The sequence below is a fragment of the Phalangium opilio genome, unplaced genomic scaffold (assembly GCF_054372755.1).
Source record: "Phalangium opilio isolate 3A_F unplaced genomic scaffold, DU_Popi_V2 ptg000082l_1, whole genome shotgun sequence".
In the NCBI taxonomy this organism is placed as follows: domain Eukaryota; kingdom Metazoa; phylum Arthropoda; class Arachnida; order Opiliones; family Phalangiidae; genus Phalangium; species Phalangium opilio.
The window spans coordinates 1,335,563-1,823,149 of NW_028324189.1; the positions used below are offsets into that span (position 1 = coordinate 1,335,563).

A 487,587-nucleotide genomic window follows, 5' to 3' on the forward strand; every position below is an offset into this window, starting at 1 on the left:
GTTTAAAATCCGATGAAAAGTTTTGCGGGTAATTAGCGAGTAATTCGAAAGAGGAGATATGTGATATTTATGGCCCTTAACGACGATTTAAATTTGAATATTTGGAAGAAACTATATTCCTAAATTTGAAAATAATTAGGACTTGGTTTCAATTTTAGTTTAAAGTGTATGTTTCAAAGCCAAGCACTTGTTCGAATAACCTATAGAAGACACTTCGGACACCTGTTTTTGAAATTGTAACCTTTTCAACAACAGTGTGTAGTGTGTGTACGCCACTCAAAGCAGTTCCACTTATCGACGAACTGACGACGAAAAAAATTGGTATGCGAAATTTCAGATCTACCTAACTGATTATCTCGTATTATACTGTAACTACTCATTAGAACATGTGAACTTAAACATGTGTCTCTCGCTTACACTTAGTTTCACTGGTCTGAAATTTACCATACCGATTTTTCCCGTCGACAGTATCGCGAATTCCAGACTTGGTCTGTTCAGTTCCACACAAACTAAAGTGTGTTCTTTCCGAGAAAGCGTAAAACTTCCATGAAAGAATCTAAAATTTCCAAAGAACTTCGAATCTCTTAAAACAATTCGCGAATAAAAACTGAAATTCGATCTTTTCCAAATGATATATCGTCGAAGATGCGAAGAAGGAATTCTGACTTCTAGGAAGCAGGTGAGAGTGCGCTTTACTTTTTGATTATTACGTATAAAAATACTCGATTTGGTAAATGTGGTTTCGAAATGATACCTCTGGCGTACCACGGATACGTTTAAGAAGACTATCGAATATTATTAGGCAGTCGAAGCACGAATTTAGTTGAGAGAGTGTCGGTGGGGATCTCACCGAAGCTCCAGTCAACACTATTCAGAAAGACCATCACGTTTCAGATTCAATTCCGTGGCCGCCAATACATTAGGGCCCAACATTTGCTCGACCCCCGCCTCAAGCTATTGTCTGCCACTATACTTTGTTTCAACCAATTTTTAAATATATACCGTGCTGGCATACCCATGTAAACATCTGATATCTTAATTCACGATGGATAATATTCGCGTCAAAGTGTTAACCTTTGAACTCACGACGTTTATATAATAGGCTTAAATATAATTATTACCAGTAAAATGCGACTTACTTTTCATTAAGAACTGTTGAAAATAAGCCTTGGTTCGTGTATCACGTAGTGTAAAATAGATCCAAGTCGAAATCGAAGTAAAGTCGTCTAAAAAATTGGTGGGAAATGTTTGAAAGCCAAGGCTTAGTGATAATGACATTTGACACTTGTTATAACCATAATTTGAATTGGTAATCGGTAATCGGTAAAATACCTTACATTAAGTAAAAAAACCATTGAAATTTCGCTTCAGCTCATGTGTTACGTGGTTGAATTCAACTTAACCCGAATTATTGAAGTATTTCATGACTCATCATGCTTTCATTATGCCATCTATGCTATTGCTATTTAGCAGACGTCTACAATTACTAGTTGTAAAAACCGTCATAGGATAAGAGGGCTGGAAATAAGAAATAAGTAGAGACATTACCAAGGAGGATCGACTGAGTGGAGTGAAATTTCGTAGTTACAAATTTTTAATAATTAATAATGAATTTTTTTAGTAGAAAATAGGAAATAATTCTTCAGATATGACATTTATTTTAATATTGTCATTCTGAAACAACAAATAAAAGGTGTCAAACCAAAAATAAAGGTAATTCCGTGGGCAAAAATTTAATGCCGTTCAATGTAAACATTAATTTTCACGATGTGGGAAGGAATTAAGGGTGTCTGCTAAAAGGAACGTTTCAATTTCGAGTAAAAGAGGGGGGGGAAGGGGAGACCCATAAAGAATGCCTCAATACAGAGCATTTTTATTACGGTCGTACAATTAATATATTGATCGCGTACCATTCTTTAAGCATTTCCCCCATGCAGCATGGAGACCGAACAGCTCGACCAGGGCGTTAACTGAGCGGTGACCGAAGGCGCTTATTACTAAAGCTACTACAAATACAAACCGCCTACTTTTATCGCCGCCACAAGGGGGCGTTCTGGCTCGAAAAAGGAAAGCGGACTCACGCTTATTTAATTAAATCCAACCGTTTAAAAATTATTTTGCAAAATAAACACGCTCGTTCGAGGTCTGTGTGAGTGAGGGGGAGAGAGAGTTTAGGACAAGCTTGACCGAGGTTTTGTTCCCAGGTTTTGCGTGTCCATTGGGACTAACCCAACTCGATGAATAATTTCAGTTTTAATGATGTCTAAGAGTTTTAAAAACAGCATACTGGAAAAGTACTTAGAAATCAATAAGTTTTGTAAGGTGTAGTTCATTGGAAAACAGACTGCCAAGTCTTTTACATTATTGCAGTCAATAACATCAGGAATCTTTGAGAAGTCATAGACCTCATACTGATATCTGATTGAAGGGAAGGGCTTAAAACTTAGTTAAACCAACAGCTCGCCCTTCCTGGAGTTTCACTGGCTATTCACCTTAAGGTTACTAGTTCACACACCGCAAAGATAACTTGTTTACAATCGGTTTCTTCCAGGATAGGTAGTTAGATACGTCAATATCACTTGGTTTCTAAGTTAGGTGTGACGTCAGGGGTGACGGTTTCTACATCTCCTCCCCTTTAGTTCAAGCAGAAAGGCATAGATAAAGCCAAGGTAAAGATTTCAAGTGGATGAAATCTATGTATTCCTAATAACATAAATAGTTTTATTGGTGGGTTAATTAAATTTCCCTTCAATTAAATCATAAGAGTCTTTGTCAGATTATTGAGCGGAATAGGATATATAAATTTGAGATTAAAGTTTGTACTGTTCCTGAGGTATCTATGGTTTAATTTGACAGCATTTTTCGTGATAAAGCGTTTCCCAAAACCATTTTTTTTTGTACGGACATGAAAAACAAAAGCGTGAAACACAGACGCGCAAGTGATTTTAGAAATACTGCGCGGGAAAACGTTCAAAGCATGGAACGCACGCAGCATCACGCGCTGTCAAAAGATTTTCGCGACATGTTTTTGGGATGTAATAATTCATTCGTTCAATGTTTCACGCGATGGAGAGAGAATGTCCGGGAAACGAATATAATGCGATACACGGAGGTGATCGAGACAAGGCCAAAAAATAAAAATTATCAATGGAAACACGCGAGTCCAAAAGACTAATTCCATCGCTAGTCAATAACTATTCTTTTATATTCTGTTGAACAGTAAACCATTTACGAACACGCAAAAACATCTGTACTCCTTCATTGTTAAATGAAAAGTGTCTGCCAACGAAAATCATTATAGCGCTACGAATGAGCGACCATCTCGTTTTTTTTTTTTAAAAACAAAAATTATAATTTATATTATATGATAAAAACTATAGATTAGCGTTTGAATTTGTTGTTGTTACAAAAGAGAATTCATGGACTTTAATTAAAACTTTGATTATACTAAGATGTGAAAATAATTTCTACGCTAATTGTAAAATTATCCAAAATTTGTTGGTCCCAATTTGTATGTCTAATTTAAAATAATATGTTTTTATATTTAAAATTATGCAAATTATTTCATCTGTACCAATGAGTAAGACCCATTCAGGTACGTTAAAGTCGCTTTGCTCACTTAATTAAACACGTGTCAACGCAACGACTAATTAAAGATTGAAGGGTTTAAGTTTGAAAATTTTCAATTTCGTCTGGGCAGTGTCGAGATGGCACCAAGTCGTTAGCGCCTTTTCTTTAGACATAGCACACTCGATCAGGCCTTATTGATGCATAATCGAGCGAGCTATGTTTTAACAGACATCTGTACACTTGATCTTTCTTTTGCAATTTCTCCACTACTAAATTAGCTATCCAAGAGTTAATTAACTACACCTCAATTTGTATTCCATAATATATAATTTAAGAATATGTCTTTAAATAAATTTACTATTAATTCAAATTTCCAGCCCTTGTAAAGCCTGTGCAGAAACATAAGTATTGAATTCATTCAAGGCCCAACGGTTAAAACTTTAAAAAAACAGCAACAGCAATTAATTGAGGTGAAACCGAAGATAAAGGTTCATTTACCATCAAACAAAACGTTGTTAAAACGGAGCGAGAGAGAGAGAGAGAGAAAGGGGGGAGTTATTTTTAATGAGAGTGGAGAACAAAGATTATGGATGCAGCCAGAACATGTGCTTCTTGTTAATAATTATTGAGCAATTTTTGTTAGACGGAAGTTTGGCCCGCGTCTCTAGTTTCCCTTAAACCAATGTAACGAGTTTCGTTTTGTTGTAGCCCCTCGTTCACGATTGTCGGCTGTTTTCGAGCGCATTAAAAGCACGAAACTAGTGTCCGGTCCACGACACGTTGTCACGCGATTTCCTATATATATATATATATACTTTAGCAATAGCAATTAGATCGAGACAAGAGACGACATAAGCTTTTACATAACAACGTCATGCAGAAAACATATAGGGGGCCGTGCCAAAAAGTTCTTAAGTAAGTTTCGAGTAACCTGTCAAACCTTAATGTCAAGCGCTTATTAAAAAAGTACCTATTGATTTAGTAAATTGAAAATTGCTCAGAGTTATACCACGAAAACGTTAGTAATATTTGTTTCTACAGGGTTCGTACAACTTTTGGAAAACCGATTTCACTGAGTTTTCCAGGTTTTTTCTCATATATGGAGTAATAACAACGGGAGTGGTTTTTTATAGTTATTTATTTTTATAGCTATTTATTTCCTTTAGTTTTTTGTCTTATTTCTGATTTTTTTCAGGTTTGTATGAACCCTGTTGTAACTTTCTTTGGTCAACCAATCAGTGCTCTATTTTAATATTACGGTATCATAATCATTTATTACATCTCTCCGAAGAAAATAGATTTAATTAACTTTTGAGGCATTCAGAGAATTCGTTTGATTATTTTTAGTTCTTAAGGATATTATCATAGAAATCGTAGTACAAATTAACCTGGTGTTTGTAAATGTAAATCGGTTAACCAGCGTACTGGCGTATTTATATAAGTTGGCTGAGAGTGTTTCATTCGAAACTTTATAAACAATCCCATACATATATACGAATATGGGAAAAATTATACGATACTAATCTTAATATTCATTGAGATGAAGTGGCTATTCTCTTTCTGTATAATTTTGGGTATACAGATATGACCAAATTTGTAAAACAACGATTACGCAACAAAGCGTGAACCAAAGACCAAAGATACGAAGGGGGAGGGTGGGTAGCTATTACGGAACCCGTTTCATCCCCCTTCCTGTACATATGATCTATTGTATACTATATACCTTGATAAAGATTAACTGCGAATTATAGCCTTTGGAAATAATTTCCTATATACCGAGAACGTTTCATTTGTACGTTATACAGTAATATAGAACAAGGCTTTCGTGCTCTCGTGTCAACTACAAAATCAAACGTAGGGGGCGCCCCCCTTTATAAAAAAGTACCCTTTTGTGTTACGTATTACGCCTATATATGTATAATACCTGGTTTTTTCTGTTTTTATGATAGATCGCGTGCCATTAACCAACACAAAGGCGACCTCGACGATGTACAGAATTCCGATTGTGTCACATTTCTTGTTCATGACAAAAATACGTAATTTTCTTTTATTTTTGGCAAGTTCGTTGTTTCCTCTTTTAATTGAAAAAGCTTTTCGTTCGGATCGATTTGTCTAATAATTAGGGATCAGTTTGACTAAAGATTCTGATCGATTTATCTAATGATTATGATGCATGTTTATAACGATCCTTATGAATTTTTCAAAGGATTTTGATCGATTTCTACTAAGGATTTTGATCGATTTCTACTAAGGATTTTGATCGATTTCTACTAAGGATTTTGATCGATTTCTACTAAGGATTTTGATCGATTTCTACTAAGGATTTTGATCGATTTCTACTAAGGATTTTGATCGATTTCTACTAAGGATTTTGATCGATTTCTACTAAGGATTTTGATCGATTTCTACTAAGGATTTTGATCGATTTCTACTAAGGATTTTGATCGATTTCTACTAAGGATTTTGATCGATTTCTACTAAGGATTTTGATCGATTTCTACTAAGGATTTTGATCGATTTCTACTAAGGATTTTGATCGATTTCTACTAAGGATTTTGATCGATTTCTACTAAGGATTTTGATCGATTTCTACTAAGGATTTTGATCGATTTCTACTAAGGATTTTGATCGATTTCTACTAAGGATTTTGATCGATTTCTACTAAGGATTTTGATCGATTCTTCTAAGGATCGATTCTACTAAGGATTTTGATCGATTCTTCTAAGAATTCTGTCTTATTTTTCTACGGATTTTGAGAGATTTTTGTAACGATTTTGATTTATGTTTCTAACGATTCTGATCGATTTTTCCAACGATTCTAATAGTTTTTTTTCTAAATATCTACTTCAAAATTCAAAATATGCCATTTTTATTGCCTAAAATGTTAGTGGCAACGTGATACTCCCGCCAATATAAAGTTATAGAACACAAACTAAACGTTAATTAATTGAATTCACAAAATTATACGTCAAATTAATTATTTTACGAACAATATAACGTAGATATGAAAACAGATGTTTTCTTTGTTACGAAAATTAATGGCAATATCTGTAACCTAGTTAATCGAGGTCGCCAAGTTGTATTTGTCGTGCTTCAATTACGAAATGGCGGTAGAAATTGTTTTTAAAAAACATAAGAAGGTTGATATATTTTCCAAAACGGAATTATCAAACAATCGTATCTTATTGTTTGGCTTTATAGTTTTGTATCTAATTTTGTATCGGATAATGAGAACAAGAAATTAAAGGTTTAGCATTGTCTTCTTAATTTCTTTTCCTTTCAAAAGAAGTCGATTCGGTTCAGTTTATGGCGGAAGCAAACGTTTAATCATATTTTTTTTAAAAACAAAGAATAATTATCGTTTAGACTTTTTATTAAAAAGGTTACTCGCCTTTTAACCAGAAGTATGAAAAAAAAAAATCAAGAAACAATTGTAAATTGTTTAATATTAAACTAAATAAAAATGTGAATCACGTCTTGTCTTTTAATGTTCTCAGTCCATATATGGGTTCTTATTGATAGAAACAGGTATTATACAGGGTGTTCTATGGCGAAATAAAATTTGAGACGAAAACGTAACTTATATAACATTTTGGCCCATAGCCATCCTAAACAAGTTATGTTTAGAGTGTTTTAGAGATGAGTGGATGACCCCTATTTAAATTAGAAATTATTTTCTTTCAATTTCTTAATTAATTTTAAGGGGTCATCCGTAAAACACAGTGTGCCAAAATGTTATAGAAGTTACATTTTCGACTCCATGGAACCATCCCACTGTACTTCGATCCTACAATTGTAACACCCTGTATTTAAACAATGACACACATCTCAGCTTTATGTCAGACCCCCGTTTCCAAGATTTAATAACTCGACTATAGCAATAAGAAAGGTTATAGGAGAGGTATATTGGCGAGAGGGCTCGCTGGGGTCCAATATCTGACATAACCTTTCGCCTCTTAGCCGTCATCCCCATCACCCCGAGCTGAACCTTATTATTATCATGGGTAGCTTCCCCGCATTACGCAAGAGTACCCCGAAGCAGCAGTCATTACGCCACGGCAATTTTGAGCCAGTGCACCGTGTGTGTGAGCGCAGCCCGGAACACTTTACCCCGCATGCACACCGCGTTTCAAAGGGTTTTGCTCTCCTCCGTTCGTCCATAACAACATCGTTTCATATATGGAAGGAAGGCTCGATATTTATGAATAAGACTATTTTTATATCTAAAAGGAGACCGTCTGGCGAGACTGATTGAAAAAAGGCATCCTGATATCCAGACATACAAAACTCCCTGTACTCTAATAACGTTTGGATTCGTGTGTCCTTTGTTCGAAGATGTGTATACGCTGTGAGATAGAGGTTTTAATATTAACATAAGGTTATAAGATATGTTCCATAAGTATGACTTCGTAATGCTAGACTTCATGAAGCGAGCGACAATGTTTCTAATACGGAAATGAAATGAACGAAGACAAAAACAAAGGTGAAATCTCTCTAAAGAATTAAATACAAAAAGTAAGCTTATCCAGTGGTCTCCTCGACGCACCTTGAAAAAAGGGGGGAAGCTAAAGTTGTCCGCCCTAACGAATGATCTAGACGAGAAGGTTAAGAGGAAGACAATAGATTTGGATCAGAAGAAAGGCGATGGGGATGAGAACTAAAAAAAATCTCTTTAATTACCTACCAAATCCCGGCCGTAGCAGAAGCCAACGATCAAGAGTATCATCTTTTTAGGTTTACTCTTAAAGCGTTTGTGAAACTAATAAAATTGAGGAAGCGTCACTAGATATTGACTTTCATGCAGTCGGTCTATTTTGGCCTATTCCCTGACTATCCAGGTTTTCCATGACACATCAAAGATAAACACTATCCGTACGATAGTGGTATACCCAAGTAAAATGAAGTTATGATCAATCCTGTCAAGTTCATCTTGTTTCTGTCTTGACTCCTCTCTCTGGAAACTTTCACTTCAGGTTTAAAAGTCTCTAGGAACGATATTTTTAACGGTATCGGATTTAACCTTTAACAATATTTTCTTCTTAAGCGTCTTTTAATGACGGTACCTAAGACCGAGTTTTTCTAAACCGAAAGAGAGAGAGCCACATACGCGGGAGAGTTAGTGACTTGGAGTGGGGAGAAAGCTGCACGGGACAAAAGATAATTATCATAATCTGCCGAGATATCGTATAGAAGAAAGACTAGGGAGAAGAACGGGGCTTAGGCAATACGATACTTGAAAAAGTTTATCGTCAGAGAGAGATACGCCAAGAACAGACCAAGCTGAACGACAGTCAACCCATGTATGCTGCATAAGTATGCTTTTCAGTGTTGGTTCCAGGGAGGTCAGACAGAGGGACAAAACACTATGACTCGAACTGAATTAATGATACATGGAGACAATCATTAATGCTCTTTGTGAAGCAGATGGCGTGATAGATCTAAGGTAACCAATCAGGGTCAGCGCAACGCATTACGTCATGAACTGCTTCGCAGAGTGGCCTATAACGCCAGCCAGATTCTTTACAATATGGATTCAATTCCCGTGCCTTGACCATAAGTGACCTGCCCCTCAGCCGGGTCAGAGTCACCCTAAGCACCACACGTAGTTGGGTATACTTCGAAAAAACATCTACATGTTTAAAGAGCTAGCAAAAACGGCGGCGACGAAAAACGACGTGTCAAACTTGATAAATGTCTTTCTAGCAAACTCAACTAGGTTTTTATCCCCAGTACTGGCGTAGCCTTTAATTCTTATCCCTCCCCTAAAACCCCTGGCTTCTTTAATTCTCGTGGGGTTTAGAGATTTTTTTTCTTTTTCGTATCCCCAACTTTTCAAATGTATAAAAAGTCTTTAGAAGATCAAACTAGCTTCCTATAGCGAAGTCTACCGGTATTACACGGGTTTATATCAATGTAGCGGGCTAAAACATAGGTCCTGGTGTAAGATTACAGTCCGGGGACAGTACCCCCTGTCCCTTCTCTGTCCCCTTCATAAGGAGGGGGGCTTTCTATCCACCGAAGTTGATGGACTATCATTTTAATTTTGAAACCATCAGGATAAAATGATGGTAAAGTAAGTCAAGATTAATCCCTTACTTTACTTGATAAGTTTTATTGCGCGTGCGCAGACTAAATAATAATAAAAGCAACGTCGGGAATATAACGTATTTGTACTTGTATTGAAAAGATGACTCCATCCCAAGTTGCAATCTAATATCTCTGATAAAACTTTCAGGATTATAAATTTTAATTGGTACTTTTTCCTATTTCAGAAATACGGTTTCTATGATGGCTTTTGTACATACAATTTATTCTTATCTGTTTTTCCCACGCAGCATTGTTCTGAACTAAACCGGGCCTTTCAACAGAATTAAGGAAAGAGTTAAAAGTTAGTTTTTAACCGACTTAATCTCTTCACAAATAAACCCTGCATGCTGGGAGTAAAAATTAAATTTTCTAAAAACTTTTATATATATACGGGCAAAAGTTTAATTACATTTGGGCTACGTTTCAATTCCACCTGAAAGGGTTCTTGCGTAAATACCATAATCACATCTCGTTTTGTACCACCTACCCCGGTACGTCCCTCAGGTGACAACATTGTTTAAAACGCATACAAAAGATGGAGAGTATAAAGAGAGAGAGGGGGTTTGAAGGGGGGGCGAGATTCACGAGCGGTGGTATCTCTCCGCCAAGGGCTCGGTACGGCCACGTGAGTTTCGATGACTTTAATAATAAGGGACAATAACGCCATTTTAATCCGTTTCATTCCGGGGCGCTGATTTCGGTAGCGGAGAACCGGATTACCCAGTCTCCCTCTCTCGTCATCCGTTTAAACACGCGGCCCACCAAATCCCTTTTAACAAAGACGCCGTTTGACAAGCGCGCCACCTAGGGGAATCATCCCAAAACATTCACTCTTTTGCCCACTCTCTCGCTCACACCCTTACCGTCAAGGGGCTATAAACTATTCCAAATATTTCCTACTGTCATAACTTCAGTACTGAGTATTTCCAAGTTGGACAGCAAATATGTCCTAAGGACAGTCTCCTAACCTATTCTGGGGTCGAACAACTCGTAACCCCTTCCAAATACAAACTATAAACCCTTTCTCATAACAGACTACAAACCCATTCTCAAGAGAGACTGCAAACCCATTCTCAAGAGAGACTGCAAACCCATTCTCAAGAGAGACTGCAAAGCCATTCCCAAGAGAGACTGCAAAGCCATTCTCAAGAGAGAGACTACAAACCCATTTTCAAGAGAGACTGCAAAGCCATTCTCAAGAGAGACTACAAAGCCATTCTCAAGAGAGACTACAAAGCCATTCTCAACACAAACTACAAACCCATTCTCAACACAAACTACAAACCCATTCTGAACACAAACTACAAACCCATTCTCAGGACAGTCACATAACCTATTATCAACATATTCTCGGAACAATTTCGATAATATTCGGAAGAGAAGTAAAATGATCGATAGCAGTGCTGGTCCCCTCTAAGTCGGAGCGCACTCTAAAGCAGATCTAAGTCAGTTTCTGCGCTGGCGCAAATCTCATCAGCTAGAGCTTGACTCGGTATAACGAGCTTGCGCGGAGGGAAAGCGGGAAGAGGAGTGTTTATTAGCGTCATTTTAGCTGAAAATTAAGATAGCATTGCGGGTAAAACTTCTCCTCGTGGGCTGGCGAGTCAACGTGCGGGGGTAGAAGATACCCCTCCGAGTTTCACCCCGCGCGCGAATCTATCTAGCCGGAAGGCTACTTTTACAGGGGCCAAAACTTGATTAGGGAACGCTCGAGCGACTTATATTATTACGGCTGCCGGACCGAGTTAGCGCCACGAAAATCACGAGCCAAAGCCACACCCACTTTAATGGAAATGCTGGTAAAAAAAAGATGCGGAGAAACTGATGTAGGAAGAGAGATAGAAGAAGGAATTCTTGTGTAATGGAACAAATTATATCTATATATGTAAAAGTCCTGACTGACTAAAATCAATGCCCAGCCCAAACCGCTTGCCGTAGAAGGGTGAAATTTTGCAGGGACGTTACTCATAAGTAGTAGGCACTAACCAAGAAAGATTTTTATAATCCGTCGCCATCTTGAAAAATGGCGGCCAAAAATGTACAAATATTTTCTTTATGAAATAACGTCGGCACTTTTCAACCGATTTATTTCATACTTAGTACACTGGTTCCCTATATCATGTCTTTTGGGGCTCAATTTGCCGCCATCTTTTAAAATGGCGGCCCTAAAAGTACGTAAAATGTCGCGAGGGGGCCCTAACTACTATTAAATTTACACATACATATATGGAACGTATAAATGAAATAATTCCAGTTCACCTATTTACTATTATTAATTATTTCTAAACTCTATAAATACTATTGCGTTAAACAATAAATTTACAAACAAAATACGTTAGTATATAACCCCTTAAAATACAGCTCCGCAAAAGAAAACACACGAGTAACTACAATGTAAAGAATAAATCCAATGGATAGAGTTCCCAAGAATAAAGAAGAAAAACAGTCCCTAATCCACGATGAAATCAGCACGTTGAAAATAAAATAAATAGGGCACAAGCAACTGGAAGAGAATAACAACACCAACAAAAAAAGAAAGAAAACGGGACGAAGCTTGTAAGTCGAAACGAACCAAATCCGTCGGGTTCCTTCTACACGTAGCTCGTTCGACACTGGTTTTCTTTTCGTCTTTACTTCTTTTTCTCCGGACCAATATCCCCGGTCCGGTCAAGGAATAGTGTGTGTAAGGAGGAGAGAAAAAAAGGTCTTTGGGATTTATGTTACTCGCTATCAAACTCAACACAGGCTAGATTTGGGATGAGGTTTTTTTTCTTTTTTTGAAAGTCACAACGCGAGCAGATTTTCCAAGTATCTTTTTTTTTACTACCAAAAATGTAATATGGCGTAGAATTTTTATAGGCGCTAAAATGGAATCTGAAAGAGAGAGAGAGAGTGAAAGAGAGAGAGAGTGAAAGAGAGAGAGAGAGAGAGAGAGAGAGAGAGAGAGAGAGAGAGAGAGAGAGAGAGAGAGAGAGAGAGAGAGAGAGAGAGAGAGAGAGACTCAGAACGAAAAGAAAAAATAAGAAAAAAAAAGATTTGAGCGCATTTAGTTTTTGGACCAATATGAAATATATACCGCACAAGAAACATAATGGTTGGTTTACGATATTTTACGTATTTGTCTGTCCTAAAAAAACATAAGAAAGGAAATGCTTTTCTTTAAGTTTTCTCTTTAAAGTTTAACTGACCTAAATTTTTTAGGCCAATTGTTTCAATATATTTTTTAGAATATAGGCCTAATTATTTATATATTAATAAATGATTAACTCCTTCAAGGTTAACTTTTACTGTTTCATACTTTCCGAAACTACATGTTACCGGAAATTGACGGCGTTCAGCGGCGATAACCGATAACGCGTACTTTTACGTAACCAATCTGTATGGTATGTGCACTGAACGCCCCTGTACTACCTCAACCAAAACATTTTGTAAACCGATGGAAAAACAAGTCACGAGATAACCCAATTTTTTTTACTAATAATCTATTAAATAAATAAGATTTAAAACACTAGAGAAAAACTAAAATTTTGAGTGGTCAGCTTATATATAAAAACTGGCTGTATCTAATATTGATAGAGTGAAGTACACGTTACACCTTGTTCAATTGGAAGGCGCACGGCTCGTGCCTCACTAACGGAAAAGGATCAACTCTTAAGGCGGATTTTCTCCTGTGCAGAGAATCGAAAGGAATTAGATGAGTGGAGAAGGGACCGAGAGGATGGTGTAAGGGTGAGCGTTGAACAGTAACAAACGCATACTCGTGTTTATAGGTCGGCCGGACACCGAGTACAGAATGCCAAGTTTTGAAAGAGGATAAAAAAGAAAAGAAAAGAGCCTATGACATTTTATGAAAAATCCGGACTTGGAAAATGGTATTGGGCAAACCACCCGCTGACAGGCTTAGAACCAAATTTTATTGCGCTTCGCTAGGGCTCGGAATTTCCAGGGAAAAACCAGGCTGATCCCGAGAAGGAGGCGAAACAGGGATTTAAGAGAAAGATGGAAAGAAAACCCGGAAGATGAGACATACAATGAGAAGAGGAATCCCCAACACTGAGGAGATGAATACAGATTTGTTTTGCCCAAAAAATTTCATCCGCTTTTTTAGATTTATATTATTTTTATTATAGGGAATTCGGATAACTAAAAGGGATTAAGGAAAGACAAGGCTCTTGGGATTTATCTCTGCATTTTAATTATTTGTATTATTAATTGTTGAGTGTCTTAATTATTTGTATAAATTCTTGAGTGTCTTAATTATTTGTATAAATTCTTGAGTGTCTTAATTATTTGTATAAATTCTTGAGTGTCTTAATTATTTGTATAAATTCTTGAGTGTCTTAATTATTTGTATAAATTCTTGAGTGTCTAAATTATTTGTATAAATTCTTGAGTGTCTTAATTATTTGTATAAATTCTTGAGTGTCTTAATTATTTGTATAAATTCTTGAGTGTCTTAATTATTTGTATAAATTCTTGAGTGTCTAAATTATTTGTATAAATTCTTGAGTGTCTTAATTATTTGTATAAATTCTTGAGTGTCTTAATTATTTGTATAAATTCTTGAGTGTCTTAATTATTTGTATAAATTCTTGAGCGTCTTTAATTATATATACCTATTTATTTAATTTAAATGATTTAATAATTATTAATTTAAGTGATCCCTTAAAAAATCTCAAAAGATTACTTTTTTCAAAATTGGTGTATGCAGGGGTAAACATTTCTACAGGCGCCCATAGGAAATACATTATCTGAGGCGACGCAGTTAGGGGGCTTCTCCCTCTAACACTACTTTTATTATTTATTTTCAAAACAAACGTGAATTGGGCTTAAAATTACCAAAAATAATTAATGGAAGATTTGGAAAATCATATAAAATTAACGGACAGGTTTTGTTAAGTTCTACTAATTATTTCGATATCACTTAATTAAAACATACTAATTAAAATATTAAATAAAACCACTTCAATCTCCAAAAATGAAAAAAATGGCCTCAATTTTAATTTTAATTTTAATTCCCAAGTATTTAAACCCAACGAAAAAAAAATAAACCATATGGTAGTCGAAATCTAGACCTAGAGAAAGGCTTAACTTAACTGAAGAAAATTGATTTTTCCCCATGCACCACCACCATCTTGAATTCTGTTTTAAACAGGGATACTTTTAACTTTATCAGATATCACGTACACCGAGTATACCGAGTACTCAGAATGTATCGAGAGCATTTTATTTAAGAAGTGCGAATACATCTTATATACAGACTGAAATAAAAAAGAGTGGGGGTGGGAGGGGGGTTAAAGGAAGAGAATAGAAGAAGAAGAAAAAGAAAAAAAAAGGTATATTCGAGTCAGGCTTGACAAATCGAAAGACGCAAAGGCGAGCAAGTTTCAGCCATCACACCCTCTCTCTCTCTCTCTGGCGGTACAGCGCAGCATCCTCCTACATCTGCTCCTTATTCTTATCCACGCTTGTGAGTACTCAAAAAGATTTTTTTTTTACTTTTTACTTTTGGCGCGGGGGAGGGTGGGTAGACTAGTTTTCCCCTCACGTTTTACCAAGCCTTGGTTTTTTTATACATAGGGTATTGTAGAATTGGCCTTTCGATCAAGGGGCGTCGATTCTGCCTGACTTCAGCTCTTTTTTTTTCTTTTACTCTTCTCCTTACTCTCTAATGCTCTTTCCACCCGCTACCACCCACGTGGCGCTCTATACGTTATCCCCCTCACGTTACGCGACCCGTTTTTCTTTCGCGAGCTCGACGACTCGTGATTGATGGATTGCCGACGACGAGTCTTTGCCACCGTGCCAGCCATCCAGGAGGATCTTGGGCAACGATATATACCTTATATGATGGGATATATCCATTTCGTACCAACGCGCATGCGCTAAAAAAATCTAAGGATTTTGATACTAAAGTAACCTTTAAAGGTTAGATCATTTATTTTTTAAGCAAATGGATTTTAAACATAATGAAGCTAGGGTGTTTGGTGTTATGAATTCTATGAGAAAATAATTTTGAGTCTAAAATGTTCTATGATATTTTGTCCTAAGGGCCACCAACAAGTTATGATTAAACATAATTAAGGTAGGGTGTTATATAAAGGGTGGGTTTTATGGGAAAATAATTTTGATTTTAAATTTTTCTATGACATCTTGCCATAAAGGCCATCCTAAACAAGTTATGATTAGAGTGTTTTAGGGATGACCCCTTAATAAAATTAGAAATAATTGTCTTGGCCTAAATAAGTTTCTTGAGTAAATTTAAGGGGGTCATAAATAAAATACTCAAATCATAACTCGAAAACAGTGTCCCTTAGGGTAAACAAAATGGAGACAGAAGTTATACATTTTCGACTTAAAATCGTTCACCCAAAGAACACCCCCTTAATTTATCAGAAACACCCTGTATTTTCACGATGTAGTTTTAGTACACGATTTGATGAAATACACGTTTTCAAGAAGATATTTCGGGATGAAACTAAAAGAGTTTTCCCATTTTCGATATGAAAACACGAGTTGGGAGTGAACTGAAGTACACTTTTCTTCAAAAGATGAAAAACAGTTCCCAACTCTAATTTCATGCCATAAGCAAGGGGGGAAAAACCCCCTAAAAACGAAATAGTCTATCTTGTTATATATCAAGGAATTCGGACCGGGGTTGGGGGGGGGCTTTCCCCCTTAGAGTAGATCCAGGCGATGGAAGGAAGAAAGAAAAGAAGTCTAAAATGGCTAAAAGGTAAAAAAATATAGCGGATAATGTTTATATTTAGAATAGGATGGAAAAACTCAAAAAAGAAGAGAAAAGGACTCGCTGACTGAAGAAAGGCAAAGTGAAGGATTTTGCGTAACTGAGCCGCTGAATTTGCATGTTGCGAAAATGGACCCATAGGACGCATATACAACCCTCGGTACAAAAACACCAGAGTACTCGAGATGTTTTAAAGGAAAACAAGATGTAACAACGTTCAATTGTTTCACCCCTTATACTTTCATCCAAGATCTTATAAACCCGGCCGTATAGTTTTCAGAAAATAGACTATAGAAGGATTCATGGCCTGACCTTTGACCCCTCCATGGAGTTTGGCCTCCTTGTGTAATACCTGAAGGCTGAACTCCATTTGTAAATGGTATTCAGGGTTCATACAACTTTTGGAAAACAAATTTCCCTGAGATGTCCAGGTTTTTCCCCATATACTTCCCTGAATTGCCCAAGTTTTTCCCGTATATGGAGTATCCTATGGAGCCAATGTTAACGAAGGAGGGGGGGGGGCAAATATGACTATAACATAATCAAAGGACATCTCCGTATCTCTAGTAGAACCAGAGTTATGAGCCTCCAAAGTATCGTGTAATGTTAATCCTATGGAGGGTATGTTCATGAACAATTTGCTTAATTACTCGGCCCCTGTTTGACGCAAATTTCCCTGAATTTTACTAAAAATTCGAAATTTCCCAGAAGTTTTTGTCAACTATTTATATCCCTGATTTTTCCAGGTTTTCCAGGTTTGTATGAACCCTGTTAAATTGCTGATAATGGGATGATTTTGGACATCAATTTTCCCAAATATAATTCCAATATATACCTGCAAATATGATAAGAAACCGCGTACCGCGTGCTAAGTATACTTCTACAAACAACAATAATAAAAAATAACGCTCCGAGTCTTCGATATTTGAAACGAACCTAAAAAAATACAGGTCCATATACACGATTGAAAACTAGAATCTCTAGTACTATATAAAAACGGAGCAGGTGCCTAAAGTAGAATAGACTTATCAGAAGAAGAAAAAAAGGGAATATAAGAACTTCACGGTGGCTCAGAAATGGAAATAGGAAGGCCTGGAAGAGGGGGGGGGTGCAAAATAGCCCAAAGGAAGTAGGAGAGTGAAGAAATCCATCCGCGTGGTGCATGAGCCAAACCTTTCTACGAAGCATGCAAATTTCTCGAGCGGAATTTCTAGTCTCTTTTTTTCTTTCTCTTCCTTGGCTGTTATATCCGAATCAACTAAAAACGGCAGCTAGGGACAAGGTACAGCTAGAGCGAGGGGTCGGTCATTTATTGAAATCCCGTACCGTGCTACCCGCGAAATGCAACTTAAGAAATTCGAAATCGATGCTGATTTGGAAATCAAATAAAAAATCCGAAATCAGTAAAGAAATCACAAAATCAGTGAAGAAATCATAACATCAGTGAAGAAATCACAAAATCAACAAATAAATCACAAAATAAACAAAGAAATCACATAATCAACAAACAAATCACAAAATCAACAAAGAAATCACAAAATCAGCAAAGAAATCACAAAATCAACAAAGAAATCACAAAATCAACAAAGAAATCACAAAATCAGTAAAGAAATCACAAAATCAGTAAAGAAATCACAAAATCAGTAAAGAAATAACAAAATCAGAAATGAGATCAGTAAGGAAATCGCGTAATCCATTACAAAATTCACGAAATCCAAAATCAAAAGAAATCACAAAATCAGACGAAATCACGGAAAAAAAATCTCAAAATCCAACGAAATCAAGGGAAATATCGCAAAATCCGTTGGATTTTTATCAAATTTTGAAATCAAACAAAATCCGACGAAATCCGAAGAAATCAAATTTGATTTGGAAATCCCGTACACTTTTTCAAAAACGTCCGACCCCTCGTATACAGGAGGCTTGAAGGCAAAGGAAATAAATGTCCGCAGCCAAGATAGGTTTCGGTATACTCGAAAATATATATATAGATAGAGATAGGAGGGGAATACGTCGTCGTCTAAGAAGTATTTCGGATTTAGATTCGAGATGTTGGAATTGAGAAAAACTCAGTGTGTTGGAGGGAAGGGGGATGGGAGAAGAAAGGACGGATAAGATCCCATCCGAGTAGGAGAGAGAGAGTTTGACGAAAAACGCCAGCTAGATTTTCTCCTCACAACAAAAGATAGCATTGGACGATATGAGGTATAGAATATGTAAAGAAAAAAAAATAAATATAACAGCTAGACGATAAGAAACCTAATGTTATACGTAACAGTTGGGGAGTATTTTAAAATTGAAAATATATGCTAAAGTATCTTTTGTATACATTGCAATGATGGCTAGAGTTACAAGGTCTATACCACGATATGTTTTGGGGCATATCGGTTGTACGAGTGAAACAATCCTCAAAGACAGTTAAATAAAACATTACATTGGATTGGGTTAATGAAAGGGCTATAGTGCTCACTCAGTATGATGTTTACAACGTATGCTGTAACACAACCCATCTATTTTGGACTACATTAACTATTTCTTGTTCGGTTTATATTTGGAATAGCTGGGAATTGGATGGTGGGATGGTTGGTATATGCGTGATTAAAAAGCCGGTGGTACTGTATGCGTAACACGAACTGACAAGATGGGTGTATATACATCCTTATCCGGATTATAGGCGTACCCAATCGATACGCTAAGCTGACGAGTCCACAAACGGTGGAGGATCAACGGCTGCAGACGCGTCGCGCGTCACTTTGATGCACGCTTAAAATTTACATTTCCTAAACAACCAACCGAACTATAGTATAGTAGGGTCGCGTTCGATTCCGTACTCCGCCAAGTTCATGGCAGAGGCAACATCTTCAAAATCCATATTGAGACGGTGTCTACGCCCTTCCAGAGAGCGCTTGTTCTATATATTGACTCGATATTGATGTAGTATTAGTTGTCATTTAGTCAATGCGTCCTATTGAACGCCGTGTATTGTTAAAAGTGTGTTGTGTAAAGTTTAACTAATAAGTTACGCCTATAAAATACCTTATTGGATAAGGAACATTTTTGGAGTTGTTCTTTAGAGATTACTCGAGCCGTATTGAATCTTGCCGAATAAGTAATAACCCTTTAAACTAATTCAGCATAAATTACAACAACTTTAGTCTACATTGGTTCTGGGCGTTTGCGACACTGCAGATATCGAGATGGCCTTTTAAACGCGCGTATTAAGCTGGGTACAATGGGAACTGAACCCGGGAGAGCCATTGACGAGCGCGAAACAAGAATTTTCACTCGACAGACAAGCGTGTCCGAAACCTTTATAAGACTTTGAACGCGTGCTTTCGCATTTCGACCAGCGGCATATATATAGGAAGATGAGAAATAACAAGCCAGTGGATATCTTATAAAGGGTCCCCTCCGTGTCCTTTACACGTCGTACTACCAGACGTGACATAACAGCTTTAAGTATCACTGCAATGAATTATACTACAAATCGCGCAGCTATCTGAAACCAAGTCTACAGAAACCAGCGCCGAATGACTTGTGAGGTTATCTGTTAACGTAAATTACTGTATCAGCTATATCTGAGCACAATGTCTACAACAGCACATTGAACCCGCTTCATCTCGCTGGTATATTTGTAATGGGATTTGTTACTTCCTATGACTATGTTACTTATGGTTGTAGGGAAGAGACGGTGAGCGCCAGCTGCGATGTCGTCCCCGTGGCCGGCCTAACATAACGCGTTACACGCTTGTCCTTTTAAAAAGGGTGGACCAATCGACAAGAAGGGCGACGTGTCACCTTGCCGGCCGCGACCCCTCGTCTGTCCTGTTCCTGGTCAGGGTCCCAGAAGCCGCCATGCAGCAACGGGCATCAGATAGGCAAGGGGATAAGACACGTCGAGAAATCGATCAGGCACGCACCATGTTTCGCCTTAAACATTGATTTTTAAAGGGACTGATATATATTTTTGTACTAAGGGGTAAAAACCTTGTTCCCTTTCCCTTCAGTATTAAAAAGAATTAAGCGAAAAATAATTAATCGTAAAGTTGTTCGTGGTTAGTTTGTTTCCATCTTGACATGGGGTCTAATTAAAAGATTTTGATTCCCAAAACATAATTAGAACCAGTCACTGTCAACCCTAAGGTGTAGGATATAAAATTGCGATTACTGACGACGATGCAACGTACACTTCTTTGAAGAAAATCATGATACACTCCTGGTGAACCTCTTTAAACGTCAAGAGTATAAAGTGAGTTAGAGAAGAGAGGCAGAGTGTGTCCCGTAGCTGTCAACCAATTTTTCCTTCGCGGTTTACTCCGGGTTTACTTGAAATCTCTCAAGTATTTCTTCTTCCCAATCGAGCCGCTTTTTCCAGCTGCAGCAGCAGCTCCGTTCGATGTCGAGTTCATTCCCGCAAATGTCCCTGGGTATAAAAGGTCACTCGGACGCCGTTGACAGTTGTACGATCAACTCTCGCTTGGTACGTCAAACGACGAAATTTCTTTTTGAAATAGTGCCTCGAGAATTTTAGCGCGCGAGCGCCATATCCATAGCTGATACGTACAAACTGTCCGAGTCTGATTTTCGATATATAGGGTCGTAACCAACTGGGTCACGTGCCATCTTAAGTGTCCAAAAAAGCCATTGACCCACGTGAGGGGAAAGAGACTAACGGGGAGGGTATGAGGTCATTTAGGAACAAGTTGTCCCCAAGGGTTAAGTATATAAATTTAGGGTGCCATTTATGAGCAGCGCTTACAGACGACGCGATTTGAACCATCTTCATTCCTCGAGTTGGAATTCGCCTGCTAAAATTTGTTTCAACACCGTTGACACTGTGTTATTTTAATATTTAATTTCTATTGGGTTGAAATTAATAATTAATTGATTGGAAAATAACCTAATATATCATCATTCAATAAGTAGTACGGAAATAGGGGTTCTAAATCAGACCCATCTCCATAATCCATATTATTTACAACATTAACAAAGTCTCGCTCAAATGGATAAACTGAAAGATGTTAAAATAAAAAAGGGAAGGAACCCTAAAAAAAAAGAAAGAGGTGTAAACGATACACGTATGTTTCGGACGTTAGATACAAGAGTTGACCCGTGTCCGAGGGAAAGGGAAGCTTTACTTCTTTCTCCTTTTTTTCTTCTTCACGCAAACTCCAAATAACCAGCCAGGACCACCACACCACACCACCCATCCATCCCAAGATCTTTCCTTAGTGTCTCTCGAATGGCTTAGGAGAAACTCCTTGTTCCAAAAGAGAGAAGATAGAAAGACTAGACACGGGAGGGCGAGCAGGCAGGGCTGAAGGGTGGGGCGGTTGCCCCCTTCTCGCGTTTCAATTGATCCAATTCTTTTTATTCCCTTCTCTTTTCGTTTTCTATGACCGGTCAACCAGAGTACGCTCGTATGGACCATATATAGAGGGAGGGAGAGGAATTGAGGGTATGAAGCTCGGGGGAGAGAGAGAGAGAGAGAAAATAACTAAAAAGCTCTCGAGTTGATCCTCTATTTTAGCCCTCCGAGCTACAAGGTGCTACCATTCGTTCGTTGGTTCCCCCTTTCACGTAATCTACGCCAAAACAGACGTTTCCGTTCGCACTCGCTGTTACGATAACGAGATACAATGTCGAGGAAAAGTACTGTACTACACACACGCTTCCAACCCCCAACCCAACCCAACCCAACCCTCTTGGCAATCCCTTACGCGTGTTAAATACGGAGTATAGTAGACAGATATTACCGTTGGTATTGGCGTTAAGTAAGTTCATTTTGGTAATGCGAGTTCAATGCTTGCCGTGTGCACGGAGATGTTATTGAATCTTATGTTTGCACGTAGGCGAATACTTATGTAACTCGAGTTTCACAGGGAATTACATTTACTGCAAGGCATCGCTTTACTAGAATGTATGACGTTTTACTATACGTCACTTCATGACAAGCTCTCAGTATTACCAATGAAACAAATCCTATGAACTTATGGTAATACTATAGACAAGGGACATACACGAGGGTTTATGTATTGCCCATGCGCACTCTGCACATGATACAAAAAGAACACAGCTAAATGGAGGGCAGAGTTTAACCAACTGTCTTAGTTGCATCGAAGTGGCCTAATACCGGATAGACATAATTACGGACAGCAAAAATCTTATTTTCTATAGTCGATAAATGGAACAATCAGCTGGTATTTCAGGTATAGGTCATTTAACGTGTAAATTTTCAAATTTGAATGAAAAATGATTTGAAAATTGTCATGTTAGGGGACCAGATAGATAGAGAAACGGAATAATTTTCTCTTAAAATGAGAAATGAGTAAAATTTGTTAAACGATCGAAACAATTTGACGTTTCCGAAGTATTCCCCACGCCTTTTGGGGGGTTTTCGTGCACGCTGCTATATTATAAAGGGCGCTTGGGGGATGGGGGTGGGGGAGGGCCTGGTCCCAAATTTAACCCGTCATCGTTTGGAAGAGTAAATTATAATTAACAAAATTTAAACACGCTCCAATATAATAGGCTTCCCGTTTATCACGAAGCGAGCGAGTTCCCGATGGAAAGACTTCCAAGTATAACTCCCCTCTTTACGTATAACAAATTGACAGATTTATGCAATAGCCGATATTTAATTCTAGAATATGATCGTGCTATATATATATACGAAAGAGAAGAGCTTCTCCTTTAACAGAAGTCGGCTAATTGAAGTTCATTTCAAATTAAATGACTATTTCCTTTGATTTTCCAAATATATCTTTTATAAAACCAATTGTTGTCAATTTTAACAGTATATTTTTAATAATTTTATTTTTAAAATCTAGTCAAAGACCTCTTAAATTGGAAATCACGTTTAAAAACATATTTATTGTATATAATATAAAATTCAATGACTTTGTTAATTTAAATAATTAATATTTTTGATCTTATTTTGAATTTTCCGATATTTTTGGTCTTGTATATCAAATTCCCTGATATTTTTGGTCTTATATATCAAATTCCCTGATATTTTTGGTCTTATATACCAAATTCCCTGATATTTTTGGTCTTATATACCAAATTCCCTGATATTTTTGGTCTTTTATATCAAATACCCTGATATTTTTGGTCTTTTATATCAAATACCCTGATATTTTTGGTCTTTTATATCAAATACCCTGATATTTTTGGTCTTTTATATCAAATACCCTGATATTTTTGGTCTTTTATATCAAATTCCCTGATATTTTTGGTCTTTTATATCAAATACCCTGATATTTTTGGTCTTTTATATCAAATTCCCTGATATTTTTGGTCTTTTATATCAAATACCCTGATATTTTTGGTCTTTTATATCAAATTCCCTGATATTTTTGGTCTTTTATATCAAATACCCTGATATTTTTGGTCTTTTATATCAAATACCCTGATATTTTTGGTCTTTTATATCAAATACCCTGATATTTTTGGTCTTTTATATCAAATACCCTGATATTTTTGGTCTTTTATATCAAATTCCCTGATATTTTTGGTCTTTTATATCAAATACCCTGATATTTTTGGTCTTTTATATCAAATACCCTGATATTTTTGGTCTTTTATATCAAATACCCTGATATTTTTGGTCTTTTATATCAAATTCCCTGATATTTTTGGTCTTTTATATCAAATACCCTGATATTTTTGGTCTTTTATATCAAATTCCCTGATATTTTTGGTCTTTTATATCAAATACCCTGATATTTTTGGTCTTTTATATCAAATTCCCTGATATTTTTGGTCTTTTATATCAAATTCCCTGATATTTTTGGTCTTTTATATCAAATACCCTGATATTTTTGGTCTTTTATATCAAATACCCTGATATTTTTGGTCTTTTATATCAAATACCCTGATATTTTTGGTCTTTTATATCAAATTCCCTGATATTTTTGGTCTTTTATATCAAATACCCTGATATTTTTGGTCTTTTATATCAAATTCCCTGATATTTTTGGTCTTTTATATCAAATACCCTGATATTTTTGGTCTTTTATATCAAATTCCCTGATATTTTTGGTCTTTTATATCAAATACCCTGATATTTTTGGTCTTTTATATCAAATTCCCTGATATTTTTGGTCTTTTATATCAAATTCCCTGATATTTTTGGTCTTTTATATCAAATTCCCTGATATTTTTGGTCTTTTATATCAAATTCCCTGATATTTTTGGTCTTATATATCAAATTCCCTGATATTTTTGGACTTATATATCAAATTCCCTGATATTTTTGGTCTTTTATATCAAATTCCCTGATATTTTTGGTCTTTTATATCAAATACCCTGATATTTTTGGTCTTTTATATCAAATTCCCTGATATTTTTGGTCTTTTATATCAAATTCCCTGATATTTTTGGTCTTATATATATCAAATTCCCTGATATTTTTGGTCTTATATATCAAATTCCCTGATATTTTTGGTCTTGTATATCAAATTCCCTGATATTTTTGGTCTTTTATATCAAATTCCCTGATATTTTTGGTCTTTTATATCAAATTCCCTGATGTTTTTGGTCTTATATATTAAATTCCCTGATATTTTTGATCTTATATATTAAATCCCCTGATCTTTTTGGTTTTCCCTAACACGTGGCAATTAATTAAACTAAATATTTTACTTCATTTAAGGTATCTCTGCGAATAAAATTAAGAGGCATACGACGAAGTCGAAGGAGATGGTAGTCCGAGCGTATACCAATTAAACCCTAAAATATATAGTATAGGGGGGAAATATTATAATATAGAGCGGATGGGACCCGTCAAATACACGGTCCGAAGCTCCTAAGAATTTTAAAGGAGGACACGAGACAAACTTAATGAAGATTTTAAAATTTCCTCGCTAAAGATTATGGAAGCGTTCAAATTCAAAACGAAGAGATCGAGCTCCTGTTATAGTTAACGCGCTGCAAAAGCTGAACGCACGCTTGCCAAAGGCGGGAACGTCAACAGGATCAAAATATCGAGAGGGTCCGTGCGCGCGTCAAAACTGTCACGAAATCTGCCCGGGCGAATGTAATATTTGGCCCTTGCCTATGCACGACGAAGCTCGCCTTAAAATGATACTTTTCCCTATTTTTAAAATAAGAAGACTAGATGATTCGGGTCCGTCGTGCGAACGACTTTTCCGAATGACATGCTCGCTTATCTGGAGCACATACACATATATATATACATGCACTACATCTTAGAGAAATTATCGACGGAGGCACCATAACCAGACGCGTCATCTTAACCCTAATCACGTGACATTACGACAGTCTAAAACGCGTGGAAATCAAAATTGAACACAAAGGTTTAACGTGATATATTCATAAATAATTAAGTCGTCTTCCATTGGAGTTCTGCTCGGAACCGATCGCTAAATAAAAATAGAGATCAGATACAGATTGCTCTGCAAATCGGCGCAGACATTTCAAAAAAACTCTATGGGTTAACACAGTATAATTTAATTCCTCCTTATGAAATACCAAAATGAAATGTACTGTAATTGTGTAAACACGAGACTAAGTAATTCAAAGCATCGATCTTCCTTGCATATTGTTTCACGAGTTATTTTCTCCAAGAATACGCTGACTTTCTCTCACACATATACACACACGGACCCCCTTGTTCACGGTGAGATGCCCAATTATCGAAGGAGTCCCTTCAACCCTCACATTCCGCGCCGATACCTCTCTCGTCGACTGGCAGAGTATCGGTGGCAGTTCAAACAAATATATTTCGAGGGCTTGATTCGGCCGCTCTCCCCCCTCCCACACCCCTCGCTCGCTCCCTCTGAAGTAGGCACTTCGTGGGTCACATCAGGAAGGGAAGACTGAAGCTTCTAAACTCGTCAAAAAACCTTGGCTACACTTGGATATATCGAGAGCCCGGAATCGCTTTTTTGACAATAAGCTATCAGCTACTTCGTAATGTCACTTCTCCCCCTCTCTTACCCATCATCCAACTCCGGCCTACGCATCTTTGAAACCGATTTTCCATCCAAGAGAACTTTTTTTTTCACAGGATAAACCTTCTGTTCGACGCGTGATTTACGTATTAGTCGCGTTCGCACTGATCAAATGTAATAATAAGTAAAACAACTATTTTTACAAAGTCTACGAGAGGGATAACCACTTACTAACTAACATTAAAGATTAATTTACTATAATAGAGATAAATATGTGATTTTTAAATTACTTAAAATACTTCCAGGGAGTCCAGCCAAAAATTTAAATTCTACTCAAATGTAAACACCTCGATAAAAGAGGTAAATTTTGATAAATTTGATGCGAAACTGTGAAACTGATGAAAACTTCCACTACGTCAAAAATATAGGATATTATCGGACCATTCATGCAATTATAGGCGATAATATAGGGCAGGTTCAAAAATATAGGATTTTATAGGAATTATATAGGACAGCTAGCTTTCCTATAATGGCTAATACCAGTTAAGTATAACGAAAAATGCGAACACCCTATTGTTGGGGCATGAATTAAGTTATATCATTTACACGGAAAAAAGTTCTACAACCTTAGTATAGATTTTTATCAATTTAAATTAAAAAATTACCGAACTACTTGAAAAAAATAGGTCTACTTTAATGAAAAACCACAACAATTTGGAGCTTATATCGATATAACATTTACAGCTCTCGTTTCCAAATCTCCCCAAGCCATTTCTTTGATCCAAATCGGTTTAGTTCAACAAGTTAAAACCCCCTGAAAGGAAAGAATTGGGTGCTTTACTGTCTTTGCAGTGCAACTTTTGTATTTGGTAAAGGAGAAGATCCGAACACGGCGGTAAAAGAGTAAGTTATCGAAAGAAGCGCGTATAAATTGCGCGTGCATGTAGGAGGTGCAGGCAGAAATGACGTAGAAAGAAAGAAAGAAAGCAATGGTGAGGGGTGGGGGAGCGTTGCCTGGCTAGAGATCATGATGAAACCCTAGCTTGGATGAATGCGAGCGTTCGAGCAGCAAAAGCCCGAGTTAACGCGATGACTGAAGTTCAACTGCGCAAGAAAAGATCGGGTGGTAGCAGAGGCCAGCTTTCAAAGAGTGACTATTTTCTCTCGCTCCATTTTTCCGCGCCAACGAACCCGTCATGAAGTTGACCTCTCGCTTCTCTTTGGTTAGAAAAGCCGCCAAGAGCCACTGGATGCCTTTTGACGCCTCTATTGTTTCGACTTTGGGACTATACAGCTTCCTACCAAGGAGAGGGAGGAGAGAGAGAGAGAGAGAGAGAGAGAGAGAGAGAGAGAGAGAGAGAGAGAGAGAGAGAGAGAGGAAGAACTCTCTCCCACTTTCTAGAAATCTTGTCATATCTAGAGCCAGATGATGTTAGTTATGGGACTAACTGCGTGGGAGCAGGGCAAAAAAGCCATGGAGCAAATTAACAAGTAGCCTATTTTTTTAAGAGAATAATAGATTTAGTCTAAAAAGGAGTGGAGGGTTTGTAAAGGAAACTGTGAAGAACTAAATTTACAGAACATCATTTAAAAATTATATTGGCTTTATACCGATACCAATTTCAGGCAATTATTTAAAATCAGCCAGATATATCGGTTAAAGCGCCATATCGCTCACCGATACCGATATCATATCGGTTTCCTCCCATCACTAAATTCTAATATAATAATAATTTAAAATATCTAACCCCTATTTATTAGTTTCCCAGTCATACACTTGGACTTTTAGAGAAGCCCTTCACCAGGCGCTTCACTTAAAAAAAACCTCACTTATTCCAAGTTTCCAACTGTTTCAACTCAAGCCTACTTTCAATATACATATATATATACATATAAATTAAAAAGGTGGTAAAAATGGGATGAATTTTTAACCTATAATAGAACAAATAATAATAATAATTTAAAATACCTAACCCCTATTTGTTAGTTTCCCTGTCATACACTTGGACTTTTAGAGAAGCCGCTCACCAGGCGTTTCGCCTAAAAAAAAACCACACTGATTCCAACCCAAGTTTATAAACCAAACAGAACTTAAAAAAGAAAAAATTATATATAAATTAAAAGATGTTACAAATGGAATGCATTTTTAACCTTAAATTCCAGTTAAGGAATTTTGCTTCGTGAAGAACAACGATGGGGTGGAATTAAGGATGAGAAAGGATGAAGTACTAGGACAGTTTTTGTCACATTTTTAATTAAAACAGCTATCCTAGTAAGGAAGGGTATGTAGTGGAGGGTGTGGAGGGGAGACCCGGTTACAAGGGTTATCCGCCCATATAACATTCCTGGGGAAAGGATACCGGTATAGGAAGGTCGGAATTTTATATGGCGTAGCCGCGCTTGTGAACATCGAGCTTGCTTGTAAAGAGCGACTAGTGCAGCTGTTTTCCAACGAAAAACATGCATAATGCAAAGAATCTTGCTAATAAATTAAAACTGGCGAAAACTTGTTCGACGAAACCTTCCCTTGATTAAACAGCGACCGTGTTTTCGCTTCTTTACAAAATTATACGGCGAGAGAGAGAGAAAGATGCTGAAACAGACAGAAACACGCTACACGAGTATATGTACACAACAGAAAGGACAACGACAAAATTAGCAAAATTATCATTAGGAAGAATACACCCATGTTGCAATCATCCTATGTAAACCGTATATTTTAAATAAAGGCTACAGCAGATATATGGATCGCTGTTACAAGCTATAAGGAATTACAAACAATCTGATTGTATTACTGGCAAAACACGTGACTTGAATTGTTTAAGCGCGAAAAATTTCAAAGTTTAAAACTAGGCTTAGCAATCTTTTTTTAAAAATAACTATATGGGCATAGGCCTACTGCATGGACACAAAGGATATTAATTAACGTTTTCTCATTTGACTGGACATCATTCAATGATTGTATTACAACGCCCTATTAAAGTGTCCTTAAAATAAAAAGAAAGAAATGTCGACGAGCTCAACAATTGGGTGTAAAATTTGAGTTAGGGATGAGTTACGGCGACCTTTAGACTGATACGGATGAAGTCGTCGAGTAAACATAAATCTATATAAACTTTTGGGTAATTATTCTTCGTCGCGCTTCCCATACAAAGCGTGGAAGCGTAATACATACATACAGAGCAGCGGGCTTTAAAACTATACGTAAACGTAAATTCGTCGAGGCGAAATTTGAAAACAGCTCTGGGGATTGTTAATAACATCGATCGAGGCGAAATCATCCATAATAATACGCCGTGTCTACGGGTGTCCGAGTTAAAATCGCCGTCGCCACACCGTTTCCCGGGCATATCCCGCTTTAAATGTTAAACAAAGCGACGAACAAGCGAAGCAACCAACTCCCACAACCAACAGCGCCACCTACAGAAACGAGTGTGTGTGTGTGTGTCCTCCAGCCATTTTCATTCCCAACTATTGTTTTCCAAAAGGGGTATACAACAGAAACGTATTACTTTGAAATTATCAAAGATCCATAGCAGGAAAGACACCCGGCGTTCCAACTTCACCCCATATCGGAGCGTGTATCTGTAATTTATTTTGGTATATGAAGGTCAAAGGACTGCGCGGAAATGGTAAAGTCCCTCCTTAGGTCACTGCACTGTACCCGGTGCTGACCGTCTTTGAACCACAAAGTATTTCAATGGAAAACTTAAATAGTAACTTCAAGTCTATTTATTTCTGACATATATGTATAATACCTAACTAAGGTTTCCTCCCAAGCCTTAGAAGGAGAGTTAGAAGGTAAATATTTAGTCTAGCGTAAGAGGTCAGGCCGAAAGGTCGTCATCGGGGACCGCCCTTTTGAAAAGGCGAACGTCCGCCTTCCCCTCCCCCCGTTTATTTAAGCCTATTAAGGAATAAGGCTATGGCTCGATTAATCACGTTGACCATAAACTCGACGCGCGCGCGGCCCCCATTGTTTACGGGAGTCCCCGGCATAGCTCGCCGAAGGGACAATGCGGAGGAACTTCCCACGTATTAGAACGCAAACACGTCTCGGTCTAATTTATAGTCGGACGCCAAGCGATAGACGACGAGCCATGCCGAAGGGCGGCCGCCGACTCAGTTAGAGAGGATTATACAATTAGGCCTATAATTACACCATGAGTATGTTCAAAGTTACCTCGAATCTTTCCCGGACTATTTCCCGCATCATTCTACACGTTTTCGGACAAAAATATAGTTGCGTATCAATGTTAACAGTATATTTGATGTTTATTGTATCCTAACATGCAACGCTGGAAAATTCAACGTTGCAATTTTGGTAAACCCATGAACAAATTTCAACTAGTAACATCAACTTCCATGACTTTGTTAAAATTTCCTGACCTCTTTGTCCACTTTAAATTTCCTGACCTCTTTGTCCACTTTTTAAATTTCCTGACCTCTTTGTCCACTTTTTAAATTTCCCTACTATTTGTCCCATTTTTAAATTTCTTGACCTCGATCGTTGTCCTATTTTTAAATTTTCTAACCTTTTTTGTAGCATTTTAAAATTTCCTGAATACTTTTGGCCCATTTTTAAATTCCCAGAATATTTTCGTCCTATTTTTTTAAATTTCCTGAATATTTTTGGCCTATTTTTAAATTCCCAGAATATTTTTGTCCTATTTTCAAACTTGATGAAAATTTTTGGCCTATTTTTAAATTCCCTGAATGTTTCTGTCCTATTTATTTTCTCCAGGTTTTTCCCTGACACGTGCAAGGCAATCCTGAATTGGATTTCAATATTCGCTAGAGATTTGCGTACAATTCGTGTTCTAGTGCACGCTTGGATCGGATGATGCTTGGAATGGAGCGTCGATTACTCTATTAGAGCGCGTAACGTCGATGGATGGATGGTTATGATGCTTCCGTTTGATAAGTATAGTTAAGTTAGGTTTGGCGGCGGCCATCCAGCTTACTCCAATAGTCATTAGGATTCAAGTATATTAGCTTCAAGCTTGCCGGAAGATACGATCTCTCTCTCACAATACTCACTCCCCTTTCTCCAAATCAATGATATTATAGGACACTATTGGATTTCTGGAACTGCATGCATCATATTATATATAAGGGCTTAATTTCTCGACGTCTCCATGCACTATTTATAACACATCGTTGAAACAGCTCTCTGTATTATAGACTAAATCTATCCTAATCCGCTTAGACTCGAAGCAAATTACTCGGGCTGCTTCCACCCTCTTTGAATTAACAGCGTGGCGACAACCTTTAATTAGATCAAAAGACATCCGCCTAATATTCAATATTAGTTTATAGTTTTATAAAATTCTTGAAATCCGGTTCAGTGCAAATTCGTGTATGTTAAATATATTAGTACTGGATGTCAAACTGTGAGGATATTGTCAAAGAACATTGAGTTTATAACATTTAGTTGAGGTCGAGATGGGCTCCTAAACATTGGCCTGCCTTCAATTCATTATTGAACCTTTAATTACTTACTATTAAAAGGCTTGAAGTGTGCGTACGCTGGTAAAATAAAGCTATTTACAAGACATGTGTGACTAGTTTCTTGTTTCAGAACACAATCAATGTTTGACAGCCCATCTGTAGATCCCATGTTCTTTGACCCTTTTCACTTAGGTTGACCCAGAGAACATACACGCACCCTTTAATTTGTGGCGGACTTATCACTAGTTATCATTGTATAACTAAATTTATTTATTAAATTAGGATAAATATATTTTTTTTTAAATAGATGACTCTTGCGTATATCCGAAGCTGAGGGGAATATGTTAATTATTTATAGTGTGCCCATTGTCAATATAAGAAAATCTGGCGAACTGGACATTTGCACCTCGTGATAGGCGCAACTAGCGCCGTTTTGGTGACACGTCAAGTCTAATAAACCTTTATAATACGTAGAATATATTCACCCCGTTTACATCTGATTGTAATACGCGCGTTTATACCATAGGGAGCGAATCAAATCAGGAAGCTATATGGTGCCAACCGAGGCTTAACAAGGAGAATATCCTCTTCCACGCTTTTAAAGATACGGAGCTCTAATTTTGAGAAAGCGCGGGTTTTGGATGGCCCCAAGGCGAGCCAAAGACACGGACGGGGACCTTAAAACAGACGACAATAAGGAACTAAGACGTGAAAGGGGTGGGATCCCTGATATTTGCTCAATATTTAATTACAAGAGCGCGTTAAATTTATAGAGATAAGGGGGACCCGTGTATATGCTCCTTATAAAGTGTCGAACGCTTGGGACTCTCTCTCTATTGGATGAAAGCTCTAAAACCCATATTATAAAGGTCCGGATTGAAATAAACGAGCTGCCATACTACAAGGATCTGTTTTACGGCTTTTCCAGAAAACGAGAATTTCGCCATCCTAACTCGAGTTTTACTAACGTCGTAAAACCGATGATGAAATTAAGCGATTCTCTCTTTCTCTCTCTCTCGCCACTTTCCTTTCCTAATGCTACAAATTTGTTATTTTGTTGTAAAATACTAAACATTACTTGCTGCAGGATCGTGGAGAAACTTGTATAATTTTTATTTTCCGTTTAAAGTTTTAACGATTTTTAAAACCAGTTTGCCACTTTTAATAATAAACTTAAATGAGTTTCGACAACTTTTGCGAATAATTTAGAATCGCCTGAGTGTAGGGTAATCGTTTGAGAATCGATTCGGTGGGAGTAAATTAATAATTATCGTTTGAGAATCGATTCAGAGGGAGTAAATTAAAAATATTATCGTTTGAGAATTGATTCAACGGATATAAATAAAAATTATCGTTTGACGATCGAAGCAGTGATGATAAATTAAAAATTATCGTTTGAGAATCGATATAGAGGAAATAAATTAAAAATTATCGTTTGAGAATCGATCTAGAGGAAATAAATTAAAAATTATCGTTTGAGAATCGATCTAGAGGAAATAAATTAAAAACCATCTTTTGAGAATCGATCGAGTGGAAATGAATTAAAAAAAACGTCTTTTGAGAATCCATTTAGTGGCAATAAATAAAAAATAACCGATTGAGAATTGAATCAGTATGATTAAATTATTGTATGGAACAATTTTTATGGGTGAAGAAATAATAAAAAAAATTGAGAATATCGTGAATCTAGCAGAATACTAATTAGAATAAATGGTTTAAGAAAGGAGCATGACTTCCCATGTAAAAAAGGGCTTAGGTATAATTTTTTTTTATTTGTGTGGTGAGGGTGGTTTTTCGTATTTGTCCAAAAAGCAGGCTGTTCTTCCCACGTATCGCGCGGGGTAAGTGGAGATGACAGAGACTGGATATACGGTTTGACATTAATACCCATAGCAGAACAGAGCAGAGCAGAGGTTCCGCATCTGGATAGAACATCTGTTCTCGCGATACGATAATCCCAAATATTACCTCTCCCCCCTTATATTTAAACAATTCCGATATGAATATAGTAATAAACACGGTTTCGCATAATATGTAATACCTTTATGAAAAAGATAGTGTTGTTGAAGTGATAATCGGATGGGTTTCATAAGCGTGTGACGATCTGGTTCGATAACAGCACCACGGGGTTAAAATTAATAACAAGCTTTACATAATGAAAAATAATTGATAAGCATTTATTTCCTTGTTTGTAGACAGGATGACTTGCATTTTTAGAGGAAAGAAGACTTATCAGAAACACACTGAATAACTTGTGCCAGATTTGAAATTAAGACCACTGTCATCTAGGTTTCTAATTGTTCTCTCAAAGACCAATAATCTAGACATCAAACTGCATTTGTAAGCTTACACTATGGCAATTAAGCGGGAATTGGTGAATGAAAAAGTTTCAAGGCATCACCGCCACCAGCTGAGTAAAACCAGGCATGCACCAGCTCCTAAGTGGTTGGTATGAAGACTAATAATTAAGTCGGCATTAAAGTTCGGTGCTCGGGTATTTTGCGTTAATTGGGTTTTAGAGTGGATCCCTTTTTTCACTCTCCCTCGATAGCTTCGTTCTTCACTCGAGGCGACGAATAAAACAGAAACTTTTCAAGGGTTGGGTCGCGGGTAGGGGTATATATTTTTGCATCTCCGGAGAATCGACTTTCTCCTTAATTGGCTACGTACGCGTTGCCATACGCAGTTTGTGTCCGACAAAACGTTTTTGCGTCGAAACGTACGACATGGCGGAAGTGCGCGGAGTTCACTTAAGGGGTTTCTCAATTTACTTTCCATAAACCATTAAGCCTTGGTCGTAGCCCTCCCCAACCTTCTGAAAAGGACCATTGGGAAAAAGGGGCGCGAAATAAAGAAGGAAAAAGGACTGCTGGCAAACAAAACTGGTTAGTTACAGCAGGGCCCGCGTTTCTTGCGCGTAACCCCTTCAAACCTAACTATTTTCCATGGATTCTCTTTTTTCTAAGGGTTGTTTAACACATGGACTAGAATTCGAGTAACTGTTGTGCTATTTTGTCAAATATAGTATAGTAAAAAGAGATTTTGTATCGCTTACTTGCCTTGTTTACTTTAGTTGTTGGCATCTTAAGATCTTGAGTTACAGTTAGTACATCTTAAGCTTACAATGCATTAGCCCGTTGTGCAAAGTTGCGTAGGGTACGCGTTTCCCGCTGTGAATAGCGTCGCCAGATGTCGCTATGGCCGTAATGCAAGCCTTGGCGCGATTTTTCAAAGGCATACGGGCTACTAATGTGCAGTAAGCTTAACCACTACTCTAACCCATCCAATAATTCATCCTAGATCTTTTAGTGTAGTTTTAAAGCGCACTGACAAGTCAGATTGTCACAAGTTTAGGCGCGATAACTACGTTAAACCATCAACAAGAGTTTTACCAAAAAGCTTCTTTTACAGGGAAACCGTTTAGGGTATTTTTCCTGCACGAGGGTGTAAGTGGGTAGGTAGCCAGCCTATAAGGATGGGTGGGTGGGTGGTGGTGGTATTCGCGCTAAATGGTTACTTTTAATTAAGTCGGCATTGGCACGAGGCAGAGTTTTCGCCGTTATTTATGCAAGCCTGGCATAGTCATTAATTGCGTTTCACCCCGCTCTACGCTTTTTTTTTCTCTCACTCGACCGCCGGTGCTCCAGACTCTAGAGCCAAGACCTAATTCACCACCAGGAAAACCCTTCGCTTTTCCAATTTAAGAACTTCCCGGCTGAACCACTAGGGGAGCTGAGAACGTGCGAAAAGTATACCCTGAAAAATTGGCACGCGTTCCCGTAACTAATGAGGCCTTTCTCACCCCCCACCATCCAAACCCTCCTCCTTAAGCGTCCAAAAACTTCTTCCAATCAGTTTGTCGACGTTTCAATTTGCGATTGAATTAAAAAGAACTAAGTGTGGATCGCTAACACGCACTCCTCTTCAGTGTTCGCGTGCTACTCGATAACGAAGTGAAGAAAGGAATTATAGTTTTAAAACCTAATACAGTTTTTCTTTGGAGCTGCTCCGAACCGCTCCTTTAGCTGCCGGAGCAGTTAGAGTAGCTCAAAGAAAAACACCGTATTATAATTAAAAAATATTGTAAAATTTAGAACACAAGTTGGGAAATTGAAAGGGAAACGTATCATGGCAGGGGGGCACAATCAAACACAGAATATAGCATACATAATTGGGACTCTTTTCAAAGTGGTTCAACTTGCACCCATCCCCATAATTCTGGGCTGCACACGGATCCCTTCCGGCTATCATCGTCCAATGATCCGAGCCATTAAATATTTGTTTCCCCTTGCCATATAGGAAACAATGGGCTCTCTTTCCCCAAACTATAGTGAATGGATGCGCCAGGGGGATCTCGTACGACTCGGCTTCATTCAGGCGCTGACTGACAATAGAGAAAAATAGGGGTCACCAAATAGCACCTACTCAGCCATGTTCCCCCGGCAAAACGCCATATCCTATAAAGATCAGTTGTCTCGACCCATATCCATGGGACCCGGCGGGTAAATACTTATTTTAGTGAAATCTAAAAGAGCGGATAAATGGCGCAATCTTGCATAGGGGACTGTCGATAAAGGTTGCGTGTCGAGCTCCTGTAAAATAATAAATAATACAAACTTGATAAGCAAAAGTTTGTATGGTAACCCATACTGGTTAGGAAACAGTAACGTCTTCCTTTGCAAGAACTTTCTTAATAAGATCAATGCAGCAAAAGTGGTTCGGCATAGTATAGGTACTTGAGAAAATCAACGCTACGCAATGATGGCAAGTGATCCTTAACTAAAGGTCCCTGACTTTTCGATGGTCGCACTTTATTCAGTCTAAGAGATAAACTGGCTAGAGTGAAAGAGACACCAGAAGTATAGCAGGAGCAGCGGTGGTGGTGGGGTTCTGATCATCCATGGCAGCACGGGGGTAACGTCGAGCCTCTCACCGCCACACCACCATAGCATATCATGGAGCCCGCGCCTTTGGTTTGGAAAATTGAATGCAAATCTTGGGGGTGCAATCTGCTCCCCCGGGCCATTACTCACCACTCGATATATTTACATCGGAGCCTACTACACCATAGACACACACACACGCAGCTAGAAGCCAGCAGCCAGAGGACAGAGTGAAGACCAACATCATAGAGAGAGGGTAATTCTACGAGGAGCTCATTCTACCAAGGAGTATCATATCAGACACGTTGAATATAAGAGTAGGCTTAGTTTGGTCTATTCCATATCAAGCTAGCTTATCTTTCATCATATAGAGCTCTACTGGGCATGCGTGAATCTCGCACCATCGACATCCGTTGAATCTATCCGCCACGTTTACGGTCACGTCACAATTCCCAATCATTACTCGAAGAAATGAACTCTACTACTTCAAAAAATAGTTCACACGCCTCTATTACGCACTGTACATCCGTTAAAAATAGTCGAGGGGAAGAATAACTGGTTTACTCCTTGTTATGGAGGATTGTTGTTATTGCTCTTAGAAGGATCACTGCACGCAGTTGTAGGATTGATGCGGAGGCTGGGGAGCAAGCCAGAGAAAGAAGGACAGTGATAGGAGGATTTAGCTTGAATTAGAAATGACAAGGGTGCCGGAATATTTACTTTACTTCCCCGACTATAGAAACATTATGCAGGACACGCGCGCCCACCATACATTCACCAACCGCCATCTGGTAGTTAGTTTGGAAAACAAAAAACCACAATTGTTTGGGCAAATCATCAACACCTTATTTCAATTGCATAAAATAAAGCTTCTATATTTAAGATGCAGGAAAATATTTGTTTCTCATTAAAATAATATTTAGCAGACGAACTAGCAGACAGTTACGATACTAGGCCTAATTCTAGAGAGTATGTCTCAGATTACGTTGAAAAAATTCTGTTTCTAGGCTTAAAAAGCGATTGAAATCAATATAGAATGAATGAAACGTTATACTAATAAATGGTTTTGAAGAAATTTACTCGTATTGTTCCATTGAAAAACGATTGTTTCCATGATCCTGAGGAGTTTATGAAGAGGTTCTAAATCCGTATTCAAATCGAGCGCCCCCTAGTATACGAAGGAGGAGGAATGAGGGTGGTATATAAAATGCATTGGCATTCGAAGAAATTTAATGGCCCGTTCATTCGATATATCTCGCGTCGAAGCCATTCCGGTAAAGAAAAAAGGGAAAAGCCTAAAGAAATGGGGATTCGAAAACGAATCAATCGAGATCTCTTTTGCATGAAAAGGGGGGTAAGAAAAAATATATACTTGGAATAAATCGAAACGTTTCACTAAGCCTTCCATACGATATTCTACAGCCTTTTCAAACATGGGCCATCACAGGCAAGCTTTTCATCTACAACTAGTAGATTATGAAGTAGAAGGCAGTGTTAATACCTTAGAGGTAAGATGGAGTAGAATTCTCCATATCTATAATGTAACCTCTGCACCCCCATCTATGGAACGGAAACGAAGTCTTCCCAGCATCCTCAGTGGCGTTTTGGTAGGGTCGTATGATACAAAAACGTCAACAATCGAAGCTAATTCAAGAGAAGTAGCTTAGAACTTTGTTCAATGGCGCTAGGCGGCAGCACTTAACAGTTCCCTACTCTAGGAGACTTTCACTGTCGCACATGGACCACCACCAACCCTACTCCATCTCACCTCTCTCCTCCTAATCTTTAGACTCCCTTTAGTATGGACATGGCCTACTTAGATAACCTTCTTTCGGCGGTAGATTGGCCATGGTATGGAAGAACACTAAACAGCGACATCTATCGGTCACATCACGTTTCTAAAAATCCACTAGTGGCATACTGGCATTCCCTTTTTGTCCAGGCCTTTGCTAAAGAAGGCCATGATTCCGTGTCTATACCAAATGTAACCTGACATATACTGGGCCCCGAAAAACCCGAGTAACTTATATTACTACGTCCCCAAACGGTAGAGAGATTGAAAAACTCGCGTTCGATATTTTAATGTAGCCGTTAGGCTTAGCGACTAAGGGAGAAGAAAAAAAAATATGGCGGACAAGACGCTTCGACGAGGCCCGCTCGAGACGATTTTGGCGCGCGCGGGCGAAAGGGCGGAAAATCTTCACGCGCCATTTCAACTCGTTGGGGCCCCGGGATTAAAGAGCGCCATTTTACCCGTCCGTTGGGGGCAGAAAAGAACTAGAAAGTATATATTTTATTGGCCTTTATAAAGATGTTAGGCCCGGAACTTTTTCTCCAAAAAAAAAAAAACTAAGCTCGAATAAAAAGGATCATTTATTTCTCGAGCCAACGCTTCGTAATTGGTTCGAAGAAGCTCCAGGCTTCTTCATGGTATAACGCGAGCTCGCGGCTCTCGCTTTTTGTATTGACGGAATAAAAAGCAATTTATATTAAGGGGTTAAAAGGTCATTGTTGATACCATTCGTCTTATTCGGTATCTAGATTCAAATTATGGAGATATTCCACCCAAGACTTTCTCTCCAAAGTCATTAATTTTACTAGAATAGTAATTAATCTTAAATGGTTGAATAAATTCAACTTTTTTTTTTTAAAAAAAGTGATAATCGTAATCGAATACGGAGTAATGTATGTTTTGATCTTTTTAAAAATAATACCGCACTATCGTTTAAATTAATATTAAAATTGTTCACTTACCGATAACTTCAAGGTGGTAATAATCAATCAATCGGGATTTTGAGAAAATAGATTCAAAAGTGGCAATATTTCGGAATCTACAAGAACAAAAAAATAAATAAATAAATAAATAAAAATAAATTTTTTAATTTAAACAGTAATTTGTTATTAGAACATCTACTGTATGCAGGTTTGGACCTGAATGATCTTTTCACTGAAGCATTTTAGTCTGTTGTTGATAGGGCTTGAATATTGCACTAGCAAATAAATGGCAACACTTGTATTCTTATATCGAAAGGTTAAGGTGCGCCGAAAACACAATTTGTCAGATAAATAAACACCACCAAATAAAAATTACTAAAGTATAGGATGTCTTAAGCGTCAGTGTCTACAAGGGTCAAAGGTTTATTAGTTTTAGTGTTTGTTTTAAATGTGGCTTCACGTTTTCACTATACCATACACCCTTATAATTTTTCCCAATACATAGAGTAACTATGAAGGGGTAATTATTAACTTTTATTATTACTTCAAGAGTTTTAAAAACTATACCCCAAATAGATTTCGTACGAATTTAACCTTAAAATTGGTAACGTAAACCTAGATTTCGAAAAATTACAAATATTTTGTAGTTGGAATTAGGAGGGGGATGGAATCTCCATGGATTGAAACGAGGAAAAGTTGCCGAGATTTCCTAAAAATGGGACTTTTAAAAGTCAACAGTATAGCGAACGGGTGTTAGCTTTTATTAGATCTTATTACTAACGGGAATTCGAGAGAGAGCGAGAAGGAGAGAGCGTGAGGACTGGAGTCATTACGAGGCTCGCCCCCTCTCACGGCGGCCGTTGAAAACCAGCCTGGAAGCCCCGTGAGTTATGGCTTCCTTTAATGCGCTCCCAAAATTGTCGCTAACGGCGTCGGGGTCTCTCGAAATTCGACTCGGTAGTCAGTAGTAGTAGTGGAGAGAGAGCGGGTGAGCGAGAAGAACCCTTAAATACTTATAAAACGGGCTGATGTTATATATACGGTAACTAGCGACCTCTAGCGTTCTCCGTCCGAAAATGAATATTGGTAGCTTTTAAGCGATCGGCTTTATGTATTCGAGACTAAAAACCGCTCGTCTTTCTCGGCCTACCAGGACAGTACTGTTCCTAGCTCAATATCGTTAAGTCTTATAGCTTTCGTCGTTAGGGGCGCTACCCAACTGCTCCAAACATTATCGAGGTATAGTCTGCTAGCTACTTAGAATGACTCGCGTTCAAGCCAAATCCTTTCCTCTTACGCAAAATTCGCGGAACCTGACGCAATGGAGACTTAGTACTTAAGGATACCTAACTGCGATGAAACCAGTTACCACTCTGATAAAAATACTCCATGGAAACCGTGAAAACAGTCAGAAAAACCGATGATAAATGAGGTAAGATGGAGTGGAAAACCTACGGCACTGAAACTCTCCCACTGTACCTCTACCCTTTGGTAGGCGATTGTTAAGTGCTGCCACGTAGCGCCATTATATTTGTATGAGAACTAGCTTCACGTTATAGGTATACGGATTTCAACTCCATCCCTCTCTCCTTCAAGGAACAACGAACGTCCTTGAGTTGTTCTTGCCCATTCTCCATGAAATAGATGCTCTATTCTATCAACCATCTTCGTTATAAAGCATTGAAACGCGAGTATAGAAAAGGGAATGGTTCGTCCAATATGCTAAGTAACTAAAAGAGTGGCTCGCTGCATGCCGGTGTAAGGAGTGTACGTGGAATCTCTTGGAAAAGCTTAATAAATTTACGACGTCGGTTCGGCGGGCGCTTATAAGGAAAGCGGTGCTCGGTAAAAGCGTTTTGGCGCAGTAAGCGGAGATCTATTTGCTTATTGTGTACATCTGTTACCATTTGTCTTGTAAATTTTCGTCGCGGAATTGATGGCGACGATTTAGTCCGAGAGATTTCGAAACCCCTCTCCCGCCCTCGTTTTCTCTTCTAGCATAAAGTATATATGTATATATGGAAAAGGACCTTATACAGAAACGCTCGGGCTTTAATGGGCGAATCTAGAGAGCCTTAACTGTAAGATAAAGCCAGTATCAATCACCTAGAGCGCTGGCTGCCTGACTCGTTCGCCCCTGGAAAGACCCCTTTCCACCATAGCTTGCCTAACTCGAAATCGCGATCGCTTTAGTCGAGGGACTAAGGGAAATTTAAGTCTCAGGGAAAAGACACCTTCATTTTTGTTTACGAGCGACTTCTCCCTATTCGAGAATATATAATACACTCTCGCTTCCTCGGATTTCACCATCGTTTCACGCAACGATAACTTTTCACCCTTCCTCCAACCCCCAAAAAAGTCTTGTTGCAGCTCGGGTCTAAATCAAGACTTGATTATATTATTCTAAATTACAGACGAGATATAAATGTTGTAGAAGCGCTGCTGTTCAATCATGGGACTACAGAAACCGGCAACCAGACCCTAAAGTGACAATTCCACCTAACCTAACTAGCAATTTTTCAAGGGACACGCATTCTTGAAAGATCTTACGTCTTCCAAGTTTTCTTAATTAATGTATAAGATGAAAAAAAAATGTTCGATTTTTTTCCCTTGATCGCTTTTTAATTTCCTAACATTTGTCACAGCGACGAAAGGGACGGCCTCGACGTTCAATTTTATTGTCTGGAAGCGGAAAAATTGGTTCTCGGCGTAAATAGCGACAAAACCACGCGTAGATTTTTTCAGTTCCTTAAACTGAACTTCCATTCTTTGACGCCCATATTATTTAACAATGTCTTTTGTTCCTACAGAAGAAGTGGGTGCCCACGCGTCGTCTGCTATAAGCTATACATGATATGTAATTTTGATACAGCTATGCATGATATGTAATTTTGATACAGCTATGCATGATATGTAATTTTGATACAGCTATGCAAGATATGTAATTTTGATACAGAACTGTCGCGCGAACGAACAAAGAAAAAGATAAAACTGCAATTCCAAATAATTACAATAGTTCATTCATTTTTGATGAACAACTTTATGAATTGAATTGAATTTAAACTCCTGTTCGTACTAGGCCTAATTTCATGTAACATTCATCTTATGCTGTTTTATTCTACAACATCGTATTATATTATTAAAAAGTACGAAATTAACATGAACTCTATACATAAATAAAGAAATCGGAATAATAATAATAAAAGAAATTTCAAGGAAAGGAAGTCAAAAATTGGTAACTTATTCTTTAGGTTGAATCCCTAGCTCTAGCCCTTCTTATTTGAGCCTGTCCGATTTTGTGACGGCGCGACAAAAGACTCAAAAGCGACAAACAAAGGAAACTTCTTAGAAAGTCTGTTTTTCTGCATGACAATGGATAAAAAAGAAAAATCAGGGCGTATTTTCCAAAAAAAAAGATGAATTCATAATTTAGTTCCACCTACTGAAACTTCGCAATTTAAAATTAGTGTTATTGTATTGACTAACATTAATAATTCTGTTCTACAACCCTGCATATTAGAACTGTACGCCTTTCAGTACTTCTCAAATCAAACAATGTCGAACAACTGAAATCAAATTAAATTTAAGTGCACAAACACCATACTCAATATCATTGTAAAGCAACCTTATGAAAAGATTAACTCTTAAGGGAACTAAACCAACTTGTTTCATCTAGCCTTACTTAACCCTTGGCGGAAAGATCTAGGAACCAATAAGAAGGCGAGAATGTCGAAAAGAAAAGAGATAGGGGGGAGGGGGGAAACAGAATGGATGAACATTGTCAACGACTCTTCTTCATTGCGAGGTGCAACAATGGAGGAAAAATGTCCACCACACCAGCTCGAGGATATCATATTTCTTAACTCTCGCCGGCGCACGATTCGAAATGCGACTGTAAACAGGGTGTTTCTGATAAGTATGCCATAAATTAAGGGGGATGTTCTTTGGGCAATTAGAGTCGAAAATGTAACTTCTATCTCCATTTTGTTGGCCACAAGGGACACTGTTTTCCAGTCATGATTTGATGAGTGTTTTAGGGATGACCCCTTAATTCAAATAGAAATAATTGTCTTAATCAGTTTCTTAATTAAATTTAAGGGGTCACATCCCCATTTAATTCATGGCAGACTTATCAAAAACACTCTGTATACAGGCACATTTGAACATTTTATTTTTGGGCGTTCAAGCTAGTTGTCAACCCTTTCGAGCTAGTCGACGTTATACTCTTCTGACCCGCTTATTTTATTTTTCTTTCTATATCCCTTAATTATCTATTATATCGTGCTAGGCAATTATTGTAACGTCGTGTCTTGTGTTGCCTTGGACGGAACGTAATACACCCAATGAATTTTTTTCAGTGTAATAAGAGTATCTCCTTTATATCATTTTCCCTTTGCAACTAGGGTCATTATCACCGGATGAATAAAATGGACAATCCGAAACCTCTTCCTCGGATTCGGGTTACATTTTCGGTGGATTTCGTATTTCTTCTAAGAGATAGGGTCGTGGTGTCTCAACGCGTGCGTGCATTCACGACTCAGAATTCTTTCTTGAAAGGGAGAAAAAAAAGAAACGCGAGGACAGATTTCAAACGCTAATTGCTAGTTTCGACGATTAGTTTACCGGCCCCCAGCAGAACGCGCGACAAAAACGTGCTGAAGTTATTAAACGAGCGTACTACAATTAAACTCCCCTTCTTCTACATTGTTGTTTACGAATAATCCTTCACAAATGCTCGCAGCTATTTTTCTAGTCGACCTAAATTAGAATATAAACTTCGAAAAAGATACACCGCCATTAAGTACATTTTGCGTAAGCCCTTAACTTGTAATAAACAATGTTGAAATAGTTAAACGAAAAGTTCAGGTAACATAACGTTATAAATGTTTCTGGACCGAAACCGCATAAACATTTCGGTATACTTTAGTAAAAGCCTGGGTTGTTGGAATAGATTAAAAAGTAACGCTGCAACTGACCACCGATTTCCCTCTTATCGGTCAAGTAACAGTCATTGATTACCGGTCAGTGGAGTTTTCCCTTATGTCCGCGCGATACGCTCATTTTTCTTGTTTAGACTTTTGTCGTCCTGCTCCGTCTCTGTTTACGTTCCGAAAAGAGCCAGAAAAGCCACGCGGGGCAAAATGGAACCCCACGGGAAACTGCATCCGCGGCTTCCCTTTCTAAAGGACCACTTGATTAATAGAAGCATTCAGTCAACAATTACGTTGGATATAAAAGCCCCGACCAATCCCACAGTATATAAGCCTACACAGCCTGCAAATCAATTCCACGGAACTAGAACTACGTGTAACAAAAATGGGGTTTCATGGAAACGATAGGAAAATTATGGAACAGTATGTTGGCATGGACATCATATCATAATAAATGGTTCAATAATATCTCGCCATGTTGGTAAAAGAACACTACTCTATTTTTTTACTACTTATGTTCAATATCTACAATGTCTTCTTCATCCAAGCCATGAAGGTACTTGTTCTCTTGGGTTTGATATTAGGGCCGTTTATAAAGCTAACGAAGCGTCTCTAAAAAGTCCTTGAAATTCGATTTAAAACAATACTCTAGAGTTAAGAATAAAGGAGTATATATATATATAGGGTGAAATAACTAAGGGATAAAATCACGGAGCTAATCTCAAAGTGAAACAGAGCGTACGATGAATCTGCCGCGCTCAAATTGTAGAAAGAAGGCAATGAATACTTAACGGAAAAGGGAGACTTATAAAAGCCAGCCCCGAGTTACTGAGAAGAGGAACGAACGGTTCGTTAAGTCAACTTCAGATGACCCTCCGTAGTACTCTAAGCCGAATTCTATACCGTAGTCTGGTAGGCTGCCATTTCAGGTTGTCCGAGGGGCTTCCAGGTTGGGGAGAGGGAGCCTCCAATTGGGAAGTCTCCCACCATAACGAATTAATTTGAAGCTAGCGCGAGGAGGGTTTCCAGACCAGAGGATAACTGAAGTGATGGATTGGAGCGGTGGTCGCTAGCCACCACCGACGCCATTTACGCTCCCGCGCTTCCCAAGAATACTTCGAGGTGGCGCTCTTTAAGTGTACTTGGCTTTAAGACCCTTCTTCACCCCCCCCACCACCACCAAAAAGGGCACACAACCCTATATTCAACCTAAAAATATCTAATGATCCCTTGTTCAAACAACATCCGCAAAATAAAGAAAGGTAAGTTACCCATCATTTTGAAAAAAGAAAAATCAGTGACTTATTTATATGATAAATTATTTCAGTTTCTTGGATAAGTAATTATTTCTTGTGTTAATATAAAAAAAGCTCATCTCCGATTCAGTCTTACTCGATACCGAGTTTTTTGGGTATTGGCGTCACGTGGTGCCTGTGACGTATTTCAAATAATGCACTATTTAAACACACGTCGATGCATACTTTGGAGTCCCTTTAACTTAAAGTCAACTGACCTGTTTTGGTAAAAACTTGACTAACTACAGTGATGACCTTAAAATAGAACAAGACCCCCGCAAGTAAATACCAGTGAAGAAAGCAAATGGAAAGAGAGGTTGGTGCGAGTCAGGACTAACGTGGAGAGAAGAAGAGAGATGGTAGTGTCTCCCTTGTTAAGAAAGGTCATTAATTGTAACACTTTGTGTTAACGGCTATCGGTCGGAGGGTTCTCTAAAGGATATCAGTACCATCTACCGGCAAGCCATCCGAGAGTAAGTCCTTAACGATCCATTCAGTCATCGACTTGAAGGACTAGTTTAATAAATGATCTTTGCACTTTACCATCGCTCCGCTCAACATTGCGATACCTATTTCTAAAGATATTCCTTCCACCATCCATAGGTATCATACCAACAACAAGTATGTCAATTATTGAGATCTAATGGAGGAGTTGAACTTAGGCTCCACGGACAAGGTGACGCTGCCTGAATTCCAGAAAGAACTTCACAGCGTAAAATTTTGCTTTAAGGATAAAATATTCTGTAATATGAAATTTTATATAGAATTTTAATGGGAACTCATTCTGACAGTCAGGAAATAGTTTTCAACAAAAAAAGAGCATCGGATGAAAGAGTGTTGTGACATTACTTGTCGAGTCCGTGATTTATACGACGTCCAGTTACAGACTCGATATAAAATTCTCAGGAGAGAAAAAAAATATATATAAAATTCCTACAATACCTATATAATGGCCGTATAAATTCATTCTTCACGCTTTAACCCCATACAAGGCGCTTTTTATCAACAATAAGACATTCAAGGACGAGGGGTCGTCATTATTTGACCATCGGGGTCAGCCAAGAGATCTCCATTTTATTTAACCCTCAAAATACCACAGTGAAACAAGAATCATAGCTATAGTCAAGCAACAAGATGACCAAGGTTTACTTTTATTTATCACGTTTCGCATTCAACATACTTCGAAAACGGTGACCAGGACGGCGAAATGTCGTTAAACATTTTCAACTTGAAATCGCCCAAAGTATACGCATCCCCATTAATTTCTGAGCAGACCTTTATTTTCAAAGACCAGTAATTTAGCAAAACCTTCGTGGAATTTGAGCAAACATAATATTATCTGATAATTTTTTGGTTCAAAGGTTAGCCTTCAATGACATCTACACCAAACGGGCACCAAAGTATGCGTTCCAATCTCGAACTACAGGTCAGCCCCAAAAAATTCATCCAAAAGCCTTTCCATCACCCTGGGTAATATCAAATGAGGTGCCAGCACGCATAAGGCAAAGATTGCCAGGAAGGGGAGAGCTAGGGAAGGTAATAAGAATGGTCTACCGCACGCGGACGACGAATCGTATTAAGTATTGTGACCGGGACTTTCAGAGACCTAGAGATATATACGCTATATTTTTCCGAGGCAGGAAAAATCCGTCTATGAATGCGAAAACGCGTCAGAAAATTTGAAAGAGAGTCACGACTAATGCCCTTTTCTTTGCGGATTCACCTTTTCACAAACCCTTGGGGGTGGGGGAGGGGGGACTCAGAGGAGTCGCACCTGAAGGATCCTAAGGGGGGAAGTGGGTATCGTCAAATCGACCAGAGGGTCCTACGTCCGGAAGAGTAAGACCTTATTTATAGGTAAGGCTTGGCAACGACGCATCTATGGATGAAGCAGCCACCTTTTTTATTATTACTCTTGAAATGATCACAATGAGACCTCCCTGCACGTCGTCACTTCCTCGATCCCCTCGTCGTTGGAGAAGTCGTATAGCCGAACAACCGAACTCTCCTCAGTCGGATTCTCGGACTATAGTACGACCCGAAATCCCAAGCGATTAAGGAACGGAGAAAACCCGGCTTTTTATCCGACATTCCCGACGGAATACTAGATTTAGGCTACGAGACTCAGGGTTAACGCGAGAAATAGTTAACCGTCCAATACCGATGACTTATCAATAATGGGAACGTCGCTTCATTTCTCTTCAAAACAGGGTATTCCAAAAGGGGTAATTAAAGATAGTGGCCACAGAAAATTTTCGCAGCTAAACATGAGTGAAGTGTTAGTACTTGAGTCAACTTGGTCAAGTACTGATTTAAACTGAACTGCTAGCCTATCTCTATGCAATCTCTTGACTCACCAACGGCCTGGCTACACTGGGGAAACGGCAAAAAACAGTTGGATGGTTCCATGGGAAATCAATTTTGAGTCGAAAATGCAACTTCTACGATGGCAGTGTTTTACGGATTACCCCTTAGCTAAGTTAACAATCATTGTATTTCAGTTTGTTACTTAAATTTAAGGGGCCATCCATTAAACACTCCAATCAGTTACTGGGAAGTGGGAAAATGTCACGGAGGTTTACATTGTCGACCCATGGAAGTAGCCACTACCCTTTTCGGAATAACCATTTATTCTGGCAGTCCTGGACAAGGAGGTCCGAAAGATTTCGAACACGAATCTAACGTGTACGTGTTGAAGCGTGCGGATTCGGAAATTCCTTCTTTTTTTACGTGCGATATATTGCCATGGATATTGAATGAGAAAGGCCCGAGTTATTTGGATAAGTCTTTCACCGTCGTCTTCTTCTTCTTCTGGTCTATTTCGCCTTCTCGACCTCAGTCCTCAGTACCCTAACCCTAACGCATGCACCCCGGACTCCTCCATCTCGTACATATATATATTGGTGCGGTGGTGGTAAAGTTGAGGAGGAAAAAAGCTATAAGGGATATTCCTCTCATGCACTGACTGAGAATATGATCCCGGACAATTTGCCAGCGACGGATTCGACCTTTTAAAAAGGGAACCCATCAGATAGAACCATACCATATACTGCGTGGTGAAAGAATGGTATGGTATAGTGGGAAAAAGGGAAATTCCAAATTCCTTCCTTTTCACTTCCTATATAAAACTCATATCATTCTGATTTCCATTTTATACCGCGTTTCTTACGGAAGTATTTAGCGTACTTCCTTTTGTATTTAGACAAATTGAAAGACAGAATTGGTTTTTACTAACCCTTAATAACTGAACGAAACGTTAAAAAAACATCCATAAGGGCGGTCCTATTTTTTATATCTCATATTTTAAATAAGTAACTCTATTCAAAATAAATTCAAATTTGTTATTTTTTGAACCAAAATAGTATTACTCCTATAATTTCCTAAAAAAAAAACACATTTTTTTTCGCTCCATTAAAATCCTATTAATTATTCCTGGAAAAATTCCTATTTTACCTTATAAGAATTTAAATTCTTGGCTGGGCTCCCTGAGCTTGAAAAACATCTACTCCTTATCAAGGGGTAATAGCGTGGTTCACAGTTTCGTTATTGGTGAACCAAATTACCCATACAGAGTCTTTTCAGGAGGTTAATTTTCTCAGAGTCATTTTTGGTCAAAATAGAACGTTTTATGGTGAGTGGGGGAATGGAAGGATGGAGACACTCTTGAGAATGTATTTTCCTATAAAGAAATTGCTCCCACAAAACCTCCCTTAAAATTGAACGTCTTTTGGTGTCGGAATAGAAGGACCCGTACCATACCCGGTAGGTTGGAACCGATCACCTATAAGAGCTTTCTCAAACCTACGAAAATAATAGGTGAGAAAAGAATTGTCACCACTATACCACCCATCGGATTTAGGTGGAGAGGACCCGGGTCCACCCCTTGGCCTTTTATCTCGCTGTCTCCGATATATTTCCCTCTTATGAACGTCTCCCCAGTATAAACACACGCACCAAAGTATAATATCTGATAGGGGAGAAAGTCCCCGGGGCCCCCACAAGGGACCCTTACGAGGCCCATCGTCAGAAAAGGTGTCAGAATACTCTCCGGGGGCTACTCTTTAAAACGGGCCACACTTTGGATATACCACGAGTTAAATACGTTCCTTCAAGAATATTCAAATGTAGTTCTAACTAGTCTAGATTATCTTCTCTAGGGTAGTCCAATCCATTATAGACCCCTTTCCCGGGACTTGTCCCTTAAAGACTACAGTGCAACAACAGCTAATGGCGGCCACTAACAAAGGCGCTGATAGCTTATGGCGGCGCCCATGGTAATATGCACAGTAAATTCCAAGGGGGTTTTAAGAGCGCCCCCAGTGTTGCCAGGACGTTGGTGCGTCACGAGATTGCAGAGAGAAAGGTTTGTTTCAGTTTGATTCAGAACTTAAAACCGCAACTTGACTCACAACAGGGCGTGGTAATATTGCACTGAAGTTTAAGCCGGAATTTTCTGTTACTAAACCATGCTGCTTCAGTATTCAAAGGTAAATTACGTAACTTCATCATGAATTTACTGCAATGCTAGAGAAGTTCTAGAGCTCTCCCTCTAAAGTTAGATGGGGGCGAAGCGATTTATTCTTAAATAGGACCATTGGAAATCCGTATATCCATGTATGGCCCCATGTATACAAATGTAAATATCCGTTCCCTTCCATAGATAGGGGGGGGGGGAGAGAAGCCCATGCATACAGTTAAGTACGAAGCCCCCAATGAAATAGGGCGCCATCTAACGGGAGGGGGGGAGATGGGGTATATTTGTCCGTCAACCTTTAGTATATAGCCTTATCCATAGATATCAATAGAGTATATACCGGACTAAGGCACACGGATTTAGGAGCTATAAGACCCTGGTATTGAGAGAAGGGTGGAAAATCATTCTTTGTCTATGCTCTATTCCATTTTGGATTGAAAAGATTTTTTTTTTTTGCATTGGCTCTTTCACTATTTTATTCCACAACTATTGAAATTTCGGAGGGTCTCCGAGATTGATTCGAGGATATATATATAGGAACTTTGCCTGGGATATACTGGAAGTGAAACACTGGAAATACTTTTCTTTGTGAGATTAGACCTACACTCTGACAGCTGCAGCGATAGGTTAGGATCTTTTTTTCCGTTCATTCATTGAAGAAAACGATTTTATTCATTTGGTGAACCGATCTATTATGATTTTAGCTTTAGCTTCTTTCTGCCAAAAACCTTATAATAGCTTCGTAGGCAAAATAGAAGAAATTTATATATTAGCTGCATGGTTTTCTTTGCATTTTGGGTTGGTTGGGTGTCCTGTTGTAGGTCCCCGGGTTCCCGTACGTGTATCTTGGCTTGTCGAGCAAATATTTTGCAGTAAAAAATCGTGTATGCAAGGGGGAAAATATGTTTCAGCGATATTTTGAGTTTCATGGACTAGTATTGAATCCTATCACGGGATGTTTACAAACGCGCATAGTAGACATATGTTGGTCGTGGGTATAGGGATGTGAGTTACCCAAATACCACGGTAAATTACCCATTTTCACCGCGGTAATTAAACTACCATATCGAATTGCGAAGACATCTTTAAACCAAAATGTTGATACTTTTTGGGTTAATTGAATAATTATAATAAGTTAGTTAATTTTTTGTGGACAATAATTTCTAGGGAGTTTTGACACAAGGTGTTATGTATATCGCAGTTTAATAATTATTTTAACCGACCCTGGTCACGTGTGATTAAAAGGAACGAGTCTTTAAGGGCTATCCCTTGGAATATTTTTCGACTGCTAGTTCATGATATATCTACCCTTTTAATGTCTATGGTTTAACAACGTTACATTACAATGAACCGAGTTTAGCTTAGGGACCTTTTCACAACTTAGAGATTCGGGGGGTCGCCCCCCCCCCATTTCGAAACAAACTCGTTTATATTCACAAAGCCAATTTTATATTGTCAGCTAGTATTCCGTTCCCCCATTGGTTGTAAGTCCTAAATTTGATCATGTCAAACATTGTTTAACTCGAGCCTAGCAGCTTATGGCGCTGAAAACAAGCTTAAAAAATACAAAATCAAAAAGCTTTTAGAGCTACTAAATCTTCTTTGTTCCTTACAATTGTATTAACACTTGTAAGACAAGATTCGACAAGACTTTTTTAAAAAACAAGAAACGATTTGATTATGTAACGTTATATCTACGTGTGGTTAGCGTAGCGTGTAAAGAGGACAAGTTGCCTCGATTTACTTCAATTGAACAATTTAAGAACTTGTGTAACCCACTTTTAAATATTCAAGGGGCAATGGAGGAAGTACATGATTAACCAAAAACTGAGGGAGAGGTCACATTCTGGGGTTATTTTCAAGAAGCATGCACCACTAGAGGCAGTTCGAGTTGGTTAGCCTCACAGTTGTATTGAACTCGGGTTCCGTTAAGAAGTTGCCTAAAAATCCCGCTTCTGTGTGTTTTTTGCTTTCTCTTCAAGGATTTTTTCTTCTTAATTAGTTCTAAACCAAACTTGTTTTTCGTGTATTCATCGCCACTAACTAACAAACACACAAGGCCACCAAAAATTCCGTTTCATAACCTAAGTTGTTATTAAAAAATTTCTCAGGTAGATAAAAACGAAAATCCATGGGAGTTGGAACATTTCTTCTACTGAATTACTTATTCTTTGACATGGAAAATTTTAGTATATCAGCACCATAAAATTAATCCCACTGTTAAGAAGAAGAAAAAAAAATGGTTGGAAATCCCCAAAATGTCCGTGGGTGCCAAAACCTTTTTTGTATCGAATGGAAAAATCGAGGCGAGTTGAGTTTAAGCAGATCGACGACGTTCATTTCCCAGTTTTTGAGAGGATTTTATACTAAACAAGTTTCGAGAGGACTTTAAGAGGAGGGGATACGTACGCACGGAAAGAGCTGCTAGGGGACTCTTTGACGCGATTGACAAGCTAGTCCGAAATAAATCCGTCGGAGCGTTGACAGGCTCCCTAACGTCTAAAGGAGTCCCGTCCTTTTTGCTTATAAGTCGAAGGCTGAGGGATTTTCCAGTAGTGAAGCCACTAAGCATCGTTGATTAAATCCAAAGAATGGCGTTAAAAGTATAATGGACCACTTGTAAACAAGAGTCCGGGGCACCCTATCGTATTTTTCGTAAATAGCATGGATCCACCATGGTCGAGCAAATGGCCAATATATATATATTGAAGTACTCGTTTCGTTCTGTCAAATTCCCCAGAAGAAGCTGGTGGAGGATGGATTTCAATAGATATTTTTTCAATACTGTCACTCTGTTAAAGGGCTTCGGTACTTGGCGACTTTAAATGGCCTTGTCAAATGGCTCATTTCACTTCAAAATGAAAATAAACTAAATGGGAATTAACATACTGCGTCTGAAGACATTTCATTAAAAAATACCCATTGCGCTAAAGTTCTTTATTTGTATTGGGCTGTACGGCCTGCCATTTAAGGTGTGCATTAGATTGCGAGCGAATTTTCAAAAACTAAAACTAAAATTCTTTAACTGGGTTAAAATTATCTGCACATTTTTAAATTCCCTGACGTTTAAATAAATCCAGGCAATATAAATAAGAATAACTGTGGAGTCGACCAAATCCTCTCCTACAGTGATTTACAAATGACATCGATGCAGTAGCGAGAGGGCAAACAAGACCTTTCCTACAACTCATCTTACATTAAATACTCCCTGTTTTCCAATGGATAATATAAAAAGTAAAATCGGGTGCTTTTTCAGTTGACTCATCGAAACTCGGGTGCTATAGTAAGTATTAAACCCTCTTTCACAGGCTTATGTCGCGCTAGTAGGGGCTACTTCCAACCGACCGACCTAGGATAGCGCGGGAATTGACTGTCCTTTTTTTTTTGGAATCCCCATTTTCACCCTACTCATTGCCATTCTACGGGGCCTTTCTATTTATTCCATCTTAGGTTCTACACAGTATAGCTCTCGTTTCTTTTTCGCCTTGACAGTCCCGCCAAGTGCAAAATCGTGTTTTCCGAAGCTCCAAAAACACATAGGCTAGCCTTTCGTACGTCTGTCTTTATGTATATACAGCTAGGGATAATACGGGAAGTGTCGACCATCTAGTACCCAACGCCAGGGAAAAAGCGCCAATAGAGAATTACACGAGTAAAGCAAGCAGTTTTCAGGGTACCGTTCAAACTATACAAGAGTCCAGAGAAACGGAACGGCCTCTACTTACTCTCTAGTGTCGTGCAAACCAAAATAATAAAAAAAGGCTTTGTACATTTTGATAAGAAAAAGGATGAAAGACTCATTGGTCAGACCAATAATTTTAACATTATTAATTTTTCCGGTTCATGAACAAAAGTGTTATGTCTAGTACAAGTACTAGACTTAACATAGCCATAAAGATGGTGTTCAAAAAAGGGGTAATTACAGGATCGAAGTACTGCTAGCGATTTTGTGTCGAAAATGTGACATCTATGACATTTTACTGAAAGTTACAACGTTTTCATGAACTTTATGATTTTAGTGTTTTATTGTTAAAATGTTAACCCCTTAATTAACTTAGCATTGTCTTACTTAAATTTAAGCAGTCGTCATTAAACACTCCGATTGTAACTTATAAACGGTGTCTCTTATTTCAAAATGTTATACAACATTTTCAACTCAAAATGCGCTCATACTTCGGTTCTATCACCCTTTTTCAATACCCTGTGTTTCTGTACGTATCGAATGGATATTTTGAAGGGGAAAACAACCAGGTTGAATTATCTTCTTATTCGTACAAAAACATTGGTTTGGGTTAAGCTAGGCTTGGATAACACGGTACACTGTGACTGTAGTGGTCACTAAGCGAAAACTCAAAGTTAGAATATATAGCTTTAGGCGTCATTGGGAGAGGTTGTTTGGAAAAATCATGACTAGGCAGGGATTAAGGGCTAGGGATCGGATCATCGGTATAGAGGTCAGGAGCGACGTCGACCCCGCAAAAACCCCCGCGGAGATTAAATGTCAGCCAGATTATTGGGGCACCTCTCTGCCATGAACCACTCACCCACGAATAAACCCCTCACCCCATCCACGCACCTTGATACCACCCAGCCACATTTAATCGTGGTCTCTACGCTGCCATGGTGCATGATGTAACTTCCGGCGAAAGTGATAGTAATAAATCCAACATTGGTTTGCTTTGCAGTTCTAGATCGTGTGTTTCAATAGATGTATTGTAATCCTACCAAGTATGTTATTGTATAGCTGTGATAAACCACAATATTGTTCTTGCATAAAAATGGATATCGAGTTAGGGACAGTTCTGTTAATTTCAAAATTATAAATTGACCCTATTCCAGCTGGGGTTTTCTTTGACCAACTAAAGTCATTTGGCCTGAACAATTTTAATATCACTTTTATTTGTATACAATGGTTTTTCTGCTAATTCTACCATAAATTAAAGGGTTTGACCTTTGGGTGTCAAAGAGAATGATGCAGATAGGTTATCATTTGACGAATAAGATTAAGGAACGAGTTTGTGTTTGTCGATCTGAGAGACTGTCCTCACTTTTTACCAAAAAATGCACAAGCTTGAACGCGAACAATAAACAAAATTAACATTAGCGCCACATATGACCCCCATAGGATTAACATTACGTGTCATATTTGGCTCTCTTGTGACATATATGGTGCTTGAAATTTCCCATATATGGCATTACCTGTGCCATAAGTGGCAAGGAAGAAGCTGAGAGGACCTCCCAGGTATAACTGTCACAAAGGAATAGAAAATGGCAACACTACTTTGAAGCGCCGCTAATGGGCTGATAAGCTAATGGTGGGAAAAGTGGTACAATAATACAGGGTACGGATATTTCTATAGGAATATGAGAGAGTTTGTTTGACATTTTAATTATAAAGGTAAGATATATGATTGTGTTAAAAGCAAAAATAGGATAGGCGAACCTGGACTGACTGAAATAAACAAAACCATCATAAGACACCCACTACTACTATCTTTGCAAAGAAAAAAAATGGCGTTAGGTATGTAACGAAAGCGTGAATAGGGTAATAGGGACGTAATCAGCTCGAATAATCTCTCTGGCCGTATAGCCGAGGACGTTTGTTTGACCGGGGTGATCGCTTCCACCGCTACTTCTGAACCATCAAAATCTCGTGAATATTCAACAGGGTAAAATCGAGGGAAGCCACCGTGGAAAAGCAAACGCCAGGGTATCGTCTCTCTCCCGGGCAGTAAAGAAAACCCTAAAACCAAAAATACAGGCCGTGGGCCAAGACACCTTCATCAAGTTACCATAGACCCTAGTTGCGAAAAGTTATAAAGCGGAACTTCGGCCCACAACCCTGAAGCTGCCTGCTATTCGCCGATATCCGTTCGAACGATAAGTAGCGTTGTTCAAATCCTGCACCATCTCCCTTCGTATTAATGCAAAAAAGGAGCATCCGCAGCAAAAACACTTAGAAGAAGAGCTGGATGAGTATTTGGGTGGTAGGGACTGCGGGGACTAGCTGCGGCTACAGGGAATTAATATCGAGCAGTGTTAGTTTTAAATTCGGCCCGTTTCTCGATCGCGTCTACATTTCCTCAACAAGTGGAGTTACACGTGTGTCCGCGAAATGTACATCGCCGCCGCTGTCAAATACGACGATCGTCTTTTTTAATAAAATGTAGATTTTCAGTGGCACCACTATATACGCTGTAGATAAGAACCCAACCGCCGCGTTTCAGGATTAACTCTCAAAGCAAATAAGATTTTACTTTCACACGCGTTTGGGATTCGGTCGTATCCGGTGCATTGTTGCTAGCTATATACTAAGGCCCGCGAGCTTTGCTTTCCCGCACTACGTTAATGCCATGCGGTTGTAACGATGTTTTTGTTTAGATAAAGTGTGGTTTACTACATTAGTAACAATAACCAAAATAATTATAAAATTAATATTTCATAGTTCAGTAACTCACAACGGAAAAAAACTGGCGCATTGTCCAAAATGGTGTCTGCTTCAGGATATTCAAACAGCTCGCGAAAGTACCGAGGCTTAACCAATTTCGTTAAAATTTAACTAATTTCCGAAAGAATTATGCTAAAAATATTTTGAAATCAAATTATACGATTCTTAATAACAATAATTCTCTCTTAATTTGAGCAATTTTGAAAATACTTCCTAAATTATCCACAAAAACACTTCTTTTTATTGTTGGCGTACTTGAATTCATCAGTCGCCATTAAAAATGACGTCACGAAATGATACGTAGCGTGACGTAGACACCGGAAGTTCGAAAATAAGTCTGCGTACGATAGCAGTTACTAAATGTAGCCTGGAGTATCACTAAACTAAACCAATATCAAAGTTCACCATCGATTGCAATATTTTTAGGTCAAAATTATTTGAAAAAAATATATATTTATGAAAGCAAAAACTCTTAAATTCATCCTGAAAAAAAGAAAATAACCGCAAACTACTATACGCACTTATTCCCACTTCACAAAATATTTGAATAAAAATTTATATAATTCGATAATTCGGTTGAGAGAGAGTGAGAGAGTTCAATTTCAATTTCTAACTTATGCTAATCAAAAAAAAAATCCTTTATATAAGAGAGTGAATCTCGAGCCCGCCAAATATTCAGTCAGTTCCTGGGAATAAATTAAATTGGTTGGCGCGAGGGTGCCGAATATATTATAAAAGTTGGGCATATAATCTTGGCTTATATAAAAAAAAATAAGGTAAAACGATACGATTTCATTTTTCAATATATAAACTTTCTAGGCATAATAATCCAATATATCTCCTTACCGGACACGTGCCATTGGAATACAATATTGATATAAATTGGAAATGAAGGCAGCCCAGAAAAAAACCAGGGGGGGGGCGGTCCGACGAAAACTGTAACTTTTAAAGATAAATCGTCCTCTATACATCAAAGCAGCCAGCGCCTAGTAGCATAGCTTTCCAAATCTATAATTTCAATCCTCACGCCTTTTCTAGCAAGCAAATCTGATATGTTCTCCCTTACCACCCTTGCACGGACACCGACCACCTAACCCTGATGGGATTCGTAACCTAAACAAAATAAAAAACATACTGTCCATAATAACGTTACGTCATCTTCGTATAGATCGACCCTGGAAAAATATGCTTCATATCTCAGTACAGGGTTTGCGAAGTTTTACGCGTCCTTTCAGTGGGTAGGTGGTCGGAAGTTGAAGCTGCGTAATACGCAACTCAAGTCAACTTTTCCTCTTATCCAAAAATGGGGGAGGCGTACTTATGTCAGTTGGGCGCAAAAGTTCTTGGGTCCTTTCCCCCCGTATAGCCCATGCAGGCAGTCCATGGTTTGGCGCGTATACCTTTTTTTGGGGTCGATTTAATTAAATACGTAAAGACGGCACGTGTCATGGCACGCGCCGTGGATGAGAAAGAAGCGTGCACCCTAGAATAGAGAAGGAAGAACGCGCCCCCGCCCCCTAACACCTCCTCCTCCTAGTCGCTTTATTATATACCCAGCTTGCGTCACCTACATTTTGGCGCGATGTTGCTCGAGCGCTTCAACGTGAGACCGTTAACACCTTGGAACGGGTCACGAGGAGTCCGAGGAGGAACATTGGACAAGTGACACGCTAAACCCAAGGACTAACGAAGCTACTATCATACCAACAACAAAATAGAGAAATTGAGCTGGAAGAAACCAATATAGAGGAGGGGGAGCCCGAACAGTTAGGTTATAACCCTAGCGCCAAGAGGCACTATAGGCTAGCCAACTCCCACTGCCTCTAGAGGTGCATGAATCTGAGCGCGAGAGAAATAACCCAAGAAGGTGACCTCCCCACGCCTGTAGTCTTTGCTTATCTTCTAGAAAAGACCTATCCCAGAAGCCTTAAGCGGTACCATTGCCAAAGCTAAGCCCATGAAGTTTTATCTAGGCACTGACTGGTCTATTTATATCACGAAGGAAACGTATCTGATTTCCAAGGCGCTAACGGTCTACAGAAAGCGCTTTTTCTTGGTCGGCATCCGCTTCGGCTTCTGGTATAGTATAGTTTTTAGCAGCGCAAGTTCCAAAAGAGAAAGTTAGAGCGAGCGAGGCACGTGCGATTGTCGTATTGGTTAAGAGCTTAAGGGCACTGATGTATTACCGGCGCGCCATCTACTGAAAGTATTGGGGAAAAAGTGCGGCACTGGCAATCTCACCCGATAGGCAAACACAGATACTCATTAATATTGGTATGGATATCAGCGATATTAATAAAAGGGAAGTCCGCCTGGCAATTCTTCTTCTTCTTCTTCGTTCTCTTCTTTTTCTTATAGAAAAGAAGGGATCGTACAAAGATGGTAGTGGGTGGGGGTAAGTTCTTCGGGGCTACTTGGCCCCTTTTAATTAATTTTTCGGGTTCTTATTAATCTTTCTTCGCTGCTTTAGCAAGATCCTCAAGAATTTCTTCCAATTCGCCCTAACACATTTTTTATGGGTCAGGCATTTTTTCTTTTTTTTTACCAGCTTTTTTCCCACCGATAGGTGGTGCTTTTTAATTTAACAAGGCCCTGAAAATTGGCTGTTACGCTGGTGTACACATATTTACAGAATTCTTTTTTTCAGGCAACCTTACATCCCCTATAAAGAGAGGCTGCATGCGGAGTCTGGTGCTGCGTTACGTGAATCATTCCAAAATCTATACCTTACGCCTACTCTAAAACATGTCAGTCATATCAGAGTGGTCCCCCTGCCTAAAATTTTCACCTCTATTATAATATTCAATACAGTAGGGGGACGCGTACGTCGTCGAACTTTCCACGTGTAAATTAGAAAATGTGACGGATTATACTTCGTGGCTATTTTTAATAAATCTGCCATTAAGATTAGACACGGTGTTACCCGTTCTAGAGGGCCCGCGCTTTAAGTGATAGCCCCTTTTTCTAAAAACCCCAAAGTAAGTAGATATGGGTAGAATTTTTAGATGGCTTCTATTATATACAGTCTTATTATGTTGTTAAGTTTGTCTGTCCGAACGGTTCCATGTAGGAGTTAATCATGACCACAATCCCGGAGAGCTTCGGAAGGAGCAACTTGTTTTACGCGTTTTGAAACTAGATGTTATGGAAAAAGGGGGAGAAGTACCATCGTGCGGGTGTTCTGAAAGGGGATAGGGATGAAACAGGGTCTGTTCCATCCATGCAGGAGCGTTATGCAATCTCATATCTCTTTTTCCGTTCACTTCCCATCCAGGCATCTCTCTCTCGCTCACTCTTTCTTTCACTCTTCTACCCTTGTACCTTCTCGACGTCCTGGTTTTTACAAGGGAGGCCCTGGCGTCTTCCCCTTTGTAATATTAAGTGCGAAGGGACTTAGCGATCCAATAGATGGCGTTGGGGACTCTATAGGCGTAAAATGACCCTGAGGGAAAGTCCGCCTATCGTAGAAGAAACGCGGATAGAGATTACGTATGTTTTATTCATGGAGTAAAAGAGCGAACCCAACACTGCCTGCCTGCCTTCCGTTCGCCAACGGACACTGCAGCCTTGTTGGACACTAGCTGCTGCCGCTCCTCGGCTTTCCTACATCCCTGCAGTCTCTTTCAAACACGGAAAAATAGCCTCCGAGGAATCTCTCGGAGCGGAAAAAACCTTCCTCGCTGTCAACGTCTAACAAACACTCTGGTCATCATCATTCTTATACGCGAGAAAGAAGAACCCGTGCACGGTCCTCAACCAACCAACCCTCCAGCCAGATAACGGCCAAAGCCCGTTTATCTCAACCTAACTATTGTCCATTCTTTTGTAAGAACTTGGAATATTTTAGCATACCTTATTGGAAACAACGAAGCATCTCGTTACTGACGTATCTACCTCTAACGTCGGGTTGCTTATGAAAAAAACCACGTAGACATTATGCATGCAGTGTTAGTTAAACATTACTGAAACGAAAAACGCCGCGTTATATAAATTATCATGTCTCAATGTCATTGGTCAGTGTTATCTATCTATGACTATATGATGACCAGTCTTGCTCATCTTTGAGTTTGTTATAGCTGACGCAGTCTTTTAAACTGATATATTTTAATTTTGGCTAATATAACCTTTCCCCAGTTGATATTATATATATTTAAGGAAAAGTGTGTTTATACGAGGATGAAGTATTGTTCAAAAGCGTTAGAAACTGTAAATATTGCAAGCGGCGGCGTTAATGGGAAATATTTTTCAATAAGAGCATAGTATAGGACCTTGGGAAAAGTATAATGATAGATATACCTCGAAACCCGAGTATAACGAGTACTGCTGGGGTCATTTTCAAATATAAGCCAGTATATATACGTGTTGTCTTAAGGAACCCTGGCCGGGGTGACTCTTTAAGAGTGGATGGTGCCAACGAAGGAATCTCTCTATTGTTGATATCCTCTAAGTAGGGTAAATATTATGAATCAAAGAGCTAACGTCGTACCGCCCCGCCCCCAGTCGCCGTGGTACCAAGTGCAATTGTTGTCTTTAAAATTTTCACCGAAAACTTTCATTAGAAGACTCCTTTTCGGAATATTGTTTACGAATTGCCATTAGGATAGTGCCAAGAAGGATGTATGGTGGTAGGGTGCACTAAATTGGGATTATAATTCGTTACATTGTTCGAAAGGCTTAGCTTCGGCTATAGCGCAGCACCCCGTTTTAAGAATATACTGTATTCCTTTAGAATAAGTTTCCATCCACTTGTCGAATGAAGCCAAAGACGGCAAGCAACCCCTTTATGATCAGCTAGAATTTTATAAACTCTACAAGAATATTTAGTTATCCTTAAAAGTTTTAGGGTTGCCACATATTTTTCTTTTCAAAAATTCTTAGGCTTATCCGAGTTATTCCCGATCGAGTCAAAGAAATTATGACAATTTTAAACGTCCCTGACTTTTCCATGACATTTTACATCCATTTCCAACTTCCTTAACGTTTCCAGACTCAGAAATCAACTCCGCATAACGATTTCTTCCAATTACACGATACGAATGTTCAATAACCATCAGATTGAATGCAGACTATATTTATATATGTTTAGTATGTTTCTTCATAGACGAATTGAATGAATTCGGGGTTCCAGGGCGGTCCTCTTTTAACCCTGGCATCCACAGATCCCATCTTCTAATTAATTCAAAACCAGTGTCTTAGAATTTTCTCCCCCGGTCCGCGTATTCTCCCACAATCCCTAGCAGTTTCCTTCCAAAACACAGATAAGGGAATAATACTTTCGCGCATTTTCCCTTTCGCAAAGCCCACTTAACAAAATTTTGACACGGGTAGGACCCCCCTTCGCACCCACGCTCCGATTGTATAATAATCACCCTGCAGAATAATTTTCGCAGAAAGGCACGCGTGCACTGGGGATCGTCCTATGAAAAGCGAAGGAAGGGGGTACGTAAAGGTTCGCGTCATCAGCGTGCGAGGCATTATTGTAATTAGTTGCTTAGATTTAACATTCATCGAAGTCTCGGAGTCTTTTCTAGCTAATACTTTAGTTCCCGCGTCTCCCTATTTTCTAATAAGGACTCGTGGGAGGAAATCCAGGCTTGGACAAACCTTTTGCTTCTTACGGAGAATTTCTAGAAGCTGGTAACTAGATGTTAGGCTTAGAGATTCGCGACAAAAATTAGATCAAGGAACGAAACACCTAGGCCTACCAATCATCTTTCACTTCTCACGCGTGGAATTGACAGAGCACGTGGAATTTTATATAATCCCTCGAGGTTAAAGCGCGTGACGCGAAGTTTCAAGAAAGGCTTAAGGAACTTTGGCGGGAAAACTTCTTTAGCCGAGCTTCTAGTCTGCGGATGGTGCTTGGGCGCAGAATGGGTGGGAGGTAGCTATATAGGGGGTGTCGATTGGGTTAGAATCGTAATGAGAAAGGCTTTATGAAGTTTTAATACAACAAGCGTCGAAAAGGATATTCGTTGGGCCCATCAAAATCCCTGACAAAAGACGCGACCAGTTAGTTCCCTCGGTAGCCCAGCCAGCCAGCCACCCGTCGCTCCGAAAAGAGAATCTTTAGTGGGGACGGAAAACCACAGGCGTGCCTTGTTAAACAAAGATGCCGATGTTGAACAGCGGATCATAAACACGAGCGCCTTAAACCAGGCATCAGGCCTTTTCTTCTTTCTTTCTGCCTTTTCCATAAAAGAGAGAAAAGAGAAGAGCCAGCCTAGCGATGGTTAGTTATGTCACAGAGAGGATGGTGGTGGTGGTGGTACACGGATAACCCTAGCTGCCTTTTAAAAGGGCACACTTTACTTCGACCCACAAGCCCCGAAACTATTCCCTATTCATTCTGGAAAGAACTATGGGTATGGGAACGTTTTCACTATTCTCAACGATGAATTAAGGCCGAGTTAATATTACCTTGACACTTTTCTATTGATTCGAAAAGGCAAGGCAGATTCTCCAGGCTGCAAAACCGCAATAACAACAAGACTGGTGGACGGTCTGTATGGAGCATAACCTAAGTTCTTATCTAAGCGTCATCTAATTGCGGCGTTCACCGTGCAAGCTAGTCCACATTAATTTTTATATCTACTTCCGGTGGTACGGAATTTTGTCGCTGTCGAGCTATAGGGGGCTAGCTCCGAGAGTAACGTCAGGTTATTTTCATATCTAGCTGTCGAAATCCTTTTCCGGGAGCGCGGGCGGTCAAATCCCAGGAGTTCTTTATTAGGAAGAATGGAGGAATAATGCTTGGAAACGGACGGAGCTCCCCATCATCATCTTTATTCGGAACCCACGCATTGTTCCGTGGCTCGGGTTGCCGGCTAAATTATTCTAGCCTGGGAGAGATACAAGCGGATACAACTACCCCGTACTCATTCTCTCTTTAAAGGATCTGTTAGAATTTGTGTTGGGGGTACTCAAATCTCCCTTTAGTTTTTTCTCCTCCTGTCCAAGCTTTTGTTTCTAATTACAAAATGAATTTAAAGAAATAATTCTTGTAATAAATTTTGACAATTAATTAAAACGAAATCATGAACGAGATCAAAAGGTCATTTGAACGGAAATAAGACCTTTCCCCTCTGCGGAATTCCAAAAGAGAAAATCGAAGAATGGTATATAGGACGTACGCCTCGCTAATGTCTCTGTTTGCCGTCAGTCGGCGCTAACACTAGTATTAATGAATGTCTAGCTGACAAGCTCATCTATACTACTTTCCTAGCCATCAAGCTATCGACACTCGAAAAACCTTAACCGAAAAAACCCCCTTATTTCCTCAGTCCTCTTCTTCTTATCCATTTCCTCTCTCTCTCAACCAAACAACGTGAGTCTTATTCCGGAGACGACTCGAAGCTATATCGAGCTTAACAAGGACTGTGTCCAAGAAGGGGACAAAGACGTTCAAACAAACTGGATGAGATTGTGGCCTTCCCAAAGTGCATGCACTGTTTCTACGTGTATATTCCTTCTTCATTGGCTTTAAGTTATAAAAGAAGACAGAAACAAGTTGACCCAAGACACAAAAACATTTTTTTTAAATAAATAAATATAGCCGAAATCCATTTAAACCTGCACTTAACAGTGCTCATTCCCTAATTTAAAAGTTAAATACTACATTTAACAAACAAATACACATCCTTTCTAAAGCATATTAAAGAATGTGCAGCATTTGTTTGAATTTATCAATTACGAATTTGTGAGGCATTTCAACCAGCCACCCATGAAGTCTCAAACCAATAGTTTTGGCAACAGTAAGATTATAGAGGCGGTGATTGTTGGGGGTATACGAGGCAAAAGGGTTTCCACTTCTTGCTAAGTGCGTTTCGCTGTTTTTGTCGCGGACTTAAGACGTCGAGCCCATTCTCTTTGGCAGGCCTGATGGCCGTGTCGCCTTGTTGGACACGATGGCCGACAACTTGTTACGGCGGTTGAGGTTTTTAGCCCAAAAGATTTCTCCTTCTTATACCCGCGGCACTTCCGTATACTTGGCTACCACCCCCTCCCTTTGCTCCATCAAGTTTTCTTCTTATATACTTAGTGACATCCAATTTCATCCCCCCGGTCCATAAGAGAGACTCGCTTTCTTTGAAACAATGTTATAAGAGCTTCTCTACCAAACTAATAATTCTGTTGTTATCTTACTCTGAATTCCACTTTAGGGTTGCCACCAAAATTTCAAATAAGATTTGGACCCCTTTTCCTGTCCTGTAGCACCTTAAAAAGCGTATCAAACTGATGGTAAATGTTGATAAGGATAACTTATAAGGCGAGATGCGTGTCAACATGTAATCTGAAATAAGAAGGGCTAGCTGACAGATTTTCATTTTAAATCCTTATTCAATCCCCTATTGGAGAGAGAAAGATACAGAGAGGAGCTGGGTGGTGATGTCTGTAATTAACTTGATGAAATGGGTCTTCTGTCCCAACCATAAACGATGGACCCTGAATTAAGTTCCCCATAGACTATGAGAAGGGAAAGGTTTTGGGCTCCCCATAAACGGCTTAAGAGCTGTCTAAACCCCGTGAAAACGAATTTTCTCCCCTTTTAAGCCTTAGGGATGCTATTTCCAAAGTTAATAAACGTTCAAAGTGGAGGTTGCGTGGCGTTGAATGAGGTAGCATTAACAAACTTAAAATCTAATTTTGAGTCAAAACCTCCCAAACAACATCCCCTTTAATTTACTGCAGACTTATAAGGAACACCCTTAAATTCCTACCCATGCTGTAATTAACATCAGTTTTAATAATTTTATACCAACCTCCTGATGTATGTTCCATTAACCTTGGAGGCAAGCCAACGAGGTACTAGCCTACAGTCTAGTCTGTCTAATCATTTAATTATCCTTACGGCATTGGGCGAGTAATTTAGAGTCAATCCCTGACTCTCAGGGTCTCCTTACGTATTTATATGGGCTTCCAAAGGGGGCCCAAAAATACGTTACGCTCATATCGCGGCCGGGAACGTTACTGATGATTACGTCCAGTATTTAGGCTAAGGGAAAGGCGATTCTATGATAAATCAGCAAAGACAGCTTAAAGGGGGGGCGAACGGTGCAGGGGGAGCTAGACTAAGCGGGAAAGCGGCGGTTATGGCGCGTGGGTCCTTTACGTAATATTTATACAGCACTATGGTATTATGCTCACTATACGGTGCAGAGTATCTGGATTTTAATAATCCGAGATGTGATGTCATCGCGAATTCCACAATGTATAATAGCGCACGAGGGGTTCCAATTGTGTAACGTGTTTTTCAAGGTTTTAATCGATTTAATGGAATATTCACGACTCTGTTCTCTGTTGTAAAGCCATGTATAGCGTGTTCTTAAAGGGAGTATAACTTATATAGATGGAAAATTGCGTCTGCTACGGGAAGCATGCGTAAATGAGGTAACTTTTATTTAGGTATAAGGGTGTCACAGATGGTTAAGAGATTTTTAATTTTAGGGTTTTCATTTCAATTTGTGTGTTTATATTATCTTTAATAATTAAAATTCATGCCATGAACTAATGCTTTGATATTAAAGAAGGAGGTCCGGGGACCCAACGTTGATTACATAGAGAAAAAATTAAGCAAAGACATACGAAAATTCAATAATAACCCATTCCAGTAATTTGTGTAGATAAGCCTCTATGGTTAATTCCCTCGCACCAAATTACACAAGTAGCGCCGCTAGAGGCAGTGCGAGTTAATAAACCGATCCCCCGCATGTAGTGAACTTGGGCTCCATCTGGCGTTGCGTATTGGCGCAAGGGAAATAAGTGGGCATTCTCCCGCCTCTGTGTTGGTTTAATGGAACGGTCTATAGATGTTTAGTTCCCTTGTGAAGACAATGCAGGAAAATTTCCTTAGTTTTCCTTAAAAATCTGGCTCGATTTTTCAGGAAAAACAATTTTCTATAATAGAGAATTTATAACAATCGGAGGGAGGGGGCTCCTTGAGTCCATTATTTGGGTAAGTTTAATGACGACTACAAATCACGCGCTGCGGGGAACACGAGTTGGGAACAAGGGTCTTATACTGCAAAATAATAATCACCCAAGTTTCAGCTAAAATTGAGTGTTTCGAAACTTGTTTAACAAGAGAGCGAACATCGATAACGGTGGAAATTTTTCATATTCTGTATATTTTGGAATTAATATCCCAAAACAGCTACATAGGCGGGAGGGAGAAAAGGGGATTTGCGTGTTTTACAAGCCCGTATAACAGAATCTTTAAGCTTAACAAATGACTATAAACTTGTTACAAAATTTTGAACGAAAATCCATAAATATTACATTGAATTTTCTGCCCCTTTCTGAACTCTTTGGAATTAACACAACAAACATAATGTTCCTTGGTTGCTTTCATTTTACAGTAATTTCAAAACTTGAATTTGCCTGAATTCAATATTGAACGCAGGTGCTTTGGTAGGTGAAACGTTTCAGCATAATTTGTTTAAATCATAATTAAGCCTTATCTAGGATTAAAAATTTGCATAATGACAAATTCAAATATACTACCTTAAAGTAGATATTAAGTAATACGAATTGGCGCTAACAAAAATTGGATACCTCAATTAGAAGTCGAGAAACGGGATACAGCGTTCTAGAATATTACCCTATTTCAGTTTAATCTTTAAATAAATATTAAGGCCTATGAATTAGCGTCAAGAAATATTGGATAGTTAAATTACAAGTCGAGAATCAAGATGAAAAACGTTTCGAAAAAAACCTCTCTCATTTTTCAAAATAAAAAATAATGAATATCAAATAATATACACACAACAGAATAAAGCGGCGATAATCTATCTTTCATACAAACCTAAGTACATCTATACTACGCAACTTCTCAACTTCTGTATACTACCACTAAGCAAGTTCTCCAAAATCACAGAAACCAGAGTCATAGTCATCATTAAGTATAACATAAATTCTACGAAACGAAAATGACCATGCATTGAGATCCATTTAAAAATTCCGAGTTATACAAGCATTTCTTTTCTTCCAAAAAATCTGGTATACCAGCTCAAGGAGTATAACTTCCTTTTTGGAGGTTATATTACCAAGTTGCTTTAATACATTAACATCCTTCGAAAGAACGACCACCCCCGCATTACAAAACTGCAATTCCAGAAGAGAAGTAATAATAAAAAAGGAAAGAACTTGGAGTCACCGACTTCTCAGGGTCCGGGAGGTGTGACTAGTAAAAATATATTTACCTCCAAGTCCGTTATACAAGCGATTCTTCTCTCTTTTGGACTTGATTGCCCTATAATTTGATTCATTCCCCCCCCCCTAAGCTGCCGTATGACTTAAGTTAAATCCGGTATATACAACTAAATACATTCAGAAACAACGCATGACACTTATCAATGATAAAATATACTCTTAATGGTTCTTCCCTCTGGAATGGATCGGACCACAAAAGAGAAATTAACACAGAGAACATATCTGGTCATATTTTGTTTTCATTAAAGGGGCTATAGAAATTTTATCCCCCTTCTCTCAGCTTAAACCTCAGTGGAGGAGTCAGGTAAAACCGATTTCCAGGAGTTTTTCAGGTTTTTTTTTTCATATATGGAGTTATAACAACTGGACTGGTTGAAGCAACCCCTTCAGAAAAATTTACTCAAACCTCACAAATTTCCCTGAGTTTTCCCCTGAATTCTACTAAACATTCTTAACTTCCCTGAGTTTTCCCTGAATTTTACTAAACATTCTTAATTTCCCTTAGTTTTTTGTCAACGCATGCAAAGTTCTACGAATTCCTTAATTTGCTAGTATGCCAAGTACATTCAGAAGTCCTCTCGTGCTACAAGTAAATACTTCGCAATGCAACGTACAATATAAAATTGTTTCTACTTTAGCTTATGGATTTTTGTTATATCATAATTTTCACACGAAAAAAGAGCAGTGCAGCATTAAGGTGTAGAACAAAATTTGTAAGCAAGTGCATGTATACGCATCGCGATAGTGGTTTTCGATAAGACACAAATTGAACGTATATAAGTATTAGGACAAAGAATTAGGTCTCTCAAAGGTTTTCATTGTTGAAACGACCGAGTACATTAACAATGATAAGTGATCAAGGAAGCGTCTCTCAAATGTTTCGAGTAATTTGCACCCCCGTCGTCCTGGTCCTAGTGTACGTACATTCATTTCTGTAAATCATTGGTGGATAGAAAATTTGGGATACCACGGTTACGAATATGTCTGTCTGTCTGTCTGCCAGGGTAGACCACGTCACGGAGCTAATTTAGAAACGTTGACGTACGGTACACCTTGTTCGCGTCGTGATGTTCTGATGTTCGCCATCGAGGGAGTTTGCCCAAAAAGGTAAATTACAAGCGCGCGAAAAAGTTAAAGAAAAAAAAAGTGTTATTTTTTAGTTTGTATCTAGTGTTAAGTTAAAGCAATGGCGTGTATTCATTGTTGTTGCATGGAGTCGGCTTGATAAAGGTTTGGGACTCGCCGTCGTCGAGTAATGCTGGGAAAGCGCTCGGAATATAACTAGGGCTTGCCGAGTGCCGACTATTCCCCGAAGACGTAATTCGGGGTTTGGACCCCTCATTAGATCTTCAAAGATGCAAACATTCCCAAATGGACTGCGTGAAGCAGCTAGCTAGCTAGCTATAGCCGTCAAATTCTAAAGAATCACCGATGTTGCCTTTTTTTGGTTTTTTTTTTGAAACTTTTGTCGCGACTAAAGTATATGAGACGTATATTAACAGAAACATCAAAACATTTCCCGAAGGTCTTGTGATTTATTTGTATTACCAAGGTAATTAAGCTACCGAATAAAAAGTTAATCCCCATCCAGTTTCTTTCTCGTATTTTCATATAATTACCACCAATAAGTTACAGAATGTATTTTAAATGAAATGCCATATTCAGGAGTTCCGATATTAATTTCTCAAATGATTAAAATCCTAATTTTGTATATTAAAATGGGAAAAGAGCCCAATTGTTTTGTTTCGCGCCAAAACTTGGAAATATTTTGTCACGTGCGCTACACGTTTTCGTGCGTGCTTCCCAATTTGGCGCCAAACTTGGAAATATCTTACGTCTCGTGCGCTGCACCTTTAGATACACGTGTTTCACCCAATTTGGCGCCAAACTTGAAATATTTTACAGCTCGCGCGCTACAACACGTTTTCATACACGTGCTTCTCTCAATTTCTTTTCGTATACTTCGATAGTTACCAGTAGGTGGTATAAGAATTTCAAGTTTCTACCAGCAAGAAAAAAAACTTCACCCAACAATAAATATTAAAAAGAATGGCCACCATAATTCCGCGAATTTCGGTATAAGACGATCCACCCATCGAAATCATACCAAGATCTACTTGTAAATAGGCATAAAAGCGGACATCTCCAACTATAATTTTCATTCTTTTTCATATTTACATTGCTTTTGTTGGCGTTTAAAAAAACGATACCATCTTTTATATACTTAAACATTACCCAGCAGCAAGCAAGCAAGCAACTTTAAATTTCAATAGACGTTTTTTTAACCTGTAATAAATATACTAACCCGACGTTATCAAATAATACTGATATACTTTTCGTTTAATCTATACCGGAAACTTCTTCTCAAAATCAGTGTACCATGCATATCTAGTTGTTAATTTACTTTACAGCTGCAGAGGCTGTTCATTGCCAAATACATCGCTGTAAAAACAAATTCGGTGTGTATCTTACATTGACGAAGCGAGTACCTACTACCATAAGTTTATAAGATATCCTACTAAGTATGACACTTAGTATACTTCGTAATGCTAGAGACTTACAGCTCGAGCTAGTTCAAGAACGACAAGCGAGAATTGATTGGCTACACTCGATGGTTAATTTTGCATCCCATTACCCTAAATCTATGACCTACCTCATTCACTTCATGACAAGCTCCAGTTTATAACCAGTGACAAACTTATGGCGAACATATCTTATGAACTTATACGAAGAATGACTTGTGTCGTGATTGCTATATTCGCGTAGGCGTTAGAAGAACCGAACTGGGGCGAAATACGAAATTGTATAAGCAAATATACGTGAGCATTTCAAGTTCCCTTGTATGAAAAAAACTACTGCTCATACACCAGGACTCCTTGATTATAGAGTAAGCTGCCGATGAAACTGGAAAATACCAAATTAAAATGACAACGCAGACATTGGTCTGGAAGAGAACAGAAAATTTGTTCTGCTTGATATAGAACCGACTGAAATACTTTGTTTGAACAAAGTTAACACGGTATGTCTGTTTTTTTACTTTATTTCCATTACAAGGAGGCAGTCGAGTTACTTTTTTTTATGATGTCGCGAATAAAGAGAATCATCGAAGCGATTCCCCAGAAATTGATGACAAATTTCACTTTCGATCAACTGTTGACGATTCTAAAATATACGTGGGACAAGATGGTCACGTGGTCATAAATTGTCGCGTTTATCAGTTTCGTATGAACTTGATCATGCTGTTTATTGTGGAGTATTTTTTATCGGAAGAAAAATTAAGGTTTAATTAAAAGAATGTATATAGTTTACGGAATGGAGCATTCCTACCACTAACACAAGGAGACCAGGCGACTTAGAGCGTAAAATAGCAGACGATTTTACGCTCTAAGTCGCCTGGTCTCCTTATGTTAATGGTAGGAACCCTCCATTATACTGTAAACTATGTATTATAATGCAGCTTGATCTCCATTAGTAGAAATTTTCAGGCGAAAATGCTTAGTTATTTTAATTTTAATTAATATGTGCTAATTAATAACTAATGTGAACACAGAAGTACACGATACTCAAATAAAATAGTTTCGGTTCATACTTCATAAATTATGGTCCCTTACAAAATTTTCAGCTGGTATAAAAAAATTGTAATGTCTCTATTGAGATTTCTTTAAACTTCTCAAATTCTGAGTTGTAAAACCGATGGAAAAAAGCTCTCAATATATACACCATGGAAAAAATATATAGGTATACAATTGTATATCAAGGAAGGGTTTTTTTTTCTTGAAGTCCAGTCAATGAATAGACCAAATATTTTGGGATTCAACGTGTAGAAGGAGGGTTTAAGAAGGTTTATAGTAAAATGTTTTGGGTGAAGTCTAGCGTGTCGACCAAAGCTAGAAAACAGAGTTGTTACATGGAAGCTTAAGAGAGATCTCAGGTGTCCGAATGAAAAGGTCAACACGTGTGCATTTGACCACCGTGAAGAATTTTTCCATATTAAAAAAAAATAAGCGTGAAAGCGTTTATAGCTTCTTTATAAGTCCCCGGCTTCACCCACCTAAAATGGTTAAGAATTGAACGCGATATTTCTCGGATTGTGTTGTTCAGTTTGTTCAAGGCGGGGGTGTGGAAACACAATATTAAGATTATCAAGTTAGAAAATAAAGTCGATCGACCAATTGTCGAATAAGCTATACGCAGCGAAATCGAAAGAACCGGAAAAAGAGTATACAATACCTGTATATGCCAAACCAAAAAAAAAGGTGTTGGGTTGCTTTGGTTATACACGAGGAATGTTGCTTTGTGTTTGTCAAAAATAATCTGTAAATAAAGAATTTGACCAGAAAAATGTGTAAATCTAGACTGAAGATGATTTGCACCAGAAAGAATAAGTGCACGTGCGTTTCAAATTTTCACTTTTAAAATTTTGTCTTTCAAACAATTTCTTTTAACTCATTCATTATTATTATGGGTTAGTGACCTGTATTTTATGCAATTTTCTTAAAGTTTTTGAGATTCTAGTGCTAAATGTTTTGAGTTTTATGTACAAAAGGTGTGACAAGTCTACCATAAATTAAAAGGTGTATGCGTTCTTAGGGTTAGAGCTATCAGAAATATGAATATTTTGTTAAAGAATCCGAAATAAATTTATTACCAATAAAAATATCTCATTAAGCTTTGTCTAATTGCAGTTTCATCGGCAAAGGAAAGAAACTAAAGGAAAGTGGAAGAAATTGGTGGAAACTCATTGATGCTGTCAAAAGTTTTCACCTCTTTCGCTGGCTTGTAAGAAAAAGAAAGAAGGGGGTAAAGGGTTGTTGGAGGAAGGTCCAAATGGGTTCTTTCTTAAAAGTATCAGCGGCAGATGCGTTTGATACGGGTGGGTATGAGCCCCCGGAATAATGAATAAAGAGTATGGAAAATTGAATAGGCTCGTGACCTAAGATTGCTAACGAGACTTTGGCCGTGCGGGTAATTTGTAAGAGAAGCATCGTTTAGAGGACGTTAAGGGAGGTTAGGACCTTCTTTATTAAAAGAGGCTAAAAGAAGGTGAGGCGTACCATAAAACTTCAAAGTCCCAGAGTGCGGCAAGAACCATCCAAGGCAAGGCATAGCATAGGCCTTTGCCAAGAACAATTAGTACAACACCTGTAGTGAATGGAGGCGCGAGCTCCTTTAAGAAAAGAGAGCGGGAAAGAAAAAAGGCGGGCCTGCACCGGCTTCTTAATGGCGCGTACCATTTAAAGACAGAGGGTTAAGGGCGGCTCGTCGTGGGTTGAGGATTATTTAGAGTTCATCGTTTGGCACTCTCTGTATAAGGCTACAGTTTATTTCCGCAGCCAAGGCCTAATCGAATCCCCCCCATCTCCATGCACCTCCCCATTTCTTGAAAAGTCCCTTAGGAGTTTCACCGTAGGTTTTTCCCGCCAGAAAGCAAAATTTTGTTCCCACCAAAGTTGAAACTTAACGAAAGGAAAAATTCCCGAAAGAACACTAGCTTTCTTGCCTTGATAATTTATAGTTTTTTAAGTGGCACCAACTGCTGATAATTAAACTTGGGAATGGTTAAGAATAAGGATGGGAAAGGATCGTTTTAAGCAATTCCTACTGGGGTATTTTTCTTCAAATGGCGCCACTTTAGACAAAGAATACACAGGAGTAAACTAAAGGTAACGATTTTTAAACAATATCCTAAGCTTGCTTGAAACTTCTTAAAATTTAAGGTCAAATCCTTGTTAGTAACCAAAAACTGCTTCTCCTTTGGTAAGGTCCTTTAGAGGAACCCTTGAAGATTGATTTTACGGTTTTACCTGACCATAACAAAAAATCCTAAATGTCCACAATGGGGAAGCAAAGCCAAACTCAATTAGGTGAACCCGTGTACCGTACCGAACCAACTGACAAATTATTTTACCTCCTAAAAATTCCGGAATAAGTTATGGATGGCGCTGGCTTGAAAGATGCTCCTTTGAAAAGCGACTTATAAATCTAAAAAGAAGGCGATACCTTTCAGGTGGTTGGGGTTATGGTTCAATTTATATTCCCTGTAGAGAAATTTTAGCCCGGGGCTATAGGGTTGGGTATAGCTTTTGTCATCATTTATGGAAGCGGTTCTGTATACATGGAATTGAGAAGTTAAAAGGTAGTCAGTCACTTTAGCCCGATGCCATATTGGGCTGGAAAACAGTCAATTGGGCTTCTTTTGAGTCCTGAGCGATTGAATTGAGAAATATGCATGCATCTTGGGCAGAAATCCTTCATGTTTTGGGGTAAAAAAAATTTTTTCGGCTTTACTAAGTAGTTTTTAGAAAAGGTTTGGCTGTAGCTTGGAGAAGGGAAGTTTGCTAATGGAGTGGGATAGTTAGGGGTCATCCGTGGGTAAAACCGGGGTACTAGGGGTAAACGCAACAGCCCTCTGGTGTTAGAGCTACAGAAAATGCTACTCCATTATAAACTTCTGTTATAATGCTGGAGAACTACGCTCCCAAACTCAAGATATCAGATGCAAATTATGTTTAAATCACAATTAGATTATACCTAAACATATCTAATATTAGCAGCTGTATTCCCAAAATAATAATTCAAAATTATATACACTTTTCATTGGTAAAATTAAACCAAAAAAAAAAAAAGTAATAAAAACGTTTCAAATTCAGGCCGGCCCACGAATACAATTGAACAGTCGCGACCTGAATTTTTGTCAAAAAATATAATATCAACATTACCTCCTCCATGGCAGAAAACTAATACATAAAGCAAACAAAAGGTATCTTCCAGTTGGGTCAAACCAACTATCAATATCACCAGCGAAAAAGAAAACTGCAAATCTTGAGGGAGTCGTAAATTTTTTAAAAGTTGACACACAAAAAGTGTTCCTAATTCGTAGAGAGAGAACGGTCTAGTATAACTCAATCTCTACAATTGAATAGTAACAAAAGTTCATAAGATATGTTCCTTCGATAAGTTTGTCACTGGTAACTTAGAAACTGGAGCTTGTCATGAAGTGAGTGAGGTAGGTGACGTAGGTCATAGATTCGAGGTAAAGAGACGCCTGGTGAATTGTTAAAGCGATGTCAAAGGCTTAGTACACACTAAATAGAATAATGGACTACATAGGGAGGTTTCAGATGGGATAGTACGTCACAGCCTCCCAAGTCTTACCGCTGTTCTGGTCGCCATAATGGGTGGTCTTCGCTTCATTCCTGCAGTTTAAACCCACCAATATGGCAGCGTAAATTACGTCACGAGACTCAGCTCCTCCTCCAACTGAAATCTCTCTATAGTCAATTCTCGCTTCCGTCGTTCTCGAACTAGCTCTCAATAATAAGTCTCTAGTATTACTAAGCGTCATACTTATGGAACATATCTTATGATAGTAAGTAATATCTGAAGCACTCCCCCGCTATCGAGGCTGTGATGTAGCGAAAAAGAGGACAATTTGAAAGCTTTTAGCCTGCACTACCAGCAGTTGGCACCTGAATAATAAAAAAATATCCATTGTGAATCTTCCTAAACCAAACCAGAAGAAGAAATATTCGAAAAGCGGGGGTTTAAAAAGGAAATTAGGGAAAAGACTCTTAAACTAAAATTCGGGGTGGTCCAAAAAAAAAAATTCGAAAGACCAGTTGTGTTGTGTTGTCGCCAAACAAAACCACGAATTGCCGACGCCATTTTGAGAACTAAATTTTTCTGCCTTGGGTGGTCGGTATGTTTGGTTGTAGCCATGCACTTTCGATACAAAGAATGTGGAAGAACTGGAAAAATTTCGATATACAGTCGTAAAAACTGAACTCGGACAAAAGATTGGGGAAAAGCGATTTACTACAATAACAAGGGTGAAAACACACTATCGGTCACCTGGCCAAGGTTCCAACAAGCAACGGGACAATACGAACCAAGTCGCAGCGGCGCGAATGAAGTGTATGTACACCAACAATTGCGCCATGTACTACTACCAATTCTCTTCGGTCAGTACAGAAAATGGATGGATGACTTACAAGAGACTATGGGTGTGTCTAAATTGTTACACGGTTTGAAAAATTTAACAAATATACAACAAACAGCGGGGGACGTAAATGTTACCCCACACATGTACTGTACGATGTTGATGTAGACATAAATACATTTAAGGGTTACGCTGTCTGATAAAAATTGATTCGATCTGGCTTACAAAAAGTAGGCCTAGGTATAGGTTACTTACAGAAGAAATTGGTTAATTTTTCCCCAAGTCAGAGACATTTCAAAACGTGTGAAAATCCGGGTTATATAAACCTTCTCAAAAATTATTATACACCTATATACGCAAATACGTTTACACATACACAATAAGGCGGTTTTTGAAAATACCATACATACTCTCTCTATTATAATACTTGACAAAAGGTAGTAAAAAATTAATTCTACGCGTAGGAAACTTCTCTCCTAAGTTACATCACAATGCCCATGGTACCTAGCGTGTATTAGAAAATTTATAAAGCATACGTCTTCCGAACAGAATGGAAGAAGAAGATTTGAAATATTATATACGCCATAAAAAATATATATTAGGCCTAAAGAAAATCTGGGCGGAATCGACATTCGGGGATTATAATTTCAAAGCTTAGATACCTTGCAAATGTGGTATTATAAAAATAATAATAATGGGTAGAACTCTGTATGTCTTACGTTGGAAAAATCCTAAGGCGCCTTACTAGTAGAGATCTTGGAAAAAATAACTGCAGGAACTATGATAACCCGTAATGCTGAATTAAAACGGACTGCTTTTTGTGAATCGAAATAAAAATTACTCTTAATTTTTTTGGTATTTAGTAATTAGTAATATATAAATAAAGGATTTTTGCTGTTCCCCAACGTTACTATACAGTTCGTTAAACTGCAGAGAAAGGGTCAACAGTTCAGTTTAAATCAGTACTAGGCAAAACTTGACCCAGCCCGTGCTCTTGTTGTTGAATGCGCATTTCGCTACTACTTATTATCGGAGCAGTGTTAGAAACGGCCAATATAAACAATATTCTGATACAGTTGACAATAAAATACATACAGATTATCGGGCCAAGAACAGACGGGAAAAAAATATATATTTTGATGTAATAAACCCCCCAGAGTTATCGTCACCAAGGATGAAATTTCATGGAAAGAAAAAATGTACGCAGATGCGACGCGGATTTTGATATCTATTGTACTTTTCAACCAACCATATTCATTTGGCAGGAAACGATTTGTGTGAAAACTACGTCCCATGCATGGTACATTTTTTTACCCCAATAAGGAACACCTTATGGGTCTGTCTGTGAATAGGGGAAAATAACACCCTGCGACTGAATAAAGCTGGCCATGCAAGGCCCCCGGTTGTAAGATGGCCTGTCAACACGAGGCCCACCACCGAATTCCCCCCCCCCACCGGTCCATCCAAAGGTTGGTTGTATAATAAAAATAGTCCCTCTCCGTATATGAAATTCATCGCCTATAATAGATTAAAACTTTTTCTCCCTCCGCTTTTTATATATTCTAGTAAGTTACGTAATGACAAGCATTATGAGGCTGGCTGGGTAGGTCGAGGAAATTCGATTGCGGGTATTATGGGGGGAAGTTGGACCAATTGGGACTCGTTCCTTTGTCTGACGACACGAATAAAAACCAATGAGAAAAAAGCTTAAAGGAAGGGGGGGGGGGAACAAAAGAAAAGAGAGTGGGAAAATATTTCCCGTCGTAGCAGACAGGGGTCAGCACTAGCCGCCACACAGTTTATACACGTGTCAAAGCGAATTTAACCCAAAAAAATTGGTTCCTAAGTTTGTAGAGCAAGCCCGCACCGTTGTATAGTAACGTGTTTACCAGCGGAAACAACCCTCGGTTGCTCCCGGCGAATTTATTGCGGAATATTTTAAAAGGGGATACGAATTAATACGCCCCCTGGTGCAGTTCGTAGTGGTAGTGGTGGCCCTGGTACACACGGAGACAATAAGTATAACCTCCATTGTGCGCCAGGGTGACGTTGAACTGCAGTTGTTATGGAACAGGAACCCAACCGAAATTAAAGGAGAATTTTTAATAGTTTATTTCTTTTTCCCCCTCGGAACTGGTTTTGACAGTGTCGTTCGTTATTCACCAACATAAGAATTGCCAAAACCCGATTTATGATTATGACTAGTCTATAATTGTGTTGCTACCGACAAATCCGGACACTATACCTCGGAAGTCAACCACAATGCGGTGGCATAGTGGTACCCAAGCTGAATTCCCAAGTCTATCGAAGCCAATTTTATCAAATTGTAAATAAAAAAACCTTCAGTTTATCGAAGGTACTACAATTATGTTCAATCTTGGTTTGGTTTTATCATAAAAACAAGCTTATTGTCCCTTATGGTGTGGTTCGTCACCAAAGCAGACGATTTTCATATATGGCCCACAACGTGTACGAGGACCTTACTGAATTGGCAGCTGGCACTACAGTAAAATTTTACCTAAATCTTATTTAAAAATGCTAAAAGAAATGTACCCAACATTAGAACTACAAAGACAACACGATGATACTACGCAATTATACACCATCCATGAGACAATATAAATTTTCGCCCACATATTTCCAAGTGTGGTTACTTTAAGTACCCACGTGATTGGAGGCAAAACGACTTAGACGATAGATAAAAGCCAAATAGGGTAATACGTGAGCCACATTCAAAACAAACTTCAGTTAGTCAGTTAGTTTCGCGTCGCGTCGCGTTATCAGCGAGACATTAAGTCGAGAATTTACACACTCGTTAAGGGAATCAACCGGATTTGAGGTTTAATTTATAGGGCAATTCGTTTTCGTCGTTCGTGAAAGTATAACCCAAGCGGAGGTATAAATAAGGACAGTTAATAGCAGCTACCGTGAGGCAACCCACACGCCCTTTTATTGCAGGACTGCTGCAGTGCAAACGGAGGTCGATAAATATAGGACTAAACTATATAGTCATACGTAATTAATTCCTAAAAGAAATGGTATATAAGATTAACTTTTTTTTACCTGATGTCGAAGATGCGTCTTGGTCTGGTTCGCTAGGCCTCGGCCTGTTTCGAATTAGGTGGCCGGGAGAGCGATGGATGCCTCCCATAGACTCCTCCCCATTTTTCCTCTTCTCCTCCATCACTTTCCGCCATTCTTAATTCTTTTCCCGCTTCAGCCTCTCGCGATCCTCTCTCCTCTTCCTCATCCCTCTATAGAGGCGGGTTACACATTTTTCCATACGGCTCGGAACTGTTGGCGACATCTAAAGGAAAGATGAAGAATATGGCGTTAAATTCCTCTCAAAATAATGTTAAATGCAATTTAATTAAAATTAACTAAACATTTTAGGTCAACGATTAAACTGGCCTTTTTAGAACTAACGATGCAGTTGTCAAAGTTAACAGTATATTTTTAATATGATAATTATTTTTATAAACAAGTCAACTCTTAATTTGAAAATTATGTCAAATTAAAATATTTTTATAAAATAACATGAGGAATAAATTACAACCTGCAGTAAAGCGTTATTAAACAATGAAAATATAATTGTATTGAATTGAAAAAGTTCAAAATTGACTACATCGGCCTATGGTAAGCGTATAAAAATTTACTCTTTGTTTGAGCCAATTTCTATGGTTTACTGGTTCTTGGGAGAGCTTAAGTTTAATTTCGATATATCACCAACATGACTAACGATATCATCTGTTCAGTTTTGCTTTAATTATGTACTAGGTCTAAACCACATTTAATTTAATTTTTTATATAATAATGTATTCCCATTTTAACAGTAAACCTTAATTCTATCAGTAGACATTCCCTAATAGTGTTTATGTCGTCCCACTTCCCGAAAAACCTCGCGAGTTGCTTGATCTAACTTCAGTCAAGCTGATCAAGGGGCTTGTTAGCGCGACTGAAACAGATAAGAACGGAGAAAACTGCCAAATCCTCAACTTTAACACTCCCAGGGTATGCCTAGTAAAAACCAAAAACTGAAGAGCAAAAGATTGCATGGCGAAGGTTTTTCGCTCTGTTAAGATTCATTCGATAAGTTTCGTTTGTGGCGCTCGGAGTCTAGTGCAGGGCTACAAGTTAAGCCTCATCCTTCAAGTCGATATAAATGTGTCGGCCTTTCAGTCAGTGATCTAGAAATAGCTTTTTCTTGAACTCCCGATTCGAAGAAGACAAACAACAAAAAAAGAAGAAAAGAACACTTCAATATTTGGGGAAGATAAAAAAAAAGAATTGGTCTAATGAGGGTTCTAACTGGAATGTCGGTTACACAAGTTGTACTTGCGATGTTAAAAAAAGAAAAAAGAAAATGAAAGTTCTGTTTCTGTCGCGTCGAAGAAACCAATTAGGTAACTTAGGTACTGTACCATCAACTAATTCTTTCTTGTTGGGGTGCTGTTTGTAAGAGTGCCAAAAAGGGTTTGTGTATAGCCGAATAAGGGAAGGGTGTGCTGAAATATGTATAAATTGGTTTGGTTTGGAAGTAAACGAAATTTCCTAGCAGACGAACTTTAAAAACACGCGCAATATTATTAAGTTGTTGCGTAACCATCCGGAAACATGGTTGCTAGTTTTCAAAAATTTAAAAATTGACCTTTTAGCATCAACTATGTCATACACCCTGTACCCAACCAAACAAACACTGAAAGTGGTCCTCTTATTCCCGCCAAACTCGCGCAAAGAAAGAAACCGCACGAAAGGGGGTGTCAACTAAGAAAGGCTCTAGCGCCATCTGTCAGGAACGAGTCTAAGTAGATAACCAATCGGATCAAGGGACCTTTTCTGGGAATGTCTCTTACGGAGCAGCGAGTAGTCAACTTGAGTGATGTGTCGCCTACCGGGAGAACATTTCTTTCACATTCGTCTCTTCGTCTCGTCTAACGAGCAAATGTCACACAAATACAACAACAAGACGAGCATTCGCTTTACGTTGCAGAGAACAAGTTCCTCTACACTTTAGTTTCAGTCTGTAGTGACGAAAATTCTTCAGTACCTCTAAAATAACTTGGAATGAAACGAGATTTCAATCCTCATAGCAGAACTTAACAATATTTTATTTTCCTATTCCCAATATTTAAGTTGCAAGATTTACCCTTATAAATTTTAAACTAATTAATGTTTATAGCCTGCACCACGTGATTCATTTATATCTAATTCAATAATAATTAACTTAATTAACTTAATAACGAAATTTTTGAAGAGCTAATATAGTAGTCCTGAAACTGATCGATACGCTGTACAAAATTCGACACGATATCGATCTGAAGACAAGACATGGATGGTAAGCTTGGTGGCTCCAGGATGACATCTTACGGACGTTCAAACAATTAATATTAGTTAATATTAAACTAAATTAAGACAAGAAGTATTTATATTCTATATAGGCATGCAGGCAGGTTGCGCTCAACTCAAATTGAAAAGGTCACGTAGGGGTTTCCATACACCAACAACACGTTATCATAACCTCTAAGGTTAAGAAGACCCGTGCTTTTCCATGCAATGTAAGTTCTCATCACCCAGCAGACTGGGGCTCTCAGGGGTCATTGGCGATAGGCGCCTGACTCTATTTTACCATCCATCTAGTTGACGTACATCGGTCATCCCCGTAAAGCGTCCCCTTATCTGTCACCCAAGAAACTTGGTCCGGGGCACCACGGAGTCGAGACGGGGGAGCCCGTGGTACCGTTACCCCCTCCTTGCATGGCGCTACGACGATTCTTGTATCTTACCCTGGTACGTACAACTAGCTGGGGAATGTTAATTAGCTCTCCCGGCTTTTTCGACAAACCTTATCTTATTTTTCCCTTCTAACTTCGACTCTCTAGCGATGGCGGGACCTTGTTAGACCTTGTTATAACCCACCCGACTTAAGTCAGGCTTCTCTTGTTTACAAGAAACAGTCTTTCTTTTCTAGAGGAACTAACTTATCGAACGATGGAATCGAATTCGCGAAAGATAGTGCATGCGCGAGTGATACACGGAGCTTGTATCTCTAATGGGACGAGAAATAATCTCAGTTTCAAATATACGAAACCAGAAGCGAGATGAGACTAGAAGTATCGAGGTAACCAAATTCTTCACTTGGCGAAAATGAATATTCTTGATAACACACCAACGGTTGGCCCTCTGGTAGCCGTTTCTGAATTTTCCCTCCAAAACGTGAGACGCTCGTGGCGGTAGACAGCCGAACTAGATTCAAACACCCGCGTCCGTGTTCCGCGGCTTTAGGTTGAGGGGAAGGGGGTAGGAAATTGTTTTTGGAACTCCACCAATTTTTTTCTCTCTAGTGTAGGCGCGATGGAAGCGGTGGCATAAAATCCTCAAATTTGTTCACTAGTGCCAGGATCTACTACCAATGCTAGAGCCCTTCACTTCTATTCTCATCCTACTTCTGACGAAACCTATAAGACGTTCCTACAAATTTAAACCGCAAAATTCTGAGCATAAACACAATCCATTTAAAAATACAATATCCATGGAAAAGTTCAAACCCATCCCAGAAAACGCGAATTTTAGAAATAAACTTTTATCAGTTTTTTCAGCCAATGTTTTTTCTTTCCTTTATATACATGTATATAAAGATAGCAAAAATTTGCAAGGGAATAAAAGTGCCCATAAAAATCTATGGATTTTTCTAGATAAAGGTATTAAAAATAGTGGGCTGAGATTATAAGCAAATTCCTTAGAGAAATACACGTGTTTTTCTTACATTTTTTCTGTGCGTGCAAAGTTCTTTAAACATAAAAGAGTTTCAAGGAGCGCCAATAAAAAATTATCAGTGACGAAAAAGTGCATGCAGTTGTGGCCCTCTTCTTCCGCTCGTCTTTGTGTTTATATATTATAACACAGGACCCTCGTAAAAAATACCAAATCCAGTGTTTTTCACTTTTAAGTGTAAGGAGGTTTTAGTTATGCTTACATTATAGTAAGTATATCTACCGTCTAAAGTTATTTTCCCTGACCAACTTATTATATGTTTGTGTCTCATTTAAAAATAGGAAAATAGCTTAGAGTATCAGTAAAATACAATAATCAATCATAACTCGAAAAACGGTTGCCCGGACGACAAAATATGATAAAAACATTTGAGACTCGAAATCACCCAAAGAACATCCCCCTTAATTTCTAACAGACCTTCATAAACACCCTGTATACTAATTCACGTAGTACAGAAAAAAATGCACGAAATCCAAAATCAAAAGAAATCACAAAATCCTATAGGAAATCACGGGATAAACCTCAAAATCCTAGGAAATCACGGGAAAAACCTCAAAATCCAACGAAATCAAGGGAAATATTCCAAAATCCGTCGGGAAAAAATCGCAAAATCCGACGAAATCATGAGAAAAATTGCAAAATCCGACGAAATCCGTTGGATTTTATCGAATTTTGAAATGAAACAAAATCGGACGAAATCCGACGAAATCTGATGAAATCAAATTTTTCAAAAACGTCCGACCCCTCGCGTTTCAGGCTTTAAACCATCTTGTTATAACGCGATTGGAATTATCTATTCGCACCCGCTACGTCAGTAAAAAAAACCAATTTTATTTTTTTAAAAAAACTTCCCTCTTTTTTTTTTCGAAATGTTAAAGAGTTTAATCTCGAAGAAAAAGAAGTTGAGCTTCATAGTAATAAAGTATGTTGAACAGCGAGAAAGCAAGGATGCCATCCATGGCCGCTAGAGTTTTTCAACTACGACAAGGCTTACCATGAAGGCTTGTTTAAAACAGGGTTCACCTTCCCTGGCTGGCATCAGGATAAGTGGCGCTCTTCCATTTCTTTTTTTCAGCGTAAGGAGAGTGAGAGGAGTTGGGAAATGATTGAGAGGTTGGTAATATAATCTGGGTTTTATCACCAAGTTCCCTTATATAAGTTTTAGTTATAGCTAAGTGCGCTTGGGATAGGGACCCCGTTGAAGAAATATAAACTCTTCATTGAGGAGCACGAGCAAGCATGCATGAGAATCATTTTGTAAAAGAAAGGGAATACTTATTAATTTCTATCTAATTACTTAATTAGTTATTTAATTAATACTCGATGGTACTTAGTCCTAGAAAAAGAAGATCAATCGATTCCACGGGCTGAGATTCGAAGGGAGTACCAAAGTTACGTTTTGACTGATATAAATATGTTAAATTACTGTTTCGAATTTCGGGAAAAAATTAAATTATAGTAATTTATTTTTTCACGTGTATATAGTATATTAAACTACGTTCAATTGTGAGCACTTTATATTTATCGCGACCATCTTGTAAAATGGCGACCGGAAAACAAAAAACTTCATTATGTAATAACGTTCATACGTAATTGGTTCCTCATGGACTGCAGACTTATGGAGACACCTATACTTTTTCCCTACCCATCATGCAATACATGCAGAAATGAAATATTGTTCTCGCGAGTCTAAAAGACAAGTCCAAAGTGAAGCTATAAGGGTATTAAAATATGTATCAAAAAGCTTAAAGAATCCTTGTCCACTTGTTAGCCATAAATCTGGCTGCAGTTCTCCCATGTCTCGAAGAGACTCTAGTCCCGAGTAGAGTCGGGCCTCATACTATATGAATAGCGGAATCAAAGAGTACATAATCAGACAGCTAGGAAAGAGGATAAACAATCCCCTCCTGGATGGACCAGTGGAAAATGATATAGCGCGGGAAGAGGAAAAAATATGGCTGATGGAGATGAGTTTGACGCGCGGGAGCCGGAGAGAGTGGAAGAGGCTGCGCTTAGGAAGAAGATAAGCGACTGTATGGTTCCCCCATCGCAATCGGCCTAAAATACTACTCAATCCTTGGAGGCATTATAAAAAGGATGACTTGGAAACACCAGGGCAGGGTTGACACTAAATTTTCAGATTCAAATTATTTCCCTGACTATTCCAGGTTTTCCCGGACCATTTAGGTCCAATTGTAAAAGAGAATAGACCATTCTATTAATAACTTGCAGAGAAACCAAGGCACAGGGGAGGGAGGTTGCCCTCTTGGGTTATTACCCTGGCGCTAACTAAGAGGCAACACAAGACGGAGTTCACCCGAGTTCACTACACGTGGAAGTAGGCAAGCCAATTTGCACTGCCTCTAGCGGAGCATGCTTCTTGGTCAGTGGGAAATAACCCAAGAAGGTGACCTCCACCTGCACCCCTATGGTGTTTACATCTCTTCTATAATTAATTAGATTGTCTATAGAGCATTTCATTTATCCATCGTGTTACATCCTTTATTAATTACACCTAGTAATCGTGTTACATCCTTTATTAATTACACCTAGTAGCGAGGACTTGAGAAACCGCATTCACGGAATAGACCATTTCGACAGAACCCAAAAGGCAAGCAAACCTCAGCCTTTCATCAGGCATATTGACGCATGCGCTGTATAGTCTTTCGCGTCGAAATGGCTGGTCTATTACTCGTCTTTCTAGCTCTTGAATAATATATCGTCTGGAAAGTAAATATAATAGACTCTGCGTGGAAGCAAGCCAGCCAAGAGCGTAAGTATAGTGGGAGATGACATATGTCCCTATTTTCATCGCCCAAAGAGATAACCGCGTTGCATTGACTGACCCACCACCAAAGGAAATGAGTAACGAGGATTAAAAGGACGTATCTTTTACACACGCTCGCGTCTACACACTTTATGGTACGCGTGTATGCTATGCTTTAACAAAGTGCTATACGCCAAGACAAGGATATCGTGAAGTCTTTAAATCAAGCTTTAACTTGGTTTGGTTTTCTACAAATTTTGGACAGCGTCATGAGGAACTACTTAAAGATATGGACCAAGGCTTCGTAATAAGAAAGGTTTCTTTATGGATGAACCCAATAATAAACCACTAACTAGCGCCAAAATAAAGTAAAGAACCGAAGGATGCGGCAAATGCTTGAACCTTTGTGAGTTGCAAATCCACAAAGTAGTTGTCCATCCTTCATGTACTGGTTTTGGTCACTTCATAATATAATTCTGGAAATTAACTAACAATTTTCCGAAATATTTCGATAATCTCGGGTTAGTAGTGTGCCAACAACAAGAGAACCTAATTGGATTGTCCCTTTATCGAGGAACTAAACTCTCTAACACGAATATTACCCTTTAATAAAATGAGGGGGGTTAGATCTGTCCAATTTCCGTTAGCCACTAGTAAAAAGCAAAGTTTTTCCCTCCCAACTTATAAAACAAGGTTCCTTCGTTCTTACTACTACAGACACTGCCAGCGAGGAATAGACTGTCATCCGAAGAACATCTTCAACCATTCCTTTCATCCGCCAAGTACTTTTTCCTCTTTCCTACTATACCATCGCATCCGAGGTGTCTGCTATTCAGAATCAGAACCACCGGGATTTTCAACCCTTAAGACTTGGCCAACCTCATCCTTAGTCGTGTCGGAAAGTGATTTTATTTATTTCTTAATAAAACTGAACTGAATTGAACTTTTAGAATTTTTCGTTCAAGTCAGAAATTCCAAAGGATTTGGAATTTTGCTTTTAGCAATTTTATTTTTTTAATTTTCTGCGATTTTAAGGAGTCTTTTTTATCCTCTGATTTTACAAATTGTATTTTATATTTTTAAAGAATTTTAGAATTGAAAAAGTATTTTATATTTATATTGGATTTGACTATGGATTTTTGTAGCCTTACATAATGAGCGACCCCTCAGTTTTGGGCGCTTCTTTTTTCGCTTAGGGTCAATAGAGGCGCTGCAGCTCTTGTTTGCTTGGGCAAGTGGCTCCGGATATTGGTAGGCTCGGAGCTTCGTTTTAATTAACACGTGGGAGCAGGAAGATAGAGCATTATCGTCGTTTATTGGTAGAACAAGAGTCTTGGCAGCTTGTATAAAACCAACCAACGGGGGTAACTATACGCCTGCCTACCGTATAACCCTCAACACTACCCCATCTATCCCCCTCCCCCCACCACCATCTCTTCTTCACCCAAATTGTTTGATTTGCAAGAAGGGGGGCTAAGAGGATAATTTATCAACGCATCCCACGATATGAAAAACCTTTCGACGTTTTCCTTAAAAAACTGATATGAGCAATATTGAAAGCCCTTTCGACAACCTTTCCCATTTTTAGTTTCGACCCTAATTTCTACGTATAAGTAAACATACTACGTTTAAGCCTTTTGTAGCGCCATTTCATTTCAAAGTTTGTAATTCAAACAAATACAAAAATATTACCTGAAATTTAGGTTTAATCTGATTAATAAAACCATAAAAGCAATAAAACTGTTTGAATGGCGCGAGAAAATCACGTAATTTTCATTACAATTAGCGCGAAAAAAATCACGTGGTTTCATTTAAATTTTTTTTCTTCCAAGATCAGCGCGTGGTTTGAAATTTTAATTAAAAAAAAAGAAAAATTGGCGCAAAAAATGCACGTGCTTTCAAATTTAAATTATTTTTGAAGATTGGCGCGAGAAAAACCACGTGCTTTCAAATTTAAATTATTTTTGAAGATTGGCGCGAGAAAAACCACGTGCTTTCAAATTTAAATTATTTTTGAAGATTGGCGCGAGAAAAACAACGTGCTTTCAAATTTAAATTATTTTTGAAGATTGGCGCGAGAAAAACCACGTGCTTTCAAATTTAAATTTTTTTCAAGATTGGCGCGAAAAAAAGAAAACCACGTGCTTTCACATTTTCATCTACAAATTACTATTAGATTTAATATGGACGGCACAACGTTTTTTGTGAAATTAAACCACACATTCTTAGCTCAAATCGTAGCGAAACGTTCAACAATGGTATCTTTCCCAACCTGTTTACAATCCCTCCATCAATTCTTTATTAAAAATCCTCTCCGGGAGCATGAGACAAGCGTGGAAAAACGGTGTTCCTAAACCGCGTAAACAAGAGTATATCTCCCAAACATCGGCAAAATATTTTCTTCGTGTCGAAAAAGATAATTTATTAGTTCCTACCCCCAAAATTTTTATTATACCCTTTGATAAAGGCGGGTGGTGTGGTGTATATGGGGTGCAAATTGTAATATTCCACGCTAGTTAGGTTATATGGGGCACGCTTAACCATGGAACAAACAGGAAAAAGAGGAAGTCTTCTTGGACAAGTACGAAAGGGTACAATGCACGACAGGTCAAATTCGTTTCTTGTTACCCCTCAATAATACCACCACCCTTTTAGCCTGGGCTCATAATTCTACCAAGTGTGGAAAATGGTTTCAACCTGGGGTTTTTTGTGAGAAAAGAATGGACCTTTGGGAGCGAGAAACATTTTCGGTCCACTTTGTTGCACGGGGGATGAGTGATGTACAATTTATATTCGGATTGACCATTTGAGCGTGTTTAATGTTAAGTTATAGAATGACTAAATTTTCACGTGTTAACTCCTTCCTACAGGTTGTTTGTTCGGCCAGTCGAGGTTAACCATTTACCGCGACTTACAAGGTCGTTTTGGTGTCGAATAACAACTTTTAGTTGGGTGTGTGATACGCGAATTGACCGCTGTATCGAAAAATATCCATGTAATTATATTTATGAGAACATTATTGTTAGGTATACGGTATTTTACATTCATATTCGTTGTGTTTAAAACTTACTACGATATAAAAATTCCCCTAATTATTATGAAAAATTCCTATAATCATTATGAAAAATTCCCCTGATCATTATGAAAAATTCCCCCGATTATTATGAAAAATCCCCTGATCACTATGAAAAAATTCCCCGATTATTATGAAAAATTCCCCCGATCATTATGAAAATTCCCTCATTATTATGAAAAATTCCCCCGATTGTTATAATTCCCTGACATATCCGACACGACAGATAATTTAAAATACCACATCCTGCATGCAGGTCATCAGATCTGTTTGGGCACACGGAAAGTACCATCAAAAAGTGACACAAAAAACCCTCAACTGACTTTTTAAGACTCTATTGGTCAATCGACACATCAAGAATAAACACTTCTTCTTCCCAATCCCATCCATTCCATAAATAATAAAGATGTCAATTTTATTTTCAATATCTCGAGGAAAAACCTAGAAGAAATTCCTCAACGGACTTGAAAATCAAATAGCGATATACGTGATGTTATTTGTCAACCCTGAAGCGATGGAAGCCCCTTTTTTTCTGTCCTTCTTCTAGAGATGGTCTAACAGCTCGTGATGCCGGAAAAAAGGACAGTTAACATTTCCAAGAGAGGACAAAAAAAATAGTGGAGAAGAAGAAGCGGTTGGGTTTGGGTGTTCTTGGTTTCTATTCAATAATATCAGAGAAATCGTGACTGTTCCTAGATTTGGGACTTTCCTTTTTCTCTCCGTACTTGGATTTTTTATTTGCTCTTCTCACGGCAAAGCGCCAAATGAAGGCAATAATATTCCCCACTCGTTTAACCAGGAGCGACTTGGCCAAACATCGTTATTATTGGAAGAGACGCGAGATATATACGGTTGGTGGTGTGGACCATTGGGCAAACAAACTCTTGACACGTTTCCAGTTTATATTTTATATATTTTTTTATACGTTCTCTCTCTCTCTCTCTCTCTCTCTCTCTCTCTCTCATCTCAATCGAATACCAATATCCATGACCAAAAAAAGAGAGAGGCGAATGAGAAAGAGAGGGAGAGAGAGAGAAGTATTTACTAGAGTTAACTCGTGACTCGATATGAAAAGATTAAAATCGAAACTGAAATTGCAAGAAAATTATAATTAAGTGACGGTATGTCAATTTTTTGGTACAGTGTAGACTTTTTTTATTTGACAAAAGATGATTGAAAACAATGTCTTATATCTCGAATCACCCTCAGATACAAGGTCAAAGGACCTTCTCTAGCTGACAATATGAAATATCTAACCAGATGTGCCATGGGAATCACTAAACCAATCAATCACTAAAATACACCAATTTGCCCACAATGACAATGACCCTTATAACAAGAGCAATGCGAAAAGAATGAGGATGCCCAAAACACGTCATCAGTCATAGATAGACCTCGGGATGAATGTCGTGAGGGGAACAATGTTAATTTTCATACATGTCACTGACCTTTCAGAGGTCAGGCAATTCTACACATTGTTTTAAAAACGTATGGGCCAAACTACAGCGTTAATCTTAAACTATCTTTAAAAAGAAAGTATTTTGTATCATTTTAATTAATCAAATTTGAAGATTTTAGTGATGGGTTTCATTAAGTGGGTAAAAACCCAATGGAACCCGTGGGTTTATTTTTTGGCAAGGGGGGTTAGTTGTTTATGGATACAAACCCTAACATCATTGGCCAATACCAGAGCAACAATTAAACACCAAACCAAAACACATCACAAAAATAAAACCAAAACATCTACGCTCCACTCCCTAAAAAAACCTGAACCATTATATAACTCTGAACCAGATTCCTCACCCTTTAAAAAAAACCCATTGTGTTCCATATTTGGTATAAACATGGCCTTCTGAAACACACACACAGACTATCAATACAAAGGCATGGGGATGTGGTTTTCAACGCGCCAACGGATAACGTATGACAGTATTGGGGCCCACAAGGTTCAATCGGTTTTTGGGTTTTAAGTCACGTCCAACTCGCTATGGGTCCCTTTTTTAATACAGAGGACATCGGGCGAAAGTAAGCGGAGACACAACAGAGTCAAAGTCAAGCTTCCTTGCTTTTGGAAAAGAAAGAAGAAAAAAAAACGCGTTGGATCGAATTGACTGATGATGTTGCATGGCCCAAATACTATGAGAAACGTGCTATTTTTGTTGGGGGGTTTTAGAGATATGGTTGGTTTTTTTAAGGGAAAAAGGACCCCCTCTATTGGAGCGTGTACCAATTTGGAGTTTGCAGTCTCCCCTAGCTAAAACTTCTAATTCGGTAACCGCGACAATCGCGTTAATCCGGTTCACTAGATTCGGTAGAATGGCCAACAGCCCCGATTGTCGTAACCCAAACCCCTAAATCGTGGGCCACCCCACCCTATTTCTCATATCATCCATACAATATAAACCAACCATCCCCCTTATATGGTAAGGATATCCATTAATTCACAAAAAATAGCACGTTTAATTTCGTTATGGTTAGATTTGAATAATTTAATAACTAAATTTCGAAGTGATCAAACAATTTCCAGGGTATCAAGGAAAAACGTGCCACAAAATATCTGTATGTTATTTAGAGGTTCGAAATCCTGCCATCACCATTGTTGATTTTCAATGCAAAATGATATATTGGATCTCCGCCTACCAGAAAAGGTATTTTTCAACGAGTACACACACAATAAGCGATCACCAGTGCACATTCCAGAAACTAGCTAAAACTCTCTAGGGGAAGTCAATAGGAACATTCGTTTCTGGTATATCAAACAAATTCGATATAAGATATTTAGGCTGCCTGCTGAAGTTGAGGTCAACTTTACAAAATATAAACTGAACTGTAAAACATACACAAAGGTTAGAAGAGTTCAAACTTCAATATCCATAACTAGAAGTAAAAATGACGTAATTGCGCTTATAGATAAACGTGAAGACAAGTGTTGTTAGTCATTTGTGAGTGCAGTTCCTCTAACCTAACCTAAGCATAACCATAAAACCTAACCTAAGCATAACCATAAAACCTAACCTAAGCATAACCATAAAACCTAACCTAAGCATAACCATAAAACCTAACCTAACCTAAGCATAACCATAAAACCTAACCTAACCTAACCTAAGCATAACCATAAAACCTAACCTAACCTAACCTAAGCATAACCATAAAACCTAACCTAACCTAAGCATAACCATAAAACCTAACCTAACCTAACCTAAGCATAACCATAAAACCTAACCTAACCTAACCTATAACCATAACCATAAAACCTAACCTAACCTAACCATAACCATAAACCTAACTTAAGCATAACCAAAAAACCTAACCTAAGCATAACCATAAAACCTAACCTAACCTAAGCATAATCATAAAGCCTAACCATCAAACCTAAACTATCACATCATATGGTGGTCAGGTACTCATGTTGTCTGTCGCCTTATCCCCAACCACAACAACTTACTCCATCTCATGTACTTCCATAAATACACCAAATCAATGAAATCAAATAAATAGATGGTATCAAAAAACCCCTACACGTGTGGTTCAAATATTCTTTTAAATTTTAAACTTAGCTAAAGCCCTAAGGAGTGTTTTTCCACGCTTATCACTATGTAATAACTAGGATTAAAACCAATACGAGAAGACTAAGGATTTGTTCGTTAATATTTAAGATACTTGTCGTCGCTACATAGATTTATTACTTAAGATGTTATAAACGGCTGAGAAATCGAAATTTGTTTTACCGAAAGATAAAAAATGCGGGGTAGATTTCAATCAATGACATGTCCCCATTACTAACCGATCAATCGATAAAAAATCCAGAAAAACCCATATAGGCCTAGCTCTTATGGCTCCAGAAATCTTTCAAGAGAGAAGGTATGTTTTGGGGTTGTAAATTTTAAGATTTCATTGCGATACTACCTACAGGTTAAACACGTATTCCAAGAGACCAATTTGAATGTCTATACATATTAGAAAATAATTTTAGACTATAAGAAAAATGCGTAACCTGAAACATTTTGGTTATAATTTGATAACTTAGCTAAGACTAAATTTACAAATAAATCGAATGCGAATCAAGTTTTTAATATAATTGAACCAAAGTTTCTATTTTTAAAATCCATTGAAAAATCACGTAAACTCAGTTCCGATATATGAATAATTTTGTCTTGTCGAGCTTGTTCGCCCGTTTGATGACATCACTATGACGTGAGGAAAGAAAGCGCGGGAATCCTATACGCATCTCGAGCTTCTCGCCAGTCTAAACTCTGGGTCTGATAGCAGAGAGAGTGGCACCATCTCACGCGAAAAATATATCTGTGACGTCAGCCTACGGGGAAACGTTTTAGCCTTTCATAAAAAGTGTATTTCAAATAATTTCATATGAAGTATTTTCAAATGCATATTGCCAAATAAGCAGAAATCGGAGAATTAAAACTTAAGCTTGATATTTTTGAATTCACAGAAATTAATTCTGTCTTTTGTTATATAAATCAGAGGTTTTTGAAACGAAGCTTCTCATTCCCTTTAAGATCCAGAGCAAATAAAGATACAATGCGAGGTATAGATGGCTAGGGTCAAAAGAAGGCGCTATAAAATACCAACTGAAGTAGATCTGACCACGAAACGAATTACCTTTCGCCACGGCACTTTGAAAATGGGGCGAACAAACACAAAGAATCCCCCTCATACTCATAGATCACCTTTCACGTAACAACAAGGTAAGCTTACGCTAACCGAGACCTAGACCACGAGGGGTGAAAAAAAAGTGGCAGCATTTTAAGGATTTTTCGGAGCGAGAATTCTAGACTTGGCTTTGTACTTGTTGACTACCGGGGGTTAAAGGTTAATACGCGAGAGATCAAATCATCCGAGTGCTTGTGGCTATTTAACACGGCCTTCCCAAAATGGATCGTTCAAGCGAGGACTTGTTTTGCAAAAGCTACGCTTCAAATAATATTTTTTTAAACTGCCCAAGGAATCTTTTCAAATGAAAACGCTTTGAGTAAAGTTTGGTAAACAAAATTATACACGGTAAGGAGAAAAAAAATATTATATAAAAAATAAAGAATTTTGGGTAGAGGTATAAATCAAGTTGACACTTCTTTGTACTCGGTTATTGGATATCTTATACTAGTAGCAAAGAAACCCAGCGTTGCCCGTCAGCCCGTCGGGATATTTTTATTAGTAAACTCCCTTAATTTTGTCAATCTCATGGATAATTCCATCATAATCCTTAATGAAACCTCTATGACAATGCATTATTTCGTCACTTATTTTTTCGGTACACCATTTATAGTCCGCGTCTGCGCAGTATGTCCTCGATATGAAAGTAAAAACCACGAGCAGAGAGGTAGTGTAGTGCCCGGCTGGGTTTTATGGAATCTAAAAGCTCCATTTCTCCCTTCTTTATCTGATGGGGGGGGGGGGGAGGGGTATTGTCTTCTCATTTTTCAACCAAAACCAAAGTATAAACCAATATATATCCACTTATTATTCAGTCTCGACGATGGGGTCGAGATGTTAGCCAGCAGAGAAAAAGAGACTAGCGAGAGGTTTTTCTAGATGAGGATTTAGCCTCGGTATATCCTATACTATACCCCCTTTAAGCAAACTTCTCCATGACGCGTGGTGCACTTAGCGGATTTCGACCATGGTGTAGCTAGCTCTAGCGTTTCGGCGGTCGTTCCGGCAAACCGAAAGACAAGAAGAAGCTCTAGACCATATACTCTTGCTTGGTTCCCTCTAATAAAAAGCGGGGATGGGCCCTTTCCCGCCTTGTCAGTCGAAATATGGCGGGAAAAAGACACGCGCTCCCACTAAGAGTATAATATCACCCAAAGATAAACACGACGGTTGGGGAATCGAAAAAAAAACAAGGGGTCATAAACCAGTGTAAAATTCGCTTCTTTCCAATGGTAAAATTATATTAGATCTTATAACATTTATAGATGACCCCTATATGGTTCGATGCACCAAAGTGCATGGGCACTACTGAGGTGATGCGGTTGCGGTGATGGGAGACTCAAATATATATATATATATATGAGGTTTCCCTTATACCATTACTCGGTGGCATAAGCTTCAAAACATCCTTTCTAGCTCCATGCAAACACGTGCTATGATTCGCTTGGGCATCATCCCCCGAATTCAAATTTCAAGGATCCTCTTTCAACTATAGGCGTCAGACGCCAATTCATATATCATATAAAGAATGAGTAGGAACTCAGTTTCAGATTCAAAATTATATATATATATTTTTAAGAATATTATTTGTTATGTAATAAACAAGGAAGCCAACTTTTCTCATAACACATACAGGGTGTTTTTCTGATAAGTCTGCTTTAAATTAAAGGGTATCTTCTTTGGGAAATCGATTTTGAGTCGGAAGTGTTCATTTTGCCCTAAGGGACACCGTTTTCGAGTTAAGATTGTCAGATTATTTTAGGGATGACCCCTTAAAATTAACTAAAAAAACTGATAAGCAATGATTTCTAATTAGATGTAAGGGGTCGTTCGTAAAAAACTCATTAAATCATAACCCGAAAACAGTGTCCCTTGTGTCAAAATGAAGATAGAATTTAAGTTATCCATTTTCGCCTCAAAATTGATTTCCCAAAGAACATCCCACCCTAATTTATGCCACCAGACTTATCAGAAACACTCTGTATAATAAACCCAACAGGAGTTATCTTTATCTGTAGCCTATTCATTTCCCATTACGATATTAGGTACAAAATTGACTCTCTCGAATCGAAGCTGAATTTCCCTGAGACTCGGAGGGTCTATACGGGATTAATTTAAAGCCCTCTTATTTCTCTTTTTTATCAAATTGACTTCTGAAATATTGGTTTTTCCCAAAGTGATAAGATTCCTAGTCGGATTGAACTAATCCGGGCCACTCTAAGTCATTATCAGCTCCACGCGTCAAATATTTTTCTGGAGGGCTTATACAATAAGGGAAGCTTAGCTTATCGTCATCGAAAACCATCCTCCTTCTCAATAAAAGAGCGTCAAGGGTTCCCCTGGCAACGAAAAGAGGAACTAAAATGGGAAGCTTCCGCGCTAAGTTGTTTCACACGAGGCTTAAATAGAAATGGCACGCGCTTCCCATCAAAAAGCTCCAACCCCACCACATGCATGGGTTAATTCTCCAGAAGCCTATCAGGCCTCTCCACTATTTTAATTCGAGTGTATACAAATTCAATTTTGATATCGCGTGAACGTGGGATCGAGCTACTGTTCTTCTCAATGTCAAACAGATCGACGCTTATGGTCGGTCCCTCGTGAAACAAAACCACGTGACTCGAGTGTTAAATAATTATTTTATTTATAGTTTATCAAATTAAAAAATAAATATTTCGAATAATATTTCTTTTTATAAAGGTCAACGTCCAGGAAGCTGAAACTTTGCAAGGACGTTACTCATAAGTACTTAATACTCGACACAAAATATTTTTCCAATCGGCGGCCATCTTGGAAAATGGCGACCATAAATGTAAAAACCGATCGTCGTACGATTCCATAATGCAGAATTATTTTTCTTTTTATAAAGGTCAACGTCCAGGTCAAACCGTTTTACCCAGGAAGCTGAAACTTTGCAAGGACGTTACTCATAAGTACTTAATACTCGATACCAAATATTTTCCCAATCCGCGGCCATCTTGCAAAATGGCGACCATAAATGTAAAAACCGATCGTCGTGGTACGATTCCATAACGCAAAATTTATTGTAAGAGTAAAGAAACAATAAAAACAAACTGGGACATTTTGGCAAAAGACCTTTTACGAGTGCTTCTTATGGGTTTTACGAGGCCATAACGTTGCTTACTCCCTTCCTCATTATACGCCGTTTATTTCTTAAAACGCTCCGCGATCATAAAATCAATACTTGTCGTGGGTAAGTAACGAGTACCGTACCATCCATGAGAGGACGCAAAAAAGTATTCCCCCCCCCCCAAAAAAAAGACAAAATCATAAAATTTTCGTCTCACTGTACTTCAGTAAGTACCAAAGACAATTAAGAACTTTCCCAGGACCCTACTCCATTGACACGTGAGTTTTATGGGACATTTTGTCCCGATGTGACTTTGAGTATTCTAACGGGACAGAAAAACAAGAACGGAAACGAAAATAATATAACGGCGTCGTCAATCCTAATCTTGTAAAAAGGGGACCGAGTACGTTTCTTAAAAACGTCACGTGGTGGCGCCACGTTAACTTCCCCCCCCCCCGCCCCATCTTATCCCGTTTGACATTACCGTTGGTATAACAAGAGCGTATACACGATGGAATTTTTGTTTTCTAGAGAGAGTGCGACCCCCACGCAAATTTTCCACGAAAAAATCTCCCAGAAGAAACCTTCAGGGTGGGAAAGAAGACCTAGGGTGATATTCTTAGACCTTGTTATGTTAGAAGCCGACTTAATGGGCGCACGCCTTCGCCTTGCCCATCACTGTACCCCCATCCCCATCTACTTAGTTATCCGTTAAAAATCAAGAAGGGACCGTACTGTATCACCAAGAGTATGGTGGGGTCGAGAGAGGGGGAGACGCCGAGGCATTCCGAATGTCGCGACAAGTGACGCCAGCTCCATCCGGTGACCTTTATTCGAGTTAGTACTAGGGAACGGTCACCCGGCACGACTCCGATAAAGGTCTACCGGGCTATCACGCCATCTTCTTTCCCTAGTTTAAATATATGTCTAATGTTATTCGTGCGCAAAACCAATATTCTGTCAACGTAAACATTCGATTTTTGGATACGTTTGATCAAACCTTATTGACAAATTATAAAATGTATTGTGGTTTCAAGTATTAGGTAGAGACCTGGTATCCTAATCCTTCATTCGTTTGGGTGGTTTGCAAAAAGAAGAAATTCTTGGTTAAATGTTAATTGGAATTTCCCTGATTGTAACATACAGAACCGCTAACTTGATCCGCGAGGGAGTCAGTCCAACAACCCGGGGTGCTAAGGGTAAAGAGATCAGAGACTGATCGTCGACAAGTCCCGCCTGCAGAGACAGCTATAGGGGGTTCTCAACTACTTATGGGCCTTTAAAAACGAAACTGGATCACTGTACGACTATAGTAATAATTTATATAACCCCTAAACTCCGAAAGAGAGAGGGGGGGATAAGAGAAGATGTGTGACATACATCGCTAAGACTTAAAAACCCAAGAATCTAAGCTAAGGGCAGTGGAGTGGGGTGGACAGGGAGGCGACCATGGTGGCGACATGGCGGCGGCGATGTAAACAGTCGTTTTCGAGCCGGACAAACATGGGACCCTAACAAGCTCTGGCAGATTTTTGCTTGGCGCTGCTTCAACCCCGCGTGTCACGGAAAAGTTTAACTACAGATATGGGGATGGAGTTGGCGACTAAAGGTCGCGACGACCATGCCAAAGATAAATGCGGGGTTACCGGGGTCCCACTAGCTAAGCATAAACTCCCCAATGTTTTGCCACCAAATGGGCAACGCGTAAAAACTAAAAGCCATATAAGACTTCTCAAGAAAAATAAAATGCGTGGGAATAATACCATCATAAAATTATGTTCATAATTCCAACGAACATGTGTTTTAAGTTTATAAATTTTCTTATAATTACAAGCCCAGATTTAGGCTAAATTTATGCGCCAACACAGATAGAAGTTTGCAAATACTGAAAGTAAATCTTTGAAGCGTTGCCAGGCAACAAAATAAAACCATTAATTTAATTATTCTAAACTATAAATATAATGGGAAAAATATTGAATATAATTATTTTGCACCAAAGGCAGCCAGCAGCTCGTGAAAAATAAACAACTTTAAAAAAACATATTTCCAAAACGTTCCTAGGGGGGCGACACATCCCTAGTATACTTCCCAGACTCTCTCCCTAATATCAGCTATATCGATTGAAGATCAAACTAGTCCTCGCCATCTACCTCGCAGTCATGGCAACTTCGTCATTAAGTAGGTTAATTTTTCGTAATTTCGTCGGTTTTATAGTTTACCATAGAATCAGACAAAACTAAGCTTAAATTTTGTTACTATTCATTTAAGTAAAAAATAAGATTAAAAGAGGGTAATATCTATGCGCCATCTATGACGTGAATCGGGATGGTTATGGATTAGTTTATGTTCGATTCGGGGTCCGTTCTAAAAGAGCTCTTTTCGAAAACGCAGACTTGACCCACCTAACTGGCTAAACGAAACCTCCCAGGAAAGGGTTATTAGTAATTCAGGTCAAAGTGTTTTAGTGGCACAGAAACAATTAGGGTATACTGGCCAAGAACCTTGGAGATATTCTTGACCAAATGAGCTTCAAGCATACGAATGACCATTGCCCCTTAACCTAAAGCGTGTGGAAGATGTCCAACACATATTGACCTGTCTTAAAATCATAAAAAACTAACTTGAAAACATGAGCAAGTACAGTTTTGTCAACATTAGCCTAACCATGGATGGCTAAAAAGGGATTCCTCACATCAACCCACACAACTTTGGCTCATGGTACTCGAGCAGCAAGTGTTCCTTACATTCACAATGACATTAAATGTTGCTAATGTACATCCAACTTCACATTGCAATGTTAGCTTCGTAAGTTTCAGGTTAGCGTTGAGTCCGTCGACGAGAGAGCGAGGGGTATGGATTTGGCAAAAACGGGCTGTTGTTGAGCAGCGCTGTTTGACGCGGTGGCCAGGTAAGGGACTAGAAAAGTGTGGAAGGGGGGTAGTTTATACGGTAAGTGGAACTAGTTTGAGAGGGAAAACAGGTAAAACAGTATAAAGGAACAGGCACGAAGGGTGTTCTGGAAAAGCGGAGGGAGGCAACGTTCAGGGCGTGGCGAAGGTAGCCGTGTCAATCAAGCTTCCAGTTGGAGGCGGTGAGTCGCGCTTCTATCGGTTGCCTTTACCACCCACATTTTCCCTTTCCCCGCCGTCCTCATCGGGACTGAGCCCTCGGTACACGCAACAACGCTCTCGTGTGTATTATAACTGCGGACTCGAACGCCAGAGACCCGAAAGACCGACCCCGGCGCTGGTAAAGCCGACTGCTCTACACAGTTACGGATCCTTGTTAACAAGTGGTCGGCAACGCTAGGGAAACTTGTCCCGGACCAAGACAGTTAAAGGCCGAAACCCCGTCGTACTCAACTTTTACCAACCTTACCACCACCGCCGTCGCCTCCCTCCTTCCCTTCCCTTCCCCCCGTTACCATCCCCACCCAGAGAAATTTAGTGGTGGCGCCTTTATTCCCTCATCGACGCGCGAGTACGCGAAACGCGTCATCAACGGTCCGCGCTCCTCACCATCCCGAACTAAATTATTACTTTCGAATTATGAAGTGTCCCGTCCGGATTACGCGACGCTAACCACTCACTAAGACTTGGCCACGAAACCATTCAAAAGTTTGGGAATAAAAACGTTATGGAAGTTATAACGGACGAGACAACAACGGCTGAAAATACGTCTTGCGGATAAAATTACTTGTCACCGAACTTTTGTGTCACTGTCGTTTTCCCCGCAACGGATCCAGTCGTGTAGGAGCTACTAATCGGACCAACTGACTTCGGTCCGTGTAGTATGTACGCCTATACGTATCCTACGTCCTCTCAGGTATGTTTAAATACTTTGTTTTATACGCACTAGGTGTGTTTCAAATACTATAGCCGTTTGCAATTTCCTGCATGGGTAGTCAAGGCCTTAAACATTGAAGAGTTTCGACACGTTTAAGTTTAATTCATTCATAAATCTTCAACACGGTATATCGAACGCGATGTAAATCAAAAATACTTAAACGCAACAATACTATTAGACGAGACTTTAGGGGTAACCAAATCCTGAAACCAAAAATCGGGCATGGCTTGCTTCAAGTTGCTTGCTTACCTAATAAAGCGTTTTTGTAAAGTAGGGTTAAGATCTAAGTTAAATGTTGTAAACTTTTCACATTTCCAATACCACCACCTTATAAAAAATTAATTCTATTGAAGGCACGTATATTAAATTGAAAAATTGCACGTTGTCGCGGTCGAAGCACGTATCCCCTATCCTATTATTACAATTTGACGTATCTAATTTATATAAATTTGACGTTTAAAAAATAATAAAAACGTTCTACGGCGCGGCGACTATGTACCGGTAATACTTGAATTTGCACTTGAAATATTTTACATAACATTAAGCAAGGCAATGGAGGTATAATGCAATGTAATACCAACGCCTTATTTACATAATATAAATTAACAGGGGGATAATTTCGGTGTGTTAAGTGAAATATAGAATAAGTAGCAATTATCTACGTAGACCAGCCATGAAGAAAAAAATAATCTAGCTATAGCGACATCATTAAAGTGGTGGCATTTTACACTTCATTAGATTCTCATAAACTTAAAATATTTCTACGAAAATTACCTTGGGCTATCTCTATGTCTTAAATTATAATGGAATACAATTGAAGAATACTGCAACGTGATAATATTCTGATATTTTTGAATGAAGTAGATATTTAATGAATGTTTCATTAACGTCAATATGCTGGCGCATAATCTATTTTGTATAAATAATTAAACACTAGCAAAGGAACCCGTTTTACTAACATTGCATGAGACGCCATTTCAAAAAATGGCAGCTAATCGAACCCAAAACGCCATAAAGTCCGTCTATAGATATATGGGAAACAGTATACTAAATATTAGTGAAATCGGTTGAAACGCGAAATTAATGTTAATCCATAAATAAGGGTTTGTACATTTTTGTCCGCCATTTTTAAAGATGGCGGCGGATTAGAAAAATGTTTCTTAGTACGCTCCTACTACTCAAGAGTAACGTCCCTGCAAAATATCACCCTTGTAGGTCAAGCCACTTGGACTGGGCTTTGATTATGCCGGCAAGTGTTTGACATAATTCACACCGAAACCCCTTAACGTTAACGACTTAGTTAAGGTTGTCCATTGGGTAATTCTCACGCTATACTAAAGAAAACCTAGTTACAATAAGAAGCCAATGCACCCTTTTGCAAATACGGGAAAAACCTTACCCAATCAAAGTAATTCTTTATTTCTTTGATGTTATATTTATAATATGTTATAACAGGCTGGGAGGTAAAGTCAACCTATAACGCGTCGTATATGTCCGAGTAATCAATAGTGCGTCAACTTAGACGCTAGTGGACAACGCGTTTCGCACTCATTGCGTACTTTTATTTATAGTTTTAGAATTCGCGATCGAGATTCTATGACCTGCCTAACTGGACCAAAGGGGTGGAACATAGCTACTTAGTCGTGGTAGTGAATATTGAACCCCGATTAGCGTTGGTAATTTGTTAAATTGTCCGACTCCTCTATCCATGCGAGCTTACATGCATGGGTGTAATAACTTTCCGCAGCCTTTTAGTGAGAACGAGGGTCGAGTCCCAAAAGCACCCTAATAAAAGTGAATAGCACTTGAAAGGCACTTCAACCCAAGCTCTAGTGGAGTAGCCGACATACAGGGTGTTTGATAGGACCAAAGATTTAATTTTGGAACTTTTGATCTAAGGATCACCTTAAGTTATGATTAGTGTATTTTATGGATGACCCCCTAGCTAAGTTATCATTGTACTTTAGGTTCTTACTTAAATTTAAGGGACCATCCATAAGCACTCAAATCATAACTCGAAAACAGTGTCCATTAGGGAAATCAAAATGGAGATAGAAGTACAGAACATTTTTGACTGAAAATCATGCACCCAAAGAACATCATCCCCCTTAATTTATGTCAGACTTATCAAAAACACCGTGTATAATGATAAAAAAAATACCGATAGCTGTGGACACAACTGCCTTCTTTAAAAAATACGCTCTTCTTGATGTCGTACAATGTTTAATCTGTACGAAACCGAACAAAAAACTGTATATAACTATAGCATAAAATACGTTAAATCACCTTATCATAGTTGTTGGACAGAGTTTGTTATATTTTAGTTGCAACGCAGATCCAAGTCAAAATAAGTCGTTGCTGTTATTAATGGCATTTTTTCATGACTATTGTCATTAATGCGAACGCGGACGTGGCCCAACCTGTACGTCCTGAACTTTACAAGACTGTTGAGAGCGATATGATATACCCGCATGCACATAGCTTAATCCTTATTCAGATATCGAAAAATAAACGATATAAAAACCAAATAAAACAGCATTGTTTCTCGTGTTTTAGTCTAATGGTTAGGTTATATCGCCGAGCGGGTTTTTGTTTTGATAAAAATGCAATGAACGTGTTAAGAAACCCAACATAAAATTATGCTTATACCCGCAGTATACGAGGTTTAGTTTTGGTATATAGCTTATATACCTTATTGTTAACGTGTTTTTGATAAACAACTATTTTTTATTTATTGCACCCATGTATTAACCTTCAAACAGAAAACATTTTCTGAGTTTGAAAAAAATTTAAAATTAAAAAAATATATAGGAAGGTCAGGACTAAATTTAAAAATAAAATCTAATTCTTCAAATGTTTCAGTGAACATAGGTCAACCAAATAGCTTGAACACCGCGTACCTTAAACAATTTGCATGCTGCACGGAATTAATTAAAAACATATCAAACTCATCTCAGCAAATTCGTATTTTGTGAAATGTACTAAATGATTTCTCCAAATGATGCTCTGATTCAATTCAAAGTATATTTGCATATAGAAAAGTTAGGAATCTAGATGCCTTATTATAAGCTTCTTTTAATCCTGCATATGCATGGCCATGTTGGAAAATTGCTTCAATAACTCTTTTGACCCGATAAACAGTCGTAAACATTATTACATTTGTAATAAAGGTCAGGCAGTAATTACCTATAATTACTAAAATCAATTGATCACGCGTGCTCGTGAAAACAACTTATAAATATCTTAGCTACACTTTAGTTTGAAGTTAAAATACACAGAGATATTTTGGGGGAGTCGAATGTTTTTTCACGCTTATTTCACCTAATAAGTAATTATATAACGGATAATGAACTTATTAGCTCTTAAGCGGCATGCAGCTGGTCGAACCGGCAAAAACCCCGGGTGGGCCAAGTTCTTATACCGTATCTTGTTCGTCGATACTAAACTTAATGGGAGGTGTATACGACAACATCATATATAGAACTAATGATTTTGTTTATATAGCTATATCACCTTTTAATAAAACATCACGAAATATTCGTAACAAATTTTTAAATGCGCACCTGTAGAAAAAATTGCAAATATACCCACAAGCAAATTCTCAAATTAAATTTAATATAATTAAATAAAATGAAATAATATTATTAATTTAGATTTATATATACCACCTCCATAATTTATTTCGAATATTAAATAGCCGTAATAAATTTATATTTTAATTAAAAATGATCAATTGAAAATTTGCATAAATAATGAAACAAAAATTTATATTTTTGGAGGGCGGCTTAGTAATAATGTTTTTCCCGCTTTGTCATGCATAAACTCAATTAATTTTAAATAATATATTACTAAATGTAATCCGATAGTATTAGAAATCATTTCAGGGCTGCACGCCACAAAATTTCACATTCTAATTTCCTGAATTTTTCATCTATAGGGACTGGTAAACATTACGTATTAAAATGTAGTGCGCACGAGTGAAAAGTATGCGCAAAAATGGAATACCCATCATGGGAGCCAGAAAAATTCCGTGTAAAAATATGCAAGATTTTCCTTGACCCATGCATGTCAAGCGTAACATGTTAAAACTAAACTATAGTGCGCATGCAGCATGAGTCAGAAATATGCGCATGCACGCGAGAGATGACAGATTAAATGACGACACCCAATCATCACTCATAGATATTAGATCATAATTTAAGCGCTACTCAAATTTGAGCACGAAGTTATCCGCATGCTTTCAAAAAAGAAAAAATCAAAATCTCTCAGAATAATTTTCACGCACGTCTAAACGAAACAATAGTTAAGCTATAGTTCTTTAAATTTAAGCAAATTAACGTAAATTACTATAAAAGTATCGCTACACTCTGATCCGTCCGCCACTTTCTCATGTGATCAATCATAACTACGAATGTTATTTATCGCGGTACGATGACAAGTTAAGTTTAAAGGGATCGGATAAGAGTTCGTAATATACTTAGTGAGAATCTTCCATAGAAATGATTACGTTTAGTTATACGTTGCTACCACATATATTTAATTCAAAATTTTGAGTATACTTTATTTTATTTAAATAATTTCAAACCACAAAACGTTTAAGCAAGTTATTCCCATGCAGGGCTCCCACCAAAATCTCAAAAATAAATTGAGGGAAAAAAGGGACATTTCATGATAAAAATATTAAGTATTAAGTGAAGTTAAGAACATTATATCATCTTTTCCCGCGATTGTCAACAAAATTGTAAATTATTTCGGACTTTTTACAGATATTTTTGTTTAGACTGACCAAGAGTTTTCGTTACATCTTTACGGAAACAGTTATAATTCTAGATATCTCCTCTTGACTAACTACTAATTAAATGCCTTTTTATCTGCGGTTTTTGGAGAATAGGGCCATTTATGGACCAAATGCCAATTTTAGGGTGAATTAAGGACAGTGCAGGAAAACAGGGGCTTTAGAGATTTGGTGGGAGCACCGTTAACGTATTTTGCACGTTTCCGAGCCATTTAAGTAACTCTTTTTGCAATAGCACCTTTACCATCCCGAGAGTAATATCCGACCCCTCTTATAATTTGATCTAGCTAATTTGGCCTGTTAGTTGTTCGTGCATGAAGAACTAGGTTTAAAGACGTATTAGTCAGAAACTGATCATAGGGTAGACATATAGTTATAATTGGACGTATTTTGTTTTTCCGTTTTCAGCTTCTTATGACCGGACAACAACCTCCAGTTGCCACAACTTGCTGCGATAACAGTACCCCGACCAGTGGAAGCGTTACTAGCGGTGTCATGTCTCCGGACCCTCAAGCCGCGCAATCGGCCGCTGCAGCGGCGGCCGCCGTATGTTCATTACCGACCGCCGCTGCCGCGGCTTACGATAGCCGATTGCTCTCGTCCTATCCGCGACTGGCCACCGGTCTACACGCCGCCGCAGTTAACGGTTTCTACGGCGCGGCCGCGGCCTACCCCGACCAAACCAGTTACGTAACAGCCGCTCTCGGAACCAACGCCTCCGCCTTCTATTCTTCATTGGTAAGAAACGTTTTTAAATTCAAAAAAATTCCTCGCAACATCCATATTTTAAACTAGCTGAACTGTCCGACGCTTTCAAGTTGTTTTAATTGCCTATCTATGATTGTAGACACTATCCCACCCAAATGAAATATCTCCATGAATTATGTAGTTATTTTAGAAACCATTATTACAATTTCAACTTTCAAATCCACTAAAACGATTCTTAATTCGGGGTATATCATAAAGATACGTTCTTTACAAATTTAATTAATCTGGGGTTCGCGAGCCCTACCTTGAGGAACTCAATACCACGAACCTTCCTCTAGTTTTACTGATATCAATCACGAAGTTTGATAAAATTCAAACATTCATAGTAACAATGCACTAGATTAAACAATTAAAAGAACAATTAAATCAATTTGATTTTATATATTTGATTTAATATTATATTATATTATATTATATATTAAGTATAATATATCAAGAGATTAAATTATTTGTAATTATATTTGTGTGATGTTGTGATAGTGGGCGTTATGTTTTCGAATACCAGACGCTAATGTACACGTTATACAAATTACGATTCAATCAGATTTGATATAAAAACAGGTTTAGGGGTTAAAAAGAAAGCAAATTAGTCAGAAAAACACAAACAAGTGCGGAAATCAGATTAACTTGGGAATACTTTCCTTTAAATTGACGACCCTTTAAATTGATCACTAGCTAAGTTACCCGGCGTTGCCCGGTTATTTTAGGGTACTAGAAGAGTTTCATATCTACGCATACCCATAAATTTATAAGTGATATGTTCCATAAGTATGACAATTACTATACTTCGTAATGTTAGAGACTTACTGAGAGCTATCTTATGGAACTTATAGTAGACGCTATAACGAAGATGGTGACCACCACCCCTGTGTGTTTGGTTCTCTGCAGAAAAGCCAGAAATGGTCCATTCTTTCTCCAAATTAAAAGTCAGGGAAAAATTTAAATTGAAGTCTCGTGATTTATTCAAAAACTATTTTTATGGATGCGTGCGATGTCAAATTTTGGGAGACAAAATTGCGTAATTCGAATAATACATAAAATAAAAAAAGGAAAAAAATATAGAAGTATGCGAGGCGCGATAAACATCGTTGTTCGTGTGTTCTCTTACACGCTTGAGAACATTGTCTTACAAGGGGGTGCGGATAATTTTACGTTCCAAAATTTTGTCGCATTTTCTTTTACCCAAAGAAATCCTTTTACGACATTTGTTATAAAGAATTTATTTAATTTTACCCTTAATATTGAACTGCATGAAGCATAATTGTTAGAGAAGTCTGCAATGCATCATAAATGAAAGTCTGTGTTTGCATGGGGACAGACTGAGTGATTTGAAATGGACTTTTTCGATGTAAAAAAGGGGTAGACAATTGATACATTGGCGTCCACGCATGTCACTGTCATGATACAAAAAGACTATACAGCGCAGGCGCCAAGAAGCGAGATGTTACATCGAAATGGTCTATTGTCAAATAACATTTCTGCATGAGTCTATACAACAACATGGGCAAAACTACAACGATTTCACGTAAAATATTCCTGTACGAATTGAACGCGTTCTTAGCAATGACAGTAACGCATTCGATGACCTCGGCGTCGTTTAATCTGACTAATGACAATGTTTTCGCCAAAGGTTTTCTGTCCGTAACAATAAGGGACCCATTCGCTATCTATTCGTCAAAAAAAGAAATGCAAACCCGACCGCATATTTTAGCATATAAAATCACCGAGTTGAGTTTGTCTAATCTCTAAAAGTACTCGGCGTTTTTAATGGCCGCCAATATGAAGTGGGCGTACCTTTTACGTCCCGCCATTTGATGTTGATGACGGAAAGAACACTTTGTTCAACAACTATGCGCTTCTGTTTTCAAGGCTAATCCTCTGCCGCCGAAGCCACTATTATCAAACACCGTTATAATTCGCTGATTTTATTTTCTAAATTTGTTTCCCTGTTAAAAAAAAATAACATGGTGGGAAAATGCATGCTAACGTCTACACAAAATGCATGCAATCCCATTAATTTTCTCTCGCAAGTCCATGCATGCACCCATACTTCTGCATTATAGGGTTATGATCACGAGTAAATTAATGTATTACTATAGTTATGGTTTTTTGTGAACTATTTTAGCAATATACGAATAAAAGTAAATATAGAGCGATTACAGCAAAAGGTAAAACTGTTACAGCGCGCTGTGTATGTATCTGATATCGTTGTATAGTAAGTAGTCCGTATTATAAAGGTATAATTTCTGTCTGCTGTGTTAGAAAAAGCGCAATTTTCATATACATATATACATAGATTTTCATCGTGAAAAAAAAAAAAATAAACTAGACACGTGAAACCTGTACGCACTCGATCAGCCAATCATTATTTGCGTTTCTAAAAACGTCATTATCGTTATGGTTTTACTAATTAAAGGCTGATAGCTATACGGAAAATAATTAGTCGAAAGGGCTTTATACGTGACCTTTCACGTGAGATTATTCCCTAAGGCTTTAATTAAATACATGTATACGGATAATATTAATTGTAGGTTTTCATAATTTTATCCAATTGGACCTAATTATCTTTTCTATAAATTCTAACCTTTTAAAGGACGTTTTTTTATAAACTGAATTTATTTCTTTTATTACTAATTAAGGTCATGTCTAATTAAGATTTTAGTAGTAATAGATCCCCTAATTCAGCTTTTAATCAATCGAATTGACAGCATATTTTGACCTAAAATAAATTTCCTGACCTTTTTAGGGGTAATTTTAAAAACAATTCCCTGAATGAAGCTACATATTTTCCCTGAGCTGCACATGTGACAAGCCTGATCCTATTCAAAGCTCGAAAAGTGTTACTTTAACATGTCCTGAAAGGCCTATAAAAAAATAAAAGGTATAGCAAGCTATTTAATCAATAATACAATAACGCGAGGTTTCTGATAGAAAAATGAGGGTTAGCGTGACTAAAGAAGCTCTGGTGGGAGATTTGACTCAACAGATAACTATAACTAGTAGTACGTTATAAGCTTTCTAATATTTACTCCAAACGCATATAGCTACTACATAGGTTTTACAAAAAACTTTAGAACTAATGATTGGAGTTCTTCCATTAAGTGCAAGTGGAAATGTTGCAATTTCAAAAGAAAAATAAGTGGTATTTTACTGAAATACAGCTAATCGAGTACTTTCTTCGAAAGCAGATTTATATTTATTAGTAAAAACTGCATGTCTTAGTGGACAAAGACTATAGATAAGAGAACAAAATAGAAAGACTTAAGTTATCGTCTCTGAAAGGTCTGTCAGAAATTTTGGGGATGATGTTCTTTGAGCTACTTCGAGTCGAAAATGTAACTTCTGTGACATTTTGCCCTAAGATACTTTATGTTAGTTAAGCCTTTGCCAATGGCATATTCGAATCGTGCACGTTACACTTCGTTAAAACGAGTCATGATTACGTCCTTGCCATTGGCGACTGGATACATATATGGGTTGACATTTGTCGCGTGGCTCGCCTTTGGTACATGAAACATGTCTGCGAGAACAAGATTGGACGCGATCGAACGGAAGGAGGGTTTTTGTGTTTTACATGTTAAACCTAGGCTATACGATGCATTAGCGTGTTGTATATATCACCCAAAAAAAAAAAAAAAAACTCCCAATAAAATCAACTCTGAACTGAGCGAAAAAAGGATTTGGTGAACACGATTTCCTCGCTAGCAAAAAACAAAAAGAACAAAAAAAAAGCATACCTAATATCGAATTTATTTCGGTTTCGTGTATGTTATTTATGTTTCTTTTTACTATATACAAAATGATTGTACGACAAATATTTTTATGTTACACTGGTTGTCGTTTTCATCGGATTACCTATACCTAATCGATTATTGAAGATGGTTACTTCACCTGGGTTAACCTTTTTTAATATAGCGGGTGAATCTTACACATAATTTTCAGACGGTCATTTACACCAGGAGGCGAAGCTACTTGGTAGTAGTACCATGGCCGGAAATAAGCACAGGACACTGGACATTGTCCAATAAAATTTAAAAATGTCTCATAATTTTATAAAAAAAAAACTAAGGGGGTCACTGGACATTTCGACCAATAAATATTTCGAAGTTTTGATAGCTTAACTATATGAAGATGCGACACTATTTTTGCACACTTCAGTGGACAATGTCCTATAAATTTTCAAGTCAAAGGGGGCGCCACTGGACACGTGTCCTATAAGAATTCTTTCTTATTTCCGGCCCTGCTTGGTACTGCACTTTGTCCTCCTGATGTTATAGTCTGAAAACCATCTATACCATTAATGTTTCAGTAAATGCGATCCCACAAACCTGTAGCGCAACTTTTAAAAACCAAAAAATGTGTCGAGACAGATTGAAAGAAAAACTATTTCAATCAAATAACCCAATTCATAATCACTTAATATATTAAACCTTAATTTTTATAAGGGAGGGGGGTCTATAATAAAATTAACATTAATGATACGGCGTAGCGTCGCACGCATGCGTTTAGAGTCGAGAGTGTTTTATAATCGTCTTTTCGAATGTATATATATATATTGCCTCTAACCATTGATATATAATTCTTATTCATAATTTACAGCCAAGTCCCTACGATTTGAAAGACGGTAGAGGAGCGTGGGGATCTCTGCCCCAGGCAGCGGCCGCCGCGGCTTGTTATCCCTACGACCCCATGGGTGCTTACGGACCCTACGGCGACAGGTGAGAAAAATCGCAAAATTCTCTACTTTCTTTTATAATATTATATTATAGCTTATTTTCAAGGAATCCCCGCCATAAAAAACATTATTTTCCAATTTACGCGCTGTTAAAGGGAAACTATAGTACTTAGTATTTGTCAATAAGTACTTAAAATTGACCATGCAAGTGCAACCATTTTTAAGAATTGTTAGGTTCAGGATTACAATTCGTGACTCTTCTATTAGCGACGCGTACGGTGCAAATCTCTTCACCGAGGCTTAGTAGTAATTCATATTAACCCTTAAGTAATGTTTAAGTAGACAAAAATCCAGTTTACAAATATAGAGTTTTGCTAGAATTTAATATTGGTGATTAAGGTCTTTACCATGCGCCTAAATTTTGATTAATGGCGGAAGAAAAGTCAGTAATAGAGCGTAATGGGAAGTTTTCTTTGTTTATATAATAAACTTATGCGTAAATCCAATGGTATATACTTGACCAGTTTATAGAAATATCAGAATATTGGAGCTAAAATGATTATTAGATATAATTTTTAATTACAAGGCGTTTCTGAAAGGTCTGTCGATCAGAAATTAAGGGCAGTGTTGTTTGGACGATTTTGAGTTGAAAATGCAACTTCTACGATATTTTTGTAGAGTTTGGGTCACGTCCGTTTGCAATTTATGATTGGAGTGTTTTACGGATAACCCCTTAATTAAATCAGCACCGTCTTTAATTTCCTTAGTTAAATTTAAGGGGCATCTCTTCTCAATCTTAGATAATGCTCTACCACTATGGGAAAATGATCAAACTACTATGAAACATAACAATTTTAAAATTCATATGAATATTATAGTTATAACTCTTGTTTAATTTTGCAAATTCTCTTTTTCTTGCGTTCTCTTAAAAGATACGGAGCAATCGACAACGCAGCCCGAAGAAAAAACGCGACGAGAGAAACGACAAACACATTGAAAGCGTGGTTATACGAACATCGGAAGAATCCGTACCCAACAAAAGGGGAGAAAATCATGTTAGCCATTATAACTAAGATGACCCTAACGCAAGTGTCCACCTGGTTCGCCAACGCCAGGCGGAGACTAAAAAAAGAGAATAAGATGACGTGGGAGCCGCGAAACAAGACGAATGACGGCGTCGACGGTGATGACAAATCGGACAGCGGCGATGAAGATAACTCCATTCACGATGAGCGATCGGGCCACAAAATGAACACGGGTAAGCCATATCTTGACCCCTCTTATATAACTTCGATAAAACATAAATAATGTAACGGTGCAACAGGGTTCATACAAGTCAGGGAAATAAATTGTTGACTAAAACTTCCGGGGAATTTTGTGAGAGGCTGGAGTAAGTTTGCCCTGAACGGTTTTCGGACGAAATTTTTTTTTATATTCAAAAAATCCCTGACTTTCCAAAAGTTATATGAACCCTTACTCAAAATAATTATTCAATTTACATAATTTTATCATGTCCGTGAAATTAATAACTATACCACCACCGCCACAAAAGGTTGGAGGAATCCTTTTATAGATGACCCCAATAATATACATAGATTCCATTAACCCAGTATTATTGCAACTAAAAGATAAGGACAAAGATAAAACATCCTGGCATAAATCTATAATCATAATTTATCCTATACTATCTAAGCCGAGAAAATGATTGCCCAGGTTGCAAACACTATGGAGGATGTGCAAAGACTAAAACGAGGGGGTTATCACTTTCGAATTCCCCTGTACAAAGACTAGGTGTATAATCAAGTAATATCCCCTTGAGTAAATGGCCCCATGGTGTTAGTAGGGATCTCGTAAAAATATTGGGGCGTCAAAAAGCATTGACCCCAACTAAGTCACTTAGTGTCGCGCCCATACCATTATACACGTCTCAATAAAGGGAGTCTATATAAAGAACAAAGTGCATTAAGATTTATATATATAACTGTCGATTTCCTATTTAGTTCAATATTCACGTGTTGAGCTGAATAAATTCTGTCGAATTATTGTTATACTTAAGAATGGCGATGTAGTCCTAGGTCGGGCGCATTAATAATAATAAGAAGGGTGACCCGGGGATCGAGAAAATGGGGATTAAGTTTTCCCACCTTTCAACATCATCGTCGCCCTTAAAAAGAGGAGCGCCATTTCGTAGAAGGTAAAATATGTTAAGGAGAATGATGGGAAAATGTTTCGAATTACGCAACGCGCTCCTGCTGCTCGGATCCCTCATCTTCGTCATGGCTACATTTATACATTAACGGGATTTATCATTGAGAAATATATTCGAAGACGAACCGAGTGGTGATGTACACCAAAGATGATGTTAGTACACAACCGGATTTCATAAATGAGAAGTTAAACATAGTTCGTAAGAGAGTACAACTGATGAGAGGGGATCGTGGAAGGCTAGGACTAATAAAAACTCACGTGAGGAACTTGGAACTTATAAGTAAATAGACACGTGAAAGGGAAAGGATAGGACTTATAAAAAACCACGTGAAAGGCTAGAACTTATATAAAATCACGTGAAAAGCTAGAACTTATATAAAATCAAGTGAAAGGCTAGAACTTATATAAAATCACGTGAAAGGCTAGAACTTATATAAAATCACGTGAAAGGCTAGGACTTATATAAAATCAAGTGAAAAGCTAGGACTTATATAAAATCACGTGAAATGCTAGAACTTATATAAAATCACGTGAAAGGCTAGAACTTAAAAAAAATAAGGTGAAAGACTAAAACTCACTTGAATGATGGCTTTCGTGTCACTTCACATGGATATCCATAAATTTCACGGGCTCGGCATTATAGTTCTTCGTGGGAATTGAACATGACCAACTATAAAGACATTAAAAGAAGAACCCGTGTGAAACTTTTTTATACTTGATTATTTCTACATGACTGTATAATTAGCTTTTTTCGTTATTAATAGGGGGCTAATTTTTTTATAATGGGCAAAATGGATTTCTCATAGACAGCTAAATGTTATAATATACGTGCAAAGATTAAAACCCTTAAAACCTTTAGTTCAAACAGGTCTTCTCAATAAAACCAGTTGCTCTCCCTGACAAGTTCTTATACCGTTAAAAGAACTACAGAGTAAACGTTAATATTGGCAATTAGGATATTGAAGCTAGGAAACATTTCTCGCCGAAACCTCCGTAATTACTAATTGGAGATGAAAGAAGAAAATACACATATAAATTACATTCCCTATTAAATTTGAAAACCATTGAATGGGACCATAAGGCACTATACATTCTTAATCTTATTTTCATTCATTAACGATTTTAATTGAGAAATATTTGATACATATTTGGGTCAAAGCATTTTTATATGATTTGAGTGCACGTTGACAAATCGAAAATATTTCGGAATATTGTTTAGAACTTGGTATAATGATTCGAAATGAATATTGTTTAGGGATAGATTTAATTTTAGAAGTAGGAATGGAGAACAGAGTAATCTGGGCCCCCGGGAAGGGGGGTATGAAAGAAGAGGCGGGTCATAGCGACAGAGGTAAAAGGGAATTACGTATTTTTTGCCGTCAACGTCAGCAACGTCATCAAAACGTAGTTTAATTAAACTACGTTTTGATGACGTTGCTGACTTAAGTGAGCCAATAAGATAATTTAAACTTTTCGTCACGTGTTGGAGGGAGGGGCTCTATACTGGGTGCTCTATGAGTCGGACTGAAGTAAATACTAACCGTTCTCCATTCCTACTACTAAAATTAAATCTATCCCAGCTGGTATAATAATTCGAAATGAATATTGTTTAGAACTATATATATATTATTGTTAATTACCTTTTGTTAATCATGGAAAAATAAGTCATTAAGACACGTTATATAATATAAAAAACAACGGATATCGCATGAAAACATTGCAAAACAGCTCGAGTACTTACTTAGCAAGTAACGCGCTTATTTTTTTTAATCATTAACGATCTACTCGGAAAACCTTTTCAATGAAAACTGTTATATAAAGTCACTTTTTACACGCGTTAGCAGAAACGATAACACAAACACAAGAGCGAGCACGTCGATATTTTGAGCATAGCCTATACAGTTTTAGCACATTGTTGAATAGATATATAATGCCTGATAGGGATAAAACAACACGCTATTTTTTAAAATAACTGATGTTTCTAACGTTCTAAGCGACTATAATATTAAGGGTATGAGACTTGTAGTGAACTAAATTAAAAGGGTTTGTGTATGTTGCGAAACATGACGCAAAACAGTATATTTCTGATAAGTATGCCATAAATTGAAGTAAATAAATAAATTGGGTGCACGATTTTATTTGAAAAATATTTTTAGACATTTTTTTCCTAAGGGCCACTGTTTTCGAATTATAATTTGAGTGTTTTAGTCATGACCCCTTAATTAATTAAATTAGTAATCATTGTCTAAATCAGTTTCTTAATTAAATTTAAGGGGTCATCATCAAAATACTATTATCAAAATTAACTCGAAAACAGAAAACAGTGTCCCTTAGGGCGAACAAAATGGAGATAGAAGTTACTCATTTTCTGCTCAAAAATCGTGCAACCGAAGAACATCCCCCTTAAATCATGCATGCAGACTTATCAAAAACACCCCCTGTATATAAGATATCATTCCGTAACCTTCGCATTATAAACTAGCAATATTCATAATTTATAATATTGAACACAAAACATTTTTCATTATACATATATGTAATATTTATATCTAAAATGGCGTCAAAAATTTTCAGTTTCCCCTGGTGAATTCATTCCATAGTTTAGTTTTGGGGTTGCATTTATATATTTGCATTGTCCTGACTCCCCCTCTCTGTATTTCTTCCCCCCCCTACCCTATTCGTCCTCGGTAGCTTAAGCTTGTATCCCTAATGAAGTGTACTCACGCCACTCACTGTGTGTGTATATTCGGGCAGTTTTAACGATGTAGAAATCGCCACTATACACTACGACGATCAAAAAAAGAAGTATATAGAATACGCGGCCAACTCCTAAATAATTTCGAGTCTAATCATCTTGTAACCAATCAGATACGAGCTGACGAAAAACAGCGTTTAAAACAAATGATTTTCTAGTCCAATGACTGCCAAGCTAGAAATACGACGCTTTTGTTTTTAATGTTGTACATATACTGTACAGGTAACCCCCCCCCCTCCACGGGGGGATGGTAGGGTGATATAACCATATATGCACTACGTTAATTTACATTAAGTTCGTTTTGAAGTTTATAATGGTCTTTAAAACTTTTATAGTTGTAAAATGTATTGTTGTACATGGTACAATTTAGAGTTGTGGAAGTGTAAATATAACTGCTTAAAAATATTTTAAAACCATCGATAAGCCGTTTTATTGTAGTAAAATTATTAGTTTCAAAATGTGGATGTAAGTTTAAATTTCACGAGTACGTCTACGAGCTAAGACTAATTTTGAAAATTCAAAATTTAAAAAGTAGGTATATTTTAACAGTTCTATATGTAAGGCGAGTTATTGTAGAAAAGTAGTTTCAAAATGTGGATTTAAGTTCAAATTTCACGAATAAGTCTACGAGTACGAGCTAAGACTAATTTTGAAAATTCAAAATTTAAAAAGCATGCGTTATTTTCTCCTAAAAATGTTTTTAACAGTTCTATAAGGCGAATTATTGTAGAGAAGTAGTTTCAAAATGTGGAATTAAAAGTTTAAATTTCACAAGAACGTATAGGCCTAAGTCTAATTTGTAAAATTTAAAAATCACGTGACATAATTAATGTTTTTGTCGAGCAATTAATTGTAAACTTGAAATTCAAATATTTCATCTCGAGATACGCAACTTTCGGCAACTTCAAGACCTTTTTAATCCAGGTTCAATTTCAAGTCTCAAATTTAACAAAATTCACCTTAACAAATATTAGAAACCTTAGCTTTAGGTAAAACGAATTAAAAGCCATAAAATTAACCGAAAAAATTCTCCGAAGTAATAAAGAATCGGTAATTTAAAAAAAGTCGCGAAAGTTCTTCGTATCAGATATCTTTACCGAAAAATTCCGTCCAAAAATACTCGAAATAATCCAAGTTAAAACCAATACAGCTATCGCCTCTAAGCTTGGGTAAAAGTTTTAATTCGTAATCATTATGAAAAATGATACATACTAAATGATTCCGAATCCGAAATAAAAGCCAATTCAGTAATTCTTTCATTCACCTGGGGCGTATTGAAAATTTTGGTAAAAAATAAAAGAGGATCGCAGTTATATAGGCGCGTAAGCATAAATTACTAATATTACATCGACAATTTAGCGTAGAAACATGAGTTGTTCAAATTCTTTCGTAGGTAGGTAGGTATATAGCAAATGCGAAAAAAATTATTACAAAAAAATCTGGTTTGCCAAATAGGCGCTTAAGGGTGAGGGGTGAATCTAGGATGGGATAATTCATTCGAGTTTTCTCCCATCAGGGCCGCGCGTATCGGAGATTCGACACACGTAAATCGGTAATGTCATTTTTCTTTCTACCTTTCGCTTAATTTTTTGGCTTTTAAAAATTATACCGATGCAAGAAAGTACAAAATAAACAAGATGGCCCAAGGGCTGGGCCTTAATAGTAATTTTACACGGCTCACGTGACCCCCCGTATAGTTGATCTCCAATAAATCGTACAACTAAAAACATTTCTGAAACGCAATCGTGTATCCCCTTAATTTCTAATAACGTCACATTTCAAATAATATTAATGAAACTAAATTGTGCACCCCACTAAAGTATAATTTTTCAAAACCATACGAATCAAATAATGTATCTAAAACCAAATCCTGGATCCCCTAAACCAGAAATCACTATGACCGTAAACCGTCCCCTCTATTTTACGAAACCTAACCTAACCTAACCTAACCATTCAGCATAATCTCTGATGTATCACGCGCATGGTGCCGTTTCTTAAATTTTAACGGAATAAAATTCCGTGTAAAATTAAAAAAGTGCAGTAGTGCACGAAAATTATCATCTTGTTTCCCTTGTTTCCCTTCACTCAAAAAAGCCCGCGAGATTTAAACTACCTTTCTTTCCTCTCTCTCCGAGCGGGATGCCCCCTCTCCCTCTTCCCCCTCTCACTACAGGCAGGCAGTTCTCTCTCTACGCGGGGCTTCGTATCGCCACCGCGTACGCTAGCGATCTCTCTCTCTCATCGTAAGCGTACGTTTCGCGGACGCGACCGGTTTCCCTCTCTTATCGTAAGCGTTCGTTTCGCGGACGCGTCCGGCACAGGGACAGGGACAGGGACAGGGACAGGGACAGGGGTTTTGGTGCCGTTTCTTAAATTTTAAACGGAAAAATTCCGTGTAAAATTAAACAAGATGGCCCAAGGGCTGGGCCTTAATAGTAATTTTACACGGCTCACGTGACCCCCCGTATAGTTGACAACTAAAAACATTTCTGAAACACAATCGTGTATCCCTTTAATTTCTAATAACGTCACATTTCAAATAATATTAATGAAACTAAATTGTGCACCCCACTAAAGTATAATTTTTAAAAACCATACGAATCAAATAATGTATTTAAACAAAATCCTGGATCCCCTAAACCAGAAATCACTATGACCGTAAAGCGTCCCCTCTATTTTACGAAACCTAACCTAACCATCCAGCATAATCTCTGATGTATCACGCGCACAAAGTGCAGTAGTGCACGAAAATTATCATCTTGTTTCCCTTCACTCAAAAAAGCCCGCGAGATGTAAACTACCTTTCTTTCCTCTCTCTCCGAGCGGGATGCCCCCTCTCCCTCTTCCCCCTCTCACTAATACACGGCTCACGTGACCCCCCGTATAGTTGATTTCCAATAAATCGTACAACTAAAAACATTTCTGAAACACAATCGTGTATCCCTTTAATTTCTAATAACGTCACATTTCAAATAATATTAATGAAACTAAATTGTGCACCCCACTAAAGTATAATTTTTAAAAACCATACGAATCAAATAATGTATTTAAACAAAATCCTGGATCCCCTAAACCAGAAATCACTATGACCGTAAAGCGTCCCCTCTATTTTACGAAACCTAACCTAACCATCCAGCATAATCTCTGATGTATCACGCGCACAAAGTGCAGTAGTGCACGAAAATTATCATCTTGTTTCCCTTCACTCAAAAAAGCCCGCGAGATTTAAACTACCTTTCTTTCCTCTCTCTCCGAGCGGGATGCCCCCTCTCCCTCTTCCCCCTCTCACTAATATACCAGGCAGGCAGTTCTCTCTCTACGCGGAGCTTCGTATCGCCACCGCGTACGCTACCGATCTCTCTCTCTCTCTCATCGTAAGCGTACGTCCGGCACAGGGACAGGGACAGGGACAGGGACAGGGGTTTTGGTGCCGTTTCTTAAATTTTAAACGGAAAAATTCCGTGTAAAATTAAAAAGAAGACAAGCTCGTGCTGTGACATTCATCAATTGCCCGCGAGACGTTGTCGTTGTCGTCTGTATGCTTCTTATAACGAGTGTTACATGTAAAATAGCACGCAGTATATACCGTGCCCCGGTGGGCGCTGCTTCTATATAAAGTGAATTAACTAACTAACCATTTGACATTAACGCAAAAAATGTATGTTTCGCCCCGCAGAACAAGTTGTCGCAATTTATTTAAGCTTAATGACGTGATTTTAAGTGATTATATAATAAATTTCAGGGTTACCACCAAAATCTCAAAACCTAATAGGGGAAATGGAGACTTTTCAAGATAAGCAGGGACGAAAATTCTAAAAATAAGAATTAACCAAATAAAATGTCGTCTTTAGTGTATAAAAATGTTTTAAACTAAAACGCATTTAAGTAAGTGAAGCTAAGAACAATATATCGCTTTTTGATTCGCCAACTTTGAACTAAATATTTAGGTCTTTTTCTACACATTCTAAATTATAGCTAATTCAAATTTACAAAAGGTCTAAAACGGAAATACTCCTGCAGTGCAATTATTTCTGTTTACGTCCAGCATGGGTCATTGAATATTTGGTTTATAACATTGTCGACTCATATAACTGTAACTACAAGACAGACACACACACAGAGCAACTATACCATATCTTCGATAGCGGGTCCATTTTTGTTCTGTGTCTCAATATAATATATTGAAGAATGATTTCTTGTAAAATATATAATAATATTTTTTGCGGCATTTTATTACATTACAAAGAGTTAGTTATATATATAAGAAAGATTCCATCGAGGATAGTAGCATGTTAATTTCTTTATAGACTATTAATAATAGTGTCTCTTAAACGGGACGTCCCACTGTACGACATGCGGGAGTCGCAGCTAGTGGTAACAGACTACCTTAAAATCGCGTTGTACATTTCAAATGAGCTCCGTGTAACGCCCATACATGGTTATTACGTATAATATTCCGTATTCGGAAGGGCATTGCAAGCGGTGTAACAGATATTAAGTATACAGGGTGTTCCTGATAAGTCTACCATAAATTAAGGGGATGTTCTTAAGGAGAAATGCAACTTCCATTTCCATTTTGCCACAAGGGACACTGTTTTCGAGTTATGATTTGAGTGTTTTATGGATGACCCCTTAATTAAATTAGTAATCATTGTCTTAATCAGTTTCTCAATCAAATTTAAGGGGGGTCATCCGTAAAATACTCTGGAAAATCTTAACTTGAAAACAGTGGCCCGGATGGAAAAATGGAGATAGAAGTTACAAACCATTTTCGATTGAAAATCGCTAAAAAGAACATGCCCCTCCCTTAATTTACGCCAGACACCCTGTACAGGCCTACACAGTCGTATAACCTCAACAGATATAGACGAACGTTGCGTGAATTAAATAACAAGTAAGCCCAAAGGCGTTGAAAATTTTCAATACTATATGTTGTTGCCCAGCAAAGTCTAGATTCACGCGAAAAACATAAATTTCTTAATTCTAGTTATTTAGACCTATTTTGGATGCGTGTACCCGATACCTTAGATATCATCAGTAGACACCATTTTCATAAATACATCGTTGAATTTAAATTAAAGATAAAAAGGAAAAACACAGAGATAAAACATTACAAAAGTCGCTTTGAAGCGCCAGATATGATAGGAATTAAATAAAAATTCGTCTCCAAGTGCAATTAGAATTAGGGTTTACGGAGACACGGGCCTAGCCGCGAAAGGAGGAAGCCAACGATATAAGTATGGCGGCAGGACCCCGCCCGCTAATGACTCTTAAGTCTAACCTCCGCACGATGATTACATTTAATGCTAGAGACAAAAAAGGTAGAGAGAGAGAGACAAACTTCTTCCACCTGCTCGTTTATCGCTTTAAGCCTATTGGGTTTCATTAAGTTTTTTGTATAAATAAAATTCTTTCTTATCACCTTATTATCTTTTGAATACGTAAACGAAATGAATTCATTTATTATTATTATTATTCAAATGTAATTTTTAAATATTTATGATTACGCAAAGGTTCTCATATGAAGCAAGAAGACGAGTTGTCGAGAGATTCCTCCGACTACAAGATGCACCATCATCCTCACAGGGGAATTGGCACAACGAGTAGTCCGGAGAACTCTTCAAGTTCGGCGGATTGCGTCAACCCGTTGTCGACACCCTTGGCTTCGCATAACCTTCATTTGCAACAACAGAATCTCTTGTTAAGAGGTGGTTTGCCACACGGTCACCACGTCACCCCTCCGTCCGGTTTGAACCTCTCGGCGTCGCGTAACTCGGCTTTCGTTTTGGCTTCCGGGGGAGGTGGCGTCCACGGTCATTTGGGCGCGCTGGCCGCCATGAGAGACTCGCCTACTTCGGATAGCCATAGACCGAAAATATGGTCCTTAGCTCACACGGCCACTTCGGACAGTCCGCCCCCGGTCCGTCGGAGTCCCGTCGTTCATCAAAACCCGGTACCCGCGACACCGAGCGGTATCAATCGACAGGAATATCGAGATCCTAAATATATTAAGTCGGAAATGGACGGCGATATGTATTGCGGACGAGCCAACGTGGCCAACCCGACGGCGACGGCCTCTATGGGACTGTACAGGGTGGCCGGAGAGCACGAGGCCAAAAATATGGGACACTACGAAGACCATTACGCCATGAATGGAGTGACGAGTGCTAAAAACTGGATGAACGGAACGATGGGACACGCGGTGAAAAACTGTTCGTCGACGTCACCAGTCGGAACCGCGTCGGCTTTCGATCCAGCAACGACCGTTGGCGACGACGAATCCAAGGAACAATGCCGGCTCTCCCCGGGAAGCGATAGCTGCAGCGGCGGTAGTGGTTCCGATTCAAACACGCCATTATTTCATCGTCGAGTGTCGCAAGAGGGAAATGAGGCGTCTAGGGCTTACTGTGATATTACCTCGCCTCATGGCATGGCCTCGTCAGCCATGGCTTACGATCTTCAACGCGAAGTAAGTAGCAAAACAAACTTCTCAAATAACCCCACTACATAGTGTGTACAAAATCAGACCCCTAACGACTGATTTCGTTTAACAGTCTCAAGCTCACGATCGACACCCGCCTCCTTTGGTCAGAACATCACCGAATTCTTGCGGGTATACTGGAAATTCTATGACGGCGCTCTCTGTCGCGGCTAAAAACGCCTTGGACCATCTAAGAACTGATGGCGACGGTTCGGGTAAGAACAGTTTAAATTCTTACATTATACGCGTGCACCACAAATACTCGGAATAAGGTATTAAGTAACCAATGGGCGCAATCGACTTGGGACAATAGAGCTGACTACGACCCTGACAGCCCATTTCTGTTAATAATGTATGTCCCATTAATTAACTAAGGACTTGTTTTATCACGGGTTATAATATAAAAGGTCAACATCGTTATATTACCAGAGTAACTGATTAAGAAGGCATATATACTAGTGTTTCAAAATCTGGCAGCTCGAACATTCTTTCGAACAATCCTCTTTTTCCGACATTAGAGTAGAACAAGATTTGGGCGTCATTACAAATTAGGCGATATTTTTTCTTTTTCTTTCATTACAATAAAGAACAAAGTAAAAGAAGGGAAGTCGAACAAAGACCGTAATCCACCCTCTTATCAAGCCATGTATAAGAAATAAGAAATGCGAGGTTGTGCGTGAGTCAACCAAAGCAAAGTCCATAAAAGTGTACACGTTGTACTTTGGTGGACGACAGAATGTCCCCGATATTAGTTGAAGAGGTCCTTTCCATACATTACTACAATGTTTTTCTTTTTTTACTTATGAAAGCGCGTGGGCTTAATTAGATAATTATACTAAACCGAGTATGAAATCGATGGAAACAAAATTTCCATATTATAATTTCCGACTTTCATTATTTGGCGTTAGGAATTCTTTTTCTTATTTCATTTTTACCTGGAACCCGAAATCAAGTTCTAAACGACAACAAGTTGATCAAGGCCTACTATTATTCTCAACGTAATTCAATCTCAATTTGATTAAGTCACGTTTAAAGAGAGCGTAAAATGCCCATCCATAATTAATATTACCTAATTAAACTAATTTGAAACCAGGTTTAACAGTTGTTAAAAGGTAGTGGCGCTAGGTACGTTATTAACAAACTTCTAAACCAAGTTAGTGTTAATGGAGCATTACAGCCCAATATTGTATCTTAACTTAGGATAAACCACTTAACTTAGGATAAACCACTATGCACCTCCTTTATCTATCAAGGCCCGTGAATGGTACTATTTTTAGGAGAGACATCAAGCTGTATAGCATTGCCTAACTTTTAACCTAGATGGCGCTGTTTATCAGCAGATTCAGGCCTAATTTGAATTACGCGCTCTTTAATGGCGAAGGCGTATTGGTGGAATTTAAAAAGTGACGTCACTTGTTGAGAGGTTGCGCAAATAAAAGACTGAGAAACAGCGTCTCTAGCTGGAAACAATGGCGAACAGAAAAAATACGACACGGGCCTTGATAGATAAAGAAGGCAATGGATAAACGCTTCCACACAGCCATCACACCAATATACCTTTAACAACTTTCTTGTACAAAAGGTTTATAAATATTTAGAACTTGGGGCTAGGTTACGGGCCATATTAGGGAATACGCCATGATAATCGAAACAATATGCAATTTATACTAATGGTATGATCATATACTTAGACAGAGGAAGGGGAAAGGGGGGTGGTGGTCGTTATATTGTCGCTGAATGATTTGGCGACAACCCAGCCAGTCCAGCGCAAGATGTATATCCGGCCTTATATATCTAATTACACTTGTTTAAAATGACATTGTTCATTTAGTTAGCGAAGGGGGTAAAGAATAAGAAAAAATATATTTAAATCGAATTAAGTAATGGTACACCGTGAATGTCCGAAGCCCCGAGCGTCAAGGGAGTAGGCCTATACTTAACAGAATCAAATTGCTCGTTGAAACAATGGTTTTTATGTAGCGTTAACCATTATAACTTCGGGGTAAGGAAGAGGCCAAGGCTTAGGTTAATAAATAGTTGGGGGATGTGGTTTACCATTTTATATACGGATGGTTTAAAGGAAATGTTAACGGTATCAAGGTTATTTAGTTTTAAAGACAGATTGCTGATTAATGCCTTCAGGTGTTTAAAAGTAAACAGTTTCGAAAATTAGTTTCCGTTCCCTACAGCGGAACGTTTTTGAGATAATACCCTTAATTCAACTTAAATATAATCGACCATTAATCATTTTGTTTTTGATATTACAATTAAATATAGGACAATTAAAAATAGACCTTAAAATATATTTCCTAATTTTTCTCTATCGCTATCCACGTGTTTTTATATACTAACGAAAAGGTAGAAACATATTATAAGGGTCCAAGTTGGGGTCCACGGGCCCAGTATGCTTTTAGCTCTATAAGTCATTTAGGTAAAGTGCGTGAGATTGTTTCAAATCTAGTAATTAATATTATATCATGTTGAGCAATAGGCCTACAAAATCTGCGTTCAGATAGCAGCGCATTAACAAAATGAAGGATGTGTGATAAACGCTGCTTATACCACGACGTCATGTCAAAGAGTCAGCCATTATTACACATTGAACGAAATAGCCTAAGTCCATAGTTAAAAAAATTTAAAACAAAGACAATTGAAACGCGTTAAACATGACGGAAGTAATTTACGGAATTAAGCGACGTCTAGTAATATTTCTAGTCGTTATTTCATGTCAATTTGTTTTGCTTTTGTTATTTCTTTAGCTCAAGTCCAATAAAATAATGAAGAAATTAACGTTACGTAATAAGTGAAAATTATCGGAGTGCGCGAAATTCAACGACAAAAAAAAATTTAAAACAATTTTTCGCGACGGACAAAAGTGTGCTGGAATTTAGTGATGCACCGTTACATCACGCTCAACACTGTAATTAACTGAAAAAAAAAGAAGCTGGCAAGTTTCTTATTAATGAACAATATGTTGTTGTTGGTTTTTTAAAAAAAAATATTTCAGTTGATAAAAACAAACAAAAATGCCTGATTATTATAATTATATATATAAAAAATGTATAGTATTTATATCATTAGACTTAATAGGTCTTTTGAAAAGAAACGAAAAAAAAATAATAATGTTTAATTTATAAATTAATTGTGATCACACGCTAACGATATGAAAAAAAAATAAGAAGAAATAATTAAAAAATCACTTGCCATTTTTGTTTGCACCTTTTCACAAAGGGTGCAAGTATCAAATGAAGTCGAATGAACGTTTCTATTGTGAAGTGAATATCTTAGCCGTACGTCATCCTTGTAGCTCCACCCCTTTCGATCCTTCACATAGAACATTTATTATTATTATTACAATTAGTAATTAACGCGATGAATATTCGATAATTGCTAAACCGTTAAGATATTCACTTCACTTCAGGAAAAGTTCACAAAAGTTCAACTTCTAACACATTTTCGATGAGACAAAAGAATACAAATTATGTACTTGTACTTTATATATAAAAAAAATTCAACAGTCAAAAAACAAAAAGGATATAAATAAAAATAATTTTGATTCCATATTCGAAAGTTGTTTTTATTTACCTATTTACTAGAAGTGTAATTAACTTACGAAATAGAAAGGCAAACATTGTTTGAAAATAACAATAAAAACCGAAAGATATTATTTTACCAAGAAGTGATATAGTTTATTAGGGAGAAGGTATAAGATGCCCAAGTATTGACGCGCCATAGTCCCAGTCCCCCTTTTGAAAATACAAGGGGGGACGTAAAAGGAGGCCGGGCTATTTAGCTACACTCTCGTCAGTCGGAAAATATGACTGTAATTTTCGTCATTCGCGTCGCGCTGACGTGAGTTTTCAAGAACCAATGAGATGCTGCTGGTTGTAATTTAGAGGCGGCGGGGATTAACTCCGGACCTACGTAAATTTGGACTGGAGATAAAGCTAGATTATAAATATGGCGAATTTATACCTTCTTCCTAATAAACTAGATATCACTTCTTGATATTATTTTACTGTACAAAGAATCAATATAAGGATTTGATTTTTAAATTATAAAACTATCCCCTCAAACAAAATCGTTCAAACAGATGTCTCGGTTATGCAAATTAGCCGAGCGTAACTTTTTCCCCCCCGTCGATGTGGTACGCATCGTCTTTCAATATCAAAATTGTCCCTTCTCAAAAAGTATTTCGAGCGAAATACTGAATAAAGCAAATATCATTCTACTACAAACGTTTATTAAACTTTTGAGTTGAATATTGTACCCTATATTTGGTCCGACAGACGGTTGGAAGAGACGGAACCATATACTTCCCAAAAGCGCGCCAATGCACTTTCAATTTAATATACTAATCTCTTAGGAAGTGTCTCTTCCGATGTTTATTGGATGTGACACTTCTCGCCATCATACAGATTGCGTTCAAATAGGGATGCCTTCAAGCGAAATATCTCAATAATGGCCCGCGGATTTGTCTCTTGACTTTATTAAAAAAATATATATATAAACACTTTGAACATTCTTTATTCAGAATTCGTAACGTTTAATCAGGGTTGCCAAAATATTTTCAGAATCAATTTCCAGGTCCCAGACTTAAAATTCCCTGACATTTTAGTGTCATTCGTGAAACCCCCTGACGTTAGAATCCCAATCTAAAAATCGCCTGACTCTTTCTCCCAATCTTAAAAATCCCTGATAATTTAGTCCCAACCTTAAAAATCCCTCATAATTTAGTCCCAATCTTAAAAATCCCTGACAATTTAATCCTAATCTTAAAATTCCCTGATAATACCGTCCCAACCTTAAAAATCCCTGATAATTTAGTCCCAACCTTAAAAATCCCCGATAATTTTGTCCCAACCTTAAAATTCCCTGATAATTTAGTCCCAACCTTAAAATTCTCAGATAATACCGTCCCAATCTTAAAAATCCCTGATAATACCGTCCCAACCTTAAAAATCCCTGATAATACCGTCCCAACCTTAAAAATCCCTGATAATACCGTCCCAACCTTAAAAATCCCTGATAATTAGTCCCAACCTTAAAATTCCCTGATAATACGGTCCCAACCTTAAAATCCCTCATAAATTAGTCCCAACCTTAAAATTCCCTGATAAATAAGGTTTTCCAGAATAGCGAGATATAGTCTACGTGACGACACGAGTAGAAAATACGAAAAAAAAAATAATAATAAAAAAAATTGTATTAATTTGATGATAGTCAGTTACGTTACGACATATTAATTTCGTTTCGAAGGTCGCGAACCGACGAAAAATGACAAGCGGAAATTTTTATTTAATATTGAATCTCTCTCTCTCTCTCTCTCTCTCTCTCTCTCTACTAAACTAGAAACGCAAACAGGTATCAAAAACCATTAAGGCCGTCGTTTCCGGTACGAAACGCCAAATGAAAACGAAATCAGCCCCGGTAATCCAGGCATCGTCGTACAAAAGGCTTAATTCATAACGGCCACCACACAATTTAAAACAGCGCGAGTTATAGGAAATCCTTTTCATTGATTTCGACGAAATTCATTCTTGGTTTAAGCGATTGCCGATGGCGCATGCAACACGCTATCAATACAACTAAGAGCTTAGATTAAAAGTCACGTAACGAGGTGTACCAGCTGCGAAAGAGAGCGTTTTTTCGTCTTTCGTGTGCCTTATGGACTTGTTTTATGCTTTTTCTACAACAGGTAAAAAACGCTACAACCTTGTAATATCACAATGTACAACTTGTCATAAATCATTTACGACTACAATTCTAGGCTTTTTTAATGTCCTACATGCCAGTTTAAGCTCAATAGGTTAATTTCCACTAGTCTATTATTCGTTGAAAACCCCTGACTTTCACGACACCTTGAAATTTACCCTGACTTTCACGAGACCTTGAAATTTACCCTGACTTTCACGAGACCTTGAAATTTACCCTGACTTTCACGAGACCTTGAAATTTACCCTGACTTTCACGAGACCTTGAAATTTACCCTGACTTTCACGACCACTTACAATTCCCCTGACTTTCACGTCAACTTACAATTCCCCTGACTTTCACGTCAACTTACAATTCCCCTGACTTTCACGTCAACTTACAATTCCCCTGACTTTCACGTCAACTTACAATTCCCCTGACTTTCACGTCAACTTACAATTCCCCTGACTTTCACGTCAACTTGCAATTCCCCTGACTTTCACGACAACTTACAATTCCCCTGACTTTCACGACAACTCTAAATTCCCCTGACTTTCACGACAAACAACTCTAAATTCCCCTGAATTTCACGACAAACAACTATAAATTCCCCTGAATTTCACGACAAACAACTCTAAATTCCCCTGAATTTCACGACAAACAACTTTAAATTCCCCTGAATTTCACGACAAACAACTTTAAATTCCCCTGAATTTCACGACAACTTTAAATTCCCCTGAATTTCACGACAACTTTAAATTCCCCTGACTTTCGCGACAACTTTAAATTCCCCTTACTTTCACGAAAACTTTAAATTCCCCTGACTTCTATCACAATATTAAATTTCCCTGACATTCAACATTCACTTCAAATTCAAAGATTTTTCTATGGCAACCCCTTGTAAGTCTCTCTTAGACAGGCACTGCACTAAAAACCAATGAATGATACAAGTTAAATGTACATATTGATTCATTTGTTGTGCGTTGTAGAGAAAAGTAAATCAAGAAATCCTAGGTAAATGCTTATAGAAAATGTTTCCGAACCAAATCCTTCCAAATAGCGAGCGAGCGATAACCCTGACAGTTTATAAGTGGGTCTTATATACACACATACATACATACATACACCGGTTATAATTGCAGTAAACAGCGTTTATATTTTACGAACAAAGTACGTGCTACGTATGCTCAAGAAGCTTAACAAGGTTCGATACACGCAACACACCTATAGTATAGTCTGGCGTCTATACAGGGTGTTTGTGAAAGGTCTATCAATAATGAAAGGGCGTATTTATTGGGCCATTTTGAGTCGAAAATGTTCTATGACATTTTGCCGTCCGAGCCACTGTTTACAAGTTATGATTGGAGTAATTTACGGATGACCCCTTAAGTTTAATTAAGAAATTGAAAGACAGCGCTAATTTAATGAAGGGGTCATCCCTAAAATATTCAAATCATAACTCGAAAACCGTGGCTCGGACGGCAAAATGTCATAGAACATTTTCGACTCAAAATGGCCCAATAAATACGCTCTTTCATTATTGATGGACTTTTCACAAACACCCTGTATAGATACCAACAGTGCATGCATGCTATCGTACGTAACACATGCAGTTATACTTGCATTGTGCACTATACACGTTGATTTTGCTAATAAGGCAAAGAAAGAACAGTGTCACGCCTCGATGACCGAGTAGATATAAGTTACCTAACCGCTTAATTTTAAAAAAACTATTGTAATAGGCAAATTTTATAGCAGGAGTCAACAAAATAAACGACGTTTTAACTGCATTTTACATAACATTAAAACAAATTCACGTTTTCTACGTTAATAATCACAAATGTTATCGCTTTTTGAAATCTTAACTGAAAATAACTTATAAGTTCAGCTAGCTAGCTAATTGGACCAAGTCATCTTGCGACTTATTGCCACTTATCTTTAGTTAGTTAAACCATCGACTTAACAAATAAGGCTTAACAGTAAATGCATGACGCTTTCACTGCATTTTAAATAACATAAAAACAAAACCTTATGTTCCCACTTTTGCCTTGCAACAATGAAACCTTACAGGAAAATCAAATTAACTAATCTTCAGTTTAAGTTCACCTATTGAAGGCCTAGGAATAGCGAATACGAATTCGATTTGACTGTACCTCTAACATATTGTAAACCTAACGAAGTAAATAACCAATGATTTGAGAAGCACGCATGACAGATAATAACTAACAAAGAACAAAATATATGCCTCTCGGCTGAAAAAATACCGAATTAAGGCGTACTTTTTGGGCTAAATCGGGAGTTGATTTAGGTATTGCATGTTAAATTTCATAGCTGTCGGTTGTGCAATAAATGGGGATTAAAGGAGGGCTTATAGAAGTAACCTTTAACAACGTAAGCGTCAAAGAGATGTTTTCAACGCCCCTAGACAGTCCAGGAACGGAAAAAATACGGAACATGTTGAATGAATTAGTTCGCTGTTACGTATATATGCTTTATTATAATACAAGTTGGGAAAACCAAAATATTACCTCTCCGAGTCTAAAGGAGGACTACTTACAAACTTATTTACCCAGATATGGAAATGTTTCTTTTTTTATGAGCAAATAGTGAAGTTAAAATTTATGAAATATTAAAGCAGTATACAAAGCATAGCAAATATACTGTAAATCAGACGATATTTTACATCCAATAAGGATATACTTGTACACATTAAAATCATCCGATGGGGGAAAAACGGGAAATGAAGAGATAAAACTTTGGAGGGATATTACCTTTACGTGTTTGTAAAGGCCCAATTTTCTACTCCTCAACTGTATACCCTCTATGTTCAAAGCCATATTCACAACAGGGTTGCCATGTAAACACTATCCTCTCGTTTCACCTCAACGATTTTCTTAGTTTGTCAACATGACTGTTAACGTTACATAACACCAAAGCTAATTTGTGGCTACACACACTGAAGGTAAATGCGCACCATAAAAAGCATGAAAACACGAAGCTATAATCCGATTGCGATCAGACCTTTCTCTGATCTGGGCTGCGTTCAGCAGAGCTCACCAAAAAAGACAGCGGATTTGGAAAACGTTTACCTGTGAGCTCTTTCGTCATATCTTTTCTCCGGTCATCGGTGTTTTAAAAATGACGCTAGCGCAATAAAGCGTGCAAGGTACCAAGGCTTAACAAAAATTGTATGATAACATATTTTAAGAGATAGATAACAACAACTTTTATAATTAAAATTAGAAACTAACATGTCTCTTAAACTTCTCACGTGATCAACTTGTTTCACGCTAATTAAATAGCTCTAGTACCATCATAATCAGCAAGAGCTTTTTGTATTAATTCCTCCATGCTTTTTTCGCCAAGCTGAGAACTACGCGTTTTACGTCACGTTATCCAAAAACCCGACTATTTTCCTTGAAGACCGTGCTGGCTCAGCGCTGAGCACCGTGACGTCTAAATTCAATAACAAAATCCCGTTCTGTAGGACACTGCTAACAGCGCTGAGCTCTGCTGAACGCGGCCCAGATTTCCACCATGATTATAAAGTCTAAGCCTAATTATTTAAAAGTGTATTTAACTTTCGGCTCACTCTGAACCGTTAATGTCTCTGTATTACAGAAACGAAAACCAAACCCAAGCGTTTACTTTTTGGTTCAATAGGCCTATTGACAAATAAAAGTTCATTTGACCAATATGGATGCGTTCTTCTTGAAATCACTTTAGAAAAAATTATGCTATAAACAGATGTAGTATAGCTTAAGTAATATATAAACATCGATTTCAAATAATAATAATAAAAAATATTCTTGGGATATCAAAATGAAACAGAGCTTTATAGCTACAAAACCACTAAAGGCATCGAAATTACGAAAAATATTTCCATATATTAATTATACATTATGAGAAAACCAAATATTAAGGTTTTGTAGGATTTTTTTCCACAAAACAAAGCGAACTGCTAACGCGGTGCACTAACGGACGGACACACACAGAATAAACATAGGCTGCTTTTTAACTCTTTCCGTTTTAATTTTGAGTTGAGAAACTAGATTATCTTAAATATTAAAACAAGGAGTATAAACCTATTAGTGGAAACAGTATTTTTGTTCAAATATGAAACAATCCCGCTTATGTTTATTATCTCTGGACATTGGTAAAAATTCACTCCATTACTCCTAGGTATTCACAGAATTTTAGTTCTTTATAACTGAAATTCATCTGATTATGTTTTAAAAAAATATTTTTCCTTATCATTGTGGTGTTTCGCGACGGTAAAAAATATTTAAATACGCCGCTAATAAAATATATAGTTTCAACTTCTTAATTCTTTAAGAAAAGAAATTTAAAACACCCAAGGAGTATGAACAGAGGTGTGGAAGTTTCAAAGATGGCCGTGGATTGAAAACATCTTTCTAATTGTGTACCAACAACGCGAATGTGCCCAAAACACACTTACGATAGTATCGCACTTACCAACCGTTACCTCTCTAACTGAGACAGTGACACAACAAACTGCATTTTTTATTTATCCTAATTCAACTCCTCTACTCCGTCTCTATTAACATCAATACTCGACCTATTTTAATTTTCTAGAGTTTCCATGATTAGTAATACAGTGGGCGAAATTCTTAAATACTCGCTCTATATTAACTATGAAATGTGTACAGTGTATCGACTTTATACGCAATCTTCATTACTCGTCCTATATTAACTTTGACTATATGGTTTTAGTTAGCACAGATTTTTCTTAAATAATTAAATAAATATAATTAATATTAAATATTTTCTTCGTTAGTTGTTCGCCTTATTGAGCGTTACATCGTTTTAAAAAAGAATAATTAAACAACCTTGAGAGACTTGACTAATATTGACGTTTGGAATGAAGCATACTCCGGTTGCTCGCCTTACTCAAATAGGTAGTATATAAGGGTGTCGAACTACAGCTAAAAGCAAGAACAACCGCAATTGCGTGAACCTTGGAGGAAGACCCCTCCATTGGAAGGCTAGACGTTTCTCGTAACCCTAGCCGATCGCCGCGTATGTCTTAACCTTAAGGATGATGGTGGTGTTAGAAGCCAGGTGTACAGACTGGTGTTCATGTGGAATGGACAAAGACGAGAAGGTGGTGGTGTTAGAAGCCAGGTGTACAGACTGGTGTTCATGTGGAATGGACAAAGACGAGAAGGTGGTGGTGTTAGAAGCCAGGTGTACAGACTGGTGTCCATGTGGAATGGACAAAAACGAGAAGGTGGTGGTGTTTAGAAGCCAGTAAGTACAGACTGGTGTCCATGTGGAATGGGCGAAAGACTAGAAGATGGTGGTGTTTAGAAGCCAGTAAGTACAGACTGGTGTCCATGTGGAATGGGCGAAAGACTAGAAGATGGTGGTGTTTAGAAGCCAGTAAGTTCAGACTGGTGTCCATGTGGGGTGAACAAATGAACAGAGTTGTTAGACAGGCAATACAATTTCCGGGACTGTAAATGCGGTCTGGAAATTGAATACACGTTTGCTCCGATTTGCAAACTGCGAACGCGGTCACGTGGGTGTAACAACGGACAGACACACACACAGACACACACACAGACACACAGACACACACACAGACACGTCGAAATTAGAACCTCTCCGTGACATACGTCACTCGGAGAGGTAAAAATATATCAGTCTGACTGAAGATTGTTGAGTGGAGTTTTTTAAATCGAGTCATGGTTTGTGGAATAATCTGGTTTGAAACTTGGGTCAGCCAATAGAGTCATTTGTTATACGCTACAGTGGCGTGGTGTAAAATTTTGTAAAAGCTCTCAACTGGTGTACAGGATTGAAATTGACAACGTTGGTAAAATTCCAAAGTTTAGTACCTAAGGGAGATTTTTTACCATGACTTCATTCCATTGAAATGCTCTGATATCGTTCAAGGTTTGCTCTATTTCTTCATCAAATTTGACAAAAAGAAATAAGATTTTTCTCAATTTGATCTTGAAGAAAAATATGCTTCATTTCCGAGCAGAACTCGGGCCGAGCGCACGACCAATGGAACACGTGCATCCTGTAGTAAGAGGTGATCTCGATTGGAACACCAAAACGTTTCAGAACACTCCGAGCAGTCCAATAAAATTCCCTCTTAAATATCCAGGACTTCTAAATAAATGATAGAACTTGGTCGCTTCAATTAAGCATATACCCAAAACCATCGCCTCTACGAACCCTTGTAATGGAGGACAGAAGAAGCCGTTCGATACACACCATACATATATAGTATAGGGGACAGCTCGCCTAGAACACACACACACAAACAGTGTGTTAGAGGCAGAATATTAGGACGAGGTCGGGTTCTTATTCGTCAGTCGTATACTTTTGAGTATACCTACTTATTATTCTAAACTAGTCCCGAATCGCTCATGCGTTCTCTTTCCATTCGACGACAATAATACAGTCGAACTTACGAGTAGTGTTTTTCGCGTGCGAAACTACAATATTTAGTCGTCATAGCTGCGTTATGGGGAACCAGAGGAGAAGGGAGGGGAAACTTACTATAGCTTCGTGCTACAATAGGAGCTTATAGTCGATTTCCCCAGCGCTTAACTCGCTTACGCTACTGTAATATTGACATAACGCGTGTATTTTATACCTTATAAAGAGTGAAAGCGTGGAAAAGCGAAAGAAACAAAAAATATGTGTGTAGTACCGATTTTCTAACATCCACGCTTTTGTTTCGACCTCTGAAAAATGAGTCATATACTCTGTTAACATTGATTAGAACAAGCGTGGGGGGATATTGCTATTGCTTTTCGGATATACTTTGATTATGTTCACGGTGATAAATCAACTGTCATACCTAGAAAACTAGCTTTATTATATATACTAATAGATAAGAGGGTTAATTTCCCGAAGAACGAACGAACGATAATTTCGTGATCAAGATATCGTACAAGGACACAGACAGACGAATCTATACAGACTACAGTCGGTGGTACAAATCAAACTAAATTAAAACACGATTTTTGTAGATAATACAAAAATGCTAGAGTATAAATTTAAAATAGTTGTTAAAGGGTATGCGCAGCTTTATTTGAAAAACCTTTCATTCATTTAAAAAAAGATAGAGTTTCTTTCAAAGAATTGATAAATATCAAAATTTTAACTCTCCGATTAGTAGTTATTTCGGAATATGTATTTAAATATGTAGAGTTCCTACCCCCATTTTTTAAAATAGGCCGCCATCTAACAATGTGTATGACGTCAGCAACAGGCATTTCACTAGGGGGTATTTGGATCGGGACTCGGGGAAAAATAAATCTTCAGTTGGGAGTCCCGGAGTCCCCACCACTACTATCGTATAATGAAGCGTCGTCTGCATTGATTCTTATAAAAACTTAACGGTTTGAATTTTTTTTATTATTGCGCGTGCTTTAGCCATTAGTCACGTGCTATGTGACAACATAATTATTCGACGTTAAGCCTAATCTTGAATTTTGAAATTGCACGCGCATTAACAATTCATAGAGTAAGGTCACGTGAATAGAAATCTCTTTCTGCGTTTTCACGTGCTTTTAAAACTCAAACAAAATGGCGCGAGCTTTATCCATTAATAACCTCAAGCACTTTGTGAGTGAGAACACGATTATTCGTTTTAAGCCTAATCTTCAATTTTGAAATTGCGCGCGCGCTTTAACAATTGATACAGTACGGTCACGTGAATCGTATCGCCTTCTGCGTTTTCACGTGCTTTATGACAACAAGATTAAGCCTAATTTTCAATTTTGAAATTGCACGCGCTTTAACAATTGATAGAGTACGGTCACGTGACTCGTTTCTGCTTCCGCGCTTAAAACTCGTGGAATAAACGATTTAAGTTTCTAAAATGACAATGGTTAAGTAAACTGGTTCCGTTTTTCAATCATTCACTTCCTGTTTAGACAAAAGGATAGAAGATTAATCTTCAAGGCTAATAATCGAGAGAGTGCGAATGCTGGCAAATGATAGGAGAAAAGGTTTCTCTTAATTCGGGATACACGAAGTACGTCATGTTTCCTGTTGTAATAATATTCGCGACGACTAAACTATCAACGCGGACGGATAATAAGGGCTAATAGATCATAACCTCAGTCATTTTTTTTAAGACAGAAGCAGCTGTCTCATTTTGGAGGGGCGTACGAGAGAGAGAAGGGGACCAAGAATGTTTAAACCATCAAGAGGATAGACGTAGCGTAGAGAGAAAGACTAGATCATTGACGATTAGGGGACCAGGTGAGCTACGATTTCCCAGAGGCGAATGCTTATATAGCTCTCTTCTTAGGGATTATACTTCCCTTGGCTAACCATTAGGGGAAAGCTGTTTGGTTACTGATTAAGCTTAGCTTCTGACTCTAATACAACCTTATCACGCGAATAAATATCATGCAACCCCCCCCCTCTTACTCTGTCTCGACATTTTTTGCTTTCTTTCCCCCCCCCCAAACGACCCAAATATTTATTTCCCCCTGTTTCCGAAATACAGAAATCCATTTTGAGCAGGCACTGTTAGAAATTATAATTAGTTGATTGAACTTACGGTTAACCATAAACAAAATTTCAGGTTAAAATTCCCAGATATAGTTGTTGTTAATTGTTAATGTTAACAGTAAATTTTCCCCTATTTTTCTATGAAATTTCCAGGTTTTCCCCATATATTTCCCTGACATTTCCAGGTTTTTCCCATATATTTCCCTGAAATTTCCAGGTCTTTCCCATATATTTCCCTGACATTTCCAGGTTTTTCCCATATATTTCCCTGACATTTCCAGGTTTTTCCCATATATTTCCAGGTTTTCCCATTTATTTCCCTAACATTTCCAGGTCTTTCCCCATATATTTCCCTAACATTTCCAGGTCTTTCCCGTATATTTCCCTGACATTTCCAGGTTTCCCCCCCATATATTTCCCTGAAATTTCTAGGTTTTCCCCCATATATTTCCCTGAAATTTCCAGGTTTTCCCCCATATATTTCCCTGAAATTTCCAGGTTTTCCCCCTTATATTTCCCTGAAATTTCCAGGTTTTCCCCCTTATATTTCCCTGAAATTTCCAGGTTTTTCCCATATATTTCCCTGAAATTTCCAGGTCTTTCCCATATATTTCCCTGAAATTTCCAGGTTTTTCCCATATATTTCCAGGTTTTCCCATTTATTTCCCTAACATTTCCAGGTCTTTCCCCATATATTTCCCTAACATTTCCAGGTCTTTCCCGTATATTTCCCTGACATTTCCAGGTTTCCCCCCATATATTTCCCTGAAATTTCTAGGTTTTCCCCCATATATTTTCCTGAAATTTCCAGGTTTTCCCCCATATATTTCCCTGAAATTTCCAGGTTTTCCCCCTTATATTTCCCTGAAATTTCCAGGTTTTCCCCCTTATATTTCCCTGAAATTTCCAGGTTTTCCCCCTTATATTTCCCTGAAATTTCCAGGTTTTCCCCCATATATTTCCCTGAAATTTCCAGGTTTTTTCCCCATATATTTCCCTGAAATTTCCAGGTTTTCCCCTTTAATATATCCCTGACATTTCCAGGTTTTCCCTCATATATTTCCCTGAAATTTCCAGGTTTTTCCCATATATTTCCCTGACATTTCCAGGTTGTAAGGTTTGTTTAATGAAACTAGGCTAGAAATAAAAAATATACATGAAAAACCCTTAAAATATTATTACAACCCAATCGGCTTTTCCAAAAAATGTATGAACACCAGAGGAACCTAACAGAGAAAAAAAACACACATAAATAACACCAATGACAAAGTTTTTTCTTGTTTTTATGTTTCATAGGGAAACATAAAATAAAATTAATGCAATTAATCATTATAACTAAAGGAGAAAACGAGGTTATCATTAGCAAATAGCACTGTAAATAATAATGTATATGGAATGGCAAATAATATATATTTTCGATACGGCGAGCGATACACAAATACTAATTTCATCATTTAATTCCCGTTTTTTTTTTTGGTAGAAAAAAATATGAAATAACAAGATTTGTAAGGTATCAGGCGTAAAAAAGCAAAACCTCGTATTACAGGATGATTAGCGAAAATTCAAGGTTTAAAAAAAATGATTCGGGATCAGCAACGGGAAAGAGACGACGATTGGCATGCGATGTCGGGGCGAATGGACACAACCCCGTATAATAACATCGCGGTGAAGTTTTTAATAACTGTATTCCAATGTACGCGTGTCTCTATAATAGAATTAATGGAGGTTCGAAGCCGACCGACCCGAGGCCCCAATCTTCGATCCCAACAAAAATATTCAATGGTTCAAAATAAATTCATCTCTTTGCAAAGGGCATGCAACTGCGAACGTAATCGCACGATGGTCTTGAAAGGCTACGTGCATCATGGCAATGTCGGAGTAACTATGGAATGGGGGTCAAATGGCAACCACCAGAACAAGAGTTTCGTTTTGTCCCCTTTTAAAAGAGGCGGTGCGGTGAATTGATGCCCCCAAGACGATGGCCAGCAAAGTCCGAAGACACAAGCAGCGCCGGTCTTAATGATCTTTAATGATAGAGTTGAGCTCCCGATAGCGGCTTCCTCCCCAACATATACCAGAAACAACATTCAACCCCCCTTAATTTTTTTTACCAAATGCGTTAATCGACTACCAAATTGCGCCCTCCTCTCCAAATTTAGCCAGGGATGCGTTCAAACATAACTTAATACAAAATACTACCAGCAAGGGTATCCGGCGTTACCTGTCGGGTCATTTTCATTAGTTTTCGGGTCGCCATTTTGAAAAATAGCGTCAAATCGAACCCCAAAAGCCATAAAGTCCCTCTACAGGATATAGGTACCCATTGGACCAAATATTACCAAACTTTATAAGATATGTTCCATAAGATTGTCACTGGAGAGCTTGTCATGAAGTGACGTAGACGAAACGTCATAGATTCGAGGTAAAGCGACGCCTGGTGAGACGCTGTCAAAGGCTTAGTACCAACTAAATAGCTTTACGAAGAATATGTGGGGTCAATCTTATGGAACATTACTCATAAACTTGCAATATTATACTGAAGATGTATCCACTTCAATAACCCAATGCGAACGTAACTTAATATTAATACGGTCGCCTAAAGTGATGTTTGGTTTTTGAAAAATGACCATACCGTTCGACCCCAAGGCCCATATCATAGTTGGTATTATTTTTCATATACATTATTCGGAAGCCCTCCCAGATATTCCAACTTCATCTGGACCCCGAGGACAATTTCGATCAAAAAAAGACAGAAGTTAATAATGCGAAAGACAAACCCAAATAACTCTGGCTACGAGAGCCGGGAACGAACGAACTAATTTAAACTTGGTAATCGCATACCGCGTTGTTTCAAACAAACGCTAATTAAAAATATGGTAGACTTATCATATATGGCACACACTGTATATAAATTTTAATAATCACTCGATCCTGTAGCGTCGAAATCTGCCCAATTATTTGTCGAAATACTCTTTAACTATAATGAAAAATAATGAGACCTTTTTGACCTTCGAAAAATTTACAAGTATAACCTTCAATTTACATTATAAAATTAATCTCAACTCCATGGTGAAAAAAAATACATGAATATTTTCATTAATATCAAGAAACTGTCGTGTTATTTGTTGTTCAAATAAATATCCTCCCATAAGTTAATTCATAAGATATGTTCCATAAGTATGACACGGTACTTCATGACAAGCTCGCAGTAAACAGTGACAAACCAAGAAGTGATATCTAGTTTATTAGGGAGAAGGTATAAGATGCCTAACTATTCGCGATGGCCATAGCCCCAGTCCCCCTTTCAAAATACAAGGGGGGACGTAATAGGAGACCAGGCTATTTCGCCAGCTCTCCTCAGTCGGAAAATACAAGTAATTTTCGTCATTCGCGTCGCCGCGCTGACGTAAGTTTTCAAGAACCAATGAGATGCTGGTTGTAATTTTAGAGGCGGGGATTAACTCCGGACCTACTATACGTTTGGACTGGAGATAAAGAGCTGGAAATGTGCAATCGAATTTATACCTTCACCCTAATAAACTATAGATATCACTTCTTGGACAAACTTATAGGAACATATCTTATGAACTACTAAAATTCTACCTTGTTGGGTACATTAGTATATATGGAAAAGTATATCTTATACATGTTGTTGTACAGTTCTGGTAAATCGCTGATCCGCTATGGGAGAGATATTAATCGTAATTAGTATTATTGGCACGATCTCGTCTTCATTAAAAGCGACTCGTAGCTCTCATTAATGGCCCGAGTAATATCACCTAGCGTATCGCTGTCATGCTAAAACACGCGGCGAGATAGTAACACGTTGTTACTTTGCTGCTGCTATGTGGGTTGCGATGCCCAATTTGCATATTCGACGGGAACTGTTTTGTTACGCGGGCGTAAGGGAACGACTTTTGTTGTTTTTTATTCTTTTTGGAATAAATTATTTTGCTGATTTAATTCTAATGATATGTATGACATCTTTGTCATACGTAATTTGTTTTAGGTTTTACACAGAGACAATGTATAATCTTCGTAGGCAAAAGCTTAGATTATTATTATTAACTAATCCCTAATATTTTGTTCAGAAGAGTTTATCTTCACGAGACAAAATAAACCCTTTACTTTCCTAAAATCTCTAATATCTTATCTTCACGCGCCAAAATAACCCTTTACTTTCCTAAAATCTCTAATATTTTATCTTCACGCCCCAAAATAAACCCTTTACTTCCCTAAAATCTCTAATATACTATCTAATAATCCTTTACTTTCCTGAAATCTCTAATATTTAATCTTCACTCTCCGAAATAAACCTTTACTTCCCTGAAATCTCCAATATTTTATCTTCACGTGAAAAAAATAACTATTTACTTCCCTCAAATCTCCAATATTTTATCTTCACGTGCCAAAATAATCTATTTTTCCTTGAAATCCCTAATATTTTACACATAAGTGAAAATGTCCTTACACTGCATCATGACAAAAGGGGTTCAGTGTCCATTAACCTATTGTCAAAAAGTACCACCAGGTGTATGTATGTATGTGGCCCACTCGGAAATGGGATTTTTGGTGGGATCAAAACCTTCGATTGGCTTTTAATATAAGCTAGTCATTTTCTCTATATAGACTTTAATAATGATGGATTGGTCCGGGGTTGGTTGAGTCGGCGGTATAAGTCCCCTCTGGTCGCTGCACCGTCTCGTAATTCCCGACTCCTTAAGGGGAGAACATGAGCTTGCTTGTCTTTTGGGTAAAAATATTTTAGGCTTGTGGGGTTTCAAATTACAACGTGTAGAGGGGGTTATTATAAGAGCGGCCTCTCTTTTTCATACCCGATTTACGTTCTATGGAATTATTGAGATATTTCAAAAATAAAAAAAGTCATAGAGATTCATTCAATACAACGAAAAAATTACTTAATCGCTTAGAATTTAAACTCGTAAATAATTCGGGGTTTCTAAAGCTCCAGGAAAGTCGATTTTACTATTACTTTTTACGAGGTGGGTGGAAAAATATTGTTCTGTTCATTTGTGGCTGGGCGCCTTTCTAACCAAAGCTTTTGGTGTGACAAATTAGACCGAGGAAAACTGCAATATGGCCGGGGTCATCTTGTTTGTATATATTCCAAGTGTCTCAGTTCGATGCAGAGGTTAATACAGTAAATATCTTAAACTATCTTTAAAATAATATTATTCTACCATTCAAATTCATCAAAATTGAATATTTTAAAATCTTCAACAACATTTCATGCATTTAAAAGCTAAAATAATTTATTTTTTGGATACTTTAAAATATTTATTGTATCAACTTCAAAAGTATTACTTAATAATATTTATTACTTTTAATGAAACATTTACTATTTGAATGACAATTACTAGAATTCACGCAAAGTCTGCTAACTATTAAAAAAACCCAATAAAACCCGGTTTTTTTTCTCGAACCCTGACTGCGCGCGGGAAAGTTACGAATACAATGTTCTCTAATTAAACAAACGTCTTTAAAACATAAACGTAATTAATACCATTTGAAACAATGATTCAGAAAAAGAAAAAAAAAACTGTACTGGTGTAACATTTTGTTCCCATACATTGACGGTGGAGTTAAAAAGATGAATAGACGACGGGTTCGGGTTCTTAGTATTGGGATGAATCCAACATCGCGTCCATAAGCCAAAAGCCATTATCCCAAACACCGTATACCGGTATATCAAATAATTAAAGTCCCGAGTTTAATTTCGAGTAGTTTTGAGAACTCATAAAAGAAAGAAAAAAAAACTGGATTTTCCATCATTGTGGTCGTATGGGTCTACTCATTCACGTGTGATCTCTGTTACCCGCGCCAAATTCGACGTGAACTCTACACTATACAAACTAGAATGACGCCATTTGTAAAAGAAACAAAATGGCTTCTTGTTCTCTTCAAACATGGCTTTTAGTCTCGAGGCCAATTAGACATTATCATTATTGAAACTAACTATATTCAAGAATTAATTCATTTTAACCATGAATATACGGGTTAAAGAATGACTAGACAACAACTTTAATAACCAATATTAATATTATAAATTATAATTATCTCTTAAAGATTTCACTAACCATTTTAATAATTATATCCCTACACCCCTTAGTTAGTCAGTTATTATTGTCTCAACCCTAACCTTTGTAAATAACGAAAACCTCTTAATTTGTGTACGTAATAACCTTAATACTTCTAGTAGGATTAAACTAAAAATAATTCTGCTTAAAACTGACCAAGGACTTGTTATTCATTACTCGTGTGATGCACGAATTAATTCATTTTGAGTAGATGAGGAATGCACGTCTCTAAATAATTATTTTTCACAGGGGTTTCTCAAGGTAGGGGCGATACAAACGTGTATTTAAAAATCACGTAAGTCTAAGTGTGTAAATTTAGGTACCTGATGCATATTGTAAAAAAAAAAAGAAAAACATTGGTTGCCTCTGGGCGAAGGGAATTTTATGTACTTCATTAGACAGTAGTTTTTAGTGTAGGCCATTATGCTGATGAAGTTAAGTTTATTGAAGGGACATGCCTCGATTTTAATGATAATGTACAACGTTGTCTGTCTTTATACTTAAAAAATATTCGTATTAAGATAAGTTAAGTGAATAAATGGTTTTAACGTATTTTTGTAATTACTACTTGTTAAGCTAAGCCTACATTATTGGTTTTTGGAATTTATTGCTCAAACGCTAATTAATTATTAGCCTATATATTAACCAAAACATTAGAGTTTAGTTTAAATTAACACGTCAAATTTAGTAAGATCAACATCGAAAGACTCGAAAATTCAAAACAGTGTTAAAAATACAATAGCTAACGTTTAGGCTTAACAAAATTGTAATATCAGGAAGGGGACCTTTCTACATAAGCAATTATATAAGTAATTGTGTTTACCGCCTAAGACTAGTTTTCATTTCAATGTATATATATAATTTGCATGTTCTCCAATTACGAACACGAACCTACTAGGCTTAGTACTTGCCAAATTTTAAATATTTATAAACACGTTTTTAGAGGGAACTTTAACTACAATAATAGACCTTGAATTTGAACCCTATACTGCATCTCGAAAAAGCTACAGAAAAAACCTTGGGAGATAATTGCATCTTGTAATGAAGTCCAGTTAATTAATGTTTTTAGACATTTCATAAAACGTAATTATACCAATACGAAAAGCATCCTAATTTAGGTAAATAATTTAAATAACAATATTATAGAGTATGTCCGGACCTAATACATAATTTTGGGGATGTTCTCCTTTCATTTAATATTTTTTATCAATGGAAATCGGTTGTAAAACATCATGGTTCATTCATGCATTCATATTTTTTGGGCGTTTACGCTATGCAGTATATTATATCGGGTCGGGTTATAACCGTAAGGGAAGTAAAAGTTTAGTTTCGAAAAAAAGGGGGAAAATGAACTATTGTTTTTATATTATTTGAACCGGTAATGACAATCGATATTTGATTGAATAATTTTAAATAAGCATTTCGTGTTAATTTAAAACTTCCTGATTAACTTAATGATGAATGAATGAATGAAAGATGGATATACTTATGTCAATTCATTTAAATTGTATATATATATATATATTTCATTCATAAAAAAGTTATTTAAATCAGTTATTTATGAGTGTTAATTTAAGTATAATGCGTAGTGTTATTTTTTTTAAGTTCATTTAGGGGTCAAAAGGTCAAATATCGACAAACTCAGAATCGTCCGAACTCTAGATCTATTTGAATACTAAGAAGAAATCCCTTTAAGGGTGGGTATATTATGTCAAATTGTAATCATTATAATGACCCATGAACGTGGGCAACTGGATATACATCAACCAGGGCTCTAAGTATGCCATAAATTAAGTTAGATCACTGTTCTTTGGGCGATATTGAGTCCATTTTGTCTATAAGGGCCACTGTTCTAGAGTTATGATTTGATAAGTGTTTTAGTTATAACCCCTTTAATAATTAAATTAGAAATCATTGCCTTAATCAGTTTCTTAATTAAATTTAAAACAGTTTGACCAATCAAAACTCGTAAATCGCCCAAGGTACATTTTCCTTAATATAAGCCAGACAACCTGAAGGTAAAATTGGGATTCACGAAAAAAAATAAACATACGTATATAAATAAATAAATAAAATTATCTTAATCGGGATTAATTTATACCACAACAGAGTAAAGAAACCAATCAACATCTTAGAATAAACCAATTTAATCCATTAATATTGAATAAAATTTCGATTAAATTCGTCTATAATAGTTATTAAAAATAAATCAAAGATATTTCGGTGAATCCATTTTTTTTTGGTAAAGGTATAAAAGTCATTAAAAATATGTTAGTAATCGAAAGTAATATTCGATTCGATATGGGCATAAGCCTTAGCTAAACATGTATGTTCCTCGCGTGCCATTCACCATTAGCAAATAAAAAAAATGATATCAAAATTTCGGCGCGTTGAATTCGAATTCATACCATATTTTATGATACCAATGATACCAATCTACAGGATATTTCAATTGCCAGAAGCTAAATTAAATAAATTCACAACACCCGTTATAATTTTAACATTTAATTGTATTTAGGTAAGGTTTACGCCTATTATTAAAGGTGATTCATCGGAGTATATTGTTTAAAGGGCTACTATCAGAGAACGATTAAGATACCTTGAACACACGTGACGGAAAGCGTTTAATTCCGAGAGACCGAGACGTTTCCTTAATTCATTTAAAGGCAGGTGCGTCGTCAAAGTAAAATAATAAAAAAATGTCTTTGCTGCATGCAGAGATTCATTAGGAAAGGTTCATTTAGTCCAGGCTCTAGCTACACTAAACATCATCACAAATATCTTTCAAATTTTACATGCTCGCGCGTGTCTCTGTTGTTTTACGCTAAAATACCGTAACGACTCTAATTAATTAATAGTGTCTCTAATAACAGTGGATAATAATTATTTTAATTATTATTTCTTTTTTTTTTTTGGTTGAAATATTTACAACACTGTTTCACCCAAAATTATCTTTAGTAGACCCTTCCAATCCATTACTTTCAACAGAGGTGCAAATACAATAGGAGGGGAATCGTTCCCTTCATGGGTTATTTACCTGGCACCAAAAAGAACCGCTAGAGGCAGTGCGAGTCGGAAAGGCTCCATCAGGCGTTGCCTCTTGGCTCTTCGGGAAGTCAATTTTGAGTCGAAAATTTAACTTCTACCTCCATTTTGTCCTAAGGGTCACTGTTTTCGCGCTATGATTTGAGTATTTTAGGGACGACCCCTTAATTAAATTAGAAATCATTGCCTAAATTAGTTTCTTAATTAAATTTAAGGGGTCATCCCTAAAACATTCTAATCATAACTCGAAAACAGTGACCCTTATTAGGGCAAAATGGAGATAGAAGTTACATTTTCGACGCAAAATTGCAAAAAAAAAGGATCACCCTTACAGATATTTAATTTAAAAAATTCCTCTGGTTTTCAGATTAAATTTTTTTGATTTATTGCGAGATTTTAATATTAATTAATTCTTCAATAAAAACTAAAAAAAAATTAAAGGACTAATTCCTGGTTTAAATTACATATGAAACTATATGTATAAAAAGGATTTTATATTATAGCGTGCGAATAACGAGTTGTTGTAAACGTGTAGGCTTACGGTATTAGGGGCGTACAACGAACTACCGATACTGTCATGTAAACGCGTCGTAATACGACACATATGTCAGTATATAGAATTTTGTTATGCCCGCAATCCTACAAACCTAAAATGAAATCAACTCCGTCGTCGTCGTGGGTGTTTGAAAAAGTACATACATATGCGCCACAAAATACGTCTGCGCGTTAAAATGACACGCAACCTTTATAATATTCGCAGAAAAATAATCTATATTGGTAAACATACAGGGTGTTCCTGATAAGTCTGACATAAATTGAGGGGGATATTCTTATTCTTTGGGAAATCGATTTTGACTAGAAAATGTTCTGTACTTCTATCTCCATTTTGCCACAAGGGACACTGTTTTCGACGAGGCCCGGGGTCCGACATTCCCAAAAAAGCGTACGGAATTTCATGATTTCGCCAAAGATTTCGTAATTTCTTCTTGATTTCACGATTTCGCCAAAGATTTCGGAATTTCATCTCTGATTTCGCAATTTCTTCAAAGTTTTCGTGACTTTGTGTGAAAGATTTCGCGATTTTGCGAGAAGCGTACGGAATTTTGTATAAATGTCGGACCCCTCGGTTTTCGAGTTTTAGGAATGACCCCTTACTTAAATTAGAAATCATTGTCTTAATCACTCATCAGTTTCTTAATTAAATTTAAGGGGTTATCCCTAAAGCACTTTTGAAAATCATAACTCGAAAACAGTGTTCCTTAGGTCGAACGAAATGGAGATAGAAGTTATATTTAACCTAAAAATCGATTTCCCAAAGCACATCCCCCTTAAATTAATTTAAATGATAGACTTATCAGAAACACCCTGTATATCCGGTAAAACCTGGTGTTAATTTTTACGACTATCTGTTAAATCGCTATAATTTTGATCGCTGACCTAATTAAGTCCCGTCGCAATTAAAGTTGCATTGATAGAACAATAAAACTGGATTAAATATAGATTACAGTCTATAATTCTAACACCTTTTTATCAAATCAAAATTCTCGATAAGTGCAATTATACCTGAGATATAATAAATACTTCAGAATAATTTCTCAGAATAAAATAATATAGGGAATCAAAATAAATAAATGGACATTAAAAACATTATAGTCGAATTAAATTCATAATAAAAAACCCTCCATAGTTTCAAATTATTTCTTAATTTCAAACAATCAAATCGGCACCTTTAAGTCCTACCTGTTTAATAATTAGGGAGCGCAAATTATAAAGAAATAGCCGTCGTCATTAGGTTAATTTTTAAAACTTGTCGAAAGGGCAAACATGTAATTTTATAATATACAACCTGATTGGTTCCTATAGTATTAGTGGAAGCGTTAACACCGATACCCTTGGGGGAAACACCTTGGTGATACCTAAGATGCAAATCACTCAACGTATGCAAATTTATTTAAAGGAAAACGGCGTCTGCTAAATCGAGCCTCTTACCTCCTTCAGCCTGTGAGAATTCAACCAATCTCGAAGGTGTAAGTGGTTCAGTCTAGCAGACGCCACTAAATGCTATTCCTATGGAGGGTATGTTTTTGAACATTTTGCTTAACTACTCGGCCCCTGTTTGTCGTAGCCCTAGGTTTTTAGTATCGTTGGATGGGGGACAAATTGGACTATAACATACTCAAAGGACACTCCCGTATCTCTAGTACAACCTGAGTTATGAGCCTCCAAAGTATAGTGTAATGCTATTCCTATGGAGGGGGGTTGTTTGTTTACGTTTTGCTTAATTACTCGGCCCCTGCTTGTCGTAGCCCAAAGTTTTTAGTATCGTTGAATGGGGGACAAATTGGACTATAACATACTCAAAGGGCATCCCCGTATCTCTAGTAGAACCAGAGTTATGAGCCTCCAAAGTAGGGTGTAATGCTATTCCTATGGAGGGTATGTTTTTGAACATTTTGCTTAATTACTCGGCCCCTGTTTGTCGTAGTCCTACGTTGTTAGTATGGTTGGATGGGAGGAAAATAGGACTATAACATACTCAAAGGGCATCCCCGTATCTCTAGTAGAACCAGAGTTATGAGCCTCCAAAGTTGGGTGTATTGCTATTCCTATGGAGGGTATTTTTATGATGAACATTTTGTTTGTCGTAGTCCTATGTTTTCCTTTAAATGACGATTTCGGTACATTCTCTAATAGTTTCAAGCTTCAATCAGTGGTTAGCCCCTCGGAAATCATTCACGTTACATTCTGAATATTAATTATAGGTTCAAACAAACCAATACGTTTCTTTCTTTCGTCTCAATGGGTTAAAGCTCGATCTAATTAGTCGCTCTTAATTTTATCCCTTCAACAAAGTCAACCGACAATTAACGAAATAAATATATTTTTTTTAAAACGAAAACGAGGTCAACTCGTTAATAATTCGCTTCCTCGTGAGGTTATAGTTTTTATTTACAAATAATCCTTAATTAACGCAGTAATTAGGGACACTAATAAATAATTATTATTATATCAATAGAATACGCAGCTAGTTAACACAATAAGTTACGTTTTAAAATAGCGTAACGCGCATTTTCGTGTCTTCACTTTCAATTATCATTTAACGATTGTTATCGCGAGAATAGATTATCTTTTTGTACGTTTACAAATATAGAGATACATGAAGAAGAAACAATGGTCAGTTTTGAGGAATCACGCTCCAGAAACTGTCACCCATCGTAATGAATTAACGTTCAAAAAAGGAAATTAGAATAATTATATCGCTGATTCAATCGACCTTAATGATGTTTAAAAGTGTTCTTAATGAACTAACAATCCCTTATCGTGATTTTAAGTTACTGTATATGCCGAATCGTGGTAAAGATCAATGTGAAGACAGTTAGAGGCCACTTTGACCGCCAAGTAGCCTGGCCTCCTGGTGTAAATGGTAACAATCCTCTTAGTCCGAAAATTACGTATTAAATAATACTTTTAACGAAGATACAATAAATATGTCAAACTATCTTTAAAAAGAAATTATTACAGTATTTAAATTTAACAAAATTGAAGATTTTTTGTGCTGGGTTTTTTGAATTCGAACCTTGCATCTAAAAATTACAATCACAATAAACTTCAAAAATGAAATTTCCAAATATTTAAGATTAAATTCACTGAGATTTGTGGTAACACTGTCTAGGAGGACATCGGAAAGTTACGACATACAAAAACAGTGCACTTATTTCAAATTAAGATCTCATTATATTTCAACACGTATTTCAACTTTTGAAATAACCCCCACCCCCCGTGCACCAAAAAAAGGTCTTGTTTACTAAATACTACAAACATTTCCTCAAACTCAACTAAACATTTCATGTTGAAACGATTTCCATGCTACAATAATAATAATAATAATTGCCAGTACAGAGGAGTAGGTTGGGTCACATGGTAATCGGTTCGGAATACGACCCCAATTGAGGTTGAATTAACATTTAGCGTGTTTGATGAGCACCGAAAATATTAACATCATTAAGAACTAAAAGCGTCCATGAATAATTTATGTAGATATTAATTTAAATGAATTAAAGTCCACACGCAATACGTGGCGAAAACATTTCGATTTAAAGAAGATATCAAGCGTTTCGTAGCTCTAATCTGTGAACAAATGTTAGTTAAATCTTTCATTGCACGTGTACTTGAAAAGCCCGTATAGTCATTAATTGCAATTAGCGTTTAGAATTGCTCCCTTTTTTAAAAGCTACCTCGTAATTCGTTATAGTCAATCTGGTTTTTCGTAGATTTTAATTACCGTCGGAGGTTAATTCGCTATTATGCAAAATTGTCGCTGTATATATTCCCGAGTTAGACAAAGGACGAAACATATCAAAGATATAAAGGCATTAAGAAACACAATAGGGTTAAAGTTCATTATGTTAATTGCGCGGAATTACATCTAATGCACGGCGCGGTCGCTCCGCTTTAATAAAACTGCTTTCAAAAGCAAACTTAATTATTGTAATTAAGAATCCAAATAGGTTCTTTTCGCGTAACCTTAATAAATAATTTAGTCCTCGGCACACGTGAAATAATTAAAATTTAAGAATAAATGTTATAATTGATTCTTACACGTGATTTGTATATATTATTATTATTGTTGTTATTGTTATTATTAAACTCGTGTTTGTTGATTAAACAATTACCTTTAGGCATGGATATAATTTTAATATAAAATACCTTGTTTGTAAAATAAAACTTGATTGTTAATTAAACTAAATCAGGGAGCCAAGCCAAAAAATATAAATTCCTTCCTAAATTATAGGATTTTATAGGGAAAAAAATGTGTTTTTATAGGAAAATATCATTATCAATGTCTAAAATTAAACTTAATTCGAACCCCCATAGCCCATTATTAGCAGCAATAAAAGCAATAAAAGAACCAAATCAACTCAGCTGGACTCCAAGTAACCCAAAAAAAGGAAACTTCTTTACTTAGAGGGACGCAAAGGATGCTGGGAGTCTGGGACGGATGTATATAAAGAAAGAAGAAGGAAAAAGTCCGGAGTATTTTCCTAACGTCTAACTGCACTTGGAAAAGCGCAGCAGCGGTAACCACCACCTCGGAATGGGAAGCTCAAGAGCAAAAAAGATGGAAAGAGAGAGAAGGGAAGATGGAGGAAATAAAAGTGATGGTTGGGAGACTTTGAGCTTAATGCGACTCCGATTAGTGCTCCCTTCAATAAACCCTACTGGATCGTGATGTCATCCGGAGCTCGAGACACGTGTTGTCACTTTGAAAAATGACGTCAAACAAGTAGGGCTACAAGAAGATTGGCTACCAACGAGAAAAATCCTTATAGTACAAAGCAAGAAGAAGGTGCTGCTAGCTAGTGCTAGTGGTGGTTTTTACGTCCAGCCCAAAGAGTTCCTAACATACGGGGTGTTCCTGAAATGTCCATCACCAATTAAATTCAGTGTTCTTTGAACCCTTTCAAGTCTACTATATTGACATATTGCCCTATTTTCGAGTTATGAACATTGATTGGGATGACCCCTTAAATTTAATTAAGAAACGGATTTAGACAATTATTTCTAATTTAATTAAGGGGTCATCCCTAAAACACTCTTGAAAATCATACCTCAAAAACAGTGTCCCTTAGTTCAAACAAATTGGAGATAAAAGTTAGATTTTCGACTCAAAATCAATTTCCCAAAGAACATCCCCAGGCTTAATTTCAGAAACACCCTGTATATCGTAGGTTCAACATACACACACACAAGTAAGGACCATTTCTCTTTTTGGGCCATGCTTTTAAAATGGATTAGAAACGTATATATATATACTTTCTAAAGAGCAAACCCTTTTTTACAGCTTAATGTTTAAGGAAGTTACTTAACTTCGGATGATGGTCATTCAGGAGGTATACTTCGGTTTGTCATTGTAAAGAATTGAATAGCCATGCAGTTACTTCCATTAGAAAATGGCGGATAGAAATGTAACTTGGGCTTTGATTTTCCGCCATATTACAAAATGGCGGCCCTTTGGGCTGACAGACAATGGTACCTTTCTTTCTTACTAGTTATATATAAATATAACTTAAGTTAACTAAATCCACATTGGCCATATTTTTCTCAAGATTTAAACTTTCTTTAACAAACATAGTGTGTGACACGCCCACTTTGATGCTTTTAGCCAAACAACAACTGAGCGATAATTGAATCAGCCGGGGTCACTGGGGTCACGCGCAAGTTGCGAAGAAGTATTTAGAAAGGTGAGTGTTTATCTAAGAAAAGGTGAAGGTTAAAAAATGATAGGGAAAAGGCATCAACAAAGTGGCAAACAAACCCAAAGTGGGAAACCTTGTTAAAAACATCCTAATCTAACAAAAATCAGCCGGAATTCCATGAGAAGTATTTTGGAGATGTCGCTAAAAATTCGTCTGTCGTCTACGGGTCTGCACCAAGAGGCTTTCGACCGATAAAAAAAAAGGCACGACAAGCGTCCTCGTCAAAAAATACTGTATAACCAAATAACCAATTTCAACGTGACACCATAGAGAACAGTAAATAAGTAGTAGAAAGATGCGTGTTCTGTTTACCAAAGTTTGTCAATGTTATTATTTTTATAAACAAGTTAACTTTTAATTCGAAAATTATGTTAAATTAAAATATATGGTAATGTGCAACACTGCAATGTTCCTGGAAATTTCCTTTCCCATTCTGAAATTCCATTACTTTTCCCTCAACTTTTTATTCCATTCTGAAATTCCCTTACTTTTCCCTGACTTGTTTTATCCCATTTTGAAATTCCCTTACTTTTCCCTAACTGGTTTTATCCCATTTTGAAATTCCCTTACTTTTCCCTGACTTGTTTTATCCCATTTTGAAATTCCCTTACTTTTCCCCTACTTTTTTATCACACTTTGAAATTCCCTTACTTTTCCCCTATTTTTTTATCACATTTTGAAATTCCCTTACTTTTCCCCTATTTTTTTTATCACATTTTGAAATTCCCTAACTTTTCCCCTACTTTTTTTATCACATTTTGAAATTCCCTTACTTTTTATCCCTTTCTGAAATTCCCTCACTTTTCCCTGACTTCTTTATCCCATTTTGAAATTCCCTTACTTTCCCCAGCTTTTTTATCCCATTTTGAAATTCCTGACCTTCCCAGGTTTTCCCTGACCTTTCTGTCCCATTTTGAAAAAATCCTGATTTTCCCAGGTTTTCCCTGCCCTATGACAACCCTATTTCAAACTCCCTGACCTATGGCAACCCCATGGAACAAAAGAGAAGATATTCTAGTACGTAAACTCTAAATTAGCCAATACAGAGCTACTACTACTACTACTTCTCATATCCGTGTTCTCTTTGAGGCTGGCAATGGCCTAGGCCATACACACTCTTACTTCTTTTTTTATGGAGTCCGGGCCATTATGGTTGAGATCCAGCTCGCAGTCAAAGCGATATTCGCCCACTCTGAGAGAGCGCAGCCTTCCGTCCCCACGTCCCCCCTCTCCCCCCATTTTTGGCCTTTTCTTCATGGCGTTATATCATTGTACGTACAAGAAGTGCTCTGTATAGGGGCGCTGGGGATGGGGCTCGGCGCGGGGGGTCGAACTCTTCTGGCTGTTGCAGGGAACTTCGGGGCTCTGCATAATACAGAAGAGCGAATCGAAGATGAAGTGGAATTCCGTGTTACCTTTCACGGAGAATCGGACAAGGGGAGATGGCAAATGCCGGGCGGGATGAGATCCTACCCCCCCCCCCGGTATCCCTTACTATTATAGGGCAAGAGGGGCATCTAGCTCCATCACAGACTCCTTTATCGTAGAGAGAAGAAAAATACACTTTTCAAGGTCTTGTTCGCGCTTTAAACAAATAATTCAAGGACCTCGACACATTTGGAAAATAATTTGTCTAGCTATTCTCAAATGGTTATCAGGATTTTGATGATATTTTATCACCTAGTTATCAATCAATCAGGATTTTGACGATATTTTATCGCCTAGTTATCAGAATTTTGATGATATTTTATCAGGGTTCTCCAAAACTTTCGCTTGCTGAAATTTAGTACAGGGTGTTAGAAAAATGGGGGGTAGGACCAAAGTACAGTGGATTCTATGGATCGAAAATGTAACTTCTGTGGTATTTACGATAAGATTGTTTTACGAATGACCCCCTTGAATACAATAAATAAAAATACAATACTAATTTAATTAAGGGGACATCCCTAAAACCCTTATAAACAATGTACCTCTACCCCACTGGCACTGTATCCGGTCCCCCCACCACCACCCTTTTTTTTTTAAACACCCTGTACACAAATAAACAAATAATCGATAACATTTCAATGACGATTATATTCAGAAGGAGAGAATAATGGCAGCACAGCTAATTCGAACAAGACTCGATATCGGTGGCCACAGCCGAGCGACTTTCCAGTAGAGAAGGCAAACGTTAGAGAGCGTAACAGAGCTATAGAGGGGAAGCCGAGCCATAGGAGAAAAGGAGAGAGTTAAGGCGATATAAGACTGTAAGAGGCGAGGAAAGCGCGCGCGGGATGAAAAGAGGCCCGGGATGAGGAGAGAAGAGAAAGGGAGAAGAGAGAGGAGAGAGAGAGAAGGGGAGGTTCTCTCGGTATTGGAACGGGTCAGACACGGAAACTACATTAACTCCGACATGAGGAGCTAGAACGTCTCCTCCACGCTCTCTCTCTTTCTCTCTCTCTCTCTCTCTCTTGGTGGAAAGCGTCCGCCCTTCCTCTCTCCCTCTCTCTCTTATACACTTCTACAGTCTCATCCGATTTCAGGCCTTACCCTGCAAGGCCCTTCCTTCGTAATACCCATCTCAGCCATCCTCCTTTACTTGTAAGTTGTAGTCAGGGAGCAAGTACAAGCTGCAGAATATTATGAACTTTCTTCATACAAAATCTGTTGTGTTAATACAGGATTTTCCAACAAAGGATAGTACGACCGATGTACAGTGTGGGTTGTTGGTTCTATGTTAAATCAATTTTGAAGAGTCCACTCATCATTTTGATGCCTCGGTCACCGTTTACAAGTTATGATTCTAGTGATTACCTTTTGTAAGTTTTGTACAAGACACATCATTATTGGTTGAAAAACGTTATCTGCATTACTGCATATCCTCTATGGAAGCTGGGAGTGCTATTTAGATAAAGGTAACCACGTGTCTAAACCGGAAGTAGCTCCAAAGATGTATCTAGAACCGAATACAACAACTAACCACTCCTCAATCTAAATACTCTCGTTCTACAATCCTTTTTGGAACAGGAAATAAATTTTTGGAAGTACACTCTTATCCTTCCGAAGAACATTGCTCTCTAACTACAATCCTTCCAGGGTTTCTTTTTCACCTTCACTCTGTCCTACTTGTCGTTATTTTCAGGGCTCTCTTAAAAGCCAGTATATATAGAGAAAGGGGTAGAAGCAAGGGAAGCGCCGCGTACCACCACTACCACCACCCGACGGCGCTTGGGCCCTTTTGACGGATAGAAGAACACGGGAATTTTACCAGAGGTCGACTTTTCTGATTTGTTTAACAAGTCCGATTAATGCTTCTGCGAATTTACGACGCTCAGCGGCACGCGGCGGTCTCTTTCCTTCACCCACTTTCTAGTCAATTGCCGATATTTTTTTTTACAGTGGCAAGAAAAAAAGAACAGAAAAAGGAAAGAAAGATTGCTTGATGATATGTACAGTATATTTGCCTTTTCTCCAAATTTGCATGCCACAGATTTTCAATATAAAATTTCCCGTGTTTCAGCTGTCTTTCCCTGATAATTTTAAAATATTTTTCCCTAATTCATTTTAATTATTTGTAGAGAAAGTCAGAACAATGTGACTGAGCCAAACCCAACGTGACCAAACCAAACCTAACATTACCTGACCTCACAGAACATTAAACTTTGTTCATCCCTCTGAATCATTTAACTGATTGGTCCAGGACTTCCAGGAGTGCAGAACTTTGCAACGCCGACCATTACAACAAATAAGACATCGAACTATACTTCAATTCATGGCCGAATTTAAATAAGACTCGCTCTGACCTGTTGATTCACGGCCAATAATAATTGTAACAATAACAATAGCGATAAGGTCATTTATATTATCTATAAATAAACTATAAATAAATCTAAAGCCTATCCCTAATAGAATTGCATCTCCCCGGTTCGTTAGCATATAGGATATGTCAATTAGTTAACTCCGTGCATCGCTTCCGCATCTGCCTTCTGACTTATCCCGCAGTTTGGTATCTGATGGAGGAGCGGAGCAGAGCGGAGAGGTAGGCATCAGCTCCGAATGATAGAATGAAGATCGCTCTCCGTATAATCGCTTAATGCCTCCGAGCTAAGGCCATAATGCGTTTAATCCCGCTAATCCACTAATGGATTTACCAGGTTAATTTTCGAATGGGTGGACTTAGTTCCTCCTCCCGCGGAGGAAGATGGACTGTTAAAAGGGGAAAACGGAATGGGTGGTTGACGCCAAGAGGGATTTGATAGTGGGATTCCATCGCGCCTCCTCTATCATCCGCCCGGAGGGCATCGTGGGGGCACTTCGCGCTAAGTGACGGGGGTGGCCGTGGGGATTTAACCGCCTGCCGCCTCCTCCCCCCACCGCTTCGGAAGCTATCTTTCAAAAGAGTTTCCCTACAAGGGACCGACTATACAAGTACCATTACAATCTAAGTAAGGCGAACGCCCTACTTTTGTACCCAAATAAGTAACGAATCCATTTCCTGTTACACTGTGTCAAAAATGGCATTCGTATTCGGATTTGAATTGTCTTGAAAAATATGTTATGAAATGCCGGATGAGTTGCCAATGAACACAACCGACCGTATTAACTAATCACATGACATTATCAACTGTTAAAGGCGGCCTTTACCTACAACTACCCTAAATCTTAACCTGACCTATTGACCTACGCGTCTTATCCACTAAGACGCGCATCCTGCTTTTCTACTCGTTGGTTATATTTCCTAACTAAAAATTGCAATTACAAAAATTTATAGAATTAATGTTAAAATTGCAATACGACAATTTAATTGGATACACTAAGAAATTACTAACACCGCAAATACTGACAAGCGTAATAATTGTATTTATGAGCCTTAAGGTTACACCCCCTGAAATATGGTAAGGCACGAGTCCCATTATACTTGGGACCCACGCACCGCAGGAAACTGAACTTATTGCCAGAAGATGTTCAATGTCATTATAATGAGAAATGAGGAACTGCCTTTAAACGTCGAGCTTCATGGGACACTTTGACGAGCGGCGTTCGTCCATGTACCGTAGTACTTACTACGTAGGAGAAAGGACATCCCGGGCGGGAGCTAGCTAGCTAGCACGTGTGTTTTCTTCCCGAGAGCCTATTTGCGGAGAAGGGGAACACGTGGCACGCGTATAGTACACTTCGTTAGTGGCGGACGCGTCATCGTCACTGCCACTTTTTAATATCGGAGAGTGAATGTGCGCTCGTGGCAACAATGCGCAAGCGTGGGAACGCGCGGGAAATGTAACTCCTTGTAAATTTTGCGCCGTCGATCGGATAATGCATGAAGACCATCGTCGAGTATTTATAAATTTTCAAAATACGGAAATACGGTGTATAAGTCTGGTTTTCCATCTCGTTAACGACGATGCGATACACAATGGAAGAAGACTAGCTCGGAAACTTGCGGAAGGGCATGCATGGTACTATAGTTGCGAGCAGCGAGACCAAGGTCCGTTCTTTCATGTTTTCCGCGCGTAAAGGAAATGACCTTTGAACCTTATAACTGCTTGTTTCGTATATCACGTACTACGTGTTATGAGGGGGAGAGGGGGATGTTATACCAATGGGATATGCTTACATGGTCATGATATAAGAACAACTACAACAGTATTTCTTCAAAATTACAGATTCAAATGCCATGGTTATTTTCCCTGATTTTCGGGTTTTCCCTGATACAATACAACCCCCTTTACTATTTCCCTCAAATAGCAATAAACAAATCTCCCTACGAACAATCCCTTTTTAATTGCAACCCTTTCATTAAGGATTATATTCCATTTCCAGCGGTCTCAAATGAAAATAGCACACAATCTAATCAGTATTTTCGACTGTTGTTACCATTGTGCAAGTCTGTTATTACGATTTATATTGAAGATAGCGTGCGAGGCAACTCAACGGGTTGCCAAGGGAGCTAGCCTGCAATAGCTAATCATGGCCATGAAGGGGGGAAGAAGCGAGGGACCTGAAGGAAACTTTGCGCGCCGCCTCGACTGTTTATTCAAGGGATTTAAAGAGGCCCGGGACGGCAAAGGATTTTAATATTCCAACGGGGCAAAACGCTCTTTTCATCAATAAACATGGAAACCTCCTTCATTCCCCCGAAACTTTTATGCCTGCACTGTAGATTACAAATCCCTTTTGCGCTTCGACCAAGAGACCAATTTCCCAGCTCATTCTTGTCAAAAGCTTCCGTGACTGCATGCCTACCCCAAAAGAAATACAGATACAGTAGAAATTGCGCTTTTAAACAAGAAGACGCGTTAAAGATACGTAAATAAATGAATTAGTGTTGCATCTACGCTCAAATTAGTATAGTGGCATAAGGATGTTTTGGTTCAGTCTGGGAAATAAGTCTAGCCCATGGGACCAGTGACCAATAGTGTTTAAAATAATTTACTGGTCATTGGACTTGTCCCCTTGGCGACATTTTCGGAAATTATATGCAAGGAAAACAACATACAGGGGCGAGGCATACGCCGCTAGAGGCAGTGCTACTTGGCTAGCCTCTCGCGTGTAATAAACTCGGGACCTCGGGTGAACTCCATCTGGCGTTCCTTCTTGGCGCGAGGGAGAATACCCCATTGGTGGCCTCCCCCCCCTGTGCGTTGGTTTCTCTGTATATAATTTCCTAAATGGTCTATTACGGTTTCAGTTTCATTATAGGTAAAGCGGTTAAATAATCAAGTCAGGACAAGAACGACAATTGCATAAGACGGTTGCAACAAGAACCAGGTTGGAAGACACGATACGCGATGGGACAAATCGACTTTGGGGTAAGTATTTGAAATTTTGTCGTACAAGATGGAAAAAATGCGGGGTGCTACCATTTTACCATCGACGGACGGACGTTACCGGAATTGAAATTCAACGTGAGTAGGATAACTATGTATGGGGAAAAGGTAGGTGTCAAGGCGTTTTGTTAATCCATAATCTTCGATTGCTATGCTAAGTCATTCAAATTGTCGGATCCAAAGCGGACCTATAGTTGAAGGCGACGTGCAAACACGGACAGATGTCACCTTTTTAAAAACCGCCAACAGCCTGTCATGTCCTGTCCTTATAGCGCCAAGGCTTAAACTCAGAACGCATAAATCCAATAAAAACTTAAACTACAAGCGATGAAAACGGAACGGCCTAATAAATGCAAAGATCACGTGCAAGCTAAGCCACGAATACAGTGTTGTAAAGTTAATGTAGAAAGTTGGGTTAACAGATGTATCTCGGCCCTAGCCACGTTAATTTTACCAGTAAATCATATCTTCGTAATTAGAGTAAGGTAAGTAATAAATTCAAAAAAAAAATCCATGTTAGGGGGTCAAAGTTTAACCTATCCATCGCGTATGAACTTTGAACTGATTCGGGAAATTCCGCGACATACCCGAGGTGTAGCCTAAAGGAAAGTATTTTATAATTCCGCTTGGTCCCTCTTTTGGCGGGAAAATCGCTCAGGTTGTCCCCTGACCGTGTCGAACATGGGATTGAAAAATATATTTTCGTGTTTTTTTTTTTTCTTTCCCAAACGTTTTTCTTCCCAAAGAAAAAAAAGGTGCGTGACATTTGACAGAAAGAAAAGTTTACAAGGCTACTTATAAAAGCGACATTCGAAAACTAAATGTTACATCTCGTGTACGACAAATCAACTTTTAAAGATATCTCGGCCGCGCAACCCCTCGAAAAAAGCCTCAATGTAAGACTTCCGGTTAACAGCTACTTATCGCGCCTTAAAGGGAGTATAAAATCAGCAATTTTTTTATGAGACCCAACTACCTGCCATACTTAAAACAAATTATCCTTCACAAATACTTAATTTCAAATATTAATGAGTAATAAATTAGTACCCTAAACTATAATCTATTATTGTTCGTCCGAAAACCGGCATCAACCTCCTACACAACACATATCGCTTTTAAACCCGAATCAGTAGATCAAAATAGACCTAAAATCACGGCTTACACATCGGATTACACGTATTTTAATACAATAAATCTTATCACCTAAATAATCTACCAAACTGTCCGTCATTTGAAACGATAGCAACACCAAAATACGGGGGGGGGGCTAACGTATGACTTAAAAGTGTCACTCATAGCAGTTGATATCACAGCAGCACCATCATGGTTGGCGCGGTTATTCGAGCGTCAAATATCGGCGGTGTGCCAAATTGGGGATCGACTTTAATTCTCCGGCTTTGAACACCCAAAAACCTTTGGCGCAAAAAAAGAGCTCCCGCCTTTTCAAGCTGACCAGATTCGAAGAAAGAAAATAAACCCGGTGTGCCACATGCACAATGAAATCGGAACTTTCCAATCCCGAGCGGTGTGATACCCTAACAATAACCCCCCATTTTTTGGGTGCTATAGCCTTTTCAAGTCGATGTTATCACGATCCGCGTTCTACATGATGGGGGAAGTTTATATTCTAACCATATTTATGGACGAATTAAGCCTTGGATTCGAATCGTACGTGGTGGGACTACATAAATTCAGCGCGCATTTGCGCATGGGTAAATACGTTCTTAAAACAGGTGACCCTGGTGGATCAGTAGCATAAAAAGCCCTTAGATTACGTAACCCTGATGAATCAGTACCTTAAAAACCCTTAGATCACGTGACCCTGATGAATCAGTACCTTAAAAACCCTTAGATCACGTGACCCTGATGAATCAGTACCTTAAAAACCCTTAGATCACGTGACCCTGATGAATCAGTACCTTAAAAACCCTAAGATCACGTGACCCTGATGAATCAGTACCTTAAAAACCCTAAGATCACGTGACCCTGATGAATCGGTTCCGTAAAAACCCTAAGACCACGTGACCCTGATGAATCAGTACCTTAAAAACCCTAAGATCACGTGACCCTGATGAATCGGTTCCGTAAAAACCCTAAGACCACGTGACCCTGATGAATCAGTACCTTAAAAACCCTAAGACCACGTGACCCTGATGAATCAGTACCTTAAAAACCCTAAGATCACGTGACCCTGATGAATCAGTACCTTAAAAACCCTAAGATCACGTGACCCTGATGAACCAGTACCTTAAAAACCCTAAGATCACGTGACCCTGATGAACCAGTTCCGTAAAAACCCTAAGATCACGTGACCCGGATGAATCAGTTCGGTAAAAACCCTAAGATCACGTGACCCTGATGAACCAGTACCTTAAAAACCCTAATATCACGTGACCCTGACGAATCAGTTCCGTAAAAACCCTAAGATCACGTGACCCTGATGAATCAGTACCTTAAAAAGCCCTTACACCAAGTGACCCTAAGATCGATACCTAAAAAGCCTACACCACGTGACCCTAAAGAATCGGTACCTTAAAAACCTCTTAGACCACGTGATGCTAAAGAACCAGTAACTTGAGTAGTAAACCAACGCGGCAAAACCCTAACAATTCTGAAAGATCCATGTGACCAGTTGTCCAAGCCGAAAATCCCACCCTACCTGCATTTCCAATATAAAAAATTTCCTACCGTATCATTACTCCATTATGCTGAGCTTGTTTCCCTTCGTGATATCCACGAGTCATCTTGCAAGTACGAAAATACCCGTGGTCAGTAAGTTCATTCCCGAAGTACAATTGCCAAGTTAGGTTGTCGCCAACGGCGGATGCTCTCGCTTAAAGGGGCAAAGCACGGGTCCCATTGAAGGGAGCCAGTGGTGTCACTCAGGTTCACGGCTGTCCATCAATCCATATTAAGCTACAATGAAAGAAGTCGGGGTTTCCTTTAAGATCAGGGCGAAAGATATCCAGGGTCTGCCGTGAATAATCCCTCTAGGCCCTTTAGGGATTATTTTTTTGGGCCCAAAATATTAGGAACAAGAAGTGTGACAAACGAATTGATGTAGGATTATCAAAAGGGCCCCATGGGATATGCCAAAAAAAATTACAAGCAAATTGATAAAATAACATAAACAGGATTGGCACAAAATTTCTCATTCAAATTCTATGACTTTTACAGGTTTTTCCCTTTAAATAATACTATTTGTTGTAATCAAGCCTAATCTTCAGGAAATTAGGTTTTGAAACAAAGTCATTGCATTAAAGCACCTTTTTGGACCATTTTTAAATTTCCTGACGAACTTTGAACCCCTCTTTAAATTTCCTGACGTATTTTGAACCCCTCTTTAAATTTCCTGACGTATTTTGAACCCCTCTTTAAATTTCCTGACGTATTTTGAACCCCTCTTTAAATTTCCTGACGTATTTTGAACCCCTCTTTAAATTTCCTGACGTATTTTGAACCCCTCTTTAAATTTCCTGACGTATTTTGAACCCCTCTTTAAATTTCCTGACGTACTTTGAACCCCTCTTTTAATTTCCTGACGTACTTTGAACCCCTCTTTAAATTTCCTGACGTATTTTGAACCCCTCTTTAAATTTCCTGACGTATTTTGAACCCCTCTTTAAATTTCCTGACGTATTTTGAACCCCTCTATAAATTTCCTGACGTATTTTGAACCCCTCTTTAAATTTCCTGACGTATTTTGAACCCCTCTTTAAATTTCCTGACGTATTTTGAACCCCTCTTTAAATTTCCTGACGTATTTTGAACCCCTCTATAAATTTCCTGACGTATTTTGAACCCCTCTATAAATTTCCTGACGTATTTTGAACCCCTCTTTAAATTTCCTGACGTATTTTGAACCCCTCTTTAAATTTCCTGACGTATTTTGAACCCCTCTTTAAATTTCCTGACGTATTTGAACCCCTCTTTAAATTTCCTGACGTACTTTGAACCCCTCTTTAAATTTCCTGACGTATTTTGAACCCCTCTTTAAATTTCCTGACGTATTTTGAACCCCTCTATAAATTTCCTGACGTATTTTGAACCCCTCTATAAATTTCCTGACGTATTTTGAACCCCTCTATAAATTTCCTGGCGTATTTTGAACCCTTCTATAAATTTCCTGACGTATTTTGAACCCCTCTTTAAATTTCCTGACGTATTTTGAACCCCTCTATAAATTTCCTGACGTATTTTGAACCCCTCTATAAATTTCCTGACGTATTTTGAACCCCTCTTTAAATTTCCTGACGTATTTTGAACCCCTCTATAAATTTCCTGACGTATTTTGAACCCCTCTTTAAATTTCCTGACGTATTTTGAACCCCTCTTTAAATTTCCTGACGTATTTTGAACCCCTCTTTAAATTTCCTGACGTATTTTGAACCCCTCTTTAAATTTCCTGACGTATTTTGAAACCCTCTTTAAATTTCCTGACGTATTTTGAACCCCTCTATAAATTTCCTGACGTATTTTGAACCCCTCTTTAAATTTCCTGACGTATTTTGAACCCCTCTTTAAATTTCCTGACGTATTTTGAACCCATTAGAATTAAAACTTACTACGCATAACCCCGTTTTGAAACGTTGTGTAGCGTATGCGTTTGAAAATTCCCGCCAAAGTTTGCGTTACGGCCATAGCGACATCTGCCGACTCTATTTGCGCGGGAAAACGCGTACCTACGCCATGCTTCAAAACAAGCTAATGCGTACGAAGCGTAAATGACTATTTACTTACTTTAAAATGTTCCAAGGTTGCGATGGTCTTCATTTGACCTCCAGATTTTCCGATCAGGGTATGGAACGCACCACCATGAACTTAAAGGGTTAAGGACTAAGGGACGCAGTTGGCGCTTTGGCCTACAAGGTTTAAGGACTAAGGGACGCAGTTGGCGCTTTGGCCTACAAGGTTTAAGGACTAAGGGACACAGTTGGCGCTTTGGCCTACAAGGGTTAAGGACTAAGGGACGCAGTTAGAGCTTTGGCCTACAAATGTAAGAGCGCAGCGCTCGCATTTACCTGAAAATTTGTTAATGCGCGCGCAACATTTTGTACTCACTCGCTTTCCTTTGTTTTTGTATTCCGATGAACTCGCAGATAACCGTAAATCGCGTCAAGTTCAAAGAAGAATGTTCTAAACGCGTCGCGAAAGTTCAAAGTTCACACAAAGTTTCTTGTAGGTAATAAGTTCGAAGTTCCAAGTAGGTAACAAAGTTCAAACACATCACTATAAGTTGACACAAAGTTCGAAGGAGATGATCGTCAAATTCAAAAGTAACCACTACAAAGTCAAAGGTCACACCCAGTTCAAAGTTTGAGCAGGCTGATTTAAGAATACCGCGTTCGGGAACCATGGTCATCTTATTTTCATATGGTCAGAACGTAATATGGTTCCCGCCGCCAAAAATCTTGATACCTCGGCGATGGCCAACGTGGCCCTTCCAAAAATTTCAATCATGACGTCATTCAGTCAAATAACGAGCTGAAATTAAAATTAATTCCATTATTTCAACAAAAGATCATGATAGCAATTTAAAATAAAAAAATAGGGGGGGGGCGCAAACTTTTATATATATATCTATGTAATTATGTTGTTAAAGGCGCGTATTATTATTAGAAAATGAAATAATATGTCATAATTTTATAAAAGTTTTAAAATTATTAAATTAAAATTAATTTGATTTTCATTTATATATTTTTGTGTTCGAAGGTTATCGAAAACTACATAGGCTTCCCTCCATCGCGAGTCCCTAATGTCTATCCATGCCCATAGCATAATATGCGAGACTACAGCTGAGTCTACCTTACACAGCTTTAAAAAACTCAATCTTGTAAATTGACTACGATTGAAAACATATATCCTATTTCCCAATACTTTAAGGATCATTTAATGAAAGATTTGACACTTACCTTGATCCTTTTCAAAAGACATTTGACCATTTTTCTTCACGGGTCACGAAACATAATGGTGCACGATGCATCCATATCGTAACGACGACCGGGGCTGAAGCCGACGGCGTGACTTTACGCGGATAAAAGTTGCGTTTCTTAACCCTCGGTCTCATTGTCTTCGTATTACATCATTTAATTATAACAATAAAAACTTTTTTGTTTTACTTTAAAACTAAGCTCATATATTTATCGTATCACGTTCCTGAATAGTTTAGCCATATGTTGTTCAAAACTTTAGGTAGTTAACCAGGATTTAAACGTGATTAAAGAAATATTTAAATTCTTACGTTAATTGACGTTTGTGATCTTCCCATAATATAGTGCAGGCAAGCTTCTCGTTCTGAGGAAGAAGGGGGTGGAAGGGGGGATGATATAACGGTCACCGTATTAAAAAAAAAAATTGGGAGTAGTAAACAGTGGCAGGAGTAGAAATCTTAATATTTTATCGTTATTTATGTTACGTACTAAAAGCTTCGATTGAAATGGAACTTAATATAATAGGGTTATTGAATACAAAAAAAACAGCAGAATTAGGGAATATCAAGGAATATGCTTTTATGTAAATATAAATATAAAGTCTAAACAATACAATTCAGTTCACTTCACTAAACTTCAAGTGACTATAAAAATAAAAGAACTGTCATTGTAATTCGTCAAAATACGATTTTATTATAAAGAATTTAGCTAGTATTACAAATTTGAATCCTGCAAAATGTGTTGCAACTTTTAACAGTCTCAATTTGATTATATAATTAAACACGCTTAATTAAAGCAACTAATTAGATTTAAAATAACTATTGGAATCCTGCAAAACGTGTTGCAACTTTTAACAGTCTCAATTTGATTATTTAATCAAACACTCTTAATTACAGCGACTAATTAGATTTAAAATAACTATTTGCACGAAATGTTCAAACATGGAACGGAAGTAATCTCGCGTAACATCTAACAGGATTGTGAAGCGGCGGGATATCTAATATTACAAGATATTTGGGAAAAAATAGTGTCAAAAATAATCAATATAAAGACAAAGTGGAGTTAGTGGACCACATAGGGGCAGCGGGCGAAATTAATAACGTAGAGAACGCGTGTCCAGGATTTAGATATACGGCTTGACCCTTCGAAGCCAGTCAGGGCCTAGTTGCTAAGTCACTATATCTATTATTGCTTAGGAACTACTTTTCCTTTACCAGTTTTAACACTATGTATACAGGGGCCGGTGTAATTTCATTAGGCATATCGTCGCGTTGTCGCTAAACCTGATCTAAGACCACCAGTCCAGTATATCACGCGATGTTTCGTTTGTCCTCTCACCAGGGGACGCTGGAAATATATATATACATTGTCCTGTTAGACTATCTATCACGTAGTAATAGCGATAAAAGTGTATGGCAGATATTATCGGTGCTCCTGCACGCGTTCTAGCATAAGAAATCCTTGTAGGACATTGTAAAAACAATGTTCGAGCAAATGTTTTTGTTAAAAGACCCTCTCACTAGGCCTAGGTATATATTGAGCCGATTTCATTTTTTATTATTAATTTTATTCGGGGGTTTGATTCACGCTTCATCGGACCCTAGAGGAAGTACACCCATATCCACGCCGCACTATGTATAAAAAAGAAACAAGTTGTCTCTTTCTTCTTATAAACCATAGTTGCACCATCTTATAAACCGCTTACGGAGGTAAAGAAAATGAAATTAACGTGTTCCAAGAAGATTGAGTACTGTATAATACCATAAATTTATAAGATATGTTCCATGAGTAGGCTTACTGAGAGCTAGTTCGACTACGACGAGCGAGAATTTTGGTTTTGCAGTCCATCTTCCAATTTTGTGCGTACTAAGCCTTAGACAGCGCCTCACCAGGCGTCGCTTTACCTTCACCTACGTCACTTCAGGACAAGCTCCAGTTTGTAACCATTGACAAACTTACGGAACATATTATATGAACTTGTGATTTAACGTCGTCAGATGTCGATGCGTCAGAAAATTGCGCACTAGCACATCTGCGCCAACGATGGGAGATTTTTGGGTGACTTCTCTTTCATGATTCTGTATTCGTTTGCCCTAAGTGAACGCCACTCTTTGTTAATTATGATTAGAGTGCTTTAGAGATGACGCCTTAATTAAATAAGCCTTGTATTCCAATCATAGACCACGTTGGACTCAATGACGCCCAGGCGTTGGTCCTACCACCTTTTTTCGGAACACCCTGTACACTACACGCTTGGGGTCACGATAAAATTTAATTCTTTGTTGCTTTTCCAACGCACTACAACAGCGTACATATCCTTATTTGTATTACTTTCGTTATGGCTGCATGAGGATGATGTATACTTAACAAGTATAGCGCCATAAGAGTCAAACGCGGCGGCAAAGAGGAGGAGAGTTTAGGTCAGGGTTCAAACGTTAAGCGTACGTGATCGAGTTAAATATGATGCTAAATGAGCGGAAACTATTAGAAAAAAAATAACACAGGGGAAGGGAACTGCTGCCCTTTGGCTAAAAATATTTGAAATTCAGTCCTTGTAACTATGGCCTATTCAATCCTACATAGGAAACGTCGTAACGGGTGAGATAATAAAAAAAAAGCTGAATACCTAATAACAATTAAAACAGTGTCTCTCATTCTATATTGCGTTTTTTTTTATAATATTTTATCCAAAAATGAAAATAAACCAACCATCATTACAAACAAGTTTTTTTTTCTCACAAATTAATAGTAGTTAGGCGTAGTTAGATTCCGGTTTGAAATTATCTTCAATATTAACAATTAATTACTTTAACATTCCAACAATGCTACCGTACAAAATGCTTTGATTACCTAGGCTAATCATAAGTTTATAATGCTAGAGACTTACTGAAAGCTAATTTGAGAAAGACAAGCGAGAATTGAAGTACTACACTCGGTTATTTTTGCAGGACTTCAATCTTCCTATTTAGTCTGCATTACTAAGCCTTGGACAGCTCCTCTATGACTTACGTCACTTCATGACAAGCTCTCACTAACCAGTGACAAACTTATGAAACATATCTTATGAACAAATGGTCTTATTTTTAAATCACTAAGTCCAGAATCGTTTTGAACTTTTGATGCTTTACTTTTCGCATCGGTTACAACATTGTCGCGAACAATTTGAAAATTCTAAATTACTAACTTAAGATGACAACAGGTTGATTAATGGGTTAAACAACCTTAGCCTAAGATCAAAGGAAGCTGCGGTAAATTAGGCATGAAACGTTGTTGAAAAGCCTAAAAGCATGTTATATTATTTAAAAATAGATAAAAAATACACAAAAACAAAACTTTTGTCTGAACACGCGTTTGAACAACAATTTCGTTATAAACAAACAATTACTAGTCTCGCCGAAATCCAATAGACCGTAAATTATTTTAATCTCTATAACAATTAAACTTGATATAAGACAATGAAACAAAATGCTATTTATTGTGAATATTTAATATAATCACTGCATGCATGAGGTTTGCCAGATTAGTTAATTTATAAGAAAATTATAAGTCTTATCATTAAGCCTTTCTATCTGTATTGTACGTGCTTTCCGTTGGAGATTCCTTGATTTTCAAATTCTATTTTTAACTTTCATTTAAATAGAATTTGTTCTATTCCACTGATTTGAAAGTTGACAGACCGATGACGTGAAGATCAAAAGTTTTTGATAAAATGTTCAACATGCTTATGACAACTGTAGAATTCTAAATGTAAATGGACTTTAAAACTTAACAAACTTATCATTAATTTAAAGAAAAAAAAGAACATTATTTTCAGGATGTTATTAAGAAGAACAAGTTGTTAAATTATTAATTCAGTACACGGATTTCATTTTTATATACTGACCAAAAACAATACATTATTTTATATGTCTTTGGTAAAGTCGTATATAGCCAATTATGACAATAGTTTTTGTTTACTTATTTCAACCTAAAGCGAGCACCGACGTCACGTTTGTTTACGTGATGTCTGTGTTTTATTTTTCTTTTGCAATAGTGACAGATTTATTGCGTTTACTTTAATTGCAATCTGAGTTAAAGTCACGTAGATATGAGCTATTTTTATGAAATTCTAAGTCACACTGTAGTGTACTCTTTGTTTTATTGAATTTTCAAACCCTTGCACCGTCGTGTTATTGAAGTTAATGTTGCGTCACCGCAGTTTTAGTCATGGCAAGTCACTCAGACAGTACACTGAAACAACGTATTTACAGGCCTGGGAAAATGGCATTTTAGGCTTAGGAATTATTCACAGATAACTGCAAACAGCAGACGATATTAATTAAATTATCTATTTCACTTGGGATAATTCTACAGATAATGTATTTACAAGCCTGGAAAAATGCATTTTAGGCTTAGGAATAACCAACAGATAACTGCAAACAGCAGAGTCGACACTATATTATCTATTTCACTGGGGATATTTCTGTGAAATTTCAATTTATCTATAAATATACTCAGGCTCCGATTTGATGTATCATAATGTTTCCTTAGAGAGATATTCGCGGATATGACTGCTCGGGAACCATTGGGAAAAGAACTCTTACGCATAAGTATAGGTAACTTTCCATCAACGAATTATACCGCAGTAGCATCCACATTTGCTACTGTCAAACCTTCCCTCGTGCACTTACAAGCTACACCACATGGAAGGGGAACCTCTACAGCATAATGTTTCTACAGAGGATAGAGTCTATGACATTTTCCATCAAAGATGGCATTGTTGCAAAAAAAGAGACATTCCTCTAATAAAAAGAAACGATATGTTAGACACAGGTATTCACTTTCAAAAGTGAGATTTTTTAGAACGTATTGATGCGATAATGTTTCCTGGAGATGATTTTTCTTCATCAAATTGGACAGCTGTTTTCTAACACTCAACGGTATAAACATAAGTTCATACGATATGTTCCATAAGTTTGAGAGCTTGTCATGAAACGAATGAGGTATAGGTCATAGATTCGAGGTAAAGCGACGCCGGTGAGGAGCTATCAAAGGCTTAGTACAGAAGAATAAATAAGAAGATGGACTGCAAAACCGAGTGTAGTCAACTCTGGCGCCGTTCTCGAGCTAGCATTACGAAGTATAGGTAGTGTAAGACTTATGTAACGTATCTTATAAACTTATGGTATAAATAAGATACATTTGGGGTTCATATAATAAAGTATCGAACGTAACTTTGTTTCTGAGTGTAAAATAAGTTATTACACATAAACATTGTAATAGTTAGCTTTTTTACGCTTTCAGTTCATGATGTCGGACACTTTTTTTTTATTCTGTATACTATTCACCCTTTCCTCACTTAAAAAAAATGCTAATGAAAGGAATTAAAAGGTTACATGACCAACGGGCTTTGATTTCGACTCTGAAATTGACGGCAGATGTTCGTCTTTCTCCTTAAAATAAATGAAAGAAATCAAAATGAACGACGACGACTCTCAATTAAGGACCAGAGAAGAAATCAAGCGACGAAAGCTTAAAGGACACGTCTCACGAAAACAAAATTTTGAATGCACACTTTGTACTTTGTTTGTCACGTTATCCCTTTTCTAACTTGTGGATATTATGGAATCAACGTGTTAAAGCCCACGCACATTCCTAAGATTGAACGTGGTCTAACTCTACCACCGTAATCACCATGTTCGTTAACCCTTGTCCTACATATGCATTTGAAGCTAGGAACACACACTTATTATTACGTGAAACTCTCCCTTTACTAGAGAAGGCAAAAGAGAGAAAAAACGGGCAGGAAATTAAAATAGAGGGGCTGAAAAAAGTGAATTTGGTTTGGGCAAAGCGCAATTTCAAATTCACCATCTGCGATTTAATGTGGGTATCGAAGAAGCTTTCGTAAAAAAGAAATATAATCATCTCCCAAGTACACGTGTAACAGGCTGTAAGGGGCTGAACGACAATTTATACAACGCCTAAGAAAGCGGCCATGGGCAAAAGTGATGCTGACTTTGACATAACATTATATAATTCCGTACTACTTCCAACACTGATTTTTTTACACGTTTATGCCAAGAGGGAAACGCGTAATTCGACATCGCGTGTTGATATATACTACCAAAAAGGGAGGCCACATTTGACCGTGAGACTTTTAGTTGTCCAAATATTACCAAATGGTGACCCTAATGCGTGTTGCTGTCTTCAAGGTGTGGTAAATTGCGGTGATTTTCATTTAGAAATGATATAGTTTTTACCTCTTGTTATTTATTTCAAATCAATGTATGTAGGCCTATGACCACACTGTACGTTTACCATCTATAATTAATCTCACAAATATACAGAAAGCTGTATGGTTAGAAAGTTAACTATTTCCAGGTTAGTTAAGCGCCAAAAAAACAAGTAAGATTTTACTTCTATAAAGATAAACTAGCTTTCCAGTCAATTTAATAAACCATGGACTTTCTTAAAAGGTCTACCAATCACATTATTTACTTCACTTCGTGGAAAAAACCTCATACTAAAATTGACATAAAATATTGGTAAATAACTATATATATTGGTGTGATATCATCAACTCACATGGAGGGTTACACAGTGACCTTAAATTCCGGTGGAGGTTCGACCTTACATGTAGTCATTAATTTTGAGGCGGTACACGGGGGGGGGGGGGGATGAAGCTAAAGGGTCTAGGGTGGTGGGGGGATTTAATAAGCCTTCTCGCGGTACACGAAAATACCTGGTAATGACGGTGATTTGGAATCTTCCGCAATTGGTATTTTCCGGTGCCGATCTTTGACAAGTCAAGTGATCGAAGATCTATAACCTAACAAGCGTGAAAAATTAATCGACGACCACTTAAGATGAAAGCGGTTGTAATATTACACCATGTACGTCTCAATTCCTTCAAATTGAACGGTTTTAAGTTGTCGCGAAACGCCTCGGTTTTTTCACCTGTCCGTTACCTAAAGAGATATAAAATTGTTACGAGTCACATGTTCCCGTCATTTTATTTCATTATTTATTGCACTTTATTATTTATTTAATTTTTATTACGTGATTTGGAAATGTAATACGATCGAATAAGCCAGGTACAAATTTGATATTCAAGATTTAATTTTTTCGACAGATATACGAAGATCTTCATCCGATATGACGTTGGACACGAATAACAACTTAATACCCCGTCATTTTTTGCGATAGAGTGGATACGCATTTAACCCCCCCCCCCGTTCAAAACAGAAGTATATTAACACGAATGTAACCTTAACTAACCAAGGGGGAAATGAATACAGGAGGAGGGTAAATAGAGGAATAAATAACTTCGATACTGATTTATTTTATTATCAAATGCGAAAATGTATACGGAAGGTTTTGACGATGACAAGCGCTGACATCTGTAATATACGTCAGATTGTAAAATTGATGTGCGCGTGTATTTACTATACATTTAAATACTTTATTTAACGTTTATTTTAAACTAAACGTGTGCAAGATGTTTAGTTACTTTGTGATTTGAATGTGTGCGGGATGTTTAGTTATTTCGTAATTAAAGTGTGTGTAGGATGTTTAGTTACTTCGTAATTAAAACGTGTGCAGGGTGTTTAGTTAATTCCTAATTAAAATGTGTATAATTACCGTAGCATAGTCAGCATGTACTGCATGGTAAGTTAAATCTTTGTTTTTACTATTGCCTTAAGCTTTATAGGTATTGTAAGCAGATTAAGTTAATTAAAGACAATTGGTTTTAATTTAATTTCAATTTGAAAAAGGTTTCATTGGTTTTAAAAGATACCCACATGTTTTTCGTGGCATTCTTAAAAGATTTAGAGAGAAAAGTAACTAAGAGGTTTTTAGGTTTGCTAAAGAACAAATTGAATTAGTGTTACTATCAGACAGACAGACAGACGGATTAATCTATACTGTCTTATTAGAATAATAATAACAATTAAACTATATTTGATACCAAATTTGATATCGTGACGACCTTTATATAAAACCCTCTAGACAAAATGCAAAATTTATAAATGAATTCGAAAATGAAATAAATTATAAAAAGGTATCCTGTTATTAGCTTTGAAAATAAGTTTTGAAGACGTACGATGATCGTTCATATAATTTACTGCTAAAAAATTCCTCGCGTGGCAAAGATTAACGTGTCACTAACTATTATTATTATTATTAAATATTCAAGCGTATACCCTTCTCTCTCTCGTTCGCTCTAAGATCAACTTGACGCCGGCGGACATAAGAAATACTTTGAAAATGACGTGTTTTCATGGCACCTTTTGTAAAGATTCAACCAAAGACATGACAAAAAAAAATAAGAGAACATCTGGTTTTGGTGTTCCTAATCGTTTCGAAGCGGGGTTAATTTAATCGTCATCTCTATATAATTTCTTAAACAATTTTTACAGATGTTTAAAGCAAAGATCGACGCGCGTTTGAATTATTTTAAATTATATTCCTTAATTTTAATGAAGGTTTCCTCGCTTTCATTAACTAACATTATTATACAAAACCCTTTTTCTCAAAACTATCATTCCAGCCAACGTCGTCTCGCCCCGAGAAATATATTTTTTAAAGTAGATATGCAATGCGCCATCATAAGTTTAAGGCTAGATTAGGCTAGGTTACCTTAGGTTGGGCAAGGTTAGATTAGGTTAGGTTGCCCTAGATTAGATTAGAGCTTAGGTTCCCCAAGGCTAGATTACAGCTTAGATTACCCTATGTTAGATTAGAGCTTAGGTTCCCCTAGGTTAGCTTACAGCTTAGGTTACCCTAGGCTAGATTAGAGCTTAGGTTACCCTAGGCTAGATTACAGCTTAGGTTACCCTAGGCTAGATTACAGCTTAGGTCACCCTAGGTTAGATTACAGCTTAGGTTACCCTAGGTTAAATTAGAGCTTAGGTTACCCTAGGTTAAATTAGAGCTTAGGTTACCCTAGGTTTGATTAGAGTTTAGGTTACGTAAGGTTAGAGCTTCGATTACCATGTAGGTGAGGTAAGGTTAGAGTTCCGGTTACCCTAGGTTAGATCAGAGCTTAGGTTACATTAGATGAGGTAAGGATTAGGTTACCTTAGGCGAGGCAAGGTTAGGTTGGAGCTTAAGTTTAGTTTAGTTTGGCAATGTTGGGTTATTTAAGTCAGATTAAAAATAAATACTGTAAAAATTAATGAAGATTAGGTGAGTTACCCTAGGTTTTAAAAGCATACCTCAAAACAATATAAGGCCACTTTTACCCCATCAAAATTTTACCTGTAACAAATAGCAATTCAGTTTCGTGATAAAGTTGCGTGCCAACTTTAAACTAAAAACTATTTTCACGTCAAAAAAATTGTTAATATTTTCAAGTTGTACAATATGCTTCTGACTTATTATTATCACTTCATATAAAGGTGTAATAAGGACGGACGGTAACGTTCAAGGTTTTATGTTAAATACCGCTTTACAAGAATGATGAAGGGGTTCCAATGACACCTGAAGACATTTTTAGAATTTAATAGTGATATACGGTAATTAGAGGAGAGTAAAAAAATACCCATACAATTGGCACATGGACACTAATTGAAATTCTAATCTTCCTTAATTAAACCTCAATAATAATTTTCCCTAATTTTTTCAAGATATTTAAATGATTGATTTTCCCTGAGTTTTTGAACATATTTATTATTTTCCCAGACATTTCAGATAAGTTTTTCACTTTTCACCAAACTTACAACTGGTGACATACTTACGGTAGCGGACGTGTCATCTCTTACTCAATGTCCACAATTGAGGACTAATTCTAATGACTTACCATCAACATGACAAGCCACGTGTTTATTCGTCATAACATGGTTGTGGTAAAATAATGTTGTTTATACTGTTAAATACCAACTATAAGTTGTTGAAACGCATCAAGACATGCTGCCTTCAGGCATTGATATTACCATAACCACCGAACAAAATGATAAAAAAAATCATAAACCTCAAAATTTCGAAAATTTGATTTCCCAAAACTCATTCACACCCGAAGGCGATAACGACGAAAACTCAAAATAAAATTCTTATCATTTCTGCGAGTTATCTTTAATGAAGCAAGGAAGAACTCCCAAGAACTTCCCGTAATTATAAGAAAATAATAGATATAATTGTTTGCATGAGGCGGTTTTTGTGAATAGGCGAGAAACGTGACGTCGAGGTTCTGAGATTAAGTTTTTGGGGGAAAATTTCGCTAAACGATGATTAGCAGATTTTTATCGGACATTACTCGAACGACGAGTAAACGATTCGGCCATGTAGAGGCTGAACTGGCCGGAAGTTATCGACTAGAAGGCCATCGTTGCCACAAGGTGGTTGCAATTCTCCCTTCTTGTAGGTCATCAAACAACGAAATTCTTCAAGCTATACAAAAATTCAAAATTTACCGTATTTAATTTTAATAAAATAACAATTTACCCAAATTAATTTCACTAAAAAAATACCAATTAGTTTCACTAAAAATAACAATTTACCCCAATTAGTTTCACTAAAATAACAATTTTCCAGAACCAATTTTACTAAAATAACAATTTTCCAGAACCAATTTTACTAAAATAACAATTTTCCAGAACCCATTTTACTAAAATAACAATTTTCCAAAACCCATTTTACTAAAATAACAATTTTCCAAAACCCATTTTTACTAAAATAACAATTTTCTAAAACCAATTTTACAAAAATAACAATAACAATTTGCCACAATTAATGAGTTTTACGTATGAACCCTTAAATTCAAGCAAGAATCTTAAAAACAATGCTAATTTAATTAAGGGGTCAAAATGTCAAAAAACATTTTCGACTCAAAATCGCTCATAGAACTAAGTGAACTTCAGTCCTGCCATTCATTTGGGAACACGTTTAACTATATAACTATCAAATTATTTAATTTTTTTTTCACCAAGTTGTAATTTTCAACGTCCTATACCTAGTAATATTTTCTCAATTAACTCGTATTGCTCGAGGTATATGAAATAAATATTCATGTAACTGGTCAGCCCCATTCAAGGAAAGGAGGTGGTACCGTCGCTGTTTCATGCGGTGCAGGAAATTAAGAAAATGAAGTTTCGAGAGTAGGAGGAGGTGATTACAAGAAAAGAAATTAAGCACAATCTAATTTTCTACATGGACAAAACTAATAAATGTTTCAAGACTATGTCTTCGAAATTACGAACATCCTGTCAAACAAATCTTAATTTGCAGTACGGGCTAATTAATGCCCGGGGCATATTTTTTTTTATATTCGACATTATTCTTACATACAAGGATAAGTTTATCGAAAAAGGTGTTTTTTAATTGTTAGGGATGAAGCTTCGGGATAAGTTAAAAAACAAGTAATGAACATTCCACGATAAATGATTATATCAGTGCAAAAAGCAAGTAATTAACCATCAGACTTTGGTCTAAGTTGCGTAAATACTTTGCAAATTTGTTGGGATGCAATAGACCTTGAGTACTTTGCAAATTTGTTGGGATGCAATAGACCTTGAGTCTATACCGTAAAGACGGGACATTGGGTCTATTCACAAATTAATTCTACCTTAATTAATTCAATTTGTGGTTTCGGAAATTCACCCTAAACCGTGCAGACGCTAAGCCTAATTTTAAATTGAAAAATTAAAACCACTTGTGCATAATTCATCTCGTGTTTTAAAAACTTGGAAATATCTCTTATACTTCAATACGAAAGGTTTTAAAACCTACAGAAAACCTCGATACATTTACGTGGTTTCAAAATTAAAAATATAATTCCATTTATAATTTAATTGTTGCCTCGAGTGTATGTATATACCAATTACGACTTGTTTAATTAAACTCGAAGCAAACAAGCGGTTAATTACGCACGTTTTTTATATAATACTAGGGACGAGAACCTCGACAATGAACTGCTGGATATACTCGCGCGGCCAAGTGACCGTCCTATATATTGTCCACCTAATTTGCATACAATAAATGACCGACATTGCTATAGGTACGATCAAGTTAATCTATTTTTAAAAAGAAACACCCCGCCCAAATAATTTTATGAACAATAGTTTTTCAAGTACTTTTCCTTGTACTTATTTAACATAAACTGGATTAAACCGTGTCAACTTTAGGTATAAACAGCTTCTGGCTGTAAGAACTAAATATTTACATCATGCCTTTTGCCTGGCAAATCTTATATTAAATTAAACGATTCTAATAATCCAGAATATTATATATTGACCTCATGCAAACTCGCCGTGCTGAAAAACAACGTATACCTAATTGCATAAACCAATAGATTAATTCATTAATTCCAGAAGAGAATTAGGTAATTACTGGAATTGTCTATCAAAACTGGAAGCTAAAACATGGTTGGTTTCTTGGTATAGAGTAAAAGTAAAATTATCGTTAAAAATAAATGACAATTAAGTGATTCCTCATCAGCAAGGCATGTAAAAATGCAAGACGGACTATTTCCGTTAAAAGCGTAATTAAACTAATCAAGTCGCTAAAAAAACCGAAGGAGATAAGGCGTCGATCGTTACAAAAGCCTCAACCGAAAGAAAAGGTCTCGATATTCGAGTGACGGACCACGGTCGGTGGCACCTAAAAATGATCGATGCGATTAACCTTGGTTTGCAAGACATTGTCTTCAATCATCCGGTGCGCGTAGTTCTATCACCTGGTCGCCGAGGGCTAACAGACCCCGTGAGTATTATATACCCCAGACCAACGGCTAAACGCGTAATGCCTGTGTCCCCTTTTGCGCAATTAAGCTCTGACCCCCACTCATTTCTCTTACTTCGACATGCAGCGAATTACTTTACACCGTTCAGTCAACGTTACGGTAACTCTTGTCTAGGCCTACCACGTGGGAATTAAGAAACAGTGTAACTTCTTCAAAAAAAGATGTAACACGTGTTAATAAGAATTGCGCGTAGGCATGAGCCTGTTTATGTTCACTAATCACCACAAGGCATTACACTATTAATTGTAAAAGCGTGCGCATGTGCAGTAACACAATAAGAATACCCATGGGGACTTGGCAGAATCTTACCTTCTCATAAATTAAATTTCAAAAAACCATTTTGAAATTAAATATTTAACAACTTAATAAAAATAAAATTCCCCGTTACAAGGTTAGATTAATTTAAACAAGTATATGGCGCACGTTATTATTTATTTTCCTTTCGAATATAATTAAACTGAATTGACGTAATCAGAAAAGCTAATTAAATAAGACGACGAATATTCGAGTCAATGATCAAATACGGGACGATGTTGAACAAATTTTCGAAATCATAATAAAATATAAAAGAGCAACTTGGAAAAAGTTAAGGTACAGCTCGCTAATGCTTATATGGGAAAAAAGCATAAGACAAACATAACTTTCGTGTCGAGGTGCATGCAGGCGAGCCAAGGACCAGACCGGGTGGGCGGGTGGTGGGTATTAAGCGAGGGAAGTCTTGTTCAAATCCATAGTTTTGTTCCGAAAAACTTGTCGATAAATTAGAAGGAAATGCTTGGCATATATACAGATATATGCATACACAGATATTGTACGTTGCACGACGGCTAACACGGAAACAACGGATTAACAAGATTTGCCTTCCCCCTACCTCATTCCATATGGCTTTGGAGAAACGAACTATATGGATGTCTCTTCCAAACAACCACTACGATCCCGATGCATCAATGCATCAAAAGCCGAAGATAGAGATAAATATCGAATAATGCAATATTAAAGCTTGGACGTAGGAAGTTTTTTATTATGAGTGTATGGGCATAGTTGGAGGTGATCCCTGAATGGCTGTTTAAAATTCCCAGCATGCTTTTCAAGGGTTGGACATCATTAAGTGCAGCCACCTCTCGGTGGAGATATTTTACTATCTTAGTCACGTGTATAGTTCTTAGTAGTAGTTCTTGTTACTATCACTAGGTCGCAGCCTAAAGCTTGCATCCAACCTAAAACCGGGGTATTATGGCTTGGAAGAGAGAATGCAGGAACCTCCATACCTAAAACGTTGCAGTCTGTACCCCATGATCCCCATCTACAGAATGGCGACGATGTCCTCCCAGCATGTTCAGTGGCGTTTTGGTAGAGTCGTCCACATACCCAATCAAATGTTCTGTCCCCCTTTGAGAAGGGCCTATTTAATTACAACTCCCGTGTTACATTAGTCCAAGTGCGAGGGCGTACATCGTTACTAAAAATTGCCTACATGTCTAGTTGACTTACTAAAGCGCCTCTACCGGCGTATATACCTAACTTTAATACTATGGGAGAGCGACGTATTCACTTCCCACGCCTGTGCAGTTAGCGCTCTCTGTCGATTTTTAAAAGCTTCTATATAAGTTTCCCCTTACATATTTTAATATTTCTAAAGCGATACTTCTAGTTCCATGAATGTTTTCCACGCAGCTACTGTCTTTATTTATTGTCGCTTATCGTTATACCTGTTAAGGCACTTTCAGTAATAAACAAAGGTGTGTTTTCGCCATACAGTTTTATATTATTTTACATTAGCGCGTATACAGCTTGTGAATAAGTTATACGAAGTTCCCCCTTCTCTCTTAGAACCAGCTTTCAATAAAATAAAGAACCCATATAACTTCCGAGAATATTCAAATACAACGAACGAACTACGACTAAATTAAAGATTCAAAAAAAAAAAAATCATAAAACTTCCTTAAGCAATGGTTTCTAGACGAGTTATATTATACATTGTTCCAAATGCACATTTTTATGTAAAACACAATAGCCAGAGAAAAGTTGTTAATATCTTTAAAAATCCATCGCTCCACCAATGAGATTGCAACTATGTAAAATAAAATGGTAGTCCAAGAATGGCTGCGCGACACTTTTGGTGAATGGTGACGCGCGGTGCAGCGTGTAATGCCTCGCCGCTTCTCGCGCAAATTTGCACACAATAAGAGAAACGATAAAATGCAAAGGCAAATCAACTCTGAAATAATCAAATCTCAATTCGGAATCTATCTACCACCATAAATTGATAAAATCCAATAAGGACATCGTAGAACAGAACATATCTGACCATGCATTTGAGAACTTCCAACAGAGGACAATCGTACTAAGAAGTTCAACAACGAAGAAGATAATCTTATGTGTGACCAAAAAACTGGGGGGAAATTGATGTGGTGATTAAGAGAAAAACTAAAGGGAAATGAATGTTCGATAACCATCTGTAGAATAATAAAAAAAATTGAGTTTTACATCTTGTATTTCGTGTCGAATACATTGTCAACGGAAGCCCGACATAAAAAAATTTATAATTGAGAGACGGTCTACTATCTTCATCCGCGCAACAAGCGATTTAGCAAAAATCGCCAAGCCGTGAAGAGCTTAAAAAATTTGGAAACTGGATCTATAAAGGTTATTTTTTATCTCAGTGCATGCCTGATGTCGTTTAAAAATTTTACAACTGACGTGGTACAGGCGTATTGGTGAAAAGAGTCTATATCTTTATGATAAGTAGTTTTCTTAGTAACTAACTGCAATACCTTAAGCCCTGTCTTCTGTTTTCGTTATGTAAATAAACCTCTAAACCAAAATAAAAATCATGTCTTACTTGTAATCCTGATAATGTTAATGGATATCGCATGATAATCCAATCAACATTCTCCGAAAAAGGTGACCAAGTCAGAGATCCCTTATAAGTCCAAAAATCTCTCAATGAAGGATCTAAAGTAAATTTAAAAAAAATTAATAATAATATTAATTACTAAATAATATCAGACATTAGATTAATTAGTATAACTTAAAAAAACATGGGAGTTTTTCCACATTCCCAGAATGCCACGCGGTAGTTTCAACTGCTTCAGGCGCATGCAGTCTATGGGCGCTGTAAAACATTTGGCGCCTTTAATGGAATTGCGCGGTTTTTTGGGGCATGGATGGCATGTTGATAAATTATGTTAGACGCGAATTTTCGGTGGTTTTGCATAAAACCATAATTTTTCCTTTGCAAAAATAAAAATGCGAATCCACCTCTAGGTGCAGGGTTTATGCAAAAGATATACGGCCAATATCAAATTTATCTCTCAAGACATACGCTACCTACCGGTGATACCACCACCATCATGGATATTTGAAATTCAGTATATCGTATAAAGAGAGAACAAGGTGTCGCTGAACCATAAAATATAATAATTTTATAATTGAAAATACTATAGTGATGAGCACAAATCTATATTATGATATTGGTAAGGCGCACTTTAACCGATACATCGGATATAGCTTGGAATCGATTCGAGGTTATTTTACCGATATATCGGTTAATAATTGGTAAAAAATCGTTTCATAATCGGATGATATCTTTTAAAATCGGTTGATAATCGAACGATGTCATTTAGGATCGGTTGATAATCGAACGATATCTTTTAAAATCGGTTGATAATCGAGCGATATCTTTTAAAATCGGTTGATAATTGAACGATATCTTTTAAGATCGGTCGATAATCGAGCGATATCTTTTAAAATCGGTTGATAATCGAGCGATATCTTTTAAAATCGGTTGATAATCGAGCGATATCTTTTAAAATCGGTTGATAATTGAACGATATCTTTTAAGATCGGTCGATAATCGAGCGATATCTTTTAAAATCGGTTGATAATCGAGCGATATCTTTTAAAATCGGTTGATAATCGAGCGATATCTTTTAAAATCGGTCGATAATTGAGCGATATCTTTTAAAATCGGTTGATAATCGAGCGATATCTTTTAAAATCGGTTGATAATCGAGCGATATCGTTTTAATTCGGTTAAATAATCGGTCATCACTAAAAAATACAACAAAAGACAGGTGTATGTTTCTAGATATGTATATACAAATGGTTATTATCAATCAGCACATATGACATAACTTTACAAATAAACATAAACGCGAATAATTTTGCTGAATTAAAGATACAAGACGGACATTTTTAGACCATTAGTCGAGTACCTGATATCTAGGTTTAGCATATACACAGAATTCAGGTAGGCTAGCTGTTTGGTTATACTAAACACAACCGACGGTATAGGTAAGTTGTTAGGCTACTCTCTTTCGGCATTAACTACTAAACGCTACTGGCATATTAAAACTCCCTGAAATTTATGATACAACGACGGAATAAAAAAAAAAGGCTATGCGATATATAGCAACATATGAAAATAAAAGCCCGAAGTAAAACAAAAACGGTGGTATTTTTTTGAGCTCGACTCATGGTGACACGCCCAGATTCGAACCCGAGTTACGTCCCACGACAATCAAATTAAATTTGGGGATGGCAAAAGGGGATCGCTAGCTCGGTACAACCGTAGAGAATACACAGTAGGGGAGTAGAGACTATAGCCTTTGGAAATATCTCTCCAAATTTTTACTATTAATTTCCCATTGGGTGATTACCTTATAAGTTCTGTACAAGACATATCATTATTGCATGAAAAATGTCGTCCTCTATGGTGGCCTAGAGTGTTATTAAGACAAAGGTAATCAGTACCACGTGTCTACCAAGAAACAGAGTACCGCTGGAAATATCTCTAAAAGATTCAACGAGAACTGAATACAACAACAATTCCTCTATCGAATATCCTCTATGGTACAAGGAAGGTAAGCCTTAGGAAATTCTAGAGGTTTTAGGGGACATCTTGAAACACATGTAAAAACCGTTTACTCGCGTTAACATATCGTGTTTTTTTGGAAAGTCAGCTCTTAATGGAATAAACTTTAATGCGTGCGACGTGACTAGCTCCTTACGTAGCAGCAGCAGACGCTAGCTGCCGGTTTCACCAACCAATGTATTCGTTAATGAAGAATAAAGCTTAAGGGCCCCCGAAATGATTCCCTTCTTGTAGCTTTGCCCTGTTATTACCGCGTCCAAACATCATGATGTATTGTATATACGCAAGAAAATGCTTGCCCCCTAATGCGTTTTTGGACCGTCGATCCATAGCTTTCAAAACAATGTACTACATTTGACACAAAAGTAATTTGTATCACCCTTTTAAATTGCACAAAGTGTGGTAGAAGAACCGAATAGCAATGAGTTGCTTATATGGGAAATCAATTTTGATCCAAAGAGACCAATCAGTTCCTCCGCTGACTAGAAATTCCATTCCATTTACCTAATTACCCCTTTGAAATGCATACACTTTTCCAAATATCAACAGATATAACCAAACCAAACCAATTACGCATTCGCAATTATACCGCTGAAGTCTCAATTGTGCAATTAAACAAATAAAGGTGCGGCACGAGTGAAACCTCGTTATTCGTATAATAATAACAATAAATTGTGCCCAGTTATTACGCGTTAATATATAAACTAATTTGAATATAAGGAGGTCCTTAATTAAAAGCATTAATCAAAACATATCTCTCCTGTTATAAACCTGTTATCTATATACAAACGCGTGGTCCGGAACAAATTAAGAGTATAAGTCCTTTAAAATATAATTTATTATATAGTGTTTATATACCAATGTTTAGAGTAATTTAAATTTAAATACTTCACTCTCATTAATATTAAATATTTTTCAAATAAGCAATATCATTTAGAAAAATAAAAACCACAGTTAAAATACTCAATAAAATTATACGTAATAATAATTAAAAAGTATCATTTCTTTTTAATTCATTAAGATAAACTAGATTTTAGGTATAGAATATGTCAACTATTGGGATGAATTAACTGGTTCGGCCATTAACTCGAGGTCAAATTCGTCGCCTTTAATGAAACCCGTATATTAAGACGAAGATAATGGCTAGATTTATAACAAGTGTCTTAAACTTTGTATCTTGAATGATCGTCCCGTTTTTCTCAATAATAAACTTGAATGGGGCGGCTTGGGTATACTTGTATGATAGGGCAGGGCGTGAGATAGCGAAACCATGAGAAGGATCGAGAGACTCATTACCAAAGCACCCCGGTCTATCTCTCTCCCTTAATCGTTCTAAAATGCTAAACGATACGAAATGCATGGCTACTAAAAATTAATAAAATAAAACGAACGAGTTTGTCGTTTAAAATTCATATTTGACCCCGATGCTGGGAATTAAGGAATTTCTCCTTCGTATAGCATACTTTGTTGATTTTTATCTGACTGACATTCGCGCCAAAAACCGTATGTAAATGTCAGAGTTCAAAAGGTCATTGCCCCCCCCCCCCAACAGAAACAATGCACTAATATAATTATAAATTTAACTGCAAGATTAAAAATTTAAAGCTCACGCAAGTTAGGTTAACTCGAACCACAATCCTTTACGCAACAAGATTTTCTACTAGTTAATGCTGGTTAATTTTGTTTATCTGTTCAGCAAGTTTTACAAGAAAAAGAATCATTTTTGTGTCAAATATGGATTAACTTTGACTTATCAGAGACGACAAACAAAAGCGGGAACGTCGGAGAGACGCGTAAATGAGCCATGCATGCAGGTTCAGAGGCGACACACACAGACCGGAAGTGGGCGGTCTTTAGCCATGAATGACGTCATATTAGGGAAGGCATACCTATTATACAACATGAATACGGAAGTTTTTATAATATAGGAAAGGTGTTTAACAAGAATAAATGCGAGTATACGCCCACGTAACGCTGTCTCCAATTGGATAGGTTAAAACCCGGGGTGGGGGGATGCAAGTCTGTTTCACCCACCGACAAGTATGTCAAATGTCGCGTAATATGACAGTGATTCATATCATCAACGTGTACGTTTATAATACGAACCCTACAAGTTTAAGAAAATGACCGTAAGAAGGGGCATTTTAATTTCGATAAGTTTAAGTTGACGACGAGGGGCCAATCACTACTACCAAAGTCACTGTACACCGATTTAAAGATTAATATGAGTAATCAATTTAGTACAGCCGTTGTAATTAGCTCGAGTTGAAGGGATAACGAAATGGTATGACAACCATTTTTTTAATCTATTATTATTGATAAATTAACATCAAAATCATGAATAAAACTTTTATACCAAAAACCCCTTCCGCTAATTTTATATAATTATTCAATGTTTCAAAAGTTGACTTTTTCAATAAAAACAGAGGTAGCACGAGTGACAATTGTCAAAAATTATAGTTATTTTTATAAATGAACATCATCGCGTTAAATAAAGTTCAATTTGAAGCATTATTAAAGGGTAAAAATTCAGTATCCTATTCCAGTTAAGTTATCAAAAAAAATCTACATATACTTTTCAACTGAAATATATCGTGACTTGACTGTTCATCGGATTTCCATTTACGTCAAACATCAAACAGCTGTAATATGCGGCGTCAATAATTTTACGATTACATGGAAATATCCCGGTTAAAACATAGAAATATGTCACATAAACGATAAAAACTAAATTTTGCACACCATTTAATTTTAAATAAAATTGTTTTTGATGTGAGAGCTACTTTTGAACATGAATACGGAAGTCAATTTTGAGATTAAAACAAAAGTTACTGTGAAAAGGTAGCTTATGTCCAATCGTTTCAGGCAAGTTGTCATGTGTCAGTAAAAATAAATGTTAGATGAAAAAAAGATAACATATATTTAATTTAATACCTGCAAAATGTTCCTCGATTCATTTCCAATAAATAATTATATTAAACAGAAATTAATTATATTTGTTTTAAACAAAGTTTATCAACGTACTGGTGCTGCCACCTGAATTTAATATTAAAACTTGCGAGGTAAAATAGTCTTGTGTTTGACCAGCAACTGAATGAAACTGAACTGAACTGGTCTCCTGGCAACACTGGCGGGGGAACGGTTAAAACCCCCTCAGGTGAAAACTATGTATATACCCTTCCTCAATTATACCTATATATATACATATCAAGCCGCGGGAGATACATTGGGGTCAAAGGTCAATCCCATCATGAGAGAGAAAGAGAGAGAGAAAAATATCATTTATTTGAACACGCGCATGCATGGCTAAAAGAACCAAGTGTGACTAAATAAAATTTAAACAAAAATTATCATTTGAGACGATCATCATTAAGACCAGGAATGCATACAGCTAATGGGAATCTTTGAGTACAAATTTTATCAACGTATCTAGGCGGTTTTGTGGGATGAGCTAGACTAATCATTATTTATGACGAATTTTACCTCACGAATAGTCTATTTCGCTGCGCCTAGGAACTCGCGATGTTACTAACAAATGAAATCACAGTTAGAAAGGCGTCAGAATTATGAGAGGGTGACGGAGAGTAAGTTCACAAACCCACAGACCCAGCATAGAAATTAAGATGGGAGATATGGGGTCGCAATGATTCCAATAAGCCGTATTTATTTATTCCTGCAAACGAATTTAAACGAATGAGGTGCACGTTTTTAGTTTCAGGCGATTTTCACGAATATCGCCTATAACCCAAAACTTCTTCAAACTGATAATTACCGATTATTGAACATAATCGTGGGGAAACATAGAGATACATTAATTTTTGAAAGCAAAAACCACGCAAGTCATATTTTCCACGGTTAATACGACATAAAAATTACTTAAGGAAATAAATATAATTATCCTGACATAATAAAACTTTGCCAAAATAATGATTACCTCGTAATTAACCAATATTACTAATTAAACAACTGTAATAAGCCGTTTTAAAGTAAGAAATTCATCATCTTTTGTATTTACGTGGCATTTGAAATGGGTGCATGTTCGCGAGAATGTAAAATAATCTTAAAATGCGTGTCTTTCTCTGTTCAATTCGTGTTTGACCCGAGACTAGCAGAGAGTCAGGGTCCAATTTGACTAAAAATCCGGTAAAAAAAAAAGAGGTGAAGAAACCCGTCTTAAAACACACACATACACCAAAGGTTTATTACTATTTTAAAAATACGCCAACGTGGTCATCATTTCCTTATACCGAAATAATAATAACCCCATCTAAATGCTTGTATACCTAAAAACCATGGCTCTTAAACCCTAATGGGACTGGACTGGAGAAACTGTTCAATCTCTTTGTGAGGATGCTCAGCGAACCTAGGCACGTGCATGGCGTCGAAGGGGGGGGGGGTGTAAATAAAATTGTTTTCCCCTAAGCTCTCTGTATGCACGGTCTCCCTAGGCGCGTGCGTAGCGGAGGGGGGGGGGTTAGTAAATGAAATTGTTTTCCCCTAACGTGTTCGTCGTTGCTAGTCCTCTTTAAAATACAAAGTCCATGCTAAAACTATAATGATTTTAAGTGTCTCAGACATGAAAATGCTCGGGTTAAAACGTGTGAAGTCTAAAGTGGTCTTCATCAAAAGAACGATTCATCATTTAACGCGGGATTGTGGTTGCGAAATACTTCTGCTGGCGGCGCATTATCTCTATTAGAAATCAAGATTCGTGGCTATTTATGTTAATTACGTATTTATGAATGAGTTCGCACTTCATTGACAAGCGTGCATCATCCATAAAAGATATTTCCACAGTATTCTGTATCTATTCTTATTATTAATAATAAGTAATTAATAGTAATAAAACCGTTGTGACGAGCGCTTAAAATTTGAAAATGTACTTAATAAAGATCACGTGATTTATCAATAAATTCCGTTAAGCCTTTGTTTTTTAATTTTGAAATTCCTCGCGCTTTTACAATTGATTGAGTAATGTCACGTGATGGGTCGCGCGTGAGGAAGAAAAAGCGGGCTTTTAGATGCGAACTGATTCGGTATTATAGCCAAGAAAGTAGGCTATATAAAACACGAGGCGATATTTAAAGAGGAACGTGTCTTGTATAAATTTGTGAAGGGGAGAAAGATGTATTTTTCTAAAGGAGATCATGTAAACTTGTTGCGCGTATCAATCCCAAAAAGAAAAAAAAGATGACGGTTCTCGAATAGACACGAATTTCGTTTTGACCCCGGAGATCCTGGGCTCGAAAATAGGCGCGGATAATGATACCTTTTTTTCCCGCCATTTTGCACGGGCCCAGCTAGCATTTAGAGATTTATATAAGAGAAACTCGTGTCATTTCACGCTCTCACGAAGCACGCCTTAGATTTGCTAAGATTATTTCCAAACCATCATTTCTTTGTATATACACTGTGTTTCTAGCATGTCTGTAAAGTGAAAGTTTCACGAAGTCTTTGAAATCTTCTTCGAACGAATATCAAGTAAAAAACCCCATTATTTAGTACCGTAGGGCTTTGACATAAGCAAACGGAATTCCAAGTATACCTTATACAAAACCACTGTTATAATATTTCAAAGTGAAAGTGTCAGATGAAGTTAATTAATTATATCTAAAATTGATAATTTGCTTGATTACTTATTTACTCCAGCCCTGATTATTATAACGCCAAGTATTAGGTATCACTGGAAAGAGAAGAAGTAGGGCTACCACATACCCAAAGCATTTTCGCGCATCTTTCATAGAACCAGAGTTATAACACTCCAAAGCGAGAGATTCAATTAGAATCGACTGGGGGTTACAGGGAGTTTCTTTTATTCCGATGTCAGTTGTAACTATCCCTTTAAAAAGAATAGGGCTATTACGTCTAATAGCCCTCTTCCATTTTTATCGTAGTATGTTAAAAGGTGGGTTAAAAGCGGTTTTGAAATCGTGTATTACTTTTGCGGGTCCACAATTTTCGCGGGGAACGGTAACGTTTATAAGACTGGTACTACATTGCGTAATCAGATATAGAATGTATCCCATCATTCATCGGGTGTAATTTAGCAGTCGACGCCGCCCGCACTAACAAAAAACCCAACCAAATTGTAAAACAGGAGGGTCAGTTGTTTTTAGCCACAGTTTAACAACACAATCAAAAAATATCAAGTAGAACAAAATATAAAATAGAATTTGCTTCTATTTTAAAGACATAGTCGAGGTTTTCGTACTATACGACCCGACCAAAAAGCCGCTGAGGATGCTGGGAAGACATCGTTGCCGTTGCGTAAATGGGGGTAGACAGGGGCTTCGCTAAAGTATGGAGATTTCTACTCCATCTTGCATGCACCTCTCTCCAATCAAAGATAAGATAATTTCAAACACAGCAACAACCTACAACTAGTTCAATTCGCGTAGTTTCACGAAAAGACAAAATATACTACAATGTCTAAAATAAGTAGAAGCGAAACTGCGAAAGAGTCAATAAGAAAAGGAAATTAGGGAGCGGTTTTTAAAAAGAAAAAAGAAAAACTTATAAAAGTTGGTTGGTATTTAGTAATCGTTGTTAGTAATCTCGGCAATCACGATTAACGCTTTAACCATATTTCTATCTCTCTCTCGTGTTGTTTTAAAAATCTTTAACAATTACTCTATAGCCTAGAAACCCTTAGAAGTTACACACACACAAACACGTACACTTCTTTCTCGATATATGAATAATGCAATACATCAACTCTACCCCTTAATTAAGGGTTGATTGCGACTTAGAACGAACCGAACCGAACGCGGATGCAAATACCAGATAATGACCCTAGCTTGAGTTACAAAGAATAATAATACAAAAAAAACCCCACTTCTTTAATCTAAACACACCTAAGTATTAGCACTTCGTTAAATGGCGAAAATTAAATGGTATTTACTTACGAGGAAGAAGGCTTTCTGGGTTAAATATGGCTGCGATCGTTTTGGTTTGATCCTAAAATAAAATTTAAAAATTAATTAGAATTAAATGTTTATTTTGTATTGGCGAAAATGATCCTAATTTCCCTAATCCTTGGTTAAATTATTAAGTAATATAATATTAAAAATACCTTATGTGTGTTCAAGTTAATAATTTTAGCATCGCGTCTCTGTATTTGCTTTAAGTACATAATTAAAGTTCATTACAAAACATACATTCTCGGCTAAGCCTAATTCTCCACTTTGAAAAACTGGAAGTCTCCCCGAAATCCAGAAAACGCGCTCGAATTACTGATTTATAGACACCGTGGCGCCATCTACTCAAAACAAAGCTCGCTAGTCTCGCTGAAGGATGGAGAAAATAATGAAAATTCCGGAAAGTCGACAACGAATTAAGCGTTTATAGACACCGTGGCGCCATCTACCCAAAATGAAGATAACTAGTTCCTTCAATTTTCCGCGAGCAGCGAGTAAATTTAGAAATCGACAACGAATTAAGCGTTTATAGACACCGTGGCGCCATCTACCCAAAATGAAGATAACTAGTTCCTTCAATTTTCCGCGAGCAGCGGGTAAATTAAGAAAACGACAACGAATTAAGCGCTTATAGACACCGTGGCGCCATCTACGTTAAAAAAGGAACTAATTCAATAGAGAAAACAATGCTGGAATAGAAGGTGCGTGCATTGCATGGATATAACTCTTTTCATTTCCGACTATCTCTGATAAATCAGTCAACATTTAGCAAATTAAGAAAATTGACACTGTTGTACCACTATAACTGGAAATTGGGGACGAATACTTTTAACCTAAACAACAATCAACAATACCTTCTATTCCAATTATTATTTTCAATTAAATTGAAGTAAAAATACGCCTAAAAAGCGCGAAAATGAACAAAATAAAAACAAATTTAAATACAATTGTTTTAACCCTTTTGTTTCAAATCTTTTTCACAAAAAAAACAAGCGAACAAAACAAAACCCCAGTTAGTTTTAAATCTTATTATCACGTCGTTCCCCTATTCTGTATTGCACGTATCTTTTAATAAAGCTCCAAACATTTTAGAAACACTTGGTCTACACATGTAGAAAAAGAAATAATAGCTGGGCTCCACAATCACACACACATACACAAATGTAAATTAAAATGAAGAGCTAAGCCTCGGTCATCCCATGCACCCATACGTATAATGCATCACTAGTAAAAAAATGAGTTGAAAAGATATCACGCCCAAAATTTAATTTGCGAGAGTGAACGCTATATGGTCGCGTAGTTTCATTATTAATTTTAGGGCCACCGTATATGCTCTGGTAGAAAATTGATATTGTTATATAACACTAGTTGGATTAATCTAACATAGTGGATTAAATGGGATATAAGAATTAGATACGTTTAATAGTTTCGGGGCGTATTTTCTATATAATATAATAGCCATAGACATCAACGACGAAGCCACAATATCATTATATAATGCTAGAAACTCAGCTACAATCGTTACGCGCACATACATACGTACATAAATACATATACATATGTAAATTAACATATACATGTTCTGATTAAATGCTTATTATTTACTATTTATGTTGGTATGTAAATTTTCGTATCCTTATTTGGCAGCTGCGTTTAGCTATGTTTATAATTAGCAGAAGTTCATAATATCCTTTCCACACTACACAAATTATTAACTAAACCAAAATAGTTAGTGATTAATGGTTAATTATGATAGTTATATAAGTATGAAAAAAAATTTTGATCAAAAATGATTTTATTTATTTGCTAATTATGTCGTTATGTAAATTTTGTATCCTTATTTACCCGCGTTTTACAAATTATAAACTACTAATGGTTAAATATGATAGTTAAGTATGAGATTTAAACCATTTAGATTTATCAAAATGTTTTAGAAAAATTGTTAATAATGTACCCTCGGTAATGTACAAGGATGATGGTAAAATTACGGCCGGTAATTAGGTAAATTACCAATTCACATCTTTAAAAAGACTATCTAAGATACCGGGCGTTGCAAGGGTGTTTTAATCCCGCTAAGAGTTTCTGGTATATCCATACGATGATAAAATTTTAATAAAATTAAATTTAAGGAATAAAAATGCGTTAACATCATTCGCGAAACGATATTACAAAATTGCGTATATGAACTGTTACTGGACCTCATTTGTTACATGCATTAAGGATTCAGAAAAGGGAACCCAGTGCAACGCATTCCTCGCCTGGCAATTAAACGAAATACGTGATTTCAACGAACGCTACCTTCAATGCAGGCTCGCTCTGATTCACCTCCGCGACCGCCCGCGGCAAGCTACACCTAGAGTGACCGCGTATAACGATAGCCCAGCCGATGACCGAACATACATACACGAAGGGGTCATTTATATAATTTCAGGCTATTATTTTTAAAAATGGGACTCGTGTTTTAAAAAGGTATATATATATACCCTTTTGTCCATTGGCGTGTTAAACATACCCTCTTTCGTTTGTCAAAAAGCTTGGCCTGTAATAAAATTTTAAACCTGGCCGCTGCAGGTCAAGCGTGTATATTCAAATTTGTGTACACGGAATTAACAAGAAAGGCGCGTGTAATTAAGCAAATTACCTACGTATGTCTTAGTAATTATAGACCGGACCACGGGGAAAATTATATGGTGTTTTGTTTAACAACTATGACAACGTGTTATCGGATTGTTCAAACAAGATTGCTATGTTTTCTATATGGTTTCTAATCTTGAATTAAACTAAGAACATTCATTTTTATCAGTTTATATAGGTTTTATTGGTATTAACGTTTTGAAAACTTCTATACCTTTCCGTGGCTACACGTGATTTGGAATTAGTTCTATAGAATTTAAGGTAAAGATGTATAGATATTTTTAAGTAATTTCTGTGAAATTCCCGATGTAAGTTAAGGGTTTTTATGAGTTCGAATTTACTTATGTTCGTTATTGTTCACAAGACACATACAGTCTTAAGCAGTTTTTCATTGGCATTTACTAATTATCTTATTGTAAGGACGAAAGTAATCGTAAAATTTCAATAAATGCATCTATGTCCATAATTTAATATTGTTCCATGGCGGCAAATTGCTAGCAAACGGCAATTGATTCCTAAATATGTTCGTTACACTTTAAAACCTCAAAATAATAATAATTACGTTCATAGTTACAACATGAACCAAAAAATAAAAATAATGAATTTTGCTGAAAGAATCCTTAATTCGGAATATTCCCCTTTTTACTATTATAAAAACTAAAACAATTATTTTTATTTGGTCCTATTACAATTTTTCACGAATAATGCATGCAATACCACCATGCGCACGCCCACCGCCAAAAATCTGCACTATACCAATACCACCCTGTAAATCCTACTTTTCGGTTTAACAGCTATAAGGGAACGCACTTGAAAAATTATCACAGTCCGTTCTAAAAAGTATAACGTACTTAATTTCCCAGTCGAGTCCAATGCAAGCTTAGTGTTTTTTCCTGATAGTTGCGAGCAATTAAAGTTTCTTTTTTTAGCTACGCACAATATGGTTTTTAATATTCAAGTGCTGACATTACGAAAGTAGCCAAGATTTAAAACGAGCGCTTCGTGCTCTCGTCGCCTTATGGTCAAGCGTTGGTTGGTCAAGCAGGGCGTGGCGCGCGATATAACTGATTTTCACTAAAATACATATATATTCATTTATTTATTTTTTGCAGACTAAATAGGAAGATGGACTTCAAATCCGAGTGTTTCTCGCTTGTCGTAATAGAACTAGCTCTTTGTAAGTCTATATAGCATTACGAAGTATAGTAGAAAGTGTCATACTTATGGAACATATCTTATAAACTTATGGTTCAAAATTGTTCTATGTATTTAGTAGATCATTTTCGAGTCAAAATTGCCTATGGAACCCATTGTACATACTTCGATGGAACACCCTGTAGGCTGTAGCATGTGGAAATGGTCTTATATTTGAATAAATACGTCTTGTGAAATGTTGACTGTAGCACTCCCAATCAAAAGTAACCAACCAATTTTGTTTGTGCAGTGTCCTTCAAGAACCATTACTTTTACGATCCCAGAATACTTAGTATCTATCCCCAAACATTAGATAAATCGATATAGCGTCTCTCTTTCATCAAAACAAACTTAAAACGCGAATTATAATAATATAGTACATGTGATTGTCATAAACTGGTAAATAGATTAACAAGAAGTATCAAAGTAGGCTATAAGGTCCTGACTGCGTCTCACCAGGCGTCGGTTTATCCTACGTCACTTCATTACAAGCTCCAGTTTGTAACCAGTGACAAACTTATGGATCATATCTTATGCTCTTAAGCATATTAGATACTCGCTAAGAATCCGCCAGCATCTTGGAAAATGGCGACCACTAACTAAGACGTTTCAACCCAGAAATTAAGTATGGCTAGCTTACTAAAATTATTCGTAACAAACACATTAGTTGGGATTTTGATATTTTCCAGTTAATCAACTCGGGATAAAACGAGATAAAAGTCGATTTTAAGGAGTGGTCAGCGAATGTATGCACAGTTTGATATTCGATATGAAAGCAGCGTCAAGATACGCGGGTCAAACCTAAAAAATTGACCAGGACACTCGTACGATATCGAAGGCGGACGCGGCCGAACTTAATAGTACAACAAATGTCTCCATGGTAACATTACCAAGAACTGATACAAAAGCCCCAAAAAATTTGCATACCGATTTTTAAATAACGCTATAAAGCCAATATATATACAGTATATCGCAATAAAAATCTTCTTTTTTGCAGCAAAAAGAGGCATGCTTTTGCATGTTGAATTTAATAACACTGAAAATATTTTTAATTACCTTGTGTTTCACACTCCATAGAGATTGCGTTACAGATTGCAAACCGTTATGTTGTTTTCCAACCTGAAATATATACATATAATTATAATTATAATCTGTAAATTGTTTAATATTAAAAACACCACACCTAAAAATATAATAAATTAATTAATAAATGTTTTTAAATTTTTGTTCAACTGGTTCAACTCGTTTTAGAACGCGAGATTTTGGATACGAGTTTCAAATAAATTTCCCCGTTTTTTATACCGAATTTTCCGCACGATTGATTTACAAGTCCCGTCAAAACTTTTTGAATTTTGCTTCTGTGTAAGCGTTGGTGGTATAGCGGTGAGAATAGCTGCCTTCCAAGCAGTTGACCCGGGTTCGACTCCCGGCCAATGCAGTTAATATTTTTAAAACTTGTGATCAAATAGAACAACATGTAATCATTGGAGTTTCGCTGTGAGCTAGAATGATAAGCATTGGTGGTATAGCGGTGAGAATAGCTGCCTTCCAAGCAGTTGACCCGGGTTCGACTCCCGGCCAATGCAAGAGATATTTTTAAAATTTATGATTGAATAGAATAACATGTAATCATTGGAGTTTCGCTGTGAGCTAGAATGATAAGCATTGGTGGTATAGCGGTGAGAATAGCTGCCTTCCAAGCAGTTGACCCGGGTTCGACTCCCGGCCAATGCAGTTAATATTTTTAAAACTTGTGATCAAATAGAACAACATGTAATCATTGGAGTTTCGCTGTGAGACGGAATAATAAGCATTGGTGGTATAGCGGTGAGAATAGCTGCCTTCCAAGCAGTTGACCCGGGTTCGACTCCCGGCCAATGCAGTTAATATTTTTAAAACTTATGATCAAATAGAACAACATGTAATCATTGGAGTTTCGCTGTGAGCTAGAATGATAAGCATTGGTGGTATAGCGGTGAGAATAGCTGCCTTCCAAGCAGTTGACCCGGGTTCGACTCCCGGCCAATGCAAGAGATATTTTTAAAATTTATGATTGAATAGAACAACATGTAATCATTGGAGTTTCGCTGTGAGACAGAATTATAAGCATTGGTGGGATAGCGGTGAGAATAGCTGCCTTCCAAGCAGTTGACCCGGGTTCGACTCCCGGCCAATGCAGTTAATATTTTTAAAACTTATGATCAAATAGAACAACATGTAATCATTGGAGTTTCGCTGTGAGCTAGAATGATAAGCATTGGTGGTATAGCGGTGAGAATAGCTGCCTTCCAAGTAGTTGACCCGGGTTCGACTCCCGGCCAATGCAAGAGATATTTTTAAAATTTATGATTGAATAGAATAACATGTAATCATTGGAGTTTCGCTGTGAGACGGAATAATAAGCATTGGTGGTATAGCGGTGAGAATAGCTGCCTTCCAAGCAGTTGACCCGGGTTCGACTCCCGGCCAATGCAGTTAATATTTTTAAAACTTATGATCAAATAGAACAACATGTAATCATTGGAGTTTCGCTGTGAGCTAGAATGATAAGCATTGGTGGTATAGCGGTGAGAATAGCTGCCTTCCAAGTAGTTGACCCGGGTTCGACTCCCGGCCAATGCAAGAGATATTTTTAAAATTTATGATTGAATAGAATAACATGTAATCATTGGAGTTTCGCTGTGAGACGGAATAATAAGCATTGGTGGTATAGCGGTGAGAATAGCTGCCTTCCAAGCAGTTGACCCGGGTTCGACTCCCGGCCAATGCAGTTAATATTTTTAAAACTTATGATCAAATAGAACAACATGTAATCATTGGAGTTTCGCTGTGAGCTAGAATGATAAGCATTGGTGGTATAGCGGTGAGAATAGCTGCCTTCCAAGTAGTTGACCCGGGTTCGACTCCCGGCCAATGCAAGAGATATTTTTAAAATTTATGATTGAATAGAATAACATGTAATCATTGGAGTTTCGCTGTGAGACGGAATAATAAGCATTGGTGGTATAGCGGTGAGAATAGCTGCCTTCCAAGCAGTTGACCCGGGTTCGACTCCCGGCCAATGCACATGATATTTTTAAAATTTATGTTCAAATAACATTGATCCTTGATTATAGGGACTTGGCAATTCGGGCTTAACTCCGCCCCCAGCGCCATTATGGTATGTTTTTTTAACAGAATGAAAGCTACATAAGCCCCTCCTCCTGGTATGTTTTTTAGCACTAGTGGAAGGTAGCCTGACGTTGCATGACGTAGTACTGCCAAGTCCCTATTGTTGGTATAGCGGTGAGAATAGCTGCTTAACTTTCGGCAAATGCATTTCACTATATTTTATCTTGAAGTTAAAAATAGCACACGTAACTAACCTGGGCAAATAGCACTATTATGGCGATCCCATCGGGTGTCCCCAATGCTTCTTGCAAACAGCTGTATTGTTTAACATTATAATGAACCAGCTGAACCTGAAATTATAATTTGAAAATATTAAACTACAAACAATCTCACTCTTTCAATGGAAGCTAGTGTGCGAATTTGAAAAATTGCTTTTGAATATTTTAAATTTCTCGCGCTTTAATAATTCAAAATGTCACGTGTTTTGGGGATACTAAAAATAATTCGTTAATTTTGACATTTAGTAGTCTTTTCAGTTGCTTAGTAAAATTTATCGAAGTTAAGTTTAATATTGAAATATGTAATTTTCACACAGTCCCTCGTATTCTAAGTTCCAAAAAAAAAAAATTATAAATTACACTTTAACTCACTTAGCAAGGGGGTATAAGCCTACTTCTTTATGTATAAGTTGGTAAGTACAGAGGTCATGAAATGACCCCTTAATCGTGCTAGCAAAAACACACACCGTATAAATTTTGGTATAACATGGTGGACCCTCATTAAATTTATATTTTACGTTAGGTATTAACGTCGAGAATGATGTATGACTGGAAAAAAACTACGTCATCCACCCTTGCAGGAAAGCGGACTCGCCCGGAACGGGACAACACACAGGTAAGTGCGTGGGGGAAACAATAGGGAGAGTCAATTGTCCATGCGTAACGTTTGCACTTGGGTTATATGGGTAATCATGGGCGGGTAGATTCCGGATATTCAACCAATCAGAGATGATTTCACCGTCCTAGCATTATTTAAATTAAAGCTAGAGGGGAGGAAAAACAGAAGAAAAAATAAACCATGAGCGTAAAATGAATAGCTTGGCTGACAACGCTTGGTCATGGTTGGTCGCTAGCATAATCACTTCGATTTCTGTGCTATTAACTCCCTGCCTATTGTTTAGGCACCATTGTCACATCCCCTTTATCCCCCATACAGGTAAAGTTGAACAAAATTTGAATAATTGATGAGCGGCACTAGAAAATTCTCGACTAGCTCCATGAACATGTTTTTCATATTATTTATAATACCCAACTATTCATTTGCATATTTATAACGGCAGGCTGGATAATCCATGTGTCATAACAAAAAGAACTTAAAAATATGACACGTACGCTCTGTTTTTATATAGAGAGTTTAAGAAACTTACCCTAAAACCTTTTGAACTTTTTAATTTCTTTTAGGCCTTGTTTAAATTGCACTACAACTGTCCGAGTTAAGCCTAATTTGAAAAACTGTAAAGCGCGCGAGATTTTATTTTTATTTTTCCCGCCTGGTAGGAGTTATGCCGAATTGGAAAAATGAAAAGCGCGCCAAATTTGTTCTTTCGCGCCAACTAGTAGTTAAGCCTAATTTTTAAAAAATTAAAAGAGCGCGAGCTTTTTTCGCGCCAACATTGAACCAGAATACCAGTTAAGCCTAATTTTTTAAAATGAAAAGAGCGCGAGCTTTTTTCGCGCCAACATTGAACCAGAATAGCAGTTAAGCCTAATTTGAAATGACAACCGATTTATCTCGATCCATATCCAAAATTAAAAAGGTCTTACACCCTTGACGTTTCGGTGAATTTCTTAAACTCTAATTTAACAAAGGTTTTAAAACCTGCCATTTAAAATTTATACGCAATACCGCGAATAATTTTACAAAAGAATTGATTAATATCATCTATAAATCAATCTTTTCATTCATTAATTTTCCAAGGCGACGCCATTAATGATTTGTGGATAATCGAATATTATCATTACAAAAAAGCTAAAGCTATGGATCGGAAACTCGAATATATTCCGAATTCCTTACAAAGAAAAATATAGTCTAGACAATCTATTGTTCTTAATATTATAAAAATGAAAGTTTCACTTATACGCAGTATAGCTGATATCATCCCATTAATGTATTCATTAATTAACCCAAACAGCCGCGAGAGAAAAAGTTCAGTTTTTTCGCTTAATAATCAAGGTCGAGATTGGTGGTTTGGGTGGCTTGTTAGGCTTTTAATTAAAATTCCCACTTAATTAAGAGATAATGTTTGCGGGTCGCCTCTGCATGGAGATTGGCTCATGCACCTGCCGTGTTTTTTCTACATCTTTTGGATAAATTGAAGAAGATGCGTTTTTGGTAATAAAGATTAATCTTAATTTGTTTTGGTACATAGGCCTAAATTAGGCACGCAATTAAATAAATAAATTCCATATAAAGAGCAGTTCACAATGCATTCCATATTTCTAAATCAATTGCGTAAATCAAGTTTAAAATACTTAGTTCACAGACAGTGGGAGTCAAAAGCTAGGCCTCCTTGTGTAAATGGTATGAATTCTCCTAGTTTGTAAACTATGTATAAAAGTTTTGGGAAATAAGCTTAAGTACTTAAATTAATTCTGATACTTAAAGTTAACCTAATTGCAAAATATTTTAAGGAAACACAATACAATAACTCGAGGACAAATTTAAGCGTTATTTTCTTTCCTTATATAACATTATAAGCAGATTTTTGATAAAGGCCATGCCATGTATGTTCAAAAAATAATTAAATTAAAAATATTATTCATGATTTATTGTGTATGATCAGCGGCGTACGATCAGATATTTATTTTTTTTTTTTATATTTTTACGCTTTGTTTAATTTTGGGTTTTCGTAATACTTAGCAATTATTGTTTGACGTCTCTTTTATGATTGGACAAACGATTGACCAATGAAAATATAGAGTTAAGTGTCCCCCCCCTTAATTTTTGAACAATAGAAAAATTGGTCATCAGCGGAAGTAGGTGTCAACCGTAAAAATATATGTATTTTCTTGGAAAATATTCAAAATTATTTCCTCGAGTCTTCAAATTATGTTTAAAAATGTTTCGCTAGACCAAGAAATTTACCCATCAAGCCCAAACTATATTTAAATAATATTAAAGACATACGGTGTATATAAGTGCTTAACAATAAAGATTCGTAGTTTAGTCTGAAATAGAGCATAGACCGTAAAAAAAAACCTTATTTTATAAAAATTTCACCAAATTGTGATGATTTTGAAGATACATATATAAGCTTATATATGCTCTTAATTCCTCACGTGCAGCCGACCCTATTCACTAAATAATCACGTGACAAAACTCTATCAATTGTTTAAGCGCGTGAATTTGCAAAATTCAAAAACAAAGGCTTAAATGGATTTTTCAAATTCGAAAATAAAGGCTTAACGAATATTAATGCATCTAAAAAAGACACGTGACATTACTGATTATCATAAATTATGAATACAAGTACAAAAAAAGGGATTAATTTCTTTTACTGTCAAATGTCGCCCCAGTTACGACTAGATTTATGAATTGAAGAAACAATACAAGCGAAAAAAACTATTTTCACCATTGTAAATTTTGTAACGTCGACAATAATAAAACGAATACATTGTAACCCAACATAACCAAATGAGGTTTCGAAAGCGGGACTTGAAATAAGCGTAGTAAAAAAAACACGATAAAGGCGTATGGTTTTGAATCTTTATTTGCATTGGAATCAAAATTAATCGTCGCTTAAAATAACGTGGCACTACTAACCAACTTGATAATTTTAGAAAATGCGAAAAAAACACATAACAATCAACTGAGCTTGATAATTAATTATAAAGGATTTGCTTCTTTTTTTTTCATACAGATAAATACGTGTTTTAGTTTTGTAAAACTGCTTTTTTTGAAGTCTTACAGTTATTATTAGAACGTTATAATTTAAAATCTCTATTTATTTTAGTTAGAAAAGTCTTGACTGACGCCCAAAACAAAAAATATGATACTATAGATATTTCCTTCTTACTGTTTATAGGAAAAACATTCTTGTAATTGTTTGTTGAAAATGGTCAGCCATAATGTTCCTAGCATGTGGTCCTCGCTTTCGCTTGACCAGCGGGTGGTGGTGGTACGTATAAAGACTGTGTATATACAACAACAGCGGACGGACATACAATGCTTACTAGCGCGATTAGGCTTAACAGCCCAAAACAATCTCTCAAAAGTTCTGTTGATGGTCAACATATCCGGAACAAGGGTAATTACTATAAACGGAAAAGCGACGCAATAACAACTTTTGGGTTCATATTAAAAGAAAGTTTTGTACAGAAATAAATATAATCGAGAGAGTTCTTGGGTTCTTAAAGGACTTATCTATTGGGACACTTGCTAATGGGCACCATGCAGAATTCTTTTCCTAACCAAGCGGGTCCTACAGACTTGGTAGCCCTATTTGTCTTGAATGAGTAAACTATATATAGACCCAAGTATTATTTAAGTTGGAATCTTTAAAGTAGTTCTTGGAACCAACCAGTGAGACTCGGGGTTTGAATTTAAAACGTTATCCAATTAACGAATTAATAAACTGGATTTTTGACTTGTAGACTTACTAGTCTTATTTCGAAGACCTAGTGTCCAGTGTATTGCATTGCACTTGGGCCTATAATGCTGTTAAAACGCGGTACTGCAGTTTGCAGAATGTAATTTTAAAGTATACATACCTCCATTGCAAAAGCGGTGCCATTGACAGTGTGCTCCGAACCTCTTGTGTCATCTTTACCCCAGTGAAATCTAATTTCACTTAATCGATACGTTGAATCTTGAGGTAAAGGCCCACCTGATAAGTCTGTAACATTTAAAAGTTCACGCGAGTTATTACTAAATATAGATTAATCTAGGCTCTAAATCCTTAGCCTTAGCCTATCCGTTTTAATACTCGAATTGAAAAATGTACAACGCAATAATGTAAGTGGGATAACCCATAAACATTGTTCCTGAAAGGTTTGTCAGCAAGTTAGGGGCAGTGTTCTTTGGACGATTTCAAGTACAAAATGTTCAGTGACATTTAGTCGTCCGAGACACCGTTTTCGAGTTACGATTGGAATGTTTTATGGACAGACTTTTCAGAAACACCCTGTATATGAATGAATGGATGTAGCTTGGACTTTCTATTGAACTTAGCAGGACAATATCGGTAAATCGGAAGTGGTCACTCTAGCTATAGACGCTTCCTTCCCTCACTACTTTAGATTCTACTTCCTCTCGTAATGGCGCGTTTCCGAAACTGGGGATTTTATTGCCTATATACAAATATCGACCAGTACCACCATCGTAACGTTTATACAAAATAAACCCATAGCTAGAAATACTGTTTAGCAAGAACAGATAAAAGTTGAGTGCTACGGGCGCGGCAAACTGTACGTTCTGGACTCAATTTGTCATCTGTTCTCGATATTAGGTACAAACGAAATTCAATATTAACCGGAAGGAGGTGAAGGAAGTAAAAGACGAACGGTTGTTCCGATATTTTCCAAAACGACATCCCTGGTTTCGCTGTAGTAGATTTCCAGCGGACGGCGATATAACTCGACGTTGAATACAGCCTCCCTCGATTGTAAATTGATCGGTGAGGTCAAACGATGACCGTAAAGACGGTCAAAATCCGTTCGGACATTACTCAAATCTTCCCAATTGTCGTACTCCTCACCTTGTTCCGAAACTTTAATTGAAACAATAGAAAAAAATTAAATTTAGTATTTTATGTTCGAAAGGAAACGGTTTCAGGTTTGAATGGCGCGTGTTTTGTAGTGTAGTTTTCAAATTCAAAATAGGCTTAACGCATAGGCACAGATATTTATGATAGTTTAGTGTTTCACAACGTTTAGGTTACCGGTGCGCAATTATCCCAATTGGCCGTATGAATTCCTGCTTAAATGTATTGAAAAATATGCATGGATTCTCGGCTTTCACCAAAAATAATTAAAATACATCATGCATTTTTAATTCAAAGTGTATACAGTAAATAATGCTGATATAATTTTTAAATGCAAGTTGTATTTATTCCTAAAACTGTACTTTAAATAATGTCTCAAACCAAAGTAGCGTAAATAAATAGCACGAAATGCAACCAGTGCACGAATAATTGCGGTGTAATTAAGTGGAAAATAATTTATTCGTAACGAACTTAATTGCGTACATTTCCCTAACTTAATAACAGTTTATGTAAAAACGTAACTGTGCACTAAATCCGTTAATCGAAAATGGTACGTTTCCGAGTGCATATACAGGGTGTTTCTGATAAGTCTGGCATAAATTAAGGGGGATGTTCTTTGGGTGCACGATTTTGAGTCGTAAATGTCGCTCCTATCTCCATTTTCATTGCCCTAAGGGACACTGTTTTCGTGTTATGATTTTCAAGAGTGTTTTAGGGATGACCCCTTAAATTAATTAAATAAGAAATCATTGTCTTAATCAGTTTCTTAATTAATTAAATTTAAGGGGGTCATCCGTAAAATACTCTGTACAATCTTAACTCGAAAACAGTGTCCCTTGTGGAGATAGAAGTTACAATTTCGACTCAAAATTGAGCACCCAAAGAACATTCCGCTTAATTTCTGGATGCAGACTTATCAGAACACCCTGTATATACATATATAGGCCTACGTTCGATAACGTTTGTAATATAATCAGTTGGTTTTTCGAGCAAACACAGCTATAGCCATTATTATAGCGGAATGGTTATTATTGGTTCAAAAGTATGAAAGGTTTAGAATAGCGCACGCTATAGAATCGTTAAAAATATATTTACCCTGGCATTAATATTATTCTTTTACGGATATAAGTTATTCTGGTCGAGTTTAGCCTGTTTCCGGTCAACAGGGGGGAAGTTCTCTTTCATATACCAATGCATTTTGCGCATTAGCTCTAGTGTGGGAGGTTCAAACTCGTGTTTTAATAAAGGATATAGTGGCTACCCCCTCCCTCCCTCCCCCATTCTTTCACGATTGTCCTAAACCCAGGTAAAACGCCTTAAAAACCGTCAACTATACGAATTAACAAGTTGGTGAAACAACGTATTAATGGTTTTACTAAATTATAGTTGAGGTCAAAACTTCAAAGGTTTTTCGGTTTTTATTTGTAGGGTTGTAACACAGATCAGGGGAAATATTATATGGGGATTTGAAAGGTACGGGGAATTTTTTATGTTCAGGGAATTTTTAATGTTCAGGGAAGAAAGTCAGGGAAATTGAAACGTTCAAGGAATTTACACGAAGTTTAGGGAAGAAAATTTGGGAATTTACACAAAATTCAGGGAAAAAGTTGAGGAATTTAAAAAGTTTAGGGGATAAAGTCGACGAATTTGAAAAATTTAGGGAAGAAATTCGGGGAATTTGTCAAATTCAGGGAAGAGGGTCTGGGAATTTAACAAATTCAGGGAATAACGTCGGGGATTTTGAAGAATTTCAACAAAGTAAGTGGGAAACTCTGAAAATTTGAGTTTGGTGGATAAAAATCTTGGATTTACGAAAATTGCGAAGTTGAAGGCTACACCGTTTCACAATTAACTTTAATTCAAGTGTCTTCTTCGAGAGTAACTTAATTAAATCTCGCTTACTCCTACAACACCGAGATTGTTCAATTACACTAACTTCGTACCTAAAGCGTGTTAGACAGTACCGAGAAAGAAAAAAGCCAGTTAAGGGAGGTCGCAGGTAGGCATTACCTAAGAGTCGCGCATGAGTGCTTTCAACCTATGGAAAATTACTCGGTAACAGAAGTATGACCAATAGTTTAGAAGCTTGAAAATGTCGTTAAACTAACATTAACAATAATACAATATATACCAGCAGCAGAGCGGCAGAAGGACGACTGTATAACAGCCACTATAAAGGAAAAAACACAATCAAATATCACAGAATAAAAGAAATTATTTTTCCGCACTTGGTTTTGTTGAATTCCCCTCCTGTTTAATGAGCTATTATTTAAACTGGGTTTCAATAGGAATAAAAAAACAAATAAAAAAATTATGAATGCATCGTCTAAAAGATTTCCTCGTTGTCCCAAAATACAGCCTTTTATAATACGGTATAACGCAAACAGAAGTTATTTAAATTTAAACACAACACCGTTTTTCCTGAATTTCAAAATATAAAATAACGACATATGGGTTAGGCCTATATCACAAAAGTTTCAGGAGCAATTTGTGCGAATCTGGATTTTTAACTTAAACCCCTTAAATTGCCCTAAATGTCTTATATCATAAATTCACTGTCTCATTTATTTAATTTGTAAACATTCGAATTACGGTCGCGCTCAAGACCAAGACGTATCTCTAGATTTTGGCGCGAGAAAAATGGCACGCGCTTTTTAATTTTGATTTTTTTCAAATTAGGCTTAACTCGTACAAGTTCTGAAGTTTAAAAACAAACAAAATTAAAATGATAAACGTCATAAGAGGCTAAATGCACTATTGTTTTGGTTATTATCAACCGAATGAATACCCGCTTTTTCCAAAATATTACTAAATTATGTAGATTTAATAGATTTTTATCCCAAAAAACTGGTACCTTTACCAAATTATTGCTAACAGGCAAAGAACCAGGATGGCGGCCCAGCCCCTCAGCGTTGGTTTCTCTTCAAGTAGCTAATGGAAGTGTCTATAAGTTTGTTTTAGTTGCTGTTTCACCTTTTAAAAAAGAGACGTTCTTTTAGCCAGTATTTGAAACGTTTTTAAAGTCAGATTCTTAAATTCTCTATTATCTGTATTTCATTACATTAACTTTATCGTCTCGGCCGCAAAAATATAATAATTTTAAGAAACCTTTATACTTTTTATTTATACAGTATCTATTGTATTATTTGTAAAGGGGAAAAATATGGAAAAAATTATCGCTTGGTTAATTTTGCTTAAATTTAATAGCGTACGTACAAAGAAATCAAATGTTGCGATTCGTTCATTCTGCAGGATAAAGAAAAATACATCCTTGGAGTAAATAACTAACTTAAATTAATGTATGTATTTATTATAAGTAGATAAACGTGTTTCTATAGTTAGTAGTGCCAGTCATTTGGGAGTTCAATTCAATTCAACTGCTATCTACAACAGTTTCTGAAAAGCTTGTAGTATTCTGTTTGATTTGATTCAGTTCCAAACTTGCAGGAGATGCTCTAATACAAAATTACTGGCAGCCCTGAAGCGCATGCGCAGTTAAAGTTAAGAAACGTTGAAGGAAGTTGATCTAGGCTCTAGCACCTTTAGTGCAAACTTATAAACCAGCCTGAGTTAATTTCCTCTTTTTGTTAAATAATGTTTTGGGTCGATTTAGGCTATAGCTGTTGCGAGGTTTTCCCGGAATTATTTTGATTATTTTATTTCATTTTTTCCGCGTTTCTGTTGAATACTAGAAAATGGCGGGGTTTATATATACACACATAAAAAACAAACGATATTATATATTTGTGGCCCTATTGTTGGTAACCATGTGCCTTGACTTGTTGAAGTCGAAATTATACAACGGTTAATGAGAAATGTGTGAGAGAGGGTTGGAACAGTCGCTATGGGGCGTTAACGCGATAAGGCAAAACCGTATATATAACGAATAGAATTCAAACAAAATAATTGCCTCTAGCTGTGTTGGAACAAAAGATATGTTTTAATGAATTAAAATGAATAATTAAACTTGTCGGTATAGATGATAAAACCATTTCAGCACAGTCGCATGCACGTGTATATATATTTTCACGCCGTTGAGCTTTTGTTAGATATCCAATTAAAAAAAATGAATTAAAACAGTGACCAGTGTATGTATGCAGTGTACGGAGTTTAATTATACGCTCTATGTTCTGTAAATTCAGCTCTAACTTGTGTATATACGAGTACTGAATTGAATTGAATACATTGTTTATTTTAAAAAAAAATTTAATTTTTCTGCATGGTTTACTCTGAAAGTCTAAAAATCAAATATATTTTGCCTAAATCTGTAAATACGTTGGCTTGGCTTAGTGATTAGTCCCTCGTAATACGTATTAACCCCTTTGTCAAAACAATCAGTATTACAGACAATAGTAAATTAACCCGAGTTGGCCTTAAACTGCAAACATTAATCCATCAAGTCTAACGATAATTTAAGCGTATCAGTTTCCGCCGTTAAGTCGTTAATAAAAGTCGATTTAAAAATGTATATATTTAACGTATATATAAGTTATTTGGCCAGACAATAAACCAAGCACCCTGAAAACAATAAGAGTTATTATACATCAAGTTATACCCTCGGGAAGTGGGATGGTAACGTACGTTAAAAAAGACATCCGTAGCAATTAAATCAATCTGAATTAGAATCATTTTCAAGACGGTTATACGCGCGGTGTTCGACGCACACTGCCGCCCCGAGCTATAAGCTGCAATTCGCCACACAAACGTAATTCCTACCTACATAGCTAGCTACCTCATTATCAATCACACTGACAGTAAAATTGACCGTTTTCATCTCGCGCCTAAATCTTGAACAAACGAAAGCCGATAAAGAGATAGTTTCGTATCTAAAGTCCTTGTCGTTGAGTATTAGCCAGTTAAAATCGTATTTTAATTTGACGACTATCACTTGAAAGGCTCGTTATCAGTAAGGGTTACTTGAACTTTATTGTATTGCACAAAAGAGGTATCAATTAAATTTCTCAAGAAATTAATTAATTATTTTACCGGTGATGAATTCTTTTGGCGCGAATAACGTCACGTGATATATATCGAGTCATCATCATCAAAAAAAATCTTAAGAATAAAGTACGTTGATCTTTAATTAAAAAAAGTATATATAAATTTTTATATATATATTATTTTAATTATGCAATAATTAATTATTGATGTTGTTTCCGGTCTTAAATTAAATTTTTAAGGTAATTTTAGGGTCAGGACTTATAAAGTTTATTCAGAAATATAAACAATGAATGACTCTTTCGGTTGGTTTAAAATTCTTAGTATATATTTAAATTTTCTACTAATGAAAAATATGTTTAACTTACGAAATTATGGTTATTTTCATTTAACGACTCTTCTCAAGGGTGGTGTTGGCTATGCATCACGTTTATCCATTATTTATGCAATTATATATTAATTTTTTGCATGGAAAAAAGTGGTTTGACGTTAATTGAAGCATTGTTTACCTTGACCGCGTATAATTATTTTAATTAATTTTGATTATGGTTAGTTAACTTCATCTTCTTTTCAATATATTTAAATTAATTATAATTCAAAAGAAAGAATTCTCGAAACCGGAGCGGAGATTGAATTTGTTTGATATTCAATAAACAAATAAACATGGTCAATCAGAATTTTTGTAAATCTCAATTGGCATACACTTTCACAATCAGGAAAACATCCAAAGTACATAGTATATATTCCAAGCCTTTTAACAAAACACGTGAACACGCTGACATAATAATTTTCACTCGCACACACTTGGTCTATAATTTCAATTATAAGTATCGAGTCGAAGCCGTTACAAGAATGAATCCAAATACAAAAGCTACCCAGATTAAATGAGAAAAATATAGGTAAGGTTCTTGATGGCACATGATATTAATATTTAATAATTAAAAGAGAAATTGTTATACAGATTTGATAGAAGAAGAAGAAAAAAAAGGGATGGGAGGAGATCTGGAATTAATTTTTCCAAACCGACTTTCGCCCTCGGGTCACTGATGGTGCTGCTGCTGCTGTTACCACCACACCATCTTTTTATATTAATTCTAGAACCCCTTAGTTGACACTATACCAACAGAAAAAATGACAAAACATAAAATTCAATTGGGAGTGGGCGCATGCATGGATAGGATTTCAATTTTTCTCAATTTTCTTTTTTTTTTCATGATTGCAATCATGAATTTGTTTCATTTTCACGTGAAAATAATATTGCGAGGATTCTGAATCCAGCTTTTCAGATTCGTGCACTTGATTCCGTCGGACCTATTTATTACTTTTCGGGCCGCCATTTTTAAAGATGGCGGCAAATAGAAGCCCAAAAGTGTGTCTTTGAATATAACGCGTATCTTATCAAATTTACGTTGTTAAATAAATAATTCTGGTATACTTTCTCTCTATACACTCTTGTAAATATACTACTAGTCTACTGATTGTGAGACGGCGAATATTCATGGGATAATTGCCTAAATTCTATGCTAGTTGTAATGAAAGCATACAGGTAGACAGATGTAGAACTGTACCTTAGGGCAAAACATGATTTTGGTAAGCTGAACATGTCCCATATTTTCGATGACAGTTTTCTAGAAATTCGGGTATCCCCGAAGGCATAAAGATCTTAGGCTTTTTTAACACTAGGCCACATTGTATGTTTCGCTAAACACAAAGAGTTTCTTTAATTAAATCGTATAGTGTAGGGACATGATACGCTTAATGATATCACTTCTTTTTCTCTCCAATGGAATTGCAATTAGGCTGGATGGATTTAATTTGTAATTTTTCATGGAAAGCAGTGTTTTCTGCCTTTCTGCATTACAGGGCGCAGTTGACAAAATATATACAGCATCTAAAGGTACTTGACCACAATATAAACGTCCCTAATTTCTATACAGGTTATTTCTGATAAGTCTGGCTTAAATTAAGGGGGATGTTCTTTGGGTGATTTTGAGTCCAAAATGTAACTTCTAGCATTTTCTGACTCAAAATCGCACAAAGAACACCCTGTATATTATTTTGTAGCACGATTTTGAATGCAAATTTAAAGATAATCTTTAATAGATTAAATATTCAAAAAGTTTATATCCAAATTTTTATTTTTCTAATAACCATCTGTTTAGAATATGAGAAAAAAAGGACAGGTAGATTTTTTTCTAATTATCAAAACCAAAACCTTTAATTAATTAAAATATTAATTAACCAGCATGCAAATTTGGTGCTATTCAAATTAACTCACTATATATTTAACAATAAAAAAAATTTAAAATACAAATTTTATTATTATTCAAAAATTAACCAGCTTAAGGTTTCCCACAGTTCGGTTCAAATCGGTTTTGGACTAAAACTGAAACTGAACTGAAACTTTTCAGTTAGGATTTTCAAGAACTGAAACTGAACTGAAATTATCAGTTCGGTTCAGCCAAGAAGCTAAACGAAGCTAAACGAAGCTAAACGAAACTAAACGAAGCTAAGCTAAGCTAAGCTAAACGAAGCTAAACGAAGCTAAACGAAGCTAAACGAAGCTAAACGAAGCTAAGCTAAGCTAAACGAAGCTAAACGAAGCTAAGCTAAGCTAAACGAAGCTAAACGAAGCTAAACGAAGCTAAACGAATCTAAACGAAGCTAAACGAAGCTAAACGAAGCTAAGCTAAGCTAAACGAGGCTAAACGAAGCTAAGCTAAGCTAAACGAAGCTAAACGAAGCTAAACGAAGCTAAGCTAAACGAAGCTAAACGAAGCTAAACGAAGCTAAGCTAAGCTAAACGAAGCTAAACGGAGCTAAACGAAGCTAAACGAAGCTAAGCTAAGCTAAACGAAGCTAAACGAAGCTAAACGAAGCTAAACGAAGCTAAGCTAAGCTAAACGAAGCTAAACGAAGCTAAACGAAGCTAAACGAAGCTAAGCTAAACGAAGCTAAACGAAGCTAAACGAAGCTAAACGAAGCTAAGCTAAACGAAGCTAAACGAAGCTAAACGAAGCCAGTTTTCTATTGTTCTACTAATGTTTGCGGGAACGTATTGATATCGTTTCTCGCGATAGATCGAAAGAGTACTTAAATATCTCTTCAGTTCAGTTTAAGAAATAAACCGAATCGAACTGAAAACTGATCAGTTTGGAGATGTGCAAACTGAAACTGAACTGAAGCAATCAAATCAGTTTAGTCCCTAAACTGAAACCGAAAATAACTGAACTGAACCGAAAACTGAACTGTTTGAACTGAACTGTGGGAAACCTTAATACCAGCTGAATTTAAAATAACCCTGATTATAATTATTTCACCTTACTTTTAATTAATCCAATTAAATTTTAAATAATATTCTAATCTGATACGTCACGTGTATATTTGAACCTCAAATTCCTCATGCAGAAATAAAATTCCCACACTATACCTAACCATCCTTTCTTAACTTAAATAGGGTTTGTTAACTTATGTTAGGTAAGAAATAAGGCTAAACATGATAAATCTTCAATTTACAATGGCGCCCTCGACCCACATCGTAGCAAAATACGATTTTCCCGCTCAGGTAAATAATATATGTAAATTACTCGTACCAAATTCATATGGTAAAAGTAAAAAAAAAAAAATAACGGATATACATTGTTAGAAATCGCTCGTGAACGGAAATATTGAACACAATCGTTCGAGTATTTTCATTTGGTATTTCTAAACACTACTTATATTCTTTCTTTTTTATATAGTATAGATCATTCAACGTCCGCTGTATGAAAACAGAGGGACAAAATTGTATACTATTTTGAAATTAAGTTTCCGTAATGGTCCGAGAAAAGTGTACTGCCACAAATTAGAAACCCCGTGATTATAATCGTGAACTTGGAAAAACCCCAAGTTTATGGTAAACAAGTTAGAATTCATTTTAAGTAAAGGTCATTTTCGAGTATAATATAATATAACGACATGTAATATTCCCCTCCATACTTAACCATCCTTAACCCTAAGGATTTTTCAAACTTAAGTATAGGTATTGTGCGGACAAATTTTACCAGGGGTAATTGTAACATGACTCTTCCAAACATCATTTTACATCTGGAGTGTACAAGGTTACTAAACCAACCGAATCACATACGCTATAAATAGTTCTCTCATCATTACTCTATTAGCCAAGGCGCATGCATGCGCTTGTGGATTTTTGTCCCACGTCAAGACGAGCTTGGTTTGCGGGTTGATTGCTGAGGATTTAGTAAATGCCAAACAGTTAAAAAATTCACCCTAGCACGGTGCGATGCCCATCTGAAATTTGATGAGCATTCAGGAGAGCGAACAAAAAGGGTTAATTCCCTCGCCTGGGAAGAATCATGTTACATAACAAAGTGTCATCCTTCTTCTATTATCCCCTTCTGATTATAAACACCTACGCGTTAGACTTCTCCTCAAAGTGATTCGAGGAAAAGCCTAACTCGTAGTGCCATCCATTGTGGAAACTTAATTTCTTGTATCTTCATTAATATTGTACATTGAAACACGGTTCCAATTGATATATTCGATTATTTTATACGCTCTTTCGATTAAAAATGAAACGATTTAAGTACTGAACTGCCAGACTTCCTCTCTGCAGATTCATGGCTTCACAAACGGCCTGGTAACACTGGGGTGAAAACTACTTCAGTAACAATTTCAAGTTTTTAAAAAAGTACGTAGTTCTATTCTTTCATACAGAAGGCATTGATAATGCGATATTGATCGCGTGCCAAGACCTATCCTACGTAATCGATTAACACCGCCCATAAGAGTAGAGAAAAACCTATGAAATAAGTTTCCTAAAGCGAAACGAAGCCTAAAAACCTATAATTTATTCGCTTAGCTAACCTAGCGAAGAATAAATACGTTTATTGGTTGAAAAGGTTAGGGGGAAAATATAGATGCCCATTATCAAACCTTTTATTTTGTTTATACAACGATTATAGTGATATTAACGGGAAAAAATAACCCCATGAGCCCTCTCTCTCTCTCTTTCTCAAACCTCCGCAACTTATGTCATTATTATTTTCAAAACGTTATACTATTTAGAAAAAAAGAGCTTATTATAACCTATAATTACGTTTAATGATGAAACTCGGTAATTGTTTTATTGCCTTGGGAAAGATACTTTGAAATGATTATACTATACACCGACTATAGTTTACTATTTTTAATATTATACAGGGTGTTTCTGACAAAGGGGATGCTCTTTGGGTGCAAGATTTTGAGTCAAAAATGTTACTTCTATCTCGATTTTGTTTGCCCTAATCGAGTTAGATTTTAGCCCGATTACTTAAGAATTGTTATTAATGAACAAATCAATATTAATATGTTTACTAGTAAATATTCGATTGAGGAAATGTAATAAATATCATAAATAATAAACTTACGTGGATTTTTAGTCTTAAATGACATTGTGTATCCAATATTTAACTTTAAATCTTAGCTGGCATACATTTAGCGACGCTTGAACAACAGCCCCGATTATTCTCAATACAAATTCCTAAAATCTAAGGAGTTTATAATGAAGAGTATAACTTGCACGTCCTATTAAGAACGCGCAAATTTATAAGAAACTTCTAAACTACAGGAGTTATATAAATAAATATATTTGTTTTTTAATATTATTATTATTATTTTCTTGGGAAATTACTTTGTAAATTTGTAAGATTTAAGAATCTCGTTAATCGTAGGCGCCTAAAACCTTCTGTCTTTACTCCGTAGTGATGTACTCATAATGGAAATATTTGCCGTTCAAGTAGAACAAGTACCATTGTTAAATTATCTGCACCAAAAATAAAGATAGTTCATTATCAGTTTACTCCTATCGACCTATTTAGTGTACGGGCTGATTACCATTTTCGCTTTTTGTATGGAGAAACTTTCAAGGAGTCATAATTAAAGGTGCCTTAGAAGTGCGTCAAGAAAAGCTTGGTTTCCTAAAATATTACTCCTCGGTGTCGAGAAAAACCAGAAGCCACGTTCTTAGTTACGTCCAGTTGTAAATTATTTTCACAGAGGAAATTAATTTAAGTAAGGAGAAAAGAGGATTTTTCTTTCAATTCCACAAGAGGGTTTAATAGATCAAAAGAAGGATTTTTGTTCAATAAGAGGATTTTTAATTCAAAAATAATTGCGAATTACCCTTCGTATATAATAACTATAATTTTTATTTGATTATAAAAGTGGTAAATTAAAAAATACAAAAGTTTTTGGACCGTGACTGTGTCATTTTCTAATCCATGACCTTTTAAATTACAGTATATGAAATATTTATCAATATCTTAGGCGTTTTGCAACATAGCTCTAGTTATCAAGTATCAGTGGGTAATCGAATCTTCTTTCAGATTGCGATTTGCCAAGCGAAAAAACTCTTCCTCTGGCGAATTATCAGTAAAAGTTAATTTCTTCGGTTTCGCGATAAAACAGAGCGCGAGAGCTAGAAAAACCGAAACCACAAGACTGGATGGATCTCTGATGGCGTGTTTTTAATTTAAAAACAGTCACGGGACCCAGCGTCCAAGTATGACGATATTTTCTAATGTATCGAATTTCAAACGGATAATGAGATCAAAGTACTGATCATGACATCTTCGCTCGTTGAATGTCGCACCATCGAAAGACTGTCGGAGACGAAGTGAGCCGAACAAAATTCGTTCAGGCGGTGACAAGCTTCCCTAAGTTGCTCCTCGGGGACAGTTAAAACGATACGGAAATAATCGGTGACGTCGAAGCACTAGAATAATGGAGTTATTATGGGCTAGAAGATGCGTGGAAACCTGGCCTGACCCCTGCACATTTAACCCGAACCTAACCTTAACCCAAGGTGTAAACTTAACCGTAACCTAATCTTACTTAAGTTATAACACCATCCATAAATACAATGGGGTCAGAGGTCAGATCACCGTCTTATCCCCGAATAAACAAATTTAGTTTTACCATTCCTGGTAAGCAGAATAGGGACTGTTCCGAAACCAGACTCTCCACAAATTCCAAGTCAGTGTCAAATTCAGGAAAGCATTTCATGTCCACGCCTACCTAATTTAAATAAATATATATACATTATACTTATTAACAACCAGCGTGTTAAAGGACCCAATTCCCAAGGTCAATATTATATAAACAAACGTAGCCGAAATTAATTTCCAATATCAATAAATCACGCGCTTCTATCCTTGAATTTGGTGGTATCAATTAGGAAAACGTTTTAAAATTATGACGCCAATTAACCACTGCTAACGTAACTGATCACGCTTTTATCGGAATTAACAGAAATTCGCGGGCGTTTTGTTTATATCGTAGATTAGATCTCAAGGTCAAGAAATAGTTTAAGAAGTTTTGCAACTTACCATCATGTACATTGCACCCGATGGCATTACTGGGTAGAGACCAGGAATATTTACTATGTTTTGGTACGCAATTTCGGCATTTATCTATACATAAAAACAACAAACAGACATTAAAACTAACTACATAGATGTAATTATCACTAAAAAGTGGTAGAGGAACCTTGCACCCCACTCTCAGCTTAAACTTAATTAGTGCGGTGTTTTCAGGCCACTAGCTCTGCGAGTCAAGAAAGTTGAACTCGAGTAATTACTATAGTTCAAATTAACTGAACTGATAGCCTCTCTTTACTAAGTAAACCCCATTACTGGACAGACATACCTTAACAATATCGATGGTTTGTTCAAAAAACGATGTCGGTGTATTGTTTAATATTGATGGTAGAGCACCCTGTACGATTGTATTACTTCCCATGATGCGTTGACTTAGAGAATTCAAACCTTTACGAATCTAGCAATAAATGAGGTTCAATAAGTAATTATAAATGAATATTTCGAAATAATAGACCAATTAATAAATTAATTCCAGAAGATAACCACTGGGGCGGGGAGGTCACCTTCTTCAATCGCGAGCTCCCACCTGTATGTTGGTTTATCTACAAGTAAGTAATGGAATTGGTCTATTAGGCGAAAAGACTTACCGAACCCTGAAATACATCTCCACGATCGTGAACAATCACCCAACCCATTCTCCATCCAGGTACCAAGTACCTCTTTGTTAAACCACCACAAGCTAAAATAGGAACTTGAGAGGATAATGTCGCGATCGGGTGGAATTCTTTACCCGGGAAGACCTATTTAAATGAAGACGTTAATTTTAATCCGAAATAATTTTGATAATCAAATAATAATTACGAAGTAGTCGTAGATTTCATCTGCAATTATAGGAACGTAGTTTCTGGCAGCGATCTCTAAAATTCCCTTCAAATGTTCCTTTGAAAAAACGGAACCGCACGGGTTTGAAGGATTGTTAACGACAATGGCCGCGGTTTGAGAATCAATTTGAGATTCGAGATCATCCAAGTCCGCTTCCCATTCGCGATCAGCCTTTTTAAAAGCTTTTTTGTTAGCGCTGTTCCGTTTGAGAAGGATGTGGCTGCCAATACTTACTAAAAGTCTGTAGTATTTGATTCTAACACCAACTCCTTCGGCCAATGTTCTGTACAGAGCGAAGCCCGGTCTGGGCACTACTATGTTTTGTCCAGGGTTAGCCAATACGGATATGCAGAGATCAATGGCTTGCGAACAACCGCTGGCTAAAATTATGTCCTTACAGAGGGTAAAATATTAAATTGGTATTGAATGTTCTTGGTTCGTTATTATGAAACTAATTACCTTAGCTTCAACTTCGGCCCCCGAACATGATACGTATTTGGCAACAGCTTGTCTCGCTTCAATGAAACCTGTACGCAATAATTATTATTTATTGTTTTGGTAATTTCGTAAGCAACATGACTAGTTTACCGCGTGCCCTTATGTCTTAGCTGACCTAAAGTTGATTCGTTAAGTAAATTTTAGTTGAAACGGTACTCACCTGTACTGGGGGCATATCCATTATACTTAGACGAAGTTACGCTCTCTACGATAGCTTCTATGGCTTCTTGACACGGTTTTAGATTACCAAATACGGTAGGATCACCTAAAAATAAGGAATTTATTGGTATTCTTAACCGTAATAGCAAAATTAACAAGTTGCATATACCAATTGAAAGCGCGATCATATCTTTGTCCGGATTCGGTTCCAAATTCATATTTTCCACAATAGATCGTATTGGGTTGACAGTATTGGCCGCCCATTTTGACTGGGTAACCGACCACGAGTTACGGCTACGCATTTGACGCGATTTCTAATAAAAATAACTGGGTTAATTAAAAATAATTAAATTCAATCAATTTTTGCGGAGAAAAGAGATAAGTGGAACTTGGCGATTCACTGGTGATTTTATGTCTGAGAATTTTAGCATTTTAGCTTAGAGAAGTTTCGGTTAAAACGTATCAAATATCCCAAAAACAATTTTGATAAAAATTAACCGATGACTTAGATAGGGATGACGTAACGTCACATTTCTTAGCGCTCATTATTTAGATTCAATTAAGAAAATCCAAAAAATTTCATCATACTCTTTCTTCTTTGTTTAAATACAAATATTAATTAAAACTAAATTAATTAATAATTAATATAGTACTTTCGACAATACACTCTTATTTATGTTTTTCATAAGCGCCATAAATTAAATAAGTCTCAAATAAGTTTAAAAACAACGCGTAAAGTTTAAAAATGACACTTACAATTGGTTTTAAATATTTCATAGTTCATACAGCACATATGAACTGAAATGAAATGGCTGTACTGTAATATTGGAGGATATGTTGCCTTTGAAAACAGCACCTTGAAATATGTTTCCCCGGTGTTTGAACATCAAGGGTACCCCGCTACATCGTGTGTAAAAATCACAAAGCTGTTTTACAAAATTGCTATTTTCCTATACTGGTACGCTTTAGTACTGTACTTCTGTTTGTCAACAATTTTCGTAATTATAACCGTAGCTGCTAAATTTTTTTATTGAGAAATATCTGCGTGTAATTGTTTTGGTCGCCATCTTGTAAAATGGCTGCCGATATACAGTTTATTATCTATATATCGAGAACAGTTAGAAAGAAATTTCTCAACGACCAAAATCGCGTAAGAATTAAGTTATAGACTTATGATATATGTTATAAAATTATTTATTCTAAATTATGCTGTTTTTATATGTATATAGGTTGTGTGACGTCTTTTTATATGTATATAGGATGTGTGACGTCTTTAAACAGATTAATACAATATAGGAATAGTAAGTGATTGTGTTTTCGACAAAAATATTTAAAATTAAATTTTTTGTTGAAAAATCCTTGATTAATTTACATCTTTTAAACATGAATTCACTTAATGTTTCGGACTTATTCGTTGTTATTAATAATAACTTTATGAATAGGTTTTTTTACGATACAGCTGTCGCTAGATGGCGCGCGCCTTCAGTTCCATCGTCTAGACGAGCGTGGGTTCGAATCCCGCCAGCGATCGAAATACATTTTTATTAATAATTTATTATTAAATATGAAACTCGATACGAAAATAATTTTTAAAATTTATTGAAATATAAAATAAATTAATACAATGTTTGAAATGTTACAGATTAGTGTGTAAATTCTTAACAACATATTTTAGGTAGGTCATTAACGCCACCTATGAGAGGCCAGTGAAAGTTTACTGAAATTTTTATTAAGAAAAATGTAAAAATAAAGTCAAAATGAAATGAAGCGTATTTATTTTTATTTTAATTTCAGTCTTTTATGATTTAAAAATATATAAATTAATTGAGAGTAAGTCCACCTCCGGCATATTCCATTCTCTGAAATATAAGTTAATTTAACCATGTTTTAATCAAAGGTTAAAGGTTAAAGGGGCTTATATTTGAACTGAATGTCCCTTAGATGTTTGAAATTCTTCTTATGTACCTGTTGAGGTTCTATAAAGTCCAACCAATCGGAAGAATGTGTTGGCAAAAGTCCCATAGCGGAACATTTGTACAATGCCAGGGCTAAACAAACTACATTACCGAACAGGTAAACTAGCTTCTGAAGGATTGCCTGTCCACCTTCGATCATTTTAAAGGCTGAAAAGATATTAAATATTAATTAAAATCAATTTACTTAAGCTATGTTGTTAATTGAGAGAGCTTACTGGATGAAACTGTAAGTAAAGCTTTAACGGGTCTCAAAAACAGCATTCCCACCATCATTATTGGAAAAATTGATATGGAATTTCCAGCCATATACATAATAAATAAATTCATAGGTAGCTGCTTTAGAGGACCCAAGGCGATATCCCAGGACTTTTTAACAATCAAATTGGCATCAGATTCTCGGCTGATTTCGCCATAAACTTGGCCTAAGGCGGCATTGTATCCAGGGGGACTTGGCAAATCATACTGACGATCAGTTCGGTTTCTGAAAATGTTCAAAATTTACGTTAAACAATTTTTATACCTAATAAAATTTAAATTGATTTAATATTTCAAAATTATTTACTTTGGAGTTAATGAAATTGACCATTTGTGTCTTTTAGAAACATTTCTATTAACACCGGATGACGCCATTTTAGATTTCCGGGAGTACTCGTCGTCAGTCTGGGAAATAAGGATATTTTATACTAGTCCTTGGGACCAGTGACCCCCTAACGTCCGAAATAATAAACTGGTCTCCCGAGTGGTCCCAGCCTTTGTTCTCCTATAGATTTGTAATTAATAAACTGGTCCCGAGGACCAGTAACCCCGACTTCTTGAATTAAAAAACTAGTCCAAGCAATTAATAAACTGGTTTTGGACCAGAGGAAGTGTGCTATTTCCCAGACTGTTCGTCGTCAGTCGACAGACTTATAGCGTTTTCCTTTGGTTCCTCGCGGAGCGCTCCCATGGAGGAATAAAACTAGGAGATCCTATTCTTCAAAAACAGTCTTTAACGAAGCTGGAAACTACTACTGTCATTTTTATTGCTCCTTGGGAGCGCTCCGCGAGGACCCAAAGGAAAACGCTATTACGAGTTATAACTTCTTATGTCCTGCGACGCTAACCAAAATTTATGTCTGCTAGCGCTTCTGTCCATGCATGGCCTACACCGGTAATCTAAGTTGGCCATGATCCACGAAATTTGAATTTCCTTATGCACGTGGTTGCCGGTTATTCAACCATGTTTTTCGGTAATAATGCCTGAAATTTCACTTAATTCATATTTTTCAAGTATAAATAAGGTGAAAACTCGAACATGGAACTACTTAATAAAGCCCTAAGTGATGATATCAATGCTGTTGAAGAAATCTTGAAAAAAGGTCTAAATAGTGTTAACTTTAGCTAAGCCTTTGCAATAATTGTTTTGAAATTAGGTGTTTCAGCCAATATCCAAACTTCTGAAGGAACGAGTGCCTTACATATTGCCTGCGCTAACAATTTCGTGAGTTTGGCGCAAATTTTACTGAAATATGGTGCTATTGTTGATTTACAAAATAACTGCGGATGGACGCCATTAATGTTGGCAGCGTTTTATAATAATAATAGCGTCGTTGAACTTTTAATGACAACGAACAAATGCAACGTGAAATTGAGAAATAAATTAGGTATGTTTAATTAATTATTAATTTAAATCGAGACATTTATACACATTTGTCAGATGGATTAAATTTTAATGATAAATAAATTAAGGTTTGAATCCTTTAACTGCCGCTGTATGTGGTGGAAATTTACAAACATTTACGCTACTACTGAAACACAGTAGAAATACGATTGATCAATTAGAAATTCACGATGACGCTTTTGAAATCTCATTATTAAGAACCGCGGTTTTATACGAGAGAGTTGATTTTGCGCGATATATTCTCGATAACAAAACTGACGCAAATTACTCTAGTCCCTTAACTAGTAAGCCTTAGTTACATAATTAACATAATATATTACATTCTGTTTACTACGCTGCTTTTTACGATAGAAACAACCGCGTTAATGTTAGCGGCTTCGGTCGGAAACCACGAAATTACTAAACTTCTAATTGATTACGGAGCTGATCCAAATGCGGTTAATGTTTGTCATCAAACTGCCAATGAGATTTGTTCCATTTTAGGAAACATTGAACTTAAGTCGTATCTTGCTGAAAGAACTTTAGCTCCTATTTCATATACGGGTAATCATTACTTAATGTAATTAGTAATTACCAATATTATTATTTAAAGTTTAAAGTATACATACGTCTTTTGATTTTACGTTAGCGCAAAGTGAAGCTCAAATTTTTGAAGCGATTGAAAAAGGTTTTTTAAAAGTTAATTAATTTAACGTTAATTTAAGGGTTAATGTATCGGTTTAATTATTCCAGATGACATTGAAATGATGAAATCTATAATTAAATCAAACTTAAATATAATAAATATAAATTATAATAAAGACGGTTTGAATCCTCTGACGCAATGCGTACTTTTGGGGAAAAAAAATATGGCACTGTGTTTAATTCAACATGGCGCCGATTTAAATATTAGAGATAAAATTAATGGATACACGCCGTTAATGCACGCCGTTAATCAAAAGTAAATATTAATAATTAGCCTTATTCCTGATCAGCGCCACCTACCCATAGCGGCGACTTTGAGAACTACTGTAAACGGCAAGCCAACCAGATGTCGCTAAAATCTGGTGACGTCATTTTTGGTAAGACCCCGAGAGTGCCAGTCAGTGACGTCACCAGATTTTAGCGACATCTGATTGGCTTGCCGCTTACAGTAGTTCGCAAAGTCGCCGCTATGGGTAGGTGGCGCTGATCAGGAATAAGGCTAATTCAATATATTTAATTGTAATTAAATTTTATCTTATCTTTTGACGCAGTAAAGTGGATATGTTGAAATTTCTTCTGGATTGTGGCGCTAACGTTGATACTCAGGGTAAAGGAGGATGTACCGCTTTAGATCTGGCTTGGATGCGAAATGATGCGAAGGAAGTTGCCGATTTAATATTAACGTCGAGTAAAAAGAATCGTCAAAAATTGGGTATTATGGGTGCGGGTGAAACATTAAACCCAATCTCACCACCAATTACACGAACGAGGTAACCCTTTAGTTCCGCGTAATTAGCGCTATCTTCTTCTTCTGTAATCACCTTAATTTTTACGTTTTTATTTAGGAATTCTTTTAGAAACAGTTTTAGACACGATAGTTTCAAAGTAAATGAAAATAATCATACGTTAAATCATAAGTTCATAACTTATCTTCGAAGATAACTTATGAACTTATGGTTAAATTTAAACACTTAGGCTACAACATTTAAATTAAATTAATTTAATTTAAAAAATTAGGGAATAGTTGGAAGTATTTCTCAAAAGTTTATGAAAAATCGGAAATCAAGTGGTGCTGGTAGCGGTGCCGGTAGCGGTAGTAATAGCCCCGCCCCATTTTCTCCTACACCATCGTTTCTCGATGAAGAGGAAGTATTTACCGAAGCAGGTTCGTCTCCCGGTTCAAAATCACCGCTTTCAAATGCCATTAAATTATCCGCCTTTGAATGGCCCACTATCGTAAGTAAAAGGGTTGAGGTCGTTTTAGTTTCGGGTGACCACTGGTTGTTGTCTCTTTTAGGAAAACATAGAAGGAATTGGCGAATGGATGAAACCAGTGGTGGGTCCGTCAATTCCTAATTCACCAGCGTTGGCCAGTACCATTCCTGGAGAGTATAGGCCATTACTGAAAGAATGCGTCTTTGCTAATCAAGTACTAATTATTTTTTTTTTTTCAAATATTATTTATTATCGTAACATTTTTAACGCGCAGTACTTTTGTAGAAGAAAAGCGGCGCTCGAGAAGGTTTCGTTCCTCGCAGAATTATTTCGAAACTGAACACACGTACCAAGTCATCGTCAGAATGTAATTATAAATACTAATTATAGTTATTTATTTATTAATTATGATATTATTTTTTTTTCAGCGTCGAAATTTGATAATAGTTTCTCAAAGAGTGATTCTAATCCAGCGTTGACAAACTTGTCAACAAATTACGCGTCACAGCCGATCATGTCAACAAATTACGCGTCACCTAAATCTGAAATTAATACTTCTACGCAAAATATTCGTAAGTTAAGCCTTTCTTTCCCTAATTTTAAATAATAACCTTCATTAAATTAATTAGGTAGCGTTGAAGACGCTCTTCATTATTTATCGTTAGACAAATACGCTAAAGTATTTCAAGAAAATGAGGTATGTCTATCGTAAGTTCCCGTTTCCCGGAGAGAGTAAGTTTATGTTTGCTTTGCGTTTTAGATTGATTTACAAGCATTCAAAGCCCTAACTGAAGCCGATTTAGAAGAAATGGGTATTTCCGATAAATCCCATCGTTGCAAGCTTCTACGTTTAGTTTTAAATCTCTAACCAATTTATTTAAAAAAATAATATTAAATTATATATTTCTTAATATTTTTGTAATTTGTGCCAAAGAATAAAATTTTTATGCGTCTTACATTACATAAATATAGGGTTATTACGGGTTTAACAATGGCTCCTCCCCTTTTCCTCAAAATGGCGGACGGAAATTGGGTAAGCCTTGGTCCGACTTTCAATGGTATTCAGGGTATTGTGGCATGGGGTAAGTTTTCAATAACAAGAGATATTTAATGACAATTTTAAAAGAAACATTAGGCCTATTGTGTAAAAAAGTGGAGAAATTAGCAAATTAATTAATTATTAATTAAAATGTTTCGGGGACTGAATGGGGTTTCGTTTGGTTGTTCAATTATTTTTGCTACCGTTTTTCATTGGCTGCTAGTAATCTGCCACCATGGAGCAATATTAAAGGAGATATACATATAATTAAAGCAATTTTAAACAAACTTTCTTTCTCACTCCCTTAAAACTACTCCATGGTAAGCTGAAAATATATCGTCACGTGTATCAATATTTATGACGTAATTAACAAAGTGCATTTATTTTATTGTTGAGTAACGAGGGTTAGGAGACGCGTTGATTTTCTAAGCCTAGTTGAATTAAGTGAGTTTTAATTTGTCGATTTAAATAAATATTAAGACAAATTTAAAGTTTTTAATTATTATATAGTTAAAGTCGCTAAATCATGGCTGAAACCGATTGGGATACCGTCACTTATTTACGTAAGAAACCACCGAAGGCCAGTCAGTTACGGTCCCAACAGGTAAATAACAAAGAATATTATCAAACAAAACCCACCTTTTTAATTAATACCACATTAATATTTATGGGTTTAATTAAACAAAGGCCATCAATGCCGCTCAGCGACAAGGCCTTGAGATTGAAACCACAAAAAAGTGTAAGCCTTGGCTTGCTTTATAGTGACTTTGTTTTGATGATGTGAAAAGTTGTTAAGTGTTTCATCATTTCATTATGATTATAGTCAATGCGGCAACCAATAAAAAGACCGTAACAACCCTTAACACTGCTAAACTTGATCGCGAAACTGAGGAACTGCATCACGAGCGTGTTTCACTTGATCTAAGCAAGTTGATTCAACAAGCTAGACAAGCAAAGGGTATGACACAAAAGGATCTGGCCACTGTAAGTCGTGAAATAATTTGGGAATTTAAAGAATATTCTTGAAAGAAGCCCAGCCTTTTCCCTTTCATCCCTTTCCTTAAAGTTCTCCGCCATTTTGACGGAAAGGGGAGGAGCCAACCTAATTAAGCCACATCCCTCCTTTCTGGTCTCCGCCATGGTGAGGGAAAGGGGAGGAGCCAACCTAATTAAGCCACATCCCTCCTTTCTGGTCTCCGCCATGGTGAGGGAAAGGGGAGGAGCCAACCTAATTAAGCCACATCCCTCCTTTCTGGTCTCCGCCATTGTGAGGGAAAGGGGAGGAGCTAACCTAATTAAGCCACATCCCTCCTTTCTGCTCTCCACAATTATGAGGGAAAGGGGAGGAACCAACCTAATTAAGCCACATCCCTCCTTTCTGGTCTCTCCCATGGTGAGGGAAAGGGGAGGAGCCAACCTAATTAAGCCACATCCCTCCTTTCTGGTCTCCGCCATTGTGAGGGAAAGGGGAGGAGCCAACCCAATTAAGCCACATCCCTCTGACCTTGAAAGCCGTTTTCTTGACATCCTTTATATCTTTACTTCTAATTATTTTCTCTTGCGAAGAAAATTAACGAGAAACCTCAAGTTGTGAATGATTACGAAGCTGGTAGAGCCATTCCAAACCAACAAGTGATTACTAAGATAGAGAGAGCTCTTGGTAAAAAACTAAGACAACACTGTATGATTAAATGAAGGTGGTTGGACACATTTTTTTCACATTAACATAATTTTCTTTTATTCGTTTAGGAACTAAACTAAGAGGCAAAGACAACAAGAAAGGCCATTGACACTTGAAGATTTTTACCCCCAACTTCAGGTGTCATGGTCAGGGGATTTCTTTCTTTTTTTTTTTTTTTCATTTTTTGGCTTTTTTTATTTTTCCAATACTAAGGTTTAGTTAGCACTTCAATGTTTAAAATATTTCCAAAATTGTTAAAAAGGACGCGAGTGCAAATTTATAATAATATGGATAAAAACGCGGGTGTGTGTATCTCTGATTCAATAAAATTTCTGATAGTATGAATTGTTGCTGCTGCTTCACATTCAAATTTCCCACCTTTTTGGCCTATTTTGTAGTTTTTCCACCATTTTGGTGGTGGTATTTTAGTTCCCCTGTAATTTTGGTCTATTTTATAGCCCCCCCACTTTGGTCTATTTTATAGCCCCCCCCCATTGAGGTCTATTTTATAGTTCCCCTGTCATTTAGTCTATTTTATAGGTCCTGTGTTATTTTGGTCTATTTTATAGTTCCCCTGTCATTTAGTCTATTTTATAGGTCCTGTGTTATTTTGGTCTATTTTATAGTTCCCCTGTCATTTGGTCTATTTTATAGGTCCTGTGTTGTTTTGGTCTATTTTATAGTTCCCCTGTAATTTTGGTCTATTTTATAGTTCCCCTGTAATTTTGGTCTATTTTATAGGTCCCCTGTCATTTTGGTCTATTTTATAGTTCCCCTGTCATTTTGGTCTATTTTATAGTTCCCCTGTAATTTTGGTCTATTTTATAGTTCCCCTGTAATTTTGGTCTATTTTATAGTTCCCCTGTAATTTTGGTCTATTTTATAGTTCCCCTGTAATTTTGGTCTATTTTATAGTTCCCCTGTCATTTTGGTCTATTTTATAGGTCCCCTGTCATTTTGGTCTATTTTATAGTTCCCCTGTAATTTTGGTCTATTTTATAGTTCCCCTGTAATTTTGGTCTATTTTATAGTTCCCCTGTAATTTTGGTCTATTTTATAGTTCCCCTGCAATTTTAGTCTATTTTACAGTTCCCCTGTAATTTTAGTCTATTTTACAGTTCCCCTGTAATTTTGGTCTATTTTATAGGTTCCCCTGTAATTTTGGTCTATTTTATAGGTTCCCCTGTAATTTTGGTCTATTTTATATGTCCCCCCACCCATTTTGGTCTATTTTATAGCCCCAGTTTTGGTCTATTTTTGAAACTAATCTGTGAACAAACAGTTTTAATTATTACAACCATGTTCTGTATACAAAGCATTTTATTAATCATAAAATTATTAATGAAACAAAAGTAAGTTTGGTGGAACTCAATCAGCACGTAGAGGGACAGTTTCCACTTTAATTCCATCCTTGGTAATGATATTAAAGATGACATTATCACCAGTATGAATATCACGTTCAGCAGCTGAGATGAATGTATCCTTTATCAGTTTAACCGCATCCTCCAATGAAATGGGCTTGTCTTTGTCCACATTTTGCATATTTAATTTACTAACCTAATAAAGAAATTAATTATAGTTTGATATCTTTCCTTTGTATAAAGAATAATACCAAACCTGATTATCTAAAACAGAAAGTATTAATGCTTGGGATGCTCCTTCAACCGCGTATTTTCTTTTAGGCTCTCCAATACAGCCAATGCAATCGTAACTGAAAACAACTCCTTTCCCATCTTTATCCAATCCGGCAATAGCTGGAGTTACGTAGTATGGAAACATTCGTTTATAATAAAGTAACGTTGCTAAGAGTCTAGCAGCAGCGTAGGTAGAAATAGGTTGATTATGCTCGTGTTCATACATCTATGAAAGTCAAAATTACCGTGATTTTAACTGAAGGATATTGTTTAAATGGATGGAATAGGTCTTACTTTTAGACGAGCATCAACAACTCTTGTGAGAGTTAAAACGTCACACCAACAACCACCCATACCTAAAACCGATGTTTCCGATCTAGGGGGTAAAGAATGGGTTAGATAGAAAATAAGATCATATCATATCATCATGACAACTTACAGTTTGAAAAGTCTGGGTTGATTACGGGTCATGATAGAATATCCTTCTGACAAACGAGTGTCTGAAGCCATTACAGCGAAATCTTCGCCAGCAATAGCTACAATAGTGCTGTAAGAACGAACCATTTTAATTATTTAATATTAATTTTTCTTAAAATGCTAAGTCATTCAGTCATTGGCATTATTTTTGACAGAATTCTAAGTCTTAGGGACCAAGGCTTAATGACTTGCAAACCCAGTTTCTGTAGTTACTTAAATGTTAATTAAATTTACCCGGCATTGTCTTCGTATGGACTGAATCGATGTTCTTTAGGATTCATGGAATAATTAGACATTGATGAGAAATTTTGCGCTGGAAAACCGTGAGAAACCATTTTCTACCAAATTTCAAAGAAGCTATTTCAAAAGGACTTCAGTCGACACTGTCACACCGATCATGGACTACTTGATTCACGGTGGTCTAATCATTGAAAGCCCATTGCTTCCAAAGACCGTTTCTTCCAAATCCAAAATCATTTGGAAGTAACGAGCCGGCTGGCTGGATCGTTACTTCCAAAATGACAGATTACCGTCTAAAATTTTAAATCAACTCTTTTTTCTTTAATCCGTATAAAGATAAGGGCGTGTTTCGTAAAACTAATAGCGTTTTCCGTTGTGTCCTCGCGGAGCGCTCCCAAGGAGCAATATAAATGGTAGTAGTAGTTTCCAGCTTAGTTAAAGACTGTTTTTGAAGAATAGGATCTCCTAGTTTTATTCCTCCATGGGAGCGCTCCGCGAGGAACCAAAGGAAAACGCCATATGATAAAACTAAAGCCTTGAAATGAAACGTGAAACCCCGTACTTTGTTGGTGCTATGTACAATAGAATTAGCCTTATTCCTGATCAGCGCCACCTACCCATAGCGGTGACTTTGAGAACTACTGTAAGCGGCAAGCCAATCAGATGTCGCTAAAATCTGGTGACGTCATTTTTGGTAAGACCCGAGAGTGCCAGTCAGTGACGTCACCAGATTTTAGCGACATCTGATTGGCTTGCCGCTTACAGTAGTTCTCAAAGTCGCCGCTATGGGTAGGTGGCGCTGATAAGGAATAAGGCTAATTACGAGGAAATAATCTAACTACGTTTTTATATCTGGTTCAGTTACCATTTTCGATCAACAATACACATTTTATTTTCCTTTATTATTTTACAATTATTTGTATTATTGTTATTTTCGTTTTAAATAACATTTTTTTACCTTAGTTGAAATTCTATATTGATATGCAAATTTAATATTATATCCAAACTTTTATTTAAACTTCATATTTTCTTCGCAATAGACTTTAATTAATTAATTTATTTATTCTCTTTAATATAAAGAAACGTTTATTCTTCCATAAAGTCAATTTAATTAGTAATAAATTTAGTTTAGTCGTCCGGAAATTTTGAAGAAATATTTCGGCTCCCAACACTTATCTTTATAAATATATAATTCTTGCCGGTTATTATTATAAAGTATTTATATCCTCATTTAATGTTTCTTTTTATTTTCTTTTCTACGCAATATTGCGGACAATAGATTATGTTAAAGCTTAAAGGGAAGCGTTGTTAATGTTACATAACATTAATAATCTTAAGTTTTCCGGCTTTTTCCAAAAATAAGAGCGGTAGAAAAAAGTTGCAAATAAAAAAACTAAAGTTTTCGTTTTTTCCTCATTTTACTCAAACTGTCCTTCTTTTTCCCTTGCTCATAATCTTCCGAAATTGTTGATATCGCAGGTTCTGTAATAAAATTATTTTTCAGTTTTCTATTCTTGAAACGGAAGAGAAGCGCTTGTCACAAAAATTATTGGCTTTTTTGTTCTTTCGCTAGTTGCAGCAGTTGGTTGTCGAGAAAGGGGTTTAAAAACAAACTTTACTACTTCAAATTTAGAAAGACTCGAAAGTTCTCTCTTTTCCAACATAGTACTACAGAGTGTCATATGGTAAAACCAAGAAGTTATATCAGTATCTCAGAGAGAAGGTATAAGATGCCTTTGTATTCGCGCGCCATAGCCCCAGTCCCCCTTTCAAAATACAAGGGGGGACGTAAAAGGAGGCGCCGGGCTATTTCGCCTCTCCTCAGTCGGAAAATATGACTGTAATTTTCGTCACTCGCGTCGTCGCGCTGACGTGAGTTTTCAAGAACCAATGAGATGCTGGCTGGTTGTAATTTAGAGGCGGGGATTAACTCCTGACCTACGTACGTTTGGACTGGAGATAAAGCTCGAAATCTGGCGAATTTATACCTTCTCTCTGAGATGCTAGATATAACTTCTTGGTAAAACTAAACCGGCACAGAGAACGGCAGGCCTACTCTCGAATTAATACAACAAAAGTGCGGAAACATTCCCTGAATTAATTTTAGGCGCGTTTGGGCTGGGCTTGCTTTTGTAGGGGAGCTGGATATTGCATACCCCTGATGACTCGCGTGATTTTATGAGACTGAAACTTACTTTTATATAACAGGCCTTGCAGACATTCACCCCTTCAATTTTTCTGTATGGCGTGAATCCTTCGAGGGCCTCGCATTCTCCCGGACATACTGAAAAGGGGGGGGGGGGCAAATGCGGGTTAACGCGAGTTACAGTTTCAGTTTATGGGCAATAAATAATCTTACTGTTGTCCCCGCGATGTTCCAACTTCAGTGGTTCTCTTTTCATAATTGGTCTCCGTTTCGACTTCTTGCTCTTTTTAACCCCTAAAATAAAATGAAAATATATTGAAGGAGGGACGAGTGAAAACGTCTCTCGTCGTGTAATGATATTGAGATTCAAAACTAGATGTTCATGGCCTAACTTGGAAATATTTTTTCCAATTACTAAGTGGTCGACCCTAGATCATATATAGCTAGTAAACTGAAGCCTAAATCAGCCTTATTCCTGATCAGCGCCATCTACCCATAGCGGTGACTTTGAGAACTACTGTAAGCGGCAAGCCAACCAGATGTCGCTAAAATCTGGTGACGTCATTTTTGGTAAGACCCCGAGAGTGCCCGTCACTGACGTCACCAGGTTTTAGCGACATCTGATTGGCTTGCCGCTTACAGTAGTTCTCAAAGTCGCCGCTATGGGTAGGTGGCGCTGATCAGGAATAAGGCTAATTGGCATTCAATTAGGCTGAGAGATAAAACCAAATGTTAAGCAAAATCTCGAAACCTTGATTAAATCATTATCCCGTTCACAAGCTCTTTTAGATAGTTTTATAGTTACATAGACACGTATTACCTCTTTTTTTAAGCCGGGGTATTTCAGCAATGGTTGTAGTTTCATTTACGTTGGGAACTTGGGTCTCCAAGGTTTCAATGTTGTGAAGGTTACTAGATATTGTAGCATCGTTACTAGATATTCTAGCATCGAGGCTAGAAATTTTCGCTTGGAGATTATTTATTGCGTCATTCATGGTCATCAGCTTATCGAGTACCTAATAAATAATGAAAAGAACCGTATGTTTTAATGGGATCTAGAGAGTCGGTCTAGTTTGTTCCCTGCAGCCAATAATCACGTGAGCCTCACTCTAACCTGGTATTAAATTAGCAGTCTTATTCCTGATCAGCGCCATCTACCCATAGCGGTGACTTTGAGAACTACTGTAAGCGGCAAGCCAATCAGATGTCGCTAAAATCTGGTGACGTCACTGACTGGCACTCTCGGGGTCTTACCAAAAATGACGTCACCAGATTTTATCGACATCTGATTGGCTTGCCGCTTACAGTAGTTCTCAAAGTCACCGCTATGGGTAGATGGCGCTGATCAGGAATAAGGCTGATTGCGCTTATATTGTTAAAAAGGAAAACCCCGACCCGATTTTCCGGGAGTTTTTTTCGCAACCCGACCCGACAAAAATCTCACCCAGTACAGGGAAGGAAATGAATGAAATTAATTAATAACGAGCTTTTCAAAGACAAGCCGATACCGCGCCCAGCCGTACCAAATGAAATACTAGTAGAATCCATTCAACTCACCTTGAATGTGCATTTTTTTTGATGGTTCAGGTATCCGTTTAAGGATTTGTATATTTTCTCACACTCGCACGTAAGTTGTTTGTCTTTTTTCAATGTCGTTCGCAAAAATGCGCGCTCTTGTTTCTCCGCAATTTCTGTATTATAAAGTTTAAAACACGAGTGTATGATCCTTGATATTCCGCACTTTTGTTAAAAATTCGGTTCACAAATTATGTAACGCAATATTTGGCCCATTTTAGAAAAACCGAGGAGGGTCACGGACTTGCCTACGATTTGTAAAGTCACATTTTCAGAATGTAGCCCCCCCCCCACCCTCGTGTTACATAATTTGTGATCAGTCGACCCTATGGACAAGTTGAAACTAATCGATCCAAACAGACTAACGCGCTTCCATTATTTTCAAATTAAGATTAATTACCATCATCTTCATATTCAAAGCTCGACATTTTGAAGATTATTGTTCTTGAAATTAAAAACTGTTCGCATAAACTGTAAATAAATAAATAATGAATGTCAAGTTGAAAAAATTATATTAATTCCAAAAATATTTCGAATAATCTGAAAATAACTACCTAATTTTGCTAAGTTTATATTCAGAATTAGTTTATCTAACTATTATTAACGCTATTCAGCATTTAATCGCGATTAAAAGCTATTTTAATTGCTTATTGTAATGTTTGATTGCATAAATAATATTTATTACAAAAATATTTCTACATATCCGAAAATAATTACCCAATTTCGCTCTATTTCTAGTCATAATTAGTTTATCCAGGAATAGATTTAATTGTAGAAGTAGGAATGGAGAATACAGTAATCTATTTCAATTCGGGGGGAAAGGAGCGATTTTGAGGCGGGGTTTCGCTAGTCCCCGCCTAGGCGCCATATTGTGCGGGAAATTTAGCATAGAATTCTTCAGCGGCCCGCACGGAGGGAGGGTGAAAACCGGCTCCGTTTATTGGCAGGCTCAACTGTGACGTTTCCCCCCTTTAACTGGTATAGCTCTATTCTCTAACTGCATTTGGATCGTTCCTAATGCGGCAATTCTCGGGTAGGTGGCGCTCGCATCCGGGACAAACGTCTTAATACATTACTATGGGGAAACTATGGCTTAAAACTGCACTTTTTTATCGGAATTTTTCTATATTTTTTAGATATTTTAGGAATCTAATTTTTACATATGATATATTATAGGGATAGAACCAAGTTTTTTCATCTAGTATAAGCTGCATTTGGTTACGTATAAAAAAAGTATGCCTAAAATTATGTGGTGTACGTAAAAAGTCTGAAAAAAGATTTTAATTACGGAAAAAGAACGTTATAAGTTTAAAATTTTAAACTATACATGGGCACCCGCCAACTTGTTTATCCCCGTTGTTTCGTCACAACGGGATGCGATCCTATTGGTACTTGGTAGCAGTGAGCGCAAAAATAAAAATAAAAAATAAAATATTCACACTTTATGATTAAAAAGTTTCGGATATAATGGGCATATCATAAAAATAAATTATTAAAAATGGGTTTGACGTTCTTTTTATATTTATGCGGTATACTTTTAATTAATCATGCGATTTTAATTTTTTTTTATATATCCTTTGGTGGCGAAAAATACCCGCGGGGAATTTAAATTAAAGAAAGAAAAAAAAAGGTCAGGGGGTCAAACACTTTCTTCTGGTTTATTTCTATACCGAAATAAATGGGAATTTGTTTACTGGTTGATTATTGTTGTATAGCGCAGTTATGTAAATGTATTTTAATACGGTATTTATTTATTTTTACACCCCCCCCCCCCGAGTGAATTATCTAGGAACGACACTCGCGACCCATCCAAAACAATGTGAAATATTCTAAATAAATTCCCCGTACTAATTTTTGGTATGAATCATGCCATGCAATAAGCTATACAAAAAATACACTCTGACTAAATGGGATGCAAATCATGCAAACCTGAGACTAACGTAGGCCAAGGAGTAGTATATCGGGCCCACACCACACCCCATCCTGAATTCCCGTTAGCTGCTTCGGTGCATCAAAGAGGATAGCATCCCACACTTTCCCCTAATATCCACGCTTTCCCTCTCTTCTTTAAAAAAAAGTTCTTAAATGTAAACAACTAAACTTGCGAGCAGCCTAACTGCTCCTCCCTGTTTCAAAAGGGATTCACTGTATGTGAAAAGGAAATAAATATTCATTCATTCATTCATTGTATTCCCCTTTAGAAACCCCCCCCCCTTCTAAATAGAAATATTTTTAAACTCGGTGGCGCCATCTAGACTCAATACTAGAAATATTTCCTACTCCTAGCGACACCAAACGGCTGTTTTTAAGAACCGTCAAATTTTAAATTTGCGCGGTCGATCCAATAGTAACGGTTTTTGAACTGAATGAATATTATTTAATCCGAGCACTTAAATATTAGGGAAATTTCTATCACGATCATTTAAATAAAAACTTTTGTTTTTACATTAATGTTAGCCTACAAAATACTTCAAAACTCAAACAGAAGAAAATATTCCAATTTTCTAAAGCATCCAATAATTTTTAACATAAAAAATAAAATTAATTAAAAAAAATGAAATTAATTAATTTGTAAATCTCTGTAAAAAGTTGGAATATTTTCAATGGCATCAACTAATTCTCGAGCTGTTCTCAATAAAGGAGCAAAAAAAAATTTAATATATAAATACATGTATACCCCTATAAATCCAACTTTTCTGTACTGCCAAAAGCCCAAGTGGGCCTTAGCGCTGCATTCTCCCGCCAAAATCCCCTCCCCCCCTTTATGTCAGCCTTTCAGATTCCCGGCGATTTTGAAAAACCAAGGCTTACGTAGATGATTACCCAAAATCTTAATAAAAAAATTACTAACATCGGATTATCCTGACAGTTGTTGTTTTTTGATAATCTTGACTGTAGTTTTCTTTTCGGGAGCAAAAATCCACTGGTTAACCTTTTTTTTTTTAATTTTCATAAATTTTTTTAACAACGTCAAAACGCGTCTTCACTTGCTGAGACAAAAATCCCAACTGAGGCGGCAAAATCCCAGTGATTTGATTGGTTGGCCGCCAAATTAATAAAAAATTATTTTTCTGATTTTTAAAACTGTATATTTTTGGCATAATTTTAATAGTTTTTCTTCTTTTATTACACAAAAGTAAATAGTACTTCAAAAAATCTGGAATTTAGGGTCTAATAATAATTTTTTTTTGAAAAGTTGCAACTTTTCTCAAAGCCTTGTCCCCTCCCCCCCCCAATCTACCGAAACTTAATGGAATTTATTAAAAATCATAAAAATAATTAAAAACAATAAATACAAGCAAGCTAGTGGTGGAGAATTAATGTACAAAATTTATTAAGCATATTCTAACAATCAATCACTTTTACAAGAAACAGAAACAGTGGTTGGAGCGTGTAATTTACTAATTAATCTTCCGTTAACAGCCAGGGTAACGGGAGACGAGAGACGAATATTAGTAAATTCCAGCTTCTAAAATGGGAAAATTATGAATTAAACACTTAATACACATAATAAAATACCTAATAAACACCCTTGATTATGCAAATCACCTTATCATCACGCGAAACTGACACATTTTGTACAAATGGGTCAGGAATTGCTACAGAATCTGCAATAACAACCCCCTTTCCCATCCGCTTGGTTATATACAGATACTGACACGCAAGTTTCCTCCTCGTCAATCATGCAAAAAGTACTGCAAAAGAATAAGTAAAAAAAGATTGGTTGAAAACATTTTTATTGCATTTTTTTGCAAAACATCCATAAAATTCAAAGGTTATCGCAACAATAAATAGAAAAGTAACAAAGACTAACAAATGGAACTGGGTTTGGTATGTGACAGACAACTTTCCCAAGGATTACCACACCAGGGTTGGCACCTTCTTTAAGCTGAGATATGTTTTTCTTTTCTCTCACTTTGACATCAGTGTTAGCAGCGGTACTAGAGCTAAATTTAGTTCCATATGGTCCAATATGATGAGGTTTGATGCTTTTAATCATACTACGAAGCTGTCTGGCTTTCAGACAACCTTTCCGCTTTGTCATGGTACTAATTTGTTCCAAGTAACGAAGTAGTTCTTTAGATTTATCATCTGGTTCTGACCAAAGTGGGTCATAAGCCGTAGCTCTTTTATAAGCATCTAATGCCTCTTGATATGATCCTTCGTATCTTAATGCCTTGTAAATGATAAAATATAACAACTTTCATTGGAAAAATAGCCAGAACTCATCCTGATTTACATTTAAATCAAGCTACCGTAAGATAAAGGCATTTTTACTTATGGTAGCTTGATTTAAATGTAAATCAGGATGAGTTTTGGCTATTTTATCTTCTAACTAATAGGCCTAGTAAATTATTAAAATTAGAAATAGACAAGTATAAATAATTAAAAAGTGGTGTTTATTTCATATTATGGTTAACTTAAAAAGGAGGCTTACAGCTTTAGTATAGGCTTGCACGCTTTGTTTTAATATTTTGGAATTTTGATTAGCTAAAAAAAATTAATTGAGATTGGCATTCGCGATGCAGTACCATGAAAGTCCATCACTCATGTCTAGTTGCAAAGCTTCTTTCGCGATTTCTAAACTTTGGTGAATATTTTTCAATTTCTCTTCGGGTGTCAATCCGAGTTGCCTCAAAATCATTGATAAAGATTGGAGGGAAACTTTATTTCTTTTAAAGTTAAATAAATTATGATTGCAATAAAGAATCAAAGAAAAACAAATTCAGGGTTGCCACAGAATTTTCAGAACCAAATTCCCTGACTTTTCCAGGTTTTCCCTGACCTTTTTCTGAGATTTTCCCTGACCTTTTTAGGCCAAAAGTGTAAATGTTTATAGCAGTTTTAAGTGCTTCTAATTAAATAAACTCGATCTACATTAAGTTTTCCAATGTATTTATTTGTTGCACCAAAATGAATAAGAAATATTTTAATTAACAGTCTAAGAGATGTTTTTAAAGGCATTTACTTTATAAAAACAATTTCAGACATTTTGAATTATTACTCCGGAGTTTTCTGTGTTAAGAGAGGGTAAGGAGAAACTTTCATTACTCTTTCAATAAAGACTTATCCCCAGAAATTTTACCCACCAAAATCAAATTCCCTGACTTTGCTGAAATTTTTAAAATTCCCTGACTTTTCCCTGATCTTTTGGGCCCATTTTTAAATTCCCTGACTATTCCAGGTTTTCCCTGACCCATGGCAACCATGAAATTGGTTTTTTGATTTTTCCTTAGACTAAGAGAATGATCAAAACTTTTGTTTCTTTCTTAAAATTTTTAAAGTTAGAAAAAATGTGTTTGTAATAATAAATCTTTCTTAGACTAAGAAGTGTTACTTATTGGATTCGAAAGAGTTCCTGAATTTTTATTTTTTGTTCTAATTTCTGTTTGTTTCTTTGATGTACCTTATGCTTTTGGGGGGTTGCACACAAGCCGATTTGGCTTAGCGACCAGGGCTCTACATAAGGATATTTTTTTTAGTAGTCAGCCTGACTAGTGAGCCCCCCTATCCCAATTTTTTTTAGTAGTCACTGACTAGTGAGACGCATGGTTTACGAATACTTGGGACATTTTTTTAACTAGTCAAGTTGACTAGTGAACCCCCAGATTTCGATTTATTTTAGTAGTCAAGGCATTTTTCTTAGTAGTCAAATGCCTTGACTAGTGCCTTATGTAGAGCCCTGTTAGCGACCCGATCCCTCGGTTCGAAATAAATAAATAAATAAATATTTGGGGCATTTTTTCAAAAACGCATGCCACACAGGCACACCTTGGTATTAAGCCTTGGTTCTTACCTTTGATTCTGTCATTTCTGCTCAGTTTTCGATGTAAACGTATTAGTTATTAAGTATGACCGAACTATAGAGTTTATATGAATATAAAGTTGTCATAAGATCGTTTTAATTAACTCAATTAATTACTTTAAATTACAATTTTACTATTTTGACAAGCCCACATAATGTAAATGACAGATAAGAAAAAGCAGACGAACCGAACGTTACAAATTGCTAGCGCCACCAGCGGGCAGAATTATAAGCTTCAGATAATAGCTAGACTGCAGACTTAGAAATAAGGATAATTTTTAAACTAGTCCTTGGGACCAGTGACCCCCCCTAGTGTCCTAAATAATAAACTGGTCTCCGGAGTGGTCCCAGCCTTTGTTCTCCTATAGATTTGCAATTAATAAACTGGTCCCGAGGACCAGTAACCCCCACTCTTTGAATTGGCCTTATTCCTGATCAACGCCACCGAGGGGTAGCGGCGACTTTTGGAACTATAATAATACGGTAGCCAATTACAGGTGGCGGTGGAGTCGATGGACTCTGATGGAGATCTGTTATTTTCTATGTTTTGTTGATCTTTCCGAATCATGTGAATAGCCAAGGCTTAACGAGCGATATGGTTTCAAAAGTATTAAAAGTTGATTTTACCTTTCTTATTCTGTCTAATATTATGAAATAAGACTTTCGGAGTAAGTTTTCATTCTGTTTTGGTCTATTTGGAGATTATTAGGTCAATAATAATTAGTTAAAACATGTTTTTTTGAAGTTGAAGCGGTAATAATCAAAACATAGAAAATAACAGATCTCCATCAGAGTACATCGACTCCACCGCCACCTGTAATTGGCTACCGTATTATTATAGTTCCAAAAGTCGCCGCTACGCCTCGGTGGCGTTGATCAGGAATAAGGCCAATTAAAAAACTAGTCCAAGCAATTAATAAACTGGTTTTGGACCAGTGGACGTGTGCTATTTCTAAGTCTGAGCTAGAGTGGCCTTTGCGTTAACCTGCCTATTGGGGTACGTGCTTCTGCTTATAGAGTGCTGTCAGAAGCGCCGGTGTGACGTCACCCATGCTGTTTTCCCATAAAGAAAAAACGGTAACTGTCATGGCCACCCATTGCTAAACGCAGATTCGTGACGTTTAACCTTGGAAATGACGTCACAACTAACAGCACTCTATCAGCTCCGAGCTTCGGACTGAAGAGCCCCTTTCATTTCCGTTTTCCATTGAGTATTTTTACTGTATTGATAGGGAGGAGTTGCCTTAAGATTGAATTGAAACGTTGTTAGATCTTGAAATATTGCTCCATGGTGGTAGAGTACTTACTACTTAGTACTTACTTAGTCCATTCCTATGAACTTTCTTGCCTGCAGCGCAGCCTCCAGAGTCGTCTGTCAAATTTGTCGACTGCATCTTCAACATAGTCGGTGAATTAAATTAATTTCCCTAATCCAGTGGGTTGAATATAAAGTTTAATTTGATTACGAAGTAATTATATTGATTTTTGTACATTGAGGATTGAATTACGTACAGCATGGTAAGCCGTTTTTTTCAGCCACTTAGATAATTGTCAGTATCAAATAATTTGAAAGGAGGATTTTATTCTCTTTAAGCTTTTCTACTCATTTTTCAAGTCATTAGTTGGCAAAGACGTTGTGGTAGAGTTGAAAAATGACCTCAGGTAAATGATCCTGATGTATTGCCTCCCCTTTTCAACTAATACGTTGACCCTTAGCTGATCAAGGCTTATACTTATCTTTATTCTTCCATCTTTGGTTGCATTTCTATAATCTTTACAATAGCATTTGTGGAACATTGCATTCTGTTGACCAGTACCTCAATATTAAATTAACTGATATCAATGTTACGGATCCTGAAAAATATCCACACATGGTAAAAATATTTAACCATGCAAATTGGATTAGTTCCATAAAATAATTGAAATAATTTTCAGCTTTCAGTCAAAAATTGTTTCATAAGGGGTTCAGTTGTTCGTTATGTTCAACTACCTGCGGATGAAGTTGATACTCAATTGTTGCAAGATGCTGCTAGAAAAGAAGCGGTGCAAAGCAAACAATAATAAAAAAAAAACTAAAAAAAAAAAACAAATCATCTGTAAATTTTGCATATTTTTTATTAAAATACATAAAATGCTACAATAAATAATTGAATATCTCTGAATTATAGACATTTATTTATTCTTTCTCTATCACTTCTATACATGTCATATCTGTAGATGGAAACTTTAACACTTTTTCACCTTTAGCTTCTAATATATCTTCAATGTTCCTATTAAACAATTAAAATTATGTTAAATTTTTTTTTATATATATATAATTATATGCCTCACCTTTTTTCACCCATATCTGTAAACCAGTTTAAATTATCAGCAATTAAATGCCTATTATTGCAACCATGGCAAGTAACTATTACAACACCTTTCTCATAGGCTAGTTTAGATATAAACTTAGTTACTCTGACATTACACACTTTACAAGTAAAGGCCAAGTATTTCTTGCTTTGAATTTGTACAAATTCTACACTATTAGTTGGGGGTGTAACGTCCGAACTACAGTAACGATTTTGCATAAAGTTCGTGACCCTTAAACTACAGGGTAAAGGACCCTTGGAGCTGAGTATGCTTAGGCCTAATCTGATTTTCGAATAATTTACATTTTGAAATAAATTTCTGGTACAGTTCAAACTATTACCACCACGAAATTTGTGAAATCCAGACAAAAATAATCTCGCCCTGACGTTCATTTTGCGTTTTTAATTAGAGAAACTTTAAAAATTTCGTTCTATTCAATTTTTTTTTTTTTTTTTTTTTTTTGAGGTTTCAATGCGATAGGGTCTATGGACCGCGGCAAGGATGTGATTATTCAGGTTTCAGTAGGAGTGTAAGCAGGGGAAGGAAATGAGGTTTACTTGGGAGGTGACGGGCGGGGTGTGGGGGTCAAGTCACCTCCGGCGGACACGGGGCAGTCGGCACCTATAGGGTAGGATCGCCGACATGTGTCGTATTCCCTCAAACTTTGCCGCCCAGTAGCTTGGCTTACAGGAGTGCGCCACACTCCCGGCCTTCTATTCAATTTCGTATGTCACTCATACGCTACTATGGAGTCCATTTTGGTTCAAAGTTCATCGACACCAACTTCAGTTCTAAGCTCCACCCCCTTGCTCATCGTTATCCAATGAAAAGTTGCGTTTACAAGTTGGGGAAGTATAAATATCACTATTTCACATTAGTCTTCGGATTATCATGGTGGAAGAATACTACGGACAGTTATTTTCTATAGTTATCGGCGTATTTTGGGTGAAGCCAAACCCGATAGTTGACAAGGGAGAGACGGGGCATAGAAATCAATTGTAAAATTTTTGCGAAAAATATCCAGCTGATGTTGAGTGAAGTCGTCGAGAGCGTTAGCAGAATTTGAAAGTAATGATCGCTTGAATTTGTGTGAATAAAAGGAAACCCTAGGGTTTCCGACAGTGTAAAATGAACTGTCACTTTCTCGGTAAGTCCGTTTAAATTATTTGGTGGTTGGCTTAAAATATTTATTTAATTTAATTAATCGATGAATAGCTAGCAGTCTAGTTTAGTTAATCCATGGTTTACACTTACGTTATCCTTTGTTTTGTTCCTTAATCTGATTATATTCCCAATTCTTGTTTGCCATCTAGTTAAATATAACTTAGTTTATTGTTATGTCATTGTCCATTATCATAAAAATTCTTTGTCACCCGTACACTATAATGACAAAGTATATAATACCTTTACTATAAAATGGTGAGAGGAAGTCACCAACAATAAACGAACCCTTTTTAATTTTTAATATAAAAAATATCAAGCTCAGAACAATCATGAAAGATATGAGAAATGTTAATTTTGTTATCAATCTTATCAATGAACATAAGGGGTTTCCAACGGATCGGCAATTTTTTGAAGTTTTTATCCCACTCCCAAACCAATATAGGTAAAGATAACAACACAAGGGAGATGGTTTCAGTGTCGTCACCACTTTAACGCAATTTTAATCAACGCGTCTACTTAACATATTGAATATTAGTTAAAATAAGAGAGAATTAAATATGGGATTCTGCTTACAACTTAGGCTTCTATTATGGAAAAATTTTACATTGAAAAAACGGAAACCGGTAAATTATTTATTGTTTTCAGTGTTTAAAGATTATAATCAAGAATTAACATCTTTAAGACCAAAATAAATTAAAAATTCTTTTTTTTTGTATATAACAGCTTGTTTTGATGTTCGAACTATTTATACCGTTAGTTTTATTTTTTATATTATTGGGAATTAGAAAAAAACAGCCATCAAATCCTCTAGGAATGTGTAAGTCCATTAGTGACAAAAAAAACCTGAGGGGGTAGCAACCGTCATTGTTTATAATATAACTAATTATAAATATATAAATTTAAAATTTTGAATTAAAAAATGTATTTTCCATGGAACTGTGCTGTAAATTTATAACGTAGTACCCGCATTCGTTCTATGACGTATCTTTGTACCATAAGTTTATAAGATACGTTCCATATAAGTAGGACACTTCTTATACTAGTTCGAGAACGACGCCAGATTTGACTATACACTCGGTTTCGCAATCCACCTTCCTATTTAGTTAGTCTGTACTAATCCTTTGACAGCGCCTCACCACTCACCAGACGTCGCTTTACCTCGAATCTATGACGTTTTTTCTACGTCAATTCGTGTCAAGCTCTCAATAACCAGTTACAAATACAAACTTATAGGGAACATACCTTATGAACTTATGTTGTACGTCTTAACGAGTACTATACCAATTTTTAAGTAGTTTCTACCTCCTCAGACTTTTTTAAGTGTAAGAAGGTAGAAATGTCATTGTAATTGACATTTTTTATTAAATTGGCATTGACAGCGAAATTCCCCGCGTATCCTTTGCCTTCAGCCGGTGTAATTGCTGTCATGCAAGCATTCTGTGATAATAGCAATCACAATGATAGCGGATTTTCAACTTTTGAGAACAATACGTAAATTTAATTTTACATCTGTTTAATAGTAATCATTTCTATACGATGATTTCTGAGTGGTTATTATTGAACTTGTATAGCGTGACAAATTTTCTTGAAAAACTTAACAACGCGTCGCAGCATCATAATTTTTTCAAACCTGGCTTTACGCCCAGTGATATGGATCAAATACCCAGCATTTACCGATCTTTAGTCGAAGATCCCGTCGCGGTTCACGATCTGTTTTTAAACGCTGGTGATATACCTACATCATCCGTATTTATAAACGTCGAGGAGCTTGAAAATTTCTTAATTTCAAATATGTCATTTCCCGAAAATGGAATTAGACAATTTTTCAACACAACAATTAACACCAAAAAGGTGCAATTCAGCTTCGTAGCGAGCGAAGATTATTTTCCTTAGGATCTTACCATACTTTCTTATTTATTAGGTCTACGAACTAATATTTGGTTCAAAACCTCGCGAAGTTCAAAGAGTCAATGCGCGCGATATAGCCACAAAGAATTTAAGGCCATCGTCATTATCCAATCCCCCCCTTGACATTTTAACTTCCAATCAAGAATTTGTCAATTGGATCAGTAGCAACGGCGCTTCTCTTAAGCATTTGGCTTCCGTTTTAAAATTTGTCGAGAAACATCGCGGTCGTAGCAAACTATTACGGAAAACGATACTTTGGGTTCTGAACCCACAATCATCCGAACCTTCCCCCGTTATAGATACCCACGAGCTAACGAAAGAGCTTCAAGTATTGAATTTATAATTGTTAAAGGCCGACTTCCAGCGAACTGAAAACCGAGCATGGATACTAACAATGAAGCGACCGTGCCGATTTTGGAAGCCCCGCTGGGTCAAAAGTTGGAAGGGTTCTCTCTAACTGAAAGCCGTGCAATGTGGTTCTAGCGAATTGAAGATGAACAATAGAAATCCTTTTAAATGTATTTCCTCTCGAATTTTTGCTTTTACCTGAAGGAAATTCTCTATTGTGTATCTTCAGTTCGCTAGAACCACATTGCACGGCTTTCAGTTGGCTAGAACCCTTCCATCTTTTACCCCAGAGGGGATTCGAAAATCGGCACGGTCGCTCCCTTGTTAGTCTCGATGCTCGGTTTTCAGTTCGCTAGAACTCTTTCCGATGGAAGTCGGCCTTTAAATTTAACGAGTATGGAGGAGTTTTGAAAAAAAAAAAAAATCTTAACGTTCTTGAAGGATTTGGTGTTTTCCGGTGATGGAATGATCACGTTAATATGCGAGCAAAAGGGATTGACGCAACTTATAAAAGCACCTGGGCAGGAAAAGACATTGGTTCGTTAAGCCCCTCCCCTTTAATTCAGGCACATAGCATCGGGATCTTATTTACAAAAATTGCTCCTATAGGAAGAGGTTCAGAAATATTTGTGTCAAATGAACAACACGATGAAATTAAAAGTTATGGAAGAAGTTGAAAAACATTTAGATACTCGCAAACTTTCAGAATCAGTAAAGTAGTCCATATATATTTAAAAGTCTGGTGGTATAAATATTTAAATTCCCACTCTTCGATCGTATAGTTGAAAGTTGATCAGTGGAATTTAACCATCGCCCGAAATCGCGTCAAAGCATTGATTACTGACGTGAGTTGTAAAAACTTGGTCAACTTGACGCGTGGTAAAAATATATATCGTTGCAGTTGGAAAAATTTCAAAAATTTGAAACAACTCTTCGTAAAATGAGCGAGCTCGCTATGGCCCTTCCCCAAGACGCTTGCGATGATTTAAACGCGACTAGCAGCAGCTACTTTAACGAAACTGAAACGGTTACCAAAGATTCGGACACGACAGCCCAACCTACTGAGGAACCCCCTAAAGTAGCGCAACCTCTCTCTGAAATAAATAAATAATTTTACAATTAATAAAACTCGTTAATTGGTTAATTGCTTAATTGCTTGACGCAGCAATCAAAAAGAAACCCGCAGTATGGCTTACTTCGTATCTGGCTTGGAATGCAACGAACCATTTGTGGAAAGGAGATTAAATCTTCGCAAAGTTTACCGAAAGACGGAAGTGAAATCAATTTGGGTTAGCTTGGGTAGTTTAATATTAATATTTAATTACCGACGAAAATAATTAAAACAATTTTTAGACGAACTTGGAATGTCCAAAAATCAACAAGAACAGATGGGTCTATTAGTTCACGTTCTTTACAGCAACCCCAAAGTTCTTTATAGCCCAAATAACACAGACGCTGATAGAATTATAGCGGAAGCCAATAAAACCTTCGAACTTTTGGACACGATAACTCAATACGCTAAAACAATGCTGAATGTGTCTCAAGAAATCCGCGAATTCCTTTCTTTAAATAACACAGATCATTCCTTGGCAGTTTTGCGACAGGTACTTAATTAGCCTTATTCCTGATCAGCGCCACCTACCCATAGCGGCGACTTTGAGAACTACTGTAAACGGCAAGCCAATCAGATGTCGCTAAAATCTGGTGACGTCACTGACTGGCACTCTCGGGTCTTACCAAAAATGACGTCACCAGATTTTAGCGACATCTGATTGGCTTGCCGCTTACAGTAGTTCTCAAAGTCACCGCTATGGGTAGATGGCGCTGATCAGGAATAAGGCTAATTAATTAAGTTAATCTTAATTAATTCCTCCCTCACTGTTAACGATAATTATTTTAATACTCTTAATTACGATACGAAGATTCAACAAAATTTGAAGCAACAACCTATTTTATGGCGGTTAAGTACTAGTTCGGAATTAAACGAATTTGTCAAGGGTTCGATAATAGCCGATAAAGAAACGTTCCTAAATCAGTTGGATCTGATTGATAACGCCGCTTGCAGTTGGATTTCATTGATGTCGGGTTTAAGTTTAAACGTCTTTAGGGGTTTTGGAACGGAAGAAGATTTGATATCTTATTTTAAAGAACGAGCTTATAACGATAACATCACCGTTCTGGCCAGTAAGTTAATTCGTTCTTTCAGAGTGACCGTTAAAATGACCACAGCGTGTTAAACAACTAGCTTTTTAATAAAATAACAGGCGTCATATTTGATATGAACGAAAATGGCTCATTACCAAATCACATGATATACAAAATAAGACAAAACGCTTCGTTCACTTCGACGACTAATTTGGTCCGTAAAAGATTTTGGTTTCCTGGTCCTAGAAATTGGGGATATCAGTATTATCAATTTGGATTTGTCTGGATTCAAGACATATTAGAAAGAGCCATGATTAATCTTTACGTTGAGAAAGACGTAACTGAACCCGGTAGTTACATTCATCAGTTCCCGTATCCTTGTTACCTACAGGATCAGTAAGTTAATTCTTTGCCTCCTTTTAATTAGCGGTCTTATTCCTGATCAGCGCCATCTACCCATAGCGGTGACTTTGAGAACTACTGTAAGCGGCAAGCCAATCAGATGTCGCTAAAATCTGGTGCGACGTCATTTTTGGTAAGACCCCCACCGAGAGTGCCAGTCAGTGACGTCACCAGATTTTAGCGACATCTGATTGGCTTGCCGCTTACAGTAGTTCTCAAAGTCGCCGCTATGGGTAGGTGGCGCTGATCAGGAATAAGCTACGCTAATTAATCTTTCTCGAGTCTTTAATTAATTAATTAATGTTTAATTAAGGTTCTTATTTATGATTGAACACGTAATGCCACTTTGTATGGCGATATCGTGGGTTTATTCCGTCGCTATGTTAGTGCAAAATATAGTATACGAGAAAGAACAGCGACTTAAAGAAGTAATTACTGTCGTATTGTTAAACACGCGATGGTCATCCGTGTTTATGAACATTTTAGGTGATGAAAACGATGGGTATGAACAACGCCGTTCATTGGTTGGCCTGGTTCATCGCTAGTTTCACCCAAATGACCGTCACAGCGGGAATATTAACGGCGATTTTAAAATACGGTCGGGTTTTGACTTACAGCAACCCGCTAGTCATATTTTTTATGCTAGAAATATTTGTGGTTGCAAACATATCATTTTCGTAAGTTTATTGTAAGGTTACCGAAGAAGCGGAAGTGTAAGTGGTACAGTCTCAATCACTTTTTCTTAAGGTTCCTAGTGAGTAGTCTCTACTCGAAAGCCAAGCTAGCAGCCGCGTGCGCCGGCATCATTTATTTCCTAACTTACGTTCCTTATATGTATATCGCCGTGCGTGAAGAAGCTGCGCATGATCATATCCCAGCGTGGCTCAAGAGTTTGGCAGTAAGATTTTAATTACTCCTTGAAACGGAATAGGCGACAATAGGGGGTAAATTTTCTGTAAAATGCCCGTTCAATACATTTGTCGTGAGCCTTTGATATGTACGACGTGCTCTTTCGATGGTTTGACGTGCCCGTCTTGGGAGGTTTGACGTGCCCGTCTTGGGAGGTTTGACGTGCCCGTCTTGGGAGGTTTGACGTGCCCGTCTTGGGAGGTTTGACGAGCGCGTCTTAGCCGGTTGACGAGCGCGTCTTAGCCGGTTGACGAGCCCGTCTTGGGCGGTTGACGTGCCCGTCTTGGTCTTGGGCGGTTGACGTGCCCGTCTTGGTCTTGGGCGGTTGACGTGCCCGTCTTGGTCTTGGGCGGTTGACGTGCCCGTCTTGGTCTTGGGCGGTTGACGTGCCCGTCTTGGTCTTGGGCGGTTGACGTGCGCGTCTTGGTCTTGGGCGGTTGACGTGCGCGTCATGACCGGTTGACGTGCGCGCCTTGGGCGGTTGACGTGCCCGTCTTGGGTGGTTGACGTGCGCATCATGGCCGGTTGCCGTGCGCGTTCGATATACACCATAAGCCTATCTAATTGCCTATATTTTTGAAAAATGTGATGTAAATTAGTATTCCGAATTTAGTTTTTATTGTAAAACATGTGTCAAAATGGTGACGGGGGGTTTGATTGCAATGGTTTGTACCACTCAGTGTCTCTTATCCACAACTGCCTTTGGTCTTGGAGCCAAGTACTTTGCCTTTTACGAAGAAGTGGGGGTAGGAGTTCAATGGTCGAACATGGCCAAGTCACCCGTTGAGGATGACGAATTTAGCCTTCAGAATGTAGCTGTTATGATGGTTACCGATACATTTTTGTATTCGGTACTGGTTTGGTACATAGAAAATGTCCATCCAGGTAATTTAAACGGTTCTAAATGAATGTACGAATGAAATGGATGTTCAACGTTAGGCTTATTCATTTAGGCGCGTATGGGTTGCCAAAACCGTGGTATTTCCCTTTCACTAAAAGCTATTGGCTCGGAATAAACACTACTAAGACTGAGAAAAGCTGCGGTTGTATCGGAAAATGTTGGAAAATGATACGTCGTAAAGGTCTTTCGGTTATCGAAGACGATCAGTCTTGCGCAATGGGAAACAGAGCTGGTATTTTGATGTCTTTATAGTTCGTCTGGAAATTACTCGGGCTAATTACCTCAATCGCTTTTAGATGACGCTCGGTATTTTGAGAGCGATCCATCGCATCTACCTCTTGGTGTTTGCATTGATAACTTAGTTAAGGTATGACGCGATCGGGAATGTTCTTGGAATCAAGCAAACAAAAGTTGTTGGGTTTTTTTTATGTTAGGTTTACAAAACTGGTCGAAAGTTGGCTGTTAATAGGTTAAGTATAAATCTATACGAAGGTCAAATAACGTCATTTTTGGGTCATAATGGCGCCGGGAAAACAACAACAATGTCCATACTAACTGGATTGTTCCCGCCTTCATCCGGTTTCGCCACAATATATGGTCACGATATTCGGACAGATATGGATATCATTAGACAGAGCATGGGAATGTGTCCTCAGCATAATGTATTATTTGAAGAGTAAGTACCTGACTTTTGCTCCAGTCTCTCGCGTAACGGGACGACGTCGTAATTAGGTGTCTCTCGCGTAACGGGACGACGTCGTAATTAGGTGTCTCTCGCGTAACGGGACGACGTCGTAATTAGGTGTCTCTCGCGTAACGGGACGACGTCGTAATTAGGTGTCTCTCGCGTAACGGGACGACGTCGTAATTAGGTGTCTCTCGCGTAACGGGACGACGTCGTAATTAGGTGTCTCTCGCGTAACGGGACGAAGTCGTAATTAGGTGTCTCTCGCGTAACGGGACGACGTCGTAATTAGGTGTCTCTCGCGTAACGGGACGACGTCGTAATTAGGTGTCTCTCGCGTAACGGGACGACGTCGTAATTAGGTGTCTCTCGCGTAACGGGACGACGTCGTAATTAGGTGTCTCTCGCGTAACGGGACGACGTCGTAATTAGGTGTCTCTCGCGTAACGGGACGACGTCGTAATTAGGTGTCTCTCGCGTAACGGGACGACGTCGTAATTAGGTGTCTCGCGCGTAACGGGACGACGTCGTAATTAGGTGTCTCTCGCGTAACGAGACGAAGTCGTAATTAGGTGTCTCTCGCGTAACGGGACGACGTCGTAATTAGGTGTCTCTCGCGTAACGGGACGACGTGGTAACTAGGTGTCTCTCGCGTAACGGGACGACGTGGTAACTAGGTGTCTCGCGCAACGGGACGACGTCGTAATTAGGTTTCGTCGTCAATCCTTTTAAGATTAAAATTGCTTAATTAAATATTTAGGTTATCAGTTGAGGAGCATTTATGGTTCTACGCTAGACTGAAGGGTTTACCTCAGAAAACAATCGCGTCACAAGTTGAAAAGTAAATTCAAAATAGAATTATTTTAGTCCCCCTTGGCTTAAATTTCAATGTTTGCAAACAGAATGATTGAAGACTTAAATTTGCCATTAAAAAGACATAGTAAAGTTAATTACTTATCGGGTGGAATGAAAAGAAAGTTATCCGTAGCCATAGCGTTCGTTGCTGGCTCTCAAGTCGTGATTTTGGACGAACCAACCGCGGGTGTCGATCCATACTCCAGAAGAGCTATTTGGGATTTGATTCTCAAATACAAGCGAGGTAAGATAGTACGCGCCGCGATGTCTCTTAGTCTTAGGTAATTGTAATTGTAATTATATCGTGTAATTGGCGGGTAGGGCGCACAATATTGTTGTCAACTCATCATATGGACGAAGCTGATATATTAGGGGATAGAATAGCGATCATATCACACGGACAGTTACGTTGTTGCGGATCCTCGCTATTTTTAAAGAATAATTTAGGAGAAGGATATCATTTATACGTTGTAAAGAAACCCGTTAATGGCAAGAATGATGGCGTCAGAGGTAAGTGTCGCCTATACTCTTTTGTTGAAGCCACGTAGCCATTTTGGGGGCAACCTTAGTCCGTCGCGAATTAGCCTTATTCCTGATCAGCGCCACCTACCCATAGCGGCGACTTTGAGAACTACTGTAAGCGGCAAGCCAATCAGATGTCGCTAAAATCTGGTGACGTCACTGACTGGCACTCTCGGGTCTTACCAAAAATGACGTCACCAGATTTTAGCGACATCTGATTGGCTTGCCGCTTACAGTAGTTCTCAAAGTCACCGCTATGGGTAGATGGCGCTGATCAGGAATAAGGCTAATTACGAACAAGTAATGAAACTATGAACGAATATCGCGCGATTTACTAAATTTAGAATGCGAAGAAGAGATTGTTACAAAGTTTATAACCAGCCACGTTAGCACGGCTTATTTAGTATCCGAAAGTAAACACGAATTACATTACATTCTACCATTGTCCGAGTTACGTAAGGGAAGTTACGAGAAACTGTTTACGGCTCTCGAAAGTAATTCAGATCAATTAGGGATTATAAGTTACGGAATTAAAAACACGACTTTGGAAGAAGTCTTCCTTAAAGTCGCCGAAACAAACCAGGACTCGGAAAGTAAGTTTAGTCGTCAGCTTTTCCGTCGGTTAATTCAACTTGTGTACGTTATTAGGAACCAGTTCGAGTCGTTCGTCTAGTCCTTTAAAAATCGAGAAATTTCCAACGATAAAAAGTAGGATTAAAGTAAAGAAAAATGACAAATCCATACTTTTGGATGACCGGTCGGTCGAAACGATGGTCGAAGGGGAATACGTTAGAGAAATGGGTGACGTACAACTTAATGAGATGGGAAAAAGCGAAACTATTCATATTTGGGAACATCGTAATACCTCGGATGGAATCTTGGTTGACGTAGATCAGGACAGCGCCAATCAAAGCTGTTCATCCACTGAGGATACGCAATCGAAAGTACATTCTCAAGATGGAAATATTTCCCAGATAAGTAAGTACGTCTTAATTGTTTCGGGTAATTAGCCTTATCCCTGATCAGCGCCACCTACCCATAGCGGCGACTTTGCGAACTACTGTAATCGGCAAGCCAATTAGATGTCGCTAAAACCTGGGGACGTCAGTGACGGCACTCTCGGGGTCTTACCAAAAATGACGTCACCAGATTTTAGCGACATCTGATTGGCTTGCCGTTTACAGTAGTTCTCAAAGTCGCCGCTATGGGTAGGTGGCGCTGATCAGGAATAAGGCTAATTTAAGATTATCGCGCGAATAAAACGAGAACTTTGTATGACGATTATTTAGTCGAGCAACTCGAGAAAGCGGGTTCTTATAGAGTAGAAGGGAATCTGCTATTGCTACAACAATTTTCGGCTATTCTGATGAAACGATATTATTGTACGCGGAGAAATTGGAAGGGATTATTCTCTCAAATACTTCTACCGGCGTTTTTCGTTAGTATCGCCATGTCTGTAGCTTTAACGGCTCCAAAAATCGAAGATCTCCCGCCTTTAATTCTAAGTCCGTCTCAATATTACAATTACACCCAACCGGAAGGAAACGTTATACCCTTTTCTAATAACTATCAAGACCTTCGTACCCCCAGGTTAGTTAATTGGCCATATGTCTAATCAGCGCCACTAGCGGATGGTCTGAGAACTACTCCCATAGAGTCTAGGTATATTTAAGCGGGTTTGCAGAATTTCCGTCAGATGGCGCGGCGTTCGAGCCACCTGGCGGAAATTCTGCAAACCCGCTTAAATATACGTAGTCTCTATGGGAGTAGTTTTCAGACCATCCGCTAGTGGCGCTGATTAGACATATGGCCAATTAAACAATTATTTTTACCCAACCTTTACTTAATTAAAATTAAAAATTAATATTTTGTAGCGGATGCGCTACTGAGCCTTCACAATCACACTTAGCTAAGCTTATGTCCGGCTCCCTTTGATCTCTAATCTTAAGTTTTTTATATGAAGACTTTTTAACCTCACAATAGATTAGGTGAACACTAGGTGGCGTCTCATATTGCACCTTTGGTGAGCGCCCCCTATATTGAGCCAGGCCTATTGCTAGGGCTATATAAAGTCAGGTCAGCTGTGCTTTACAGTCAGTGTACAGTATCATCTTAGTGCAGTCTGTTAGGCAGTCTGTCTCATAAGTCATTATGATAGTATCCGGATAGAGTGGCAGTCTATCCAGGATAGTTGTTGGTGTTAGTAGGGAGTTAGTTAGCTAGTGCGGTAGGCCTTAGGCCGTATTCACCATCTAAGCTAAGACCTGTTTAGATGTAGGGTAGATTGACCTTCTACGAGGCAATCCAGTGATCAAGTCCGTAATGACTAGTTCTCGCACGTTAACTCTCTCTGTTCGTGCCATCACTTCAGTAGGCCTAAAGACGGAACTCAACTGGCTCTACTTAACCCTAGTAAGTGTTGCTTTCTATAGCTACCTCCTAAAGGCACACCTCTAGTCTGGCGCTCTCACTACCCATCCTATCAATATCATTGTAATTAGCATTATCAATTATTTTGTTATTTATTTAATCAATTATATTCTGTAACAAGTACTAACCCAAGAACCTAATAAAAGAGTTCAAATATATAGTATTCTGGTTTTGAGCTCATTGTTTCACTCTGTAACCTAGCTTTGACAGCAAATCGGTTACAGGGGGAAATAATTGGCGTATCTACCAGGGCCCAGTTAGTTTAATTTGACCACCAAATACATGGTGTTTCTGTTAGGCCCTTAGTTATTTTAGTTATTTAAAATTTATTATTTTCTATTAATTTGGCCAAGGCTTCAAGCGCTTTCCGTTTGTTAAGCCTAATTATCCGTCATGTTTACATGAATGGTAGGATTCAGAACGTAATGTTAACTGCCATCACTATTACAGTGGTTAGGCCTAATCTTGTTCTACCAACATCTACACGGAGACAAGAAGTAATTATTATTAATTTATTTCCCGCATTACGTGCTATCCGTAGTATGGAACTAGTTAGGATCAGGCTTGCAAGGCATGTGTCCTGCTTGTCCCAATTAGTTTACAGTTTAATCATTACTGTAGGAATCTTTACTATATCATTCCCATGACTGATTATCCCTTAAACGGTTAGTCCTTTCATTTCGATAAACCCCACTTACAATGCGTCTACACAAAGGCTTACTCCTAATATACATATCACTGTTAGAGAGTGTTTCCTTTGTAGCTTTCGCAAGAACTAGGTTTATGAGTCATGACTAACCCTACTTTATATTAAGGTAGTTCAGTTGAGTCTGCAAATACTTAACCACTTTAAACTTACTAGTACTTAGCTATAGCTAGTACTTATCCTAATTCAATTAGATTATAGGCTTATCTCCTACTTCGGTTTATATGTTCCTTTTACATCTCATGGAACTACACCTTTAGTAGAGATAGCTATTAATTCCTTCAATTAACGTCTATATTTCTGAGTAAACTGTATTAGAGTCTCAGAAGGTTGAAAGCAACGTTGCTGTCTTTGGATGGACAGTTTCTGCCCACCCATAAAGCGTATGTTCTTGCTTGGACCATACCAGCGTTACCAGAGATAACGTCTGAGGACCTGCACAGAGGAGCATACTCCATTCATTATGCATATACCTCTTCTTCAACGATATCTGGCGACTATCATCCGGAATCAGAATCCAGACCATCACGATCTAGTCTGGAGTGGAACGCTGAGGTGCCAAGCCAAGTTGCTCAACCACCTTAACCAATTACGACATTCATATTTTGTAAGATGCCAGCCTAGGAGTGTCCCTTTTTAACGTGTGGGGGAATGTAGCGGATGCGCTACTGAGCCTTCACAATCACACTTAGCTAAGCTTATGTCCGGCTCCCTTTGATCTCTAATCTTAAGTTTTTTATATGAAGACTTTTTAACCTCACAATAGATTAGGTGAACACTAGGTGGCGTCTCATATTGCACCTTTGGTGAGCGCCCCCTATATTGAGCCAGGCCTATTGCTAGGGCTATATAAAGTCAGGTCAGCTGTGCTTTACAGTCAGTGTACAGTATCATCTTAGTGCAGTCTGTTAGGCAGTCTGTCTCATAAGTCATTATGATAGTATCCGGATAGAGTGGCAGTCTATCCAGGATAGTTGTTGGTGTTAGTAGGGAGTTAGTTAGCTAGTGCGGTAGGCCTTAGGCCGTATTCACCATCTAAGCTAAGACCTGTTTAGATGTAGGGTAGATTGACCTTCTACGAGGCAATCCAGTGATCAAGTCCGTAATGACTAGTTCTCGCACGTTAACTCTCTCTGTTCGTGCCATCACTTCAGTAGGCCTAAAGACGGAACTCAACTGGCTCTACTTAACCCTAGTAAGTGTTGCTTTCTATAGCTACCTCCTAAAGGCACACCTCTAGTCTGGCGCTCTCACTACCCATCCTATCAATATCATTGTAATTAGCATTATCAATTATTTTGTTATTTATTTAATCAATTATATTCTGTAACAAGTACTAACCCAAGAACCTAATAAAAGAGTTCAAATATATAGTATTCTGGTTTTGAGCTCATTGTTTCACTCTGTAACCTAGCTTTGACAGCAAATCGGTTACAATTTTCGTAGCAATGAACGTCATTCGAACAACGCCGATTCGCATCGACTTATCCGAACTTTAAAAATGCCTTCGGGTGTTGGTGCTACTTGCGTCTTAAAATCGGCTTTCAATCCATTTGATAATGATAAAGTTAACTTCTCTGATAGAAATTTTGATCAACTTTCCGAATACTTTGAACCAATGTGTCAAAGTGTCTTCGTTCATGGACTTCCGCGTTTAGAAAATTTTGTTCCGACCATTCCAACTGTCAGCCCTTTAGATAAAAAACTTACCAATAATAATACGTGGCCAGTTTATCCGGGTAAGTAATTAACTTTAGTTCATATTTAGATTTAGGCCAATAACTTAATTACTCTTTATTAATCTCAATTAAAATTAAAATTAAGAAACTACAAATAGTACGGAAAGATTTTACCCATTGTGCCATTGTTCCGATGATAAAACCGGTTACGTTTGTCAGGCTTACGGATATAAAGATCCACCCTTCTTTAAAGTAATTACCGGTGATAGTTTACTGGACATTAGTGGACAAAATGAACACGATTATTACTTATATACAACTGACAAATTTCGTCTTCGGAGGTAAAATCCTTGGATAGAATTAACGCCTCCCTAAGCGAATTAATTAATTAATTAATTTAAGTAATTAAAATTTAATAGATACGGAGCCTTTTCATTTGGTTTAGTTCAAGACTACGTCCCCGTTAATTTTGGCAAAGAGGCTCCGCCTTTATTTAGAAAAGTCGCTGTTAGAAATATAGCAAAGGTACGTATAACTATAAATAATTAATTTTAATTCAATTAAATTTAATTTCCGTTTAAATTAAACCACCACGCGCCCTTTCTTTTAGGTTTGGTTTAACAATAAAGGGTTCCATAGTATGCCCGCGTATATTAATAGCATGAATAACGCCATATTGAGGGCAAATTTACCTGAGAAAAAGGGGAATCCATCAGCATATGGTAATTATTATTTTTTAACTCAATTAAAAAAATCTTACACGATGTTTATTTGTTTGTTTGTTTGTTTGTTCTTCAGGCATTACTGTGATAAACCATCCAATGACGGATACCTTGTACATGCTATCACGAGATCAAATGTATTCCGTTCATATATTTATTTACCATTCCGCGTTGCATTACGTATGGTATAATTAACACTAATTATTTTGTTAATTAGTTTACAAGGCACTGACGTATTAATTGCCATATTTATCATCGTCGCTATGTCTTTTGTGCCAGCTAGTTTCGTATTATTTCTAGTCTACGAGCGTTACACCAAAGCCAAACATTTACAGTTTGTCAGTGGCGTTAACGCCGTTATTTATTGGGTTTCAAACTATTTTTGGGACATGGTAATTAATTAATTAATTAATTAAGTCGATTTAATTAATTAATTAAGTCGATTTAATTAATTTTAAATATTAATTATTAATTTTTTAGTGTTCTTACGTGGTACCAGCCACTTGTTGCGTCCTTATTTTACTCATTTTTGATATACCAGCTTACGCCAGCCATAAAAATTTCCCGGCTGTAGTTTCCTTATTTCTAGTCTATGGGTAAGGAAAATAAGAAAAAATTTATATTTATATTAATTTATTTAGGCGTAGGTAAAGACTAATTTAATTGGACGTACGTTTTTGATTGGTGTAGGTGGTCTATTACGCCCGTTATGTACCCAGTGTCATTTTTATTCAAGGAGCCCAGTTCCGCTTATATTTTTCTTATAGTTATTAATCTCTTTGTCGGGATAACTTGCATCGTTACCAGCTTTCTGTTGGAAGTCTTTTCGGAAAATGCCGTAAGTTTTTGTTGTTTTTATTGACGACATCAGTCGGTGTGGTCCACCGTCCATGTGACCTTCAAGAACGGGACCTTATTGAGGAGCCCAGTCGGTGTGGTCCACCTTCCCAACCGGGACCTTATTGAGCCCAGTCGGTGTGGTCCACCGTCCCAAACGGGACCTTATTGAGCCCAGTCAGTGTGGTTTACCGTCCAATGACCCTTCCCAAACGGGACCTTATTGAGCCCAGTCGGTGTGGTTCACCGTCCAATGGCCCTTCCCAAAAGGGACCTTGTTGAGCCCGGTCGGTGTGGTCCACCGTCCACGTGACATTCCTAAACGGGATCTTATTGAGGAGCCCAGTCGGTGTGGTCCACCGTCCAATGACCTTCCCAAACGGGACCTTATTGAGCCCAGTCGGTGTGGTCCACCGTCCAATGACCTTCCCAAACGGGACCTTATTGAGCCCAGTCGGTGTGGTCCACCGTCCAATGACCTTCCCAAACGGGACCTTATTGAGGAGCCCAGTCGGTGTAGTCCACCGTCCAATGACCTTCCCAAACGGGACCTTATTGAGCCCAGTCGGTGTGGTCCACCGTCCAATGACCTTCCCAAACGGGACCTTATTGAGGAGCCCAGTCGGTGTGGTCCACCGTCCAATGACCTTCTCAAACGGGACCTTATTGAGCCCAGTCGGTGTGGTCCACCGTCCAATGACCTTCCCAAACGGGACCTTATTGAGGAGCCCAGTCGGTGTAGTCCACCGTCCAATGACCTTCCCAAACGGGACCTTATTGAGGAGCCCAGTCGGTGTGGTCCACCGTCCAATGACCTTCCCAAACGGGACCTTATTGAGGAGCCCAGTCGGTGTGGTCCACCGTCCAATAGCCCTTCCTAAACGGGACCTTATTGAGGAGCCCAATCGGTGTGGTCCACCGTACAATGACCCTTCCCAAACGGGACCTTATTGAGCCCAGTCGGTGTGGTCCACCGTCCAATGGCCCTTCCCAAACGGGACCTTATTGAGGAGCCCAGTCGGTGTGGTCCACCGTCCAATAGCCCTTCCTAAACGGGACCTTATTTGAAAATATGAAATATTTTCAGTATTTGGGTCAAGTTCATGGCATCTTAAAATCAATATTTCTGATGTTCCCCAATTATTGCTTGGGTCGAGGACTCATGGACATTGCCTTTAACGAATATCAAAACTACTTTCTTTTTAAAACGGGTAAAATGAACAAATATATATAATATTGTTCCGCTTCCCCGTGCATGGTGGTCCTAATTGCGTTTCCTTTTCCGTACGTGTTTTGCGTTTTAGGCCAATACGAAAAAATGCAGTCGCCTTTCGAGTGGAATTTAGTTACTAGAAAATTAGTAGCTATGGCTATATCGGGTTTAGCATTTTTCATTTTAACTCTGCTCTGCGAATTCAAATTTTTTCGCAAACCGAAGAGAGATCCCGAAGCTAACAGCGCGGATTTTCCTAATACTACCAAGTTCGAAGATGAGGATGTTTCCGCCGAAAGATGCCGAGTTTTGAATGGAGGCGCCGATAGTGACGTTCTTAAGATTGTAAATCTAACTAAGGTAGGTTTCCATTTTGTTTTTTGAGGGCCTCATCACTTCGCGTAATCTGAAATTATTGCGTAATCTTTGCGCAATCAGGGTATTTTTTGATGTAACTTGCGTATATTTTGATGTATTTCACTTTTGTTTCGCGTAATTTTGATGGATTCCGTTTTTCTTTCGAATTATTTTGATGTATTCCGCTGGTGATTTGAGTTATTTTGACGTATTCCGCTGTTGATTTGAGTTATTTTGACGTATTCCGCTGTTGATTTGAGTTATTTTGACGTATTCCGCTGTTGTTTATAGTTATTTTGATGTACTCCGCGTATAAGTCGCGTAATATTGCTGTACTCCACGTATAAGTCGCGTAATATTGCTGTACTCCACGTATAAGTCGCGTAATATTGCTGTACTCCACGTATAAGTCGCGTAATATTGCTGTACTCCGCGCATACATCGCGTAATATTGCTGTACTCCGCGCATACATCGCGTAATATTGCTGTACTCCGCGCATACATCGCGAAATATTGCTGTACCTCGCGTATATTTCGGGTAATATTGCTGTACCTCGCGTATATTTCGGGTAATATTGCTGTACCTCGCGTATATTTCAGGTAATATTGCTGTACCTCGCGTACATTTCGGGTAATATTGCTGTACCTCGCGTAATATTCTTATACCACGCGTAAACTTCGCGTAATATTCTTATACCCCGCGTAAACTTCGCGTAATATTGCTGTACTCCACAAATGATTAGCCCCAGCTCGACTTGGACTAGATCTAAATGCGAAAAACCCTTTTTCGGAATAGGTTTATCAAACGAGAAAACTTGGAAAACAGTTAGCGGTCAATAGATTATGTCTAGGTGTGCCTGAAGGCGAGGTAAGAACCATTCCTATTGATATTTCCGCGAAACCCTTAATTCCTAATTTTAATCCGTGTAATATTCTCGCTTAATTAATTCAGTGTTTAGGCTTATTGGGAGTAAATGGCGCTGGAAAATCAACCACATTTAAAATGTTAACGGGAGATATGGATGTCACGGCGGGTGACGCCTATCTAAACGGATATAGGTATTAACTATTAATATAGTTATAGTTATAAAATTGGGGCAAATATTTATCAATTTAATTATTATATTAGCGTTCAACGAGATTTACAAAATGTTCAGCGATATATCGGGTACTGTCCTCAATTTGACGCTCTTTATGACGAGCTGACCGCTACCGAACATTTAACCCTTTACGCTAGATTTCGAGGAATCCCTCGAAAAGAAGAGAAGAAAGTAATTGCGACATTATTTTTGTCAAATCAAAATGTCCAATTATTATATTATTAATTAATAGGTTGTAGAATGGGCTCTAAAAAAATTAGACCTCGTTAGCTACGCCGATCGACCTTCGGGAACATACAGTGGGGGGAATAAACGAAAGTTATCGACAGCTATTGCCCTTCTCGGGTCACCTCCTGTCATTTATTTGGTAATTATAGACCAAATTTGACCTATAACCTTGATAAACCGCGAAAATGGTGAAGTTTCGACACTTCCCGTTGCAGGACGAACCCACAACTGGTATGGATCCCTACACCAGACGCTTTTTATGGGATTTAATATTGGAATTAGTTAAAAGCGGACGCGCCGTAATATTAACCTCGCATAGTATGGAGGAATGCGAAGCTTTGTGTACGAGATTAGCTATAATGGTTAATGGTAACTTCAAATGTATGGGATCGATACAACATTTGAAAAATCGATTCGGGGAGGGATATTGCATAACATTACGAACAAACGAAGATAAACAAGGCGTCGTTCAAAAATGGTTCAAATTCACCTTTCCCGATGCAATGTTGAAGGAAAGACACTATAACCTTCTTCAATACGAGCTTAAATCGGGATCCTTTTCATTGGCCTACGTCTTCTCTAAAATGGAAACAGCCTTACATGATTTGCCCATTGAGGAGTATTCCGTTTGTCAAAATACCCTCGATAACGTAATTAAATATTAACCCGTCATTCTTAATTAGCGGTCTTATTCCTGATCAGCGCCACCTACCCATAGCGGCGACTTTGAGAACTACTGTAAGCGGTAAGCCAATCAGATGTCGCTAAAATCTGGTGACGTCACTGACTGGCACTCTCGGGTCTTACCAAAAATGACGTCACCAGATTTTAGCGACATCTGGTTGGCTTGCCGCTTACAGTAGTTCTCAAAGTCGCCGCTATGGGTAGGTGGCGCTGATCAGGAATAAGGCTAATTAATTAATTCGGGGGGGGGAATTTTAATTATAAAAATACGTGTTAATTTCTCGTAGGTTTTCATCAATTTTGTGAAACAGCAATCTGATATGAGCGGTGAAAGTAACGGAGTTTGCGTCACAGGTGGGCAACAGCAACAGCAGTTACGTAATTTAGGTCTAGCGAAAGAAAATTGTATCGCCGAAGATGAAATATTGGAAGATGAACTAGATGACGATCTTGAGGTTGAAATATCAAGGTCGCAGGTGAGAAACGTTAGGTTAGTATCACCACCTGCACCCTAGTGTCGTGAACAACGCTCGATCCCCTTCCCCCTTTTTTTTTTTAAATTAATTATGCACTTAAATTAAATTAAATTAAAATTAAAATAAACGATGTGGGACAGGGTTAAAAAAATCGTTTAACTATCGATATTTTCTTTTTTTTTTTTGAAATTGACGATATTTTTAGAGTCGATTAGCATTTTTCAACGCAGAAGTTCCGTGTTGAAAGACAATTAAATAAATACTCCAGAATAATGAATGAATAATTTTTTTAATAACAATTAATTAACAAAGAAATCGCCGAATTAGTATTTGTTAATTTTTATTTTCGAATTTCGTGATTGTTTTTTTTTTTTTTTTTTTGTTTTTTGTTTTTTTTATCTTTACCTAAATTTTTAGTATCATAATTTTTGATACATTTTTTAACTTAACTGATAATGAATTAGTAATAATAATAATAATAATAATAATAATAATAATATATTTTATATATTGCGTTATTGCCTTTGAAGAAACTAAGAAACTTTCTTTCGCGATAAACAGAAAAAAAAAGAAGCGCGATTCGTCGTAAAAGTTGAACTTTGAACTCTTGCCCTTAACCCTAAATACTAACTAAACTACGTACGGTAAACAACAACAGAACAATATTTATATATATATACATATATAAAAAAACCAAAAGAAAGTGCTCAAGTTTTTAACTCGTCTCATTCATTAAATGTTAATGTTGTTTTTAATAACAATTAAATGAGCTGCGCTACAACATATATTTCCTCCAAGATCTCTAGACTCTACTCTAGTCACCTGACCATGGTGGTCTCTCCTACAAATGAACGTTGCCTTCTCTCCTCTCCTTCAACAGCATTTTCTCCAATTAATGGTTGTTCACCAGTGTTTAAATGATATTGTACTACTTACTACCTTTTATGGCTTAGTATGTTTCCTACTACAATAAAAACAAATCCTGATAGTAATTAAATTAAGTATATTTTGTGTCCTAATTAACGTACCGTTTCTTGTAGGACACTGGACAGACAGACAGGAACAATGGATCTCGTAAGACCACCCTAAATTTTATTTAATAAAATATTATTATATTGAAGGGATGTACAATACGTTATATAGGGGTGGGGCCTATATCAAAATTTTCTTCCATCAAATAGAAGCCTTAGTGTGACGTCACCCATGCTATAGAGTAATTTCGGTTGAGAGGGGGAGTGAACTGTGTATCCCCTACGTTAGGGGCAACTTTGTACTAGAGAATACTATTTGCCCCCGGAAGGGAAGGGGAGGGGGGATATCACTAAGGTAAGAGATAGAGGGTTATGACGTTGCCGTATATGGGAAAGAAATTACTCTATTTGATGCTTACAGTCACGTGACATTGCCCAATCACTACTACAGAAAATTGTATCACTACAATATCAAAATATAGTTCTTGACACGCGTCTTTACAACGCATTGTACATCCCTTTAGAAAATTGCCGATGTTGCGCATTTGTAATTGCGTATTTTATCGCGGGACAGACAGACATAATGGATCTCATAAGACGATTGTCAAGTTTATTCCAAAAAATAAACAATGCTTGAATTAAAATCAAATTTAATTGTAATTGTAACATCTGATAAAATCTAGTTTAGCTCAGACAAACAGTTCTGACAATTATGTCCGCGACGCTGTAAGGATCGCAATTGGAAGATGGTCGACGATCTTCCAAGTATCCCTTGCGTTCTTCGGCAACTTGACGTGGAATTCGAATGCTAGCCCCACGATTTGCAACTCCAGCCGAGAAATCATGGATACTCGAGGTTTCGTGAGCTCCTGTCAAACGGCGAGCGTTGTCCTTACCCTGTTTGGGGTCATAAGCTCGAATATGGGTGTCGTGACGCAGCGACAAAAGCTGAACAGCCTTTTCGATTTCACTGAGAACAAAGGAAAATTAGATAATTATATTTGAGAATGGAGAGATCGAATCAAGCGTCTTACATCAGACCATTTTCATCTCTCATGGCCTTTGTACTGAAGTTGGTGTGCGCACCAGCACCATTCCAATTTCCAGGGATTGGTTTAGGGTCGAAAGAGATAAGTACGCCAAAGTCTTCAGCGACACGGTGCAAGATAAAACGGGCCATCCATAAATCGTCACCAATGGTCACTCCCTCGCACGGTCCGATTTGGAACTCCCACTATTAAATTCCAAACAGTTCTCTTAGGAGTTGGGTCACTTACCAAAGGGATATGGTAATAGTCGTACCTGAGATGGCATGACTTCGGCGTTAGTACCGTAGATGTTGATACCCGCGTAGAGACAGGCTCGATAATGGGCCTCAACTATGTCACGTCCGTAAACCTTATTGGCACCAACACCGCAATAATAAGGTCCTTGGGGTCCAGGGAACCCATTCTTTGGCCAACTAAAGGGATGGTTATCCCGGTCTAAAAGACTATATTCTTGTTCGATACCGAACCACGGTTCCTGATCTTTGCATTTCTCCATGGCCTCAGCGCATGACCGTCGATGGTTGCTTTCTAAATATAATAAGGGTAGTAAACATAGTAAGAAACATTCCAGCGGTGCATGCTTCTTGGCACGATGGTAATAACCCAAGAACGGTTTATGCAGGTATTTAGATTAAAACGCTTACCATGAACTGTGCCATCATTACTGTACACTTCGCAAAGAACTAACTTATTATTTCCGCCACTGAAAGGGTCATTATAGATTGCGATCGGACGGGCAAATCGATCAGCAAGATTGCCGAGACCCTGAAACGTTCCTGATCCGCAAAATTCTATGATTGGTAGATCTAAATAAACCATATATGATCAAAGTACGCGGTGATTTGGAGGTAAAATTAGAACAAAGTAACCATTTGCAACTATAGGCTCACCTTCAATGTTTTTCGGTATGAAAGGTAGAGTCCTGCATTTAGATCGCAGGTTTTCACCTGTCCCATCAATCCAAACGAAAGTACATTGAATTTTAGTTTCAGGTTGTAACAATGCTTGATATTTTGACAAAGTTTGTTTGTTTAAAAGGTACGGTGTGGTAACGCCGAGAGACATCTTGAACCGAACGTTCTAATTCTATAGTACTTAATGATTTTATATTATATTAATGTATAGGGCCGTTGTGATTGAACCACTTAAGATGCAATGCGGCGGTAAAGATAAAAATAATCTCGTTTTATCATAAGAGTTCGTGTAATGATTAATGACATTATTATTTGCTTATGCACTTATAGATGGATTAACAGCAAAGGGACCAGGACATTTTTTAATTAAGGGGCTGCCATCTTTTTTACCCCCAAATTAAGAGTCTCAGATTTCCAGTGAACATCAAATTGAACATGTATTGTTACATGATAAGTTGGGAGTTAGTAATTTAATTTTATCTATGTGATTTTATGTTTAAAAATATGATTAGGACTCATATTCGGTTAGAGGAGATTCAGATCTTCAAATTAAAACAAATTTGGTCCAAATCGGTCAAGAAATAAGTGAGATATTAATTAAAAACTAAAATGTTATGTTTAGCGCCTGTACAGCATCTTCCCTGGAAAGCACACATTCCGTAGGTCAAAAATAGGCCAAAAGAGATAAGAATTATTTTCCGCATTGTTTAAATATTAGGAAGTATAGTCGGCCTCTTTGTGTCTTGTAGTACATTCCATTGAAGGTCGCACCCGGTCCTGGGGTATTCCCCTGTTAGGCCTATAGGAACTATAGTCGGCCTCTTTGTGTCTCGTTGTAAATTCCATTGAAGGTTGCACCTGCTTCTGGGGTATTCCCCCATTATAGGAACTTAGACTCCCCGCTGAGTTTTTTTCTCTTTTTGTCTCGTGTATTCATGTTTTCATGAAACCCTACTATACGTATGACATATATCACTTGACTGTAAAACCCTATCTAAAAATAAGATTTTAGGCTTTCGATTTAGAGACAAGTGAAACGGGAAATGTAGAAAATAATCAGAAATAATACTTTAAACACTGGCTTCTTCCGTACTTTTGAACAATGTTTCTTGAATATAATATTCTATTGAAAATTAACAGTTTTTAGGCTTGAGTTTAGAGTCAAGTGTAACTGGTAATTTTTTTAAATATTTTAAATATTTAAATTTACTATATTATGGCTGATGTTGGTTGACACTAAAGTTCTATTATAACAGCGTGGGGTTAGACTTTGGATGCAGAGTCGAGTGTAACAGGATTTTGATTGATATTTTATGAGTTTTGTTAATAATATTAAGAGTATATGAAAAAGGAAGATTTAAATAGCTTGTTGCGTTGTTTCGGTATTCATTTAATCGATGATGGTATGTCCTATGGTTGGATATGTGTTCGAGCGGCGGCGCTGGTTTCGAATCCGTGGTTCCCTCCTCTTCAGGAGTCCTCACGGTCCAACCAAGAGGAGGACAGTGTAAACTCAACAGTCGAAGTGATCTGGCGCGTATTCATCGCTCCAAAAACAACACCGGTTAACAAGTGTTATTTTAAATAGAGTACGTTGGTTGGTTTTTTTTACCGCCACCCCCCTTTTCCTGTTTTAAGTGGTTCGATCTATCAACGGCTATCGTTTATACGTTTTATTTTTGGTCCATTGGCGTTACGTATTAGACAGACATCCATGAATATTTTCCAACGAAGGAGGACTAATAATTAGCTAGGTTTCGGGAGAAGTTGAAGTTACAAAACGTTGGACACGGACTTGATAGGCGTACAAAATTCACAGTGATCATGGGAAAAAAGAATAGCAAGTTAAAGCCCGAAACGGTGTCTAAGTTAACGGAGGAAACGTATTGTGAGTATTATAGTACGAGTTATTTTAAAGGCTAAAGGTCACTTCAATGGAAACAAGATATAATAATAATAATAGTAAACACTAGCTGTTTTCAAGAAATGATTGGGGTATTTTACGGATGTACCCTTAAATAAATTATAAATAATTGTTTTTCACTTTCCACTTTCTTAATTAAATTTAAGGGGTCGTCCATAAAATACTATAATCAATCTTAACTTGAAAACAGTGTCCCTTAATTCGAACAAAATGGAGAAAGAAGTTACAAATCGCCGAAAAGAACATCCCCCTTAATTTCTGACAGATCTTTCAGAGACATCCTGTAGAATTGTTTACATTACGTTATGCAAGGATAAAAATGGCGTGGTCGGTTTTTTAATTTAAACAATTTATATGAGTTTCTTAAGAACTTTGGTACGCTTTTGGCAAGGATTTAATCACATACGCAGCAACTACGATCTGTAAAAAATATTAGTTCTCCAATGGACTGTTTGTATCCGTATATACCTTGATTCAGTAGCGTGTAATGACCGGTCATCATCTCTTAGATACACTCCTAATCCGTTTCGGGGAATTATCAAGAGAGATTTGTTGGAGAGCTATAGTGTGGACGGAGTAAGTTGGATTTACCGAGATAGGCGCAGAGTGGTATTAGTTCTATATTGACTTAGAAGTTTATAAGCTGCTGTAGTGAATCAATTTCGGTTTAGAAATCTCTCTTTTATTTGCTTTCTTTTTATATACAGGGTGTTTCTGATAAGTCTGCATGCATAAATTAAGGGGGATGTTCTTTGGGAAATCAATTTTGAGTCAAAAATGTAATCTCAATTTTGTTTGCCACAAGGGACACTGTATATGCTACAAATGTATTTGCACTGACTGTAATATGAAAACAAATATTGATAAGGATGAAAATTAAAAGGGACAGTAAATAAGGCATCAACGGGAGGGTATAAATATTTTAAATACGTCAGAGGCTCGATCGTGACCGACGAGAGGCGTGGTTCAAAGAAACTTATAGTTCGTTTTATCTTGAAAACTAAATAGCCCTACAATCTCGCGAAAACCAGGGACTAGGTGTCCAGTCATACTCCAAACGGAGTCTTTGTATCTTGGTGTCACGTGGTGCCTGTGACGTATTTAATAAGTTTTAACCTTTAAAGGTACTTCTTAGTAAAACTCCGGATATTAATTTGTACTTTATGTTACGTACTTCTTTCGGATGTACAGATAGGTAAGCAGCTGGTGGTATATTGGGTTAAGGGTTATTTCGCGTGAATGATTTCCGTTATCTACTCGGAGAAAACCCATGCCTCGCTCGAGGACTGCTGGTCATCTTGGGCCAGCAGGGCCTTGAACCTTATGGCCCATGAAAAAGAGTATAGCCAGTCTTTTATGATTTCCCCAGGCCCAAAAACAAACCGAACTGGTTGCGTCCCTTCATCACGTTGGACGTTATATTTTACTATAGATTAAAAAATGTCCTCCTGCGCTTGAGGACTTTAGTCGACAAGTTCATGCTCAAAGCTTCTGAAGCTGCACTATATGTGTATCATTTTAGGGTTGAAGTGATGAAGCGACACGTAGAAAGTTAGTTTCGACGTCGTCAGTGAATAGAGATACGGTCAGGCAGCAACTGGTGTGCGTAGCCTGGTTCACACGATGCGTAGATAAATTTCCCTTGTTTTGCCTAGCTTGATTTCACGCGGGCTACCGTACGTGAGCTTAACTCTACTTCACGTGCAGTAAAATGGGTTCCAGAGTATGTATAGGGTCAGAATCATGACTGCATGAGAGGTCGCGAATGAAGTAACGATCAACTTTTCGTCCACTTTGATCATCCACCCGGTTCCCATCTACCTCGATAAGAACGTATAGAGCTATTTCAGAGGGGGTAATGGCTACGTCACCAATGCTATTTGCCCATAGAGAAACCCTCACAAAATGGCCGCCCTCTACACTCAAAGGCAGGCCCAATTTTCGTAGCAGACGAAATTTTTCCCCCACTGAAATAGCTCTATACATTTTTTAAACGCAGTAAATGAAAGATGTTTTACTTTTAAACGTACATTTATGCCTATGAAAGCGGACCTAACATCCTAATGTTTTCATAATATGAGTCATCGATTACGCGCTCATCACGTGAAGACACGCATCGACGCTAGGCGAGCCCCAAATTCACGCGTCTATTTACGCTACCAACGGGAAAACAAATTCGGAACCGTCACTCGCGTAGTCAAAAAACATGTCACATGACGCGTGTAGATGAGTTTAACTCCGCAAAACGACCATCAAGCGCAGCGAAACGCGTCGTGTGGAAAGGCCTTTATACTTCACAGATTCTCTTTTGTACGCTTTGCTCGAATCGATCCGCGTCCGGGCCCGTGCTTTACGCCTTTTACCAAAAATCCCTTGACAGAATATGTAACACAACTCTGAAATAGAATGTTTAACTATAAAATATGGCCTCCCTGCTCCGTCGATAGATAAGCCTATGCACTCCTCAACTCTGGAAAACATGAGATACATTAATATTGACAGGAATGTCTCGCTTACTTTGAGTCTGTCTACACTAATCAGGGTTAACCTCGGGTCAGGGAAAACCCTTTTTAAAAGTCAGGGAATTTTATTTTATCGGAGAAACTTACTTGGGTGGTTTATTTGCAACGTTGAATGTTAGTTATCCAGTGAATTTTTAAAACATAATTTCCAAATTAAATTAAACGTTGACTTGTTTATAAAAAAAAATAACAAGTTGGAAACTATAGCTTTTTGGGCTATGAAATTAATAGCCTTTGACCTGAAAAAGGTTATGGAAAATTACAGGACCCAATCAGGGAAAACCTGATAAGGTCATACAAAATTACAGGAAATAGTCAGGGAAAACCTGAAAAGGTCATGGAAATTTATAGGAAATACTCAGGGAAAACCTGAAAAGTCATGGAAAATTATAGGAAATAAGCAGGGAAAAGCTGATAAGGTCATGGAAAGTTATAGGAAATAAGCAGGAAAAAGCTGATAAGCTCATGGAAAATTACAGGAAAGAATCAGGGAAAGGCTGAAAAAGTCATGATTTTAGATATGAATCTGGGTGACGATGGTTAAATTGTAGCCCTAAGAACTATAATTGCTTCGTCCCTAATGAAATGAAGTGATAACAATTTCCCGCTCGAATTCCTTGGGGTCTGCTATGAGCGCGGTACGTTCTTAATTTGTGATAAACGGGGCGTGAGTGATCGAGTGCTTGGCGCTCGTTAAATATATCACGCGAGAGAGAGAGATAGACAGACACCGCCCCGTTCCATTGGTATACCCTAAACCTTCCATTATTAATACCCTCTTCTTATCGATCAATAACTTCCCAAGATTCCGAATAGTTTCTCCCTTTTAATATCCTGTTTTCAAGTTGACAAAACGCCCGGCTCTCTCTTTTTTTTAAAATATGACTCAAAGACCCCAATACACGAAGGAATTTATAGTACGACAGCGTCGTTCAAACAAGTTGTATCGTGGGTGCAGGGTATGTCAAGTCACAATGACGCGCGCCCATAGCTTTAAACAGTGTCGAATGACGATAAATGACATCATTTGACATGATATATTCGGAACTATCATTTTTCTGGCAGTTAATGATCCCAGCCCAGGACAGGAGCGATTTCAACCCTGGTCGATGCACCTACAATTTCCTCCCCAAATCCTCTCTGTCAATTAATTATTAGAATTTTTGTTTCAAGGGGGGGGGGGTTTAAATTTCGTTTCGAACACTTTCCACGTTCTCTTTGATATGACCGACATAAAGCGAGGTCTTTCACCAACGAAATCCGAAGCGCCTTAATTAATATTCAGTTGTCGTGAAAAATAGACGAGACATTTATACAAGCACGTTTATTATGCAGATAAGTAGCCTGTGGATAAACGTGCTTGTCGAAGAAGAATATTTTTGGTTAATAAGATATTCACATGGTTAATACCAGAAGTAAATAGTTCAACATGTTACATGGACAGACGAAAAGAAGATAGTCTTTCTTTGAAGTTTATTCATCAACGAGTTCCCGCCTGAAACTCGATTCTGATAAGGCGCGAAAAAACCCGTGGAACTCGACGCCTATACTCGAGTCCAGGTTGTTTTAACCCCAAGTATTAAGTATCAAAGGGTTTCCTTATCAATCTGGTATAAAATTAGAGTTATGACCTTCCAACGTAAGGTGTTAAGAAGGTCATGTTTTATTCTCTAATACGTCACAAAATTACACAGAAGGGAGTTTTACTATACTGCAATCAGCAAATTGAATAAGATGCATGGTCTTGTAGGCTTGCAGGGCTTCTTCTTCTATTTCTGTTCCGTTGAATTTCTTTGGATAAATTACCTATAAATACGCAATTTGTTTAGATACGAAAAAGCTTTTTCTGATCTAAAAATAAACTAGTTTACGATGATACGCTCGTATAACATTAACATTTGTTTAAAAAACGCTCTAAAAACCTGTATCGTAAATTCGTCAATACCAAAATGTTATTACGTCTTTTCACCTTTATGTGGACTTTCCGAGTGCATGAGGTCACTATGGCCGGATATAATATGTACTTTTCCCATGCATTTCCGTTCTTGGGAAGCCCTTCGGTCACTATAAATTATTCATCTAGCCATAAGTTCATAAGATATGTTCACCATAAGTTTGTCACTGGTAACTTAGAAACTGGAGCTTTTCATGAAGTGACGTATAGGCCATAGATTCGAGGTAAAGCGACGCCTGGTGAGGCGCTGTCAAAGGCTTAGTACAGAGCAAATAGGAAAATGGACTGCAAAATTACCCACCGAGTGTAGGACTTCAATTCTCGCTTTCGTCGTTCTCGAACTAGTTCGAGCTGTAAATCTAGCTTTACGAAGTATATGTAGCGTCATACTTATGGAACGTATCTTATAAACTTATGATCGAGCTAATATTGACTTAGAGACAAGTGATAATGGCATCGATCTCTTCGTTGAAGCTAGGATAAGCTATGAAATAAGACAGCACGGTTTTAAAGCCAGCGTAACGGTTGCCTAAGCCTAATTACAAATTTTAATCCAGATACTCCTAGAGTATGGATGAAGTAGAGAAAAGCTGTCTATAAATATTTAACTTGATTGCGATGTTGTGAACTCGGTCCTTTTTCAAAGCCTAGTATCATAAGTTCATAAGAGAGGCTCCATAAGTTTGTCTCTGGTTACAAACAGGAGCTTGTCATGAAATGATGTCTCGTAAACGGTGACTCGGACGTCAAAATTACGACAGAAAGAACATTATCCACCTTAATTTCTGACACTCCTTTCATAAACACACCCTGTATAAATTAAATATTGAACCTTTACATAAGCCTATAAATTTCGTTTTATTTTTTTCATCGCATCACAGCGCGAGAAAGCCTTTATATTATTTGATATTTTACAGCTTTTGAAAACACCCTTTGTGTTGGTTGTCAGGAAGGCTTTACTAAAGCCCTCCCTGCACACGAGAACAAGGCCAACAATTGCTCCAGGTCTCGAGCTCTCTCCCTCTCCATCTTCCCCGCGAGCGCGAGAGACTCCTCTTGAGCTTCTTCATCCCTTATATACGGAGTTTTATCTCTTTTCCGCAATCTCTTTAGTGAATTAAGGTACCCCCCGGGAACGGCCGTCGGCATTACGTTAGGGATTTGGTATAAAAAGGTTTGGCCCTTCTATAGACAAGAGGTGTACCTTCGTGAACCAATGAAAATAAGAAGGAATTAAAGGTGCTTAGGAGGAAACTATACTCGCCAATGAAAAACAACTGCTGCTATAAAAAATAATCCTCAATTTATTACATTTATGACCTGGATTAAGTTTCGGGCACAAGCAGTCGCGATCCATTGATTGACCTTATCAGCCTGCACCCAATTATGCATGGTCATTCGGAATTGACCATTTTATTTAATTAATTTTTTTTTATTACGTAGTTTCAGAAAAAGAAGTTAAAAACTGGTAAGTTTAAAAATAAATATCTCTGGAATTGATGCATTTACCAGATACTTCGTAGGTACAAAGGATTTTTGAAGGACTGTCCGAATGGTCAATTAACCGAGGAAGTAAGATGAAGTTATTGAAACTTGTTAAAGCATTCCTCGCGCGCGATGTCATATACCCTACTCGCTGTCAAACCTGTCTTCTCCGTTTTAATTTTTTTAATTAACACATCTCTGGTTTCATCCAGGGATTTTTACGAATATACAAGCAGTTTTTCCCCCAAGGAGATCCTTCCAAATTTGCCTCACTAGTTTTTAGGGTTTTCGATGAAAATAAGGTAAATTGGTCTTATCAGTTTCGGTGTAATGGTGCTTTCTTTTAATATCGATTCTTCGATTACCGAGTATCTAAAGTTTGTTAAAACCGATTATCGTATTTAAGCTTAGCAAACTTTTTAATAATTTATAGATTATTTATCGATAGTTTTCGAAAATTAATACAAATACTCGGTAATCGTTTCGATTAGTAGCAATAGAAAATCGATTATCGGTACGAGAACACGTATCGATACTCGATCAAGCTCCTCGATACATTAATTGCAATTAACACTCAGGACGGGGCGATTGAATTCGAAGAGTTCATCCGAGCCTTATCAGTCACTTCCAGGGGAAGTTTAGAAGAAAAGCTAGTTTGTAAGTTCACTCAATTTCTTATTAGTTAATTAATTAATTTAATTTCAATTAACCCATAAATTACGTATAGGGGCTTTTAAATTATACGACGTCGATAACGACGGTTATATAACGAGGGAAGAAATGTACAGCATTGTCGAAGCTATTTATCAAATGCTTGTAAGTACTCGCAATTGTTTTTAAATACTTCTAACTCATCTAAGCCAATCGTGAATTATTTCTTATCCGCAGGGAGAACTAGCCAAAGGTCAAGATGAGGATTCTCCCAGGCAAAGAGTCGATAGGATTTTTGAGCAGCTAGATAAAGTAAGTATTTTTGATATCTATGCGTTTCCATTGGGGAATATTCGGAGGTTTCTGTAAAATCTATGAGAAAAGCGGTGGGAAAACGTTTTGGCGGGTTTTAGGGGCACGTGCCGTTTCCATGACAACGGAGATGTAAACTCTGAGTCTAGCGTTTTGAAGAGAGTTCGTTGTATCTTTCATTTCGTCGATTGCTATTCAGGAGGGACTTAAAAGCCGTGAAAAGTTGACGTGTAAAGAGTGTTAGGCCATTTAGAAAAGGGGGAAAAAGAAAAAAACCCTTTCGAAAGCGAGAGCTTTTCAAAATATGCTAAATAGCTTACAATTTTCACTTTACATATATTCCCTTTCCGAAGTCCCTTAGTTGAAGTAAATCACTGGCCAACTTTTGTTAAGGAAAAATATTGTTCTTTCTGTTGTTAGAATCAAGACAACAAATTGTCATTAGAAGAATTTAAAGAAGGTTCGAAATACGATCCTAAAATTGTACAAGCTTTGACTTTACACGCACCTTAATCCCACGTGACAACAACATATCCTATTTATATCACGTGACACGATAAGCGGCTTTCGTCTCGAGAATGTCAATAAACATTCGTCGAGGATAATTAATAAATTACAATCAAACCCCGTTGTGTTTTCAAAACGGAACGATCAAAGTGCTCACCGACGCCATGGATGTTCTTAATTATAGATGTCTGGGGGATAAATTAATCTCCTCAGTCGGTGTAATTAACGAAATGTTCCTCCTAATTATTATTACACCTTAATTAGTATTCATACATAAAATTTCCAAGCTTTTTTTCCAAAACTAGGAAGGTTTTTTTGGAATCGTTTCGATTTAAATGTTAAGCCATGTTCATGGGTGTGAAAAGACCTCTTCTATCATTTTTAAAATTTTTGAGGTCACGAGAGGTCAGAGTTTAAACGATAAAGGTTAACACCTTGATATGGTAAGAAAGCTACAATCCTTCAAATATAACTTTTAAATCTTTAGTCTGATCATGTGTTGTAATAATTCGTTTGGATGTTTAATTGTTACGTAATTAACATTTTAAAAATTTTAAATTCGAGTTTGAATGTAATTTTTCACCCATTTTAAACTCATCTTGACGTTGAGTCCTTTATACCAAAGGTTTATAGATAAAAACCAAAAGTGTACTTCATTAACGCTTGTTCGCACCGCGTAATATGAGAAACCCGATTTACCTCTTAGACTAGTGTCGACCCCCTCTGCGTATGATTACCTTTACGAACGTCGCACAGTGAATATGAGTGAATAGGATCATAAAGTAGTTCAAAAGATGTTAGCTCAAAACGTTTGGATCGATTGGTTCGTGTAGAGGTTGAGAGGAGGGTCGTTTCCTTCTAAATTTACATGTTTTCTACAGCCAAAGGCTGGGAACTGTGAACGAAGTACACTTTTTGTTTTTAACTATGAGCTTTTGCTAATACGTATCACAAACCATTTGGCCTTTTAAAATATGCCTCTAAAAATATACTAGCATGAACTAATAAAGTTCATGGTACTAATAATTTTAAACCTGAACATTCAGACTTTTCTATGTATAATTAAAGGTAGAAATTAATTAAAATTAGTCAGGGAAATAAATGATTTTAGAAAGTAATTAGGGAAAATCTGGAAAGTCGGGAAATTTAGTTAAGGCAACAAAAAGATGGTAAAGAATGTTACAAGAAAAACCTTTTAAAGGCAACCCCTTATCCCAGCTGCACCGCACGTCGCCCATACCTACTATGGGCCCCTCAAAGCCAATGACGCGTAAATTCTTCGCTCCTGGTGGCCGTCTTAAGCTGAAATAAATAAAAATTCAAGTCCACCAAAAATTACAGCCTCCAAAATAAAACAATAAATGTCACTTTAAAATAAACCAAAGAAAAAAATTCTTAAATCAAAATTGACAGAGAGGCGACCACCAAACACGAGTACGACACGGACGCGGCGGCAAATGTTACTGTTCATATTTCTAAGTGTTTTTTATTACTTCTTATAAATTGGTATGGCATTTTTTCAATTGCCAGTACGGTTATTCCGATTGAATATATTGTATGTTATAAAAAACCTTAACGATAGGATACATTTTGTGTTCAGGTGCCAAGATGTCACTTATCATATAATTCACCCCCATAATAAGATCAATTTGGTCTAAAAGACGTCGTAGTAGGCCTATTTCTCATTCAACAGAATCTCTTTCCAAAAACAAAAACAAAATACGTAATTAACGTGATATATTTATTTAATATTATAAAAACCACACTATTATCATGTTATCATGTTTTTTGTATAAATATTTATTAATAATCAACGTACAAAAGTTTTTCAAAAATTAGTAAACGTATTTTTCTCAAAGATACAATTAAAAGTTTTCGTCTAAAAAAAAAAAAAAAGAATGAATGATATTATTTATTGCTTAGTTATTTTCAGTGCGAGGATGTTGCGCCGCAATTATCCATCATTTTTTTGGCAATATTGTGAGCGTAAGTTGCGTCTGGTCTTTTACTCGGGTCAGAGTTAATGCACATGTTAACGAGGTTGTTGAGCTAAAATTGAATTTGTGCTGCGTTGAGTTTATGAGCTTTGTTGGTCTTATCGCGCAAAATATTATATAATACCTCGGTAGAATATAGATCGGATGGTATTGGTGGGTAGCTACATTGTTCTATTTTACGGCATAAAGCGTACAGGTTGGTTTTGTCAGCGAAAAACGGGGATTGTAAAGCCGCCATCTTTAAATTTAAGAAGGTAAGCCTTGGCAAAAATTTGAACTTAAGCCTTGGTCAAAATATGGTACGATACCTCGTATAACAAACATCCCAATGACCATATATCGGATTTAAAATTATACCCATGTTGGTGAATTCTTTCGGGGGACATGTAATAAGGTGTACCAACTAATATTAATTAAAGACAATTAGGTTGTTAATTAAACTAAGCCTAATGAAGAATCTAACCAATTGAATGAGCCGCTGTGGTTTTACTGGAGAAAAATCTACCCAATCCAAGGTCTCCTAATTTAACTGTGCCATCAGTAGTTAAGAAAACGTTACTGGGTTTTATGTCTTAAATAATTAATTGCTTTAAATAATTATTATATTTATCAAATTAGGCTTAACGCCAACCTCTATGCATAATTCGTTTCAGATGCATATGTTCCAATGCACTGCAAATTTGTACAAAGTATCGCCAAATGGTATTTTCAGGTATCAAATTTCTTTTATCCTTAAAACTCTTTAAACCGAATACATTTAAATAAGTTTAAATTAAGTCTAATTAATACAAACCTTAATAATTGATAAAAGATCGCCACCATCCGCTAATTCTAATATAATATTTAATTCATTTTCTTCTATGAATGAAGATAAGTATTTTATAACATTAGGGTGATCCAATTGCTACAACACGTAATGATAATTATATTTAAGCAATTAAGTTAATTTTCATTAAGAAATACCTGCAGGAGATTAATTTCCATCATACAATCTAGTCTAGCTTTCGCGTCAGTCATTTCAAAAATCTATTTTTCAAATTTTAGTTTCGTCACTTCGGCCAAAGTTAATTGCAAAGTCTTAATAATTAACATTTAAAACGATTACCTGTACTTTCTTCAGAGCGACTATACTGTTGTCTAAAATGCATTTTGTTTTGTAAACAACACTAAATTGACCTTTTCCAATTCGTGATTCAATCTTAAAATTTTCCAACTTTGAATATTTGGTTCTACCGGGCGACATTTGACTTTCCCATTCAATTCCCGCGGTATATTTTTCCATCAATTCTACCTAGGCGCGGTTATATACCTGTTAAAAGCCCCAGAAATAAACTTAAAACACCTGTCTTAAAGTAGCAGACGACTATGGATGTTTTCTTTCCTACCATACGACCAACTTAACCTTAACCTGTACACACAGTCACACACAACTCTATTGAACCTAGTTGGCCTTACCTACCAGTCTGGGAAATAAGGATATTTTTTAAACTAGTCCTTGGGACCAGTGACCCCCCTAGGGTCCGAAATAATAAACTGGTCTGCGGACTGGTCCCAGGCTTTGTTCTCTTATAGATTTGCAATTAATAAACTAGTCCCGAGGACCAGTAAGCCACACTTCTTGAATTAAAAAACTAGTCCAAGCAATTAATAAACTGGTTTTGGACCAGAGGAAGTGTGCTATTTCCCAGACTGTTACCTACATGCGGCAATCCACGTGTTTATATTGCGTCATCTGATTTGAAGTCCGGTTTTGAATTTCTAACTCGACAGCACCACATCATCAAGGTACGTCAGATATTACGAATTCATGTATAAAATGTGTAAAAAATCTTAAAATAACACGAATTAATATTATTTCCAATACAAATTACTTTATCTTAATTGAATTTCATTAAATACTGTCGCGATACCGCTGAACGTTCGCTAAGCCTTGGTCGTTCTAACATCTTGCATTGCCTGTATTGTATCATTTATTTTAGTTTTTCAAGACAAATATTGATAAATAATTAAAATGAGTGATTCACCAAACCCAAACGATGAAAATGGAAAGCCCAAGAGCGCCGCTCAGTTGAAGAAAGAAGCAAAGCGCCTTGAAAAACTTGAAAAGTTTAAAGAAAAGCAGGAAAAGTTGCAGGCTCAAGCCGCCCAACAAAGCCAAAATAAAGCTGTAAGTCTTGTAATTTGTATGAATTCTCTATTGAAACTGATTTTTATTTGCTACAGAAAAAGCCTAAGGAGAAGAAAGAACGAGAAGTAATTGTTTATGATAAGAATACACCTCCAGGAGAGAAGAAGGGTGGGAGTCTAATGTTCGCTAAATGGTTCTATTCCACGATCTAAATCTTATTTATATATATAGATGTTAGTGGGCCTATTCCTGATGCTTACAGTCCAGCCTATGTAGAAGCAGCATGGAGTTCTTGGTGGCAAAAAAGTGGATTTTTTAAACCAGAATATGGGGTATGTTCAAAATGTCCAGCATATGAAATCTCCTTAACTTATATATATATAAAAAAATAATAATAATAACAGAGATCAAGTGTACTTGAACCAAATGACAAAGGGAAATTTGTCATCGTTATTCCACCTCCTAATGTAACTGGAAATCTTCATTTGGGTCACGCATTGACCTGTGCTATTGAAGATGGTGTTACCAGATGGTTAGTTGAATTCTTATGGATTCTATGGCCCCTTTTGTAATATTTTTATTATAGGCATCGTATGAAAGGTAAAACCACATTATGGAACCCCGGTTGCGATCACGCTGGTATCGCTACTCAAGTTGTTGTGGAGAAGAAAGTTTGGAGGGAACAACAAAAGACTAGGCATGATCTTGGACGTGATAAATTTGTAGATGAAATATGGAAATGGAAGAATGAGTAAGATCCCCCGTTACTTTACGCTTTGGAGCTGTAAATTATAAGGTTTTGTTCACTTTTAGGAAGGGAGACAGGATATATGAGCAGTTAAAACTCATGGGATGTTCTGTTGATTGGGATAGAGCAACATTTACCATGGATCCGGTAATTAACAACAATATGACTCATGAGTCATAATTGAAACTAAGAATGTAATTTTTTTTTACAGAAAATGTGTGTAGCTGTAACGGAAGCATTTATTCGCCTCCATGATGAAGGACTAATCTACCGTAGCAACCGTTTGGTCAACTGGTCTTGTAGTCTGCGTTCTGCCATATCAGACATTGAAGTGGACAAGATAGAATTGACAGGAAGAACTTTAATGAAGGTTCCTGGTCATAAAAACAAAGTTGAATTTGGAGTTATCGTATCTTTTGCTTATCAAGTTGAAGATAGTGGTAATTAATTTAATTTTAAAAAATTAGAAGTTTTTACTCCTTGTGGTTATGTAATAAAGGGGATGTTGTAAGTCACAGCTTTGATAGTTCAAAAATCATGACGCGAGGATGGTTTTGAAGTTCAGTATTTAGCTCGGGTTCCAAAAGGAATTGTGAAACATATCTTATAAGAGTTTGTTGAAGTGTAAAATCATTTTTAAACTCGTCATGGAACATGTTTCGTATATATATACATCTTGTTGGTAGTCAGTAGTTGTAGCTATACAGATATGCAGCAATCCAAGATGGCCGCCGCATATCAGTAGTTGTGTCTATACAGATATGCAGCAATCCAAGATGGCCGCTAAATATCAGTAGTTGTATCTATACAGTTATGCAGCAATCCAAGATGGCCGCTAAATATCAGTAGTTGTATCTGTACAGTTATGCAGCAGTTCAAGATGGCCGCCACATATCAGTAGTTGTATCTATACAGTTATGCAGTAATCTAAGATGGCCGCTACACATTAGTAGTTGTATCTATACAGTTATGCAGCAATCCAAGATGGCCGCCGCATATCAGTAGTTGTGTCTATACAGATATGCAGCAATCCAAGATGGCCGCCATATTATCAGTAGTTGTATCTATACAGTTATGCAGCAATCCAAGATGGCCGCCACATATCAGTAGTTGTATCTATACAGTTATGCAGCAATTTAAGATGGCCGCCACATATCAGTAGTTGTATCTATACAGATATGCAGCAATCCAAGATGGCCGCCACGAATCAGTAGTTGTATCTATACAGATATGCAGTAATCCAAGATGGCCGACACATATTAGTAGTTGTATCTATACAGATATGCAGTAATCCAAGATAGCCGCCACATATCAGTAGTTGTATCTATACAGTTATGCAGCAATCCAAGATGGCGGTCACATATTAGCAGTTGTAGCTATACAGATATGTAGCAATTCAAGATGGCGGCCATATGACGTCATCACTAACTCAAACCAAATTTTTTTGACATTAAAATCGTCACTGACGTGAAAATTCCCGCTCGAATGTCCACGTGACCTTGATTAGTCACAGTAGGCTTACTTTATAAACCTGAAACTCCTAAATTGATGGATTTGGTTTGGATGCGAGTCTTTCTATAGCTTTAAGCGCATTATAGGTTGTTGTACAACCTTAGCACATTAAAAAAAATAAAAAAAACCACACAGAGTATTGGAAAATGATTTTTGCCCTGATTATTGACGCCGGTTTTTAGATGAACGCGTTGTTGTTGCTACAACACGTATTGAGACCATGTTAGGCGATACCGCTGTCGCTGTTCACCCTAATGATGAGAGATATAAACATTTACACGGAAAATTTGTCACTCATCCATTTTGCAACCGTCGCCTACCAATTGTTTGCGATGATTTTGTGGATGTTAACTTTGGAACTGGTAATTAAATTAATTTAAATCCTTTATTTTGATTCTCTTTATCTTTAATTAGCATTAATCTTTATATTTTTATTATTTTTTTTTTTCAGGCGCGGTAAAAATTACACCAGCCCACGATCATAATGATTATGAAGTTGGCAAGCGACATGATCTTCCATTTGTCAATATTTTGGATGATGATGGAAATATTGCCGACGGTTGTAGTCAATTTTCTGGCATGAAACGGTTTGAAGCCAGGGCTGCCATATTGCAAAGCTTGAAAGAAAAAAATCTTTACGTTGAAACTAAGGATAATCCTATGGTGGTTCCGATTTGCAGGTAATTGTTGTTTTATTTATTTATTTACGAGTAAGTAACGTAAACAAAGGTGTATATATTCATTTATAGTCGGTCTAAAGATATAGTTGAACCAATGTTGAAGGTTCAATGGTATGTTAATTGCACTGAAATGGCGCAAAAGGCGGTTGAAGTAATTAGTACTAATTTTTTTGCGCAAATAATTAATAAATTGCGGTTTATTAATTAAATTTATCGCGATTTAATTTTAGTCTGTTAAAAATGGGGAACTAAAGATCATTCCAGACATTCACGAAAAAACATGGTTTTATTGGCTTGAAAATATCCGTGATTGGTGTATTTCGCGTCAGTTATGGTGGGGTCATAGAATCCCCGCTTATTTTGTAACCATTAAGACTCCCGGTTCCGTAGCTGGAAGCGTAAGTCGATTCCTTTTAGGCCTTCTAGCACGGAATGATGGTTTTTTCGTTTTAGGTCTTGGATAACAAGTACTGGGTAAGTGGTAGAACAGAGGACGAAGCCTTAGAGAAAGCCGCGAAACGATTTGACGTCACCAAAGATGAAATATCCCTGAGACAAGATGATGACGTATTGGATACTTGGTTTTCATCCGGATTGTTTCCATTTGCGATTCTTGGATGGCCTTCAAAGGTAAGTGTGTTTAAAAACAGTCTCAGGGGTGTTAGTCGGGCGGGACTTGATTAGAACCAACCATTTTTGGTTCTAGACTGATGATCTGGAAGCGTTCTATCCTGGAACATTGTTAGAAACCGGTTATGATATTTTATTCTTCTGGGTTGCGAGAATGGTTATGTTAGGAACGAAATTAATGGGGAAACTTCCGTTCAAAGAAGTAGGTCGCCTTTTCAAATTGGCCTTATTCCTGATCAACGCCACCGAGGTGTAGCGGCGACTTTTGGAACTATAATAATACGGTAGCCAATTACAGGTGGCGCTGGAGTCGATGTACTCTGATGGAGATCTGTTATTTTCTCTGTTTTGATTATTACCGCTTCAACTTCAAAAAACATGTTTTAACTAATTATTATTAACCTAATAATCTCCAAATAGACCAAAATCGAATGAAAACTTACTCCGAAAGTCTTATTTCGTAATATTAGACAGAATAAGAAAGGTAAAATCAACTTTTAATACTTTTGAAACCATATCGCTTGTTAAGCCTTGGCTATTCACATGATTCAAAATAGAAGAGAGTCCATCGGCTCCAGCGCCACCTGTAATTGGCTACGTATTATAATAGTTCCAAAAGTCGCCGCTACGCCTCGGTGGCGTTGATCAGGAATAAGGCCAATTGAAATTTCAAATTTGGCATTGCGTTGCAAATGTTTGTAAATAAAATTATACGTAACGTAACGTAACTATTAGGTATATTTACATTCCATCGTCCGAGATGCGCATGGTAGAAAAATGAGTAAATCTTTAGGGAATGTTATAGATCCGATTGACGTAATACGGGGAATACCATTAGAGGTATTATGATCACGTTTGTTTTTAGTTATTTAAGGCCGGGGGAAATGTAATAAGTTGTCGTTTAGGATTTGCACAAGAGGCTTATCGATTCCAATTTAGACCCGAATGAATTAGAGAAAGCCAAACAAGGTCAAAAAGCCGATTATCCTAATGGTATACCGGAATGCGGGACTGACGCCTTAAGATTCGCCTTGTGTTCTTATCTCGGACAAGGACGCGATATCAATTTGGATATCTTGCGTGTAGAGGGTTACCGACATTTCTGCAATAAAATATGGAATGCGACGAAATTTGCAAAGTTTTCGCTTGGAAATGATTTTGTACCCAAAGAGAGTTTTGTGGTGAGAACGTTCGCCGAAATGCGTCCTGGTAGTTTTTAACACGCTGTTTAAAAAAATGACGCCGTTTTAGCCGACAGGAACGGAACTACCAATGGATCGTTGGATTTTAAGCAGGTTAAGCGCGGCTGTTGAAGCTTGCAACCGTGGCTTTGAGACCTATGATTTTCCTCAAGTTACAACCGCTTGTTATAACTTTTGGTTGTACGAATTATGCGATGTTTATTTGGTTAGTTGGAAAATAAACGGAAATAAAATCATGTTTACGCGCGGCGTCTAATAATTGCAAGTATTTAAGGAATCTTTGAAACCAGTGTTTCAAGGAAACAACCAAGACGCGATTGCAACTTCAAAGGAAGTACTTTACACCGCGTTAGACACTGCGCTAAGATTATTGAGCCCCTTTATGCCGTTTTTAACGGAGGAACTTTATCAACGGTTACCGAGAAGGAAGGCGAATGAACCGCCAAGTATCTGCGTAACCGCTTATCCCGAAATTGATGACGTAAGTACTGTCAATTCTTGTACTTAGTCGTCATCGTGTGACACCCCTTCATAATTTGATAATCGATAGTTCATTTGGAGAAATGAAGAATTGGAGAAAATGGTTGAATTTGTCCAAAATGTGATTCATAAAGTACGGTCACTTAGATCCGATTACAATTTAGCCAAGACCAAAGTTGACTGTACGTGAGCTAATAATATTATCTTAAAAACCCTGTTCCTTAACTTGTATTTCTTTTAGTATATTTGAGATGCGAAGAAAATGGGTTAAAAACTAATTTATTAGAATTTACTGACGTCATAGTTACTTTAACTACCTCTTCTCAAATGAAAGTGCTTAATTCCGAAGAAGCTGTACCCATTGGTTGCGCTATGGCTCCCGTATCGGATAAATGCGAAGCTCATTTAATGTTGAAAGGATTCATCGATATTGGGAAAGAAGTCGAACGTTTATCGCAGAAACAAGAGAAGTTAAACGGACAGTTGACAAAGTTGAAAAGTTCGATGGAAGCCGCTGATTACGAGACTAAAGTTCCGGCGGATATCCGGGCGGCTAATACTGAAAAGGTAAGAAGAATAAATTGGTTTTTATCAGGTTAAACGCAACAACGCAATTTGTAATGTTTTTAGTTGCAACAAATGGAGGGAGAAATTACAAAACTCTTACAGGCTATAGAAGGTCTGAAACTAATGGAATAATAAAGTTTAATCTTAATTTATCTTTTATATTAAACAAAATAATTAATCGTGCTTTTCTTATGTTAATTATTTAAAAAAGCTCTGAATTTTTTATTTATTTCTATTAGAAATTCAAAATAAAATAAAAATACTCTTAATGGCAATTTTATATTGCATTAATCAAATAAATATTGATATAAATAAATAGCGCGGCGGCGATGCGAAAGGATTAAGTTTCGGGATTCGGTAGCGCGGTTCGGCGGTTGGCCACGTGCTCTTTAGATATTTTTGAAATTCCCGCCAAAATTGGTTGCTAATCTTTTCCATAGATGGCGGTACTGTATTCTTCGTGAGCGCTGAAATGTGTTGCTAATCTTTTCCATAGATGGCGGTACTGTATTGGTGAGTTTTATACAAAATGGCGGAAGGCGCGACTACCAAGGGCGCAATTTGGTTTTTAACGTATCAAGGTCATTCATATATCGCTGTTTGAGCTCAATGATCTTTTTAATTACTATAAAAATCCTATTTTTTTACTAATCCTAAATAATCCTATACTTTTTTACCCTATACCTCGAAATCTTTGAATAACATTGCGTAGTTTTCGCTTGGTAATGGTAAGTGCTGCCAAAATCACCCCCCCCCCGGGGTCGGAGATCGCAAATTTCCCACGACCTTACTCATTAGTCTAAAACCAGGGTTCATACAAACATGGAGAACCTGGAAATGTCAAGGAAATAAATTTTCGACTACAAATTCGGGGAACTTAAATCTTTTAATAAATTTGGGGACATTTGTGAGACCTGAGGACCTGAGTAAGCTTTCCCTGAACATGAAGAGGTTGCTCCAATTAAAAATAACCGCTCCTGCTGTTACTAGGTGGCCTTCCACCTTGAAATATATGGGGGGAACCTGGAAATGTCAGGGGAATAGGTTTTCCAGAAGTTGTATGAACCCTGAAAACGATTCAAAATTTAAAATACCATTGGAACAAAATATGTAGGGGTGAATCTGGATAAAATATGCGTGTGACCTTGAAGAAAGTATAATTTCTTAGAGGTATGCCATGGTAGTATTAATTAGGTAACATCCCGCTGGGTTCTTACACGTCATTACATCGCTTAATGGTGATAACACGCGTTTTATATCGTCGTGTTATGGGGCCTTCTTTTCTATAGGCTGGATTTGAAGGCGTGTCAATTATAGCCCTTCTAGAGACCAGTTTTGAAAGTTATTTGGCATGGAAGCCAAGAGTTATTTTAACAACCCCAAGGTCTACCGTGTTTGTAAACTCCCAAAGTCCCAGTCTCCAAAGGATTGAGAAAAACCAAGGTTTTTTTGTAAGCCTACTTGTCAAAGAACTATGAAAAACAAAGGGTATGGTTTCGACTATATAGAGTTGTATACAGTATCTGGAAAACTTCCCAAAATGGGTAAGAGAACGGTCAGGGAATTATAAAGTTCTCGCAAAAATCGGGGGATTTTAATATTGTCGCATAACGTCGGGTAGTTTTAAAATTGTCGCGAAGTGTCGGGGATTTTAAAGTTGTCGCAAAAGTCGGGGGATTTTATAGTTGTCTCCAAAGTCAGGGGTATTTTAAAATTGCCTCAAAAGTCGGGGGAATTTAAAATGATCTCAAAATTCGGGGTATTTTAAAATTGTCTCAAAAGTCGGGGGAATTTTAAAATTGTCTCAAAGTCAGGGTATTTTAAAATTGTCTCAAAGTCAGGGTATTTTAAAATTGTCTCAAAAGTCGGGGGGATTTTAAAATTTGTTCAAAAGACGCGGGGATTTTAAAATTGTCACAAAAGTCGGGGAATTTAATTTTAAAGTTGTTTCAAAAGTAAAAGTAAAGGAGTTTCTTATTGGGTCGGTCAAAATGAGCTATTTTAAACGCATACAAAGCCTTACAATTCCCCCAATGAGTGGCAATGACTATTAGTCAGCGAGTTGAAAAAAAAACTGTACTGTTCACGACACTAAATTGTTAGGAACTTGACTTGCAATTCTTTTTTCTTTTTTTTTATTCACAAAACCCTTTCCTCATTAAGAAATATTATCGCATCGCGTGTCCTTTACAAACTAAACTGTCGGTTTCCTTTGACCTAGAAGCTTCCACCTCCAATGGATCCCAGGCGCGCTATTCTTAACACGAGCTAAATATATTTTTTTTTTGCCGCGTAATTGAACGCTATCAAAATATATTAAGAACTGAAATTTAATTAAGGACTCTAATTATCATTAAATTAAATTGGAGGAAATGTAATTGACGACGTGGCTTGCCTAGATAATGGTAGATACCTCAAAAGCAACAGTTGAAAGTGGAACATCGGCTATCTCTCGCTGTTGGGTATAAAATCTTTTTGATTGTGTCAAAAGCAAATAGAGTAATTGGGGATAATGTAAGTGCCAAGTATGAAATTACTAGACCGTTGAAGCAAACATCAGAGGGTCGGGGGAGACCACCTTCTTTAGTTATTTCCTTCGCACCAAGAAACACCTCTAGAGGCAGTGTGAGTCGGCTATCTCTCGCTGTAGGGTATAAAATCTTTTTGATTGTATCAAAAGCAAATAGAGTAATTGAGGAAAATGAAAGTGCCAAGTATTGGCGCGAGGAAAATAACCTACTATGGCGGCCTCCCTCCTGTGTGTTGGTTTTTCTCTGCAAGTAGTTAATGGAATGGTCTATTTATTTCGTCGCCCGCGCTCTCTCGTTACTTCCTCACTTTCCGTTTTTTCTATATGCTCTTAATAGTGGGTTGATAGAATTCGAGAAGGCTTATCAATAAGCTTAAACAAATATGCGATAATGTAAGTGTGAAATAAGCCATAGCTAATCACTCGGTGGCCTTCCTATTAGCTCCGGTCGCGTTGGTCCCTATCGTAGACGACAATTAATAGACAAACAGGTTACGTGTATCGCTCGCTTTGACATGGGAAGCGAGGCTAATTGATAACACCTTGATCCTGATCCCAGTTGCTATCGATATAAAGATGTAGCCACTAAAAAACTCCGTTAAAAGTCTCCCCCCTTTTAAATTTTCGATACTTTAAAAACATTGATTTGGTTTAGACCCGACCGGCGTTGAATAATTAATGAATCGTAAAAGCTACGCTCTCACTTCGACCTTCTTATCGATTTTCAAGCGAAGCCTGACAAACGAGGTCAGTGAAAGGTTTTTTCGCGGGAAACAACAGCTAGTTCCTGTCGTTTCCGACGTTTAAAGAAACAAAATTAACCTTCTTAAAACGTGATTTCAACGCGAACAAAACTTAAGCTCCCTAATCCACTTATATTGTAAAAGGATGGACATATATTTTCGGTTGCCTTGACAACCGAAGCATCTCCTTCATCCATCCACACGTGAACGTGCTGGCTCTAACCTCGTGACCTAATTTCCTCCAAAACGGAAACTGGATCATCCCATAGTTCTGTACACGAGCCTAACAACCTCATCCTATTTAAGGCTCTTAGAAGCCATGGTTTTTTTAGTTGTTTTTATTTACGTCTAGCTGAGCTGAAAAAAATGTCTGTCTTGCAGTTAAAGATGGTGAGAGGCTTGTTACTGGTCACCTGATTCACAATGACAGGCGCTGTAGGGTTTCTTTATCAGTTAGGTACTTGAAATATTCAGACACTTTTCTGCGTCAGTTAAAAGTTCAATATTGATGGAAAAAAACACTGATATTTTTAATCAATGACTGATAAATGTCGAGTTCAAATTTGTTCTCACGAGATATGTCGAAATAATTCGTTATTTATCCAACTTTAAAACTAGTTTTTTTTGCTGAAGAAATCAACTTTGGTGGTTTCGATTTTCGCGATAGTGTATAGGATAAGATGGAAAAATACCCCTTTGACGTCAATTTGGGGTGAAACACGACGTTTAAACCAGTCGAGACTAAAGATTAAAATCTCCAAGGCCATCTGCTACAAAATGCCTCGTTAAATGTAGATACAACTAAGATTCGGGATTGGAGATGTTCGCCCCTTTTTAGGAAAGAGTTGTAAAATGAAGGCGTTCCCAAAGATTCGTGGAAAATTCAATTTAAAAAGCGTAAACAAGTCTGAAGAAATTTAGAAAAATACCTGACGCAATATTACCTTACTTTTCAATTATTTATAAAAATTCTGTGTCAAGGTTCCAAAAAATTGTTTTTATTATTATTTTCAAGGAAAATTCTATTTCTGATTCGGATTTTACGAGGGGCTAATCACTCTTTTCTTATTTATTACTGCATTATATGGCAATTAAGTAACATCTGGTTCAAAACTACTGAAAAACCTGTACCTTCGTTGATGATGAAATTTCTGATGGAAAAAAAAATTCTGTTTCCATTGGCAACGATGCGCCAAAAAAAAGTACAGGGATTTTAAAAAAATGATTTAAAATAGCAGAGACAGAAGATGGTGGTGTATTGCATCATCCGGAATGGCTGCCTCGAGGAATCTCGCAGTGACAGATCATTCGTAGATGAGGCGCAAAAAAGGGTTAGACGAACAGGGAAGTATTTGGCGGGTTTATATATTGCGTAATATTGTGTCATTTGAATCTTGAATATCGAACCGGGGATTATGTCATGTCTAGACATTTTAAGATTAAGTTCCAGAAACTGCGGATGTCCAACCCCTTGGTAATTCAGGGGCGTTTGTGACAGTTTATGACTCGTACAAAGTACGCTGTCAACTAGCAAAGAAATAAATTCACATAACCCAAACATAAAACGGGTTCCAAGCAGTTAGCAACAACCAAAGCGAAAGTAAAAGCAACCAAAGATATTTTCAAATTTAATTTAAACAATTCTTAACTTTTTGTTCTGTAATTATAGTTTGAACAGGAATTTATTCATATTTTACAAGAATAATTTATAGAAATGCGTCTATTGTCACGCTTTACAATCATTATATCTTTATGCAAAGCTGTCGGTTCATATTCATGGCAGACGTAATGTAATACGAGTGTTTTTCATGATTTTAAAAACATCCTGTTATTAGAATCGGTTGACACTAACGATAAATATAGAATAACCTTTGACCTTTAGTATGATGTAATTTAAAGTTAAGTAATGCATAGTTTTCCTACTAGAAAACATTTACACCAGGAGCCAAGGTACTCGGCGTACAAAGTGCAGCAATACCAAGTAGTCTGGCCTCCTTGTGAAGTTGCCATTATTCCTCCTAGCCTGAAACTATGGATAACATTGAAAAATCGATAATAGGCCATCCTATTTCCCGAGTATCGTTCCGATTGACATTGAAATATAATCATAACCTTTGACCTTTAGAACGATGTAATTTTAAAATGTAATAACATTGAAAAATACCCAAATATAAGCCTCTGGAATAGAAATAACAAAAATGTACTCAATATTTTGGTTAAAATATAAGCAGCAACGTTTTATAATTCATATATGGGTATTAGCGATAGACGCCGAATGTACCTGCCTGTTTAAACTAAAGGTCATTAACCCCTGACTTGAATGAAACGTGGAGGGACAAAAAGTAGATCTTCTCTTTTGAAGGAAGATATGAATCCAAATTATTTGACTGATGCTTGTTACAAAAGCAACATTGAATCGCGTAAGACCTATCATCAAAATTGGCCCGAGATTCTCTAAAAATAGTTCCTCTCTGACGCTGGTGGCTCAATGTACATTATACAAGGTTCATCCTTGGGTTTTTTTGCGTAATTCTGTAAGATATGCCAGGGTAAATCTAAATTTATTAATAAAATGGCGTCGTGGGTAATTGCGGGGACATAATTTAAAGGGAAAGGTTTGTCGGTACTCCGTTTATCAGCTGTTCTGTCAAGGAGAGGAACTAGCGAGGCGCTCGTGTAATCCTTGTTCGACTGACGTAACCTAAAAGAATAAGTCGTCGCGTTGAGATACTTGCCGGTATCAGATAGCGTATCATGAAGTAATGCATTTGAGAAAGTGAAGAACACCTAGAAGACAGACAGAGAGATACGTAACAATAAGACGACCGATCTGAAACCTTGACTGGATTAAAGGGAGCAAAAGACGCGCGTTCGCATCTGCGGTGTCGCTTTTATTGGAAGACTCGTATAGAGGCAGAGTTTTAACGGGAATTGGAAAAAGTAGACCATGGAAACAAGGCGTCAACGCGTGATTTCAAGCGATCGACCAATGAGGTTGGAGGACGAGCGAGAGCTAACAGCCAGGGAGCGAATGATTCGGAGCAAGTCACGTGCAATGTTGATGCTCTCCGGCTTCCAGGAGTAAAACGTCTTCGCCTTCTCCGAACTCTCGACACAACCGAATCGCATTTGGAAGGATTGTCAGAGACTAGTAAGGATCTATGAACGCTGGAAAACCGAGCAAATCAGCGATATTGCTAAATTTCCTTCTTAGAATTAACCAAAACGATAAAGATCGAGGAATCAGGTAAAAACCTTCTTCTTTCATTCATTAGTCTTCTGTTAATTAAATAAATAGAAAAATCAATCTCTATATCTCTCTTTCGGAGAAGCTCAAGATGAAAGAAAAATATTTTGACCTATTTTTGGTCTACTGATAATGAGCGACTGACAAGGCGCCTTAATTTCTCGTTTTATCTTGTTAGCGCTATCAGTTTTTTTTTAATAATCGTTAGATAAAGTATTTGTAACCTAAGTAACAAAATTGCCACTATGACAAATATTCATGTCTTCCCAAGGGATTCTGGGAATATTAATGCGTTAATTGTGAAAGAAAAAATTAATAATGATTGTGATTAATTAATTAATTTATATATTTTATTTGAATATTAATAAATGCTGCCACTAATTAATAAAGTTGGGTTTAATAATTTGAACCGCTTAATTTAAAAATAATTAAGATTCTCTTTTTAATTTTTGCGCTTTTGATAATGCGAACAAGACTCTTAGTTACGACTGACGAAGCGGAAATTAGAACCAAAACAACGAAGGAATTATAATTCTTCCTGAACCTGTTTACCATAATTTTTCTTGTTTTTGTTTTTGTGAATCTAATCTTAAATACGATTAACGGTGACGTGTTTAAAGGTATACTAGCACCAAACATGCTCTTTGAGATAGTTTTCCTTTATCCGAGAGGGCTAATAGTTTCTCTGAAGCTTGCGTAATAATAGACAACAATTTATAAAGAGTCGACAGTTGTTTAAATGATGTAGCTCTATAATTCAAAGAAGTTATTATCAAAATGGGGTCGTTTATTAAAATTTAGATAATGACTTGGAGGCATGTAAATTAATTATGTTTCGCCAAAGTCCCTCTCATAGAAGATCGTGTGATAGTGAGTCAGCAAATACGTCACGTGACTTGTTTTGAAAAACAGGTGATATTTACCTCTCTGACAGAATGACGAAATTTTTAAATGCGATTGCAAAAACAACAATCGAGTAAATAACGCGGTTGTCAGTTTGCGGAATTTAATTTGTTGTCGAGTACAACATCGTACATTGCCCTTCTGAGAAAAACTCAAGGCCTTAAAGACGTAACTTAGATTCGAGTGTCAAGGCAAAGACGTTTTATGTGGTTGCATATAGACCATTCCATAAATTACTTGTAGAGAAACCAACATACATGGGAGGGAGGTTGCCCTCTTAAGTTGTTTCCCCTCGCGGCAAGGGGCAACGCTAGCCAACTCCCACTTCCTCTAACGGTGCATGCTTCTTGGCGCGAGAGATATAACCCAAGAAGGTGACCTTCCCAGCCGCTGCGATGGTTTCTTCTCTCTACTGGAATTGATGGAACGGTCTATAGCTTATTTGATCTCCGGCTTTTCGGTAAAATTGCCTAGAACTCTTGATTAGGATAGGTTTATTTGTGTCAACAACTCCAACAAATCAAATTGTAACTAAAAGAACGTACGCGAAAGATTGTGTAATGGCTTCCCAGAAAAAACCCTACACTTATTTTCCCCGCAATTAAAACTTATCTGCTAATATACCAGCACAAACATAATTATGTATTGATAACCACGAGCTAAAGAAAAACATTGAATGTTAAAGCTGGGAAAACAATCGTAATTATACATTAAGGCAAGCATCTGATACGTACACAAATACCCAACCGGAAATGAACAATTATTAAGGAAGTTTCGAAATGAGTCGATAAGGGACCAATTTCATAATAATAATAATAATAATAAACAGTCTCTGGCATGTCCTTTAAAAACGAAATTTAGACAATAAAACGTAATATATTTATTTTTGGTTCGCTGAAGCTTGAAGGACTAATACATTACACACTTGAGTAGTGTTCTTTTTTCTTGGCACAATGTTGCATTGTGTAAACAAGCAAAGATTAAAAGATTTTATTCAAATTTAAAACTACAATTTAAATTCTTGGATTATTGCCATCAAATATTGTAGTTGGTAGTAGGTAACAAAGTTAATTTAAATAATACCAACATGCTTCGAAATTACACACACTTTACAATGAATGAAAGTTACTTCTGTATCTATTTACATCGAAGCATGCGCATTTGGTCCTAAATCTGTACAATAGATAGGAAAAGGAATACATAGACGTAATTGGAATCATTGTGCCGCCATGTCTCTATGCTCGTTTTGTCTGACGTCTTTCTAACTGTGTTTTCATTGGTTGGTACCAATACGAGTTCCTAGGCGCGAGATAAATTATTCGCTTGGTAAATTTCGTCATACATAATGATTAGTCTAGCTCCTCCCATAAAACCCGCCTAGATAAGTTGAGTTAAAATGTCTACACAATGGTTCCTTCCTAGTAGCTGTATTTATTCCTGTTAGGAAACGTAGTAGTACATTCTGAATTTTTCGAGCTCAGTGGACGTTAATGAAACTTTGAGATCTTGGATGCTTAAAGTTATTACGCGACCAACAATCCAACATCTTGGCCAAGGTCTTTCAAACAATCTTTTTCAAGCGATAATTATGCAGTTATCGTAGGGATTGCCATCCCCCTTTCGAGTTAACCCCCCCCCCCCCTTTTTCCAGTCACATTTGCAGATGATATATAGAAAAGTTATCCTTTAGCGAGCCTCTTTGCGTCATTGAAGTTTCAGACGTACTGTTCTATCTCTCTCTCTCTCTCCTCCATATTTTATAAATTATTAAAAGGTATTTAAAGGATGGTGTCTCTTCTTTACAAAATACTATAAAAAGCACACTTGACAAGTATGCCCCACTACTATCAAAACGCAAATTTATAAATAGCCCACCTTGGCTTTCCAATGAGATAAAACATGTTATGCACCTTAGGGATATGGCCAAAAAGAAATCTTTTAAACAACCATTATTTATTGATAAATATAAAAAATTACGTAATTTGACGAGTAACTTGGTTCAAAAAAGTAAAAAAGATTATTTTCATAAAAAATTAAAGGGTGGGGCTAACTTATGGAAATTGGTAAAGCCCTTCATGAAAGCCAAATCTAAATCTATTGTCATGATACGTAATAATGGAATAGAATATACAACTCAATTTGAGATAGCAAATAACCTAAACAGGCATTTCACGAAAAATCCATGTATAATTAATCCACAGTTAACAATCGAATTGAATGATGTATGTAACTTAAAATTAGTAGAAGTATCAGAAAGCATGATTTTTACTTATTTAAAGAATTTAAAGTCTTCGAAAGCAACAGGGTCAGACGGATTGTCGAGTGACCTGATAAGGGGTCTAGCTATAGTAATTACGCCATTCTTAACTAAGCTAATTAACTTATCCATAAACAGTCACACCTTTCCAAATCAATGGAAAGATGCCAAAGTAGTCCCTTTATATAAAAAAGGTGACCCAACGGAACCTAATAACTATAGGGGCGTTTCAGTCCTGCCAATTCTTTCAAAGATCCTTGAAAAGATCGTATACGACCAATTGCTGGCACATGTTATCGTTAATAATTTATTATATGAAATGCAGGCTGGCTTCGTACCAGGTCACTCGACGACCACGTGTGTCATGAACCTTTTTGAGACTATAATACAAAGTATAGAAAAAGAGTGGTATGTTGGAATTGTCTTTGTTGACTTGTCTAAGGCCTTTGATTGCGTAAATCATGAAATATTGCTTAATGAACTTAGATCATGCGGGGCAGATACGGGCACCCTTAAATGGTTCACGTCTTATCTTAGTCAAAGAACACAATCCGTAATAATTGGTAATACAAAATCTCAATCAATGACTGTATCTACAGGTGTTCCTCAAGGTAGTGTCTTGGGGCCACTATTATTTAACATATATACGAGACATAATCATAAATGCTTAAAATTTTCAAAGTCTTTTGAATACGCGGATGACGATGCCCTTCTCTCTGTATCAGATGACGCTTCTAAATTGATCACTGAATTAGAATCGGACGTAATAACTCTAAAGAAAATGTTAGCCTCACGAGGCCTTATTTTTAATGAATCTAAAACTGTTTTTATGATTATTGAGCCTAAAAAATTAAGAGGTACAACGCAAGACATAATCAAACTTGGGTCCCTAGATATATCACGGGTAAAATCATATAAATATATCGGAACCATCATAGATGAAAAGTTAGATTTTATTGATCACATTGAATATGTACTAAATAAGGTAAATAAGAGACTCTGGCTCGTCCATCCACTTTATAAATGTTTGAACATTCAAAGTAAAATTACGCTACATAAATCTATGATCCAACCCATCTTTAATTACGGTAATTTATTTTACAATATTGGCCCCAAAAAATACTTACATAGACTTCAAATTATACATAATAAATGTGCCAAATTAATATTACTCCGAAATAAGAGATCATCTGCCACAGAGGCTCTTAAAAACCTAAATTGGATGACCCTATCTCAAGAATATGAATATCAGCTATTAGTACTAATGTATAAAATCTATAATAATCAAATGCCAAAGTATATCCTTGATATGTTTCATTTAGTCGATCATAACTATAATACCCGCATAAATCTTAAAACCTTTGTTCTGCCATCAAAATTAACGACAACCAACTTGAAAAGTTTAAAAAACAGGGGAATCCAATCTTGGAATAACTTACCATGTGATATAAAAAATATAGCTAACATTAATGAGTTTAAGAGAGATGTAAAACAGCATATTTTTAATGTTTAACAATTAATTTAACTAACGGACCCCTTTGTAAACCAGTTTCGACTGAACAGGGATATCCAATAAAGCTTTAATTATTATTATTATTATTATATTTTCAATTTGATTTAAAGTTTATGTGATAACTTATTTTTGACGGTCGCATTCTAAAGTTCGTTTGAAATACTCGTGTAATTTATTTATTTTATAATTTATATTTCATTATTGGAAAATGTATTATTTAAATTAAGATTTGTCGATTTATTTTCGATATTTCAAATCTTTATTGATTATTTATATTACGGTTTTTAATTGGTTTATAGACTTAAATTTTAAAGTTAATGTTTATCCATTGAGATGCCAAAGAAATGTTTGCTTAATTTCTCGTGAAAATGTTAGTTTCTATAGCGTATTTTTCCGAATAGAATTTTTCCAAGCCACTCAAAGAGTATAATGAATACGCGGTTAAGATTGTATTACAAAGAAACAAATGAAATGAACTCATAAGATTACTGACTGCGCTTGAAATTTAAGAAAGATAGTTCTTTATCTCTCCGAGTTATAGTTCATGCGTTACAGTTTCGAGTTATCTTTTTTTTAAAAGCATCAAGCAATTTTCGAAAGTATCGTCATAGAAAGATAATTTTATAAAGAGAAAGTATAACTTAGAAATTGCAAATTTATACTTTAATAAATATTCTAATGTAATTGCGATAATATTGCTATCATAGAGTAATTAATTGAATTAGTGGCAACTACGTAAATTTTTAGGCAAATTTCAATTATTTACTACGCACTTGTTTCAACCCTTATTATAACCCAAGTTATTAAATTAGTGTTAATTCTGATTATGAGTAGGTTGCTCTATGGCCATGTCGCTCATGAAATTTTCCACTCAGCGTTAGTCATTACTCGGTCCCGGATTTTTTCGTATTTTTTTTCCCCGAGTATGATGACAACTCTGATAAGATAAAAGTCAAATTGAACCTAACTTCCCCCACCCACCAACCCACCCACATTCACACACAACACGCTGTTGTTGACCCGTTTTTTTCTTTCATTTCGAGCCTTATTGTCGGTTGCTAAGGTCGAGTTCAATTAGAGTTGTTCCGTGATACGTTTACTTTCGCCTTTAGGTAACCGTAACTAGCAAGAATAGCAGCACCAGCAGCAGCCAAGATGTCTAATAATCTCCTCGATAAGCAAACTTTGATGAAATACCTGAGCTTGCCTCAACCCGAGAACAAGATTCAATGCATGTATGTCTGGATTGACGGAACCGGAGAAAATTTGCGTGCCAAAAGCAGGACTTGCGACTTTATACCAAAGAATCCCGATGGTAAGCTTGAAGATTTTTCTGTTAAGGGGACCGTTTAGTTTCGGGTCATATGCGCGCCAGTTACTATGTTAAGCGAGAACCATACTGTTCATACAAGAACAACATACTTTTCCGCAGAACTTCCAATCTGGAACTACGATGGTTCAAGTACCTATCAAGCGGAAGGTTCCAATTCCGATGTCTACCTTCACCCCGTAGCTATCTATAACGATCCCTTCCGGGGTGGAAACAATAAACTAGTCCTATGCGAAACGTACAAATACAACCACAAAGCTACTGGTAAATACTTTTGAATTGGCCTAATGAGGTTATACGGTACTAATTTTTGGAATGGGTACAGAGAGCAACCATCGTAAGTCATGCGTGGAAGCCATGGAAAAGTGCAAAGACCAAGAACCGTGGTTCGGAATCGAACAAGAATACAGTCTTTTGGATCAAGACAACCACCCGTTTGGATGGCCCAAGAATGGATTCCCTGGACCCCAAGGACCTTATTATTGCGGTGTTGGTGCCAATAAGGTTTACGGACGTGACGTAGTTGAGGCCCATTACCGAGCCTGTCTCTACGCGGGTATCAACATCTACGGTACCAACGCCGAAGTCATGCCATCTCAGGTACGACTATTACTATATATCCCGTCCTAAGTGGTAAGTGACTCAACTGATAAGAGAACTGTTTGGAATTATTTAGTGGGAGTTCCAAATCGGGCCGTGTGAGGGAGTGACCATTGGTGACGATTTATGGATGGCTCGTTTTATCTTGCACCGTGTCGCTGAAGACTTTGGCGTCGTTATCTCATTTGACCCTAAACCAATTCCCGGAAACTGGAATGGCGCTGGAGCTCACACTAATTTCAGTACCAAGCTAATGAGGGAAGAAAATGGTTTAGTGTAAGTTACCCTTTGGTCTTTTTAACCCTTCCTAACCATAAAACACCGCGCTAAGAGTAAGGGGATCATTCTATCAAGGTCAATTAGTACTGTTTAAATGTTTACTCGAGATGGGACGTAAATTAGATGTATTCCTCGGGGGTTATAATAAATATCTTCATGGTAGGTCCTCAATGTAATTTCCTTTACAAATTTCAGTGAAATCGAGCGAGCAATTGAACGTTTGTCGCTACGTCACGCCACGCACATTCGCGCCTACGATCCCAAACAGGGTAAGGACAATGAGCGACGATTGACCGGTGCTCACGAAACCTCGAGCATCCACGATTTCTCAGCTGGAGTTGCCAATCGTGGCGCTAGCATTCGTATTCCACGTCAAGTTGCCGAAGAACGCAAGGGATACTTGGAAGATCGTCGACCATCGTCTAATTGCGATCCCTATCGCGTCGCTGACGTCATCATTAGGAGTGTATGCTTAAACGAAGTTTAAAAAAGCGTCATGAACTTTAAACCTTAAACATCCGTTTTACTGGATATTAAGTAATCGTAAATTTTTGTTTATCAAAACGTCTTTTTGTATACCGAAAAGTTTTTTTCAAACCCAATATTTTAGGACCTCAGGGTTTTTTAAACAAATTTTAGAATTTGTAATAAAATCGTATCAATTTTTTCATTTTTTAAAAATCGTGTAGTCTTCATCCGATCTTCTACTCCCGGACCCTACATATATATATATATATCCTCCTTGCAAATTTAGTTTAGCCCTTTTTTATGTAAATAGTGTGAATAGAACGTATCTGTCTTCAATGGAAAACAATGTTTTAATCGGAGGAATTGAATTTAAACCACCAAAATAAATACAACCAAAAAAATGAAGAAAACTTTTGAAATTAAAAATTATATTTTTCTCACGTAACAAATTTCGTTCGTTAATTTTATCATGGATTTTATAAATATATAGGGATTGGAAAACTAATTAAAGGTAGGTGCGCATTTGAAATAATGAGGTGAATACGCCCGGATCACAAAAAACCAAATTATTTTATTTTTGGTTCGCTGTAGAACTAAAAAGTTAATGATTATTCACGCGTCTGCTGTTCAAAGTCAGTCAAGGTTAAACCTTTTTTTATCGACTATTGGATAATTATCGATAAACCCACACGAAAAAGCTTAGACGCCAATATTATAATCTTACCATCTATCAATATTTTACAAGGTCATTAGAAACAGCATGGTGCCACAGTAATCGTAAGTTATCAATTTAATTGGGTGTTTAATTATAAAATGAATCAAGTTACTTGATTTATTGTATTTCACGATTCATATAAGATTTTCAATTATATAAAAAAATTTCAACTGAAAAACCTTAAACCTGAAATTAAGTAACGGTATTTGAATAATAATAGAGATGACACTAGGAATTCTCGCGCTGCATTGATGGTATGAGCTTGTATTATATATCTTTATTGACGTCACGTGCTTATTGAGACAGAAATATTTGCCGCGTTTATTAAAATCTTTTGTCTCCACGTCAAGCCCACTGTCTGCACGGTACTACTTGTTTATACGATAATATATTTAACTTAATGCCTGTTTTGATAGTAAGATGGCGCTACTTTCCCACGAGGGATTTCTTATTATACGTGTTTTACTAGAGACATTCCATGGGCGCCGCCATAGCTTATTGGCGCGGCTTAGTGGCTTTTATTGCCTGTTGGTACTTCACCAGGCGTCGCTTTACCTCGAATCTATGACGTTTCACCTACGTCACTTCATGGCGAGTTCTCAGTAACCAGTGACAAACTTATGGCACATATCTTATGAACTTATGGTCGATGATGAAATAGATAAAATTACGTTATGCTAAACGTCCATCGATACTAAATTCTTGACCCAGCATTTAGGAACAATAATTAGGAACACCCGTTAGCTAATAATTAAAAAAATACATTAGTTAATTATGAATTACATTGCCAATGACTAAACTTCCCCAATACATAAACAAATTAAACGAGCTCCTGTCTTTATAATATATAATAATATTTCAAAGAAAATCCTTGAATTTTTTTTTAATAAAGATAGGAGAGATTAATTATAAATACTTTGTGTAATGAAAGTATTTACCGTTTAAGTACCCTTCATCTTATTTTAAAAACTTTCCTCGTTTCTGGAATAAATTAATACTTATCATGAATTACTTTATGTAAACCATGAATATACCGTTTCATTAGGTGTAAGAACTCATGTTTGCAATCGCAATCAAACGTCGCCATTGACCATGATCAAGGTCAACTGTAGACCGACGTTACGTAACTAATGTCCTGCACCATTTTGCGCGAGGATCAAAAACCATTATGTTTTCTTTAACATCAATAAAACCTAAACTCGAAAGGAACAACTTCAAAATAGAATTTCAAAGTCGAATGAAATCGATGAGTAGCTACAACACGTGACGGAAGTGGGCATATGACTCGAAATATCGGCTCCCAAAAATATTCCTTTGGCAATATTTTTAAATTAATGTGATAAGGAAAATTAGCCGTTTTATTTTATGTATTTCGTTGGGAATAATTTAGAGTACGTTTTGTTTTGGCGACCTTGAGACACTACTGGCTAGGGAATTTAAAATTGAGACAGGGAATTCTTATTATGCCCCGATGATATTTATAGAAATGGTAGCAGGTTGTATCATACCTTAATTGAAAGGTGATTCCCCGTGTCACCTTTATAATTTCATGGGGTTACATGTGATATATTGGAAGATATCAAAAACTGTCGGATTGATGCATAATTAATTTAATTTCTTTAAGTTTCCTCCATTTTTGGTACACAATTTCTACATCCCTAATTAAACCAACGGACTGTGAACGTACCTATTTCAATTAGCGTCTATAATGACTAGTTTAATGACTTTTTTTTGTAGATTTTTCTAGTTCGCCTTGAACTGTCGACAGTGAAAAACTTAAAAATCAGGTTTCAGATGACAGTGAAATTTCTATAGCCAAAAGCCCTAACCAAAACATGGTGTAACGAAAGAGGGGACATCCACTTGGCGTAATTGGTGTACTCTTTAATCTTTAAAAAGCCCCTCCCCGTTACGTAACCAGGTGTACACGAAAACAAGTGATTAGCCCCTCGCTTACGACAAAACTGATTGAGGGCTAAGAATGGTAATAACATGGATCTTATATAACCTATTGGAAATATATTTTCAAAAATATTTATTAACTATATGCACGACCATGGGATATGGTTTGCGTTTTAGTATATCAAGGTTATTCTAATTTAAATTTTAATGGGGTTTAAAGGAAGGGGATGTAAATGAAACTGTTTTCCCCCCAAAGCTATTGCAACCGTTTTTTTCTTTCTGGTCCTCTTTAAATCTCAAAGTCCATTGCAATAGCCGCTCTAGCTAAGAACTATTATCGATTCTAGCTACTCAAGACCCTCAACAGCGCACGCGCTTGTACTTCAGTCGGCTTTTATTTCCTGCGGAATATAAACCGCTCTGTATTTTCCATCGTCAAACGTTATCTAACAATGCTCAGAGCCACCCGTGTAGAATTATATTGTTCCATAGAATAGCTAGCTATCATCAATACAAGATGGACAAAGGTATTTACAATTTTAATTAATTTTCTAGATAGGATTTAATATTTAAACCGTCTACTAGGGGAGGACTCCAATATAACGCCGCGTTAAATTACTTTATCTCAGTATATACGGTTTTTATTTCCAAACAGTACAAGAGTACAGCACTACAGCTGCTCTCCCTCGTATGATCCAATGGGCGTTTACTCTCATTAACAAGGGAGAGAACGATACCGCTGTATTTTTTCAGCGGTTTATGTAGATGTTAGTTAGGCAATTAAACCAATGGGAATGAATCGTAATATCGCAATTGAAGTGTTTACGCCGTCCGCGGCTATCTCGCCTTTTGGTTTTTCCTTTTTATCTTTTAAATTTCATATCTGTCTGGCAGTACTTGGCTTCTTTTGGGATTAGCTTTGTACGTAGTTTTCGCAGATTAGAAAACTTTGGGTTCGCTTGTTGCTAGGATCAAATCAGGTAGGCTAGCCAGTGTTTTGCTTTTGAGTTGTGCCATATGATCGTAATTTTGTGTGCCCATACAATACCTGTATTGATAAATTATTACTAAAAGCGTGGTACGTGTAGCCTTATATCTATGATCAGTTGTGTTTACATGTAGGATTAGAGGTATTTTTTGTTTTTTTATCATTTTAGGTTTAGGTATCTACTATAATCCAAAGACGATGGCGATGACCAATATAGGCAAGAACATGTTACGGCGTGTGTACGTCGTAGGAGTGGGTATGACCAAATTTGAAAAACCCTCCGAATCCACGCGAGACTACCCAGAAATGGTCAAAGAAGCTGTCACGGAAGCGTTGACCGACTCGAAGGTCGGATACGCCGACATCGAGCAAGCCTGCGCTGGTTACGTCTTCGGTAACTCAACCAGTGGTCAACGTGCCCTTTACGAAATGGGTATGACTGGTATCCCCATTCACAACGTTAACAACAACTGCGCTACCGGATCTTCCGCCTTGTACTTGGCCAATCAGATGATCGCTGGCGGTTTGAACGACTGCGTTTTGGCCGTTGGTTTCGAAAAAATGGAGAAAGATTCCTTCACTTCCGGTCGTTATTCCGCACAAGCCAACCCCATGGAGAAACACGTCGTTGTCCTGTCCGAAACGGCCGGTATCGATGAAGGGGCTATGACGGCACAGTTGTTCGGGGCCGCTGGACGCGAACACATGGAGAAATACGGGACAACCGCGGAACAGTTCGCCAAAATCGCTTGGAAGAACCATAAGCATTCGACTCAAAATCCGAGATCTCAACAACGAGAGGAGTACACGTTGGAAGACATACTGGCCAGTCCCAAAATGACGGAACCATTGACGAGGTTACAATGTTGTCCCATGTCCCACGGCGCCGCATCGGCCATTCTCATGTCAGAGGATTTAGTCAAAAGGAAAGGTTTACAAGATCAGGCCGTCGAGATCCTTGGAATGGAGATGTGTAGCGACGTTCCTAGCGTTTTCCAGGAAAAGAGTTGTATCAAGCTAGTTGGCTTTGATATGAGTAAACTGGCAGCTGAAAGGTTGTACAAGAAAACGGGGCTGGGACCCGACGACATCGATGTCGTGGAACTACACGACTGTTTCTCAACCAACGAACTAATTACTTACGAAGCCCTTGGTCTTTGTCCCGTCGGAAAGGGTGGAGAGATGGTAGACTCCGGCAACAATACTTACGGAGGCAAGTACGTCGTTAATCCGAGCGGAGGTTTGATTTCCAAAGGTCATCCTTTGGGAGCCACAGGCATCGCGCAGTGCGCCGAACTTTGTTGGCAGTTGAGAGGTCTAGCCGGGCCTAGACAAGTTCCAGGCGCCAAATTAGCTTTGCAACACAATTTAGGGTTGGGTGGCGCCGTGGTAGTTGCACTCTATCGAATGGGCTTTCCAAATAGTAAAAACGTGAACCAAAGAGTACAGGCTAGACTTTGAATTGGGTCCAGAATGAAATTCTCGACGCATTCCTATATTGAAAATCACTTTCTCGAGAAACTAATTAGAGGAAAAAATATATCAAGCAATAAATTGGTCAGTTACAATCAATAAAAATTCCTTGTGTCTCCTCTATAATATTAATGTTACTACGAAAGTATACATTGACTATTGTATAAATATAATATGATCCTGATAAATTTCAAAATTAAATATAATGATTTTGAAATAAATACGTAACGAACGTCAAGATGCTAATCTTGACCATGTATCTATAAGAGAATTTATTAATAAATTGCGTGAATTGAAGTGAATTTATTCATTTCAACAATCCCTAATGATAGTATTAAAAAGACTTGATTTTGGAACCGCGTCATATCAATATAGGTAATTAAATACAATTTTATAAATTAATCATTCATTCTTAATATAGAGTATATAATTAATGATGATATATAGTTTGTATTTTCGTCAAGCCAATATCGTGCAGCTCGTGACTTTTAGAATTGTGTTGGAAAAAGTATCAATTAGATTTCGAAAAAATCAATTAAGGGTTATCAGGAGGAAGGTTCCTTTTTATTTGGATTTTGTCCAATTTTTTAGCCTCGAAGGAAGTCTTTTACTCAGTAATAGTAGTAAATAAGTCCATTTAATATGGCATTGAAGATTTGTAGGAAATAAAGCTGGCGCTATAACATATTGTTAACGATAATATGTTTTTTTGTCATTAGCTAGGACCTTATATGACAGGCTTCAATGTAAAATAAAATAAAAAAATTCGTAAGACCTTGACTCCTTGAGTTATAAAGATTTCTATGGTTTTGTTGTATGAGAAAACATCAAATCTACAAAGTAAGACAAGACCTAAGGCCTTTTTTTTTCGTAGGGGTACACCTTTGGAAACACGAGCAACTTTGCTAAGAAATAAACCGTACTGTCCTGCACCAATCTGACGAGTACGGAATTTTGTATTGAACGAGGTTTCTAAAACTTTATTTGTTCCAAACAATAGGGTGGTATGTACAAAAGTTTGTGTGTGCAAAGCAATAAAATTTAAGCGATCCAACCTTTACCGATCGTAGTTCCTGGTTTGCCACAATTAACTTAAAGCAGAAACAATGGACAAAGTCCATTATCTAATTATTTTATCGGCATCTTAGATCGCGAATTGCAGCCTTCGCTAAGTCAATAAGACGTTCTTGGTTCAGTTTCGAGGGGTCTCGCACTTATCATCATTATGGTTATTCAACCGTAACTTGTACAACAATTTCATCCGAGCCCTTTAACCCGTTAAGCCCTTAACGCTTGACTGGTTTCGCTTTATGGAAAGGTATTGTTCTTAGTGTTATTTATTTATTATAGTACAGAATCCACTGGTCAGCGTTATATGGTACTCTTTTCTTCGAGATTCAACTGATATGTTGTGATTAGACATAAAACCATTCTACTTTTTGTGTTATTTAATTATTGTTTGTATAATAGCAAAATAGTACGAAGTCCATATGATGATTGGTTTTTCCTCTTTGTTATGGTATTTTTTGAATGGAGGTAATAGTTAAGTCTGCTTTATTGTGTTTCTATAATAACTGTTCATTCCGTTTGTTTGGTTCATTCAAAACATTACTTTCTGCAATTTTTCTACCAGGAAACTAATCTTTAGGTCTACAATGAGTTTATTCATGTTACTAATAATATAAGTAACATAAATAATATGTTACTTATGCTAATAATATTGTTCCGTTATAGGATATGCGCGTAGGTATTAGGGCTGTTGATCTTTAGGACTTTAGATGTTCCGCTTCGTTTAGAGATAATCATGCATTTACGTAATGCGGCTCAGCTGGCGTAATGGTGAGTTGGTTACTGTGGGGCCTATACACGTGACATGGACAGATTAAGGTTACGTCATTAATCTGAAAGGGTCAAGGGTTACCGCAGAAACGAGCTGTTTTAGTCATGCATGTTGTTATGTCCGTGGTTTAAACATGGATAAAGAGGAAATTTGTTTTCACTCTACAGGATAGGCAACTCCCTATCCTTTAGCGTGAAAACAAATTTCCTCACGCTCATTCTTTATGCATGGTTTTAGTATTTTGAAAGTGGCGCGTATATTATTGTAGAGGGCGACATCGTCTCGTCTTTTTTTTCCCGCCTATTGACTTTTAGCAGCAGCCGGAGTTCGATAATAAAAATGGCGGTGATGCGTCTTCCTTTTCTCTGTGGAAAATCTTGGAAAAATATTTCAGCTTTTCGGTAGGCTCTGATCTTCTGAAACGAAACACACGTTTGTAAAATTATTTGTAATTCATTGGTGTGTTCGTTTATTTATTTTTATTTAGCATGCGAGCAGATTTCCTTTTAAATTATACTTTATTTTCGCAAATGTCCGTCCGGGTGTGATTGAAGTTAACTAGTTCCTTCGTTAGGCCTACAAAATAGGCCTTAGATAAGCCAGCCACCATTGTTATATTTTGTTTCGTTTTTGGATAATTTTCGGTTAATCAGCGTTGTTTTGAAGAAACTATTCCCTTATAACCGCGTGTTTTAGGAAAATCCTATCGCCACCTATGAATTTCAATCTTCAAGGAGTGTTAGACCAAGTTGGTTTTGCTGCTTGTTCGTCAAACTTCAATAACAATCATAATCTCATCAATTCATGTATCGGGGATTTGAATATCCCAAATTCGTGCAACAATTTAAGCGTTGGGAGCGGTGGCGCCTTGAATAACTTCAACCACGTTCCTCAGAATGGTGGTCATAATGTTGTCCCTAATACTTCAACAACCAGAGGCTTGACAACTCAAACTCATACTCCGAGTTACGCTAAAGTGTCTACTCCCATGGCGCCTAAAGTAGCGTTACCAGCTCCAGCACCCAAAAAACCTCTTACAGCCTACATGCTTTACATGAAGGAAATGCGACCGGAGGTCGCCAAAAAGAATCCTAGTAAGTTTTGCTTTAACGAGTACAATTCCTGCAATAACTGTTTTATAGCCTTGAAGGTAACGGATGTAGTCAAGAAAGTGGCTGAAATGTGGCAAACTTTGGACGCTAGTGAAAAACAGGTAAAAACAATTGAGAAAGGAGTTTAATTTTATAAGTAAACATTTTATTTTACAGAAATACGTTGATAAATTTAAACTGGACCTCGAACGTTTCAATGTCATTAACGAGGCTTATCATAAAAGCCTAACTAAGGAACAAAAAATGGCAATTAGACAGCAGAAAAACGACAAACGCGAAAGACTGACTAAAAGGAGATTAACAACAGTAAGTTTTTAAAATTTTCAAATTAACATTAATTAAATTGTATTATTTTTCAGCAATTACGGGAATTGGAAAAACCCAAGGGGCCAAGAAGTGCCTTTTCCCTGTTTTTGATCTCGCGTCTCCCAAATCGAGGAGATTTGCCAATTACCGAATTCACTAAAGAAGCTTCGGAAATATGGAAGAAACTCCCGGATGAAACTAAACAGGTAAATATTTTGGGTCGATTTTTAAAAAAAAGTTTCGGTAATGTTTATTCTTCACACAGATCTACTTCAACAACGCGCGAGAGGACAAAATTCGCCACGAACGCGAAATGGCTGAATGGCGTAACATGCTAGAACGCGAAGGTCATCACAATGTCATCAAGGCAGTCTTCAAGGATGAAAAGTCAGGAGGAAGCGGTATTGGTGGTGGTGGAGGCGGCGGCGGTGGTAGTAGCGGTAGCGGCAACGTGGCTACTAATAAGAATAAGAACAAGAAAGCCAAAACCAGCTTCGGTGGTCAAGATGAAGATGAAGGTAGAGAGTACTTACAAATTCTCAAGTACCCTCCTGCTGGTGCCGTTGATATAAACAGTTTCAAGTGAAGAAATTGCGGCTAGCGATTCTCTTTACTCTTTTTAGAGTTGTTATTATTAATAATATTTACTATTTTGTAACGACAAATCTTTTTTTTTCCTTTTTCTCTCGTTTTTTTGGCCGTTTTCGAAAACCCACCCACAACAAAAATATCGTCTCGCCCATTTTGTTCCATTTCACTTCAAAAAAAAACTAAAAAAAAAAACCAACCAAACAAACAAATAAATAAATATTTGTATTTCTCGTTTTTCATTGTATAAATCTTAACTATATTTAAACATGTGCCAGTATTGTAAGTAGACTGTACATTCAATTGTATTGGAATATAAAAAAAAACATCACTTTTCGTTTCTTCCTTTACAAAACATTCCTGGTGTCTTTATTTATTCGTCGTATCTCGTTATAACGCGCGCTATGCTATATTTAGTAACACTAGCGGCTTAATAATAGCTCCTCCCCGTTACCATCAAAATGGCGGAGAACGGGAGAAGAGAAATTAAGAGGCTGATAGAAGGTAGGGTGGGAGGGGGGGAGTTGAACGGTTGAATTGGACGGGGCGGCCATTTTTTTCTTTGTTTTTTACTTACGGGCGTATTAGGAAGCGACCAATGATAGCGCCTACTTAATCAGTGTCAAGGGTCAAACACAATTTTAAGGGTTCTAGAAAGAAATTAAAAGAATAGTCTGCTATGTCATATCGTACGTGTCGCGCAAGCCATATATATCAAAAGGACAGTCGGCCGTCTTCAAAAACGCTTCTAAACTTTATTTAAAAGTGTTTTATCGCGGTCCGGGAACTCAATCTTGGAAATATTTACGAAACGGGCGTGATTATTCACGATTGGGATTTTTTTTACTCCAATTTCACGACCTTTAGCTGGAATTCAAACCCTCCTGGTAACTCCTTCGATATAAGCTGTATCAGTTTGCGCGCTGAATTCTTAGAGTGGTACGAACTTTCGCTTTTGGTTACCTATTGTTAGTATAGTTTTGGTTGCACAGGTGTGCTGTGTGACGATATTTTAGACTTCCAACCCATCCCAATCTTTTCAATAACACGTGTTTTTTGACCTATTCATCTTGTTCCTTTTACCGCCGGTCTTGACACAAAGACGACCTTTCCAAGAACTAAATTTACCACCCAAGCAGCCAAATGCAGGTGTACTTTTTTAACAGCTTGAAAAGAACGTGTGAATTTTAACTCGACCCATGTCCAAATTTTGGTAAACCTGGCAACTAAATCATTTGAATCATTCGACAACATGACTTCGACGTGTAACGTACGGTGTTTGATATCTAGGATATAATTTTCGGGCCATTTGAATCGTCTCAATTAACATAACCCGAAGGAAAGCTTTGGGAATAAAAATTGCGCGCAAGTCTGGTTCGTATTGATAAGATATTTCTTTATTTATTTTTAATTGAAACTATAAGTAACGTAATGTCGATAAGTATGCCATTTATGGAGAGCTTTCGGCAATACTGGTGGGTTGAATGCGGTAGGAAAACTGAAACACACCAGTATTTCTGCCAGAACCGGGGTAAGAATTAGGAGAGTGACGTACTACTCAGCCAAGGGAAAGTTTACACTGAAGGGGCTATGGAAAATTCCTCTCATTTGTGTTATTTAGTGTTAACTTATTGGCATACTTCTATGTTGAACATTACTTTTCCACCCCGGCCCTCGCCAGAAAAAAATGTGGAAATAATTCACCCACGCTATAACGCGCTTAGGACACCTGTGCTTCAATACCGAGCCAGGTGCGTCCACTTCCATAATATCTATATTAGAGTCTTCCATGATTGGCTAGTTGTGACTTTCTCGGAAATTGCAAAATATGTCTGATTGTGTCCCTTTATTCCCTAACCCAATCTGTCTTCGAGGGGAGAGCGAGCAAAGGCAAAATTCACCCACTGAAAAACCGGCAATGATAAAAGCACACGTATCGGATTGCATGTGGGCTTTAACTGGGTCCTAAGATTCTTTAAGAGAGGGTTCTACGGTTCTATGAAAACATTATGATGAAAATAAGGCGGCAGCTATAATTGCGTAACGTTAAAGAGATGCACGCAAAACAGGTGTTTTCTAACTGAGATGGTACGGAAAAACAAATGGTTTCGATCAATTCTCCCATTGCTATGGTATCGATTTTCCCACAATGCGTTTTCTACTTAGCTTATATCATCGTGAAAATTATAACGGAAATAAAATGCTTTAGGAATGTTCCCATTCGCGGTTCCGCCTATCGAAAGCGAAGAATTGACGGATGATTTATACCGATGTTGCTTTCACGAGGGTAAAGAAATTTTCAGATATTGGTTAGACCCAAAATTCTTAGTTCAGGCAAAACAAGGAGCTCAACGACTATATTCTATATTAAGCGGAAGAAGGGTATAAATCTATAAAAGTAGATTGATTTTTGAATGTCTGATTCCGGAACTTGTTTCTTTCAACTGACTAACTGACCGTAGAGTCCCTGACGTAATTTAGTATAAAAACTTTCTCTTTATTTGCTTGTACGATCCTCATCCGGGAGGTGGTAGTGCACCTTACTCATTTAGGGATTGTCCCTCTCTCTCTCTCTGTTTCTCTTCATATTTTCACTCCTCTTTGCCTCCCCGTCTCCTCGGCAGCGATAACTTGGCGGGAACTGGTAGAGAGTGGGAGAGAGCCGCAGGTTGTCAGCTGGGTCGGCCGTGAAAGCTTTAACATCTGGGAAAAAGAGGAACTGAGAAAGTTGCCATGACAACCAAAATCGGCTGCATGGGGAAGAGACGATGGCCCTTCGGCGCGCGCCTTCTCTTCTCCCCATCTTAGTCGAGTCAAGCAATCCACGCACCGGCAGAACCCCAAAATCATCCTCCGAAAGAAAGATCAGGCCGATACCGAGTCCGGGATTGCTCCCCAGTCAGCCGGCCAAATAAATATACCGTTCCCTTTCTTAAATAGATTTCCCGACCTAATGACACGGAAATGACCAACTCGGAGAAAGAATTCTTGCAAGATTATCGACAATTAGTTCACCCATTACCTCGTCGCACCATGCTTAGGAATGAACTTCCGGAAGCCGCCAGTGACGATAGCGGGGTAGGAGCGGACAAGGTGAAAGAGACGGAAGAATTCTGGGCTTCCAAACAACCCGGAACTAGTACAATAACGGGAGTTACGCAATTATCTCCCGCTTTGTCAAACAGCGGTGGTAGAAAGAACAAGAGAAAATCATCGGAACCGAAACGTCGTGGAGAACTCTTATTGATGAAAAGATTCCAGTGGGCGCTGAACGACGAAATTGAAGTTACGACTACCACCAGTACCAACTCGGAAGTAACCGTACCACTTCGTTCCGCGGAAGAAGGCGATCGGCCCAGTAGCGGAGATAGTGGATGTCATTCTTACGATGGGACGCAGGTCAGTAATGTTTTAACTCTCAATATTTTTTAGGTCCCCCCTGACCCCCTATGGTGGTTGTTGCACCACCGAGTTATTTTTAAAGATTGTGATTAAGGTTTATTTAATTTATAGATAACCAAACGTAGACTTAACCCCGAAACGGATGTGATGGAACTTGATAAACCCATTGATTTAATAAGTCGTCCCACGAAAACCGAATACGAAAAACATCGAAGAAGCGTCATTAAAGTTGCGCAGAAAGTTAAATCTGAAAGATTAGCAACGAAAGACGCGTGGCACGCCACTGGAGCGTCATCAACGAAGTTATTATACAGCCCCAATCCGGAACTGATAGTTTCGCGAACAACGAATTTTGTCAACGGGTTTCAAGCAACGCCTCGTAGTGTTGACCAACACAGAACGGTATTAGAATCAAATAAAAATAACCATAGACAAAAGGAATTGAAAGTGCATGAGACCGCGATGAGATCACATCGCGAGAGTATAGCTGTGCCAATATGCGCGGACAGTACTGAACAGAACTCTAGTGACTCCTTGGACAATAATAGAAGTCACGGTGGGTCGTACGTTGATGAGACATCTCCTCAAAAATCATCCCAACCGCGAAGTTACTACAAAAGCATGAGTAGACAACGACGCATCGAAGCCAACGCCAGGGAAAGGACGCGAGTTCATACGATTAGCGCGGCCTTTGAGAATTTACGACGTGCGGTACCGGCGTACGCCGATAGTCAAAAACTTTCTAAATTGGCAATATTGAAGATTGCCAGTTCATACATTCTGGCATTAGCCTGTTTGAACAAAATGGACTATAGCGAGGAACAGCGAAAACCCAACCTGGCGGAATGCGTCGAACTTTGCACCCAGACCATACAATCCGAAGGCAAAGCCAGACGTCGAGGAACGAAGGTAATTACATTTATCCCCTAATTAAGTTTTAGAATGTGCTAGAGCGCGTGATGCCTCGCAGCATATTTGAATGTGATTTTTCAAAATCAAATATCGAAGATAAATATTTCAAACACTATTAAAACTAGCGTCTAAATTAGTTATATGTCAAGGATGCCAATATAGCTCTGATGAAATACCCTTAAATCCTATCTCGCACCGTTTGGGGTCATGGTCGCGTAGATTTCCTCGTAACGCCATAAGTATATATATGAGCTTCATCTCCATCTTCTCAATACGAAGATGTCGATGGTTAAATAGGACCAACGTCATTTTTGACGAAATCACTTCCTTTCGCAACCATTATTCCGGGAGGTATCAGTTAAATTATTCATTGAAAGCCGCCGGGAGTCTTTGGTAGTAATGAATTTGGCCGCCTTTTGTTTTTAATGGCAACCGAACCGGTTAAGAGGGTTGTTTTGGTATTATTCCACTCTACCTTGGATTAGAGATGGATTGATTATAAGATATTGGGTGACCTTTTAAGTGAAATACGATGGAAACAGAGTTAACATCGTCCCAATTAAGTCCAAGAGTTTCGTCGCGATTGCTAAATAATCCCTTATTATTATTATTTCTTATGATCATATTCGGATTCCCTGTCCACATAGGAAACGCGAATCGATTATAAAATTGCCATAAAATTGATTTCATGGTGGTCAAATTAGAGTCTGGACGACTCAATTATATCCCGTTTTGTTATAAGCATTAATGAATTATAATAGTAATAATAAGGCGACTCGCAATTTCTAATCACGTCTCGTTCGATAACGATCCAGGATATCACCCAAGGATCGTTATCGTCTCCGCGTAAACGTTACGTGACTAGAGTCTAAAATCCCTCCAAATTCTCCTTAGGGTTATTATGGGTTAATAAACTAATTAAGGAGCTTACATCGGGGAAGGGATACTTTAACACCCTTGTAAGTGATTTAAAGTGTAGATGAACTCGCTGTTGCTGCTTGTGTCACGGAGACTTTTAGAATACTCTTTTATTTCTTAAATCAAGTTTGATATTATTTCTCCGCGGTTGTATTATTGTTTGATTCCGTATGACTACGCCCAATGTCTCCCCTATCTACTTTTAAAATATCCGGTTTTAGAGCCAACGATCAATTTTCTTTGAAGATATTCAGCTATTATTATTAAAGAACCTGCATCGGGTCTCCCGGACTCCCGCCTCTGGAAGATGTTAGTTGCGTCGGCATTTTGGCGCCTACCTACATGACTGTTAAATAAATTTCAACATTCCACCACTGCCACTATCACTACCACCCTCCCGACTTGGTGTGGTGTTTTTTTTTTTTACTTTAAAAGCACCTGTTCGTTACGTTTTGGCACAACCTGCTTGGAGAATTCACGGGTTGGCGATCTCTCTTGTTTAAAAGCGGTTTTCGCGATACCCAAATGAAATGGGTGGCCTGCCCTGTCAGAAATATAAACAAGAAGTCGCGTTACCTCAATAGGAAGTACATTTATCCACTCTTGAATGTCTTGTAGCTTCTCCAGCGTTACCAGACCATTTATGAGTCAACTGAGAAAGGTTAGAGGTCAAGTGCATTTATGCACTCTTGAATGTCTCATCCAGTGCTACCAGACCATTTTTGAGTCAACAAAGAATGGTTTGAGGTTGAATTTTAATCAGTTCTTGTCTAACTTAACTCGCAGAGAGTCTGATAACAATAAGTTGAAGTTAAAGATAACAAGAGGTGAATATTTTTTTTAACCTCCCTATTAGTGGTGACAACTATTTTGGGTCTGCAAAGAACTGACCAAGGCATGACACACTGAAGTACTCTTGTAGCAAATAACCCTTTAAAAGCTGCCCAAGTTGTAACCTATTTTCCGGTTGAGTATCAATTATGTTTGACAGACAAAAATCCGTATAAACATTACCACTCATTTTTGTGCTCCGCGCCCTCCCAATCCCAAAATGTATTTTAACAAAATTCGCGGCGTTTTTTTCTCATATACACTTGTTCGCTCGTGATTCTTCGAGCTCGTTGCCTCGCACGCCCAAAAATATACTGGGACACGAGTGAGAAGCCTCTTCTCGGATACCTGCTACAGCCGTACCTTTTTCAAACATCTGGGAAGGTAAGAAACAGGTTCTATCGGTTATTGTCCGCCCAAAAACGAAGAAGCACCCCGACCCGCCGACTATAAGGCTTCGATCACGTTTTGGGAAACAAGTATTCGACCTCTGTAGTCTTCTTTTTCTTTATTACAACGGGCGTTTTAGAAGTTAAAACTAAAGTTAGATACCCCGCAGCTTCCAGTCAGAATGGCGTCCAAGGTTTACGTGTAATTCCACCAAACATCCGTGTCAAATAAATAAAATACAGATATAAAACCCGAATAAATATTTCTCGGTTCCCCCGAGGTGATTGGACCTTTAAATAATATTTTAGCAACTTTCATGTGGTATTTTAAATTGGGTAACACCCGGCCGTCTCTTAGTGTGGTCCCCAAGAAGCAGAAGTCCATAATATCCAACCTCCCTGTGGTGGATTCCTGCTTATAATTAGTGCAAGTTTGCAAAATGACAGGTGTATCTAAGTTTGACCTTGAGAATATGGAAGGAATAGGTCAAAGATGACCCTTGGAACGTCTTACAACCGGCTGACCACTGGCAGCCTGAAGATTTCCATAAAATTCTCATTTGTCGTATAAAAACTTAGACAATATTAAAACTATAGACTGCGGGGGAAAGGCGGGTTTTGTTGGTGGGGGCTCTGGGAAACGACGGGCCATCTGGAAATACCGGCCTGCATACAAGCACGATCTGACCCACCCCCTACATTTCCTTGTAAATCTAACAAACTCTGTTAAAAAAGTAAATGAACACGAAAATTCGATAGACTCAAGGGTCCAAGACGTTAATCTTCTTGTGAAGAGTTAATTAATGTTTACTAATATTCTTTTGCAAATATGGATGCAACAAAGAATCAGCTAATTAAATCTAGTTAGCATTCATGTTTTTATAGAGCTCTGCGTAAATGCATTACGATTAAATGTTTTATAATAATCGATTGTCGGTTTCTCTGTGAAAAGATGCTATCTCAACTTTCCTCGCGGCTTGCTTATCCTTCTTTCATCTTTTTCAAGAACCTCTAGAATGGATTTTATCTTTCATATCGACTATCTGTCACTCTGCTAGAAAAAACTAGAAATGGGTTTTACAAAGTTCCTGATTTAGCTTCAAGGAAAATAAGACTTAATGTTCTTCGAGTTAATTTGTTTCTGATACACCCCCACCTCCCCCGGCACCTCTAAACCACCGACTAGGAATTCCAGAGGATCTTTCTTCACTTTCTGGCCCGCCATCTTAGTCCCTGGCCTTTGCAGAGCTTTGCCAATAACGCCCACTTGTATTTTTGCACCGGCTCTAAGAGGACTGTGTTCTTTCAAAAGTAGAAGCCATCTGGTGAAAATTCTGCACTCCCGCCATCCCTCTCCTCCTACCATTACGTAACATTATATCCTTGTTCGTAATTGAAAATATTATACCGCTTTATACGACAAGGTGCACTAGCTGCGTGATTCGGTTCGTGTCCTCTTTCACCATTCGGGGAAGCGGTTTATTTCTCAAACTGCTACTCCAAAAGGTTTCAGAGAATCAATGTACTCTATGGTAGAGGCTTCTAGGGGGTATTGTAAGAAATCGCCGCCATAAAGAGGGTAATTTTCCTCCATTGATGGGTACGATTGACGCTTGAAAAAGCCCGGTGCACCTTCCCATTTTCAGAATTGAAAAAGAGCGTATTCATATTTTTTAGACTATGAGAATTGATTCCATTTATACCAGGAGGCCAGCCTACTTGGCGCACAAAGTGCAGTACCGAGTATCCTTTACTCCGGTTGTAAATGGTATCAATTCTCCTAGTCTGAAAACTATGTATTGTGACACGAAAACGTGACATATCCGAAGGCCATTTTACCTATCTTTCACAAAACTTTAGTGATGGTCTGGGGTTATGAGCAATTGGGTGTTCCACGCTCCTTGCCTCTGGCCACTAAAGATAAGAGAATCTGCACGATGCAGGAGGCGTTCTTGCTGCTATTTGCAGGGGTTACCAACCCAAGGAACCGTTCGATGTCAGATTTAACGACCCAAGCTTTTCTTCCCTTATATACAGATATACAACGTGGTTCAGATAAAAAACCTTTCTAACTTGGACGGGTCCTTATTATTAGCTATAACGTAGCCTATTGTGTTTTTTGATCCGATGCACCCTGCATTTTATAGTGAAAGGGAACGGCCAATTTAAATGCACCCTCCCTCGCAGAAACAGATGCACTTGGCCTTTTTGTAAATCTGTTGGCCGTAACGTAATGGCCCATAACTCCTTTCGATGATAGGCCGCGGGGATAAAGCGAATCATCTGTGCCATTACTTGAATGAGAGAATTTTGACCGCCTCAACAACTACACCAACAAATTCATTTTAATTGCGGTATCTACTTGTTCAAGTGCACTTGAAAAATAGCGTAACGTAACTTTAGGCACATCGATACATCACGGCAAAGAATTAGTCGCGGTTCAAGAAGGAATACCTCAACGTACTATTTCGTATTCAATCTGTTACCTAATACATACGGAGAACAGTGTTTGAAGTGGTTAAACATCGATCTAAGGCCTCTTAAGAAGCTGAATGACAAGTTTTGAAGGCAATTGGTCCGCGCGGTTCTATAGATAACTGAAACTAATTCAATATCGCAATGGCAACAAGCTATTGGTTGGTTTTCCATTTTTAAATCGGGTTCAATAGAATACCCTTTTCACCTTTTATAAGATAAGATCTTTCGAAGAATAGCTAGCAAAACCTTGTTATTGTTAGCTACCGGCGTATTCTCCTTTTGAAAATAACGGTATACGTATATTGCACGAAGGATGGAGTCACCTCATTAGGTACAGCTGCTGATTCTTAATAATCAGCCCCGTTTTCGAGATCATCTCTTCTCTCTTCGCTTCGTTTGAAGTCTCGTGGTGATGGCGTAACTTGGCGCGTGCGTGAGCGGCGAACACGAGCGACTAAAGCGTACATGGAAAATTGTTCTGGAATAGAAGGTTCTGAAATGACGCGGAGTCTAAGCACTTGTATGGTTCTAAATTCGTTAATTTCCTACTACCTCTGAATATATTGGAATTTAGTATTATTTGCTCTGTCGCGACGTCGTAACCAAACCGGATGTGGATTGAGAATACTTTGATCGTGAAGATACTTTCTATTCCAGTCCATTATTTTCTCTGGAGCCTCTCTCCATCTCTCTCTCTTTTCCATTATCCTCCATCTATCCCTGATCTCCCAACCAGCTGACGTTCTCCTCCCCAAACGCGAAACCCCAACCTATAGCTCTCCAGGCTAAATAATCAACCGACCGCCCCGTGCACATTTCCTATATATACCTATGTACACCCAATTTTGCCTGCTGACAAAATATCGTGCCGCCTAACTTCTAAACACGTCTTTCGGATTAAAACTTCCTTGCTTGCTTGCTTAGTGTGGAGTTATTCCTAGTAAAAATATATATTACCGCCCTGTGACGGTAAAGTAAAAGGGAAAGGAGTCCTTACCCTAGCTAGGACTGGGGACACCTGACTCGCAGCTGGGGCTTTTATTACGCAACATCTCCCAAATTTACCCTCGGCTATAGTTAGTGCGTCAAGAAGGGTTTCAGGACTGTTCGAATAAGTATGGTTTGTGCGCTGCAATTCTGTCTAATTTTTCCAAAAACGTGTTAAATAAGGCAATAAATACAGGGCCTTCAAAAAATGTGGGCGTTTCTGAGTCGAAAATGTTCTACGAATTTTGTCTAGCTGAACTTTGGTCCTAAAACCCTTCTAGGAACACCCTGTATATAAGTAATAACTACCAATTGAATCAAAACTGTTTAGGCCAACTACAGCAGACGCGGAGGAACGATTCGGTTAGAAAAAGTGGAAAATTAAATCTTCGTAGGCGGCGTGTTTGTCTGGGATAAACTTAACGGGGGAAAACCTTCATCTCCTAAAAAAAGAACGCGTAAAGACAGAAGTTTTTATTGCCACAATCGATTTTAGCTCAAAGCTGGCTAGTCACAAAGGGAATACACCCTCTGCTTCCAGCCTCTTCCATCTCTCCAATTCCATCCTGTTCCATCCCACTCTTCATCGTGGCGCGCGGTCCCTCATCCCTCTTCTCGTTCCAGCCTCTCTCTCCGCTCTTGAGCTTCCTCCATCCCTTATCCCGACGGACGCACCTGTTTTCCCTCAAGATGTCCCAGGGAGAAAAAGATTATTAAAAAATATTAAAATCCGTCACCCAAAATGAGTGCGCAGCTATATAAAACTATTTTATTTAAACAGATGGGCTAACATGACTCGCAATCGAAACTAATCAAGCTAAAACTTAATATTAACCTAACCCTAACCTTGCATAAACCTTCAAAATGGCGCCCGAATAGTAACACAATGTCCTGACGGGATATTTTGTTGCAGAAGGATTGTTCTTGAAATGACAAATTCTTCCAATGTCGATACGTTACGTCAGAGTTCCAATTATAAACTTTAAATAATTATAAAAAAATTAACTTCCCAACAATATATTCTAAAATATCATTAGTCTTCTGTTTGTTTTTAATGTCACACTAAAACCAACCAGATGCATAAAAAAACCACGCAATCTTCCAGACTTGTATAGTCAATTCTCTTTTTCAAGAGTTGAAAAATTAGAGTATGACTCAATCAATATTTTATTGTATATCCAATTGGATCAGTTCAGGAAAACTGATCTGAACTTAGTGGTATACGTCACGTGGGTTTTACCAAGAAGAGGTACAGTAACTTGCAAATGGTCTCTGATTTGTTAAACTGTAACTTTTGAAGTAGAATGTAGAGAGACATACTCAGGTTTATTAATACTTGTTGTTACTTCCACATAAAGAATAAGAAAAGGGAGAGTGGTTACCGCCCTGTCATTTCTTTCGCCTGTAAAAGCAAATAGAACCTTTAACACCCCTCAGTTTTTTTGGTACGATGAGGGAGGAACTGGGTTCCCCATAACGGTTCTCTTTTCCTTATGTTTTTGTAGGACCCAGCTTCGACTGAAAAAAAACCTCACCACAACTCTATGGTGAAAATAATATTCCAGTTCGTGATTTTTTTTTACAATTACTGGTAGTTAACTATGGATTTTAATTTTTGATTATTAACTATAAAATCTATGAAATTTTGTACAGACATTTTTAACGAATGTATAGTAATCGTAAGCCACCCTAAAATGTGTTTCTTTTCTTTTCAGGGATTGCACTGAATGAAGATTCAATTCTCTACTTGGTCAAGTTTAAATTTTCGCCATCTTAGCAATTTAAAGAATGGTCTTGATGTAAAAAACCTCTGTATAATTTATGAGTACTTTGTTTTAGTAACACCCTCTGTAACCTTTTTAAATCCAATTCATCGGCCAATCTCGTTTAAAAAAAAACAGTTGTTATTATTAAAAAATGGCTTAAATATTTAATGAAAAAATTATCAAAGTGTTTGCTAACCTTTATTTAAGTGAAATTAATTTAAAGACACGTCGCATTTGAAGAGGAAAGTAAGTTCATTACTACTTACTTATTAGTCAGTAAATTGGGAATGTAAATAATTTTTAAAGAAGAAGTATATAGAAAATATTATAGAAATTTTATTGATTTGCTTGTAAAACAATCTTCTGAATAAGGTGAACTACTAAAACTCTATAGTTCCTTTTAGGACAATTTTGGCTTGACCACCCAAGTCCACTCGACCATCTTCACGCAAGGACAATCGTAATTCCCCAACTCTCTTCGAACATTGAAGCGCTGCCGAAAAGTATTTACAAAGTTAACAACTATTATCAAGTGCAAATAAACATTTTGTTCCCTAATTTTGTCCATAATACCGTCATACCATTTAATTCTGTTTTTCCAAGTATTTCACCCCAATATGGAGCAAGAAGATTATGAGCCGAGCCTAAAAGTGTATCACATGTTAACATGTACACACATGTTCCATGATCATGATTTTTTAAAAGTTCAATATAAATTACCGCAAACTGGATCTTCGTTGACTCCAACGAACGGTGCGAAGTATCTCGAGGCAAAGTCGTACGTTTGACCTTCTTGACCAGTAAATTGGGTCCCTTTCATGGTGACGATAACACCTTCAATGGCGTTCTCCAACTCTTTCATCTTCTCGAATGCCGGTGTTAAATTTTCCATATCAGATCTGAAATTAAGAGCGTCGCTTTTAGCGCTTATCAAAGAACCATAGCCATGGGGGTGACAGTGTCATTTTCGTGTTGGATCAGAGCAAGTTGCGCTCGATGTAAGCAAGCTTGCTTTTGCCCTTGTTATTTATTTACCTTGAGACTTTGTCGTCCAAACGAACAAGTAGTTTTCTAGTTTCATAACCGAACTGTACATCCACGTAGGGCAAATCTCCAACTACAGCCTGAGGTTCATTGCAAGTTTATAATAAATGCCATGAATAATTAAAGGAGATCAAACGCGTGGTTACTTTGATAAGCTCGTTGTATCTGTCGTGCCAAATCTTATGCGGTTTATGGTTAGGAAAGTTAAGAACTATCGAACCGTCCTGTTGTGGACTGGCGAATAGAGTTCCAGAAAATTTGCTCTCTAAATTGAGAATGGGGTTTCTGTTGGCTGTATATTAATTATTAACACGCCAATTAGTTTAATTAAATAATTATCGATGATGGTAGTTACTGACAAAAGATGGAAGCCACAATTTTAGCAGCAGCCAGAGTTGCGTGTCCACAGAGGGGAACTTCCGCCGATGGCGTGAACCAGCGGGTACCGAAAGTGGTACCACTTTGAAAATCAATACGTTCGTCCAGTTTGGACAAGAAGACCGTTTCGGACAGGTTCATTTCACTTGCTATTTTCTGTTTAATTTCATCGGGGATTTCCTATCAGAAATAAATGTCCTCAACGTCAGGTATTTTCCAATAGAGAAACCGACATTTGGTTTAATTAATATAAAATATTTAATACATACGTCGTCGCTTTGTAGTAGACAAACGGCTGCCGGGTTCCCACCGAACGCACTCTCAGTGAAAGCGTCCACAATATACATTGGAAAAGAACGCACCATTTTTTATTCCAAGTAAATTAATGAAACTATATAGACTGTAAAATATAAAACTTCTTCTATGACTAGCCGAAGACGCAATGGGACGTCTACTATCAATTCTTAGTCGTCTAAATGATAAAACTCTCGTGTGATATAATATTTTGGAATCCGTTCAAGTATCTGCGACCTTCAATAACGATACGAAGATACGATGTCTTTCTTTTTATTTAAATTTATATTTGATATTCTTAACCATTTGCCAATGTTAGTCTATATTCTGACCGCGTTTTGAAATCTTAAAATCAAAAGTTCATACAGAAAAACAAAGTAGAAGCTTGCTCAAAACTTCGACCTCAAAAAAATATCTTCTCTGATTGGTTTATTCGTGTAGGGATTGAGAGGACTCGGGTCATTTGCTTCTCATTTTAAATGGCGTTTACAGGCAAAGGCTGGGAACTGGGAAGGAAGTACACTTTTTGTTACCACTACGAACTTTTGATAAAATGTATATATTTACTCTTGGGGTTAAAGGTAATAAATGTCGAACGAAATTAAATTCTGGCCTCGATAGCTTCCTTTGTATGTCCAGAAATTAGTGACTTTCAATGAAATGTCGTCATATAGGACATCAACAAAAAGAAAAGTTGCTACAATTTGGGGGGATTTTTTTTTGACAGCGCAATTTGCAAACCGTTTGAACCTATTTAGATAATAAATCTTAGTGACACTCAAGCCGCGATCATCTTTGACGTGTTTTTTCTTCACTTTTACTTCTTGTGTAAGATCTGGTAAGATGAAATATGACTGCAGTCAGTCACACTTGGGTTAATACGCGCGTGCGAGAATTAGTATTATAATATCTTGGGACGTCCAGTCAAGCGTGAAATATTCATTATTTAAAAATTGATAATAAATAATATGGAATCGGCAAATATATCGAAACAATAGTGAGTTTTTTTTTTAAAAAAAGGTACCAATAACAAAATGATGTACGTTTCCTGTGTTGCGAAATGTGTTAAAGCAAATGGACCTTCGCTTTTGTTTGTAAAGTGTTGTGTTAATGGTTCTTTTTGCAAAATACCCTATTTTGAGGTAAATTCCTTCCTCTTTTAGATAAATATGTAAAATTGTCGTGGTATTCTAATAATGCAAATAGAATAAATACGTCACCACTGCAACCAGTGCACTTGATACCATTTACACTGCAGGAGGTGAGGCTACTTGGTACCGCACTTTGTACTCTAAGTAGCCTGGCCTATTGGTGTAAATGGTATCAATCCTCCTGGTCTGATAATTATGTATATTAATTTGACTGTCAAGTATCGTTAAACAGTCTACTTTGAACCCGCGTGCAGTCAGTAGAGTAATGGCGCCTCGTTGCATTGACTGCGTTAGCATCTATAGAAAGTTAATGTGGGATGCCACTACTATGTAATGTGTTTATTGACGCATCAATTTCCCGCTAAGGGTGGATCCCCAAACAATGGGATATTTTTTGACCTACATTTGACACAAATCACCACCGTTCATTAGGGATATGACAGTGTGTCAGTGAACGCTATAATTTTATTCCGTTCTACGTTCTAGTAATATGCGGACGCGGTAAGGCTACCATCAGTATTGGATAATTCACCCGTACGCCTAGCAAGGTGAGTGTTATACATTTTTTTTAAAGAAACTGTAAAATACCCAAACCTATTTCACTTAACTATAACCCCTATCAGTATTTTCTTTTTAACAAAATAATATTTCGTAAAATATTTTGTGGTTTAAGGGAATACACCCTTAGGCATTTCGTCAGTGTTTTTGGGGATAGTTAAAGTTGTACGAGAGTTTGTTGAAGCGGTTAGTGGTCAAGAGAACATCGTAGACATAAGGTGGTCAGTTCCGACGATTTTTTAAACTTAAAAATATTGATTTTTAAATCAAATACTCGATATTAACTGTATTAAATGCTAGCTTTCGCAAGTTAGTAAGCTAGTCTAACATAATTTTAAGTTACAATTGTACAAGAGATTGTTGAAGCAGTTAGTGGTCAAGAAAACATCGTAGATATACGCTAGTCAGTTCCGACGATATTTTTATTTAAACTTAAAATTAAATACTCTATTAAGTGTGAAACGAACGTTAGCTTAAGAAGTTAGTAAGTTACTTCGACATAAGCAAGCCAAGTCATAGCATTCTCAAATATTTGCCCGATTTACTTTTACGATTCACGCTTCAAGTTATAGACGATTTCACTTTCATGGCTTAACCTTAAATGTAGATGTATTATCCTTTTTTTTTTCAGAGCGATTATTTAATTTTGAAAGCGCGCAATTGTCCGAATAAAGAAAGAATCAACTGAAATCTATTCAATCTGACCACCATCCGGTTTTGTCAATGAAAAGCGGCTTGTCCTTGTAAATAGAACAACACGTGATCGTATATACCAAAAGCATTTCGCCCGGATTTCGTTATTTTTTGTCGAATCGAAACGGCAAATATTAGGAAATATTTTCGGGCGTCAACGCCGCTTGTCCATCCAAAGGAAACCGAGAGAGCTACGTCATAAGTTTCCACAAAATTAAACAACGCGTTAAGAAGGAATAAAAAGAAATCGGAAATCCGAATGAGTAGGTCGACAAGGTAAGTTGTTAATATTTATTGTATTTTACAAAAGGCATAGTTTCACACCAAAATTATTACGTATTTTTAAGTTGTAAATGTAATGTCATCCAAACCCTTGAATGGTAGAACAGTTCTCACTCGCATTTGGCACTGGATTGGTGCGTTCTAGTTGGTGACTTGACCGACTGGTCATTTTTGAGTAATTAATACCAATTCATTGTCAAAGCTAAGCTAGGATTGGGTCTAAGTCTAACTTTCAATAATCTAGAATCCATTCCCTTAAGGTGAAATTTCTGTAAATTACTTTCCCTTTAAAATTAAGGTGCTATTATTTTCCTTAGTCACCGGATACGTCATCGCTAGTTTCCTTTTGAAGTCTTATATAAAGGAAGCCTCGCTCGATCGCTATTCGTCTTCTAGAATGCGGTGGTGAAGTTTCTACATTACAAATTAAGCTGTCGGTTGAAAGTCAAGTTTAAACATGTGGACAGTGGTCGTGTTTGTGTCTGTGTTTTCGGCCTGCAATTTCTCTTCGTTCTTGGCTCAAGATGTAAGACCGGAAGTGACTATTTCTCAAGGAACTTTACGTGGACGGGTTATGAGAACCCGAAGTGGTAGAGAGTTTTTCGGGTTCTTAGGGATACCTTATGCTTCGCCGCCCATGGCTACTCTTAGATTCATGGTAAGTGTTTATGAGGATCGCTTTTCTATCAGCGTCATCCTTGACTGACAGGGCTTTTAGTTTATAAAACACACTGTCAACAGTAGGTCAAAGGTGACGCTTCACGCCCCAGCTCGGGAAGTGTTTAAGTAATCTTTCATGAGGGACACAGATTTCTGATTAACTTTGTTTCTCTGTAGCCACCAGTACGTCACCCAGGATGGGGTGGTATCCTGGACGTTACAAATTTCCGATCGCCATGTCCGCAATACGATAACAAGAACTTGATTGTCGGTGAAGAAAACTGCCTCTTTCTTAATGTATTCACTCCTAATCTACCAGTAAGTTGAAACGGCTATCAAGTTTAGTTTAATTTATTAATTCATGAGTCATTTATAGAGAAGCAGAGTCGGTTCTGATATGAGCTTCCCCGTCATGGTATTCTTTCACGGTGGATTCTTTGAAAGCGGTTCGTCCAATATTTATGGTCCTGAGAGGTTTTTGGATAAGGGCGTGATACTGGTTACTCTGAATTATCGTTTGGGAGCTCTTGGTAAGAACATAAATAACATTATGAAATAAGTATGACTGATGTCTTGTTGGCAACAGGTTTCTTAAGTACGGGGGACGAAAGGATTGCCGGTAATTTTGGATTGTTAGATCAGAACATGGCTTTACAATGGGTTCGGGAAAATATTGCAAACTTTGGTGGCAATCCCAATCTGGTGACTATATTTGGACAAGGCGCCGGTGCGGCTAGCGTTACGATTCACATGGTCTCACCGCAGAGTCAAGGTAAATACCATTTAAGTCAGATTAATACTCAAAATAAATTTTAGGCTTATTTAGTCGAGCAATCGCGCAGAGTGGCTCGGCACTCTGCGAATGGGCCATCGAAAGAAACCCCTTGCAATACGCCATGGAAATTAGCTCCAGGTTAAGATGCCCAACTGACAACGCCATTAACATGGTTCAGTGCTTGCGTAAATCGGATGTCGGTGAATTATTAAAGGCGCAACATGACCTTAAGGTGCGTTCAATTGTATTTTCACTTATTCCAATAATTAACCTTCTTGGGTTGGAACGTATAGATCTTCGGGCCATTTCCGTTAAGAACTGCACCCGTTATTGAACGCACCGGTGCCAATGGCTTTTTACCGGAAGAACCAATGTACTTAATGGAACGTGAAAGTATAAGAAGAGTTCCTTTCATCGCTGGAGTTAATCAGGATGAAGGCGCTTTTCTCTATCCAGGTACGTTCTTGAAGTTTGTAGTACACCAGTTTTGCAATCACGTTAAGACATTTTGGTTAATATAGAAGTGGCCAGTTTATATCGAGAAAATGTCCGCACATCTGGGAACTTCATGAAGGACATTCTCTTGCCGACTTACTTAAGAAACGTTGCTGAAATTCCGGGAAAAGGTGACGCTGTAGCCAGGGCACTGACGTTCGAGTACTTTTCAGGCGTTGATCCTGCAAATTTAACTTCAATTATTAAACCCTTCGTTAATGTAAGTCTAATTATAGTTAATTAATAGTTCAAGGGTAATTAGCAATTTTATTTCGTTAGATGTCCGGAGACAATTTATTCTTGTCTTGTACCGATGCCACACTCAAAGTATATTCCCGATTCAACGTTCCAACATACATGTACGTCTTTTCGCACAGAGGTACAAATACCCTAGTGGATTACGATATATCAGTCCCAAGACCAACAACGGATTTAGGTACATTTCTAAAACTCAAGACCAAATGGCGTGTTTCTTTTACAGATCTCTAACACCAAACGTAGACCAAAATTAATTAGAGTATTACGACATGTTTCTATATTTTTTAGGCGTATCACATGGTGACGAACTAAATTACATGTTCCAGTTAAACGTCCAAGGGTTAAGGCCACCTTCACTTTTTGACAATTTCGTCAGCTCCCGAATATTGACGCTATGGACGGATTTCGCTCGTTTTGGGTAAGAATGCGGGATTACATCATATTGTATTGTTCGTCATATCCCTCCATACCTTACCGATACCCATTTTGGCCAATGCTGCGCGTTCCGCATGGTTGCTTAAATAGAAACATCCTATTTTGTTTAAATAAAAGAGGTTTTTTTTAGTTTTTGGGAAACTAGTCTTCAGCACCTTGACATCGATGCAGAGATTCCTAGTTTGCTTCGGCACATAATTTTAGACGCTTGCTTCATTTGTTTTCAAATGATCGCCCCCCTTTGACGTTCATTATTTGTTTAGTGAATCACCCCAATTTGTCAACTCGGAGTATCCAAGATGGGAACCATTTAACGGGGAATCTTTATCATATTTGGCGATTGATACCGCTCTACACAACGAACGCGCTTACCGACAGCGTTACGTTGATTTCTGGCAGAAGCACGTGCCTTCTTTAATTAAGGAAGACCCATCGCCCGAGTCCTTGGTCGATTCCAGAACGGTTCCCATAGTTTATAGAACCGTCTCATGGGCGTTGGTTGCCGTTTGTTTAGGACTGGTCATTCTCATCATAGTTCTCTTGGCTATTCTCTACAATCAAAAGAAAAGTCAAAGCTTCAGGGCCAGAGACGAGTCCGGCTTGTCCACATCAACTCTCTATTGACAATCGAAATTATAAAGTCGCTGAGTGACTTTAACATCACGTAGCTGAATTTAGAATAATCCATGGTACTTGCAAATTATACCCACCGTGTTGCAGCGCCGGAAATTGGACGCGACAAGCGAAAACTATCTCTTGAAAGCCGCTCCTCGAACGCAATGAAATCGAACAGTTCAAAACTATTAAACCTATAAACATTGAATATTTGCGCAAAAAAAAAAGCGCTTTGTAAATATGTCACGGGTTAAAGTTATACGAGTTGTGGTCACAATTATTACCTTATTGTATTATCATGTAAAACTTTTAAGTTTTAATAGAAAACTATTCATTGAATGACTAGAGTTTCATTTATTTATTATTTGTATTATTATTTTGCCCGTAGCGTTAGGAAGGCGTACAAACTATTATAGAAAGTAATACATACCAATTCAATCATTTGAATTGACCGCCTTTTTTATTGGCGCTTTACGTAGAGTAATTTTACAGGAGTGCAAATGAAAATGAGCATCTGAGCAGCTGCGTGATCGAGTAAACCAGTCTTATTTCCTAGACTCTTCCCATGTACGAAAATGTATTTACACTATATGCCACGTAATCGGCTAAAATTACTAAAGATTTATAAACAGTTTACTGTATAGAGGTTTATTGAATATATTTAAACAGAGTTTTAGGTAAAATGTCAATTATTTTGATTATAAAATTAGACACGTTTGGAGAGTGAGGCCCTCTTTATGTGGGTGTCAAGTTGTTAAATGTCCAGAATTATCTTCAAATAATTGTCTTTGTCTGTTGTGAAGGTGGCCTTGTTGGCTGGTATTACCACCTTCCTGGTTACTTCCATCATCACTTCCACTAACACCCAGACAAAAACGTATGCCCGTCCTTAACGGGTTTGGGTGCAATTTCTGTGGCCTTCAAAGGTTTCATGTGAAAGAAGTGCTCAAATACATAAATTAGTCTAATATGAAATTCACGGCAGTACAAACATAGAGGTTATAACGACCCCTCTTTAAGATATTGCTTAGGAATTGGAATTCAGGCAAGTCTGGATGACAGTTGTAGGGTTAGGAAGTGTGCCAGTCTGGGAAATAGCACACTTCCTCTGGTCCAAAACCAGTTTGTTAATTGCTTGGACTAGTTTTTTAAATCAAAAACTGACAAAAAGTGGCTGTAACTGGTCCTCGGGACCAGTTTATTAATTGCAAATCTATAGGAGAACAAAGGCTGAGCCTGAGAACAAGGAAGATGTTCCTTGCTGAGACCACTCCGGAGACCAGTCCAGTTTATAGTGTGCTACCACGAAGCTAGGGGGGAAAACTGTGACGTCAATATTGGGTCCCGAATTTGTATTGCCCAAGCTGACGACGTCTCGCGACTGCCAATATGGTTGCCTGAAAATAAGGTAAGAGATAAGAGCATGTGACGTGACTACAAAGTTCGTGGTAACACACTATTATTTAGGACACTAAAGGGGGGGGGGGTCACTGACTCACTGGTCCCAAGGAGTAGTTTAAAAAATATCCTTATTTCCCAGACTGAAGTGTGCTATTTCCAGGCTAGGAAATAAGACAGGTTTACAGGTCAAAAACCAGTTTATTAATAGCTTGGACCACTTTTTTAATTCAAAACGTGAGGGTCACTGGTCCCAATGACTAGTTTATTAATTCCTACTTTTATTAAAAATTGATATGGGGACCTCTTTAATTATTTTCATTTTAACATAAATTTCGACTCCAGGAGTCCAGTTGTGTATACAACCCTAAGCCGAGAGAAAATTTTTTGGAGTTATTTATTTATTTATTTATTTATTTTTATTTATTTATTTAGTTCAGTACAGGTAAGCCATTAGAGCTTGGTTAGTACAACCGAGAGAGATTAACGATTTAGTTATACAGAGATTAACGATTTAGTTATACATTAGTAAAAAAAGAAAAAAAAAAACAAAAAGAGATAAGTAACAAAGTAAAAAAAAAAAAAAAAAAAAATAAGTGACAAAGTAGAAAAAAGATAAGTAACAAAGTAAAAAACGGTATGACTACAGGTCAATTTGGGGTTTAGAAGAGAGAACGACCACAAGAAAAATAAATAGGGGAAGGGTCACTGGTCCCGGGACCAGTTTCATATTTAAGACATCAGGGGTCACTGGTCCGGAGGACTAGTTCAGAAATAAACCTTATTTCCAAGCCTGGCTATTTCCCACTCCCAGACTGCTGTCGTCTGCATATGTAAAAAGCAAAATGTCGCCTTTTAAATAATTTGAAGTTTTTGCTCTACAAAGTTTCGGCGATTTTACAATTTTTACGTATTTTACCCTTAATTTTTGAAAGAAAAATAGTTTAAAGATCGTATATTATGAGTTTCCGCTCGTCCTATCTTATTATCTACACGGAAATATAGAATAATAGAGGTAAGCCTAAAATATCATGTATAAAGTTAAATTAGCCAAGGCTTAGTGTTTGTCATTCGTGGAAGTTTCAATACGTTTGCAACTCTTGAGTCTGACACCGGCTAACCAGGAACCAAATTAACTAAGTTATATAGTAATCAAAATAGACATGTAGTTATGAAATTTTTACAAGACCTAAGGTGTCATAAAAGGCAGACAACTTTAGTTATAAAGATAATCTGTTGACGGTCGTTATGGTTTCCTGATGACAGGTACGCGTTGTGTTTTATTGTAGCGTATGAATGGCTTCATTGTATGGCTTCAGGTATTTAGACCGCGTTAGGTATGGTTTTCAGTCTAATCTAATTAAGCACAGGACTACATAGTAAGAACTTATAAGTGGTAACTTTATTTACGATCTCTTGTCACTGCAGTTATACCCATTTTCGTGAGTTAATATGAGGAAATCAGTGTAATAGCGAGATATATGGTTTATTACTTATAAAATGGATTGGCCCAATCGTATGAAATGGTTTTTCATCGTTGTAATGGGATTCCTGTACTTATTTTGGGCCATGCAATTTATCAGTACGGATTTTTATGAGAAGTGGAAAGACTTTTATTAGAATCTTTTCGCGCGTTCTAATTTCGTCTATAAAATGGATATTATTGACCGCACGAAGTGGCTTCTAGTTTTTCTCTTTGGAATTTTATATACCATGTTTATCATTGAAGTTTTTAAAGAGTTAGTCTTTAAAGAGTTAAAACATTATTGGACCGGCTTGACAGATTAGATCAACAGTGCACTTTCTCGAGTGAAATGGATATTACTTAAAACAATATAAGCTTTATCTTTCATCGTATTTATTTGTTTGGCAAAATGAGTAGCGTAAACTTCCGAAACAATCCGTTGAACTTGATAATTAAAGAACCAAATTGGAAGAGGTTGATTCAAAAACTGGATATGGCATATTATCATTGCAGAATGCCCGTCCTTGAAAATGTTAATATTGCTTTATCGGAAGTGTTGGAAGTCCGTGGCTGCCCATTGCGCGAAGAAGAACTATGGGCTTTGCTCGGACAATCAATATCAGCGATTGAAGACTTATTTCTGACTGGTAACGTATATATATATATATATCCCTTACCCAAAAATAGACCTCCAATTAGTGCCAAAAAATAAGTCCAATATAGACCAGCTATTTATTTATATTTCACGTCGACTGTTTACGTAAAAATTACGTGACTTACACGTGATTATCATTTGTGATAATAGCCATATTATCACTTACAACAGACCTGAGATACACCTTAAATTGTTAATATTATATCACTATATGTGATATACCTAACATAAGTAACACGGGATATGGTTCTCGCCCATTCTTCTGTATCCAAAATTCAGAAGTCCCATTCAACCGAAACCCCGCATATTGTGGGCAGTTTTCAAAAAATGTGGACAGTGACAAGTTGAACATTGCATAGATTTCTACGATTGATTTTAAAATCCGAGGACGCGATTATAGATTTATGCAATTACGAAATACAGGCTTATCTATGTCTTTGTGGTTGTGGGAAATGTAAAATAAGCATACTTCGAAACTGGTCATTTGTTATTACGCTTAAATGATAATTATGACGAAGAAAATATATTTCTCAGCTAATAAACTAATAGTGAAAAAAAGTTTGATCTTTTCTTCAATTTTTATTCAAAATCTTTATTATAATACGAAAGAAAGATCGAAGCACTACCATACCAAGTAGGTGATGCAAATGATATCACTTGTTATTGATTTGAGATACAAGTGATAATGTATCACTCGCTATTGATATGAGATACCTATTAGGAACGCTCATTTCATCAAGGCTTTACCTTGAACGTGAGCGATATCCATGGGTACATGTTAGTGATGTGAGTGTCACCCATGTATCACCTATGTAACGTGACACTTTAAAGAGCTGGTATTCACTAATGAAATACTCCTCAAACACAATATAATCATTGACACGTTGTGTCACGTGATATTCACATGTCCTTGGTAACACACGTAATATTTACATGTACTTAGTAACACGTAATATTTAAATGTACTTGGTAACACACGTAATATTTACATGTACTTAGTAACACGCCTAATATTCACATTTACTTGGTAACAATCACGTGAAATCCACGCAGTATCTACTTTTAAGCTTAAAATTGAGTGTTTATGATAGGGAATGCTCATAAAAATGGAGTTCCCGAATTGACAATTACACCAAGCACGTTGCAATGCACGGCTATGGGAAGAATTGTCATTTGTCAGGCAACAGAAGCTGAATCTGAAATATGCTTGTACAAAGCGCCAGAGATCGCTTCAATTGAAACGTCAGAAGTAGATAACCCTGTCAGTGAAGATATAGAAAAATCTTACGTCTATAGTCTCGGTAAAACTATATGGTTTGCCGCTAACTATGACCCAAATGCCACTGACAACAACTATTTGCAAGTGAGCGTCTTTCTTGGCGTAAAGGGTTGCAAAAATTAGTTTGAACTTCATTTATTTATAATTATAATTGAAGGATCCCGAGTTGACATCCGTGTCACCGATGCTTTGCGTCTTGGTTGAAAATATGATTGAAAATGACATCGCTAAAAGAATGAGTTTTCCCGATTTAGTCCGAGCTTGTTTAACTAACGTTCCTTTGTTCACGAAACAAGTTCCAACCCGCAAAATTGTCGTTACGCTTCACGAGCAAGTTTTAGGAAGTCTTCCAGAGGGTGAAATATTACGACAAGTTGAACAAAATGTAGCTATCGAGAATCAAGAATTTGATTTTGAGGAGATAAGTACGGAAAATGACGGAAACGCCGTAGCCTCCTTAGCTAATAGACGACAAAGTTGCGTCTTCGTTCCTAAGCCAAGTAGCACCGAATTTATATACGGTCATCGTTTCGAATACTCTTTTAAAGAGAATCTCGTATCGGTTGATGCCGAATCTAATACCACGAGTCGAACTGCCAGTCCTCGTGAAAGATGGAAGAACGCTTTCGCGAAAGTATCGGAGAATAGGAGACAAGAATTACTCGCAAACTCCAGAAGAAAACCTTCCGATAATTCTAAACGTTGGGAAAACTACAAAGCGAAAGATTCCATTGAAAAAGTATGCGAAGAATTAACGGAACGCCGAAAAATGTTGCAGCTATTGCGAATGAATATCAATCTGGCTCCTACCGTCAATGTTGATGTCATTTCTAATGCAAATTTTTCCAAAGGTATAAATAAATAAATAAATAAACCTTTCAAATTAGCCTTATTCCTGATCAGCGCCATCTACCCATAGCGGCGACTTTGAGAACTACTGTAAGCGTCAAGCCAATCAGATGTCGCTAAAATCTGGTGACGTCACTGACTGGCACTCTCGGGTCTTACCAAAAATGACGTCACCAGATTTTAGCGACATCTGATTGGCTTGCCGCTTACAGTAGTTCTCAAAGTCACCGCTATGGGTAGATGGCGCTGATCAGGAATAAGGCTAATTCTTAAGTCCCTTCGATTTAATTATACCTACCGCGGGTTTATAGGTATAAAACCAAAGACATTGGCCGAATTGGTTTTGTTACTTAAAAAGCCCAAATTAATACGCGGTACAAGTTCATCCAGTCTTGGATCAAGCGGCTCAATACGTAGCGCGATGGCCATGGTTGGTCATAACGCGGCAGCTGCAGCTGCAACTAGTTCGCATACACCGGAAAAGATCAGGTTATTTAATTTTTCACTTACGGAACGATTCCTTCCCCTAAAAACCACGTATTCCCAATAAAAACACACACACGCTGATAATTTTTTTAGTTTTAACGTTCCGAGCAAACACCACGCTTCCACTTCCCTTTTGAAGAACGTTGTAACCACTAACCTGAAGAAAAGCATGAATTCATCCTATTACTCTACTTTTGATTCGGAACTGCTCACTCAGAATTGCAATCAGTATTGCTGGAATCCCTCAGCCTATGTAAATTAATTTATTAACCCCCTTAAATATTGATCAATTGAATTCAGCAATTGATCGATCAATGTCGACTTCTTCCATTCGTTTCTAGTCGTATTACGGTCCCGAATTTGTCATTAGAAGCACCTTGTCGCCAGTTAAAATGTGTCTGTCGTCTCCCGCTCAAGAAAGAACAAACTCTGTGCCATTAAAAGCGACTGTGATCCTGCTTTCTGGTCAGCAATTAGTAGTGACCAGTAACGCCAATATCTCTGGACGGCAACTCTTCCATTCCATAGCTCACCAAGTTGCCTTACCGGAACCTAATATTTTCGGTTTAGCCATTAGAAAAGGTTAGTGATGTTTTTTTGGTCAAGGGAGGTCGGGGATTTAAAAATAGGCCAAATGCATGAGATAATTTAAAAATAGGCCAAATGCATGAGATATTTAAAAATAGGCCAAATGCATGAGATAATTTAAAAATAGCAGTGGTGCGCGAGTACTCGTCAAATTCGAGTATCGAACCGAGTACTCGTCAAGTTCGAGTATCGAGCCGAGTACTCGTCAAGTTCGAGTATCGAGCCGAGTACTCGTTAATTTCGAGTATCGAGCCGAGTACTCGTCAAGTTCCAGTATCGAGCCGAGTACTCGTCAAGTTCCAGTATCGAGTTGAGTACTCGTCAAGTTCGAGTATCGAGTCGAGTACTCGTCAAGTTCGAGTATCGAGTTGAGTACTCGTCAAGTTCGAGTATCGAGCCGAGTACTCGTCAAGTTCCAGTATCGAGTTGAGTACTCGTCAAGTTCGAGTATCGAGCCGAGTACTCGTCAAGTTCGAGTATCGAGCCGAATACTCGTCAAGTTCGAGTATCGAACCGAGTACTCAACTGCATACTCGATAACAGTATATTGAAATAGGCCAAAAACATCGGATAATTTAAAAATACTATTAAAAATAGGCCAAAAAGGGTTAGGGAGTATTAAGAATGATACTCTGTTGGTTCAATTAAGCGGTTCCGTTTTGTTATAAATCTTAGGAGACGAATTTCTTTTCATCGATACGAAACAAAAATTGAACAAAATGAAGCCTTTCTTAAACGCAGCCATGGAACTCGTAACCCTTTACTTACGAGTCAAATATTTTTTACCTGATATTTCTTTTCTCAGGTATAAATACATATATTTTACGATAACAATAACGTACGTTGAAACCAAAGTTTCTTTAATTCCAATTAACGTTTTAGCAACCAATCATTGAAACATTTATATTACCTCGAATTACGACGTAACATTTTGGAAAGACGAACAGTATGCAGCTACGAAAAAGCTCTCTCATTGGCTGCTTTGGCTTTACAAGCTGAATTTGGAGATTATAATCGAAAGCGATTTGGTTCCGGAGATTATTTTTTGCTGGAACATTATATACCCGAATATGCAATTAACTTTTGCGACAGAGAAGAGACTAAAATGCAGTTATTTCAAATGCATTTAGAAAATACGGGGAAAAGCGTCGAAGAAGCCGAAAATGATTTTATACAGGTATAATAATAGAGTTTAATCGCAATTAGCCTTATTCCTGATCAGCGCCACCTACCCATAGCGGCGACTTTGAGAACTACTGTAAGCGGCAAGCCAATCAGATGTCGCTAAATTCTGGTGACGTCACTGACTGGCACTCTCGAGTCTTACCAAAAATGACGTCACCAGATTTTAGCGACATCTGATTGGCTTGCCGCTTACAGTAGTTCTCAAAGTCACCGCTATGGGTAGATGGCGCTGATCAGGAATAAGACCGCTAATTAATTTAATTTTTGCTAATGTTCCATTGTAAAAAAGATTTCCATGGATCTTCCCGAATACGGATATCATTTTTATAGCGTTTTACAAGTACGTGTTGGTTTTGGTTAGTTTTAATGGTTAGACGTTGAGGATTTCTAAAATTTCTCGTTGTAGGATAAAAATGATTCGTCGTCTAAAGTATGGGTCAGTATTTCCGCCTGGGGTGTCGATGTATTTGAAGATCAAAATGAACAACGTTCTATGTGCCAAAGTTATTGTTGGTCAAATATCCGGCAGATATCTTTCTCAAAGCGTTACTTTACCCTGGTTCCTAAATCTCAGAGCTTAACGGGGAAACCCGTTAAATATATGTTTTTCATCGGCGATTATTTAAAGTATCTAATTATTTATTGATTTTTATTAATTTTTGTTTATTAAATACTGATGTTTGTTTATTTGTTTGTTTTGCTTATTTTCAGGAGTAGTTCGTTGTTTAGTATGGCTGTTGGTCATCATCGTTTCTTTGTCAAACAAAAGATTGAAAAATCTTTGAGTATTACCAGCAGCATGGAAGGTTAGTGAAACCTTTCCGTTTTTGGCGTTTTTTGGTAATTAGCCTTATTCCTGATCAGCGCCACCTAACCATAGCGGCGACTTTTAGAACTACTGTAAACGGCAAGCCAATCAGATGCCGCTAAAATCTGGTGACGTCACTGATGGGCACTCTCGGGGTCTTACCAAAAATGACGTCACCAGATTTTAGCGACATCTGATTGGCTTGCCGTTTACAGTAGTTCTCAAAGTCGCCGCTATGGGTAGGTGGCGCTGATCAGGAATAAGGCTAATTGTCGGGTCCTATAATTCCTATAAAATCCTGTATATTTTTGAACCTGTCCTATATTATCCTATAATTTCGTGAAAGGTCAGACTATAATATCCTCGGAAGTTTTTGTATAGTTTAGCATCAAATTTTTCAAAAGTTATCGTGAAACTTTTCCGTTTTTGGCGTTGTTTGATAATTGTCGGGTCCTATAATTCCTATAAAATCCTGTATATTTGAACCTGTCCTATATTATCCTATAATTTCGTGAAAGGTCAGACTATAATATCCTTGGAAATTTTCGTATAGTTTAGCATCAAATTTATCAAAAGTTATCGTGAAACTTTTCCGTTTTTGGCGTTTTTTGGGTCCTATAATTCCTATAAAATCCTGTCCTATATTATCCTATAATTTCGTGAAAGGTCAGACTATAATATCCTCGGAAATTTTCGTATAGTTTAGCATCAAATTTATCAAAAGTTATAGTGAAACTTTTCCGTTTTTGGTTTTTTTTTTGATAATTGTCGGGTCCTATAATTCCTATAAAATCCTGTATATTTTTGAACCTGTCCTATATTATCCTCGGAAGTTTTCGTATAGTTTAGCATCAAATTTATCAAAATTTAGTTACATCTATTCTATTACCGAGATCACATTTGAAATTGCGGAGTTTAGGATATTTTTCATTTCAATATAGTTTAACCCAAAGTAGGTTTATATTTCATCATATTTAGTCCTATATTTTCCTATAAAAACACAATTTTTCTCCTATAAAATCCTATAATTCCGCATTTATTTGAAAACGACTGTTGCAGAGTTGGATCTGATTCCGTTTTCAAGTATTACTAACTACAACGAAAATGCCGCTAGCGAAGACGAAGACATCGAGTACAAAATTAACCCGGACAGTATTAACAACGATTACCAAGATAATAATCCCAAATCGTGGATCTCAAAATTTACCAACAAGTATTTTGAAGGGTAAATAAATATTTAAAAGCATATATTCGTAATTAAATTTTAATTTTTAAATTATCTCATTGTTATTATTGTTATTATTGTTATTTGTATTTCAGAGTTCGCAATTCCAGTCCAAAGAAATACGTAAAACATAAACTTACCAAAGCTCATTCGACCAGCGAAGTTGAACCGATTGATTCAGTTCGCAAGGAGTTCGGAATTAGTATTAAACCATTGCCGCCTGCGCCTCCGTTATTTGCTTATCATTCTTCCCTAAAGGAGCGACCATTTAGCCCACCACGTGACCAACAAACTCAAAGCTATGGTAAGTACCAGTTGTCCACTCCAAAACTTCGCGTGTGTCCAAACTTTGAATAGAGTGTCTTGGTACTGAGAGGGGAGGAGTTACGGGTGGGGGGGGGACGTGACAAATTGGCGCCAGCTTCATCGAGGGTGGTAAGCGGCTTACGATTTACCCGAGGGGCCAACCACTCCGCGTAATTAATTCGTGAATCTGTCCTTAAGGATTCAATTACTCGTAATATCTAAGAACCCCTCCATTGATAAAATAATGACGCGTAATCGTAATCGGTTTACTGGGAATCTGAGAGTGATTAGCCCCTTGGATTTAAACGTTTCCTGGTCATAAATAACCATACTCCGATCTGATATTTCTGTTGACTTTAATGGGATGTCCGAAGTAGACAATCCTTAGTATTGGGACATACAAGGGGGTTGATATGTTGTGGTCTCTTAGCTCTCTCGTGATACAAAAGACTACAGTGCAGGTGCGGTGCTTAAAAGCGGGATGGAAGGCAAAGTTTTACCCCTATGTCCTTATCTTTTAGTTACATCGAAATGGTATGGTCTATTCACTTAAAATTCCCTGTAGGCTTCTTCAAAATTCGTGTGGAACTAAAACCACCCACATTTAGGGGACCTTTTGGGACAGAAACTCTAACCAAGACCCCATCCTTTGAGGGATGCATACAGCCACTTGGAATCACCGTGTAGCCATTTTAACTCAATGTATCTACTATCTAGGCGGAGTTTGTCGAAAGAGCTAGACTAGAAATTATATATCACGATTATTACCTCGCGAATTATCCATCTCGATGCCCCTTGCGCGTTCCCCTGACCTGGCGTTGCTATAAACAAATGAAATCACAGTTAGATATACGTCAGAACTATGAGTCGTGACGGATAGTAAATTCTCAAGCCCGGCCCACAAAACCCGCATAGAAATTAACATGGGATATATATATACGGGGCCCTATAATTCCCAGTAGCTCTATGTATTCTTTATTCTATATACAAGGATTGGCCTTGCCAATTTCCTAGAAAGATAAGTGCGCTCTTTTGTTGACAACCGTTTCTCTTTCTTTAAAGCTTTACATTTCCAAGAGCTGAACCCTAAACCGCGATAAGTTAAGGGAAAGCGCGGGGGTCACGTGATTCCCCTACAAGTTCTTGTGTACTTTTAAATCCCCGCCCTCAAATACCTCCTGTCTTCGCCTAGCCAAAACGGGAGTTTCTAAGAAAAGACAACTTGTAGAGGAACCACGTGTTCCGCGCTTTGCTTTAACTATAGATCGCCAATTTTTTTGGGTGTGGGGTCGTTATAGGTAACACCTGGAATACTTGAATGCGCCGCGATTATTATTAATAATTATTAAATATGTTTGGAGCTTCTACAATTCTCACGACTTTACTAAGGTATCCGCCCACATTGTGACGTCTCATCTCATCCTTTACGGAGAGATTATTCCCCGTGTCGCTTCTATAATTTCCCGCTACTAAGGAAGGATGCGATTGTTTAATAATAAAAAGAAAGAAAAAAACCCGTTTTAAGAGGAAAAAATTGTGAAGACTATTTGCAATTTTTATTTTACGCTACTAAATCTAGTAAATCATTCTTCCTTCCGATAATTATATTCTATGAATTGAAGATGAGTTTAGAATATTTACGGATGGGAGGCGGCGGCAGCGGCAGCGAATTTTTTATGTTAATTTTAGACGCTACTTAAAAAATCAACAGGTAGGAATAGATGAAGTACCCAGGATATTTTTTTTTCGGTTTTATGTTCAAACTCACGCCCAGCCCAAACCGTTTTACCTAGGAGGCTGAAATTTTGTAGGGGCCTTACTATTAAGTAGTAGGAACGTATTGAGAAATATTTTTTCAATCCGCCGCCATCTTGAAAAATGGCGGCCAGAAACGTAAAAAAATGTTTTTATTGAATAAAAACGTTGATAGCGCGTTTTAAACCGATTTCAATACACTGGCGCCTTTATCCTATAGAGGGGCTTTATGGGTTTGGGGGTTAGATTTGCCGCCATCTTGAAAATGGCGGCCATTAATGTAAAAATCTTTTTTTTTTTTTAACATCATCTGTTAGAAATAGATGAAGGTTAACCCATGGAATTCCCATCTCCTCCTATGGCATTCATTTTAGGTTAAATGCCTTAATATTAGATTACTATTATTAATCTCTTTATATTACAATGCTATTGTTATTGTCTAAAAGTAGAACACTCGCTACTAAAAATTATTTCAAAACCAAGATCCGTTCATTCGATAAGACTATGCCTATACTATAGTAATAATAATTTTGAGGAGTCGCGCCGCGTAGGACCCCTTTTTTTGGGGGAACCGCCAACGTGTCTTTAAATTCTAAAGTACAAGTCAGAGTTTGTCTTAATCGAGAAAACTTAGTGACGGTGGTGCTTAACCATAAACCAGGGATAGATTTAATTTTAGAAGCAGGAATGGAAAACGGTTAGTATTTACTTCAGTTATTCCGATGCATAGCCCCCCCCCCAGAATAGAGCCCCTCCCTTTAAGAAGTAACAAAAATTTTAAATTATCTTATTGGCTGCTTACTTAAACTACGTTTTGATGACGTTGTTGACGGGGACGGCCCAAAAAATACGTAATTCCTTTTTATCTCTGTCGCTATGACTCGCCTCTTCTTTCATAGCCCCCCATCCCGGAGAAGGGGGTCCGGGACTTTGACGCGCGCCCAGATATTACTCTGTTCTCCATTCCTACTTATAAAATTAAATCTATCCCTGCATAAACCTTAAAATACTCACTACAGATACTTGTCCTTTACTAGTCCTATAGTTGTATATTTCTTAAGGATAATTTTAAAGTATTTATTTTCCTTCAGGGAGGACGTAATTGGGGGGGGGTTGATGGGGGGGGGGCTGTGGTTATTGACGCGTGACCATATGATTTTTCTATGTACGCAACTTGACCTTCTTATTGGACTTATTATTCTATGACGAGTTGATGACGAAGCACACGCGTCAGTGTTGTAGTTTTCAAAACAGTGTCGTTTCCTCTATATCCGATGCAGGTTAGATGAATTTCAGTACGAGTTTTGTTTTACGCGTACCACGGTATATAGTTTGGTGTCCGTCCGATTCTTTAAATTGTGTTATATGGTTATTATATTCTATTCATTTTTGAAATTGTGAATTTTTACGTAAGTTGTTTTTTTATTGGTTCAGGGAATTTTTTTTAGGTATTTGGGATTTTCTTGAGTAATTCGGGAATTTTTCAGTACTCTATTTGTAGTTTTTTCTTCGGGAAATTAAGGCCCATTTCTTAATTGTATTTGGGGGTAACGAGGGTCAAGGAAGACCTAGAAAAATTAGCAAAATTTAAAAGTGAACTTTAACCTAATTAAAGGTCAGGGAATTTTGAATAATTTTGACGATGTTAGTTGAATATATAGAAACGGCACTGCGTCATATCAAGGTCCGCGCCTACTTTTTCTATGTATAGGCATTCAACGCGCGTCAATAATTGCAACAGTTGATATATTTCATCGTCAAGTGTTTACGTAACAACTAAATTCATAGAACCACTTAAAATAATCCCGACCTTTTTCGAGATCAGCGTTTCATTGTGTTTTTAACTCGAATTGTATTATAAAGCTTCCCTTGTACGGTCGTAAATAGTTTCTAAAATTGTTTATTTATTTAATTCTTCGTTTATTTTCGAAGATGACGCGTACGAAGTTTTACTATTACGTTCTGAACTTGACGAGAACGGACTGGGTTTGACTCTGACATGCGGTAGCGACGAAGCCACGCTTCTAAGCGGTACCTTTGTGGAGTCAGTCTTGACCGACGGACCGTGTTACCGTAAAATTAACCAAGGTAGGAGGCGTTTTTTGTTCTAAAATTATTTATTTTCATTATCGAGGTGTTTCTTTTTTTTGGTTTTTTTTTCAATGGATAGTGACCATGAATTCCCTCAACCGTCCATAAATAATATTTATAAGAAAGTCGCTAATTCATCGCAATTATCATATGTTTAGTTTTTTTTTTTTTTCAAAACCTTGATCCGTATTTGCGAGTTGACAGATTTATTTTCAGTTCTTCTTATCTAAATGTTACAAGGCTTTATCGTTATAAGTAACTTATAAAGCGAAAGTACGTTTTTGTCGCGATCAGATGTTAATGGTCAACTTACATAGAATAGTTTACGTGATTTCGTCAAAGATTTAGTGATGTTTTTTTTGGAAGATCTAGTGATGTTTTTTTTGGAAGATTTAGTGATGTTTTTATGGAAGATTTAGTGATGTTCTTTTGGAAGATTTAGTGATGTTCTTTTGGAAGATTTAGTGATGTTTTTGTGGAAGATTTAGTGATGTTTTTTGGGAAGATTTAGTGATGTTTTTTGGGAAGATTTAGTGATGTTTTTTGGGAAGATTTAGTGATGTTTTTTGGGAAGATTTAGTGATGTTTTTTGGGAAGATTTAGTGATGTTTTTTGGGAAGATTTAGTGATGTTTTTTGGGAAGATTTAGTGGTGATCTTTTGGAAGATTTAGTGATGATCTTTTGGAAGGTTTAGTGATGTTTTCCATATTTAGTGATTTCATCAAAGATTTAGTGATTTTTCGAAACTTTTATGATTACACCAAAGATTTAGTGATTTTTCGAAACTTTTATGATTACACCAAAGATTTAGTGATATTCACGAAGATAGTGATATTCTCGAAGAAAATGATTTCATCAAAGATTTAGTGGATTTATTCAAAGATTTAGTGAATTATATTTTATAGTTAGTATTTCTATCCAATAATTAAGGCAAATATTCGCGACTGTATATGTCATACTTATCGTTAATATACCACTTATGACAATTAATATCAAAAATGGTAAACAAATTTAATCAGTTTCTGGGCTTGTATATAATAATATGAATTCAAACGCAGTAGTTAACTCTTTTACTTCGTAAGCTTCCTTATAGTAATATTTATGATGGAATGTTTGACGTTGTCTCCACCATCAGGTGATCGAGTGATTGCCGTCAATGGAGAGCGTCTTGAGGAAAAAAACTACTTGGAAGTCGTCGATATTATACGAGAAATAAAGGGGGACATCTTATTAACTCTGCTACCCGCGCTTTCCACTAAAAACGACAGAAACGACTCCCCCGTGGAGATGCCAACTCGATTACAGGAGCTTGGTGACACCAGCCCCGAAACGGTAAGCGTGTACTGTGTACTCTTCTTCTTCTTCGTCTTAATATGATCTCATTAGTTCCGAGGAATGTTTCACCTTAGCGCGTTTTAATCTCGTACCCCCTCCCATCCCCAAATCGGTGGTACTGCATGGTGTCTAAAAATGAGTTTGTTTTTAAATACTTTTTACTCGCGTCCTGGTAGGTGTAGGGCCAAGTAATTGGTACCGTTCGATACAGGAGAATTTGTTCTATAATACCCTGAAAGAAATTCTTCTTGGTTTTAATATTTATCAGAGTTATAGCGTCTATATTTTGACCCCTCGTGAACCCTAGAGTTTTAAAAATGCATCTCTTTGAAATTTAATTTGCTCGAGTCCTGGTTGATGTAGGGACAAGTAATTGGTACCGTTCGATAGAGGATAACTCGTTCTATAACACACTGGAAGGGATTCTTCTTGGTTTTAAAATTTAACAGAGTTATAACGTCTATATTTTGACCCCTCGTGAACCCTAGAGTCTCTTTGAAATTTAATTTGCTCGAGTCCTGGCCTGGTTGATGTAGGGACAAGTAATTGGTACCGTTAGAAATAACCCAAGAAGGAGAAGCTGACCTCCCCCGCCCCTGTAGTGTTTGCTTCTCTTCGGGAATTAATGGAACGGTCTATAACATCTCAAGATGGTTCTATATTTTGACCCCTCGTGAACTCTATAGCCTAAAAAGTCAACTCTCTTTTAAATTTAACTTTTTCGATTTTTACTAAATTCGTTTTATTTATTTAATTGCTACGATGTTTAAGACTTAATTTGGTAATATTTGTTTTTGCAGAAAGTTCAAGAGAAGAATTTTTACAATGACGACTCCCGCCGGAATAGTTCGGCTCTGGATTGCAATGGATACAGATCTCTAAACAAAAACGATATCGAAATCAACAATAACAACAACGAAGACGAATATCCAACAGTACCCGTAGAATGTGAGTACCAACCATATTTCTTTGATGACAAACTCTAAACGGTCGAGTTTTCGCGCGGTGAACTGCTATGTATAAGTAGGAAGGTATTTTAGAAGGGGATTTCGTGAAAAAACGAGGGGGTATTCACTCAACGTAATCGCCGGTATTCACGCTACACTGTTTAGTTTTATGTGAAAGTGCTACGCAGTACGCAAACCATTTCCGTGTAACTAAGAGGGAAATACGTGGGGGTAGAATTTTGCCTAGGGTCCATCTCGCTTATTGGCGCCTGCGCTGTAGTCTTCATGAGACTGCGCGGAGACGGAGAGGCTGCTCAGAGACGGATCATGGCAATGTATCACCCCCCCCCTTTATGTTCATCCCGATACTGAGAGAGGGTTGCCTACCCCCCCCCCACCCTTTTTTACGTCGGTTTATTTGTGTACAGGAAATAAGAGAGTGATTAGCCCCTCAGTTTATACCAACAAAAGTCTTTTTCTTCACGACCAAATGTCGGGACTGTCGTTGGCGCGAAATCTCCCGTTCGTCATCCTGTCGCTGGCGTTTTAAGGACTCGTTCTTTTAAAAAGAAAACATTTTTGGAATCGTTAAAATTCCTTTAAGAGAGAAAGAGAGAGAAAGTGTGTGTGTCGGGGGGGGGGAAGGAGAAAGAAAGAGGGACGTTGTTAAATTGCTTAAGGCGGACGTTTTTTTTCTTTTTCTTCTTTACTCTTTTTTTTGTGCCACCCCTTGAAACCTTTTAAATACCACTATAGTAAAAGTTACGCTTTTAAAGAGTACTTTGGTTCAGTTTATTATTGCTTTGACACTTAACGTGTTCGGCAGGCTGTACCTGAAGAAATTATTTCAAGGTTTGCCAAGAGAGTTAGGCCTACGTCAAAGACTTTTAGTATAGAAATTTATCATTTATTTATTTATTGACACGTGGCAAGAACTTGATTTGTTAACCTTTAACTTGCCAGGCAGATTGTCAACGTGTTTTGTCAAAGATTTTTAGAACTTGGGTTTATTGACAAAACTGGCAAGATTTTTCTTGGTTATCCTTTAACTTTTCTGTCAAATTTTCTTAAACGTTTGTGGGGTCTTGTCTTATGTCGCGCGCCTCTTGTTTCTTTACAAAAAATGACGTTATTTTTCAAGTCTACTAAATAATGTTTCGGCTTCCTCCTCGACGCGTAAAAGGAATTCGGTTATTTGTGGAAACGCGCGATTGGTTGACCCCAATTGCTACTTTTTTTCTTCCTTAAAATTGAATTCCCCCGTTCGTCACTTAAAGTTTAAACCCTCTCAACATTGTCGTACTCAGTTATTGCCTTTAAAAAAGCTACTCAGTTAGTTCATACAAATTTTATATAGTGTTTAAAATCGTTTCATATACCGGATATTGCAATATTTATTGAGGTGTACCTTTTATTTCAACTCCATACTTAATCCTTCTTGGTGGCCTTCGATTATAGTAGCTGTATTTTTAGCTTAGCTTTGCTAAGTTTGCTTTATGACAAGCGATTCTTTGGCTATTTTGCATTTTTTTTCTCGCTAAGCTCTCTCTGGTTTATTTAGTTTTAACTTACGAAGAAAGGTCTGTCTTTCTTTTGTTGTTTTTAGCTCCAGCGGTTCCCGCACGTCGTAGACGCAAAAACACTCGTGACTCTTCGTTGTCGAGTAACGGTGGTGAAACGGAAAATAATAATAATAATACTACAAACGCTGGAACTACGTCTATTGATGGCATTCCGCCCGACGGTGACTTTACCCCGTCCGCCGCTGGTAGAAACGGAAGTGGGGACGGTAACCACCAGGCTTTGACCTTCTCCGCTAGGCCGACCTTAGACAGGGACGACAACGACAGTACGACGACCGAGGTGCGAGATGATTTGACGTCGCTTCAAGAGGAAATGGGTACTCGAAAAGATTCCAACGTTGATGTTGTCAAAAGACGCAGGACTTCGACTGATAAGGGGGACCCGGAAGAAAGACCAGGTAGCGGAACCGATGTCTTCGGACAAGGACATCTTTATCAAGTTACTTTGCAAAAAATAAACGACAGTTTTGGATTCAGAGTCGCGGTAAGTTCCTTAAGATTGTTTTGTGTGCCAATAATTTTATTGCGGTTTGGTAATTGTTACGACTTAAAGATAATGTCCGACCCCAATTGGGTCTTAGCGTCAAGGTGTGGGTTGCATGGCATGCTATAGTGCCCGTAATACGTGGGAAAGTCGGGGATTTTAAAATGGTTGTCAGGTAACGTCGGATAATGTTAAAATTGTCATAAACGTCATCGAATTTCATAGTGTTTCTGTAATTTTTTATATTAGTACTAACATGCAGTAATATAAGTTCTTGGTATTAGCATAAGTTTATAAGATATGCCCCATAAGTATGACACTACCCATACTTCGTAATGCTAGAGACCTAACTAGTTCGAGAATGACGCGATAATTGACTACACTCGGTTTGCAGTCCATCTTCCTATTTAGCCTGCATTGCTAAGCCTCACCACGCGTCGCTTTACTAGAATCTATGACAAGCTCCAGTTTGTAACCGGTGACAAACTTATATAACATATCTTATCAACTTATGGTTTCACCCACGTCACTTCATGACAAGCTCCAGTTTGTAACAAACTTATGGAACATTATGAACTTATGATATTAGTCATTTCATTTTAAAACCCACAACGTTTTAACTTAAAAATACAAATTAAGATTGGTCAGCACTCTCACGAATGATGACGTTTTTGGGACGTACCAAATTAACAAAAAAAAAACAAAACAGAATTTCGTTACGTAGATAAGAAAGATATGACGCTTTTTATCAGTTTTGACTCATATAATTTTTAAGAGAAAAACTAATTTGTAATTTTGTGTGTGTGTGTTATTTTTTTTTTTAGGAACGCTATCAGTTAGCGGATGGATTCCGGCGAGGTATATTCGTTCATTCACTCATTCCAAAAGGCGCGGCGGAATTCAACGGGAAAATCAAACCTGGTAAGTCCACTTTTTCTTCATCATCTTCTTTTTTAAACCCTTTTTAACTTTTGGGGGCAAAAGAACTTAGAATAATAACAACACGTGTTTTTGACGAATGGCGAAAATCCTTTAAATAAATATTGGTGCGCCATCCAATAACTGATATATTTGACTATCGATATTAAACTAAATACTTCGATATTAAATACTTCTTACCAATCCGCCCATTGTAACGAAAAGCCTTGAGCAAACCAGTATTTCTAAATATAATAGTTAATTTCTCCCGGACCATTTTTTTTTTACTTTCCCGTTATGCTCATTAAGTTTGAGACTGGAAGCAAAGCGAGTCGATTTAGTTATAGAACGAAAGTGAAATTGGCCCACTGAACACTGACTCGTTATACAAAGCCCCGAGCACAGTTAAATTTTCCGCAAGAAAATAAATACTTAACGTAAAATTGCTTGGTTCAGTTGTGTTATTACTTTAAAATATTCCGGTATATCTTCCGCCGTCTCTTTTTTGGGTGACGACGCAATTACTTAGTAACGTTTACTTGAAAGATTGTTTTTGGCGGCGCGTCACATTCTACATCATCTTGACTTGACCTTCTCGTGTGTCTCAAGTTTACGGAAGTGTTTTTATTGTTGTTATTGCGGTTAACCCCGCCTCTTTATGGCAAGGATTTACCCTCAGTTTTGACAGGATACTGTAAAGTGGCTATTAAACAACACTTAGATCGGTTTTATTATCATTCATCTAAGGGTGAGTAGTTTAGTCTGGTTAAGTTGACCATGAAATCGTTTGCCCTTTGGAAAGATTATCTGAGGTTTATTTTGAGAGTTTCCCAGGGATTTATTTAGAAATTTTCCCTGATGTTTAGGTCGAAAGTTTCCCAGGGATTTATTTTAGGAAGATTCCCTGATGTTTAGATCGAGAGTTTCCCAGGGATTTATTTAGAAAGATTCCCTGATGTTTAGATCGAGAGTTTCCCAGGGATTTATTTTAGGAAGATTCCCTGATGTTTAGATCGAGAGTTTCCCAGGGATTTATTTAGAAAGATTCCCTGATGTTTAGGTCGAAAGTTTCCCAGGGATTTATTTTAGGAAGATTCCCTGATGTTTAGATCGAGAGTTTCCCAGGGATTTATTTTAGAAAGATTCCCTGATGTTTAGATCGAGAGTTTCCCAGGGATTTATTTAGAAAGATTCCCTGATGTTTAGATCGAGAGTTTCCCAGGGACTTCTTTAGAAAGATTCCCTGATGTTTAGATCGAGAGTTTCCCAGGGACTTCATTAGAAGAAAAAAAAACCCCTGATGATACTTGCAATCCAGGCTTTCAAAATTTATATTAATATTTATAGAAAACTTCCCTTACACTTTCATCAGAGTTTCCCAGACATTACTAGAATTATTCCCTAATAATATTTCCATGGTTTCCCTTTGTACTTAAAAGTACATCAATCGATTGTACGTATCAACCTGCCTACCACCGACCTAATCTCCGGATAAACGGTTCAATACTTCAAAATATAGTCAGAGTAGAAAATGAATTTAGTCCCGCCGGCTCATATCTTTGATTTCACCTCCTCCTTCATATGACCTAGTTATTAATATCGTAGAGGGTGCCGCGATCAAAAAAGAGAGAGCACCTTTCGATCCTAGCTATCAATGTACAGGTACGAAATACTACTACGACTACCGCTACCCGCATTCCATAGGTGTGTTGGTTGGGGTTGGTAAATCATTGCGCGCATAACTTAAATATCTCAATCACCTCGTGAGAAAAATCGTTGCGTTTTATTTTTGTCTTTGAATTTTTACCGCGCTATTCATTCTATAAATAATTAACTAAATTATTTATTTAATTAATAAACGTCATAATTTTTAGTTTTATTTTGATTGTCATATTAAAGCGAATTTAAATTTAAACCATCCCAAATCGCTTCCAGGAAATGCTGTTGTACTAAAAACAAATTTAGTTTGTAAATTAGATATGTTATTTTTTATAGAATATCCTTACTTTATCTTTAGAGAATTGTGTTGCTTGTCATATCCTCTTTATGTAAATTTTAGTGGCTTTGTTTTTAGTATTTTCCCTCAGAAGCGCGCTGAACCGTTGTATCCGAGTTGGAATAATATATATATATATATATATATATAGATAGATTGATTGGAGCGACTCTATCAGTTCAACCTACTTATTTTTATCTCACATTGATATAATATACTGCATTCGAAAACAATATATTTTCTGGGGTACTGTCGAACCTAAGTCTTACCTCTAGGATATTATTGGACAATTTCTCCCAAAGTTTCGCGACCAAAAACTGGTCAAAGGTCATTTTCCAATATATGAGACCATAAGTTTATAAGATATATTTCATAAGTATGACACTACTACGTCTGTACTAATCCTTTGACATCGCCTACGTCAAATGACAAGCTCCAGTTTGTAACCAGTGACAAACTTATTTTAGGAACATATCTTATAAACTTATGATGAGACGAACTATAGTTTGTGGCGTATATTGTTTGGCGTCCGACGTCACTTATCGCTTTTAAATCATTCCCTATAAATATTTCCTATTCAAATTTGATTTAATGATCGCCTACCAGGAAAATAATTCCATTGTTTTTACGCTTAGCGACTTGAGTGAATTATTATTTACTGGTATATTGCCAAGAAAACTTGTTAATTGAGCATAGCGGTAGAGTGTTTTTGGAAATACGGGTGTTTGCTCATTATAACGCGTCAAACGAATCGTTATGCAAAATTATATTGCTCTAGCTGAGTCACGTACTGATGCTAGTCTTCCGTATTAACTTAATCTGTTTCGTTTAATTCAACTTAAAGTAATTAGTATAGTTGACAAAAGCAGTATTTACGCGCAAAAATGTTAATGAAAGTTTTCTACGTCTGTTACTTATCGTGATATCTTGAAAATACATTATTATTTAGGCGATCAATTGATCAGTTTAAATGAGATATCAACTGAAAATCTCAGCTACAAGGAAGGTGTCAACCTTCTGAAGAAAAGCCCCGATACTGCAACGTTATGTTTCGAACGATTTAGCCAGTCGCGCGACACTTCCGGTCTCGAAGATACTACTTCCTCAAATGAAGACGCGGAAAACATGATAGCGAAATGGGGGAGGCGTGGAAGCCGGACGTCTCTCGCGTCACAAACTAATTCCGGTTCCTCTAGTCCAAGTACCGCCGTTAGAAGCGTCACCACACCAACGTACGCCAGAAGCATTTCTCAGGTAAATACTAAAGACGTTATACAGACTGTTCTTATCGTAATGTGGCCAGTGGAATTTTAGTCTTTGACCATTGCGCAATGGGTTGTGTTTATTTTTTATTTTCATAGGTTATATTGCCAACCGTGGAGGAATTGAGAGCATTGGCGGAAAAAGAAGATACTGAGCCACATTCCTCCTCCAAATCCGACGACAAAATGGGATACTTATCCAATCAGGGAACGGAACGCGTCGATGCTACCAGTATAATCGGGAATGGTAACGCTCATTCTAGTCACGTGTCAAAAAACGCGTCAAACTCTATAGCGTTTAACGGGTTAGTGCCTCCTTCGACGTATCTGAACAACAGTGCGGGTAGCGATAGCGACGCCAGCAAGGAGCTACTGGAATTAGTACCTGAAGATTATTCGTTAAATAGTTTCGACAGTGTTTTTTATTCGGGTTCGTACGTGAATAAATCCTTGGACGAAACGATTTGTAGTAGCAGCGCAGCCGCTAAATACCTCGCCACTCAAGAAGATTCTAGCCAAGATCGGCAGCTCGCTTGTGATACGTCTATTGACGATACGGGTTGTGATTCTTCCGGGCAACTTGAATGTGAACCCAAACCGACACCGCGGAGACGGAAGAAGAAAGGTGCCTTGATTGAGAAGCCCCAGGATATCCTCAACTTCGTCAATGAAGGTAAGACATTTCGAAACTAAACTTTCTGAGGTTTTAAATGTTTTCTTGCTAGTAATTGTTAGAAGTAAGGGGTTCTGTCGCGTATTTGTATATCCTTTGCACTATTTCTGGGTAATGGGCCCTTACGTAGCGTTCGACCCCTGACCTTATCCGGTGTCCTATTTTTACGTGCCCATAAAACCATCAAAATCCCATTATTTCCGGTTGTAGGTAACTGTTTCCAAGTGTCAGTAAGGAAGAGCAGTAGAGGGTTGGGTTTGGCCATCTTCGGTGGCGTGGATATGAGGCGATTAGGTCCTATTTGCCAACCGACCCCTGACCTTATCTGGTGTCCTATTTTTACGTGCCCATAAAACCATCTAAATCCCGTTATTTCCGGTTGTAGGTAACTGTTTCCAAGTGTCAGTAAGGAAGAGCAGTAGAGGGTTGGGTTTGGCCATCTTCGGTGGCGTGGATATGAGGCGATTAGGTCCTATTTGCCAACCGACCCCTGACCTTATCTGGTGTCCTATTTTTACGTGCCCATAAACCCATCTAAATCCCGTTATTTCCGGTTATAGGTAACTGTTTCCAAGTGTCAGTAAGGAAGAGCAGTAGAGGGTTGGGTTTAGCCATCTTCGGTGGCGTGGATATGAGGCGATTAGGTCCTATTTGCCAACCGACCCCTGACCTTATCTGGTGTCCTATTTTTACGTGCCCATAAAACCATCTAAATCCCGTTATTTCCGGTTGTAGGTAACTGTTTCCAAGTGTCAGTAAGGAAGAGCAGTAGAGGGTTGGGTTTGGCCATCTTCGGTGGCGTGGATATGAGGCGATTAGGTCCTATTTGCCAACCGACCCCTGACCTTATCTGGTGTCCTATTTTTACGTGCCCATAAACCCATCTAAATCCCGTTATTTCCGGTTATAGGTAACTGTTTCCAAGTGTCAGTAAGGAAGAGCAGTAGAGGGTTGGGTTTAGCCATCTTCGGTGGCGTGGATATGAGGCGATTAGGTCCTATTTGCCAACTGATTAGAATCCGTAAACTCTACCCCTTACAACCGGCCGTTGCTTGTGGTCAACTTAACGTTGGCGATGTCATTTTGGAAGTTAATGGCTTGAATATGATTGGATTAACCAATACGGTCAGTCAAATAACCTTATAGTTATAATTATCGCGTTTTTGACTTAATATTATTTTAAATTCCTTTATATAGGAAGCTCTGGAGACTTTACGCGTGGCTTCCAACGAAGTCGTTTTGAAAATATTTAGGCCAGACCCTTCGTTAATGCCACCAGTTTCATTTTTCATTCAGGACTTAAGTCCAGATAGTTCAGCTTTGATTTCACCAACGGGATCTGCCTCAAATACCTTAAAGAGACCTTCGACCTTAAATTACGGCTCTAACACCGCGGTAAGATTACTTTAAAGTTTAAACCAATGTCCTGAAGGCTGAAAAGAAAGTGTGGTGATATGTTAGTTTTTACGTACGTTTTACAGAATACTTACATTGATACGACGCTCGTTAAGGTTGAAGGAACGTTAGGTTTCAGTATATTTCGATACGAAAATTTGTCCGAAAATGATGACAACCATCCAACGGGAATCTACGTCAAAGCTTTAATTAGGGAACCGGCTATTAGTAATGGTCAAATACAAGCCGGTGATCAAGTTTTACAGGTGATAAATTAGCCTTATTCCTGATCAGCGCCACCTACCCATAGCGGCGACTTTGAGAACTACTGTAAGCGGCAAGCCAATCAGATGTCGCTAAAATCTGGTGACGTCACTGACTGGCACTCTCGGGTCTTACCAAAATTGACGTCACCAGATTTTAGCGACATCTGATTGGCTTGCCGCTTACAGTAGTTCTCAAAGTCACCGCTATGGGTAGATGGCGCTGATCAGGAATAAGGCTAATTAAGGACTTGATTTTGATTGCGTTTCTCCCTTTTTTCGTTATCATCGAAAACGAGCGGGATTAACTGATAAGATAATTTAATTTCTCGCAAACAATGTTGTTTTTAATTCCATTTTCAGGTTAACGGAGAAGATGTTTCGGGTTTAAGTCGCGCCGAAGCCGTTACCTTGTTGAGAAATTCGGGGAATTCCGTCACTCTGAAACTTTATCGGTTTAACGAACCATTGTCTCCTTGTTCTTTGGACGAAATACCTCATTCTAAACCTTTAAGGATCGAAGCGAGAGAATTGTTGAGTGATAAAGCGGCCAGAAGGAAATCCGATGGGAATTCTACCTCTCCTAGACGTCTCAGGGAAAAAGCCCCTGGTTTAAAAAGGGAATCAGTCTCATCGGCATCTTCCGCAGGTTTGTTTTAATTAAGTTATTTTTTGCGCGAAATCGAAGTGTGCTAGTCGTCATTGTTTTGCGCGAAATGTTCCCGCTTCATGGGTCTAATGACAATTTCAGATTCGAAAGGTAGTGTCGATTTGCCGCCAACATTGTCAGTCTCTCCATCAACACCCAATGAGATATTCCCAGCAGCCCTTGGCGACAAAACGGACGATCTTGATGTCGAAAGCGACAACGGAAATATGGATTTAAGCATGGGCTTGAATCGAAACTCCAGACCAAAGTCTTTAGACCTATTGTGCATTAACGAAAAGAAGCAGAACTCCGTTCGTTCTTCTCAAACGGAAGTTCAGGATGGAAACCAATTGTTCCATCGTCAAGCCAGTGTCGTCGTACCGAACTGTAATGACAATTCTAACGAAAAACAACAAATAGACGAGAAAGGAGAAGGTCTACTTAAATGGCGAGGAGCTACCCTACTCTCCAATGAAGAAAATGTCGCGCGTTTAAATTTGAGTTTAAGTACTCTATCTTCCGGGTGTCAATCTCCGCCGCTTTCTGATCAGTCTCGAAACGGAAGTAACGGGGAACTCAATAGTCCTCCAGATCCTCCCAGGCGACTAACTTCTTTACAATCTTGGGATAGTACACCCGAAGAAACGGAAGAATTTCTATCATCTGGTCAAAAGGTATGTATTATTTATTGTTGTTTATTCTTCCATTTTCTTCGTTTATTTGTTCATGAATTTTGTTTATTTGTTCATGAATTTTGTTTATTTGTTCATGAATTTTGTTTATTTGTTCATGAATTTTGTTTATTTGTTCATGAATTTTGTTTATTTGTTCTTGAATTTTGTTTATTTGTTTGTTCTTGAATTTTGTTTATTTGTTTGTTCTTGAATTTTGTTTATTTGTTTGTTCTTGAATTTTGTTTATTTGTTTGTTCTTGAATTTTGTTTATTTGTTCTTGAATTTTGTTTATTTGTTTGTTCTTGAATTTTGTTTATTTGTTTGTTCTTGAATTTTGTTTATTTGTTTGTTCTTGAATTTTGTTTATTTGTTTGTTCTTGAATTTTGTTTATTTGTTTGTTCTTGAATTTTGTTTATTTGTTTGTTCTTGAATTTTGTTTGTTTGTTTGTTCTTGAATTTTGTTTGTTTATTTGTTCTTGAATTTTGTTTGTTTATTTGTTCTTGAATTTTGTTTATTTGTTTGTTCTTGAATTTTGTTTATTTGTTTATTCTTCCATTTTCTTTGTTTATTTGTTCTTGAATTTTGTTTGTTTATTTATTTGTTTATTCTTTATTTATTTACAGCTGAGGAAACTTTACGTACAACTTGACAGAGGCTGGCAAAGTAGATTGGGTTTCAGTTTGGGCGATCAGTTACCATCGAACGCGACGTGCGCCTCGCCTCAAGTCTCTAGTCCCGTCGTTACCGTCGTTCATTCGGGTAGCTTGGCTCATAAAGACGGCAGAATATCTGTCGGTGATCGATTAATAGAGGTTAGTAGTTCAGTTCATTTCACCCCCCACCCCCTTTCCTGGCGGAAGTCGTTATATATATCCGAACCTTTGTAGGTGAATGGAGAGTCGTTACTGGAAAAAACAGCGGCTGAAGTAATAGATTTGCTAAGAAAAACGCGGGGAAAAGTTCACATTGTTCTTTTAAGGTAATTATGACAAAAATAGTACATACTTTAATTACTTCAATTAATTAAGTAATTAAATAAAAATCATCATTTCAGGCTCTCAAATGACAACAAAGAGCCATTAATTTAATAAGCATAAACAGACACTTAAGAAAATGATAGCTAGTCAAACAAACATTATTTTACTTAATTACTTCAACGGCTTCTTCAAAAGAAATTTAGCTAAACAACAACAACAACTCTGTTTTTGAAATTTTGCTAATTTTGCTAATTTTCTTTTAAGGTTTAATTTCATTTAGTTTCTATTTTAGATATTGGGAATTTAAATTCATTTTTTAGTTTTTCATCGTGGTTAATTATTAATTTAATTTAATTTGCGTTTTTAAAAAGAGAAGAATGAAATTTCAAATTTGTTTATTAAAGATCATTTTTTTATTATAATTTTAATTTTTAAATACATCTTAATCGGAAACCGCGTAATTTGGAGCTTAAATAATTATTAACTTCATTCATATTAAATTAAATATGACGAAAATGCCAGCCAGTATGTTAATAATATCAAAAAAGAAAAATAATTAATTAATCGAGAAATTAACATTAGTGGCACAATCCAAATTTTTTTATCCTAAGAAATGTGGTTGGTAAGTAACGATAATCGTAAACCCTTCAATTTTTAATAAATTTTTCCAAACTCTGTCTTCCCATTCCCAAAGAGTCTTAGATTAGATGATACGTGCCAATACTTAAAATAAACTATAAAAACTAACTTTTCAGATCAAATTTAAATGGTTGTAAAAATAAATTATCATTGGGAATTATCGCGGGGCCAATTTAAAAAAAAAAAAAAAAAACAATGTTTAATAATTATCTTTGTCACGTAATGGCGCTGGGGTTAGCCTGACAAAGTTTGCGATCTCATGAAATAAATAAATTTCTGTTTTGTGTCCCGAGCCAGTAAGGTTTGATTTTATTTGTAAATAACAGCGTAATTAATAAATAAAAAGTGTAATAAAAGAAAAGAACCCTAAAATGACTCTTTTTTTTAGCTTAGAAGAATAAATAATATACTTCTAGTGAAATATGTCTTAAAGGGAGGGCTACAGTACATATTTTTGGCTTTTGTAGCAGACGACAGACGAATTTCTTCCCATTACTCACCCCCATGAATCCCGAGCTAAGCCTAACTTCCGGCGAAATGGAATAAGGTGGATTGATTTTTTTTATCGATTCTTCTTCTAATTATAGGACCAGACCAGTCTGTGCGTGCAGTCAAACATTCCGGAAATACCTCCAAATGATTTTAAAATTACAATTAGTTCCCTACTACAATAAATATACTTCTAGTGAATTATCCCTTAAAGGGAGGGTGAAGTGGAAAATCAAGTGATTTTTTTTATCGATTCTTCTTCTAATTATAGGACCAGTATGCGCAGTCAAACATTCCGGAAATACAGTCTCCGAATGATTTTAAAATTACAAATATATGTTCAGATCTTAAGGATAATTTGAAATGAGTACCTCCGACCAATCGCGTAACGCCCTGCCTTTTTATTCACAAAATTCTCGTCGTACGTTCCAAGTCGAATGAAATTTATCAATCTATCGCGAGATTTGAAAACAAAACTATATTTTGGTGGTTTTTCCAGCTGTAGGGATCCATAAACTCCGGTACTACTTTATAAAAGTGGAGAAAAGTGTTTTGGGCTGTTTAGAAGACATTATTAAATTATAATTAACTAAATTATTAATTATATTAGAAAATAGAAACAATAAAATTGAGACGCACGCTCCCGCCATATTTTGAAGTCCGCCTAGGACTAGGTTTGGTTTTCAGCAGCAGCGCCATCTAGCGGCCCGTGTATGCAGCCAATAAGGCTTTTCAATCTGGGTTATTTTGGCGTTTGCTGTCGGAACATGCTGCTGGATTTCTGTGCGATTCTTCTTAACTGGTAAATATTTTAATTTTATTTATATTTAAATGGTTAATTTAGATTAAATACCAAAGTTTTATTGTAACCGATAGGAAATTAAGCGTTGCAAGTGAAAAATTTATGGTTAACGGTGCAAAAATAGGGTTTCTTTATTATGACTAAGCCTTGGCAAATCCTTCGTCTTCTTTAGGGGCGTTGTCCAGTTCCGGCTTGATCTTTGCTGGCAAATATTTCGATTATATTTATATTTTAAGGGTTGATTTAGATTAAATACCGAAATTAAGCGTTGCAAGTGGAGAATTTATTGTTAACTGTGCGGAAATAGCTTTGTTTTTGAAGAAAACTTGAGCCTTACTTCATTTTATATATTGGTTACCAAACTAATGCACTTGTTTGCCTAAGTTAATGGTCTTTAACGGAAGCAAGTACAAAACCTTTAACGGCAGGTGTGTAGTTATTAACACCGAAAGCCAAAATGAGGTTTTTAAGTGCTCGTGTTGCTAGTTCTCTAAAATGTTTTCAATTAACAAGTCTATTGCTGTAAATATGGGTGTCTAGCCCGTTTGTTTTCACCGCAACTGCACTATTTGCAGAGCTCATACTCAGTCACTTCATTCCAATTCGGTTATCGCCCAGCTTGATGACGGTTTAAAAGCAAGAAGAGTTTAACTTAATTCTTAAAAACAATCGAATACAAATGAATGATTTGATTTATAACTACGGTTACTTTGCATTCTGAGCTGCGCTCCAAAATTATTTAATTCAATTTCACCCTAGACCTTTTACGAGGTGACCTTTCCTTTGACTGGAAGTATCTAAGGCCATAGATTGGTCTTGATTACGACACAGACCTTTAAAATATCTTTAATTATAGGAAATAATTATGAAAATCGGTCATCTCTGTAAACATTTTAGTGGACCAGGCCATTTTCAATAGCTTAATTTGGTCCCATCTAGTCACTTTTTGCTTACAATTTTTATATTAATTAGTCACATATTCAACTCAAATTGAGCGTATGAATGAGTATGACCCCTGTATAAGTTTGGGGATTTGCGTTTTAGAGTACATTGGAATCTTTCAAATGGTTAATTTTTAGCAAGGTCCTATGGAATTTTAGCTTTTGCGGTAAGATGGCACAATGTTCATGATTAACATTTATGCGATACTTAATCTAAATGTTTGAAATTAATCTTATTAAATGGAATCGTCTTAGTTAAACTTTCTATTTAATTGTACCATGAATTTATTCCTGGTTTTACTGTTCAATCTTTTTAGTCGGTTTAAAAGTAACTCAAAGTGATTATTCATGCCATTAATTGTTAAATATTTCAAGATTGACCCTAAATCTAGTTATGATAAATGATTTATTTGAAAGTAAAATGAATGTTATTCTAAATACTTGTGCCATTTAAGGTGATGATAATTTTAAAGTGCATTTGATTGATTGAATTTTAATTTATTTTAGCTATCATCCATTTCCAAAGGAGCAATTTACGTTGGATTCTAGAATCAATAGCTATTACTTGACAAAATAGCACCCAATATTAATCAGATCAATGAACCCAGTACAATTCTACTCTTAATTCAGGTCTACACTTTGATTTTATCCGTTGAAACTGAATCTCACTAGGAAAACAATTTAGATGGCGTGTAAAGGTATCTAGTGCGGAGAAATAATAGTTCTAGCAGTATTAGGACAATGACCCAGTACAATAATTCAGGTCTACACTTTGATTTTATCCGTTGAAAGGGAATCTCATTAGCAAAAATATTTAGACAGCCAGGGCCGGATTAAGCAATTTTCCACCCGCTAAGGGGAATAGTTCAACTCAATGCGCCCCCAACAAGTCTAGTGGGGCACTGGCCCCCTTTAATCCGGCTCTGTAGACAGCGTGTGCAATATTTTAGTCCCTTAGTGCGTAGCAATAAGTAAATCTTATTATTATAAATATATTACCCCTATGTAATTATTAGGGTACTTGGTATGATTTGTTATTCTATTTAAGGGAAGCGCTAGTGTCCTGTTCTTTTTAGGGATTTTTCTTTTCGCCAGGACATAAATAAAATACTTGATTATGGAATAGGTGAACACTGGCTCTAGCCCTCCCTTTTAAGAATAATGAACGTAATCAGGATTTTAAGGATGAGATTCCCTTTGCGGTATTAAGGTATCTAGTTTATGGTTTTAATTATAAATATTTTTAGGGGAAAAGCGTTTGGCAACTCTTTGAGGGAATTTTGTAGGATCTAAATAAATTTCTGATTTATGTTTAAGGTAGAAGGTTGCTTATACGCTTTGTCCTTTAAAAGTAAACACGATTTAGAGCGGGTTTAAGGCAAGGCTTAGCTTTTTATGGTATTATTTTACTTTCCCATACTAAGGTATTCAGTTTAATGTTACGAGTGTGCCATTTTATGTCAAGTAATAGTTATTGGTTTTACTCCTGAACATTTTGCGTTACGTCAAGAGAAAATACTGAGTGGATTTTCGCATTAAGGTAATTAATTTGAAGTTATGCATGTGCCTTTTTCCAAGTAATAATTTGAATTTTTCTTGTGCAGGAACATTCTCTCGAGTGGAGGACATCTAACATAGAGTGGAGGACTTCTAACATCGAGTGGAGGACTTCTAACATCGAGTGGACTTTCATTGGAAATCCCATGCTAAGGACGAAGTTTCCTGGTTTTGGGGGCTCCATAGCGGGCCTTAGTTTAAATTTAATGATTCCCGAGTTGAACAGGGGCTTGTTAAATTTAAATTGGGCTCGCAAGGCTTACTTTGGGGGTGGTAGCTTAAGTTTAAATTTAAAGTTTCGTTACTATGGAAGGTACAAAAACATAAGAAAAACACTTAGGGTAGTTTTTTTGACCTTTTTTTATGCATTTTCTGCATTTTCTGTATTTTTATAAATTTTACATTTTTTTTTAAAAAAAAAATTTTTTATATAAAAATTTTTTTTTATAATGTTTTTGCCTATTTTATTTAGTAAAAAGCTTAAAAAGGGGCCTAAAAATATCCCCCTAAGTCCAGAGGCAAAAAAATCGAAACCAAGTCTAGTATATTAAAAATTCAAGAAAAGAAAGAACGAGGTTTAAGGCAAAATTTATTCAATAAAAAACAAAAAAACCAAAGTGTTTACAAAAATTTCGAACAAAAAAAATATTAAAGAGGTTTGTAAGTTAAAGTTTGAACGCGAAAAAAAATAATAAGTAGTTACAAATCAAATTTCCACGAAAAAAATTAAGTTAAATGGTTACATGAAAAATTTTCAAGTAAAAAAGATGTATTTTGTGTCTTCTAGCTTCGATGATTTCCTCCATATCTTTAAGTCAGCGCTGAGAGAAAGAGCAAGTCCAGAAGACATCATGTAACGTGAATCCAATGAAGCGTGTCATCAGGAATGATATATAGCAAGTCCAGAACAGCTTCGTCTTGCGTCAATCGGAGCAAAGAATGTCATCTGGAAGGATACGTCTCGGAATGACCAGCGACAGAAAAATCCAAGAAAATCATCCAAATCTATAAATTAAAACATATTAATAACACATATTAAACTATTGCCTACTAACAAACTAACCTCTTAGATTTAAATAATTTAAGGAAAAAAACGTGTCCTTAATTAAAACTGCCTACCAAATTTATAAACCGAGACGAACTACACCAACTACTTGCCACCCTTGACTACCATGATTTCCACCCCGAATTAAATAAATACTCTCGCTAGCTAATTATTTCCCAAAATTGTATAGAAAATAGTTTTAAGAAAATCGACCCTTTGTTTAAAATTAAATTATGTAATAATGAAAATAATTTAAAACATCCCCTAAACTTCCCACAGGGAGAACCCAAAAAACTTGAGTTGAAATTGGACAAGGCTGAACTTAGGCTTAGAGCAAACGTCTTAAAATTATGTCTGCGGGACTTGATTTTCGAAAATCTGTCGCTTTATCTCTTAATTAATTAATAATAGCCCCTAAACTACCTTTAGGAAAACCTTCCATTTATTTATTTTTAAACTATTCCCACAGACAGTATCCGTAAAATAACTAGAGTTTAAATGGGATTAGGCTTAGGTCAACCGTCCTCGTGTTCGGTGGGACTTGATTTCCAATAATCTGTCGCGATATCTCTAATTTAATTAATAATAGCCCATAAACTAATTTTAGGAAAAGCTTCCATTTATTTATTTTTAAACTATTCCCACAGACAGTATCCGTAAATAACTAGAATTTAAATATTACAAGGCTTAATTAGGCTTAGGGCAACAGTCCTCGTGTTCCGCAAGACTTGGATTTCCTAAAATCTGTCGCGTTATCTCTAAATTTATTACGTACCCCGTTTAATATTTTTAAATAATAGCACCTAAACTAATTATTAAGGGATTCTCTCTTGTCCAAAATCTCGTTGTAATATTTTATTGATTGTACTTGATTTTTAATAAATAAATAAAATTCACTAACATTTAACACTAGCTAATTAATTTAAATACTTGAAATAAAATAAATAATTTAAGGGGAGCTAGATGAGTTTGGATTATTGTAAAAGTTAGGCTTACGGACTGTTAAAGCACCACGAGGCGAAGCAATGGCTGCCAAGTAAGTTGAAGAGCGTCGAATTCAGCTTGCGTCCTCGGCAAAAACGATCACCGAAATGGCGGAACGATCAAGAATCGACCTCAAAAGCCGGCATCACGATCAGCTGAGCTGGAAAAGTTTTTCCAAGCGACCTCCACGACGGCTTCCAAGCAACGAATGAACCGTCTGACCTCGAGAGCTTCCAAGCAACGAATGAGCCGTCTGACCTCGAGAGCTTCCAAGCAACGAATGAGCCGTCTGACCTTTGCCTGCAACGAAATACATTTCTAACGTCGGGGGGCGCTAAAAGCTCATATGCGCGGACTCGGGTGCGCCAAATCCCAGGCGCGAAACCCAAATAGCTGAACACTGCTAGGCCTATATGAATGAACTCTAGGCCTAAATGAATGAACGCTAGGCCTATATGAATGAACTCTAGGCCTAAATGAATGAACGCTAGGCCTAACTGAATGGACAATCATTACCTATTACCATTAACATCTATCGTGACGTCACAAGTCAATTACCTCGGTGACGTCATAGGTCACGTGATCTGACGTCATAGTCACGTGATCTGACGTCATGGTCACGTGATCTGACGTCAAAGTCACGTGATCTGACGTCATAGTCACGTGATCTGCCATCGTAGTCACGTGGTATGACGTCAGTCACGTGATCTGTATTCGATTGTTTTTAAGAATTAAGTTAAACTCTTCTTGCTTTTAAACCGTCATCAAGCTGGCCGATAACCGAATTGGAATGAAGTGACTGAGTATGAGCTCTGCAAATAGTGCAGTTGCGGTGAAAACAAACGGGCTAGACACCCATATTTACAGCAATAGACTTGTTAATTGAAAACATTTTAGAGAACTAGTTTACAGCTACACGAGCACTTAAAAACCTCATTTTATCTTTGGGCGTTAATAACTACACACCTGTCGTTAAAGGTTTTCTACTTGCTTCGGTTAAAGGCCATTAACTTAGGCAAACCGATATATAAAATCAACTAAGGCTCAAGTTTTCTTCAAAACAAAGCTATTTCCGCACAGTTAACAATAAATTCTCCACTTGCAACGCTTAATTTCGGTATTTAATCTAAATCAACCCTTAAAATATAAATATAATCGAAATATTTACCAGCAAAGATCAAGCTGAAACTGTACAACGCCCCTAAAGACGAAGGATTTGCCAAGGCTTAGTCATAATAAAGAAACCCTATTTTTGCACCGTTAACCATAAATTTTTCACTTGCAACGCTTAATTTCCTATCGGTTACAATAAAACTTTGGTATTTAATCTAAATTAACCATTTAAATATAAATAAAATTAAAATATTTACCAGTTAAGAAGAATCGCACAGAAATCCAGCAGCATGTTCCGACAGCTTGGATGAAGAATAGTTACTATCATAAGTTAATTATACCTCCCCTAAGTACACAAATCGCTACCACTTCTATGGCAATAGTGTTTGTCTGGCTCCCTTTAATGAAACCCTATACTCTCTCCGTATCATTTATCACCTCAACTTCAATACAAAATTGTACTGCCTAGCCTAGCGTTTCTTTTATCCCTTCCACTGGATGATTTTATTTTTCGTCTCGACCGCTTGGTGGCTGCACCGCGACAGAAATTTTAAAATTTTCTCTCTTCGGATCTTAGCGCTATACGAGTTCTGACGTCACAGTAGCCTGCCAAAGATGCCCAGTCGTTCCCCGAATTTGTGTACTTAGAGGTATAATTAACTTATGTTACTATTGAAGAATAGTGAAGATCCAAGCCGACAGCAAACACCAAAATAACCCAGATTGAAAAGGGTTATTGGTTCCAAACATGGACCGCCAGATGGCGCTGCTTAGTGTCGAAACCAAAGCTAAACACACTTCAAAATATGGCGGGAGCGTGCGTCTCAATTTTATTGTTTCTATTTTCTAATATATTTAATAATTTAGTTAATTATAATTTAATAATGTCTTCTAAACAGCCCAAAACACTTTTCTCCACTTTTAAAAAGTAGTACCGTAGTTTGTGGGATTCCTACAGCAGGAAAAACAACCCTATGAACATGTTAGTCTAATAGGTTGAAAACTGAAATCATAATAGTGAACTAACTCCTATGAAATTTAATTAATTTTACAGGGGACCCAGTTTTACCTGGAAAATTTACTCCAGTTGATCTAGATCAAATAAGTGCTGAAATTAAAAGTGTAAGATATTCCAAAATCTTTGTTTGTTTTTGGCCTAATTATCTAATAAATTAATAAACGTGTTTAATTTAAAAAGAATGAAGTAGTTTTCAACAACAAAGTCGCTGTATTATTTGAAAGGAACGTTTATATTACATTAAAGCTTATATTTTACAGTTTTTATTCTAAAAGATGGGAAAAACCATCCGTGGGACCGGATCTTTTCAGAGTACCAATATTCATAGACTATCGTTCTAGGATTCATGCACGAATCCGTGTAATATTGGCCGTTTAAATGGTCTATTTCACGCTGTATAATGCGTGCTGGCCTGGCCTATCAATCGCGTGCCTTCCGAAGCAAGGTCTAAAAAACAAATTCTCCCCGTCCTCTACCCTCTAAAGTACCGAGGATCTCCGAATCGAATAATTGAAATTTTGCCATTAACTGCCCCCCCCCCTCAATCCACCTTATTCCCTTTCGCCGGAAGTTAGGCTTAGCTCGGGATTCATGGGGGTAAGTAACGGGAAGAAATTGGTCTGTCGTCCGCTACAGTACATATTTTTGGCTTTTGTAGCAGACGACAGACGAATTTCTTCCCGTTACTCGCCCCCATGAATCCCGAGCTAAGCCTAACTTCCGGCGAAAGGGAATAGGGAAACAGCATGAAGCGGTTTTTGACCTTCTAGTGACGTCACGCCCGGAAGCCGCGACCTCTGGATTTGTTTTTATTTAATGGCCGCCATGTTGTATGTGAATTATTGGTAAAAAGCACCTTATAAATATAGTGGAAGACATGGCAAATCAACAAATTAATTTCGATACATCAGATTATTTAGAAACTTTAGCCGAAACAACTAAAAAAAGGTATAGGCCTATACGCGCCGAGGATTGAGAGGTTAACTAACACGCAGCGCCTCTAGCGGACTGAATTGAAAACTCTTGGCGGGAAGTTCGCGAATGGTAGATAGGCAGTTTAAAAATGGCAAGCGCTACAATTATAAAATACGTCGCATTTTTAAGCATTAGAAGGTTTAAAGAAATTATTTTAGGGATTCTACTCGTCTAAAAGTCTAAAATATAATAAAAACCAAACACATTTTTAAAGTAAGAGGTATTTGTAAGTCAAACGAAGTTAATACCATAGTCTCTGGATAGTGTAACAGGGAAACTTCTGTAACTAAGCAAGTTTTTGATATTACCATCTATTTAAGTGTTCAAATTAAATAAATATGTTTATATTGTAAGTTAATTAAATTAACTTGCAAGTGCTTCCAGACAGACACATTTTTGAGGTTAACTGTACCTCGTAGGAGTTTTGTACATTTAATTTGGGTGTTGGGATTAGATAACATAAAGTCTAAAAACTTACTTTTTCTCTTTAAGCGCGTTAATTCATTCATTACTTTTAATACAATGAATTCTAGAACTTCGAAAATGGGTAAAATTTCACCCCTTCTGGGAATTTCAGTAATAATTCTTACAAGTAACTACACAACAACCCTATGGCTTCATTTAAAGACGCGGTCATTTTCCCGCCAATTTGTTCTTCTAAAATCCGCTAGAGGGCGAACGCGGCGGCTCGCTCGGCGCGTATAACGCGCCGAGGATTGAGAGGTTAACTAACACGCAGCGCCTCTAGCGGACTGAATTGAAAACTCTTGGCGGGAAGTTCGCGAATGGTAGATAGGCAGTTTAAAAATGGCAAGCGCTACAATTATAAAATACGTCGCATTTTTAAGCATTAGAAGGTTTAAAGAAATTATTTTAGGGATTCTACTCGTCTAAAAGTCTAAAATATAATAAAAACCAAACACATTTTTAAAGTAAGAGGTATTTGTAAGTCAAACGAAGTTAATACCATAGTCTCTGGATAGTGTAACAGGGAAACTTCTGTAACTAAGCAAGTTTTTGATATTACCATCTATTTAAGTGTTCAAATTAAATAAATATGTTTATATTGTAAGTTAATTAAATTAACTTGCAAGTGCTTCCAGACAGACACATTTTTGAGGTTAACTGTACCTCGTAGGAGTTTTGTACATTTAATTTGGGTGTTGGGATTAGATAACATAAAGTCTAAAAACTTACTTTTTCTCTTTAAGCGCGTTAATTCATTCATTACTTTTAATACAATGAATTCTAGAACTTCGAAAATGGGTAAAATTTCACCCCTTCTGGGAATTTCAGTAATAATTCTTACAAGTAACTACACAACAACCCTATGGCTTCATTTAAAGACGCGGTCATTTTCCCGCCAATTTGTTCTTCTAAAATCCGCTAGAGGGCGAACGCGGCGGCTCGCTCGGCGCGTATAGAAAAAATTTCATTGGTTAATTATGAGGATCCTTACTGTAAAAATACGGTAAATTGGAGCCAAGGCTTAAATGATTACCCGGCCATAACGTCCCAAAAGTTGATAAATCCAAGGTTTTTTTACCTTGATTTCTTATTATTCTTGGAATTCTAAAGAATATCTCACGACTTTCAGCAACAGCTTTGCTTTTACACTCAAAAACGCAACAGTATAGCACCATCTTTCGAGAGTTCAATGTATTTTTGTAGAGGGCGACACATACAATATGGCGGCCGATTCAAAATTCAAATCGGGCGGTAAAATATTACAAACCGGTGACGTCACTGAATTGTTCGTGCTGTTTCCCTATAAGGTGGATTAAGCACGCCCACTAGTCACACTCGAGTTTATTCTAGTCCTGATATAGTCAATGTCAAGTTATATTCAAACATTTTAACAGTAATAAAACTAATTTGTGTGATGCGAAAGCTTTTGTGATAAAACACGCGTTCAGTCCTTAATTATGGGACAAAGGATCTGGCCAAAAAACCTACCTCCTCCCGTAGAACTTACTGTTAATTTTGGGTTCCTTTGAATTTTCTTCAAAAGTTGCGCTTATACATAATACATGTAAATAGAATTCTTTGAACGAGCAGCTTGCGTCGTGTTGCGCGTGATCGAGTGGGCTATGGTTAAGGCACTGCCTACAAAGAGAATATAAGGGAGGAGTGGAAGCTCCCCCGCTCCACAAGCGTAAATAGTTATGTCTCGCTTAAATTATACTAGCGGCAAGGCTAGCGGTACGAGGGAGTTTCCGGCTCAATAGCGCCACCTACGATACCATTTAATGTCTCAAACGGAAATGCCTCGGTACTGCGCATTGAAGATGCGCGGTAGAAAAGCGAGACAAGTTTTGCCCCTCTTTCCACTCCTCCCCTATACTCTCTTTGCTGCCTACTAAAGGTTAAAACGAGTGAGCCGTGCTAGATTATTATTCACCGATTCGAAAACAGGAATCTGAGGATTTAATTAGTATTTCTCAATTAACAATCAATCCAAAGGTAACTGAATTAAGTTCAAATATTTAATCCGACGCGTTATGACCTAAAATTGGTGGAAAGTTTCAAACCTACGCTCTCGTATCATCGTATGATATTTTCCTTAATGTAGTTAAGCCTAATCGACCCGAACCCTTTGACCTTTCTCAGGGAAAAAATGGCTTTGGCAACGACCCTTTATAACGCTGTTTTCAAAAGGACGTCCACGTTTGCTCTGGCAATTGTTGGAGGAACGTTTTTCTTCGAGAGAGGGTTTGATACCCTTTCTGAATATGCCTTTGAACGCATTAATCAAGGGGTAAGTATAGTATGGGACCCTTTTACCATGGATAAAGAATGCTGAATCCTCAAGTTTTTTGTCTCTTGACAGCGCGTACAAAGGTAGGTTACATAGAGACCTAGCTTTGCGCGTGCTGACAACCGATGTTGTAACAGAGTATATACAGAATAAGCTGTCGCTCTAGATAGGGAGTTGCCTATCCTGTAGAGTGAAAACAAATTTCCTCACGCGCATTCTTTATCCATGCTTTTACTAAGTACATTCAATCATTGATAAACATTGACCTCACTTTCAGAAACTATGGAAACACATTAAACCCGAGGAATAAAATAAAATATATATATATGTGTATATCATAATTTAAATATGTCAAGATAGTGTTAATAAAAATGTTCCACAATTGAATTTTTTGATATTATTTTTATTATAAGTTTCACATTACAACAAAATAGGTAATAAATTCACCAAGTATTTGCCAAACGACGCATTCGTCTGTAAAAAAATTAATACCATAATAAGAAATAGGTCTATTTCTTTCAAAACAACTCCCAATTAGTTCCTAGATTGCAAACATTACCCTTTAAATAAGCCATATAAATATCATACCTCGTGTTACGATCTTGATCTCTGATTTTCTTCTCCATTTCCGCATCAGTAAGAGTTTCCAAGAAGGGACACCATTGATCAGCTTCAGCTTGATTTCTAAATGGCACTTCTACCATAGGCAACGGGGCTTCGCTAAATTTGAAACTTTAAAATTACTTCCTCTTTCAGCGTTCCTTAATACAAAATTGTTTTATTAATTAATTAATTAATTAATTTTACCTAAAAGCGTAAGTTCTTTGATGCCAGGATAATTGACCCCTAATACTATAGGCTATGGCTGTGACAAATTCTCCTCCTAAGCCTAATTCCGAGCAAAGTTTCAGAGCAAATTGCTCGGGGCTATTTTCTTTCTCAGACATATCCCATTCAAATTGATCAACCAGAGAGATGTTTCCAACATGAATATTTAACTAGAAATTATAAGAAAATTAATCTGAGAATGAATAAGATTGTTTGAATTCAAAATTTAATACTTTGAGAATGACTCGTTGGTCAGCTTGATCTTCTAACAAATTATCAGTTGGAAAGGCTTCAATTTGTTGCCTGATTGATTGGGCAATGGCTGGAACAAATGCTAATGGAGGAAGATCCAAATCATCGCATAAAACCTCGGCAAATTGTTCAGCCGTGATTAAAGACTCATTCTTGTTCCAAGTAAAGGTGTCTCTTAGTTTATGGCCCTCAATTTCCATATCCAAACGTATTGGAACCAAAAACTCTTGTTGAGCAGCGTTCTCGTGAATTACGGAAGGATCCAAATCATCATAGAGTAGAGGGAATGTTCTAGCTTTTTTAGTTCCAATTCTATTCCGATTTATAGGGGTTGAACAAGGAACCGCGTCCAAATGATGAGAACTGTTTGGAATTGCTGGCATCCAAGTACTTCCTCTCTTTGTTTTTGGTTCACGATTGATTGGTGGTTCTGTACTGATTGAGATTGCTTTGTATTTATCATCTTTTCCGTCAAATATCTCATCAACTTCCGACGCTTTCAATAGAGTTATGTTGGTAGCGAGACTGTGTGGTCCCAGTCCTGCAAATGAGAAGAGGCATTAAAACAAAACTGAAAGACTAACACAGCTCATACACTATTTACCCAAAGCGGCAATTTTCTTTCGTTCGTCTACAGTAACTAAACGACGCCATAAACTAGGGTATCGTTTGTAGAGAGACCCTCTGAACATACGTAAATAATTGCCAACCTAAAGAATTAAATTTTAAAATGAAGTTACGAGCCAAGGCTTAGTAAAGAACAAAGATTCCGTTTTTACTCACTTCGGATCCAATATAGTAATATTCACCATTTTCTTCAAGCTGAAACGCCGTAGGTTTCTCACCAAACGTTCTCATTGTTAATGAGCGTTTAATTAACGGTAATTAAAATAATTACAATGACAATTTTCTTTCCGTAAATATTTAAATAAACAAACAAGTACCGGCCCTCTCCCCTCTCCCTCCCGCGCTGTCACTTAAGCAGTCGTGCGCACTGCGCAGCCTCCTGTGTGTCTATGCGAAATTGGCGCGCTCTCCGAAACCGGGCTGCCAATACGTTTACTTGTAATTGTAATCCAAATGAATCAGCAAAAATTAAATAAATAATTATTCAGAGACGTTACTCTTTATTCTTATACATTATTATTTGATGACCTAAGACTAAACTCCGGTTTTACACTTAAGTGAAAAAATTAGGCTTAACTAAATGCTAAGACTCACACTCCCCGCAGAAAAAATTAGGCTTAACTAAATGCTAAGACTCACACTCCCCAGCACCTTCAAAAAATGAACCTAAAAATTTAAATAAACATATTTTATTAAAGCTTTTAAGACATACATAAATACAAATCAAAATACCTGAAGAAGATATATGCTAAGCCTAAATTCCCATGATACTTAAGCCAAGTCTTAACCTGTAAAAAAAATTAAGACATTTGTATCAAATAAAATTATTTTGTCAAGATAGAAACTTTACTGGAGTCACTAATTTTCACACATACATTATTTTTGGATGAGCGTATTAATCTTGTTTCATTTTTTTAACCGCTCCTACTACTATTTTTCCGAGTATTTTTTTTGTTTTAACTACAATTAATGAATTAATCCATCTTCTTTTTTTTTGCTTTTAATGACTAAGAACCCCTTTTACAAATTCCAGGGAATTTTGTAGTTTTAATTCCTTTTTGTTTCATTATATTAGTATAATAACTTTTAATAAAAAGATTCTTAACATGATGCTGGTGTGATGAAATTTTCTTTTTTTGTTAAGTACTGAAAAACAGTCCCGTAATAATAAATTTTTTCTTCTTCTCAATTTAATGGGCTCGAATTTTTTGCAAATACATTTAAGCGGTAAATAATAGTTTTTCTTTTCACATATATTTCGTTTATCGTTCAAATTATTTTATAATATATAAAGAGGGAATGAATTACGCGCATTGCCATCGATTTAAACTTTTGAATAATAATTTTTTACTTTTACGTTCAAACAAAGAATGAAAAATTGCAAATATTGCAGATTTTCTTTCATTTAAATTTTATTTATTTTTTTTTTAAACCCTGCCAATCAATATATGGAATGCTTGATTTGAATATACCTTTGTTTTTTTTTAGATAGCAGAGATTTGTAATGTATTTTCTTAATTCCACGATTTAAGGCGTATGAGCTATTATTATGCGCTAAAATTTTTGTGTAATTTTCTTTTTTTTCACATAACACGAGCCTCAAAAATTATTTAATAAAAACCCAATTTGTGAAAAAATGTAGGTTGCCAGAATAAACTGTTCTTTTTTTTTTTTAAACTCTGTATCGCCATTTTCATAGTAAAAAAACTAAAAAAGGCTTAAAATGATTCATGTTGTCGCTGTTGTGTTTTTTACGAGGAAACAAGGAGACGAGTGATGTTTTATATATTTTTTTTTTTTTTAAGTTTTACCAATATTTAAGTTACAATGCGTGATAAAATTAAAAACCAGGGAGGGAAAAGTGACGTGACTAAATGGAAATCATTAATTATTTAATTAATTAAAAAAAAAGGCACCCATAAATTAGAAATAAAAAAAAAAAAAAATTAAACACGATGATTAAATAAATTAAAAATAATTTTGCACAAAAGAAAAAAATTAACTTAATTAACATAAAAACGCTGTACACTTTGTTTTTAGAGAAAAAAGTTTATTTATATATTTATATATAGAAATTGGAAAAAAATTAAAAAGCTTAAACCCTCAAAAATTTGGTGTGAATGTTTAGTTGTTTGTTTACGTTGTTGAATTTCTTAGTTTTTTTTTCTTCTTCTAAAAAAGCTCCATTCCCTGAGGCGTTAAGCTTTAAATTAAATTAATATTTATTTCAAATGGAATGATGAAAATTTAATTTATAATTTTTTTTTATCTTAATCTAAAGCGATAGCATTTTTTTTTCTTTAATAGATAAGTTTCTTTTCTTTTTTACTAAAATCTAACTACATCAACTGGTCTAAACAAAACCGAAGCGTAGATTAGAGCAAAATAGGCCAAAAAAAGACAAAAAAAGGGGGGGGGAAAGAGACGAAAATGGTCTACAAGTGTTACAGTCAGTGTTAGTCAGCTTTTTTTTTCTTTCTTTTACACCAAAGGCAGGTAGCAATCATTAACTAGCGTTAGTACTCGAGGTTTTTTCTTTTTTCTTTTTAAATAAAGCGTTGTTTTATTTTTATTTTTACACTAACGTTAAGTTTTGTTAACCATATTATTAAAAAAAAAAAAATAAACACGCGCAAGTTTTGGGGTTTTTTTGTTTTCCTTTTCGCTTGGTATGATTTTTAATAAGGAGTATGAACCAAAAAAAAAAAAAAAAAGAACGACACGATAAATAAAAACTAGCATTGATTAAAGTCAGTTTGAGTTTATAGAAGAAAATTAGTTAAGAGAATGATTGGCGATACTTTCATCATTATTATTATTATAATTAGTTTACTAATTTTAATTTATTTTCTTTCTTCTAAAGTACTTCATGATTCCTGTTTATTTGTTTATTATAAATTTAAAAACTATTAATATTAAATTAATTAAGCTTATCCAAAAAATTCAAAATTGCCATTGAATAAATTTTTTTCTCCCCATTTTTAATTTTAATAAAATTCCGGAACTAATATTTATTTTGACGTTACGTTTATTTATTTATTTATTTTTTTTTTTTTGGCAAAAGTGACTGTTAAATTAAATTAGTTAATTTAATTTTAAACAATCAAATAAGTATTAAAAAAAAAATACCTGTGTTATGAAAAATAATTTTAACCAATTATTAAAAAGAACTGCGATACTTTTCATTTAATTTAATTTAATTTCTTCTCAAATGCTACTTAAGTTTGGTTGTTTTTTTTTTCTTTAATTTAATTTATACAAATACGGAACGGAAATTGAGTACAGATTTATTTTAATTAAACAATCCTGCTGCTTTGATTTGATTTGTTTAAATTTATATAATTAATGTTTATTCACATGTTTTTTTTTAGCATGGGGGGGGGGGGTTTGTTTGTTTGTTTGTTTGTTTAATTAATTAATATAAAAAAATTATTATAAAAATGGGTGCCCATAAATATTTATCTTATAAACATTAAAGTTTCTGATTGATTCGGGGAGGGGGAACAAATGAAAGAAAAAAAAATTCACGTTAATTTTAATTTTAGTTAATTTTAATTTTAAAGAGGGGTTTTTTTTTTGGTTTTTTTTCCCCCTTTGAAAATTTGGATATTATTTTTTTTTTTTGGACCAGATGAGCAAAAAATGCAACCTACAATTTACACAACAAAAATACAGACACCTGTAAGTCACAACAGGAGATGAATTGTCACAACAGATGGGGGAATCTTGTTTTTTTTTTTATTTATTTATTTTTTTATTTTATTTTTTTTTTTTTTTATTTTTTTTTGTTAAGGTGGCAACGGTGCTATCTAAGTTTCTTTAAGACACATCTTGGTCTTCGACGTCTTGAAGCTGCTCCTTCTGTTCCCCTTCACCTAGTTTCAGAATTATTTAAAAAAATAGTAAAATACACACGTCACATTCCTTGAAAAGTTGAAAAAAATCTTTGCCTAAAATTAGGGACGCTAAGACGTGACAGAGAAAAACCTTGAATTTGTAATGTTTAAGACGGTGCTGATTAAAACCACTAAATTTGTAACATTAAAGGACCAGTTATCAAGAAAACTAAAGGGAATAGAACCTTCTAAAATTAAAATCCATTTTTATGTTTAAGCTAATGGGTAAGCTTACTTTGGTGTTAGTAACGCGTGATTGTGATTATTTAATATATTTACCTTCTCCATCGTGTTGCATATCAGATGTCCATAATGTTAAATTGTCTCGCAACAACTGCATGATGAGCGTAGAATCTTTGTAACTTTCTTCACTGAGTGTGTCTAGTTCAGCGATGGCGTCGTCAAAGGCAGCCTTAGCCAGGCGACAGGCTCGATCGGGAGAGTTCAGAATTTCGTAATAGAAGACGGAGAAGTTCAACGCTAGTCCTAATCGAATTGGGTGCGTTGGTGGCAACTCCGTCATGGCAATGTCACTGGCTGCTTTGTAAGCTACCAAGCTGTTCTCCGCGGCTTCTTTTCTGTCATTTCCCGTCGCAAATTCTGCCAAATACCGATGATAATCTCCTTTCCTAATAAAATAAACAAGCAAAAAATATTCTCAAATACTATATTTTTGAAAAAAAAAAAAAAGAAAAAAAAAAAGGGAATTTTTTGGAATAGTTTCAAAGTTTTTCAGGTTTTTCTTTCTATAGAGACACTTCAAAAATTAGGCTGAACCAGCCATCATTAAAGTAAACTAAAATGCTCACATTTTGTAATAGAAAACCTTGGATTCGCCAGTTGTGGCTGTTGGAATTAAGTGTTTGTCGAGAACATCGAGTATATCTTGGCATATGTCTTTCAGCTCAGTTTCAACCTTTGTCAATTAATTAAAATGATGAGGTGATGTAATTATGCTAAAATTAAAGGTAGGTCGTGATTGAGATTGTTTACCTGTAGCCTGTATTGCCTGATCATTTCCAGCCTGCTCTCAGATCCTTTATTTTCCTCTTTCTGTTCAATACTACTAATAATCCTCCAAGAAGCTCTTCGAGCTCCTATAACATTTTTATAGGCGACTGAAAGGAGGTTTCTTTCTTCTACCGTTAACTCGACATCCAGAGAGGCTACTTTTTTCATCGCTTCCACCATTTCTATCATAATTAAAATTCAATCCGACTTTGACTAACCAAAGTCAAAAGTTCAAGTTCTAGGATTTTGACAATTCTGAACAAATATTTATCTGTCAAGTGTGTTTAACGATACCATAACCAAAGGGTTCATGTTTATTTGACATTTTCAAGTTTGATAGGCAATAAAAGAACATATTTTAGGCTTAATTTAAAGTATTTTTGAATTAGATAAGCAATTTCACGCTTATTAAAATCTTCTACATCAAAAAAATCAATAAAGTACTTGATATACAAGTAGCAGATGTCAAACACACTCAAATTAAACACAACCTTATCCAAAGTAATATTCACCAAATTAAAGCTAAGCCTTTTTAAATGAGGTTAATTTTTATTTAAGCAAAATCTACCCTGAAGTAACCCCTAAACGGACCCTAGTTCAAGGTCAAGCCAGATAAGCATTTCCACGAAGCAATCCTCAACTATAATCAGGCCTTAAATCTAATCAGAGATCTAAAAATACACCTTTATGGTAGAAAATCTAATCACCTAATTAGGGCCTAATAAGTTCGTTAAGTTTGGGTGGGTTTTTACGCTTTCCACCTCAGACTAGGTCAATTTGATTCGGCCTATATAACATTTAACGGAAATTGAGTCAAGGAGGTGTGCTTTGGCAGAAATAAAGGCGACATGAAAGGCCTAACCCTAAAAATTATATTGATATCCCGTAATATGGGCCTTGGCTAGCGCGGTATGGGACATTGGGGCGGAAAATTTCACCACAAGCCCGGTAGGCCTAACTGTGGTATCCCGTCGGAAAATTACCTTTGCCAATGCCTAGCTTCGACCCTCCCGAAGACACGGGACCCCTTTTATATATCCACCGCATCTAGTTAAAAATAGGCGTAGATCTAATCGATAATAGACCAATATCGGGCCCGAAATTTACTACTACATAAATCTTTAAACTAATTATAGTTCCGATCTTTAATCGTATTTCACCGTATTTAAATTAGGCGTGACGCCTAAGCCTAACGAGGCCTAGGTATCTCGGGTGGTATCCTACGCGAAACATTGCGGGCTTTTTTAGATTAACCGAGGCTTAGCAAAAGGGGGAGAAAGCCGTCGATCGCTAAGCCTAAATTCTAAGAAATTTAAAGAGTGAAACTTACCGTCGTATCTTTCGGCCTGTTCGGCCAATTTGGCTTTGTACACGTTATCTTCCCTATCCGCCATTCTTTAACGGAATATGAGAATAGCAGATTACACGGAAGAAAGAAATCTAGAGCTAGTTTTTCGTTTAAATAACTAACCGCGAAGGATTTTGATGGTGGCGGCGTTTCCCTTTTTTTGAGAATGGGCGCTGCAGCGATAAACCTACGAGCCGAAATTCTTCGCCGCCTGAATGAAAATGGCTTCCCAATGCGGTGCGACGGTACAAAGACTAACGAACGAATAACTTACGCCTAAACTGCTATATCTTAGCAGTATAAATGATTCTAAAACCCTAGCGGCGATTACGAAAACTTTGCCTAGCGTTGAACTACTCTTACTTCACTCCCCGCTAGGATACTGGACCAAAATTAGGCCTAGAAGTTGCCGCAGTTTCTAGCCCTTTGCCTAGTCTAACGCCGGTGTTTGTCACGTGACGTACGCGACGACTCGAGCACGCGCAGTCGCCAAGTCTCTATTATTCCGCGCCCTTTCCCACCGTTCCTATAAAATGACGTCATTGGAAAGGTTTCCGCCCAGCTACCCTGGCGCGCATTCCGCAGAAAGGTCCCGGAAAGGGTGGGGGGAGGGGGAGTAGCAAACGGCAATGCTGCATGGGTGACGCGCGAAAATCTACAGGAGGGGAAAGAAAAAATATGCAAATACGAAATATTTTTAGAACGATGAGGGCTTATGGAATTTGTCTCTATGGATGGAATTTTTCTAAAAGTAGTAGATTTTTGTGTTTCAACTTTTTTTATATAAAACATTTAATTCAATTCTAACTAAATTAATATAATTAGTTTATTACATTAGTTTTTTACCTCTTCACTCAATAATTTTGGTTTTTGCTCAATTAGTTTCATATTTAATTTGGTTTTGAATGAAAATGGAGTTTTAGAGTCTGTTATTTTGTATATTCTTTTCAAGGCATCTAAGGCAGCCATTTCTGTCGCAATTTCAGGGGTTTCTCCTGGCCCTATAATTAATTAAATAAAATCACTTAGAATTATTTTTAAACTGACGTTTAATCCAAATTACCTTGTCCAATAAGTTCTTTATCAACATACAATCCAACAATATAAGCCGCAAATATTGTATTTTGTCCACTTTCTCTTATGATTCTTGGCTCTGGTTCAGAGCCGCCTTCTTTTTGCAAATGATTACGTAAAGTTCCCATTGGATTTGGAATAGACCAAATATCAGTTATTTCTTTGCCAATAAGTTGAGTTATTATCAAATCTAGAATAAATTTCTGAGCTTTTTCTTTCCCTTCATCATTTAAAATTGCTCCGATTAAGGATTTTAAACTTAGGGCCAATGTTTGATCTTTCACTGGAAAATCCTGCAAATAATTTAAGTTAAATTAAATTAAATAATTAAGTTTAATATAATTTAAATTAAATTAAATTAAATAATTAAGTTTAATTAAAACTTACAGCTGAAAGAATCAAATCAGACATTCCAAGATTTTTAGCAATATAGGCTAATAAATCATCAGATGTTAAGTAATCATGAAGTGACCTAAAATATTACTTGAATAATTTAATTTAGGATGTTTTAATTGAAATTAGACTTAAATTAAACTCACATTATTCCATCATTAGGTAAAAAGGGGCATTGTTCTTTAAGGGTGTCTATGATATATTCATTCATTAATGTTGTACCTAAAAATTAAGTTATATACAATTTTTAATTTTAATTAAATATAATTTAAGTTTTACTAACCTAACTTTACGAATTCAGTGTTGTCAGACAAGTTTAAAGTTGTATTAATGGCTACTCCAAGTTCCTGGCGCTGTTTAATTTCTCTTTCAATGTAAGAAGGATGAATTAGGGCTACTTTTAATGTTTCTTCAGATAACTCTTCATTGATTCTTTTGGCAAACGCGAATATTTCGGCAGAATAATTAAAATTAACGAAGGCGGATCTTGGTCTAATTACTTTCTCCTCCAATTTTTGTCGTTCTTTCATTTCTCTCATAACCGCAACTTGCCATTTCTTTATACCTCTATGACTAACTCTATCAACACAACCTGCAACAAAAAAATTGAAATATTTATATTTTAAATAAACATTTTTGGCCCAAAACTTTCAAGCATCTAAATACATACCGGTTTGATTTTTCCAATCGGTTTTCAAAAAATTAAACGCCGAATTAACTCTAATTAAGTTAAAATTACGGCAGGAATTTGAACAGAAGCATCGAACAACAGCCGCCATTTTTGTTTTTATCGTAAGCAGACGACGCGGTTAGCCTCTAAGGAAGTTAGGGTTAGGCTTTAACTTTTCTCATAATTTTCGCATTATCTATTGTAAATTTTAAAGATATAGGTTTAAAAATTATAAAATTACTTAAAAGTACGTTTGTATCATGCATTTAACGAATATACTATTGAGAAGTAGAAGTAAGTAAATTATAATCTGAATAAATCCATGAAATACAATTATAGACTTAAGCCTCGGCTATAACTTTTTCTAAAGGGGAGCTGTAAATAAGCCAAATTTTCAAGAGCGGGAAATTCGGAAACAACATTAACACGTGGCTTCTTATTAATTTTATCCCTAGACAATTTTCATTTCATAAAAAGAGTTCCTGGCAGTCTTTATAGAGGAAAAAATCGTATAGTACCTCCAGTTGCAAATAAAGACAAACTTAAAATGTATCATCAAATGACAGTTGAAGAGGAAAATATGATGTACTTAAAGACTCCCTATTTAACCGAAGATCAGGAACACAGTCACACCAAAGAACTTGGAAAGAGACAAGCCAGAATTGATAGACTTTACAAAATAAAGGCAGCTGAAAGAAAGATGCCTGATAGATTAGCCTTTGATCACTTATCATATCTAAAACCTTTACAATCTTGGGAATAAAAATAAAAGACACGTTTTGAAGCCATAAAGCAAATAAACTTTATTTATAAAAGACACATTTTCCTTTGTTTGTTTGTTCTAACAAAAACACGCTTCAAAAACAATTTCTTTTATTGTAGAAATGTAATCAACAAAAGCACCAAATAAATTTCAATAAAACATTAATTAAGTCTTTGCTAATTATTCAGATTAACTTTTTTTAATTTCATGGAATGTGCACCATTTTGACTGAAGGCCTAAAATATTTTTAAACTACCAATTTCATTATTCTTATTTAGAATTAGCAAAAACTAAACTACGTTTTAATTATTATAGCAAAATATTTCTGAAACATTTTTGGGTTGGTTTTTGACTTTTTTTTGTGAAAAGCTATAGTCGCGTGAAAATGGCCGTAAACTTGTTGTAATTGTAATTGTAAAGCTTAGTTTTGGTTGTTTAATGAGGATTTTCTTATTTTTTTTGGTGAGATTCAGTTTTCTTAAGTATAGTGCTTCCTTTTGAGTTTGTTAAATTTTGCTGGTAAATTAATTAATTAATTTTTTTCATTTATTTGGTCCTATATATCACAATTACGCGACAGAGGCATGAATTTTTAGATATTTCATAAAAAGCCTAGATTATTAATAACCCTACAGGCTACAGGCACAACTTGTTAACCTTGGTTATTAAGCCTTGGCAGGTTTATAGTTAACAAGATCATGATACAACTCTTGAAGTAATTAAAGGCTTCAAGCAATGGCTTCCAGGGCTTGCCGCTTAAGGCTTAATACAAGACGAAGTTAAGCCTAATTCTTAAGAAGATGAGAAGATTCATCGCGAGTGGGAAAAATATTATGACATAACCAAGAGTAAATGCTTATGTAACCAAGGCTTAATACAAGACGAAGTTAAGCCTAATTCTTAAGAAGATGAGATTCATCGCGGGTGGGAAAGATATGACATAACCAAGAGTAAATGCTTATGTAACCAAGGCTTAATACAAGACGGAAGTTAAGCCTAATTCTTAAGAAGATGAGAAGATTCATCGCGGGTGGGAAAAATATTATGACATAACCAAGAGTAAATGCTTATGTAACCAAGGCTTAATACAAGACGAAGTTAAGCCTAATTCTTAAGAAAATGGAGATTCATCGCGGGTGGGAAAGATATGACATAACCAAGTCCAAGAGTAAATGCTTATGTAACCAAGGCTTAATACAAGACGAAGTTAAGCCTAATTATTAAGAAGATGAGATTCATAGGGAGTGGGGAAAGATATGACGTAACCAAGAGTAAATGCTTATGTAACCAAGGCTTAATACAAGACGAAGTTAAGCCTAATTCTTAAGAAGATGAGAAGATTCATCGCGGGTGGGGGAAAGATATTATGACGTAACCAAGAGTAAATGCATTGCTTATGTAAAAACATATATAAAACGAGGTATTGTTAGGCCTAAACCGATTTAAATAATTTAAAAACTTATATATATAAAGCGATTAGGTAACAAAAAAACAACTTGTTTTTAATAGTTAGGCACTTAATGTTGACTAAAATTAATGTTTGAGCTATAATTTCTCTAATAAAAATAAGCTACCCAGTTTAAGAATTTGTAAAATAATACTAAAGAAACATTAAAAAATATTTACCACAACCAGCTAAAAGCTTTTGTTATAACAATCCATACCTAAACCCCGAAATTAGGCCTTTTTTTCGTTAAGCCTAACTTTGGAAAATAGGTGTAAATGCAATTTATGCAAATGCAAAGATGCCAAGGCTTCAAAAAGGGCGGCAAAAATAAAAACAATTGTAATTTGTAACCAAAGGGTATTATTTAGCTGAAAGGACTAGAAGTATATTAAAAAGGTATAATAATCTTGTCCTAAAGTTTTTGGGACGGTCATTAATTAATTAATTAATTAAAAAACATATGCATAAATTTGCATAACTTAAAAAAAAGGCACGCCTTTAAGCTAAACAACTAAAATATAATAAAAACTTAACTTTAATCGTAATTAATAATAATAATAATAATAATAGTGGTAAAAAAATCCTTGAAAATTATTAGTAGTTAATTGAAATTCATTCAATTAATTAATTTAATCTCGGTACAATATAATATTACGCCAACCTTCTTCTGACCTAATTTGACCTAATTATTATTTCCTCGTAATTTAGCAAAAATTGTCCAGTTTTTTTTATTTTTTTACATAAAACTATTTAAATATTTTGTCTCTGATTATTTCTAATTAGGCTTTTAATTAATTATTTTCAAAGCGAATTAAGCCATAAGTTAAATAGTTCTTTAGTTTAAAATTATTGTAGTTAAGCCTAATCAGCGTTTGTTTACCTTAATAACAATTGTTTGGGGGAAGGGGGGGAATAGGGGAAACCGTGAAAAATTTAAGGATTTCGCGTTAACTAGAAGTAAATATTTAAAAATTTATTTTTTTTTAACACGGGGGTTCAGTATTTAACTTCTATTTGAAAAAATAGTTAACTTAATTTAATTTAATTAAAGTTAATGGATGGTAATTACTAATTTAAATGGTAGACTTTGGTTCAGGTTTTATTTAGTTAGTTAGGAACAAATTAGGGGGGAAAGTTAATTAAATTTAGTATTTTCTTCCCTAAAATTATCCCAAGGATGAAATCATAAACAGATAAAACTACTTCGTATTAAATTAATTTACTTCTGATTTATTATAATAAGGGGGCAGGTGGTAGCGTAGGAGAGGCCCCGAACAGGTGCGTAGTAAAAAAATTGAAATTCCTGTTTACTTCTAATTTTATTTTTAGGGTTAAAAAAAAGGGGGTTATATTTAATTTTTAATGTTTAGAGGAAAATTAATCTTAATAGTCTGTTGTTAATTAATTTGTTTACCGGTTTTTGTTTTTCTTATTAAATTACTTAACTCAAAAATAAATGCATTTTGATCCCTAAATTATTTTAATTTAGGGAATTAAAGGGGATAGGGTTTAACGGTGGGGGGGGGGGGTTGATTGAATAGGTTTAGCACGTCATTTCCGCTAACCAACCTTGAGGATTTGATCTTTTTATGGCAGGAAAAATTAAAAGAATTCCTATAGTTTCCGTAGCCTTAACTAATAATTAAAATAAAAAAAAAGTTCAAGTACTTACTTGATGTCCGATTTTTTAAGTACTTTCCCTTTGGAGACATAAGAGGCGTACTGTGAGGCAACTGGATCCATTCCCATGGCGGCAACGGCGACTACTTTATCACCCGCGCACGCGTAGCAGACAAATTTCATACCCTCGAGATCGCCATCGATGACGTAATCATCGACTTCCAAATTGCAACCGGCGTATCTAAGACTTTTGCCGAACATGGAAGCCCAAAAGAATGGAACCGTGTGGAGTGGCTTCCCTTTACCCAGCATGCTTCGCCCCGCCACGCGGCCTAATGACGAAAATATTACCCCAAATACATACTTACACGTACTCGCGGACTTACCGTGAGTTTGGGCCATTTGCCAATGACCAATAGACACGAATTCATCGTCGTAAGTGCACAATGGGAACTCTACGATGTCCCCTCCCGCGAAGACCCCGTCAGAAGAGGTCTTCAACGTTTCGTCAACGGGAATGTATCCATTTTCGTTCATCAAGATACCACTTTTATTCAGGAACTCGGTAGCTGGTCGGACACCGATTCCAATGACGCAAATATCAGCGTCCACCGTCTCTCCGTTCTTTAATTTAACGGCTGTCAATTTTCCCCCGTCCCCAATGAATTCCTCGACTTCCGTTTCGAAATGGAACTTGATTTCTTTCTCCACATAAAGCTGCGAGAAAAATTAAGATCATAGGCCTAAATTTAACCTAACGAAGTTAACTACCTTCTTCAATCGTTCTCCAACTTCAGGTCCGAAAATATTAGCGAATGGGGTTGGACTTCGACCAATAACAGTGATCGACTTAGCTTTTCCGTGCAAGTAGGCGGCAACTTCCATTCCAATGAAGGAAGTACCAACAACTACCGCGTTTTTATCTTTAGCAGCCTCCGCGATTTTATTAGCATCACCGGGTGTTCTCAAGTAACAAATATTGTCCAAATCGTTGCCTGGTTTGTTAAGGGTCACTGGCCTATCAAAGGTCCAGCAGGTTTAAGTACTCCAACAAGTCAGAGGTCAAAAACCCTTTTCACTTACCGTCCACCAGTAGCTATCATGAGTGAGGTATAACTAATTTTGGTGCCATTTTTACACGTGACCGTCTTGCCGTTGACGTCAACTGAAGTGACTTCGTGATTTAACATCATTTCAATGTCCCCATTTTTATAGTAATCGGAGTTTCTCAATGCTAAGTCTTTACCAGTTGAACTTAGTGCCTGTTTAACGATGCCCATCAATTACAATCCTGTCCAGGACAGGGCGGCAAAACACCTACTTTGCTCAGCTTTGGTCTGTCATAGGGTAAGTCAGATTCTTTCGATAGTACAACGATTCTTCCAGAGAAACCTTCCTGTCGTAACGTTTCCGCGCATGACTCGCCGGCTCCTCCTGCCCCAAATATATCGTTAAGTATCCGTCAAGTACTTTATTAACTGATTCAATTACCTCCTCCGATTATAACGAAGGTTCTGGAGTCAGCCGACTTTCTTTTAGCCAAGTTCTTAGTTCTGGTATTATTTTTAAGTTCATCGGGTGTGGCGCTAACCAGTACTTGACCATTTTCGACTTTGACTCGGTAGCAAGAGACGCTATCAAGTCCAGGGGAGTCTTCAATGTCCCCGGTGGACGTATTGAAACAGGCTCCGTGCCACGGACATCGTACTTTACCATTGGATAAGACGCCTTTCACTAAAGGCGCTCCGTAATGGCTACACTTGGTTCCAATGGCCGAAAAGCTACCATTTTCTTTGCATAACAACACGCTACCTTCACCTACTTGAAATACCTTCATTCTGTACACGGAGTAAAGTTTGACGACTTGTAGATCAAGTATTTTCGTTTCTTTGAGGTGAAACGTAGATGAAGATTGGTTCTCTTAACCCTAAAACTCGGAACCTAAGTCATATAGACTAATGTAACTCCCGAATGAGCCAAGCCAGTCCTACTTTTAGGATTAAGATGAAACCAAAATGCAAGCAACGTTTAAAATAAGCCAAATAAACTAACTCTCCATCTTTCAAATCATTTTCGCTGCAAACCGCGACAGCATTGGATGGATCAAATTCTTTGACGACTTCCATCACCTCATCCTTAATAACCTCTTTAACTTTCTTGGGGATGCTAGCTGCTCCTTTCATCAAGTTACCGGCGATATCGTCCACATTACTGGCCGTTTTCTTGGTCGCTTCCGACGTATCTTGAATCAAACTATCCGCGATGTCGTCAAGATCGGCCTTGCGTTCCTCAGCTTGACCACCCATTTGTTTGGTCATGCCGGAGATGTTTGACGCTCCTTGGGCTAGTGCCCCAGTCAAATCCCCGGCTTTTCCCAAAAGCCCAGCTGCTAAGGAGCCAGCTGCACCAACCGCAGTATTGGATACGTTATGTACTGCTCCAGTCACGCCTTTGGTAACATCTTCAGCGGCTTTACCAACGGTCCCGCTGACTTGTTGAACGGATTTCTTCGCGGTGTCCGCGGCGAAGGTAACTGCTTGGTCAACAACGGTTGTGGCTGTTGTTTTCATGGTATCCGTCAAGGTTTCGGCTGTACCTTTCAGTAAACCCGCTGTGTTACCGGCGAGGTTGGTAAGGCCCGCCTTAGTATCTTGGGCTTGTTTTTGGGCGTCAGTTAAAGCTTGGTTAGCGTCATTCAACGTACGATTAATATCGTCTTGGATCTTTTCGGCCGCTTGTTTCGCTTCGTCGACAGCGGCTTGACCTTGAGACTTGACGTCGGCGATGCTTTGCTCCGCGGAGCCTCTGATGTTAGAGACCGTTGAATCTAAAGCTCCTTTGAAGGTAATAACCGTGTTAGGCCAATTGACTCGGATGATATAATTAGGCGTATTTCCAAACAGTATCGCAAATGAATGACCTTCCTCAAGAACACGATGATCCTCATGTTCGTTTTGAATCAGTTTTTGATATCTTGAAAATGGCACCATCATGGCCTTGAAGAATTACAGTTGGAATTACGCTTAATTTTCCACCTTCATCATGTACCTCTAGCTCCAGCTGCTTGTGACTGAGCGTTTGAAACCTTTCCTTGAATGCTGTCCCTTGCAGAATTGGCCTGACCTTGTACGGCCGACTGCAAATCTTGGGCCTTGCTAGCCGCGGCTGATTCCATTTCCTTTTTCTTGGCTTCGGCCTCTTTGGCGGCTTCGGCCACAGCGTCTTCAAGTTCCTTTGCCTTGTCAGCTGCTGCCTGTTCCATTTCTTTCTTCTTAGCGTCCGCTGCTTGGGCGGCTTCAGCCACAGCGTCTTCCAGTTCCTTGGCCTTAGCGGCTGCAGCTTGTTCCATTTCTTTCGCCTTAGCATCGGCAGCAGCGGCTGCGTCATCAGCTGCCTTTTGGGCTTCCCTGATCTTAGCGGCAGCTGCTTCTTCTAGCTGTTTCTTCCTAGCAGCAGCTGCCCTTTCAAGCTCAGCAGCTTTGGCTTCCATTTCCTTTTTCTTGGCCACAGCTGCAGCTTCGACCTCTTTAGCCTTAGCTTCGGCGGCGTCTCGTAATTGTTTGGCTTTCTCTTCAGCTTCTTTGGCTTTTGCATTGGCCGCGTCTTCAAACTCCTTCTTCTTAGCATTGGCGGCATCCTCTAGTTCCTTCTTTTTAGCCAAAGCTGATGATTCTAACTCCTTGGCTTTGGATTCAGCCGCGGCTTCGAGACCTTTAGCAGCGTCTTCTAGTTCCTTTTTCTTAGCGTCCGCTGATTGTTGCATTTCTTTAGCCTTGGCGTTTGCCGCGTCTTCTAGGGCCTTGGCCGCTTCTTCGAGCTCCCTGGCCTTGGAATCCGCAGCATCCTTGAAGCCTTTGGCTTGACCCTCAGCATTCTTACGAGCCTCATCGGCTTGACCCCTCAAATTAGTGGCAGCGTCATCAGCAGCCTTACCAGCTTCTTCAGCTTTCTTATTGACGTCAGAGACTGTACTGTCCACAGTCCCCGATACATTTTTCGCAGTTTTATCAATAGCTTCAGTCACCGATTTAGTGGTGTTTTCAATCGTACTTGTCACTTGATGGCTGGTGTCTTCAATGGCTTTAGTAATTGAACTGGTCGCGCCTTCCGCGGCATCGGCCAAATCACCCAAAAGACCTATGACGCAGTGGTAAACCTAATCTTAATCCATGGCCACCCAAATGATGGACATTACCAAAAGAAACGAATTTTGAAATCCAGAATAAAAAATGCGCGTGAGGAAATTTGTTTTCACGCTATAGGATAGACAACTCCCTACCTCCGACGGCATATTATTCGATATATACTCTGTACCAGCTTCGGTTGTCAGCACGCGCAAACCTAGGCCTCTATGTAACGTAGCTTTATACGTGCTGACAAGAGACAAAAGAAATACTGATTTTTAGGATTTAAATCTCAATATTGCCTTTGTCTCTTGTCAGCACGTACAAAGCTACGTTACATACAGATCTAGATTTGCGAGTGCTGACAACCGAAGATGGAACAGAATATATATCGAATAATCTGCCGTCGGAGATAGGGAGTTGCCTATCCTATAGCGTAAAAACAAATTTCCTCACTCACATTCTTTATCCATGCTTCTGCCTCAAAAATCGTTACTTCTGACATTATTAAGGGGGTGCCTTACCTTTGCTAGGTTTACCACCACTGCCTTTCTTATTTTTGGATCCTTGCTGACCCATTTTTATATTATTATATTTTAATTTAGAATATTACCTAAATAAATAATTAACGCGGAATAATAAATAATTACGCCGGTAAATTAAACACTGCGCAACAACAATTTGGCGAGAAAACAAATTAGCAAGGATGAAACCGCGCCAAAAATTCCTAAAGGATGTCGTAAAACTCTCGTTTTAAACAATTAATGAAGAACCCACATAGAACACGAGTTTAATTGCATTTGGCAAAAGCGAAACTGCCGAAAACTTCTTGTTTTTAAATAAAAACTTGGTGTACAAAATAGGTTAATTTGGGAAACTTAAAGCGAAACGATTTAATAAACCCCCAACTAGTTTTTGCCGTTCTAGTAAGTCCCGTGGCCTAGTATCTATGTAACTGTTTGCCTTAAAAAAAGGTAATCATGAATTGAATAAATATATCCTCGGATATTGAACCAAAACTCAATATATATAAATACACCCATATATATTATACAATATACATACAATATTAAAACACTTATAAAAATTATTAAAAAAATGTGTGCTTAGTAAACTATAAAAGATATTGTACAAAATTCATGCGAAGATGCATTAAATTCATGCTGAAATATAAAACTTCTACCATTTCGTATAAAATGAATAAATAAGCTATATTTTATTTGGATAAAAATACTGAATTTTTTTTTCTATTTTCAAGCGTTCCCGTAGTTTAAATTTCAAGGTTATAATTTTTTTCGCGCTGGTTTAACACTTGATGCGAACATATCGAACTTACTAACGCCAATAAAAACTATGTCAGTAATAAAAAAAAACCTTGAGCCACTCACTGAAATTACTGAAGTGCTATAATAGTACTCAAAGGCTTAGCCTTAAGGGCGTTATCTAAAACATAATAAAATTAATCTCTATCGTTAATCTAATCTCGTTATTAAAAAGCTGCAACGCAAAAATCTTCCGATACGCCCTGTTGAACTTAAACAAACATTTCCTACCTGGTACGTCAAGAAATCGGGGTTCAATACGATAATTGCGTAAATACTTCTTTTTCTAGACAAGACGTTCCGTAGCGCGCCCGACGTCGGTGCCTTACTAGGGCCTTGGTAGACTGGTACCTTTCTAGAAGCACTAACACAGGGCGGGGAACTTTCGCTAATGTCACACGCTCAGAGGGGGGTACGTAATAGGGTCTTTTTGACCAATAGCTCGAGGCCACAGAACCTTTGATCTTGTACGCTACGCCGATTGTTGTATTGAATAGACGCAGTCAGCGGGCTAGCCTAACCCTAATTTATCTTATTGACGCGTGAATAGCGTACTTTTCAAAAGTCTATTATATTATTTAGCCCTGCCTTGTGTGTTCCGACCCGAATAGCTATACCTTCTTTTTCTTTATCGGGTAAGCGTCATGTGAGATCTGGATGGTGTCTCATGAATCGTTTTTATCAAAGAAACCAGTTTTTTTATAATTGAGAGTTATTGCCGAGGCTTATCGCCCATCATCTCATGTGGCGCCGCTACCACGTGTTTAAGGGCAGGATTTAATTTCAAGACGTTAAATATTATTTAGTACTATGGGGAAGAGATATTTTTGCGATTATTGTGAGAGAACATTCCCTGATACTGCTGATAACAGAAAGAAACATTTGCAAGGAGTTCATCATCAAAAACTTAAAAAAATACACTATGATTCATTTAAAGGTATATTTTAGAATGGAAATTATGTTTAATTATGCTTTAATTTGGGGCTTAATTATCCAAATTAGGCGCGGAAAGTATTTTACGAGAAGAAATGGCAAAAAACCCGTGTAGAAAATTCAATCAAACTGGTAAATAACCGAAATGTCTAATCTTAAGCCTTGGTCAATCCTTATGGAGGGGTGTCCCAAAATATCTTAAATGTACTTACAGGTAGTTGCGAATTTGGTCCAACTTGTAGATACTCGCACTTAACTACCGCCGATTTCCAGTACTTACAAGAACAAGGTAAATTATTTACTAATTTCCGTTTTTAAAAAGTAATGAACCGAACTTCAACCGCGGCGCGCCCAAAATTATGACACAATAGAAATTGAAACGTCGTCTGCTCTGTAGAGGTAATAGCGCTGAACATAATATACTTATTTTTAATCAGCTTGGATTGAAAAACAACCGAGATCACTTCCACCACCTCCTAATCTGAATGAATGGCTTGAAAATCGTGAGAAACGGAAGAAACTAACGAGGAAAGACACTGAAAATCCCTATGGAGATTTATTGGCATCAGTTTCCTACCATTTACCACCAGAACTAACATCAGTTCCAAATGTTCCTCCCTCATTGGTTCCTTTTAAACCATCCGAGCTTTTAAGCGCGAAATTTGAACAATGGGGCTGAACGTGAGACATTTTCATCAAAACCGTTTATTTCTTCTCAAGATCACAGCTTTTAAAATAACATTTTTTTGTACAAATACGCTGGTTATTCTCTAAGAGAATGCCAGCATTCTAAAATAAATATGAAATAAATAAAAAACGTTAGTACAAAAAGCGGATATCAATTTCTTTATCCTTTAAGCCTTGGCGTTATACGTTAGTGCGAGGGTTTGTAATGCGATTATATACATAATACAATTTAACTTCTTTGATTTGAAAATTCGTTAAGCCTTGGTTGACTTTTAGAGCCAGCTTGGGTCAATTTTAGTTTTAATTTTAATATTTAATACTGTTTTAACCGTGATGAGACACGAGTTTAGGATTTTGATTTAAGCGCGATTTAGGTCTAAAAATAAGTCTAAAATTAGCTAAAAAGTAAAAACAGAAGTTACTAATATGACTACGCAGAACTGTAAATAATCAATCGAAATAAAATATTGATTTGAACTTAAATAAAAACAAACAGCTAAGCCTAACTCGCGTTTTTCCTCGGCATTTAAAATTATACACTCAAAATTATGTATATATACAAATGGACTTTAAATTAGTCCAAGTCCCTAAGATGTCTATAAATACTTTGGATGTAAGTGAAAACGCACTTCCAATCGGGCTTATTTTTCATAAGGATCATGTCATTGGTGTCCAAGAGCGGACTGATATCGGCTTTATCTCTAAATATATTCAAAATAGGCTTAATTAGTTAAGCCTAACGACACACTTAAAGAATTCAAACTTCCAAGTAGGCTTAGCACTATGTAGGCATAATCTTTGAATGATTGAGACGCAAAATAGGACCAATTAGTTAGTATTTTAACCTCCCAAATATTCAAACTTTGAAAGTAAGCCTAATCTTTGAAGATGCAAAACAGGCTTAAGAAAAATCTCACTCCAAGGTCTTGAAGGCCAAATCAAAGTTATGTCGTCTATTTTTGGCTTCCAAAGTCTTAAATTCGAAAGCATCTGGGAAATAATGATGAGCTAAGGCGCAAAAGGCCATACCATCAGCCCACGATGACGAGAAATTTGTTATCTCTACATTCTGTCAAGTTAAAGAAGATTAAAGATATATAGCAGTAACCCATTCTAGTTGACAAGTATATATTTATATATCGTACTTCGTATTCTCTAGTCTTAGATTTACACCAATTTAACAGCATTTCTTTGATGTCACTCGCGCTCCTGTTGACACTGGGTTGTTGTCTGAAACTTTAAAGAAAAATTATAATTATAATTATAATCAACGCTTTAATTAACAAATAATTCACTAACAATTGTTTTTAACTATCCGCGCGTTTAGTTAAAATCTAAAGCGAAGATTTTAAACTAAAGTTAAGCGTTCCTTCTAGTGATAAAAATATAAAAAAACTCAACTTCTAAGTTAATTCACTTCTTGTACACATGCGAGTGTTACTATTGGTTAAAAAAATGTTATAAGGAATAGAAAAGACCATATTCATAGAAAATAGAGGATTTCTTACTTACAAATAGATAGAAATACCAAAACGTATTTATAGAAAAAGATTGTACACAAATGATAAAGAATAAAAGTTTACCAGGACACACAAGACATCGCCAAGACTTCGGTTGTTGGGAAATTCAGAAAGAAACAAACTGGCTATAGAGAAAATATTATAGGCCTAAAACACGTTTATGATGTTTTAGATAAAATATTTAACAGAACCCGAATCCTATTTAAAATTTAGTTCTTATTTACAGCGACTTAAAAATAAAATAAAATATTGTTTTTATGTTTTTAGTAAATTAGGCCTAAGCTCTAAATTGATTTTAATTTTAAATTTAAGCGCCATGCAAGGCTTTAAGTTAAAAGAAACCGTTTTCATCTAATACTTTCTCTTAACTATTTTAAACTATGATATCATGCTGGAGGGATTTTCTAAATGAACTAATATCTTTTGAACTAAATGGGTTCCATATGGTTCCAGTCTCCAGATAATTTTGGACGTGGTTCAAAATAACGGAAACGCTAAGCCTAAATGCGCCTAAACATTTAAAATTTTTTAGACGAACCACAATACAAACTTCAACTACATTGACAACAATTAAACAAGTACTTTAGGGATCTAAAAAAGAATTGGAAGTCCCAGCGACACTTGCATGTCCTCATATCCCTAAACTACAATTACTTCAAGTTCAACCGTGGAGGAATCCGAAAGAGGTTAATCAGAAGTATGTGTTAGTTAATCCATCGCAATTTCACAAGCAAAGCAAGCGTCAGACACGTGGTACTTGCCGAGTACTCGCGGATCCCCGAATATCGTGTGTCTGGCACCGGCTTGTTATTAGAATATTAGTTAAAAGATAGTTTGGTTAATCCACTCGCAATTAAACCATCTAAAAGCTCTTAGTGCGCATGCGTCAGCCATAGCCATTAAAGTATTTTATGATTGTAGAATTTTGGAAGAAGTATAGAGAAAGACAGAACAGAAAGTTTTTAAATTTAATCTTAATTTTTTTTAGAGAGAAATTAAATAATTTCGCCGATAATTACACGCGTTTAGATTCTTAATTAATATTAATTAAAGTAATTAAGGCCGCGGTTTAGAAATAATTCAGGTTAAAGCGCATGTTTCTTTATAAAAAAGAATATTTTTAAAAATTTTTCAGATTTTTTCGCAAGTATTTGCCACTAAGTAATTAGAGAAGAAACAAGGGAAAAAACACCTAAGGACTTGTTTAGCCAACAACCAAACTTACTTAGGAGTAACTTTGGGTGCGGCTGAGTCCATTTGCTTGAATTTATCTCTAGCGGACACTTGTTTAGGCGCACTAGCATTACCTGAAAATATTTTTACATGTTTAACCGCCATTTATGACAAATATTCGATCGCGTTCGTTGTTCGATGATAGTTCTGTTCGAAAGGTTCATAAATAGGGGAAGAAACGAAAGGTCAAAGACGAAGGGGTCAACTGAACTGAAGAAAATATTATATTGTTGAGATCCAAAGACGTATATGGTAATTGAGGCATTTTTTGTTGTTTAGAATCGTGGGATAATTCCTCTGGAGCAACAAGACGTTTTAGGCTTAGCGTTGTTGATGGTTTCATTTTTCCCAGGGACAAGTACTCCGCCTTTGAAGGCGCTGGTGGGTCTGTGCTTCGGACCAGTTTCAATCTTGTCGGGAACTGTATAGTACGGTAGGTTTCGAGTCAATCAAAGCAATTGACGGCCGACAGGTCGTCCTTACCATCAAGGTCTTTGAATTCCTCCAAGATGACCATCTTGGGTCCGCAACCACCAGTTCTGGCGATAAGATCAAAGGCCGCTAACGTACGTCGTTTCTGCTCATCGGCCGCTTGAATACGTGCCCTGATGGCGCGCTCCATTGGGTCCAAATGAGATTCGGGGTCAAATGGAAGGGGGAATTGGGGTCCTCCGGGTAAGATAGGGGCCGGGGTCATGGGTGTGCCGGGGTTCGAACCACCTTGTTTAACATTTTGGGTTGTATATTTTAATTAACCTCGTTGTTTTAATTAAATTAACTTAAGGGGGGTCAAAAGGGGGGACCTTGTGAACTCACCCTTTAGGGGAACACCCCCAGACATTCCGAAAGTGCATGATTTGATGGGAGTGGGTGGAGTGTAGTCTGAAACTGAATTAAAGAAAGAAAATACGCGAAGAAGTACCCATTCCCGTGAAAGTAATTTTCAAAATTCCAAATTAAGGCGCGCGAGCGTTTAGAAATAAATTAAAAACCCAAGCTATCATAAAGGGTTGACACTTAATTATTCCATGATTTTCCCAAGTGACAACCCTGAGACGTACTATACAATTCTCTGATTTGACGCGCTTCGTAATATGTCTGATCAAGCGCGACCCTTTCTTTCACAGTTCTCTGATTGGACGCGTTTAGATCAGACATAAGATACACAAGGAAAAAAAACTAATTAAAACTCACCATCCGCTTTCTTGAAGGCATCGAACCTGACTATTCTTTCGGATCCAGCGGGTCCCGATTTAGCAGCTGAGTCGTAGGCGGCCAAGATCCGTTTCTTGCGGTCCTCTGCCTCCTGGAACCTGGCTTTAATCGAGTCCTCAACAAGATCCTGCTTAGGTTGAATGATGGTAGACGAACCGTCGTTCTTGTAGATACCAATGTCCATTGCTTTTGGTGCGCCAGCCGGTGAGGATTTGGCCATTTGGTCGTACATGGCTAATGTCCTTTGCTTTTGCTCGGCGGCTTCCCTGGCACGACGTTTGATACCATCTTCCCGTTCTTGTTCGCGTTTCTTCATTTGTTCATCGCGTTTAGCTGAATAAAAATAATATCAAGGTCAAAAATGACCATTGGTATACTGAATGTCCCTTGACGTACCTCTACTGGCTTGTTGGACTTCGCGTAATCGGGCTCGAATCATTTTTCGTTCATCGAAGTCCTCGGTTTCGTCCAACTTTAATAAAATCAAGGACACTTTTAGACCTTATTCGCGCGTTGTGTAACAGTTTAAGCGCGTTATCATAATGTCCTAAGTACTTGCGCAAATGTTTCTCGCGTTATTTAATCGTTTAAGCTCAGGTTTGTTTGATGACCTTGGAAGTTCCGAACTTTCGGAAATGACTAAGCCTAAATTGACCTACCAGACTTTAAACTTACCAATTGCAGCAAAGTGGCTTCATCTTCGATGGAATCCAAATCAACTTCGTTTCCATAATCTTCGTCAGTCATTTTGAAAGGGATTTAGGTTTATTTCAAATAAACAACAACTCCGAAATAAATCGTCAATCTGAAGAGATCAAAAACAAATTTTTTCCAAATTGTAAAAAAAGATCCACCTGAGGTAACTTCTTCAAGAAAATAGACAAGGTGGTAAAATGAACAATGCATTCATTCAAACCATGTAAGAAGAAAAAAAAACCGCCGCAAGTGGGGCACAAAATTAGACCAAAAAATAAAAAATGGTCCAATGGCGTTAGAGATAAAATTTAGGCATTTGGAAACGAAGTAAAACACCGTGAAAATCGCGCATGATTCGTTGCTAAAATTATCTCATAAGAGGGTTCCTCATAGATATCTAAAATATATCTATGTACTCCAATGCTAATAGAAATGTTTCTCCATTACTCAGACTTTCGATATTTCACGTATCCATGGTATTTCACCCACGCGCGCGTAACGTTAGCTCGTGTGAAAAAACCCATGTGAAAAAAAGAAAAAAAATATACACCGATTCTTCGGATTCTCGTCATCTAAGCCAACTGGGGCGAAGTTACCAACTTGTCTATAGGATATATCTCCACTTTTTTTCCCTCTAGAATTCCCTATTCCCTTCACAACCGAAGAGCCAGTGTTTGTTTTAAAAGAAGCCGCGACTGTCTCAACCTAATTTGGTTCGGTCCCGGGAACCTTGCAGCGTTGCAAAAAAAAAAAACTTTTCTCTCCAATATATAAGTTATTATGTTTTTGGGGATTTTTGGGCGAAACTAAAAATATTTGGGGGGATAACTGAGTTACCGATATAAACTACACTGTCAACAGAGGTCCTGGTTCTAAACGTCAATGCAAATAATAAAATTAACCGAATTCTTTGTAATAAACTCACGTTTGTCAAGTGCACTTGTACTTCAGTATAGAATTGTAAACGTTCTAATTACGTTGAAAAGTTTTCTTTGATTACCGCATTATCTCGTTACTTCTTCGCATAGTCAAGGTTGGTTAGACGCGTGTTAAAAAATGCATTACTATGGGAGCGTAAATATAAAGGGCTTCCTACGAACCGGTAAACCTTACGGATAAGCTAAGCGACTAAAAAACTATGTTTTCACGTTAAATTATTACCCGTAACTGGCATGGTAGGATATCCTCCTTCAATATCACGTTTCAGAACCCATACATGGTCCTAAACTCCAAAACATCCTAGACGAAACTCTAGTATTTAGTTACAAAAATCGAAGAGAGGAGGGTCATAGTAAACGCACAATAATGATCCATTCATTAACTAAAATAGCCGCTAACTTTTCAAATTAATCAAAGAAAATCTCTATTTCAACCCACGTTAGGCCTAACGACCTTAAACACTAAACTTTCCCGCCATTAAAAGATTATTAAACTTTTACTTACGTAGAAATTTACGACGTGTAACGAACTAGTAGTCCCACCACCAACAAGAGGGTGCACTTTTAGGGTTAAAGTTCCGAACCGATGTTCCCGGCAGCGATCCCGGAGTCGAAGACTTGAAAGAAGGTCCGAGATACTGTTCCAAAGCGCGGAAAGAACAGCACCTATGTGTTCCTCCACCCACTCTTAGCGTCATCATCGGGGATGAAGATCTAAAAATAAAACAGCCCTATCTCCCAACCCCCTTAAGCCATTCTATCCTTCTCCATCGAGAAACATCTTGGAGAATTATCTTTTTATTAAAAGACAAGTTGGGAAAACCAAAATATTACCTCTCCGTGTCAAGAAGATTATATAAACTTAAGTATCCAATAAAAACGTTATTATGTTTCTGAGTTGGGGTTTCCCATTTTTGTTGTTGTTTTAAAAAATATATCGCAATGCACGGGCCTTGATAGATATAGGAGGCAATGAATGAAATATATCACAATGCTCGGGCCTTGATAGATATAGGAGGCAATGAATGAAATATATCACAATGCACGGGCCTTGATAGATATAGGAGGCAATGAAGGAAATATATCGCATGCACGGGCCTTGGTAGATATAGGAGGCAATGATAATCTCACTCTTTGCACGAGAGGTTTATCTTTAATATTTAAATAAATATAATTATTTTTAATTATTTTAATCTTCAATAATTAACATTAATAATAGTTAAATCGTTTAAAATAAAGTTATACCTATTATCTTCTCAAACTTTGCTAATATTGACGTTTAAAGTGAAGGGTACCCCTCTTGCCCGCTTTTTTCAAATTTGGGGTATATATACGATTCGTTTCCATTATAATAGTAAGGAAAAAGCGCAATTGCGAAAACCTTTGGTGGCGATCCCACCTTAGGGAGGCTAGACGTTTCTCGTAACCCTAGCTGATCGCCGCGTATATCCTAAAACCAAACGATGATAATAGAGTAGAAGCCAATGATACAGATTGGTGGCAATGTGGAATAGAAGGAAGACCAGTGGATGGTGGTTGTTAGAAGCCAGTGTAAGTGCAGACTGGTGTCAATGTTGGGATTGACAAAGAACAGAAGATGGTGGTGATTAGAAGCCAGTAAGAACAGACTGGTGTCCGTGTGGGATGGACAAAGACCAGAAGATGGTGGTGTGAGAACTCGAGTAGAGGAGTCATTTCCGTGACTGTGAAAGCAGTTCGGAAATGGCGAACACGTTTGCTCCGATACGCAAACTGCGAACGCGGTCACGTGGGTGTAACAACAGACAGACAGACACACAGACAGACACACAGACAGACACACAGACACACACACAGACACACACACAGACACGGCCGTTACAGAACCTCTCCTGGACTACGTCACACGGAGAGGTAAAAACCTTACCAACCCTGTGTACCGCTCTAGTTTCAAAACACAACCGGGGGTTCCTTGGCACAAGACTTAAATGTCACAAAACCGACCTATAAACGTCAAAATCTAGCTAAACCTAATCAAAACTGTATGCCTCTCCCAATATAGGCTTCGTTTGGGATAAAGGTAGTGAAGCAGTTAGGCCTAAACAAAGTAGGCTTAGTGAAAATGGACTCAAAATAGCATTCACTGTTTGGTAACTTTCAGGTGGTGACTCACGTTCGCTGTTACTTGGAAGAAAGATAAAAAACGTAGGCCTGAGAAGTGGTTGGGATGCAACCAAATTTTGGCGGCAAAATGACAAATGGTTTTATTACGTAAAATACGACACTGTTGTTAAACCTCGCTCTCAAAGGTTTTTGGCGGCTTACCAAGTTTTTATAAGATTAGTATCATTATGATAAGGTTTGATTACGTAGTAGTAATTAAGTAATCCGTAACACACTGACCCCAAAACGTCGTCATCTTTGTCAAATGGGACAAAGTTGTTTTTGATTTTGTCTCATTTGTTGGAAGGAACATGTCCAGCGCTTTTCAAATTGCGCGCGTAATTAAAGAGACAGGTGTCTGTGATTGGTCGAATGAAATCTGACACGCGCGTGGAAAATTTAAAACCAATATATATAATATCGATGTAGTTTAGGCTTAATTTTGCGACTTTATATTTTTGGAGACAAAATTTTGTAGAAAAACTATAAAAAATAGTCATTTTTGGCACGAAACCATGAAAAACAAAAGCTACAGACGATTTTAGCTGACTCTAGTTAAATTTCGCTCCATTGGACTGATGACAGAAGTCCAAGGGTTAAAAAAATTAAACATTATTATTATTACAATTTGACAAAGTTGGAAAGCCGCCGCCACCTCTAAAATTAAGATTTAAATTTAGGTTCTGATTTTGTGATGTGGTTTGTTTTATCTTTTAGGGTTAAAGAGTGAGTGTAAAGGTACAGGAAGAACAAAAAATAAACATTTCTGAAATGTTTAAAATAGTTTTGAGATATCGTTGGTGCCTTGGGTTTGGGGGAAAACCAATAAAAAGGGGCTTTTAAAAGAGCTGCAGACTTAAGATACTCAAATTAGGCTTAGATATTGTTCTCAACTTATTTAGGCCTAAAATAGGTTTAGAATAGATATTGTTGTAAATACATTTAGGGCTAAAATAGGCTTAGATATTGTTGTTAAGGTATTTATGCTTAACATTAGCTACTAAACCTAAAAATATACCAATAAGATGTTTCTAAAAGTATTTAAGCTAAAAATAGGCCTAATATAGTCTCTATAATTCCACAAAACAGTAATATTGCACAAAAAAACAAAGAGTCAACAAAAAGTACAAATGCTTACAGTCAAAATATGAAATAGGGGGCGAATTTAATTCATTTCTTTTGACATATACATACATTTGTATTTTAAATTTTATTCAAAGTTGAAATATGGGGGATGGGGTGAACAATAGGTCAAAAGGACAATTTCTCCAGAGTTTAATGATAATAATAAATGTAAAATTAAATCCATTTGAAGTTTCTCTATCAATTTCCGCAAAGGCGGCTTAATTATTCCATGGTCAAATTTAAAAAAAAAAAAAACGCGAAAACAAAATTTTTGTATTGTTGGTTTATTTAAAAAAAAATTAAAGACCATAAATTTTGAGTGTCCTGTCCATGCTACAAGATGCTACATAATGAGCGTGTTGTCCAAATCGTATGCCAGTAGCCAAGGCAGTATGATCAGTAAAGACTTTCAGACTATCCCATTGTTTACACAAGTACAATCTAAATTTTTGGGTACGGAATTTTTTGGATTTACCAAAGAGGATAAAAAAATAAAAAGGAAAAATAAATTAGCTTTTTGAACAACTTCTTTTTAAGAATTTGAAGTCTTTGCAGTTGCATTCACAAAAGTATTTAAAACCTAAAGAAACAGTTCAAACATAGTCTCACCTAACATCAGTTCCAGCAACAGCTAAATAAGATCCACTTTGATCAAAGCATAAATCTTTAACCTAAAAAGAAGAAGAAAAATAATAATAATAATAAAGGATTGAAAAGAATTAACTAATTATTTTAATTTTATTTATCAGGGTTCGGACGAAATTTTTCAATTAAAAATCCCTGACTTTTCCAGGTTATCCCTGACCAAATTTTCGCAATATCCCTGACCATTTTAAGGTATTTACCAGAGCCCACTTTTCACACGTGGCTTATATTTAGCATTGCTCGAAGCATGGTTTGACATACCAAACGAAATCCCTGACATATCCCTGACTTTTTAGGAAAATATTTTAAATCCCTGACTTTTTCCCTTATTTCCCACATCCCTGACTTATCCAGGTTTTCCAGGTTATCCAGGTTCCGTACGAACCCTGTTTATTGATTTAGTATGAATTTTACCTCGTAACCTTCATCTAACGTGATTGTTTTAAAGTTTTTCAATTTTCTCAAATCCCAGAGTTTAACAACAGAGTCATCAGCGGAAGTAGCCAAATAATAACCATTTTCCGAGAAAGCAATGGCTGAAATTGGTCCAGAATGTCCTGGAAAATTGGCAACATTCGTTCTTTCTTTCAAATCCCAAATTTTAATCATAGAATCCGAAGTTCCAGTCCCAAAAATCAAACCATCAGGATGAAACTGAGCGCATGTCAAAGCTAAAATGATAATAAAAAGAAACAAGTTACAAAGCTAAATAAAAATTAAAATACATTTTAAATGTCATTAAATTAAATTAAATTAAATAGAAACCATGTTGAGTTGTTGTATCCCCAACTTTGGTTAAAACTCTTCCAGTTCTAAGATCAGAAAAGGCCCAATGTTCATCCATGCTACAACTAAGAAGATAATCTCCGGTAGCGTGAAGACTAAGACCAGTAACTGGTCCATCATGAGCTCTAACTGTATGGAGTGTTTGGGAAGTTGGAACGTGCCAAATACGAATGTTAGTGTCAGGGGAGGCGGTGATAACCGTGTCCTGTTTAATGAAACCGAGTTTATTATTATTTGACACTGATTTTTAAGATAACTTATTGAAATTTAAAATACTACTAACTTCTTCAGAATGAAAAATGGCAGCTGTAACTTTTTTGGTATGTCCTTTTAAGATGGTAACGACTTGTTCAGTGTCTTTGTTGAAAATTGTCGCATTTTTGTCATTTCCTCCTGTTAAAATCTTACTGGTATCGCTGGGACAGATGTCCATGGCTAATATACCAGGAATACTAGCACTGTGCAACCCCTGTAGGTTAAAAAATAGACTTCAATTATGATAAAATGAAAAAAAAAAAAAAAAAAAAAAAAAAAATGAAATTATGATAAAATGAAAACAAAAAAAAAAATATGAAATGAGAAAATGAAAAAAAAAAAAAATGAAATGAGAAAATGAAAAAAAAATGAAATTATGATAAAATGAAAAAAAAAATAAATTATGATAAAATGAAAAAAAAAATTAAATTATGATAAAATGAAAAAAAAATTAAATTATGATAAAATGAAAAAAAAAATTAAATTATGATAAAATGAAAAAAAAAATTAAATTATGATAAAATGAAAAAAAAAAATTAAATTATGATAAAATGAAAAAAAAAATGTAATTATGATAAAATGAAAAAAAAATGTAATTATGATAAAATGAAAAAAAAAAATTAAATTATGATAAAATGAAAAAAAATTAAATTATGATAAAATGAAAAAAAAAATTAAATTATGATAAAATGAAAAAAAAAAATTAAATTATGAGAAAATGAAAAAAAAAATAATTAAATTATGAGAAAATGAAAAAAAATAATTAAATTATGATAAAATGAAAAAAAAAATGAAATTATGAGAAAATGAAAAAAAAAAAATGAAATTATGAGAAAATGAAAAAAAAAATAATTAAATTATGATAAAATGAAAAAAAATGTAATTATGATGAAATGAAAATGAAAAAATGAGAAAATGAAAAAAAAAATAATTAAATTATGATAAAATGAAAAAAAAAATGAAATTATGATGAAATGAAAATGAAAAAAAAAAATAAAATTATGATAAAATGAAAAGAAAAAAAAATGAAATTATGATAAAATGAAAAAAAAAATTAAATTATGATAAAATGAAAAAAAAAAATTAAATTATGAGAAAATGAAAAAAAAAAATTAAATTATGATAAAATGAAAAAAAAAAATTAAATTATGATAAAATGAAAAAAAAAATGTAATTATGATAAAATGAAAAAAAAATGTAATTATGATAAAATGAAAAAAAAAAATTAAATTATGATAAAATGAAAAAAAATTAAATTATGATAAAATGAAAAAAAAAATTAAATTATGATAAAATGAAAAAAAAAATTAAATTATGAGAAAATGAAAAAAAAAAATAATTAAATTATGAGAAAATGAAAAAAAAAATAATTAAATTATGATAAAATGAAAAAAAAAATGAAATTATGAGAAAATGAAAAAAAAAATGAAATTATGAGAAAATGAAAAAAAAAATAATTAAATTATGATAAAATGAAAAAAAAATGTAATTATGATGAAATGAAAATGAAAAAATGAGAAAATGAAAAAAAAAATAATTAAATTATGATAAAATGAAAAAAAAAAATGAAATTATGATAAAATGAAAAAAAAAAAATGAAATTATGATGAAATGAAAATGAAAAAAAAAAATAAAATTATGATAAAATGAAAAGAAAAAAAAATGAAATTATGATAAAATGAAAAAAAAAAAAAATGAAATTATGATAAAAAAAAAAAAAAACAACCAGAAGTAAAAATTTAACACTTACTGGATGAGAGGCAAGAGTTCTATAACCCCTAACATCCTCAACTTTGGCTAAATCTTCTGGGACAGTTTTTCCCCTCTTTTTACGTTCACTCGTAAGCAATGTTGCTTTTTCTTGTAACTATTAATTATTTAAAACTAATTAAAATCCATTTTCCAAATGTAAAATAAAAAAAGTTGCTTAATTAAGTTAATTTCTACCTTCTGCATAACTTCCGGTGTCATTCCAGCTTCATCCATTGGTACTTCACCACCAACACCAGCCTCATTTGCATATTGCTAAATATAACACCCAATTATTCAAAATACCCCTAAACAAGGTCTAAAATGATTTAAACTTACAGGTTGGGCAACTCCAGGGCCAGCTGCTATTCCAGCTTGTGGTTTCAGAGTAGCTAAAGCCTCTCTAGCCGCTGTTACTTCCTTTGTTAATCTAGCTATGACACGACAAGCGGCATCGTGTTGATATAAAGCGTGGGAAAGTTCTTGTCTGGCAGTTTGAAGTTGTTGTCTTAAAGTGAAACTATGAAGCATTACCGCATCCCATTCATCTTGAAGCGCTTTTAAGATAGCTGGGATGCTAGTAGCCGAAGGAGGTCTGGGTTTAACGATTGATGGAACTTTAACATCAATTAACATGTCTTCAGACAGATCTTTGCCACTGATAGGGTCAGTTCCATTTTCGTTTATGTATTTTACAATAACCCGTCGTTCAAATATACTTCCTGACACCGGGGAAACCACTGGGTGTTCGGGCACCTCATTGGTAACTAAAAAAAAACGGGCATTTCCATTGATTTCCCATTAAAACACATGCACATTTAAGCTTTTGTTTGCTAAGCCTTGTCCTTAAGAAAAAATCAAATGCCGGTTTTGGTTTGTAAATGCGAAATAATAACAGATTGATAGATATTTTATTTATTAAAATATTAATAACATATTTAAGTATAATTTAATGTTAAATAGGCTTAATTATATCGATTTAATTTAAATAAAATGGATAAAAATACTCACTAGCACAGCACAGCGACATTTTCCCAATGAGTTTGACGAGCGTCGTCGGCTTTTTGGCGCGCCTGCCATTAGTCGATTTTGATTGGCTGGATTATACCACGAGTTTCTCCCTGAGGTCAAATGGCGACCATAGTCTATAATGGCGACTTCCTTGGAAAATTAGAACAAAGTTCATGTTGTTGATTAGCAACTAGAAGTAGAACTTAAATGTAATTATGCCCACTAATTTACGTAAATATTCGTAAAATAGAGGATAGTTTTATCTTATTTATTTAACAGATGACTCGTCACGCCCGTAACTGTACTGCTGGAGCAGTCTATACCTATCATGAAAAACAGAAAGACACCCGTTCCTGCGGATATGGCACCCAAAAATCACGAGTTGGCAAAGATTCCGTGAAAGATTTTGATTGTTGTTCCCTAACTCTTCAACCTTGTCGTAATCCGGTCATAACTCCTGATGGATATCTATATGATAAGGAGGCCATCTTGGAATATTTTATTCACCAAAAAACAGAAATTGCTCGTCAATTGAAAGAATATGAAAAACAGAAGAAAAGAGATGAGAATGAATTGAAAGAAATTGCCGAAGCTGAACAACAATCCAAAGCGGCTTCCTTCAAGCAGTCTGAAAGCAGTATTGTTTTAAATGGTTCCAGTAAAGCTGGAACTTCCGGAAGTAGCATTTCTAACATGAGTAATGGCAGAGATAAAACCCTTCCAAGTTTCTGGATCCCAAACTTAACTCCCGCATCCAAGAAGACCAAAATTGATAAACCAAGTTCAGCAGTTTTATGCCCCATGAGTGGAAAACAATTGAAAATCAAGGATCTGATTGAAGTTAAATTCACCCCAGTTAATGACCCAGATGATAAAAGCTCCTTAATTACCAAACAAAATCGTTATATGTGCGCTGTTACACATGATATCTTGAACAATTCAGTTCCTTGCGCTCTTCTTAAAACCTCAAACTGCGTTGTTACCATGGAATGTGTGGAGAAATTGATCAAATTGGACATGAAAGATCCCTTAAATGGCAAAACTCTAACAGAAAAAGACATAATTCCCTTGCAAAGGGGTGGAACTGGTTACGCTAGTACCAATGACACTTTGGATGCTCGTGTTAAACGTCCAGTTTTGCAAGCTTAAACCTTATCACAATTATTTATCAATGTAACTCAATAAAATTTACAAAACAATTTATGGGTCATCACATTTTATTTCATCACAGAGTTTTTACAATCCCCGAATAAAATTAATTTAAAGTTATTACGCATTAACTAATTAATTAAGAAAAGGACATCAGCTATCAATCTGTAATGATTTTGATTTGATAGCTTCATTGGAATTAGTTTCACGCGTGAAAAACTTTGAATACAATTTAATCCGGTTAATTTGTATAAACCCCAAAACGCGAGACTTTCACATATACTAAAGACCAGTTTAATTTTATTTAAAACAGGACTGAAGTTATGTTTCATCTTTGAAGAGGAGAATGATCAAAGATCACCTTCATTTTCTTTTGGTCTTGAATGAGGAGCATCTTTAAATTTGTCAGGGACAGGATCGTCCTTAAACTCCCGCTTATAAAATCCCTTTTCCTGCAAAAACTTGTTGCATTCCAATTGATTTTTTTCACTTAAATCAATTCTCTAAGTGATTAAACAAAGTTTAAATCCTTTAGAAAGTCAAAATAGACCAAAATAGACCAAAATTAGCCTTAGGTCTACCTGAATTTCCTGTCCATCTTTATCTAAGAAAATAAGATCAGGAGAGGCACCAGGAATTTGTTTAAACTCAACATTATGGCTAGAAAATCGGGGATTAAGGAGAAATCAACTACTAAAGTAGATTTTAAACGAGTTGGGGTTAAAAAGGATACTAAAGTGGTATATCTGTGTAGATAAACCTCTTCACCTCTGGTAGCCTATTCAGTCGTCATCCTCCACAACTCTTGGGTTAGTTTTAGAGATTTAATTCAGATAATATTAATATCATGTGGAAAACTTACTTCTACACGGGCAGATGCAATCTTTCCATCGCTATTTAAATAATTTTCATCAATATCGTAACTTTCTTGCATAGCATATTGGCAAAGGCTTAGGAAAATAACCAGGAAACTCCCCACACCCCTCATGGTCAGATTATTTAATGGAATACAATTAAAGTTTACTTATATAAGCTGAAAAATTTTCATTTATTAAATAAATTAACTTATTCTATCATTAAACGAGTTAACGACTAGAAAGCGGCTGTCAAAACAAAAGCACGTTTGTTTACAATAAAAACACTTGGCTTCTTCCCAAGGGCCAATAAAAAACTGCTTTTATGACGTCATAAAAACCCGGGAAACGCAAGCAACGATCACTTCCGGTTTAAAGCGCGGGCAATTTTTAAAAGCTATGGCCCCACGCATTTTTTTTATCCTTTGTTGATGAAAAAAATTACACTTTTACTGTAGAAATAATTTATTTTCCCAAAATAAAAACTGAATACAATATGTTTCAATAAAAGATTTACCTCACGAAATGTATTTTGTATCAACAATAATGTTCTTGCATAGCATATTGGCAAAGGCTTAGGAAAACAACCAGGAAACTTCCCTCCTTTGTTGATGAAAAAAATAACACTTTTACTGTAGAAATAATTTATTTTTCCAAAATAAAAACTGAATACAATATGTTTCAATAAAAGATTTACCTCACGAAATGTATTTTGTATCAACAATAATGTTATTATCTTTGTCCTTGATCCTAATTCGTCCATTCGGGAATCTAGTTTCTATCTTACCATCAGAGTGGGCTATTTTTATAGTTCCATCTGGAAATTCTCTTCTCTGTTCATAATTAATTAATTATATAATAAAAATAAAGTTATAGTTAATAAATCTGAAAAAAATTGTTGAAATTCCGCTTAAGCCTACTTTAAAATCTTTTGTATGAATCTCCCTTTCACCATTGGTCAATTCCAAGACTTCCGAACCATCCGGGTAGATTTTAAGAACAGATCCTTCTGTAGATTTGATTTCCTGAGTTCCGTCTGGGTAGAAAAGATGCACAGATCCATCTTTGAATGAAATTTCTTTTGTTCCGTCTTTTTGAATCCGTTCCTCTTGTCCACTAAATCAAACGAAACTTAGGCCCTAAACAACCGAAAAGTAATAAATTAAACTTACTCTGGAAATTCTACTAGAATCATCCCATCTGGATACTTTGTTTGTTTAATTCCCGACTCGATAAAATGATAAACTTCAGATTTATCGGGCAAAATTAGAAGAACATCTCCATTGTAGAAATAAACAGTTTCCGTTGACCCATCTTCACTCAATAGTCTACGCGTCCCGCTATTATACAGAAACTCTCGTTCTCCGTTGAAATAAACTCTTTCAATTTTATCAAAATGTTTTATTTCTTGGTATTCACTTTCGTCACAAATTTTTCCGACTTCTTCCACAGCTGGGTCATCTAGAGTTTCCCCAGTAAACCTAACTCGATGTTTAGGCTTAGTTTCTTCAAAATTAGAAGGTTCTTCCGAGTTTTTAATCAGTTGCGCGTCTGTAGTAATTAATTTCGACGCAATTGGCTCTTTTTTAGATGAAATTATAGATTTTTTAGGGGATTGTTTGGTTTTAGAAGATAACGGAGCTTTTCTAGTCAATGTTTTTGGGGTAAAAACGGGTCGTTTTACTACTACTTTAGGTTTAGACTGTAAATCCTGAAATATTTCGTAAATAATTTAATTAAGTTTACCTGATTAAGGAATTAATTGTTATACCTTTATCGCGGCTAATAGTTCCGTTTTCTCATTTTGCAACCGCTGAATCTCAGCTTTCATTCTGCATCTTTCACTTTCCATTCCAGTGGCATGAGCTCTCAATCTTCCGCATTCCGCGTTCAATTGCGATTTCTGTTTCTTCAATTCCTCCTGAAGTTTTTGAACTTCATTTTTCAAGGCTGATATTTCTTCCCTTTCCTTTTTATCGGGAAATTCCTGTTTAGATTTCTGATAATTCTCAAACGCCAATTTCTGTTTCTTTAATTTTAGCTTCTCCTCTTTAATATACTCCTCAAATTTTTCTTTCGATTCGTTTTGTTGTTTCTTGAACGCGTCGTGTTCTTTAGTCAATTGTTTCATTAGCTGTTCGTGTTGATTTCTAAGCTTTAATAAGGCGTTATTTTGTTTCTTAAACTCGGATATTTCATTCTCCAGTTCCTTTAATCTCGTTTTAATCGCGATATCATCGTTTGTGACAGGAATTTCGGGTATATCTTTAACCGTTCCCGTTTCAACGTTTTCCAAGTCGACTGACGAATCCATGGAACTGAAATCTTTCCATTTGGTCCATTTTTCAGCCTCATCTTCGCTTACCAAACTCTCATTTACTCCCTCCGCTATTCTTTTCATCATATCGTCGCAATATTTTTTCAAACCGACCATCTCGATAACTTGATCGTTGTTAACGGGATTAATAGGCGTTAAACTGTCTGAACTATCAACGGAACAACACGATTTATTGTCGTCATCAATGTCTGTTGATTTCCATCTTAGTTCATCATTGTTGAAGATGGGTTCAGACTTATCGGAAACTAAATTATGAATTTCAGGTTCATCTTCTATGGATTTTCTATCAACTTCGTCATTTTCATGATCTTCCTCTGAAATATTCACGCTTGAACGAACGTTGTTGACAAGTTTACGCATTAAAGATGAATCACTGTTGAAGGAACAGTTTCTCGTGACTTTTTCCAAAATTTCAAACTCTGCCAAATCTTCAGTCTCCTTCTAAAAATTTTCATAAATTAATTAATTTAGGCTTAAAATAATTAATTAGGTCTAATATTTTTACTTCATATATTTCTCGGCTAGAATTGAAACAATCTTCTTCAACGTTTTCGCGGTTTCCTTCAGAAACTTTGTTATTTTCTTCAAACAAAATGGATTCATGGGATTTGCGTCTCGAGTTTGGTAAAAGTTTCAACTTTCTAATTAAAGTCCTCGACTCTGGCTGCTAAGAATAAGAAAGGTGTAAAACTTACTAAAAAAATATGTAATTTTAAAGAAAATAAATAAATATTGTAAAAACATTTACTTTTGGGTCTGTTTTAGCGCCAAAATTATAATTAGGAGGTATACTTTTTGTTCGCGCTCTGCTGGTTTTACCATCGAAGCGTGCGATACCTTCGCCCTTTTTTAAGAAACGAAATGGACCCTTTTTTTGGACGTCTCCCGTTAAATTTGGATTATTATGATTATTTGATTGTTTTGTTAGTAGGTGTGACTTTGATTCACTATTTATGGTTTCCTGCTCTTCATTTTGGCCTAAATATTTCAAATTGAGTTGGAAACTAACCTAATTAAACTAACCTAATGAATGATAAAATATTTAATTTACGTACCTGAAATGTGCTTATCTAATAGTTGCTTCACTTTTTCACGTTCCAACTTTATTTGTTCAAACTGATCATTTTGAATATTTCTTAAACTTTCTTGTTGTTGCTGTTGCCATAATTTCAATTGCTGAAGGTGCGTTAGTAATACTGAAGGCGTAGTATTACCTAAATTAAACTTAATTAAATGAACTTAAGTTAAATCGGCGTCTAAAACTTACTTGTCATGCTTTTAGTTTGAAAAAGAAACCTTAAAACTCGATTATCAAGCCTTAAAATCCTAATTTCCTTTCGAACTATGAACGCCGATTTAATTTTAACTCATATTAATTTAATTAATCGGAAAACTAACGAGATAATCCTCAAACACATGGCATAAATCAACTCACTTTTGGCGGGAGATTTCGTACTTACGTTGCAGACAACATTTACGATGTCACGTGTCTCACCCTTGCGGGAAAAATAGGAAACAAATTTGAAATGTAATAAACAACGTTGCTTTTTTCGGGATAAAGGATAACGGGTTTAAATTAAGCGCCAGTCTCGAATTCGGGATTGATTTTGCCAAAAAAACTTATCCCGAAACGTTCGAGAATGGCGAATAAAATTAACCCAAACGTTACAAATTGTAACGAAAAACTTTATTCGTGAATTCTTGCGACCAAAAAACTCGTGGTTTGTAGTAGTTATGTTAAAGTTTTACACACGGTTTTCATTTCGTTAATGATTTGGAATCATTATATACTGGTACAAAATTTACATATATAAATATTTACATACAATTTACAAAGATGATAAAATTTCATCACTATAATAACACCTTATGATCTCTTACACGGATATACCAATTAACAAAACCAAAAACATTGAATTGCAAATGATGGAAAATATTAAAAAAATTAGGCGGACCAGCCATGAAATAAAGTGTTTTAAGTCGTAATTAAATTAAATTATCTTTTCCTATTAAAAGCTACCGGAATTAGGCCTAGGAATTTTTAGACGATTCAAAGTTTCCGCAAACAACGAATGCAAAGTACAAATTTACATAGATAATTTTTGCTAAGCCTAATTATATGAATTTGGGATTAGTTATTTCCTTTTCTATCAACAACTTCCCAATAAAACACCGGATGAAAGAAATTAAAATTAGAGAAGAAAAACTGTACATATAGAAGAGACAAAGAGCCCTGATTGAAAAGTTTCTATAAGCCTTGGCCTAATGAGAAAAATGGAAAAGTACCATACAACAATTTTAAACTTATGACGCTTTCTGTCATTAGCACCATTTCACTGAAATGTTACGTTGAATCTCGAAATAAACTAAACAATTAATAAATTTCTTAATCTAACCCTAACATTACAATGAATCAAAAGCTAAACTTGTTGGCAATTTAAGCCTTGGCTTAAGCCTATTTCCTAGAAGACAGAGAAGGGAAGAAATTTGATCTGTACATTTTAATCTTTAGAAAAAAACAACAAAATTAAAATTTGGATGGTGGGTTTCACGCGTCCCTAAGAGAGGTCATCAAAGTATATTTATTTATAGGAAAAAAATACACCGAGATTTATTTAGAGAAGAAAAAGACGATTGTACTATCCTTGTACCGATGTTGTTTTGAGTAGGGGTCATTGCTTCAAGGATACAGCAGTCGCGACTCCTTGCGACCCCGAGGACGCGTTCACATTAGGGACACTTACAACCATAACGGGTTTAATAGTGGAGCTCCCGCTCCCGGAGGTTTGCAACTGCAACTGTTGTTGCAAAAGGGGAACGGAATTGACAGTTTTCAAAATAGGTGAATTGGTTAAAACTTTGTTCAGTTGTTGAGCGGGTACCATCGTTATCGGAGAACCGACTTGCAAAGTACCAGCCCCTTGGTTTCCAGAATTGACAATCTGTCCGATACTGGGCTGACTCACCAGTTGTGTTACCCTGGACAGTTGGGTTATGGGTGCGCGTATGGTTGCGGTATTTGTTCCTGGTTTGATGGCGGTTGTTATAAGTTGTCGCCCAAGGTTGGTGACACCAGATTGGCCAACTGGTTGTTCATTTAACCCAATATTAGTCACATACGGGTCATGAAGGATGGGTAGATATTTATACACCAATTAAAAGATCTACTCACCACCAGCGTTGACCAATGTCTGGGACAAAGCTTTCTGGCTTACAGCTTGTAGAATATGGGAAGCCATCTTGGGCTGAACATAGGTCAATCCATTCGACCCAACTGTAGGGTATTGTTGACCTTTTGGGTTCGCGGCCAAGGCTAGCGTCGTTCCCGCCTTTCCAGCAGTGGCCACGACCCTCGCTGTTTGGTCCACAGTTAATCCTTGCCCGCTAAAGATAACTGGTTTTCCAGAGACATTAACCATAGCGGAAGAGGTCACCAACGTTACTGGGGTCACGACGGTGTTCTTGCTAACGGCAGTGTTGTTATTTTGAGTCGCGAATCGGAAAGATTGTTGACCAAGTTTGGCGACAGTGTTTGGCGCCATCATGGCTAAAGTAGTGTTCGGACCAACAGCAACGGGGGAGTATAACCGTAATGGCCCATTCTGGGTCGGAGCCGCTATAACTTTGACTTGACCTTGGTTGATAACTTGCAGGGTGTGAGGCGTCCCCGCGGCTAAAACGCCAGTGACGTTACCCAACTGAAGACCACCGGAAGACGGCGTGGCGGCACCCTGGTAAGCGATAGCGCGCGTTTTAATAGAAGGTACCGTGAGGCCAATGGATGATTCCGCCGATCTCACCGTAGTAGCGCCTGCGAAATGAATACGGGTCGCCGGTAGTGTAGTAATGGGAAGGGATTTGGCTTGAGTAGGATTAGGTAGCGAAATCGACATTGTTGGGACGGTTGCTGGGACTTCCTTCACTTCAGTTTTTGGTGAACTGGACCTAGCACTCTCCGCAATCAATTCTTTGGAAAATTTTGTCGCCAGTTGCGAAGTTTTGCCCGAAAAAGTCGATGCTGACGATGATGGTGTAAAAAAAGCTGAGGATGAAAGATAGACCACCGTCTTACACTTAGGTTCGCGTCATGCAAACTTGGGTATAACATTGAACTTAAAGTAGGCATCGGTGGGTGGGTAAAAATTGTTTAAAAACCGCACAGGCACCACGTGACGTCAAAATACAAAGACTCCGCATGGAGTGGCGCTGAAATTTAGTCCTGGTTTTTCGCGAGATTGCAGGGCCAATGATAGGATTCAAAAGTAAACGAACTAAGCTACTGAGAGCCACGCCTTTCCTCAGGCATGTGCTCATGACGCATTTCAAATATTTTTTACCCACATGCAGATGTCTACTTTACATCCCCTTTAGGCCTAACGACTTTTAAGACTAAAATTAGGCCTACAACCAACTCCAGTTCACATGCAGACCCAAATAGCTCATACTTTATTAAAAAAAACCAAACTAAAACAGTGGAATATAATTAAAAAAACCTATTCAACATACAAGATGCCGATGCCGATACTGATGGGTTGTCCCCTACACCATCAGGAATCCCTTCACTGGAAGCTGAAGACGTCGAAGATGAAGAATCAGGCGAAACTGGTCTATCATTAGTAGAAGAGGGTCTCCTTTCTGGGTGTAAACTCTGAATTGGAATCCTATTCATGCGCGAGATCTGCCTGACAGGTCCAATGGGGTCATCTTCGGGGTCACTGAGCGCTCCACATTCTGCGAGGTGAAAAGATCCCTGTCAAAGACGATATGGTCGACGGGGTTAATAGGGGCGTGTTCTTGGTGTCTAAATTCGTTACCAGAAGCTGTAGTCGTGGTTTCGTTATCTTGGTCAACAGGTAGGTATCGGGAAATGTCAATGTGGTCTACCTGGGAACTCATTCCCTTTTTCAAAGACGCCAGTTTCTGTTGAGAGGCGATTTTCTCGCGAGCCAATTTTTCCATTTCATGTTCGTACTCTCTTTCCTTTCTCTTTAAAACCTGCGACGCGGAGATAATCCGAATACCATTGTTAGTTAATCCCCCATAAGTCACCACCCGCGGATACGATTGTGTTACAGCGTTCCTGTTGTCACATGTAAGTGGTTAGCCCCTCGGCGTGGTATAAACGCGTTTGTGACCAGAACAGAAACGTATTATTGATTTAATAATAATAATTTGTTAATAACTGAAACTTATAAACTTACCCCCCCCCCCCAAACCAAATAATAAATTAAACATAACGACGGTCACATGGTCTAATGTAAGTGGTTAGCCCCTCGGCGTGGTATAAACGCGCTTGTGATCAGAAGCGTATTATTGATTTAATAATAATAATTTGTTAATAACTGAAACTTATAAACTTACCCCCCCCCAAACCAAATAATAAATTAAACATAACGACGGTGACATGGTCTAATGTAAGTGGTTAGCCCCTCGGCGTGGTATAAACGCGCTTGTGATCAGAAGCGTATTATTGATTTAATAATAATAATTTGTTAATAACAAGCTTATAAACTTAGCCCCCCCCAAACCAAATAATAAATTAAACATAACGACGGTCACATGGTCTAATGTAAGTGGTTAGCCCCTCGGCGTGGTATAAAACGCGCTTGTGATCAGAAGCGTATTATTGATTTAATAATAATAATTTGTTAATAACAAGCTTATAAACTTAGCCCCCCCCCCAACCAAAAAATAAACTAAACATAACGACGTTCACATGGTCTAATGTAAGTGGTTAGCCTCTCGGCGTGGTATAAACGCGTTTGTGACCAGAAGCGTATTATTGATTTAATAATAATAATTTGTTAATAACTGAAGCTTATAAACTTACCCCCCCCCCCCCAAATCAAATAATAAATTAAACATAACGACGGTCACATGGTTTAATGTAAGTGGTTAGCCTCTCGGCGTGGTATAAACGCGCTTGTGACCAGAAGCGTATTATTGATTTAATAATAATAATAATTTGTTTTAACTGAAACTTATAAACTTAACCCCCCCCCCCCCCAAACCAAATAATAAAATAAACATAACGACGGTCACATGGTCTAATGTAAGTGGTTAGCCCCTCGGCGTGGTATAAATGCGTTTGTGACCAGAAGCGTATTATTGATTTAATAATAATAATTTGTTAAGAACTGAAACTTATAAACTTAACCCCCCCCCGTAAAACAAATAATAAATTAAACATAACGACGTTCACATGGTCTAATGTAAGTGGTTAGCCCCTCGGCGTGGTATAAATGCGTTTGTGACCAGAAGCGTATTATTGATTTAATAATAATAATTTGATAATAACTGAACCAATATTTGATGTTTTTTATTTATTGTAAAATTTATATGGAAGATTTTTATTCATTATTTAAAAAGGAAAAAAAAAATAAACGAAATTTTTTGAACAAGTATCCGACCCCTTTATGTTATACAGGAGAGAGAAAAAAACCGAAAAACAAATACCTCTCCTCTCCCCACCCACCCGCGCGCGGCTGCTAGATAGGGGCGTGACAGCTTGGCGGATGTATACATCTTTGAAGCGAGTAAAATAATCCGCACGTGCATTTGCTTGTCTATAGATTGCGATTCACCCACCGAGCATGCGCTAGGGATTGCCACCAAAGGATGGAAGAGCCTGCAGCTGGTGACGTTTCCCGCGCATTTCCGCCAATCAGAAGCTCAGATTAAACAACGTGCTCGCCGCCCTGAGACGGGGCCCACGTGACACCTGTCTATTATATGCCTACTGTATTGTATTCTTTCCCCGGCGGCCCAACCCACGCGTTTTATAATTATGAAATATAAGCCAACTATAAATACAAAAATAAACTAAACAATCACAAACCTGAATATATCTTAAAGCTCCGCGTAAAATACTAAGATTTGAGGTTTTTCTTTCATCCATTGTTGGAAGTTGCCTTTTGAGCATTTCAAAACATTCTTTCAAATGGGCTCGCCTTTGAAATGAAAATTAAACTTACCATAATTAAATTAAAAATTTATAAACTAATTAGCTCTTCAAAATATGAAAAATAGGCCTATACCTATTTTTTTCCAGCTTATTATGAACTTCTCTAGTTCCAGCACTGTTGAACAATCTACAATTTTAGAGATTAATTAGACCATAATTAGGCTAATTAAAGAGATGTACTATTTTTTTTTTAAATTTGAATGTACCCTCCAGATCTTCTTTTATCCCTGAGGTCATCATGTTGAGAGTAACTTTGACCATAATAATCTTGATGATGACTTCGAGAATGTGAAGATGAAGATGATGAAAGAGAGTTGTGTTGAGAAGAATATAATGAATATGAGTTATGATGAGAAGATGCAGAATGAGATTTAACAACATTTTGTTGTTGAGAAGATATTGCTGATGGAGTTGGCTTAGCAGAAGTGTGACTTTTTCTTCGCGAAAATGTTGCGATAATTTCGGGTGGTGATTCAGCTAGTAAAATTATGTCAAATTAATGTTGATAAATTGTTTGACAAAAGGGGTGTGTTCAAAAAAATAGGCAGCCAAGTAACTCTAAATCATTTAAAATAATGTGCTCTATATTATTAATAGAAAACTACCAAAAAATATTCAAAATAAATATTCATAAAAATATCGAGCTTGAAACCAAACTACAAGAAGTTACCAACACCAAACAAGAGGCGCGATTTGTATATATACTTTTTTTAGAGGGCGCCAAAGATGGACCCTAAAAGGCACACCTTTCACAACAGCACACTTTTCACAACGCCTAAAAATACCTATTTCGCATCACCTTTCAAAAGTTGTTTTTTATCACACTGCTAATTCCCGCAAATACAAAGAATTAACATAAGCATTAAAGTAAGCACTGAAGTAAGTCAACTAACACCGCCGGTACACACTTATTTTAATGAAATCAACAAAAACATGAAGGAACGAATTTATTTTATTAAAATCCTAAAAAAAACATATTCCTAGAAAGACCGAAGCGCGTAAGTTGGAAATCCGCGGCCGCGCCGGCACACCTTCTTTTCACAACCGGTACGGGAGGGACTCGTTTCCCCGTCGACTCCGTCGACTCAAGGCGGCGTGCCAAGGCTTAGGAAAAGGCACACCTTTTCAGCTTCGAGAATCTAACGCCAGGTAGCGCGCTCATTTCACTTAGACCAATGGGGTAATCCAGCCACTCTCAAGCGCCAAATTTAAATCGTTCAAACTCATTTTTCAAGTAAAGGAACCAAAAACTAATATTTCTCGCTTATTTTACGCTTCAAGTTGTTCTTGTACTATCCCATCACACCTGTCTTTTCTTTCACAACCTCTTCCGATACTAGCACACCTTTTTCATTTACTCCCAGCACACCTATACTTTCTTTCACAACCTCTTCCGATTGCACACCCGGCACACTTTTTCTTAAACTATTCCAGATCACCTGTCTATTCTTTCACAACCTCTTCCGATACTAGCACACCTTTTTTATTTACTCCCAGGACACCTATACTTTCTTTCACAACCCCTTCCGATACTAGCACACCTTTTTCATTTACTCCCAGCACACCTATACTTTCTTTCTCAACCTCTTCCGATTGCACACCCGGCACACTTTTTCTTTAACTATTCCAGATCACCTGTCTATTCTTTCACAACCTCTTCCGATACTAGCACACCTTTTTTATTTACTCCCAGGACACCTATACTTTCTTTCACAACCTCTTCCGATACTAGCACACCTTTTTCATTTACTCCCAAGACACCTATACTTTCTTTCACAACCCCTTCCGATACTAGCACACCTTTTTCATTTACTCCCAGCACACCTATACTTTCTTTCACAACCCCTTCCGATACTAGCACACCTTTTTCATTTACTCCCAGCACACCTATACTTTCTTTCACAACCCTTTCCGATACTAGCACAACTGGCACACCTTTTACTTACACTATTCCAGAACACCTGTCTATTCTTTCACAACTTCTTCCTATACTAGCACCCCTATCTCATACACTCCCAGCACACCTGTCTACTTTTTCACAAGCCGGCAAAACTCCTATCACTCCGGCGAAAAACTCTCTCCTTTCCCGGTAAAGTAATCCTTAGCTTAAGTTTTGCGACAGCTGGAAAATCCGCGCCGGCACACCTTCTTTTCACAACGGCCTGAACTTGAGCAAGCCCTTCGCCGGTACCCATCCCTATGAAAAGCCCTGCTTCGCGTAAGCGAGGCGCTTCTTATGAGTGCGCGCCGCGCACACCTACTTTCACAACGGCCAGGAACCATAAGCAATTTTCGCTCGGAATACCCGTGGAACACCGAGGCTTAGCAAAATACTAAACGGCACACCTTTTCAGCTTCGAGAATCTAACGCAAGGTAGCGCGCTCATTTCACTTAGACCAATGGTGTAATCCAGCCACTCTCAAGCGCCAAATTTAAATCGTTCAAAGTCATTTTTCAATGTAAAGGAACCAAAAATTAATGTTTCTCGCTTATTTTAAGCTTCGAGTAGTTCTTGTACTATTCCAGCATGCCTGTCGATTCTTTCATAACCTCTTTCTATACTAGCACACCTTGTTTTCTATTCCCAGCACACCTGTATTTTCTTTCACACCTTTTTCTTCTACTATTCTAGTACACCTGTCTTTTCTTTCACAACCTCTTCCGATATTAGCACACCTTTTTCTTCTACTATTCCAGCACACCTGTCTAATTTTTCACAAGCCGGCAAAACTAAGTTCTATTCAGTTTTCACATTTCTTCAATCCTAGCACACCTCGATATTATAATTTGACAGCACACCATATCTTTTAGTTTTATCTTGAAGTTTATTTTTTCAAAGGCTAGTGGGTGAGGGTCATAGGGGTGCTATCATACTATGATATGGAGATGAAGAATGGCGTGAAAACTAAAAAATAGGTGTACTGTCGTACTTTAAGCTTGAGGCATGGATAAAGAATGCGCGTGAGGGAATTTGTTTTCACGCTATAGGATAGGCAACTCCCTATCTCGAGCGACAGCTTATTCTGTATATACTCTGTTACAACATCGGTTGTCAGCACGCGCAAAGCTGGGACTCTTTGTAATCTAGCCTTGCGCGTGCTGACAAGAGACAAAAAACTTCAGGATATTTTAAACGATTTTAAATCCTGAAGATCCTGAAGTTTTTTCTCTCTTGTCAGCACGCGCAAAGTTAGATTACATAGAGACCTAGCTTTGCGCGTGCTGACAACCAATGTTGTAACAGAGTATATACAGAATAAGCTGTCGTTCGAGATAGGGAGTTGCCGATCCTATAGCGTGAAAACAAATTTCCGCACGCGCATTCTTTATCCATGGTTGAGGTGTGCGAGGATTGAAGGATGCTGTGAAAACTAAAAAATAGGTGTGCTGTCATACTATAAGGTTGAGGTGTGCGGGGATTGAAGACTGCTATGAAAAACATGAAGATAGGTGTCTTGATACATTCATATCAAACTCAAATACGTAGTAAAAAGTTTTTGAACGATTTAAATTTGGCGCTTGAGTGGCTTGACTACCTCATTGGTCGAAAGGAATAAAAAGCGCTCGTCGCGGTAGACTCTCGAAGCTGAAAAGGTGTGCCTTTTAGTGTATTGCTAAGCCTTGGTATTTCAAGGGAAAATTGCCTTATGGTGCATGGCCGTTGTGAAAGTAGGTGTGCGCTGCGCGCACTTATAACAAGTGCGTCGCTTACGCGAAGCCTGGGCTTATTATAGGGATGGGTACCGGCAGAAGTATATAATACTTCTCTTCGAGAGAAGTGTACCACAAAGCTGGGTGAGTGTAACGTCACTCTTCCCAACATCGGAACACTTAGAGCAAGGTTACTAAACCGAATCACATACACGATAAATAGTTCCCTCATCATTACTCTATTAGCGTTTAAATATTTGGCAAGACGCGCTTGTGCAATTTGTCCCACGTCAAGACGAGGTTTGTGGGATGATTGCTGGGGATTTAGTGCCAAACAACTATTGAATTCACTTTACGGTGCGATGCCCATTTGTAGATTGATGAGTGGGAAAGCAAACTAAAAGGGTTAGCCTGGGAAGAATGACGTTACATAACTAAAGCGTTAAGAGGATACAGAGTGTCATCCTTCTTCTATTATCCCCTTCTGGTACCGGCTAAGGGAAAGGTGTAGGTGTGCAAGTTTTACCCGTTGTGAATGGGATGTTTGCCGGCATTGGGATCCTTTGATAGTGTAAGATCGAGGTGTGCTAGCTTTGAAAGAAGGTGTGAAAAACCAAAAGATAGGTGTGTAGATCATATTATTAGATCGAGGTGTGCCAGGTTGGAACTTGAAAAAAAGGTCTGAAAAACTAAAAGATATGGTGCGCTGTCAAATTATAATATCGAGGTGTGCTAGGATTGAAGAAATGTGAAAACTGAATAGAACCAGAAGGGGATAATAGAAGAAGGATGACACTCTGTATCCTCTTAATGCTTTAATTATGTAACGTCATTCTTCCCAGGCTCACCCTTTTAGTTTGCTTTCCCGCTCATCAAACTACAAATGGGCATCGTACTGTAAGGTGAATTTGGCACTAAATCCCCAACAATCATCCCACAAACCTCGTCTTGACGTGGGACAAAAATGCGCAAGTGCGTCTGGCCAAATATTTAATCGCTAATAAAGTAATGATGAGGGAACTATTTATCGCGTATGTGATTCGTTTTAGTAACCTTGCTCTAAATGATCCGATGTTGGGAAGAGTGACGTTACACTTACCCCGCTTTGTGGTACATCTCTCTCGGAGAGAAGTATTATATACTTCTGATAGAACTTAGTTTTGCCGCCTTGTGAAAAATTAGACAGGTGTGCTGGAATAGTAGAAGAAAAAGGTGTGCTAATATCGGAAGAGGTTGTGAAAGAAAAGACAGGTGTACTAGAATAGTAGAAGAAAAAGGTGTGAAAGAAAATACAGGTGTGCTGGGAATAGAAAACAAGGTGTGCTAGTATAGAAAGAGGTTATGAAAGAATCGACAGGCATGCTGGAATAGTACAAGAACTACTCGAAGCTTAAAATAAGCGAGAAACATTAATTTTTGGTTCCTTTACATTGAAAAATGACTTTGAACGATTTAAATTTGGCGCTTGAGAGTGGCTGGATTACACCATTGGTCTAAGTGAAATGAGCGCGCTACCTTGCGTTAGATTCTCGAAGCTGAAAAGGTGTGCCGTTTAGTATTTTGCTAAGCCTCGGTGTTCCACGGGTATTCCGAGCGAAAATTGCTTATGGTTCCTGGCCGTTGTGAAAGTAGGTGTGCGCGGCGCGCACTCATAAGAAGCGCCTCGCTTACGCGAAGCAGGGCTTTTCATAGGGATGGGTACCGGCGAAGGGCTTGCTCAAGTTCAGGCCGTTGTGAAAAGAAGGTGTGCCGGCGCGGATTTTCCAGCTGTCGCAAAACTTAAGCTAAGGATTACTTTACCGGGAAAGGAGAGAGTTTTTCGCCGGAGTGATAGGAGTTTTGCCGGCTTGTGAAAAAGTAGACAGGTGTGCTGGGAGTGTATGAGATAGGGGTGCTAGTATAGGAAGAAGTTGTGAAAGAATAGACAGGTGTTCTGGAATAGTGTAAGTAAAAGGTGTGCCAGTTGTGCTAGTATCGGAAAGGGTTGTGAAAGAAAGTATAGGTGTGCTGGGAGTAAATGAAAAAGGTGTGCTAGTATCGGAAGGGGTTGTGAAAGAAAGTATAGGTGTGCTGGGAGTAAATAAAAAAGGTGTGCTAGTATCGGAAGAGGTTGTGAAAGAATAGACAGGTGATCTGGAATAGTTTAAGAAAAAGTGTGCCAGGTGAGCTATCGGAAGGGGTTGTGAAAGAAAGTATAGGTGTGCTGGGAGTAAATGAAAAAGGTGTGCTAGTATCGGAAGGGGTTGTGAAAGAAAGTATAGGTGTCCTGGGAGTAAATAAAAAAGGTGTGCTAGTATCGGAAGGGGTTGTGAAAGAAAGTATAGGTGTCCTGGGAGTAAATAAAAAAGGTGTGCTAGTATCGGAAGAGGTTGTGAAAGAATAGACAGGTGATCTGGAATAGTTTAAGAAAAAGTGTGCCAGGTGAGCTATCGGAAGGGGTTGTGAAAGAAAGTATAGGTGTGCTGGGAGTAAATGAAAAAGGTGTGCTAGTATCGGAAGAGGTTGTGAAAGAAAAGACAGGTGTGATGGGATAGTACAAGAACGACTTGAAGCGTAAAATAAGCGAGAAATATTAGTTTTTGGTTCCTTTACTTGAAAAATGAGTTTGAACGATTTAAATTTGGCGCTTGAGAGTGGCTGGATTACCCCATTGGTCTAAGTGAAATGAGCGCGCTACCTGGCGTTAGATTCTCGAAGCTGAAAAGGTGTGCCTTTTCCTAAGCCTTGGCACGCCGCCTTGAGTCGACGGAGTCGACGGGGAAACGAGTCCCTCCCGTACCGGTTGTGAAAAGAAGGTGTGTCGGCGCGGCCGCGGATTTCCAACTTACGCGCTTCGGTCTTTCTAGGAATATGTTTTTTTTTAGGATTTTAATAAAATAAATTCGTTCCTTCATGTTTTTGTTGATTTCATTAAAATAAGTGTGTACCGGCGGTGTTAGTTGACTTACTTCAGTGCTTACTTTAATGCTTATGTTAATTCTTTGTATTTGCGGGAATTAGCAGTGTGATAAACAACACTAACTAGTTTTTAGTATGTGCGGGGGGCATATTGCATTGTGATAAAAAACGACTTTTGAAAGGCGATGCGAAATAGGTATTTTTAGGCGTTGTGAAAAGTGTGCTGTTGTGAAAGGTGTGCCTTTTAGGGTCCATCGCGCCAAATATTCCTCGAAAAAAAAATAACCCTAGAAAATCCACCCGAGCCTAGGCTTAGTAATTTCACTCATCATCGCGATAACTCGAAATTTAATTGTAATTAACCATTTAATAATTTACCGCCTGATATTATACGCCTATTATCATCAGCGTATTCTAATTAACGAATTAGGTTTAGCCAATTACGCTTAACTAAGTGTAAGTTTGTCATAAGTGACGTTTTATAAAAAGACACTTGTATTGAAAATCACCAATTGGTACACTTACCACGTGCTTGAACTTGGGGTGTATGGTTTTCGACGTATTTCGCCGCCTCTAATAACATATCCAAACTCATGGTTTAATCAAATTTTTACACCGAGGAGCCGACTATTTAAATGTTTGGGGGTGTAATTAACATAGACCAAACTAAAGAGTATTATAAACAGAGTTTCACGATTCACGTACGCGTTTTAAATGCGCGGATGTAAAGCCAATATGGCGCGAACGTAATGGAACGTTGCGTTTCGCAGGAGGATCAAAACATTCCACGCAAAAAACCAGTCCCCAAGACCACGTGGTCAATTTGATTGACGTCTAGCCGGCGAAGCACGTGCTTGCTACAGCGCGTACCTGTAAAATTTTATATCGAGTCTTTTTCGGCAAATTTTCATCAGATTTTCCGCATAGTTTTCAAGCTTACAAGATTTTACCAAATGAACGTGTACTTTTGAAATTACTAATAATGTTAAATTAGTTTATAAAACACTTTTCAGTAAGTGTAGTTGGTAACTCGACGGGATTAAAATGAGGGTGAACAACAAAATAAACAAATAAAACTACGAATTTTTAGCTTTTATTACAATAATAACAAAAGTTCACCACCTCGACCGCGGTACCACTGGCAGTGGCTTCCAATGACTTTTCAGATATGCACCGGAAAAGGCTAGGCCTATATCGGCTGTTCCAATAACTACCGCCACCCAAATTTTAATCCAAAACTGCCAAATTTTATTTAGGCTTAACGCGCTTTAAATATTATTAGTAATCACATGAATGTCATTCTGTAATGAAAGTATATTGAATTGTTTTTAAATTATTTTTTTTTTGTCTCATAACGTGAAGTAATCAGTAGATAAATTGGGACTATTTTATCATCAAGGCCATTTACGGCTCATGAGGCGTGGCTTATGACGTCAACCAAGAAAATCGAACACGTTTGTCGCTATACACGTGTTCGAAAGACAGACAGATTACAAAGGTCGCCGCCAGAGAAATAAAAACCAATCAGGGAGCTCGATGCTACTGAAACCAGACAATGACGTAATCACCGCGCCCAGATGGAGGGGGAGGGGTTAACGGGTCAAATGCCATGTGCTAAATGTTTTTAAGGTTAGGGTTTGTTTACAAGTTAACTATAAGCCAAAGTTTTTTGACTCAAATGATGGAAAAAACTTAAAAATTTAAATTAAACCAATATAAATGTTAAATAACGCTTAAATTCGATCCAATTAAGTGTAATTAAACATGACAGTAGCTTCCAGTTCACCATTTCAAAGTTTGAAAGGGTTTGCAGCCAGTCAACCTCCGCTTCTGGTGTTTACAATATGCATTTTGGCATTTGGAGTGACCACAATTATGTTAGCATTCATTGTAAGAGGCTCAGAACTACCAAATCCCGATATAGATATGGTAAATTACTTAATAAAGCTAAGCCTATTTTGAAAATTACACAGTCCTACTCGTTTTACGTAGGATTGGAATGTTTTCTTAAACCATCTATCGGAGTTAAATATGTGCGTTGATATCAACAACGCCACAAAACATCATGAAAAAGCTAATAAAAAGACCCAAATGCTTCAACCCAATTCCAAAATCGCCCTTTCTTTGACAAATTCCTCAAATTTAAACTCTTCTATGACAATTTCTGAGACACCTCCGGGTGAAAAGAGTTTGAGCGAAATTCTGGATGATATATCTCAATTGCAATCTTCCAGTGACAAAAGCCCTTACGTCAATCTTACCAAACACATACTAGTGCCTCTTAAATTTGGCCCTGATCTTTTACGCCTACCCAGTTCCATAAAATGGTTGAAAGGTTCAGTAACTGGGAGGCAGTTAGGTTTACATGGTACATAATTTTCTTTTTAAGTAGAGGTGTGAGGGTAGTGATTTTTCAATTTCCAATCAGGTTTGGGCAATCAAAAATATTGTTCACGGGTAATAGAGAGCTTTCAGATGGGATAGTAGTACGTCACACCCTTCCTGTTCTGGTAGCCATATTGGGTGGTCTCAGCTTCATTTCCGCTTTAAACCCACCAATATGGCAGCGTCACGTCTCAGCTCCTCCTCCAATTGAAAGCTCTCTATAGGGACTTGGCAATTCGAAATTAACTCCGCCCCCAGCGCTATAAGCCCCTCCTCCTAGTATGTTTTTTAGCACTAGTGGAAGGGAGCCTGTTGCATGACGTAGTACTGCCAAGTCCCTATTAGGCTTAACCCAAAAATGGTTGTCGGGTATTAAAGGTTGGGCGGAATAGTTATGGGGGTGGTACCCAAAATGTTTTGGGTAATTAGGGTTAAATAGATACTTCCTTCAAAAATTCCCTTAAGTACACTATTTTAACAGTTATATATCTCAATTCCAGGTTCTTCAATGTATGGTCTTTCCTAATTTCTTTCTTTCTAACTTTTTGTTCCCCTTTATCCATCTTAACCCTTACTACCACAGAACCTTATAACCTTATGGCAACTAAATTTCACCTTGAAACAGTGTTTCACCATACAGTCTTCGAAACTGGACAGTGGGTGGTCCCCCTTTCACCTCTGGTTCCTATTTTCTCTACCCGCGAATAACCCGACAACCTGTTTCAGCTTGACACGGGTAATTGGGGGGGGGGGGGGGGGAGTAATCTGTTTCAGCTTGACACGGGTAATTGGGGGGGAGGGGGGTAATCTGTTTCAGCTTGACACGGGTAATTGGGGGGGAGGGGGGTAATCTGTTTCAGCTTGACACGGGTAATTGGGGGGGGAGGGGGGTAATCTGTTTCAGCTTGACACGGGTAATTGGGGGGGAGGGGGGTAATCTGTTTCAGCTTGACACGGGTAATTGGGGGGGAGGGGGGTAATCTGTTTCAGCTTGACACGGGTAATTTGGGGGGGGGGGAGGGGGGTAATCTGTTTCAGCTTGACACGGGTAATTGGGGGGAGGGGGGTAATCTGTTTCAGCTTGACACGGGTAATTGGGGGGAGGGGGTAATCTGTTTCAGCTTGACACGGGTAATGGGGGGGTATTTTTATTATGGAGTAGCTCGATACCCTCACACCCCTAGTTTTAAGCCTAAATTATATCATGATTATAATAACTAATGGTTCAAATTTCAGGCAAATCTTCAAAACAAACTCTAAGTGTCAGTGTATTTATCCCTTCCCATAATCGAAAGAGTTTTGCTGAAAAATGTCGTTTGAATGAAAATGATTGTGAATTACAACTGAATGTTTGTTTACTGTTCTTTGGGCCATCTAATCTCTTCCCCAAAACTAGGTAATTGGTGCTAAATTAGTTTAAAACCATTTAGAAATTCTAAATTACCAATTTTTCAACAGAGAACCTCAAAAATGTAGTATGGGAAGGTTAGGCGCAACTCGTAAACCCGTAAACTTTGTTTTCCAAAGATCAGAATCAACGCAAAAATATTGCACTGGAAAAACTCCACTCAAAATGGGATATTCATCAAGACCCGACTATACCGTTATGCTCAGCCCAGTAATACAATAACTTTAGGAGGTTAAATTTAGTCTACTTTTGACCTATTTTTCTATTTTTTTTTTTCAGAGTGACAGATCTCTTGTAAATTTGCATCTTATGCATACCAGTTACTTTCTGTTTGTAATTGTGGTCACCATGCTTTGTTACGCCTTAGTTCGTAGCCATTTTCGTAGCGCTAAAGCTTTTGTAACTTCTGAGAAAGTTAATGTTTAAATTCTATTTCTAACCTACATACTTATTTAAAGTGTGCCAAAATTATATTCCGTTAACGATTAAAAAAAAGATGTAGATGTAAATATAAGTTATTTGTTTGTGTAATGTAATGTTTACCTTTTTAATAAATATCTTTTCACTAAAACAAATGCGCATGCGCAAATACGTATTTTTTATTTGAGCCAAAAGATAATTAATTAAAAATATTATTAATTTGTATTATACATACTTAAAAAAAAATAATTACAAAATAAATCTTTCTTCGTTTAATAATCATTTCATGAAATGCATTTCTTTTAACGTTAAAAAATGCATTACCGCGCTCAAATTTTGGGTTTAGCTGAGACATTAGAGCTTAATTGTTTTCCAAACTGAGAAATCACTAACTAGTAACTAATTAAGCCAAATTAATAATTATGCCAATTCAATCATTAATTTCAAATATTTAAATTAAAAAAGGTCTATTTAACGAACATATTTCTTGGAAAGACTTTGATATTTATTACTATTAATTATATTTAACTGACTAGCATAGAAAATTAATATTTATATTATAAAATAAACATTTAAAAGATTCAGTAAGAAATCAAAGTTTTTGAGAGATTTAATTAAGTTTACCAGAGTTTAAAAAATGATCTAATTAAGTAATCATCTAAATTAAATATATTTTGAAAGAATAAAAAAAAAGAGACAGAGATACCATAGAGCCCCCAAAAATTAAGATCTATAAAAAAGTTTCCCCAAAAAAAATAGAATAGAAAAACTTCAAGGTATTTATAAGATAAACTCGGAAACTTTATATAAATTTAGCAACTTAAAATAAAATAATGCGCGCTTTTGCCCTTTTCTTTGATTCATGTCAAAACTGTTCTGGAATTTTCGCTAAAAATTATGTGGGCATTCATTAAATGTTTTGAATTTTTGATCTACACTTGAAGCTGGCCTAACAAATGAAAATAACTAGCTTCAGCCTTTGCAACAACAGTTTCATAGGTAAAAACAACAAATAAAAGTCACAAAACGATCATATTTTACACTTCCAAACAACGAACGAGAGATCTTTATCTATGATGAGGAAATGGTTTTGCCCTGAAAAAACAGGTAACACCAATTCAGGAAGCTTTCCAACAATTCCGAGCGTGCTAATAATCATATAAGTCTTGCCAAGCGGCCATTTTGAATGTTACATCGCCATAACGTATTAGCCTACCCGGTACCGCCATTTTTAATGTTAAATCCCCATTGGGCACCACTTAAGCCTTGCCAAGCGGCCATTTTTGATGTTAAATCCCCATTGGGCACCACTTAAGCCTTGCCAAGCGGCCATTTTTAATGTTATATCCCCATTGGGCATCACTTGAGCCTTGCCAAGCGGCCATTTTTAATGTTAAATCCCCATTGGGCATCACTTCAGCCTTGCCAAGCGGCCATTTTTAATGTTATATCCCCATTGGGCATCACTTGAGCCTTGCCAAGCGGCCATTTTTAATGTTATATCCCCATTGGGCATCACTTGAGCCTTGCCAAGCGGCCATTTTTAATGTTAAATCCCCATTGGGCATCACTTGTGCCTTGCCAAGCGGCCATTTTTAATGTTAAATCCCCATTGGGCATCACTTAAGCCTTGCCAAGCGGCCATTTTTAATGTTAAATCCCCATTGGGCACCACTTAAGCCTTGCCAGGACGCCATTCGCAACAAAGCCACGCGGACAAACGAATTTAAATATAAATTTATACTTACTGTCTGCCATTTTTTATCCTATAAGTATTATAAAGTTCATCTTCGGAATCACTTGAATCTTTGTAATCATTATCTGCCAGCAGATGTTTCCTCGATCCGTTAGTTTTTGGATTTTCTTCATCATCATCGTAATCCGTAAATAATCCCTTGGCATTATCCATCCGATAAAAACCTAATCTATTATTCCTTCTGCGTAATAACAAGGCATAAACGCAGAGAGATCCAACGAGAATAATTAAAACTATCGTTCCTGTGTAGAAAATTAATAGATTAACGTTAATCACCCGCTACAAAACTAAATTAATCAAGTTACCAATTCCTAAAACGAATAAATGTTTCGAAACCCCGGCGATTCTCGAATCCTCTTTCAATCTAAAGTCAACTACACTCATTTCACCCTGATAGACTTTAACAAGCTGAAATATGTCGATGTTAAGTTAGTTGAATCAATTAAAATTAATCTAATTAAGTATTACTTTTGTCACTGGGAAATATCCGGAAGCGGAAACGGTAACCGCGTGTTCACCTTCAACCAAAATTCGGATGAAACTTCCGTCATCTCTAGTGGCAACAACGCGATTTGAATGACGAACAGAAATTGAAGCCATTGGTATTGGATCCCCAAATATATTTAAAACTAATCCTTTAACTCCTTGATGCGCCTTTTGAAAAATACGGTTATTAATTAGCCTTATTCCTGATCAGCGCCATCTACCCATAGCGGTGACTTTGAGAACTACTGTAAGCGGCAAGCCAATCAGATGTCGCTAAAATCTGGTGACGTCATTTTTGGTAAGACCCGAGAGTGCCAGTCAGTGACGTCACCAGATTTTAGCGACATCTGATTGGCTTGCCGCTTACAGTAGTTCTCAAAGTCACCGCTATGGGTAGGTGGCGCTGATCAGGAATAAGGCTAATTAGGCCTAATTAAACCAGTTTAAATTAAATTAATCCATTCCTAACTTACATCGACTATCATTTGCCAAAAGGCAACTTTATTATTAGACCATACGGAATAAAGTTGATCAGCCGGAGGACTCGAACAACAATCAATATAAACATCCAAGCTAGATATTCCTAAAGCTTCGTAGCAAAATTGCTAAGTAAATAAGTAAACAAACAAACTGAAATTAAACAATCACCATCATTGTGTATTAAAGTTAAACCTTATCATATTACCGATAACGTTCCATTGCTTGACACAGTCTCTTTACTTCCTTGACAATTACTCGCGGCTGGTTTCAATTTACCATTAGCTTCAACGTAGGAATTAGCAATCGATTTAAAAACAGCCAAATCGAGATCATCCATTAAATTTCTCGAAGGATAATCAATTCTCAAATCTCCCGCCAATAATGAAATAACCAAAGTTGGGGAAATCTGTTTCAACCACTTCTTAACGGACTCGACTTCGAGTGGAGAAACATTGGAAGACGCGAAGGAATTAAGTAAATCCATATTTAAGGCGTTATTCCTTCCTCTAGGATCATTACAAGTTCCAGGAATGGCGGCGTCCATTCCATCAGGGTTCATAACCGGCAACATAATGATATTTGTTCTTTGAACCATTTCAGTGACGGAATTATCCCAATTATACCGAACCAGAAGAAAGCTAGCCATTTGATACAATACTTCGCTGGTAACTAAATCGTTTCCGCGAATTCCGGCTATAAAAACGACAGTTGGGACATTTGCCTTCGAACTTGTTGAACCGGATGACGTAATTTCGATAGCAAACAGATCCTTATTGCTGGAAGTACTTCCAATACTGTAAAATTTTGAAAGGGCTGGGAATTGTTGCGATAAGGATTTCAAAGCCTCGCTAAGTTTATCGTAACCGCGGTAATTCAAGTTCTGCTTTTGAGAATCTAAAATGCTAGCTAATTGAAGTTGTTCTTTAGCGTGGATGGTAACGGTTAATGACTTCTTTTCGTAACCATTTGCAGTCACTAAAATAATCATTAGAGAATGATTAATTAATTAAAGTCCTGTAATAACAATAATTACTGTGAAATTTGTAAGTTCCTGGTGCTAGGAATACGTGGAAATAACCGCTACTTTGATCTACTTCAATTTTACGATGTGAATCTTCCAAGTTAATGGAGATTCCATTAATAGGTTTCAAGTTTTCATCCATAACTCGACCTTTCACCCCTGAAGTTAATTAAAGTTTAATTAGGTTAATTAAATTTAAACACCACCAGAAATTAATTAAAACCCAAAACCAACCCGTCCTCGCGTTTTCTAAGAAGTTCAGGATTGGTTCCAAATTATCCATCCATATATTTGGTAGTTCTGAACTGTTTGGATAGGCGCAGCAGTAAATGTGGGCGTGAACCTTTTTAAATAAATAATTTAATTAAATTAAATTAACATTAGAAGTTAATTAAAATTACGTTGAAGTAACTATAAGCCTGGCAAAGCTCACTTGATTGTTCATTTCCACTAAGCATTAATTATCAACACAATACAAAATAAATAAATACACTTGCTGACAAAAGTTAAAGCACCGCACGATAAGTAAAATCTACCACTTTATTTCTTACCAATAACGAACTAGATTTCTGAAAAACGTAGTCTCGGAATGAAAGATATCCCGGTGGATCTACAGATTCAATTTCTTTTCCGCGATGGCAACCTTCGCTTTTATTTAAAAGTTTGTGATGTTCCGTTAATGTTGAAGTCAGCAAGTTAATAGCTGCTGAATCAACTTTAGAGCCATCATGATGATCAACACTAAATAATTAAATTAATTAATAAATAAATAAACATTATTAAACTAAATACTTACTGTACAGCCAAATTTCCGCTGTTAATACTAAGAGCAACTGGATATTTATAAATATTCCAATTATATTTTAAAGACTCGATAAGTCCATATTTCCCGTCATTTTGGGGTCCAAATTTTCCCTCATAACTCGTAACGTTTTCAGGGCAAGTTCCCTCAATTGCAGTCGCGAAACCTTTATCATCCAATGTTGGGAAGACGTGAATCTCCAATGAATGTAGAATTTCCATCACGCGTGGATTTTTCATTTTATAAGCTGTTTAAATTTAAAAAAGTAGTTAATCTTATCCAACTTAACGTCTACCAAGGTCTTAATAGTTAAAACCAACCTTGAACTATATTTCTTAGTAATCTAACTAATATTTCTCGACCAACAGCATTAGCGCCTTGCAAACCTCCCAATAAAGCAACTTTGGTCTTAGGTTGCTCGTTCTTAGTTATCTGTTAATTTAGAGCTCATTAAAAAACGAAAGAAATTAGTAATGATGTTAAAAACATACATTAGGATTAATTATAACAAACTGCAACTCCATTTCACCACTAACACCCGGATTCATCAAAGTTCTCATCAATTCCGGGTTTTCTTTCGCCATTTTCCTTAATGTTGAATGCAATTCTTCATTTGTTAGGTATTTCTCATCCAAGTTTTCAACAATTCCATAATCTTGGTCCATGGACCATTGATTATTGACAGAGATTAGCGTGAAATTTTGTACAGTAGCGGAACCTTCTGTCACTGTAACCATATGACTCGTGTTCGCGTGACCAGGATGGCTGACAGTGACGTGATAAGTTCCGGGAAGAAGTAATCTCCAATAATCTCCATAGAGGTAGGAGGTAACATCGTGTTCAATCCCTTGGACATGGATTGTTGCGTTTGCAATTGATTCTTGTTTGCTGTTGACGATGAAACCTTTCAAGCCAGTATGAACTGTATCCATAAAGGCAATAAGGGACTTTTTATTTTCTTGCCAATATCGCGAAAGTTCGGTTGCAGCTGGGTATTTATGGCAACCAACTTCAATTGTAAGTGCAAAGCAATTGCTATGCAAGTAATTCCAATCTTGCATACCTCCTAAGTATGCAAAAAAAATCCCCATTGAACCCCTTTAAACTAATAAGGATTGTTGAAAAGATTAATTTTAAACTGACCAGGTACACTGTACCACATTGCACCATTAGTTATGCCTTGGTCAAAATGCTCGCCTAATTTTCCTCTAGCGCATGGAATATTTACATACATTCTTTCGTTATTCTTTATTAAAAACCATAAAATTTAATCATTTTTATTGATTGTACACTCAATTATAACCTTAGTTTGAGAAACTAGACTTGGCTTTGAAAAATAGGTCAAAGTAGGCTTAGCTTCCCAAAGTCAACATTGAAAAGTAGACCAAAGTAGGCTTAGCTTCCTATAGTCAACCAGTGTTGTTCTTGGTAATACAATTGTACTTTTTTAGTACATTTTAAAGTCTTCAGTACGAAGAAAAGTACGATTTGATGTTTGAAAGTACATTTTCAAATACAATTTTTTAACATTAGCGTCTATGGGACGAAAATTACGCAGCTAGATGGCGCCAAAAGCCTTTCGTTGAGGGGGACGGAAATTTTAATACCCCCCCCAAGGGGCGAAAACCCTCCCATTGCTTGAAAAATAGACCAACGGTAGGTCTAAGCCTTTCTCAAACTAAACGGGAAACCACTTGAGGTTCCTAAACGTATCCTTACCTTGGAATAAACTAGGGCCAAGTGTTTAAACAATTCATCATCGGGAGATTTACTATAAATACTATCCTTATTTTGTGGATTATCATCATAGGGATAATTGGCCACTAAAGAACCTCCGTGCAAATTTGCAGAGAGAACAAATGGATATGATAGAATCCAATCCATGATAGCTTTCGTTTCTGGTTCCTGAACCTTATTATTTTCATCAGTAATGAATTGATCAGGAAAATTTCTATTCAAATCCACATTATTTGCATTTGTACGTCCTCTTGAACTTTGAAAATCCCCTTGTTTGGATTTTTCATAGCCATCAGGATTCATGGAGGGCATAATATGAATTCTAGTTGTATCAATAAGTCTAGTAATATCAGGATTACGTTGATAATTCTCCGTTAAGTATTTAATCAACAGGATAAGCAGTTCTTTTCCAACTACTTCGTTTCCATGCATATTTCCTATGTATTTGAATTCCGGTTCCCCTGGTTCGTGAATTCCAGGATTGTCTGATATTTCAAGGACATAAAGTTCCCTGCCTTGAACGGACTTTCCAACACTATATAGACGAGTAAAGGCTGGATAAATATGGGCAGTTTCTTCTAAGAATTCTTTCATTTCATTATAATGATGGTGTTTAAATTCGGGAGTGAGGACAAAGTCCTTTTCAGTTGAAGTTGGAGACAGAGTTGTGGTTGATGTGGTGACTTTTTCAGGGGTTTTGGGTGCTTCAGTTATACTATTGGATTCTAGTTTAATATCAAGCCATGTTGGTTGACTTGATTCAATTTTTACAGAACGTTTCATTGGCTTGTATCTAGACATTAAATAAGTATCGAGACCCCATTTCACTTTTTCTTAAAGTAGATAAGTACTCGCTTAAAACTTACCCATAGGCTTTAAACTCAATCTCATAATCTCCTGGTAACAAAAGTCTCCAAAATTCTCCTTTATCAGTAGAAGTTACAGAGTGTTTGTTACCAACTACATTAACCAAGACAGCTTCGAGTCCTTTGCCAGTAACAGAATCAACAATGACACCTTTAACTCCCATATGAACATGCTCCATGTAAGTAAGTAAGGCCTCCTTATTTCTGTTCCATTCCATCTCTAAATCCTTTGTCCAAGGATATTTGCAACATGACAATTCCAAGGTAATCTCGTAGCAATTACTATGAACGTAATTATAGTCTTGCATCCCTCCTGGGACATCGTACCATTGAGCACCATTTGTTATGCCATGATCAAAGTTATCACCTTCGCAATTTGGCCCATTCTTCATCAGGTCATTGTTATCAGCGTATAAATGGGCCAAATGTTTGAATAAAGCGTCATCGGGTGATGGACTAATTACTCCAGACATGTTATGCATCTTAGAATCATCAAAGGGGTAACTAGCAACTACAGAACCCCCATGAAGGTTAGCTGAGAGCACGAAAGGGTTGGAAACTATCCAGGACATAACAGCCATTGTTTCTGGTTCCTTGTCATCTAATGCCTGAGACTTTTCATCAAATTGATCGGGGAAGTTACGATTCAGATCTTTTTCATGGGCATTTTCGCGACCAGATATTGCTCCACTTCCTATACAATCCCCTTCAATTGCCATTTCAAATCCATCGGGATTCATAGATGGGAGTAAATGTATTTCGGTACTATCAACTATCTTCATTACCCTCGGATCTTTCCCGTAGTTATCCAGCAGGTATTTTGCTAAAGTTAACACCAGCTGCCGACCTAAAGCTTCATTCCCGTGCATATTCGCGACGTATTTGAACATTGGTTTGCCAATATCTCTTTTATGTACGTTTGCGCTTATTTTCAAAACCCATAACTCCTTATTATGTACACTCTTACCGATACTATAGACTTTCGCCAGATTTGGATGATCCGACTCTAAGCCTTGGAGAAAATTTGTCATGTTATCATACTTCATATAATAAAAGGGAAGATTGGTGTTTTTTTCGCTTGTCGATTTCGATTCGATTATCGCGAAACTAAACGCGATTAATATCACAGTTAATTTTAAGGCCTTCATTTTAATTATTTCTTTAATTAATAGAAATGGGATGCCACATAAACGCGAACACGAAGGCCGCGACGCCATTTTTAAATGAACGAAATAGTAGTAGTAACTACGGCCGACTTCAATAATTTTTTAACCATAATACGACAAAAACAAACTGGCCGTTTTACTCCATAGCCCACTCGATCACGCAGTAGCTACGGTCCTGACCAGCGTGGGAAATAAGGCGGTGGCACAGGGCAAATGACCAGTTTAAAAATTGCCTGGACCAGTTTAAAAATTAAATCGGAGGGGGGTCAGTGGTCCACGGGACCACTAAGAAAATTCAAGGGTTTCCAGAGTCCAGACATCAGCTAATATATTTTAATTATCGACTTCTTCAATTTAGCAGACGACGCGCCCCGGTCAGTGGTCATGGACTAGTTTATTTATTCCAGGCCAGAAGGGACGCTGGCCCAATGTCCAGTTTCAAAAAATCCTTATTTCCCACCCTGGTCCTGACTCTCCAGTCTGGGAAATAAGGATATTTTTTAAACTAGTCCTTGGGACCAGTGACTCCCCTTAGTGTCCTAAATAATAAACTGGTCTCTGGAGTGGTCCCAGCCTTTCTTCTCCTATAGATTTGCGATTAATAAACTGGTACCGAGGACCAATAACCTCCACTTTTTGAATTAAAAAACTAGTCCCAAGCAATTAATAAACTGGTTTTGGACCAGAGGAAGTGTGCTTTTTCCCAGACTGGTCCTGAGCAGGGCCGAAAATAAGCACAGGACACTGGACATTGTCCAATAAAATTTTAAAATGTCCTATAATTTTTGTAAAAACTAAGGGGGTCAATGGACGTTTTGACCAATAAAAGTTTTGATAGCTTGACTATGATGGAACACTATTTTTGCACACTCCAGTGGACAATGTCCTATAAGATTTTTTTCTTATTTCCGGCCCTGATCCTGAGCTAAAGTGAGCGGTAGAACCAAGGAGGATTTAGTTATTAGAGTAGAAAACATTTTTTTATTCAAGTTTAATCCATTTTAATACATTTAATTATTAATTTCTATAAATATTTTGGCTGTTGGTACTTGATCCGCAATTTCTTGCAAAGGAATAACCAATTCCTTGAAGAAAAATATAAAGAAAATACTTAAAATTAAGTCTATTTTAGGCCTAATAATAATAATAATAATAATAATAATAATATTACCTTGAATGTTTCGGGGCAAGATTTTTTTAATAAAATTAAACATTTTTTACACTCATTAATTAGGATTTCATTGGTTTCCTTTGATCTTTTGGGGAATTCCTCTTTTGAAGAAATATCATATAAAAGTCTAGCTACCACCTTAACAATTGATTCCGCGTGATTTTCAATTCTAAAGTAGAATGAATATTCAAGGAATTAATAAAAAAATTATTAATTAACTTAATTAGCTCTTTTAATTACCTAGGCCAGGCAACTATGATTAAATTTTGAAGAGCTTTAAGCACCAAAATTCTAGATTGCTCATTTGGTCCCTTATATGTTGAGAGATATTCAAAAATAACTCTTAAAGTTCTCTGTTAAATTAAGTTAACGTTATAAAAATTGTTTCAATCTTAAAATTCATAGAAATTAATGTTAATTTCACCATTAATTACCTGAAAATGTCTAAGAATTGTAATCCCGAGTTTATCAATGAAAACAGGCAATAACTTAGAGTAAGAATCAATCACGTTTAACTTTGATTCCATTTCAGCCATTCTTAAAAGTTGACTGTAAACTTGGTCTAATTTCCCTGGCTAATAAATTGAAAATTAATTATTATAATTAAACTATAATTAAGCTAATTAATTAATATACCTTTTTATTTCTATCAGCTCGATTTGCATCCTTCTCTAGCCCTGATATAAGCAGTAATAGACAAGAGTAAACTCTGTCAATAATGTCAGTTTCTTTAGAGTAACTAAGTCTAAACAGAGCGGAGTAAAAAACCTCCGATAAACCATTCCAAGTTAACATTGTTATGGGCTAAAAGTAAATTAAATTAATTACTTAATAATTAAACAAGTTAATTAAAACTAACTTACACTATTTTTAATGAGATATTCCGTGCATTCAATTCCTAATAATTGATTTTCAAGTTGAAAATCATCCAGAAATAAAAGAATCGGAGGAATTAGGTCTGGGATAACTTTAGGCATAAATTGGTACTGGAAATTAATTAAATTAAATTAAAGATTAACTTAAAAGTACATTTATTAGGAATTAATTTTAAACATTACTGGAATAGATAAAAGAAGCCATTTAAATATCTGTGGGCTTGAAGGATTTCTTTTCCATTTCTCTCGTGTTAATGATGGTTTTAATTTATCGAGAACTCTTTGGACTAATGTTGTTTTATCAGACGTAGATTTTATCAGTAAGTTAGACAGACTGTCAAGCCCCTCATGAAGGAGTATTTTACCAAGTAAAGCTATTTATTATTTAATTGGTGTTCTCAATTGTGAAATAAAATCAAACTTACATTTTTGTTGCTGAACACATTCCTTATTTGACCATAAAAATAATTGGTGATGAGTTCCACATAGTAGGATTATAGGCTCGTACACCGTAATTAATTTGTGATTGTTTAAGTAATTTGTTTTCTCGAAAATCAAGTTTAAACATTGGAAACATTTTACAACTATCGGAGAGAAACCTTTGAAATCTTTTTCCTCAAAATCTTAATTTAAGAGTGAAACTAATGTAAATGGGCTGATACTTAATTTAATTTGGGTTTAATTAATTGTTATTAATTACCTCGATTTAAATCGTAAGGAAACTCCCTCACTCTCGCAATTTTGCACAATAAGTTGATTAACTCTTCCAGATTGAGAGATTCCGCATCATACGCAATTTCCGCAACTTCATTGATGGAATTCAAATCCTCTAATAAACTACACAACGGTTGGGACTAAAACGTTAAATACATAATTATAATACCAAAGTTACAGTTAGATTAAACTCGTAATTAATTTTAATTTAATTAACTTACTAATTTACTTAAACAAGTATAACTTTTTAAAACTGACAGATGCCTGTTAAAATCTACCGCCATTTTTAAAGTTTGACCCCGTGACCTCTTATCTTTTATTTCAACCAATAAGAACTCGCAAATAAAAAAGGCGCCAAAGTTCACGTTGCAATTACCTCATGCGTGGGGTGTGATAGTGAATGAACAGCGATAATTATGAATATAAAACTAAATAGGATACATTGACTGTCAATGTTTAGTTGATTTAATTAATTACAATAACATTAATTTTTTAACTTTAAAATGAGTCAATCAACGCAAGATTTATGGGGAGAAGCTACGGATAGTGATTTAAACTTATGCGCAATGGCTTTAGACAATTTTGAAAAAGGCAAAGAAGAAAATAATTTACCTGAGGTTGAAATTGAAGATTTGGTCTTACCAGCACCACGTCCAGCGAGAATGAGGTATCGTCGTACATTACTGATGGTTACGGATTTTGTTAAACAATCCTGGTGCGAGCAAGCGATGGAATATGATACCATCAAACCCATTGAAGAAAAAATACTTGAAATTGAGCCAGTACACATTGAGGTTGGAAGGTCAATTCACTTAGCCCGTGGTACGAAACTCTGGTCCTATAATTTTGTAGGCCTAAATTCCTCCATTCTTTAATATAAATAATATAAACCTAACTTAATTTAAAACATTTTCAGAGCTGGAAGTTTCAAAGAAAGTTCTAGTTAAAACCGAATCACGCGAAGATAAATTTGCAATAAAAATTATAAACATATTGCATATGATATTTGGTTTTCTAAATTTAAGAATTTGTATAGTAAGAGAGGTCCCAATCTTTGGAATTCCGTACGACTCGAATATTTACGTCACAGGCATTATAGACGAAATTAGATTTGACCCTACCAACTTTAAAATCACTTTAGTCGAATTAAAAACGCGTACTGTTAATAACGTACCATCGGAAAACATGGCCAAAGGACATCACCTTCAAGCTATGCTGTATAAATACCTATTTAACAACTTAATACGCAATAAAATAAGTAAAAACGATATTCAATTCCACATGAGGTTAAACTTAACGAAAGAACTCAGTCCCCAAATAATAGAACATACTAAAACGTATTCCGAACCTTTAACCAAACCGCCGTCAAATTTAGACGAATTATTGGATAAATTATTCGTAGCAGCCGCACCTATGCCTTTAATTAGTAAATTATTAATTGAGTATCGTAATCAAGGAGATAATTCGTTAATTGGTTATACGGAAGTAAGGAAAGATGAAATTTGGTTGGAGGAAACCATGAATCATTATTGTAAATTCTGGAAAATGGAACGAGAATTAGAAGGAGTCACTTTACAAGATGTTTGGAAGTGCAATAAATGTTGTTATATCGAAAAGTGTGAATGGAGGCGTAAAAAACACGAAGAAATTACTGGAATTAAATTAAACGCGAATGAAATTAATCCTGTTCCTTCAACAAGCTCGGAAATTATTTTAAAATAATTAATACTTTTATATTTATATTTACACTTATTTTAATCATGAAGCAATCATAAGCCAATACAATTAGTTGCTGTAAGTCTTCATGATATAATAATAAAAAAAAATGTAATATTTTTAAAAACAATTAAAAATCTTATAAAGAAAATTGTGCGTTTTCCAAATTATTATTATTATTATTGGTTTTTCAACATCTTTCAAAAACTTTATACAAATCGGGCAAATTTGCGACTTGTAAAATACTAGAATCTTCGGAGAATTTTTTAGGCGGTAATAAAACTTTTTTGAAAGCAGAATAAATCAAATGTTCAACTGTCCATTTCCAAGCTGGTTCCTTATCCCCCGAATTTTCATCGTCTTTATCCTTAAATTTAATTTTAATTAATTATATAATAAGACGTCATAAATTTGTAAAAATAAAAACCGTTTTTTTTTACTACTTACCTCCACATCAACTGGTACGGCGAATATTTGACCTATAACCTTTGAAATCGATTCGAAACACGGTTTTTCCTCATCCCAATGAACATCGGTAGCCAATTTGACAATTCCAATTGGTAAATTTTCCATAAATGGTACGTAATTGTCCAAAATTAACGGAAGGCATTTCAAATTGGCCTCTTCGTCAATTTCAAGAGAAAAATACTCCATTAAGAGTTCCGAATTTTCGGTCAATTTTTCGACCACTTTTTTAGCTATTTCTTCTTTCGGACCTTCTATCTCTTTCCAATTACTTTCCTCAGAGTCTAGACCCATTAGAGCCAGTTCCATCAAAGGAGCTGGTTCCTAAAGTACACAATTAATCACGCAGTTCCTTTCATCGATATAATTAAAATAATTAAAATAATTAAATTTACCGAGAGTTTTACGTAACCTAACGATCCGAAATTTCTTAACAACAATTGGTAAAATAATTCTTCGCTTAATTTTCGCGTATTTACGAGGTAAAGTTTAGTTTCGTGTTGAATTAAGGCGCTTTCGGGGTTAACGCATCCGACAAATGTATGATTTTTAATTAAATCTCGCAACCCTTAATTGTAATTAAAGTTTTTAAGTACAAATCATAATTTATATTATCTCGGTAACGATACCTGTATGATTGTTAGCTTTAATTTCGTCTCTAAGTTCTATGATAGACGTTAGAGTAACTTTACTTCTGAATTATTTTAATTGCAATTAAATTAGTAGTGGTTCGAAATAATGTAGGGGGAAAAAAGCCTATTTTTGACCTACTGTGAAAATATTTCATCTTTAGTTTGAAGGGAATTATTTTTGCTGGAATTTTGATCTTTTTTGAGAAAAGAATCAAGTTTTTGATCCTTCGCGTCCGTTCTAACTAAATTATGATCATAAATTTTAGAAGTTGATGGCGTAGTAGTAGTAGTAGTAGTTTCTTTGGGAATTGCTGATGTCGATGGAAACGGTAGCAAAGACTGCAATTTAATCAATTTCTCAATTCAATATGGCGGATGATTCGGTGACAAGGCCTAATTCTAAGCCTCGGTAAGTCCTAAGCCTAATTCTTAAGCCTCGGTACGTCCTAGGCCTAATTCTAAAGCCTCGGTAAGTCCTAAGCCTAATGCTTAAGCCTCGGTAAGTCCTAAGCCTAACTCTAAAGCCTCGGTAAATCCTAAGCCTAATAATTAAGCCTCGGTAAATCCTAAGCCTAATGTTGAAGAATAGGGAGTCGGAAAGTCCTAAGCCTAATGCTTAGGCCTCGGTAAGTCCTAAGCCTAATTCTTACCTGACTAAGGAATGTTCTTGATGAATTGCAATTCAAAAGACGTTGATCAACAGCCTGACCAATCTTTTCTACGATAGCTTCTTCATGTAGAAACCGAACTTCGTGTTTTGTTGGATGTACATTAACATCTACATTCTTGGGATTAATTTCCACGCTAATATAATTTAACTAAACTTAATTAAAACTAATTAAAAACATTTTTTTTTTCGCCGGAATACCTTATATATAAAAATGGATGAGTATGTTTTGGTAAATACGATGTATAAACGGATTCGATAACTTTTTTAAGTGACGTACTTTCGACTAATCTATCTAAAAGATGAAGTTAAACTAAGTATAGGCCTAATTAAAGTTAAAATTAAAATAATAACCTACGATTAATAAACAAGAGAAAAACTAATTTCTTAACGGAATAATTCGCGTTTGAAATTAATCCTTTCGCTTTGAACGAAAGTTTTTCATCTTCGAATTCAAATTCTAATAATTCCCTAAAATAAATAATTAAAACTAATTAACGTTAATTAAAGTTAAAATAAAACTCCTAAACTAACTTTGCCACATTAGACCCGTAAATAATTTTAATATTTTCAATTGAAGTTGATTTTTGCGGGGTCAAAACTTCGTTTGTGTTACCATCATACTAAAATGTAAAATTTTAAAAATGGACAAAAATATTTTATTTTTAGAAATTAATTTAATTAAACTAAACTAACCTTCTTACACATGAAGGCGATATTCGCATTATGTATAGCGTATTTACTAACTACATCGACAATCCTCGAATGTTCGGCCGAATAATTACTTAACGCTTTGCGACGGGTGATAATATTAAAAAACAAATCTTCGACTAAAATTTGTGTCCCATCACTTCCGGCGTATGGTTTCGGTTTCTCCTTAGGTTTACCATCAGAATACGAAACTCTATCATTTAAAATTAATTTTAATTAAAACTATTCCTCGGAAATTTGAACTTGAAGTTAAATTAAATTTCCATCCGCGCTTACCTAAAGGCGCATTTCGAATCGCGTGTTTTTGTTGTAATAGTTAAATGCGCCACGTGACTTATACTAGCTAATGCCTCGCCTCTAAATCCATAAGTGGCGATTGCGCTTAAATCTTCAAATTTTTCTAATTTACTCGTGGTAAATCTCTCGCAAACTATATCCAAATCATCTTTCTAAATTAAGAAATAATCTAATAAACTTAATTTTAAGTAAAATTAAAAGCAATTTCATTATTTTAAATTAATACCCTAATTCCAACGCCATTATCTTGAATACATAATTTTTTCATACCACCATCTTTCACTAAAACCTTTATATTAGTCGCTTTGGCGTCAATACTAAATTAAACGTACTTAATTTGAATATTTAAAACTAAACCTAATTAATAAATTCATTAAAAAAAAAACTTATACCAATTTTCCAATAATTCTTTGAGGGCATTAGCCGGTCTTTGAATAACTTCCCCGGCGGCGATTCTGTTGACAACCGTTTCATCCAATCTCTTAATAACCCCCGCAGTAGCCATTCTAATTAAAATTAAAATAATTCACGACATTAATAAATTAAATATTAATTAGTAATTCCCCCTTAAGAAAAACATCAATATTTTATACATTTCCGTCAACATACATTTCCGTCAACATAAAGAATACGCGTATCAAGAAGTTCTAAACAATAATAATTTTCTTTAAAACCATTTACTATTTGGACTTCTTTTGAGTTTGACCAGTTGACCCAAGGTGGAGCGCCTTAGGTAATTCTAACCCTTAATGAATTCTAGAACAATAAATGTTTTCCTTGAATAGTTCCTTGTTTTTTCCTTTCAAATGACCATCTCGCATGACCAACTCAATAAAAGAACCGCGATATAACAAAAAAAGCCGGTAGAATCCACCCTTAAAAACAAAATAGTTCAACGGAAAACTACAAGTCACGCAAATCAAGACTTTCGTATCAGCTATGTGTGGTTGGAGGTGAGGAGGTATTTATACGAGAGATGTGGTACATTAAGTTCTTAGCACACCTTGCTAGAAAGGTCTTTTCGTCTATCCAACCTCAACACACAAACCACAAACATACACACTCACAGATCATAATCGTAATATTGAGTTAATTTTTCACACTCGCAGCTAAAAAGCCATTGCAGCTGTGTATATTATAGGCCTAGGGTCATAAAAGGTTTTCAACAACTGTCATTATCTGAGTGAATTCTTTTATAGCTCCAACGTTCTTTCCTTCCCAATACTACAAAGACCTGGAAGTGCATCTTTTCTTAAGCTGGGACCCGATAAACTTTGTTTCTAGTCAGTTCGAAGTCATGAAATCTGCTGTAAACTCATAATAGCGCCAGTGTACTTCTTTTCGCAATTCTTTCTCATTAGATGCGTTAATCGGTTTCTATCCAAAGCTTGTTTTTCGTGTACCCGTGGTACACCAACAAACATACACACAGACACACAAACAAAACCGTACCACAAAGCTAGGTCTGTTTGCATAATCACAGTGAGCAAAAAAAGTTATTTAAGTTGAATATAACACTTTCTAAGGCTGGAGTCTATAGTATATTCAATGGAAAAACAATCATTTTGTTGTTAAATACCCCAATCTTAAATTGGCGCGGCGGGACTTAAAGGAGCCCCAATTGCCCAAGTTTATTGATTCTTTCTCTGGGAGTTTTGTGAAGCCACGGAGAATTCTATCGTTTTCCGTAAAAGTTACGTAAGTTACCTCGTACCTAATGCGCCTGCGTTTTTCATCCTTATTCTTACTAGATCTAGCAAAAAGGCGGGAAAAGCCGCGAGATCCTTCGGTAAAACTCCATTCAAAGAGCCAGTCCGTAACTGGTAACAATTGGAAGTCTTAGTCTATCATCATGAAGCTTATCCGGAAGTTAATCCCGAGCGGCGGCCTGGCGCGTTTATCTCCAACCTTGACCACTAGTTGACCTCGAGTCTAGCTAGTCGTAAGACTGTTTCAAACGCGGCGCGACGGTCATCGTTGGGTCATGGAATTCAATCTCGTCAATCAAAACCCACTCGTTGACAACCCATCGGTTGTTGTCACGGAAATCATATCTTTAGAAGATTTTACAACAAACGGGACGGTAACATCCCGACCTAATTTTAACGCTGTGACATTTGACCTTTGTTTAAACTGCACGGTGACCCCGGTAAGGTTAACGTGGCGGGATATCTTGGACCCGAGTTTTTACGAATTGGTTCCCGAACATTGGTTACAATTCGAACCTCCTTCTCACCAGGAACACGTGGCATTAGGAATTCTGTACATTATAATTTTAATACCGGCTTTGGTTGGAAATTTCATGATAATATGGCTATATTTCACGTAAGTATTCCGTCTTGTCTATCACGTGACAATTTACTTGTTTGTAATAAATATCGTGAAATCGGACATAGGCCTAATATAATATTCCATCATAAAACCAATAGACCAACTTTACCATAGTTATCAGACTAGGAGGATTGATACCATTTACAACAGGAGGCGAGGCTACTTGGTACCGCGCTTTGTCCGCCGAGTAACCAGGCCTCTTGGTGTAAATGGTCCCCCTAGTCTGAAAACTATGCATCAAGTGTTTGTTGGATTATCTTATGAAATTTTCCACACAAAACGAAAGAGTGTAACATACCGACATTAAGTATGACACGTAATCAAACCCATTAATGAATCCTTAAGAAATTTAGCTTTACTGCAATTTCAAGTATCATACTTAGAGTCAGTATGTTACTTATACCGCGACGAAGAAAGGGAAAAAATATGAATTACAGCGCCTCTGTCCCAGATACCGTGGAGCTGACAGTATAATGGCATTCTATGTTATTTTTATATACAATTCAAGGCGAATAAAGGCGTAATAGTGTCATCCCCGTATCCTGAAAAGAATTTTCCTACCCACTGATTTAGATTTATAGGCTTTAAGAAGCTTTAACATTTCTTCTTCACCGCATTCTAAAGTACCAATAAGATGTGTTAAACGTCTTATAGGCTGACAATCTATTGAGAAAGATAAAGATGAAATTTCATACAATACTTTTTTAAATTTTTAAAGCGCGAGATTTCCGAGTCTGAAAATTCAAAAGAATATTTCAATTCATTCACTCCTCTTTTTCAATTTCAAATAAGCGCTCGGTACTTCTTATTGTTACGAGGTTTTTAAGTAAACAGAGAAAAGAATTGTTCGCAAATATTTGGGTATTGGGCTTGAGAATATGTATAGTTTATTTAAAAAAATATGTTCTAAACAGAAACATTTTTACATAGAAGAAAATGTTAAAGGAAAAGGGGTAGTTAACATAACAATATAAAAGAAAAAATTAGTGATATCTTGTTACAAAATAATTAGCTTTTAATTAGTCTTAAAAACAATCAAGGACTACCGCGTTGTCATTGCTTTAGTGGAGTCTGTTAAACAGAACCTCTTACCCTTATCTCTCTCAGCCTTTGAGAATTCAACCAATCCCGTAGGGGTAACTTGGGTAAGAGGTTCAGTTTAGCAGACGCCACTAAAGCAATCGTTCTTTTAAGGTATAATGTTATGTTACTAGATCTTTCCTTTAATTTTGATTCAAAATTCGAAGTATCCTTTAGTATCCGGAGCTCTCTTAAAATAGCCCTTTTGGTCTAGGGCGGTCCACGCGATTTAGGGTTTCACAGCTCATTAACTTTACAAAGTGTTCAAGTCCAGAAAAACTGTTAACAATCCAGTCCTTCAAAAGTGGGTTTCCGATCATTACGTTATGAATTTATAAAATTCCCCCTTGAATACGCGACACAAAAATAACTACGAAGATCAGGCCTACATAACAGCTCAATATAGCAATAAATTAAACCAAAGTATATTCATGATATTTTTAAACTTATTCTAGGATATAGTTAAAAGATATTGGAAATTGCTAGAGGGGCGATTTTAAAATATATATATTTGGAGTTCCACATAAATAAAAATCAAACGAAAAACCGATAATATTCTTTCCGATAAACGTTACATCATAGTAGTCTGAACGGATTCGTTAAACAACAAAAAATAATATTACCGATAAAAGTTTAGATGGTCAAACCATTGGCCAAACAACAACTCAATACGTAAACATAAAATATTTTGTGGTTTTAAGGGATCAATTTCGAGTTGGATAACACACCGAGTCTTACTTTAAAAAAATACTTCACGTTACAAACTTCATTTGGCACGTTCCTGACAACGAAATATTGATATTTCCCAAAATAAATACGACTTTTCTTGATATAAAGTTAATAGAAACGCTATCCATATAATAATACGAGACTACATACGCGTAAACCTGACGTAGGTGACTCCACTTTACGTTAAGCCTAAGGCGAGTAAGGCTCAACCTACATCCTAAAACATCAAAGAGACTAGCCTGAAAGCTATGCGGTCCTTTATGGTATTATTCTAAAGAATGGTGTCACACATTTGCTCCTTATTCAAAAAAGTTCAGAGCGACTAGTTAAGAGCAAAAATAGGCATTAATAATAATACTAGCTTCATTACATGTTCAAAACACCCATAGGGCTTTGTTTCAATGGATCACGAGCCCCTATGCCTAACCCAAGCCAACTCTAATGTAACACTTACATAACACAACCCAACCCAACCCTAATGTAACCGTTACATAACACAACCCAACCCTGCCATTACGTAACCCTTAGCTAACACAACCCAACCCTACCATTACGTAACCCTGAGCTAACACAACCCAACCGTCCCAACCCTACCATTACGTAACCCTGAGCTAACACAACCCAACCGTCCCAACCCTACCATTACGTAACCCTGAGCTAACACAACCCAACCCTACCATTACGTAACCCTGAGCTAACACAACCCAACCCTACCATTACGTAACCCTGAGCTAACACAACCCAACCCTACCATTACGTAACCCTGAGCTAACACAACCCAACCCTACCATTACGTAACCCTGAACTAACACAACCCAACCCTACCATTACGTAACCCTGAGCTAACACAACCCAACCCTACCATTACGTAACCCTGAGCTAACACAACCCACGTAACCCTTAGCTTACACACACAACACAACCCAAATGTAACCCTTAGCTAACCTAACCCAACACTATTGTTACACTTTTCTAACCCTGAACTATCATTCCATAAACAGGTCAGGTTGCCGTCTTTTAACTCCGAACTAGGCTAACTCACAGCCTAATTATGTTAAACCCGAGAGAGAGAGGGAGGGCGAAAAAGTAAGGAATTCTACCTATAGAGAATTTGTGTGGCATTGGCTTAATGCTCGGTTTGGAGAAGGCTTATAATCCACTCCTAACTAAAACCCAGACATAAGGGCCTAATCCTGCGAGGAAAATAAGAAAAGACAGCTCCACAAAAACACATTAAGAACAGCTCTTATTCAATTACAACCGTACTACCATCGTCCCTTTTCAACCATTTGAATGCACCAAGGGTAACCTTAAGTGCTGTTCGCTCTGCGTCTTAAATTAACATTGACTTAAGTAAAATATACCTACAAAAAAAACTAAGAATACCCACGTAGGTAATCACATAAAAAGAATGCATTCGATTAGAATATAAGCTTTTGAAATATGTGTGGGCGTATGTCAAAAACATATCTAGGTACTTTATGCGAGTTTGCTTTGATAATATGTAAATAAACTACCTTTTATATTTACTAAGCCGACAAAATGGATAAATCATGTTAAACTACTTCAAGATCTACTGACCATCCTATAATATTTTTACTTTTTTTCTGTTTGTTTTGATATAATATGTAAATAAAGGACTATATTTATATAGGGAGTTTCTGAAAGGTACGTCAAAAATTGAGGGGGATGTTCTGTGGTCGATTTTATGTATATATTTATACATTATAAATAATGCCACTGACCACGACTTTAACATAACTGACCATATTATATTTTTTTCCTTTTCATTTTAGGTCAAAACCTTTAAGGACACCTTCAAATATCTTAGTGGTCAATCTGGCCATTAGTGATCTCTTTATGAACATTAAGATGCCCGTTTTCATTTACAACAGTTTCTGTTATGGACCAGTTACGGGCGCGTGGGGTAAGTTAAAGTCTTGTACGCGCGCATTTATGCTAATGTAATATTAGCTGTAGGGTAGGGTAACCTAAGATGGAGTAATTTTATTAAAATAATTTTAAGATTTTAAAATTAGATAGATTAAAATATTCAAGTTTGAAACACGAGCCTAGAAAAATATTGTAAAATATTCAGTAACCCAACACCGACTTGGAAAAGATAATCTATTGAACAACGAAAAATTTCATGAAGGTAACAACTCTCATCCTAGGTTGCAAATTCTACGGTTTTCTGGGCGGTTTTTCCGGTACATGCGCTATCATGACGATAGCGGCCATGTCGGCGGAGCGTTACATATCAATATCTCGACCTTTGAACCCATCGGGTCGTATGACAACAACCAGGGCCATTCTGGTAGCCCTATTCATATGGATCTACTCCCTAATATTCAGCGTTATGCCCTTATTGGGCATAAACCGTTACATTCCGGAAGGATACTTAACAAGTTGTTCTTTCGACTACCTATCAACGGATATGACAAGCAGAGTATTTGTCCTGGCATTCTTCGCGGCGGCTTTCTGCGTACCGTTACTTATAATTTGCTACAGTTATTGCGGAATTGTCATGGCGGTACGTAGCAGCGAACGAGGGTTCAAAGGTAACTCGCAAACTCACAGACCGGTGAAAGGTGGCAAGGCCAAATCAAATGGTACTGGTACGACAAAAACCGAAGTTAGATTGGCGCAAATCGCCTTTACTTTGATATCAATTTGGTTGATATCGTGGACCCCTTACGCTACAGTCGCCCTTATGGGTATCTTCACCGATCGCAAGGCATTAACGCCGATGACGTCAATGATTCCCGCCCTGTTCGCCAAGACGTCATCAGTTTTTAACCCTTTCGTTTATAGTTTGGTAAGTATTTGTTCCGGAGACGAGTGTGCCATCATTGCCATTATGGGATAGGGACAACGCAAACTTAGTCGAGAAGTTCTTTAACTTATGTCGCACAATCATTCTATTTCACACAGACTCATCCCAGATTCAAAATGGAAATAAACCGAAGATATTTTTGGTGGAAATCGGCCCATAATTCCTTTCGGCATCGTTTATCAATGCATTCCTCTATAAGCGGGTCATTTGCCGGGGGACAACCCGAAGATGACGAAAACATCGGCGACCAACAAGAAATTAAAATGAAGGAAGGATCAAAGACAAATTTATCCAAAAATTCCAAGAAAAATAAAGAATCCCTTGACCTTTCACCCCGAGATCGAGATGAAGAAGATCAAGAGGACATCTTCGATTCCTCCTCCAGAGATTCGGAAGATGACGGTGAATCAACCGAGGAAGAAATACCACTCCCACCACCAATGGCGCAAAAACAAAATTCAAAACCGGAAGTTAAAACCGCGCCACTTCCGAAAGGGAAGCAAAATAATTATGAAATTAAAATCGAAAAGGATAATAGCGTTTATACAATTAGCCAGGCAACGGCGGAGGGATACGAGAGTAACACGCCTAATAAAAGCAAAATCAAATCTAAAAAATATTTTAGACGTTCCCTTTAAAGGGAGAGTGTCACGCGAGAGACAAAAATCGAGCAAAGTTAACAACCACGAACCAAAAGATCCTAAGTTTAAATATATATTTGGAATTTTTTAATATTAAATTCCTTGATGCCCCATTAGGTTTAATTGACACCTCTACCATTTTTTGATAAGGACGATATAGTTACGAAGAGATAGAGATACTTTGGAAGGGAAAATGGGAAGTTGAACAGGAAGTTAAGGCGATTATAATTGTGTAAAGGACGGGTTGTTATATATGAAAGAAAAAGAAAGAAATATAACAAGAAAAAGAAAAACTATTTTATACAGAGGGGCACCATTATCCAGGATATTACGACGACGTGGAAAGTTTAAAAAGAAAATCGCCACGTTAATAATAATGTCTATTTTTTAAAAAAGAAAGAAAAATTTCCTCCCCTTCATTATTTTGATCTACTTATTGAAACGAAACAGTATTAATCTATAATCAGGGTTCATACAACTTTTGGAAAAATTATTTCCATGAGTTTTCCAGGTTATTTCCCCAACATATTTCCCTGGGTTTCTATATCCCATATATTTCCATGATTTTCCCAGGTTATTTCCCCAACATATTTCCCTGGGTTTCTATATCCCATATATTTCCATGATTTTCCCCAATATATTTCCCTGATTTTTCCCCATACATTTCCCAGGGTTTTTCACCCATATATTTCCGTGGTTTTCCCCCATATATTTTCCTGGTTTTTCCCCCCATATATTTCCCTGGTTTTCCCCCCCCATATATTTCCTTGGTTTTTCCCCCCATATATTTCCCTGGTTTTTCCCCCCATATATTTCCCTGGTTTTTCCCCCCATATATTTCCCTGGTTTTTCCCCCATAAATTTCCCTGGTTTTTCCCCCATAAATTTCCCTGGTTTTTCCCAATAAATTTCCCTGGTTTTTCCCAATAAATTTCCCTGGTTTTCCCCCATATATTTCCCTGGTTTTTTCCCCCCATATATTTCCCTGGGTTTTTTCCCCGTAAATTTTCTGACAAATGTTAATTTCCCTGAGGTTTTCATCAACGATTTATTTCCCTGAGTTTTTCAGGTTTGTATGAACCCTGTATGTATAATGTATCTCCGTCCACCTTGAAATTCCATAAAATATTTATTTTAAAGTTAATATTAAAATTTAAATATATTTAAAAAAGAAAATTAAAGTACGGTTCTGAATGGCGGTTTCTTCAAAGTAAATTAAAGAATCAGTTAATCATGGTCTATTCCTTTAAATAATATAAGACACTAACTTATCTTTACGTAATATTTTTGATCTAGTCACGATCGTGATAATGGGTTAGTCCAAAACGTCACGGTTTAATTCTCCATAAATAAATTAATTTTTAATTTAGTACGGTGTTTAGAATTAATTAGCATTAACGTTAATTTACATGTACACTCGTCTTAAATTAAAATTAAAAAAAAAAAATAATGCCAATAAAAGGATTTGAGATTTTTTTCCCCAATTCACAAACAATTTTTTTTCCTGCTATTTCTTGGAATTCACCTCGACTTTAATCAGGCTAAGCTAATTAATTAAGCCGGATTTTTGTTTTTTTTAAAAAAGTGCGATCAAAAACCACGTTTTCGTTTCTTAGAAACCATAATCCGAAGAAGTAAAGGATAAAATAGCAGCTTAAAAGATAAAAAAGTCTTCAAGTTTAAATACATTTCATTTCATCTCAAATTTAAAGCAAACTTTACGGTTTAAATTTCAAAACAAATATGAGTTTGGTTTTTGTATTTTCACTTTAATTTAGTCTTACAGGGTTCTGACGAAATTTTCACACTGAAATCTCTGATCAAAGTGTGCCATAATATCCCTGACCATTTTAAGGTGTTTTACCAGAGCCTACTTCATCACACCTGGTCCCTGGATGATATTTAGCAAACCTAACGAAATCCCTGACTTTCCTACCCCCCCCCCCCAACCTATTTTCCAAATCCCTGACTTATCCAGGTTTTGTACGAACCCTGTCTTAACACGTGGGTGCGTAGGACAAATATGGGTTGTTTGAAGTCCCTAAACCGATAAACTCGTGTGTTTTTCAAAGTAATCTCTGTTACAAAACGTCCTTTGAAGTTCTCAGTAAAATGTCTTTGATATAAAACCCAAACTCACTAGAGAGTCTAAAGTAAACACTAAGATATTCTATATGTTATAAAAAACACATTGAAATTTTAAAATAGGATTTGGGTATTTCGATGAAATACAGGAGTGACTAATCATGTGAAATTTGATGGTGATTTCACGGAAATTTACACGTGGGATTCACGTGAAATTGAGGGCGATTTCCCAAATCTCGTTTAAGTTTACAAATTAATTATAAGTGATTTACCCCTCGGCTTGATGACGTAATGAGTCTTTTATTTTAAAATAAAAATAAGAAGTAACAAGTTTCTTTAGTTCTTTTGAATTAACGCGGAAAAATGTATTCTGACATCACGTGACGCAATACGTTCTTGAGAAATTGGCGTAAATTAAATGGATCAGTAAATTCACGTCTAAAAACTTCAAAATTTAGTTTATGACTTCGAAATCGATAAAAACCAAATTGTTTTATCTACAATAGCAATAAGTTGGAAATAAGATACGCGCGTCTTTAAAAAAAAAGATTGTGAAATCTATTCTACAGAGATAGACTTATCATATCAAACAGACTGTAAAAAACCCCAATTTCTAACGCCTAAAATTTTCTTTACAAGTTCTATCATATTTAAATATTTTAAGCCTAACCCGGACAAGAAGAAAAAGAGACACACAGCGAAATATAAATTATCATAATCACTGAACTAGGCTACACTTATTTTCATAATTTAAAGTGTAGTTGACACTAAACGAAAACGATGTTTTGACATATTTTCATTCTATAGAAAGAAATGGCACAAAGTCTATGGGACATCAAAGGTCCTCAAATGGCTAATGGCCTTTGAATATATTTACACCATCAAAGGAAACCGTCAACAATTTATATTTAACTTTTTTCTTAAAATTATCCGGATGATTCTCATCTTCCCTTTAAAGTCTAGATAGCTATTTGGTAATAAAAGTCACGTGGTAGCCGAAGGTCTTTCCAAGTTGTAACTCTCTCTCATTGGAGCAGGGGAAAGCGGGAGCTAGGAGGTTAAAATCAACGGAGTTTCGCGCTACGCGTGTTATTGTAGAAGTAGACGTAGTAAACCCCCTACAAGCGTAACTAGATTTTTATATAGAATAGATAGGACCACAACCTAATAGCTGAATACCTACCCCCCCTCAAAAAAGTAATACCCGCCCAAACCCAACTGTCTTCTATTAAAAAAAGTTTACCAAGTTAAACAGGACGCCGACAACGAGCTCCGACCGTAGCAAGCGTTTAGGGATAAAATTCTCATAGCAAGAAATTTTATTATTATTAAAAGGTTTAATTTAATTTTAATAATTAATCATGAAGGTTGTGTTTTTAATTGGAGTTTCATTCCTAACCATCGTTTCTTTCTACGGAGGTAAGTTTTTAATTTTATTGATTCCAACTTTATGTTATTTAGGACTAAAGTGTTAAGTGTGTGACCTAATTATGCAATATTCGTTAATTTGTAATAATTTTTTTTTTTTTTTTTTAAGTTTCGTCGCTCAAGTGTTACCAATGTAACTCCGCAATGGATGATAACTGCGAGGATTTAAAGGGCGAAGAGTATTTACTAGAATGTGGCAAAGATGGACAATTAAAAGATAGTTCAGCTTATAAAGTTTGTCGTAAATTAGATCAATGGGTGGATTTCGAAGTTTTGGACAGTAAGTTTCAGAGTTAATTCGAGCTTAATGACCTTGTACTACGTTAATATAACCTTCTTGTTTTAATAGATAAACCATTTAAGAGGGTTCTCAGACAATGTGGTATCGAAAAAGACCCTAAAATCTGCCAATATAAAGCTGGTTTTGGTGGAAGAGTGAATACCTGTGAATGCGAAGAAGACGGTTGCAATGGAGCTTCTACACTCACTATTTTACCCATTATCCTGGTATCTACACTAGCCTTGGCTTTTTACGCCCGTTCATGATGGGATCAACTAATCCCCCAATAAAAACGATGCATTTTATGCGCGACAGTAGCAATTTGTACAAATTATTTCCCCCCCCCCCCCTTAGAATACAATTAATCAATTTGAAAGCGGCTTTCATTCAATCATAGCAATAATATTCATGGAATACTAGTCACAGATAGGTTTAAATTAATATTATTTACATACATGTATTAGGTTAAGGCCAAGGCCTAAGTTAACTTTCGTGACAGTGTGAGTCTGTGACTAACATTCCAAATAATAACATAATGAATTTTTAAGATATCATACCAAAAAGTGCCTTAGATAATATAATTAAATTTTAACTCACATTATATTGTAGATCTTTACAGAGAGTTGAGAAATAAAGCGTGTTTTTTTTACGTTGGACTGAAATTAAAAATAATTTTAAGTGAACTTTTTCCTAAGCCTAATACGAGTAACACTATTCCTGACCTATGCTCCAGACTTCGCGCGCGAACTTGCCAACTGTTGATTGGTTCACGCGACGGTAGCGCCACCCAATGAGAGTTTTGAAAAATGGCGGGAAATAATGGCGGGAACGAGTCGCGCGCCAAATTCAAACAACAGAAAACGATAACATAATTTTAAACGCGGTGTAAATTGAATTTTTAGACTCTGAAAGATGTAAAAGACTTTTCTTAACACGTTTTCATTCTAATAATAACATTTCTTACGAGACTTCGGAAGAAATAATAGTTCGCGCGAACAAATTCATTTTTGGGAGACTTCCAAATCAGATTTTCGGTAGTTTATGAACTAAATATTCCGAGCTCATCCTAAACAATTCAAAGTAATAAATAAACTTACATTTAAAACGTTCTTATTTAGTTAAGTATCTGAACCCCATGTTTCAGCGTGGAAACCTAAACTTTAAATGAAATTTCTACCAACTAAAGCACTCTATAATAGAGTCTATATCAAAAAATATAAAACTTAATATTCCAAATTAAATTAATTCCAAACGACACTCCGGACTTATTGGACCAAGGAACTTTAAGAAGCTAAAACGAATTCAGTATCACACCTCACCAAAAACACTTTTATAAATGTCAAAGTTTCCATCTAGCGCAAAAACTCATAACTGGGCGGTCTTCTAACTCTGAAACTTTGTTTTCTCTAACACTAATGACGCTAAAGGTTATTTTAAGAATTTTTTCGCGGTCTATCGGAGGGTGGATAACTTAGTCCTTATTGGTTGAGATTTTAAAGGGCACAGCTGTGTATTAAGTAGGACTTAGATAGACTGTCACCACCTGTATTTGGAGGAACCCCATTTGTGTCTTGATAAAGTTTAGAACCATTTTAGATCGTGGTTCGAACAGACGGTTGTAAAATTTATGCTAAGTTATATTAACTTTATAGATTTCTAGTTCCATCTAAAATTAGAAACGAAATTTTGTTCCTTTTTTTATCGTTCGAATTCCGCTTTGCCAAGAAACACGGATCAAATTTGTTGGCGAAAAACAACTAAGATTTGAAAGCGGAGTATACATCGAATTGCCGGTTAGATTCGCCTTTTAACAGACAACATTTTTGTTTCGAATTTCAAGCTACAAATTAACTCGTATAAAATCATGGATTTCAAGATATACTTCTTAACTACGCTTCTAATTGTACTTATTAGTATCCTGGACCAAAGTAAGTCTGATTTTGATTGGTTAAAAGATACCAATATAAGTTAAAAATTAGTTTTCGGTGTATAATCCGTGTTTAAAATTGTACTATTTTCTTTTGGGGGTGTAGGTACGGCTTTACACTGTTACTGGTGTAACTCTAGAGACGACAACAACTGCGAAAAGACTAAAAATGGGACCCATTTGGTTAATTGCGATGATAAAGTCGCTACTCATAAACCACCCGGTGGAAAATTTACTTTGTGCAGAAAAATGGTTGTATCTCGTAAGAATAATTTTTTTCTTCATGTCCCAAGGTGTTGCTATTCATAAAAAATTGCTTAACCTTGCTAATCTCGTTTTGTCTAATTATCGAATGCGGTTCGAAAACACGAAACTAATTTAGTGATTTGTCATAGTGAGTGGCCTGAAACCCGCATAAAATTTGCATATCCACGCTGGTAAACCTGTTTCTTATACAGTTAGCGTAATATAAAACTATGCTTAGCAATATTTGCCGATTCATCTTGAACTTAAACCTATGAAAGTTGTTATGTTAAAACTTAAAAACATTGGCAACCAACGACTTAACCGTACCTAACTATATAAATGACGGCTCATTATATAACAAGTTTTAAAATTAGGCTAAGCATTTTCTACAAATTTGATGATTCATCTTAAGAAGGCTTAAATAAAGGGTCAAGGGTTATAAAAATAAGGGTTAACTAATCTAACCTTAATTATTTTATAGTTCCCGATTCTCAAAGCAGAACTATAAGAACTTGCGGTTATGAAGAATACAAGTAAGTTTCGTAAAAATAAGAATTTATTTTTTTGAAATATAAAAAAAAAAACTTATCAGAACTAAATAATAACTCGAAAATTAAACCCTTTGTGTTCTAGAAACCCTTGCTACTATACCGCTACCAGGGACGTAAAATCAACAGTTTGCCAATGTTTCGAGGACGGTTGCAATTCGGCTCCTAGCACTAACGCGGCATTTGCTTTACTATTCTGTCCACTAATAGTTAGTTTATTAAAAAGATAGATTCATAAAAATTCAATAGAAATCAAACCCATAACAAAATAAATATCGATCACTTCGCCGCGCGTAGGTTAAATTCTAAAGTCGCCTTTTGTAGGTCATTTCTAAATTGTGTTTTTTTTTCTTTTGGAGTTACTTGTAATTGCCAAAGTTTGACACACATTGCGAATAAAAGTTCATAATTACAAGTTGGTGGAAAGGGAAGTATATTTTTAGATCCTTTACATCTTTGAGATAGTTTGGAAAAGTGCCAATATGTTTGTAGTCCTATGATTACAAACTTAATTTTTTTTTCTCTTCGAAAGGTTAACATTTTTGTTCTTTCTTCCATGTTTTTGTTAGAGGTATTTTTTATAGAACATTAACGTTAATTGTTAATTGCTAATTAAATTTTCGCTGTTTGTCACCACCAAATATAATATAAAAAATTTCTGATCATTACTGCCACTTATATTCGTGAAATACTTTAGTAAGAATAAATAATTTCTTGACTACATTTTTTCGTTTATTCCTAACTTGACGACGTTGACCTATTCTTAAATTGACGCTTGTCTATTTTACTTTGTTAGTTAAAAAGTAAGGACATCATTCGAAAATAGACATTCGTCTAGTGAACGAAAAACGTTCTGTTGCGTTGTGCAACAACTAAAACGGCTGTATCTTATCTATTTTACCAAGCATATTAAAAATTAGACAAAAACGAGTTTTGCTTCGCAGTCCTTAAAAAACTGCATCCTTGGCGACACTTTTTCAAACCCACAAAGGGGGGCCAGAAATTAGAAATTATTATATGTATTGCAGTTTGAAATTAAGTTTAATCGATATGGGAAATTGGGTTTTAATCGCGTAGTTCAAACATTGTTATGATTAGAAATTTTACAACAAAAACGGGTATAAATGCAGCGGAGTTTCGAGATAATTGAGCTTAGATTTTCACGTACGAAAATGTTCTCGTAAAAACTTATCCATGTCAAATAATTAAGGCGAACAAATACAAAATGAGTTTTTAGCATTTTAATTTTGCTCGATGGAACAGATAAGAACACTAATTTAGTACAGGCAAGGCAGGTAATTTAGTACAGGCAAGGCAGGGCGTTGCGCGCAATATAATAATAATAGGCCTAGTAATAAATTTCGTTTCGTCCGACGTTTATGAATTCCACCATTACGATAAAAATTTATTATTTTTATTAAAAAAAAAAAATACTGTTATTTACAAAATTCCCGTTAAACTTGTCTCTAACGCGAAGGCCTAAATCATCAACTTCTTATAGGGTTTTACGGTCAACTAACAATATTTCCAAATATATACTCCACGGGGATTCCCCGGTATTAGGAAGGGAAGGCGCGCTGCGGCACCTTTGAGCTTTGAAGTCTGGGCGCCGGCGCGGTGGGGTTTCCCAGCTGCGAGGCTTGCACAACTTCAAGGATGCCGCTTTAACAGTGCAGATACTGCATACCAACGGGTTGGGAACCACCTTCAGGAGGGGTTTCCCCAAGAATGTAGCATTCCCCAGACAGGCACAATAGAAGCCGCCATTTTGGGAATGCGGAAAAATGGTACCGGAAACAGACGCGATAGAATGGGAATGCGGAAAGATTACACTTCCTTTTTAGCTCCATCCACAATTATATCGTGAGTGACTTATAATTTAACGCCCAGACCGAACCTCTTTACCTAGGAAGTTGAAATTTCGCAGGGACGTTATTCTTAACTAGTAGATGATCATTAAGAAATATTTTTGTAATCCGCCGCCATCTTGAAAAATGGAGGCCATCCCCACCCTAGTTGCTATTTACGTTAATCGCGTAGTACTTATTAAGTATATGATTGTAACTAACATTTATGCCAATAGACGCGCGACAATTCTGACCAGAGATTTATAGAAACGCCGCTTTTATACCCGTTTTTGTTGAAAAATGTCTAACAATAATAATCATTTGAACATTAAAATCGTTAAGTACATTAAAAATGAAGGTACCATTCGAAAGTAGGCATTCTGTAGATAAAACTTACAAACTTTCAGGTAAATATACCGTTAAATAAAGGGGGCAGTGGAAAAAGAATGAAAAACAATTGAATTCGTAAAACACTTTCTTTTAATAATATAATTTACAATTAGTTGTATTGAAGTTTAATAGACTGTTTCTTCTGTTTGGACAACATTTCGCTAACGGATTCCCTCCTGACATTGGACCCGTTAATCCTTCGCATTTTGAATTCGAGGGCGCTATTGCCTACAGTTGATTTTTGTGTAGCATTTTCGATAGGAACTACCTCAAATTTTGTAGATCTGAGAGTAGAGAAAATCAATCGTATCTTTAATATATTCCATCGGATCTCCGCGAGACATATAGGCTTTGGTAGACGTTAGTAATACCCATGTATGCTATAAAAATTTTCCGCCTCCCCTCCACTGTCTTTTTCATCTTGGTACGATGCCTCCTGTCTTTCTACGGCATCTTTTAAATTATCATCACAACTTTGGTTCGAATCTTCGGCTTCATTATCAAATTCTTCTTGAACTTTGCGTTTTTTTCCTCTATTAATCGAAATATTCTCTTGCTTTTTAACCATGAACGTCGCCACCTTTTCTAAAAACGTAGCTGGGAGTTTCTTACTTCCTAATTTTTTAATTTTAGCAAGCTGTAATCGAAATTAGTTTAATTGAACATTAATTAATTAATCAGTGGTGAATTAAAATATATAAACCTTAATTTCTTTTTGAGTCGCGTTTCTTTCGTGAATTTCTTTGCGTTTATCTTTAAGCTGTTGTTTTTCATCACGCGCCTTTTTGGCAATTGCCTGTTGTTGTTGCAAGGCGTAACTTTTGGCATTTTGAAAATCTTCCTCAACTGGAGGACTATCATCGTCGCTATCAATATTTGGATCGTCCAAATTGCTCATATCTTCATTTTGGAAGAAAATTAAGAAGATTTTCTAAATCAAGGATTCATTTTCAACAACTTCCTTAACATCGAAGTCTCTATTCACCAATTTCCCTAAAGCCACTCACTATCCCGTGTTATAATCCCATAAAATTCTATCCAAACCCATTTGATTCAGCCTTAAAAGCAGTCCTTACCACATTCAGGAGGTATAAATTTTTGGTGTAAAATATCCAAGCATTGCCCAAAAACTCGACTAACAGTGGAAGTTGAAATTCCAAAACGGTAACCCAAGTCGCGTTGAGGCACATTAAGTTGCATCTTCATGCAAGTCATCATTAATTGTTGAAAAGGGGTCAATGACATTTTAAGGGACTTTAAACTATCCTTAATTACATCGTAAAGTTCGAGAAAAGCTTCGTATGTTGGTATCCCAGTATAAAAATACGTTTTTGCGTTATCGCCTTCCAGAAATCCTTCATTCAATATAGTTCTCGATAGTGCATTTCTCAGTTCGTAAACTTCTTCATTTCTAACACTTAGTTCGTCTTGTAAGGCTTTCATCTGATTGGTAATTTGATTTTTATCATCCTCCAATGTTTCTATCCTTTTTGTTAAAGTGTTATAAATCGAATCTCTTTCCGATTGCAAATATTTGATTCTGCTCGATAGTGTTTCAATGTACGCGTCTTTCTGGGTGTCAATTGTAGAACAATTTGATGGCACTACTAAGGATTGGGGTAACGTAATTGGTTTAAGTATCGTCAACTGTGGTACTTCGTCACTTTGAGATACGTTTGTCTCAGAAACTGTTTCATAATCTTGAAGATGAGCTGTAATAGTTTCAGCTTCATTTGCAAAACACAACCTAGTAGGAGTGATTTCCGTTTCAGCCTGATCATGCTCCAAGTTTGACATCGTTAAAACTTCATCCTCAACAGCACAATTTTGATTAATATCTTCAGAATTTTCAGATTTGGGTTCATCAAGACCAATCGAGTCGCTAACAGTTGAAACTTTTTGAACTATTCTTGAAATGCTGCTAACTTGTGGGGCAGCTAAGTTTGATTGACTAATCCCACACCCTCGTGTTGTGGGTTTAAACTGATAAACCATCTTTTCTATGTATTTTGTTTTATGTTCAACATCTACTTTTTGATTATTGACGATTTTGCTAGTGTCTTTAAAAGGATAGAGTCCCAACTCTCTTAATTGTTCTTTTAACTCTGTGTTTAATGTCATAACATTTGAATCGATCATTTTTCCATTTATAACAATGGACGGTACCCAATCTTTTTTGTTACATTCATATAATCCAGCCGGCTTTCCTAATGAAGTCGGAAAACGTTATATCTAATGTTTATTTTACAGGAAAAGTTCAGGTAACATTATATAAACCCTAAAAGAACTGACTTTTCTTTTATTAAAATTAAAAAAGAAAAATAACTTATCTCTTATTACAAAATAATTAGCATTTAATTCGTCTTAAAAACGAGGACTGCTGTGCCGCCATTGTTTTAGTGGCGTCTGCTAAACCGAACCACTTCTTCCTCTCTCACCCTATCAGAATAGGGGATTTACGAGAGGTATTCTGTGGGCGCTGCCATAACCTGTCGGCGGCCTTTAGTTAGTGGCTGACATTCCCTGTGGTCGAACGCGCTCCGTAGCCTTGGCAGAACAACTCTCCCAAAAGGGGGCGGTAACCTCGTAAGTCCCGTTATCTGAGTTGTGACGTCACGGGCTTAGGTTTGGCAGTGGGCGGCCATGTTTGGTACCGCTTTGGTTCTACAGGCAAGGCGTCTGAGATAGCTCTATTCAACCAATGCCATAAGGGGGGGGGGGCGAACCACTTCTGCCTCTCTCACCCTATCAGAATAGAGCTATATCAGCTGTGACGTCACGGGCTTTTGGCAGTGGGCCGCCATGTTTGGTACGCTTTGGTTCTACAGGCAAGGGTCTGAGATAGCTCTATTCAACCAAGGCCATAAGGGGGGGGGGTAGAAGACGCCACTAAAGCATTGGCAGCACAGTAGGCCTCGTTTTTAAGACTAATTAAATGCTAACTATTTTGTAGCCTAATAAGAGATCATTTATTTTTAATATTTTTCCTTATATATTTAGAAAAAGGCCACTCTTTTAAGGTATAATGTTATGTTACCTGAACATTTCCTTTAATAAAAATTAAGGATTCATTTCTATACAACGCGTACCAGTTTCAAAATGATCCGAACACACTTTTCCATCTTTGGCATGATCATTGATTTCAGTAGGGTCACTGTATATTATTTCAAACCACTTTGAACGTCTAAGTTCACTAATTCTTTTAGTTCTTTCACCTTGATGCGCAATTACAGATGGTAAAGCGAAAAACTTCAACTTTGTCCCGTTTGAATTGAACGAACAGTGTCCGTAGCGTATTTTATTCTCACAACCCGGTATTACACACGAATTTTTCCCTTTTCCCATCTTAAAAACTAACTAAAGCAATGCTTGGTCAAGTGTCAATCAATCAATACCTCCGTATAAGACAAAGGCTTAGCGTTAATCACGCGTTAAACATGGTTTAAGTCACACTTTAACTTTAATTTCGGAGCGAGAATTATAACACTATGAACAATAAGACCATATCGAAATACAACAATAATTGAATTAATTTGTTTTATTAAGAAAAACCTCCAGAAATGTTCCTAAACGCGATGCCTTGTTCCCAATTTGTTTACAACGTATACCTTATCGACCTTTAACCCTACCACGTTGCGCCAAGGCTTAAAATTCCCGGGCACATGATGTTACACGTATGGACGGCAAAATTTCCCCACAAATAAAGTTAATTGGGACTTACCAATTGTCGATGAAGTTCTTGTACACTCCCTAATCAATCTTAATAATTAATAATCTTACTTTATGTAATTAACATATACGAAAAACGCGGACAAATCTTTTACCGACTTTTCTCCGATGTGGAGAACATTCAGAAATGAAAAGAAATCACGTGATTGCGAAATGCGAATGCGCAGGTCATAAAACGAATATCGATTTTCATTGGTTAGCAATTCGACTGCAAAATTCAAAGTATAAAAACTCACGAGGATTATGGAGAACGTAGTTTTTTAATTTATTATTGATCTGAAAAAAATAAAATAAAATAAAAATCATAATAAACAATAAAGCCTGAGACATTTCAATTATTTCAAAAATGATTGAATTTCAGTATATTTGTTTTTTTCTGTTGTTTCTTTAAACCCAAGCTTATGTTTTTGTCTGTTTGTCTGTTTTTTTTTCTCCCATGAAGTTTATATATCGTGGTAAATGATGAAATTTTGCACAACACAAAAAGTCTGTTTTCGTTTTTTTGTATTATTTTCTCGAACTATTATAGTAGAGGGGTTTGATTTTCTTATTTCTTTTTTTTCCTTCAGTTTTCTTCAAAATACAAAAAAATTATACAGGTACATCAATCACAAGATTTTTTTTTTTTGTAATTTTTTAGGTTTATTACGACAATAATTTGAACTGCCAAATGGCAAAAAACCCTTTTTTTTTTTCTTTTTAAACTCCGCAAAAACCTCTCACCGTTAATTTTTTTTATAATAAACCTATATGGACAAGGAAAAAGGCGAATGTATGTATGTATTTTTCTCTTCATATCAACGTTATTTTTTTTTATATAATAAGGGATCACAGTAGTTTTCTAGGTAATTTTTTTTTCATTCATTAATATAATTAATATTTTAAGTAATAAATTTTTTTCCCTGTGATATCCAGCTAAAAAATTTGCGGAAAATTATGTATACCCCCAATAATATTGTTTATTTTTTATTTATTTATTATTTCTTCTTAAAAAAGTCGGTACTTTTCAAATTTCTACAAGAAAAACTCATCGGCAATTTCTATTTTTTCGCCGCTATATATATATTTTTTTTTATATGAAAGCAAGTAACGAGGATTTATTTATATACTATGTTTTTTATAGTTATAGGAGATTTTTTTTAAACGTAATATCGCTCCATTTTGTTTCCTATATTATATTTATTTATTTATTTACGTTTAACTGTCGGGACTTTAACTAACCCACCCTTTTTTAAATATTATTCGTAACAGTTTTCTTATAGAATGAAAAGTGACCGTACTTTTCTTCGTTTTAATTAATTACTAATTAACTACAATTAATTAGTCCTAAAAAACCCCGAAAAAGGCATCTGCATGTAAATGTAAATGTAAATGTAATTACTTAATTTAATTTTTTTTTTTTTTGCGAGAAGTTTTGATAATGTTTTTATTTTTTTTCTTTAATTCTTTTTTTTAAATTTAAAAAATGTATTCCTACTAATTAATGTTAAATACCGTATTTTTTAAGTAAGTGTATTTTACAAATTATGTTTTAAAGCGTGTGTTTTGTATTTAATTTAATTTAATTTCATTTTAAACCATTTACCGTAAATATTATTTTTTTTTAATATTTTTAAAATTATAAAACACGATGCTTAATTGGAGAGGATTTACTTAAATTTAAATTTTATGTTTAAAATTTTCCTTCACTGCCACCGCAAAATACTCGTTAGGTAATTATTGTGGCCTCTAAAGTTAAGTTTTAAGATTTTTAATGAAAAATGTACTTTTTTTTTGTTTTTTTTTGTTTATATAACCACATACACTCGTAAATCTCAATTTAATTTTTTTTTCTTTATAATATGAGCGTTGATTCTTTTTTTTTAACAAATTTTATCTCAGTTAATATAACAATGATTTTTTTTTGAGAATAAATATTATTAATTTAATTTAAGTACATAAATTTCTTTTTATATAAAATTTTAAATAAAACATTAAATTTTTTTCACGGTGATTAGTTAAATTATTTAATTTAAGTAAGTTAACGACGTCAGCATTCGTTAAATTTAATTTTCATTACGTTATATATTTAATATTTAAATTAATATAAATTTATTCAAATTGCCGGTAAAGATTAATTGCCAAAAATCTTAATCGGCGATTTAAACAAGGGTTAAAATTAATTATTAGAAATCAAAATTAACGAATTTAATACATCAACCTCAATTAATTAACGACAGTAACTAAAAAAAGAATTAATTAATTCTTTATATTTGTTAAAGTCGCGATAATTTTTAATTAGTGGACTAGAAAATTCCATCACCATACTGCTAATTGTTTTTTTTTCTTGTTTGTTTGTTTGTTTGTTTGTTTGATAAATGAAGAAATTGTATTTAGTTTTTTTCTCTCTTAAATATCCAAAAAACGTGATCGTACAATATATGTTTGAAAAATATTACAAACACTGAGTATATAGTAGAAGTTCATAGATATAATTTTTTGTTTTATACACTAGTCTGCAATATGTCAAAAAACGGGCAAAAAGACGAATTTATTTTTTTTTCTGTTAATGTTAATGTTAATATCACTTTGCAAAAAAATTAAAATACTGTTGAGAAAAATTTATATATATATTTCTGGTTGTTGTTGTTGTTGTTATTTGTTTGTTTGTTTTTTTCCTTTCAAAACGCTTGATGACGTCAGAGTGGGGAGGGGAGGTGAACAGCGGTTAGGGGGGCAGGGGGTTAAATTAAATTAATTTAATTAATTTAGATTAATTTAATCCACGAGTGCAGCCAGCGATACAGCGTTAGAGTATTATTATTATTTTGTTTTTCTTTTCTTAAATTTTGTTAATTAATTACATCGTCGTTGTTGAATATAATTTTAACTTTAATTTACATATAAATAAATAAATTAAAGTTAATTAATTATTAGTCAAATTAGAGATCGGTTGGGGGTTAGGGCATAATGGGGGGAAGGGGGTTAATTATAAATTAAAATTGGCAAATCTATGCATAGTGAATAATTTCATTCATTGTAAATTGAGAATTTAACCTTTAACCTTTTTTTTCTATATTTTTTCAATCTTGTAAATTTTTAATAGTTTAATTTTAGTTTTAAATTAAATTAATTCAAATTAACTAATTACTCCATCGTTTGTTTTTGGGTTTTATAAGATATTAATAGAAATTCAACATTCACCCACAACTATATGAAAAAATGTTAAACATGTTTCAACGTCAATTTTTTTTCCGTTTGAAAACGATTAAAAATCGGAGACACATTCAAATAGATTAATTATTTTTTTTTCATTAATTAATACTTTCTTTTTATACCCAAAAAGCTAAATTGGTTATTTAACAATTGATTTTATACATTTTTCCCCTCATTTTAAATTTTGGAAATCTCAAATTTTCACGCTTTTTCTCTTGAAATTAAGAAAAAACATCGCCAACTAGATTTTTTTTATATATTTATATATATATATATTATTTATATTTAGACCGAGTTTCGTATATAAACAGCTAGTTTTGTTTGTTTGTTTATTTATTTGTTTACCTGTATCAATAGAAATTAAGTCTTTTCACTCGAAAGTTAAATTTTAAACGTTTTGAAACTATTCGAAAAAAAAAAAAAAGAAAAAACCCAAAATAAATAACTAACTTAATTATTACTAAGTATGGTATAGTTAAGAGGGTTTCCGGTTTAATTGGGTTAATTAATATTTATTTATTAATTAATTAATTTGGAGGTTAAATTTTGTAAAGATTTACTGAAATATTTTAACGGGAATTGATTGATTGGGGTTTTAAAAATTCTAATTAAGGTGTGCTTCGTAAATCGTAATATAGCTGCTTATACTCACTCCGATGTGGCTAATTTTTTAATTTAGTCTTAATTTGATTGTGTTAATGTGTTTGTATTAAAATTAAGGATAATGTTTGATTAAATGCATAATGGAGGAATTGTGATACTTAGCTGCGTAATCTCAGACGTGGGTGGCTAATATCAGCGGTAAAATGAACACATCGGGTGTAAATTTTGGGGACCAGGTCAAAGGGCAGGAAAAAATTGTGGCACGTTATTTTTTTTTTTTTAACTTTCACGGTTAGGTAAATAATAATAATAATAATAATAATTAAGTAATAAATGGCAATTCTCAAATCTTAATTAATTAATTAATTAAATGGGAATGAATTAAATTTAATATCTAAATAAAATGATCTATTTTTTTCCCTGACGACGACAATAATTTCGCAATCATTTCCTTACGCGTTTTGTTTTAGTTTTTTTTAATATTTCAAATATAGAAACTACTTATTAAATTACTCACATGATCAACAATAAAGTCCCCTAAAATTAATTAACTAATAATTAAACTAAATAAACAAAAACATTTTCATATTAAAAAAAAAAACCTGAGCAACTTTCTTCTTATTTAACTTACTTTTTAATTAATTTCACTTAATTAAATTTTTTTTAAATGCATTAAGGGGGGTGGGGGATAAGTTATTTAAGTTTCTTAATAATAATTAATTAATAACGATAATTAACAAATAAATTATATGTATATATATAAAATGCGCCCCAAAAACAAAAAAAAAAATAACTCGAAATTCAATTAGTCATGAATAAATTTAAAGTTAATTAATTAAATTAGCATACCTTGATATCAAAATGAAACTTCTTCAATTGGGACAGGAAGGGAACGGGGGTGTTTTTTTTTTTTAATTTGTGATCCGCATTGTCGTTTAGGAGTCCATTATTTTTTCCCATAGATATTTTGTTTGTTTGTTTATTTATTTACCGATTTTCTGGCACACGCTATTTTTATCTCTCTTCGTAATAATTAGTAATTAAGTCCGTGTTAATTTAATTAAAAAAAACCGTAAATATCTCAATTACCAAACAAATTTTAAATCCGGAGATATTAAATTAATCTTAAATGAGACGTAATAAATATTTCTCAAAAGTTTGCTGCGATTTTGTAAACAAACTTAATTAAAAAAAAAAAAGATTTAATAAGTGTCACTGAACGTTTGTTTGTTTTTTTTCCTTTCTTGATGGCTATATTTGTTTGTTTGTTTATATATATTATAGGACGAGATATTATAGTTAGAGATGAATGCTAAAACAGTTGATTTTTTTTTAGTTTTTTTTTTGTATATTTTAACGTAGACTTTTTTTTTTTAAATTCCATCATTTGAAATATTTTGGTAATATTTTTGTTTATTTGTTTACTGCTTGTGGGCGGCAGAATAGGGTGAAGGGGTAGATCCTGAGCGATGAAAGTGAACGTTTTGCCACTTTCCGTCGCGTTTATGCCACACGCGCGTTTCTTCAGATTGTTGCGTGTGAGCGTGACCAGATCTGATTGAAATCGAAAGAGAGAACAGAACAGAACAGAAAATTGAGAAAAAGGTGAAAAAGGAAGTGGAAGTGTGTTTCTGAATGTTCTAAACCGTATCTTACATAACATTTCATAGCTTATGTTACAGAAAATTGAGAAAATGTGAAAGAGTGTTTCTGAATGTTCTAAAGCCTATCTTACAAAACATTTCATAACTTATGTTTAAGAGCAGCTTGGAAAACATAAGTTATAGGAACAAAACAAGTTGGGAAACCAAAATAAACCTCTCCGAGTCGAGGTTTTTCTTAAATATTTAAGTAAATATAACAGATATTATTTTAATCGTCAGTAATTAACCTTGATTCTAGAATTTCTAGTTAAAAACCTTATTCTTAAAATTATATTAAACATTAACCATATTGTTAACGTTTTGACTTCTTCTCACAAACGAGTTTTTCCTAGTGAGTAGCTCCTCGATGATTACCCGTAATCCAAACATAAACCCTTAATCGACATCAATTTTAAATCACCAATAAATCCCTACCCCTTTTAAAAGCATCAATGAAAATCACAAATGAACGAGAAAAAAATATATTCATTAGTGAATAGCCCCTCGACGCGCTACCTTTAATGATTACACACACGTAAGGCATACTTATGATCGCGTCTTATAAATTTCTAACGTGAACTGAAGCCCAGCCCCAGAAACGTTTGAAAGAGAAAGAATTCAAGTGAATTCGGTAAAACACCCAAATTGAGTTGGGTCCCTGCTTAAATTCCGAAGTTTTTATTGTACAAAAAGTTGCTACGTGTTTTCTTAGAATAGTCACGGATAGATAAACAGTAATCCTACCCCTTTTAAAATCACCAATGAATGAAAAATATCACCTAAACACGACTTTAAAGGGGTTTTGACGGACCGTGGGACAAACGACGATCTTCTTCATAAAGCTTAGCATAGGGGGTAGGTAAAAAGGAGAGGGGGTCGGTCAGCCCCTTTGTGTGCATTATCAATGCACAGTTACGGACAAATCACAATCCTCCGCCTCTCAAAATCACCAATCCCTCGAGTCTTTTCACTCCCCCTTCTAAAAGACCACCGATACATCTAGCATGAAAGAACCAATACTGAAGGAGGGATGGTAGCCAATAGGAAGCCCATACTAAGCTACAAAACAACCAATGTTAAGCTTACTTCCCCCCTTTTCAGCCCCAAACAATAATAAAATTGTTTTTGAACGTTTGAAACCTTTTTTTTTACAAAATATTTTCAACGCAAATTTTTAAGCAGTTTTTAAAACGAATTATGACGCTTTTGGAGGTTTTCTAAGCCCCAAAAAGACTATATATGTGTACATAAAACCAAGGGGTAGGTCACTTACTTGTCCATATACTGAGTGAGGCGAATATAGGCGATACAGGCAGCGTCATCTCCCAGCAAATGTACCGTCGGATTCAAAATTGTGGTATTGAGAGATTTGCAATTTTTACCTAACACTGCAACATAAAGAAAAAAAGAAATACCAAAAGAAAGTGGTCAGATTGGCAAACATAATTAATTAATTAAATAGATACTAATTAAATCTAATTAGAATTGAATTTACCACCATTGTCAAAATAAAACTTATGGAAATCCATTCCCTCAACTAAGTTTCCAAGCGCCTCCGGTTCAAAGGCAGTCAAATGGGGATCACAGTATTTACTATTAGAAAATTAGTATTTAATTTAATATCAATTAAATTTAATACTAATTAAGTTTAATTAAATTAAATTTAATTTAATTTAATTACGTGTAAGCTTCGAAGTCCCCTCCATTTATAGATTCAATCAACTGCTCCGTTATTTTTACTACCTCTTGTTTCCTGGCTGCAATTAAAATTTTAATGAACGATGTTTTTCCAAAAATATTTGAAATACCCCGTTATTATTTGCGTTGATTTTAATTAAATCTAATTAAATAAATGAATATATGTATATTTTCCAAAACAACCAAAGCGTGTATTATTAATATTATTTTTTTTTTGTTGGCAAGATTATTTTTAGAAAAACTGCAATAATTAAATTAGCGATTTATTTGATTAAATCAAATTTTTATATATTAATTAAAACCCTTTTAATTCAGAGTGATTTTTTGAAGTTTGTTGAAGGTATCGGGCCATTAAAAATAATATATTTTATTTTGTAAATAATAAAATAATGCGGGTTATTTTGCAAAAAGAAAAAAAATTATTAAAAAAAATGTTTATAAAAACCTTAAAAACAAAATATTATGCAGGGTAGTGCAAATCATAAAATTCATCAAAATAATATTAATTTTTATAATTAACGAATTATAAATTATAATTTAGCAAGGGAATAAAATTATAAATATTATTATTACTATAAAAATCAATTCGGTATAGGTATATAGTATAATTAATTACCATGCTTAATTAAATCCCAAACTAATTAACAAAAAATCATTAATTATAAATGAATAACATTCCAAATAATACTCTATTATTTTTTTATGTTTAAAATATGATGATTAAGGTATTGCATAAATTAGGCAAGAATTTTCGCAAGAGCAGATAAGGAAGTAAAATAAAAATTGCAGGAGAAAAAAAAAGCTCATAGATATCATAAATAGATATGTAAAAATACTCACGATCCAAGATATTGCCATTAATCTTTACAGCTAAGAAAATGTAAAGGCAACATTTTTAGAGACAATTAATTCTTATATTTTTTAAATTAATTGAAAACATAACGATTGGAAAAAAATAAAGAAAATTAAGAGGTTTTTTTAAAGAAACAAATAATATTCGACGATTGGACAACAAACGTTAAATGGGGGAGCGACTACTTGTTTATATATATATATCACTAATTTCTACAACCACATTTATGTGAAAAATGTTAATGTGATGTAAACATATCATACGTCAAAAGCACACTCTTATATTCAGGGTTTTTGTTTTTGTGCAAATACTTTCACATGGTACTTATACAACGACGTGAAAAACTACTACTTCATGATAAGTGCACATGATTCATGGTTTTTGGTTTTTTTTTTACGATATTGTGTCTATAATCAAACCCACAGATACACATTTTTTACCGTTTATTTATGTATTTGTTAGTAAACCACATTAGGGTTCATTTTCAAGGGGAATAAACACACAAGATATACGCGATTATGTAGTCTCTAAGCGTCTTGGAATGTGAAAAGTGGAAAAAATTAATTATAATTAGCGACTTTCCAAGGTGCTCAAAGAATATTCATATTCCTAGTTACGTTTTACCATAAATAGCTTAATAACAACAAAGTATGACACTTGCAATGCGCAATTTCTCGAGTAAAAGAATATTGCCATGATATAACTGGGACTCGATTTTATGTGAAAACGAGAACATTTTGGTAAGTTCTAAAACCACCCACAATACCTTGCTGTTCCTTCAAAAGCTAATTTTGATTGACAAGTAACAAGCTGCAGGGGTCGACGGAAACAAACCTCCATTTAACATATCTCATTTAGTGTCATACTAATTGTCGTTAACTTACTTAATAATATACAGGGTGTTTCTGATAAGCCTGCCATAAATTAATAGGGGATGTTCTTTGGGTAAATTTGAGTCAAAAAATGTAACTTCTATCTATGACATTTTGTTTGCAATAAGGGACACTGTTGACAAGTTAAGATTGATTATAGTATTTTGCTAATGAGCCCTTAAATTTAATTAATTAAGAAACTGATTAAGACAATGCTTTCTAACTTAATTAAGGGGTCATCCATAAAACACTGTTAAAATCATAACTCGAAAACAGTGTCCTTTGTGGCTAACAAAATGGGGATGGAGGTTACATTTTAAACTCAAAATCAATTAAAGAACACGTCCTATCAAGAAGCGATATCTAGTTTACAAGGGAGAAGGTATAAATTCGCCACATTTATAATCTAGCTTTATCTCCACTCCAAACGTATAGTAGGTCCGGAGTTAATCGCCGCCTCTAAATTACAACCAGCATCTCATTGGTTCTTGAAAACTCGTGCACGTCAGCGCGACGCGAATGACGAAAAAATTACAGTCATATTTTCCGACTGAGGAGAGGTAGCGAAATAGCCCGGCGGTCTCCTTTTACGTCCCCCTTGTATTTTGAAAGGGGGGACTGGGACTATGGCTCGCGAATACTAAGGCATCTTATACCATCTCCCTAATAAACTAGATATCACTTCTTGAAGAGACTTATCAGAATCACTGTGCATATCTAGATAGAGCTACGAGTTAACAGGTTAGGAAGGGGGTATTTGTTACTGACCTATTTTGGCCTAAAATTTATATTAAAAGCCAACGGTTATACTATACACGAAGGAGGAAGTATTTATTGTTTATTTTATTTTGGAGGAAGACAACAAATGTTGTTTGTTTTTGTTTGTTTTTTTTTTGTTTCTAATTGGGTTAAAATCCTCACCTGCGGATGACGTATTGAGAACGGGCAGCGTAATTACCGAAATGACATCAGCTTTTTGAGTCGGTTTACTACTACTAGCACCACTATTTTCGGGGACCAATGGTGGTGGGGTTTTTACTTTAGGGGCTTTATATTATTATTATTGAACATTTTAATTTAATTTTGGGGAAAATATTAATAATTTTGATTTGGGTGAGTGAAAAAAATAGTTAGGGGGAAAAAGATAGATAGAGAATGTTCAGGTTGTGGTAGAATAGAAAATAAATAAATAAAAAACAATATTAAACAAATAATAATTATAATAATATGACGTAAACCATCAATATACTATTTTATATTATATAATTCCGTAAGGAGGGTGGGTGGGTTTTTTGGCGGGAATACTAACTATATATAACCATAACGCGACGTATAACAATAAGCAAGCTTTAACTAAAAATGTTCCATTCATGAAATGCATTGCATTTTACACTCTAATCAGTCAAATCATAAGTTTATAAGATATGTTGGCCATAAGTTTGTCATCGGTTACAAACTGGAGCTGGTCATAAATTTGAGGTAAAGCGACGCCTGGTGAGGCGCTAATGTCAAAGGGTAAGTACAGACTAAATAGGACCTAGATGGAAGTCCTGCAATTATCGTTTGTCGTTCTCGAACTAGTTATCTCGAGTTGTAAGTCTCTGGGTAGCATTACGAAGTATAGGTAGCGTCATACTTATGGAAAACATATCTCATAGACTTATGGTCAAACATACCCGCATAAGTTACTGAATTTAACTTATTTCGGGAAATTATTTAATACTTATGAAGGGTTCGTACAACTTTTGTAAAACCGATATACCCAAACACCTTCCGGGTTTTTCACAATTGAGGTATCTCAGTTATGACGTCAGTGTCGAGGTTAAACGTCACGGGCTTAGCTTTATCAGTGAGCGGCCATGTTTGGTTTAGTACCGCTTTGATTCTAAAGGGCAAATAGCATGCGTGACGTCACACTAAAGTTTCTGAGATAGCTCTATATATAACTGCAAGAGTGTGGGGTGTTTATTTTTGGAGTAATAGCTAAGGGAGTGGTTTTCCAGTTGATGCAACCAACACCTTTGGAAAAAAACTTACTCATCCTTAAATCCCTGAATTTTACTTAAAAAACATTATAAATTTCCTCGAATTTTCCCTGAAATATTAATTCCCTAACAGTTCAAAGTTCAAAAGATTTGTACGAACCCTGTTATATCTATTACTACTAAAAAATCCCGGACTTTGTGTTTTTCTGATAAACAACTTTCAAACCCACTAAATAAATAAAAACACTACTAACAACATTCAAAAATGATTCTAAATTTCCTCTACAATTAACAGACTTACTCCTACAATTTAATAATAGGTCTATTTATTAATTAATTTAAACTTTCCCAGCAAGCACGGGGTTAGGGTGAGGGGTGAAAGGACAAAAAACAAAAATATAAATAAACAAGGTTAAATAATGATACGTAATTTCATACCTTGATCTACTTGAATAACCGTTTTACTTCTCTCTGGCCCGGCGTGACTAGTTTCTGATTTTCGTGCGACCAGAGTCAAACAGAATGGTTTTGGATTTTTTGAAAAGTGGTTTTTTTTTTTTGGTTTTCGGTTTTTTGATTTTTTTTTTTGGATTTGTTCAAATGGACGAAAAATAGACGAAATGGATAGATAGGTGCGAAAGAAATTAGACAGGAATAGAGAGAGAAAAAGAGAGAGAGAAAGAGAGAGAGAGAGCGGAGAAATAAGGAGCAAAAAATTGAAAGCCAAGAGAGATTCCACAAAAAAATATTTTGGTTTTTTTTTAAATAAATTAATTTCAAATTTCTAGCATTTTTATATTTCTTTCAATAATTTATGTTTTTTAAGGGGTATTTTCTAGGTAATTAAGATTAATTATTTGATTGGTTTATAGCAACCTATACGCTACTCAATATTGCCTATAACTAAATTAATTCGGCCGGCGCAAAAATGGGGGGGGGGGGGGGGTTAAAAGGCGTTTTCAAAAATTTATGGGGTTCAATCAAAAATTGCGTGGTGTTAATGGATTCTAATTACTAATTTTCGCAAAATGTGTAATGGTTTTTAAAAGTACTAAGCTATTTCTACAGGTATTCTAAAAGATTATTTTGGAGAGCACAGTTACAAAAAAGTGTTACGTTACAACCTATTTTTCTGAATTGATTTTGTTAAATTTTTAAGGCTAGGCCTATTCTAATTAATTAGAAATAATATATATTAATGTTTAGTTTAAACTAACGCAGCGAGTTTATTAAAAATTAATAACTAACTTATAAATATATATATTTTATACCAAAATAATAATATATTTTTTTACGTAAAAGGTTTCAGAATAATATGAATTTTATTTTAGCAGAAGGGGATAATAGAAGAAGTGTGACACTCTGAATGTATCCTCTTAATACTTAGGGTGTAAAATGTAGGGAAGAATTATGTTACAATTACCCCACCGCATTTGTGCTTGGTACTGTACACTTCTCTCGAAGAGAAGTATATTATATACTTCTGATTTTATTTATATTTCGTTGTAAATCATAAGCCATTCTAAAACCTTTTACATTTATCTTTATAAACTTCCTTATATATACCAAACCATATTGCACTACCCTCTAATCACTTAATTAATTAATTTACCACTAATTTAAATTAACTTAATTAAAAAAAGAGAAAAAGGGGTGGGTTTCCCTTAAGAGTTTACCTTTGACGTCATCTTCTTCCAATGTTGTACTGCTATCGGTAGATTCCTTAACTTGGGAACCATCCCCTTTTTTGTTCATCATACTTCGACCTACAGTAATAGGAATTTGCCATGAAATTCGATTCCAAAAAAAAAACGGTAATTAAAAATCTTTATTAACTAACCCCTCCCTGCTAATTAATTAATATCGTCTTAGCACCTTAGAACGATCGATACCTGAACGTTTTATGATATAAGCTCTGCGTTACGTTAACCAATACGCAATATAAAATTTTATAAATAATAGCCCAGCCAATCAGAATCAATCTTTTTAAAATAGAGTATGACGCAGCGAAAAAAATTATCCCGTTTTTATTTTTAAACATAACAGAGTTTCATGCCACGGAATAATTTAGCGGCGAGGGGCTACTCACTCACCTTAAAGCAAATGCTGGCTCTAGTGGCACCCTACCAATTTTACCTTGTTACAGGCAGGAACCAATGGGAACTAGTTCTCGAGGGCAGAGATAAAACTAGCCTTTTCTGAGCTTTGAAGGCCAGTGACTCACCTTTAACTCTTGACTATGGGAGCATCTAGCGGTATTTATATAAACTAAACCACAGTAAAGAGCTGCTTTAATGCGTACAGGTTAGGTGAATACTCCCTCGTTTAGCTGTAAAAGGGCCTAATCACGTACGACTGACTGGGTCTGACAGACAATAGCTTGAAAAGATCAAAGTGAACTAAGTTTTTCATACTTTTATGAAATAATTAACTTCTGAAAGCGCGTAGAGTTAAGCCTGGTTCTCACTTGGCGAAAAAATGCATTTTTCGCCACGCGACTTGATACGCGCGACTAAAATGAGCGAATTTTCTTCTAGTCGCCGTCAAAATCGCCCCAAAGAGTCCCAACGCGACTGTTCTATTTTTTTTCGCTAAACGCTCGGCGAAAAAAGACTTCAGCCAATCAGGTTCAGGTAGTGGGAAGGGGAAGGGGGAGTGTGCTATGTCGTCAATTTTAAGCCTTGGTCACTTGATGAATGAAAATAACCATTGAGTTCTAATATATATGTTCTGATCTCTATGAAAATAACAGAGGTAAGTTTAGGCAAGTACGCTTCTAATTTAATTTTTTAAGAGTGAAGTACGTACGCTAGCTAAAATTGATTATGTTTCTATTAGATAAATATGGATGTGTCAAAAAATTCTATTAAGGGGGACAAGAAAATAACTTGGTTCATTATTAAATAGAATACAAGTTTGAATTTTTAGGCTTAAGATGCGTAAAATAGCGCTGAAGCGTTTTTAAAATTTCGCGCCCAATGAGAACCACTCCCCCAGCGACTAAAATATCGCCGGTTTTTTTCGCCACGCGAAAAATAAATTCGCCGCGATTACTTGCCAAGTGAGAACTAGCCTTTACGATGACATATCTTAGGCTTTAACGTCTTAAACTCTACGTGAAGTTTACATAAGCTGCCAATAGTATATCTTAACCAAGAAGCGATATCTAGTTTACAAGGGAGAAGGTATAAATAATAATAATTCGCCTGCACATTTACACCAGCTTTATCTCCATTCCAAACGTAGACGTGTCCGGAGTTAATCCCCGCCTCTAAATTACAACCAGCATCCCATTGGTTCTTGAAAACTGGTGCACGTCAGCGCGACGCGAATGACGGGAAAATTACAGGCATATTTTCCGACTGAGGAGAGGCCGCGAAATAGCCCGGCCTCCTCCTTTTACGTCCCCCCCCTTGTATTTTGAAAGAGGGGACTGCAGGACTATGGCGCGCGCCAATACTTATAGGCATCTTATACCTTCTCCATAATAAACTAGATATCGCTTCTTGTCTTAACCTTTTCAAGCTACTTATGTTTGACCAATTTCAGAAGTACGTTTGTTAATTTGAACCAACACAGTAAAGGAAAATGGTATGGTAATATATTAACCTGGTTCTTCTAACTAACTACCCTTTAATTGCTTTTATTTCAATAAACAAACTTAACAGCAGCACCTAGCACGAAACTGTTTCGAAATAAGACAATAGGATAGAAATGTATTACAAGTCATATCCATTTAGTTTCTTTTTAGAGATGGGTATAGGTGGGCCAAAAATGGGTGTCTAAAGGATAATTAGAGGTATCATTATATTGATTTCAAAAATTACTTAGTACAAGGAATCGGGGTACTTTCCAAAAAACTTAAAAACTCAAAAATTCAGGGGGTATAGTTTTTTGTATAAAAAAGTTACAAAACGTTTCAGATTCTATTGGTTTTTGGGCAAAATTTATATTTTTCGTATCACATGCTCAATTTACGTTTTGATTTGGGTCAAAAAATTTGGATTATAAAACGAAAAATCTACCGGAATTAGGTTAGGGTCAAAGTTCAAGGGGTTTTTTTTCGGGTTTTATTTCTTTTGGTTCAATTTAAAAAACAAATATTTTCAGCCCTGTATAAAAATACCAGCGGCAAAAAAAGCAAGTTTGCTTAATCCTATTTTGGATTTAAAAAATTAATTTTCATACTTTCAAAAAATGCTTTCAGGATATTTGGATACTTTTAGAATCCTACAACTACGGAACGGAATGGTACGGTAATTAAAAGGGGGGTGGTAATTACGGTAATCAGGTAATTACCGGGAGCACATTTGTTGCTACCATGCTTAATTACTTAATGGCCCATATGAATCTACATTAAAATTAAGCGAAACATTTGGGAAATATTGGTTAAATTTCTTAATATTAAGGTGAGCTAGGTGGGGGTAAATATAAGCACAATTACCGCTGTTTCAAAGGGAGCATTTATCGTAATTAATTAACCTTTATACTCCCTTTAAAATAAATATAATATACATAATATACACCAGGGGATTACATCATATTTTTTGTGTGCATTTTTGTGGACACCCTTTTAAGGTTTTAATATCTACGGTGAAAATTAATGTTTATTAAAACTTATTAATTAATTTACCGAATATATGTGAAAATACTTAAGTGATGAACTAACTTAAGTGAGATTATAATTAATTCCCATATGAATAATACGCATGCCCCTATCTGTAAATGGGTAAGAAAAATCCAGTGAAATATTCAATGATCTATTAAATGTATTCGTATCATCATAAGTTTATAAGATATGTTCCTAACAAGAAGTGATATCTAGTTTACTAGGGAGAAGGTATAACTTCGCGTGCACATATCTAGCTTTATCTCCAGTCCAAATTAACGTAGCCTGTCCGGAGTTAACCCCCGCCGCCTCTAAATTACAACCAACATCTCATTGGTTCTTGAAAACTCGTGCACGTCAGCGCGACGCGAATGACGGGAAAATTTCCAACTGAGTAGAGGTGAAATAGCCCGGGGCCTCCTCCTTTTACGTCCCCCCTTGTATTTTGAAAGGGGGACTGGGACTATGGCACGCGAATACTTAGGCATCTTACACCTTCTCCCTAATAAACTAGATATCACTTCTTGTTCCTACTAAGTCTTTAACAGCGCCAAAACCAGGCGTCTTCGCTTTACCTCGAATCTATGAATTACGTCACTCACTTCATGACAAGCTCCAGTTTCTAAGTTACCAGTGACAAACTTATAGTGAACATATCTCATAAACTTATGGTACCTTCACTAAATTATTCAAGTAACGAACAATTAAACTTATTCAATTAAAATCACTGGATTTTCCCTTTTTTTAAAAAAAAATAAAAAATTAAATTTTGATGAAAAAACCAATTAAAACAAATTAAAATTAACACTTCTCCCATTTGTAATTAAATTAATTAATTTTAAATCGTGCAAATACGTAAACATACATACATTCGTAAACATTCGTATCAAAAGCCGATCAATGCACACTGTTTAATTGAATTTAATTGAATTAAATTGTTTTGCAATTATTTTAAATCGAAGAGAGCTTAACGAGCAAAGGGTATACTATCATTTAATGAAGTTAACACTTAAAGCGTATAAAAGATCACCAAACGAAACGAGAAAGAGCCAGAAATTTGAGAGAGAGAGAGAGAGAGAGCAAAAGACAAATAATTACTGAAGAAACAATGTTGAATATTAAAAAAAGGGAGAGACAGGTTGTGCATGTTTAGAGAAGGAGTTTGTTTATTTGTTTATCTGTTTGTTTATTTTTTTCTACGGCAGGGATGCTGCTGATTTTACTTTAATTAAACTAACTTTAATTAGTTTTAAGAAACGTTTTAATTTACGCGGTACTCGATTTTAATAATATTAAAAGAAAGACTTCATATTTTTACCTGCGTTAGTAGCTGTCGCATGGCCTAGAGCGATGCAATGAAAATATTGTAAAAATTATGAAGCGATTGGAAATTAAAATAAATTATCCGTTGTACCTTTGATGATTCATTTCTTTTTTTAATTAATTAATTAAATTAATTAAATTAATCACTAACTAATATTAATTATATTAAATTAAACGCGTATATAACAGGTGTGCACAACCATTTCTCCCAATATATAGTTTAATTAAGAAGTTAATCTTCAGGGTTAATACAAATTAAAATTAATTAGAATAGATTACATTGCGTGGTTAACATAAGTTTATAAGATATGTTCCCCATAAGTAATGCTAGAGACTTACAGCTTATAAACTTATGTCGTTTCGTTAAAAAAATCTAACTAATAATAATATTGTTCTGTTTTGTACGAACCCTGAATAATTAATATTTTTTTTAATCTAGTTAATTTAAATTACCCCTAATTACTTATTAATTAATAATTAAAAGAAAAAAAATAAATAAATAATTAATATGGGGGTGTTTTAATTAATTATTAAAAGGTGCAATAATATTAATTAATAAATTAGTCTTAATTGATTAAATTTAAATTTAAAAGAGAGATAGAGAGAGAGACGGTTATAAGTTTCTGAAACGAGACACTCATACCAATAGAAAATACAGACCACAAAATGATGATGAGAAATTTTCTGAGCCGGTTCTTTTTCGTTGATTGGGTTTTTTTTTTTAATTAAAAAAATTATGTTTTGACGATTTTTTTTTTTTTTAATTATGAAGAATATATATATTTTAAGCTATTACCCTTTCAGTATAATATTAGACAAAAATTGGTAAGAAATATTAGAATAAGCAAAGATTATAGAAGAGAGAGAGAAAGATAGGTAGAATATTATCAAGCTATCGGCACAGAAAAAAAAGCTTTGGAAAAAACTTTGTTAGGTGCAAACTTCAAACGCATTAAAAATTTCCATGAAACAAAAATTAAATTTTGTTTGAAAAATGTTTCCAAAAAATTATAATAAAAAACACCCAAATGGATCGAGTGAGTGCAGTATAAAATTTGGTTTTCATAATAAAAATTGCGTATGATTTTGATTAAAAAAAAGAAAAATTACGAATATGATATCGGTATTGTCATAAGTTTATAAGTTATGTTCCATAAGTATAACACTATCTATACTTCGTAATGTTAGAGACTTATAAAGAGCTAGTTCGACAACGACAAGCTAGAATTGCAGACTACACTCGGTTAATTTTGTAGGGCTTCTATCTTCCTACTAAGCCTTTGACAGCGCCTCACCAGGCGTCTTCGCGTTACCCTGAATCTATGACCTACCTCATTCACTTCATGAAAATCTCCAGTTTCTAAGTTACCAGTGATAAACTTACGGAACATATCTTATAAACTTATGGTATTGTAGTTTTAAAAAAAGTTCGAAAAAAAAAAATAAATAAACAAAATTTGCACCTTCCTAAGTTTTAAATTTTATTAATTATTAATTATATTAGTTTTGTTTAATTAAGGAAACCTTTGTGTGACCAAAATTAAATATACCTTCTCAAAATTTTTGGTATCCAATATTTGTAGACGAGTTTCTCGCAATTTGTCTAAACTAGTCTAATAATAACTTACCGGGCAATCTAAATGACCTATACGGCTAAAAATAGATATAAAAGGATCTAATTTATAATTTAGGTGCTTTTGGAATAGTTTCTCCAAACAAAAAAGGTTTAAATTAACCCGAATTAAGTCTAATTAAAACTAATTGTGAAGATTCAAAGTCCCAAAACTTTAATAAAATAGAGAAAATACTTAATTTCGGGCAATCTAAATGACCTATACAGTTAAAAATAGATATTAAAGGATCTAATTTATAATTTAGGTGCTTTTGGAATAGTTTCTCCAAACAAAAAAGGTTTAAATTAACCCGAATTAAGTCTAATTAAAACTAATTCTAACGATTCAAATCCCCAAAACTTTAATAAAAATAGAGAAAATACTTAACTTCATCGTATATGGTTCCCATATTCCCTCAAAAAGAACTCAAAAGAGTACAAAAATACACTGTTTTATCTCCCACCGTTCTCCAACCAAAAGATCCTCCACAAAACCCCCAAAACCAGTACAGTACATAAAACCCAAAGTAACAACAGAGCTCAACTTACTAGAGAAATTTCTCGTAGCCAACATTGTGGTTAAGATGGCCCCCTATCAGAAGAAAAAAAAAATAAATTCAAAAATTACAGACAGATAGATAACAAACAAGTCTAAGGGTTGAACTGAACTGTGGAACCAATTGAAGGAATCGAATGTCAAGGCTTAAATGCTCCAATCAAATTGTATTTCTGAATGATTTATTTCATTTAACAGCTAGTATTTTTAAGGATAGATAAGCGAGAGTGTTAAGTAGGGCGCGTTACATACAGAGCAGCCAGCGGTACCTTTCAAATTTTTACATTTACCTCTACGTGTTATTTTGATAAATTGCTAGCAATAAACTTGTTTAACAGCCATATAACCACCTGCTACTTTAGATAGATATATATATATAAAGTTTTATTTGGGAGACAAAATTTCAACACTAGTTTTATGGAATTTAAGATAGCGCCAGTAATTTTAATAGCGTTTCATATATTTTTCTTTAAATTTATGTAGATTTGAATGGAATTACTATGTTTTGTTAGAAATGAAATCTATTTCTTTATATTTAAATAGGATTAAGTTTAAATAGGGCAAATTAGGCTTAATACGTGGATAGAAATAGGCTTAAGTTTAAATTGACCAAATTAGGCTTAATACGTGGATAGAAATAGGCTTGAGTTTAAATTGACCAAATTAGGCTTAATGCGTGGATGGAAATAGACTTAAGTTTAAATTGACCAAATTAGGCTTAATGCGTGGATGGAAATAGACTTAAGTTTAAATTGACCAAATTAGGCTTAATGCGTGGATGGAAATAGACTTAAGTTTAAATTGGCCAAATTAGGCTTAAGTTCAAATACACCAAAATAGGCTTAATACGTGGATAGAAATTGTAGTTAGCCACCCAGATATGCAGGAATCCAAGATGGCGACCATGACATCATCCCAAAACTTAAACACCTACAGAACAAGTTAAAAGCACGCAAGAAGGCAGGGCTCAAGGTCAGGTGGATGCGCGAGGGCGACATAAGTGAGGTTTAAATTTATGTTTAAGTTTTGGTTTGACGTCACAATGGCGGCGGCCATCTTGGATTCCTGCATATCAGGGTGGCGATCACTACTAATAGGCTTAATTTTAAATTGACCAAAAGTAGGCCAAAACTAGAACTTAAGTGTAAACGTTTAAATGGAATAATGATAGGCTTAAACCAAATATGACCAACTATAAGTAAAATTAAACTTAGGCGGCGGCCATCTTGGATTCCTGCGTATCTGGGTGGCTATCACTACTAATAGACTTAATTTTAAATTGGCCAAAAATAGGCCAATTAGGCTTTATAGGTGGATGGAAATAGGCTTAAGATTTTTTACCAACTATAAGTAAAATTAGACTTAGACGTGTATAAGTTTAAATACACCAAAAAATAGACCAAATAATGAACATATTATAAACTGAACATAAAAAAAATTCATAACCATGACAATGGGTGTATAAAAAAATTGAAACTAACCTTGAGTTTCCGCCTGGCATTGAATTTCTTCAAGCAGTCGACTGTCTCTTGCCTGTGTAAAGTAGAAGCCACACGTTCCCGTTGCTACGCAAATAGAAATAAAAGAAAAACAAAGAAATATTTGAATTAAACTCATTTAAATAACAAAATTGACATTAATTACAATAGAATTAAGAACTTAATTAGTAGACTTACGCAAATCCAGGGGTGCTTCAGCGCTTCTGCAGCAGTTATCCTCTTGGCAGGGTTCACAGTAAGCATGCTGTTGATCAGATTCTTCGCTTCCGGCGTCACAGTGTCCCATTCTGGTGAAGGGTACTAAGAAAAAACGCCCAATTTTAGGTCAATTGTGTTTTAAAATCTTGACTGAAGATATATTATAGGCGTGAGATTATTTTGAAACTTACATCGTAAGCTCCCGCTTTGATTTGCGCATATAATCTATGCTGGTCCTCATCCCAGAATGGAGGATATCCTACTAGTAATATGTACAATATGACGCCTGAAATTATAACATTTACAATCATATTTAGTACTTCCCAATGATAAAATTCTATCTACATTGTTAAGATATGTTAGAGAACAATTCCAAGTCTTAAAAATATATTCTAAAATGTTAGAGAACGGTTCCAAATGACCAAAACAAATTCAGAAAACTATTAAAAACGGCCGTAATATACGCCTCAAAACAATTCAAAACGGCCGATAAATACGCCTCAAAACTATACGAAACGGCCATCAAATACGCCTCAAAACTATACGAAACGGCCGTCAAATACGCCTCAAAACTATACGAAACGGCCGTCAAATACGCCTCAAAACTATACGAAACGGCCGTCAAATACGCCTCAAAACTATACGAAACGGCCGTCAAATACGCCTCAAAACTATACGAAACGGCCGTCAAATACGCCACAAAACTATACGAAACGGCCGAAAAATACGCCACAAAACCCTTCGAAACGGCCGATAAATACGCCACAAAACCCTTCGAAACGGCCGATAAATACGCCACAAAACCCTTCATAACGGCCGATAAATACGTCACAAAACCCTTCGAAACGGCCGATAAATACGCCACAAAACCCTTCGAAACGGCCGATAAATACGTCACAAAACCCTTCGAAACGGCCGATAAATACGTCACAAAACCCTTCGAAACGGCCGAAAAACACGCCACAAAACCCTTCGAAACGGCCGATAAATACGCCACAAAACCCTTCGAAACGGCCGATAAATACGCCACAAAACCCTTCGAAACGGCCGATAAATACGCCACAAAACCCTTCGAAACGGCCGATAAATACGCCACAAAACCCTTCGAAACGGCCGAAAACTACGCCACAAAACCCTTCGAAACGGCCGAAAACTACGCCACAAAACCCCTTAGAAACGGCCGAAACTTACCGCAAGCCCATATATCAACTGGCTTCCCGTATGGGTCCTTCTTTAAAACTTCCGGGGAAAGATAACCGGGAGTTCCAGCAAAACCTGACAAAGGAAAAATGAAATATTAATAAGCATTTGTAAATATTAAAATTAAGATTAAAAATGAGAGATTAATTTTTCAGGTTGAAACTTACCATACCATGCTTGCTGTTCACCCTGAACCTCGATTGCTAGGCCAAAGTCTGCTAGTTTCACTGCCGCTCCCTTGGCTTTGCTAGCCAGTAATAGATTCTCTGGCTGATATTTAAAATTACGTTAAATTAAATTTAATTGCAATTTAAAAATTTAAAAACTACAAAAATAATACCTTGAGATCTCTGTGAACGACGCTATTTGTGTGGCAATGGTTAACACTTTCAAGAATTTGTTGTATACAGTGACTAAATTTCAATTTTAGTTTAATTAACATTAGTTTTGTGATAATGTTATAGTAATTTTTTTATTAAATTACCTCGCATCAGCTTCACTATAGTATTCTCTCGCTACTATGTCTTCAAATAATTCACCTCCCGTGACTCTAATAATTAAATTTTAACTTGTTTTATATTTAAAAATTATCCTGACCTAAAAATGGTTGCCATTTATCGTCTGCTTAAATTTTTAGGCTTATTTTTACAGAAGCTCAAGGAAAAAACCAGAATAAATTAAAATATATCCATAAAATAGGCTTTGAAAATCAAATTTGGTCTATTTTTGAAGCTGTCAGCTAAGCCTTGCCAAAGTAAGGTCAATAACCTCCCGCCTCATAACCTAAGCCTTGCACATCTTAAGCAGAGGATTAAAGGTTACCAATTTGTGTTCTGACCCAAAAATGGTTGCCATTTATCGTCTGCTTAAAGTTTTAGGCTTATTTTTACAAATACTCAAGGAAAAAGCCCTAATAGTTAAAATACTTCCATGAAATAGGCTTTGAAATTCAAATTTGGTCTATTTTTGAAGATGTCCGCTAAGCCTTGTCAAAGTAAGGTCAATAACCTCCCGCCTCATAAACTAAGCCTTGTACATCTTAAGCAGAGGATTAAAAGTTACCAATTTGGGATGAAATAATTGAAAATTGTTGGCAGAAATGATTTAAATTGCGTAAAATTAAGTTAATTTAATTTAATTAACTTACAAATCAAATATTAAATAATGGAAACCTTCTTCCTGGATGCTGTCATGAAGCCTTACTACAATTAACACAAAAGAGAACAAGAGAGGCTTAGCGAAACACACCTAAAACATTGTACACAAAAATTCTAAACCGAGTTTAGAAAGTTTACGATACCAATACCTATATTAGGATGATTTAATTTTCGACAAATTCTAGCTTCACGTTCCAGTTTCTGGAAATCTGTAATATTATATGTAGCATTCAATCCTACTCGTCATATTTATTAACTTAAAAGGAAAAATACCTCGTGCTGACAATTTCTTTGTGTTTATAATTTTGGCTGCAAATTCTAAGCCTGTAGATTTTTGAACACATCTTCTTACAATAGAAAATGCACCCCTAGATAATTTAAATACCAATTAAACCCAATTCCGTTGGTCGTTAAGTAGTTTAACATAGAAGAAAGATGTGTGGGTTGAAAGTAGAACTACTTTTATATGTAGCTATGTCAAGCCAACTTTAATTAGATTTAATTGTTTAAAGCAATTGATTTAATAGAATTAGATTAGTGCATTCTCAAGTCCCTACTAAATTCGATATTTTGTATTAAAAATATTTATTTTATTAAATAATTAAAGATTTTAGGCTTAATTGACCCACAAAAATCTTACACACTGACCTAAATTTTACTCTTTAAAGAAATTGCACTCAATAAACGTGTAAATTAGTCTTCGAAATTGCCCCTAATTCGTCTCTAATTTGCATAAGTTCCAGATTTATATTTACTTCATTTGCATCTCTTTAATTTAAATACCATTAAGCCTAATCTTAATCTTCATACACTTCCGAAAAGCGTCTTTCTCTTATAAACAAATATATAGCATAATCTTGACGATAAAAATAGTGTTATGTTTCCAAAGAGGCGCTAAAACGGGCATAATCTAATCATTAAAGACGCCGGGTTCTTTAAAAAGCAAAAACTAAAATGGGCTTTTAAAATTGACAAAATAGGGCATTCCTCGATAAAGCCTGACGTCTCGGAACTGTGTTTTTCCTGGAAAAATCTAACGGGGGAAAGTCGACTCTAGTCGCGGGAGATCACCTTTTTAGCTCTCGCGTGAAAGATGGGAAGACTTCCGCTACGATCCCTAAGAACTCGTACGAGAGAAAGACTTTTAGGCCTAGCGTAGTGCCAGACTTCTCGGAGTCCGTGGGTTAAGATTAGGCTTACGATTTAGGCCTAACAACTAGTCGCGATTAACGGCGTTTAAAAGGGGATAAGAACGATTAGCACTTACTTTCCGAGTTCCTCTTTAAGGTCGTAATTATCACTAAACCTTGTTGTAACTATCGGCGCGGCCATATTTCGATTTCGCTTTGATTTCCGACTCGAAAATATAGGAACCGCTCTCTCGCGATATCTCGTTCGCTTCGTGAAAATTAAATCGCTTCTTCACAGCAAGGCACATGCGTCCGCGCATCCCACCAGTCGCCGAGCCGATCCCCCGATCCGTCTCCTGGAAAAAAAAAGAAACCAGGGGGTGGGGGAAAAGGTTTAAATAACGGGTTTATTACATACTACAAACAATTTTCTAATCGTAGACTAATAAAACAATAGATTAAGACGCAATATTTTCACTTGTTTTATCTTAACCTAAAAATATCGCGCCTATAGGTAAAATGGCGAAAAAAGAAAAAAAGGCGCGCTTTGTAGGACGTTGATAAAAATGGCGGGAAGATAAACATTTGATTATTTTCCCGCCCTTTTATTTATTTATTCTATTTTTATTAAATTGATCGGGAAAAAAACTGTTTTTAGCACCTAAAAAGTGAAATAAAAGGGCGCGCAACTTTGGCTTCCTATACTAGAAAGGTTTCCCGGGAAAAAAACAATTTTGCGCCTGCAAAAATGGCTTCAAAACATATACCTAGGTAAAATAAATATACAAAGGTCAAAAATGTGTCACCGAAACCAAATTTCCTGGTGAGAGAGGGTGGTAACGGGTGCATACCTGTCTTTGATTAATTATTGCGCGCCCGTATTTCGGTTCCTTTAATCCCCCTAAAGATTTCGTCCCTTTTAAAAAAAACTGGTTAAATTTAGGGCGCAATTTACGTCACTCGAGAGAATTTTTGAAGGAATTTCTAATTCCAACCTGAGAGAGGAAAAAAGCCGTGGTGTTTTCCCGCCTTTTACAATGCTCTCAAAACACTATCAAGTTTTTGTTTTTGTAGGACTTTTTTTAAGCCTAATTTGAACCCGAAATAGGTCAATGACCCTATAGCCTAAACTTCATTAAATTTTATAATAAATAATACCGATTGCTAAGCCTATTTTGAAAAACTCTTAACCCTAAAATGAAAGTAGCATTAAGGTTCACGAATCACGAGATTAAGGCAACCTGTTGCAAAGCCTAAATGAGCTCTATTAGGGTTATTTTAGGAGCCAAAAAGAGTTTCAACCAATACGTGGAAACGACGCGAGGAATTGTGGGAAACGGGGCAAAAAAATCCATAAAAGTGAAAGAGTTTGGGTATAACAATAAGAAGATGTGACCTACACTAAGCCTAACAACGGTTCTTAAGACAGAGGAAAACGCCCAAAGAAAAATACACTTGGATAAACATTAAATTCGATAGCTATCGAAACTATTCATTTGTTTCGGAAAGAAATATTTTCCATCAAAAAACCATGACAACTTTAAGAGATAAGCTTGTTTACTCTTGCCATTACTGACTGATTATGTTTCCCCTTTTTTTAATGGAAAAGAGCCACTATTCATTCTTCAACTACGTGGGCTGATAGTTATTTTAAATTCTAAACGAAGCTATTCAGGGTAACACTTTCCTTTAATTACAGCATAAGATATCCTCCATAAGTCTACTGAAATTTGTATTAGATTACAAATTTTCCTGAAGCGACGCCTGGTGAGTGAAGCGATGTCAAAGGCTTAGCAATGAATTACACTTATTGAATACATACTTATGATTAGCTAATTAAAATTCCCATAATAGCTTAAGCGATTAAATTAATGCAAACTATACATACGTTTAAAACTAAAATTTGGTTTTCTATTGAACCGGGATTATTCTATCTATATAAAGATTAGTTCATTTAAAATTCAAGAAAGGTTTCCTCGCCATTTAAAATTTACACGGCGACGGTGCAGAGTAAATACCGGAGGGGGGGGGGGCTCCCTCCGAAAATTTGAATAAATCTTATCGATTTTATCCAATCTGAATTAGTTTGTTCTGTTTCAAAAAGCCCCATGGCCATAGTGATTACTGATTTGTAAAGGATTGTAGTATAGAGCTATTTCAGTGGGGGAAAAATTTCGTCTGCTACGAAAATTGGGCCTGCCTTTGAGTGTAGAGGGCGGCCATTTTGTGAGGGTTTCTCTATGGGCAAATAGCATTGGTGACGTGGCCATTACCCCCTCTGAAATAGCTCTATAGTAAGGGATGGGGGGTGAACAAACCTTATTTTTATAAATCAAAGGCTTAAGGTGGATTATATCAAAACACCGAAGCCTATTTTTATCTCTTCTTTTTTTTTTCCTATTTCTGTTTTGGTACCATGGGCAGTCTGACAACCATTTCGTTTTTGCTTTCAATTACTGGGTTTTAAAACTAAGGTTTCTCTGTAACAAATAGGCTTAAGGGGCTGGACTTCCAACACTGTAGGAGAGAAGGAGAGAGAGAGAGTTTTGGACGAAAATCCCTTTCAGACTATTCAGGCAACCTAAGCCTTAACCTAACAACCATCCAGGCTCGCGCTATAGGGTGCCTTGCCCGGGTTAAAAGCCTTCGCGCCAAAATCGATCGTGTATATAGGCTCCGCGTGTATTCGCTTTCCCGCGTTGAGTGCTTTTGGCGGGAACTAGGATCATGGATATGTATATATGTATATATATATTCAGTATAAGAAGAACACACGCAACAATCACGTGGGTGGACAGTCAAGCTCGCGCGCTTTATTTTCCCGCGCGAGCTAACTTTCACCTGATTAAGAACCTTATACTATTTAAAACGAGGGATATAGAGCCTAATCAAATGGGATAGAGACCAACGGAGACTAGCACGCGATAAAGGATTAAAATCCACCACGTGACCGCGTGTCACCAAGATTCCTCGCGCTTTCCTTATTGGTCAAACCTTTGACGGGTTCAGCGCAGCGCTCCTAAGAAGTTTAGACTAAAGAATTTCAGAGGGGGTTAAAGTTCAATAGTCTTACATAGATATCGGAACTTTATAAATGGATAGTTATTGAAAAACATGGAGGGCGGTCGAGCATAATGCATGGTAATTTCTTTCCTAGCTAAAAGCGTGATGAGGGCCTTGATAAGAATAGAAAGCGTTCTCCTTGTGTCCCTAAAAATAAACCTGTCAACGAAACGTGTGGGCGGAAAGCTTTTGCCGGCATAAATAAATTCCTTCATCCTTTTTAACATTTATTTTCCGACTGGGTGGTACAGTACGTAATAACAACAAAGTACTTTACCGACTAATTTCCCAGCCTACGTATTCTGGCAACATTGCCTCGGTTTAGAGCGTAATTATCATTACTCTTCAATATCCATCAGCGTAGCTCTAACCAATTAGTCTTTGTAAGGGGTTAGTTACAACGTAAGAATGAGTCCATCTTCGTATAGTGAAACTTAATTTGAAATCGACAACTTCTTACTGCATGCACCGAGCGCTACCGAGGTCATAAGCCTAAAGCGAAAGAGAAAGTTCCCTTTTTGAAAGACTTGTCAATTCCTATAAGATTCAAAAGATAACCGCGCTTTCAAAGGGACCTGAAAATTTTTTTTAACAGTATACTTCATCTGTACCGTGGAGTCTAATAGACGCCCGATTCCCCCGGATTCTGAGGATGTAAGTTGACAAACAACTGTAAAGTGTCCAAGACTCGGTTCCGACTCAATCTATAAGGATGACCCAAGGGTTTTTTTCTACTTCTTTTCATTTTTTATCCATCTCAAACTGTCAAAGACACTATTCGGTATTCACTTCTTAAATGGCTAGGTACTATAACGGGTACCTTAACACTAAAGTACGTTTTGAGAAAAATGTTCAACTTCAAACTTTTTTTTCTATTCTATTTCTTTGGCTAAAATTTACAACTTTCTTGACGATATTTTTAAATTTAATTATTTATTTTAAGTCCTGTATTGTGTATAAATTAAAAAGGTGTACAGTGAATTATGTAGGGACGGGGTTTGTATGAAGCTTATCAAATTATAACGCATGCTCTACTGGGCATCCAAGTTTCACAAGTCTGATTGGCACTTCTCAGTAATTTAGAATTGCTAATGCACAATTTGAAATTAATTTTCAGATCATCAAATTTTAAAGTTAGGTTTTATAATCTCTGTATTTCCTTAATTTAACTAACCCGAATTATTTTTTAAACCAAAAAAATTGTTGTCAATGCTAACGGTATATTTATTATAAACAAGTCAACTAGTAAAATACAACGTTGCAATTTTTGTACAAAGCCAAAAGATTTTTAATAAACTAAAATTAAATTTCCCAACTTAGTTAGTTAGTTAGTTTTCCTAATTCTTTTTTAATTTCCTGATTTTCCCAGGTTTTCCCTGAATTATGGCAACCCTTGTCCCAAAAGAAATCAAACTATGTCGTTCACCTAGAGCGAATAAATATCAGATAAACCATGCTTATTTCTGGGTATAAAAATGGTTCGCTTTTTATACTCTTTTCCCACTTTAAAAGGGGAGCTTAAAACTGAATTTTCCAGCAGTACCCGGGCCATACAGCAGCAGCAATCTTATGCATTATTTATGAGCCAAGACTTAAAGATCAAAGTGACCCGGAGCTAAAAAAGCCTCAAAAGAGTGAGCGAGAGAGAGAGAGAGAGAAAAGAGAGATGTTTTAAATAATACCATCCTGAAAAATGGCTTTAAAAAGGTTCTGACTTTAGACTTTAAACACACATAAATGAGAGAGAATGGATACTTGCGCAATATGATAACAACGAGAGATAAGTTACTAATGTACGTGGTCTCTATTTCTGAAAAAGTGTTAAACCCCTCTGAAAACAATCCTTGAGACTATTTGAAATACTTCAATGAATTGGGAAGTTTTAAGATATTTAGAATTGGTCTATTACTAAGCCTATTTCTTAATATTTGCAACGATTCACGATTTGGGTATGTTTCAGATTTAAGCTTAATCCTCTTTTTAAACATTTGCGACTGAAAAAGGATTTTGGCCTAATTCGAAGACTGATTTTAAATATTTGCAACCTAAAATGGTATTTAGGTTTAATGCTAAGCCTACTTTTTAATATTTTCGAAGGAAAAAAGGTATTTAGGTCTAATGTTAAGCCTATTTTTCATTATATGCGACGGCAATGTTACAAGCGATGGGGGAAAAACAGCAAAACCATTTTGTTTTTGATGTTTTTAGGCCTAGTTGTAAAAGTTTTGAAAGATGGGTGCATTTTTGCAGAAAGGGTATACGCTGACACGCATTGACCTTCCATTAGAGTCAACTGAAAAGCAACTACGGAGAACTAGCAGTCAAACTCTTTCAACTTTTTTTATGATTAATTCTTCGTTTGCTTCATTTATATTCTGAAAAATCACCCACTCAGAAAGTTTGCTCGTTAATTTTGTGGACCGACGTTAATAAATCCGGCAGAATTTGCAATATTTTCGTTGGGCCTCGGACCTTCGGAAGAGAAATAAGCGGGGGAATTGAAGTGTAACGCGGGAAATTTGGGTTAGCAAGAACAGAAGTTAGGCTTAAAGATTATTGAAGAATAACCGAGGCTTAACGATCGTATTTGATACACGTGCCATGCCAATCGATCTAAAAGCTATTAAACCCTAAAAATTATTTCAAATTAGGCTTAATATAAAGTTTATTTTAAAATCAAGAAAGTTTTGCATATGGGAAAGTGTATTTTTTGCCGACTCATCATTTAAGCTCGTTAAGCCTAAATGATCAAACAACAATCGATTTATCTTATTTACCCAAAAATTACGGGAATCTGCTCCTTAATAGGAACCCTTGCCCTCTTCCACCTCCCCCCGAAATTAGCACATTATAATCAATAAAAGGGACTCCAATCAAAAGTTATAGAAAATTTTACCCATCAGACTTTTCGCGACAAGGCTTAAGTGTTGGGAAGGGATTAGAGAAACTTTTTGACTAATAAATCAGAGACGTTGGAAAGAAGATATTATTTATATTTACGACACCCCAGTCATATTTCTTTGGCGCGCCTGTGTCTGCGAAGAAAAGTCGCCTTTTGGGTGGGCGGAATTGGACGAGGGTGGGCAGGAAGGAAGGGCAGGAAGTAGCCGCCCAACCATCGGATCAATACCAAAGCGAGGCGCCGACAGTCCCAAAATCCGGATTCGTATAAAACAGTACCAAAGTTTACACAGGGTGCGTAAAACCATAAACAGCACGGCTAATCTTTGAGTTAGGCTTAGCAGAGTATCCCTAAATTAGGCTTAATCACTTGAATATGTTAAAATTAGGCTTAATAATATACAAGGGAATATCAACAGAGTACCGTTTAAATAAGCCTAACAATAATGAGGGGAAGACCTCTTAATTAAGCTTAACCATAATGAGTAGAATATCCTTTAATTAGGCTTAATAATAATGAGTAGAAAATCTTTTAATTAGGCTTAACAATAATAAAAAGAGAATCTTTTAATTACGCTTTACAACGTTCAGCAACTTAAAACATTTCAAGCGAGTATTAATTATATTTGAGAAGAAAGGGGAAGCCAGCCACCAGGCGAAACCAAACCAATGTATTTTCAATACAGCCCCTGTAGAAGTGTTTCACCCGCTACACACCTAAACCTTTTTCATGAACGGAAGACCTACTAAAAACGGACGGACGGCGTTCAATTCGAGGTAAACTTCAACTGAAAAATGGAAGAAGTAAAAATTTCTTCTTCTTCTCCTTTGGGTTGTCCTTGGAAACGAACTACGAACTGGTTGGACTCGAAGCTAAGCCTAACGTAGGCAAAGGCCTAACTAACCCTTTTGAGCCCCTTTTATTGATCCCGCAGTTAAAGCTATATAGGACTTGTACTTCTAGGAAAACTGTCGTCGCCCCAGGATAGGAAAGGGGGTTCCCGGGGCGGGAGTTGGCGCTTGTGTCGACCACCACCCCATTAGCAAACAAGCGTTCATTATCAATTGGCAGATTAAATATTATGGGCCGCATCCTCTTCCTCCTCCTCCTCCTCTTGGACCCTATTTCCTTTTATCTCAATATCTGGACAGTGGTCGCCATTGCCAAAGAGAGAATTATTTCAATCTATGAATTTACTAAGTTTACCCATGAATATACTTCGTACTGAAGTTTAAATATGAATTGGTGTTTTAATCCAATTTTCAAAGTTGCCTGGTGGCTTTTCCTAGATAGGAGAGGGAAATTTCGGTTCAATATTTATGGTATCATTATCTAAATTCGTGTTATTAGCGGAAGAGGGTTGGAAGAGTGAGAGAAGATGTGTCTCTAATATGACCATAACAGTTTTCTGCAGACCATACAAGGCAGATATGCATTGTTTAGTGTCTAACGTGGAGGCAATAGCTTTGGTGGTTTTGTAATGTTACAGAATTCCAGCACGATGTTTACAACCGCAGTTTTTGAACGAATATATGAAGAATATAAGAGAGAATATAGAGATCTCATTAAGGGGTTGAAATAAATCACACTTTCTTTATGTATAGCAACTTCCAAAAAGATGAAACCAGATTATTCATTGATGAAAATCGATTGGATGCTTTAAGAAGTTATAGGATGGGGGGTGTATCCCCTGATAACAATATCTGGGGATGACACGTGATGGATAACCCTCACAACCCTGTGATGCTCTTTTTAAAACTTTTTTCCCCCAACAACAATGAACAACTTTAAATCGATTGTTTAAGATCATTTACAATCCCTTACTTTTTTTAATGCACTCACGCGCTAGGGGTCATAGGTCGTAGATTAGATTAGGCTTAAGTATAGTTGGGAAATACTACTGAGTGAATGATCCATTGAAAGAAGAATTAGGCTTAAGTGATTCCAGGGGCAGAAATGGAAGAAAACTCCGATGAAATATATACTTTAAAGCTAACTTTGAATATGGATAGATGGGCGTTTCTTTGAAATTAATCTATTATGAAATCGATTTCCTATAGAACTATAAATCAGAAACAATAGATTACTCGCAACGCCTCATTATTTCCTATAAAAATTCAAGTTCTTTTCTCAGCCTTTGAAAATATACCTCAAAGTTAGGCCTAACGCCAACCCTTAATATTGCATGATTTTGCGTATTTTCTATACGAAATTCAGCCAAGTTGCCAGTAGTGTAGTGTATCAAACAGAGACAAAGGCTTAGGTAAGGAGAAGAAAAAAACCGCATTTTAACTGCAGTAGCGGTTGGTTTTCGTTGGTTCCGTATCCCTACAGACAGCATACGGAACTGTATACTAAGGCCTCGGAAAAGTGTGTTTCAATCGATTTTGCGAGGACCCCATGCAGCAGCTATCTAGCGAGGCCCCAGCATTAAAACCCGGGCATTCCACGTAATAACAGTAAAAGTACACTAAAATAACTTTAGGGACAAAGAAATAAAGTCGAAAATTTGGTTAGGCTTAAACAAATTTTCGAAATTACGGTACATATTTTCCACGAGACAGTAAAATACACGCGTACGTATAATTACCCTATACCTTTCACCGCATTAGCTTTAAAATACTAAACACTTATTACGATATTACTTCAATTTATAAACGTCTAAAACCCATAAAAATATATTCAAAAACAAAATAAATACGCCCACCAATAAATCGAATAAAAAAAAAGAACCTACCGCGATAACAAGATTTTTAGAATTGCTAGGACTGCAATCGGGCCAAAGCTTATAAAACATATATAAGGAATTGGTCGTATAAAGGTTTTATGGCGTATGATTGGATCTTGAAAAAAAAACCCCCCATCAATTTAAAACAACATGAATATTGTAGAATAATATAGCCATGAATGAAATTTCAGCCAATCATAAACCGGGGAAGGGGGGGGGGTAGGAATCGAACAAGGGGGGGGGGAAGAAAAAGATAAATTTCATTGCGAGAAAAAAATTATCGAACTATCTGCCAACTTATAATATCATAGATATATTCATAGATATAATAAATATTAGTACATACGTTTGATTTTGTCGACGGTTGGTATTAATTCCAAAACGGTCTTAGAACCAACTCACGCCATTATCTTTGCATAGCGATACATGAATATCTTTCTCGTGGCGTTTTCGCGCCAATCGAGATGATTTTTTTTTTCTTGCCGCCACGCGACAGAGGGGTGAAGATGGGTTTTACAGAAAGGAATGGAACACCCGGAGCTAGTTTCGTGAACTCTAACCTTTACGGTATCGAGAGAGCGCCCTGGAATAGCGCCAAGTCGATAGAGGACTATAGACCGCTCTGAGAGGTTCCTCTGGCTCGCTCCTTGTGCTCCAGTAACGAACGACAACGAGAAAAGAGAAAACGCTGCTTCGATCGCGGTGGTACTACGGCTGCTATACCGTTGGATTGTATTGCCTAGAACTGGCGAGGCTTAGCTACTTTATACAGCCTTCTATTCTACGTAGTTAACGTACGTACACGCCAGCTCCCCCTATACTCTATGAGGTTCTTAGAGTACGTAGAAATTTAGTCAGGAACTCGCAACTCCATACCAACTTTGAACCGTTATTACCGTTGTTAAACAGCACTTCAAAGCTAAATAAACTTATTGTTACATAGCCTAAAATGTATTCTATAAAACAATACTAATTACTCGGTTCTATACCAATTAGGGCCGGAGATAATTAACTTTGAATAATAAATAATAAAATATTCGCAGGGGCGTCTGTCTCCATACTCATTCTGAATTTTCTCTGTTCTTTATATTT

At 36.7% G+C, this 487,587-nt stretch overlaps 47 protein-coding genes, 14 long non-coding RNA genes and 12 other non-coding genes across 126 annotated transcripts; 44 read left to right on the top strand and 29 right to left on the bottom strand.

The window, feature by feature from the left end:
- Positions 1-39,409: 39,409 nt before the first annotated feature.
- Positions 39,410-160,888, bottom strand: LOC149650744 (uncharacterized). Its single transcript, XR_016370950.1, has 4 exons — positions 160,667-160,888; positions 112,913-113,004; positions 78,733-78,976; positions 39,410-39,487 (listed from the first exon to the last, which is right to left on the bottom strand). It is a non-coding gene; the product is annotated as an uncharacterized LOC149650744 (long non-coding RNA).
- LOC149650745 (uncharacterized) lies at positions 40,356-42,630 on the top strand. The gene is made up of 3 exons (XR_016370854.1): positions 40,356-40,803; positions 41,786-41,945; positions 42,017-42,630. It is a non-coding gene; the product is annotated as an uncharacterized LOC149650745 (long non-coding RNA).
- On the top strand, positions 78,918-82,264 carry LOC149650746 (uncharacterized). Of its 2 annotated transcripts, XR_016370952.1 has the most exons (3): positions 78,918-81,004; positions 81,108-81,224; positions 81,307-82,264. It is a non-coding gene; the product is annotated as an uncharacterized LOC149650746 (long non-coding RNA). The 2 variants fall into 2 exon arrangements; XR_016370951.1 differs by having other exon boundaries at positions 78,918-81,224.
- LOC149650747 (uncharacterized) lies at positions 83,348-86,328 on the top strand. Its single transcript, XR_016370953.1, has 2 exons — positions 83,348-83,553; positions 83,612-86,328. It is a non-coding gene; the product is annotated as an uncharacterized LOC149650747 (long non-coding RNA).
- Positions 98,991-125,133, top strand: LOC149650748 (uncharacterized). The gene is made up of 7 exons (XM_089847376.1): positions 98,991-99,867; positions 105,092-105,421; positions 110,051-110,169; positions 111,059-111,384; positions 120,603-121,558; positions 121,644-121,785; positions 124,330-125,133. Exons 1-7 carry the CDS (start codon positions 99,835-99,837, stop codon positions 124,341-124,343), a joined length of 1,920 nt encoding a protein of 639 aa, XP_089703502.1. The 5' UTR covers positions 98,991-99,834; the 3' UTR covers positions 124,344-125,133.
- On the top strand, positions 154,206-155,045 carry LOC149650749 (uncharacterized). The gene is made up of 2 exons (XR_016370855.1): positions 154,206-154,600; positions 154,730-155,045. It is a non-coding gene; the product is annotated as an uncharacterized LOC149650749 (long non-coding RNA).
- LOC149650750 (uncharacterized) lies at positions 157,859-193,386 on the top strand. The gene is made up of 5 exons (XR_016370949.1): positions 157,859-158,086; positions 158,162-158,463; positions 192,169-192,233; positions 192,330-192,875; positions 192,940-193,386. It is a non-coding gene; the product is annotated as an uncharacterized LOC149650750 (long non-coding RNA).
- LOC149650751 (carbonic anhydrase-related protein-like) lies at positions 170,489-211,618 on the bottom strand. The gene is made up of 8 exons (XM_089847377.1): positions 211,469-211,618; positions 200,892-201,128; positions 200,131-200,255; positions 195,616-195,711; positions 193,307-193,369; positions 188,411-188,462; positions 179,472-179,584; positions 170,489-174,279 (listed from the first exon to the last, which is right to left on the bottom strand). The coding sequence occupies exons 1-8, from the start codon at positions 211,491-211,493 to the stop codon at positions 174,142-174,144; spliced, it is 849 nt and encodes a 282-aa protein (XP_089703503.1). The 5' UTR covers positions 211,494-211,618; the 3' UTR covers positions 170,489-174,141.
- TRNAG-UCC (transfer RNA glycine (anticodon UCC)) lies at positions 193,617-193,688 on the top strand. The gene has a single exon. It is a non-coding gene; the product is annotated as a tRNA-Gly (tRNA).
- Positions 193,765-193,836, top strand: TRNAG-UCC (transfer RNA glycine (anticodon UCC)). Its single transcript has one exon. It is a non-coding gene; the product is annotated as a tRNA-Gly (tRNA).
- Positions 193,913-193,984, top strand: TRNAG-UCC (transfer RNA glycine (anticodon UCC)). Its single transcript has one exon. It is a non-coding gene; the product is annotated as a tRNA-Gly (tRNA).
- On the top strand, positions 194,061-194,132 carry TRNAG-UCC (transfer RNA glycine (anticodon UCC)). The gene has a single exon. It is a non-coding gene; the product is annotated as a tRNA-Gly (tRNA).
- On the top strand, positions 194,209-194,280 carry TRNAG-UCC (transfer RNA glycine (anticodon UCC)). The gene has a single exon. It is a non-coding gene; the product is annotated as a tRNA-Gly (tRNA).
- TRNAG-UCC (transfer RNA glycine (anticodon UCC)) lies at positions 194,357-194,428 on the top strand. The gene has a single exon. It is a non-coding gene; the product is annotated as a tRNA-Gly (tRNA).
- On the top strand, positions 194,505-194,576 carry TRNAG-UCC (transfer RNA glycine (anticodon UCC)). Its single transcript has one exon. It is a non-coding gene; the product is annotated as a tRNA-Gly (tRNA).
- On the top strand, positions 194,653-194,724 carry TRNAG-UCC (transfer RNA glycine (anticodon UCC)). The gene has a single exon. It is a non-coding gene; the product is annotated as a tRNA-Gly (tRNA).
- TRNAG-UCC (transfer RNA glycine (anticodon UCC)) lies at positions 194,801-194,872 on the top strand. The gene has a single exon. It is a non-coding gene; the product is annotated as a tRNA-Gly (tRNA).
- TRNAG-UCC (transfer RNA glycine (anticodon UCC)) lies at positions 194,949-195,020 on the top strand. Its single transcript has one exon. It is a non-coding gene; the product is annotated as a tRNA-Gly (tRNA).
- TRNAG-UCC (transfer RNA glycine (anticodon UCC)) lies at positions 195,097-195,168 on the top strand. Its single transcript has one exon. It is a non-coding gene; the product is annotated as a tRNA-Gly (tRNA).
- TRNAG-UCC (transfer RNA glycine (anticodon UCC)) lies at positions 195,245-195,316 on the top strand. The gene has a single exon. It is a non-coding gene; the product is annotated as a tRNA-Gly (tRNA).
- Positions 211,619-212,225: 607 nt separating the features above from the next.
- On the bottom strand, positions 212,226-215,344 carry Tat (Tyrosine aminotransferase). Of its 3 annotated transcripts, none has more exons than XM_089847074.1 (10): positions 215,127-215,344; positions 214,959-215,063; positions 214,760-214,827; positions 214,535-214,693; positions 214,280-214,471; positions 214,066-214,218; positions 213,747-213,875; positions 213,428-213,511; positions 213,018-213,116; positions 212,226-212,814 (listed from the first exon to the last, which is right to left on the bottom strand). In XM_089847074.1, exons 1-10 carry the CDS (start codon positions 215,257-215,259, stop codon positions 212,632-212,634), a joined length of 1,305 nt encoding a protein of 434 aa, XP_089703200.1. In that variant the 5' UTR covers positions 215,260-215,344; the 3' UTR covers positions 212,226-212,631. The 3 variants fall into 3 exon arrangements, 2 of the variants coding, with proteins under 2 accessions (XP_089703200.1, XP_089703201.1); XR_016370856.1 differs by having other exon boundaries at positions 212,760-212,814; positions 213,018-213,112; XM_089847075.1 differs by lacking the exon at positions 212,226-212,814 and having other exon boundaries at positions 212,970-213,112.
- A 1,371-nt stretch (positions 215,345-216,715) lies between these two features.
- Positions 216,716-217,653, bottom strand: EMC4 (ER membrane protein complex subunit 4). Its single transcript, XM_089847391.1, has 4 exons — positions 217,496-217,653; positions 217,149-217,414; positions 216,923-217,080; positions 216,716-216,816 (listed from the first exon to the last, which is right to left on the bottom strand). Exons 1-4 carry the CDS (start codon positions 217,561-217,563, stop codon positions 216,778-216,780), a joined length of 531 nt encoding a protein of 176 aa, XP_089703517.1. The 5' UTR covers positions 217,564-217,653; the 3' UTR covers positions 216,716-216,777.
- A 341-nt stretch (positions 217,654-217,994) lies between these two features.
- On the top strand, positions 217,995-221,448 carry LOC149650766 (ankyrin repeat and SAM domain-containing protein 6-like). Of its 3 annotated transcripts, XM_089847382.1 has the most exons (14): positions 218,003-218,291; positions 218,346-218,576; positions 218,662-218,877; positions 218,945-219,136; positions 219,222-219,260; positions 219,326-219,533; positions 219,829-220,047; positions 220,123-220,162; positions 220,295-220,513; positions 220,575-220,706; positions 220,778-220,859; positions 220,921-221,064; positions 221,122-221,189; positions 221,253-221,448. In XM_089847382.1, the coding sequence occupies exons 1-14, from the start codon at positions 218,228-218,230 to the stop codon at positions 221,358-221,360; spliced, it is 1,962 nt and encodes a 653-aa protein (XP_089703508.1). In that variant the 5' UTR covers positions 218,003-218,227; the 3' UTR covers positions 221,361-221,448. The 3 variants fall into 3 exon arrangements, with proteins under 3 accessions (XP_089703511.1, XP_089703510.1, XP_089703508.1); XM_089847385.1 differs by lacking the exon at positions 218,662-218,877 and having other exon boundaries at positions 217,995-218,291; positions 219,077-219,136; XM_089847384.1 differs by lacking the exons at positions 221,122-221,189; positions 221,253-221,448 and having other exon boundaries at positions 217,996-218,291; positions 220,767-220,859; positions 220,921-221,061.
- A 389-nt stretch (positions 221,449-221,837) lies between these two features.
- mbf1 (multiprotein bridging factor 1) lies at positions 221,838-223,557 on the top strand. Of its 2 annotated transcripts, none has more exons than XM_089847393.1 (6): positions 221,838-221,975; positions 222,042-222,135; positions 222,219-222,270; positions 222,355-222,515; positions 223,098-223,191; positions 223,281-223,557. In XM_089847393.1, the coding sequence occupies exons 2-6, from the start codon at positions 222,058-222,060 to the stop codon at positions 223,319-223,321; spliced, it is 426 nt and encodes a 141-aa protein (XP_089703519.1). In that variant the 5' UTR covers positions 221,838-221,975; positions 222,042-222,057; the 3' UTR covers positions 223,322-223,557. The 2 variants fall into 2 exon arrangements, with proteins under 2 accessions (XP_089703519.1, XP_089703520.1); XM_089847394.1 differs by having other exon boundaries at positions 221,841-221,975; positions 223,098-223,212.
- A 957-nt stretch (positions 223,558-224,514) lies between these two features.
- Positions 224,515-225,735, bottom strand: Prosbeta6 (proteasome beta6 subunit). Its single transcript, XM_089847388.1, has 5 exons — positions 225,558-225,735; positions 225,286-225,393; positions 225,141-225,222; positions 224,830-225,072; positions 224,515-224,769 (listed from the first exon to the last, which is right to left on the bottom strand). Exons 1-5 carry the CDS (start codon positions 225,656-225,658, stop codon positions 224,581-224,583), a joined length of 723 nt encoding a protein of 240 aa, XP_089703514.1. The 5' UTR covers positions 225,659-225,735; the 3' UTR covers positions 224,515-224,580.
- A 695-nt stretch (positions 225,736-226,430) lies between these two features.
- LOC149650769 (uncharacterized) lies at positions 226,431-231,463 on the bottom strand. The gene is made up of 7 exons (XM_089847389.1): positions 231,214-231,463; positions 229,685-229,755; positions 229,267-229,400; positions 228,530-228,725; positions 227,923-228,003; positions 227,759-227,847; positions 226,431-227,045 (listed from the first exon to the last, which is right to left on the bottom strand). The coding sequence occupies exons 1-7, from the start codon at positions 231,264-231,266 to the stop codon at positions 226,986-226,988; spliced, it is 684 nt and encodes a 227-aa protein (XP_089703515.1). The 5' UTR covers positions 231,267-231,463; the 3' UTR covers positions 226,431-226,985.
- A 1,125-nt stretch (positions 231,464-232,588) lies between these two features.
- LOC149650770 (tetratricopeptide repeat protein 5-like) lies at positions 232,589-235,332 on the bottom strand. 4 transcript variants are annotated; one of them, XR_016370955.1, is made up of 4 exons: positions 235,082-235,322; positions 233,099-233,461; positions 232,834-232,979; positions 232,589-232,753 (listed from the first exon to the last, which is right to left on the bottom strand). XR_016370955.1 is itself a non-coding variant. In XM_089847397.1 (3 exons), exons 1-3 carry the CDS (start codon positions 235,094-235,096, stop codon positions 232,962-232,964), a joined length of 396 nt encoding a protein of 131 aa, XP_089703523.1. In that variant the 5' UTR covers positions 235,097-235,323; the 3' UTR covers positions 232,589-232,961. The 4 variants fall into 4 exon arrangements, 3 of the variants coding, with proteins under 3 accessions (XP_089703523.1, XP_089703522.1, XP_089703521.1); XM_089847397.1 differs by having other exon boundaries at positions 232,589-232,979; positions 235,082-235,323; XM_089847396.1 differs by lacking the exons at positions 232,589-232,753; positions 232,834-232,979 and adding an exon at positions 233,817-233,870 and having other exon boundaries at positions 233,005-233,461; positions 235,082-235,332.
- Positions 235,333-236,350: 1,018 nt separating this feature from the next.
- On the top strand, positions 236,351-237,252 carry LOC149650771 (U6 snRNA-associated Sm-like protein LSm2). Its single transcript, XM_089847398.1, has 4 exons — positions 236,351-236,608; positions 236,685-236,752; positions 236,874-236,964; positions 237,026-237,252. Exons 1-4 carry the CDS (start codon positions 236,606-236,608, stop codon positions 237,149-237,151), a joined length of 288 nt encoding a protein of 95 aa, XP_089703524.1. The 5' UTR covers positions 236,351-236,605; the 3' UTR covers positions 237,152-237,252.
- On the bottom strand, positions 237,188-237,877 carry LOC149650772 (DNL-type zinc finger protein-like). The gene is made up of 2 exons (XM_089847392.1): positions 237,422-237,877; positions 237,188-237,360 (listed from the first exon to the last, which is right to left on the bottom strand). The coding sequence occupies exons 1-2, from the start codon at positions 237,832-237,834 to the stop codon at positions 237,267-237,269; spliced, it is 507 nt and encodes a 168-aa protein (XP_089703518.1). The 5' UTR covers positions 237,835-237,877; the 3' UTR covers positions 237,188-237,266.
- A 543-nt stretch (positions 237,878-238,420) lies between these two features.
- On the top strand, positions 238,421-258,710 carry LOC149650773 (ATP-binding cassette sub-family A member 2-like). Of its 3 annotated transcripts, none has more exons than XM_089847379.1 (44): positions 238,421-238,589; positions 239,049-239,229; positions 239,330-239,423; positions 239,986-240,097; positions 240,178-240,457; positions 240,528-240,842; positions 241,304-241,399; positions 241,472-241,573; positions 241,645-241,707; positions 241,764-241,940; positions 242,028-242,151; positions 242,216-242,466; positions 242,785-243,046; positions 243,127-243,403; positions 243,723-243,837; positions 243,896-244,086; positions 244,157-244,307; positions 244,999-245,203; positions 245,272-245,451; positions 245,516-245,586; positions 245,654-245,895; positions 246,665-246,745; positions 246,807-247,003; positions 247,081-247,269; positions 247,626-247,874; positions 247,930-248,259; positions 248,571-248,871; positions 251,864-252,156; positions 252,242-252,437; positions 252,516-252,621; positions 252,707-252,818; positions 252,895-252,955; positions 253,036-253,210; positions 253,299-253,414; positions 253,509-253,656; positions 254,743-254,866; positions 254,960-255,228; positions 256,022-256,093; positions 256,178-256,284; positions 256,355-256,496; positions 256,558-256,692; positions 256,769-257,203; positions 257,525-257,727; positions 257,919-258,710. In XM_089847379.1, the coding sequence occupies exons 2-44, from the start codon at positions 239,164-239,166 to the stop codon at positions 257,926-257,928; spliced, it is 7,425 nt and encodes a 2,474-aa protein (XP_089703505.1). In that variant the 5' UTR covers positions 238,421-238,589; positions 239,049-239,163; the 3' UTR covers positions 257,929-258,710. The 3 variants fall into 3 exon arrangements, with proteins under 3 accessions (XP_089703505.1, XP_089703504.1, XP_089703506.1); XM_089847378.1 differs by having other exon boundaries at positions 257,525-257,713; XM_089847380.1 differs by lacking the exons at positions 238,421-238,589; positions 239,049-239,229; positions 239,330-239,423; ... (2 more) ...; positions 240,528-240,842; positions 241,304-241,399 and having other exon boundaries at positions 241,535-241,578; positions 257,525-258,710.
- Positions 238,504-239,069, bottom strand: LOC149650774 (uncharacterized). Its single transcript, XR_016370959.1, has 2 exons — positions 238,847-239,069; positions 238,504-238,751 (listed from the first exon to the last, which is right to left on the bottom strand). It is a non-coding gene; the product is annotated as an uncharacterized LOC149650774 (long non-coding RNA).
- On the top strand, positions 249,074-251,793 carry LOC149650775 (uncharacterized). Its single transcript, XR_016370957.1, has 2 exons — positions 249,074-249,693; positions 250,781-251,793. It is a non-coding gene; the product is annotated as an uncharacterized LOC149650775 (long non-coding RNA).
- LOC149650776 (uncharacterized) lies at positions 258,550-259,461 on the top strand. Its single transcript, XR_016370956.1, has 3 exons — positions 258,550-258,665; positions 258,754-258,787; positions 259,259-259,461. It is a non-coding gene; the product is annotated as an uncharacterized LOC149650776 (long non-coding RNA).
- Positions 259,322-260,805, bottom strand: LOC149650777 (glutamine synthetase 2, cytoplasmic-like). The gene is made up of 5 exons (XM_089847386.1): positions 260,624-260,805; positions 260,378-260,539; positions 259,987-260,261; positions 259,719-259,918; positions 259,322-259,654 (listed from the first exon to the last, which is right to left on the bottom strand). The coding sequence occupies exons 1-5, from the start codon at positions 260,796-260,798 to the stop codon at positions 259,369-259,371; spliced, it is 1,098 nt and encodes a 365-aa protein (XP_089703512.1). The 5' UTR covers positions 260,799-260,805; the 3' UTR covers positions 259,322-259,368.
- Positions 260,806-262,230: 1,425 nt separating this feature from the next.
- LOC149650778 (frequenin-1-like) lies at positions 262,231-271,338 on the top strand. Its single transcript, XM_089847390.1, has 8 exons — positions 262,231-262,535; positions 268,491-268,515; positions 268,571-268,619; positions 268,745-268,834; positions 269,111-269,189; positions 269,260-269,348; positions 269,421-269,495; positions 269,916-271,338. Exons 1-8 carry the CDS (start codon positions 262,472-262,474, stop codon positions 270,006-270,008), a joined length of 564 nt encoding a protein of 187 aa, XP_089703516.1. The 5' UTR covers positions 262,231-262,471; the 3' UTR covers positions 270,009-271,338.
- Positions 263,232-265,787, bottom strand: LOC149650779 (uncharacterized). Its single transcript, XR_016370958.1, has 3 exons — positions 265,181-265,787; positions 264,602-264,967; positions 263,232-264,388 (listed from the first exon to the last, which is right to left on the bottom strand). It is a non-coding gene; the product is annotated as an uncharacterized LOC149650779 (long non-coding RNA).
- A 438-nt stretch (positions 271,339-271,776) lies between the features above and the next one.
- Positions 271,777-273,405, bottom strand: LOC149650780 (serine/threonine-protein kinase Nek7-like). Its single transcript, XM_089847387.1, has 8 exons — positions 273,105-273,405; positions 272,963-273,025; positions 272,793-272,903; positions 272,631-272,739; positions 272,463-272,570; positions 272,308-272,402; positions 272,124-272,237; positions 271,777-272,051 (listed from the first exon to the last, which is right to left on the bottom strand). The coding sequence occupies exons 1-8, from the start codon at positions 273,279-273,281 to the stop codon at positions 271,932-271,934; spliced, it is 897 nt and encodes a 298-aa protein (XP_089703513.1). The 5' UTR covers positions 273,282-273,405; the 3' UTR covers positions 271,777-271,931.
- Positions 273,406-273,644: 239 nt separating this feature from the next.
- On the top strand, positions 273,645-280,221 carry ValRS (Valyl-tRNA synthetase). The gene is made up of 21 exons (XM_089847381.1): positions 273,645-273,784; positions 273,979-274,166; positions 274,223-274,295; positions 274,359-274,459; positions 274,532-274,659; positions 274,714-274,878; positions 274,941-275,022; positions 275,087-275,315; positions 276,570-276,749; positions 276,839-277,067; positions 277,137-277,218; positions 277,298-277,465; positions 277,521-277,697; positions 277,774-277,899; positions 278,433-278,537; positions 278,603-278,878; positions 278,949-279,104; positions 279,174-279,380; positions 279,450-279,561; positions 279,621-279,946; positions 280,010-280,221. The coding sequence occupies exons 2-21, from the start codon at positions 274,011-274,013 to the stop codon at positions 280,076-280,078; spliced, it is 3,147 nt and encodes a 1,048-aa protein (XP_089703507.1). The 5' UTR covers positions 273,645-273,784; positions 273,979-274,010; the 3' UTR covers positions 280,079-280,221.
- A 6,010-nt stretch (positions 280,222-286,231) lies between these two features.
- LOC149650782 (glutamine synthetase-like) lies at positions 286,232-294,265 on the top strand. Of its 2 annotated transcripts, none has more exons than XM_089847403.1 (6): positions 286,232-286,466; positions 292,252-292,454; positions 292,572-292,733; positions 292,795-293,069; positions 293,146-293,345; positions 293,544-294,265. In XM_089847403.1, the coding sequence occupies exons 2-6, from the start codon at positions 292,295-292,297 to the stop codon at positions 293,833-293,835; spliced, it is 1,089 nt and encodes a 362-aa protein (XP_089703529.1). In that variant the 5' UTR covers positions 286,232-286,466; positions 292,252-292,294; the 3' UTR covers positions 293,836-294,265. The 2 variants fall into 2 exon arrangements, with proteins under 2 accessions (XP_089703529.1, XP_089703530.1); XM_089847404.1 differs by lacking the exon at positions 286,232-286,466 and adding an exon at positions 289,020-289,143.
- Positions 294,266-296,804: 2,539 nt separating this feature from the next.
- Positions 296,805-299,191, top strand: LOC149650783 (sterol carrier protein 2-like). Of its 3 annotated transcripts, none has more exons than XM_089847402.1 (2): positions 296,805-296,960; positions 297,591-299,191. In XM_089847402.1, the coding sequence occupies exons 1-2, from the start codon at positions 296,951-296,953 to the stop codon at positions 298,880-298,882; spliced, it is 1,302 nt and encodes a 433-aa protein (XP_089703528.1). In that variant the 5' UTR covers positions 296,805-296,950; the 3' UTR covers positions 298,883-299,191. The 3 variants fall into 3 exon arrangements, with proteins under 3 accessions (XP_089703528.1, XP_089703526.1, XP_089703527.1); XM_089847400.1 differs by lacking the exon at positions 296,805-296,960 and adding an exon at positions 297,088-297,413; XM_089847401.1 differs by lacking the exon at positions 296,805-296,960 and adding an exon at positions 297,367-297,511.
- Positions 299,192-301,013: 1,822 nt separating this feature from the next.
- LOC149650784 (transcription factor A, mitochondrial-like) lies at positions 301,014-303,097 on the top strand. 6 transcript variants are annotated; one of them, XM_089847409.1, is made up of 7 exons: positions 301,020-301,135; positions 301,431-301,828; positions 301,877-301,947; positions 302,003-302,152; positions 302,206-302,358; positions 302,418-302,670; positions 303,019-303,097. In XM_089847409.1, the coding sequence occupies exons 1-7, from the start codon at positions 301,074-301,076 to the stop codon at positions 303,024-303,026; spliced, it is 1,095 nt and encodes a 364-aa protein (XP_089703535.1). In that variant the 5' UTR covers positions 301,020-301,073; the 3' UTR covers positions 303,027-303,097. The 6 variants fall into 6 exon arrangements, with proteins under 6 accessions (XP_089703536.1, XP_089703535.1, XP_089703533.1 ...); XM_089847410.1 differs by having other exon boundaries at positions 301,014-301,166; positions 302,418-303,097; XM_089847407.1 differs by having other exon boundaries at positions 301,021-301,135; positions 302,418-303,097.
- An 858-nt stretch (positions 303,098-303,955) lies between these two features.
- On the top strand, positions 303,956-314,536 carry net (atonal bHLH transcription factor 8-like protein net). 2 transcript variants are annotated; one of them, XM_089847406.1, is made up of 4 exons: positions 303,956-304,114; positions 305,681-306,139; positions 306,254-307,051; positions 314,373-314,536. In XM_089847406.1, the coding sequence occupies exons 2-4, from the start codon at positions 305,705-305,707 to the stop codon at positions 314,382-314,384; spliced, it is 1,245 nt and encodes a 414-aa protein (XP_089703532.1). In that variant the 5' UTR covers positions 303,956-304,114; positions 305,681-305,704; the 3' UTR covers positions 314,385-314,536. The 2 variants fall into 2 exon arrangements, with proteins under 2 accessions (XP_089703532.1, XP_089703531.1); XM_089847405.1 differs by having other exon boundaries at positions 303,975-304,114; positions 305,365-306,139.
- Positions 314,537-314,643: 107 nt separating this feature from the next.
- LOC149650786 (phenazine biosynthesis-like domain-containing protein) lies at positions 314,644-316,576 on the bottom strand. Of its 2 annotated transcripts, XM_089847415.1 has the most exons (8): positions 316,542-316,576; positions 316,115-316,484; positions 315,827-316,025; positions 315,614-315,759; positions 315,459-315,547; positions 315,144-315,322; positions 315,005-315,067; positions 314,644-314,916 (listed from the first exon to the last, which is right to left on the bottom strand). In XM_089847415.1, exons 2-8 carry the CDS (start codon positions 316,208-316,210, stop codon positions 314,804-314,806), a joined length of 885 nt encoding a protein of 294 aa, XP_089703541.1. In that variant the 5' UTR covers positions 316,211-316,484; positions 316,542-316,576; the 3' UTR covers positions 314,644-314,803. The 2 variants fall into 2 exon arrangements, with proteins under 2 accessions (XP_089703541.1, XP_089703540.1); XM_089847414.1 differs by having other exon boundaries at positions 316,115-316,563.
- A 2,539-nt stretch (positions 316,577-319,115) lies between these two features.
- LOC149650787 (venom carboxylesterase-6-like) lies at positions 319,116-322,403 on the top strand. The gene is made up of 10 exons (XM_089847421.1): positions 319,116-319,481; positions 319,661-319,801; positions 319,860-320,013; positions 320,070-320,255; positions 320,300-320,490; positions 320,552-320,714; positions 320,780-320,973; positions 321,033-321,189; positions 321,300-321,429; positions 321,710-322,403. The coding sequence occupies exons 1-10, from the start codon at positions 319,281-319,283 to the stop codon at positions 322,068-322,070; spliced, it is 1,878 nt and encodes a 625-aa protein (XP_089703547.1). The 5' UTR covers positions 319,116-319,280; the 3' UTR covers positions 322,071-322,403.
- On the bottom strand, positions 320,942-332,278 carry LOC149650788 (uncharacterized). 7 transcript variants are annotated; one of them, XR_016370970.1, is made up of 5 exons: positions 332,140-332,278; positions 328,006-328,745; positions 322,492-322,675; positions 322,346-322,403; positions 320,942-322,255 (listed from the first exon to the last, which is right to left on the bottom strand). It is a non-coding gene; the product is annotated as an uncharacterized LOC149650788 (long non-coding RNA). The 7 variants fall into 7 exon arrangements; XR_016370968.1 differs by having other exon boundaries at positions 321,872-321,997; positions 322,157-322,255; positions 322,346-322,675; XR_016370967.1 differs by having other exon boundaries at positions 322,346-322,675.
- Positions 324,282-346,055, top strand: LOC149650789 (tyrosine-protein phosphatase non-receptor type 13-like). 2 transcript variants are annotated; one of them, XM_089847417.1, is made up of 22 exons: positions 324,282-324,474; positions 325,438-325,571; positions 326,671-326,942; positions 327,016-327,709; positions 328,019-328,196; positions 328,287-328,446; positions 328,535-328,775; positions 329,457-329,586; positions 329,664-329,958; positions 330,256-330,306; positions 330,373-330,593; positions 330,678-330,772; positions 331,834-331,999; positions 332,095-332,303; positions 335,993-336,148; positions 337,288-337,484; positions 338,288-338,435; positions 340,041-340,501; positions 341,326-341,422; positions 344,365-344,669; positions 344,777-345,350; positions 345,911-346,055. In XM_089847417.1, exons 2-22 carry the CDS (start codon positions 325,439-325,441, stop codon positions 346,051-346,053), a joined length of 4,926 nt encoding a protein of 1,641 aa, XP_089703543.1. In that variant the 5' UTR covers positions 324,282-324,474; position 325,438; the 3' UTR covers positions 346,054-346,055. The 2 variants fall into 2 exon arrangements, with proteins under 2 accessions (XP_089703543.1, XP_089703542.1); XM_089847416.1 differs by lacking the exon at positions 345,911-346,055 and adding an exon at positions 345,561-345,904.
- A 274-nt stretch (positions 346,056-346,329) lies between these two features.
- LOC149650790 (uncharacterized) lies at positions 346,330-350,314 on the top strand. Its single transcript, XM_089847422.1, has 8 exons — positions 346,330-346,475; positions 346,548-346,745; positions 346,832-347,011; positions 347,372-347,657; positions 347,760-348,331; positions 348,958-349,146; positions 349,222-349,313; positions 349,389-350,314. The coding sequence occupies exons 1-8, from the start codon at positions 346,332-346,334 to the stop codon at positions 349,420-349,422; spliced, it is 1,695 nt and encodes a 564-aa protein (XP_089703548.1). The 5' UTR covers positions 346,330-346,331; the 3' UTR covers positions 349,423-350,314.
- A 982-nt stretch (positions 350,315-351,296) lies between these two features.
- LOC149650791 (uncharacterized) lies at positions 351,297-355,696 on the top strand. 2 transcript variants are annotated; one of them, XR_016370971.1, is made up of 3 exons: positions 351,297-351,446; positions 352,690-353,722; positions 353,787-355,696. It is a non-coding gene; the product is annotated as an uncharacterized LOC149650791 (long non-coding RNA). The 2 variants fall into 2 exon arrangements; XR_016370972.1 differs by lacking the exon at positions 351,297-351,446 and adding an exon at positions 351,465-352,324.
- LOC149650792 (uncharacterized) lies at positions 354,311-357,366 on the bottom strand. Of its 4 annotated transcripts, none has more exons than XR_016370961.1 (4): positions 357,139-357,366; positions 356,937-356,969; positions 355,785-356,068; positions 354,311-354,744 (listed from the first exon to the last, which is right to left on the bottom strand). It is a non-coding gene; the product is annotated as an uncharacterized LOC149650792 (long non-coding RNA). The 4 variants fall into 4 exon arrangements; XR_016370960.1 differs by having other exon boundaries at positions 355,781-356,068; XR_016370962.1 differs by having other exon boundaries at positions 355,781-356,068; positions 356,937-357,064.
- A 3,628-nt stretch (positions 357,367-360,994) lies between these two features.
- ox (ubiquinol-cytochrome C reductase complex subunit oxen) lies at positions 360,995-362,019 on the top strand. The gene is made up of 3 exons (XM_089847434.1): positions 360,995-361,337; positions 361,485-361,632; positions 361,910-362,019. The coding sequence occupies exons 2-3, from the start codon at positions 361,492-361,494 to the stop codon at positions 361,940-361,942; spliced, it is 174 nt and encodes a 57-aa protein (XP_089703560.1). The 5' UTR covers positions 360,995-361,337; positions 361,485-361,491; the 3' UTR covers positions 361,943-362,019.
- Snr1 (SWI/SNF related, matrix associated, actin dependent regulator of chromatin, subfamily b, member 1) lies at positions 362,015-363,693 on the bottom strand. Of its 2 annotated transcripts, none has more exons than XM_089847423.1 (6): positions 363,496-363,693; positions 363,317-363,422; positions 362,694-363,253; positions 362,440-362,630; positions 362,221-362,364; positions 362,015-362,106 (listed from the first exon to the last, which is right to left on the bottom strand). In XM_089847423.1, the coding sequence occupies exons 1-6, from the start codon at positions 363,568-363,570 to the stop codon at positions 362,076-362,078; spliced, it is 1,107 nt and encodes a 368-aa protein (XP_089703549.1). In that variant the 5' UTR covers positions 363,571-363,693; the 3' UTR covers positions 362,015-362,075. The 2 variants fall into 2 exon arrangements, with proteins under 2 accessions (XP_089703549.1, XP_089703550.1); XM_089847424.1 differs by having other exon boundaries at positions 362,221-362,352; positions 363,496-363,692.
- A 319-nt stretch (positions 363,694-364,012) lies between these two features.
- Positions 364,013-369,898, bottom strand: 14-3-3epsilon (tyrosine 3-monooxygenase/tryptophan 5-monooxygenase activation protein epsilon). Of its 2 annotated transcripts, XM_089847430.1 has the most exons (6): positions 369,718-369,898; positions 369,577-369,641; positions 368,229-368,428; positions 368,045-368,151; positions 367,515-367,864; positions 364,013-367,214 (listed from the first exon to the last, which is right to left on the bottom strand). In XM_089847430.1, exons 2-6 carry the CDS (start codon positions 369,638-369,640, stop codon positions 367,159-367,161), a joined length of 777 nt encoding a protein of 258 aa, XP_089703556.1. In that variant the 5' UTR covers position 369,641; positions 369,718-369,898; the 3' UTR covers positions 364,013-367,158. The 2 variants fall into 2 exon arrangements, with proteins under 2 accessions (XP_089703556.1, XP_089703555.1); XM_089847429.1 differs by having other exon boundaries at positions 369,577-369,889.
- Positions 369,899-370,395: 497 nt separating this feature from the next.
- Positions 370,396-371,886, bottom strand: mRpL44 (mitochondrial ribosomal protein L44). Its single transcript, XM_089847425.1, has 6 exons — positions 371,732-371,886; positions 371,345-371,653; positions 371,208-371,283; positions 371,056-371,140; positions 370,658-370,961; positions 370,396-370,595 (listed from the first exon to the last, which is right to left on the bottom strand). Exons 1-6 carry the CDS (start codon positions 371,838-371,840, stop codon positions 370,429-370,431), a joined length of 1,050 nt encoding a protein of 349 aa, XP_089703551.1. The 5' UTR covers positions 371,841-371,886; the 3' UTR covers positions 370,396-370,428.
- LOC149650797 (uncharacterized) lies at positions 371,886-372,659 on the top strand. The gene is made up of 2 exons (XM_089847433.1): positions 371,886-372,025; positions 372,187-372,659. The coding sequence occupies exons 1-2, from the start codon at positions 371,992-371,994 to the stop codon at positions 372,492-372,494; spliced, it is 342 nt and encodes a 113-aa protein (XP_089703559.1). The 5' UTR covers positions 371,886-371,991; the 3' UTR covers positions 372,495-372,659.
- LOC149650798 (uncharacterized) lies at positions 372,509-382,288 on the bottom strand. 2 transcript variants are annotated; one of them, XM_089847419.1, is made up of 11 exons: positions 382,153-382,288; positions 380,210-380,298; positions 378,610-379,698; positions 377,614-378,397; positions 377,053-377,399; positions 376,883-376,995; positions 376,645-376,823; positions 376,333-376,579; positions 375,948-376,278; positions 375,614-375,893; positions 372,509-375,524 (listed from the first exon to the last, which is right to left on the bottom strand). In XM_089847419.1, exons 2-11 carry the CDS (start codon positions 380,262-380,264, stop codon positions 375,485-375,487), a joined length of 3,465 nt encoding a protein of 1,154 aa, XP_089703545.1. In that variant the 5' UTR covers positions 380,265-380,298; positions 382,153-382,288; the 3' UTR covers positions 372,509-375,484. The 2 variants fall into 2 exon arrangements, with proteins under 2 accessions (XP_089703545.1, XP_089703546.1); XM_089847420.1 differs by lacking the exon at positions 382,153-382,288 and adding an exon at positions 381,239-381,371.
- LOC149650799 (zinc finger matrin-type protein 5) lies at positions 381,818-382,771 on the top strand. Its single transcript, XM_089847432.1, has 4 exons — positions 381,818-381,944; positions 382,010-382,072; positions 382,155-382,229; positions 382,378-382,771. Exons 1-4 carry the CDS (start codon positions 381,818-381,820, stop codon positions 382,617-382,619), a joined length of 507 nt encoding a protein of 168 aa, XP_089703558.1. The 3' UTR covers positions 382,620-382,771.
- Positions 382,630-388,874, bottom strand: LOC149650800 (cytospin-A-like). Of its 3 annotated transcripts, XM_089847426.1 has the most exons (9): positions 388,735-388,874; positions 387,271-387,400; positions 386,992-387,067; positions 386,575-386,928; positions 386,197-386,268; positions 385,373-385,454; positions 383,773-383,863; positions 383,545-383,696; positions 382,630-383,328 (listed from the first exon to the last, which is right to left on the bottom strand). In XM_089847426.1, exons 2-9 carry the CDS (start codon positions 387,340-387,342, stop codon positions 383,202-383,204), a joined length of 1,026 nt encoding a protein of 341 aa, XP_089703552.1. In that variant the 5' UTR covers positions 387,343-387,400; positions 388,735-388,874; the 3' UTR covers positions 382,630-383,201. The 3 variants fall into 3 exon arrangements, with proteins under 3 accessions (XP_089703552.1, XP_089703554.1, XP_089703553.1); XM_089847428.1 differs by lacking the exon at positions 386,197-386,268; XM_089847427.1 differs by lacking the exons at positions 382,630-383,328; positions 383,545-383,696; positions 383,773-383,863; positions 385,373-385,454 and adding exons at positions 385,656-385,801; positions 385,864-386,100.
- LOC149650801 (uncharacterized) lies at positions 385,732-388,955 on the top strand. The gene is made up of 2 exons (XR_016370973.1): positions 385,732-385,813; positions 386,592-388,955. It is a non-coding gene; the product is annotated as an uncharacterized LOC149650801 (long non-coding RNA).
- A 2,550-nt stretch (positions 388,956-391,505) lies between these two features.
- Prp19 (pre-mRNA processing factor 19) lies at positions 391,506-396,057 on the bottom strand. The gene is made up of 9 exons (XM_089847439.1): positions 395,943-396,057; positions 395,271-395,698; positions 395,130-395,207; positions 394,933-395,049; positions 393,211-393,396; positions 392,907-393,132; positions 392,556-392,812; positions 392,106-392,167; positions 391,506-391,937 (listed from the first exon to the last, which is right to left on the bottom strand). The coding sequence occupies exons 1-9, from the start codon at positions 395,959-395,961 to the stop codon at positions 391,796-391,798; spliced, it is 1,515 nt and encodes a 504-aa protein (XP_089703565.1). The 5' UTR covers positions 395,962-396,057; the 3' UTR covers positions 391,506-391,795.
- LOC149650803 (nitric oxide synthase-interacting protein) lies at positions 396,015-397,141 on the top strand. The gene is made up of 2 exons (XM_089847440.1): positions 396,015-396,151; positions 396,222-397,141. The coding sequence occupies exon 2, from the start codon at positions 396,222-396,224 to the stop codon at positions 397,089-397,091; it is 870 nt and encodes a 289-aa protein (XP_089703566.1). The 5' UTR covers positions 396,015-396,151; the 3' UTR covers positions 397,092-397,141.
- Positions 397,142-398,263, bottom strand: LOC149650804 (selenoprotein M-like). Its single transcript, XM_089847441.1, has 4 exons — positions 397,954-398,263; positions 397,825-397,895; positions 397,673-397,751; positions 397,142-397,594 (listed from the first exon to the last, which is right to left on the bottom strand). The coding sequence occupies exons 1-4, from the start codon at positions 398,077-398,079 to the stop codon at positions 397,442-397,444; spliced, it is 429 nt and encodes a 142-aa protein (XP_089703567.1). The 5' UTR covers positions 398,080-398,263; the 3' UTR covers positions 397,142-397,441.
- Positions 398,264-398,572: 309 nt separating this feature from the next.
- Positions 398,573-401,788, bottom strand: Sas-4 (spindle assembly abnormal 4). The gene is made up of 9 exons (XM_089847436.1): positions 401,719-401,788; positions 401,551-401,625; positions 401,339-401,497; positions 401,032-401,261; positions 400,789-400,950; positions 399,717-400,724; positions 399,118-399,656; positions 398,866-399,061; positions 398,573-398,778 (listed from the first exon to the last, which is right to left on the bottom strand). The coding sequence occupies exons 2-9, from the start codon at positions 401,555-401,557 to the stop codon at positions 398,644-398,646; spliced, it is 2,436 nt and encodes an 811-aa protein (XP_089703562.1). The 5' UTR covers positions 401,558-401,625; positions 401,719-401,788; the 3' UTR covers positions 398,573-398,643.
- Positions 401,789-401,948: 160 nt separating this feature from the next.
- On the bottom strand, positions 401,949-414,935 carry LOC149650806 (uncharacterized). 2 transcript variants are annotated; one of them, XM_089847438.1, is made up of 9 exons: positions 414,323-414,935; positions 407,454-407,724; positions 407,321-407,374; positions 407,122-407,233; positions 405,098-405,278; positions 404,790-405,014; positions 404,084-404,325; positions 403,456-404,014; positions 401,949-403,368 (listed from the first exon to the last, which is right to left on the bottom strand). In XM_089847438.1, the coding sequence occupies exons 1-9, from the start codon at positions 414,390-414,392 to the stop codon at positions 402,956-402,958; spliced, it is 2,127 nt and encodes a 708-aa protein (XP_089703564.1). In that variant the 5' UTR covers positions 414,393-414,935; the 3' UTR covers positions 401,949-402,955. The 2 variants fall into 2 exon arrangements, with proteins under 2 accessions (XP_089703564.1, XP_089703563.1); XM_089847437.1 differs by having other exon boundaries at positions 403,456-404,325.
- Positions 414,936-415,353: 418 nt separating this feature from the next.
- Positions 415,354-418,165, top strand: LOC149650807 (transmembrane protein 248-like). The gene is made up of 5 exons (XM_089847444.1): positions 415,354-415,726; positions 415,790-416,165; positions 417,419-417,578; positions 417,641-417,800; positions 417,870-418,165. The coding sequence occupies exons 1-5, from the start codon at positions 415,562-415,564 to the stop codon at positions 418,014-418,016; spliced, it is 1,008 nt and encodes a 335-aa protein (XP_089703570.1). The 5' UTR covers positions 415,354-415,561; the 3' UTR covers positions 418,017-418,165.
- On the bottom strand, positions 418,163-426,398 carry LOC149650808 (carboxypeptidase D-like). Of its 2 annotated transcripts, none has more exons than XM_089847443.1 (15): positions 425,159-426,398; positions 424,275-425,085; positions 423,699-423,801; positions 423,047-423,621; positions 422,876-422,987; positions 422,550-422,802; positions 422,305-422,494; positions 421,988-422,096; positions 421,766-421,912; positions 420,938-421,707; positions 420,726-420,857; positions 420,235-420,420; positions 420,072-420,174; positions 419,759-420,008; positions 418,163-418,898 (listed from the first exon to the last, which is right to left on the bottom strand). In XM_089847443.1, the coding sequence occupies exons 1-15, from the start codon at positions 426,373-426,375 to the stop codon at positions 418,871-418,873; spliced, it is 4,986 nt and encodes a 1,661-aa protein (XP_089703569.1). In that variant the 5' UTR covers positions 426,376-426,398; the 3' UTR covers positions 418,163-418,870. The 2 variants fall into 2 exon arrangements, with proteins under 2 accessions (XP_089703569.1, XP_089703568.1); XM_089847442.1 differs by having other exon boundaries at positions 418,163-419,105.
- Positions 426,399-427,271: 873 nt separating this feature from the next.
- Positions 427,272-429,508, bottom strand: LOC149650809 (TELO2-interacting protein 2-like). Its single transcript, XM_089847470.1, has 10 exons — positions 429,306-429,508; positions 429,071-429,224; positions 428,796-428,993; positions 428,554-428,744; positions 428,359-428,481; positions 428,132-428,299; positions 427,930-428,070; positions 427,736-427,848; positions 427,496-427,664; positions 427,272-427,409 (listed from the first exon to the last, which is right to left on the bottom strand). The coding sequence occupies exons 1-10, from the start codon at positions 429,366-429,368 to the stop codon at positions 427,335-427,337; spliced, it is 1,395 nt and encodes a 464-aa protein (XP_089703596.1). The 5' UTR covers positions 429,369-429,508; the 3' UTR covers positions 427,272-427,334.
- Positions 429,509-429,587: 79 nt separating this feature from the next.
- Positions 429,588-430,951, top strand: LOC149650810 (exonuclease V-like). The gene is made up of 2 exons (XM_089847472.1): positions 429,588-429,906; positions 430,001-430,951. The coding sequence occupies exons 1-2, from the start codon at positions 429,588-429,590 to the stop codon at positions 430,804-430,806; spliced, it is 1,125 nt and encodes a 374-aa protein (XP_089703598.1). The 3' UTR covers positions 430,807-430,951.
- Positions 430,952-430,982: 31 nt separating this feature from the next.
- On the bottom strand, positions 430,983-453,802 carry Mlh1 (DNA mismatch repair ATPase Mlh1). Of its 2 annotated transcripts, none has more exons than XM_089847448.1 (14): positions 453,662-453,802; positions 433,965-434,078; positions 433,799-433,889; positions 433,552-433,724; positions 433,261-433,468; positions 433,099-433,187; positions 432,923-433,035; positions 432,766-432,859; positions 432,548-432,701; positions 432,037-432,236; positions 431,895-431,959; positions 431,661-431,833; positions 431,248-431,589; positions 430,983-431,167 (listed from the first exon to the last, which is right to left on the bottom strand). In XM_089847448.1, the coding sequence occupies exons 2-14, from the start codon at positions 434,075-434,077 to the stop codon at positions 430,991-430,993; spliced, it is 1,992 nt and encodes a 663-aa protein (XP_089703574.1). In that variant the 5' UTR covers position 434,078; positions 453,662-453,802; the 3' UTR covers positions 430,983-430,990. The 2 variants fall into 2 exon arrangements, with proteins under 2 accessions (XP_089703574.1, XP_089703575.1); XM_089847449.1 differs by lacking the exon at positions 453,662-453,802 and adding an exon at positions 445,580-445,719.
- On the top strand, positions 435,002-441,724 carry LOC149650812 (opsin, ultraviolet-sensitive-like). Of its 2 annotated transcripts, XM_089847465.1 has the most exons (5): positions 435,002-435,721; positions 435,812-435,897; positions 439,509-439,639; positions 439,887-440,530; positions 440,647-441,724. In XM_089847465.1, exons 1-5 carry the CDS (start codon positions 435,557-435,559, stop codon positions 441,184-441,186), a joined length of 1,566 nt encoding a protein of 521 aa, XP_089703591.1. In that variant the 5' UTR covers positions 435,002-435,556; the 3' UTR covers positions 441,187-441,724. The 2 variants fall into 2 exon arrangements, with proteins under 2 accessions (XP_089703591.1, XP_089703590.1); XM_089847464.1 differs by having other exon boundaries at positions 435,002-435,897.
- On the top strand, positions 444,299-445,631 carry LOC149650813 (uncharacterized). The gene is made up of 3 exons (XM_089847474.1): positions 444,299-444,693; positions 444,812-444,982; positions 445,052-445,631. Exons 1-3 carry the CDS (start codon positions 444,636-444,638, stop codon positions 445,246-445,248), a joined length of 426 nt encoding a protein of 141 aa, XP_089703600.1. The 5' UTR covers positions 444,299-444,635; the 3' UTR covers positions 445,249-445,631.
- Positions 445,897-448,426, top strand: LOC149650814 (uncharacterized). Its single transcript, XM_089847475.1, has 4 exons — positions 445,897-446,910; positions 447,016-447,171; positions 447,637-447,688; positions 447,789-448,426. Exons 1-4 carry the CDS (start codon positions 446,847-446,849, stop codon positions 447,931-447,933), a joined length of 417 nt encoding a protein of 138 aa, XP_089703601.1. The 5' UTR covers positions 445,897-446,846; the 3' UTR covers positions 447,934-448,426.
- LOC149650815 (uncharacterized) lies at positions 450,008-453,649 on the bottom strand. Its single transcript, XM_089847447.1, has 5 exons — positions 453,030-453,649; positions 451,017-452,147; positions 450,644-450,840; positions 450,312-450,577; positions 450,008-450,224 (listed from the first exon to the last, which is right to left on the bottom strand). Exons 1-5 carry the CDS (start codon positions 453,283-453,285, stop codon positions 450,050-450,052), a joined length of 2,025 nt encoding a protein of 674 aa, XP_089703573.1. The 5' UTR covers positions 453,286-453,649; the 3' UTR covers positions 450,008-450,049.
- A 354-nt stretch (positions 453,803-454,156) lies between the features above and the next one.
- CaMKII (Calcium/calmodulin-dependent protein kinase II) lies at positions 454,157-487,174 on the bottom strand. Of its 13 annotated transcripts, none has more exons than XM_089847452.1 (22): positions 486,842-487,174; positions 477,940-478,158; positions 476,946-477,040; positions 476,822-476,881; positions 476,663-476,717; positions 476,000-476,065; positions 475,856-475,928; positions 475,683-475,785; positions 475,507-475,590; positions 474,507-474,601; positions 474,295-474,417; positions 474,100-474,183; positions 472,612-472,654; positions 470,446-470,469; positions 466,195-466,284; positions 464,957-465,010; positions 463,455-463,580; positions 461,649-461,678; positions 460,792-460,867; positions 460,609-460,703; positions 460,384-460,498; positions 454,157-459,021 (listed from the first exon to the last, which is right to left on the bottom strand). In XM_089847452.1, the coding sequence occupies exons 2-22, from the start codon at positions 478,002-478,004 to the stop codon at positions 458,889-458,891; spliced, it is 1,689 nt and encodes a 562-aa protein (XP_089703578.1). In that variant the 5' UTR covers positions 478,005-478,158; positions 486,842-487,174; the 3' UTR covers positions 454,157-458,888. The 13 variants fall into 13 exon arrangements, with proteins under 13 accessions (XP_089703578.1, XP_089703577.1, XP_089703580.1 ...); XM_089847451.1 differs by having other exon boundaries at positions 460,606-460,703; XM_089847454.1 differs by lacking the exon at positions 470,446-470,469 and having other exon boundaries at positions 460,606-460,703.
- Between the last annotated feature and the right edge of the window lie 413 nt (positions 487,175-487,587).

Excerpts from the sequence above, each read along its gene's own strand:
- LOC149650748 (XM_089847376.1), top strand. The coding sequence starts at position 99,835 with ATGTACGCCTATACGTATCCTACGTCCTCTCAG. Across the intron at positions 110,170-111,058 it reads TACGGACCCTACGGCGACAG|ATACGGAGCAATCGACAACG; the intron begins GTGAGAAAAATC and ends TTCTCTTAAAAG. Across the intron at positions 111,385-120,602 it reads GGGCCACAAAATGAACACGG|GTTCTCATATGAAGCAAGAA; the intron begins GTAAGCCATATC and ends GATTACGCAAAG.
- LOC149650751 (XM_089847377.1), bottom strand. The coding sequence starts at position 211,493 with ATGTCATTTAAGACTAAAAATCCAC. Across the intron at positions 201,129-211,468 it reads ATTTAAGACTAAAAATCCAC|TTTCGGAACAAGGTGAGGAG; the intron begins GTAAGTTTATTA and ends TTTCAATTAAAG. Across the intron at positions 200,256-200,891 it reads ACTTCCTTCACCTCCTTCCG|ACTTATCAGGTGGGCCTTTA; the intron begins GTTAATATTGAA and ends TAAATGTTACAG.
- Tat (XM_089847074.1), bottom strand. The coding sequence starts at position 215,259 with ATGCGTAGCCGTAACTCGTGGTCGGTTACCCAGTCAAAATGGGCGGCC. Across the intron at positions 214,694-214,759 it reads GGGCCGAAGTTGAAGCTAAG|GACATAATTTTAGCCAGCGG; the intron begins GTAATTAGTTTC and ends ACCCTCTGTAAG. Across the intron at positions 213,512-213,746 it reads AAACCATCGATATTGTTAAG|ATAAATGCCGAAATTGCGTA; the intron begins GTATGTCTGTCC and ends TTTTATGTATAG.
- EMC4 (XM_089847391.1), bottom strand. The coding sequence starts at position 217,563 with ATGGCGTCATCCGGTGTTAATAGAAATGTTTCTAAAAGACACAAATGG. Across the intron at positions 217,081-217,148 it reads TTTACTTACAGTTTCATCCA|CCTTTAAAATGATCGAAGGT; the intron begins GTAAGCTCTCTC and ends ATATCTTTTCAG. Across the intron at positions 216,817-216,922 it reads ACTTTATAGAACCTCAACAG|AGAATGGAATATGCCGGAGG; the intron begins GTACATAAGAAG and ends CTTATATTTCAG.
- LOC149650766 (XM_089847382.1), top strand. The coding sequence starts at position 218,228 with ATGGAACTACTTAATAAAGCCCTAAGTGATGATATCAATGCTGTTGAA. Across the intron at positions 220,048-220,122 it reads CCACCAATTACACGAACGAG|GAATTCTTTTAGAAACAGTT; the intron begins GTAACCCTTTAG and ends GTTTTTATTTAG. Across the intron at positions 220,514-220,574 it reads CCTTTGAATGGCCCACTATC|GAAAACATAGAAGGAATTGG; the intron begins GTAAGTAAAAGG and ends TGTCTCTTTTAG.
- mbf1 (XM_089847393.1), top strand. The coding sequence starts at position 222,058 with ATGGCTGAAACCGATTGGGATACCGTCACTTATTTACGTAAGAAACCA. Across the intron at positions 222,136-222,218 it reads GTCAGTTACGGTCCCAACAG|GCCATCAATGCCGCTCAGCG; the intron begins GTAAATAACAAA and ends AATTAAACAAAG. Across the intron at positions 222,516-223,097 it reads CACAAAAGGATCTGGCCACT|AAAATTAACGAGAAACCTCA; the intron begins GTAAGTCGTGAA and ends TCTCTTGCGAAG.
- Prosbeta6 (XM_089847388.1), bottom strand. The coding sequence starts at position 225,658 with ATGGTTTCTCACGGTTTTCCAGCGCAAAATTTCTCATCAATGTCTAAT. Across the intron at positions 225,394-225,557 it reads CCATACGAAGACAATGCCGG|CACTATTGTAGCTATTGCTG; the intron begins GTAAATTTAATT and ends TCGTTCTTACAG. Across the intron at positions 224,770-224,829 it reads TTTCTGTTTTAGATAATCAG|GTTAGTAAATTAAATATGCA; the intron begins GTTTGGTATTAT and ends TTTCTTTATTAG.
- LOC149650769 (XM_089847389.1), bottom strand. The coding sequence starts at position 231,266 with ATGGGGTGTGGTGTGGGCCCGATATACTACTCCTTGGCCTACGTTAGT. Across the intron at positions 228,004-228,529 it reads ACCCCGGCTTAAAAAAAGAG|GGGTTAAAAAGAGCAAGAAG; the intron begins GTAATACGTGTC and ends ATTTTATTTTAG. Across the intron at positions 227,046-227,758 it reads GCAAGGCCTGTTATATAAAA|AACCTGCGATATCAACAATT; the intron begins GTAAGTTTCAGT and ends ATTTTATTACAG.
- LOC149650771 (XM_089847398.1), top strand. Across the intron at positions 236,753-236,873 it reads GAGTTGAAAAATGACCTCAG|CATTTGTGGAACATTGCATT; the intron begins GTAAATGATCCT and ends TCTTTACAATAG. Across the intron at positions 236,965-237,025 it reads CTGAAAAATATCCACACATG|CTTTCAGTCAAAAATTGTTT; the intron begins GTAAAAATATTT and ends AATAATTTTCAG.
- LOC149650772 (XM_089847392.1), bottom strand. The coding sequence starts at position 237,834 with ATGAACGTCAGGGCGAGATTATTTTTGTCTGGATTTCACAAATTTCGT. Across the intron at positions 237,361-237,421 it reads ACAGATATGGGTGAAAAAAG|GAACATTGAAGATATATTAG; the intron begins GTGAGGCATATA and ends ATTGTTTAATAG.
- LOC149650773 (XM_089847378.1), top strand. The coding sequence starts at position 239,164 with ATGGGATTCTGCTTACAACTTAGGCTTCTATTATGGAAAAATTTTACA. Across the intron at positions 241,400-241,471 it reads CTGGGCAGGAAAAGACATTG|GAAGAGGTTCAGAAATATTT; the intron begins GTTCGTTAAGCC and ends TTGCTCCTATAG. Across the intron at positions 247,875-247,929 it reads AACAAACCAGGACTCGGAAA|GAACCAGTTCGAGTCGTTCG; the intron begins GTAAGTTTAGTC and ends GTACGTTATTAG.
- LOC149650777 (XM_089847386.1), bottom strand. The coding sequence starts at position 260,798 with ATGTCTCTCGGCGTTACCACACCGTACCTTTTAAACAAACAAACTTTG. Across the intron at positions 260,262-260,377 it reads TAATGATGGCACAGTTCATG|AAAGCAACCATCGACGGTCA; the intron begins GTAAGCGTTTTA and ends TATTATATTTAG. Across the intron at positions 259,919-259,986 it reads CCGAAGTCATGCCATCTCAG|TGGGAGTTCCAAATCGGACC; the intron begins GTACGACTATTA and ends GGAATTTAATAG.
- LOC149650778 (XM_089847390.1), top strand. The coding sequence starts at position 262,472 with ATGGGAAAAAAGAATAGCAAGTTAAAGCCCGAAACGGTGTCTAAGTTA. Across the intron at positions 268,620-268,744 it reads ATGGTCAATTAACCGAGGAA|GGATTTTTACGAATATACAA; the intron begins GTAAGATGAAGT and ends GGTTTCATCCAG. Across the intron at positions 269,190-269,259 it reads TTTAGAAGAAAAGCTAGTTT|GGGCTTTTAAATTATACGAC; the intron begins GTAAGTTCACTC and ends AATTACGTATAG.
- LOC149650780 (XM_089847387.1), bottom strand. The coding sequence starts at position 273,281 with ATGGAAAAATATACCGCGGGAATTGAATGGGAAAGTCAAATGTCGCCC. Across the intron at positions 272,571-272,630 it reads GAAACGAATTATGCATAGAG|ACATAAAACCCAGTAACGTT; the intron begins GTTGGCGTTAAG and ends TAATTATTTAAG. Across the intron at positions 272,238-272,307 it reads TGGGATGTTTGTTATACGAG|ATGGCGGCTTTACAATCCCC; the intron begins GTATCGTACCAT and ends TTAAATTTAAAG.
- ValRS (XM_089847381.1), top strand. The coding sequence starts at position 274,011 with ATGAGTGATTCACCAAACCCAAACGATGAAAATGGAAAGCCCAAGAGC. Across the intron at positions 277,219-277,297 it reads TGGCGCAAAAGGCGGTTGAA|TCTGTTAAAAATGGGGAACT; the intron begins GTAATTAGTACT and ends ATTTAATTTTAG. Across the intron at positions 277,698-277,773 it reads TTCTTGGATGGCCTTCAAAG|ACTGATGATCTGGAAGCGTT; the intron begins GTAAGTGTGTTT and ends TTTTGGTTCTAG.
- LOC149650782 (XM_089847403.1), top strand. The coding sequence starts at position 292,295 with ATGTCTAATAATCTCCTCGATAAGCAAACTTTGATGAAATACCTGAGC. Across the intron at positions 292,455-292,571 it reads TATACCAAAGAATCCCGATG|AACTTCCAATCTGGAACTAC; the intron begins GTAAGCTTGAAG and ends ACTTTTCCGCAG. Across the intron at positions 293,346-293,543 it reads AGGGAAGAAAATGGTTTAGT|TGAAATCGAGCGAGCAATTG; the intron begins GTAAGTTACCCT and ends TACAAATTTCAG.
- LOC149650784 (XM_089847407.1), top strand. The coding sequence starts at position 301,074 with ATGGCGGTGATGCGTCTTCCTTTTCTCTGTGGAAAATCTTGGAAAAAT. Across the intron at positions 301,948-302,002 it reads TGGACGCTAGTGAAAAACAG|AAATACGTTGATAAATTTAA; the intron begins GTAAAAACAATT and ends TTTATTTTACAG. Across the intron at positions 302,153-302,205 it reads CTAAAAGGAGATTAACAACA|CAATTACGGGAATTGGAAAA; the intron begins GTAAGTTTTTAA and ends ATTATTTTTCAG.
- net (XM_089847406.1), top strand. The coding sequence starts at position 305,705 with ATGACCAACTCGGAGAAAGAATTCTTGCAAGATTATCGACAATTAGTT. Across the intron at positions 306,140-306,253 it reads ATTCTTACGATGGGACGCAG|ATAACCAAACGTAGACTTAA; the intron begins GTCAGTAATGTT and ends TTTAATTTATAG.
- LOC149650786 (XM_089847415.1), bottom strand. The coding sequence starts at position 316,210 with ATGGTGCGTTCTTTTCCAATGTATATTGTGGACGCTTTCACTGAGAGT. Across the intron at positions 315,548-315,613 it reads GATACAACGAGCTTATCAAA|GCTGTAGTTGGAGATTTGCC; the intron begins GTAACCACGCGT and ends AATGAACCTCAG. Across the intron at positions 315,323-315,458 it reads TTGGACGACAAAGTCTCAAG|ATCTGATATGGAAAATTTAA; the intron begins GTAAATAAATAA and ends TCTTAATTTCAG.
- LOC149650787 (XM_089847421.1), top strand. The coding sequence starts at position 319,281 with ATGTGGACAGTGGTCGTGTTTGTGTCTGTGTTTTCGGCCTGCAATTTC. Across the intron at positions 320,974-321,032 it reads TTATTAAACCCTTCGTTAAT|ATGTCCGGAGACAATTTATT; the intron begins GTAAGTCTAATT and ends TTATTTCGTTAG. Across the intron at positions 321,190-321,299 it reads AAGACCAACAACGGATTTAG|GCGTATCACATGGTGACGAA; the intron begins GTACATTTCTAA and ends TATATTTTTTAG.
- LOC149650789 (XM_089847417.1), top strand. The coding sequence starts at position 325,439 with ATGCCCGTCCTTGAAAATGTTAATATTGCTTTATCGGAAGTGTTGGAA. Across the intron at positions 332,304-335,992 it reads CCAACAAACTCAAAGCTATG|ATGACGCGTACGAAGTTTTA; the intron begins GTAAGTACCAGT and ends TTATTTTCGAAG. Across the intron at positions 341,423-344,364 it reads CAACGGGAAAATCAAACCTG|GCGATCAATTGATCAGTTTA; the intron begins GTAAGTCCACTT and ends ATTATTATTTAG.
- LOC149650790 (XM_089847422.1), top strand. The coding sequence starts at position 346,332 with ATGAGGCGATTAGGTCCTATTTGCCAACTGATTAGAATCCGTAAACTC. Across the intron at positions 346,746-346,831 it reads ATTACGGCTCTAACACCGCG|AATACTTACATTGATACGAC; the intron begins GTAAGATTACTT and ends TACGTTTTACAG. Across the intron at positions 349,314-349,388 it reads GTTCACATTGTTCTTTTAAG|GCTCTCAAATGACAACAAAG; the intron begins GTAATTATGACA and ends TCATCATTTCAG.
- ox (XM_089847434.1), top strand. The coding sequence starts at position 361,492 with ATGGCTTTGGCAACGACCCTTTATAACGCTGTTTTCAAAAGGACGTCC. Across the intron at positions 361,633-361,909 it reads TTGAACGCATTAATCAAGGG|AAACTATGGAAACACATTAA; the intron begins GTAAGTATAGTA and ends CCTCACTTTCAG.
- Snr1 (XM_089847423.1), bottom strand. The coding sequence starts at position 363,570 with ATGAGAACGTTTGGTGAGAAACCTACGGCGTTTCAGCTTGAAGAAAAT. Across the intron at positions 363,423-363,495 it reads ATTACTATATTGGATCCGAA|GTTGGCAATTATTTACGTAT; the intron begins GTGAGTAAAAAC and ends TTAATTCTTTAG. Across the intron at positions 362,365-362,439 it reads CAAAGAACTTACGCTTTTAG|TTTCAAATTTAGCGAAGCCC; the intron begins GTAAAATTAATT and ends GTAATTTTAAAG.
- 14-3-3epsilon (XM_089847430.1), bottom strand. The coding sequence starts at position 369,640 with ATGGCGGATAGGGAAGATAACGTGTACAAAGCCAAATTGGCCGAACAG. Across the intron at positions 368,429-369,576 it reads ACAGGCCGAAAGATACGACG|AAATGGTGGAAGCGATGAAA; the intron begins GTAAGTTTCACT and ends TAATTATGATAG. Across the intron at positions 367,215-367,514 it reads TATGCAACACGATGGAGAAG|GTGAAGGGGAACAGAAGGAG; the intron begins GTAAATATATTA and ends TTCTGAAACTAG.
- mRpL44 (XM_089847425.1), bottom strand. The coding sequence starts at position 371,840 with ATGGCGGCTGTTGTTCGATGCTTCTGTTCAAATTCCTGCCGTAATTTT. Across the intron at positions 371,284-371,344 it reads CACTGAATTCGTAAAGTTAG|GTACAACATTAATGAATGAA; the intron begins GTTAGTAAAACT and ends CTTAATTTTTAG. Across the intron at positions 371,141-371,207 it reads TTACCTAATGATGGAATAAT|GTCACTTCATGATTACTTAA; the intron begins GTGAGTTTAATT and ends GTAATATTTTAG.
- LOC149650797 (XM_089847433.1), top strand. The coding sequence starts at position 371,992 with ATGCATTTAACGAATATACTATTGAGAAGTAGAA. Across the intron at positions 372,026-372,186 it reads TATACTATTGAGAAGTAGAA|ACAATTTTCATTTCATAAAA; the intron begins GTAAGTAAATTA and ends TTTTATCCCTAG.
- LOC149650798 (XM_089847419.1), bottom strand. The coding sequence starts at position 380,264 with ATGGGTCAGCAAGGATCCAAAAATAAGAAAGGCAGTGGTGGTAAACCT. Across the intron at positions 379,699-380,209 it reads TGGTGGTAAACCTAGCAAAG|GTCTTTTGGGTGATTTGGCC; the intron begins GTAAGGCACCCC and ends ACTGCGTCATAG. Across the intron at positions 376,824-376,882 it reads ACAGACCAAAGCTGAGCAAA|GCACTAAGTTCAACTGGTAA; the intron begins GTAGGTGTTTTG and ends ATCGTTAAACAG.
- LOC149650799 (XM_089847432.1), top strand. The coding sequence starts at position 381,818 with ATGGGGAAGAGATATTTTTGCGATTATTGTGAGAGAACATTCCCTGAT. Across the intron at positions 381,945-382,009 it reads ACACTATGATTCATTTAAAG|GCGCGGAAAGTATTTTACGA; the intron begins GTATATTTTAGA and ends TATCCAAATTAG. Across the intron at positions 382,230-382,377 it reads CCAGTACTTACAAGAACAAG|CTTGGATTGAAAAACAACCG; the intron begins GTAAATTATTTA and ends ATTTTTAATCAG.
- LOC149650800 (XM_089847426.1), bottom strand. The coding sequence starts at position 387,342 with ATGACTGACGAAGATTATGGAAACGAAGTTGATTTGGATTCCATCGAA. Across the intron at positions 387,068-387,270 it reads AAGCCACTTTGCTGCAATTG|TTGGACGAAACCGAGGACTT; the intron begins GTAAGTTTAAAG and ends ATTTTATTAAAG. Across the intron at positions 386,269-386,574 it reads TGCCTTCAAGAAAGCGGATG|TTTCAGACTACACTCCACCC; the intron begins GTGAGTTTTAAT and ends TCTTTAATTCAG.
- Prp19 (XM_089847439.1), bottom strand. Across the intron at positions 395,050-395,129 it reads CACCGGAAGTTATGCAGAAG|TTACAAGAAAAAGCAACATT; the intron begins GTAGAAATTAAC and ends AATAATTAATAG. Across the intron at positions 392,168-392,555 it reads CGTTAGATGAAGGTTACGAG|GTTAAAGATTTATGCTTTGA; the intron begins GTAAAATTCATA and ends TCTTCTTTTTAG.
- LOC149650803 (XM_089847440.1), top strand. The coding sequence starts at position 396,222 with ATGACTCGTCACGCCCGTAACTGTACTGCTGGAGCAGTCTATACCTAT.
- Sas-4 (XM_089847436.1), bottom strand. Across the intron at positions 401,262-401,338 it reads ATTAGATAAGCACATTTCAG|GCCAAAATGAAGAGCAGGAA; the intron begins GTACGTAAATTA and ends TGAAATATTTAG. Across the intron at positions 399,657-399,716 it reads AACTATTAGCCGCGATAAAG|GATTTACAGTCTAAACCTAA; the intron begins GTATAACAATTA and ends GAAATATTTCAG.
- LOC149650806 (XM_089847437.1), bottom strand. The coding sequence starts at position 414,392 with ATGAGTTTGGATATGTTATTAGAGGCGGCGAAATACGTCGAAAACCAT. Across the intron at positions 407,725-414,322 it reads ACCCCAAGTTCAAGCACGTG|CTGAATCACCACCCGAAATT; the intron begins GTAAGTGTACCA and ends TAATTTTACTAG. Across the intron at positions 407,234-407,320 it reads AATAAGCTGGAAAAAAATAG|GCGAGCCCATTTGAAAGAAT; the intron begins GTATAGGCCTAT and ends TTCATTTCAAAG.
- LOC149650807 (XM_089847444.1), top strand. The coding sequence starts at position 415,562 with ATGACAGTAGCTTCCAGTTCACCATTTCAAAGTTTGAAAGGGTTTGCA. Across the intron at positions 415,727-415,789 it reads CAAATCCCGATATAGATATG|GATTGGAATGTTTTCTTAAA; the intron begins GTAAATTACTTA and ends CGTTTTACGTAG. Across the intron at positions 416,166-417,418 it reads GAGGCAGTTAGGTTTACATG|GCAAATCTTCAAAACAAACT; the intron begins GTACATAATTTT and ends TTCAAATTTCAG.
- LOC149650808 (XM_089847443.1), bottom strand. The coding sequence starts at position 426,375 with ATGGCGTCGCGGCCTTCGTGTTCGCGTTTATGTGGCATCCCATTTCTA. Across the intron at positions 425,086-425,158 it reads ATTGAGTTTAAAGCCTATGG|ATACAAGCCAATGAAACGTT; the intron begins GTAAGTTTTAAG and ends TTTAATGTCTAG. Across the intron at positions 422,097-422,304 it reads AGAAATCTAGTTCGTTATTG|GTTCACGCCCACATTTACTG; the intron begins GTAAGAAATAAA and ends TTATTTAAAAAG.
- LOC149650809 (XM_089847470.1), bottom strand. The coding sequence starts at position 429,368 with ATGGCGGTAGATTTTAACAGGCATCTGTCAGTTTTAAAAAGTTATACT. Across the intron at positions 429,225-429,305 it reads ATACTTGTTTAAGTAAATTA|TCCCAACCGTTGTGTAGTTT; the intron begins GTAAGTTAATTA and ends TTAACGTTTTAG. Across the intron at positions 427,849-427,929 it reads CAATTCTTAGACATTTTCAG|AGAACTTTAAGAGTTATTTT; the intron begins GTAATTAATGGT and ends TTAATTTAACAG.
- LOC149650810 (XM_089847472.1), top strand. The coding sequence starts at position 429,588 with ATGAGTCAATCAACGCAAGATTTATGGGGAGAAGCTACGGATAGTGAT. Across the intron at positions 429,907-430,000 it reads GTCAATTCACTTAGCCCGTG|AGCTGGAAGTTTCAAAGAAA; the intron begins GTACGAAACTCT and ends AAACATTTTCAG.
- Mlh1 (XM_089847448.1), bottom strand. The coding sequence starts at position 434,077 with ATGGCTACTGCGGGGGTTATTAAGAGATTGGATGAAACGGTTGTCAAC. Across the intron at positions 433,725-433,798 it reads ATAATGGCGTTGGAATTAGG|AAAGATGATTTGGATATAGT; the intron begins GTATTAATTTAA and ends TTCTTAATTTAG. Across the intron at positions 432,860-432,922 it reads TTTTCTCTTGTTTATTAATC|ATAGATTAGTCGAAAGTACG; the intron begins GTAGGTTATTAT and ends TTCATCTTTTAG.
- LOC149650812 (XM_089847464.1), top strand. The coding sequence starts at position 435,557 with ATGGAATTCAATCTCGTCAATCAAAACCCACTCGTTGACAACCCATCG. Across the intron at positions 435,898-439,508 it reads ATAATATGGCTATATTTCAC|GTCAAAACCTTTAAGGACAC; the intron begins GTAAGTATTCCG and ends TTTTCATTTTAG. Across the intron at positions 439,640-439,886 it reads ACCAGTTACGGGCGCGTGGG|GTTGCAAATTCTACGGTTTT; the intron begins GTAAGTTAAAGT and ends CTCTCATCCTAG.
- LOC149650813 (XM_089847474.1), top strand. The coding sequence starts at position 444,636 with ATGAAGGTTGTGTTTTTAATTGGAGTTTCATTCCTAACCATCGTTTCT. Across the intron at positions 444,694-444,811 it reads CATCGTTTCTTTCTACGGAG|TTTCGTCGCTCAAGTGTTAC; the intron begins GTAAGTTTTTAA and ends TTTTTTTTTAAG. Across the intron at positions 444,983-445,051 it reads GGATTTCGAAGTTTTGGACA|ATAAACCATTTAAGAGGGTT; the intron begins GTAAGTTTCAGA and ends TTGTTTTAATAG.
- LOC149650814 (XM_089847475.1), top strand. The coding sequence starts at position 446,847 with ATGGATTTCAAGATATACTTCTTAACTACGCTTCTAATTGTACTTATT. Across the intron at positions 446,911-447,015 it reads TATTAGTATCCTGGACCAAA|GTACGGCTTTACACTGTTAC; the intron begins GTAAGTCTGATT and ends TTGGGGGTGTAG. Across the intron at positions 447,689-447,788 it reads TGCGGTTATGAAGAATACAA|AAACCCTTGCTACTATACCG; the intron begins GTAAGTTTCGTA and ends TTTGTGTTCTAG.
- LOC149650815 (XM_089847447.1), bottom strand. The coding sequence starts at position 453,285 with ATGGGAAAAGGGAAAAATTCGTGTGTAATACCGGGTTGTGAGAATAAA. Across the intron at positions 450,578-450,643 it reads CGACTCAAAAAGAAATTAAG|CTTGCTAAAATTAAAAAATT; the intron begins GTTTATATATTT and ends TTTCGATTACAG. Across the intron at positions 450,225-450,311 it reads AATTTTTATAGCATACATGG|ATCTACAAAATTTGAGGTAG; the intron begins GTATTACTAACG and ends CTCTACTCTCAG.
- CaMKII (XM_089847451.1), bottom strand. The coding sequence starts at position 478,004 with ATGGCCGCGCCGATAGTTACAACAAGGTTTAGTGATAATTACGACCTT. Across the intron at positions 474,418-474,506 it reads TCAAAGCGGGAGCTTACGAT|TACCCTTCACCAGAATGGGA; the intron begins GTAAGTTTCAAA and ends GTTTTTTCTTAG. Across the intron at positions 460,499-460,605 it reads GTTTTATTTTGACAATGGTG|TGTTAGGTAAAAATTGCAAA; the intron begins GTAAATTCAATT and ends TTTATGTTGCAG.